This window comes from Triturus cristatus, chromosome 1_1 (assembly GCF_964204655.1).
Source record: "Triturus cristatus chromosome 1_1, aTriCri1.1, whole genome shotgun sequence".
NCBI classification, from domain to species: Eukaryota; Metazoa; Chordata; class Amphibia; order Caudata; family Salamandridae; genus Triturus; species Triturus cristatus.
The window spans coordinates 931,646,788-932,223,503 of record NC_140579.1 but is presented as its reverse complement, the minus strand read 5'-3'; positions in this window follow the sequence as shown (position 1 = coordinate 932,223,503).

Here is a 576,716-nt window from a genome sequence, read left to right as displayed (position 1 = left end):
TGTGTACCCAAATGGCAAAAAAGCTTGCACACTAGCAAGGTATGCATTGGTCATGAAACCCTTACATGGGCTGGTCTTTACTTTCAGTTGCCTTTTGGCTAGGCTAAAGCTATGCAAATACAACACACATATATCCCTACATATGTACATACTATATCAACGACAATAAAGAAAATGTATTATAATCCTAATAAAGTACAAACAGATGGCCATCATTGTAATGCAAAATGTAAAATAAAAAGTAATCTGTTCATTTGAAGTGGGAAATGAGGGAGGCATTCATCTATTCAAATAGTCATGTATTACTCCTTCAGTAATAGATGCACCCATTCAACAATCCGTCTGTTTATGTGTTGCAGCGCGGAACATCAAATTCCCCCTTCGGCACAGATCAACTACCTCAGCATCAAATTCACTCATATACATTCATTGGTGGGGCCCATAACACCAATACTTACTCTCAGTTGATCTGTTTTCTGAGGGAAAAATGTTTCCAAACGCTGACATGAGAGGAATACCTCTACCTTACACTAAACACATTGACCTCAGACCGAAGATATCCCTCTCATAAGGAGATGGATCATTTAGTTGTTTGCAGGTTTAGTTTCACAGTCATTTATGTAGTCTTCAAATCCCATTAAATTCTCTTCTTAAATAATCGACACAACACATTTGTCAATTAATCAATTATTCTTTATCTAAGAAATATTGCAAGGAACGTTAGAAATCATCATCAGCGTTTCGGAGCATCATATTTACCTATTCTGGCTAAAGTCGTCCTCTAAGTCAGTCAGTCAAGAAGAATTTTATTCAGCAAAGTTAGGCCGCAATTCAGTCTCTCAAAGATTCAGGATAACAGCTGTCCAGCAGTGTCACCGTCCTCTCCGTGAGCATAACGTCAGGAAATCGGGTTAGTCAAAGAAGAGCGTGCGAATAGCGCTTTTAAGCTCAATTCCCTACCTATTTTTATAATGAAAATAATGTCAAAAAGTATCAAGATCAGGGTTTAGAAAGTCCTGATTGGTCCACTTGGGGTCGAGGGATACAGTTCTCAGGGTGTCCAATGATGAAGTCATCAAACTTGCTTGTTCCGGCTTTTAAATTGAGCTTTGTCTTTGGTCTTGGATAGGTTCCCGGAGCGTCCTTGAAGGGTACATGTTCTCCCGGGGTCAGGTCCAGGCCACTGCTGCTGGCGGTGACGCCTGCGTACTTCACCCAGAACCTCGTGTTGTCAGGGCAGTCCCATTTAACGTCTCGTTCGGCCATCTTGTTTAGGCCGAAACGGCTAATAAAATGTTATCCACTTGCTAATACCCATATGTGTGTGTATTTATCTAGCAAAAGCAACACTCAGAGCGGTTTAAACTCACTGAATAAAGCACAAATCACAAATACATCACCAAAGCGACATATAACATGCAATATTCTAATTTTCTACTATTAATATGCGTACTCAAGTTAGTTTACAATTAATATAGCCATGCAAGGTGCAATCCCCACGTGTAATTCTTTTGTTAATATAATTGGTGAGTTATCACTTCAAACGGATTAATAATATTACAATTAATTGATTATTCGGATTAATATAAACATGCAGAATGGGGGCAGTATACAAAATGTTGTATTACCCTCTCCAGCAATCCCCCCTTTGGTGATTATATCACCACACTAATTAAAAATGTTGTATCCCTTTTACGGAAATTTAAATTGATTTCTTGTTTCGTTCATATTTCAGTTTCCCCTGTTTCTTCTCTTTTTGCTGTTTTATACATGCTATCCTTTAACTCTTCTAGTTCTATTTCTTCAAATTCTCTTTCTTGTTTCTTATCCCTTCTCCTTAAGTTTTCTCTTTTTATTCTTTTCTGATTTTTATTCTTTCTACAACAAATAAACCTAGTCTAATTATTAATACTAAGGAAATCACGCAAGTTAATGGAAATAATATCTTACCTATAAATGTACTACCTAATTTTACTACAAAGTCTTTAATAGCTGATATTTTCTTACCAATCTTCTCCCAGACACCTTCAACCTCCAGTGGTACAATTTCGTCATGCAATTCTGTAATATTTTTAATATAAATTTTCATATCTCTACTTTCGTCAGGAATGTAAGTACAACAATGTTGAACCTTCAGCATTCCACAGACTCCACCTTTTTTTGCCAATAAAATATCAAGGGCAAATCGATTTTGCATTACCATGGCACGCATGGCAGCCATTTGAGTATTCACGAATAAGAATCCTCCAGCGGTGCTTGTTGACAAGCGATCCACTACTTTTGAAAGTTTTCTAATTATGTTCGCATTCAGAGATATTCCCACTGCGGGTATCAGTGCTCCAAAAATGTCACCCACAATTTCAGTCCAAGATTCTTTCTTACTACGTGCTAAATAACTACCTAAACTATGTACACCATCTTCTCCTCTATCCATGTGAAAAATCTTTGTAAAAACCAGGCCAACATAACATGTGCCATACCAATGGTCTGGCAAACATTAATATGCCCTGTTCCCACAAATAAAATACAGTCCTGGAAAGACTGGATCTCTTCCACCTTTAAATCCCCATCCTCCCATGATTCAGTATGTATCATGGCATTCACTATTCCCTAGAAAATAATTGTCATACGCCCCTCTGATTCCTTCTTATACACAATTTCCCTTTCTGAGGCCAATCTAAAGCCATAGTTGGACTCGTTTCCCCTCTTAAATATTTCTCCGTTTCTACATTCCAAACCGTTTTCTCCACTTTCCCTTCTGAAACCTTCCTTTGCATTTTCAATCTCCTTTCTTCAACCATATCCAAAAATGTCTTCTCCTCTTTCTTTAAACTGCAAGTCAAGTTATTTCTAAATATATATTCTAAGGTTAGTTCATTGGTCTCTAAGAAAAATTCACCTAATACCTTTGCAGGTTTTACCTTGTTTAGTTTGTTAATTGCTGGTACTTGTGAAAATATAGTATCTACATCTGAAAAATAATACTCTAATTTACCTGTTTGTTAAAATAAACTAGCTATTACACTACATGTGATTCCATATGTTACAGGAAGGTGATGATAAGTCACTCCTTCAGATACAGATGCAGGTAATTGCATACATACGTAGCAATCCCTTACGTCCATTGTTTTTACATATTCATAAAACAACTTTGAAAACACATTGTTAGAAAAATCTGTGATTGACCTGTCTTTATGTAAATAATTTTTATCTATTCTAGTTGGAACTACCTTTTGAACTTTCCCTATATTAGTTATGTTATCACTATGTCCTTCTAATGTATCTACAGAAACTTTAAATGAAATTAGTAGAGCAAGAATACTCCAAAGAAGCATTAATAATCCTGTACAACAACAACACATTTTGCACCATCTTCTAAGGAAGGTACATCTACTATTGCTACTTTCTATGTTTGTCATATTTTCTAAAATGAGCCGTGTCTTTTGTCTTAGCCTCTTCTACTTCACAACTAGTTTCTAACCCAAGGCTCTAAGCACCTACGTGGTTCTACTAGTTTTTATCTTTTTCAGTATTTTATTGTTTTTCCATTCGTAATTTCTTATCTCATTCAGTTTGGCATCTCATCATCTTTCACCTTCCCTTCGTTTTCAACATACAGGTTGTCCTGAACATCCGCTTCTTCTCCAATATCGGATTTCTGATTCTTCGTCTTCCTCAACCACTTCCGGTACAACCACCTCTGGATTTCCTTGGCTATCCGCCTCTTCCTTCACTTCAGGCAGGTCCACATATGTCCATTCTGGTTATTTATACTTCTGGTTAGGTTTTCTTGTTCGTTTGTTTTCTTTGACTACTGTCTGTTCTTCTTCTTTCGATTTTTCCTGACTCGTTGCTTCATTCACCTGTTCAGCTCTTGGCGAATTTACACGTGTCAGTTGATATCTCAGTCTCTTTATTTTGTTTGGCCACACCTCGTCTTTTGCCGCTCTTTTCAATTTACTCCCTTTATCATTCTTTTCAGTTCTCCAAGCTCTTTTTCTCAGAACTCGTCCTTCTGATATTTCATCTTCGCTTCCCTCAGACTCTGTTTCAACTTGCTTTTTACCTTCAATTAGTTCTTTTTCCACCTCTTCTTTTGTTTTCCCTACTTCTGTCCCTCCTCGATCTCCGTCACGCAATCTTCCTGCTGACTACTTGTCCCTGCTTCTAACTGGATGTTGGAGTTCCCTACGCCTCCTCGGGGGTCTCCCGCAATAATCTTTCCCTCTCGCTCTGTATCTGGCACCTGTCCATCTAAAGGTGCTATTTCAGGTGGAATTTCTCTCAATCTTTCATCTGGCACTTCCTTCTCGCTGATTTCTTTTATTGTCTCTCCACTTTCTTTTTCTTTGTTCCTCCTTTGTTCTTTCTTGGACGAATGTGCTCTTTGTTCTGTCTCTGAGTCTGAGTCTGAGTCTGAGTCGGATTCAGAAATCTGTAACCTTTTCCTCAGGGAATTACTTCTGGGTACCAATGTTAACCTTGGCTCTATCTCCCCCCTTTCAGAGTTTTCTCCTTCCTTATCTTTTGGCTCTCCGTCATCTGACTCAGTACTGGATTCTGATTCATCAAAATACTCCTTTTCTTTACAGTCAACTGGATTTGGAATTCTCAAAGTATGACTTGCATGGATCCAGTTCTTCAATCCAGCACACTTCACAGCTGTTGTTGTAGTAAAAATGACTTGCCTTGGTTTTCCCCACCTAGGAACCAAACAGTTTCTTCTTCTGTCTACTTTTATCCTTACCCAGTCCCCTGGGCTCAGATCATAAGCTGGCTTCTTTTCAAGAGTGGTGGCATCCGCTCCAACCTGATGAAACACAGAATGAACTGCATCAGCCAGGCTTTTACAGTATTCCAATACCATATCATCAGTTATTGTCATTAGCTTGTTGACTGGTATAAATACATGTCTCATTGCGCGCCCCATGAGGATCTCATGAGGACTCAAACCAGTAGTTCTGTCTGGTATTGATCTAATAGTCATGAGTACCAGAGGCAAGACATCGGGCCATTTCATACCTGTGGCTAAACACATTTTCCCTATTCTGTTTTTGATGGTACCATTTATTTGTTCTACTACACCAGAAGCCTCTGGTCGGTAGGCACAATGCAGTTTTTGTCGTACATTCAATGCTTCACAAATCAGTTTTATAATCTCATTATGAAAATGTCCTCCTCTGTCTGATTCAATTGTTACTGGGAACCCAAACCTAGGTATAAATTCCCTCAACAATAATTTTGCCACTGTCCTTCCATCATTTCTTCTTGTTGGGAACGCCTCTACCCACCTGGAGAATAGGCACACCATCACCAAAACATACCTCAACCTGTTACAAGGAGGCATCTCAATGAAATCTACTTGCATTCTGGTGAAAGGCCCTCCCTCTCGACCTATTGTTCCTAGACTCACCACTGTTTTCCTTCCTGGATTATACTGCTGACAAATTAGACATCTTTGACAAATACTCTCCGCCACAAGCCTGAACTTGGCATTATACCAAGTTTGTTTAAAAGAACTAATCATGGCGTCTCTCCCTATATGTCCCTGTCCATGATACATCCGTGCCATGGCAGACATCATGCTATCAGGCATAACTGGTCTTCCATCTTGATACACCCACACATGATCTTTCTCTCTTGGTGCACATCCTGCTTTTACCCAATGTTTTACTTCTTCCTCTCCTGCTTCTTCCTGCAATTGTCTTACCTCATCCCATGTTCCCACAGTGTTAGTAAACATTGGGAAACAAGAAAAAGATTCCTTTTCCTTTGCCCGATTGCTTGAATTCTGATTTCATGCACATTATTGTGCCATGTCGTTTGCAAACTTATTTCCAGTGGCAATGTAATCACCACTGCGACTATGAGCAGCACATTTTACCACAGCCAATTGCCTAGGCAGCTGTATTGCCTCAAGCAACTTTCCAACCACTTCAGCATTCTTAATAGGGGTTCCACTTGAGGTTAGGAAACCTCTTTGCAGCCAAATTTGGCCGAAATCATGGACCACCCCGTAGCCATACTGGCTATCAGTTATCACAGTCACTCTCACACTTTTCCCGATCTTACATGCTCTGGTCAGGGCAATAAGTTCAGCTACTTGGGCCGACCTTACTCCTTTCAAATAGGATGCTTCCATCACTGCTGCAACTGTACATACCGCATATGCTGCACTCAGCACTCCATCATCTGTTCTCAAACAAGATCCATCAACAAACATGACAATCACTTTCTGGTAAAGGGTCATCTTTTATGGCAGGTCTTGGTTTTGTACAGAAATCAAGTACATCCAAACAATCATGATCTGCTTCATCTCTTACCTCCACATGCTCTACATCAGGCAACAATGTTGAAGGATTCACATTCACGCATCTCACAAGACTCACATTTGTTGCACCCAAAATGACCTTTTCATACTTAGTCAGTTGGCTGTGCGTCATATACTGAGTACGACTCCTTGTTAAAAGAATCGCCACATCATGAGGTACAAACACTTTCGCAGGGTATCCCATCACAATTCCTTCACTCTGTTCCAAACTTTGACATGTAGCAGCTACTGCTTTCAGACACCCAGGAAGGGCTACAGCTACTGGGTCCAACATGGTTGAAAAATATGCAATTGGTTTCCTCAGTTTTCCATGCTTCTGTACTAGAACAGAGAGCGCACATACATTTCTCTCACTGCAATACAACTCGAACTCCTTATCGTAGTCAGGCATACCTAATGCAGGCGCTTCACACAATCCTTCTCTCAACTTCTTGAATGCTGCCAACTACTCTTTGTTCAAATCAATAGGATCTCTCACTTCACTTCTTGTCAGACGTACCAAAGGTTTTGCAATCAATGAAAAATTTCCTATCCACTGACGACAATATCCAACCATTCCCAGAAACATTCTCACTTCTCTTTGGGTCATTGGTGGACTCATTCTCTTTATGATCCTGATTCTGTCTATGGTTATTTTCCTGTGTCCTTTCTCAATGCTGTGTCCTAAATATTGGACTTCTTTCTTACAAAATTGTAATTTTGATGGTGACACTTTTAATACTCCATCTGCCAAATGATTCAGCAAAGCTACCGTGTCTACCTCACAAGCTTCACGAGTTTTCGATGCCACAATTAGGTCATCGATATACTGGACTAGTACTGAATTTTCGGGCATTTCCAAACTCTCCAAAGACTTTTTCAATAGCTGATTAAATATTGAGGGGCTTTCCGTATACCCCTGTGGAATTCGGCACCACGCCAAAATACGCTCGCCAAAACGAAATGCAAAAATTTGCTGGCTGTCATGGTGCAATGGGATGGAAAAGAAAGCATGGCGCAAATCAATCACTGTGTACCATTCTGCGTCATGAGGGATCTGATATAAAATCACAGATGGATTCGGTACAATGGGACAACATGGTACACAATTTTGTTTATCTTTCTCAGATCTTGCACTATTCTGAACTTCCCACTAGGTTTTTTCAGTCCCGTTATTGGTGAATTACATGGGCTACTCATTATTTCTCTCAAAATTTCTTGTTTTATCATTTTCTCAATCACAGGAGTAACTCCTTCGATTATTTCAGGTGTCAATTTATATTGTGGGACATTTGGGTAACACACTCCTTCTTTTACAGTTATCTTTACTGGATCTACATTCCTCATCAATCCTACGTCTTCTCCTGTAAAGTCCCAAACATCTGCTTTTACTGATTGTTTTAATTCTTTTGGTAGTTCGTCAGGGTTGAATACAGCATATGTTCCTGTAACCTCTTTCTCTCTGTTTGCCATTGTCATTTTATACAGCACATCATCATCTGGTGTTTCAAAGGCTATTCTATCTGGAGTACAAAATATAGTGCAATTCATCTTGCACAATAAATCTCTACCTAACAAGTTCACAGGACTGGTATCGCACACTACAAATCTGTGCATTTCAGAAAATTTCCCTATACTAACCTTCACTGGTTCTGTAAGGTAAGTTTTAATCTGTCTGTTGGACACACCAACTACTTGGATCGTTTCATCCGAGAGAGGAAGATTCTTAACATCAGCTGATCTAACAGTTGATCGTGTAGCACCAGTATCAACTAGGAAAGTAATATTTTCATTATTAACCTTTCCATCTACAAATGGGCCTGTCTGGTCTACTTCTAGAGTTGCGCCAAGCACGCACTCTTCTTCCTCCCTTCGGCACCATCAATAACCCTCTTCTGTATCGCTTTCATCGCGTTGCAGCCAATACTGCGAAGCAGCGCTAGCGCGTTGCGGCTTACTTACCTGTTCTTCGTTGTAGAATCCAGTCTCCTTACTATACTTCTGGCAATTTTTGTTCTGTGGAAAAGGTGGTTTTGGCACCTGATTCTGTTGTGTTACACCCTGCTACTGTTGTTGCTGCTGACCACTCACCTCATTCTGCACCTGTGGATTCAAGGATGAATTTTCATCATTAGTACTTGGTGGATTCTTCCACTCGGATTTCCAATGCCCTATCCTACCGCAGTTATGACACGGAAATTTCTTCTTAGCTTCCTCAATATTCCCTTTATTTTTCCCAGGATTAAATCTCTGTTTTGACCCAGCTTGTTCCACTAATTGTGCTTCCTGTCTCTCTGCTACTTTTACCTGTGCCCACATTGCCTTCTCTTTTAGTTTTCGCTATTTTGCTTCAATTTCATCACTGCAATATTTAGCATGTCTTAATACTTCGTCTATTTTCTTATTTTGCCAATCTACCTATCTGTTTTATCATTTCACTAATTTCTGGACGAAGACCATATACAAATCTGTATACGAAATGACTCAAAACCTTGTCACTCAAATTTTCATCTCCACTGAATTGTTTACAGGCTAAAATTAACCTCTCATAATAGGCATGTACGGATTCTTTGCTTTCCTGATGTGTCCTGTCAATTTTCACCCAATCTGTCTCTTTAGAGGGTACTTTGTTCTTCAAAAATGCCATAACCTGTTTGTATTTCTTCATTACCTCAGGGTCTGGAGCTCCTGTCTTTGGATCCCTTGGGTACTCCTGTGTCGGACAATCTATTACTATTTTACATTCTGTCCCTAGATCTGCTGGTACGATTATGTCAAACAAGCTATTCAGATCGATCCACAATACTTTGGATAATTTCACAAATCTGTCCACCTGTCTATACCACTCGACGGGTTTTTCACGCAGTCGAGGGAAGTCATTCGTGAATGACAAAATATCCTGTCTAGTCCATGGGACATGCACATATCCTCCTCCCGGAATCTCTCTCATAGGGTATTCTGTCACAACCTTCTCTTTCTCTCTCACAGGATAAGCTGAAAACGTTTTGTCTGAAACTTCGTCTCACTTACGATACCATCTGCTCTTCCATTTGTCCACATCTCCCCATTTTCTCAACAAAATAATTATTTCCTTATTCTGACCTGTTCGTCCTGTGGTATTCATGTTTTCAATATCTTTTTCGGTGAAATCTACTCGATAGGGTTTCTGTAAGGCTTTTACCTTTTCATTATCAATACCCATCTCATTCGCCACTTCTTCTAATCTTTCATGAAGACTTTTCGCTCTCCATGTTACGCTTTTGCACAGAAATAACAACTCCTCATCTTGGTAGGTTTTTAACTTCTCTGTCGGGATAGTTCCTACTATTAATTCTTCCAGTACCATTCGTAATTTAGCTACATCTATTGACTGAGATTCCTTGTCTTTCTTTTGCAAGCTTCTCAACCATTCACTCAACTCCTCTGTAGATGGTCCTACTGGCTTCCCTACATTTCCTTGTCCAAAATCTTTTTGAGTTTCTGACATTGTCTCTATCATTGTCATACGTTTTTCTGCACCGTTTTGACCTACAAATGGGTTATTTGAAAAATTCGGTTCAATCATACTCATAGTCTGTCTCCATGGATTCTCACTCTGACTCATTCTTGGTTGTTCAACCGGTTTATTACTTTTATAAGGAACTGTGAAACAATGTTCGCTGTCTTTCTGCTTGTCAAAAATAGGCATTACTGGACCTATCGTTACTGGAACAGTTACCGCTTCTAGATTCTTAGTCAATTCCCTTATTTTCTCGGTTAATTCTAAGGTTGTTTTTGCTAATTCTGCAGAATTTTCTCCATCCATTTTTCCTCCAGACTTCTTTTCTACCTCTCTAATGGCATTGTTTCTTCCCAAATCTTGGAACTCTGGTTCCGATTTTATGATTCGTACTGTTTCTTTCATTGGGGCACTTGGAATTAATATTTCTGGTTCTGGTCGGTATGGTGGTGGATTCTTATAGAACATATCATCAAGTACATCATCCTCTGATTCATTCACTCCATATCCTCTCGATTACACATTATGCCTCTTTTCTACACACTTTCGTCCTTCATTCTCTCCTGTAGTTCTTACGGGAAACAAACCCTCAGTCATACTCGCATTTTGCCACCTTCTCATTCGATCATCATGCGTCTTATGTCCGTATGATCTGCCAAACAGATACCTATATCCTCTACCATTTCTCTGTCTTTCTCGATCATGCATTTCGTCTTCCCACTCCGTCAACGTCTCAAATTGAGTCGGTCTAGGTCTCGGTTCTAAATTCATCATTTTCTCTCTCAAATTTCTCAAAACAGCCAAATTAAATGAACCATGCTCTGGAAAAGCCAATACTCTGTCCTTTTCAGTGTATTTAACCCAATTACCTAACCAAATGCAGGTGTGATATCCATATTCGCAACCATGAAGGATGCAGGGGTTTTCGGTGGAGGAAGTAACTGTCCTTCCCTAGTTATGATTGGTTTGTCCTTCTTAAACCACTTCTTAATTTTACCAAACCATGACTTTTTCTCCCTTTCTGGTGGATCGTAATACATTTTCCTTTTTTTCGTGTCTCACTAGTTTCTCCTTACAACTGTACCGCTATTCTGTCCAATTGCAGCGCAACTCACACTAACGCACCAATCCGGAGCGTCTACGTCACTGTCACAATTCTCAAATCCCAGCGCGACTCACACTAACGCACCAATTGGGAGCGCTTACGTCACCCTGTATTTCTCCACTCCTAGCGCGGCGCACACTAACGCACCAATCCGGAGCGTTTTACGGTTCCGACCGACTGTCCAATCCCAGCACAGTCGTTCTGACGTCAGCAGCCGCTGCCGCAGCTCCTGCTCCTGTCTACCCCTCCTTTACAAATCTGTTCAGTAAGTTTTTGTTTCAATTTCTATAATTCTGTTAGTAACAACATAAAAACGCCACCATTGTCCGCTTCGCTAACCAAGGAATAGCAATAGACCTTTCTCACGAGAATTCCGTCTTTCCCGAGAGCAGCGCTTACCTCTGCCCTACTACAGAATCGTTACTTCTGTTGATAAAGTAGCACATCCCTCTACTTCACGCTTCTAACAAGCATTAGCTAACCGTTTCTCCAGAATTAAGACACATAGGTGCCGATTCGGATCCTGGAGAAACCGGGTACGAACCGTTGGTCGGAGGGTTTTCTCCGTCCGACTCGTACCCGGTTGCAAAACTTTACAAACATGCAAGTACGATTCGCACGGAAACACTATTTCCGTACGATTCGTACAAAACACCAACCAAGGTCAATAAACATACAAATGACATCCGGAAAAGCGCCAACGTGACGTCGGGACGCATGCAGCCTGCGTTCCACGAACCAGAAGGTACGATTCGCACCAACGTCATCCCGCACGGAGAATATTTTCCGGCAGCCAAAAACTGCCGGGAAATCAGGACGACGCACACAAGGAGCACCTGTACGCGACGGACAGACATGGACCCGAACCTACGTGTCATCCCGGCCCTCATAGCAGTCGACCTCCTCTACAGGTACCAACGCAGACGCCGCAGAAGGTCAGAACAACACCCAGGGGCAAAGGGGGGGGGCAGGGGCAGGACACAAAACCCCCACCCAAGTCACACAGCACACATGCCCTGGACATACCTGACCTCCAGGCCCTGGTCACTTCGAGGGGGTGGGGGCGTGTCCAGCAACGCCAGCGTCCGCCACAAGGGAAGTGGGCGATGACGCGAACCGGCAACACAACAATACAGGTACGTACCGTACCCACGCCTTAAGAGCGTAGGTACGAGTCGTACCACGCCCACACCCACGTCACCCCAACAATGGTGGTACGGCCCGTACCCATGTGCCAAAGGCCTGGGTACGGGCCGCACAAGCATTCCACAGCGTGGGCACGGGTACGTACGGACCGTACCCTCACCCGTGTATGTATGGAGCGTACCCCCACCCCAACAGTGTATGTACGGACCGTACCCCCACCCGTGTATGTATGGAGCGTACCCCCACCCCAACAGTGTATGTACGGACCGTACCCTCACCCGCGTCTGTATGGAGTGTACCCCCACCCCAACAGTGTATGGACGGACCGTACCCCCACCCGCGTATGTATGGAGCATACCCCCACCCCAACAGTGTATGTACGGACCGTACCCCCACCCGTGTATGTATGGAGCTACCCCCACCCCAACAGTGTATGTACGGACTGTACCCTCACCCGCGTATGTATGGAGCGTACCCCCACCCCAACAGTGTATGTACGGACCGTACCCCCACCCGCGTATGTATGGAGCGTACCCCCACCCCCACAGTGTATGTACGGACCGTACCCCCACCTGTGTATGTATGGAGCGTACCCCCACCCCAACAGTGTATGTACGGACCGTACCCTCACCCGCGTATGTATGGAGCGTACCCCCACCCCAACAGTGTATGTACGGGCCGTACCCCCACCCCAACAGTGTATGTACGGACCGTACCCCCACCCGCGTATGTATGGAGCGTACCCCCACCCCAACAGTGTATGTACGGACCGTACCCCCACCCGTGTATGTATGGAGCATACCCCCACCCCAACAGTGTATGTACGGACCGTACCCTCACCCGCGTATGTATGGAGCGTACCCCCACCCCAACAGTGTATGTACGGGCCGTACCCCCACCCCAACAGTGTATGTACGGACTGTACCACCACCCGCGTATGTATGGAGCGTACCCCCACCCCAACAGTGTATGTACGGACCATACCCCCACCCGTGTATATATGGAGCGTACCCCCACCCCAACAGTGTATGTACGGACCGTACCCCCACCCGTGTATGTATGGAGCGTACCCCCACCCCAACAGTGTATGTACGGACCGTACCCCCACCCGTGTATATATGGAGCGTACCCCCACCCCAACAGTGTATGTACGGACCGTACCCTCACCCGCGTATGTATGGAGCGTACCCCCATCCCAACAGTGTATGTACGGACCGTACCCCCACCCGCGTATGTATGGAGTGTACCCCCACCCCAACAGTGTATGTACGGACCGTACCCCCACCCGTGTATGTATGGAGCGTACCCCCACCCCAACAGTGTATGTACAGACCGTACCCTCACCCGCGTATGTATGGAGCGTACCCCCACCCCAACAGTGTATGTACGGACCGTACCCCCACCCGCGTATGTATGGAGCGTACCCCCACCCCAACAGTGTATGTACGGACTGTACCCCCACCCGTGTATGTATGGAGCGTACCCCCACCCCAACAGTGTATGTACGGACCGTACCCTCACCCGCGTATGTATGGAGCGTACCCCCACCCCAACAGTGTATGTACGGGCCGTACCCCCACCCCAACAGTGTATGTACGGACCATACCCCCACCCCAACAGTGTATGTACGGACCATACCCCCACCCGCGTATGTATGGAGTGTACCCCCACCCCAACAGTGTATGTACGGGCCGTACCCCCACCCCAACAGTGTATGTACGGACCGTACCCCCACCCGCGTATGTATGGAGCGTACCCCCACCCCAACAGTGTATGTACGGACCGTACCCAAACCTGTGTATGTATGGAGCGTACCCCCACCCCAACAGTGTATGTACGGACCGTACCCCCACCCGTGTATGTATGGAGCGTACCCCCACCCCAACAGTGTATGTACGGACCGTACCCTCACCCGCGTATGTATGGAGCATACCCCCATCCCAACAGTGTATGTACGGACCGTACCCCCACCCGCGTATGTATGGAGCGTACCCCCACCCCAACAGTGTATTTACGGACCGTACCCCCCCCGCGTATGTAAGGAGCGTACCCCCACCCCAACAGTGTATGTACGGACCGTACCCCCACCCGCGTATGTATGGAGCGTACCCCCACCCCAACAGTGTATGTACGGACCGTACCCCCACCCGTGTATGTATGGAGCGTACCCCCACCCCAACAGTGTATGTACGGACCGTACCCTCACCCGCATATGTATGGAGCGTACCCCCACCCCAACAGTGCATGTACGGACCGTACCCCCACCCGCGTATGTATGGAGCGTACCCCCACCCCAACAGTGTATGTACGGACCGTACCCCCACCCGTGTATGTATGGAGCGTACCCCCACCCCAACAGTGTATGTACGGACCGTACCCCCACCCGTGTATGTATGGAGCGTACCCCCACCCCAACAGTGTATGTACGGACCGTACCCCCACCCGTGTATGTATGGAGCGTACCCCCATCCCAACAGTGTATGTACGGACCGTACCCTCACCCGCGTATGTATGGAGCGTACCCCCATCCCAACAGTGTATGTACGGACCGTACCCCCACCCGCGTATGTATGGAGCGTACCCCCAACACCAACAGTGTATGTACGGACCGTACCCCCACCCGCGTATTTATGAAGCGTACCCCCACCCCAACAGTGTATGTACGGACCGTACCCCCACCCGCGTATGTATGGAGCGTACCCCTACCCCAACAGTGTATGTACGGACCGTACCCCCACCCGTTTATGTATGGAGCGTACCCCCACCCCAACAGTGTATGTACGGACCGTACCCTCACCCGCGTATGTATGGAGCGTACCCCCACCCCAACAGTGCATGTACGGACCGTACCCCCACCCGCGTATGTATGGAGCGTACCCCCACCCCAACAGTGTATGTACGGACCGTACCCCCACCCGCGTATGTATGGAGCGTACCCCCACCCCAACAGTGTATGTACGGACCGTACCCCCACCCGTGTATGTATGGAGCGTACATGGCCAGACGCAGGAGGGGTGGGTGCAGAGTCCTCCCAGCAGTGCCCAGACGCAGGAGGGGTGGGTGCCTATCACTCCCAGCAGTGCCCAGACACAGGAGGGGTGTGTGCAGAGTCCTCCCAGCAGTGCCCAGACGCAGGAGGGGTGGGTGCCTATCACTCCGAGCAGTGCCCAGACACAGGAGGGGTGTGTGCAGAGTCCTCCCAGCAGTGCCCAGACGCAGGAGGGGTGGGTGCAGAGTCCTCCCAGCAGTGCGCAGACACAGGAGGGGTGGGTGCAGAGTCCTCCCAGCAGTGCCCAGACACAGGAGGGGTGGGTGCAGAGTCCTCCCAGCAGTGCCCAGACACAGGAGGGGTGGGTGCCTATCACTCCCAGCAGTGCCCAGACACAGGAGGGGTTGGTGCAGAGTCCTCCCAGCAGTGCCCAGACACAGGAGGGGTGGGTGCAGAGTCCTCCCAGCAGTGCCCAGACACAGGAGGGGTGTGTGCAGAGTCCTCCGAGCAGTGCCCAGACACAGGAGGGGTGTGTGCAGAGTCCTCCCAGCAGTGCCCAGACACAGGAGGGGTGGGTGCCTATCACTCCCAGCAGTGCCCAGACACAGGAGGGGTGGGTGCAGAGTCCTCCCAGCAGTGCCCAGACACAGGAGGGGTGGGTGCAGAGTCCTCCCAGCAGTGCCCAGACACAGGAGGGGTGGGTGCAGAGTCCTCCCAGCAGTGCCCAGACACAGGAGGGGTGGGTGTAGAGTCCTCCCAGCAGTGCCCAGACACAGGAGGGGTGGGTGCCTATCACTCCCCGCAGTGCCCAGGCACAGGAGGGGTGTGTGCAGAGTCCTCCCAGCAGGGCCCAGACACAGGAGGGGTGGGTGTAGAGTCCTCCCAGCAGTGCCCATGGAACGCAAAGGGTGGAGTACCCACAGATACAATGCCCACAAATGTCAGTCAGGTGCACAAAGACCCTGCAGTACATGTACCACATGTGTGCGAGGCTGGGAGTACACACATGCATAGCGCCTAAAAGAGAACATGTCCACATGAAGTCATGTCAACAGTCTACATACACAAGTACAGTGACCACCAAGGATGCCACGAATGATGCAGGTGGAGACATCGCTCAGCATGCATGTGCAAAGTTGAAGGAGTCCGTCACACACCCAGCTGATGTAGACAGAGCTCAGCACCACATATTGGAAACACCCTGCAGGGAAGATGTCAGGTTACACAGAGGAAGGAACACACCTTGGGACGATGTCACCATGCAGTAACTGCTTACATGAACAAAGTAATTTAACCAACAGCTTGTGATGGCACACAGATACCAGGGTCCACCCTATGACCAGCACAAGACTACATTTCCCACACACCCAACACATTATCACCACCCAAAATCATGGAGCAGGTCCACCAACAGCAATACCAGATAAACAGTAGTGTTCCATGGAAAAAACAAATTGCTTTATTCAGCAGGATGTAAGTAATAATCATCATAAATGTCAATATATACAAGGCCCATAGGGCAGTCCATGACTCAAATCCGGATGGGGGACACAGTGGTACGTGTGTCCCCTAGCTTGCCTGCACAGTCAGACTCCTTTGTCTTCCACAGGGGGGGGCATCATGTTGGGGGGAAGGACCAGGCACCGCAGGGACAGGAGGGGCAAGGGTAGGTGTTGTGGGTGCAGGGACGGACAACTCCAACACAGGGGGTGGGGCAGCGCCAAAGGTGGATTGGAGCACGGCGCTGCACACTACTGCCAGGTCGCCCAGCGTCTCCCCTGCACCCGAAGGAACCACAGGCCCCAAGGGGGGGGGGGGTCACAGGGATGGGTCGCAGCGCTACCCGGGGAGGGTGTGGACAGGGGGGGGGACTCAACCACCCTGACCGGGGACTCCTTTGACCGCTTGCGGGGTGGTGTCACTGTGGGGCTCAGGGACAGAGCGGCCATGAAGGAGTCCTTGCTGGATTTGTGGCCAGGAGAGCTGAGGGGAGTGGATTTGGAGGGAGTGGATTTTGCAGAATGCGGACTCCCACTCTGGCTGCGTGTCTTACGTTTGCCCCCCGACCCAGTGGGTGTGCCTACTTCACCCTGTGTGTGCGTGCCAGGAGGTGTGCGCTTGTCCTTCCCTGCTGGTGTGGTGCCTGTGTCTGGTGGGGTGTGTGCATGCTGACGTCTGGGTGTACGTGGGACAGGCATGGGAGTGGGAAGTGTGGATGGGGCATGGGTAGGAGGTGGGACGAAGTGCTGCAGGAGACCCACTGCTGCAGTCAGTGTTGAGTCAATAGACCGCAGCAAGTTGCGTTGGTCAGCCTGCGATGCTGAAATGCCCTCCAAGTATGCCTCCATGTTGTTGAGCACTCGGCTGTGGCCATGGAGGACATTAAGCATCGCAGCCTGACCAACCTGCAACTGCCGCAGGATGTCCACAGACTCGGCATTGGCGGCAGCAGTGGAGACAGGGGCAGGGGGTGCGGTGCCTGGCAGGAAGGAGACACGTGGTGACCTAGCACGCCGGGAAGGGACACGAGCAAGTCGGAGGCTGGTGATGGCAATGGAGGGGGCGGGGAGAGATGTTGTGCTGCTGTCAGCTGTTGGAGCAGCCTGCGCACCTTCGGAGAGCTCAGCCACGGACCCGTCAGCTTCATATTCTGTGGTGGCAGTGGACAGGTCCTCCGGCTCACTCCCCTCGGCCTCAGTTCCACTCGATGTGCCAGCTAAGATGTCACTGCTGGCACTGGTGCTCGGTCCCTCCGCACGGTCCGTGCCGGTGTCTCCATCCGTGTCCCCCGACGATGCTGTGGGCAAGGTGAACAAACCGGAATTAATCAGACACCTGTATACATATGTCACATGAGTCAAATCTACATAGGTTACAGTGCATAGCCTGAAAAGAAAGATGAGTAACATCTACAATACAAGGTACATATATAGGCCCTGCAACACACAGTTGGTTCACCCACCATGCCACTGAGAAACTATGGAGAGCATGACACATTTGCAAATGACATGATATGTATTTGGACTAAGGAGCCAGGCTCTGGGGACAATCCAGCACTGCATCTGCACCACACAGCGTTGCCGTAACTAGGGATGAGCAGGGACCATCTCCATGAACTTGAGGCACATGCTGCAAAGGTAATACTTCAAGACATGCCCAACATGAATGGGTCACTGCACCTTGAGTGTATGTCCAAACAAACATCACACACTGGCCAGACCAAGCAATGAGATATCAGGTGTTGACATGTAGGCCTTGCCCGCACCAACCACCCCCTACATGAGACAATTTGATGAGACACAGGAAGCACTTGCATCTCTTAGTCTGGGAGAAATACACATGGGCTGCCAGAAACCCATATTGGACCCAAAATACCCCATGTGCGCCTGTACAACGATCTCATTTACAAATGGCCATCATCAGATAATTGTAACAAGACACACAGGCACTGGCCACCGTGAGCATGAACGAGGAAAATTAGGTCAGGCTGTACAGTGGACACTTGTAGAACACGTTACGTAAATATACATGGTGCCAGGGGACAATGGCACAGAGCACATCCTATGCTGTAGACACTGAGAGTGTCCACATATTGTGATGACACACATGATACCTAGCAAAATATGCCCCAGGGGACAGTAGTGGCCACAATATTCCATGGTCCTGAATGGTAATGACTGCAACACAGGCCACCATCCCTGCACTCTGCGTATCGCACACTCATGCACATCATGTCACAGGCCACAACATAGGACATGCTTGCTGTAAGGCATTACACTTCAGAGACATACTCCTATGTCTGGACTCAGCATCAGTGCCAATTGACATGGATCCCACAAGTACTGAACTGGACAGGGCACAGGCAAGGTCCCAAAACCTGTTACACACCAACCCCACACATGATGCTGCAAGCATTGGTCACGTGGATAAACTGCCAGCCCAGATGACCTTGTGAAAGAGTGACTACACATAGACCAGGGAACACATGGCAAGGAGGGGAAGGGAGGAAGGACAGGACCGCTATACTGTGGGTGACAGGACCTGCACCGCACATTTAAACACTGGCAGTGTATCCATGCAACTGCGCACTTACAAATGCTGGTGACACACAACAAACACACATGTACCTACCCCCTTCCTGCTGCTGCTTCTCCCGTAAGCGCCTGTCCATGTCAGGAAAGACCACCGCCAGCACACGCTTGTGGATGTGGGTCAGACGGCGACGCCCATGGTTCTTAGGGCCCACAGGTGAGTCCCCCAGCAGGACCCGTGCTATCCTCCGCGTCCAGCACCGGATGTCCTGCCAGCGTTTTCTCACCTGGGCCAAGCGCCGCTTGCGACCATCCGTCCTCCTCACGGCACTGACGGCGTCCCTCCAGATCTGCTCCTTGGCAGAGGCGCCTACCTGTGGGGTTGAAAAAGTGAGACTACATCAATACACCTGCCACATGTCACAGAGACACACATTAGAACAATTTTGCTGGTTTCAACAAGGCATAGTATGCAGCCAAAGCATTGCACCTTTGTCATAGGGACATTTTTCTCCGTGTAAGGGCAAATGCACCATGTGCCATTGAAAGTACACAGGTGGCATGAGGGGTACGACACAATAAATGATCCAGACTCACACTGTGCACCAGAAGGTACACCAGGATTATGTGCAGCACCTCAAAGCAGTCACATGCCACAGGCCACTGACGCTACCTCAGCAGAGTACACAGAGACACACAGGCACAGGACATTCACCTGCCATTGCCAAATGCAGCTACAAACCTCACTGTGCACATGTGCCACTAGACTGGGGGGGCTCACAGGTGTGGGGCTGGCTCTGCACGTCAGACACACAGCACTGCTCCCTGCTCACATCAGATGGGCAGGGTATATCCATCCCTCATGCAGCTGGGGTGCTACACTCCACATATGCACCCACCCACATGACAGGGGACTTACACACACACCGATGTCCAGGGTACGAACACATCATGTGGACACTCTCAGCACAGGTACACTGAACAAACACACATCTGTGGGTACAGTCACCTGTCACACTGGGGTGACCACAGAATCACATGAGGACTGTAGAAGCAACATTCCCAGGAGGATTAGACAGGCAGAATGTGGCATGCACCATGCAGTGATTGTCACAGTAAACACAATGCAAGTGCGGACGGCAGACATGCACCCTAGCATGCTCTGGCTGGGAGACATTAGGCATTCCCCCCCTGGGACCCACCCTACAGTACAATGCATGTGTGTCACACCTGGACACAATGCCAGAAGTCACAGTCACAAAAAAGCGCCAGTCTGTGCTAGTGGACTCAGCACTCACCTGAAACCCTGGTCGGCCATACAGCATGGGGTACTGTGGGAGGATGACATCCAGCAATGCCAAATTCTCCTCCAGGGTGAAAGGCTGGGCCCTCTCCACAGACCTTGGCATGGTGCCAGGGAATCACGAGCAGCAGCAGTGTTGTGGAATCAAAAGATGTGCAGGCAAGTGCTCTCTCATGGGACCTGGCTGCCTTATATCTGCCTTGCTGGCCTGTTTCATGCACAGGAGTACAGAGTGATTGGTCACTCACATTTGCATCCTATGTTTCCTCCAATCCATTTAAACCTACCCCTGTGAGGGGGTTAGATTTTTTTAGAATTCAGCATGATGTCATTTCAACAACAACTTTGCAACAAAGTAGATTATTTCAAACCGACTTTTGCAGGCCACCTCATTCAACAAATTCAAAGTTTAAACTCGGTCTCCATGGCAACCAGCATGCATCTCTGGCTTCATACTTGTCCCTCATGTGTTCCCTATGTAATTTGGAGATTCACACACAGATACGGTGCGTTCCGGGGCCCTAGGGCACCCCAAATGCATAGCAACGGGCCGTACAGGCGTGTGTACGGTCCGTATCACTATGGGTACGCATACGCGAGCAAACCCATAGTGATACGGACCGTACACACGCGTGTACGCTCACTATCACTATGGGTGTGCTCGCGTATGCGTACCCATAGTGATACGGACCGTACACACGCGTGTACGCTCACTATCACTATGGGTGTGCTCGCGTATGCGTACCCATAGTGATACGGACCGTACACACGCGTGTACGCTCACTATCACTATGGGTGTGCTCGCGTATGCGTACCCATAGTGATACGGACCGTACACACGCGTGTACGCTCACTATCACTAAGGGTGTGCTCGCGTGTGCGTACCCATAGTGATACGGACCATACACACGCGTGTACGCTCACTATCACTATGGGTAGGCCTACGGCAGCACTCCCATAGTGATAGGGAACATACACACGCCCTCAGAGCGAATGTACGGTGCCTTTCACACATAACAGTGGTGACAGGCAGCACACAGAAAGGAATAGAGCTGACATACTTGTCCATGGATGGACATCAAGGCATTTTTCTGTGCAGTACTACATGTGTGGGGCACAGGTGTGAAAGGCTGTGATGTGGCACATTACTCCTGAGTTGTGAAGGCAATAGATGTATGATGAGAAGTGTACAGATGTTATGTGTGATGGTGCACTATGTGCCAGACATGCCCTTCACTCCTTTGACATGTGTGCATGTCGTACAGAACACTTGAGATAAGCGTCACTGGCATGGCACAGTCAACAACACATGCAAGTGTCCCCTGATGCCCGCTACAGGGGTTACCACACCAGCCATGTGACTACCCACGTTGCACGATGTGACTATGTCATGTATGTGTGGTGTGTTACCATTAGCTTGATGTTGGTGTTCCCTCAAATGCATCTGCAGTTGCTGCAACCAACATGGGTCTGTGTGTAGATGGCCATGGCACACTGTTACGCACACCAGGCCACATGTGGTATCGGATGTAAGGTGTGTATGAATGCATGGGACACGGAGTAGCGTAACAAGGACCTGTCTGCATACTCTCAATGTATGTGTGATCAGTCATGACATGTACACCTTCATGGCAAGGTGTGTGGGCTGTCCTAGTGTTATGTCATGTGACCTGTGGCTCTAGTGTTCCGCTACCTGTCTCTGCAATCAACATCCTACATCTGCTGATATGTTGATGTATGTCACTCCTGTATTGCGTCTGGCTGTTCACTTACACTGGGACACAGCTAGTCCCATGCCATGGGATGTGGAGGTTCACAATCCCCGTGTGTAGCTGGGTCTTGGTAGGAGTGTCACCTGGCAGCCATACGTGTCCAGGGCATGTAGCACATACCTGACTCCGTATGTAGCATATGTGTATTGACAGATTAACATGTGCTCAGTACATATAAATTGTTGTTGTGGTGCACTCACTCTTCCTTGTCACTTCCAAATTACTGCAGAGCGCCGCCTCTTCCCCGACCAATTCCGGACTTGGCTGACATGCGGGAGAATGACTGTATACGCTGCTACCGCTTCCCCCAACCGTTGATTGAGGAGTTGACGGCAAGGCTGGCACCACACCTGCAACCGCTGCACAGGTATCCTACGGCACTGACACCCAAGCTGAAGGTAATGGCAGCCCTACATTTTTTTGCCACGGGTACCTTTCAATATACCATAGCTCATGTTGGTGGCATGTCCCAGACCATGTTCAGTCGTGTGCTGCATGATTTTTTAGAGGCCATGTTGCTTCACCTGGATGAGTTTATCCATTTCCCACCTCCTGAACAGTTGACAGGTGTCAAGCGTGGATTCTATGCCCTGGGAGGGATGCCCCATGTCATTGGGTCCATAGATGGGACACATGTGGCTTTGGTATCACCACAGGCACAGGAGGTAGCGTACAGGAATCGCAAGCACTACCACTCCATCAATGCCCTTGTGGTGTGTCTGTCCAACATGGTGATTTCACATGTCTGTGCTCGTTTTCCAGGATCAGCACACGATGCCTACATCATGAGGCGTAGCAGGGTGCCTGAAATGATGACGCAGCTGTGCAACGAACGAGCATGTGTTGTTGGTGGGTACACTCTGTCTCTCCTGTATTTTGCGTAGACTTCCTGCCCGACTGCTTCTCCTGTCCTACTTTTGTCCATGTGGTTTCCATGTAGGGGACGCTGGCTATCCCAACATGCCATGGCTGATCACACCTCTCTGCAACCCCAGCACGCCGGCCCAGCTCCGCTACAACACCGCCCATGGCCGGACAAGGCGAGTGATAGAGAGGACATTTGGCCTCCTGAAGAGCCGATTCAGGTGCCTACACAAGACCGGTGGCGCCCTCCCATATGCCCCGGTGAAGGTCTGCAAAATCTTCATGGTCTGATGCATGCTGCACAACATGGCAGCTGAGAAAGCTGTGCCACTCATCCTGGATCAAGATGATCAGGACCATCCACCCGTGGAGGACGAAGGGCTTGGCAATGGGGCTAGTGATGTGGAGGATGTGGAGCCGCAAGAGGACATCTGGAGTCGGCTCATACGCGACTTTTTTGCTTAGTGGTGAGTACCAGTGTCTGAGTGTGCACGCATTGGTCCTTGTGTGGCATGTGTTGCAATGTGTGTGTCCATTTGCATGTATGCCACGTGAGTCAGAGGTGTGTGTGGATGTGTCACTCGAGTGATGGTGCCAGTGATGGGTGTATTTCCGCAGTCATAATTGTGACCTAGCATGTTGTCATCCTTATATGTGTCGAGTACATGCACATGCAAGTGGATGAGCTTTTTGTGGCTGACTTCTTGTGTGTCTCTCATCCCCAGGTACTTGCGCATGCCGTCTGCTGGTTGCATTGTTGTGGCACTGCTATTCCTCATGGACACGTCATCGTGTGCTGACTCAGCGTTACACGCACGGACAAGTTTGGAAGTCTCCTTAGGGTAAGGGATGCATCAGGGGTGTATTGGGCGTGGCAGTTGTTTACGATGTGTGCACACTGCCCCTGTCGATGTTTGGTTCCTCTGCAGACATGTCGCATCACCATGGGACACATGACATGTAGCTGGATTCACCTGAATAGATGGTCAGACTTGTTGACAGTCATCTGTAATGGGATAGTGGATTGTGATGAAAGCATCAATGTGTGTGACACTGCCCTCGGACACATACGGTTTGCATTGGCTTGACATGGTGTGGGACTTCCACATCAGAGGATCAATGGTGTATGGCAGCCTCTCCGTGAGCAGCAGGGGGTGTTTAGCTGTTACCCGACACTTGTGTGCCAGTTCCATGGATATCAAGCATTTGTGGTGCAGAAGGGGGGTGCCAGTGTTGGACCCACATGTTACTCCACATGACCTGTGTCGCCTCTGCATTCCGGAATACATGACTAATAAAGGTGTCCCTATGCCTCCAAGGTGCCTCTTCTCAGTCAATGCTGGTGTGTTGCCACGGTGCATACGGCATGTCTGGCATGGTTCTCAGTGACAGTGGCTATGTGTCTATGTGTAGAGTAGCAAGATGCAAGCTGTTTGTCTGGGATTAGACTCTGTATTGTGCATGATGTCCATGACTGTGTGGGTATTGTGACATGTGCCATCCCCATGCATCCAACGTTGGCCAGGCCACCATTCTCTGCATCCACCTGACTCAAGCTTGCAGGACATGGTTCTACCACCTGTCTACACATACCTGGGTGCCCCCCAGGACACTCCACATGATCCCTGACCTCTGTGCATGACTGTTGCTGTACTCAATATGTCTGTCGGCACGGTTGTGCGGCCACCCCCTCAGCTGGTTTGGCCCATCATGGGTGTGTATGGTGCTCCATGTCTGTCTTGCCTAATACATTGTGACCCATGTGTGTCCTGTGCCAGACTCAGGCCCCAGGGTATGGATGGTTGAAGTCATATGCGAACTCAGGCATGGTTAGACTTTACAAGACACATGTAATGTAATAATGCAAAATGTAGGCATCATCTCTTGATCGTGTAAGTTTTTATTTGTGTTGGGGTACGTGTTGGGGGGGGGGGTATGACAAGTGGGGCTTTCCGGGTGTGTGGAATCCAAAGTTCACTGGGGGAGTTGGTATCCTTGCCATTGGAAATCATCAGAGTCCATGCCACAGTGTTCGTCAACATTGGTCAGACAGTGACCAGCAAGTCCATGTGGCAGAGAATGTAATTTGCTGATGTGCTGCTGTTGGGCCAGTGGGCCAGGTGCCAGGCCAGGTGTCCTGGGAGATGGTGCTGTTGCGCCGACCCTCACGGTCTTTTCCGTGGACGACCCGCCCTCCTGCGGGAACCCTCAGAAGCAGGCCGTGACGATGCTTGGGATGCTCCGTCGGATGTATCCTCCTCCTCCTGATCCCTCCCTGTGGGTGGTGATGTTCTTCACCTGGTGGCACAGGGAGGGTTGCCCATGTTGTCGGCTATCCGACGGAGTGAACGGTTAATTCCCGTGAGCACCGTCACGAGCTCAGCCTGTCTGTCCTCCATCCGTCCTTGGTGTCGCTGTTGACAGGCATGTTGCTCCACATGTTGCTGGGCCTGCTGGGTCTTGATCTCCTCGAGGGTCCCCTTCATCTCGTTGAGGGTGGACACAACCTGGCTCATGCCCGTGGTGTCCTGCCGGTATGTGTCCAGGATGTTTCTTACATGGGAATATACCGGTTCCGCAGCCAACTGGTCAGGCTCGCGCCTCCGCCTTCCTCCACTCCCACCACCCCTGCCCACTTGCACCTGGCCTGCCCTTGTGGGCACATCGGGTCTCCGGGACCCCTGAGGGGTGGCATTTGCGTTGTCGCCTGCCTCCTCCTGGGTGCCCGGTACACCGTGTCCCTCCTGGTCAGCCTGGCTGCGTTGTGGTGGTGGGGCAGGGATCCTGGGTGTCTCCTGGGATGTGGCAGGAGTGGGGGTGGTGGTTGGCCCAGTTGTACCTGATGCAGGTGCTGCAGGTGGTTGGACACCAGAGGGGCCAGGTTGGTCGGGGTCGTCCACAGAGTGGTGAGAGTCGTCGCTGCCGGTGGGATCGTCATCCCGCAGAGACAGGTCCTGTGAGTCTTCCCCCCCAGTGTTGGGGGGTGATCCACGACGTTGACCTGTGTGTGAGAGAGACAATGTTATTTTTGTTCCATGCAACATCCATGTTTCATTCGTTTCAAAGTTGGCTCATTTCCTCTGGGTATTTGGACATGTCTTGCATTTCACTCACAGTGCACTTGTGCATGGGTATGTCCCTTGGCCACAGCTTTTGAGACTTTACCTATGTGTGACGCAGTCTTACTTGCTGCGTCAATTGTGACTGCAGTCAGCAGTGGAGTGAGCAGGTGTGGCGAGCCATGCATTGGCGCCTTCCGTGTTGCACTGTACGTGGGCAAATGGAGTTGTTCCACACACTTATATAATGCAGGTAGCTGGCGTTGTGCTCGTGCACAGGTTGACACATTGCCCAGTGTTTTGCCATGGCGAAGAGAGGGGGATTCAGGCACTGGCCACCCTTGTCTACATGCACGCAGTCCACCTGCTGACGAGCAGACATTCCCACACCACCCAAGGCTGAATTGGTCTCCCTGTGTCTCCCTTTCTCACTCCCTCTCTGTCCCCCTCTCCCTCCCTCCCTGTGTCAGCCTCCTCCCTCTGTCCGTCTCCCTGTGTCTCCCTACCTCTCTCTGCCCCTCTCCCTCCCTCTGTGTGTCACTCTCTGTCACCTCAGCCCAGCTTCCTAGGCACACACTGTTTGCAGATCTTTGAAAGCCCTTGGCTTGTTCATGTGAGTTTGTTTCTGATCTCCAGGCACCCGTTGGGTGTAGTGTCTGTGTCGGCGCTGCTGCTGTGGCGGTGTGTGCTGCCACTCTTTCACAATGTTGGCTGTTTATTAGCTGCTGTCATGTGCAAAAAGTGCCTTCACCCCCATGTCTTCATGCAAGGCGTCCGCCATTTGCAGGCAAGTCTTTCCTGTGTGGGGACACACTGTTTGTCTGGCTGTGACCTAGGCCATATGGGCTGAGGGCATTGTTGTCTGCTTCTGAGTTGCACTATGTGATTTTTGAGGCCCACACTCCCGCCATCCGGGTTACCGTGTCTTGTGTTGGTGTTTTCTGTGGCCTGTGACTTGGCATTGTCTAGCTGGGTGCATGGGGCATGGTGGCGCTAGTGGCATGTGCGTGTTTATGGAGTGTGGTTGAGTCATGCGATAGCTTTGGGGTGGTTGCGTGCATGATTGTGAGTTTGGTTGTGGATGACGTTCCCCCCATGTGAGGTGAGTTGTTTGTGTACTCACCAGGCTCTCGGAGTCCTTCTACTCCCTCCACTCCCACCACCGGCAGCATGGCCATCACCTTCTCCTCCCAGGGATGGTATTGTGCGCGTCTGCGGGGCGGCCCTCCTCCAGTGGTGTTGGCCTGGTTGTGGTCGTCGGTCATTTTGCGGTGGACCGTCCTCCGCAGATCGTACCACCTGGCTTGGCATTCATGCCTGGTCCTTCTGGTGGACCCAACAGCATTCACAGCATCGACAATCGTCTGCCACATGGCTGATTTTTCGGATATGCTGGTCCGTCTGACCAATGTTCCAAAGAGGTGTGGCTCGACTCTGATGATTTCGCCGACAAGGACCTTTGGATTCTTGTTAGTGGGCATGATGAGGGGTGTGGGTGTGGATGGTTGTGGGGGGTGTGGGTGTGGATGGTTGTGGGTGTGTGGGTGTGGTTGTGCAGGTGTGTGTGTGAATGTGATGATGGGGTGTTTGTGAAGGTGGTTGTGTGAAGGTGTGCAGGTGTAAGGTGTAGGTGTAGTGGAGGTTGTAGTATGGTGCAGTTGTTTCTCTGTGTGGTCTGGCAGCAGTGGGTCTGTTGCAAAGGATCATGGTTTGTGTGTGTTGGGCCTTTTTATTGGTCCATTGGTGGGTGTGGCTGTGTTTGAACTTTGGGTGGGTGTGTTATAAGGAGTGGTTGTGTTTGGGGCCTCTGTTTGGGAGTTTGGCAGTTGCAGGTCAGTGAATAGGTTGTATTTGTGCTTGTTGGACATGTTTTGTGGCTTAGTGCGATTCGAATGGAGTCTTCTTGTGTTGTTTTGCTTTGTCCTGGTTGTGTGCGTATGTTTTTAGCGTCTGTACGGTGCGTACATCGGCCATTTTGTTGTACAGTGCTGTCCTTGTCTCTGGCTTGGTACGACTCGTACATGCGCGATGTTGGGTGAGGGTGCTGGTGTTGGGGCCTGGGGTGCGCTCTGTACTTAGACTGGTGGGGTGTGTGTTCGCTCCGTACATACACGGGTGGGGGTACGGTCCGTACATACACTGTTGGGGTGGGGGTGCGCTCCATACATACGCGGGTGGGGGTACGGTTCGTACATACACTGTTGGGGTGGGGGTACGCTCCATACATACGAGGGTGGGGGTACGGTCCGTACATCCACTGTTAGGGTGGGGGTACGCTCCATACATACGCGGGTGGGGGTACGGTCCGTACATACACTGTTGGGGTGGGGGTACGCTCCATACATACGCGGGTGGGGGTACGGTTCGTACATACACTGGTGTACATACACGGGTGGGGGTATGGTCCGTACATACACTGTTGGGGTGGGGGTACGCTCCATACATACGCGGGTGGGGGTACGGTTCGTACATACACTGGTGTACATACACGGGTGGGGGTACTGTCCCTACATACACTGTTGGGGTGGGGGTACGCTCCATACATACGCGGGTGGGGGTATGGTCCGTACATACACTGTTGGGGTGGGGGTACGCTCCATACATACACGGGTGGGGGTACGGTTCGTACATACACTGGTGTACATACACGGGTGGGGGTACGGTCCGTACATACACTGTTGGGGTGGGGGTACGCTCCATACATACGCGGGTGGGGGTACGGTCCGTACATCCACTGTTGGGGTGGGGGTACGCTCCATACATACGCGGTTGGGGGTACGGTCCGTACATCCACTGTTGGGGTGGTGGTACGCTCCATACATACACGGGTGGGGGTACGGGCCGTACGTACATGGGTGTATATACACGGGTGGGTGTACGGTCCATACGTACGGGGGTGTACATGCACAGGTAGGGGTTCGGCGCGTACATACGAGGGCTGGGGGGGTGGTTCGGCGCGTACATACGGGGGCTGGGGGGGGTGTTCGGCGCGTATGTGGGCACATGTCTCCATGGTTGCTATGGGAGTTCGGTGCGGACGGTGTTTTTTCCATACGGTTGTAACATCGGACGCACGAGATGGATCGTACTTGCGCGGTCGGACTTCACTTTTCACATTTGTACGGTAAATCGTCCGGGGACATGTCGGACACATTTTCCGACCTGAGGACATGTGGGGAATTATTCCCAATGCGATTCGTATGGACTTTTTCCCATACGAATCGTACTTGGCAGTTTGTATGGCACTTGTACGATTCGTACGGTAAAAAGACCGGATACGAGTCGTACGGGGAAATTTTTTCCAGGATCCGAATCGGCACCATAGTTGGAGACCCAATGCTCCTGAGAAATAAAACCAGAGTTTCACAATTAACCCGAATGCTATTTCATTCACGCACTTTCACACAGAAAAAGTAGTACATTCACACAGAATCCTGTCTTTCCCGAGAACAGCGAACAGTCTGTCCTACTACAGAATTATGGCATTACTTTTAACAAAGCAGCGCTTACCTCTCCTTTGTCCTTCTAACAAGCTCAGAGAGTACCTATTACCTTTCCAGTGATAAGCGTTATCGGAATGCCAGTTGGATCCCTGGTACCTAAGACCAAAATCTCACAGGTAACCTTCGCTATCATACACACTTCACTAACACTATAAATGTCTCTAATGGCAACACACGACGATGCTACCGAATCGAACCCAGACAATATGCCATGCAACTTCAATCGTCACACGTTTCTCCTGTGTACCTACAGGATAACAACAATTCCGAGAACAGCGCTTACCTCTGCTCTACTACGGAACCGTTACAAACTTCCGACTTCCTACATCACAGAAGCCGTGCAAACAACATAAACTCAATGCGACTCAACATAGAGTGTTAGTACATAAACCAATTTCAATAACCAATAATTAATAAGCTATTTACAAGCAATAATCACCAAACTATAACAATAAAAAACATCGTCTTGCTACCAGATAAACTGTTGCAACACGGAACATAAAATTCCCCCTTCGGCACAGATCAACTACCTCAGCATCAAATTCACTCATATACATTCATTGGTGGGGCCCATAACACCAATACTTACTCTCAGTTGATCTGTTTTCTAAGGGAAAAATGTTTCCAAATGCTGACATGAGAGGAATACCTCTACCTTACACTAAACACATTGACCTCAGACCTAAGATATCCCTCTCATAAGGAGATGGATCATTTAGTTGTTTGCAGGTTTAGTTTCACAGTCATTTATCTAATCTTCAAATCCCATTAAATTCTCTTCTTAAATAATCAACACAACACATTTGTCAATTAATCAATTATTCTATATCTAAGAAATATTGCAAGGAACATTAGAAAGCATCATCAGCATTTCAGAGCATCATATTTACCTATTCTGGCTAAAGTCGTCCTCTAAGTCAGTCAGTCAAGAAGAATTTCATTCAGCAAAGTTAGGCCACAATTCAGTCTCTCATAGAATCAGGATAACAGCTGTCCAGCAGTGTCACCATCCTGTCCGTCAGCATAACGTCAGGAAATCGGGTTCGTCAAAGAAGAGCGTGCGAATAGTGTTTTTAAGCTCAATTCCCTACCTACTTTTATAATGAAAATAATGTCAAAAAGTATCAAGATCGGGGTTTAGAAAGTCCTGATTGGTCCACTTGGGGTCGAGGGGTACAGTTCTCAGGGTGTCCAATGATGAAGTCATCAAACTTGCTTGTTCCGGCTTTTAAATTGAGCTTTGTCTTTGGTCTTGGATAGGTTCCCGGAGCGTCCTTGAAGGGTACATGTTCTCCCGGGGTCAGGTCCAGGCCACTGCTGCTGGCGGTGACGCCTGCGCACTTCACCCAGAACCTCGTGTTGTCAGGGCAGTCACGTTTAACGTCTCGTTCGGCCATCTTGTTTAGGCCGAAACGGTCAACTTAAGCAAAAGAAACACAAAAACGTAATTAAAACATAGAAATGGCTAATAAAATGTTATCCCCTTGCTAATACCCATATGTGTGTGTATTTATCTAGCAGAAGCAACACTCAGAGCGGTTTATACTCACTGAATAAAGCACAAATCACAAATACATCACCAAAGCGACATATAACATGCAATATTCTAATTTTCTACTATTAATATGCGTTTTCAAGTTAGTTTACAATTAATATAGCCATACAAGGTGCAATCCCCACGTGTAATTCTTTTGTTAATATAATTGGTGAGTTATCACTTCAAAAGGATTAAGAATATTACAATTAATTGATTAATATAAACATGCAGAATGGGAGGGGTATACAACATTTTGTATTACCCGCTCCAGCATATGCATCTAGCCACTCATCCATCTATTCATACAGGAACACTCATCCACTAATCTATCCATGCACTAAATAGCTAATACACCCATGCACCCACTTGTATATTCTCTCCTCTATGCCCTTGATCACTGCCTCATTCATATATTCAAGCCCCAAGTCATTCATCCCTTCCATTCATTAAATGATTGGCTCATTCTCACATTCAGTCAGTTACTAATCAAATAACCACACATAAATATATATATATATATATATTCACTGAAAAAACCATAGGTTTCACACACGTTATAGTTAGGAATTAGCATTTAAAAAACCTTGCAAATTCAATGAAAAAACCAAAGGTTTCACACATGTTATAGTTAGCTGGACATTTCACTCGTAAAAAACCAATGAAATTCCCCCGTTATAGTTAGTTCAGCTAACTATAACTCGCGCGCCCGCAATGCACTGCTGATGACGTCACATATTACATCACTCATGACATGGTCAGTGACATTACTCATGACATCACTGATGACATCTCAAATGACATCACTGATGACATCACTGATGACATCATCCAGTGAATGTGTGTTTTTCTGAAAATTAAATATGTTTTATATATGTATATCTCAAGGTCGATGGAAGAATAAACGGGTATATAAGTGTCTAAATGGATGATTTTTTTTTGAAAAATTGATTGTGTAACTGACTGATTAAGTGTATCATAGTGAATACATGGCTTAGTGAGTAATGTTTAAATATTTAAATATCTGTATCAGTCTCTCTCTTTGTGTATAAGTGGCTGCATGGGTTGGTGAGTAGCTACATGAGTGTCTATATAGGTTATTTGTTGGTTTTTTGAGTATCAGTGTCTGATGTCTGTATGGTTTGGTGGGGGGTATTACGTAGTGCATAGGTGCATGAATGAATGACTCAGTCTTTGTATGTGTTGAAGACAGCATGTGTGCAGGACTCTATGGGTGCATGAGTGTGTGCATGGGTGTGTTAGTGAGTGAATGACTGTCTCAATAGTGTCTCTATGAGTAACTACATATGTTTTAAACTAGTAATTGTGACTATTGGTGTATATAAGCGAGTATATGTGAGAGTGAGAGATTGAAAGAGTTCCTGTATGAATAAGTATGTGTTTCGTTAAGTGATTGTTTAAAAGACTAAGTATGTGTAAGTTTCCGTAGAAGTAAGTGTGGTGGTGTGTGTATAACTGTATATGCAAGTAAATGGATGTTTGATTCTTTATTAGCATGAGTGACTATGTGTGTGAGTAACTCTATGGATGAGTGGCATTGTGTAACAGGGTGTATTGGTGGATGAGTACATATGATGAGTGAGTACATGTATGAGTGACTGTATAGGGCTGTTGGTGAATGAGTGGATGTGTATGTGGATCTTAGAATTACTGTATAGGTTGTTGTAACCGGTATTGGTATGTCCATTGTTTTTAAAATTAAAATTTCTCTTTTTTTAAGTGTTTGTATCAAAGGTTATATTAGGGGAAGAGGTAGTCTGTCACTCTTACACAAGGATGATGTCATCAGTGATGTCATCAGTGATGTCATTTGAGATGTCATCAGTGATGTAATGAGTGATGTCACTGACCATGTCATGAGTGATGTAATATGTGACGTCATCAGCAGTGGATTGCGGGCGCGCGAGTTATAGTTAGCTGAACTAACTATAACGGGGAAATTTCATTGGTTTTTTACGAGTAAAATGACCAGCTAACTATAACATGTGTGAAACCTATGGTTTTTTCAGTGAATTTGCAAGGTTTTTTAAATGCTAATCCCTAACTATAACGTTTTTGAAACCTTTGGTTTTTTCAGTGAATTTGTATGGTTTTTTATATGCTAAGTTATGTATTTTTAATTAAAGATAGTTTTTTTATTAAAATAAAATTACTATATATTCATTTATATATTATCTGTATTTTTTTATAAATTATTTTTTTTTAAAATTCAATTAGGATATATTTTTTTTTTTAATTTTTTAAATTATTTTATGTCCACTTTTTTTTTTTTTATATAAATTCTTGGGGTGCGCGCTCTGAGCGCGCTCCTAGTACTATTTCGTACGTTTTTTATGAATTCCGGCGTACGTTATTTACGTGCGCAAATATACTTCATGGTGCGCGCTGGGAGCGGGCACCCAGTACGTATGCGTACGTACGTACGCATGTGTCCTACGCGCTCGACGCGGTTTACTTCCGCATACGCTAAAATTATGCGCAATAACGGTCGCGTATACGCGTGTTCAACGTATGCGCGCTAGGTACACGCATATGACGTATGCACCTGCGCGTTCACGCGTTCGTGCATACGTCATCACGGGGTGCGCGCTCGGAGCTTGCGCAGTGCGCGCACCTCGGGTTTATACATAATAAAACAATATTTCTTATTGGTTATCATTACTTTCAGTTTCTAATTGTTTCAATACCACACCCAATCCCCTCATGGCAAGTCATGTGATCAAGAATCATCACTTTTGATTGGTTTGAAGTACTTTCTGTTCCAGATTCTTCCCAAACCACACCTACTCCCCTCATTATTAGTTCTGATTCCTTTGGAGAAGGAGCTATTCTGTTGTTGAGAGACAATGGCTGAACAGCAACCTACTTCAGACAGTGACCAGGACACTCTTGAGAGGCAGAGGAAAAGGAAGCAGAAAGACAGCTTTATATGGCAGTTTTTCTCTTTTCCAGATGGTGAGAAAAAGGTAAATGCACCGAAAGTTACATGTGTACTTTGTAAAAAAGTCTTATCTCGTGGGAATCCTAACAAGAAATATTCTTTTAGCATTCACACTATGTTGAGACATGTTTACAAAATGCATCCAGTAACTTATCGTCGAGCTTCTGGAGAAAACCCTCCACCTGCTCAGCCGACGACATCAGCAGCAGCTCAGCCGAGCACATCTTCGGCAGCTCAGGGGAGCACTTCAGCTGCGATGGTGCCTTCACCTGTTTCTATACCTCTTGTTGGTCCACCTTGTTTGGCGAGGTTGTCTACACGGTGCACTGATTGCGGTTCTCTTATTTCTGTGGGGGAGACCAGTCTTGATCTCCTTCAGAGAAAATTTGATGCGCATCCGTGCACTAGGCCATAGATGTTTTTTCTTTTTTTGCGTTTTTCTCTTCCTGTTTCCCTCCATTAACTCAAGGGCTCTTTTAAGAGCCACTTATAAACTTAACCAAACAAATTTTTTTTTTAGAAATTTTTTTTGAAATTTTTTTGAGGTGCGCGCGCACCCAAGGTTTTTTTTATTTTTTTTTTATTTTTTGAGAGACTACAATTAAAAATTGAAAATGTGATTGTAGAGAAGTAGAAAAAAAGGAACCATGATATTGGTGACTTACCATACCCACTCCAAAAAATATTTTTTCATTTATTTTTCTAAAAAATTGCTTTAAAAATGGTTCTAGTTTTCGTAAATTTTATATATCAATCTGAAAAAAAAGAAAAAAGTATTAATATTTTTTAAAACATTTTATAATACAGTACACATATTTACATATTTATCAAAAAAAATGTTTGCCTTTTTTTTGCTGTTTTCAGAATATATTGCATTTCACTATAAATTGTGAAAGCAATTGCATTCATCATTTAACAGCGGGCAAAAAAAAAATAACAATCTCAAAGATTGTATTAAAAAAGCCCAGAATCTCTTCTCATTTAAACTTAACATTATAGAAATGCATAATATTCTTAAAAAATATCATCTAAAAACAATACTTATTTATTTAAAATACCGTCTGATATTTTTGTTTCAGAAGTATAATCACAATATTATATCTCAAATAACACCACAATACATCTGATTCCATTTCCTTTAGGCCAAATAGTAATTTTAAAATTCTTTTTTGATTAAATTCCCAATGGTAATCCAATAAAATTCTAAAGTTAAATTTGTACAGATCTCACCGATTCTCTGTAACATTTTGGTTCCCAAAAGATTTTTTATTAATTTAATAGGTCCACAATAGAATTGGTTACTTTTCCGCATGGCCAAATAGTAATTTTAAAATTCTTTTTTGAAAAAATTTCCAATGGCACTCCAATAACATTCCAAAATTTGAATTGTACAGATGTTACCAATTTTATCTAAATTTTTGGTTTTTGAAAGTTTCATAAAAAATTATAAAAGTCCACATTACAATTGGTTATCTTTCCATTAGACCAAATGATAATTTAAAAAATCTTTTTTTTGAAAATTCCAATGGTAATCCAATAAAATGGTAAAATTGTTTTGTCCAGATTTTGCCAAGTCTCTCTAAAATTTAGGTTTCAGGAAGATTAGATAGGAATTTGCTAAATCAAAAGGCAAACGTTGCTTAAAAACCAATTGGGAATCATTACACAATGTCCAGCCTTTCTCACATTTAAGATAAACTGTGTAATGTCCAGAAGTAACAGTAGGTCTTTCATGGAAAATTATTGCAACAGTTACAAAAGTTTTTCCTGAAATTGATAATTGCTGTCCTGTAAACTTCTTTATTAAAGTATCCAATTTTGAACCATCAGCTCTACATCGTTGCATCATTAAAATTACATACTGTCCGTATTCCTTTAAAATTAATGTTGAAAACATGTCAGATTGACACTCACCGCATTGCATGCTATGATTAGCATCTTTAACTAATTTAGCAAAAGTGACTGTTTTACTCTCTGGTAATGTCAAATAAATAAACCTTTCATTATCAACATTAGAGCCACATATATTATAACAGTTTTCACAAGTATGTTCCCATTTATAAGAGAGACCAAATAAAATATCAATTGCAACTTCTTCTTCTTCCAGTACTTGAAGAAAATACATCAAAAATTCATGTGCATCTTGCTGTTCATTTTGAGAAAACTGTGTTCGTCCTGAACATACATCTAAAAGTTTTCTAATTTCAGTAGCACTTTCTATTTGACTTTTATCATTACTCAGCTTATGAAAAAGGAGACTCAGCTCAGAACAGAATCTTTTTCCCTGATTTACTATTATCTGCTCTTGCAAACTTTCAAGATAAAATGCAACATTCAGCACTACATTAGCGTAGCAGTTGACACCAGAGCTATTTTCAAAATGACATCCTACAACCTGTTCTTCATTTTCCTTTTTCTTTTTGCTTGCAATTACATCACTCCTCTTTTTTTTCCTCCTCTCTACATCTTCATTACAGATATTCTCATTTCTCCTTTTACGAGAAACTACATGTTTCTCCAACACAGGATACTGACCTAAATGAGGAGCATAGGTTCTTCTTAATCTATTATACTCCTTTACACAATTTGCATCAGCACTAACTTTTGAGTCATCAAAGTCTATCATGAATAAACCAGATAATGTTTTCACTCGTGACAAAGCTACATAAGCCATACCTTCTTTGAACACAGTTGAACCAATGTTCACAAATGCACAATCTACAGTCAATCCTTGAGACTTGTGAATAGTTACAGCATATGCTAGAGAAAATGGAAACTGCTTTCTACGTACATATAAGTCTTTCACAAGCATGAAACGAACTGAACAATGACAAATATCTTTAACTTCTTCTATCTGATCAAATTTTATTTTTAAACATTCAATTCCATCTTTTTTCTGATAATTAATAAAACCCACAACTCTTCCCATAGCTCCATTAACTAAACCTTTTTCAACATCCAAATTTCTCCTTAAAAATACTCTACAGTTCATGCAAACATATAGATTTTTTTCTAATCCAGCTGTTTTGGAAATGTTCTTCTCTAGTGAATTCAATTTATTTTTCAGTGTGCCTGTTACTGTGACAGTAATTCTTCCATCCTCAATTTTGTCAACTGCTTCCAATTTCCTGATCTCCTCCTTTTCCAATTTCAAAAGCTCCTCATTGAATATTGAGCATTCACGTAGAGTTGGCATTAAGCAGATGACACTTTTGTTTTCTGCAATGTTCTTGTATATCTTCTCTGCAACTATTTCTTCCTTTGGAAATAAATTATGTAGCAGCCGACTCTGTAATGCTTTTGTGCCAGCTTCAGTGAGTAGTCCAATTCTGATATCTTTCAGAATACTTCCATATTCTTCATCGTTTGCTTGCCTCATATTAGTAGTAAGTTCCTTGTACTCAAAGAAGGACCAAATATTTGTATTACCGATGCTTCCCAATGACTTCTTCGTGTCTTCATGTGTGACAGTATTAAACACTGGTTGTCCTTTAACTGGAGTAAGTTGCAAAAGATCTCCAAAAACTATGACGTGTTTTCCACCAAATAACATGTCATAGTCTGTCTTCAAAATTTGCTGCATTCTTAAATGCACAAAGGCAAGCATTAAGTTTGATACCATGCTCACCTCATCAATAATGAGAACTTTCATCTTCTTCAATACTCTTGAAACTTCCAAGGATGCTTCTCCAGTTAGCTTGTTGTATTGTATTTTGTTCTCATGCTCCACTGGTAACATTAGCAAACAATGTAAAGTGATTCCTTTTATGTTATATGCTGCTAACCCGGTTGGAGCAGTAACCACACAAGACAAAGTAGAATCCGTTTTTTGCTGTAGGTAGCTTCTGATGACTTTTATAAGGAAACTTTTCCCAGTTCCAGCTTGTCCGCTTACATACATCCTGATTGGATGAAATGATGTGCATGAGCACTCTTTTTTTTCATGTTGAAATCCGTGATCAATTTTGCTTCTGATCTCTTCATAAATTTGTTGCTGCTCTTCATTCAGTTGTCTTTCCAAATTTTGTAAGTCTATAAATTCTTCTTGAGCTTGATTCATAGCCGTTTCCACTTCATTCATGGCTATTGATGCTTCATTTTCAACGATTGGTTGTCCTAGAGGATCTTGACTGAGTGTTCCTGAACTTTGGCTGTCTTGAGAACTGTCTCTAGCTACTTCTGCTGCAATTGTAGTTTCCTGTTCAATTTCTTCATTTAACATTTGCAGATAAGTTGTGAATGTACTGCATTGTATGCTGTCTTTGCAAGCATTAAAAGAATCTTCATAGCTTTGAAAGTAGTTCGTCCTCTGAACGCCATGGTTTAAACAGCTGTAAAAGAGCCAAGTAGTAAAATTCCTTTTTGTCAGTAGTGTCGCAACTCAGCTTCCTGTGATTTATCAAACTTCCTTTTGTTTGCTTCACCAAACATCCTTCCTCACCAATCACTTTATATTTTCCATTGTTGATGTCTTCTGCGGCTTTCCTTGAATAAATGTAGTTCTGCAGCACTTCATAGAGACACATGTTCTCCAGATGATGACTTCTTTTTGGATAATATGTGTCCAACATGTTTGATTTCAAAATATCTGTACTTTGTGGGTCATTCTCGGCCAAATATTCAATTTCTCCAACAGATTTCAGTACCCGATTTCTCATTGCTGCAAGGCCTAAACTTGCCCAAATTATTCTTCTTGATTTCGAGTAGAGACTTGCAGAAGATAACCTATCTGAACATTCGTAGGATCCAATTTCTCGATGCGATAACATCTTTAAACTGAAACTGTACAGCTTCTTACTGACAGTCTTCTCGTGAGAAATCTCTTCCCACATTTCCTTCAATTCTGTTTTTTCTGATTTCGTAATGTAAGACGTTACATATCGAGCAACAGCAATGGAATTGTCAGCTACATACTGTATATCCATGTTAGCGTTCCACATGGATAAAATGACTGGGTTGTAGTCATTTATATTTTTTGATTCTTCTTTTCTTTTTAGGTTGTAGGTATTCTTAGGTGATTTTCTTGTGATAGTATGTCTCACAGCTGACATAAAACTGTTTACTCTTCCATTTGAAAGAACAGGTCTAGGAAATCCAAATCGACATTTAGTGTAGTATTTATCTTTGCTCTTGTATTTCCGTCGACAGTACTTTCCACACCGATGACTTTGGAAACGTAAAACTTGCTCCTTTAACTTTTTCTCTTCTGTGCTTTTTGGTATAGCACATGTTGCATATTCTTCAATGTAAGATAACACTGCTTCATCAGCATCTGTTCCAAACTTTGGGGCATCCTTGATCCACAACAGCATATGAATATGAGGAGCACCTCTTGCCTGGTACTCTTTTCTCCAAAAGAAATCTACAACTTCTCCAAGAGGTGGATTTTTTTATTGCAGATGAAGGACATCATAGCCTCAAATCTATGATTGAAATATCTGCAAACATTAACTGGATCCAATGAGCACAGTTCTCCTGCTGTCTTGTATTCGATGTTTTTAATGTTTGAATTTGCCTCTCGTAGAAAATCCAGTAAATCATCCCAAGCGTACTCGGCACAGCTTAGGGTAAGGAACCATGTTGGTGTTCCTAAATTCCGTAACATGCATTTTAATTCACCATGGCGTCGGTACCAATATTCATTTGTCCCACGCTGACAAGCCATCAGATTGATCAGTTGTGTTTCCAAATGATCATCTCGGTGCTGCACTTTCTCCATAAAATCCTTAGCAGACACATTTTGTAAATGTACTCCACTTTTTAAAATGTGATTTACTGCATAAGACAGTGCAGACAAGTCGCTTTCAAATAAAAGATGGAACAAATAAGGAATACTTTGTCGAAATCTGGGATCTTCAGCATATAGTCTTGTAGTCCGATACTCAGAAGCTGGAATCTGTTCCGGACGTTCATCGTATCGTCCTCCTTTTCCTTTAGGAAACAGCTGGGGAAAACATCGAGCTTCCAAGCTCTCCTCCCATACACTCACGGGAGTTCCTTTTGCTTTCTTCATCTGAAACAGATCAATATTGTCTCCCATAACTTCTTTTGAATGGAGAGGATGTATGCTAAAATGTTCATATATTTCTTCTTCCTTTGACTTGTCCACTTTTTCAATTTGTCCAGTTGGTGTTTCTGTGTCTTCTTGTAAATCTTCTTCTTCTTCTTCTTCTATATAAATTGATTCATACCATTTGTTATTCCTTTTCAAATACAAATTTGCTCTTTGTACTTTCCGCACATCTACCAGCTCCTGCCAAATCTTCTTATTCTTTGTAGGTACACCATTAACCAGAATAATTAATGGTTCAGTTTCCAAAGTATCCGCATCAATAGTTTCCATATTTTTTTTCAAATCCAAGGGCAAATACACCACTCTACCTTTTAAACCTCTCAGTAAATCTGAAGGAGGTAATTTACCAGTTTTGGGCTCCATACGTACTATGGTCTGGAACGGATGAACACATTGAATGAGTATAGACTCATATGTATTTAATTCAGAAAGTTCAGCAGGAATAGCATCCAATTCTAAATTATTATGTACAGCTCTGGTCGGCATTCTATTTTCCTCTAACTTGTTGTAACAGTATTTACAAATACGCTGATCTTCACCCAAATCAAAACAATTTTCAAGAAATATATATGTGGCAAAATCCTTCCACTTATAATTATCTTCATTTTCACTCTTTCTGTAGAGATCAACATTCCTAGTTTGTTTTCTATAATGAGTTCTGCGGCAACAAATACAAGTAAAATTTGGTCTTTCATTAGAGATTATTGCAAATTTTGTTATGTGATCATTAAATGTGTTACTTACAGAGGGTTCTACATTCTCTTCCACTTCTTCCTCATTTACTGTGTCCTTCTCTGCACTGTTTTGTTCAGGACCAAAGTAACAAAACTGAATTTCATCAACAACCTTCTCTACATCTGATACCGTTCCTCGGAACAGAGCCCTATTCAATTCATTTAACTTTATTGCTGGACTTTTTGCAAAATACAACCGTCTCACAAACTTTCTCATTTCAGTATGATGAACAGCCAGCATCCTAAAATGATGGAAAACACTATTACACACTTTTCTAGATAGACAAGCCAGAGAATGACCCTGCAAACCAGTATTCTCTCTCACTCTGCATGGATCCAGACTTTGAAGCACCTTAATCTTCTGTTTTATACTTTTTTTACTATATTCTCTTAGAAACTCACGAAATTTGTCAATAGATTCCTGACGCACAGTGCAAATACTACTACAATTCCAAGTGTACACTGAGGCTTTAGGACGTCTCCCCATAGCCTCATCCGCCATCACTTGTACCTCATCTCTTGGAACCATTATCTCCTTCTCCATTATGCAACCATTTGTCACTTCGTAACCACGACCTCTGGTGTCAACTGCATGCAGCAAACTATTACTTTGAAAATAGCTCTCTTCATTAAAAAAAGGTTCACTACTTGAACTATGCATCCACTTTCCTAAAAACACTTTACAAAAGTTTGTTCTGTTCACTACTCTTTTCCTTTTGCTATGTGATTTCAGTACATTAACCATTTTGTCTAATGTACGCATCCTATTCAAAATTAAAATGAATAGTTTCCTTTTTAATTCTAATGCCTTTGCTGCAATGACTTCAATTTCTTTTTTTCTTTTATAAAACTTACTCTTTTGCTTATATTTCTTCACATCCTTTATCAAATTGGACATAACTCTTCTCTGAAACATTTTTCTACGTATCTCTTTAAACGCTGTTTTTCTGTTTATGTAAATCTTTTCAGTTGCAGAAGGTATATTTGCATTAACTAAATTCTCAATTTTTTCCTGTCCTTTTCGTTTCATAACATTCTTTCCAGTACAGACATTTTGTACATTTTTCCTTCTTTTGAATATATTTTTAAGAAATTGTTTTTTCTGCTTACCAGAAGATTTTTTCTTTTTCCCAACATGAGCATCTTCTACTAACTTTGGTCCTCCAGTTGTCTTCAAATATACGTTTTTTTTCTGGGTTTTTTTAACTCTGGATTTTGTAGGCATCTTAAATTTTGTTCACTGCTCTTCAGCAATACCTGAAAAAAACTAAAAAAAAAATCCTTTATTTTATTTAAATATATTACTACATTTCTTTTCACATTAGTCACACAACAAAATTTCTTTCCCAATTTAAAAGCTCACTTACTGCTCTTTTTTTTTGACAAGTAATAATCACTTTTACAGACTGACACATTATGAATCCACTTTTCAGATTTTTTAAAAAGCCCATGTCCAGACTGCTTTTTCAGACCACCACCATATGTATGCTGGGTGACTGCCTACACTCCAGCAAGGGCAACCAGCCTTAGTGATGCTGAATGTATTTGCATTACAGACTGAAACCTCAAACCCCACTCGCTTGTGAATACTGTGCATGATTATACATGGAAAGGAGCTGGGTGTGTGCTAAGAGTCTGCTTCTGCACCAAAAAAACGCTCCCCCTTTTTCCTACTAATGCAACTGTGAAATCACCAGAGCAAAACGCAATAAATCTCTGCCTGTAATTCCTATTTGCACACAGAGTCATGCTTTCACATTAGTCACAAAACGAAATTTCTTTGCCAATTTCAAAGCACACTTACTGCTCTTTTTTGTTGACAAGTAATAATCACTTTTACAGACTGACACATTATGAATCCACTTTTCAGATTTTTTAAAAAGCCCATGTCCAGACTGCTTTTTCAGACCACCACCATGTGTATGCTGGGTGACTGCCTACACTCCAGCTTGGGCAACCAGCCTTAGTGATGCTGAATGTATTTGCATTACAGACTGAAACCTCAAACCCCTCTCGCTTGTGAATACTGTGCATGATTATACATGGAAAGGAGCTGGGTGTGTGCTAAGAGTCTGCTTCTGCACCAAAAAATCGCTCCCCCTTTTTCCTACTAATGCAACTGTGAAATCACCAGAGCAAAACTCAATAAATCTCTGCCTGTAATTCCTATTTGCACACAGAGTCATGTTTTCACATTAGTCACAAAACGAAATTTCTTTGCCAATTTCAAAGCACACTTACTGCTCTTTTTTTTTGACAAGTAATAATCACTTTTACAGACTGACACATTATGAATCCACTTTTCAGATTTTTTAAAAAGCCCATGTCCAGACTGCTTTTTCAGACCACCACCATGTGTATGCTGGGTGACTGCCTACACTCCAGCAAGGGCAACCAGCCTTAGTGATGCTGAATGTATTTACATTACAGACTGAAACCTCAAACCCCACTCGCTTGTGAATACTGTGCATGATTATACATGGAAAGGAGCTGGGTGTGTGCTAAGAGTCTGCTTCTGCACCAAAAAATCGCTCCCCCTTTTTCCTACTAATGCAACTGTGAAAACACCAAAGCAAAACGCAATAAATCTCTGCCTGTAATTCCTATTTGCACACAGAGTCATGTTTTCACATTAGTCACAAAACAAAATTTCTTTGCCAATTTCAAAGCACACTTACTGCTCTTTTTTGTTGACAAGTAATAATCACTTTTACAGACTGACACATTATGAATCCACTTTTCAGATTTTTTAAAAAGCCCATGTCCAGACTGCTTTTTCAGACCACCACCATGTGTATGCTGGGTGACTGCCTACACTCCAGCAAGGGCAACCAGCCTTAGTGATGCTGAATGTATTTACATTACAGACTGAAACCTCAAACCCCACTCGCTTGTGAATACTGTGCATGATTATACATGGAAAGGAGCTGGGTGTGTGCTAAGAGTCTGCTTCTGCACCAAAAAATCGCTCCCCCTTTTCCTACTAATGCAACTGTGAAATCACCAGAGCAAAACGCAATAAATCTCTGCCTGTAATTCCTATTTGCACACAGAGTCATGTTTTCACATTAGTCACAAAACGAAATTTCTTTGCCAATTTGAAAGCACACTTACTGCTCTTTTTTTTTGACAAGTAATAATCACTTTTACAGACTGACACATTATGAATCCACTTTTCAGATTTTTCAAAAAGCCCATGTCCAGACTGCTTTTTCAGACCACCACCATGTGTATGCTGGGTGACTGCCTACACTCCAGCAAGGGCAACCAGCCTTAGTGATGCTGAATGTATTTGCATTACAGACTGAAACCTCAAACCCCTCTCGCTTGTGAATACTGTGCATGATTATACATGGAAAGGAGCTGGGTGTGTGCTAAGAGTCTGCTTCTGCACCAAAAAATCGCTCCCCCTTTTTCCTACTAATGCAACTGTGAAATCACCAGAGCAAAACGCAATAAATCTCTGCCTGTAATTCCTATTTGCACACAGAGTCATGTTTTCACATTAGTCACAAAACGAAATTTCTTTGCCAATTTCAAAGCACACTTACTGCTCTTTTTTTTTGACAAGTAATAATCACTTTTACAGACTGACACATTATGAATCCACTTTTCAGATTTTTTAAAAAGCCCATGTCCAGACTGCTTTTTCAGACCACCACCATGTGTATGCTGGGTGACTGCCTACACTCCAGCAAGGGCAACCAGCCTTAGTGATGCTGAATGTATTTACTTTACAGACTGAAACCTCAAACCCCACTCGCTTGTGAATACTGTGCATGATTATACATGGAAAGGAGCTGGGTGTGTGCTAAGAGTCTGCTTCTGCACCAAAAAATCGCTCCCCCTTTTTCCTACTAATGCAACTGTGAAATCACCAGAGCAAAACGCAATAAATCTCTGCCTGTAATTCCTATTTGCACACAGAGTCATGTTTTCACATTAGTCACAAAACGAAATTTCTTTGCCAATTTGAAAGCACACTTACTGCTCTTTTTTTTTTGACAAGTAATAATCACTTTTACAGACTGACACATTATTAATCCACTTTTCAGATTTTTTAAAAAGCCCATGTCCAGACTGCTTTTTCAGACCACCACCATGTGTATGCTGGGTGACTGCCTACACTCCAGCAAGGGCAACCAGCCTTAGTGATGCTGAATGTATTTGCATTACAGACTGAAACCTCAAACCCCACTCGCTTGTGAATACTGTGCATGATTATACATGGAAAGGAGCTGGGTGTGTGCTAAGAGTCTGCTTCTGCACCAAAAAATCGCTCCCCCTTTTTCCTACTAATGCAACTGTGAAATCACCAGAGCAAAACGCAATAAATCTCTGCCTGTAATTCCTATTTGCACACAGAGTCATGTTTTCACATTAGTCACAAAACGAAATTTCTTTGCCAATTTGAAAGCACACTTACTGCTCTTTTTTTTGACAAGTAATATTCACTTTTACAGACTGACACATTATGAATCCACTTTTCAGATTTTTTAAAAAGCCCATGTCCAGACTGCTTTTTCAGACCACCACCATGTGTATGCTGGGTGACTGCCTACACTCCAGCAAGGGCAACCAGCCTTAGTGATGCTGAATGTATTTGCATTACAGACTGAAACCTCAAACCCCACTCGCTTGTGAATACTGTGCATGATTATACATGGAAAGGAGCTGGGTGTGTGCTAAGAGTCTGCTTCTGCACCAAAAAATCGCTCCCCCTTTTTCCTACTAATGCAACTGTGAAATCACCAGAGCAAAACGCAATAAATCTCTGCCTGTAATTCCTCTTTGCACACAGAGTCATGTTTTCACATTAGTCACAAAACGAAATTTCTTTGCCAATTTGAAAGCACACTTACTGCTCTTTTTTTTTGACAAGTAATATTCACTTTTACAGACTGACACATTATGAATCCACTTTTCAGATTTTTTAAAAAGCCCATGTCCAGACCAATACACCTTAATTTATCGTGAAAACATAGTCCATATTATTTTACATGTTCCTCACATTTAAATTTCTCCCAAAACAGAAAATAATAAACACAACTTCAACAAAAAGAATTACATTTCTATTATTCATTTCTTAATTTACCATATACATCTCCTCTCAAACTCTAACCTCACCTTTAAAATTAGTTAGTTGTGATAGAAATGTGGCACTCAAACAGCAGATTATCAGAGCCAGGACCTCTGTTCTCTACACCTCTCTCCACTCAGCAGAACCAGATAATGGCAAACTTTCCCTCTCTTTTTCCACACATATACATGTTAATTTCAAATCTCACTGCTTCCCCCTTTTTTTCAAATGTAATCACACATTTCTATTGGTTGAAAACCAACCCTTTTCCAAAAGTACCCTTCCCCCTACTTGACTTCTGCCTAGTACCCTTCCCCCAACTTGACTTCTGCCTGCTACCATAGCAACAGCTCATGGAACACTGCTGTGTGGAGTTAGGTCAGAAGTTCGCCACACAATGTTTCAATTCCACAGAGCAAGAGTGCTTGACTTTTCAAACCTTACAGCAAATCCATAGTACTGTTCTTTGGTAACACATTTTTCTGTACCAATACAAAACATGCTTCTATTATTTTACACATACAGCCTAGTTTTTAGTGTAGAATGGTATGAAACAGCCAATCAGTTCTTTTTTTTTATAAAAAAATATGTATGCCTCCATTTCCAAACTGTCTTTCATTTATTTTTACCATTCTACTGAATTACACCTCCTGAGTGCATCCAGATCTCCTTTGAAGATGTTCACAGTGTGGATTGTAGGACAGAGCTATGTCTTCTGGAGTGAAAAATTTGCAGAGAAAAGAGGTATGGTGAGAGACCTTGCTTTGCCAAATGTAGACATCAAATGGATTGGTCAGAGAGGGTTAAAGTGGCACCAATTAATGCCTTTGGTGAAAACCTTTCAACATCTCCCACAGCCTAACCTTATTATTGTGCACTGTGGTGGTAATGATCTAGGCACTTTAACTGGGGTAGGTCTGGAAATGCTTATTAAGGACACCTTTGTGCAATTGATGTCGCTTTTTCCACAAACTGCCTTTGTATATTCTAACATATGCCAAAGGCAAAAGTGGAACTGGTCCAACCAATTTTGTCCGCAGATTGACAAAGCAAGGAAGCACGTCAACAAATCTATTTCTGCTTTCCTCAGAGACTATGGTATGGGTTCCATTTACCACAACAACTTGCGTTACGACATGCAAGACATTTATAGAGGAGATGGTGTGCACTTCAATGATGAAGGGAACAGAGTCTTCCTCTTGAACCTCAGACTCTGCATCGGTACTTACTTGTAGGTACCAAAAAACAAACAATAAACACAAGGGCTCTTTTTAGAGCCACCTTATATCTAAACACTTAAATGCGATTTTTTATTAATTTGTTTTATTAAGTTTTTTTTCGGGTGCGCGCTGGGTGCGCGGACTCGGCGATATTTTTTAACAAAATATTAATCTTTTTTTTTGCCCTACAAGGTCCTACTTTGACCCCCTTACAATGCCTACTGGGTCTATTTCTACCCACTCTGCCCCCTTTTCAAGTTCTCCCCCTTTGTTTATCACCCCCTCTTTATGCGATAGACAAAATGGCGGCCGCCGCTTCCTGATTTCCACCGATTCGAATGTTTACTAAGATCTAACAACCAATCAGAATTGCGCTCGCGCACGGCGAGGTGCGCGCACCCAGCGCGCACGGAGCGCGCTTAGATATATATATATTGATTTAAAGGCTATTTTCTCATAATCTACTGAACAGATTTACACCAAACCTACAAAAGGCACTTCCTTGACCTGGGGACTACCTCTCTGCCAAATTTCTAGTAATTCTGTTCAGCCGTTCGGGCTGTAGCCCTGTCTAAAGGTCCTATGGAAAAATGCATGGGGAAAACGCGTTTTGGGACCCCCCTTTTTTCTCAGCCCCCGCTAGACGAATCCCCCCGAGACTTTCAGGGTAGGAGCGGAGTGTAGCGCCCCACCTATTTTGAAAAATTCACGAGGATTCGTCGACCGGCGCCAAAGTTATTCAAAATAGAATGTTGAGGTTTTCCTATGGAAACGTGGTCCTAACTATAACTACCTACTGGCAACCGCCAGTAGGTAATATATATATATATATATATATATATATATATATATATATATATATATATATATATATTACCTACTGGCGGTCGCCAGTAGGTAGTTATAGTTAGGACCACGTTTCCATAGGAAAACCTCAACATTCTATTTTGAATAACTTTGGCGCCGGTCGACGAATCCTCGCGAATTTCTCAAAATAGGTGGGGCGCTACGCTCCGCTCCTACCCTGAAAGTCTCGGGGGGATTCGTCAAGCGGGGGCTGAGATAAAAGGGGGGTCCCAAAACGCGTTTTTCCCATGCATTTTTCCATAGGACCTTTAGAACGAGCTACAGCCCGAACGGCTGAACAGAATTACTAGAAATTTGGCAGAGAGGTAGTCCCTAGGTCAAGGAAGTGCCTTTTGTAGGTTTGGTGTAAATCTGTTCAGTAGATTCTGAGAAAATAGCCTTTAAATCAATATATATATCTGAGCCCGCTTACGGTACGCTTACCGTACGCTTACGGTAAGCGTACGGTGGCGTGCGCGAGCGCGATTCTGATTGGCTCTTAGATCTTAGTAAACATTCGAATCGGCAGAAACCAGGAAGCGGCGTCCGCCATTTTGTCTACCGCACTGAGTGTTATGTATCAAACATGATGGCCAAAAACATGTTACGGGGATGTTTTGACAACTCCCTCTCACATAGTCATGTTGAGGGAGTCCCCAAACATCCCCCAAGAGCAAAAACGGCATTATTTTTTTTTCGGCAATTTCGCTTGGTACGCTTACCGTACGCTTACCGTAAGCGTACGGTAAAAAAATAAAAATAAAAAAAACACTATCCACACTTTCTCCACCCCTTGTGCAAATGGTGGCCGAAGGCCACCATTTGTGCATGGCTTATCAGAGCACAGAAATTTCCCAAAAAATTTCAACAGATTACCTATCACAAGGAAGCGCATAATATGTCCTCCATGTGCGCACGGTGCGCGAAGCGCATCGTGCGTACATGGCCCATCTAGCGTAACGTGGGCACGGCACTAACTGCGTAAAGTGGGTGCGCGGTGCGCGAAGCGCACCGCGTGCTCACTGTGCGCGCACGGTGCGCGAAGCGCACCGTGCGCGCACGGAACGAACTGCGTTAAGTGGGCGCGCACGCCACGAATGGCGTAAAGTCACTTAGCATTTAAAAAACCGTACAAATTCACTGAAAAAACCATAGGTTTCACACACGTTATAGTTAGGAATTAGCATTTAAAAAACCTTGCAAATTCACTGAAAAAACCATAGGTTTCACACATGTTATAGTTAGCGGAAATTTTACTGATAAAAAACCAATGAAATTGCCCCGTTATAGTTAGTGCTGGCAACTATAACTCACGCGACCGCAATCTTCTGCTGATGACATATGTGTCTTTATGAAAAAAAAATATTTGTAATATATGTATAGCTAAAAATGTATGGAAGAAGACATGGGCAAATAAGTGTCTAAATACAGTATTAGCATCAGCAGAGGATTGCGGTCGCGTGAGTTATAGTTGCCAGCACTAACTATAACGGGGCAATATATATATATATATATATGAGAAGAAAAGGGTGCCCCCGTTTGAGAAGCTCTCGCAGGAAGCACTCGTAGTTCAGGGAAGGCGTCTGCATTCACCGCGCCACCTTACGCGTTTCGGGCAACGCCCTTCATCAGAGGTATGCTGTGCGCAGCTCACCAAACACATGACTCCAGGTATATTCCCTCTTTTATTTCATTTACAGAACACGACTCAGGTGAGTGTATCCAAAAGCATTATGGGACTTGGAGTTCAAAAATTCAAACCCAGGTGGGCTGTTGGTGAGATACGAGTCACAGTTCTTTACAGCACGATGATCGCACTTTTGAATCCTTCTCCCTCCTCCTGCTCCTTGCCGCTATTGTCTCCAATGCCGGCGGAACCAAACTGCATGGCGGTGCTGCTCCCGACCTGGGCTAGACCGTATAATTGTGGCCAGAGATGTAATTTGTGTTGCAGTTGTTCTGTAAAACATGCACTTGCAGGAAAGGGACAGCTTGTTTTCTTCAAATGTGGTGGTTAGCACTCAGCAGAAAACACTAAAACGCAAATGAGAGGCAAAAGCTAAAACATTTTAAATTATTGAAAAGCTAAAAAAAAATTTAAATGAATTATAATTACAAAAAGGTATTTTTTTTACAGTTTCTTGCAGGTATTGCTGAGCAACAGTGAAAAAATAAAAAAATGCCTTTAAGGACAAGAAAGAGGAAAGAAAAGCAACAACAACTATATCTGGACAAAACTGGAAAAAAAAATAGGAGGAAAAGCTGGTGATGGCAAAAAGAAAAAGTCTACTGGTAAGCAGAGTAGAGATTTCTTAAAAAAGATCTTCAAAAAACAAAAAAATGGAAAAAATAAATGTAAAACAAACAGTGTTTTAGGTACAAAGCAACAACAGAGTCAACAGCAAAAAAAAAAGCTAATGTACAATCAGAAGTAAGTAAAAGTGATTTAACACGAAAATTAGATTTTAAAAACATTAGTCGAAAAATGTTTCAGAGAAGAGTGATGTTAAATTTGCTAAAGGATGTGAAAAAATATAAGAAAAAAACAAAATTTATTAAGAAAATTTTTTTTATAGAAAATATTGTAAGTAAGGCTTTGGAAATAAAAAGAAATCTTTTTATTTTAATTTTGAATAGGATGCGTAGATTAGATAAATTAGTCAATGCAATGAAGTCACAAAGCAAAAGGAAAAGAGAAGTGAAAAAAAGTAACTTTTGTAAAGTGTTCTTGGGAGAATGGAAGCACAGATCAAGTACTGAACCATTTTTTAATGAAGAGAGTTATGTTCAAATTAATAGCTTGTTGCATGCAGTTGACACCAATGGTAGAGCATATGAAGGTAGAGATGGTTGTGTGATGGAAAAGGAGAAAATGGTTCCAAGAAATGAGGAAGAAGTGATGGCTGCTGAGGCTATGGGGAGACGTCCAAAAGCCCCAGTGTACACTTGGAATTGTAGTAGTATTTGTACTGTGCGTCAGGAATCTATTGATAAATTACGTGAGTTTCTAAGAGAATTTAGTAAAAAGAGTGTAAAACAGAAGATTAAGGTGCTTCAAAGACTAGATCCATGCAGAGTGAGAGAGAATACTGGTTTGCAAGGACATTCTCTGGCTTGTCTATCTCGGAAAGTGTGTCAAAGTGTTTTTCACCATTTTAGGATGCTGGCTGTTCATCATACTGAAATGAGAAAGTTTGTGAGAACATTGTATTTTGCTAAAAGTCCAGCAGTAAAGTTAAATGAGTAAAATAATGCTCTGTTCCGTGGATCTGTATCAGATGTAGTGAAGGTTACTGATGAGATTCAGTTTTGTTACTTCGGTCCAGAACAAGAAAGTGCAGAAAAGGACACAGTTAATGAGGAAAATGTGGAAGAGAATGTAGAACTCACTGTTACTAAAAATTTTGAAGATGAAATGACAAAATTTACTATCATCTCCAATGAAAGACCAAATATTACTTGTATTTGTTGCCGGAGAAGCCATTACAAAATTCAAACAAGGAATGTTGATCTGTATAAAAAAAGTGAAAATGAAGATAATTATAAGTGGAAGGATTTTGCCCCATATATATTTCTGGAAAATTGTTATGAATTGGGTGAAGATCAGCGTATTTGTAAATACTGTTATAATAAGTTAGAAGAAAATAGAATGCCGACCAGAGCTGTACATAATAATTCAGAATTGGATGCTATTCCTGTCGAACTTTCTGATTTAAATACATATGAGTCTATACTCATTCAATGTGTTCATCCGTTCCAGACCATAGTACGTATGGAGCCCAAAACTGGTAAATTACCTCCTTCAGATTTACTGAGAGGTTTAAAAGGAAGAGTGGTGTATTTGCCATTGGATTTGAAAAAAAATATGGAAACTATTGATGCAGATACTTTGGAAACTGAACCATTAGTTATTCTGGTTAATGGTGTACCTACAAAGAATAGGAAGATTTGGCAGGAGCTGGTAGATGTACGGAAAGTACAAAGAGCAAATTTATATTTGAAAAGGAATAATAAATGGTATGAATCAATTTATATAGATGAAGAAGAAGAAGATTTTCAAGAAGACACAGAAACACCAACTGGGCAAATTGAAAAAGTGGACAAGTCAAAAGAAGAAGAAATTTATGAACATTTTAGCATACATCCTCTTCATTCAAAAGAAGTTATGGGAAACGCTATTGATCTGTTTCAGATGAAGAAAGCAAAAGGAACTCCCGTGAGTGTATGGGAGGAGAGCTTGGAAGCTCGATGTTTTCCCCAGCTGTTTCCTACAGGAAAAGGAGGACGATACGATGATCGCCCAGAACAGATTCCAGCTTCTGAGTATCGGACTACAAGACTATATGCAGAAGATCCGAGATTTCGTCAAAGTATTCCTTATTTGTTCCATCTTTTATTTGAAAGCGACTTGTCTGCACTATCTTATGCAGTAAATCACATTTTAAAAAGTGGAGTACATCTACATAATGTGTCTGCTAAGGATTTTATGGACAAAGTGCAGCACCGAGATGATCATTTGGAAACACAATTGATCAATCTCATGGCTTGTCAGCTTGGGACGAATGAATATTGGTACCGACGCCATGGAGAATTAAAATGCATGTTACGGAATTTAGGAACTCCAACATGGTTCCTTACCCTAAGCTGTGCCGAGTACGCTTGGGATGATTTACTGGATTTTCTTCGAGAGGCAAATTCTTACATTAAAAACATCGAATACAAAACACCAGGAGAATTGTGCTCATTGGATCCGGTTAATGTTTGCAGATATTTTAATCATAGATTTGAGGCTATGATGTCCTTCATCTGCAATAAAAAAAATCCACCTCTTGGAGAAGTTGTGGATTTCTTTTGGAGAAAAGACTACCAAGCAAGAGGTGCTCCTCATATTCATATGCTGTTGTGGATCAAGGATGCCCCAAAATTTGGAACAGATGCAGATGAAGCAGTTTTAAGTTTCATTGAAGAATATGCAACATGTGCTATACCTAAAAGCACACAAGAGAAAAAGTTAAAAGAGCAAGTTCTACGTTTTCAAAATCATAGGTGTGGAAAATACTGTCGAAGAAAGTACAAGAGCAAAGAAAAATTCTACACAAAATGTCGATTTGGATTTCCAAGACCTGTCCTTTCAAAAGGAAGGGTAAACAGTTTTATGTCAGCTGTGCGACATACTATTACAAGAAAATCGCCAAAAAATAGCTATAACCTAAGAAGAAAAGAAGAGTCGAAATACATAAATGACTACAACCCAGTCATTTTATCCATGTGGAATGCTAACATGGATATTCAGTATGTGGCAGACAATTCTATTGCTGTTGCTCGGTATGTCACATCATACATCACTAAATCTGAGAAAACAGAATTGAAGGAAATGTGGGAAGAGATTTCTCATGAGAAGACTGTCAGTAAGAAGCTATACAGTTTCAGTTTAAAGATGTTATCGCATCGAGAAATTGGATCCTACGAATGTTCAGATAGGTTATCATCTGCAAGTCTGTACTCAAAATCCAGAAGAATAATTTGGGCAAGTTTAGGCCTTGCAGGAATGCGAAATCGGGTACTGAAATCTATTCGAGAAATTGAATATTTAGCAGAGTTCGAACCAGAAAGTACAGACATTTTAAGAACAAACATGTTGGACACATATTACCCACAAAGAAGTCATCACCTTGAGAACATGTGTCTCTATGAAGTGCTGCAGAACTTTATGTTTAAACGGAATGTCACAGAAGATATCAACAATGGAAAATATAAAGTCATTGGTGAGGAAGGATGTTTGGTGAAGCAAACAAAAGGAAGTTTGATAAATCACCGGAAGCTGAGTTGCGACACTCCTGATAAAAAGGAATTTTACTACTTGCCACTTTTGCAGCTGTTTAAACCATGGCGTTCAGAGGACGAACTTCTTGGAGAATTTCAGAGCTATGAAGATTCCTTCAATGCTAGGAAAGACAGCATCGAATGTAGTACTTTCACAACTTATGTTCAAATGTTAAATGAAGAAATTGAACAAGAAGCAACAATTGCAGCTGAAGTAACTAGAGACAGTTCTCAAGACAGTCAAAGTTCTGGGACATTCAGTCAAGATCCTCTAGGACAACCGATAATCGAAAATGAAGCAGCAATAGCTATGAACGAAGTGGAAACAGCTATGAATCAAGCTCAAGAAGAATTAGTAGACTTAACATATTTGGAGGAGCAACTGAATGAAGAACAAAAACAAATTTATGAAGAAGTCAGACAAAAAATTGATCACGGATTACTACATGAAAATAAAGAGTGCTCATGTACATCTTTTGAACCAATGAGAATGTATGTAAGTGGACAAGCAGGAACTGGAAAAAGTTTCTTAATTAACGTAATTAGAAGCTACCTACAGAAGAAAATGGAATCCATTTTGTCTTGTGTTGTTACTGCTCCAACTGGGTTAGCAGCGTATAACATCAAAGGAGTTACCTTACATCGTTTGCTAATGTTACCAGTAGAGCATGAGAACAAAATACAGTACCACAAACTAGCAGGAGAAGCATGCTTGGAAGTTTCAAGAGTATTGAAGAAAATGAAAGTACTCATTATTGATGAGGTAAGCATGGTATCAAACTTAATGCTTGCCTTTGTGCATTTAAGAATGCAGCAAATTCTGAAGACAGACTTTGACGTCCTATTTGGAGGAAAACACGTCATCGTTTTTGGAGATCTTTTGCAACTTACTCCAGTTAAAGGACAACCGGTATTCCATACTCTTACACATGAAGACACAAAAAAGTCATTAGGAAGTATAGGCAATGTAAATATTTGGACAGATTTTGAGTATAAGGAACTCATTACCAATATGAGGCAAGCCAATGATGAGGACTAGGCAAGTATTCTGAAAGATATAAGAATTGGACTACTCACAGAACATGGCAGAAAAGCATTACAGAGTCGGTTGCTGAGTAATTTGTTTCCAACAGAACAAATTGTTCCAGAGAAAATATACAAGGAAATTGCGGAAAAAAATACTGTAATCTGCTTAATGCCAACACTACATGAATGCTCTGTATTCAATCAAGAACTTTTGAAATTGGAAAATGAAGAGATCATAAAACTGGAAGCTGTGGATAAAATAGAACATGAACGAATAACTGTTATATTGACAGGCAAATTGGGTACTTAATTGGATTCTCTGGAGAAAAACATTTCAAAAACAGCTGGTTTGGAAAAGAATCTTTATGTGTGTATGAACTGTAGACTAATTTTAAGACGTAATTTGGATGTAGAGAAAGGTTTAGTGAATGGAGCTATGGGAAGAGTTGTGAGTTTTATTAATTACCAGAAAAAAGTTGGAATTGAATGTTTAAAAATAAAATTTGATCAGATACAAGAGGTTAAAGACATTTGTCGTTGTTCAGTTCGTTTCTTGCTTGTGAAAGACTTATATGTGCGTAGGAAGCAGTTTCCGTTTTCTCTAGCATATGCTGTAACTATTCACAAATCTCAAGGATTAACTGTTGACAGTGCTTTTGTAAACATTGGATCTACTGTGTTTAGAGAAGGTATGGCATATGTTGCTTTGTCACGCGTGAAAAAATTATCTGGGTTATTCATGATAGACTTTGATGATTCAAAAGTAAGTGCTGATGCAAACTGTGTAAAGGAGTATAATAGATTAAGAAGGAGCTATGCTCCTCATTTAGGTCAGTATCCTGTGTTTGAAAAACGTGTTTGTCGGAAAAGGAGATTTGAGAATATCTGTAATGAGGATGTACAGAAGAGAAAACAAAAAGAGAGTAATGAGACTGCAAGCAAAAAGAAAAAGGACAGTGTGGAAGAGGTTGTTGGTTGTCATTTTGAAAATAGCTCTGGTGTCAACTGCTACGCAAATGTAGTGCTGAATGTTGTATTTTATCTTGATTTTTTGCAAGAGAAGATAATACTAAATCATGAAAAAGATTCTGTTCTTTGCTGAGTCTCCTCTATGAGAAGCTGAGTAATGATAAAACTAAAATAGAAAGTGCTTCTGATGTTAGAAATCTTTTAGATGTATGTTCAGGAAGTACACAGTTTAGTCAAAATGTCCAGCAAGATGCACAAGAATTCTTAATATATATGCTGATGGTACTTGAAGATGAAGGAGTAGAAGTAGAAAACTTATTTGGTATCTCTTATAAATGGGAACATTGCTGTGAAAACTGTATGAACACATGCAGTAGTAATGTTGATTCTGAAAGGTTCATATATTTACCATTACCACAAAGTAAATCAGTGACTTTTAGTAAATTAGTTAAAGATGCCAATCATAACATGGAATGTTCTGAATGTAAATCTGACATGTTTTCCACGTTATTTTTACAGAAATACGGTCAGTATGTTATTTTAATGATGCAACGTTGTAGAGCTGATGGTTCTAAATTGGATACTTTAATAAAGAAGTTTATAGGACAACAATTATCAATTTCTGGCAAAACTTTTGTTACAGTTGCAATAATTTTTCATGAAGGACCTACTGTAACTTCGGGACATTACACAGTTTATCTTAAATGTGAAAAAGGCTGGACATTGTGTAATGATTCCCAATTGATTTTCAAACAACGTTTGCCTTACGATTTACCCAATTCTTACTTAATTTTTCTGAAACCTAAATTTAAAAAAATAAAAACTGCATCTGAAGAAAGCATTTTTTGAAATTTTAAAGGATTATAATTGAAGATATCAATTAAAAAGGATTTTGAAATTACTATTTGGACTAAAGGAAAAGTAATAAAAGGATTTTGAAATTACTATTTGGCCGAAAGGAAAAGTAATAAAACAATTGTGGACTTCTTTGATAGATATTATTTTGCCATATGTGCTTTTGCAACAAAGTTTAAAGACGGAATATCTAAAAAAATGTTATTCATCTAGAAAGGTATTTGTAATATATATGTAATATTTGTAACAAGGTATATTTTAGTGTGGATAGTTTTGGGGCTTTTTTAAACAATCTTTCTGATTGTTTTTTTTTTGCCCGCTGTTAAATGATGAATAAAATTGTTTTCACTATTTTAAGTGAAAATTTAAAAATTCTGAAAACAGCAAAAAAAGGGCAAAAAATTGCTTTGTAAAATATGTAAAAAGATGTACTGCTTTATAAAATGTATGATTGAATATTAATATTTTTTTTCTTTTTTTTCAGAACTTGAAAGAAAAATTAAAAAATATAATTCTGTTTCCCTGCAAAATATTAAAAATGTTTTTTATCAAAATAAGTTTTTTAAAAAATAAGATAACTAAAAAATATTTGTATTTCTCAATCCTTCCTTTTCATGATTCCTTTCCTTCACCTCTCTTTGTTCACCTCCTTGGGTGCGCGCAGAGTGCGCGCACCCCAAAAAATTTTTTTAAAAAAAATCCCCCAAAAATATTTTTGGGTTTAGTTTTTAGGTGGCTCTGAAAAGAGCCCTTGAGTTAATGTAGGGAAACAGGAAGAGAAAAACGAAAAAAAGAAAAAACATCTATGGCCTAGAGCAATGATGCGCATCAAATTTGTGCTGAAGGAGATCAAGACTGGTCTCCCCCACAGAAATAAGACTACCGCAATCAGTGCACCGTGTAGACAACCTCGCCAAACAAGGTGGTCCAACAAGAGGTGTAGAAAAAGGTGAAGGCACCATCGCAGTAGAAGTGCTAGCCTGAGCTGCCGAAGATGTGCTCGGCTGAGCTGCTGCAGATGTCGTCGGCTGAGCAGGTGGATGGTTTGCTCCAGAAGCTCGACGAAAAGTCACTGGATGCATTTTGTCAACATGCCTCAACATAGTGTGAATGCTAAAAGAATACTTCTTGTTAGGATTCCCACGTGACAAGACTTTTTGACAAAGTACACAAGTAACTTTAGGTGCATTTACCTTTTTTTGTCCCTCTGGAAAAGTGAAAAACTGCCATATAAAGCTGTCTTTCTGCTTCCTGTTCCTCTGTCTCTCAAGAGTGTCCTCATCACTCTCTGAAGATGAATGCTGCTCAGCCATTGTCTCTCAACAACAGATTAGCTCCTTCTCCAAGGGAATCAGAACTAATAATGAGGAAAGTGGGAGTGGTGTTGGAAGAATCTGGAACTGAAAGTACTTCAAACCAATCAAAAGTGATGATTCTTGAACACATGACTTGCTATGAGGGGATTGGGTGTGGTGTTGAAACAATCTGAAACTGAAAGTAATGAGAACCAATTAAAAGTGTTGTTTTATTCATCACATACCCCGAGGTGCACGCACCGTGCAAGCTCCCAGCACGCACGGTGCAATTACGCATGCGCAAACGCATATCGCGCATGCGCTTACGTACTATTTGCGTACGTAACGCGCATACGCGGCACGCGCGTATACGCGAACGTCAGCGCGCGGACTCTACGCGTATACGGAAGTGTACCGCGTGGAGCACGTACGATGCACGCACGCATGCGTACGTACGCATGCGTACTGGGTGCGCGCTCCGAACGCGCACGAAAACGTATGTTTGCGTACGTAAATAACGTATGCCAAAATTCACAAAAAACGTACGCAAACGTACTAGGAGCGCGCTACGTGCGCGCACCCCAAGAATGTATAAAAAAAAAAAAAATGAACATAAGTTAATAGAAGATATTAACTATGTTGTTGTACTTCATCCTAATTGAAAGTTAAAAAAAAAAGCCACACCAAATTAAAGGATACAGATAATATATAAATGTATACATAGGGAAATTTTTGAAAAACAAATATATAAAAAAAATAATAAAAAAATACAAAAATTAGCATTTAAAAAACCTTGCAAATTCACTGAAAATACCATAGGTTTCACACATGTTATAGTTAGGAATTAGCATTTAAAAAACCTTGCAAATTCACTGAAAAAACCATAGGTTTCACACACGTTATAGTTAGGAATTAGCATTTAAAAAACCTTGCAAATTCACTGAAAAAACCATAGGTTTCACACACGTTATAGTTAGGAATTAGCATTTAAAAAACCTTGCAAATTCACTGAAAAAACCATAGGTTTCACACATGTTATAGTTAGCTGGTCATTTTACTCGTAAAAAACCAATGAAATTTCCCCGTTATAGTTAGTTCAGCTAACTATAACTCGCGCGCCCGCAATCCACTGCTGATGACGTCACATATTACATCACTCATGACATGGTCAGTGACATCACTCATGACATCACTGATGACATCTCAAATGACATCACTGATGACATCACTGATGACATCATCCATGTAAAAAATTACCACATCTTCTCACACCCTAATATAACCTTTGATACACCAACTAAAAATGTAAGAGTTCCACTCTCAAAACCATATATACTGCAATACCAATCATAACATACCCACTGATTAAATCTTAGGTCTTCATATACCTCCACAAGGTCAACTGTACAGTCACTCATACTTACAGTCACTCGGTACAAAACTATTATATACATTTAAACACTTATATAGACACTCACACACTAACAAGTATCCATAGAGCTACTATTACAGCTACTCAGTCATGCAAATAATCACACTCCCATTTTCTCACCTATGCAGTAAAACACACTCAAGTTCAATGACTCATAAAAATAGTATCACAATCTTACACTCTTATAGAATCATTGATACAAGCACTCACTCATCCATACAGTCACTTTCACAATCACATACTCTCATATCTACCGACTTATATACTCTTACGCACACATATACTGGCATTCACATATGTAGTTAATCACAAATATACTACTGAGATATATATTCAATCCCTAACACACCCATAGAGTCCATCACAGATGCACTCTTAAAACCATGCACCCATAGAATCGCCCACTCACACATCTGTGCATAGAGTGACACACACCCTACCCACACAAACACTCAGGCACCCATACAGATACTCAGACAACCAATCAATTACCCATATAGAGACTCATATAACTGTTCTCAAAACCATGCAGCTACTTATACACCAACATACACACATACACACATTTACACAGTTTAGTCACTACTCTGCAGTAAGAAACATTTAATGACTTACTTAAAGAATCATGTTATGCACCACAGAAAATCATCCATTTACACACTTGTACACCCACTCATTCTTAAACAGGCCTTTCCGTATATATATTAAATATATTGAAATTTATGAGTAACACATACTCACTGGATGATGTCATCAGTGATGTCATTTGAGATGTCATCAGTGATGTCATGAGTGATGTCACTGACCATGTCATGAGTGATGTAATATGTGAGGTCATCAGCAGTGGATTGCTGGTGCGCGAGTTATAGTTAGCTGAACTAACTATAACGGGGGAATTTCATTGGTTTTTTACGAGTAAAATGACCAGCTAACTATAACATGTGTGAAACCTATGGTTTTTTCAGTGAATTTGCAAGGTTTTTTAAATGCTAATTCCTAACTATAACGTGTGTGAAACCTATGGTTTTTTCAGTGAATATATATATATATATTACCTACTGGCGGTCGCCAGTAGGTAGTTATAGTTAGGACCTATTTTCCATAGGAAATCCACAACATTCTATTCCCAATAAGTCTGGCGCCGGTTGGCGAATCTTCGCAAAATTTTCCAAACTTTTGGCCAGCTCCAGTCTGCTCCTATCCTGAAAGTTTCGTGGTGATTCGTCAAGCGCGGGCTGAGAAAAAAGGGGGTCCCAAAACGCGTTTCCCCCATGCAATTTCTCATAGGACCTTTTGACGCAGCTACAGCCCGAACTGCTGAACGGAATTACACCAAATTTGGCAGAAAGGTAGACCTTGGTTCAGAGTCGTGCCTTTTGATTAAATGGTGTAAATTCGTTCAGTAGTTCCTGAGAAAATCAAAAGTAAAATCACAGATATATCTGGGCGGAGCCTAACCACACATCTCATCGTGAGATCTGATTGGCTGTCAGCACTTCATCCAAGAAGTGTTGGCAGCCATCTTGGGACCAATATACATGATAGCACCTCATCAAAAAGCATTGTAGTTAATAGAAGGTTTTAAGACTTTAGTTACATTATAAATCATTTGTTGATGGTACCATACTCATTTTAGGAATTCTGGTATGTTCTAAGGTGATTTTACCATGTGAAAAAGCCTTCTGCTGGGATATCATGAATCATGTTTGAGAGAAAACTATTTTCACATGCTTTTCCCACAGAGGTTTGGAAGGTGATCTATAAGCTAAACTGAGAGCATATTTTCTGTAAATTCACATTATCTTTCTTAGTCATGTGAGAATGAAGTCTGACATTCTCAGTAAAACATGTACATCCAACAAGGGCAGAGACTGTCAGTTGATTCCTTTGTGTTCTACTGCAGCTTCCCAGAGTGTTCCAAAGAACAACAAGAGCGCTAACACTCCTACTTATGATAAACGTATGGCACACCTGAAGCCATCTTGATTGGAATAAAGTGGTAACACTTAAAACATTTAATTTGCAAAGAAACAAAATGAGGGGGTTCATTTTGCCATAGAAATTATGATTAGTGCTGCAGAAAGAAAAATTAGGGCACATTTTGACTTCTCAAATCCTCTTCTATTTCATTAAAAAGTTCTGACATGCAGACTGAAACATGCACTTTGAATACCAGCAGCAGACTTCCCTGGTGAGCAGTAGCTTTACTACAGTGATCTAATGAGGAACTAGAGTGCTACCATTCAGAATTTATGGCAAATGTGTCACATCTGAATGCCTTCTTGATGGAACCAAAGTAAACAAGCATTGAAAATGCAATAGGTCTCGCCCTCGTTTAAGTTAAACAATTCTGCTTGTAATTAGGTGGCTTTTTAGCTTTGCTTTTATTAGTGTCTTTCAAAATTTCATGTACATAACACGCATATATGTATATGTATGCATGCATTTATATTTGTATTTATATAGATATGCAGATTATATATATAGGTTTATATATGTATGTATATATATATACACATACATATATATAAATGCATATGCATATATGTGCATATGTGTGCCTGTAGAGAGAGGTAGAGAGAGGTAGAGAGGTAGAGGTGTAGAGGTAGAGACGTAGAGGTAGAGAGGTAGAGGTAGAGAGGTAGAGAGTAGTAGAGAGAGAGGTAGAGAGAGGTAGAGAGGTAGAGAGTAGAGGATGAGTAATAGAGAGTAGAGAGAGAGTAGTAGAGAGTAGTAGAGAGAGTAGCAGAGAGTGAGTAGGAGAGAATAGTAGAGTGAGTAGCAGAGAGTGAGTAGTAGAGAGTAGTAGAGAGTGAGAAGTAGAGAGTAGTAGAGAGTAGTAAAGAGTGAGTAGTAGAGTGAGTAGTAGAGAGTAGTAGAGAGTGAGTAGTAGAGAGTAGTAGAGAGTGAGTAGTGGAGACTGAGTAGCAGAGAGAAAGTAGTAGAGAATGAGTAGTAGAGAATGAGTAGTAGAGTGAGTAGTAGAGAGTAGTAGAGAGCGAGTAGTAGAGAGTGAGTAGTAGAGAGTAGTAGAGAGTGAGTAGTAGAGAGTAGTAGAGAGTGAGTAGTAGAGAGTGAGTAGTAGAGAGAGAGTAGTGGAGAGTGAGTAGTTGAGAGTAGTAAAGAGTGAGTAGTAGAGAGTAGTACAGAGTGAGTAGTAGAGAGTGATTAGTAGAGAGTAGTGGAGTAGTAGAGAGTAGTAGAGAGTGAGTAGTAGAGTGAGTAATAGGGAGTAGTATAGAGTGAGTAGTAGAGTGAGTAGTGGAGAGCAAGTAGTAGAGAGTGTGTAGTAGAGAGAGTAGAAGAGAGTAGTAGAGTAGTAGAGAGTGAGTAGTAGAATGTGAGTAGTAGAGAGTAGTAGAGAGTGAGTAGCAGAGAGAGTAGTAGAGTAGTAGAGAGTGAGTAGTAGAGTGAGTAGTAGACAGTAGTAGAGAGCGAGTAGTAGAGAGTGAGTAGTGGAGAGTGAGTAGTAGAGAGTAGTAGAGAGTAGTAGAGAGTGAGTAGTAGAGTAGTAGAGAGTGAGTGGTAGAGAGTAGTAGAGAGTAGTAGAGTAAGTAGTAGAGAGTAGTAGAGAGTGAGTAGTAGAGAAAGTAGTAGAGAGTGAGTAGTTGAGAGCGAGTAGTAGAGTGAGTAGTAGAGAGTAGTAGAGTAGTAGAGAGTGAGTAGTAGAGAGTAGTAGAGTGAGTAGTAGAGAGGGAGTAGTAGAGAGAGAGTAGTAGAGAGTATTAGAGAGTAGTAGAGTAGTAGAGAGTGAGTGGTAGAGAGTAGTAGAGAGCAGTAGAGTGAGTAGTAGAGAGTAGTGGAGAGTGAGTAGTAGAGAGTAGTAGTAGAGAGTAGTAGAGAGTAGTAGAGAGAGAGTAGTAGAGAGTGAGTAGTAGAAAGTAGTAGCAAGTGAGTAGTAGAGAGTGAGTAGTTTAATTTAAAAGGAACACAATGAGGAGGTTCATTTTGCCATAGAAATTATGATTAGTGCGGAAAAAAGAAAATCAGGGCACATTTTGAGTGACTTCTCAAATCCTCTTCTATTTCATTAACAAATTCTGACATGCAGACTGAAACATGCACTTTCAATACCAGCAGCAGACTTCCCTGGTGAGCAGTAGCTTTACTACAGTGATCTAATAAGGAACTAGAGTGCTAACATTCCGAATTTTTGGCAAATGTGTGACACATCTGAATCCCTTCTTGATGGAATGAAAGTAAAAAACCTGAAAGTATTTCCTACTGAGGAGACTGTTGTAAATGAGGAAATTAGGAAACTTCAAAACAAATAAGTCTGCCAAGATGGCCACCAGAGACAAAAGAGCCCAAATGTAGCACAAATATCACTGAGATGTAGCCCAAGTATAGCCCAACGACAGAATGTCCCAGAGTGTTTTAAAGAACAACTAGAGCGCTAACAGTCTTACTTATGACAAAAGTATGGCACAATAAAGTGGTAACACTTAAAACATTTAATTTGCAAAGGAACAAAATGAGGGGGTTTATTTTGCCATATAAATGATGATTAGTGCTGCAGAAAGAAAGATTAGGGCACATTTTGACTTCTCAAATCCTCTTCCATTTCATTAAAAAATTCTGACATGCAGACTGAAACATGCACTTTGAATACCAGCAGCAGACTTCCCTGGTGAGCAGTAGCTTTACTACAGTGATCTAATGAGCAACTAGAAGGCTACCATTCAGAATTTATGGAAAATGTGTGAATGCCTTCTTGATGGAATCAAAGTAAACAAGCATTGAAAATGCAATAGGTCTCGCCCTCGTTTAAGTTAAAACAATTCTGTTTGTAATTAGGTGGCTTTTTAGCTTTGCTTGTATTAGAGTTTTTCAAACTTTCATGTACATACCATGCATATGTATGCATATATGTATATGTATATGTTTGCATGCATTTATATTTATATAGATATGCAGATTATATTTATATGTTTATATATGTATATATATATATATATATACACATACATAAATATAAATGCATATGCATATATATGCATATATATATGTGCATATGTGTGCATGTGCAGAGAGGTAGAGAGGTAGAGGTGTATAGGTAGAGGTGTAGAGGTAGAGAGGTAGAGGTAGAGAGGTAGAGGTAGAGAGGTAGAGAGTAGTAGAGAGAGAGGTAGAGAGAGGTAGAGAGTAGAGAGCGGATAATAGAGAGTAGAGAGTGAGTAGTAGAGAGTAGTAGAGAAAGTATCAGAGAGTGAGTAGTAGAGAGTAGTAGAGTGAGTAGTAGAGAGTGAGTAGTAGAGAGTGAGTATTAGAGAGTGAGTAGTAGAGAGTAGTAGAGAGTGAGTAGTAGAGTGAGTAGTAGAGAGTAGTAGAGAGTAGTAGAGAGTGAGTAGTAGAGAGTAGTAGAGAGTGAGTAGTAGAGAGTGCGTAGTAGAGAGTAGTAGAGAGTGAGTAGCAGAGAGAGAGTATTAGAGAGTAGTAGAGAGTGAGTAGCAGAGTGAGTAGTAGAGAGTAGTAGAGAGAGAGTAGTAGAGAGTGAGTAGTAGAGAGTAGTAGAGAGTGAGTAGTAGAGAGTAGTAGAGAGAGAGTAGTAGAGAGTGAATAGTAGAGAGTAGTAGAGAGTGAGTAGTAGAGAGTAGTAGAGAGTGAGTAGTAGAGAGTGAGTAGTAGAGAGAGAGTAGTAGAAAGTAGTAGAGTAGTAGAGAGTGAGTAGTAGAGAGTGAGTAGTAGAGAGTAGTGGAGTAGTAGAGAGTGAGTAGTAGAGAGTAGTAGAGTGAGTAGTAGAGTGAGTACTAGAGAGTAGTAGAGAGTGAGTAGCAGAGAGCAAGTAGTAGAGAGTGTGTAGTAGAGAGTAAAGAGTAGTAGAGAGTGAGTAGTAGAGAGAGAGTAGTAGAGTGAGAAGTAGAGAGAGTAGTAGAGTAGTAGAGAGTGAATAGTAGAGTGAGTAGTAGAGAGTAGTTGAGAGAGAGAGTAGTAGAGAATGAGTAGTGGAGAGTGAGCAGTAGAGAGTAGTAGAGAGTGAGTAGTAGAGAGTGAGTAGTACAGAGTAGTAGAGTGAGTAGTAGAGAGTGAGTAGTAGAGAGAGAGTAGTATAGAGTGAGTAGTAGAGCAGTAGAGAGTGAGTGGTAGAGAGTAGGAGAGAGTAGTAGAGTGAGTAGTAGAGAATAGTAGAGAGTGAGTAGTAGAGGGTGTAGTAGAGAGTAGCAGAGTAGTAGAGAGTGAGTAGTAGAGAGTGAGTAGCAGAGAGAGTAGTAGAGAGTAGTAGAGAGTGAGTAGTAGAGAGTGAGTAGTAGAGAGTAGTAGAGAGCGAGTAGTAGAGAGTGAATAGTAGAGAGTGAGTAGTAGAGAGAGAGTAGTAGAGAGTGAGTAGTAGAGAGTCGTAGAGTGAGCAGTAGAGAGTGAGTAGTAGAGAGTAGTAGAGAGAGAGTAGTAGAGAGAGAGTAGGAGAGAGTGAGTAGTAGAGAGAGAGTAGTAGAGTAGTAGAGAGTGAGTGGTAGAGAGCAGCAGAGAGTAGTAGAGTGAGTAGTAGAGAGTAGTAGAGAGTGAGTAGTAGAGAGTGAATAGTAGAGAGTAGTAGTAGAGAGTAGTAGAGAGAGAGAGTAGTAGAGAGTGTAGTAGAGAGTGAGTAGTAGAGAGTAGTAGCGAGTGAGTAGTAGAGAGTGAGTAGTAGAGTAGTAGAGAGTGAGTAGTTGAGAGTGAGTAGTAGAGAGTGAGTAGTAGAGAGTAGTAGAGTAGTAGGGAGTGAGTAGTAGAGAGTAGTAGAGAGTGAGTAGTAGAGAGTGAGTAGTAGAGAGAGAGTAGTAGAGAGTAGTAGAGAGTCAGTAGTAGAGTAGTAGAGAGTAGTCAGTCAGTATCAGTCAGTGTCAGTCAGTGTCAGTCAGTCAGTGTCAGTCAGTCAGTCAGTCAGTGTCAGTCAATCAGTGTCAGTCAGTGTCAGTCAATCAGTGTCAGTCAGTCAGTGTCAGTCAATCAGTGTCAGTCAGTGTCAATCAGTGTCAGTCAGTGTCAGTCAGTCAGTCAGTGTCAGTCAGGGTCAGTGTCAGTCAGTCAGTGTCAACTAGAGCAGCTCTGCTGACCTGGTTCTGTGGCTCTAAAGCACCTCTGCTGACCTGGTTCTCTCTCCCTAAAGCATGTCTGCTGACCTGGTTTCTCTGGCTCTACAGCAGGTCTGCTGACCTGGTTCTCTGGCTCTAGAGCAGCTCTGCTGACCTAGTTCTTATGCTACAGAGCAGCTCTGCTGATCTAGTTCTCTGGCTCTATAACAGCTCTGCTGACCTGGTTCTCTGGCTCTAAAGCAGCTCCGCTGACCCAGTTCTATGGCTCTGAAGCAGTTCTGCTGACATGGTTCTCTGGCTCTAGAGCAGCTCTGCTGACCTGGTTCTCTGGCTCTAAAGCAGCTCTGCTGACCTGGTTCTTAGGCTCTAGAGCAGCTCTACTGACCTGGTTCTCTGGCTCTAAAGCAGCTCTGCTGCTTTGGTTCTCTGGCTCTAGAGTAGCTCTGCTGACCTGGTTCTCTGGCTCTAAAGCAGCTCTGCTAACCTGGTTTCTCTGGCTCTATAGCAGCTCTGCTGACCTGGTTCTCTGGCTCTAGAGCAGCTCTGCTGACCTAGTTCTTAGGCTCTAGAGCAGCTCTGCTGACCTGGTTCTCTGGCTCTACAGCAGCTCTACTGACCTGGTTTTCTGCACTCACGATGCATGCACCCGACTTCGCGAAAATATATTTAAAAATAATATAAGTTTATTATAAGTACAAATATATTATTTTGATGAATATCTTACATAATCTCTTGCCTTAATATGTATATTAAAGACACATACATATCATTTTGGAACATATTTTTTTTTGGTGGGAGTCGCAAACCCAGCGCGCCCCAGCACATATATAATGTCACACGGGACCCGCAACCGCGCAAACATCTCGTACCGTAATGCGCATGTGTCGAGAATGCGTGGGAGCAGGAGTCGCAGACTGGTCGCATACCAATCGCGCATATCACGTGATATTAAATGTATATGATGTAACTGAAAAACACGCAGCCGTCGCACACCATACGCAGATCCTTCATGACTTTTCTAAAATGGCGGCTAGAATGCACGCACCCACCGTGATGTGTACACTTTGAGTGCGCGACTTAAAGAAAATAATATAAATATATTAAAACAAAAAATTAAAACAAGAAAATTAATCAATATTTCAGTTTTAATTATTTTCTTTTTTTTCAATTTTCAGAAAAATATATAATGTTATTTAATGAATAAAATATTTATAAATAAACAGTTAAAAAACTGTAGAAAATCAGTACAAAAAAATAGATATATCTACTATCACACTTAAAAGTTAGCATTTAAAAAACCTTTGAAATTCACTGAAAAAAAACATAGGTTTCAGAGACGTTATAGTTAGAAATTAGCATTTAAAAAACCTTAGAAATTCACAGAAAAAAACATAGGTTTCAGGGGTGTTATAGTTAGCTGCCCATTTCACTCATACAAAACCATAGAAATTCCTCCGTTATAGTTAGTTCTGCTAACTATAACTCACGCGCCCGCAATGCACTGCTGATGATGTCACATATTGCATCATTCATGACATGGTCAGTGACATCACTGATGACATCACTGATGACATCTCAAATGACATCACTGATGACATCATCCACTTGACAATCTGATACACCTCATCATACACTAGTATAACCTTTCATCACTCACTGTAAAATACAGAGTATCATATTTGAAACCACTGACACACCAATACCAGTTACTACATACCCACTCACTGATTCTTAAGTCTACACACACAACTACCCATTCAACAACAGAATCATCTATACATGCAGTCATTAATTAATATAACACTATCAAATGCACTTATACACATATATAGACATTGACACATCCGCAGTCATCTTAGTCGGTTATGCAGTCATCCTACTCACTCATGAAAAAAATGTATCGCACTTAAATTTACTCACACAATTATCCAACAACACCTCATTTATTCAAACACATAGTAACTCATCGTTAATATGTTAAAAAAGCACCATTACAATTATACACTCATTCATATAGTTACTCTCACAATCACTGACTCTTACACATACTTATTTATATACACCAACTCTCACATACAATGCCTTTTATTTTTTTACTTTGTTGAAGATGTACAACTAAAACATATATTCGCTCACCAACACACAAATAAATACACTCAGTCACCCAAACAACTGTTTCCACAGGCACTCTTAAACCTATACACCTAGTCAATCAACCATTAACACATCTATGCATAGAGTTACACACACCCCATCCAACCACACACAAACTCTGTGTCCCATACAAATACTCACCCAACTAATCAATAACTAATATACACACTCATGTAATTAGTGACCAACTGATGCAGCATGTTATACAACAACAGAGACAGTGCTGCACACATTCACATAGTTTAGGTACTAATCCATGTATTAAGTGAGACACTTTTAATTACTCACTTAAAAAGACAGTCAGACAGCTACTAAATCCTCCATCCAGACAGTTATATATCCACTCAATCTTCAATACAGATTGGTATATATATAATACATATTTAAATTTCAAACTAAACCACATTCAGTGGATGATGTCATCAGTGATGTCATCAGTGATGTCATTTGAGATGTCATCAGTGATGTCCTCAGTGATGTCACTGACCATGTCATGAATGATGCAATATGTGACATCATCAGCAGTGCATTGCGGGCGCGTGAGTTATAGTTAGCAGAACTAACTATAACGGAGGAATTTCTATGGTTTTGTATGAGTGAAATGGGCAGCTAACTATAACACCCCTGAAACCTATGTTTTTTTCTGTGAATATATATATATATATATATATATATATATATATACTTTCAGTGTAGGAGCGGAGCGGAGCGCCCCACCTATTTTGAAAAATTCGCGAGGATTCGTCAACCGGCGCCAAAGTTATTCCAAATAGAATGTTGCGGATTTCCTATGGAAACAGGGTCCTAACTATAACTACCTACTGGCGACCGCCAGTAGGTAATATATATATATATATATATATATATAAGTGCTTTCACTTAGTTAAAAAAGTCAAACCTCTAAGTGGTCATAGGTGATTTAATGTGCACCCTGTCTTTTTAAGTAGTAAATATAGCTTAAAAAAGTATTTTGGCTGTGCCTCAATTCCCTCTCTTTCTCTATACCTTTTTAGGTCTGGCTTGACAGCGCTGCTGTTGCCAGACAAGATGTGATCAAAAAAGAGCCTTCAGAAGTACTGCGGAGAGGGACTATGCCACCGTCCTGATTTTGGTTTACCGGAGTACTTGTTTAGATTTGTCCAATGCTTTGTGCTTCCACAGAAAGAGTGCTTAACTTCTTCACATCTGTATTCATTTGTTAATCAACCTGCCTGAGACAGGCTACTGTGCCACAGAGGAACTTAGTGTTTAAGGTCATCCACATGCCACTTCTATATGTCTCATGTTTGGTGTCCTCTGGGAACAGCACAGATGCAAGTGGGCAGTCAGGAGGAATCTGTTATTGTATTACAGTCCCAGTCCCTCCCTCGTTCCCTTTTCAGCATCAACTAGACCAGGCTTTATTGTGATAAACTTTTATGCAGGCAAACAGTATTTGCGAACGCATGTGGTTACATATGTTGGTACTTTAAAGCCTGAAATATTGGCATTGTCAAAGTATTTTACTGTGTCAATTACATAAAATGAGATACGTAAGGATACAAAACTAAATTGTGTTGTGCTGTTTTCTATACCTAAGCATAGAGTTTATAGATAACTGAAAGGGGGTTTAGCAAATACTTGTATTCTTAATTTTAACAGAATGAGACTTGGATGGAAAGGGATCTCCTGATCCGAACTAGGATTTTTGGTTCTTTACTTTCAAACCCATGCACGTAGTTATGACTCCACATACGTTGTTTGGAACAAAGATTTGTCTGCTTCTGTAAAAACAGTTTTTGATGTAGTTTCAGCCTATGCAAGTGACTTTGTCTATAATATATGTGTTTCTTGTTTCTTTTATATCAACGTTAAAGTTTTAGTTTTGTTCTGGTTTGGTGTGCAAATCTTGTTTGGTGATCTGAAATTTGGTTTGCCCATCTATAATGGTCTACTGGATTGGTAAATCCTAGGAATGTGACAGTTTATTGCTTGGGTTGATTGTGGCTTGGGTCGGTTTGTGGCTTTCACTAAAGTATCCTTTGCAGGGATTGCAAACTAGCAAAGGGGCATATTCTCAAGGAGCTATCGCGGAGTTAACAGCACTTTATCGCAGCCAAAGTTGCGATAAATTTATCTCCTTATTCACAAGCCAGTGTTAACAGCCCACAGCACCAGTTCAACCGCGATAGCAGCCGCAAAAAACATCGCCACAGAAGACCCCCGCAACTATCGTTAATGAGATGCAGAGTAGGCGTTCCCGTGCCAAAAGCTGCGACAACACCACTCCACAACATTCACAACGACCAGGCAGAACTGTGATAAGAACACAAAACAGGCGATAAGGCGCTTTAGCAGCAAGAAAATAACACCTGCTCTGACCTGGTACAAAGTCGGGCCACAGCCTGCACCACAAATGGAGCACAGCCCACAGCCACATCGGAAGGGCAACAGATGCCATGGAGCCACTGGTCATGCGGTCCGGACACCCAAGAGAGCCACAACACCCACTGCCACCACCCCAGGACCCCAACCTCCACCCGGAACCCCCCCACCAGAACACCACAGAGGCAGCTCGGACAAAGACAGCGGACCCCCAGGAAACGCACTAGCCTCACAGACCCAACACCTGACAATGTCTCTGCTCACTACAGGCCCAAAAGGACAACCATCCTACGCATTTTGACCAACAACGCCCAACAGGCTGACTGAACCAACACAGCGGACAACCAACATCCCACCACACACAAAGCTGCTGGCTGTGCTGCACCTGTTGGCCCCTGGTACTCCCCAATCAACACCCGCCAGAGGCGGAGGAGTCACACAGCCAGCCACATCCAAGTCCCTCACACCTGTCCTGGACATCACCACTGCCTGGTACCCCAGTCCCTATACGTCCAACACAATGCGCAGGATCTGCTGGACACCAAGCAGGGACCATACGCCATAGCTGGATGCACGCACGTATTGGGGCAATCCACAGCACACATGTCATACCTGTGCCCCCTGCCGACACAGCACACAATTGCCTCAACAGAAAGCACATGTCTCACATCAATGTGCAGGCAACAACCAAACACCTTGGAACCTCCACCAATGTTGCCTCGAAATACCCAGCCAGTGTGCATGATTCCTCCATCTTCTAACAGTCCATCAGCAACCAGTGTTCCCAGGATGGCACCAAGGGACATGCACAGCCCCTTGGCAAGTTCCAAATGAACACCCCCCTCACCTCAACTCCACAACCATGAAACTCACAACCCTGGCAATGCACACGTCACAAATTCACAACCAACATGCAAAACAACATGCCCACCCACCAGACACGACAGAACAACTCACAATGGTAACCTGGGCAAGCCCTGCACATGAGCCATCAACGGCATGGCACCTCAGCCACACACTAGCCGAATGTGCGGAGAGGTGGCAACCATGTGTGAATGAGGCAGGAGAACCATGATTGGGAAAGTACACAATGCCAAGTGTGGCTGGGGCCTGCCAGGGTCGCAGCCCTCGGGCTTGGAGCTTGCTCCTGCACGTGGTGGGCCCTCCGTGACACACGCCGGTTTCAGCAGGTGATCAGTGTGACCTGGCTGTCCAGGGACGGGCCTGACGGGTTCGGGGTCCAGCGGGCCGGGGCATGGCAGGCACACAGGATCGCAGGCAACTCCGCTCACGTGGACGGCGTCGGCCTCGTGGCATGGTGAGAGGCACCACCCTGGCAGAGACGTTGGGCTTTCTGGAAAATTGTGCATAGGAGTGCTTCTGTGCTCTTTTTGATTGCCCATACACCTCCCTTCCCACCTACTGCACACCTCACTTATCTTAAAAGTTACACAAGAAGCAGGCATGAGGGTCAGGCTTGCCTTTTATGAAGAAAGCAAGCTGTAAAGACACAGAGAATGAGAACCAAAAACAATACCATGATAGCACAACAATACACCTCCATACTCGAATGGCCCACCATCTTTTTCCCTGCCAAAGCCATTAAATGGGTGTCTCTGGCCCATGCTTAGTTAAAAAGCTATCATTGTTTCCCTGATGCTGCTTCTTTTTACATTCCCTCTTAGCACCGGTTTCTGCAAGTGTGGCCATGGTGAGGTTCTAGTAGTGAATTCACATGATAGATTCAGCATTGTGAACATGTCCCCTACCAACGTGTCATATCAAGGTTCCAACATTCCTCTTTTAGGTCTCGCTTATGCAGCGCGCATGACCTTTTGAAATCAGTCTGCTCCTTTTCAAGCACACTCGTGCTTGTGCTGGCATCCAACTGGCGGGAGCGAGCAACGGCGCGCGTGTCAATTGAAAACATATGGCTCTCACGCCGCCGCTGCTCGCTCCCGCAAGGCGGCTGCCAGCACAAGCACAAGTGCTTCAAGACAGCTGCTGCTTGTTTGAGTTCCAGCAGGCAGACACAGTACATCTCCCACATTTGGGATCAGGTTACTGCGGCCGCGTCATTCAGCACAGCACGGGCCGCAATTTTTTTTCGATCCCCACCTCACTCTCTCTCTCTCTCTCTCGCTCTCTCTCTTTCGCTCGCACTCTCTTGCTCTCTCTCTCTGTTTCGCTCGCACTCTCTCTCTCTCTCTCTTTCATGCTCTGCATGGCAATTAACAGTGTGCTTTGTTTCCTACCTTGAAGCAGGTGCAGGCACTTCTGATAAGATCATAGTTTGTCCTTGGGACGCCTGAACACCACCTGCACACCTTTATCTGAACCCATGGCTCAAATCACAGTCGCAAAGAAGCATTGTTTTCAGGGAAACAGTGTGTCCGCGCAGGACACAGGAATCCTAACGAGTTTTGTGGCAGGCAGTCAGTGAGCTGCCCCCGACACTCCCTCAACCCCACATATTACCAGCAGATTGCGTCACTCTGAAAGTGTGACCTGGCGGCAGCCGCTTTTACAAATTGAAATAAAGTTTGTTTAATAGCAACACTGCACACGTTCATAGGAGAGCTGTGAAGTTTTTTTTATGCAATTCGATTTCTGTGAATAAAATTAAATTGTGATTTTTTGGGGGGGCGGGAGGAAGAGGGTGGTCGTGTTTTTTCCAACTGCTATAAACAATACCAGTAATCCAGCACTGGCTGGCCATTTCATGTGGTGCCTGACATCGCATAGATTGTTCAGTTTCACTTTATATATCCCCTTGCATAAGATGCTAGCTACCAGTAAACATGCCAGTGCTTGGAAAGGAGTAGTTGCCCTTGCTGCACGTGCAGATTCTGGTGGCGTCCCTTGACTGAAGAACTCAGCATCCATGACAACAAGTCTGGTTGGGGGGAGGCTTGACTGGGGCCGATGGCGGACGCTTAAGTGAGGAGCTCCGCACCAGCCGCCCATTAATCCTGTTGCCAGAGCTCACCAGGGCTGCACCGATTTGTCCTGCTGCTACGGCGGCACCTGGAGGGTATTACGGCATCACAGAGTGAGTTGCGGTGTTCCCTGGGGCCGAGAGGTGAGACCAGCGCTTCCCAGAGCTGCCGTTGAGGGGAGGAGCCTACCTTCCTGGATCCCTGCAGCGGTCCGGCCGCTACGCGACTTCCCGGCGTAGCATCGCATGTAGGCCTCTGATTGCGATGCTGTTGACCCCAGAGGCTCCCGCCGAGTGTGTTGAAGGGGGTGCCCTGCTGTAGAGGGTTCGGAAGTCCTGGAGAAAGGGAGGGGCACTGTGTGCGCCCAGGGAGGAGACCGGAGTACCGCAGTCCGTGTTGGCCGGAGGTGAGACGAGCACGGTTGCCTCCCTGATCGGAGAAGGCCATCGCCTTCGCCTGCAGCAGCGGCGCCTCTCAGATTGCGGTGGTTGCCAACAGGAGGGCGTGATCCTGAGGACTGGAGAGCGGCGTGTGCCTGGGATTTGGCTGCGGGTGCAGGATACGACCTGGCCGTCATTTCGAGCTTTGTGCTTCGGACTGTGCCTGTGTCTTCCCCTTCAGGCGCTAGGCCAGCTTCTGGCACCCTGTGGAGCGGGGGGGGGGCGCTTGCGGTTATCTCCTTTGCAGCGCTTGCAACTGGAGGTCTCTTTGCTTCCCCCCCTCTGCCATGACTCACGCAGAGTGGCAAACAGTCGCTTTTCCTTTATGACTTTATCTGTGGCATGGACCACTGCTTGGGGAAGCCCTACAGTGCCTGCTTGGTGATATTACTGGTGGTGCGTGCAGGAGAGCAGTCTTTATCCTGCTGGGGGCCGTGGGGCTGGTGGTTCCTCTGATTACTCACATTGGGGAGCCGGGTGTCGCACCAATTTGGGAACAGAGCTGCGAGCATCTATTTGGGGCCCAGAGCTTCCCCTGCTGTGGGCTACACCGCCATGGGCAAACTCAGAAATAAACCTACCGGATCCACGCAGGATCCCGATGACAGCGTGACTGAGCGCCTGCAGCCGGGATTGGGGGACCCATTACAACGCCAACTGCAGCAAATCCTTGAAGCCATCTCTGACACCAAAGCCACCCTGCACCAGGATATCAGTACAGTGGTGGTGGGCCTGGGGCTAACATGAGGAACACAAGAAGTTGCCAGAAAGGGTCAGGCATAACGAGTCTTCTGTGGCAGAGCTCTTGCCGGCTCAGAAAGCGACGGATCGTCAACTGAGTGCCCTCACGGACAGAGTCAGTGCTCTGGAGCGTAGGGCTGAAGATGCAGAAGGCCGCAATCGGCGGAACAACGTCCGTGTGGTAGGCTTGCCGGAGGGAGAAGAAGGAAGCGATATGGTATCTTATCTGGAACATTGGTTCAAAACAGTGGTGGCCCCGAGGGGCTGACTTCCTTCTGTACTTTGGAACTCACCGACAGAGTGCCGGCTAGACCTTTGGCTCCAGGAAGGCCTCCACGACCGATAGTGCCCCGTCTGCTTCACTTCCTGGACAGGGACATTCTGCTGCAGAGGGCAAGGATGGAGAGCCCCTTTCAAGTAGACAATAGTAAGGTCACTCTGTTTCCGGATTATGCTCTGGAAATTCAGCGGAAGCGAGCTTCCTATATGGAAGTCAAAAAAACCCTGAGAGACGAGGGGCTGCAGTACTCCCCGATGTTCCCAGCCCGGCTGCGCATTGTGCTCTACAATGCCACTCACTACTTTGATTCTCCCTCTGATGCGTGGGACTGACTAGAAGGCTACAAAGGGGGATTGGCAACGGATGTGCCCCAGGAGGGAACGACTGCAGGGACCAGCCGTCCTAGATCTCGGGGAATACGGCGATCACAGAGAAGAGCCCAGGTGCCATCTAGCTCAACCCAAACTATGAAGGAGCGGGCTGCAGCATTGCTGGCGGTGCTATCCTTGTCCCAGAATCGGAGTCTTCCTGCAATGGATGATGACGCGGGGTCCGATAAGGGATCAGCAGACAATGACTCGGATACGTCGAATGGTAGCAGCCTGACATTGGCAGTGATAACATCCCAAAGTCTGGATGATATTGTGTGACCTAGCTATTAGTTCCTGGCAGTAGCTTTTCATTTCCCCTCTATTACTGTAATATCCTGAGTGGGGTCTCTGAGCTTGTTTTGCTTCATCATAGACGGTGCCTCGCGAGCTGGGTACATGTCCCCGGTCAGTCGCGTCCACTACTGCCTCTGAAGTAGTCGGAGGTTTTATTTAGTTTTAGGTTATTAAGGTTTGGATGGGAGCTCGTTTCATAGTTACTGTCCTTGGGAGGGGGCGTTGGGGGTTTGGGGTTGTTTTATTGGGACCCAGGCGTGGCATCACTGGCACTCAGTATGACTCATATCATCATGGAATCATTGGTGGATTTAAAATGCGTATCTTGGAATGTTAGGGGTCTGCACACAATGGGCCGCCGCTATAAGATACATGCTTTTTTAATATTTAGGGGGATTCAGATAGCCTTTCTCCAAGAAACGCATATCACGGGTCAGGAGGGTATTGCCCTTCAGCGTAGATGGAGAGGTCGAGTGTATCATACCGCTTATTCTCCTTTTGCGCGGGGAGTTTTAATCTGGATTAGGGTGGGGGTCCCTTTTCAACTAGTGCAGCAGCTCACGGACCCCGAGGGCAGGTATGTGGTGGTGTTGGGCCGTCTTAATGGCAGGGACATTACGTTGTGTAGTGTTTATGCACCTAACATTGATCAGCCGACCTTTTTCGCCCAACTCTCTGGGAAACTGGCGCCTTATTTGACCGGCACTGTTCTCATGGGAGGGGATTTTAATTCAGTCTCTGATGTCCTGCTGGATAGGTCTCACCCGCCCCTCAACACTGCCCCTACCCTTAAGATAGCTAGAGCTAGGAGGGCCTGGCAGGATCACTGGGGTCTGGTAGACGCATGGAGAGCGCATCACCCGACTGATAGAGACTATTCTTTTTTCCCGGCCCTTCACGAACTTCATGTTCGGATTGATGCTATACTCTGTTCCCCAGACCTGCATACTATGATCACACATAGTGAATATCTCACCAGGACACTGTCGGATCATAACCCATTACTGGTCAGGGTTGAATGGTCTTGGGTGCACCCGGCAATTCCGAACTGGCGTTTATATCCAGAGCTCTTAGAAGATAGTGTGTTTCGGAAGGCTGTGGGCTCTGGGGTGACCCAATATTTCTTAGAGAACGAAGGCTCAGCATCTTCGATTGATGTGGAATGGGATGCTGATCGATGCCTGCGAGAACAAGAGCGAGCTCGAGCTGGTCAACCTCAAAGACACAGGGCCTTACTGGAAGCGAGAGAAGCAGTTGCTGTGGAAGTTGAGAGACTGCGCTGCTTCGACTATAGGAAATATGCAGCACGCGCCCACACCGAGCCGGATAAATCTGGCACCTTACTGGCTTGGTTGGCCAAACCTGAGCGGTGGGGATCGCCTATTTTAGAATTATATAGCCCATCGGGGGAACTTTGTCGCACACAACAGGAAATTAATGAGCAGTTCATGCATATTACACTGAGCTTTACCAGAGTACGGTCCTGATGAATGGGGTGGTCCTCGAAGAGTTTCTGGCGGAGGCAAATCTCCCAGTAATTGCTAACTCAGAAGCAGGGCAACTCGGTCAGGACATCACATTGGGGGAAGTGAGGGGTGCGATTAAGAATATGGCGCGCAAAAAGACCCCCAGACCGGATGGGTTGCAGGTTGAATTTTATCTCACCTACATAGATCTGATTGCCCCAAAATTAGTGACCCTCTATAATGAGGCAAGGAAGGTGGGACATCTCGCTGCCACTACCAGCGAAGCGATAATCCCCCTTCTGAAACCAGGGAAGTCGCCCTCAGATAGAACTGCGTACAGGCCTCTGTCAATGCTCCCTACCGACTATAAGATCTTGAGCCGGATTCTGGCAGCCCGGTTGCTCCCCCATATGACCCATTTGGTCCATACAGACCAGGCGGGATTGATTCCAAAGCGTAACACAGCAGTTAATGTGCAACGGATACTGCGCATATTGGAATCTGGTACATACTCGAGGGCATCAGCTGCCATATTCTCGGTGGATATTGAAAAGGCATTCGATAGTCTGCAATGGCCTTTTTTATTTCAGGTTATGCGCACATTTGGACTAGGGGAGGGCTTTGTGATTTGGACAGCATTGTTATATAGATTCTCTACGGCGCGCGTTAAGACGGGGGGCTTGATCTCAGGTACATGTGTGGTGAGCAGAGGGACATGTCAGGGTTGCCCACTCTCCAAACTATTATTTGCTTTGGCTATTGAACCATTAGCCGCCCATGCCCGGACCGGTCATTGATACAGGGGCCTCGATGTCCATGGCGATATTCAATACATTGCGCTTTATGCTGATGATCTCCTTATGGTCTTAGCGGACACAGCATCTGCCCTCGATAGGGTGAGACGACTTACCTGGGGACCCGTATTTATCGTACTCAGGCAGACCTCTTGGAGGGGAACGTGGGCAGGGCCATCAGGGTGCTTCAGGGTAGTATGGAGTTCTGGGGGACGCTGCCACTATCTGTGTCGGGCCGAGTGGCTCTGCTTAAGATGGTGGCACTGCCTAGGCTTCTATATTATTTTGGGACAATCCCCATCTGGATCCCGGCGACGATCTTTAAGCGCCTGCAAACAATGGTCACGGGATTTCTCTGGCTCACCGGCAGGCGAAGAGTGGCCCTGAAGACCCTCTTGCAGCCGAGAGGCGAGGGTGGACTAGCGGTGCGGGACTTCGAGTCTTATTATTTAGCAGCCCAACTGCAATGGCTTACCCAAGCGGTGGCTCTGGAATTAGAGGAGTGGACGAGAGGGAAGGCAGACGGGTTCCCAGACGTACCTTGTCCTGTATTATTTTGCAGCAATCGGAGTCAGAGGAGAGCGCAGATTGCGCGCCCTTATGCTCCTGAGATCCCCATCACTATGTGTATGGTACTTCCTCATGGGGGTAACTGGGCAGCACTGAATCAATGGAGTGATCTGGGCCTGACAGCGCTGGGCGATTTGTAAGTTGATAGTGCCCTTATACCGTTCGAGACTCTGAGGGACCAACATGATCTACCTCGAGGGGACTACTTGCTCCATTCGGCCCTTATAGAGGCCATTCAGAAGCACTGGGGGAGGGGCTTTCTGAGCCGCAGACTTCCATGGTTTGCCAGTATGTGGTATTGGCGGCGGGTATTATCAAGGCAGTCACGTGTTTATATAGACGAATGACCTGAGAGAGGCTCCTCCCACTGGCGGACCTGCAGCAGAAATGGGAGGAGGATCCGGGCACGGAGATCCCTGAGAAGGTGTGGTCTGAATTGTTGGAACGGCCATGGAAATGCACTAGAAACGCTTGATTCCAGCTGGTTCAATTATTTATTTTGCATAGGGCGTATCTGACTCCAGCAAAAATTAACAAACATTTTAACGTGACCACAGCGCTCTGCCCACGGTGCACCAAGGAGGGGGCAGATCTTCGCCATATGCTCTGGGACTGCCCCAAATTGATTGGTTATTGGGGGGGGGGGGTGCTGGAGCTGCTCTGTGATATCACCGAGAGAATTGTGGAACTAGCGCCAGGCCCCTGCTTCCTCCACTGGTTCCCTCACACCTCCAAAACTAAAATCACTAGCAAGTTTATAGACTTGGGGCTGGTGTTAGCCAAGCGAGAGATTACAGCACACTGGAAATCTAAACGAGGCCCGAGCATTAAGAGATGGAGGGGTGTTTTTCTCCGATGGGCAGAGTGCGAGGGCACTGCTAGGATTCAAGCAGCTAGTCGCACGCATAGTGACAAAGCTTTAGAAACAGCAAGAGTTTGGGAGGCACTCACGCTTTTATCGAGGACATCAGAGGCGGATTCGGACATAGACTCCGTCACTAGTGATCAGTCTGTCCAAAACTGATGACAACTTGATTAACAAGTACATGGGGGTGTGAGGGTCCGTTTGCCGGCCTGTCACCACTGATGGGCTTAGTGCAGCCTTACATCACCATCCAAAATACTGTAGCATTTTGTCCAATAGACTGGGATATAGAGTCTGACTGCTATAGTTTTTACTGTTGTAGCTCTACGTGCCATGCCTGGGGAAGGGAGGGTGGGACGGTGTTGAGGGTGGGAGAGATCTTCTTTTGACTGGATTTGGTTTGATTATGGTCATCCGCCTTCTCTATTAAAGACCATTTTACATGCCAGCGATTATTTCTGACCAACACAGGTAAAGGAATGAAGAGCCGCCATCATCTAAAGTCTGTTTGTTATGATATCTCTGCTTACAGCCCCTTCCTATGTAATGCAATATGGTCGTTTGTTTTGTTTAAATGCCTGAATGTTGACCGCGGGAATCACATTCTGTCTGTACGCGATGATTTCGATGTTAATTGAATAAACATAATAATAAAAAAAAAAAATTAGAACAAGTCTGGTTGAAATCACCTTTGCGTTTCTTAATCCACATTCCTAACATCTCAGGCGGTAGCCGTCATTTTAAAACGATTTTTTGCGATTAGTTCTCCAAACTGTTATTAAATCGGTTATTAAATTCTGAGCAGAGCAAAGTGACATTGAAAAGACCATATTCCGAACAAATACATGGCTTTATTTTATTTGTTTCAATCTAGCCCTGGGTGCTGCTTGTTGTCCACTTTTAGACCACTTACATTTTTTAAAATTACACGCTGGTTGTACTAAGAAAAAGTTTTGGGAGCGGTTTCCGAATTTGCGATGCTCCTTGATTACCAATATGTTGCTTCACAATAACCTCCAGCCGCAGGGGAGGATCACAGAATGTTTTTCCTAATGAATATTAAAAAAGTAGGTCGCTCTTTGCAAGTCACTTAGATTGGCATCAAACACATGCATGGTGACCTGCAACAAATAGTAAGCCACCATGCCAGTGTCCTCATTCAGAAATTGGAGTCTTTTTAGGTCGAGCTTGACAGCGCAGCTGTCTCTTCGAGACCAGCTATAATCGGTCTGTGGGCATCAAGTCCATCCCCTTTCCTAACAATGCTTTTCATTTGTTCATGTCAGTGTTCTTCAAAAATCCCTGCTTGTTAGTGGTCAGTCCTACCTCTTTGTTCCTCCTTTCTCTCTTCTGTTCCTCCCACAGAGCAGGGACTTCTTACTGTCTCATTCCGCTACGTTTCTATATCCGTTCTTTGGGGGACTACTTTTTTTCTTGGTTTCCTGCTCTGTTACTGTTTGTCTGTGTTTAGCTTCAGCGCCCTAGCTACTTACATTCAAATATAGCATTATTCCTCCCACCTCCTGTTAATGCCACAGTTCTGTTACTACTGCCTTTTTTACTGCTGCCTTCCCCACCTTGGCTCGCACTCCGTTGCTTGTATTATTTTAATTAGGTTTTTTGCACTTTTCGTTCTCCACCGGCAGTTGGGCTTTTTCTAGTAGTATATTTACTTGTTTGGGCTTCCTTTTAAGGGGAATTGGGCTTGTGTTTTTTTTGGTATGGCCTGCAAATGGGTTTACATACCATCCCCTCTCTTTCTTGCCTCTTTCATTAGTTCCTCTGTGGGCCTCTTACTTTTCTTTCAGTTCTATTGGCTGCAGTATACTCTTCTTGCATCGACCAATGCTTGTTTGTATTGTGTATGCTTGTTTTGTTACCTGCGGCTCACTGGCATGCAGCAATATGGCGGCCGCACTCCTTACTTATAGCGTGGCAAACAAACCATTTCTTTATTGCAAATAAAAGTTTCTAAAGCAGCAGCACGCCAGCTTGTTCATGCGGCTGCCCACTTTCTCGTGGGATCAAGCTGCCTCCTTCCCCCGCCCCTCAGGAAACAAGCATTGGCATAGGCAATAGGTCTCGCCTTTGGGACCTTTTAAGTGTTTAGCTAGAGCTATTGGCTATGCCAATGTGTTAAAGTTATGTTGTAGAAAAGCGTGGCTGCTGTCTAGCATATTGAAACAGTTTAATAAATAAAAAAAAGGCGGATGCCAGCACAAGCACCAGTGCTTCAAAACAGCTGCGGCTTGTTGGAGTTCCAGCAGGCAGACACAGCACATCTCCCCCACTTGGGATCAGGTTACTGCGGCCGTGTCATTAAACAGAGCGCGGGCCACGCTTTTTGTTTTTCATTCCCCACCTCACTCTCTCTCTCTTTCGCTCGCACTCTCTCTCTCTCTCTTTCACTCGCACTCTCTCTCTTGCTTTCTCTCTCTTTCGCTCGCCCTCTCTCTCTCTTTTGCTCGCTCGCACTCTCTCTCTCTCTCTCTCTCTTTCACTCGCACTCTCTCTCTCTCTTTCAAGGGGGTCCTGTGCTGCATGAACGCTATACTGAAGCTAGTTGCTGCATCTTTCAAGCACGAGTCTACAGGTGCAAGGTTGCAATGAAGGGATACAGTCTCTCCGTCAGCTTTGCACTTTATGACGCTACCATGGGTCTTCCTCTGTCCTCTGTCAACTTGCACTGTGTGCTGTGGTATCTATTAACAGCATCACTAATGGAGGGGGCATTTAAGGGCAATAATCTAATACAAATGCACAACCCCTTCTTATCCAGAGAACCACTTACAGGATGTTCCAGATGTACTTAGGATTTATCAGCTTGAGCTTCTTTTCACAGCATAATTCTACCACTTCCTCATTCTCTTTCTTTTTCATTGTTTAGGTGTGGCTTCTATTGGACTATTCCATGCAATCCAGCCCTAATAGCCACTTCCTTAGTGTGTAAAGCCCCAACCATCGGAGGCACTGTACATACCACAACATTAGATGTGATTTGTTTACAAAATCATTATTTAGGTCCAAAAATGTAGCATAGAGCTGCCCCCCTGAACTTGTATTGGGAACCCTTGGTCTACTAGTTCACAAATGATGAACAGAAGTCTCCACGTCAGGGTTTTATCTCTGGCACTAGAGTTGGTGTTTGTGTATTCCGTGGTGAGTCTTGTATAAGGAGTACGTTGTAGTGTAGTTCCTATATCCCTGATAGGCTCTGCGCATTGGAATAACATACACTATAGATTTGACATAGGACTAAGGTCAGTATGTCTCTATCGAGTATATTAAACTTAATTACTTGTGTGTGCCAGCTAACTCAGAGGTCACTAGAAACTTCTCAAATATACAAGAAGGGATTAGTCTCTGACAACCGCATAAACATGACAACTTTGTTTCCCTTTAGAATCGGAACAGACTCAGAATCGTGGAAATAATAGATAACAGTTTCACTCAGTCAATCGTGCATGCTTCGTTTCTACAGAGTTGCACAGAAATAGAGAGACGGGCGTTTTCAATAAAAAGGGTTTATTGAACAGTCTTATTTCTCGTGCAAGAGATAAGAATTGCTACAATCGTAAGACAGACTGCGAAGTACAATATGTACGAGGTTAGCAGTAAGATAAAATAATACCTCAATAGCATGGTTTGTAGCTATGACATATATTAATCAAAATACATACATAACATAATGCTAAAATGTGATACTCATCTGATGCTTCTAAATTGTTCTACCCCAGTGTACCTAACCTAAGTGCAGTACCAGGTTTGAAGTAGGTGCTGTTTCTAAAGTATAGCTAGCTATATTTTAGTTTAGCCAAGAGTTGCCAAAAGTTTCTCTAAGTTGTAGTCAGCTCCATACCTGAGAATGAGAGAGGTTGGAATCTCTGCTCTGGGCTCGATAGTCTAACCCCCGCAAGGGAAGTCAGAGAGCACTGGAGCTGGATTCTCTGCGAGGAGGATGACAGCGTCAGGTCAGTGCATCAGGCTGGTACTCGATCTACTTCTGAACTTGCCGTGGCAAACCGCGTAGTCTGGGTTGGATCTAATCCTCCGGGATCTGCAATTTGTCAAGGTAAGTGCTGGTATATTTATACCTTGAAGGTGTCTAGAAATGCCAGTATTGACGTAAAAGTCGGGCAGAGGAACGTCATGAATGATCCCCTAAGGAATAGATGTTCATGCATACTTAATGAGTTCTAGGAGAAATCAATATTCAAGCTGGGGGAAATTCCTTAAGGCTTAAGGGTCTGGTTTTCCAAGAAATCGTTGTGACGTGGATGGACGGATGTAGGTGGCCATGCCTGTATTTGATTTGTACGGACAATGTCTAAATAAGGGCCGGATTTCTATGTCCAAATAAGGGCAATGTGAATTGTACCTATATAAGGGCATAAATCGGGATACCTATAAACGGAATCTAAATCTACACACAACAACGTTGTGCAGAACATTGTGAATGAGCCCTTCCTGCTCACTTGTGGCACACAGGTCCATCATTGGTGTGTTTGATCGCTTCCACTCATCCATGTTTTACCACACGTTGCAGCTTCCTGTGAAATTGTGCAACTCCTAACGTGCTCAAACTTCCTCCATGGTTTGTTTAATCCAGATGCAGTCCACAGTGTCAGTGCTTTTAATTGTGATAAATGTAGAAATCTGCACTTGTCGAAGTGCACCAGAGGAACTAACACATTTTATTTTTTATTTATTACAATTTTCCAATATGCTAGAAAGCAGCCACACTTTTCTACAACATAACTTTAACACATTGGCATAGCCAATAGCTCTAGCTAAACACTTAAAAGGTCCCAAAGGCGAGAGCTATTGGCTATGCCAATGCTTGTTTTCTGACCCTTTGGTTCGCTAGACTGAGATTTTGAAAGTAAACACTGTAGTTAATACAAAGACCCCTGAAGTCTTCACTGTCCAACAGGAAACCCCAGGCCGTTGTTATAGAAAATTTACCCTCCAGCACCTAAACTCTTTACAAAAAATGGGGTCATATCTGCAACCTCAGAAGGTGTTCGCACCCATTGGTTTTCTTCCAGAATCACATTTCTTAACATAGCACTGCCTGTACATTGAAACTTATTAAGAGTTACTTACTGTGTCATAATGCATGAGTTTGCAATCCCTACCATCTCCTGAAGTAAGCTTTGACTGCCAGGCGCTATTACTCCTGGAGTATCAAGATGCTTAAACAACATAACTAAGTTGTCTAATTGAGCTGTGATAGTATTGTGGCCCTGGGGCACACAGCAGGACTACAATACATGCGTGATACTGTCGAGAAATTATGGACTGCCCTAAGAAAAGAATAAATATAATTTACTGTGGCCAATATCTCCAATTGGCCTTAAGACTCAGGTAACAACCATGAACTACTACACAATGGGGGGCGTGGCTACGGCTAAGATGGAAGAAGACTTTTCCGAGTAGAGCTCCGACAGAGGCTCCCCCAAACAGGCCCTGAACTCCGCATATGGACACCGAAAGTTCTTATAGCCGAGCGAAACCTTAACAAGAACACGGCCCGGACCTCCGCTGCTGTTATCGTCCGGTCCGAGGCCTGCTCCGCGGACTTTGCCGAGGCAGACCGCCCAGTACCCGATCTCTATGGCCGGCGTGCACTAGGCGAGCCTGGGGATTGGCTCCGCCTACAAGGCCGCAAAAAGATGGCGTAGCGGCATTGACTCGGTTGAAAACGGGCTGTGGCTGCTCACCCTGCCGCCGCCTGACTCAACGCTTGCTGGAAGGGGTCGGGGTGCGTTCGGAACCCCCCGCTGCATCGCCTGCCTGCCCTAGCTTCATGGGCTCCCTGTGTCGGCCGCTGACCGCTGCCTCCGTGGTGCGGTCGCGGTCTGTGACCCCCCCCCCCGCTGGATGAGGACGCTGGAGGCTGTTCGCACCATCACCGAGAAAAATCGTGCTGGTGGCGGACCGGGGCCCCTGCTGGGCCACCTACGCTCCTGCGCTGTACGGCACCTCCTGCATCGGCTTTCCAGCCGACACGATAGGTGAGACGGGGTGGCGGACACGGCAGCTGTTTGGTTCGCTTGTTTGCCCCCGCATTTACATTATGGTGAAAGTGTTCCCATATACGGAGGGGAGCTGTGATTGCCCACACTGCCGCCGAGTGCTGCCTGCCGCAGGATGGTGGAGCGCGACTGAGGCTCTTACTGACCTGCCTGTAAAAAGCTGCTGCGTGGCCTTCAGGGGGTGAGCGGCTGGTTGGCGCTGGAGCGAGAGAAAAGTAGCAGGAGAAGAGGCTGCCCGCCCTGCTGTCATCACGACTGCCCTCATGGCAAGCTCAATCAGAGTGAGCCTCTGCTACTGAGCTGCCTGCTGAGACCTGTGGATTCATACCTGGATCATCGCTGCCCTCCATGCTGCTACTTGAGGTACTGTCATCTATGGCGTGGATGTCATGAACTAAAGGCTGTTTGACAAGGAGTAAACTGCTGATGCCCCTGTGAGAGCGGTGTGGTGATACATAACGAAGGACAGAGCCTGCCCCGCCTGATGCCCGAGAGTGGCGGCGTTTGAGATCCCCTGAACCCCCATCACATGGACATTTGGCTGATATTCTGGAACATGGCACCCTAGACTTTGTGTTGACAGAGGGGCACACATTGCTGACCCGGTGATTATTGAACTACTGGCACAGGGAGGTTTCTGCACTGCCTGAAAGACTCTGTGCGGGAAGTTTGGGTGGCGTTTGGAGGTGAGACTTGCTGGTGCCCACAGACTGTTGCATTGCAGACGCGGGCAGTATCCGCTCCTTCCTGAGGCGACAGTCAATGCCGCGACCTGGAGCAACCCAGATGACTGCAGGAAGTGGATGGTGATTGTGTTGCGGTGGAGGCAGCGGTGTGCAGCGGGATTGCCCTACCGCTAAAGTCCCGGGCTGCGAGACGGTTGCTGCTGCTGCTCACGACCTACGAATATCACCGCGGGCCCTACTGTGACCTTCAAGCCCTGGAGACGTCATCTTGAGATCCTGTCCTACGCGGAGCGGCACAGGAGTGCGACCGCGGCGACTCATGTTGGGGGGCACCCGGGCGCGGGCCGGAATGAGAGGGACACAGGCCCTACAGCTGCCGACCAAGCCCAAATTAGACAAAATGGCAAGCAAGGACACGCTGACCAGACTGCAAATTAATTGGATGCGGTGCTGGCTGCGATGGAGCGTTTGGAAGAAATCATCAATCAGACCCGCACATCCCTGGAATCTAAGATCGACAAGGTAGTCATTGATCTCACTCATCTGCATGCTGACCATCGGAAGCTAACGCACTGCACGACTGCCATGGAGTCCACGATTGCAGACATTAAGACGCAAGTGGCCCAGACAGACAAACATGTACAAGATTTGCTCAATCGAGTGGAGTTTCTGGAGGACAGAGCCGAGGACGCTGAAGGACGGGCACGACGAAACAACGTGCGCATAGTGGGTGTGCCAGAATGCTGGGAAGGATGGGAGCCCACCCTACACATGGAAAAGTGGCTCAGGAACCTACTGTCGGAAGGAACCCTCTCGCCTCACTTTGTTATAGAACGCTCAAGACCTCCCCCCACGGGATCGAATCCTCGGCCCATGCTCCTCCGACTTCTCAATTATCGAGACCGAGACTCTGTCCTACAGGAAACCAGAAAGCTACAGGATATTCAAATAGATAATCATAAAATAATGTTTTTTCCGAACTATACCATCCAGGTGCAGAGGCAAAGGTTCTCATTTATGGCAGTGAAAAAGCATCTTCGGCAACACAACCTGAAATACTCTCTGCTTATCCTGGCGCGCTTGCGGGTAGTAGCAGGTGATAAGACGCATTTCTTTGCCACATCAGAAGAGGCAGGGGACTGGATGGACACCTTCACTGCTGCGGGGCCTCGTGACGCCCCTGTGACGACGGCCCTACCGAAACTGAGGGGCCCCTTCCGCCGCCGCCGCCTGAGAGAGCGCAGATCGACAGGGATCCGGACGCTGCCCTCGCCTGCGATGAGACCACACACAGATTTGATTCTTAGTGGACAACAAGACGCCCCGCAGGCGGTGGCGGAGAATAGCGGTTCTTTGGTGGTCGAGGACGCATCCAACTCCAGCCAGCGCGACCTGTCCAGCGATGACGAGAGAATATATGGCCTGCAAATCTCACAGGACTCAACTGAGCAGCCGGACATCACTCCGCAGACAGCTGACATAATCATATGAACATTGCGAGATTTAATCCTCGTTTGGACTGCGGCCTGAGGTATTGTAATCTATGTATGGGGGTATGCAGTCGCTCACGGTGTAGTCATGTGAAATAGTACTTATGTGACTCCGAGTACCGCATGTAACGGTGAGTGATATCATGATGCGGGGGGGGAGAACGGGACCTGACCTTAGGTTTGGTGGCTGCTGTGCAGTCACCAGCACTCATCGTTAACCTGGTGGGTGATCCTGAGCTGGGGTACACAGTTTGCTTTTTTTATACTGTATTATGCCTGCAGGCGTGGAGCCTCTGAAACGCTGGACACATATATTGTAAGTTATCGGTACGTGATACGTAGCGCATCCACCCGGATTGGTTGTTACTGTTCCCTCTAATGGGAGTTTGGACGATTGCTGGTTACATCATCGCCCTTTTGGAATTTTTCTTATGTTTCCATTATTGTTTTGGTTTTATTATGCGATATCCTTTATTGTATGCTATTTACACACAACGCATAATGCCTTGGGTTACTGTGCTTGGGAAGTGGTACGTTGCTGGGCCCTTTACACTGCATATGTTTGTTGTGCTGCCACGGATGCATGGCCACCTAATACACTATGTCTGCACTTAAAATCGGTACATGGAATGTGTGGGGCATGCACACACAGTCATGCAGGTACCAGATATACTCGTACCTCAAATGACATCACATACAAATGCTCTTTTGCAAGAGACGCACATGGCCAAATCAGAAATCCAACGCTTGCACCGCCGCTGGCGTGGCCAACTGTATGCCACGGGGCATTCAGCCTATGCGCGAGGTGCGCTAATCTGGGTGCGGCGAGGGGTACCACTTAAAATCACACAATCATTGGTGGACACAGAGGGCACATATGTGGTGGTCAGGGGCACATTGGATGGCCAACAGGTGGTAATTGCATCACTATATGCTCCCAACACGGACCAGGCTGTTTTCTTCGATGAAATGTCGCGCGTCCTGGCGCCATGGCATGGTATCCCTATGTTCTTGGGGGGGGGACTACAATTGCGTACTTGACGTTTCATTGGACCGCTCCTTTCCACCCCTTCCGGGTACAAATACGCACATTGCCATGAAGGCGTTAACCAGTTGGGCAAGGCTGTGGCGTCTCAGAGATGTCTGGAGACATCGGAACCCCCACGACAGGGTGTATTCCTATTATTCCGGTGCTCATACATTGCATGTGTGGTTGGACCGATACATGCTTTCGGAGGAGTTGCTCCCAAATATATCTGCAGTATACTATTTAGGCAGGACACATTCAGATCACAACCCGCATGTATTAGAAATTTCTTGGGAGCACCCCGAGCCACCAGTTCCTACCTGGCGATTGCAGCCAGATGTGTTACTGGACGCACCTTTCCGGAGCCTCCTAGCCGCGAATATTACACAATACTTTGAAGAGAACACTGGCACAGCCACAATGCCTCAAGTGGAATGGGACACATTTAAAGTAGTGGTTAGGGGTGAATGCCTTTGTACACAAGCGGGTATGCGAAGACAGTTGGAGACTGAACTCACACACCTTGAAAATGAACTGCTCCAAAGAGAGGGGAAGGCACTGGAAGGCGACAATGGGTCCTTGGTGCAAATTAGAGGGGAACATTCCAGATTGCTAGACCGGCTCCGCAATCTGAACTATGTAGCACACTCGGCACGCTCCCACCATATGGGAGACAAACCGGGCAAGCTGCTGTCGTGGCTCATAAGACAGGAGGCAATCACTTCACCCGTGACATCTATACGATCTGCACACGGCGACATAGTACATACCCAAAGGGACATACACAACGCCTTTGTAGATCACTATTCCACGGTGTACAGGTCTTGCCTACTAGCTACAGACGCGGACATAAGGGAGTTTATTTCCGCCCTGACGCTGCCGCAACTGATAGACCATCAGCAGGAGGAACTGGGAGACCCTTTGCTGCCGGATGAACTGCGTGATAGTATTTTCTCCCTCTCAAATGGGAAATCTCCTGGTCCGGATGGACTACCGGCTGAATTTTATAAAGCCTACTTGGATATATTAATACCGGAACTGTTGCGGGTAAATTCAGTGGCCCTAGATGATTTGGCCCTCACACTCACGCAAAATGAGGCGACGTTGATCTCCCTCTTGAAGCCAGGCAGGGACCCCGAAATCCTTGGTTCTTATCGTCCACTGGCCCTACTGAACACAGACTATAAAATACTTGCCTCCACCCTAGCCAAACGAATAGCCCCGTTTGTACCAGCTTTGGTCCATAATGATCGAAACGGATTTGTTCCAACCAGGAGCACCTCTCTTACTATACGCAGATTATTTAGAGTTCAGAAGTACGCAACGAAGAACTGGCCATGGTGTGGATGTTTAGTGCTGGACTTAGAAAAGGCCTTCGATTCGATGGAGTGGCCCTATCTTGCAGCAGTTCTGCGTAAATATGAACTAGGGGACGGGTACCTCCAACTGGTGCAAATGCTATACCAGCGGCCCACAGTACGGGTCCGCACAGGTAAACTCATATCTGACACAATCAGGGTCAGATGTGGCACTATGCAGGGATGCCCTTTGTCCCTGTTACTTTTCTCCCTTGCCATGGAACCGTTAGCAGCTCTGCTCCGGGAGAGCGGAGCAGGCTGGGGTGTCCCCCTGGATGATGGTCTTCATATGGTGTCCCTATATGCTGACGACTTGTTGCTGTATATACGAGACTTGCATGCTATACCGCCGGCCATATCTGAGATATTCCGTAACTTTGAGGAAGTGTCAGGCCTTAGGGTAAATTGGGCTAAATCGGGCGCCTATTCTTTTCACGAGAATGTGGCCACGACGGACATAGTTATTATGCTTTCTTGGTACCCGACCACGTTCAGATACCTAGGCATATATATTTACAGGTCCCCGGCAGATATACTGGAAGGTAACCTGATACGTGCCATTTCCTCCATAAGGGCGCAGATACAATTCTGGAAGACTCTACCGCTAAATGTCATGGGCCGTATCACTCTGACCAAGATGATTGTACTACCGAGGCTGTTGTATTATTTTGCAAACCTCCCAGTGTATGTTCCGGTGCGACTGATTCGGGAGCTAGAGGGATTAGTTAGAGGTCTGATTTGGAATACGGGACGGCCCAGGATAGCATTGCAGAAATTATATGCACCACCGGAGAGTGGGGGCTTAGCAGTTCCCCATTTAGAATTATATTACTTAGCTGCACAGCTACAATGGGGTGCAAAGTGGCTGAGTGGCAAGAACCTAATGGACACTGCGACCGAATCATCATCATTGACACAGACTCAGATTTATAGCTTATATCACTGACTGGCGAAACTTCCCCGCCCGACAAAGGTACATATGGAATTAGCCCATAGATGCTATCGAAGGAGCCTTCAACTCACAAAAGACGTCATTCCTTATGCCCCAATACTACCACTCATCGGGACACCCAGAGGTAGGGATTTTGTAACGGACATAGTACTGGCGCCCTGGACCGAAGCAGGAGTGGAGACCTATTTGCGGATGGTGCCCTGCTACCTTTTGCAACCTGTCAACGGATACTGGTTTGCCGTTGGGTCAGTTCCTCCTGCATGCAGCCATCACGCGGACGCTGACTCTAGCGTGGGGAGACTTGACTGCTGAGCTGCCGACACATCAGTTCATACAGTATCTGCATGTGAAGGGAGAGGGGTCGCATGTGGTCCACTGGCTGGTGCAGGCCCTGCTTACTCGCGTATTAAAACCACCACAACGACTCCGTGCGCACTGAACTGAGGACAGGGGTAGGCCCTGGGCCGATAAAGAATGGGAATGTGTCTTAGCCAGTGCCACACACATACCACGCAATTCACGATTTAAACTTATGCAAACATTCATATTGCATAGAGTGTATCTTTCGCCAGATAAGATCAATAAATACTTTAACATCACTACCTCTGATTGTCCGAGATGCCATCTCTTAGACGCTGACCTGCTACATATGCTGTGGTCCTGCCCCCTACTTCTGTCCTATTGGCACAAGATAACGGAAACACTCACAAGCAGCACTGGCACCGAGGTACCGAACACATGGGAGGTCTGTATTTTAGGACTTTACAAACGAACAAAAGCAAACAAAGTAAGTTCTAGATTTCGGGACTTAGGCCTAATAACCGCGAAACGATTGATAACCAAGAGATGGAAACATAAAGACCCTCCGGAGGCACCCCACTAGTTGAAATCCCTAGAGACCTGGGCACAGGCGGAGAGCACTATTCTTCATAGGGAGGAAACGGCTGGGCTGCGTCAGTTCCCCATCGCACAGGCCTGGGATGATATGCTGAAAACCCTTACACAAACTAATGCTGCGCCACATACACCTCCCACGCAGCAGGCGGGAGATGATGCCTAGCTTGTAGCCTGGGTAGAATAGACGGGCTGTACACGCAAGACGCCTCAGCCACAGCTGTCGAGTTAAGCAATGGCCCCACATTCCATTATGACATTCCACAGACATAACTCCAGATGCACGATACCTTAGTGCCTGTATGCCTATACACAAAGCAGGAAGAGCAACCCGTATCGGCTATGCACACACGGTGCTCGGCACTACTCCACTCGGAAGGCGCACAACCCGCTAAATACACGTTCCTTGAAATAATTGATATCTCACTTTCTAATGCTTTTATTTTATTTTCGTTAGTTGTGGTTAAAATGTTATTAAAACAAAGATATCTTGTAATCCGTTGTGATCTTCACTGTTTATCGCCCATGCACCATTGTTTATTGTGATCTTAAAGCTGAATTACGTATGGGCCACGCACCCCTATAATAATTGTCATAGCTCCATATGGTTAATTACTGTTATGGGGAAGCGTATGTGATAGATGAGTCCTGCCCCTTGCTTGGAGGTGACAGTACGTGTGGGCTACAGACACCCATGCCAATTTGTATATTCACATTAATTCCCGCGATACAGATGCTACTTGTGCTATGGTTAACAGATGGAAATACCTGGAATAGCGCTCATAATGGTGTAGCAACAATGATTTTGTTAAAAAACAAAAAATGGGATAGGTATCAATGCTTAGTTTTTTTGTATCAGGAAAATGATAAAAATGCAATAAAGATATTTAAAAAATAAAAATAAATTAACTACTACACAATTGAATAGGATATGTGTGATGGCTGCATGGCTCTGAAGGAGATTTGAAGGCAGCCTTACAGATGGCCAAAGGACTCCAGGAGGTTCTTCACCTCCAACACCATGACTGTATTAAATATCAATGATTGGCTCAATATGTCAGGTGTGCAGGATGCAAACCGGTGGCTTAGCTCAAATTCATTTTTCATCTGCCTGCTGCCCATGGCCTCTTTGGAACTAGATGGCCTAACTCAAAATTTGGAGGTATCTTTTGTTGAAACAATGGCAATGGGGGTTTTCACCTCATTTCCCCGTGAGACCACATTAATATTTTAAAATAGTCTTCTCTTTGGCTGTCTACAAGCCAAGTGAGTGCCTCCATGATTATCAGGGCTATTAGTGGCACTCTTTTCTTTCATGCATGTGCCTCTGGACAATGGGGGTTATTCACAGATGCCTCTGCTTCAAATGATATTCCTGACTAAGCCCATACCTGAAATTATACATACTGAACTCCAAAGTCTGGACCACCTACCATGACCATGAAACTGGCCATGATGCCTTTGATGCTTCAATTCAACTGTTCCTATGTTGTTGAAGGTTATACATAGTAGGCAAAGGAGCTCAGTAAGTCTTCCATGCCCAACCCCACAACTTTGATAGGTGTGAGGTAACTCATTGTTTCATGGTCTTAGATGATGAATGATCCCTTCCCAAAGCCTAATTCAGATGACGTTAGCTAGTGTGAATAGCCTGAATAGCATAAGCTCTCACCTCTTTCACGACCTTTCTGAGTGATGTTTTCACATCATCTTTATTAGAAACATGCTCCAAATCTTCCCACGGATAGGCCTGTGAAGTCAGAGAAAGCAAATGTCAATAAAGAAAACATGGCAGCAATGAACTAATGAGGGAACTGTCTCTAGTGAGAGCAGATATATGCTTTAAAATGGGTAGCAATGGTGGAACAGGGATTTAGACATATATAGCAAACAAATGAAAAAGCGGAGGTAGCAGTATTGAAGGAGTGGAAACCAAAGAAACAGTAGGGGAGTGCAAAAGAAGTGAGAGTAATACCAAACAACATTGACACTGATGCCTAGAGGCCGGAAAGGTAATAGGCATTCAAGACTTTCTCATATTTTCTTTTTACATAGGAAGAGTTGAGCCAACTTTTTAAACGTAGTTTTCATGTGTTATGTTATATGGAATTTGTGGAGAGCTTTACAACCCAGTCAGGTATTCTGGTGGGGGGGGAGGAGGGGGGTTAATATGTTTCCACAGCATTCCACAACGCAAGAGAGTTAGAAAATTCAACTCATTTGAATTGAAGTGAATACCCACCTTTCAGAATTATCCTGATCACAAGAACCCTAAGACACTAATGTGAAAAACACAAAGGTCAAGCAGACACATACTTCTGAAATATGGTTTGAAGAAGAGGAGGTCCTCATTCACGGAGGGTTTGATGAATAAAGTATAAGACCGTATACTGGATTTTGTAAGGTTGGAGGCTAATTAATTCTTTACAGCGCTGTTATAGCGAATCATCTGAGTGAGTAAAATCAGAGTAGCTACAGGATGGATACGTTGGAGCCTCAATTCGTATCCAGGAAATCTTTAATAAATTCCTTGAGCCAATCACAGCAAATGTAGGAGTTGCAAATTGAGGGGTGTCCAAAATATTTAAAGAGACATCTCAAGGTTCGTCCCTTTGCACATATGGTAGTTACTTTGGTAATAAAGATCTTTCTATTATCCACGGCTACTCCAAGATTTCGTATAATTTCTGGAAGTATAAGACAAGTTTACAATGAAGCAGGTTGATAGCTCTCAAACAATGAGAGGACTGTGAGACCAAACATAATCACCTTGGCCTTTGAAGGTTTAGACTTTATGTTGTTGGTTGCCATTTAAACATGGTTGCCAGTAAGGCCATTCACCAAGTCTTTGATGAGCCTTTTATTTTAAGCCTGTCAACCCTGTTTGGAGGGCATTACCCACTAGTGTCCTGTGGTCCATCCTCTATGGCTCTGCAAAGTAGGTCAAGAACACCCCTTCCACACTTGACTCTGAGGGTAGTGAGGGTGAGTAGTTGAAGGATTCTTACAGAGGTCCTGGGGGGCAAGAGCTCAAAACGTATACTTAACTAACAGTAACAATAGTTCAGCCCAGTGCTTAATTTCAGTTAAAAAGAAATTAATTTAATCACACAGCAAAACAGAATATTACACACTCCAAAGATAGTTTGGCTACTGGATTGCAACATCACCTACGTGTTCTAGTGAAGTGTTACAGGCAGCATGGCGCCCTCCACTCCCTCTGGCAATGATAAATGCTCTCATTAAGCACAGGTGCCTTTCACTATTGATGACCCTAGTCGATAGTTGGTAAGTCAGCTCAACAGTCTTTATCTCCACAGAGTTCATGCAGGTAAAGGTTAGCTTTCTAGCAGCAAGTTTCACCTCTACGGCAATCGGGCAGCACATTTTAGATCACAAGCGTTCAGTCTGGAGTCACATGCTCAGCAGAGTGGTCGATTGGTGGCCCTGGTTGGTTGTGTCAGCGACCTTGCACACTAAGTGTCAGCATCAGCATCACGGTACCATGGACTCTGGTCTCACTCCTGCCATGGCCATCGGTGATAAGTAGTGTAGCAGATCCGCTTACCAGGCACTTGTCTTGCTTCACTAGGCATTCTTGTCTTTCGGCCTCTGACCTGGAGCAGAAAGGCACCTATCTTTGGCATTGCCAACCATTAGAACGATGCAGGGAGGCCCTTGTCTTCGGCAATTTTGGCCTACAGACTGGGGCAGAGGGTGGTTGTCTTTGGCAGTTGTGACCTCCAGGCCAGAGAGGTGCTGGTCTTTAGCTGGTGCGCTTTCTTTTCTGGTGCCTGTGGTAGGAATGCCAATACAGCACAATGATGTTCTGAGGCCAAGTTTCTTCCACAACTCACTACAGGAATTGCAGTGGGAGATGCCTCATAAATTGGGTCAACACCAACTTTCCTCTCTGAAGGTTGTCAGCTACATCTGGATGTTCCACATACTGGATTTCTCCTAGGCAGTCTCTCCTCCTGCAGAGTCAAGCACTCACTCTCTGAGCAGACAGTCAGGCATGTAGGTAAACCTGTAGCTTCTCTAGCAATTTGCAGATGTTAGGTGATATCCTCTCACCTCTGGGAGAGTGACTGACTCATGCAGATGCCAGCCCTGGTCACACAGCAGTCCTGTTCTGTGGAGCACTACCTTCCTTAGTCAAGAAGAACTTGGAACTGGTATCAAGTGGGGTGGTTTTTATGTTAATTTTCAATACAGAGGATGTGGATCCACTGTCTAACGTCCTAGAAATAGTTTCGGGTGGTTCCCATTCAAATGTAATTATTTGGCTGTCGCTCACAAACAGCCTTTGTGCAAAGTGATGGCTCTCACATTAGGTAGCAACGAAACGGTCTTCAAGCAGAAATATCATCAAATAACTTTATTCGGTTATTTGTACAAAACCATCAAAGTATACAAAAGATAAAACATGTCTATTTACAATTTAAAAGAGTGTAAAAACAAATCCATATCCAATTGCTATTAAAAAGAGGAACATAAAAATGACCAGCCAAGCATGCACCAAAATTCATTGAATAAGAGCTGTGAGGCATGCTTCCTACTATAAACGGTACAGCATGCAAGACCCAAAAGGATAATAGGAAAACAATCCAGCAATCCGCACCACATAAAGTGCATATTTGACATGAAAACTGTTTATATGACAGTGCAATCTGCAATAAAAGCTTCTGTCGGATTGTCCAGAAGGCAAATAAAAAGCGACTGACAGCAAAAACTATCGGCACAGATATATCCGCTTTTAGGATTCTATACGCAATCTGATGTTGCCTAGCACCTAAATTGAGGCAGATTGGTTTTATCCACCTCTTGGTAACTGATGGTATCTAGGACAAAAAAAAAAACGTGTTCTTCAGTTTCCTTAACATTAGTGCAGGCAGGACAAGAATCTAGTAGTAAGCCAACCTCTCCCTTTCTAGGAAATTTTAAGAGCAAATTGCCATATCTGAATCTAACAAATAAGCTTTTTGCGAGGGGGGGTGAAATTTGGTCCAAAAAAGGTTCGAATTGCGGACATGATTTTATTGCTAAGAATTTGGAAGATAGCTGACCACTAGACAACTTATTAGTGTAGTGATCTCCCACCACCTCCCAGAATTTGACTTTTAATCTCAATAGATCCTCTCTTGTAGCCCTATCCGGATGTTCCCACAAATCCATCATGTTAATTTGCTTGCACCAATCTTCAATGTGCTTAAACCATGGTATTTTTGATGCACCATTGATCTTCATAACCTCCCGCAGAGAGTCTCGATAATCAGTAGGTTGGGGGGTTATCCATAGACGCACCCAGTAGGTTAAGGGTTTCAGAGCAGCCAGATCACTGATTCTCTTTAACCCAAGGTAAAAAAAAAGGGTAATTAGAGGAGTTGTGATAGGTGCCGAAATAAGGGACCTAACAAAGATGTTTTCACAAGTCGTTAGCTTTTTAAGAGTGGTGTAGCCCCAAATCTCAGCTCCATACAAGGCTCCACTTTGGCTTTTGCACGATAAATTTCCAGGGCTGGGGAGAGGGTTTGGGTATAGGATTGTTTATGAAATCTTAGTATGGATTTGGATCTCGGGCATGGAGTTAGATAACTCTTATTTAACTGATATTCCCATTTAAGTAACTCATTCAGTCCTATGACTAGGTAGTCAAAACATTTTACCCGTTCGAGGGGTTCATGCGTGATCTTAATCTCCCATATACCACCCCGTACTTTGCCAAACACCATGTATTTAGTCTTAGAGATGTTAAGTTCTAATCTCCTGTCTCTACAAAATTCTAGAAATCCATCCAGAAGTATTTGCAGGCCATGGGTGTTTTAGATATTAGTAGGGAGTCATCGGCAAAGAGCAGAATAGGGACTTTTTCGCCATTCAGGGAGGGTGCATAATTCCTACAAGCCATTAAGCGACTCGCCATATCATTTCTAAACAGGGAAAACAGCGTGCGGGCGAGAACACACCCCTGTCACACCCCTCGCTGTATTGGTATCTTCTCTGTTAATTCGCCATTCTTCCCCCATCTAACCTGGGCATAATTATCCATGTGGATGCGGGCTATCACTGCTACCAAATCCGCAGGAGCAACTAGGTCGAGCATGATCTTCCAGAGCAAGTCACGTGGTACTAGATCAAACGCTGCTCGCAGATCCACGAATGCTACATAAAGCTTCTGTTTCCTGAGTAGCACATATTTCCAGGTTAATAAAGTGAATCTGAAAGCTTGGTCACACGTGCTTACTTTGGATCGAAACCATGCCTGGTAAGTAGACAATATCATGTGGTCATCCATCCAGCATTGTAGTTTATCTAAGACTTGCCTAGAAAAAATCTTTTGTAGGTTGTCTATCAAGCTGATGGGTCTGTAATTGGAGGGGATAGCAGCATCACCCTTTTTATAGATGGTAATTATCTCTGCTCCCCTCCAGGTTTCTGGTCGGTCCTCACCAGCCGCAATACAATTGGACAAGAGATTTATATATGGGGCCCATATCATTGGTTCTGATTTATACAAATCTACCAGAATCGAGTCAGGGCCAGGGGCTTTGCCTGTCTTTAATCTGTTAATCGCTGACAAAGTATCCTCTAGTGTGAAAGCAAGTGCTGGGTTGTTTGCATTCGTCACAGGGGCGATGGTAGCTGGTATGAGTTCAGCCCTGTTGGTGTCTGATTGCCCTGATCCTCCAATCTGAAGTAGAGATTGGAAAAGTGGTCCACCCAAGCCTCCGGTTGAATATGATAGCTAAGAGTTGAAACATTCTCCGTGCTCCCCGTTGAAACAATATGCCAAAAATGGCGACTATCCCTGCTTTGAGCAACTAGGACCAGATCTTGCCAGTTTTTATCAGCAGCGTCTCGCTTGGCTTTGTTTAACGCTGCTTTATAGCTGTTACGGGCCAAAATTACTTCGGTTCTAGAGGATTCTCTAACTGCTAATTGCAGAGCCTTCTTGGCTCTCTTGGACTCGTTGTTGAACCACTTCTTTTCTCCTACACAAGGGGGCCTTCTACCCGAGCTATTTCTAGTAAAAACAGTTTGTAAGACTTTGAAAAATTTGTGATGCATCGTCACTATGTGCGTTAATTCTAGTTGTTGTATGTTTTCCGCAGCACTGCACAAGTTAGTTAAAAGAAGAGCCTATATATTCTAGTATATAGGTCCTGGTCAGCTTGGACTTTGGGCCAAGTAACTCTTCTACGATTATTAGTTACGTGCTGCTCTTCATTTTTAGACATGTGACTAGAGAAATTCCTATCGAGGTCCATACCCCTCATTGTTAATAGCAAAGCATTATGATCGCTGTCATCCCATTGTTCGATACTCATATCTTCTACCAGAGACCAAACCCTTATATCTACAAATATATAATCAAAAATACTAGTGTAGGCACCCCTTTTAAAGGTAGCCTTCCTCCCTAAATCAGATCTTGTTCTCCCATTACAGGCTCTCAAGCTCCTACCTGTGATTAAAGAGGTAATGTGCAAGGAGACATTTGTTAGGCGATGTTTTTTCTTAGCCAGTAACCAGATTCGAGACACCCCATAGCGCATCCTCTTCCTCGAGCAGAGCACTCAATAGGATAGACGGTTCAAATGCAGCATTGAAATACCCCGCAACTATGATTTTAGAGTTAGTTTGGTATACTCCAACCAAATCATCCAGCAGCGGGAGTACAGAAGATTCGCTGCTAGATGATTCTGACCTGGCATAAACATTAGACACGGTCAAGACTAAGCCGGACAGAAAGACAAGCTGGATCCCCACAATATCTTGGGAATTGATTGGTAAATGCTTGTACTTACAAGCTAAGGAATTTTTTACAAGAATTAGCTGCCCACTACTAGCCCTACCTGTTGACTTGGGCGGGTTAGCTTCCACACTATAAGTGGTATATCCTTTTATATGTACCCTGTCTACAGCCCAGGTCTCTTGGAAGACACAGATATCATTTTTCCCTATATAGAAAAACCAATCTGGGTCTTGAAGTTTAGAGTGGATAGCCGCCAGGTTCCATGATATTATTGTTAAGCAGTTATTTAGCTCATTTATGTTTGCGGGTACACACCCATGGATATCTATACAATTAGAGGAATCATTAGCACTGGTTGGGGCAATTGGGCGTGATCTTACGTGATGTTGCGACGAGGACGTAATCTTAGCTATACTATGAGTATTACTGATTAACTCATCAATATTTGTAATCAAGTATAGATTACTTATAACTGGTTCAACAATGTGGCTGCTACCCTAAAGTCCATGGGTAGGTTCGTTATCGATATTCAAGTGGGCTGCAATGGGTGCTTTGGGATCGGTGCTACTATTGTGCCTTTGCCCCATATTAAAGCTGCCAGTAGTACATTTCTCGGGAAATACCTTTGCAATTAACATATGAGAGGGTGTGGGACCGCAAATCTCCTGGGCTTCCAGGCTGTCCTTCAATATTGTTCCTGACACATTATCCCTTACAGTACTTATATCCATAACTGATCCTCCATCCAACATGGGTAGTCAATCACTGTCATCAATGGGGTTAAAAAGGTCAAAGTGGTTATTCACAGGGATGGCATATCTATGCTGTCGTTCGCCCCCCGCCAAGACGTCCCCTTGTATGTATGGTATAGGACCAGGTGGTTTATAGAAGTACCCGGGAGGTAGGATGCTGATCCTTGTTTTCTCTACGAACCAGTTACCCGCCCTCTCAAGTATTGCTTGGACCAGATCTGGTGACCCGAATGATAACACCACACAGTCGCCTTCGAGAGATTTTTTTGAGCTCCCTAGCCAACTGACCCGTCTCGCCATTTTAAACTCTGTGAAAAGGGCAGTTGATAGACCTGTCCTTACAATTATCTGATGTAGTGATTTGTTTCTGAGATTGGTCCAATGCTCCATGACTCCAAGTGGCAATGTGGGGACATTAGCCAACACTATGGTGTAAGGTGTTGCTTCTGGGGGTAAGTGTAGTGTACTAGCATCTGTCACACTCACTAGCTTTTCTGTTGGCCATGACTACTTTGCGACCGTGTTTCTACCCTACGTGCACTGTTAGGCCTGTTTGGGGGTTGGGCTTTTTGGATATTCAGCAACCGATCTTGAGTATTAGTAGGAATATGTGCCGTATCCTTTGACCTCCCTACGGGCACCCTAGTACAGTTCTTTGAGTGAGAATCCAATGGGGCAGTAAGGGGTGCTAACACTTGACCAGGGACAGGAATACTAGGCGGGTCATTTAGGCAGCCACTAAGCCCTGTGGGCTGGGCAATTGCGGCGTTACAATGACACGTGGCTACCTGGTGCTGCTGGGCAAGCTGGGTACTCGTGTGGCGAAGCTGCCCCTGTCGGCTCTCCTGGGATATGTGTGTAATACTTACGAGCTTTTCTAATTTTTATATACTTGCCTCCAGCCCGGATAGCTTTTGCATCAGGGGATTCAATAACACTAATACAACCTCGCTCATTTTAGACCAGAACTCCCCACTATCATCAATCTGCAGTGGAGGTAGAGATAAAGGAGAGATCTCTTCGCCAGTGGTAACAGTGTCACTCGCTAAACCGCTCCCTTCCTCCTCCACCTCCCTCATTGTGCCTCTACACCCTCTTTTTGATAAAGGATATGATTGCTTGCTAGAACTCTGCCCTTTCCTTTTTTTGGTCTGGCACACGGGACTAGCCCCCTGAGTGATTTTGCTTTTTTGACCTCGGGTGAGTACTTTGGGCCTGATGGCCGTGTCAGATGTCTGTGGGGCGACGCCCTTAGATATGAGGGCCTGATTGGGCAACACATTAGTCGGGGGAGAGCTGGGGTCAGAATTAGTATGGACTACAGGGTCTGCTGGGTCAAGCAATGTTGGCTGTCTTGCGGGGGGAAGTGGTTCTAGTGATAACCTACGCTCGGTGAGAGCGATTTCGTGGATAAGTGCTGACTCTGCCCTCAGCAGAAAGGCGTCCAATGTCCCTACCACACCTTGGCCTGCTAGTGATTTCCTTTTTGCAGTTAATTTTTGCGCCATTTTCCTCAACAACTTATATTACACAGTACAATACGGCAATGCAGATAGGTAGCCTCGTACCTCAGTTCCTGGCTCCTAAATTACAGACTCTAAACCCAATAGGTCCGGATATAGGTCCATACAAGTCCAATACACAAGATGGAAATAACCTGGCCCAGCCTGGCCTCTTCCAGCTGCTTCCGACATAGTGGTTGTGCGCACAGCAGGCTGGGAGTTGTGGTCTCCCTGGATCGCGCGCGTCAAGAAGATGGCAGGTGTCAGCAACCCCCCTGGGCAGAAATGGGCAGAATGACAGCAGGAGTAGCAGTAGGTAAGTGACCACAGTTTGTCCGGAATTCCCCGCTACAACATATAGGCGGTCAGCCCCATGGGAGTTGCAGGGGCAGCTGGCCAGTCGTTCTCCCCGGTCGATGACGGAGCACCTCCAGTTCAGGCCGGGCCCTTGGCGCTGAATTTGCCGCCACTCACAGGGACGCCTCCAATGCAGGCCGGACCTCTGGTACTAAGCTTGTCGCAGGTAGCAACAAAACTGTCTTCAAGCAGAAAGATCTTAAACAAGGACATGATGAAGTTTGAGATCTCTGCAACTAGCTGTCATCAGCATTCTTGAAGCAGTAGTCAGGGACAGACCCTGCTTAGAAGTGTTCTCACCTCTAGCAACAGGAAAAACACCTTACATCTGCTAAATGGCAGTGCTCAGGAAGAACTAATCAGCAGCTCTTTGCTAACAAGGACCTCACTGAATTTCTAAGAGGAGCACTGCCCCTATCCTCCTTCATTACAGTGTCTGGGTCTCCACCCTATTGTCGCAAGAATGCAGTCACTACATTTCCATTGTCTAGGAAAGCTGTATCCATCTCGTGCAATGCTAAACCAGAGGCCATGCAAAATAGATCCCACTGGTCCCTAGTACTTAGGACTCTCATCATATAGTCTTACTTGCAGATATACACATACACCACACATATGCACACAGAATGGCAATGCACGGATCTGGAAGGATCACACTATTGTGGAACTTTACATGAGTGAGGCCAGTAGACCGCACTGTCGTCACACATAAAAAAAAAGGTATACCCAAAATCCTATAATTCAGATAACATGGTACACTGCCACCACCACTTAATGTGACCATCCCAGGACATGGACAGTAGTCCCATGTCAACTGCTGCATCCCTCCAGGTGACAGAATATGTTCTGGCATTCATACTGCAAAGGACAGTCTTCGATCTACGTGCATATGTTAGATTAGCTTGGCTGTAGAGTCAACAAAAAGCAGGATATCAGTTCCATAAGCAGTCTAACACTCAGGATAGGGGAACACGCCCATATCTATGGAGGGGACATTCCTATCTCAACAAAGCCCATATCTTTGAATTAGGTTCATGCGTGGTGGTTGGGTGTAGATGCTAAAGATACAGCATAGACCATTTTGAAACCTGTGGGAACCCCAAGTAAGAGGTCAGGAAGAATAAGCTGAAAGTACCACTGACAAAGCATGATCCATCAAGAACACCAAGCTCACACCTCATCCCTTATATTTCTATAGTACCGAGTGATGGGACTTGTCAAAAATAGATCTCATTAGGTCTTTACATTTGATTACATGTGGGGCTAAACGCGGACAGTGCCTAAGATTTTGATCAAGGTCATCAGATCCTTTCTTGAATATGCTGCTCATTTTAGAGAAGTAATGGAAAGGAAAATGCTACTTACCCAGTATGCATCTGTTCTTGGCATATAGAGCTGCAGAGTCATATGCTTAAGCATAGATCGCCATCTAGTTTTGGGTCCGGATGTTTGCATTTTGTTTTTGTTAGAAGAAGTCTTTCAGTCACAAGGTAGGTGACTCCTCCTTTCGGTGATAGTGCGCATGGTCATCGACTCCATCCTTAGATTGTTTTGCCGTAAATGGTGATGGAGTTAGTAAGAGTAGTAAAGAGAGCTGTCCATGTATAAAGTATCTAATTAAGATATTACAGCAACAGGTAAAGGTACCCGGGGAGGCGGGTGGGTGCATATGACTCTACAGCTCTATATGCCAAGAACAGATGCATACTAAGTAGCATTTTCCGTTCGAGGCATATGAGCTGTAGATCATATGCTTAAGCATAGACTACATATCAGTTATCTCCCAAAGCGGTGGCTAACCTGTAGCTGTTGCAGTCATCTGAAATATGTATGTAAAACTGCCTGGCCCACACTAGCTTGCTATCTTGCTAACACATCTACATAATAGTGTTTTGTGAATGTGTGTGGTGTAGACCATGTTGCAGCTTTGCATATGTCATCTATGGGTATATTCCCCAAGAATGCCATAGAAGCCCCCAGTTTGCGTGTAGAATGTGCTCTAGGGGGAACTGTTAATGTGTGTTTAGCTTTAATGTAGCATATTTGAATGCACTTAACTATCCACCTTGCAATACTTGATTCTGATATTGGATTGCCTTTGTGTGGTGAAGCAAAAGCAACAAAAATTTGCTAGGTTTTTCTGAAACCTTTTGTCCTTTCTATGTAGTGTAGTAATGCTCTTTTGACATCTAAGGTGTGAAGAGCACGTTCTGCCACTGAATCTGGTTGAGGGAAGAACACAGGCAACTCAACAGATTGGTTGATATGAAAGGCAGAAATGACTTTAGGTAAAAATGTGGATTTTGTTCTTAAAACCACTTTGTTTTGGTGCATTTGTAAGAATGGTTCTTTTATGGTTAGTGCCTGAAGCTCACCTCCTCTTCTTAGAGATGTGATGGCTAAGAGGAAGGCTACCTTCCAAGTGAGAAATTGTAGTTCACATTTGTATAAGGCTCAAAAGGTGGACCCATAAGTCTTGTAAGGACTATGTTGAGATTGCATGCTACAGCAGGTACTCTAAAAAGAGACAAATGCTGTCCGTCTTGTAGATATGCAGCTATTGCAGCAAGAAGTAAGCGTATAGATGTGTACGCTAAATTGGAACGCTGTAGATGTAGTAGGTAGCAAATGATGTTTTGAACTGAAGCATCTAGCGGATTGATTTTATTGTTGTTACAGTAAATGACAAACCGCTTCCACTTTGCTGCATAGCATGCTCTTGTGGTAGGCCGCCTAGCCTCTTCGATAATATTCATGCAGTCTGGCGGAAGATTAAGATAACCAAACTCTAGGATTTCAGGTGCCAGATCGCAAGATTGAGATGACTGGGATCTGGATGCCTTATCTCTCCACGGTTCTGAGTGAGACGATTGGGAGTAAGGTGCAGTTTTTGGTTAGGAACTACTGATAGTTCCAACAGGGTTGTGAATCATGGTTGACGGGGCCATGTGGAAGCAACTAGGATTAGTGTCAGGGACTGCTGGCTGAGCTTCCGAACCCCTAACAGAATGAGTGGGAGAGGCGGAAAAGCGTAAGCAAATATTCCTGACCAATTCATCCATAGCGCATTGCCTATGGACAATAAGTGTGGATACCTGGATGCGAAGTTTGGGTATTTTGCGTTTAGGTGAGTGGCGAACAGATCTATCTCTGGGAAGTCCCACATTTGAAAGAATGGGAGCATCTCCTTGCAGAACACATGGGAGGTGTTCTGCAAGGAGATATATCTTTTGAGGTATGGCCCATCTCCAGATGCTCTGGGCTAGCTGTGAGAGCTGGAGAGAGTGTGTTCCTCCATGTTTTTGTATGTAGTACATTGCTGTCATGTTGTCTGTGCGAATCAGGACAGCTTTGTTTACTAGATGAATTTGAAAGGCTAGAAAAATTGCCATCAGTTCTAGATGGTTTATGTGGAGTTGATTCTGTTACAGGGTCCACATGCCCTGAATGGTATGTGTCTGGAAATGAGCCCCCCAACCAGTGATCGATGCGTCTGCTCTTAGCACTATCTTTGGAACCGGGCCAACAAATGGCCACCCCTTGGAAAGGTTTTGTATGTTCCACCACTGCAGAGAGCGGTAAGTGCGGCCATCTACCAACACTAGATCTGATAACTGACCTTAAGCCTGGTTCCACTGATGTGCTAAGCATTTCTGTAGGGGACGACATTTGGAGTCTTGCGTAAGGAACAAATAAAATGTAAGATGCAATCATTCCTAGCAATTGCATGAACACTCGAGCTGGTAATGAGTGTTGAGGCTGAAACTGCAATATTAGAGTCTGCATGTTGCAGATCCTGACTGGATTGGGATACGCTGGAGCTTTCTGATTGTTTATTGTGGCTCCTGGATACACTTGTGTGTTGGATGGTTGGAGATGAGACTTAGTGAAGTTTACAGTGAACCTGAGGTCGTGAAGCAGTTGGACTGTTTTTCGAGTGTGACGTAGGCAGCTCTGTTGCAATCTGGCTTTTATTAGCCAGTCTTCTAGGTAATGGAAGATGCGAATGTGCGGTCTTTTTAGATGTGCAGCGACTACTGCCAGACATTTTGTGAAAACCCTGGGTGCTGTAGTCACTCCGAATGGGAGGACTTTGAATTGATAATGTTGGCTGTTTACCACAAACCTGAGATATTCACGGTGAGCGGGGTGAATGGGAATATAGGAACAGGCGTCCTTTAGATCCAGAGTGGACAGAAAGTCGCCTTGCTGAAGGAGCGGGAGAACCCGTTGAAGTGTGACCATGTGAAAGTGGTCTGATTGGATGTAGAGATGTAGTTGTCTGAGGTCCAATATAGGTCTTAAAGAGCCATCCTTCTTTGGAATTAAAAGTAGAGGGAGTATACCCCGGTCCCTTGGTAGTGTAATGGGACTGGTTCTATGGCTTGTTTTTCTAGGAGAGAGAGAACCTCTTGCTTTAAGAATGAAAGGTGTTCCGGTGACATTGCATGTGGTCTTGGAAGGATATTTGGGGGATTGGCTGTAAGTTCCAGGCAGTAACCATATTGGATAATTTGCAGTACCCATTAGTCTGAAGTGATGGAGTTCCAGACAGGGAGAAATTGGGAGACACATCCCCCGACAGGATTGGAATGATCGGAGGTATGGGATGGAAGTCAGTGTTTGTTGTCAGTGGGGGAGAAGCATGTGAAGTTGCCTCTGGTTCTTCCTTTATCATTGTTTCCTCTAAAACCTCCTCTGAAATAACCTCTTGGTGAGGGGGATTGATTATTTCCTTTGTAAGAGGAGGTAGACTTGGTGGATATGTTTTTAGAGCCACCCCTATAAAAAGAGCGCCTAAAGGAACCCCTATGGGTGGGTGACTGCAAATCCCCCATGGACTTTGTGACCTCTGTATCTTTTTTTTCATTTTTGCCAGCGAGGTGTCCACTGCTGGTCCAAAGACACGTTCCTTATCAAAGGTTTGGTTGAGGATGGAGGTTTGCACCTCAGGTTTGAAACCTGAAATTCTCAACCAAGCATGCCTTCGTAATAGTACACTAGTGTTATTTGTACGGGCTGCTGTGTCTGCCGCATCTAGGGGACACCTGATAGATGTATTTGTAATGAGCTTACCCTCTTGAATAAGGTTGTTAGCCTTACTCCTATGTTCGTCTGGTAAGAACTGCATGAGTTTCTCTAACTCATTGTTGTGAGCCCTGTCATAATGAGCCAGTAAAGCTTAAGCATTGGCAATACGCCAATGGCTAGCTGCTTGTGAAGCTACTCTTTTGCCTGAGGCGTCAATGAGCTTGGACTCCTTATCTGGAGGAGGAACTTCACCTGAAGTTGGGGGCATGGCTACGGCATGTTGCGGAATGGCTGCCTGGTGAAGGAGCTCCGCAGGCCAGGCACAACAATCCTTTCAATTTCATTGTTTGGCGTGGCTGCGCCAGCTAAAGAGTCGCCCTGCTGTAATTTGACCACTTCATGCCCACTCGGCGGCACTGCACACGCCTGATCGCAGTGTGTATCAACGGTACCAGGCTGTGACGGAGTGACGGAGTGCTGCGAGAAAATGGCCGCCGGACTTTGAATCGTGAGCAAAGTGAAGTTTGTGGGCTCTAATCGGAACTGCTGGGGCCCAGCTGGCTCAGTTTGGTGTTTGCGGGACCACTGGCTGATGCGTGCTGCGTGGCTGGATGGCGTGGGAGTGAGCCGCTACACGAATCGCCGCTGTGAAGAGGAGCTGCTGCGGAGGACCGTGACATGCCGGGGAGAGGGCCCGATCCGGCAGCCTAAGGCGGTATGGTGAGTGCGGCACAGGCCTCAGTCGAGGTTGGGCCCGGGCGGGCCTGCGGGTGAGGCAGGGGCAGCCTGGAGAGGTTGTACTCTTGGGGCCTGGGCTTTGCGGTGCGGGTCTGTTGGGCTGGGCGGAGTGCTGGGGCTTTGACAGCTGCCTCACCGGTGGGGGGCACAACTTGATTTCCTCTGCGGCGGGCGGGAGGTGCGGTCGGTTGAATCTGGGCAGCTTCTGTCCACTGCGGTGTATTTTAACCGTGGGGGCCGAGGCGGCTCGCAAGCCTGTCTGTACCTCCGCCCGGGGACGGGGGATCATGGTGGACCCCACACTGCTGTAGGGTTGAGGGGTGTGTGGCCTGTGAGAGGTGGATGCTCGCCCTTACTTTGCGTACTGGCAATTGCCCCAACAGCCACAGGATGTTACTGGGGCAGGTGACTTTGGCAGGACATCAGGGCATACCTTCTCGTGTAGCCTAAAAGTGGGGACCCAGCAAGATTCACTGTTGTGGGTTGCCTTTGTGAGACTGTGCCAGCGGTAGTCCAGTGCTATAGTGGGATCAGAGGTCTTGCCGCCACAGCCCAGGGTGTATTCGGAACTGCTGCGGATACGTCTGACCTGCCTGCTGGGGGGTCTGCAGTGGGACAGTGCGCGCAGAGGCTGTGGTGCAGCGACTGAAGTGCACAAGAACGCTTCCTACTTAGAGGACTCCACGATTCAAACCATTATTTGAGGCCTGGGGCCGGCTGGCTGGACACAGTGGTGTGTGTGCGACGCACGTGGCTGGCGACCCGAGAGGGGACTGCTGTAGTGCACTGTAGAATGGGCAAACCGGACCCTAAGCAACCGAAAATCCCATTTGAGAGTAAGCGCAACACGAGAGCCACAGATACGATGTTGGACTCGGCATCGTCACAGGGCCCGTCGGAGACGGCCGAAAATCCGGACGATGATATGAGATCTATACTTCTAGAGTTGCGCTCCGGTATGAAAACTATTGATAGTAAACTCGAAGCTCTCACATCTAGACTGGACGCAGTAAAACACAAGATGTGCTTGCACGAAACCCGGCTTGACGTGCTCGAGAACAGATTGTCCGATACGCAAGACTCACAGGCTGAATCGCGGACACAAATACTACAAATGGAGAAAGTGTTGGAGATAATCAGAGCCAAAAATGAGGACTTGGAAGCACGTTCTCGGAGGAACAACCTCCGCATTCTTGGCCTGCCGGAGTCGACAGCCATTACAAAGATGGAGCCCTTTATTGATGGCTTACTGAGCGAACTGTTTGGCTCTGTACTATCTCCGGTCATGATAGTGGAACAGGCGCATAGATCTCTCGGGCCCCGGCCCAAACCGGGGGCACCGCCACGCCCGATCATTGCACACCTCCTAAACTATGCAGACAGAGATGCTAAACTGCGAGAAGCCAGGACAAGGAGTCCCATAAACCACAACGGGAACAATCTCTCCTTTTTTCCGGACTACACACCGACGGTGCAGGCCGCTCGCACAGAATTTGTGCCAGCGAAAAAACTGTTACAAGCTGCTGCCATCCCGTATGCTATGCTGTATCCTGCTAAACTCAAGATAACACATGAGGGACAATCGCACTTCTTTACGGACTCTAAGTCAGCTCTGAAGTTCACGAAACACATCTGCCCCAATAAACCCAGGTGAGGGGGCCCCAGAAGCTCCATGGGTTTTACAGAGACTGTGACTACAGATTGATCAGAGATGGGGCTTTAGTAGTACAGAATGGCCGGTTATGCGGGCTGCAAAATAGGTCAAAATTGTGATTAGCGATGTGGGACATCCGTACACAGCGAAACATTGTTATGTACACGTGGTGGGTTAGAGGCATGTGGTATTCTAATGTGTCTAAAGTTGGCGGAGCGCAGTGGCGCAGCTAGCTGCAGTTGCCTGACCACCCCATCACATGGTGGGTGTTTGTCGCCGTTCGTTTCCCCCAGCGGGTGTTCGCCTATTAGTTAGACCTTCTTCGGGAGGATCGGGAAAAGATGGGGTGGGAGGAGGGTTTAAATTCTCGACCTAATTGGGAGGTTGGAGTGGGGGGGGGGGATTGTTGGGTGTTCTGGGCTCGGGTTGGTTTGGTATTGTTTTGTTTATGGAGATTACGTGTTCACACCTGAGGATTGCAATGTCATGACGACTGAGACATGGCTGACTGCTTCACAGTATGCTGAGGGTTGGTCTGGGTCTCTAGATTGGGTCCAAGATGGTAGAAAATGTCATGGGTGAGAAATACAGACTTCTGACATTGAACATAAGAGGGCTGAACTTCCCTAAAAAAGTGCGCCAAGTGTTTGCCTACTTGAATTGTCATGGCACGCATATTGCTATGTTGCAGGAACCACACCTGACCAAGTCCACGGAGCGCAAAGTTGCTCTCAAGTGGGCTGGGTTCTGGCTAGCCTCGTCATACTCCTCATAAGCTAGGGTGGTACTTATTGTGGTCAGACGTGGGGTTGCGTTTACACCACTGTGTACTTATACAGACGATGAAGGTCGCTGTGCGATGGTGCAAGGCAAACTGGGGAACTCGATCATAACTTTGGTAAACATGTATGGCCCAATAGCAGATGAGCCGGAATGCTTTATGAGAATGTATACTACATTACATGCATGGCCTGAATCTGCCATAATCTGGGGAGGAGATCTCAATACTTATTTAGATCCTGGTTTGGATAAATCTAATCCGCAATCCAACCGTACTCCGCGGGTGGCCCGAAGTGTTCATAGTGCTATACTGGAATTCGGATTGGTAGATGTGTGGAGAGCACGTAATAGCTCTGCTAAAGAGGGAACACATGCCACTCCGGCGCACAACAGTTGGTCCCGGCTGGACTATTGGCTGCTTGAAACGGATGCAGCTGACTGTGTTACGGCAGTTACCATATGCCCGCGCACCCTGTCTGACCATAACCCGGTAATGTTGAATATTACCATTCCAACGGCGATCCATCGCCCTTTCACCTGTCGGTTGCGTCCAGAGGCTTTACTGGACTTTCTGTACAACAGCACTGTCCGCACAGCCATAGAAAACTATTTTGAGATTAACAAGGGAACAGTAGACAGCGCCTCTACGCTATGGGAACCTTTCAAAGTGACGATCCAGGGTGTGTGCATCAGTACCACCGCTTGGATATTGAAGGATCATAGAACTCAACTCGCTAGTATAGAGACCACGCTGAAGACCCTTGAACGACAATACATTGAGGCTCCCATCGCGGACACCTTGTCCGGCATACATGCACTAATTCTGGACTACGACACGCTAGCAGAGACCGAGATTTGTTACATATCATGCAGACACGTGGCACGTCGAAATGGAGAGGGGGGTAGACCGGGTCGCAACCTTGCTAACAAAATACAACTGCACACCGAATATCAGCACATAGATATGATATAGGACCCCCAGGGAGTAGAACACTGCAATCCACTGGACATAGTGGAACAGTTTCGGGAGTATTTTGCTGACCTCAATAAGTCCAAAGGGGGAGCTACAGTCTCTGACATGGAGGAGTACCTGGACGGTATAGCCTGCGCTTGGCTGTCGGATGCCCACAGGGAATATCTGGGTCAGCCAATCAGTGAGGAGGTTGTAAAAGCAGCGATTAACACCCTACCAAATGCGAAAGCACCAGGGCCCGATTAGCCTAACCATTAAATTTTATAAAGCTTATTCCGATCATCTCATTCTTTATCTCTTAGAGATGTATGCAGAAGCGCATGAGTCCGGTGTGCTGCCCCCGTCACTGCGTCAGGCACTAATTATAACACTGTTAAAAAAGGATAAATCCCCTGATCTGTGTGACTCCTACAGGCCACTTTCCTTGATTAATATAGATGTGAAAATCATCGCGAAAATACTTGCTACCAGACTACAGCCCCTGATGACTAACCCGGTCCTACCGGATCAGTCGGGATTTATACCCGACCGCTCTACTTCGCACAACCTGAGAACTGTCTTTGCGATGTTGCATGTGTTGGAGCCGACCCTGCCTGCTGCTGCGGTAATGTTGGATGCGGCCAAGGCCTTCGATTCCATCGATTGGAAATATATGTTTTACATCTTACGGCGCATAGGGTTCCCGCCCATTTTTATACAGTGGATTGCGATTTTGTACAATGATTTATCGGCGAGGGTGCGTGTGGGAGGGCTGACGTCGGAACCACTTCCTATACTACGGGGCACCCGGCAGGGGTGTTTCCTGTTCCCACGGTTGTTTGCGCTAGCTACAGAACCTCTGGCGTGCGCGATACGGCAAAGGAATAGGGAAACTGCGCTTAATTTTAATCTCCGCCCAGTCGGCATGTCCTTATATGCAGACGACATGGTGCTTTTTGTCAGGGAACCCTCTCGGTATTTAGCACAACTACTCGGGGAATACATCAGGTTTGGTTTGATGGCAGGCCTAGCTGTAAACTGGGATAAATCTATAGTCATCCCCCTGAGGGAGGTTACGCCCAAGCCAGTCATGGACTACCCACTGGCTTGAATCGAGGAACCGGTCAGATACCTTGGGATTTGGGTCCACCGTGACCCAGTAGTGGTCATTCGGGCAAACTATGGGCGGGCTTGCGGTATTCTGGAACAGCAGATTGATTAATGGATTGCCCTCCCTCTGTCGCTGGCGGATCGAACCGCGCTCACGAAAATGGTGGTGTTACCGCGCTTTTTATATTTATTTTCTGACATTCCGATACCTTTGACGAAGGGGTTTTTCACTACTTTACGAGCGGTATTGCTTCGGATGGTGTGGGGAGGCGGGCAGGCCCGTGTGGGCTGGAACACTAACACTAGACTATGACAAAGGGGGCTTTGCAGCGCCAGACTTCTATGTTTATTATCTGAGCGCGCAAGCGCAGCATGCATACTGTTGGTTCAGACCTCATGCTTTCACTCCGCATATGGCGGTGGAAGATGGGGACGCTTGTCCCACCCCACTCCACAGCTTGCTCACTCACACAAAGCGAGGAGTCCCAAAGACGGAAATCAATACTATAGATGCCTCGGTGGCGGCTTGGCATGCGATTGGACAGCTCGCTAATAAAGTACCTATTTACGCCCTGGCGCTGCCACTGGAACACCACGCAGCGTTATCAGTGACACATGAGGTGGGTGCAATGTGTTTATTTAAGGAGACAGGTATGCAGACAATGCAAGACCTGTATCCGGACGGCACGTTTCACACATCAGAGACGTTGGAGTACATAACCAATACCACACCACTGCTACAATTTGCTTTCCACAGACTTCGCTACACCATTAGATCACACTACGACACCTATCCTACCGAGCCGCCAGCGCTCAAATCTTTGCAACTAATACTGACCACCCCCACTAGAAAAAAATGGATTACCAAGCTGTATAAAGCAATTCGCTCTGAGATGCCTGATAGCTCCGATAAGAGCAGAGAGAGGTGAAATGAGCAGCTGGCCTCCCCCGTATCCTTGCTCGATTGGGAACACATTTGTAGCCTTACCTGTAAGCTTTCTCCCAACGGTAATTTGCGTATTATACATTTTAAATACATACATCTGGTATATTACACTCCAGCGAGACTGTACCGATACGGGCTGCGAGATTCTAGCAGGTGTAAGAGATGCGGACAATTGGAAGCAGATTTTATGCACCTTGCTTGGGGTTGCGAGAAGGTGGCCAGGTACTGGAGAGAGGTGGTGCGGGATATAACAGCTATGTCGGGGTTGGTAATACAATGCACGCCATTGACATGCTTACTGTGTTGTGTTCCTCAAGTGAAAGGGGTCATGGGTAAATTCATACGGTTAGCGCTGCTGATGGCAAAGCGCAGAGTTGCCATGACGTGGGGGGGGAGGCGATCGCCGAAAAATACGCAGTGGATTGCAGATCTGGTCTACTGCAAGGATAATTTGTAATTCTATGCTGAGGAATTACCGACCACATCAAAACCCAAGGACATATGGGAACCACTGAGACAATTTCTACACCAGAAAGCATTAGCAGACTTACAGACTGTAGAGGGTCAGTAGCGATATAGCCAAATAACCTGAACAGTGAATGTATGTCAGACATCAGGAATACACTATGTATATTCAAACTCTAAGGTGCAAATACGAACATGTCCGACTGGTGTTGTGAAAGTATTTCTCCATTTTTATTTAATTTTGCGGGTTTTGATTTATATTGAATTGGAATTTATGGAATCTACCTTGCAAGGTAGTACTGTTGCTTATATTTCAAACTTTAATGAAAAAAAAAAATACTTGCAAACAAAAACAAGAAAAAAAAAACTTCACCTGAAGTTTGGGAATTGGCTCTCTTGCGAGCATTAGATACTACAAGAGAGTCTAAAGGTAACTGGCCTTTGATGTATGTAGGGTCGGTGGATGTGGGGTTATATTTTTTTCTCCACTTTAGGAGTAATAATTCTTGCCCTGACAGGGTCTTTTAAAATGTCCTCAGTGTGTTTTAACATGCCTTTGAGCATAGGCAATGTATGAGTGACTCTGTGAGAGGAGCTAAGGGTCTCAAAGAGGAAATCCGGCTCTAAAGTCTCTGAATGTAACTCGACCCCGTGATATTGAGCAGCCTTATTAAGGAGCTCAACGTACCCAATGTTATCATCTGGTGGGGAGGGTCTGGGGGGGTGCAAATCTGGATTATTATCTTGATCTGGATCAGTGTGATAGTCCTGCCAAGCATCAGTGTCCTGTGGGGGATCTTGATTGGCATCCCCATCCCCATCATCTTGTGGGTTAGGTGAAGTTGGTGGTGGTGGTGAATTTTCAGGTGAAATAGGTAAATTAGGAATAATAGGAGAAGTAGGTGTAATGTAAGGAGGAGAAGGGTTAGTACCCACACTTTTTGTCTTTAGAGGAATGTGGTAGTCCTCTGGTAGGTCTAATTTTCTCTTTTTGGGTACAGTGGCCTGAATATGCCCTGTATCAGGGTGAATCACCAGCTTTTTCTGTTTCGGATCCAAAATGGAGTGATCGGACCGAGTCTCTTTCGACAGAGTCTCTTTATCGTTGGTTGCCTGTTTCGGCTCTGAGCCTTTCGGCGGCGGTGGTGTCGGCTTGGACTTGTGCTTCATTCCCGAAGGTGTTGGGGTGGCACGGGGCTGGAGTCGGTTCGAGCCCGAACCAGAAGGCTTTTCTTTATGTTTCGGAGCCAAGCCTGAAGGCGGGGCATTGGAAACCTTTTGTCAGTGCCGACCTTTGACCCGAAGGCAGAGGAGGGACCGGAGCCTTTGTCTTAGGTTGTTGGGGGGGCAAGGGGTTATCCTTACTCATGGTACACTGACCCGGAATAACTTGCTCCTCTTCTCCGATGTCTGAGTCATCCTCGGACACGGAGAAATGTTCCTCTTCTTCAGCTCCTTGGGCATGATGTTCAGAGTCAGACTCTTTGCCCAAGATGTCCGGTGTGGAGCCGCTTTGCTGTTGCATCTCGTGACGTCAAGCCCAACGATCACGAAGAGTCTTTTCCGATCAGAACGATCGGCACGCGTCTCAGTCTTTCTCGTCGTGTTCCGGGGACAGACAGGTTGCACACTTCGTGCAAGTCGGTGCGTGGAAATTTAGCATGACACCCGGGACATAAGTTGAATGGAGTCCGTTCCTTCGACTGCTAGAGCGGTCGGTGCAGGTAGGCCCGACGGCCTTTCGAGAGTTTTCCGATTGAAGATTTTACAGTTGAGACGATATGCAACGAATGGGGAATCTCGGTCGAAAACAATACCATCGAGGGTATGGATTGCGCGCCGAAGGTGTCCGAGAAACGTTGCCGAACTGGAGTGCCGCAATACACATCCAAACCAGATGGCGGAAAAAAACAATCTAAGGATGGAGTTGATGCCCATGCGCTCTATCACCAAAAGGAGGAGTCACCTACCTCGTGACTGGAAAGACTTCTTCTAACAAAATCAAAGTGCAAACATCCGGACCCAATACTAGATGGTGATCTAGGCTTAAGCATGTGATCTACAGCTCATCTGCCTCGAACAAACAGTTACTTGTTTAGCTCACGCTATGGTTATTAGAATGACAGAACTTGCTCTTTCAAAGTTCTGTCTTCTAGTGATGCAAATGGAAAGTGTCTGGAAAGGAATGCAAAAGAAATAGAGTAAGCAGAAGAATTAAGTGGCAGTATGAAGTGATCAGAAGACAGGGTAATGCACAAAGAGATTGTGTAAGAGGAAGTTATTGTAAAATAGAAGAAATCACAGCAGCAGGAAGAAGCATGAAATAGGGACTGATTAAGAGTTCAACGGAAGGGTTAGTCCTTCACAAGCATGACGAATATTCAGACCGCCGTATTACAAGTGGAAGGGGTAGAGAGAAGCTGTAATAAGAAGGAATTATGGGAAATACTCTGCTTGAGGTGACAGTAAAAATAAATGAAAGCTTTAGAAAATCAGAGTTAAAAAGATATAGTTGATGTAAAACAAAGACGGGCTTTCCCACTCAAGCCCTGTGCAACAGACCTTTAGAATTCACTTAGTGTAATTTAGATTAACTATACTGTAAATTGGGGTTATATTTTATTTGCCCTTATAGTACAAGTGACTACTTGTCAAGGACAAGATCTTGAGACACCTCTTACGTTATTTTAACTTACATTATGTTATGCAGATTTTCAGGGCTCACGATCACCCAGAGGGTATTCTGGCACTGAGCAGGTGTGTGTCTAGCTAGCCATACCTAGGGCCTATAGGGACTACTCAAAAAGCCAGATCTTCACCTTCTTGTGGAATTCAAGAAATGAGGAGGAGGGTCATATGTGTAGCAGCAGTTTGTTCCATGCTTTAGGAACGATGTAGGAGAAGTCTCAACTCCAAGATCTGGTTTCCCATATTCGTGGGATTTGTGAAAGTATGAGTCCGGACATGCGATGAAAGCCGATGCAATTATTGAGGTATGCTGGGCCAGAGTTATTTAGTGCCTCAAAAGTGTGGGCAGTGATGTTGAGTTTGCGGTCAATTAGGATTCCTAGTTTCTTAGAGTGAGTGGCGGGGGTGGGTGGCGGTCCTAGCTCCGTTGGCCTCCAGGAAGAATCCCATTGTGATGTGCTCTTCCCAAAGATCACAATTTCGGTGTTCAGTTTCAGAAAGTCCTGCCAACCAATATATGATCCAACAGTGGGGCCTAGGCTAACTGCCTCCAGCTGAACAACAGTAAATCTGAGGTGTTGTTGGTGGGAAAGGACCATGGGCTTTGGAGTGAGCTTTGGTGGCCAGAAAATTTGGGGAGCGCCCCCCCCCCCCCCCCAAGCAAGTTGTCAAAAACTTGGGGGTCTGGTTAGACTCATCGCTCAGCTATCAAGTCCAAACGAAAAAGGTAGTAGGGACGTGTTTTGGGCTCTTGCGGGGGCTTAGACCCCTATTGGGGTTTTTTGACCCCCCGACGCGCCAGACTATTATCCAGGCAGCTATAATGTCCAGATTGGATTATGCCTCTTCCCTGTATTTAGGGGCAAATAAGGCCGAGATTGCTCGGCTACAACGGGTCCAGAACGCAGCAGCCAGATTACTGATTGGCTTGAGCAAGTCCTGTCCGGTGTTACCCACAATTCACCGGCTTCACTGGTTACCGGTGGCCAGGAGAATAGAATTTAAGACCCTTTCTTTTACTTTTAGGGCCCTGAAATTCAATACTCCTGGTATTCTGGCCAACCTGGTTACACCCTATGTTCCTACACGCCAGCTCCGGTCACTTGGACTGCACTTGGTGAGGGCCCCTAGGTTCCAGAGTGTGCGGGCAGGAGGCCGTTCCTTCCGCAGCAGGGCAGCCCTCCTTTGGAACTCACTGCCCACTCACATTCGAAACCATACTAACTATTTGACGTTCAGGATGGCCATAAAAACCCACTTATTTCCCAGCGTGTCGCTCCTGTCTCCTTCCGCGTTAGTTGCCTTGCTGACAGCGCCGGGATGCCCCTTTGCTGGGGCAGCTGTTGCGCTATACAAATGGGAGTAACATAACATAACATAACAGATCCATACTCTTAGTCCTTGCTATTGGAGTACATTAATAATTATTATTTCAATCAATAAAGGAAGAAGGTAATGTTGTCTGATTATTATAGTTAGGGGTCCTCACACAGCACTGGAACATAGGTCTAGACCCAGACAAATGGGTTAGCTTGATCCTATCGATAAATAAGTGTGAGAAAGTCACATTTAGTTTGGTTACATTTAAATATGGACTTTATGATTCATTTGTGTTTGATGTAGAAAATTAGTTTAACCAGAATATTAAAATTACCCTTTGCTACTATACAATAGGCTGTTTCATCAACATAGCAATGAAAGTAGAGGGGAAGCTTAAGGTTAGAGTTAATTATGGGTTAGTGGGTGTTACTGAGGAGTCCCAGATTCAAGGATACTTTCAGTGATGAATAGCCACAGACTCAACATCGTCGCCTATGCCGACGACACCCAGCAGATCTCCCCCTCACAGACTAGCCTACAGCTGCCAAGAGCAACTTCCACAACGGGATGAAGGCAGTCGCCATCTGGATGAACGACAGCTGCCTCAAGCTTAACTCAGACAAGACAGAAGTCCTCCTCTGTGCTTCTCCCCCTCTGCCTGGGACAGCTCTTGGTGGCTGCCAGTGCTCGTAATCCTCCCCACATCCACGGACCACGCACGAAACCTCTGCATCATCTTGGACAGCTCGCTCTCAATGAACAGCCAAATCAATGCCGTTGCGCCCTCCTGCTTCCATCCGCTCCGCCTCCTTCATAAGATGTTCAAGTGAATCCCCACCAAGTCCAGGAAAATGGTCACCCATGCGCTCGTTAGCAGCAAACTCGACTAGCGCAACGCACTCCACACTGGCACCACCCAGAAACTCTCCCCAAAAAAACTGCAGGCCTTCCAGAACACCTCCTCCAAACTCATCCTGAACATCCCACGCCGCAACCACATCACCCGCCACCTGAGAGACCTTCATTGACTACCTGTCAACAAAAGGATCACCTTCAAGCTTCTCACGCACGCCTACAAAGCCCTCCACAATGCCGGACCTGCATACCTCAAACACTTAATCTCCTTCCACACTCCCACCAGACATCTCCACTCCGCCCAACTGGGCTTGGCCACCATCCCACGGATCTGCAAGACCATGGCTGGAGGAAGATCCTTCTCCTACCTGGCAGCGAAGACCTGGAACTCACTGCTTCTGCACATCAGGAAATCAACATTGCTGCCGCAATTCAGCAAGGACCTGGTTCTGCAACTGAACTGCAGGCCCTCCCCACCACACCCCCCCTTCAGCACCTTGAGACCATCACAGGTGAGTAGTCGCGCTTTATAAGATTACTGATTGATTGAATAACCTGTGGTTCTCGTTCAGTACAGGGGTACCAAGACTGCACTTCAGCACAATTTAGGTACAGCAAAAGACACATTTCACTGCACAAGTTAAAATAAGGACCATATAAAATATAAGTGAACCATTATGAATAACCATGCAAACATGTGCAAACAGATATATCACCCACATTTTTGCTTACTTGTCTTCATAAATTTAAGAAATTAACAAGGTTCTGAGAGTGTAAGCCAAATGTAAGAAAAATATGTGCACGAAAAAAGTGGAACACTTGGAAAGCAAGGCCCAATCCTGATTTACATATGCAGGATTGAGGTATATTTTGACAATCAGTTTGGCTACATTTGAGTGTAAATGTTTTTCTATGTATAAAGGTTTCTCTGCAGCCGTAATTGATACCTCGTCGAGTCCCTATGGGAGTGAATTCAGTGCTTAATTTGAGCCAATGGTTTCCGGTGCTCAGCACCAGCACTTAATTCTTAGCCCCAGCGCTTGTGACAGTCTGCCATATGGTGGCGATGTCTACAAAATTTGGGTATGAGCACAACAACATCTGTTTATTAATTTAATATACATTAACAATCACTAATACATGCCACCCAGATCAGGAGTTGTGTTAGCACTATAATTTGGCAGTGCTGGCACGAGCAATGGATGGTGCAAGCTGCTGTGTCCTCCTGACGAGGGCCCTGGCACTTATTGTTTTACAAATGGATCACTGAGTGAAGTTGAACACTGAAGGCATAGAGACATTTACAATGTACATTTGCTATGATTTTCCACACCTCTTTGTACTTTTAAATTTACAGTGTAAAGGACGGGATGTTAACAATTTGGAAAGAGGGAAAAGGTACACCATAAATTATCAAAGGAATTGAGAGGGAAAGAGAAGAAATTACACTGAAAATGTTTCTCAGGTCAAAGAAAATAGGGTAACTAAAATGTGTAATAAATCCAACATATCCTTTATTCATAATCATAAGTCTAGGCAGGAAGAGGCTAAGGATCTTTTTTGGCATTCAGACACATGGGGCCCAATTCATAAAGGTAAATAAACACATGTATATTTACTAGTACACCTAAGTGTAAGTTATTTTGTTAATCTCAATTATGCTACACTTTTTTGCTGTCCACAATTCACAGGGCTGTTTTACACCCAGATGTAAACTTACATTTCTCCACCCCTCAAATCAGGGGGTGGAGGCCCCTACAACAGGATTTAAGCGTGTAAAGTTAACTAGTAGTAACTTTGCACACATAGGTGAAGGTCTCCGCCACTCTGGCGGAGATTTCCCTATGGGAATATATGGTTAATTATTAAAGTTTATTAGTCTTTAAAAAAGTATTTAAACTATTTTAATGTAAAATATAAATGTTAATCAATTTTAAAAATAGATTCAAATTAATTTCAAATAGTTATATTTAATCTAGAGACTAATAAAAGAACAAGCTACTTACCTTCGGTAATGTCCCTATGGTGGAGACTATCCAGACACAGATTGTGTACCTTATAATATTCTCAAGACGTTAGACTGGATCCGAGAATGTTTTGAGCAATCCCCTTGCATGCCGGTATGTGGCATCGTTCGGCTCTGCATGGCGTAGTTGGTATCCTCCAAGCCGGCAGTGACAGGCGCGCTGCCTAAATAGGCACCATCCCAGCATGCTAACCTCGGTTCTTGACTGTTTTTCTGCACCAGAAGCACGGTGTCAAGCTGAGGAGGAATTACTAGATTGCCAAAGGTTAGGTCCTGAAGGTTCTCTTATATGAAAAGATAGTTCACAGAATGGGTAAGATAAGTAAAGAATCTGCAGCTAGATAAGAGTCTTTACCAGATAAGGCATTACTGTAGGTAAGTAGCTTGTTCACCTGATAGAGACTTCTAGCCGCAGATCCCTGACCTTAGAATAGATACCAAAGCACTCTTTCTCCAGAAGTGGGTCTGAAAACTGATTTAAACTAAGAAGTCCTGGAGGACCAAACAGGCAAAATACCAGTCTCATCAGACCTTACTGCCAAGGCAGTAGTGTATGGAGAACATGTTGAGTGATGCTCATGTAGCTGCTTGACAGATGTCCAGCCAAAGCAGTGACCACAGCTTTAGCTGGGGTGGAATGAGCTCTTAAGCCTTCAGGGGGCTGTTTCGCGGCTATTGTGTAGCAGATTTTAATGCAGAGGATCATCCATTGAGAGATGGTTCTCTTCTAAATTGCCTTTCCTTTCTTTGCCCCTGCAAATCTAACAAAGTGTTTATCATCTATGCGGAACTCCTTGGTATGAATAATGTAGAACAATAATGCTCATTTTAGACCTAGGCGGTGGAGTCTCTCCTCTTCTTTAGAAGGATGGGGCGGGGAGGGGAAAGGTAGCAGGGGGATTTTCTGCCCGATGTAAACAGATGTGACTACCTTTGGCAAAAAGAATGCTCGAGTTCTAAGAACCAGCTTGTCTGGGCAGAATGTAGTGTAGGGAGGGTTAACTGAAAGCACATGCAATTCCCTAACCCTTCTGGCAGATGTTATTGCCCCAAGGAAAACAGTTTTGAGAGGTAGGAGCCATAGAGGGCAGCTGTGCATCAGCTCACAATGGGAACACATGAGGAAAGTGAGAACTAAATTCATGTCCCATTGGGACATAATGAAGGGCTTGGGATGAAAAATATGTTGCAAACCTTTAAGGAATCTAGTCAGGTGACAAACAGGGAAGGTTGGTCCAGCAGCAGTAGAAAGGCAGTTATGGCAAATGGCTATCCCTTAACTGTGCCCAAAGCAAAGCCTTGTTGAGGAGGGGGATAGAACAAATAAGAGAACTTCAGACAAGGGTGCAGAAAAAGGATTAACCGATTTAGATGTACACCAAGCCACAGATTTGTCACATTGGCAGGTGTAAATAGATTTAGTGGAGGAAAGCCCAGAATGACCTCAAACACTTCAGGAAGAAAATCAAACAGCCTCAACAGTTGTCACTCAATCTCCACGTATGAAGGTGGAGAGTGAACAGGTTTAGGTGTAGTACCTTGCTGCAACAGAAGATCCTCCCGAATGGGAACCCTGACTGGAGGACACATGCTCATGCACAGGAGTTGACGGTATCATACTTTCCGTGTCCAGTCCGGAGCCACTAGATGACCTGTCCCAGTTGTTCTTCTTGAGAACTCTAGACAGGAGTGGTATTGGCAGGAATGCGTATAGTAGGCCTGAGCTCCACTCAAGACAAAATGCATCTCCGAGCCAGATCCGACTTGAGTGTGCAGAACTGCTGACATTGCGTGTTCTCAGTGGTGGCGCAGAGATCTAACCCAGGCTCTCCCCCATCTAGGAAGAGACCTTGCATCGCCTCTGGATGGAGATGCCATTCGTGATCCGCTAGGCATTGACAGCTGAGTTTGTCCACTCTGGCGTTCAGAGAGTCAGCCAAATTTTTAACCACCAGGAATATGTTCTGATGTTCCAGCCAGGTCCAAGGACACGGAGCCTCTTGACATAGGGTTCACGAACCCACCCCACCCTGCTTGTTACAATACCACACGGTGGTGTTGTCCGTGAATCCCTGAACAAGCCTTCCCTTGATGGAAGGAAGAAAGGCTTTCAGTGTCAGTCGGATCATTCTCCGTTCCAACAGGCTGATGGGGAGCTGAAACGCCTCTGGAGACCAAAGTACTCTGAGCTCCACCTTTCTCAGAAGGCCGCCCCAACCAGGTAGTGATGCATTTGTTACCACTGTGAGCTCTGGATGGGGACGAGAGAGAGGGAGAGAGAGAGATATCTACCATTGACCTAATCGCGATCCGTGAACCACCACTGTAGGTCCTTTGCAGTTTCCTCCGATATCTGGACCAAGTCATAGAGATTTCCTTTATGCTGTGCCCACTAGATGTTCAAGTCCCAATGCAGAGCTCTCATATGCCAATGGGAATGTTTTACCAACAGGATGCAGGAGGCGATGAGACCCTGAAGCCACAAAGTCAGTCTCACCGAACTCCAGGATAGAAGCTGAAACATCGGTATCATAGCCAGAATATCCTGGACTCGCTGTTCCAAGGACAAGCCCGAAACCGCACTGTATCCAAAATAGCTCTGATTAAACGGAGCATCTGAGACGGCGTCAGGTGTGACTTCGGCACATTGATTGTGAACCCCAACAAGCGTAAGAGGTCCGCCATAGTCTGGAGGTGGGAGATGATTGCATGGGGCCAGTTCACCTTCAACAGCCAATCGTCGAGGTAGGGGAAGACTGGAACCGCTGATCTCTGTAGATGTGTTTTGTCCACCACCATCACCGTCACCTTGGTAAACACCCGAGGGGCACTAGCAAAGCCAAAAGGGAGCGCAGCAAACTGATAATGCTCGTGGCCCACTGTGAACCGCAGGTAATGCCTGTGGCCAGGCAGGACGAGGATGTGGAAATATGCGTCCTGAAAATCCAACATTACCATCCAGTCTCCAGGGTCAAGGGCAGACATGATCTGAGCCAGGTGAAGCATCTTAACTTTTTTAAGAAGTAATGGACAGGGCGTAGGTTTAAGATAAGACAGAGACCTCTATCCTTCTTTGGCACCAGAAAGTAGCAGGAATATCAACAATTACCTAATTCTCATGCTGGCACCCTCTCAATGGCCCCTTTGGTCAGAAGGGCCAGTGCTTATTGCCGCAAAAGAGTGCAAGGTGGTCCTCTGTCAGCCGATCGTGGGAAAAGGAAGTGGTGCTGGGGTCTGTTGGAAGGGAAGGGCACAGCCAAGGTCGACAATGTGGAGAACTCATTTGTCTGTAGTATCTCCTGCCATTGGTGCAGATGCTGTCGAATTCTGCTGCCAACAAGATGCCCATGCTGGATCAAGGGCTTATTAAAGAGGCTTTGATTGTAAAGCTGCTGGGGGTGGGGGGAGGGAGCTGGGCTAACTATGGCTTTGGGCAGTGGCCCTATTGTCCTTGAATCTCTTCATGGCCGAATCTGCCTCGTTGCTGAAGAAGCGAGTCCCATCAAAGGGCATATCCATAAGGGATGCCTAGACATCCTCCAGAAAAGCTACTACTCCACAAACAGGCGTGACTTCGGAGCACCACCAAAGAAGCAATGGCTCTGCCCAGTAAGCAGGCCGTATCCATGCAATTTACAGATCCAGTCAAATGCCTGAGGAATATTCTAAGCCAAGGTAAGGAACCTGCAGCTAGAAGTCTCTATCAGATTGAAATGTTACAGCACAGTAACTCAGCAAATTTAAGTGTATTAAATAATTAATTTAAATATAATTTATATATACTTTTCAAACAATGATTAAAACATTCCCAGTCTTACTAACCTTTTTACGTAATATATAGTACCTTTTGTTACAATTATGTGTTTAATTCACTTAAATAACTTTTAGGTTGTCTTAAATTACGTTTGTTAGCATTTAAAATATTTCTTTCAAAAATATGTATAATTTGTTTAACTTAAAATAAATGTTATATATATATATATATATTCACTGAAAAAACCATAGGTTTCACACACGTTATAGTTAGGAATTAGCATTTAAAAAACCTTGCAAATTCACTTAAAAAACCATAGGTTTCACACATGTTATAGTTAGGTGGATATTTCACTCGTAAAAAACCAATGAAATTCCCCCGTTATAGTTAGTTGAGATAACTATAACTCGCGCGACCGCCACTCTATCACAAGGATGATGTCATCAGTGATGTCATGAGTGATGCCACTGACTATGTCATGAGTGATGTAATATGTGACATCATGAGCAGAGGATTGCGGGCGCGCGAGTTATAGTTATCTCAACTAACTATAACGGGGGAATTTCATTGGTTTTTTACGAGTGAAAAATCCACCTAACTATAACATGTGTGAAACCTATGGTTTTTTAAGTGAATATATATATGAACAGTTTCACCTTAACTTAGAAAGATGACATCGGCACTCCAATGGTTCAATCACTGCGGCTTATTCAGCTTCGAGCGATTTCAACATCCACGCATTCCGGCTGCCAGGCGCAGCCTTATATATGTATATATATATATATTCACTGAAAAAACCATAGGTTTCACACACGTTATAGTTAGGAATTAGCATTTAAAAAACCTTGCAAATTCACTGAAAAAACCATAGGTTTCACACATGTTATAGTTAGCTGGACATTTCACTCGTACAAAACCAATGAAATTCCCCCGTTATAGTTAGTTCAGCTAACTATAACTCGCGCGCCCGCAATCCACTGCTGATGATGTCACATATTAATATTGGGGGATTTTTTTTTTGGTTTTTTTTTGAGGTGCGCGCACGCTGCTCGCACCCGAGGAGGTTTTTAAAATTTTTTTTTTTTTTTTAATTTTAATGAACAAAGAGAGGTGAAGAAAAGGAAGGATTAAGCAATTCAAATATTTTTAACTTATATTTTTTTTAAAATAACATATTTTGATAAAAAACATTTTTACTAATTTGCAAGGAAACACAATTTCATTTTTTTATTTTTCAAATGAAATCACACATTTCTATTGGTTGAAAACTTCAACCCCTTTCCAAATGTACCCTTCCCCCAACTTGACTTCTGCCTGCTACCATAGCAACAGCTCATGGAACACTGCTGTGAGGAGGGAGGTCAGAAGTTCATCACACAATGTTTCAAATCCAAAGGGCAAGAGTGCTTCACCTGTCGAACCTAACAGCAAATCCAAACTAATCTTCTGTGGGAACACAATTTTCTGAACCAATACAAAACATGTTTCTAAAAATGTACACATACAGCCTACTTTTTACTGTAAAATGGTTTGAATCAGCCAATCAGTTCTTTTTATTAAAAAAAAGTATGTATGCCTCCATTTTTCAACTGTCTTTCTTTTCATATTGCCATTCTACTGAAAGACACCTCCTGAGTGCATCCTGTTCTCCTTGAAAGATGTTCACAGTGTGGATTGTAGGTCACAGCTATGTCTTCTGGAGTGAAAAGTTTGCAGAAAAAAGAGGTATGGTGAGAGACCTTGCTTTGCCAAATGTAGACATTAAATGGATTGGTCAGAGAGGGTTAAAGTGGCACCAATTAATGCCTTTGGTGAAAACCTTTCTACATCTCCCACAGCCTAACCTTATTATTGTGCACTGTGGTGGTAATGACCTAGGCACTCTAACTGGGGTAGGTCTGGAAATGCTTATTAAGGACACCTTTGTGCAATTGATGTCTCTTTTTCCACAAACTGCCTTTGTATATTCTAATATATGCCAAAGGCAAAAGTGGAACTGGTCCAACCAATATTGTCCGCAGATTGACAAAGCAAGGAAGCACGTCAACAAATCTATTTCTGCTTTCCTCAGAGACTATGGTATGGGTTCTATATACCACAACAACTTGCGTTACAACATGCAAGACATTTATAGAGGAGATGGTGTACACTTCACTGATGAAGGCAACAGAGTCTTCCTCTTGAACTTAAGACTCTGCATCGGTACTTACTTGTAGGTACCAAAAAACAAACAATGAACACAAGGGCTCTTTTTAGAGCCACCTTATATCTAAACACTTAAATGCGATTTTTTATTCTTTTTTTTTTAAAGTTTTTTTTCGGGTGCGCGCTGGGTGTGCGCACTTTTGCCCTACAAGGTCCTACTGTGACCCCCTTACAATGCCTAGTGGGTCAATATCTCCCCACTCTGCCCCCTTTACACGTTCTCCCCCTTTGTTTCTCACCCCCTCTAAATGCGAGAGACAAAATGGCGGCCGCCGCTTCCTGATTTCCACTGATTCGAATGTTTACTTACTTCTAACAACCAATCAGAAGTGCGCTCGCGCACTGCCGAGTGCGCGCACCCAGCGCGTACGCTGCGCGCTTACAGATATATATATTGATTTCAATGCTTTTCCTCTGGAAATACTGAACAGATTTACACCAAACCTGCAAAAGGCACTTCATGAACCTTTCAGCTACCTCTCTGCCAAATTTCACATAATTCTGTTAATCCGTTCAGGCTGTAGCTGCGACTAAAGTCCCTATGGAAAAATCCATGGGGAAAACGTGTTTTGGGACCCCCCTGTTTTCTCGGCCCCTGCTTGACGAATCACCCCGAACCTTTCAGGGTAGGAGCTGAGCGGAGCGCCCAATTAGTTTTGAAAATTTCGCGAGGATTCGCCAATCGGCCCCAAAGTTATTCAAAATAGAATTTTGAGATTTCCTATGGAAACTCGGTCCTAACTATAAATATCTACTGGCGACCGCCAGTAGATAATATATACATATATATATATATATATATATATATATATATATATATATATATATATATATATATATATATATATATTCACTGAAAAAACCATAGGTTTCACACATGTTATAGTTAGCTGGACATTTTACTGATAAAAAACCAATGAAATTCCCCCGTTATAGTTACTGTAGGCAACTATAACTCACGCGACCGCAATCCTCTGCTGATGCTAATACTGTATTTAGACACTTATTTGCCCATGTCTTCTTCCATTAAATTTTAGCTATACATATATTACAAATATTTTTTTTTCATAAAGACACATATGTCATCAGCAGAGGATTACGGTCGCGTGAGTTATAGTTGCCTACAGTAACTATAACGGGGGAATTTCATTGGTTTTTTATCAGTAAAATGTCCAGCTAACTATAACATGTGTGAAACCTATGGTTTTTTCAGTGAATTTGCAAGGTTTTTTAAATGCTAATTCCTAACTATAACGTGTGTGAAACCTATGGTTTTTTCAGTGAATTTGTACGGTTTTTTAAATGCTAAGTTACTTTACGCCATTTGTGGCGTGCGCGCCCACTTAACGCAGTTCGTTCCGTGCGCGCACGGTGCGCTTCGCGCACCGTTCACGCACAGTGAGCACGCGGTGCGCTTCGCGCACCGCGTGCCCACGTTACGCTAGATGGGCCATGAACGCACGATGCGCTTCGCGCACCGTGCGCACATGGAGGACATATGATGAGCATCGTTGTGACAGGTAAAATATATGTTTTGTTTAGCTCTAATAAACAATGCACAAAAGGTGCCCTTCGGGCACCTTTTGCACACGGGGTGGGGAGAATGTGGATATTTTTTTTTTTATTTATTATTTCTTACCGTACGCGTACGGTAAGCGTAATCGGCGAAATTTTCGAAAAAATTAAAATTGCCTTTTTTCACTTGGGGGATCGTTGGGGACTCCCTCGACATGGCTAGGTGCTTGGGAGCTGTGTAAACAGCCCCTTTACATGTTTTTGCACTTGGTTTTTCAACCCCCTGTCAGAGTGCGAGAGAGAAAATGGCGGCCGCCGCTTCCTGGTTTCGACCGATTCTAATGTTTACTAAGATCTAAGGGCCAATCAGAATCGCGCTCGCGCACGCCACCGTACGCGTGCGGTAAGCGCACCGTAAGCGCACCGTAAGCTGCCTCAGATATATATATTGATTTAAAGGCTATTTTCTCAGAATCTACTGAACAGATTTACACCAAACCTACAAAAGGCACTTCCTTGACCTGAGGACTACCTCTCTGCCAAATTTCAAGTAATTCTGTTCAGCCGTTCGGGCTGTAGCTGTGTCTAAAGGTCCTATGGAAAAATGCATGGGAAAAACGCGTTTTGGGACCCCCCTTTTATCTCAGCCCCCGCTTGACGAATCCCCCCGAGACTTTCAGGGTAGGAGCGGAGCGTAGCGCCCCACATATTTTGAAAAATTCGCGAGGATTCGTCAACCGGCGCCAAAGTTATTCAAAATAGAATGTTGCGGATTTCCTATGGAAACGTGGTCCTAACTATAACTACCTACTGGCGACCGCCAGTAGGTAATATATATATATATATATTATCTACTGGCGGTCGCCAGTAGATAGTTATAGTTAGGACCCTGTTTCCATAGGAAATCCGCAACATTCTATTTGGAATAACTTTGGCGCCGGTCGATGAATCCTCGCGAAATTTTCAAAATAGGTGGGGCGCTACGCTCCGCTCCTACCCTGAAAGTCTCGGGGGGATTCGTCAAGCGGGGGCTGAGAAAAAAGGGGGGTCCCAAAATGCGTTTTTCCCATGCATTTTTCCATAGGACCTTTAGACACAGCTACAGCCCGAACGGCTGAACAGAGTTACTTGAAATTTGGCAGAGAGGTAGTCCTCAGGTCAAGGAAGTGCCTTTTGTAGGTCTGGTGTAAATCTGTTCAGTAGTTCCTGAGAAAATAGCATTTAAATCAATATATATATGTGGGCGGAGCCTAACCACACATCTCATCCTGAGATCTGATTGGCTGTCAGCACTTCATCCAAGAAGTGTTGGCAGCCATCTTGGGACCAATATACATGATAGCACCTCATTAAAAAGCATTGCAGTTAATAGAAGGTTTTAAGACTTTAGTTACATTATAAATCATTTGTTGATGGTACCATACTCATTTTAGGAATTGTGGTATGTTCTAAGGTGATTTCACCATGTGAAAAAGCCTTCTGCTGGGATATCATGATTGAGAGAAAAATATTTTCTCATGCTTTTACCACAGAGGTTTGGAAGGTGATCTATAAGCTAAACTGAGAGCTTATTTTCTGTAAATTCACATTATCTTTCTCAGTCATGTGAGAATGAAGTCTGACATTCTCAGTAAAACATGTACATCCAACAAGGGCAGAGACTGTCAGTTGATTCCTTTGTGTTCTACTGCAGCTTTCCAGAGTGTTCCAAAGAACTACTAGAGCGCTAACCGTCCTACTTATGATAAATGTATGGCACACCTGAAGCCATCTTGCTTGGATTAAAGTGGTAACTCTTAAAACATTTAATTTAAAAAGGAACAAAATGAGGGGGTTCATTTTTCCATAAAAAGTATGATTAGTGCTGCAGAAAGAAAAATTAGGGCACATTTTGAGTGACTTCTCAAATCCTCTTCTATTTCATTAAAAAATTCTGACATGCAGACTGAAACATGCACTTTCAATACCAGCAGCAGTTTTCCCTGGTGAGCAGTAGCTTTACTACAGTGATCTAATGAGCAAAAAGAGTGCTAACATTCTGATTTTATGGCAAATGTGTGACACATTTGAATGCCTTCTTGATGGAATCAAAGTAAAAAACTGAAAGTATTTCCTACTGAGGAGACTGCAGTAAATGAGGAAATTAGGAAACTTCATAACAAATAAGTCTCCCAAGATGGCCACCAGAGACAAAAGAGCCCAAATGTAGCCCAAATATCACCCAGATGTAGCCCAAGTATAGCCCAATGACAGAATGTCCAAGAATGTTCTTAAAAACAACTAGAGCACTTACTGTCTTCATTATGACAAAAGTATGGCACACCTGAAGCCATCTTGATTGGAATAAACTGGTAACACTTAAAACATTTAATTTAAAAAGGAACACAATGAGGGGGTTCATTTTGCCATAGAAATTATGATTAATGCTGAAGAAAGAAAATGAGGGCACATTTTGAGTGACTTCTCAAATCCTCTTCTATTTCATTAAAAAATTCTGACATGCAGACTGAAACATGCACTTTTAATACCAGGAGCAGACTTCCATGGTGAACAGTAGTTTTACTACAGTGATCTAATGAGCAACTAGAGTGCTAACATTCAGAATTTATGGCAAATGTGTGACATATCTGAATACCTTCATGATGGAATCAAAGTAAAAAACTGAAAGCATTTCCGACTGAGGAGACTGCAGTACATGAGGAAATTAGGAAACTTCATAACAAATAAATCTCCCAAGATGGCCACCGGAGACAAAAGAGCCCAAATGTAGCCCAAAATCACCCAGATATAGCCCAAATATAGCCCAATGACAGAAGTGTGCAAAACACTTATTATTTTGTGTTTTTGCAGTGTTATATAGTGCAGACTTGTCAGGTACTGGAGTGCTTTACATGAGCATTGGTTACATCATACAAGAACAAATTCATTTTGGTTGTAGACATGGGGAGACTAAGTGATTTGACCAGAATCACAGAATGTCGAGCTGAAGCAGAAACTTCAACCTGGTTCCCCAGTTGCAAAGTCTGCAGTTCTGGAAGTAACACCACATCCTCTCCCCTAAGTGCAACATTTAATCAAGTTGTCAACTAGATAAAAAAACATAAAGATAACAAATAATTTAAAAGTGCTTTGTCGCTATTTGAAATCTCAGAAAATATGTCCTTATTTTAGTCTTTTAGAGCACTAACCATAATTTTGAAGCCAATAAGACCCTCTCATATATGTAATTTCTAAAGGAATGCTCTAGGTATTACAGTTTTGATTACATTAAGATGATGTCAGGCGTTCCACACTTTTGTAATAAATATAGAATGTTAGCAATCTAGTTGTTCATTAGGATACTGTTGAGAGGCAGAGGCCAGGGGCACGGACTCTGAAAATTGAAGGCAGGTAGGAGGGTGCAAAGGCAACAATTTAACCACACTGAGCAGACAGGAAGGGCCGTGGAAGCACAACAGACTATGGAGGGCAGTGGAAAGGGGGGCAGGGGCAACAAACCAACAATACAGGACTTGCAAGAGAGGCTGTTGGAGGGAAGATCTATTACGGGTCAAGGAAGCTAGGGGCGGTCCCCAGAGCCCCGGGAGCCACCACAGAACTGAGCAGGAGAGTGAGTCAGGGACAAAAGGGGCACCTTAATTTGAGCCGGGGTGCCTAGGAACGCTTGCTCCAAAAATGAAGAAAACAGACATATGAGACATGGAATTGGAGGCAGAATACAATGGCAGTTTAATGAGAAGATGCAACTTCAAAGAAACCGCAGAATAGAGACATAAAGTACAAAATACAGAATCCAGATAATCATACAGCTGTCATGATATTCTCTGTATCTCAATTAATGGACTGACAGAGAGAGAGAGAAAACACATCTATAAATGCATCATGAGAAACAAGTTACACCAAGGAAAATGTTACCTAGGGACACTCACATTTACTCTTAGAGCAAGCATTCCTGCAATTACAATACAACATCTTTTAAATGCAAAAGTAAAGAGAACAATGGTTAAAAAATAACATGACATTTCATATAGGTAAAATAGAATAAGATACTTCAAGCAAAGCAGAGCAAGACATTTTAAGCAAAGGAAGACAAGAGCTCCCAGTTCTTGGGGAAAACCTGCACAGCCTGTTAACCTACATACAGACGGCGAGGTTGTCCGTCGATATCTGTGGGTGCTCCCTTTTTATATCATTTTGTGGGCTCCTTTGCACGCTACATCTACCTACGTATGCTACCCAAAAGCTTCGTCTGCAGATTTTACCAGACATTTCGTCATTTACCCACTTAATGCTGACAATGGACTGGGTGAAAAGGTCAGTCTCTCAGGCCAATCGCTTATCGTAAGTTCCATAGAGCAAGCAGAAAATAATGGGTATTCTACAGGAATTCAATATATTCATGTATAAAATCTCCTCAGTTCTCCTAACTTGACGCTCTGCGGTTGCCACTTCCTTAAAAGCGGGAAACCTGCCCAGGAAGCAAGTACCAGTCCAGGATGCAGCCTACTGTATGTCGACAGCTTCAGGGGGATGTTGAACTTTGATACCGAGCACGGAGCACTCGGGTAGGGTGGGGGCTACTAGTTTGGAGCAGAAGGCCTCGCAGACCTGCCTTCAGACTGCTATACACTAAAATTGCAGAGCTATGGTCAATTTAACAAAGAGGCCTACATATTGAACAGAAGGGCCTACACAGGGGTTTTATGCTGGCTGTGTGGTAAGGATGTCTCAGGATAATTATATAGCAACACAGGACCCGCTGGTCAATTTAATACGGCCTACAAATGCGGCTGGCAGGGCAAGGACAAGGGTCTCATACTTCAGGTGTGGACAGAACGGGCCAGGGGCCCCCTGTGATACAAAATCTACCCTCCTTCAAGGCTGTGGCAATGTAATAGACCATTGTGGGCAGAAGGAAGAGGCAATGGTAGTACAACCATACATGCCAACAGACCCGATACAACCAGGAAACGTCCAATGTTTTTAAGCTCAAATGGGCTTTATTTGATCTGTCTCCTGTCTACAATATCCTCTTTTTCAATGTAACTCAAAGGGGAAAATCAATACCCCAGTTTTTTTTCAAAATCTCCCTCTTACCAAGTTCAAAATGTTCGCAAGTATGGTACATTGGATCATGAAAGGAAATTGGATAGGGACATGGACTTGGATAACAGAGGACAGGAGAGACATGGAGAGGTGCACCAAACTGACCCTGCAGGGCAGGCATCAGGATTTGCAGCAGCACAATACACCACACAGGGCATGCAGGACGGGAGTGCAGCACAACAATCCATAGAAAGCAAGAGGGAGGGGACAGGACCATGCACATGGACAACAGAGAACAGAGGGGCAAGAGGCAATGGTAGCTAGCTGACCATAATGGACAGACAGGAGAGAAGGCTGCAGCATAACAGACCATAAAGGGCAGGAGGGACGGATCAGGGGCATTACAATGGAACAGACAAGCCAGGAGGGAGGGAGTAGGGGTCTGCACATGTAAACAGAGGGCTGGGGGCAAGGGGGCAGGGCAGGAGCAGCAAGATAGCCATGGAGGTCAGGCAGGATGGGCACTAGAAGCAAGACACAACATGAAGAGCAACAGTGAGACTGTGATGGCATACACACAGACCATGGAGGGAAGGTGGGAGGGGGTCAGGGGCAGCTAACTGACCACACAGGGAAGGTGGGAGGGGCCATGGCAGCACAGAAGACCATGCATGGCAAGTGGGAGGGTTAGTGGCAGCACAATGGCTATGATGGGCAAGAAGGAGGGTGCAGGGGCATGCACAAAGGACGATGGAGGATAGAAGGGAGGGTCAGGACCTGTGCACAGACAAGAAAGTTCAGGGGAAGGGGCCTCACAGCAGACCACACGGGGCAGGCAGGAGGAGCAGTTGCAGCACAACAGACCAGGGAGGGCAGAAGGGTGTGGCAGTACAATGGACCATGTAGGACAGGAGGAAGAGGATAGAGGCATGGCATGTGGACAGGCAGGGTGGAGGTGGCAGGGACAGGTTACAGTCATCTGACAATGCTAGGCAGGTGGGAGGGGAGTGGCAGCTCAACAGAACACTCAGAGTAGATAGGAGTGGCAGGTCCATGGGACATGGTGGGAAAAAAGGATGGAGCAGGGGCATGCACAAAGACATCGGAGGGCAGGGGGAAGGAGAATAGGGGCAGCAAGCTAAGCACAGAGTTTAAGCAGGAGGTCAATGATGGGGCATAGAATTGGGCAATGGAGGGCAGGAGGAGTGGACTGGTACATCATACTAAATTGAGGGCAGTGGCAGCACATCAGACCATGCATGGCAGGAGGGAGGAGGCTAGTCCATGGATTCACACAACAGAGGATAGGGAGGAGGGGGATGGGGCAGCAAGCTAACTGTTCAGAGAAGGCGGGTATTAGAAACTTTATTGTTTTTAAAACATTTTGTCTGTGCAAACTACTTAAAATATGAACAAGTATGCAGCATAATCTCACTTTTATTCAGGAAGAAGAAGACGTTAGTGACTGTGACTCCGGGCTCACTTGGCAAAAACCCCCCCTGACCCTCCACCCCCTATCGCAAAATGTAATGCCCGTGAAAAGGGTAGGTGAACACAGTGTTATATAGAACATAGTCCTGAGAGCACGATTGAAAATGAAAACTAGATATAGTGTATGGTATAAACTATGCACCAAAAAGTGTGATATAAGATGAACCAGGCGTGAAATATAATATGCAATACATTGTGCGCAATGACAGATTCATTGGAGAGCGCGAGATAGCACAGGCACTAGCGCGTGCTATGCGATATGCGCCTTGGAGTGTAATATGCACAGGGCAGTGTTGTGTAACCTAACTAGTCTCTAAAGTTGTAATATAAAATATGTGCTGGGGAGTGTAACGTTGCATATGCACTGTGACAAAGATATGGATCCCAAATTGTAATATGTATGGCATAGCACTGTGCGTTATAACATAGGCATCGAGGAAGGCACATTAGATGGGGCAATATAACCCGTGCGAAGACAAGTGTGGCATGACATTTTCACGGGGTGGTGTTACAGTGCACATGGGCTAGAGAGTGTCATAGCATATGCACTAGCTAGTGGAATACAATACAGAGGTGTGTGGCACTCGGCAGGCAATGGTGGGTGTAACACAGCATTGGGCTCTGTCAGGAGCGCGCTGTGACTCGCAAGTGATGTTCGTCCCCTTTCCAGAGAGTAAAATAAAAAGTATTACACATCCGGCAGTGGATGTGTGTTTTATTAACTGTGAGGGGGGTTTCTTGCATAGTTTTGGTCGAATTTTTGTCGAATCCCCTTTGAATGGCTTGGTGTGCATGTGTATTAAATGTGCCCGTCAATAGCTACCCATGTTTGTATAAATAAACGACAAGGGTGTCTACCGGGATTAGGCACGGTAGAGCATCAGACATGTCAGAGCTTCACTAGTGGTGTAAATACATTCCACGTGGATTAATTGCATGCATAGTCGCCTTTTAATGAATATCACGCAAATCGTCATGGTGATAGGTACGTACGGTTTGTCCAGCATGTCCTAGGTGTGTCTATAAATATATATTTTTTAAAAATAATAAAAAACAGTGGCCGGCCCTGGGGATTGGGGTCAAAAAAATATAATTAGGAGACAGGCCCTGGGGGATGGGGTCATCAGGGCCAATAAATTAGAATAAGAAGGGGAACCACACAGCCCCCCTTCTTAAAAAAATAAAATAAATAAAAGACTGGCATCGTCCCGGAGGCCATGCCCCCTCCATGCAGCACTCTGCAAACGCGCCCCCAACAGGAATCTCCAGTATGCGCCAGGGAGCTGCGCTGCAGACAGGTGTTCTGAGGCCAAGCCCCTTTTTACACCTCTCTGCAACGCAGCTCTGTGGCGCTTACTGGAGGTACCTAGTGGTCTAGTGTGACCCTAGGGACCCTTAGGATTCAAGGGGACTTAATCTCTCAACTTAGAACAGCCACAGGGCGCGTTTACACAGTGGTGAAGGGAGGGGACGGGGCCTGAGGTGACGTGTGCAAACACGCACCATGGCACGTTTTAAATTGGGGATATAATTTCCCTTCAATACTGAGGGCCCCTGGGGGCTAACTAGCCCACCAAGTGCTTCCAGTAAGCGCCACTGAGCTGCATTGCAAAGAGGTGGTCCAGGCCGTGCCACTTTGTACACCTCTCTGCAACGCAGCTCTGTGGCACTTACTGGAGGTACCTAGTGGGCTAGTTGGACCCTAGGGACCCTCAGGACTCAAATGAACTTAATCTCCCAACTAAAAACGGACACAGGGCGTGTTTACACAATGGTGAAAGGAGGGGACGGGGCCGGAGTTAACGTGTGCAAAAACGCCCTGTGGCCTGTTTTAAGAGGTAGTTTTAATCCCCATGCCCTATTATATACTAGGGGCTTATAGAGGAGGTAAGGCTAATCACAGGGGGACCCCAACGCATAATGTTCCCTAGTGTATGTAGGTGTTTTCACTGTATTCTAAGTGTCTTTTAACATAGCACTGGCTCTAGGACTGGTTAGTCAGACTCAGTTACCACCAGTATCCGTCTGAAAAAGTTGAGGGTACAGGATGATTTTGCAACAAGGCTTCTTTCTGCTCTTCTTTTTGTTCTTTCTGCACGTTATCCTTCTTCCTGCACTTATCTTCGTATTTGAGGACTTCTGTTGCTTCTTTCTGCACTTCTTTTGTTTCTTTCTGTGCATTTTTTCTTCTTTCTTCACATGTCCTATCTCTGTAGGCATAGTTAGAAATTAGCATTTAAAAAACCTTTGAAATTAACAGAAAAAACCATAGGTTTCAGGCACGTTATAGTTAGGAATTAGCATTTAAAAAACCTCAGAAATTCACTGAAAAAACCATAGGTTTCAGGGGTGTTATAGTTAGCTGGACTTTTCACTTGTACAAAACCATTGAAATTCCCCCGTTATAGTTAGTTCAGCTAACTATAACTCGCGCGCCCGCAATGCACTGCTGATGACGTCACATATTACATCACTCATGACATGGTCAGTGACATCACTCATGACATCACTGATGACATCTCAAATGACATCACTGATGACATCACTGATGACATCATCCTTGTGATAGAGTGGCAGACCTCCTCTCACCCTAATATAACCTTTGATACACACATTCAAAAATAGAGACTAAAATTTTCAAAACAATGGACATACCAATACCAGTTACAACAACCTCTTCAGTAATTCTAATATCCACATACACATCCACTCATTCACCAACAGTCCAATACAGTCACTCATACATGTACTCACTCATCATATGTACTCATACACCTATACATCCTGTTACACAATGCCACTCATCCATAGAGTTACTCACACACATAGTCACTCATGCTAATAAAGAATCAAACATACATTTACTTGCATATACAGTTATACACACACCACCACACTTACTTCTACGGAAACTTACACATACTTAGTCTTTTAAACAATCACTTATAGAAACACATACTTATTCATACAGGAACTCTTTCAATCTCTCACTCTCACATATACTCACATATATACACCAATAGTCACATATACTAGTTTAAAACATATGTAGTTACTCATAAAGACACTATTGAGACAGTCATTCACTCACTAACACACCCATACACACACTCATCCACCCATACAGTCCTGCACACATACTGTGTTCAACACATACAAACAGTGAGTCACTCATTCATGCACCTATGCACTACGTAATACCCCCCACCGAACCATGCAGACACTCAGACTGATACTCAAAAAACCAACTAATAACCTATATAGACACCCATGTAGCTACTCACCAACCCATGCAGCCACTTATACACAAAGTGAGAGACTGATACAGATATTTACATATTTAAACATTACTCACTAAGCCATGTATTCACTATGATACACTTAATCAGTCAGTTACACAATCAATTTTTCAAAAACAAATCATCTATTTAGACACTTATATACCCATTTATTCTTCCATCGACCTTGAGATATACATATATAAAACATATTTAATTTTCAGAATAACACACATTCACTGGATGATGTCATCAGTGATGTCATCAGTGATGTCATTTGAGATGTCATCAGTGATGTCATGAGTGATGTCACTGACCATGTCATGAGTGATGTAATATGTGACGTCATCAGCAGTGCATTGCGGGCGCGCGAGTTATAGTTAGCTGAACTAACTATAACGGGGGAATTTCAATGGTTTTGTACAAGTGAAAAGTCCAGCTAACTATAACACCCCTGAAACCTATGGTTTTTTCAGTGAATTTCTGAGGTTTTTTAAATGCTAATTCCTAACTATAACGTGCCTGAAACCTATGGTTTTTTCTGTTAATATATATATATATATTACCTACTGGCGGTCGCCAGTAGGTAGTTATAGTTAGGACCCTGTTTCCATAGGAAATCCGCAACATTCTATTTGGAATAACTTTGGCGCCGGTCGACGAATGCTCGCGAAATTTTCAAAATAGGTGGGGCGCTACGCTCCGCTCCTACCCTGAAAGTCTCGGGGGGATTCGTCAAGCAGGGGCCGAGAAAAAAGGGGGGTCCCAAAACGCGTTTTCCCCATGCATTTTTCCATAGGACCTTTAGACACAGCTACAGCCCGAACGGCTGAACAGAATTACTTGAAATTTGGCAGAGAGGTAGCCATAAGGTCAAGGAAGTGCCTTTTGCAGGTCTGGTGTAAATCTGTTCAGTATTTCCTGAGAAAATAGCATTTAAAAGCATATATATATGTGGGCGGAGCCTAACCACACATCTCATCCTGAGATCTGATTGGCTGTCAGCACTTCATCCAAGAAGTGTTGGCAGCCATCTTGGGACCAATATACATGATAGCACCTCATTAAAAAGCATTGCAGTTAATAGAAGGTTTTAAGACTTTAGTTACATTATAAATCATTTGTTGATGGTACCATACTCATTTTAGGAATTGTGGTATGTTCTAAGGTGATTTCACCATGTGAAAAAGCCTTCTGCTGGGATATCATGATTGAGAGAAAAATATTTTCTCATGCTTTTACCACAGAGGTTTGGAAGGTGATCTATAGGCTAAACTGAGAGCTTATTTTCTGTAAATTCACATTATCTTTCTTAGTCATGTGAGAATGAAGTCTGACATTCTCAGTAAAACATGTACATCCAACAAGAGCAGAGACTGTCAGTTGATTCCTTTGTGTTCTACTGCAGCTTCCCAGAGTGTTCCAAAGAACTACTAGAGCGCTAACAGTCCTACTTATGATAAACGTATGGCACACCTGAAGCCATCTTGCTTGGATTAAAGTGGTAACTCTTAAAACATTTAATTTAAAAAGGAACAAAATGAGGGGGTTCATTTTTCCATAAAAATTATGATTAGTGCTGCAGAAAGAAAAATTAGGGCACATTTTGAGTGACTTCTCAAATCCTCTTCTATTTCATTAAAAAATTCTGACATGCAGACTGAAACATGCACTTTCAATACCAGCAGCAGTTTTCCCTGGTGAGCAGTAGCTTTACTACAGTGATCTAATGAGCAAAAAGAGTGCTAACATTCTGAATTTATGGCAAATGTGTGACACATCTGAATGCCTTCTTGATGGAATCAAAGTAAAAAACTGAAAGTATTTCCTACTGAGGAGACTGCAGTAAATGAGGAAATTAGGAAACTTCATAACAAATAAGTCTCCCAAGATGGCCACCAGAGACAAAAGAGCCCAAATGTAGCCCAAATATCACCCAGATGTAGCCCAAGTATAGCCCAATGACAGAATGTCCCAGAATGTTCTTAAAAACAACTAGAGCGCTTACTGTCTTCATTATGACAAAAGTATGGCACACCTGAAGCCATCTTGATTGGAATAAACTGGTAACACTTAAAACATTTAATTTAAAAAGGAACACAATGAGGAGGTTCATTTTGCCATAGAAATTATGATTAATGCTGAAGAAAGAAAATGAGGGCACATTTTGAGTGACTTCTCAAATCCTCTTCTATTTCATTAAAAAATTCTGACATGCAGACTGAAACATGCACTTTTAATACCAGGAGCAGACTTCCATGGTGCAGTAGTTTTACTACAGTGATCTAATGAGCAACTAGAGTGCTAACATTCAGAATTTATGGCAAATGTGTGACATATCTGAATACCTTCATGATGGAATCAAAGTAAAAAACTGAAAGCATTTCCTACTGAGGAGACTGCAGTACATGAGGAAATTAGGAAACTTCATAACAAATAAATCTCCCAAGATGGCCACCGGAGACAAAAGAGCCCAAATGTAGCCCAAAATCACCCAGATGTAGCCCAAATATAGCCCAATGACAGAAGTGTGCAAAACACTTATTATTTTGTGTTTTTGCAGTGTTATATAGTGCAGACTTGTCAGGTATTGGAGTGCTTTACATGAGCATTGGTTACATCACACAAGAACAAATTCATTTTGGTTGTAGACATGGGGAGACTAAGTGATTTGACCAGAATCACAGAATGTCGAGCTGAAGCAGAAACTTCAACCTGGTTCCCCAGTTGCAAAGTCTGCAGTTCTGGAAGTAACACCACATCCTCTCCCCTAAGTGCAACATTTAATCAAGTGGTCAACTGGATAAAAAAACATAAAGATAACAAATAATTTAAAAGTGCTTTGTCGCTATTTGAAAACTCAGAAAATATGTCCTTATTTTAGTCTTTTAGAGCACTAACCATAATTTTGATGCCAATAAGACCCTCTCATATATGTAATTTCTAAAGTAAATGCTCTAGGTATTACAGTTTTGATTACATCAAGATGATGTCAGGCGTTCCACACTTTTGTAATAAATATAGAATGTTAGCAATCTAGTTGTTCATTAGGATACTGTTGAGAGGCAGAGGCCAGGGGCACGGACTCTGAAAATTGAAGGCAGGTAGGAGGGTGCAAAGGCAACAATTTAACCACACTGAGCAGGCAGGAAGGGCCGTGGAAGCACAACAGACTATGGAGGGCAGTGGAAAGGGGGGCAGGGGCAACAAACCAACAATACAGGACTTGCAAGAGAGGCTGTTGGAGGGAAGATCTATTACGGGTCAAGGAAGCTAGGGGCGGTCCCCAGATCCCCGGGAGCCACCACAGAACTGAGCAGGAGAGTGAGTCAGGGACAAAAGGGGCACCTTAATTTGAGCCGGGGTGCTTAGGAACGCTTGCTCCAAAAATGAAGAAAACAGACATATGAGACATGGAATTGGAGGCAGAATACAATGGCAGTTTAATGAGAAGATGCAACTTCAAAGAAACCGCAGAATAGAGACATAAAGTACAAAATACAGAATCCAGATAATCATACAGCTGTCATAATATTCTCTGTATCTCAATTAATGTACTGACAGAGAGAGAGAGAAAACACATGTATAAATGCATCATGAGAAACAAGTTACACCAAGGAAAATGTTACCTAGGAACACTCACGTTTACTCTTAGAGCAAGCATTCCTGCAATTACAATACAAAATCTTTTAAATGCAAAAGTAAAGAGAACAATGGTTAAACATAACATGACATTTCATATAGGTAAAATAGAATAAGATACTTCAAGCAAAGCAGAGCAAGACATTTTAAGCAAAGGAAGACAAGAGCTCCCAGCTCTTGGGGAAAACCTGCACTGCCTGTTAACCTACATACAGACGGCGAGGTAGTCCGTCGATATCTGTGGGTGCTCCCTTTTTATATCATTTTGTGGGCTCCTTTGCACGCTACATCTACCTACGTATGCTACCCAAAAGCTTCGTCTGCAGATTTTACCAGACATTTCGTCATTTACCCACTTAATGCTGACAATGGACTGGGTGAAAAGGTCAGCCTCTCAGGCCAATCGCTTATCGTAAGTTCCATAGAGCAAGCAGAAAATAATGGGTATTGTACGGGAATTCAATATATTCATGTATAAAATCTCCTCAGTTCTCCTAACTTGACGCTCTGCGGTTGCCACTTCCTTAAAAGCGGGAAACCTGCCCAGGAAGCAAGTACCAGTCCAGGATGCAGCCTACTGTATGTCGACAGCTTCAGGGGGATGTTGAACTTTGATACCGAGCACGGAGCACTCGGGTAGGGTGGGGGCTACTAGTTTGGATCAGAAGGCCTCGCAGACCTGCCTTCAGACTGCTATACACTAAAATTGCAGAGCTATGGTCAATTTAACAAAGAGGCCTACATATTGAACAGAAGGGCCTACACAGGGGTTTTATGCTGGCTGAGTGGTAAGGATGTCTCAGGATAATTATATAGCAACACAGGACCCGCTGGTCAATTTAATACGGCCTACAAATGCAGCTGGCAGGGCAAGGACAAGGGTCTCATACTTCAGGTGTGGACAGAACGGGTCAGGGGCCCCCTGTGATACAAAATCTACCCTCCTTCAAGGCTGTGGCAATGTAATAGACCATTGTGGGCAGAAGGAAGAGGCAATGGTAGTACAACCATACATGCCAACAGACCCGATTCAGCCAGGAAACGTCCAATGTTTTTAAGCTCAAATGGGCTTTATTTGATCTGTCTCCTGTCTACAATATCCTCTTTTTCAATGTAACTCAAAGGGGAAAATCAATACCCCAGTTTTTTTTCAAAATCTCCCTCTTACCAAGTTCAAAATGTTCGCAAGTATGGTACATTGGATCATGGAAGGAAATGGGATAGGGACATGGACTTGGATAACAGAGGACAGGAGGGACATGGAGAGGTGCACCAAACTGACCCTGCAGGGCAGGCATCAGGGTTTGCAGCAGCACAATACACCACACAGGACATGCAGGACGGGAGTGCAGCACAACAATCCATAGAAAGCAAGAGGGCCATGCACATGGACAACAGAGAACAGAGGGGCAAGAGGCAATGGTAGCTAGCTGACCATAATGGACAGACAGGAGAGAAAGCTGCAGCATAACAGACCATAAAGGGCAGGAGGGACGGATCAGGGGCATTACAATGGAACAGACAAGCCAGGAGGGAGGGAGTAGGGCTGGGGGCAAGGGGGCAGGGCAGGAGCAGCAAGATAGCCATGGAGGTCAGGCAGGATGGGCACTAGAAGCAAGACACACCATGAAGAGCAACAGTGAGACTGTGATGGCATACACACAGACCATGGAGGGAAGGTGGGAGGGGGTCAGGGGCAGCTAACTGACCACACAGGGAAGGTGGGAGGGGCCATGGCAGCACAGAAGACCATGCATGGCAAGTGGGAGGGTTAGTGGCAGCACAATGGCTATGATGGGCAAGAAGGAGGGTGGAGGGGCATGCACAAAGTAAGATGGAGGATAGAAGGGAGGGTCAGGACCTGTGCACAGACAAGAAAGTTCAGGGGAAGGGACCTCACAACAGACCACACGGGGCAGGCAGGAGGAGCAGTTGCAGCACAACAGACCAGGGAGGGCAGAAGGGTGTGGCAGTACAATGGACCATGTAGGACAGGAGGAAGAGGATAGGGGCATGGCATGTGGACAGGCAGGGTGGAGGTGGCAGGGACAGGTTACAGTCATCTGACAATGCTAGGCAGGTGGGAGGGGAGTGGCAGCTCAACAGAACACTCAGAGTAGATAGGAGTGGCAGGTCCATGGGACATGGTGGGCAAAAAGGATGGAGCAGGGGCATGCACAAAGACATCGGAGGGCAGGGGGAAGGAGTATAGGGGCAGCAAGCTAAGCACAGAGTTTAAGCAGGAGGTCAATGATGGGGCATAGAATTGGGCAATGGAGGGCAGGAGGAGTGGACTGGTACATCATACTAAATTGAGGGCAGTGGCAGCACATCAGTGGATTAGGCACGGTAGGGCATCAGACATGTCAGAGCTTCACTAGTGGTGTAAATACATTCCACGTGGATTCATTGCATGCATAGTCGCCTTTTAATGAATATCACGCAAATCGTCATGGTGATAGGTACGTACGGTTTGTCCAGCATGTCCTAGGTGTGTCTATAAATATATATTTTTTAAAAATAATAAAAAACAGTGGCCGGCCCTGGGGATTGGGGTCAAAAAAATATAATTAGGAGACTGGCCCTGGGGGATGGGGTCATCAGGGCCAATAAATTAGAATAAGAAGGGGAACCAAACAGCCCCCCTTCTTAAAAAACTAAAATAAATAAAAGACTGGCATCGTGCCGGAGGCCATGCCCCCTCCGTGCAGCACTCTGCAAACGCGCCCCCAACAGGCATCTCCAGTATGCGCCAGGGAGCTGCGCTGCAGCCAGGTGTTCTGAGGCCAAGCCCCTTTTTACACCTCTCTGCAACGCAGCTCTGTGGCGCTTACTGGAGGTACCTAGTGGTCTAGTTTGACCCTAGGGACCCTTAGGATTCAGGGGGACTTAATCTCTCAACTTAGAACAGCCACAGGGCGCGTTTACACAGTGGTGAAGGGAGGGGACGGGGCCTGAGGTGACGTGTGCAAACACGCACTATGGCACGTTTTAAATTGGGGATATAATTTCCCTTCAATACTGAGGGCCCCTGGGGTCTAACTAGCCCACCAAGTGCTTCCAGTAAGTGCCACTGAGCTGCATTGCAGAGAGGTGGTCCAGGCCGTGCCACTTTTTACACCTCTCTGCAACGCAGCTCTGTGGCACTTACTGGAGGTACCTAGTGGGCTAGTTGGACCTTAGGGACCCTCAGGATTCAAATGAACTTAATCTCCCAACTAAAAATGGACACAGGGCGTGTTTACACAGTGGTGAAGGGAGGGGACGGGGCCTGAGTTAACGTGTGCAAAAACGCCCTGTGGCCTGTTTTAAGAGGTAGTTTTAATCCCCATGCCCTATTATACACTAGGGGCTTACAGAGGAGGTCATGCTAATCACAGGGGGACCCCAACGCATAATGTTCCCTAGTGTATGTAGGTGTTTTCACTGTATTCTAAGTGTCTTTTAACATAGCACTGGCTCTAGGACTGGTTAGTCAGACTCAGTTACCACCAGTATCCGTCTGAAAAAGTTGAGGGTACAGGATGATTTTGCAACAAGGCTTCTTTCTGCTCTTCTTTTTGTTCTTTCTGCCCGTTATCCTTCTTCCTGCACTTATCTTCGTATTTGAGGACTTCTGTTGCTTCTTTCTGCACTTCTTTTGTTTCTTTCTGTGCATTTTTTCTTCTTTCTTCACATGTCCTATCTCTGTAGGCATAGTTAGAAATTAGCATTTAAAAAACCTTTGAAATTCACAGAAAAAACCATAGGTTTCAGGCACGTTATAGTTAGGAATTAGCATTTAAAAAACCTCAGAAATTCACTGAAAAAACCATAGGTTTCAGGGGTGTTATAGTTAGCTGGACTTTTCACTTGTACAAAACCATTGAAATTCCCCCGTTATAGTTAGTTCAGCTAACTATAACTCGCGCGCCCGCAATGCACTGCTGATGACGTCACATATTACATCACTCATGACATGGTCAGTGACATCACTCATGACATCACTGATGACATCTCAAATGACATCACTGATGACATCACTGATGACATCATCCTTGTGATAGAGTGGCAGACCTCCTCTCACCCTAATATAACCTTTGATACACACATTCAAAAATAGAGACTAAAATTTTCAAAACAATGGACATACCAATACCAGTTACAACAACCTCTTCAGTAATTCTAAGATCCACATACACATCCACTCATTCACCAACAGTCCTATACAGTCACTCATACATGTACTCACTCATCATATGTACTCATACACCTATACATCCTGTTACACAATGCCACTCATCCATAGAGTTACTCACACACATAGTCACTCATGCTAATAAAGAATCAAACATACATTTACTTGCATATACAGTTATACACACACCACCATACTTACTTCTACGGAAACTTACACATACTTAGTCTTTTAAACAATCACTTATAGAAACACATACTTATTCATACAGGAACTCTTTCAATCTCTCACTCTCACATATACTCACATATATACACCAATAGTCACATATACTAGTTTAAAACATATGTAGTTACTCATAAAGACACTATTGAGACAGTCATTCACTCACTAACACACCCATACACACACTCATCCACCCATACAGTCCTGCACACATGCTGTGTTCAACACATACAAACAGTGAGTCACTCATTCATGCACCTATGCACTATGTAATACCCCCCACCGAACCATGCAGACACTCAGACTGATACTCAAAAAACCAACTAATAACCTATATAGACACCCATGTAGCTACTCACCAACCCATGCAGCCACTTATACACAAAGTGAGAGACTGATACAGATATTTACATATTTAAACATTACTCACTAAGCCATGTATTCACTATGATACACTTAATCAGTCAGTTACACAATCAATTTTTCAAAAACAAATAATCCATTTAGACACTTATATACCCATTTATTCTTCCATCGACCTTGAGATATACATATATAAAACATATTTAATTTTCAGAAAAACACACATTCACTGGATGATGTCATCAGTGATGTCATCAGTGATGTCATTTGAGATGTCATCAGTGATGTCATGAGTGATGTCACTGACCATGTCATGAGTGATGTAATATGTGACGTCATCAGCAGTGCATTGCGGGCGCGCGAGTTATAGTTAGCTGAACTAACTATAACGGGGGAATTTCAATGGTTTTGTACAAGTGAAAAGTCCAGCTAACTATAACACCCCTGAAACCTATGGTTTTTTCAGTGAATTTCTGATGTTTTTTAAATGCTAATTCCTAACTATAACGTGCCTGAAACCTATGGTTTTTTCTGTGAATATATATATGTATATATTCACCAAATGCCCTTAAGCTTTTGAAAGGAGCACTCGACCACGGCCTAGTACAGTGTTTGGAAAGGCATTGTAGGATTCGTAGTTCTTGATGGTGAGTTAGTGATTTACTATAGTAGTTTCAATGTCTTACAATTATTGCTTTTCTTAGCCTAAGTAGGCACAGCGATGAAGAGCCAGCAATTGTGCTTGAAGACATGGTGCTGTGCGGAGTCAATCCATTTCGCCCCTCAGCCTTCGTATTCACGAATGGTGCAGCTTTCCACGGCCAGGCTGCCGTGTCAGTAAATTTATTCACCAAATGCCCTTAAGCTTTTGAAAGGAGCACTCGACCACGTTTCCGACCTCGCGGTCCATTGTCACCTCGTTGCAGCTCGCTCCTCATTGCTGTAGCATTTCTTTGAAGTTGCCGACGCGTTTCAAGGCATCACACGCCTCTTCTTCTTGGGCAGAGTTAAAACATTGATGGCTCACCTCAGTTTCATTTTATGCACGCCATTAGTGGGCGGGGCCTAGTACAGTGTTCGGAAAGGCATTGTAGGATTCGTAGTTCTTGATGGTGAGTTAGTGATTTACTATAGTAGTTTCAATGTCTTACAATTATTGCTTTTCTTAGCCTAAGTAGGCACAGCGATGAAGAGCCAGCAATTGTGCTTGAAGACGTGGTGCTGTGCGGAGTCGATCCATTTCGCCCCTCAGCCTTCGTATTCACGAATGGTGCAGCTTTCCACGGCCAGGCTGCCGTGTCAGTAAATTAATTCATCAAATGCCCTTAAGCTTTTGAAAGGAGCACTCGACCACGTCTCCGACCTCGCGGTCCATTGTCACCTCGTTGCAGCTCGCTCCTCATTGCTGTAGCATTTCTTTGAAGTTGCCGACGCATTTCGAGGCATCACACGCCTCTTCTTCTTGGGCAGAGTTAAAACATTGATGGCTCACCTCAGTTTCATTTTATGCACGCCATATATATATATATATATTTTTTTTTTAAAGTTAAAATAATTATAATTACTTTATAATTGGTTCCAAAGGGGTGGTGTTTTCCCCCTACCTTTATTGTTTTTTATGGGAGTGGGTTGCATTCCCTGTGAGTGGTTATATGTTGAGCTTGACTTCCTCCACGGCTGGGCTGGAGTACATTTACAGCTGATTTGACACTCTCAGGGCAATAGTAACTTTAGAAGTGTAGTTAGTACGTGGCAAACATCTTACTCTTTTGTGTGTTTGTTCCGTATTAGCATATTCATTCTTACACCCCTTCTTAAATTTCACTAAACCCCACACATGTAGTAGTAAATATGCCCCATTTTCCTGCCACTCCTCCTTGTCCCTCCCACATATACTACTGTAGCTTACACCTACATATGTGGAGATCTCCCCACAGAAAAGACAGGAGAGGTGTAGGCAGTACTGTAGTACTGCTTTACATACTTGAAAATGAAGTTTGTTAATTGGACACTCCAACACCAATTTAATGGATAACATTCTAGCCGATGCAGCCCTACAATAGGCACAAACTACAAGCAGTTTTAAATCACAGGAAAGTGTCCAGTAAACTGGTGTTACCTTCAATATTTCTCTCTTCAGAGCATTAAAAAAAATTCTATAATTTACAGGGAGGCGCAATACCAAACACCCCCTCTATTGATATATGGACGTGCTTCTGGGAACCTTTTGCTACCATATGAGATTTGCAGTAACAGTGAAAACAGAGCTACCATCATTCATTCCCACAAAAGCCCAGACACTTCTAATTTTGCAGAGTGCTGCTAGCAAAATTGATAGTGGACATGTCATTTCAATAAACTTTAACAGCATGTTCTATATCTAGATGTTATTTCTTAGTTGGGGAACTAAAACAATGTTTTACAGTACTAGAACAGAAAGTAAGAATATAGACACTGGGAGACTTCTTTTGCTGAGAAAAGAAAAACATATTCTTAAATTATTCAACATTCTTATATACAAAGCCATGCTTACTTCATAGGTATTCCCACATTTAGTAGTGTTCAGATAGTGATTCACGGGGATTGCAAATTACTACACAATACTTCTCGAACTGTAGATCAAGAAATTTAATGATGTTGCTAGATGCGCACATTCTTTACTCAATGTTATCTTAATACAGTAGTAAAATACATATATTATATACAGGTTTTCAATTTTAGATTCAATAATTTATTTTCAGTTGTTAGCCATGCTATACATATCCTTGTCTTATGTTCCACAGCAGGTAATATCCAGACCCTATATTTTAATCCCACACACCCTCTTTTAACCTTCATTCGCTTCGCCCTCATTCCCTCAGGGCAATGCCAACTCCACACCTTCACCAATTAAGTCAAATTTGGCCTACCGTAGTCTCGTAGTTCATACCACACAGCCTTACATTTACAGAATTATTTCATACTTATTTTTAATTATGTAAAGTATTAGAGTTAGGATAGAATCAAATCTACTAGGGTACTTGGAACTGACTGTGCTGCAATTCTGTCATCATTTCAAGTGCAACACTGACATGACTAAATCTGCCCTAGTCCAGACACTTCTCCGAGGAGATCCTTATACTGAATGTGCCCCATATTACTAATGTTTCAGTTACAAGTATGACGTGATTGAATCTGAGCCAGCCATTCCAGCATAATGGAGGCCAATCTGTCATGTAACTGGTCCTTGTCCACTGCCTTACTGGCCTTTTATAGATCATCCTGTTAGGTTAGTACTATCATTAGATTAATTCTGCTTTAAGGCAGTCTTTCATAGACGATCCTGGAATGTGACTATGATGTGCTAGCAATCTGGCACAGGCCATCTGTGACACATTACAGCTATTCAAAATCTTTTTAGTCAACAGCACTTTCCAACATATGACTTGTAGTTTTGCTTTTTTTCCATTACATGTGTGGGCACCAACGTCTCAGCATGTGGAGTGGTGGTGGCTAATAAGGCAGAATTGGCTGCAAGTATCACATCTGACAAGAGTCCATATATGGGACTTCTCTATAGGTCTGCTAACCTTTCAGACGCAGTTTAGGGACAGGTAGTTGCACATGCAATAAAACAGAAACGTTATTATTTGCAAGACAAATCAGAGAGGTATTTCCTAAGATTATGCAGAGTAATAGTTAAATTATACATAAATTATAACTCTGAACATGGCATTTCAATATTTAACTCCGTTGACTGATTATATTTCTTATCGGAAAATTCACAATTAACACACACAGAAGTGATCAGAACCAGGTCGCTGACAACTGGCGCACAAATGCTCTAGGTCTGCTGAGAAACAACGTTGGTTGCACGTGCTTTAATTGAAAAGCAATTGAATGGAATATCTTTACTGAGAAACCATTTCGTCTTAACTGCTTAATGTAAATTTGAAGGATGAATGGAATTCATTTCATAGAAACAAATTCATAGATCTTTTTCCCACCAACAGTGTTTATGTTTTAAGATGTAAACGCAATGGTTGCAGCTTTTTCAGAAAGATTTTTGTCAGAGGTATTAATATCAGTACTTTACTTCAGGGGACATTATTTTGGATTTTTATCTTTAACATTGTCAAACAATGACTTTGAATGCTTTTAATTTTCTGACCCCCTCACAACTCCTAAACATCACCCACACCTACCTCTTGATTACCCCTCATGGGGGGCGTAGCCTGGTGCAAGATGGATTAGGACATGCATCTTTTCGGCTCCCCGCTTGCCATTTACACCTAATTTCAGCTCTGGGCCAAGTGAAAACGGCACTGTTGGGTGCTGCAGTCCTGGGGCATCTTCTGGAGTAGACGACCGGCGCCTGACTGCCGCCACTGCACCCCAGGACAACACAGCTTAACCCAGGTGGAAACACTGCCGCGTTCCGCCCGCCATTTTGGAGCCTGGCCGCCGGGCTGTTGAAGATAGGAGCTGATCCCAGTGGGCCCAGCTGTGGAGCATGAAAAGCCTGGCAATAATCTAGGGGCTGCCGACGGGCCTTCACCAGGAGAGCTCACCTCTGCGACACCCTCACAACTTGGTATCGGTCCCACTGGCGGCGAGGTTTGCATCTTGCCTTGGGCCCTGATTAACATCCTCTGTCGGGCCGAGGAGGAGTGCGAGGCAGTGCGGTGGTGGGAATGTAAGGCACCTATCAGGACTGCAGCAAGAATTTGGACGCTGCTGGAGGGTCCTGAGGTGGCCCTAAACTCTCTGGCTGGCCCTTGCAACAACCTGATCGCCATCTTGACAGCCGGCAGCCTTTGGTCGGAGTGTCTCGCGGACACATCAAGACTGGCCCCTGACTACACTCCAACGACTGGCCACAGGTGAGAGGCAACCCCTGGGGTCGCCACCTGCTGATCTTTGGCACTCTCTGCATGACTGTGACCTGCAGGCCTAACTAGACCTCACGGGAGGCCTTGGGCCTAGCTGGATCCGATTTTTTGGCCTGGTTGGCTCCACGGCCTGGGGCGGGGGTATGCGATTGTGGCATTGGGACCCTTCCCTCAACCAGGGAGACTGTGCGGTGAACCCCTGGCCCTCTGGGGCATTACTGTTTCGCCGCTGCCCCCTCCCCCCTTTGGCCCAACTGCCTTCCACTCTGAGGTTTACCAGCCAGTGTCTGTGCTATATGCTCTCCATGGCCCGCAGCTCTATTTAATGCCCTCTGCTTTGTGCCCATAGCCCTGCAGCTCTTCTAGTCCTTCGCAGAAGTGGCGATCCCTGGGGTGGTGACCCGGGCACTTTCCCAGGGCTTTGGACCGCAGACCTCCTACTCCCTATCTTTCCAAACCTGTGACTCAACACACAAGGCGGTTGAACCGGGCCCATTGGGGGAAGCCCTCTGCTGCACCTTGCGGCCTGTTGAACACCCGCCGCCGCAAGCTAAGACATTCTAGAGGGGCCCTGGTCTCCTCTTTGTCACAGGTCCTGTGGCGGGGTCTGGGTGTGAATCCTTGCTACCACGCCCTCTGTTCTAATCCATAGCCCTCTTCCAGCACTCAAGTTGTCATGCTCATGACACGAGGCAGATCTGCAAAAGATATCCCCAGCTGCCAAACCAGAGACAATCCAGTCACCTTGCTGTGCCAGAAAGCAACCACTGCCAATATGGACTCCTCCTGTGGCACCCCCACAGGCCAGCTCTTATGACACCCCTCCAGTGCCCATCACGCAGGCTAACATTGGCAAGCTCTTGCAGGGAATCAGATCTGAAATAGGAACCCTACCTTCGGATGCCAAGACCTGCATTCACAAACTCAAACATTAGGTCACTAAAATTGGTGGGTGCGTGGATGATGTGGAACGCACCGTAGATGCCCACACCGAGGAACAGGATACACTATAGGCAGAGTCTCGGCCCTGGAGAAGCAGCAAATCGAATTGAAATTGAAACAGGAAGACCCAGAGAATGGAAGCAGGAGGAACAACATTCCCATTAGGGGCATTACACTGGGAGCAGAGGGCACAGATATAAAGACCTTCACTGCTGACCACATACACGCAATCAAGGGTGATGATGATGCCCTCCCCCCACTGCTGGACAGAGCTCATCGGGGGACCCCAGTTCCATATTGCCACCCAGAATTGCCCCTGACATCTTGACAAGGGTACATTTCTTCCCCAAAAAAGAGGCTATCCTCCAGGCCTCAAGGAAGAAGGAGGACACAGTCTTTCTAGGTCACACGGTCCAACTTTGCCAGGACATTGCACTGATCACCCTTCAGAGGCGCAGAGACTTCAAGCACATCACGGATAAACAAAGAGATCTTAACATCCGTAATTGATGGGGCCACCCCTTTGTGATCATCTTCACCTGGGAGGGCAGGCACAGAGCTATTCAATCCTTAAGAAAGGTCAAACAACTCCTGGGCTGGACACTTGATTCTGACAGTAATGACCTGCACCCACCTTTCTCCGCAGTCAGCCACCCCTAAAACCACGTTGGGCCACAGTGCAGCCCTTACGCTCCCACAAAGACAATAGAGACAAGGCATCCTATGAGGCCAAACAGGATATCATCCAGCACATCCGCAACTTGGAGAGAGGACCTCGCCCAGCCCCTTAACCTCTGGCTCTGTCTAGACCAAGCTCCCTTCTAGATCTTGCCTGACGGCCAGGAACTGCTCAACTACAGGTCCGCAGTTGTGTGGTGGCCTACCATTCAGGACCGGGCTTATGCCTCTCTACCCCTGCTATTGCAGCGGGACCGGGAGCCTTTGAGGCTCCATTCTTCTTCACAACCATCCTCAATTCAATCCATTGGAGAGTGACTTCTCTTGAATGGCCTCTCTCCTGGAACACTGGCCGTTCCAGGATTTGAATGGTGCAGTTTGGCCTCCCTGGCCGCATTTTGTATTCTTAACTAACTTCCTTTTACCTCTTCTTCGGTAGTTGAGAGCACTGGGAAGACACGCTTTGCAATACCTACTCCCCTATGCCACCCCTCCGTGTCACCGCTACAGGATGGTCAGCAAGAATCTGCTTCCCCTTCCTCCTCCCTTGAACCACAATAGTCACCTACCCCTATCCCCCCACATGACAGGACACAACAATCCTTTGCTCCATGGCCACTGATATAGTTTGTATTTCTCTAAGTGACACCTCTCACATCCTTCCATGTACTTTGTAGACATGCACCACTTCTTTCTCCCATGGCTGGTAACCCACATATTAAACTCCTATCTCTTAACACATGGGGACTGAATGCACACAAAAAAAATCATGAGGTATGGCGCTACCTTCTTGTGCAGGGCCCCGATGTTATATTCCTGCAGGAAACCCGCCTACCGCACCGCGATGCTCCCCGCATGTCCTACCAAAAAAATCCTATTAACTACTACTAGGCACACGCCAAGACTAAAACTGCTGGAGTCGCTATCCTTTTCAAGGCCTCCTTTTGCTCCGAGATACTGAAAATGGTGCAGGACGATAATGAGCGCTTTCGAAAACTCACTGTCCAATGGGGTTCCGACCCTTACTTTCATAAATATTTACGCCCCTAACCAAGTCCAAGATACATACGTATGAGCCATCCTCTGTGATCACTACACAGGTTCGCGGGACATGGTTGGTGGGGCAATTTTAATCAGTGTGGGATCCTGACCTGGACCATAGCACCGCTTCCTTCCAGGGGGTAGGAGCGATGTCTACTGCCCTCAAATGTGACCTCCCTGACCTGGCATTAGTGGATGCTTGGAGATACAGTCACCTTGGGGTTCCAGATTATTCCTTCTATTCCCACATCCAGTCTTCATACTCATATATTGATTGCCTCTTTCTCACCCCAACGTTGCTACGGAGCCTGGACTCTGCTTGCCTTTTCGACATTTCCATTTCCGACTATGCCCACTTAGAGATCACTCTAGCCAAGGCGGGATCCACCATGTCCATTGCTCCCGTTGACGACTCCCACCCTATTTGCTTAGGGATACTGTTGATATAGCTGAAATTCAAAAAGAAATCATGGCATACTTCAAAACCAATACCCTCCCTGAGATCTCCGGACACATTTTGTGGGATGGCTTCAAAGCCACAACGAGGGGGATCATCTCCTCTATTGCCATCACTCAAGCAAAGGAAGCCGAAACCCGACTGATTGAGAATGGTCTCACTGCGGACATTAAAGCCATCTAGACGCACCAAATGGCGACTAACCACGCTCAGAGGCTAGTTACGAACGTTTCGGACAAACATGGCCTAGAAGTCTTTACTGGCCCTAAAGCAGAAGCATTACGAAGGGAAAGACAAGGTGGGCTCCTTATTTACCCGCAGACTGGGCCCACAAACCGCACAAACACACATCTTTAAAATTAAGCTGTGCAATGGAACATGGGTTACTAAAGACACGGCAAAACAACAGGTGTTGCACAAATTTTACTGAACTCTTTATGCAGGGAGCAAGAGAGCAGAGAAGCATACCTCTACGACTGCCCCTGGGAACTCCTAGACCCTCTTCATTCGGAACTCCTGGGTGCCCCCATCAGTTTAGCTGTAATACATAGAGCCCTAAGGGAGCTACCATTGGGCAAATCTCTGCGCCCTGATGGCCTCCCTCTGACGTTCTACCGTAAATTTCTCCCCCAACTCCAGGAACACTTGCTGGTCCTATTCAGCTTATTTACTGCAGACACAAGCCCAAGACCCACAATGGCGACGACGGTGATTGTACTTATATCAAAACCTGGTAAGGGCCCTACTTTGTGCATATCTTACCGCCTGATTGCTCTCTTGAACACAAAAGCCAAGATCTACAGCAAGATCCTCGCAAATAGACTGAAGCCCTATCTCCCTGGCTTAATGACCCGGGGCAAGTGGGATTTTTCCGGGCAGAAACAGGGAGCCAATAACATTCGCCACCTTGCACATCTAGTAAAAAAAACAACAACACAACAGCCCGCGTGCCTTCTCTCGCTGGATGCAGAGAAGGCCTTTGGCCGTGTTGGTGGGACCTTTCTGCAGGCGGCCCTTGGTAAGATTGGATGGGGACTTGGTTTGATATCCAAAATCATGGCCGCTTACACTGCACCTACGGCCACTATCCATGTTAATGGGCAATGCTCACAACCGATCCACCTGAGAATTGCTCGCTATTGCCCTTACTCTTCGCCCTAGCTGTAGAACCCCTTGTGATCCGGATTCGACAGGCAAATGACGTTACGGGCATCCCCTTTGGCGGGCGCAAACATAAGTGGCCCTATTTGCAGATTAACTTTTGCTGGCTCCCAGCTGGCCTGGGTCTTCCCTCCATGGTCTAATGATGCACTAACTGCCTTTGAAAAAGTCTATAGCTTCAAAATGAATATGGCCAAATCACAAGCTCTCAACTTGACAATTCCCAAAACTGACCTCCCCAACGTGCAGTCCCTTACCCCTTTCCAATGGGCCTGCAAATTTATAAAGTATCTAGGATTAAACCTTACCTCCAACTTAGCTTCCTCCACGTGAGCCAACTAGCCAGAATATCAGGGCTCGGTCCAAGATGACCTATGTAGATGGAAGCTGCAGTAGGTATCCTGGCTGGTTAATCTCAATGCGGTCAAAATGTCCATCTTGCCCAAAATCCTTTACCTGTTTCAGACGCTGCCCACCCCCATCCCACAAGACACTATCCTCAACCTCCAATGGGACATACACAACTTTATCTGGGGAGGGAAATGCCAAGTCTATCTTACTCTGTATTGATGCTCCCCAGGGACCAGGGAGGTCTAGCATGCCCCAACCCACTGGATCATTATTAAGGGGCCCACCTATGATACGTCTTTGAATGGGTTGTCGAGAGAGCAAGAAGCACTGGTTCCACATGGACTATGTGGTGAATTGTAGACCCCCTCTGGGAGTTGACATGGCTTCCCAAACAGGCTCGACCCCCGGAGCACCTACATAGCAGTCCACACCGAAACAGTCCTTCAAATTTGGAACAAAATTGCTCTTAAGAAAGGCCTCACCACCTTCCCCTTTCCCAACACGCCACCAGCTCGCAACCAAGAGTTTGCCCCAGCGCTAGAGACCCACTCCTTCGTGGACTGGCAGGAGGGGGACTGTTGCACCCTCAGTGATCTATTCGAGGACGACCAGATTAAGACCTTTGAGCATATCCCAACGAGAGACGGCATATAAACCGATGTTGCTGTGGTATTATATCCCGGTGCACTTGTGCACTATATACCCATCTGCCTCTCCACTATGCTGGAGATGCAACTTGGCAATGGGTGATTTTTTTTCACATCTGGTGGTCTTGCCTTCTCATAGAAAAGTATTTGAAAGAGGTCCTGAGTCACATGAAATGGGTTGTGGCCCACTTGCTCCCTGACTCATACAACATGACGGTACTAGGTATTCTGACTCTAAAAGCCATGGCACACACAGACTGGTGACTCATAGCATATATGCTAGGAACAGTTCGGCAACTAATTACCCTCCACTAGAAGAAAGCCTCTACCCTGTTGATTCCCCAGTGGTTCCAACGCCTTTGGCACATCATGGACACAGAACTTCTATCCCATAATGTGTCCCACTCTGACAAGAAATTCACATACATATGGCAGCCACTGATAACCTACTTCTCCCGATTGGGACACTCTTGTTTTTTACCACCCAGGATCAAAGCACTCAACCTATTCGACTAATCCCCCTTCATTGGTGTGACGCCCACTTGAACGCAAAGAGGTCAGCTTTACCCACCTAGCCTGCACCTTCCCATCCCTACCCACGATTTCCCCACTACCTTGGCCTGAGAAGCTTCTGCAAACCAACTTCACTGAGTAGGCATCGCCACACATATACCTTACTACAACCCTTCCTATGCTCTGACTTGTTACGTTCCTATCTTACTTTTATTCTTAGGATTGAATAATTCTTCCCCTATTATTGGATGGTGAACTTGATTGTTGTGCTTTCATTCAGGCCCGACACCAATGTAATGTTGAATGGGCTTGCCGTGCGACCTTGAGTCAATGCTCATTTGGGTTAATGCCCTGATGACTTTCTATTCCCGCATAATCTTGAACCATTGATATTGATCGAATGCCTGCACCTGTGATGGCTTTGTTCCTCATGTGTTTTTCTGTTTTCATAAAGTCAATAAACAGATTTCTAACAAAAACCTGACCCCTAAACTCCACCCATCCCTGAACCCTAAAATTCCTTTCTAACCCTATACTTCATCCATCCTTGAACACTACGCCCTGAAATCCACCCATTCCTGAACCTTAACCACTTTCTATGCCTAAACCCCACCCATCCTGAACTTTTACAGCACTCCACTCATCTCTGAACCCTTAAAACACTCTAATCTCCTGCCTTCCTGAACCCTAAAACTGTCAATCTACTCCACCCGCGTTTGACCCGTAACTCCTCTTACCACCCCTAAACTCTACCCATCACTGACCCTTAAACACCCTCACGAAACCTAAACGCCGACCATTCGTGAACCCTGAAACCCTTCAGCACCCCGACACTCCAAGCATCCCTGAACCCTAAAAAACACTTATTAGCCGTAAACTTAAATTATCCTTGAACCCTAGCCAGAAACCATTGTCAACTACCATCTTCAGACTGCAGTATTTACAAACATGGCTATCTTCATTTATATCAGGACTTATTTTATTCACCTTGGCAAACTATTTAACTGTTGCAGAGGTTTTGATAACCAGCTGCATGCCTTTATTATGTCTTAAAAAAGTAGTCAGAATTTCTGCGGGCGGAGCCAAGATGGCGGAGTGAGCAGTCGTCCTGCTCCGGAGCTCCCGCCGAGGATCGGATTGAGCACCGGCCAGCGGGCCGCCAGTAGCACCAACGGTACTTGTTTTGCGTCTGCCAGAGCCCTTGGACCCGGAAGGCTTGAAGTGGTGGCGAGAACGGCAGCCGAGAGCTGTTTCCGGCGCTGGTGAAAGGAGACGGCGTGCGGAGGCGCTGGGACCCGCAGGAGAGGTCGGAGCCGGCAGTAGCGGCGGAGGTCTGCGGGCCGAGGCTGAGACCTCTATCGCGTCCGGAGCTGGAGGCGACCGACGGGGACTCCCAAAGGCGGCGGCGGTGACGAAGGTGAGAGGTGACAGGCGCGCACAGCGCGGTTCCGCGACCGCGTCCAGGTTCGGCCTGCCATCTTGAAAGGCGGAGATCGGCGCTGGAGCCGAGGCGGCGTAACCTGGGGGCCCGTTGCACACCGCATGACCGTGTCCTGGGCCTGACACACTGACGAGAGCCTGCGGGGCTGGAGGCCGCGCACCACCCCTGCGCTGGGGCACTGGACACGATGGAGAGAAGCACAGAAGGGCGCGACGATGAGTGGCGCCGGGGAGTGACCCATTAACTGTGAGAGCTGAGCTGGGACGGGGGCGGCGGAGACCGGGGGCTTGTTGCGTGTTCCCCCACCACCCCTCCGGCAGCGGTGCCATTGTCTAGGGCCTCATCGCGGCCGGTGCGGGGACTCTGGACATCTGGGGCCCGAGGTCCAGCGGTCCCCTGGGATTGGAGCGCCGCACCTGGCCCTCGCCGCGCAACGGAGAGCGTGGCCTGGTGTACCTGGGGCATGACGGGCGGGCAGCACACCTGTTATTAATAAAGTGCAGACACCGAATTGCTGGATGAGACGAGGTTCAGAGGCTGCCAGAGGACAACAGTGCTACCCTCGCGGGTGTGGAGGTTAACTCGCGATATACAGCACGCCGACGGAGTCCAGGGGCAGTAGCGCTACAGGTGTGCTGAGTGCGCTGGAGAAGCTTGTTGCGGAGTCAGTGACTCTGGGTTTTGCGCCACCTTCTGGGATTCCTCTGGGTTCTGTCCCCTGACGGAGGACTGGTGAAGGGGGATAGGATCCTTGCACAACGCTTTTCAGGCTCCTTGGGAAGCGCTATGTCCACCTCCAGGAAGCGGCAGGACAGGACTCTTAAAGACCTGTTCTCCAGGACCCCGGTCGGACAGATGGCCTCTGCTGCGGATACCGGGAGCTCTGGTCAGGGGACGTCGGGGGCTGGGGGATCGGAGCCCATCACCAAGGCCTTTCTGGAGTCGATGTTTGTCGCGTTGCGGGACGACATCCACAATCTCAAGCAAGAGTTCACATCCGAGCTCAAAGAGGTACGCCGCGACATGGATGACATCGGAGAGTGGGTTGCAGACCTGGAGGGCAAGAGCGACGGAAAGGACGTGCAGATAGCGACCTTACAGCAGATCATTCGACTTCACGATTAACAGGTGGATCTTCAGGTCCACCTTGAGGACCTGGAAAATCGCTCCCGTCACCACAACATCCGGATCAGGGGGGTGAAGGTGGATGATACCTCGAGGGATCTTTTCACTTATGCAAGGAAGCTCTTCAATCACATCCTGGGCCGACCTCTGGACACGGATCTGTGTATAGATCAGGTGCATAGGGTGGGTCCGCCTAGAGCGCCGTCAGCTCCCCCGTCGGACATTCTAGTGTGCGTGCAGGACTACCGCACTAAGGAATTGATACTGCAAAAGGCGCGTCATATGCACCCCACTGCAGTTTTGTGAGCACAGACCGGTGTTGTACCAGGACTTATCCGCCCTCACGCTGCAAAAAAGACGCCTATTCAAGCCCATTACGACGCACCTTCAGCAACACAACATTCCTTACAGCTAGGGCCATCCCTTCCGTTTGGTATTCCGTAAGGATGACAAGCTGTACCAGTTGCGCTCTCTGTCCGAGGCCAGCAAAGTATTCGGTGTGGACCTCCCGGAAGAGGAGGGCGCTGAGGGGGACTCCACAACAGGACCGGAGAACACTGGGCCTCGGTGGCGCCAGCAGGGTTGTAAACGCCGTCTTAGGAAACCACCAGCTGCGGAGATTTCGAAGGGCCGACAATCGGCGTTGGAGGCTGTGTCCACGGACCTTTCTGGTTCTAATCTTGGCTGACTTGATTGATACGCAGTACCCAAGGGATTTCCTTCCTTTTATCCAGATCATTGGTGGGAGGGGGGCTTTCTTTCACTGTTGGTGGATACACCCCAATGACTTTTCACCAATCACAGACGAGTAATGGACTATATGTTCTCAGTTATTAAGGTAGTCTGTTCCTTTTGTTAGGGTTTTTTGGGGTGGGATGGGGAGGGAATTCAGTGTTCCACGTTCACCTTTCCTTTGGGGTTAATGCGACCCCCTGCACCCACGCGTCCCTGACCCGTTAACACACCGGACATTCCGGGGCCACATTACACGACGCCTCACTGTTGCAGTGTCTCCTATCCGATAAATATCATGCCACCCACCACATTTAAGATATTGACCCTGAATGTACAGGGTCTTAACAATCCAGTTAAACGTAGGGCTGTCCTGTCATGTTTAGAGAATTCCCAAGCAGATCTCTGCCTGTTGCAGGAAACCCACCTCCTATTGCGCGACTGTCACCGTCTTAAATCCCGAAAATTCCCCACCCAGTTCTTCTCCTCTGGGCCTACTAAAACAGCGGGGGTGGCGATTCTAGTGGCTCAGAGGTTTCGGGGGGAAGTCCTGCATAAGGTGGCTGAGATTAGGGGGCACCTATTGACATATCGCTTTGCCCTCGGAGGAGTGCCGTTCACGATTAATTCCTTGTACGCTCCGAATGAGGGGTCCGAGCGGTTCTTACATTCCGCTCTCACAGAGGCCACGGCTAAACCTGATCGCAAGGTCATCCTGGGGGGGACCTCAACCTGGTTTTCGATAATGTTCAGGATAGATCCAGCCAGCGCACTCATCAGGCCGGGGCACTTTCTGGTGAGGGGCTTGCGCGATTGCAGGACTTGGGGCTATGTGACCTCTGGCGCATTATGCATCCTCGGGACAGAAAATACTCCTTTTACTCCAATGCACATAAGACCTATGCCAGACTAGACCATTTCTTAGTATCCGCTTCGGTACGGGTGCTCACGACAGTGGTCGACATAGGAGTGGCCTCTCTATCAGATCATGCTCCGGTAGTGACGACCCTCACCCTCCCGCCCACGTCGCGCCCGTCCAGGGTGTGGCGTCTTAGGCACGCTCTCCTGCATCGAGAAGATATGGTGAAACGCATCCAGCGCTCCATTCACGATTATCTCAAACATAACGCTAATCCAGACACAACACTTCCCACGCAATGGGCAGTGCTGAAGGCGGTTATTAGAGGGGAGTTCATCTCGATTTCGGTGGCGGATAATAGGGAACGGGGGTGCAAAAGGGAAGAGCTTACCCAGCAGGTCCGGGAGCTTGAGTGGATGCACCAGCGGACGGGAGCTCCGAGAATATGGTGGCAACTTAAAGCCGTTCACCAACAACTAACGGCGCTCGACCAAGATAGGGCAGAATTTGCGGCACTGAGGCTGCGGCATGCCTATTATGCGGGTTGGGACAGATGTGGGCGCCTCTTGGCTCATAAACTTAGAGAAGTTCGTCAGAGACACGGAGTTAAAATTATCTCTAGGGAAGATGGCACAGGCGCCACGGAGGATGGTGATATCGCAGAGGCATTCCGAGATTTTTACGCGGCTCTTTATGCGGAGGCCCCCTTGGAGCGTTCTGTTGGAACGGCTCTCTTAGATTCAGTCACACTGCCTGCTTTGTCCGCGGCACAGGCCGCACATTTAGATAGAAGCATTCAATTGGAGGAGGTAGTGTCCGCCATTTCTCATCTCAAACTAGGGAAGGCCCCTGGTCCAGACGGCTTTCCCGCTATTTTCTATAAGAAGTTTTACTCCTTGCTCGCTCCGATTCTTACTCGGTTGTTTAACTCCTTTGCTGCTCAGGGAGCAATCCCGAGCGACTTTCTGGAGGCTTCGATAGCGGTAATTCCCAAACCCGGGAAAGACTGTTCGCACTGCGGATCTTACCGCCCAATATCCCTCCTTAACATAGACTTTAAACTATACACAGGGATACTGGCCGCCCGCCTTAGCCCCCATATGCCATGCCTCATTGACCCGGATCAAGCGGGTTTCATCCCTGAACGGCAAACGGCGGATAACACAAAACGGATTTTGCATCTTATTGAGAAGGCTACTCGGGTCCCGGGGGAATTTATGATGCTGGCCATTGATGCCGAAAAGGCGTTTGACCGCGTACACTGGCCCTTTCTGGAACAGGTACTGGAGAGGGCAGGAATGGGAGACTGGTTCGGCACACACGTCCGTAATTGTTACCGGTTCCCCATAGCTGCGGTCCGGGTGAACGGCTACACATCCTCTCGCTTTCACATTGAGAGGGGCACGAGGCAGTGGTGTCCGCTGTCGCCCCTCCTCTTTGCCCTTTACATGGAACCTCTGGCTCAGAGCATGCGGCAAAACCCGGAGATCACAGGGATACAATTTGGGGGCTTTGCCCACACAATCAGTCTATACGCGGACGACGTGTTGTCTGACCCGATGTCTGCTCTTTCGGCTTGCTGGGCAGAATTGGATACTTTTGCTCGGGCTGCCGGGTTCAAGGTGAATGCAGGGAAATCCCTAGCTCTGGATTTATCGTCATCACGTTCCACCCGAGAATATTTGCAAACCCGCTTCCCATTCGTTTGATGACAGACACGATACCATATCTAGGGATTCGATTAGCCCCATCTCTTCCTAAGGTGGTTCACACGAACTATACACTGCTGCGCGATAGAGTCCGACGTGAGCTCGACCGGTGGCGGCACTACCCCCTCTCCTGGTTAGGTAGGGTTGCAGCGGTCAAGACGACCATTCTCCCACAGATCCTCTACCTCTTTCGCACTATACCTCTCCGTCCGCCTGTCGGATGGATTCGAAGGATGCAGTCTGACTTGGCCCGGTTTATTTGGAACGGGCGGAAGCCACGAATGCGTCGAACGCTGGTGTCATTAGCGCCGGAAGCTGGGGGACTTGGGGTTCCGGATCTTGGACTCTACTTTCAGGCAGCGCAACTGAGATATCTAGTGGAATGGAGCAGATGGGAATCAGAGAAACACTGGTTTTTTCAAGACCAGGCGGTGGCGGCGCGACCTTTGCAAGTAATTCCTTTCTTACGCAAACTCCAACGGCCTCCTAATCTGTATGCCTCTTAAATTACGCGGGTCCCTTTGGACGCGTGGGATGCCACTAACCTCACTTACGAGCTCACATCTTTCCCGTCTCCGCTCACCCCGTTGATTGGCAATCCTTACTTCACTCCCGGAATGGAGGAGGCCACCTTCGCGGGCTGGAGAACGGCTGGTTGTCAGTTCCTGTATCATGTTTATTGGGAGGGGGGGGGTACACTCGTTCACCCAGATGCGGAGAGACTTCGGGCTGCCGGAGACAGAGAGGTTGCGGTATCTGCAGGTGAGGCAATGGGCGCTCCAGCCACAGGTCCGCTCCGAGGCGGAGAGACGCTTCTCCCCCTATGAACGATGGCATATCACACGCACATCAGACAAAAATCTAATTTCCGATCTCTATAAACAACTGCAAATTAAACACAAGCACTCATATAACCCTGGCAGGGAACGGTGGGAGTGGGAACTGGGAAGAACACTGCGTCACAAAGAATGGGAAGGCATCTATTATAGGGCTCGGCATTCTGCATACCACATGGGGCTTACGGAGACTTTTACGAAGATTGTGACATACTGGTACTACACCCCGGAGCGCTTACACGCGATGGATCGCTCTCTGGAGGCGACGTGCTGGAGGGGTTGTGGCCAGGTGGGAAGTCTAGTTCATGTGCTGTGGGAATGCACACATCTCCAATCCTACTGGACTCAGGTGTTGGATGAAGTGGACAAACACTTCGAGACGGAGATACCGCGCTTCCCAGCCTATGTAATCTTGGGGCTTCCCAATCCTCTGACCTATCCATTGTGATCTCGTAGGGGCAGACAGATGGCCATTGCGCTAGGGTCAGCTATACAAAACATACTCACTCACTGGCGTACACCTCAACTACTGACCTTCACAGGATGGTTGCATCGTTTGTGGTATGTCCTGGCTATGGAAAAATTAGCACTAACTATGGCAGGGTAGGGGGAAAAATATGGGGAGTTGTGGCAGCCCTTTTTGTCGCTCTTGGCCTCTGAATTTAGGGAAGTCATGTGCCCCCGATATCTCAGGCTGTTGCGTATCACAGAGGTCCGGGGGGAGGGTGGGTGGTAGGGGTTTGGCGGGGCTTTGGGGAGGGCGCGGAGCACGGGGGGGAGGGATGGGGGCAGGGGAAGAGGGTTTTTTTGGGGCTTGTGTTTTTCCTTTTCACTCAGGAGTTCCTCTTGGCCAAGGTTATTATTCAGCTATGCGCACACTGTTCATATGAAGCTTAACAATGACCCGATCTGTGGTTATATCTTTGCAATATATGCTAACAGCTATGTGTACGTAATCTTGTTCGATATCTGCAAATTAATAAAAACATTTAAACCATAAAAAAGTAGTCATATCCCGCCAGACATCCAATGCCTTCAATTGCTTAAAAGCTGTAACTGGATTAAACATGAAACCATTTGCCTGCTTTAACATGAGTGTGTTTAAGGGATCTCTCACCTTACATCATGCTCAGAAAGTTTATTCTTCTAAAAACAAACAGTTTAGGGAGTATATAATGGCTGTTCACAGCTCTCTCAACAAGAGATCGAGACTTCAATAGCAGAGCAGTGCAGCTCCAAGTTCAGTCAGCCACGGCCATCTGGACTGCTTGTCTCATAATGTTTCTTCTCGTACAGACAACACGCAGCCTTCTCTTGCAGACAAGCCAGCAAACTGGGCAGCCATAAACTAAGTAAAGGTATGAACAGTGTTGAGTCTATTAATATTATGATGTTAACTATGGCACTATTTTTTATGCTTAGCGATTTGGACTGTAGGGATTTTTCAAAAGCAAAGAACATAAAATGCTAAAGATTTTCATATTTACATTTTCTGTTAACGCTATTGCTACATTTTTACAGATTTTTGCAATTATTGTGTTTCATTTGTTCTGCACTAAAACAACAATAAGTAAATACGCCTGACAGTGTTACAAGCTCAATATACTATATCTCCTGATAGGTTGCGGGAGATGCGTGGTCCATAACTTGACTGTTCCTTCAGCTTAGAACTGGTAAATTGTATTTAACGAATGCTTGTAAACAAGTAACACCACAATGACTGTTATAAAAATGCACATTTAAGACGGCACATAGCATAATATACTGGGTCACATCAGTGCCCGCATTTGTACATTGTCTGAGTGGTATCTTAGTGCAAATGTCCAACTCAAAAGACATCATTATACAATGCCTAACTGACAACAATGGAATGTGACTGGGTAAAATGTAGCTCAACTCACAACTAGCTTCCATTCTGGTACTCAATTAGATGGTGTCCGTTTGAAGCAGCATTCACTTTCAGGTTACAATCACAGAGTACAAAGCCATCAAATGCCATCAGCCTAGCTACCTTGCTTGAAATCATGCCTCACTGGCAGACTTATTACAACCACAGTACCAATGTCCTGGGCCTAAATATTCCATGCTCAAAGAAGCCCATAGGACGATCATGGCTAACAAGACAGTTCTGAGCCAATAAGGTTGTTAAATCAAATAAGTGTTTGAGAAACATCATACTTGATACAGGATACATATGCTACATCAGTGCCCACTGGAATGTCATTCATTTGAACTAACAGCTCTTTGTATCCCTCTGTGACCATGCATTGTGTTGTTGATTATGTGCTGTTATATATATTGGCAATGTGTTGCATATTCAAGATTTAGCTAATGGCTATGTACCTATTGATAAAGCAAAAATGTCAATAAACAGATTTAAACAAAAACAAATGAGGTTGTTAAATCGAAGGGGGCACTAGAGTGCGCGCAGCAAGATGGCTGCACTTGCGTGAGGCCCCTTGCAGCCCAGGACCAATATCCTTAACGATCCTGCCCAATCTCCACCTACAAGAACCTAAATTGTAGGGAACAGCATGCGGAGTGCAACTTGATGTCCCCATGCGAAAAACGAAGCAGATACGAGCTGCGGACGAGCTGCTAGACTGAAGGGCTGACCAGACCCAGACTCGCTCTTCAAAATGGCGGGTGCCCGGTGAACGAAGCGGAGCTGCAGCTGCCAGAGAAGACGGCTGCGGTCCCGGTGGGTAATCGCCCCCCACCAGGAGTTACCACGCGGGAGGGCAACCGCGCTTAGCCTCCAGAGACTGGCAAATCCACTGACCTGAGCTGGGGCTGCGGTGTGCGCCGGAGGGGAGCGCCAAGAGATCTACGGCCCGCCGCCATCGCAGGAAGCCGTGAGTAACAGCTGGCAAGCGGCGCAATCAGAGCAGGACAGACCGCCCTGTGGGGGCTCCGGTCGCCGGTGCGAGGCATGAACTGGGAAATACGACGGCAGGGGTGGCCAAAAACAGAGACAGGGCCTACCATCCTGAACGCTGTATAGAGTGAAAAAGCTGCTACGCTGTGCTGGTCCGGCGCCGGGTGCGGCACGGAATCATGGCGTCCCGCGCCCGCGGGGAAGAGAGGCGCGCTAGAGGACTGCCCGCAAGCCGTGCCTGGGCCCACTGCTCAAGCCTTAAGCAAAGACACCTCCCGCTTGCCACAGATATAATATCGATCCCCGAGGGACGCGAATTGCCGTCGCTGGGCCCGGAATGCGCCTCGCACAGAGCCAAGAGAAGCTGCACACAAAGACCCCTCCAATGCACAGAGACTGACAGCAGGGCAGTCACGGCCCAAAGCACCATTGGCCCTTTCTAACCTGTATGCGTGATCCTCAGCATCAGCCTAGGACAGACTCTCGCTGGGACCCCAGTACACCTGCACGCTAGAGAACTGTCCGTAAGCTGTGCCTGGGCCTACAACTCAGGCCTTAGGCAGAGACACCTTCCGCTTGCTACAGTCCCTTGTGGGCTGAGAATTGCCGCCACTGGGCCCGGACCGCCCCTCGCGCAGAGCCAAGAGACGCTGCACACAAAGGCACATCCGCTGCACAGCGCCTGACAGCAGGGTATAAGCGGCCCAAAACACCATTGGCCCTTTCCATCCTACCGGCATCAGCCTAGGACAGACTCTCGCTGGGACCCCAGTACGCCTGCAAGCTAGAGAACAGTCCGTTAGCTGTGCCTGTGCCAACAACTCAGGCCTTAAGCAGAGACACCTTCCGCTTGCCACAACTATAATATTGAGCCCCGAAGGCTGGGAGTTGCCACCACTGAGCCCGGACCGTGCCTCGCACAGAGCCAATTCAAGCTGCGCACAAAGGCCCATTCTCTGCACAGAGACTGACAGCAGGGCCGTCACGGTCCAAAACTCCAGTGGCCCTTCTTAACCTGCACGCGTGATCCCCAGTATCAGCCCAGTACAGACTCTCGCCTGGATACCCCGATACGCCTGCACGCTGATGTGAGAGAACAGTGCCTTTTCGGGAGGGCAGACGAGAGCCCCTGCGGGTAAACTGATCTTATGGCGCCGGAGACCAGAGCGCCCCACTACAGCGGAGAAAATAAAGCACGCAAAGGCAAGGGGCCCTACTTCAGGAGAAACCGCAAAGGAGGAAGGACAGTGCGAGTGCAGGGAAACTATGGTAAAAACGGACGGCAAACAAGCAAAGCTACCATTTGAAACACGAAAATCCACCAGGGCCTTCACCGACCCCCGAGAACACGATGGCGGACTGCACTAGCTCGGCGGCCCAGACCTCCACGGATGACCTCAAGAAGCTACACCGAACCATGAAACACAGCCTCACTTCAATAGAAGCAAAAATGGATGCTATGAATACCCGCATAGATAAAGTCACGCATAAGCTTGACCAGCACAAGGATGCATAACGGAAGCAGATCAGCGTGTCTCTACACTGGAAGACACATTTGCGGATAGAAAAGAACAGCTACTCCACATGGAACGACTCCTGAAAGTTATTGCGGTCAAAAATGAAGACCTAGAATCGAGGTTGCGCCGCAATAATATTCGCATACTAGGAGTGCCACCAACACAGGCCTCGTGGAGGACTATGTGGAGAGAGACTACTGACGACAGTATTCGAAAGAAGTGCCTTCTCCACAATGTTCATTATAGAAAGAGCACACCGCTCGCTGGCTGCTCTGCCCACGCCTAGAGCTCCTGCCAGATCGATCATCGCGCTCATACTCAATTATCGAGACTGTGAGACTGCTTTGAGGCTAGCCAGAGAACCCAAAACACTGTCCTACGAAGGCTCCGAACTGGCTATATACCCAGACTTTACAATGGCGGTAAAAGTTCCTACCCAATAAAAAAGAAATTACAGCAGGCCGAGTTCCTACCCAATAAAAAAGAAATTACAGCAGGCCAACATCCCTTACGCCATGCTATTCCCTGCAAAACTACGGATCACACACCAGGGCAAACAACACTTCTTTACCAACCCTCAGCACGTGGCAGATTTTTTAAAAAGCAACCTCCGGAGATCCCCTAGGAATGATCCAGATTTGAGCCCTTCTTGTTCTAATGCTGCCATATCTGACGTAGAGTAAACATTAAGGATACATCGACGCCGCGTACGCCCTGCTGCTCCACCTTGCAGCGCGGGGCAGCACAGATCCACGGATTACAGAGCCACATCGATCTACAACAGACGATTGTAACTGGCGCCCTAGAGACTGGCAGATATGAAGCACAGTCATATCTAAGTTAATGGGCTGCACAGCTCTGTTCCCTACACGACATCTGAATGTGACACTGAAAGGAAAGGGTAAACAAACCTGTACCTGGGCCCCCTCGTGCTTTGCCAGGGGAGACTGTGGTGCCCTCATGCGATTCCCCAACAAGACAACCCTAACAAGCTTGTTGCTAATTGGTTATTGTTTCCTTCTCTTCTGCTTTTTATGTTCTTACCGAATCTTCTTACAATGGAAGCTAGAGTTCTATTATTGAGTTCTTTTGGGAAAGGGTGGGAGGGTGGGTACGTAGGCCATGGCAGGATTGGGCTGCTGATGTGGGAGGGAGGTAGGACTGAATCACTGCATGGGGGGGAGGGAAAGCTGGCGACAGATACAACCACACTAAACACAGACCTTACCTCAAGATACTGCACTGCCTATACACCATATAAACTACACCGTACATTACACGCTCATAGTATGATCAATAACGCACCCGACCCCACCTAGCTATAATCTGGTCACGTGGAACGTGAGAGGCCTGGGAAACCCCAGGAAACGTCATTGTGTTCTGCTATACCTAGAGCGACACAACATCCACGTCGCAATGCTTCAAGAGACTCATATGGCCCATACGAGTCTCTTATGAGCTACATCCCCGGCTACATTTGCATCCCATTGGGCATCGTATAGATGCTGTTCGACATACTCTTATGCTCGAGGGACGGTGATACTTATCAAGAAAAATGTCCCATACATACCGATAGGAGAAATGGCTGACCCTCAGGGACGATACTGTATTACATGGGGGCGACTGTCATCTCAATCCATAACGCTTGCCTGTTGCTATGGCCCTAACACCGACGACCCTACGTTCTTCAGTGTTCTCTGGGGGAAAATACTTGACATTGACTCCACTCACGTGGCATGGAGGAGACTTTAACCTAACCCTGGACCCAACGAAAGATCGACAACGCGCACAACCTCACCACTACACAGGGGCCCAACGACAATTGTTAGAGATCCTTGCCACACATGACCTGATCGACGCATTTCGCAGTTAACACCCAGCCACCAGAGAGGACACATGTCACTCCTCTACGCACTCCACGTGGTCGAGAATAGATGGATGGCTGCTCTCCAGAGGGCTTAAAACATGGCTTATGTCTGCTCGACACCTGCCGAGAACATACTCGGACCACTCGCCGGTAATGCTAACCCTGGCTCCACCCTGCTCACTGGCTCCTTACCAAAACTGGAGATTGCCGGTGAATCCTCTCCTAGACATTTCAAACTGAACTAGGTCAAGAGATCACTGATTTCTTCCCGCGTAATATTGATACTGTCCCTCAGTTCTCCATGGTCTGGGAGGCATATGAATTTGCATTGCAAAAGGGGGAGGCATATTGAGAGATATCCACAATACGCTCCGACGTCTAGAAAGTTTTATTTTATTTTTTATTTTTAGAGTTTTCTATAGCGCGGACCAGCCCCAGGGAAGGGTAACAGAGCGCTTTACACTGAGGGCACAATACGAATAAAACAATTTGCAAAAAGAATAGCATACATAAGATCAACTTATTTACAAAGTTCGTAATGTCGCAGGTGTGAGAGTATTTCTAAGCAATGGGTCGAGAGGAGCGAAGGTGTCTTTCGAGGGATAGAAGGAGCAAGTTTAGGGTGTACATCTGGACTGGTCCATGTGATAGTTTACGGGAGGAATTTGCACATAAGGAATGATTTTGCTTCTTTTTTTGCACAGAAGAGTAGAGGAGATTTTTCTGGTGTAGGGAGGAAGCGAGTTCCATATTCTTGGTACTGCGCCGGAGAATGCTCTGTCAGAAGTTTTTTTCTTTCTAAAGCATGAGGGTTTCAGGAGTAAATTATCAGCACTCCTTGAATGTCTGATTCCTCCAGATAGGGTCAGTTTTTGGCATAGGTACTGGGGAGTATTGTGGTGAAGCGCTTTGTGAGTGATGCATGCCATTTTTAGGTGGATTCGAGCTTCAAAAGGAAGCCAGTTGAGCGCTTTTTAGGTGTGGCGATGTGTGGTCAAATTTCCTGGATCCTGTTAGGAGTCTTGCTGCGGCGTTGAGACAGGCTTTTAATGGGGCGGTTGAGATTTTGGGAAGTCCCGCAAAGGGTGATGCATCCGTACTCCAGCCTTGAGATGACTAAGGATTGAGCTGCAGTTTTGAGGTCCTGGTTATCAATGAAAGGTTTAATTTTCCTGAGATAGCTGAGGTGAAAGCGTGCGTTTTTAGCTAACAGGTTGATGTGTGTTTGCATGTTAAGGTTCTTATCTAGAGTAGTTCCAAGTGATTTGGTGGAGTCCACCAGAGTTGGCGTGCAGTTAAGTGCAGTGATCAACCTGGACCGTTCCTTTGTGTGAGAAGTTGGCCTGGTATATGATGCTCACTAGTTAAAGTGATCACCTTGTACCATGCCAAGCAACCCTTATGGTGTGGTTGTAAGTCAACCTTTTCGGACTAGCTGCCCTAGTGGTAGCGTAGGCTAAGCAGTCTTTGAGGCTAAACTCGTGAAGCGTGTTAAGCAGGCTGTTTTACCAATAGTAACCCCCTTTTATACCAATGAAAGGACACCACACAGATATATATTCAAAATATATATGTATTTATTTCTCAAAGTAACCCCTAGTCTCTTTATGAGCACAGGAGCACAAATCGTCAAACAAGATTATCACAGAATACGCAGAAGTTGCACTTTATATGGATAGGCCCTGGTGGCCACTCGAACCATATACTAAAATAGTGGTATAAGTACCACGAACAGAAAAGGGAAAAGGCCTAGGGCCTCTAGAATCGCTGGGCCTACAAGGAGCTAACGTCAGTTAGTGACCAGGAGGTCCACGGGTGGCGTGTGCAGAGCAAATAGTCACACGCGTGCTCCCATAGGTTTCAATGGGTGCGTAAAAAGTACAAAGTTACTGCAAAAGGAATCTTCCGGATGACCTAGGAACTTAAGATTTGGAACACAGGCACTAGAGATGTAATACTACACTTGGGCACAGGTGTGCCAGCTTTACCTCACCCACAGGAAGCGGGTGCATAGGCCTCGAAGTGCGTCGGGTTTCTTCTATCTGTTCCGTGGGGCCTGTAGACAAAAGGGCTGCAGGCGGTCGGTCGGGAAGAGATGCAGTGGATCCAAGAGTGGATCGGAGATGTTGAAGACCTGAAAGCAGAGGGGACAGTGTTCACAGTCACTAGCCAGTGACCAGCGTGGCACCAGGTGGGTACCAGGCGATGTCGGGTGCAAACAGGAAGGAAGGTGTAGCTTGACTCTGCAGCCACGTGGTCCCTGAAGGTCGACGACGTCCAGGAGTCGAGTCACGAGCTGTCCCACGCAGGCTCTCGCTGTCGGCGGTGTCGGCGACTTGATCGAAGCAAACAAGCCTTGGCAAAAGCAATTGTTGTAGGCAAGGAGTTTAAGCTGATGGTTCTGACCAGCAAGGTCAGAGGAACTGCTCCTTTGGAGGGGAGCAAGGGCCAGTCTGGAGCAACCAGACCAGCGGTGTTTGTCGTAGATTTCGTCGCCAAGATGGCCACTAGCCAGCGGGCCAGCAACCGGTTAGGCGCGTCGAGTGGCAAAATGCAGAAGGGCCCCACGCAGAGCGTGGAGATGCTGGAGGGCTCACCTTTGGTGCAGATGCTGCTCGAGGGTTGGGCTTCTCAGGACCCAAAGCACAACTTGGAGGGAGCCTCGGTTGTTGCACTGGTCAGCTTGTCGTAGTCGTTTCAAGATGGCTGGCTCCACGTGTCTCGGTGCCTCCACGGGTCTCCTCTTTGCAGGGACTGTGGATCGGGCGGTGAGAGGTCTGGAGGTCCAGGTCTTGTCAGTCTCTGGGCTCGGGCTCCGGCGGGAGGCGGCGGCAAAGCAGACGTTGATTCGCTGGATGGTGCTTGCGTTAGCAAGGTGGTCACTCCCTGACCACAGGGGAGATTGGCTTCAGTCCTCTGTGCAGCAGAGCGTCGAAGTTCCCGTCTTCTTCTTAGTTTTAAGTTGATTCCAGGATGTCTGAAGTCTTAGGACACAGCTCCTACCTTTATTCGGATTCTAGGGGCCGGACTACCTGCTAGGTCCCTCCCTATGGGTGGGACCAGGAAGGGGGGTGGTTACACCCCCAATCCTTTGTCCAGCTCGCCCCAGGCCCGGGACTGGTGTGCCCCAGGACCGGTTTGAACTGGCATATGCACCGAGGCTCCTTGTGAGCCACAGGCATGTCTGGTTTCTTTCAAGCCCTACCTGACCAATACACAAAATCCTGTCTGGGGTGGTGCACGCACCTCCCCTGGCAGGAAACCCTTTGTCCACACCTCCCAAGCTGGAAGGACTCCCAGCAGCAGGAGGGCAGACTTGTGTCTGTGGTGGCAGCATCCATTTTGTGGAGCTGAGGCTATGTCTGATTTTACCCGGGTTTCAGGCACTGTACATGTCGTGTCCCTCTAGAAGGGTGGAATGCTAACCCCGTCGCCAGAATTGGCGAGGGGTTAGTGTTCCAATTCGTATGACAACTTACTCGACATGTTTTGATAAAGCCAAACCAAAGATAGCATTTAACCGCGAGGTTCATAATGCACTTAAGAGTATATGGTATGACGATATCTGGAAACAGTAGAAGGAAGTTGTTCCGACCACTGCAGACAGGCTCAGCTCATGCCAGAGCACCATCTCACATGGAACCAAGCACTCTGCCTTCAGGATTGTTAAGGCCTGCCATAGGAGTGACTTATAGGTTACCAGGTGTCCCATTTAAGGTTAGGTATAGGTATACTACACCTAAGTAAGAGGTGATTACACCAACTTACCCCAGCTGAGTGATCAGCCAGTTGTGTCAAATTGTTAGGCCAAGCCTGGGGTCAAGTCAAGTCAAGTCAGAGAATTTATAAAGCGCACTACATACCCAGAGGGTCTCAAGGCGCTAAGGAGGGGGGGGGGGGAGGATTACTTGTCAATAATCCACGTTTTAAGTTGCTTTCTGAAAGCCAGGTGGTTCTGGGTAAGGCGAAGGTGAGTGGGGAGTGAGTTCCATGTTTTAGCAGCCAGGTAAGAGAAGGATCTGCCTCCCATGGTGGTCTTGTTGATGCGAGGCACGGTGGCGAGGGCTTGGCTGGAGGAACGTAGTTGGCGGGAGGGGGTGTAGAAGGACAGTCTTGAGTTGAGGCATTCTGGTCCGATGTCGTAGAGTGATTTGTGTGCGTGGGTTAGCAGTCGGAAAGTGATTCTCTTATTGACGGGTAGCCAGTGGAGGTCTTTCAGGTGACCAGAGATGTGTTCGTTGCGAGGGATGTCTAATATGATTCTGGCTGAGGCGTTTTGTATTCGTTGGAGTTTCTTTTGGAGTTTAGCGGTAGTGCCTGCGTAGAGGGTGTTTCCGTAGTCCAGTCGGCTCGTGACTAGAGCATGGGTGACTGTTTTCCTGGTTTCGGTGGGGATCCATCGAAATGTTTTTTTGAGCATGCGAAGAATGTTGAAGCAAGATGAAGATACGGCGCTGACTTGTCTGTTCATTGAAAGTGAAGAATCCAGGATAACGCCTAGGTTCCGTGCGTGGTCTGTCGGGATGGGTGCTTTTCCAAGGGCTACCGGCCACCAAGAGTCGTCCCATGCAGAGGGGGATGTACCTAGGATGAGGACTTCTGTTTTATCCGAGTTCAGTTTCAGACGGCTATGTTTCATCCATTCAGCAACTTCTTTCATTCCTTCGTGTAGGTTAGTTTTGGCGGTGCTGGGATCCTTGGTGAGAGAAAGGATCAGTTGAGTGTCATCCGCGTAAGAGATGATGTTGAGGTTGTGTTGGCGGGCGATGGTCGCGAGGGGGCTCATGTATACGTTGAAGAGGGTGGGGCTGAGAGAGGATCCTTGTGGTACGCCACAGATGACTTCGGTGGCCTCGGACTTGAATGGTGGAAGACGGACTCTCTGGGTTCTTCCGGTGAGGAACGAGGTGATCCATCCAAGTGCTTTTCCATGTATTCCGATGTTGGTGAGGCGTTGTAAAAGGGTGCTGTGGCAGACTGTGTCGAAGGCAGCAGAGAGGTCGAGGAGGATGAGGGCGACTGTATCTCCATTGTCCAGTAGGGTTCGAATGTCGTCTGTTGCTGCGATAAGGGCGGTCTCAGTGCTGTGTTTTGCTCGGAAGCCAGATTGTGAGGAGTCGAGGGATTTGTTGGCTTCGAGGAAAGCGGAGAGCTGGTTGTTGACAGCTTTCTCGATTACTTTGGCCGGGAATGGAAGGAGCGAGATGGGGCGGTAATTTTTGAGTTCGGTGGGGTCCGCTGTGGGTTTTTTCAGAAGGGCGGTGAGTTCAGCGTGTTTCCAGGTTTCCGGAAAGGTGGCGGAGTTGAAGGAGCAGTTGATGACGTCTCGGAGGTGCGGTGCTATGACGGAGTCTGCTTTGTTGAAGATGTGGTGAGGGCATGGGTCTGTGGGGGATCCTGAGTGGATGGAGTTCATTAGGCGGATGGTGTCCTCAGTGGAGATTGGGTTCCAGTCGTTAAGGGTGTTCGCGGGGGGAGAGTGTTCAGCATGTGGTTGGGTGGGTTGGGCCCCGGGTTGGTTGTCGAAGCTGTTGTGGATGTCTGCAATCTTGTTGTGGAAGAATGAGGCTAGGGAGTCGCAGAGGGCTTGAGAGGGGGTGATGTCGTTGGAGTTGGCCGAGGGATTGGAAAACTCCTTGACGATGTTGAAAAGTTCCTTGCTGTTGTGGGCGTTGTTGTCGAGTCGGTCCTTGAATGCTGTTTTCTTGGCCTTTCGGATTAGTTGGTGGTGAGTGCGGGTGGCGTTTTTGAAGGCGTCCTTGGTGTTGGTGGTTGGGTCTTTTTTCCACATGGTGGCATAATACATGCTGCAGCCCTTGGCAGGCCTTGGGTACACCAATGCCCTGGGTACCTAGTGTACACTGGTACAGGGGCTGACAGGGTGATCCACTTCCAATTGGTTATGCACCTAGGGTGCATAGTTTTAATTTAGTAGAGAGAACAGCAGGCTGGGGGTCTGATTGGCAGGCCCACAGCCTCAATATGTCAAAAACCAGTGAAGCAAAAAGCAAAAATTTGGGGTGACCATAGGATAGCAGACCCTACTCTCCTACACAACCCCCCCCCCAAACGCTGGGACATTAAACTAGCCTTGACCAGTCTCGTCTTCATGTCCTAAGTGGAAGTACCTGGAGAGACCATCTGCATTCCCATGGTCAGTACCTGGCCGGTGCTCCACTGTAAAGTCCATCCCCTGTAGGGAAATGGACCACCTAAGCAGTTTGGGGTTTTCACCCTTCATCTGATTTAGCCACAAGAGGGGCTTGTGGTCGGTCTGAATCTTGAAGTGAGTGCCAAACAAGTATGGCCTCAGCTTCTTCAGGGCCCACACCACAGCAAAGGCCTCCCTCTCAATAGCTGACCAATTCTTCTCTCTGGGGGTCAACCTTCTGCTAATAAAAGCAATGGGTTGGTCTTGACCATCTACATTAAGTTGTGACAGCACAGCTCCCACACCCAACTCAGAAGCATCTGTTTGGACAATAAACTCTTTGGAGTAGTCAGGACTTTTCAGGATAGGTGCAGAGCACATGGCCTCCTTCAGGTCATCAAATGCCTTTTGACAGCTTACTGTCCACTGAACCTTTTTGGGCATCTTCTTGGATGTCAGATCATTAAGAGGAGTCACAATGGACCCATAGTTCTTAACAAACTTCCTGTAGTACCCAGTCAAGCCCAAGAAAGCTCGAACTTGAGTCTGGGTGGTTGGAGGGGACCAGTCCTTGATGGATTGTATCTTACTCTCCAGTGGTTGAACTTGGCCTCCACCTACAAGGTGGCCCAAATATACAACCTTACTCTGCCCTATCTGGCACTTAGTAGCCTTGATAGTGAGGCCTGCCCTTTGCAGAGCCTCAAGAGCCTTCTTCAGGTGGATCAGGTGATCCTCCCAGGTGGAGCTAAAGACAGCAATGTCATCAAGATATGCTGCGCAAAAGTCATCCAACCCAGTAAGGACTTGGTTCACCAGCCTTTGGAAGGTGGCAGGTGCATTCTTCAGACCAAAGGGCATCACCACAAACTGGTAGTGCCCACCTGGGGTTGAGAATGCTGTTTTGGCCTTAGACTCCTCAGCTAATCTGATTTGCCAATAGCCAGCTGTTAAGTCAAATGTGCTCAAAAACTTTGCAGAAGCTAGTTTGTCTATGAGCTCATCTGCCCTTGGAATAGGGTGTGCATCTGTCCTGGTGACAGCATTGAGTCCTCTGTAATCCACACAGAACCTCATCTCTCTCTTGCCATCTTTGGTGTGAGGTTTGGGGACCAGGACCACTGGGCTAGCCCAGGGGCTCTCTGAGGGTTCAATGACACCTAATTCCAGCATTTTATGTACCTCAGCCTTTATACAGTCCCTGACGTGGTCAGGTTGTCTGTAAAGTTTGTTCTTTACAGGCAGACTGTCACCAGTGTCCACCACATGGGTACACCAGTCAGTTTGACTAGGTATCAAGGAAAACATATGTGAAAATGATTGTAGAACCTGTCTACATTCAGTCTGCTGATGGGCAGTGAGGTTGCCTCCAAGGGTCACTCCTTCAACTGAGCCATCTTCAGGGTTCTGAGACAACAGGTCTGGGAGAGGGTCACTCTCTTCCTCCTGTCCCTCATCTGTAGCCATGAGCAAGCCCATGTCTGCCCTGTCAACATATGCTTTAAGTCTGTTAACATGGAGTACCCTGTGGGGACTCCTGGGAGTTCCTAGGTCGACCAAGTAGGTGACCTCTCCCTTCTTTTCCAGGATTGTATGGGGTCCAGACCATTTGTCTTGGAGTGCTGCTGGGGCCACTGGCTCCAACACCCATACCTTCTGTCCTGGCTGAAACTCAACCAAGACAGCCTTTTGGTCATGCCAAGCTTTCTGTAAGGCCTGGCTTGCCTCAAGGTTTTTGGATGCCTTCTCCATATACTCAGCCATCCTGGAGCGGAGACCAAGTACATAGTCCACTATGTCTAGCTTAGGCTTTTTGAGAGGTAACTCCCAGCCTTCCTTCACCAAACACAGTGGGCCTCTCACAGGGTGCCCAAACAACAATTCAAAGGGGCTGTAGCCAACTCCTTTTTGTGGGACCTCTCTGTAAGCAAACAGAAGGCAGGGTAGAAGGATGTCCCATCTTCGCCTGAGCTTTTCAGGTAATCCTTTGATCATACCCTTTAGGGTCTTGTTGAATCTCTCAACAAGCCCATTGCATTGTGGGTGATAAGGGGTGGTGAACTTGTAGTTGACACCACATTCCTTCCACATAGCTGTTAAGTATCCTGACATAAAGTTGGTACCTCTGTCAGATACTACCTCCTTAGGAAACCCCACTCTGGAGAATACTCCCAGCAGGGCCCTGGCCACAACAGGAGCTGTAGTGGTCCTAAGGGGAATTGCCTCTGGATACCTGGTGGCATGATCCACTACCACCAGTATAAATCTGTGCCCAGATGCAGTGGGAGGATCCATGGGACCCACTATGTCTATTCCCACTCTTTCAAAGGGAACCCCCACCACAGGTAGTGGTATCAGGGGGGCCTTTGTTGTGCCACCTGATTTGCCACTGGCTTGGCAGGTAACACAGGAGCGACAAAACTCCTTTGTATCTTCATTCATATGAGGCCAGTGAAAGTGAGGGACAAGTCTGTCCCAGGTCTTGTTCTGGCCTAGGTGTCCTGCTAAAGGAATGTCATGGGCCAAGGTAAGAAGGAAGCCCCTAAATTGCAGAGGTATAACCAACCTCCTGGTTGCACCAGGCTTGGGGTCTCTAGCCTCTGAATAAAGGAGCCCTTCATCCCAATACACTTTATGGGTACCTTGAGCATTCCCAGCAGCCTCAGCAGCAGCCAGCTGTCTGAGGGGTTCAAGAGAGGGACAGGATAACTGAGCCTGCCTCAAGTCAGCCCTTGAAGGTCCCCCTGTCCCCAGAAACTCAACCTGGTCAGGTTCAAGCTCTTCAGGGACAGTTCCTTCAGGGTCCTCTAGATCAGCTTCCTGGGAAGGCTGATCATCACTCTGAGGCAGGGGGGAAGGCACAGCCTTGACCCTCCTGTTCTTCTTCTTGGTAGGTGCTTGGTCCATTGTTCCAGGATCCAAGACCTGTGGTTCAGTGAGGCACTTTTTGGCCTGTGACCTGGTCACAGCAAGGACATGTGATGATATACCTAACATCTCTGCATGAGTCCTGTACTCCACTTCTGACCATAGAGAACTCTCTAGGTCATTGCCCAACAAACATTCTACTGGGAGGTCTGCACTAACCACAACCCTTTTGAGGCCAGTTACCCCTCCCCATGAGAAGTTAACAACTGCCACACTATGTGAAGTAGTGGCATTGCTGGCATTGGTCACCAGGTAGTTCTCACCTGGTATGTACTGTCCAGGGTCCACAAAGCCTGGTGTCACCATAGTGACACTGGCACAGGTGTCCCTGTAGGCTTGAGCCACTTTGTCATTAATTAAAGGAGTCTGTCTGTACTTGCCCAGGTTACTGGGGCTCACAGTCAGGGACAAATCAATGTCCCCATCACAGATCAAGACTGCCTGTGTCAGGGTTCTGTCTAAGTCAGAATCTCCTTCAGTTCCCATAGTGATTCCCACTACACCCTTTGTCTGGGGACCAACACTGCTAACAGTAGTACTGGGAGCAGGTGCCTTAGGGGCAACAGTGTTGGGGGCTCCACCCTTTTTGCAATCACTAGTCCAGTGAGTTGTATTCTTGCAATGATTGCACCAGGGTTTCTTTTGACCTTCTTTCTTCTTTTTGGACTGTTGGGACCCACCCTCCTTAGTAGTAGTTTGGGGCCCTGTTGAAGACTTCTGGTCTTTAGGTTTCTGATCTCCACCCTTTTGGTCTGTTTTCTTCTGATCACCCCCTTGGCCCTGGTTCTGGTTCTTTTGCTTAACCCTGGTTCTGACCCATTTGTCTGCCTTCTTTCCCAATTCTTGGGGAGAGGTCAGATCAGAGTCAACCAAGTGTTGATGCAGTTGCTGGTTTTGACAGTTATTTAAAATCTGTTCTCTCATCATCAAATTATACAATCCTGTAAAATCAGATACCTTACTTCCCAGCAACCAACCCTCCAGAGCCTTAGTGGCACATTCAATGTATTCAGACCAGTCCTGAGTCTGTGTCTTTTGGGTGTCTCTGAACATTAACCTGTACTGTTCAGTGGTTAAGCCTAACCCATCAACTAGAACACTCTTCAGGACTCTGTAATTTCTGACATCCTCTTCTCTAACAGTGAGGAGTCTGTCTCTGCCTCTTCCTTCAAAGGAGAGCCAGAGGATTGCTGCCCACTGGTCTTCAGGAACCTGCTGTACTTTGCAGGCCCTCTCAAGAGCAGTTATCCACTTGTGGATGTCATCCCCACTTTTGTAGGGGGGCACAACCTTAGACAGGTTTCTATTATCGAAAACCCTATCTTTGTCCTTAGGGACAATGCTGCCACCAGTGGGTATAGACCCACTCTCTTTATGCTGTCTAGCCTTGCTAAGTTTCTCTTCCATCAGGGCTACTTCTAGCTCCTGCTTCCTGATCCTCAGCTGAGCTTCTTGCATCTTGGCCTCATGTTCCCTCCTCTGAGGGGTGGTCATCCTTCTCCTGGAGTGACCTTGAGAGCCTCTAGAGCCATGGGAAGCATTGGAGTCACCTGAGCGATTCCTTTGCCTTCCAAGCCCTGTGTTAAGTCCACTGGGGAGGTCCAGTGGGGTGAACCCACTGTCAGTCCCCAATAGCCTTAGTTTAGCTGGGCCAAGTATAACACTTGGCACTGGGCTAGTTCTCCCTTCATCCTCACTACTGTCAGTATCCTTTTCACTCTCATCCTCTGTGGTAGGCATCCCATCTAAGGGGTGACTATTGGGAAGGGGTACTTCAGTGGCATCTTCAGAAGGGGGGCCTCCTGTTCCTGTCCCTAAGGGGGCTAACTGGGAAGCTTTCCTGAGCTCTTTTTGATTTTCATCTTCTTGCAAGAGCTCTCTGAGCAAAGCAGAGGTAGGGTTCTTGGGCTGTTTAAGGCCTCTAAGAGTTGCCAGCTGCCTGAGCTCATTTTGATTAAGGGTAGCATAGATGGATGGTGCCCTCGGGGGGTCACTCTCAACAGAGATGGGTACAGTGGACCCCTCTGCCCCAGCCATTGCTCTTAAGTGTGGGTGGATGTGTTGCAATCTACCTACACTTGGGTTTACCTACTAAACCTATCTAGTAGTTGTAGTCAGGGTGTGCTACTCCCTTTGCTCTACAACAACTAAGTTCAGTAGAACTTATGTATATCTAATCTTGTTTTATATGTACCTACAGGTACCTATGTGATCTTTCAATTGGTAACCAAGAGATTACAATGGTAAAACACAGCAAGCTCAAATCCAACCGCTGCTCACCAATGTGAGAAGTTGGCCTGGTATATGATGCTCACTAGTTAAAGTGATCACCTTGTACCATGCCAAGCAACCCTTATGGTGTGGTTGTAAGTCAACCTTTTCGGACTAGCTGCCCTAGTGGTAGCGTAGGCTAAGCAGTCTTTGAGGCTAAACTCGTGAAGCGTGTTAAGCAGGCTGTTTTACCAATAGTAACCCCCTTTTATACCAATGAAAGGACACCACACAGATATATATTCAAAATATATATGTATTTATTTCTCAAAGTAACCCCTAGTCTCTTTATGAGCACAGGAGCACAAATCGTCAAACAAGATTATCACAGAATACGCAGAAGTTGCACTTTATATGGATAGGCCCTGGTGGCCACTCGAACCATATACTAAAATAGTGGTATAAGTACCACGAACAGAAAAGGGAAAAGGCCTAGGGCCTCTAGAATCGCTGGGCCTACAAGGAGCTAACGTCAGTTAGTGACCAGGAGGTCCACGGGTGGCGTGTGCAGAGCAAATAGTCACACGCGTGCTCCCATAGGTTTCAATGGGTGCGTAAAAAGTACAAAGTTACTGCAAAAGGAATCTTCCGGATGACCTAGGAACTTAAGATTTGGAACACAGGCACTAGAGATGTAATACTACACTTGGGCACAGGTGTGCCAGCTTTACCTCACCCACAGGAAGCGGGTGCATAGGCCTCGAAGTGCGTCGGGTTTCTTCTATCTGTTCCGTGGGGCCTGTAGACAAAAGGGCTGCAGGCGGTCGGTCGGGAAGAGATGCAGTGGATCCAAGAGTGGATCGGAGATGTTGAAGACCTGAAAGCAGAGGGGACAGTGTTCACAGTCACTAGCCAGTGACCAGCGTGGCACCAGGTGGGTACCAGGCGATGTCGGGTGCAAACAGGAAGGAAGGTGTAGCTTGACTCTGCAGCCACGTGGTCCCTGAAGGTCGACGACGTCCAGGAGTCGAGTCACGAGCTGTCCCACGCAGGCTCTCGCTGTCGGCGGTGTCGGCGACTTGATCGAAGCAAACAAGCCTTGGCAAAAGCAATTGTTGTAGGCAAGGAGTTTAAGCTGATGGTTCTGACCAGCAAGGTCAGAGGAACTGCTCCTTTGGAGGGGAGCAAGGGCCAGTCTGGAGCAACCAGACCAGCGGTGTTTGTTGTAGATTTCGTCGCCAAGATGGCCACTAGCCAGCGGGCCAGCAACCGGTTAGGCGCGTCGAGTGGCAAAATGCAGAAGGGCCCCACGCAGATCGTGGAGATGCTGGAGGGCTCACCTTTGGTGCAGATGCTGCTCGAGGGTTGGGCTTCTCAGGACCCAAAGCACAACTTGGAGGGAGCCTCGGTTGTTGCACTGGTCAGCTTGTCGTAGTCGTTTCAAGATGGCTGGCTCCACGTGTCTCGGTGCCTCCACGGGTCTCCTCTTTGCAGGGACTGTGGATCGGGCGGTGAGAGGTCTGGAGGTCCAGGTCTTGTCAGTCTCTGGGCTTGGGCTCCGGCGGGAGGCGGCGGCAAAGCAGACGTTGATTCGCTGGATGGTGCTTGCGTTAGCAAGGTGGTCACTCCCTGACCACAGGGGAGATTGGCTTCAGTCCTCTGTGCAGCAGAGCGTCGAAGTTCCCGTCTTCTTCTTAGTTTTAAGTTGATTCCAGGATGTCTGAAGTCTTAGGACACAGCTCCTACCTTTATTCGGATTCTAGGGGCCGGACTACCTGCTAGGTCCCTCCCTATGGGTGGGACCAGGAAGGGGGGTGGTTACACCCCCAATCCTTTGTCCAGCTCGCCCCAGGCCCGGGACTGGTGTGCCCCAGGACCGGTTTGAACTGGCATATGCACCGAGGCTCCTTGTGAGCCACAGGCATGTCTGGTTTCTTTCAAGCCCTACCTGACCAATACACAAAATCCTGTCTGGGGTGGTGCACGCACCTCCCCTGGCAGGAAACCCTTTGTCCACACCTCCCAAGCTGGAAGGACTCCCAGCAGCAGGAGGGCAGACTTGTGTCTGTGGTGGCAGCATCCATTTTGTGGAGCTGAGGCTATGTCTGATTTTACCCGGGTTTCAGGCACTGTACATGTCGTGTCCCTCTAGAAGGGTGGAATGCTAACCCCGTCGCCAGAATTGGCGAGGGGTTAGTGTTCCAATTCGTATGACACCTTACTCGACATGTTTTGATAAAGCCAAACCAAAGATAGCATTTAACCGCGAGGTTCATAATGCACTTAAGAGTATATGGTATGACGATATCTGGAAACAGTAGAAGGAAGTTGTTCCGACCACTGCAGACAGGCTCAGCTCATGCCAGAGCACCATCTCACATGGAACCAAGCACTCTGCCTTCAGGATTGTTAAGGCCTGCCATAGGAGTGACTTATAGGTTACCAGGTGTCCCATTTAAGGTTAGGTATAGGTATACTACACCTAAGTAAGAGGTGATTACACCAACTTACCCCAGCTGAGTGATCAGCCAGTTATGTCAAATTGTTAGGCCAAGCCTGGGGTGGCATAATACATGCTGCAGCCCTTGGCAGGCCTTGGGTACACCAATGCCCTGGGTACCTAGTGTACACTGGTACAGGGGCTGACAGGGTGATCCACTTCCAATTGGTTATGCACCTAGGGTGCATAGTTTTAATTTAGTAGAGAGAACAGCAGGCTGGGGGTCTGATTGGCAGGCCCACAGCCTCAATATGTCAAAAACCAGTGAAGCAAAAAGCAAAAATTTGGGGTGACCATAGGATAGCAGACCCTACTCTCCTACACTTTGTCTCCTGGGAATTAGTAGGGGGGGAGATTAGAAGAAATTCAAACAACAAAGAAGTGAACTCAAACAACTCGAAAATCAAATGCGATCAGACCCAAGCTCTCACTTGAAGGGGGCAATTTAGAGACAAACTGACAGAATATCAAGATACTGCAGAGAGATAATGTAAGTTCCGCGGTAAATACTACTGTGCCCAACAATACGGGGAAGGGGAACGCCCCGGAAAGGCCTTACGTGAGCTCACTTGACAACCCAGATTCTCTAATACTATACTTGAAATTACCGATCACGAGGGTGGGGTACACAGAGACACCCCAGACATACTAGACACCTTCTATGCGTTCTACACCAAACTATACACAACACACAGGACTCAACCAATACAGTTTGTGCCCTATTTTGAAGACATAGCGCTAGGCTGGCTGGGGGATGGCCAGAGGGAATTCCTCCTAGCAGATTTTGAGGACGAGGAGATACGCTCGGCAATTATACAACTGCTATCCGGCCGCGCTCTCTGGCCAGATGGCTTACTGGCCGAATTTTGTAAAACATACAGTGATACCCTTATCCCCATTCTAAAACAGGTCTATGAGGAGGCGCGAGGACAGGTACACTCCCGCCAACAATGCGAGAGGCACTCATTATATCACTCCTCAAGCCAGGCAAACCAGGAGATAGATGCGACTCTTACCGGCCACTCTCGCTAATTAATTGCGATGCCAAAATCTTGGCCAAATTGATTGCCAATGGAATCAGTCCTCCGATGACAGCCCTGGTGTTACCAGACCAATCGGGCTTTTTACCCGGAAGAGCAACATCGCATAATCTCTGCACCCTGTTCTGCCTAATGCAGGACATCGAGCCAGACCAGGCAGCGGTGGCAGTCTTTTTGGACGCCACCAAAGCATTCGACTCCCTTGAATGGGACTATCTGGCCAATGTACTGGTGAGAATGAGATTCTCCCCCCCCCCCCCTCCTTCGTTGCCTGGATCCAGCTATTATGCACAAAGCCACAAGCCAAACTTAATGGAGCATGCTCTCCCAGGTTCCATATCACGAGGGGGACGAGGCAAGGATGTATGTCGATGACCTCACATTGTACTTGCGCGACCCAGAGGAAAGCTTGAATCCCATATTGCAGGCATTCCTGCAGTTCGGGCGCTACTCCGGAATTAACATTAATTGGAGCAAATCACAAATTTTCCCCCTCACAGACATTGTGAAGAAATACACCCCGGACTTCCCATTGGATTGGTGTGAAGAAGAAGTCAAATATCTTGGAATAGTGATAACCAGAGACAGGGAACACCTCATGAGGGCTAACTATGGTAGAGCGCTAGACACACTCAAAGACTCCATTACACGATGGATAGCAATGCCACTTTCTTTAGCAGGCTGGATAGCATTGATCAAGACGGTCGTTCTCCAAAAACTACTCTACCTCTTCACCTGCATTCCATATGCACTCAGCAACTCCCTTTTTAAAACCCTCAAATCACAACTCATTCGATTGAGGTGGGGGGGGGGGCAAACAACCCAGGCTAAAGTGGGAGGTACTAACTCTACCCTTTGATAAAGGAGGATTTGAGGTCCCCGACATGGAGCTCTATTTCTGGAGCGCTCAGGCGCACTCTGCCGCCTACTGGATGCACCCACCACCATACATGCCACACCTGACGATAGAACACTGGCCCATGGTTCCAACCCCTTACTCAGCCTATATAAGCACGCCCACTAACCCTAAATGCACAGACCCAACTACAGTGGAATGCACAAATAGAGCATGGAGGGCCATTGCCAACCGCATGAAAGTGGACACACTACACTCCCCACTTCTGCCACAAGCAGGCAGATTAGACATCCCAGTCACGCGGGAAGTGCGGTGTCAACAAATGCTACGTAAATACAAAATCCAGACTCGGGGAGCACTGCATGAGGACGGGACCTTCCGCACATGTGAAAATTTTTTTAATGACTGCCAACCCTCAACTATGGAGTTATTCATGTACGTGAGGCTCCGCCTTGATGTAAAATCCGCTACTCCTGACTTTCCCGCCAACACCCTACATTCGCTCCACTACATTGCCTTATTGCACCGGTCCTCCCCCACACATATAGTATCCATGCTGTACCGAACCACCCAAACTAATAGCCGACACAGCGTCCCTGATGCGCGGACCAGATGGGAAAAAGATTTGGGCGCTCCTATTACTGATTATCAATGGACCTATTGTTGCCAGCAGACAGGGAGAACCTCGGCCAGTAGCAGATTGCGCATAATCCATTTCAAATTCCTTCACCGACTTTATTACACCCCGGCACAACTGTATCGCTTCAGACTCCATGCCAAGTGCAAGAAGTCAGCACCCTCCAATTGCGATAGATGCGGGAGGGAGGGTGCTGACTTCTTGCACTTGGCATGGAAATGCCCCCTAGTCTTAGCATACTGGACGGAGGTTGCAGAAAATATTATTCAGATGACAGGGGAACACATAACCAATACCCCGCTCACTACTCTGTTGGGATACACAAGGGATTTGAAGGCGTCCTTCAGGAAATTTATATTGATAAGCTTACTTTTGGCTAAATACAGGGTGGCCTGTACATGGGGGAGAGGTAGAGCGCCCAAGTTCAAGATCTGGATGGGGGATCTAATATATTGCCAGGAACAACTGTATGTGTATGCGGAGTTGATGCCACCCATGTCTCGCCCTCGAGACATCTGGGAACCGCTACGAATATATGTACAGGAGCGCCCGGCCGCAACAGGCGATGAAGGAGGCACTTCAGGGGGCCGGAAAATGTTGGTGTCGAGGGAATGATGGAGTGGGCCTAGTCAGCAGGCACCTAAGAACACTGTACGGATTATGCGATATTCCCTCTGTAGGGCGCCAGAGCGCACCACTAGCAGCCAAACTTGTACAAACTAAGTACGTGCTTTGTAGGCTGATGTGTATGGCCTGTATTTTTCTAAATTTGATATAATAAGGTCGCAAAGTGTAGCTGTAAAATTCTGCTGGTAATTGCACTGTCCCTTTCTATTTTTCTTATTGCAAACTTGAAAAATAAAGTAAAAAAATAAATAAAAAAAGGTTGTTAAATCGAAACTATTGGTGGTGAAACATCCTTTTGGGCTGTTGCTCACAACTGTGGCTTAAATATCTGAAACAGTTTAGATGTTTTTGTCAAAATGTGGCACTGATTTTATCAGTTTTGACTATATCCAAAGTTGCAACTTTATTTAAAACTTAAGCCCTACTTCAAAATGTGCCTGTCAAAATGCTTATATGGCTGTATTTTGCTTAAAAATACACTATGTAACAAAAAGGAAGGAGTCAAGTCTCCTTTAACATTTGGGGTCCACCTTGCAGAGATGCAAATCATCTGTTGTGTACTCTACCACCTAGTGTTGGGGTCGGACTATTAAAAGTTGTTTTCCTCGCAGTCTAAATTGTGGTTTCATGTGAGTGACTTGTGACTCAAACACATCACTAGGAATCCGCAATGCACAGGCACACAGACTCCTCCTTACTTGTCAGTGGCTGTATTCCCATCAGAGTTTGAGACTATGTATGTAAGCCATCAGTAAGTACTGATTGCCTCTTGAAGAACAGTTTGCCAAATGCTACATTCGTGACCCTGAGAAGTGGAGAAGAACGCTTGTAAATCTGCAATAGTACAAGCTGCAAAGTCTTAAAGGTAAGTAATGTTTGCAGCGTGCGGTATTGTAGATCAAATCAGGGGCGGCTCTAGGCTCATGGTGGCCCTGTGCAGGGAGCGCAGGTAGGGGGCCCCGGAAGAGGGGGTCCGGGCGGGGCGGAGCTCAGGAAGGTGTTTTAATAAAACGTCCAGAAAAGGCGTTAGATGACCAGTAACATGGTAACAGAAAAACGACGTTTACTTTTTGAGTGCTCATCACTTGGATACTTTGTTTTAGAATCTGGGTCTCTGGAGGGACCCCTTTCAACAAGAAAAACACATTGCGTGTCCGTAAGAGAGTTCGGCCACAAAGCAGAATCCCTCCAATCACATAAATCATATTCAGAACACGGGTCTGTAACATGGTCTTGCTTCCTTTTCAATACCAGCATCATCCGTCTGTAAACTCTGAACCTCCTTCAGAATGCCAGATGTTGATGGACCGATGAATGATGTTTCAGTTTCTCTGTCTGAGGGTCTTTTGTAATAATCCTCACCCTGAGTTGGTAATTGCTGCATGTTTATATCAATTTCAGAGTCACCTTGTTCATTTTCATTGGTCTGCTCATGAGTATCATTCTGCTCATGGATATCATCATTTTTTTGTTCTTCTTTATGGTCGTCAGCGCCTGTTTTACCTGGTGCATCAGCAGTACACTGGCCAGAGGATTCTCCATCTTTAGGTTTCCCTTGGGTGATAAAGTTCAGGATTGCTAAGCCTGCTGAGCCACCTTTCTCTTTCGTTTCGAATAACCAGATTTGTGTACTCGAATTCTCTTCAATTTGCTTGCAATACAGCGGGCGAGGCTAGCAGTGGGTAGGGAAAAAAAGAAGGCAATCAGCAGTGGCGGCTGCGGAAAGATTTTGATGTGTCATTTTTATTTTCTTGCAAAAACAAGTTGATGGACAGAATGCAGAACAATGTCATACCTTCACCCCAGTACAGACATCTGGGCCTAAATCCATCGTTTGTTTGCTCACCACACCACCCCAGTTCAGACATGGCCATATGCAAATCAGCCTTGACCCTGTGCCTCATGGGAACAGTCCAGCCCGAACTGCCAAGCCATGTCTTCCCTGGACTACACAATGAAGGACCAGCATACCCTAATGAACGAGTGAATTTCCACCACCTACCAGGAAAATATGTTCCAGAACCATCTCCCTAGCAGCCACCCAATGCAGCCGCTGATAAAACAGTGGAGGCCGCTACTTCTCCCACCTGGCAGTGAAGACCTGAAAACCCTCCCCCTGCACCTCAGAGCCTCACCATCGCTCCAGCAGTTCAGGAAGGATCACAAGACCTTGCTGTTCAACCAACAAGCAGCATGATCCAGCAGCATGAATCCCAAACCGCCTCGAGACCCTTATGTGTGAAGCAGCTGAACTTTACAAACCCTGACTGTTGGGCATATATTGTGAAAAGCAGTACTTTCAAACTTGTAAAGCGGCTTTGTGCAGAAAGTAGCAGTACAACAATAAATATTGTCTTTAATACATCCTGACCCATTTGTGCTTCTTAGCTTGAATATTTACGAAGTAATGCTTTGACAGATTGGGGTGAGAAGTCCAGGTAGAAGGTTTGTAAATATCTGCTAATAAAATGCACCCTGCAAATGCTACAGCTGATCCATTTATTTATGCCCAGAAGGAACACGGAGAATGTGACGGTGTGTGCTTTGCTCAGTTGTGACATCGTTGAATACATTGTACACTCTACCTAGCATTACCAGCAATAAAGCAAGAACAAGAATAAGTGTCAGGTTTTTCTGTGCTTTATAGAGGTAATGCATAAGAACCGTTTTCACATCTGGTCACTGAAATAAACCTCTACCAAGGACTACAGAAAATATTGGCAATTGACAGATGTGAAATCATAGACGACCTGTGGTAGGAAACTAGGTGTGAATAGCGTCATCCCGCCCTCCACAGACAAAGCCTGCAGTTCACTAACTCTATCACAGTGAGATAATCACAACCAAAAATAAAACATACAAGGTGTTGTATAGTATATGCAATTTAAGGCTAAATTGGCAATTAAAGGCTAAATTAGCAATTAAAGGCTAAAATGGCAATTAAAGGCTAAAATGGCAAGACAAGGGTGCAACTCGTAAACCTCTAGGTGGTATTATCCCATTGTGAGCCTTTCACAAACGCTTTAATGGCCAGAATCTTGAAAAGAGAGATATGCTGGGTTTTTTTGTGGGTGTTTTAGCAAATACGCGGCAAGAGCAGCTAAATGTACCCTTTTGGGAATGCATGTCAAACCTGACTGTAGTAAGTGTTGAATAATAAGCTGTATTTGATACCTGAAGACGGCTGACCTGAGCTCACCATATCATAACATAAGCTGGCACTCAGGCGTCAAGCTTCTTTTAGCACTGCAAAACATTCTACAGGTAGCTGTAAATATCGAGACTCTTAAGACCCAAAGTGTCAGATTGTGAAATTCATGGATCCTAGATGTGAATGTAGCAGTTTGCCCTATTCTGTGTGCTGAAGTATTGGTACAGAAGTTGTAAGTCTGGGATGGGGAGAAGTGTTCTGTCTCTCCTTGTTATGAGAAAGTATGCTGAATATATACCCTTCGACACTTTCCAATAGACATACTTCCTCCATTACCGCAATATAGAAAGAAGCTCCTTTACAAGAATTGGTAGGAGGGCCTTCATGGTCTTTTGGTTGCGTATAGGATGAGCGAGTGGCAAGGTCTGGAATCGGATGCAATACCCATTTGAACTGTGTCGTACTTTAGAATTTGGGACCGCGTAGGAGATAGGGCCCTACCCCTATCTATTTCGGTAATAGTGAACCGCGAATGGTTAATGCGGTATGTACGAGTGCTTTCTGTAACGTTTCAGCTATGAATGCACTGTGTGTACGCTATTTTACATCACTGCATGGGTTCCATTTTGTATCGGTGGCCATCTTATGGTTGCCCTCACATAGGCTATGTAGTATGAAGCTAAAACGGGCCTTTTAGAGCACATGTGCCTTTCCTTGACTTCTCTGTGACCTGGGCAGCTTGGCTCCGCTGCCCCAGGTCAAACTGGTCTCACGAGTTCCCCATCCTCTGGCCACCTGTGATTAGCATCAGGGCTTGACACACCATAAAGTCTTTTCATCCTACACAAGCCTCCAGCTAATCTCTTTCACACCTGGCTGTTCCTGCTTTATGGCTTGTTTGCCAAAACAGGAGATGCTCATGTTTATTGGGGCCTATCGATATCTGATGTGGGATCTGAGCTTTACTGTGTAAATAATTGCGGGCTGGCTTCACTGGAATGTGGGATGGTCATCATGACTCTGCTTTTTCGTTTGTAATGTACACTTTGAATGACCATGCCATAAACTTAAGAATGTATGCCTGAGGCAGGAAAATTTGTATTTAAGAAGAAGCCCGTTTCTGTGATTTTCAGCAGTCTCCTGAGAACATACACGCTGTTGTACTTCTAGGACGCCTGTAATTGGTCTGCAGCCAATAAACTGATCTTTGACTTCACCCAGAAGACTCTGTGTTTCTGTAGGTCTGAAACAGGAAGAACCCCGAAGTCATAGGGTGTGTTCCCCTGCACCGCTGGGCTTAAAACACCCAGTACTTCAGTTTGGCGCCCAACTCGGCGCGATTTCAGCGGTACCGGTCCAAGCCAGAGGTTCGTGAGGAGCTTCGTGTGGAAATTCTGGAGGAAGGCCGCCACTTCATTGACCCCTGCATGTCGACGTGGTCCGAAGGTCTTTTCTGCGAGGTTCTCCGCGTCCCGACGGCTACGAAGGACTGCTGCCCTGATTAATCGCCCTGTTTTGGACCCTTGACGATTTTGGTAGAGCGAAACAATCGAGAGAGTCTTCTGGTGACGCCATCGATCATCAATATTCAGTTAAGTATAAGTGGAGTGTCTCCCAGTTTGAATTTGGTATCCTTCGGGATCATTTTGATTTGGTGCTTGCAAGTCCCAAAGCCAGAGGACTCGTGTATTCACGAGACTATCGTATTCGATAATCCTTTGACGTTTTGAAACTAGACTAGTGAGCGAAGATGCCTGGTTCTAGTGTATTTTGTAGATTGTTTTGTTTGGGTTGTGGAAGGGATTTCCAGTTAGAGGATTCGTGTCCGGTTCCTCCAATTGGAACTCCTACTTATGAGCTTTATGTAAAACATGGCGTGGGCCCCATTGCATATAATGAAATATGGATCCGATATACCAGAAAGGACGGTGTTTTAAAATGGCCCCAAAATGGTAGTTTCGATACAGATATCTTAGATAATTTGGAAGTTAAATTGTTTAAAAAGAAAGCCCGGCCGGCGATGTTTGATTCTTTCCGCCTATGGCGAAAGGAAGCCAAACAGAAGGAAATAAAGCTAGTGAAAAGAGATAAGAGAGAGAGAGGTATGTCAGTGATGCAAGCAGCTGTGCAATTTAAAGATAACGAGGAGGAACAAATGAATGAGCAATTGCACAGACAGCGCAAACTAGGGATTGATAAATGTTACCCTGTTTTGTCACCCCTTGTGCAAGACGAGACAAAAAAGGATGAGAAAGATTCCCTAATGTCCCATTTGTTAAGTTCGCCACCCCCATATGCGCAAAATGCCACCGCACCTCCACAGCTTGTAAATGCGCAGCCTCTAGTAAATATGCCGCAAGCCTTCCCGCAGCCGCCAGCTCCTCTTCAGCTGGCTCCTATCCCTGCAGTGCAGCCCTCTCAAGGGCCGCCAGTTTTGCTACCTGTTACCCCCGCGCTTTCTGCGACTTTGCCTAGCGCACCAACGGTTTCCCCTGGCGCTCCTTCTTACACTACCCCGGTACCTGTATCTGAGTCTGTTTTTCTTCCCTCTGTCTATCCCCCTGTTTTCGCCTCAACTTCTCCTTCAGCACGACAACGACTAGCTAATGTAGTTACTAGTCTAATGTCGCCTCTCTTTGGGTCATCTAGTGCGACTCCTGGTTTACAGCGTAAGCAATTGCGTAGTCAGCTACCTGGTCCCGAAGAGAAAGAGGTGTTAGATCATCTGGCGCGTAGGTGGATTGGTTTCCCTTCATGCTATGATGTGGAATCGGTTGTTAATGTTTTTCACCAATGGGATGCCCCAAAACAGAGGTATGTTTTTGATAAAATGTGTGAAATCCTCTGTGAGGAATTGGAGGATAAGGGTGCAAACCCAAACCCACAGGAATTGTGTCGAGTGCGATTTGATTTCGGAACAGGTGTAATTGTGGGCCCCAATGTAGATAAAGCAGTTGCGACTTTACTGTCCCTCAGAAATGGCGATTGTCAGCAATCATTGTTTGACCAGGATTTCCCTGTAGGGAAGGAGGTAAAAGCGCGCCAATATCCGATGCGTGAGGTTCCCCCAGTTTGGAGACCTGCTGATCCAAATGCTAATCCACCTGTATAGCACATTTTCAGCGTGTTTGGGTACATGTCCCATGGAAGAGATCTGAGGTGTTAGCACTTAAGCAGACGTTGCCTGATCCCCGTAAGAACCCTGCAGGATATTATAAGGAGTTGTCACAAACTGCAGAATCATGTGTAATGAATCTAGCCGACATAGATATGCTGTTTAGGAATGTGGTTCCACAGCCTTTATGGGGATCCATTCGTAATGTAGATCACGCTGCAGAACTAGGGGACACATGGGCTAATATTGTTGCTGCAGACGCTAGACAAGTTGGTGGTGCGAAACCTGAGCCTTTGGTAGCAGAGCTTCCTGGTCGAATTATTACCTACATGAAAACTATAATGCCTGCGATGCGCGTAAATTGGGACAAACTGTCTGCATGTAAGCAGAAGAGAGATGAGACAGTGTCCGATTTCTTTACCAGGTTTGAAGAAACGTTTATCGACCACAGTGGTCAAGACATGAGCACTGAAGGTGGCCAACGGTTATTCGTTGATAAATTTGTGCAGAATCTACTCCCCGAGTTGTGTAAGAAACTTAAAGACTCAGAAAGTTCTTGGACTGTTTCCTCTTCAGCGCAAATACTGGCTACTGCACAGTATTATGAGAATAGAGATAAAGATGAGAAGGATAGAACAGATAAGAAAACGAAAGAACTAAAGACAAAGGTCCTTTTGCAGCAGGCCTATCCGCCACGTGGAGGACAGAATAATTATAGGCAACCACAAGGTGTCTATCACCAGCCTCAACAGTTTCAGAATAATCAGAAAATGAATGGGTATTATCAACCACGAATCCCTGTGGGTCCCAACCAATGTTCATATTGCAAAGAGGAAGGTCATTTTAAATATAGTTGCCCTAAATTGATGCAGCGTAACAGTAATGCGTATGGCGCGAGAGGTAGAGGTGGTCAGCAAGCTCCTAGAGGCAGAGGGCGTGGAAATGTTCTCCGGAGCGCGCGTCCTCTTCCGCCTCAAAATACCATAAATAGCTTTGATCAGCAAGCCAACGCGACTGGTAATACAGCTCAGTACTACAATAGTGATTATTATGCGGAAGATGACAATGTAGAAGATGATGATTACTAGGACAGCCGTAGACAGAGAGAGGGAGTTGTTTCAGTGCCAGTGGATCAGAGCGGACCTTATGTTAAAGTAACTACAGCAAATGTAACGGAGCCCTTTCTGCTGGATACTGGTGCTGCAAAGAGTTCAATCATGCATTCAAAACTCCCTGGCGCGCCTTTGTCTGGCGAAATGAATGTCTCAGTAGGTTTTTCTGGCGCCCCAGTTCGGAACCCGATTTCTAGCCCTATGCCACTTTCTGTTGGACCTTGTGAGCTGAAAGCACCCCTCATTCTAACAACAGGTTGTGCTGAAAATTTGCTAGGATTAGATTTGCTAAAAAGATTGCATGCCACGCTGTATTGTTCTCCTTCAGGAGTACAACTTACATTAGGCAAGAAAGTGATTTCCCCGATGTATTTGTCTAAAAATACAATGCCACCTGAATTGTCATCCCGTCCGGATGCCCTTTGGGCTACTGGTCCCAATGATGTGGGTCTCTTGGAAATACCGCCATATGTGATCACTTTAAAAGCCAATGTCAGATTGCCACGTTTTCCCCAGTATAAGATCTCCAATGAAGGTCAGAAAGCGTTGTTAGAAATTGTCAGCGATTTGATTAAAAAGGGTGTGATTGAAGAGACAAGAGGCAACGTTTGCAATAGTCCTGTTTTACCTGTCTTAAAACGAACGGACCCTTCACAGCCACCGGTTTACAGATTTGTGATTGATCTTAGAGAGGTTAATAAGATTGTTGTACCACAGTTTCCAGTTGTCCCTGATATAACTGCCTTGTTAACCATGATTCCAGCCTCCGCTGCATGGTTCTCAGTGATCGATCTAAAGAATGCTTTCTTTAGCATCCCAATTGCGGAGGAGAGCAGAGACATTTTTGGCTTTAGTTTAGGAGGTCGCAGTTTCCGCTTTAAACGCGCTCCCCAGGGCTACTGTGAGAGTCCATCAATATACAGTCAGGCTTTGAAAGCGCAGCTTGATGCACTGGTTTTACCCAGTGGCGCTATCCTTATTCAGTACGTTGATGATTTACTGATCGCTGCAGATACTGAAAAGATTGGCAAGGAAGCTACCTTGTCATTGTTGCGTCATTTGTCTGCCTTCCATCACAAAGCGTCGCTCTCAAAGTTGCAATATTGTCGACAAGAAGTGACCTACTTAGGTCATCTCTTATCGAAGGAGGGAAGGAAACTGACCCCAGAACGAATTCAAGCCATTGCACAGTTGAGTGTGCCAAGAACACAGAGAGAAGTGCGTGCTTTCTTGGGCATTACTTCATACTGTAGGCATTGGATTCCTAATTTTTCCTTGTTGGCAAAACCTTTGTTAGCATTAACATGCAAAGACACACCGAATCCTATTCCATGGTCTGAAGAGTGTCAGAAGAGTTTTTTGGAATTGCGTAATGCATTGTGTTCAGCTCCTGTGTTGGGTACCCCTGACTACAGCAAGCCTTTTACATTGTATGTTCACGAGAAAGATGGTTGTGCATTATCAGTGTTAACACAGCCTTTTGGCGACAGACCGCGTCCATGCGTGTACTTTTCATCAACCTTGGACCCTGTAGCGAGGACATTGCCAAGTTGTTTGAGAGCCACAGCCGCTGCAGCTATGTCTATTCGACAGTCTGCTGGACTAGTAATGGATAATACATTGATTGTTATGGTTCCACATGCCGTGGACACATTGTTAAACAGGACCAAGACACAGCACTTAACTAGTGCGCGATTATCTGGCTATGAGCTGACACTGTTAGCAAATCACATACACATAAAGAGATGCAACACGTTGAATCCAGCTACACTATTACCAATTCCAGCAGACCTAGATGAGATTGAGCAACATGATTGTCTGTTCAGAACAGAAGAAGAGACGAAAGGAAGAGTAGATCTCAAAGATACTCCCCTAACTGAGTGTGATGGTACTTTATGGGTGGATGGTTCGTGTTTCAAGCTTCCGAATGGTGATACGACTGCTGCATATGCTATCACGACTTTGCACACGATTGTTGAAACTGCACGTGTGCCACAAAATTCGGCTCAAGCAGCAGAATTGATTGCCCTTACGAGAGCATGCGTGTTGTCTGAAGGTATGAGAGTGAATATATACACAGACAGCCAGTACGCCTTTGGCGTGGCTCATAGTTTTGGGCGATTGTGGAAGGAACGTGGGTTCCTGACTTCGCATGGAGCTAAGATTCAGAATGGCAAGTTGGTGAATGATCTCCTTGAGTCGCTGACCCTACCGTTGCAAGTTGCAATTATGAAATGCAGTGCGCACAAGAAAATCACTGATGATGTTGGTCGTGGTAATGCGTTTGCTGATGAAGTCGCGAAAGAAACAGCAAGAGATGTGAAGACTCGAATGGATGTTGTAGGCCCTGCCAGATGGGTTGGTGATGTTGGAATGTGTGAAAACACAATAGAGAGTGTAAAGTCCCTTCAAGCTGAAGCCACAGAGAAAGAGTTGAGCAAGTGGAGAGAAGGTATGGGTAAGTTGGATGAGAATGGTTGTTGGATTGATTTGTCAGAACATAGGCGATGGTTGTTACCTGATGCATATGTGCTTCCAGTGGTTACTATGGCACATGGAATGGCACACATCAGTACGAAAGGAATCTGTAAGTTGTTGGCTCCAGTATGGCAGAATGCTGGAATTCCTAAGTGTGCAGAGAACGTGGTCAAGAATTGTATGGTATGCTTGAAGTACAACCCTGGTAGGGGAACCCCAACTCCAGCTGGTCATTTTGCGCCTCCATCATATCCATTTGAAGTTTTGCAGCTGGATTTTATCCACATGGAAAGATGCAACAACCTGAAATATGTATTGGTGGTTGTTTGCGCTATCTCAAAATGGATAGAGGCCTACCCTCTAAAAGATAACACTGCTCTATCTACAGCCAAAGCCCTTGTGAAGGAATTTTTCCCTAGGTTTGGAATGCCAAGAATGGTGTGGAGTGATAATGGAAGTGAGTTTGTGGGTCAAGTGATGAAGAATGTGTGTGAGGGACTAGGTATAAGGCAGAAGTTTCACGCTGCAAACCACCCCCAATCAGCTGGATTAGTAGAGCGCTACAATGGCGCTCTCAAACTCAAGCTGGCCAAAATCCAAGCGAGCTCAGGTCTTAAATGGCCTGACGCTCTGCCTCTAGCACTCCTGTCCACCAGAATGACCGTACACTCACGAGTGGGACTTAGTCCCTACGAGGTCGTTTTTGGCCGCCCGGCCAATGTATGGGGTGTGCCAAGACCGATGAAATTCAGTGAGATCGAGCATCCAGTGTTACTTGATTACTTGCACGAATTGACAGCTAAACTGCGTGTTTTACACCAACAGGTGCATGATACTCTCCCCCCGGCTTCTGAGGCTCCAGGACACCCTATTGCGCCGGGCACGTGGATCTTGGTGAAAAATTTTCAGCGCAAGAGCAACGATGAGCCTCGTTGGATCGGCCCTCATCTCGTGCTCCTATCTACGAGATCAGCGGTTCGAGTAAAGGGGAAGAAAAACTGGATCCACGGCGCCCACGTGAAAAGGATTCCTTTGCCTCTGCCGTATGACCAGTGGGTCCAGGAGGGTATCGCAGACTCTGAAGCAGACACTGTACCTCGTTTTGTGCCGTTCAGTGATGCACGCATAAAAGGCACAGCCTCAGCGCAGGAAAGTGACGATATTTTGCAAGAAGCTGTGCCACCGTCAGCTCGATTGGACACTACAGAGCCTGAACTCTTGTTTCAAGATCAAACAGTGCCTGGCCGTTTTCGTTACAGTCTGAGGCCAAGGCCCACGGACAAATAAATATTCTTTTTCTTTTACCTTTTTATTTTTTGATAACCAGAGCTCTCCCATCTGAAGGACTTTCTTGATTTTTGTTTTTCGAACCACCATCCGGGTTCAGCCGCAGGGTCGCGGTGCCAAGACTTTGGGGTACAGGCCGAAGACGTTAGGTCGACGGTTCTGGTTGGTCTAGGGCGTTCCCTGGGCTGACAGGCGTACTCCTTAGCAGAAGATACTCACCCGCCGCGAGCGGCACCATTAGAGGATGGAGTTTTGTAAGATGGAGAGACTCACTGAGGAAATGAACTTTAAAACAAGAATGTGTAAAATCATGACACGCAAACGTTTTGTATTATTATGCCTGTTTGTATTGTGTAGTATGATAGTGTTTACTGTAGGATTTGTATTCTTCTCCTCTCAAGAGCCCATTGCACCCACTGTACAGCCTATGCCTCCTCCTACTATCTCCTCACACTCTTTTCACCCTCTAACTGAACATGAACAAGCCAGACGGTCAGAATTTGTGAACAACTCGTTTATACAGCTACTGCACCAGCACCAACTAGTTATGAATACAACCAATTGTTGGGTGTGTGGTTTAATGCCACATACCATTAATAAGGGTATTCCCTATCTAGTGCTGCCGTATAGTTACAATGGATCGTCATGGGCATTCCAGACCATGTTTCTCTATGCACTAGATGCGTACTCCCCGCGACAACCGCGTTCCATCAGACCTAGCACCAATAATAAAGCTTTAGTGAAAGGAGTTGCCGATATGAGTAGAGATATCGATGCATACTCATCCATTCCCAAAGAAGAGTTGAGAGCTTATGTAGGGTGGAACGCGACGGGGTATAGTATTAGTCTGGGTGAAAGACAGCGGAAAATCTCATCCCCAATCTGGGTCGTACCCCACATAGGTTGGTTCTGTTTGCAAGGTAATGGTCAGAATCCTAGGGCTCAACTGGGAAGAAGTGACTGTACTGAAACGTACACTTTCCCATCGCAGTTTTCCCCTGCGTTTTTGGCTGCCAAGGGTACATATTTTATCTGCAATGACCGAGCATATACATGGTTGCCCCCTGATTTCTCGGGCACATGTTATATTGCAAACCTGCTACCGCCAACATTTACTGCCGCCTCTGACTATCACAAGACCAGAGTTGTGAGAGGCGTGATTAGTAAGGAGGATACTACCGGTCAGGAAGCGGGAGACTTCTTTTTGGGTTTCCTGCCGTTTTGGGGACCTATGGTTAATAGTAGGAACCTGAGACAACTGACTCGTGTGGTTGAATCCACTGTTAATGTTACGGCTGGTGCCCTTGGTAATTTGACAGCTGAGCTCCAAGCGGATCGCCTCATGACTTTGCAGAACCGCATGGTTCTAGACGTCATACTTGCAGACCGTGGTGGGGTATGTAAGGTTATCCAATCCAGTTGTTGCATTTTCATACCAGATAACGCTCCAACAGTTTATCAAGCCATCTCCAAATTGCATAAAATATCTGAGTCCATACACGTGGATAAAGAAGATTGGTCACTGGTGGGATGGTTCTGGGAACTGATATCTGCCTGGGGTTGGAAAGTTCTGATGGTCATTGGAATGATCTTAGCCATCCTTTTCCTGTTCTGTCTGTGCATACAGTGTGCTCCTGCGATATGTGGCCTCTGTGCTACATTATGTGTAAGGAAACCTGTATCGAGGGACGAGCTAAGTAATAGGATGATGCTACAGCAACATCTCCATGACTTCGTGAATATTGACCTAGACTCGGATTGAAATGAGCATAGTTATTGCTTATGTAAGGGCAAAAGGAGGGTCTGTCGTACTTTAGAATTTGGGACCGCGTAGGAGATAGGGCCCTACCCCTGTCTATTTCGGTAATAGTGAACCGCGAATGGTTAATGAGGTATGTACGAGTGCTTTCTGTAACGTTTCAGCTATGAATGCACTGTGTATACGCTATTTTACATCACTGCGTGGGTTCCATTTTGTATCGGTGGCCATCTTATGGTTGCCCTCACATAGGCTATGTAGTATGAAGCTAAAACGGGCCTTTTAGAGCACATGTGCCTTTCCTTGACTTCTCTGTGACCTGGGCAGCTTGGCTCCGCTGCCCCAGGTCAAACTGGTCTCACGAGTTCCCCGTCCTCTGGCCACCTGTGATTAGCATCAGGGCTTGACACACCATAAAGTCTTTTCATCCTACACAAGCCTCCAGCTAATCTCTTTCACACCTGGCTGTTCCTGCTTTATGGCTTGTTTCCCAAAACAGGAGATGCTCATGTTTATTGGGGCCTATCGATATCTGATGTGGGATCTGAGCTTTACTGTGAAATTAATTGCGGGCTGGCTTCACTGGAATGTGGGATGGTCATCATGACTCTGCTTTTTCGTTTGTAATGTACACTTTGAATGACCATGCCATAAACTTAAGAATGTATGCCTGAGGCAGGAAAATTTGTATTTAAGAAGAAGCCCGTTTCTGTGATTTTCAGCAGTCTCCTGAGAACATACACGCTGTTGTACTTCTAGGACGTCTGTAATTGGTCTGCAGCCAATAAACTGATCTTTGACTTCACCCAGAAGACTCTGTGTTTCTGTAGGTCTGAAACAGGAAGAACCCCGAAGTCATAGGGTGTGTTCCCCTGCACCGCTGGGCTTAAAATACCCAGTACTTCAACTGCTGAAACCATGCATTGATGTGAGTGTACCACCAGCAGGTGTCTTATGATTGCGAGCCATTGAATGTTGTTTTCAGAAGCTCCTCTGTTTTGGGAATCCTCAGTTCAGTGCCTTGAATTACCACAAAAATTGCCTCAACTGGATTGCTGACTGGGGCGTTAAAGCTGCATTTTTTTCTAATTGCATTTCGAATGTGGGTGCCTGTGTCTTTCTTAATTTTTTCCAGCATCTTATAAACTTGGGAGCAAAAAGTTGTCTCCATTGAATAGGACACAAAACTAAAATGACATGCATGTCATTGTAAAAGTAAAGCAGTTTTGATTCGCAAGCAAAATGCATGATCACAGTCTGGTGCGCACCTTTTACTCACAATGGATATAATTTTATTTTCTTGCATTATTTCTTGAACCATCTTTTTTTAAGGTTCTGGAACGTACTGTGCCTTTATTTCCTGTCTTTGGCAACAAACCAAATAAGAAGTGCTTGCTAAGCTCTACGTCATTACGGCTCCTTGGTCTATTATTTTCCCTGCTACTTCAAGGCATCTACTGCTTCTGTCTGAAGAAGGACCTTTCTCAGTGGTGAACGTTTGCATGCTGTGGAGACAAACAATCATTGTATTTAGATTAGTATCAATATGAAAGGGAAAAATACCCCACAACGGGAAAGTACAGACAAGAGGTTCCAGTGCCATGGTGAATAATAAATGAGAGGGAGGACATCCCTGGCCAGAAGCGCTGAGACAGAGTACTGTTTATAGACACTCTTCATAGGGGGTGGCAGATAACAATCACATCAGTCCAATAACGTGGCAGCTTATTTCTATATGTTCTAATACCCGCATCCAGAAAACGCACTCACGTCTGGGTGAATTTGTTACATCATCGCAAATAGGGTGTGCAAACGGAGGTATGTAAAGCTACGAGGGATAAAATTAGACTGCTCTGGAAGAATCCATCCATCCATATATGGGGCGCGTTTAGTCATAACAATTTTTGCAAGTATTTTGTCATCCATATTGAAAAGGAAAATGGGCCGATATGACTGGCATTTTGGTCCCGTCTTTGCCAGGCTCAAGAAGGGCTTCACTGTTTATATTCAAGATATTGTGCTAGGATATCTTTATAGGTTTTGTCAAATTCAGCAGCGAGGTCATCAGTGCCTAGAGATTTACTGCACAGAAAATGGTCTATTGCGCCTATTATTTCTTTAACGTCTGCTGGGGAAAGCAATGGTTCCTTTAGTTCCACCCTAATCCAGGCAAGTGCAACTTCATCCAAATAGGTTCAACCTCATCAAACCCAATGGTGTTCCTTGATGTGTAACGGTCAGTATAAGAAGTTACACATGCCCTCAAAATCTCCTCCCTTGATGTGACCCTCTCCTTAGTGTGAAGAACCATCACAGCAGGGGCACTTCTCTCCATGCTCTTAAGAATTTGTGCTAGGGCTTTACTAGGCCCTTGTTTCTCTGTAGTGTTGCTCCGTAGCAACGCATATTTTCCAAGATATAGTTCACTTCTCTATTTGCCCATTCTGTATACGCCTACAGTTTATTCTGTTGAGTGCATCAAATTGGGAACACTCCCTGTGTTTCCTATCCTGCATAGCCAGCTCTGTCTCTCCCCTCTGGAGCTTCTATTATATATCTTTTAAGACTCCAAGTGTTTAGCAATGGCTATCCCTCTTATGTAAACCTTAAAGGACTCCGACACCACAATAATTCCTACAATTAAGGCTTTTATTTCTGCACAGAACACTCTACTGTGTAATGCCATGAGCAGAAATCTCCAACCCACCTAATTTGGCAGTCACAAGGATGTCAAGGAACCAGTAATCTAATCTTGAATAGCTATAATGTACAGATAAATAAAAGGAGAACATTTTCTCCTGCGCCCTCTTAATTCTCCAAATGTCTGACAGGCCGTGGTCATTTAATATCGAAGATACAGTTTTGACCTGTCTAGCATATATAGCAGTTGACGGGGTCAATCTGTTTAGTGAGGAGTAAATAGCCTACTTTTTTTTTAAAGAATCTTTATTCGATTTTTGCATAGAAGGATCATTGAGGTACAATCTGTATTACACGCAGTACTTATACATATTTCCAGGAATGTTATGCAAGTATCTTAAACTTTCTTACAGCTGGTATCATGTATTTGTCAATGCACATCAAATAAACCATACGAGCGGTTGACATTACATTAGATATATGCATTAAGATAGATCACCCCCACATATCAAGCTTGAGTGCTCATAATTCTGCAGCAGTGCCAAAAGCTTCTGAAGGAACTGGGGAATCCACCCTCAGGGTCGGTTTGAGTGTCTACCTGGCTGAAGTTAACAGACCTCCTAATGAGGATAGCTGCACATTTATCATATGAGGTGTATGACGGATGTTGGACCTGTCAGCCTTAGGGTGGTCTTCACCCAGACTTTTTGTCTGCTTACCCCCTTTTTTTGCTAATTCCTTTTCTTGGCCTGAGGACTCTGAGCACTTTACCACTGCTGACCAGTGCTAAAGTGCATGTGCTTCTCCCCTAAACATGGTTCTATTCTATAGGCACCTTTATAGCGAATGGCTACCCATAGGCATCCCAGTGCTGTTAGTGCGGCACAGAAACAGAAGAGGGGTTTACAGAGATCTGTTAGAGAAGAGCCAGGTTTTTAAAGATTTTCAGAAGTAGAGGAAAGGAAAACTATTCTATAGTTTGGCTGCATAGGCGAAAAAGCTCGCCCTCCGTATGTCACTATTTTATGGCAGGGACCTTAGCAAAATAAGCATTGAAATAGCGCAGTGATCTCCAAAGAATGTAGGACGACACCAAAAGTCAGATGATTAAGGGTCCTTTGTCGTACAATGCCCTGTGAGTAATGCAGAATGATTTGAATTTTATCCTTTCAGTGACAGTGAGCCAATGAAGGAGACTTGGTGTTTGTCCAGCAGATTGATGCCTAGGAATGTTGTACAATTGTCAGGTAAAGGAGTTTTGTACCAAATGCAATTTGTTTACGGTGGCTTTGGGCGCATCCAGCTAAAGTGAATTGCCGTAATCCAAGCGAGAGAGGATGAGCGCCTGGACTACCAGCTTTTTTTGAAATAGGAGGAATAAGAGGTAGGATTTTGTGCAACATCCTCAGCATGCCATAGCAGATAGTGGCAAGTTTTATGGCTTGGAAGTCGAAATTAAGGGATTGGTCAAGTAACATTCCTGATTTAGGAGCCGAAAAGAGAACAAGACACTTGCTAGCCAAGAACTACAGAAGAGTAAGGATTATTACCCAAAAGCAGGAGCTCGGTTTTGTCTGCATTTAATCGAAGACACAAGCTCTTCATTCACTTGGAGATTAACTCAAGACAGGGACCTAATGAGGAGGAAGTGGGACCATGATTCTGGAAGAGGGAGAAGACCAGTTGCATGTCATCTGCATACGATATTAATGAAATCCCAAAGGGGAAGACAATATCAGCCAACTGTCTCATATGTAAATTAAAAAGAGAAGGGGTCCAAGAGGAGCCTTGTGGTACTTCATATATGAGGGGAAAACTGTCTGAAAAACAGTCCCCCTCAAAAATCTGAAAGGTCTTGTCTACCGTGAAGGACTTGAACCAAGTTAGGCTGAACCGGCTATTCCAACACTCTGTGGTCTTTCCGCAAGATTGTTATAATTTACGGTGTCAAATGCAGAGCTGAGGTCCAGGAGTACGATTACTGCTTGTAGGAGAGTAGGGTCTGCTATCCTATGGTCACCCCAAATTTTTGCTTTTTGCTTCACTGGTTTTTGACATATTGAGGCTGTGGGCCTGCTAATCAGACCCCCAGCCTGCTGTTCTCTCTAACTAAATTGACACTATGCCCCTAGGTGCATAACCAATTGGAAGTGGATCACCCTGTGAGCCCCTGTACCAGTGTACACTAGGTACCCAGGGCATTGGTGTATCTGAGGCCTGCCAGGGGCTGAAGCATGTATTAATGCACCCCAGGCTTGGCCTAACAAATTTGACACAACTGGCTGATCAATCAGCTGGGGTAAGCTGGTGTAACCACCTCTTACTTAGGTGTAGTATACCTATACCTAACCTTACATGGGACACATGGTAACCTATAAGTCACTCATATGGCAGGCCTTGACAATCCTGAAGGCAGAGTGCTTGGTTCCATGTGAGATGGTGCTCTGGCATGAGCTGAGCCTGTCTGCAGTGGTCGGAACAACTTCCTTCTACCGTTTCCAGATATCGTCATACCATATACTCTTAAGTGCATTATGAACCTCGCGGTTAAATGCTATCTTTGGTTTGGCTTTATCAAAACATGTCGAGTAAGGTGTCATACGAATTGGAATACTAACCCCTCGCCAATTCTGGCGACGGGGTTAGCATTCCACCCTTCTAGAGGGACACGACATGTACAGTACCTGAAACCCGGGTAAAATCAGACATAGCCTCAGCTCCACAAAATGGATGCTGCCACCACAGACACAAGTCTGCCCTCCTGCTGCTGGGAGTCCTTCCAGCTTGGGAGACGTGGACAAAGGGTTTCCTGCCAGGGGAGGTGCGAGCACCACCCCAGACAGGATTTTGTGTATTGGTTAGGTAGGGCTTGAAAGAAACCAGACATGCCTGAGGCTCACAAGGAGCCTCGGTGCATATGCCAGTTCAATCCGGTCCTGGGGCACACCAGCCCCGGACCTGGGGCGAGCTGGACAAAGGATTGGGGGTGTAACCACCCCCCTTCCTGGTCCCACCCTTAGGGAGGGACCTAGCAGGTAGTCCGGCCCCTAGAATCCGCTTAAAGGTAGGAGCTGTGTCCTAAGACTTCAGACATCCTGGAATCAACTTAACTACAAGAAGAAGACGGGAGCTTCGACGCTCTGCTGCACAGAGGACTGAAGGAAATCTCCCCTATGGTCAGGGAGTGACCATCTTGCTAACGCAAGCACCAACCAGCTATTCGACGTCTGCTTTGCCGCCTCCTCCTGCCGGAGCCCGAGCCCAGAGCCTGACAAGACCTGGACCTCCAGACCTCTCACCGCCCGATCCACAGTCCCTGCAAAGAAGGGACCCGTGGAGGCACCGAGACACGTGGAGCCAGCCATCTTGGAAGACCAACGACAAGCTGCAAGCGCAACGACAGAGGCTCCCTCCAAGTTGTGCTTTGGGTCCTGAGAAGCCCAACCACCGAGCAGCATCTGCACCAAAGGTGAGCCCTCCAGCATCTCCACGATCTGCGTGGGGCCCCTCTGCACTTTGCATCTCGACGCGCCTGCCCGGTCCCTGGCCCGTTGGCTAGTGGCCATTTTGGCGACCTATTTTGAAATCAACGACGCTGGTCTGGTTGCTCCAGACTGGCCCTAGCGGCTCTCTGAAAGAGCAGCCCCTCTGATCTTGCTGGTCAGAACAATCAGCTTTCCTCTCTTTCCACGACTCCTGCTTTTGCCAAGGCTTGTTTGCTTCTTTCGAGTCGCCGACACCGCAGACAGCGAGAGCCTGCGTGGGACAGCTCATGAACCGACTCCTGGATGTCGTCGACCTTCAGGGACCATGTGGCTGCGGAGACAAGCTACACCTCATCACCTGTTTGCACCCGACATCGCCTGGTACCTACCTGGTGCCACGCCGGTCACTGGCTAGTGACTGTGAACACTGTCCCCTCTGCTTTCAGGTCTTCTACAACTCCGATCCACTCTTGGATCCACTGCATCTCTTCTGGACCGACCGCCTGCAGCATCTTTGTCATCAGGCTCCATTGAATAGATAGAAGAAACCCGACGCACTTCGAGACCTATGCACCCGCTTCCTGTGGGTGAGGTAAAGCTGGCACTCCGGTGCCCAAGTGTAGAGAAACATCTCTAGTGTCTGTGTTTTGAATCTTAAGATCGTAGTCCATCCAGAAGACCCTTTCTGCAGTAACTTTTAAACTTTTACGCACCCATTGAAAACCTATGGGAGCCCGCGTGTAACTTTCCTCACTGCACACGCGACCCGTGGACCTCCTGGTCACTAACTGAAGTTAGCTCCTTGTAGGACCAGCGATTCTAGAGGCCCTAGGCCTTTTCCCTTTCCTGTTCGTGGTACTTATACCACTATTTTAGTATATGGTTTGAGTGGCCACCAGGGCCCATCCATATAAAGTGCAACTTCTGTATATTATAACATTGTCTTGTTTAACGATTTGTGCTCCTGTGCTCATAAAGAGTCTAGGGGATACTTTGAGAAATAAATACATATATATTTTGAATATATATCTGTGTGGTGTCCTTTCATTGGTATAAAGGGGGGTTGCAATTGGTAAAACAGCCTGCTTAACACGCTTTAACGAGTTTAGCCTCAAAGACTGCTTAGCCTACGCTACCACTAGGGCAGCTAGTCCGGTACATATAAAACAAGATAGATATACTTAAGTTCTACTGAACTTAGTTGTTGTAGAGCAAAGGGAGTAGCACACCCTGACCTACAACTACTAGATAGGTTTAGTAGGAAAACCCAAGTGTAGGTAGATTGCAACACATCCACCCACACTTAAGAGCAATGGAGGGTGCAGAGGGGTCCAAGGTACCCATCTATGTCGAGAGTGAACCCCAGAGGGCACCAACTCTCTTTGCTACCCTAAATCAAAATGAGCTCAGGCAGTTGGCAAATATCAGGGGCCTTAAACAACCCAAGAACCCTACTTCTGCTGAACTCAGAGAGCTTTTACAGGCTGATGAAGATCAGAAAGCTCTCAAGAAAGCCTCCCAGTTAGGCCCCTTGGGGGACTGGAACAGGAGGCCCCCCTTCTGAAGATGCTACTGAGGTACCCCTTTCCAATAGTGACCCCTTAGATGAGAATCATACTACAGAGGATGAAAGTGATAGGGATACAGATGTTAGTGGGGATGAAGGGAGAACTAGCCCAGTTCCATGTGTTATACGTGGCCCAGCTAACCTAAGGCTACTGGGGACTGACAATGGGATCATCCCATTGGATCTCCCTAGTGGACTTAACCAGGGGCTTGGGCGGCAGAGGAATCACTCAGGTGAGTCTAATGCTTCTCATGCCTCTAGAGGCTCTCAAGGTCGCTCCAGAAGGGGGATGACCAGCCCTCAAAGGAGGGAGCATGAGGCCAGAATGAAGGAAGCTCAGCTGAGGACCAGGAGACAGGAGCTAGAAGTAGCCCTGATGGAAGAAAAACTGAACAAGGCTAGGCAACCTAGAGAGAGTGGGTATATACCCACTGGTGGCAGCATTGTCCCTAAGGACAAAGATAGGGTCTTTGACAATAGGAACCTGTCCAAGGTTGTGCCCCCCTACAAAAGTGGGGATGATATCCACAAGTGGATGACTGCTCTTGAGAGAGCCTGCAAAGTGCAGCAGGTTCCTGAAGACCAGTGGGCAGCAATCTTATGGCTCTCCTTTGAAGGAAGAGGCAGAGATAGACTCCTCACTGTTAGGGAGGAGGATGTCAGAAACTACAGAGCCCTGAAGAGTGTCCTAGTTGATGGGTTAGGCTTAACCACTGAACAGTACAGGTTAATGTTCAGAGACACCCAGAAGACACAGACTCAGGACTGGTCTGAATACATTGAATGTGCCACTAAGGCTTTGGAGGGTTGGTTGCTGGGAAGTAAGGTATCTGATTATACAGGATTGTACAATTTGATGATGAGAGAACAGATTTTAAATAACTGTCAGAACCAGCAACTGCATCAACACTTGGTTGACTCAGATCTGACCTCTCCCCAAGAATTTGGAAAGAAGGCAGACAAATGGGTCAGAACCAGGGTTAAGCAAAAGAACCAGAACCAGGGCCAAGGGGGTGATCAGAAGAAAACCGACCAAAAGGGTGGAGATCAGAAATCTAAAGACCAGAAGTCTTCAACAGGGCCCCAAACTAGTACTAACGAGGGTGGGTCCCAGCCTAAAGGGAAGAAGAAAGAAGGTCCAAAGAAACCCTGGTGCAAATCTTGCAAGAATACAACTCACTGGACTAGTGATTGTAAGAAGGGTGGAGCCCCCAACACTGTTGCCCCTAAGGCACCTGCTCCCAGTACTACTGTTAGCAGTGTTGGTCCCCAGACAAAGGGTGTAGTGGGAATCACTATGGGAACTGAAGGAGATTCTGACTTAGACAGAACCCTGACACAGGCAGTCTTGATCTGTGATGGGGACATGGATTTGTCCCTGACTGTGAGACCCAGTAACCTGGGCAAGTACAGACAGACTCCTTTAATAAATGAAAAAGTGGCTCAAGCCTACAGGGACACATGTGCCAGTGTCACTATGGTGACACCAGGCTTTGTGGACCCTGGACAGTACATACCAGGTGAGAACTACCTGGTGACCAATGCCAGCAATGCCACTACTTCACATAGTGTGGCAGTTGTTAACTTCTCATGGGGAGGGGTAACTGGCCTCAAAAGGGTTGTGGTTAGTGCAGACCTCCCAGTAGAATGTTTGTTGGGCAATGACCTAGAGAGTTCTCTATGGTCAGAAGTGGAGTACAGGACACATGCAGAGATGTTAGGTATATCACCACATGTCCTTGCTGTGACCAGGTCACAGGCCAAAAAGTGCCTTACTGAACCACAGGTCTTGGATCCTGGAACAATGGACCAAGCACCTACCAAGAAGAAAAACAGGAGGGTTAAGCCTGTGCCTTCCCCCCTGCCTCCAAGTGATGATCAGCCTTCCCAGGAAGATGATCTAGAGGACCCTGAAGGAACTGTCCCTGAAGAGCTTGAACCTGATCAGGTTGAGTTTCTGGGGACAGGGGGACCTTCCAGGGCTGACTTGGGGCAGGCTCAGTTATCCTGTCCATCTCTTGAACCCCTCAGACAGCTGGCTGCTGCTGAGGCTGCTGGGAATGCTCAAGGTACCCATAAAGTGTATTGGGATGATGGGCTCCTTTATTCAGAGGCTAGAGACCCAAAACCTGGTGCAACCAGGAGGTTGGTTATACCTCTGCAATTTAGGGGCTTCCTTCTTACCTTGGGCCATGATATTCCTCTAGCAGGACACTTAGGCCAGAACAAGACTTGGGACAGGCTTGTCCCTCACATTCACTGGCCTCACATGAATGAAGATACCAAGGAGTTTTGTCGCTCCTGTGTGACCTGCCAAGCCAGTGTCAAATCAGGTGCCACAACAAAGGCCCCCCTAATACCACTACCTGTGGTGGGGGTCCCCTTTGAAAGAGTGGGAATAGATATAGTGGGTCCCATGGATCCTCCCACTGCATCTGGACACAGATTTATACTGGTGGTAGTGGATCATGCCACCAGGTATCCAGAGGCAATTCCCCTTAGGACAACTACAGCTCCTGTTGTGGCCAGGGCCCTGCTGGGAGTATTCTCCAGAGTGGGGTTTCCTAAGGAGGTGGTTTCTGACAGAGGTACCAACTTCATGTCAGGATACTTGACAGCTATGTGGAAGGAATGTGGTGTCAACTACAAGTTCACCACTCCTTATCACCCACAATACAATGGGCTTGTTGAGAGATTCAACAAGACCCTAATGGGTATGATCAAAGGATTACCTGAAAAGCTCAGGCGAAGATGGGACATCCTTCTACCCTGCCTTCTGTTTGCTTACAGAGAGGTCCCACAAAAAGGAGTTGGCTACAGCCCCTTTGAATTGCTGTTTGGGCACCCTGTAAGAGGCCCACTGTGTTTAGTGAAGGAAGGATGGGAGTTACCTCTCAAAAAGCCTAAACAAGACATAGTGGACTATGTGCTTGGTCTCCGCTCCAAGATGGCTGAGTATATGGAGAAGGCATCCAAAAACCTTGAGGCAAGCCAGGCCTTACAGAAAGCTTGGCATGACCAAAAGGCTGTCTTGGTTGAGTTTCAGCCAGGACAGAAGGTATGGGTGTTGGAGCCAGTGGCCCCAACAGCACTCCAAGACAAATGGTCTGGACCCCATACAATCCTGGAAAAGAAGGGAGAGGTCACCTACTTGGTGGACCTAGGAACTCCCAGGAGTCCCCACAGGGTACTCCATGTTAACAGGTTAAAGGCATATGTTGACAGGGCAGACATGGGCTTGCTCATGGCTACAGATGAGGGACAGGAGGAAGAGAGTGACCCTCTCCCAGACCTGTTGTCTCAGAACCCTGAAGATGGCTCAGTTGAAGGAGTGACCCTTGGAGGCAACCTCACTGACCATCAGCAGATTGAATGTAGACAGGTTCTACAATCATTTCAACATATGTTTTCATTGATACCTAGTCAAACTGACTGGTGTACCCATGTGGTGGACACTGGTGACAGTCTGCCTGTAAATAACAAACTTTACAGACAACCTGACCACGTCAGGGACTGTATAAAGGCTGAGGTACACAAAATGCTGGAATTGGGTGTCATTGAACCCTCAGAGAGCCCCTGGGCTAGCCCAGTGGTTCTGGTCCCCAAACCTCACACCAAAGATGGCAAGAGAGAGATGAGGTTCTGTGTGGATTACAGAGGACTCAATGCTGTCACTAGGACAGATGCACATCCTATTCCAAGGGCAGATGAGCTCATAGATAAACTGGCTTCTGCTAAGTTTTTGAGCACATTTGATTTGACAGCTGGCTATTGGCAAATCAGGTTAGCTGAGGAGTCAAAGGCCAAAACAGCATTCTCAACCCCAGGAGGACATTATCAATTTTTGGTGATGCCCTTTGGTCTGAAGAATGCACCTGCCACCTTCCAAAGGTTGGTGAATCAAGTCCTTACTGGGTTGGATGACTTATGTGCAGCATATCTTGATGACATTGCTGTCTTCAGCTCCACCTGGGAGGATCACCTGATCCACCTGAAGAAGGTACTTGAGGCTCTGCAAAAGGCAGGCCTCACTATCAAGGCTACTAAGTGCCAGATAGGGCAGAGTAAGGTTGTGTATTTGGGCCACCTTGTAGGTGGAGGCCAGGTTCAACCACTGGAGAGTAAGATACAATCCATCAAGGACTGGTCTCCTCCAACCACCCAGACTCAAGTTCGAGCTTTCTTGGGCTTGACTGGGTACTACAGGAAGTTTGTTAAGAACTATGGGTCCATTGTGACTCCTCTTAATGATCTGACATCCAAGAAGATGCCCAAAAAGGTTCAGTGGACAGTAAGCTGTCAAAAGGCATTTGATGACCTGAAGAAGGCCATGTGCTCTGCACCTATCCTGAAAAGTCCTGACTACTCCAAAGAGTTTATTGTCCAAACAGATGCTTCTGAGTTGGGTGTGGGAGCTGTGCTGTCACAACTTAATGTAGATGGTCAAGACCAACCCATTGCTTTTATTAGCAGAAGGTTGACCCCCAGAGAGAAGAATTGGTCAGCTATTGAGAGGGAGGCCTTTGCTGTGGTGTGGGCCCTGAAGAAGCTGAGGCCATACTTGTTTGGCACTCACTTCAAGATTCAGACCGACCATAAGCCCCTCTTGTGGCTAAATCAGATGAAGGGTGAAAACCCCAAACTGCTTAGGTGGTCCATTTCCCTACAGGGGATGGACTTTACAGTGGAGCACCGGCCAGGTACAGACCATGGGAATGCAGGTGGTCTCTCCAGGTACTTCCACTTAGGACATGAAGACGAGACTGGTCAAGGCTAGTTTAATGCCCCTGCGTTTGGGGGGGGGTTGTGTAGGAGAGTAGGGTCTGCTATCCTATGGTCACCCCAAATTTTTGCTTTTTGCTTCACTGGTTTTTGACATATTGAGGCTGTGGGCCTGCTAATCAGACCCCCAGCCTGCTGTTCTCTCTAACTAAATTGACACTATGCCCCTAGGTGCATAACCAATTGGAAGTGGATCACCCTGTGAGCCCCTGTACCAGTGTACACTAGGTACCCAGGGCATTGGTGTATCTGAGGCCTGCCAGGGGCTAAAGCATGTATTATGCCACCCCAGGCTTGGCCTAACAAATTTGACACAACTGGCTGATCAATCAGCTGGGGTAAGCTGGTGTAACCACCTCTTACTTAGGTGTAGTACACCTATACCTAACCTTACATGGGACACATGGTAACCTATAAGTCACTCCTATGGCAGGCCTTGACAATCCTGAAGGCAGAGTGCTTGGTTCCATGTGAGATGGTGCTCTGGCATGAGCTGAGCCTGTCTGCAGTGGTCGGAACAACTTCCTTCTACCGTTTCCAGATATCGTCATACCATATACTCTTAAGTGCATTATGAACCTCGCGGTTAAATGCTATCTTTGGTTTGGCTTTATCAAAACATGTCGAGTAAGGTGTCATACGAATTGGAATACTAACCCCTCGCCAATTCTGGCGACGGGGTTAGCATTCCACCCTTCTAGAGGGACACGACATGTACAGTACCTGAAACCCGGGTAAAATCAGACATAGCCTCAGCTCCACAAAATGGATGCTGCCACCACAGACACAAGTCTGCCCTCCTGCTGCTGGGAGTCCTTCCAGATTGGGAGACGTGGACAAAGGGTTTCCTGCCAGGGGAGGTGCGAGCACCACCCCAGACAGGATTTTGTGTATTGGTCAGGTAGGGCTTGAAAGAAAACAGACATGCCTGAGGCTCACAAGGAGCCTCGGTGCATATGCCAGTTCAATCCGGTCCTGGGGCACACCAGCCCCGAACCTGGGGCGAGCTGGACAAAGGATTGGGGGTGTAACCACCCCCCTTCCTGGTCCCACCCTTAGGGAGGGACCTAGCAGGTAGTCCGGCCCCTAGAATCCGCTTAAAGGTAGGAGCTGTGTCCTAAGACTTCAGACATCCTGGAATCAACTTAACTACAAGAAGAAGACGGGAACTTCGACGCTCTGCTGCACAGAGGACTGAAGGAAATCTCCCCTATGGTCAGGGAGTGACCATCTTGCTAACGCAAGCACCAACCAGCTATTCGACGTCTGCTTTGCCACCACCTCCTGCCGGAGCCCGAGCCCAGAGCCTGACAAGACCTGGACCTCCAGACCTCTCACCGCCCGATCCACAGTCCCTGCAAAGAAGGGACCTGTGGAGGCACCGAGACACGTGGAGCCAGCCATCTTGGAAGACCAACGACAAGCTGCAAGCGCAATGACAGAGGCTCCCTCCAAGTTGTGCTTTGGGTCCTGAGAAGCCCAACCACCGAGCAGCATCTGCACCAAAGGTGAGCCCTCCAGCATCTCCACGATCTGCGTGGGGCCCCTCTGCACTTTGCATCTCGACGCGCCTGCCCGGTCCCTGGCCCGTTGGCTAGTGGCCATTTTGGTGACCTATTTTTAAATCAACGATGCTGGTCTGGTTGCTCCAGACTGGCCCTAGCTGCTCTCCAAAAGAGCAGCCCCTCTGATCTTGCTGGTCAGAACAATCAGCTTTCCTCTCTTTCCACAACTCCTGCCTTTGCCAAGGCTTGTTTGCTTCTTTCGAGTCGCCGACAGCGAGAGCCTGCGTGGGACAGCTCATGAACCGACTCCTGGACGTCGTCAATCTTCAGGGACCACGTGGCTGCGTAGACAAGCTACACCTCATCACCTGTTTGCACCCGACATCGCCTGGTACCTACCTGGTGCCACGCCGGTCACTGGCTAGTGACTGTGAACACTGTCCCCTCTGCTTTCAGGTCTTCTACAACTCCGATCCACTCTTGGATCCACTGCATCTCTTCTGGACCGACCGCCTGCAGCATCTTTGTCATCAGGCTCCATTGAATAGATAGAAGAAACCCGACGCACTTCGAGACCTATGCACCCGCTTCCTGTGGGTGAGGTAAAGCTGGCACTCCGGTGCCCAAGTGTAGAGAAACATCTCTAGTGTCTGTGTTTTGAATCTTAAGATCGTAGTCCATCCAGAAGACCCTTTCTGCAGTAACTTTTAAACTTTTACGCACCCATTGAAAACCTATGGGAGCCCGCGTGTAACTTTCCTCACTGCACACGCGACCCGTGGACCTCCTGGTCACTACCTGAAGTTAGCTCCTTGTAGGCCCAGCGATTCTAGAGGCCCTAGGCCTTTTCCCTTTCCTGTTCGTGGTACTTATACCACTATTTTAGTATATGGTTTGAGTGGCCGCCAGGGCCCATCCATATAAAGTGCAACTTCTGTATATTATAACATTGTCTTGTTTAACGATTTGTGCTCCTGTGCTCATAAAGAGTCTAGAGGATACTTTGAGAAATAAATACATATATATTTTGAATATATATCTGTGTGGTGTCCTTTCATTGGTATAAAGGGGGGTTGCAATTGGTAAAACAGCCTGCTTAACACGCTTTAGCGAGTTTAGCCTCAAAGACTGCTTAGCCTACGCTATCACTAGGACAGCTAGTCCGAAAAGGTTGACTTACAACCACACCATAAGGGGTTGCTTGGCATGGTACAAGGTGGTCACTTTAACTAGTGAACATCATATACCAGGCCAACTTCTCACACTGCTGTACCCACCCCGGTCTAGAAGCGTTTTCACTTCTTCTACCGCAGCTAGGAGAGCGGTCTCTGTGCCATGGTAAGGTCAGAAGCCAGTCTTTGTGGGATGCAGTAGGTCATGTTTTTCTAAAAATACTTAGAATGCCGAGTTGGTATGCCTTTTAAGTATTTTGTTTAGTCCAGGCAGAAGAGATATTGAGCGGTAGTTTGCAGGATCAAGCGGATCCAAGTTGGGCTTTTTTCTGAAGTGCTTTGACCATGGCGCGTTTCCACGCGGCCAGGATAGTGCCCGTTGATAAGGAAAGATTCACCATTTCAATCAGGATGGGAAGAGTCACACACTGCTCCTTTAGCTAAAATATGCAAGGGGGTGTGGTCCTTAGGAGAGCCCGATTTAATTTTGCTCCAATTATCTAAAAGGATATCTGAGGTCAGAGAGGGAAAAGTGGTCAGTTTAGAGAGATTGGTGGTCAACCTGCTTTGCTGTGAACAAAATGTCGGAGTGAGGGTTAGCTTGGAAAGAGTTGTAAATAGTCTGGATTTTCTTTTGGCAGAAATATGCAAGATCATTGCACCGTGACAATAACTCTGCTGGTCTGGGACCTGAGGAGGAGGGCGCCAAGAGAGTTTTTACTATGTGAAACAATTTGCATGGGGAGTTAGTGGTACCATTGATTTTCTCCGCAAAATATGCGGCTTGGGCCATTCTAATTTCAGCATGGTAAGTTCTAATAGTGTCCAGATATTTCTGTTTGCAGTGCTCTCCATTGTCTCTTCTCCAAATCCTTTCTGCCTTTTTGTAGACTTGCTTAAGTTTCCAAAGTTGAGGAGAGTACCAGGGGACTGATTGTTCTTTAGCTCTTCAAGTATAAATTATTTTTGGGATCATTAAATCGAGTCAAGACTCTAGCCACAGGGAGATTTGATCATTAGGTACGGAGGGGACAGAGTCTAAAGATGGTCTAGAGTTCCTGAGATCCTGTATCATGCTTCCGTAGGCAATTTAGATCAGACTAGATCTTTCCAACTGGCTAGTGATGTATCTGGGGGTGGCTGACCAAAATACAAAATAAACTAAATCAGAGAATGAGCAGACCAGGTGGCATGGAGTGACAAACTTATTGTCATGAGTAGGTCCCCGATACCCTTTGTGACAGACGGATAGCCATCAGATCCTGTATGAGGCCTACAATTTAAGCGTTTACTGACTCTTCCAGATGAAGATTAAAATCTCCTAGTAAGGAGAAATTAGCTCTCGTACCATCCTGATTTGCTACCCCTTTTTTGGTATATGAGGAATATTAAAAAAAAAAAAACTCTTACGGAAGGGAGTGGAGGAAATTGCCACTTGGTCCAGGAGGTCTATACAGCTCGATCTCAGACAACGTAGTTGTGGGGGAGAAGGTGATCGCAAAGATGACGCTTTCGCAGTCTAATATATGTGCTGGTTCCAGACGACAACTAAATTCTTCCTTCAGAATAATAGATTCCCCCCCCCCTTTCTTATTATCCCTGTCTTGCTGTAAAACATAGTATGCTTGGGTCATGGCCTGAACAAGATCAGGACCTGAATCACCATGGAGCCACGTTTCCACCAGGAAAGCTACGGCCGGTGTTTTATCCTCAATAGCAAGATAGGAAAGTCAGATGGAGTGGGAGAAGTTTCTCCTTCCTAGCTGGCAAACTTTGGAACCCTATTCCGATGGAACTGCGATCCCAATCTAATTTATTATCTTTTAGTAAGCCTCTAAAAACATGGCTGTTTTCTAACTAACAAAATAATAGTCTGCTGTCCACGTTCAGAATCGCTAGCACGAAGACGCCTTGGCATTTGCACAATCTAAAAACGGTTACTTAAGAATTCAAGCTTGTGGACGGTGAGTGATCTACAATTAAATTGAGAAGATACACCAACTGGCTTTGTCGTGGGTATGTTTCCCAGAAGCCCACACATTAGAGAAACAGAAAGAGTAGATTTTACGGGCATTTCTCTCCTGCTAGGGTCGATGGAATGAAGACAGTCTTGACTTACATTCCCTCATAAGGCTAGTAAAAGTGGGGCAAATAAACTAGCTTACTTACTTATCGAGGACCAGGACTCCTGGCTCCTGGTCCAGTTCGGGCGCAGAGGTGCGCAGAAGGGCATGCCTTTGAGGTGCCTTCAGCCTCAGCATCCATGCCCCGCCTGTCATTATATAGAGGCCGCCTGAGAAGCTGGTACGCTGACCGAAAAAGCGACACACAGTGTGAAAAAAGTGCAGCAGCGCTGCGCTGCATATGAACTATAAAAACAATGACATTAACAGTGTTGAGTAGTTTTAAAAGTAAAAACACAGACGTAAAAACAACTCACTCCCCCTACAGTTAGCAGCCAACAAATATTCCCTTTATGCTCGGCACTAATGGCACGTCCGCATCCCACCTCTCATTATACAGAAGCCGCCAAGAAGCTGCAGCGCGGACCAAAAAAATAACTCACAGGGTGAAAAAAGTGCAGCCATGCAGTGATGCAGATGAACAATAAAAACAATGTAATGCAGTTTTAAAAGTGTTAAGCATTAAAAACACAGACTTAGAAACAACTCTCTTCCCCTACACTTAGCAGCCAACAAAGATTCCCTTTGTGCTCGGCATGAACTATGGTTACATTTGGATATGCACAATTGGGCTGTTTAATTTAACTGTAAGTCCCTATTATAGTGCACTACCTGTGCCCAGGGCCTGTGGATTAAATGCTACTACTAGACCTGCAGCACTGATTGTGCCACCCACAAAAGTAGCCCTTTAAACATGTCTCAGGCCTGCTAGTGTAGAGCCTGTGTAAGAAGTTTTACTGTCATTTTGACTTGGCATTTAAACCCTGCAGGGTGTCTTGTAAGTAAAGCGTAGGACAGGTACTTTACGTTATGCATGTCCTGGTAGTGAAAAACACCTAAATTCATTTTTTGCTACAGTGAGGCCTACTCCTCTCATAGCTTAACATTGGGAATCCCTTATTACACTTTTCAGCTGCAATTCCTGATTGAGAAGGAGTAGCTAAATCATGTTTTACATCTTTGGAATGGTAATGATAAATCCTTTTCATTAGTAAAGTTGGAATTAACATTACTATTTTAAGAAATGCTACTTTTGAAAAGATGGCAGTTCTCTGCTCTTAAAGCTCTGGGTATCTGCAGTCTGTCACACGTCGGGGGTAGTTGACAGCTGGCCTTTGTGCATTGCCTCTAGACAGGCACATAGAAAGGAAGCTTAGGTGTGTCTGAGTGCCCATCTGCATCCTGATGGCTCATCAGGGCAAGATGGGAGGGAGAAGCTGACACACCCAAATAGGCAGTGTCCTGTCACGACACAAAGGGTTGATTTACCCCTACACATAGTCTGGAGCCAGGGTTTGGAACAAAGGACTTCTGCACACTTCAAATAAAGGCACACCTGGGTATAAGTACTGAGTCCCTGACCCCATCAAATGAGACACTTCTGGACCTGTAAAGAACATTTATCAGAAGGACTGCTGTGCTGCTACAAGGACTGTCACTCTGCTGGATTACTGCCCTGGAAGGATTGCTTTTCTGCTGTGCTGTCCTAATGCCTGCTGCTCTCTGACCTTGCTGGTGGAGAGCCAGACTCTGCCTTGAATCCCGAGTGATTTGCAAGGGCTTGTTGGCTTGGCTCCTGTTTCCTGAGACTCAAGGATATCAAAGTCACATCATCTGCTTCAGTGCCTGGTCCATTGGAAGTGGACCAAGGTGCTTGTTCTAGTGGCACTGACGCATACTCTGCTTGCGTGATGCAGAACCGATGTGGGAGTAGACCTGGTGCATCGCACTCAGAACCAGTGCATCGTCTCCAGACACTGATGCATCAGAACCATGCACTGCCATTTGCAGAAGTGTGGGAAGATCGACGCATTCCCTCAACTGCACAGAGAAACCCAGAACATTGCACTCAGCACCAACGCATCGAGACTTCGGTGCTTTATCTTCAGAACCAGTGCATCGCCACCACTGCATGAAGAAAAGTGACGCATCACCTCAACTGCGGGATCAACATTGACGCATCGCTCGGCTCCACCCCACCCCACATCTTGCTGTTGCAACCAGGATCAAGGTACTTTGGCCAGTGGGCCTGCATTGCTCCTGTATCCAGCCTGCACTCCACTGCAGTCAGCCTCAACGTTTGACTTTGCCCCGGTCCAGCACAACCAGATAACCTCGATAGGCGCTTATTGCTTCTAAGAGCTAAGAACACTTTTATTCTTTAAAAACAAACATATCTTAACTTCTACTTATTGGATTTTTGTCGTTATTGTATTGATTTATTTATAAAATTAATGTCTATTTGTTTAACCTAGTGTGGAGTCTCTTTGTGGTGTTTTCACTGTTACTGTGTGTTTTGTAGCACCAATACCTTACACATTGCCTCTTATGTTTAGCCAGACTCCTCTGTGTCAAGCTACCAGAGGGAGAGCACAGGTTAGCTTTTGGTGTGTATCTTAATTACCCCAACTAGGATTGTGGTTCCTGCTTGGACAGGGTGCATTCTTCTGCCAACAAGAAACCCAATTTTTAACAACAGAAAATACCTAAATGGGCCCAAACACTGAGCAAAATCATGTGGGCACCTCAGATCTAGATGTGTCTCCTGTAAGATAACTATATCAATCTGCAGCCTATCCAGGCAGCCCATAAACAAGCCTCACCTTCTTGGAATTATTGAACACTCTAATGTTCCAGGTTATACATGTATGCCTGTACAGTAAAGGGATGTGCTTACAGTACAATAGTAATTGCTACATTTTCCTCAGGTTGGTTACTAGTCACATTCAACTGCCACACAACTAACTAAACCAGTACTTGACCCCACCCGTCCAATCACACTGTGTCCCCCGATGGAGTAGACACCCATAGCTTCCCAAATCATTAAAGTAACTCGTAAATGTGTGGGTTACACTAAGAAGCATATGCCATACCGGACACACGCATGTATCCAAACCAGCATCAAGAAATCAGTGAAATATAATAGAATATATTTTATGATCCTGCACTGACTGCTTGAAGAGCTAGCCATCCTCTCCAAGCATTTCCAGAGTATACTAATTTCTCTAAGTTGTAGCTAACATGTAAAGTCTTGAATAAGCAGAGTTACATTTTAGTCTCCTACTAAACATAACTCATTGAAGCTTAAAGACTGCCAAATTCAAAAGAGGATCAGGCACCTTTTTTTTTTTTTTAAGTACAAATTTCTAACAAAACTAAGCGTCTCATCTAAAATGTAAAGAAAAATGTGCAATCCTCCTGCTGTCATGCAAAATTTGTCAGGGTATAATATGGAGTGACTGATGTTTGCAACACGGAGAGCCTTCTTAGCCTCCAGCGAAGAGTGAAATTCAGGAAAAGATGATTCTGGTTCCTAGATATTGAATGTCCTTCTTCTTTCTGGCCATTCTCAGGACGAGATCTCTATACTTGAAATTAGAAAGGCAGACAATGATTGGGTGCACAGGGCCCTCCAGCCAAACCTCATAGCCTTGTGCACTCTCTTCAATATGAAGCACTGTGAAAATGTGTCTTTACGAAAGATGTCTGAAAGCACAAGTTACTACTTCTGTAACGATATATCTGTAAGAGACATTAGTTGATGATAGATTCCTTACCTTAGAATATCCCCAGGCGTCAGACTGGATCCGGAAAGTTTTGCTAGCAGTACCCCTGCACGTCAGTAGGTGGCGTTGTGCGGCTCCGCGTCCGTCGCTGGAGTCGTATGCACCGAGATGACATCACGGAGACTACTTAGGCGCCACCCATGCGCACTGACGTCAGTTCTGTACACGACTTTCCACGCCAGGAACGCAGAGCCATGCAAGAAACTGACCACTGGTGCTAAGAAACTAGGGACCTGAAAGGGATGACCTTAACCCTAGAAATCAGTTCTCAGAAACGGGGAGGATGGGTGGGGCGGTAAGGAATCTATCACTAACTAATGTCTCTTACAGATATATTGTTACACAAGTAGTAACTTGTGCATCTGAAAGAGACACGTTAGTGATAGTTTCCTTACCTTAGAATAGATACCCCAGAAATACCAACCCCGTTGGTGGGTCTGCGAATAGATTACACCAGAAAGTCACGGAGAACAGAACGGCCAAATAAGCAGTCTCTCCGGACCTGACTGTCAAGGCAGTAATGCTTGGTAAACGTGTGCAACGAAGCCCACGTAGCTGCCTGACAAATGTCCTGCAAGGGGACGCCACATCCCAAGGCAGTAGTAGCTGCCGTCGTCCTGGTAGAATGGGCACGCAGCCCCACAGGAGGCTCCTTCTTAGCCAACGAGTAACAGGCCTTGATGCAGAGAATGACCCACCGAGAGATGGTCTGCTTGTGAACAGCCCAACCTCTTTTGGCGCTCACATAGCCGACAAAGAGCTGGTCATCCACCCGGAACTGTCGTGTGCGCTGCAGGTAGAACGAGAGCGCACCTTTTGGATCCAGACGGTGGAGCCTCTCTTCCTCTTTCAAAGGATGTGGAGGCGGAAAGAAGGTGGGCAAAGTGATGGTCTGCCCGATGTGGAAGGGCGTGACAACCTTTGGCAAAAAAGAAGGACGGGTCCTTAAAACCACATTGTCCAGATGAACAGAAAGGAAAGGAGGTTTAGAAGAAAGAGCCTGGAGCTCACTCCCTCTTCTGACAGAGGTGATAGCTACCAGGAAAGCCGTCTTGAGAGTGAGAAGACGCAAAGGACATGTATGAAGGGGATCGAAAGGAGCAAACATCAGATATGTCAAGACAATGTTTAAGTCCCATTGAGGCATTATGAACGGCACGGGAGGAAACGTGTGCGTAATGCATTTTAGGAAACGGTTAACAACCGGGGACTTAAAAAGAGAAGGCTGATGTGGAAGCCGTAAAAAGGCGGAGATGGACGAAAGATAGCCTTTGATAGTGTCCAGAGCAGAGCCCTGCTGGGCCAAAGAAAGAAGGAACAGAAGGACTTTGGAAAGTGGAGCAGAAAGGGGATTCACAGCCTTAGCTGTGCACCATGCCACAAACTTGTTCCATCTGCAGGCGTATACCGTTTTAGTGGAGGGACGCCTGGCTGCCAGAATGACATCACAGACTTCGGGAGGAAGATCAAAAGCTGTCAACTGTTGCCGCTCAATCTCCACGCATGGAGGTGGAGGCTGGACATGTTCGGGTGGAGGACCGTCCCCTGCTGCTGCGACAGAAGATCCTCCTGAAGAGGCAGTTGGACCGGGGGTTCGATCGCCATGCTGAGTAGCTCGGGATACCGGTATCTTCATGCCAAATCCGGAGCCACAAGGATGACATGGGCCCGGTCACGCTCTGGGCAGAAGAGGTATAGGCGGAGAGGCGTACAATAGACCGCAACTCCACCCTCGACGAAAAGCGTTGCCTAGCGAGTGCCGCCTTGGAAATTTCAATGCGGAGAACTGATGACATTGAGCGTTCTCTTCAGTGGCGAATAGATCTAATTAAGGCTCTCCCCACTGCTGAAAGAGACCTTGCACCACGTCCGAGTGCAGACGCCATTCATGATCCAAGCACTGGCGGCTGAGTTCGTCTGCCCTGGAGTTCAGAGAACCTGCCAGGTGTTGAACCATCAAGGTGATGACTTGATGTTCCAGCCATGTCCAGAGGCGCAGAGCCTCCTGACATAGGGTATAGGACCCCACCCCGCCCTCTTTGTTGCACTACCACATGGCAGTGGTGTTGTCCATGAACACCTGCACCACACTTCCCCGGACAGAGGGAAGGAATGCCTTCAGTCCAAGACGGATCGCCCAAAGCTCTAAAAGGTTGATATGGAGTCGGGACTCCGCCGGAGACCAGAGGCCTCTGATCTCCGCCTCTCCCATGTGGCCACCCCATCCCAGGAGGGACGCATCCGTCACCACTGAGTGCTCCGGTTAGGGAAGGGAGAGGGATCTGCCATTGACCCAATCGCGATTCGTGAGCTACCACTGCCATTGTTGTGCAGTGCCCTCCGAGATCTGGACATGATCGGACAGGTTGCCCTGATGCTGTGCCCACTGGAACTTCAGGTCCCACTTGAGAGCCCGCATATGCCATATGGCATGTGGCACCAGCAGGATGCAGGTGGGCATCAGGCCCAGGAGCTGGAGGGTCATCCTGACTGAAACCCGGGATAGAGGCTGAAAGATTGGAATCGTAGCCTGAATATCCCGGACTCGCTGTTCGGGAGGATAAACCCGAAACAGCGTTGAATCCAGAACCGCTCCGATGAAGGGGAGCAGCTGAGGGGAACTCAGGTGCGACTTCGGCATGTTGATGGAGAACCCCAGCAAATGCAGGAGGTCGGCCGTAGTCTGAAGGTGGGAGACGACTCCCTGGGGCGAGCCCGCCTTCAACAACCAGTCGTCGAGGAAGGGGAAGACTGACGCCCCTGACCTGCGCAGATGAGCTGCGACCACCGCCATCACTTTCGTGAACACCCGGGGGGCGCTGGTAAGGCCGAAGGGGAGCACGGCAAATTGAAAATGCTTGTGGCCTACCATGAACCGCAGGTAACGCCGGTGGGCCTGCAGGACAGGGATGTGAAAATATGCATCCTGTAAGTCAAACGCTACCATCCAATCTCCAGGGTCGAGGGTAGCCAAGACCTGAGCTAGAGTCAGCATTTGGAACTTCTCCTTCCGGTTGAAGCGGTTGACGTTCCGGAGATCCAAGATGGGATGCAGACCCCCTTTGTCCTTCTTGGGGACCAGAAAGTAGTGGAAATAACAACCACTCTCTACTTCCGGCCCAGGAACACACTCGATGGCCCCCTTGGCCAAGAGGGCCGTAACTTCCTGCTGGAGAGTTGCCAAGTGGTCCCCCGACATGCGGTGGTACCGAGGTGTCATGGCTGGAGGGGTGGACTGAAAGGGAAGGGAGTAACCCTTGCGGATGATCTGCAACACCCACTTGTCCGATGTAATAATGTGCCAGTGAGGGAGGTGATGGCGGATCCTGCCTCCCACTGGCGTGGGGTGCTCCACAAAGCTCGGATTAGGAAGGTTTGGAGGTAGAAGCAGGGGTGGCGGAGGTGGACTGACCCCCATGCTGATTCTCAGACCCTCCCCTGCGGAAGCCGCCTCCGCAGCCGCAGCCGCGTCTGCGCTGAGGCTGGTTCTGCACAGGCTTACTGAAGGAACGTGCCTGGGCGCCTCTGCCGTGGCCACGAAAGGAATGAAAACTAGGAGTGGCTAGGCTTTTTGCGGAAAAACCTAAGGACTTGGCCGTGGCCCGCAAGTCCTTAAAACGCTCCAGTGCACTGTCAGCTTTATCGCCAAACAGGCGAGTGCCATCAAAGGGCATGTCCATGAGTAGCTTTGGACATCTGGCGAGAACCCGGTCTCAACCAGGCGTGGCGGCGAAGCGCCACAGTCGTAGAAATCGCCCTACCCAGTGAGTCCGCGGTGTCCAAACCACACCGAATGGTGAACTTAGCCGCATCTTTGCCCTCGGCAACAGCTTGGGACAGCACAGCTTGGGTCTCTTCAGGACACTGAGGCAACAGTTGTGCAACCGTATCCCACACCGCGTGGGAATAGTGACCCAATAGGCATGCGGTGTTCACCGACCACAGCCCCAAGCTGGCCGAAGAGAACAACCGCTTACCGAACTGCTCCAGCTTCTTAGAGTCCTTATCCGGCGGAGCCATGGGAAAGGCACTCTGTGATGTCAAGGCTTGGATAACCAGGCTCTCAGGCGTAGGATGAGTGGTCAGAAAAGCGGGGTCACCAGGTGCCGGGCGGTGACGCCTGGTGACATTCTTATCCACAAGGGCCCCTGTGGCTGGCCGCGATCAAGTGCCCAGCAAGACATCAGTGAGGGCGTCGTTAAATGGTAGCAGGGGCTCCGACGAAGTGGACGCCGTCTGGAGCACTTCAGTGAGGAGATTAGTTTTGAGGGCCACCATAGGGAGATCAAGGTTGAGGACCTCAGCTGCCCGACGGAGTACCATGGTATAGGAGGGGCCCTCCTCCATGGTAGGTGGGGGAGAGGCAAACCCCGGGTCAGAGGAGATGTCGAGGTCGCCAGCATCCTCCAAGTCATCCGCCCAGTCCTGCTCGGAGTCTCACTGATGGGCAAAAGGGTCCTCGGACCCCTCCCAGTCGTCCTCCAGCTCCGTCGCATGTGGTACAGACCACGGAGGCAGAGCAGGAGCCGGAGAAGGAACATACGGCGTCGGGAACGGTGCCGAGACCGGCACTGGCCGGGGCCGAGCCGGTGCCGTGTCCCAATGCGGGTCCCAGGTAGGAACAAAATGGTCCTGGAACCTGGGCAAGGGCGGAACAAATGGCACCCACTGCGGCGCCGGAGGCGGAGCTGAGAGTGGTGCTGGGGCCGGAGCCGGAGCCGGCAGCGCTGGACCTTGTGGTGCCGTGGCCGGAGCCAATGGCGCAGGATCCTGAGGCACTGAAGCTGGATCGCCGGCGGTCCAACAGGATCCAGACAAAGTACCGGGGGGCACGAAGGCGCGCAGGCGGGAGCCCGAGACCTAAAGAGGCTGTCCATGGTAGCAAGAAATTCTTGCACCTGTGCGGGAGTCGCCGATGGACCCGGATAAGGTGGGTTTGCCGCGCGACTCCCGGGCTTCGAAGGAGCCGCAGAGGCAGAGCCCCTGTCCCCCTCGTCCGCATCCGGGGACCGACGGGGGGATGTCAGAGAGCGAACATGCTTCTTCGACTTCTTTATGTGTCGTTTCTTACCCGAATCCGAGGGTGAAGACTTGGAGCCAGAGGAGCGACGCCTGCGGCCCCGCGAGCATTCCCTGGAACGTCCCCAGGACCGGGAACGGTGCTGGGACGAGTGCCGGACCTCCAGCAGCTTCTGGCGCCGCTCCCTCAAGGCCTTCGGGCCATGGCCCGACAGTCCCGACAGTCCCGGGAGTCGTGGTCGGTCTCCAGGTAGTAGAGGCAGACATCGTGGGGGTCCACCACCGACATATTGCGACGGCAGGTCCCACAAGACTTAAATCCAGGCATCCCTACGTGCACCAAGGAAACCAAAATTGTACAGGAGACAAAAAGTCTCTTAAGAGGGTAGTCAAAAAGTGACTAAGGTGCGTGCTCTAACCGGATCTGCGCTTTCTGGCCCGGAAAAAGAAAGAACTGACGTCAGCGCGCATGGGTGGCGCCTAAATAGTCTCCGTGATGTCATCTCCGTGCATACGACGCCAGCGACTGATGCGGAGCCGCACGACGCGACCTACTGATGCGCAGAGGTACTGCTAGCAAAACTTTCTGGATCCAGTCTGACGCCTGGGGATATTCTAAGGTAAGGAATCTATCACTAACGTGTCTCTTTCAGATCAGTAGACTCAGCAATACCAAGGATATATATATTATAGCGCAATGAGAGTGATTCCAGGTCTTCGCATTTAGTACTAGATGTGACTACAATTTATCAAGTCAGGTAAGCAAATCACTTGTAGGTTTAGTGCCATCCTCGCATTGATCAATCGTCAATTCTTGTAGCCTGCCTATGAAGGCGCTCCTTCATCTAATCTAAAAACTAGGTCACTGTGTCCATTTTCTGATCAACCGCCTTAATATTTTGTTTCAGTTCAAGTAAGACATACATTATGTCTTCCATAGCTGTGGCCATGCGCATGAGTAGAGATGCCTCCACTCACATTCCCAGGTTCTACTGCCCTTGAGGATTTTCTGCCCCCAAAAGTAAGCTTCGCCTGCTTGGCATCAGATTTACCCATGCGGTAGCCCAAGGTAGTCACAAAGGTACAGAGATCGGGAGACATCCCTTACCACGCGGTCTTTACACCGCGATACGTTTACAACAAGGCAATTACAATGCAAGTTGTTACAACAACTTGCGCTGGATGGCACTATACACTATGGAATAGTATGATTTACTATTCCAACACCTTCCCTACTGTTACGTAGGCTGGAGTTGGAATAGTAAGTCATACTATTCCTAATCCAGCGCCCTCCAGTGCAAGTCGTTGTAACGACTTGCGTTGTAATGACTGCGTTGTAAATGTATCGCGGTGTGAAGACCGCGATTTAACATCATACATTCACAGAGATCAGCTTAAACTGTAGGTAATGTAGTGTCAAAAAACGTCTAGCAATATTCTCACTTAGTGCACAAGGGTGCAAAGAAAAAGCTTTTCATCTTTTAGCACAGAGTAAGGCAGGCCGTAACCAGGGCATTTGGTAAGCATACTCACAGTCTAATGTGCATGTGTGAATTATACTCGAGGCATTCCCCTGCCCGCAAGCGCTCCTCCACCGTAGGCATGCCCAAGTCATGGTTCCCCTCATCGCCTCTGTGGAGCAAAGAGGAGGGTGTGGCCCGTAGTCCCACGCAGTTAACGTTGAGACCTGATTCAGTAACTTCTAGGCCACAGATGCCCAAGAAGTGAAAATGGAGGCAAACACTCCAAGCGCGCCCGGCTCCCGGGCCACTGGCAAATCCCCTCAAATGCATCAGCCGAGAGGACTGAGCTGCAGTGACAGGGGCAATCACAAACCTGAGCTGTCAGGGAAGGCAGCATGCCAATCAGGCCTCAGAGACTGACCAGGAACCTGCGAAGGCCTGCCTCTCCTGACCTCTCATCCTCAGAGCAGTAAAACACGGATATCTGCTCCTAAATACCTGCAAGGGTAGTCTCGACTGTCAAGCAGGTATATTCGCTGCAGAATGCTTCTTCAATGCAAGGATTTTGTGGTGGATAGTAGCAGGAGCATGAGGCTTAGGTGGCCATCTTGAATGGCGATCTTACCACTGACCTTTTTTTGCGTTCAAACTCAATACTCCTTTTACATTCAAACAACATTTTGAGCACAATCCTCCCTTCAAAGCCAACCTGTGTCTTGACTTTGCTCCTCTTCTTCCTGAATTTGACCCTCTTTTCAAGGGAAATGATGCTTAGCTGCTTTCTTCTCATAAGATGAAGCATGGGTTTGGGTCCCCATGTGATGCGAGTATCAAGTTTTGCCTAAGTTGAACTTGTTCCTTGAAGTTACTAGTATTCCACTGGTCTCCAGATTTGGAATCTGCGTCATATGGAGGTGGGATCTGCTCCTCCTGATCCAAATCAACCATGCAAGACTGTCAGTCAACGCCCCCCATTCTGCCCTTTTCGGTGCCTTCTTCCAATTCTCCATTAATTCCCCTGGAGGAGACTCTAGTAAGACCTTCGGTTCCAACTGGGTGCCTTCTATCCCTCCTTTATTTTACTGCCATTTCTGCAAAACAAAAATGTGTGACAACTGAGACAGACACTTGTGACGTGATCTGCTGCAAAGCAAAGATTGCAGCCTCCATGAAGATCGGACAAAGGGAAGCGGGTGATGAAAGAGGGAAAAAGTCAAATGTATTTTCCATCATCCAATCCCCCTGTACCCCAAACTTCAGGTGGGTGAAGCATTGAACATTGCACAGAAAGCCAGTGATTAATCTTCTACTTTGACAACTAAAGCTTGTCATATTTTTTCGACCTTCGGTGTTGAAAGCATCTGTTGCTGCATAGTTCCAGCAAATAGGTCTGACCCCGGAAATACTAATCCAAGGAGGAAGCTCTGTGCTTTGTGGTTTTCAATACACTTGATTTTGAGTCACATGTATGAAGCTGAAAATTTGAGTTTGAAGAAAACAATTTGTAATGTTTTGAGCCCATCATTATATTGTAGACCAGTACACAACGTGATCCACAACACATGCTACAATCATAAAGCGTATTAATAACATTGTCCCTGCAAAACCACAAACCTTAGATAAAGAAAAGAGGAAAAACTGGTAACACCTTTGATTTTAAGGTGCAAACAAGACATTTAATTTGAGCTTAATCCCTGGATTGTAAAGGCCTCCACAATTTAGGCATTTTAATATTAAGAGAAGGAGGCATGCCTCAGCCGCCAGAACGAAGACCTCAGATAATAAAATGGTCTTCAAAAAGGGATTTTCGATGAAATAGCAAATATGTCTTCAGTGAAAGGGAGTCTCATTGGTAGACCAAACAGAAAATGCTGGAGAGAGATTTCCATTGGAATGTTTTTATATTTATGTGAAACATAATCACATTTCCAGTTAACCATTTTTTCTTTCTTCCGAATGGTGCAGCTGAGGGTGTATACATATCTTATTACAAAGCAGCCAAAGCAACCAGTGTCATAACGCACACAGCTGAAATTAGATCCAAAAATACCAAGTGATAAGCAACACACAAGCAAAAAGTTATGCCATTTTTAATTTTCCTATTTTTAAATAAAAAATGTCTCAGCTAATTTGACAATTCTATCTCGTTTGCATCTCCAAATGTGATGCAGTGTAAAAGGAAATTCCACAGTAAAGAATTACCTTCTTTAAGGCCCCACGGGAGATGGTTGATAGTGTGCAGGAGATAATGCGAGGGGTCAGTCCCTGGAACAGTCCGTCCCCGGAACAGTCCATGCTTTCTATCCACTTCCACAGTATATCTAGCTGAGTAGGAAAAAACAGATTTACTCACAAACAAGGTGAGATAAATGAAACTGCACAATGCAGAGGTAAACAATACAGTGGTAGACTTACTACTAATATGGACATGCACACTATACCCCGTACAGTATGCTCTAAAGCATTACATGAAAAAATTCCCATTACTGAATCACATGCTTTATTCATTGTACACATAGGATTCCGTATATCCAAGTGAGGCAAAACAGAGCAATCATTTATCCAAAGGGGTTACAACCCGTCACTTGGTGCTATACTGCTGCTGGATTGATCCCCTGTTTTGAGGTTATGTTTTATGCATATTCAATTACAGAACTGATCAAGCTAGACGTAGAGTGGACAAGATGGCCGCAGGGAAGGAGCTGCAGGTGTAAATCCCGACCGGATCAACCCCCGCCAGCCCCCTCTGACGACAGGTGCGATTAATTTACTCACCGGGCTGACCTCGGACAAAACGCAGATCTAAGATGCAGATCCAGCGGCGAGTAGAACCCTGGCTGCAGTGTGGTCAGTGCACCCTAAGGAGGCCATTCCTGGAGGTCCTTGGAGCCCCACCGCAAACGAGGCAAACGAAGGAGACCTCCGCTTCAGACCGGAGAAGCGCGGCAAATCCGGAAGGTCAGGACTCCCGAATTGATGCACCGAGTCGCACAGCCATAGCTGCGTCGCCTGACTGGGTAATGGCCGCCAGTCACGGAGCCACAGAAGGATCCAGCCAGCTCTAAGACCAAGGGAGGACCCGAAGCACCTGGATCCTCCCAAATGGGGTGAAGTGGGTCAGTGGCGACCCTTGAGGGAGACTGGGACGTCCCGAGACGGGAGCGGAGCCCCGGGGCACAACGCGGCAGGAGCCCCAGATGTCTGACCCAGTAATGGCCGCTAGAATCGTGACCAAAAGCGGCCTGTTATAAGGCCTTAAGATGACCTCGGACCTCCGCGATCTTTAAGAAAAGTATAAGGAGGGTTTTTTGAGACCCGCGACGCTACACAAGCTATCCTGAGGCGGGAGCAGATCCCCAGGACTCAACACTCGAGTAGCCCCTGATGCCTGACTGGGCAATGACCGCCAATCTCAGATGAAAACGACCCGCTATAAGGCCTTAAGAAGACCTCGGACTGCTGCGATTTTTAAGAAAAGTACAAGGCGGGACATTTGAGACCAGCGACGCTACAGAAGCTGTCCTGAGGCGGGAGCGGAACCCCAGGACACAACACGCGAGTAGCCCCTGATGCCTGACTGGGCAATGGCCGCCAATCTCAGAATCACCGAAGGAGCCAGACAGAATTAGGGCCACAGAAAGACCCCCGGCACGGGGAGCCTCCCATACAGAGTGAATCGGGTCACTTCAGACCCTTGAAGGGTATGGGCCGTCCTGAGACGGGAGCGGAGCCCCGGGACACAACACGTCAGGAGCCCCAGATACCTGACCTAGGAATGGCTGTCAATACCAGAACCAACACAGAAAGTGACCAGCGATAAGGCCACAAAAAGACCTCCGATAGCCTCGATATTTCTGACAACTGCAACAAGGACTCAAAGGTCAGTGTAGGCAGCCCCTTGGTGCCTGGCCCCTAATGGTCTACTAGAGTCCAAACAAGGACCGGTCACAAGAAAGTCTCGATCCAATCCAATGCCCCATGCGACCTTGGACCCATAGGGTAATGTAGGCAACCTCCTGACGCGCGCCCTCACAATGCATACCTGGGACCTAATTCTCCGATCCACTTCCACACCTAGACAGAGGTGTCCCTGTCACCTATAGAGAATACCTCTAATTATACAGGCCCCCTTACTAGGGAGATCAGACCAACACCAATCTCCCAAACCCGGGCCCAGAGAAGCCCATCTCCGCACGCCCCCTCCCCACTGCTCCCTCCCGAGAAGCAATACCCCATACTCCCCTACCCCCCCACCTGACCTGACAGCACTCTCTCCTCCGCACAACATTCCATCCTATCACACACTGGAGAGAATCCGCCTCCCTCACAACACAGTCAAAATGCCACCGGTCACGGAATTGCCTGCCGCCCCTCGAACACCAAACTACCTGATACCCCATGGACCGAACTCCTTCGCAATCACTTTCCCCCCAACCTCTCTAGTAAAGCAAAGAAACACTTCAAACATAAATGATCAGACAACACCCTGAGACAATATTCGTAGACACTTACCACTGCTCCTCTAGAGGGCAGATAAAAATGGACTTCATCTGCCACACTGAAAGAACCGACAACTGGACCATCATTCTTAACACACATCTCATCATCTCCAAAACTACCATTACATCCCACAGCCGCAAATTGATTACCTCTCTCCCGAACCACCAGACGATGAGCGGTAATACCTCCATAACCATATACGCGAATGGCACAGTCCTGATACAGGCTAAGAGCGATAACCTTGAGGTCTTAGACTCCCTCTTCATCTCATTAAAAAAGGCCCCCGTGCTCACCACACAAACCGGACCAAACCCATCCCTCCCCCAGTGAGCCTTACGTGACAGGGGGGCAACGGACCCCTCTCTCATCCTCTTCGAGACCCCCCATTCCGACATCCCGAGGCACCTACTGCAACTCTGCATCTCCGAATAATGATCACACCCATTCTGGCAGACGACCCTCCCTTCCCTTCCTGCCATCCAGGATCGAGTATTACCCTCAAGCTCAGCCTCCTCACAGCCCCTCCCCGTCCTCATGCCACACGAGAGCGGACTCCCGTCATGAACCAGTACTCTTCCTGCCCATGAACCCTCCCAAAATCAAACCAGGCAGCTCCTCCCCTAATAACCATCAGGACTGGGACACCCCCCCTCCTTCAACAGCCATCACGACAGGGACCCACCCCCCTACCCTGAGGGCAATGCTGCCCCAGACACCCTCCCTCCCTCCTTGGATAACACGACGCAACGCCTCAACCTCCTGGAAACTCAGCTTGAAATCCTGATCCGAGGCCTGAACGAAACTCTATCCAACCTGGCCACGACCCAAAAGCCCACTCAACCCCCCCACTGCACCACCAATTCTCACACAACCCAGTCGTGGCAAGGTACCGCCCTCCTGCGAGCCCCATGTCCCCCCCAGATCCCGACCCTGGTCCAACAGAAAGGGGAATGATAATCGCTCCGAAAGACCCAGAAGAGCAACAACCTCACTTTCCTCTCAGGAAGCAGCACATCTAGCCTCATCCTACGACCCCCCTGCGAATTCCTCCCCCAAATCCACGATCCAAGTAATTACGGGAGTTAGAAGAGAACACCCCCCTCCGAGAGACCCTAGACCCCAGCCCACCTAGCCTTCCTACCTAGAGCCCAATCCACTGAGAACAGGAGCAAAGAAGCCCCCCCCCCATCAACTGCAAGCTCCTAAATTGCAGATCTGCCTCTAAACATGCAACCAAACTAGCATAAGCCATCCTTTCCCATGATGTAGACATAGCATTCATCACGGAGACCTGGCTCAACAATCTCTCCTACCCCAGCATGGACATGCTAGCGCCTCCCGGATTCACAATGATCAACAAAGACAGGCAAGTGCAAAGGGGTGGGGGCATAGCAATCATCCACAAGAACAACATCTCCATCATGGAAATTACCTCCTGTCTGTACAGCTCCTTTGTGTGTCTCTCAGTCAACATCAAAACACGCGAAACCAGGCACACACTTTTCCATCTTCTGTACCAGCCCCCAGGCAACTCCTCCGAATTCGGGGATCACCTCTCCGACTTGATTGCCCATTGAGCACTCGGAAACTCTAACATCATAATTCTGGGCGACCTCAATCTAAGATGGAACGAAACAAAAAAAAAACACTCATTCAAACCCTAAACAACCTACTACTAGAATACAATCTGACCCAACATTGCTCAGAAGAAACTCACCATAGAGGAGCAATCCTCGACGCAATTATTGCCGAAAGCAACACAAACCTCCATCGACCACATCCTTCCCGTAGACTGGTCCGATCACCACATAGTTCTTTTCCACATCAACCATGCGGTCCTAACTCAACACCCCAAGCAAGACCCCCCCCAAATGGGTCAGGAACACAGCTCAGATCCCTCGAGCTGACCTAGAAGAAAGAATTAGATTGCGCCTCCCCAACACCACTGAGCTCCTCTCAACTACCGAACTCACCTCTCTTTACAATTCCAATATGACACTCACCCTGGACCACCTTGCCCCCCTGAAACTAAAAAAATCCAGGAACATTCCCTCCAGATCATGGTTCACCACTGACATCAATGAAGAAAGAAGACATCTAAGAGCGGCAGAAAGAATCTGGAGGAACAATCCCTCCGCCCTCCATTGTGATCAACTCCAAGCAGCCCGCAGGAATTACAAAAAGCACATTAAGAACAAAAAGACAGCTTTCTTCTGCTCTGCGCTAGACACCGCAAAAAAACGACCCAAAGAGCTTCTCAATATCATCAGGAATCAAACCTCTAAGCCTATGACATCCTCAACACAGGCATCCAAAGAACGATGCGACAACTTCGCCATCTTTTTCAATGACAAAATCGCCAAGATAGATCTCTCACTTGGCTCAAATCTCATCCCCTCCACCAAGATCAAGGTGTCCGAAACTCACGATAGAGCCTCCTTGAACCCCCCAAAACATTGGTCCTCCTTCATTCCCATCCAGGAAGCAGAGATAGTCAAACTAATCTCCAATGCTAAACCCTCATCCCACGCCCTGGTTCAGCTACCCCCGCACCTGGCCAAGGACCTAAAGCTCGTCCTAGCCCCACTATGGTGCAAGATCATTAACAGCTCACTGAGCTCTGTAATCGTACCTGACTGCCTCAAAGTAGGTCAAGTCACGCCACTGCTGAAAAAGCCAGGGCTAGACACTGAGGATCTGAATAACTTCAGATCTGTATCGAACCTACCTCTTTTGTCCAAAATCCTGGAAAGATGTGTACTCCCTCAGCTGACCCAACACTTGGATAACATCAATCTCCTAGATCCCCATCAATCGGGCTTCAGAAAAGGCTGCAGTACCGAATCCGCAATCCTCAATGTCATAGACGATCTACTCAAGTCACTTGACTCGGACCAATGCTGCCTTCTCATCCTCCTAGACTTATCAGCCACATTCGATACAGTTGACCACAAACTGCTCATCAAGGTTCAACAAGAAAGGGCTGGTCTCCAAGAGACGGTCATCCACTGGTTCTCTTCCTTTCTCCACAACCGCTCACAAAGAATACAAATTTAAAACTTTGAGTCCGACCTCCATCCCGTAATCAGGGGTGTTCCACAAGGGTCAGTGCTCTCCCCTCAGCTTTTCAACATTTACATTGAAGCCCTTACCACTCTACTCAGGAAATCCAACATCCCTTTTCACTTATATGCAGATGACACTCAGCTTTATCTGGAAACCACCTCCACTGACGACATCCAGAGACTTAACGCCACGCTCAAGGAGTTACAACACTGGCTCACAAGTAATCACCTGAAACTCAATCAAGAGAAAACGGAAATACTCCTCATCTCCAACAAAGACAATAAAAAACAAATTGAAGAATGGCTCAAAGCCATTGATGCCCTCAATGGTAACCTCACCCTGGCGGATTCGGTAAAATCTCTAGGTATCACCCTAGACCCGAAACTGGACATGAAAAAACACATTACAAGATCCGCTAAAAGTGCCTTTCTCAACCTGAAATTACTATACAAAATAAAACCCTTCCTCCCGCCCAAGAACCTCCAACAAGCCACCCAAACACTGGTGCTCTCCAGAATTGACTATAGGATTGCAGCCTCGACTGGGACAGCAAAATCACACCTCACCCCCCCTGAAGACAACCTTCAATGCAGCAGCCAGAATGGTCACCGGAACTAAGAAATTCGAACACATCTCTCCCGCTCTCAGAGAACTTAAATGTCTCCCAATTGAGTTGCGAGCCAGCTTCAGAACAGCCTACCTCACGCACAAAGCCCTGCACACAGGCAAACCGGAATACTTGGCAGCCAAACGCAAAAGGGCCGGCCAGTCCAGGAACCTCAGGAGCGCCAATACTCTGATACTCATCCCGCTGAAAACTCATAAGCAAAAAACCGCAGCCAAATCATTTGCTGGAAACACCCCAAAAATCTGGAACTCCATCCCCCCCCACATCAGAACGACCCCCAAAATTCAAGAACCTACTCAAAGTCTCTTCCTCGACCACTCTCAAGCGAACCGATAAGAGCCAAGGAAGTACCTTAGCCGGCGCTCCATCTTACCTTAATTTTGGGACCGATGACACTGACTCGGATCAAGAAAACTTTTTGGACACCCGTCCTGTCTGAACAAGGAATCCGCCCGGATGCTCATCTTGTTTGACCTGCACCCTCCGCCCCTTTGCCCGTTCGCTTCTTTGTTCGTTCTGTACCCGGCTCGAACCCTCATGTTCTACCAAACTACCTGTACCGTCTATTTGCACATAATTGTATATGCTGTGAAGCGCTCCGATACCCTCGGGTCCAGCTAGTGCTATATAAAACTCCTAAAATAAATAAAATAAAAATAGATGTTCCAGAAGGGGGCGTGGCCTGACACCAATGGAGTGAGCAGCTCATTTTGGAGCTCCTCGTGGCTGGCCTGATTTGGCACCATCCTGACCCCCCACATGCCTGTGTGGGCTCCAATTTGAGACCGAACACCGCTGAGGCGAGAATTCACTGCCACAAGGCAACTATACCTCCATACATCCCCAAATTTCTCCTGAAAAGCTACCCCGGGTGACGGCCCAAGATCGAACATGGAGGAACCGGCTGTGCCTGAAAGGAGATGCAAGATTATTACGGAGACCAGTGACAAGTCTGTGGTTTGTCCCTGAGCTGAGCCGATTCAACCAAGAAGTGCGGCGCTGAGGCTGTGGCGGCTGCCAAGTGGGATTGTCCGGACCTGTTTTGGCCCCAAGAAAGACAAGAGCTACGGCAGAGGTTATCGGCAACCCAGAGGCAGCTCCGGGCTGTGACGATCTGGGCTGAGCTGGCTGTCGACCTGTGGCCACCCTGCCCCAGGGAGGCGGATGACGACCTGCTGTTTTGGACATGGCTGGGGCCGGGGGCACTAGCTGAAAACTGGCACGCATAGCCAGAGGAGGGCGAGGATCGCCTGCCTGCGCCAGCCCTATACAAGAGGCCTGACCACAACAATGCTGAACCTACATAAAAGGTACGAACGAGGAGGGCCAGTTGCAGGGCCATGTTTGAAGGGCCCCCGATCTATTGGAGCGCAGAGAGAAAAGTCCTCCGTCCTGAAAAGAAGCCCAAGACGGGACTACTGGTGGGTTAAAGAGGAGGCCTTGCTGAGTGGGGGGGCTTATTATATACCACCGCCCCACCATGCTGATACTGAACCCAAACCCCCTGTTGAAGACAGAATAGGGGTCGGGAGCTACACCGCTGCGGAGCTGCGAGCGGAGACACCCCCCCGCGCAAAGTAGAAGATAGGGCCTTCCAGGCCTACACAGGTGGACAGAGCACCTGCTCGACTACTACCCTGAGAGGGGGAGAACTTGGGCTGCCTACGACCCATAGAGTCAGGAGCTAAGAGTGAGGAAGCAGCAGGGCTGAGGAGACACAATTGACTACCATGAGCCCTAAGACAGAGTGCTGGTAGGAAATCACCATGCGGCGTCAGAGGAGAGTAAGAATCGAAAACCAGAGCCGGCCATATGCAGAGGCAGGGGCGGCTCTAGGCTCATGGTGGCCCTGTGCAGGGAGCGAAGGTAGGGGCGCCCGGAAGAGGGGGTCCGGGCGGGGTGGAGCTCAGGAAGGTGTTTTAATAAAACGTCCAGAAAAGGCGTTAGATGACTAGTAACATGGTAACAGAAAAACAACGTTTACTTTTTGAGTGCTCATCACTTGGATACTTTATTTTAGAATCTGGGTCTCTGGAGGGACCCCTTTCAACAAGAAAAACACGTTGCGCGTCCGTAAGAGAGTTCGGCCACAAAGTAGGATCCCTCCAATCACATAAATCATATTCAGAACACGGGTCTGTAACATGGTCTTGCTCTTTGGCTTCCTTTTCAATACCAGCATCATCCGTCTGTAAACTCTGAACCTCCTTCAGAATGCCAGATATTGATGGACCGATGAATGATGTTTCAGTTTCTCTGTCTGAGGGTCTTTTGTAATAATCCTCATCCTGAGTTGGTAATTGCTGCATGTTTGCATCAATTTCAGAGTCACCTTGTTCATTTTCATTGGTCTGCTCATGAGTATCATTCTGCTCATGGATATTATCATTTTTTTGTTCTTCTTTATGGTCGTCAGCGCCTGTTTTACCTAGTGCATCAGCAGTACTCTGGCCAGAGGATTCTCCATCTTTAGGTTTCCCTTGGGTGATAAAGTTCAGGATTGCTCCTTCCTGTGACACTACGAAAGCCTGCTGAGCCACCTTTCTCTTTCGTTTCGAATAACCAGATTTGTGTACTCGAATTCTCTTCATTTTGCTTGCAATGCAGCGGGCGAAGCTAGCAGTGGGTAGGGGAAAAAAGAAGACAATCAGCAGTGGCGGCTGCTGAAAGATTTTGATGTGTCATTTTTATTTTCTTGCAAAAACAACAGTTGATGGACAGAATGCAGAACAATGTCATACATTCACCCCAGTACAGAGATCTGGGCCTAAATCCATCGTTTTTTTGCTCACCACACCACCCCAGTTCAGACATGGCCATATGCAAATCAGCCTTGACCCTGTGCCTCATGGGAACAGTCCAGCCCGAACTGCCAAGCCATGTCTTCCCTGGACTACACAATGAAGGACCAGCATACCTTAATGAACGAGTGAATTTCCACCAACCTACCAGGAAAATATGTTCCAGAACCATCTCCCTAGCAGCCACCCAATGCAGCCGCTGATAAAACAGTGGAGGCCGCTACTTCTCCCACCTGGCAGTGAAGACCTGAAAACCCTCCCCCTGCACCTCAGAGCCTCACCATCACTCCAGCAGTTCAGGAAGGACCACAAGACCTCGCTGTTCAACCAACAAGCAGCATGATCCAGCAGCATGAATCCCACACCGCCTCGAGACCCTTATGTGTGAAGCAGCTGAGCTTTACAAACCCTGACTGATTGATAGTAATTACCCTTCCCACTACATGTATGACACATTATGAGGACTAGCCACATATGGAAGGTTTATTTGAAGAGTGTTATAAAACTATAGGGTAGATCATGTGACTTGGCATACAAGGTCTGTTTTCTCAGTCCACTGAGAACAGTAGAGCCTGGAGAATAGTTCATGATCTATTTGGGAAGTGACCTTAGCAGGAAGAGAGTAAGCTACCTTGAAATCATGGCACACAGAGACCTGTCTCAGTACGTCACTAACTGATCCTGAAGACAGCCTACAGGTAACCAAAGACTCGTCCACTTTACCACATTGTCAAAAGACAAAATACAATATATTTAATTAAGGTTTCTTGTATAGTGCCATATTCCAGCAACCAGTTCTGCTCGTTTTCAGAGCACCTATTAAACAAGGATTAATTACAGTGAGTCCTAAGGCTATGAAAAGGCACTAGAGGTTCACTGAAGCAAAATTAATGTGCAAGGAACATCCAGTCAGGAGACAACTTTCAAGCAGACGTACGAATCACTGGCACAGCGTACCAACGACCCCATGGGCCGTGGCATAAGCAAGGAAAATGGCCCCTTTGGCTGCTGCTCAGGAAGTAAAATATAGCAATTATCAGGGTTCAATGGGCCCCTGAGGGTTTTGGGTCTCAGTACCACTGTACTTGCTGAACCAATGGTAACTATGCCCCTAGTATGGACAGAGAAGGCTGCTTCACCAATTGCAAACTGAGGACTAGTTAAACTAGTTTTCTCTGCTAGTCACATGACAAGCACTGGAATGTAATTAAAGAAATGATCAAGAAGCCAGTCTCCTACCAAGGTCTCTGCAAAAGGTCATTAGATTGAGTTAACATGGGTAGGCACTGCCATCCTATTCCAGGCGTCCATCCATAGGTGCTTGCATTTCATGTCTGCCTCAACACCATATAAACAGACATAACCAAATGCCAAGTACATTCGAACACTCGATGTTTTAAAAGATTTGTGCAGGCAGATCCACTCATTAGATCACAAGTATCAGCTTCATACTCTGTTTTCATGATTGTAATTGTAATCATTTTAATGAATCCTTAACATTACGTCTAACACCTCGTACCTTGCTCTCCTCTTCCCCCAAATACGACCGTGCCTCCCAAGTTACACCTCCAAAAGTCACCATGCCTCCCTTCAGCCACAAGTAAACACCGCCCCTGCACTCCTGACTCACTCTTCCCTCAACATACAGCGCCGATCTGTACCACTCCCTACCCCTGGCACACGGTGACCACCTCTCTGACCCGCGCCCTTTCAGAGATGAATCGTGAGAGAGAGGCTCTCTCTCACGATTCATCATGCCCTCCCTTCCCATGACCACCAGAATACCTCCAGCTCGCCACCTCACATGGCTTACCTCCACCCAGACCCAAAGCACACACCATCTACAATAACATCCTCACCCAACCTTCCCCACGCCCCCGGCTCCTCACCCCCACGGGCTGGGATACATTCCTACGCCTGATCTGCCCTCCTCCCCAGGGCTCCCCACACCCTCGTCCAATGGCTCACCTTCCCTCGGGTTCACTCTGCAGTGGCACACGCTGACCTCCTCACTCCCCCTCCCCATGCCCTGACCCTCGGGCTGCTCACCTCGCAGCTGGCACCAAAGGTTGCACACTGGCATGCTATCCTCTGCAAGGCGGCCTTTCTTGCCCAGGGTCTCTAGGCGCGCCGGTGCATGGACTCGGCCGGTCTCGGTGCTGCTCGCTGCACGCCGGGCACGGGTGCTGCCACCCCTCCTGCCGCCAGTGATGCGTGGTGCTTCTGTAACCCCTTCGCTGCAGGACTCGCGGGCACTGCGCATGTGCGCGCATGCGAACCTCCGGAGGTGCCAGATCTGGACTATTAAAACAAGCTCGATTCTCCTGGAAAAAAAGTACTAAACAAGCACAAGACCTACCAGAAGAGCCCGAAACAAGGCCCACCCCACACAAAGACGAGACTGGGTTAGAAAGGAAAAGAGTATAAGAACAACCATTCAGCGTGCATCACATTGGATTTAGCACGCCTCAGTCGTTCATGCGCCAAATCCCTGCCAGGGGCCGCCACGAATATGTATTGTATCCGATTCCTCGTGGTGGCCCCTGGGGTTTGGTGGCCCTGTGCAGGTGCACAGCTTGCACATGCCTAAGGCCGCCCCTGGCAGAGGGGACAGACCGCTTCAGACTTGAGTTGCGGGATGAGTTAGACCTATATCAGAGTGGGAGTGCAGAAGACCAGCAGCGGAGCCACGATGGAAGGGGCCCCCGGTCCAGTGGGACGCAGGGAACGACGACCCCCACCTAGAAAAGGGACCCAAGATGGGGCGGCCTGAAAATTGGGAGGAGACCTAGCTGAACGGGCATCTGATTCCACGCCACCCTCAACACGCCACTACTGAACCCGACACTTCCGGCAGAAGAAGGAATAAAGTCCAAGAACTACACTGCTGTGGGGCTGTGCGTGAAAGACCCCACCCCCCGCCCCGGTGAAAACAGGGATAGAGCTTTCTGGCCCGGAGCGCGGGCCGCAGCTGGGCCGAGTTATCCTGCATCAGGGAACAAAGCACCTACTCGACGGCTGCCTTGAGGGGGGGGAAGAGTTCGGAGCTCTGAGCCGCCTCTGACCCATGAGGTCAACTAAGATTCTGAGGTATTTTTAATTACTGTGGCTGCAGCATGCCCTCTATGCTTTGAAAGTTGCTGCTACCTGTCAAAGCTCCATAGCTGTGCTGCACCTGCAGGAGCAGACCTGAGGAAGAGTCTGCAGGCCGAACTGGCTGTAGAAGAGGACGGCATTGCACATATAAAGAGGAAAATCTTGACCCCGAAAATGCACCTAGAACGCAGAACCACCTATAAACGGGCAGCCAACATCAAACGCATAGTCCCCAGGGCACTAGAAAGGACAAGTGTGTGAGCATTATTTACGGGAAGAGAAAATGAAGCATAGCGTGGGTGACACATACGCGTACTCACCTGAAGCAAAATCCCCAGAAACAATGGGCAAGTCTTCCAAACGGAAAGACCTAGATTAGACTGAGACAGCTGAACCTGCGACATCAGAGATATCTGTGCCAACAGCAACGGGAACAGATAGTACACCCACACTCCAAGACATACTCCACGCTATCACGGCTCCAGAGAGGCCCTGGAACTCAAAATCAATACCATTGGCACTGATCTCAGTTTGCTGTAAGATGACCATAGAAAGCTGGTGGAGAACGGGACCAGCAACGAACGCACATTAGTGGACCTCTCCTCAACTATGGCTGCGATCGCTCCCGCCGCAATAACATACGGGTTATAAGTCTACCAGAGAAAATTGAAGGAGCAAATGCAGCACAATACCTAGAACAATGGTTGTGCCCCAGTGTGGCCCCAGAGGGCCTTTCTGCTTTCTTTGCCCTCGAGAGAGCGCATCTTGTCCACACCAGACCTCCAACGGCAGGAGCTCCCCTGCAACCAATGATTGCGCGGCTCCTACACTACAGAGACCAGGACTCCATACTAGCACTAGCAGGTAAAAAAGGAGAGCTGAAGGCCAACAATGCGACTGTGCGCATATTTCTGAACTTTTCTAGGGAAGTCCAACGGCAGAGGGCATCTTACCAAGAGGTCAAAAAGAAACTTCGACAGATGGACCTCCAATACTCGAGAAGTAACCCCGGATGGGGTGCGGTTCTTTCAGACCATGCAAGAGACATGGGATTGGCTAGAAACTCAAGGCAAGCCAAAACCTAGATAGGAGGATAGAAGCGCCCTCGCAGGAATCCCAGAGGCATGCGGCTCCGACAAAAGCTAACTGTACCTTCCCAAGCTGAGGCTCGACTCGGACGTCAGATAGCGATGGAGGTTGTGGCCCAAAAAATCAGAGGTCAAATGGAGCAGGAGACACCAGAGCAGGAGTCTCTCCACCTAGACTCTGAATCAAACCCGGAATCTAATGCCTCTGGGACATCAAGCTTGGAGATGCCCAAGGTCACGCCACGCACTGCAGACAATATCATATAAGACATGCAACCCCCCACCAGTCTGCTAGACCGATCTGCAGGTCTAGAAGCTACTAACCTGCTACCCGCAGATCCCGAGAAGCTCCTTGAACAATAACTCTAAGAAGTGACTCACACTAATGAATAGACATGCTGGATCAGAGACTGGCCACCTGGAGAAGACGCAAGGCACCCCTTTATGCTACAGAGCGCTGTGGAAGCTCTTTCACGAACGTTAATGAACATTAACATGGTTTGAGTGGGTAGCAGGTTGCTGCTGGTCCTGGGAAAGGGGTGTTGTGGTTGTTGGCTGTTGCCATGAAGGTTGAGATTTAGCGAGTCACACAAATGATACACACAATCTGGGTGGGGATACATTAAGAGGGGTGAGCGAGATTACAAGCGTAAAACACAGGGAATATCTTCCCCACACCAAGAACGTACATGGCTAATGACCTAGGATATAAATGTCTGACATGGAATGTCAGAGGTATGCATACCATGGCGAAAAGGTATAAAGTGTTCTCTTACCTGCAGAGAAGAGGAGCACATATTGCGCTCCTGCAGGAGATGCACCTCACTGCCAAAGAAGGCCAGGCTCTAAAAAAGGCGATGGAGAGGTCAGGCGTATTTTACCACTTACTCAGCCTATGCCAGAGGACAACTTATATGGATAAGAGCAGAAGTTCTGTTTCAACTCATAGAGGTCATAATTGATACTGAGGGTAGATATGTGTTAGAGGTAGCTCTGGTGAGCGTATATGCCCCTAAAACGGATCAAGGTACCTTTCTTTGGCATATGTCCAGATACCTAGCTCCATGTTTAACAACAACGACACTAATCGGGGGTGATTTCAACTGCGTCTCTGACAGCCTCTTAGATCGTTCACACCCTCCTTTGCGAGACTCCCAGCAAGGCCAAAATTTTCTCAGACTGACAACAACAATGGGGCCTAATAGAATCATGGAGACGACAGCACCCACTAAATCGATACTACTTTTATTTCTCAAGCCTCCATGAACTGTACGTTCACTTGGATTTGTTCCTCTCCACCCCTGAAGCACATAGCCTGATTGATGGGATTGAATATCTATCCCGTACTATTTCGGATCAAAATCCAGTACTGTACGACTGCGATGGGTACACCCCAAACCTTCCATACCTGCATGGAAACTTAAACCTGAATCACTAGAGGACCAGGTCTTCCGCGAGACGATCAGGACCAAAATCATTCATTACTTTGCTAACAATGCTGGCTCGGCGTCGAGCTCCCAAATCGAATGGGATGCCTTTCATACTGTGATGCAAGGGTATCGTATCGCCAAGTCCAAAGGAATTAGGCGGACCCTCTTGAAGGATGTAGAAAATGCAGAGGAACGCCTGAGAGACGTAGAAACTAGAGGACCAGGAAACCCTGAGCTCCAGCAAGAACTCCTAGCAGCGAAAGAGGAGGTGGCAACACAGGTAGAGAAGCAGCGAGGTTTTGATTATCGGAACTATACTGAGAAGAATCATGCTGAACAAGACAAATCGGGCTCATTACTAGCACGGCTGGCCAACCCTGATAAGCGAGGCTCACCCATCCTAGAACTAGAAGACGGGGAGGGCTCCGGATTGTATGCACCAGAAAAGATCAACGATATACTCTCAAGTTACTATTCAGCTCTATATGCGAGCTTTGCTGTCCGAGACTTGCAGGAGGCACAAATATACTGGAGCGACCTCCAGATCCCACAGATCAAGGAGGAAGAGGCAGACGCCTTGGAAGGGGACATAACTGCCCATGAGACAGTAGCCACTATAAAACATATGGCGCGCAATAAAACACAAGCTCCGGATAGGTTTCCTGCAGAGTTTTACTCTACATATTCTGTGGAGTTAGTTCCTCACCTGGTGATGCTCTACGAGGCGTCTAATAAAACAGGCTTCCTACCAGACACCATAAGAGAGTCTATTATGTCCCGGTTTTAAAACCAAATAAAGCAGCCCATGACAAATCAGAATACCGCCCGCTGTCAATGCTAAACATGGACTATAAAATCCTAAGCTGAATACTCGCTACCCGCCTTCTCCCTTTTATGACCACTCTAGTGCACAAAGACCAAGCTGAGTTGATACCATCTCGCAATAGGGCAGGTAATATAAGACACCTATTATCTGTCTTGGAGGCTAACAGCGGGGGGGGGGTCGAGAAACAGCAGCAGTCTTAGCGATGGACATAGAAAAAGTTTTTGACAGCCTCGAATGGTCCTACTTGTATGAAGTAATGGTGCAAATGGGGCTGGGGAGGGATTTATTAAATGGACTAGACTCCTATATACTAGACCCACAGCCCGGGTGTGAACCGGGAGAACCATATGGCAAAGTTGGCCAGTAGAGCGTGGCCCAAGACAAGGATGCCCGCTTTCCCCTTTGCTTGTCGCCCTGGCTATAGAACCCCTTGCGATTGCAGCTAGAACAGGGCACTTTTACAGAGTGCTGAACGTCGGAAATAGCTGCCATCAAATAGCACTCTATGTTGAAGATCTATTACTTTTCCTGGAAGGGAGAGAAGGAGACTTGATGGGAGCCCGTGACCTGCTAGAGAGGTTCGGCTCCATGTTAGGGCTCAAGGTGAGCTATGACGAAGGATTGCTCTTGCGACAATGCTGCGTCAGAAAGCGGCAGGTGGGCTGGCGGCCCTGGACTTTGAGTCCTACTACATAGCAGCCCAGCTGCAATGGCTGGTCAAGATATAGCCCTAGGGCGAAAACGCACAGAGGTCCCATAACGGACTAAGCCCTCGCTGTGCAACCTACAATGAGTGTTTCTCAAGGTGACTAGATTGTACGGAAATGGTACCCAGGAGCTCACAGTACAGGCTAAATGCTGGCATCGAGGGTTGCAGAAAATGGGGGTGAGGATCCCGTATTCACTGGACATCCCGATGGATATGCTAAAGGCCCTCCCGCAAGGGTGAAACTGGCGAGACTTAGAGGTCTGGATGAAAGCTGGGGCGACAAAAATGATCAACCTTTACAAAGACAATGAACTGCTGCCGTTTGAAGAGTTTCGAACAGAGTTCAATCTGTCTCGGGGACATTTTCTATTGCCCAGCACCATCACAGCAGCAATCCAAACGCATTGGTGGACGGGATCTACAGAGCCCTCACCCCAACAGAGCTGTTACTATATTGCCCTGCCGGCAGGAACCATCAAAGCAATATCCTGTCTGTACAGAGCGCTCCATACGGATAGACTGCGCCCGCTGGAGGCACTCCGCCTCCAGTGGGAAGAGGACTTGGACACACCGATCCTGACAAAGGACTGGGACAATATACTGGCTGGAATACCCAGGGTATCCAGAAATGCACGATTCAAGCTGATAAATAACTACGTTCTTCACAGAGCCTACTTAAGGCCTGAGCGTATTCACAGATATTTTCAAGTAGAAGAGTCGGCCTGCCCACGCTGCGGCGAAGTAAGAGCACATATCATACACATGTTCTGGACTTGCACCCAGCTGCGAGGATACTGGGAGGGGGTAGTGCAAACTGTGAGTGAGGTTATCGATAGAGAGCTCCCCTGCTCCCCAAATCGCTGGCTCTTAGGATGGTTGCCCCATTTGTCCAAAACCAAAGTCACCAGACAATTCCAAGACCTGTCATTCATGCTAGCGAAGCGCGAGATAACCAGGAACTGGAAAGCCACAAGAGGCCCTAACCTGACCACCTGGAAAAAAGAACTTATGAAATGGGCGGGGTGTGAGGGGCGAATACTGATGAGGGAGTCTAAAAGAGGATTACAAAACATGGAGATGGCCAAAGCCTGGGAGACCCTCATGCATGACCTAGAGCACCCAGATTTAGAGACAGAAGAGGGAGAAGGAGTAGACCCATAGCAAACATCTCCTGACACATGTATGACATCAGAATCAACCCTACTCATATGGTTCCCATGTAAGATAGATCCCACTGACTAATACGCTACCTCTAAATTGCGGTACCCCACGAATACACTCAGATTGCTTGTCACATGTACAATACCCGCAACCCAGATACAAATCATTATATTGACGTCTCGCGAGAGGGGGGAGTGGATAGTCAAGGTTATAGATCCAATGCTGGCTGAGATTATGGTTCATTCGGATATGTATTTACCAGTTGATATAATGAATAAGTCCATTACAAATAATATGATTTGAACTGCTATGCTGTTATTGGAAAAGGATCAATAAAATTTGTTTTAAACAAACTGAAGATGTTCCATTCGAATAAAGTGCTTGACCAAACAGACATTCTCACAGTGGAGGTGGTTGGAGGTTTCATCCAATAATGGAACTCAAGATGGCTTATTACAGGCCCGCACCAATGCTCCTTGTGAGAAAGTGCCATTGTGTGGTAACCCCTGTTTTTTTAGGCTGGATGCTGCTCTTTTTTACCCTGTGCAGTGGGACACTGCTAAACATGCCCCAGTGCATATGCTATGACCCCTAAAATGTGTTGAAAAAGGCTGTCTACTAATTGGCATAGTTAGCTTTCATATAAGGCCATAGGTCACCAATGAGGCAGGGCAGCAGTTCGAAAGTCATCACAGAGTAGGATGGGGTTAATGAGACTGCTGACCACTGTTCCCAATAACCTGCGCGCGCGCGCACCGAAGTCACCCCAAGTGCGCAGTGTGCTGTATTTAGCGCACACAACCCGCGAGACCGTTCGCGCCGTCGCTTTTGAAACGCAAGTGGCGCAAAAAACAGTCATTCCCGTGGCTCTGGGTTTTGGGAGGGCACAGCTGCGGGGCTGATTGTGAGCCTTTAAGTTAGTATTCATGTTAATTGCAGCCCGTGTGTGCTTCAATTAACATGAATACTAACTCAAAGGCCCACAATCAGCCCCGCAGCTGTGCACTGTTAAGAAAAGAAAACAAGCATTGGCATAGCCAATAGGTCTCGCATTTGGGACCTTATAAGTGTTTAGCCATGCAACAGTTGCATAGCTAAATACTTATAAGGTCCCAAAAGCGAGACCTATTGGCTATGCAAAGCGGCCGCGAAAGTGATCGCGGTAAAGCGCGGCGCGCGTGCCCGCTCACATGCACTGTAGCTCTAGACTGGCCTGGTAGCACTTTTTGGAGCCCTCTCAATAAGTCTCGCCAGACCAGCACATGCACTGGGTCAGGCGAGACCTAAACAGTGTTTCTAACACGACGAGTGCTATAGCACACGCTGTGTTTGAGAATCTGCTTTTCTTTACTGTGCACAGCTGCGGGGCTGATTGTGACCCTTTGAGATAGTATTCATGTTAATTGACGCGCACACGGGCTGCAATTAACAAGCATACTAACTCAAAGGCCCACAATCAGCCCTACAGCTGTGCACTGTTCAGAAAAACAGAGTCTCAAAAACGCCGTGTTTGAGACTCTGCTTTTCTTTGAGGCTCGCTGTTTTTTGGGAGAGGAGTTGCACTGGGCTAAGGGAGTACGTAAGTAGTATAATTTTAACACCCAGTTCCAAAGGAAGCAGAGTGACAGGACACTCGTCATCAGAAGCACCTACCTATGGGGTAGGAACCGCTTTATTAACGCAACTGAGTGGAAAAGTCAAAAGAACAGAGCCCATGAGAAGAGGGCAGGGTTTCCAACATTCATCGCTTAGAACGAAGCACAGTTACCTGTGCTGAATGGGCAGGTTAATCAGTAACTGGCCACAGGTGAGGCTTGGGGCGTGGCCTCATTCAGTCTGGAGGCATCTTAAGTGGAAACCTTACGTCTTTATCATCACTGCTCAAGCCAGAGTTGTAAAAATGAACAGGTAACCTGCCCCTGTGATATCGGCGCCCGGTGTGTGCCTGTGGACACCCGCGCCTCCAGAACAACAGGGAGTCCATATAATACGTACTATCTGGGCACACATGTCTGGTTTGCCATTAAAACAACAGGTCCTGGTTTATTATCCTGGGACGGAGGTATTATTTTCAAAGACAGATCGGAGTGTACAGGTTTGGGTTAGCAGCACATGACCATCTCTTGGCTCAGAAATCTTACAGAGTGACTCGTTTGTTTGTAATACAGTGTCACTGAAAAAAATAAACTGCATGGATTTGAGCATGAGGAGCACCTTTTACAAAATTCTTAATCTGATAAAAGGATCCTGCGTCTTCCATTTTTATATCTTTATATCTTCAATTTTTATAGCTTTGATAAATCGGTGATGAAATCTCAGCCATTTTTAAACCTGAAATTCTAAACCGATTATTTTGTAAAGGTTATTCCTTTTCCTTCTGTTAAAAATCAGAGCAACTACCACCCGTTCTCTTTCCGAAGTCGAAGTAAGTGCAACTCTTATGGTAATGTTTTTGCAAATCTTTATGATGTGGTTCTGCCATAGGGCACAGTCGCTAAGGCAGCAGATATTGGAATGTACCATTTTCAAGTTTTTGGATTTGCAGGCTTAAAGTTTTTTGCTTTTCCAATATTTCTTTTTGCCCTATAATTTCTCTGCGTTCCAGATTTTTCATTATTCCAAAAATTCCCTTAATCCAGTTCTCCTCCAATTCATAAATGTTCTCCACCCTACTAAATGTTCATATTCTTAATTTTCACGTTTCAGTTTTCATGTCTCAATTATCATGTCCTCATGTATTCTTTCATTATTGGTTCCATTCTATCCACATTATCCTTTTTCCCTTTCTATGTTCACTCCCTCTCTCTCTTCTGTTATTCCTCTCCTTCTCCCGTATTCTCCTCTCTCCCCACCCTTCATGAACAGTCCCCATTGTTTGTCATTATTCCTCTAGTACTCTTCCTTCTCTCAATATATCTTCTAGCCCAACTTTCTGACTCATCTCAAACTTCTTTCTGCTACTCTTTCCAATGCACTACCCTATTTATCACCCTAATCATCTATCAATATATCCTCTACTTCCACTCTCTCATTTATCCCAAACCCATGCCACTACTATGATCCCTAAAATAACCGTTTATAGACTCTCCCCTACTCTAACCCTCCTTGCATCATCTGACACCTTTTACTATACCAATCCCCCAAAACAAACCTTTCTAAACTCTCTCTGACTCTTCCCCTACAGAACCCCTTTTTACTCATCCAAAATCCTCCTCCACATGCTATGACCTCCCAAAAAAAAAAAACTAAATCCTTCACTCTTCTATCCCTCCACTATCCTTTTCAATCAAAATAACAGACCAACATGTTCACTTCTCAAATTTAATATTCCACTATACTAATTAACCACTAATCCTTTATGGGTTCCAGAGTAGCGTGCTACTCGCCAATAAAGCGCTTCAACACCCCATCAGGGTTACAAGCGCTATATAAATGCAAACCTTTTTCCCTTTTCAACCCCTCTCCAACCCTTCTCAATCCAAATAACTGAATAACAAAGCCACCACTCAAATTACTTTCATATTTCATTATACTAATTCAACACTAAACTTTATCGGTTCCAGAGTAGCGTGCTACTCGCCAAAAAAGCGCTTCATAACCCCATCAGGGGTAGCAAGCACTATATAAATACAAACCTCTTTCCCTCTTCTATCCCACCACCTACCCTTCTCTATCCAAATAACTGAATAACATATCCACCACTCTAATTACTTCATATTTCACTATACTAATTTTGAACACTAATACTTTATGGGTTCCGGAGTAGCGTGCTACTCGTCAGAAAAGAGCTTCAACACCCTTCAGGGGTAGCAGGCGCTATATGAATGCAAACCTTTCTTCCCCTTCTATCCCTCCGCTATCCTCACTCCGAATAACTGACTAATATGATGGAAATGCAGATTTTTAAGCAAAAGTTTGGAGGGATATTTGACGCTGCACACGCGCGCGCGGTCTGGTTCCTGGCGCACATAGCCATGGTTGCAGCGCACAGAGACCCTACACTGCCGCACACAGAGGAAAAAAATTAAAGGGAACATTGCTGCTGACCCCACCCCACTCTGTGATGAAGTGTCACTGATTGACACTCAACCCTGGGAGCTTCAGGGCTTAAAAAGGAAGCGCCCAGGTGCAAGGCAATCAGTGATGCTACCCATTGTCAGTAAGGGGAGGGCCTCAGGGGTTTTAACTGAGCCGAGGAGGTCACACTCACAGGAGCTGTGACGTCCTCAGCCAAGCAAAGTTCAGCTCAGGTAGCCGGGAGCCTGCGCATTTAGGGCATGTCGAGCTCCTGGCTGCCTGACCTGAAAATGAACAATGTCTGTCAGGCCGACCTGTGCTCAGCCGGACAGACACTGTTTGTGAGGGGCAAAAGGTGGGGGCCCTCAGCCCCAATGGACCGGCTGCGGCTGCGTTACAGTGGCTAGCACCCAAAAACTATCTTCTCTGTATCAAGGCTGACTAGCCCATAGAGAAACAGTGGGAAGTGATATGAAATAATAATTCTATCTCCAGTTAGGGACTAGCTAGAAAACTGATTAAACCACTATTTTTGATAATAATAATTAAAAGCCCACCTCAATGGTGAATTCAGATATTTAATAAATATTAAGGAAACATAACTTTTAGAAAGTTACCTTTTTCCTGTATGAAGCTTCTGGAGGCTAATTTGCACTCTCTCTACAACTGTAGCCCAGACAATGAATAGTCCTTGATGAGGTGTGAAAATTGTTCCCAGGAAGAAGACAAAGGCTGGATGTGGTGGAGGTGTTTTTGTTACCCTGGCAGGAAGACCAGTTGGTGTGAGCCCAGGAATCTTATTTACATCAAAAGAGCCTTCCCCGTTGTAGGAAGCTGACTCTTTATTTTTTGCTGACCTCCTGAGAGCAAAGGTTCTCACTCTTGCGGTCAGAAATTCACCTGTGGTGGGTGGCTAATTAGGACCAGACAGTCAGCACACTAGTAGTTGGTAGGTTTTCAGGGGGTACCTCTCAGGCTCCCTCTGTGTGCATGTATTAATAAATCCATCACAGTTTAAGTGAAGCCGTCATGTAGCTGGGGTAACTCACTTTTACCAGTGTCCAGCACATGTCCTTAAAATGGCTTCCCTGGTCACTTGTACTGGCAGTAATGGGAGTTGCCAGTACAGGGGCATATCTGCTTGTGCAGTTATGCCCACACATGATGTATAGTGAACCCTGCCTTAGGGCTGTAAGGCCTGCTGTAGGGGTGACTTACCAATATGACATGCAGGGTATGCAAGCAAGGCACACTGGGCTGTGTGCCATGTTGTGTGTTCACTTTTCTCTGCAACAAGTCACACAGCCTGAAATTGCACTCTGCGTGAGTCTGGTGAGGGGTCTGTTAGGGAGGCACAATGCATGATGCAGTACTTTTTACCCTAGCAGGGGTACTGGGAGTACCATTTACTAGGGACTTACAGGTATTGTCAATTGGGGAAACAATTGTACAGTTTAGGGAAAGAGATCTGGCACTAGGGGCCTGGTTAGCAGGAACCCAGTGCACTTCCAATCAAAACTGCATTGAATACCAGACAAAACGTGGGGCTGAGCATGTCAAAAAGGGCCCTTTCCTACACCTGTCACAAGCAAAGTTAGGTGACATCTGTAAAGGTCATTCAAATAATGTCCTCCAGTAGTGTAACAACTAGCAAAATAAGACAGGTCTGTTCTATGCAGCATTAATGGATATGATATGACTTGGCAAAAAAGCAGACCACTTCTGTTGGGATGGAAACATTTCTCACAAAAAAAATATATATATATTCACTTTTTTAGTTTTGGAATTATAAGTTGATACAGACTGATCACACACAAATGTTTGCAGAAAGAAATCAGTGAATGTGATTGTACATGCCTAAAGTCAGAATCAGAAAGGCTAAAAACAGAATATTAGAAAGGGTACACTACCCCAAGTATGGAGAAATTCTAACAAAATGAGTGGCTATGAAAGACAAGACAAAATATTTTGAAAGACAACAACCAGAAGTTTTTATAACTATGAATTAAGATGAAATTGCTAGACTCCCTCTCATGACCGCTCCTGTCCATTCCTATTTGTTATCTTTCCTTAAAGACTGTAGAGCCTTGTCAAGTTTTATTTCCTTTCATATAGCGCAAACTCGACCCGTAGGTATCAGAGCACTTTACAGGGGTCCCAGTTGCGTTACAGATAGACACATTCATTTTTGTTAGACACTGTGAGATTAGGTGATTTGCCCAGAATCACAGGATGTTGAGAGTCCCCGCTGAGACTCGAACCCAGTTCCCCAGCTTCAAGGTCGACCACTCTAGCCGTTATGCCACACCCTCTCCCAATATTAGAAGAAAAAAAAACACGAGTAAAGGAAAAACAGTCCCACCAACGTACTAAATTTGTGACTTTGAGCAAAAAGCCCAGTAAGTAATCACTTTATTTATTCACAACTCAGATAGCAAATTCTAACTTTGTGAGAGTTGTGGAACTCCTACTCTTGGAGAAAGTTGATGACTGGCTTTGTCCTACAAGCATACGAACAGCGCTTTTCTATCTATTGTCATGGTTACAAGCCATCTCCAGGTAACAAGGGGATATTCATATAAGAAGTGGCTCAGGGTTCACACCCCCTACACAGGCTAAAGTCCACTCCCCTCACTCTAGCCCTTCTTACTAGTCAATTCAATTCAATGCTTTCTTTATTCGTCCTTCCGAAGACAGGTCATAAAAGATACACCATATTAAACACATCATATAAAATCACACACATCTCAACAAATACAAAACTCATTTTCCATTTAATAAGAGTACAACAGCAAGCAAATACTGTAATTTTTCTCGGAACTAAAGTGACAATGCAAAACAATTGGATTCATAAGCAGCAGCAGATATTATCTAATAGTGCCAAAAACAACAGCAGCCATCAATAGCAGCAAATAAATAACCAATAATACATGAATAATAAAATCAATCCTATAGAGGGGTTAGCAGCAGGGGTGGACATTTTAGCAGCAATACAGACACAATCCATACAGAGGAACGGTAAAGTGCATTGGAATTATAACAGCACGCTTCTTCTCTTTGCTAAAATACACTTCAAAAAGCTCCCAACAGCAAAGCAAACATCATGGTCATTGAGTTGCTGCAGAAAATACAAAGCCGCTTTGCACTTGGAAAATTTGTGTCTGCGCAAAAGAGGTATTAAAAATTTCCTGGTAAATGGAAGATAAAACTGACAATAAAATACAAAATGTAAAATGGTTTGACTCGAATGTTCATCACAAGGGAAGATAGTAATAGATTCCGAAAAAAAACTGACCCAAGGGAAAGCATACCAACCACCGAAATGACCCCATCCTGAATCTAGTCAACAAATTCCTTTGGTGCACATTATTTACATATAGTAAATGCGGGGCAATATAGGGAGGTACTTGTATAAGGCAATAATCCCTGACAGTGGGTTTGGCTACTTCGGACAGTTCCCTAGACGATTCTTTATCGTTTCGAAAGCTCACAAACACCCTCTGTTGATCCCCTTTGCCAATTAGATCTGGGTGCTCAAACAAAGTAATCAAGTTCCGTAAGACCGGTTTTAATGTATTGGAGCCAGGGGATACAAAGACCACGAGTACAGCTTAAACAGTCTCTAATAATTGCCCGATTAAAATCAGCCTCTTCATTTGTCCAGATAGAACACCAGGTAGCTAGAGGTGCAGCATTTATGGTACCTTGGACATTGTCGAGACCAAATGGAGGGGAAAATGTGGCGAGGAAGGGGACACTCCTAAAACTCTAAGGCAAAATCTATTCTGCTCCAGCTGCATAGCAAGAACGTCCCTGCAATTCCAGATCCCCATACCATATGTTAAAATCGGAATACATTTGCGCTTGTAAATCTCTAAAATTGGGGCTGTGTTTTTTTATCCATGGACATAGCAAGTGAATAAGTAGTTCCAACTGCGCCTGTGAATCTTATTATTCTATTATTTATGCAGGTATGCCATGTACAGCCTTCATCAAAATCCAGGCCTAAGTACGGGAAGGAACTAACCCTTTCCAGCTTTTTACCCTCAATATTCAGACTACAGGATTTAGTATTTTTGGGGCCACAAATCACGACAAAAGTTTTCTTATAGTTTGGCTCCAACCCCAAGTCCTTCATAAAGTTGGCATAGCTGGAGATGAGTTTTTTTAGGCCGATCGCAGTCCTCGCCATAAGGACTACTTCATCCGCATTAAGAAGTGCTGGGACAGCCTTTTTCTCATCTTGTGGCATGTCAGCCCCAACCGTAACTAGAGTTTTCTCCAAATCGTTAGTATAAAGGAGAAATAAGATTGGGGCGAGAACACATCCTTGGCACACCCCGCGCTTAATGCTAAACTGTTCTGAGCATTCGCCATAATTACCATACCTCACTGAGGCAGAAAGATTGTGATGGAGAAGCCTCAGGAAGGAGACCAGACCCGCATCGACACGCATGTTTACTAAAATGTCCCACAGCTTAGAGCGTGAGACATAGTCGAAAAGCGCTGGTCAGATCCATAAATGCTAGATGAGTAGAGGTGCCCTTCACATATTTATATTTAGCCAGGATGAGGTGCAGATTAAGGCACTGGTCGATCGTACCTAGGTCCTTCCTAAACTCGTACTGGGTTGGAGCTAGGATATGGTTAGCATTTATCCAGTCCAAGAGACGGTCTAGCACAACTCTCTGAATTACTTTGGCCGAGGAGTCCAAAAGAGATATTGGTCGATAACATCTGGGATCATGCACGTCACCTTTTTTGAAAACAGGCACTATCACAGATGTACGCCAGGATTTTGGAACACCCTCGCTGCAAACTGAATTAAATACAGCGGTAAGTACCAGGGACCGGAATGCTGGGTCTTCCTTAAACAAATCCAGAGGAATTCTCAGAATCACAGTATGTTGAGAGTCCCCGCTGACACTCGAACCCAATTTCCCAGCTTCAAGGTCGACCACTCTAACCGTTAGGCCACATCCTCTCCCAATATTAAAAAAAAAAAAAAAAATGAGTAAAGGAAAAACAGTCCCACCAGCGTACTAAATTTGTGACTTTGAGCAAAAAGCCCAGTAAGTAATCACTTCATTTATTCACAACTCAGATAGAAAATTCTAATTATGTGAGAGTTGTGGAACTCCCACTCTTGGAGAGAGTTGATGACTGGCTTTGTCCTACAAAGCATACGAACAGCGCTTTTCTATCTATTGTCATGGTTACAAGTCATCCACAGGTAACAAGGGGATATTCATATAAGCAGTGGCTCAGGGTTCTCACCCCTTACACATGCTAAAGCCCACTCCCCTTACTCTAGCCCTTCTTACTAGTCAGTTCTTCCCAGTTCCATGCAACGTGGCCCCATGCACCTAGCCCACATCATACTGTTATTAAAATAAAGTCACTCACCATAGGTGAAAAACCCTGGCAGGTATGAGACTTTCCTCCCCAGAAGGTTCCTCCCAAAATATGCAGGAATAGGTTCATGAACCACCTTTGAAATAAACATAGAGATTTAGATTTTGTGTACCCATTATGATGTTCAAGTCTCAAAACAACAATTAGGAGACAGACGAGGACTACTTCTTTATGGGGATGCACCTTAGAAATATATTAAATCAAAATATACCTGGTGTCATATTTTTAGCAGTTCCCAGAGACATTTTTGCAAACTCCATGGATGCTCCCAATGTATGTGCAGACTCCATTATCACTGTCCTAAATAGCAAAACAGACACGTTGATGAATCACTTTTCATATCAAAGGGAGACCTCTGGGAGTCTGCTTGTCTTTTACGAATGCTCCACGAGATGGACAGTTCTCCAGTAGCTTTCACTTACCATGCCACAGTAAGGCAATAACTCCTGGTTCCTTGAAATTAGGTCCTCCACCCAGGGTCTCAGGAATCTATGCCACTATGTTGGCTGTTGTGTTCTGAGACAGGCAGAAAATACAGCCAGAAGATGCCTCCCACAGTTGTGAATGATGATGATCCATGTGGTCCAGGGAAGGTGCACACAACAGTGGTAGGTGCCTCAAATAACCTCCTGCTGAGCACAAGCCCAAGACATAATCCCCACTTCAGATAGAAGAGGTGCGTCATGTGGCTGGAAAACTAAGAAGCTTACTTAACTCCCGGAAGACGGCCGGTTTCCAATCTCACAACTTAGTCAACAATAGGCATATTTCAACTTTATGACCAAAATTGAACATAGACTGGCTCTTCCACTAATATATCTCCAGCATGATAGGAATTCTTCCATGACAAATTGGGAGACAAGATCTGCTGGAAATCATCCACTAATATGTGGTGGAAACTCAAAATAAATAGAGGAAAACCCTAATTTCACAAACAACACTCACTGTGATGTAAACTCTCTAAAGCGTGCTACTCATTTTATATCAACAAAATCACATACCAGGGGTGAGGAATTTAATAAAATATCTACTTGTTTGCTTTAAAGATCTACTTGTCCTGTAACAAAATCCACTTGTCCCTTTTGTGCCATGTAATGCGGTGACAAATGATGGCAGCAATCTCATTATATAAGATCTCTGAAATAGCCTCTCTGATTATGCCAGGGCTCCTTTCATAGTAGGGGTTGAATACTAGCATTTCCCTTATGTTGCCATGTTTCTGCAGATCTACATACTGGGGCTGAGTGTAATTGTAAGTAATAGTTCCAGGTTGGAATGCCCTTTTGAGTCTGTGTAAACCTACTAACTTGCACGTTTTAAGGGTTTTGACCAACTCTTCTCTAATCTTTTCAAATACTGAGAAAGGATGGAAATGTACTCCTGACAATGGCAGACATAAAACTTCTTCCAGGGTTAAGAACAAAGTCGTTGGAGGGAAAGTGAACTAGCAAACACACAGATTTTCACATGAGCAAATCTACACCTGCATATTTGCTCATGCTAACATGCAGTTCAAAAATTTTCTAGGATTAATATGTCTTTGCCTACTTCTGTAAAGTGTTGTGAATTCACGAAAGCCATATATCTGCACTCAATGCGAGGACATTGGATCACTTTTGAGACTTTATTTAATAATTGAGCCCCTAATTTGGTCTGGCGTTAACAATGACATTTTGGGGCCGATTCCGATCCTGGATAAACCGGGTACGAACCGTCGGACGGAGCGTTTTCTCCGTCCGACTCGTACCCGGTCGAAATACCTTACAAACATGCAAGTACGATTTGTACGTAGACACCATTTGCGTACGAATCGTAAAAAACACAGACGAACAAAAAAAAAACACAATTCCGATCCGGGACACCGCGGACGTGACGTCCGGACGGAGTCAGGCAGCGTTTCACGAACCAGCAAGTACGATTCGTACCGACGTCACTCCGCACGGACAATATTTTACGGGAGCCAAAAACTGTTGGGAAATCAGGACGACGCGCACAAGGAGCAACTGTACGCGACGGACAGCCATGGACCCAAACCTACGTGTCATCCCGGCCCTCATTGCAGTCCACCTGGTGTACAGGAACCGACGCAGATGCCGCAGAAGGTCAGATCAACACCCAGGGTCAAAGGGGGGAGCAGGAGCAGGAAACATAACCCCCACCCAAGTCCAAAATCAAACATGCCCTGTACATACCTGACCCCCAGGGCCTGGTCACTTCGGGGGTGGGGGCGTCTCCACCAAGGCCTGCGTCCGCCACAACGGAAGTCAACATGGACGCGAACCGGCAACACAACAATTGTTGTACGCACCGTACCCACGCCGTAAGAGCGTGGGTACGGGTCGTACCACGCCCACCCCAACGTCACCCCAAGAATGGCGGTACGGCCCCTACCCACGTCCCAAAGGCATGGGTACGAGCCGTACCGCCATTCTTGGGGTGACGTAGGGGTGGGCGTGGTACGACCCGTACCCACGCTCTTCAGGCGTGGGTATGGTGCGTACCCTTACGGCACCCCAACAATGGTGGTACGGCCCGTGCCCACGCCCCCAGAGCGTGGGTACGGCCCGTACCACGCGTACCCCTACGTCACTGTCACAATGGTGGCACGGCTCGTACCCACGTCCCACAGGCATGGGTACGGCCCGTACCACCATTGCAGTGGTGATGTAGGGGTACGCTTGGTACGAGTCGTACCCACGTCCTAAAGGCATGGGTACGGTGCGTACCCCTACGGCACCCCAACAATGGTGGTACGGCCCGTACCCACGTCCCCAGAGCGTGGGTACGGCCCGTACCACGCATACCCCTACATCACCGCCACAATGGTGGTACGGCCCATACCCACGTCCCACAGGCCCGTACCACCATTGCAGTGGCGATGTAGGGGTACGCTTGGTACGGGCCGTACCCACGTCCTAAAGGCATGGGTACGGTACGTACCCCTACGGCACCCCAACAATGGGGGTACGACCCGTACCCATGCCTCAAGGACGTGGGTACGGCTCGTACCAAGCGTACCCCTACATCACCACTGCAATGGGGGTATGGGCCGTACCCAGGCCGTAGGACGTGGGTACGGGTCGTACCACGCCAGTGGACAGACACATAGGGGTGTGTGGCCATCAGCCCCAGCAGTGCCCAGACATAGGGGGGGTGGGTGCAGAGTCCCCACAGCAGTGCCCACACATAGGAGGGGTGGGTGCAGAGTCCCCCCAGCAGTGCCCAGACATAGGAGGGGTGGGTGTCTATCACTCCCAGCAGTGCCCAGACATACGAGGGGTGGGTGCAGAGTCCTCCCAGCAGTGCCCAGACATATGAGGGGTGTGTGCCTATCACTCCCAGCAGTGCCCAGACATAGGAGGGGTGGGTGCCTATCACTTCCAGCAGTGCCCAGACATAGGAGGGGTGGGTGCATAGTCCCCCCAGCAGTGCCCAGACATAGGAGGGGTGGGTGCAGAGTCCTCCCAGCAGTGCCCAGACATATGAGGGGTGGGTGCAGATCACTCCCAGCAGTGCCCAGACACAGGAGGGGTGGGTGCCTATCACTCCCAGCAGTGTCCAGACACAGGAGGGGTGTATGCCTATCACTCCCAGCAGTGCCCAGACACAGGAGGGGTGTGTGCCTATCACTCCCAGCAGTGCCCAGACATAGGAGGGGTGGGTGCCTATCACTCCCAGCAGTGCCCAGACATAGGAGGGGTGTGTGCCTATCACTCCCAGCAGTGCCCAGACATAGGAGGGGTGGGTGCAGAGTCCTCCCAGCAGTCCCCAGACACAGGAGGGGTGTGCGCCTATCACTCCCAGCAGTGCCCAGACATAGGAGGGGTGGGTGCAGAGTCCCCCCAGCAGTGCCCAGACATAGGAGGGGTGTGTGCCCATCACTCCCAGCAGTGCCCAGATATAGGAGGGGTGGGTGCCTATCACTCCCAGCAGTGCCCAGACATAGGAGGGGTGGGTGCTGAGTCCCCCCAGCAGTGCCCAGACATAGGAGGGGTGGGTGCAGAGTCCCCCCAGCAGTGCCCAGACATAGGAGGGGTGTGTGCTGAGTCCCCCCAGCAGTGCCCAGACATAGGAGGGGTGGGTGCAGAGTCCCCCCAGCAGTGCCCAGACATAGGAGGGGTGGGTGCTGAGTCCCCCCAGCAGTGCCCAGACATGGGAGGGGTGTGCAGAGTCCCCCCAGCAGTGCCCAGACATAGGAGGGGTGGGTGCAGAGTCCCCCCAGCATTGTCCAGACATAGGAGGGGTGGGTGCAGAGTCACCCCAGCAGTGCCCAGACATAGGAGGGGTGGGTGCCTATCACTCCCAGCAGTGCCCAGACATAGGAGGGGTGGGTGCTGAGTCCCCCCAGCAGTGCCCAGACATAGAAGGGGTGGGTGCTGAGTCCCCCCAGCAGTGCCCAGACATAGGAGGGGTGGGTGCTGAGTCCTCCCAGCAGTGCCCAGACACAGGAGGGGTGTGTGCCTATCACTCCCAGCAGTGCCCAAACATAGGAGGGGTGGGTGCAGAGTCCTCCCAGCAGTGCCCAGACACAGGAGGGGTGTGTGCCTATCACTCCCAGCAGTGCCCAGACATAGGAGGGGTGGGTGCAGAGTCCTCCCAGCAGTGCCCAGACATATGAGGGGTGGGTGCAGAGTCCCCCCAGCAGTGCCCAGACATAGGAGGGGTGGGTGCAGAGTCCCCCCAGCAGTGCCCAGACATAGGAGGGGTGGGTGCCTATCACTCCCAGAAGTGCCCAGACATAGGAGGGGTGGGTGCAGAGTCCCCCCAGCAGTGCCCAGACATAGGAGGAGTGGGTGCAGAGTCCCCCCAGCAGTGCCCAGACATAGGAGGGGTGTGCAGAGTCCCCCCAGCAGTGCCCAGACATAGGAGGGGTGGGTGCAGAGTCCCCCCAGCAGTGCCCAGACATAGGAGGGGTGGGTGCAGAGTCACCCCAGCAGTGCCCAGACATAGGAGGGGTGGGTGCCTATCACTCCCAGCAGTGCCCAGCCATAGGAGGGGTGGGTGCTGAGTCCCCCCAGCAGTGCCCAGACATAGGAGGGGTGGGTGCTGAGTCCCCCCCAGCAGTGCCCAGACATAGGAGGGGTGGGTGCTGAGTCCTCCCAGCAGTGCCCAGACACAGGAGGGGTGTGTGCCTATCACTCCCAGCAGTGCCCAGACATAAGAGGGGTGGGTGCAGAGTCCTCCCAGCAGTGCACAGACACAGGAGGGGTGTGTGCCTATCACTCCCAGCAGTGCCCAGACATAGGAGGGGTGGGTGCAGAGTCCTCCCAGCAGTGCCCAGACATATGAGGGGTGGGTGCAGAGTCCCCCCAGCAGTGCCCAGACATAGGAGGGGTGGGTGCAGAGTCCTCCCAGCAGTGCCCAGACATATGAGGGGTGTGTGCCTATCACTCCCAGCAGTGCCCAGACATAGGAGGGGTGTGTGCCTATCACTCCCAGCAGTGCCCAGACATAGGAGGGGTGGGTGCAGAGTCCTCCCAGCAGTACCCAGACATATGAGGGGTGGGTGTAGAGACCCCCCAGCAGTGCCCAGACATAGGAGGGGTGGGTGCAGAGTCCTCCCAGCAGTGCCCAGACACAGGAGGGGTGGGTGCAGAGTCACTCCAGCAGTGCCCAGACACAGGAGGGGTGTGTGCCTATCACTCCCAGCAGTGCCCAGACATAGGAGGGGTGGGTGCATAGTCCCCCCAGCAGTGCCCAGACATATGACACATTCATACCCACCTCTGGTGCTGGCAGCACAATACACACAATGAGAGCATGCAACAAGACTGTATACTCATGTGCCACCCTACTAAACTAAGAGACCCAAAGGGAACACACATTCCAGGACTGATAGGAATGTACAGGTGCTGGGGCAGCCAACAAGTTGTTGCCTCCCATGGAAGGAAAAGGGTGGAGTACCCACAGATACAATGCCCATAATTGTCAGTCAGGTGACCAAAGACCCTGCAGAACACGTAACACATGTGTGCGAGGCTGGGAGTACACACATGCATAGGGCGTAAAAGGGAACATGTCCACATGAAGTCATGTCAATATACTCCATACACTAGTACAGTGACCACCAAGGATGCCACAAATGATGCAGGTGGAGACATTGCTGAGCAGGCATGGCCAAAGTTGAAGGGATCCGTCACACATCCAGGATATGTAGACACAGCTCAGCACAACAATTGGGAAACAGCCTGCAGGGAAGATGTCAGGGTCCACAGAGGAAGGAACACACCTTGGGACAATATCACCATACAGTAAGAGCACACGTGATCAAAGATTATTTGCAGAGCCCTTGTGATGGCACACAGATACCAGGGTCCACCCCATGAGCAGCACACTACAACATTTCCCAGACACCTAACACATTATCACCACCCCAAATCATGGAGCAGCACCACCAACAGCAAGTCCAGGAAAGCATAAGTGTGCAAAAGAAAAACAAAATGCTTTATTCAGCATTCAAACTAAATTGTTTTAAATGTCCACTATTTACAAGGCCCATGGGCCAGGCCATCAGCAGAGTCCTGGGGAGGTACACATCGGGATGTGTGTCCCCTAGCTTGCCTGCACAGTTCACATGTCCATTTCATCCACAGAAGGGGGGCATCATGTGGGGGGAAGGACCAGGCACCGCAGGGACAGGAGGGGCAAGGGTAGGTGTTGTGGGTGCAGGGACGGACGACTCCACCACAGGGGGTGGGGCAGCGCCAAGGTGGATTCCAGCACGGCGCTACACACTACTGCCAGGTCGCCCAGCGTCTCCCCTGCACCCGAATGGACCACAGGCCCCAAGGAGGGGGGGGGGTCCGAGGGATGGGTTGCAGTGCTCCCGGGGGGGTGTGGACAGGGGGGGCGACTCTACTCCCGTGGCCGGGCACTGCCTCCACCGCTTGCGGGGTGGTGCCACACTGGGGCTGAGGGACACAGTGGCCACCAAGGACTCATTCGGTGACAGTTGGCCAGGAGAGCTAAGGGGAGTGGTTTTGGAGGAAGTGGGTCTTGAGGAATGTGGACTCCCACTCTGGCTGCGTGGCTGCCGTTTGCCCCCAGACCCAGTGGGTGTGCCTACTTCCCCCTGTGTGTGCATGACTGGAGGAGTGCGCTTTGCCTTCCCTGGTGGTGTGCTACCTGTGTCTGGTGGGGTGCGTGCATGGGGACGTCTGGGTGTGCGTGGGACAGGCATGGGAGTAGGAAGTGTGGATGGTGCAGGGGTAGGGGGGGGACAGAGCGCTGCTGGAGATCCACTGCTGCAGTCAGTGAGGAGTCTATGGACTTCAGCAACATCCGTTGATCAGACATCGCTGCTGAAATGCCCTCCATATACGACAACATCTGTGTCAGCAGTCTGGTGTGCTCATGGAGGACAGTAAGCATCGATGCCTGACCAACCTGCAACTGCCGCTGAATGTCCACAGACTCGGCATTGACGGCAGCAGGGGAGACAGGGGCAGGGGGTGCGGTGCCTGGCCCGAAGGAAACCTGTTGGCGCCTAGCACGGTGGGAAGGGACCCGAGCAGGTGGGAGGCGGGTGATGGGAATGGAGGGGGCGGCGACAGATGGAGTGCTGCTCTCAGCTCTGGGAGCAGCGTCCACCCTCTCAGGGAGCTCAGCCTCGGACCCGTCAGCGTCATAGTCGGTGGTGGGACTGGACAGGTCCTCCGCCGCACTCCCCTCCGCCTCCGTGAACTCGCTGAGACAGACTCGCCAGCACTGGTGGCACCGCTGCTGGATCCCTCCTCAATTTCCGTGCCAGTGTCTCCCACGGTTTCCCCCGACACTGGTGTGGGCAAGGTGAAGAGACAGGAAATAAGCAGATACCTGTATACATATGACACATGATTCAAAACTACATAGGTCACAGTGCATAGCATGAAAAGCAACATGAGATGAGTAACATCTACAATACTATGCACATATGTAGGTCCTGCACCACACAGTTGGTTGACCCACCATGCCACTGAGAAACAATGGAGAGCATGACACAACAGCAAAGAACTTGATATCAAATTAGACAGAGGAGCAAGTCTCTGGGGACAGTCGAGTACAGCATCTGGACCACACACCGTAGCCAAAAAAGGGTTGAGCAGGAACCATGTCTTTCTACTCTTGGCACATGCTGCTTAGCAAATACATTAAACCCTGCCCAACATGACTGGGTCACTGCATGTTGAGTGTATATCCAGACAATCATCACACACAGGCGGACACAGACGGTTTGGACATGTAGGCCTTTCCCGCACAAACCCCCCCCTACCTGAGACAATGTGAGTGACACAGAGGAAGTACTTACACCTCTTACTCAGGGATTACTAAAATGCCCTTCAATAAATCCTGAATGTACACGAACTAACCCTTGTGCGCCTGTCACACATAAAATTGACAAACAACCATCATCAGATAGTTGTACCAAAACACACTGGCACCGGCCACTGTGAGTATGCACAAGCCAAATTGGGTCACCCTGTACAGTGGACACATGTAGCACACTTTACGTATATACACATTAGGCCAAGGTACAATGCCACAGAGCCCAACCTATGCTGAAGACACAGTGAATGTCCACATTGTTGGATGACACACATGATACCTAGGAAAAGGTGCCCCAGGGGACTGTAGTGGCCACACTCCTCCATGGTCCGGGATGGATATGACTGCAACATAAGCAAACGTCCCTGCACTATGCATGTCTCCCACTCATGCACATCATGTCTGAGGCCACAACATTGGTCATGCATGCTGTAAGGCAGTACACTTTTCAGACACACTCCTATGTCGGGACTCAGCATCAGTGCCAACTAATAAAGACCCCACATTGACTGAACTGGCCAGGGCACAGACAAGGTCCCAACACATGTTACACACCACCCCCACACAGGATGCAGCAAGCATTGGGCACTTGGATTAACTGGCAGCCTAGATGACCTTGTGCAAGAGTGACTACACACAGACCAGGGAACACGTGTCAAGGAGGGGAAGGGAGGAAGAACAGCACCGGTTTACTTTGGGGAACAGGATATGTACTGCACATATGAACCCTGGCAGTGTATCCACGCAACTGCGCACTTCCAAAAGCTGGTGACACACAACAAACACACATGTACCTACCCCCTTCCTGCTGCTGCTTCTCCGCTAGGCACCAATCCAAGTCAGGGAAGACCACCGCCAGCACACGCTTCATCTGGTTGGTCAGGCGCCGGCGCCCACGGTTCTTGTGGCTCTCAGGTGAGTCCCCCAGCAGGACCCGGGCGATCCTCCTGGTCCAGCACCAGATATCCTGCCAGCGTTTCCTCACCTGGGGCAGGCGCCGCCTCCGACCCTCCACCGACCTCACGGCACTGACGGCTTTCCTCCAGATCTCCCCCTTGGCATGGACGCCTACCTGTGAGGATGACAAAGTGAGACAACATCAATACACCTGCTACATGTCACAGAGACACATTTGAACAATTTGGCTGGTTTGAACAGGGCATAGTATGCAGTAAAATCATTGCACCTTCATCATAGGGACATTATCCTCTGGGGAAGGCCAAATGCACGACGTGGCATTGAAAGTACACAGGTGGAATGAGGGGTGCAACACAATCACTGATCCCGGCTCACACTGTGCATCACAAGCTACACCACGATTATGTACAGCACCTCAAAGCAGTCACATGCCCCAGGCCACTAGCGCAACCTCAGCAGGGTACACAGACACACACAGGCACAGGACAATCACCTGCCATTGGCAACTGCGGGTACAAATATCACTCTGCACATGTGGCACTAGACCGGGGGGTGTCACAGGTGTGGGGCAGGCTCAGCACGTCAGACACACAGCACTGCTCCCTGCTCACATCAGATGGGTAGGGTATATGCATCCCTCATGCAGCTGGGGTGCAATACTCCACATAGACACTCACCCACATGACAAGGGACTTACACACGCACCAATGTCCAGGGGACGAACACATCATTTGGACACTCTCACCACAGGTACACTCAACTCACACACATCTGTGGGTACAGTCACCTGTCACACTGGGGGGGCCACAGAATCACATCAGGACTGTAGAAACAACATTCCCAAGAGGATTAGCCAGGCTGAATGTGGCATGCACCATGCAGTGATTGTCACAGTAAGCACCATGCAAGTGAGGAGTGAAGACATGCACTACAGCATGCTCTGCATGGGAGACATGAGGCATTCCCCCCCCTGGGACCCACTCTGAAGAACATTGCATGTCTGTCACACCTGGACACAATGCCAGAAGTGACAGTCACAAAACAGGGGCACAGTCTGAGCTAATGGAGTCAGCACTCACCTGCTCCCCTGGTCTCCCATACAGGCAAGGGTACTGTGGGAGGATCACGTCCAGCAGGGCCTGGTTCTCCTCCTGGGTGAATGGCTGGGCCCTCTCCACAGACCTGGACATGGTGCCAGAGGAATCACGAGCAGCAGCAGTGGTGTGGAATGAAAAATTGTGCAGGCAAGTGCTCTCTAATGGGGCCTGGCTGCCTTATATTTGCCTTGCTGGCCTTTTTCATTTACAGGAGTACAGAGTGATGGGTCAATCTCATTTGCATTCTACGTTTCCTCCAGTCCCTTTAAACCTACCCCAGTGGGTGCCTTTGCATGTTATAAAAAATGAGCATGATGTCAAGTCAACAACCACTTTGCAACTTTGTATATTGTCTCCAACCGACTTCTGCTGGCCACCTGATGAAAAAATATGAACTTGAAACTGGGTCTCCATGACAAGCAGCATGCATTTAGGCCCTTATAATTGTCCCTCATGTGTCCCCTATGTAATTTCACTATACACACACAGGTACGGAGCGTTCCACGCCCCTAGGGCACCACTACTCCAGTGATACGGTCCGTAGACGCGTGTGTAGGGTCCGTATCAATATGGTAGTGCAGCCGTAGGCGTACGCCATAGGGATACGGTCCGTACACGCGTGTGTAGGGTCCGTACCACTATGGTTGTGTCGCCGTAGGCGTACGGCATAGGGATACGGTCCGTACACGCGTGTGTAGGGTCCGTATCACTATGGTAGTGTTGCCGTACGCGTACGCCATGGTGATACGGACCTTACACACGCGTGTACGGACCGTACACGGATAATGACACCTGACATGTGACTACCGGCTTTGCACGATGTGAGTATGTCATGTGTGTGTCATGTGTTCCCATAAGCTTGCTGTTGGTGTACCGTCCAATGCATCTGCAGTTGCTGCATCCAACATGTGCATGTGTGTGGGTGGGCATGGCACACTATAATGCACACCAGGACACATGTGGAATCAGACGTATCGTGTGTATGTATGCATCGAACATGGACTTGCGAGACAAGGACATATCTGCGTAGTATCAATGTATGTGTGATCAGTTTTGACATGTACCCCTTCATGGCAAGGTGTGTGGTCTGTCCTTTTTTCAGGGACATATGACCTGTGCCTCTAGTGTTCCGCAACCTGTCTGTATGATAAACATCCTTCTCCTGCACACATGTGGATGTCTGTCACTCCTGTAATGCGTCTGCCTGTTCACTTACACTGGCCCACAGCTAGTCTCATGCCATGTCATGTTGAGCTTGTGAATCCACGTTTGTAGATGGCTCTTGGTAGGAGTGTCACCTGCCTGGCATAAGTGTCCAGGATATATTGCACAGACCTGACTCTGCATGTAGCATATGTGTATTGGCTGTTCAACATGTGCTCAGTACATTGACAGTGTTGTTGTACTGTACTCACTCTTCGTTGTCCCTTCCAAATTACTTCAGGGCTCCGCCTCTCCCCCGACCAATCCCAGACTTGGCTGCCCTGAGGGAACGTGACTGTATACGCCGCTACCGCTTCACCCAACGGTTGATTCTGAACTTGACAGCAAGGCTGGCACCACACCTCCAACCGCTACACAGGTATCCTACTGCACTGACACCCAAGATGAAGGTGATGGCAGCCCTACATTTCTTTGCCACAGGTACGTTCCAACATACCATTGCTCATGTTGGTGGCATGTCCCAGACCATGTTCAGCCGTGTCCTGCATGATTTTTTAGAGGCCATGTTGGTTCACCTGGATGAGTTTATACATTTCCCAACTCCTGAGCAGTTGACAGGTGTCAAGGGTGACTTCTATGCCCTGGGAGGGATGCCCCATGTCATTGGGTCTATTGATGGGACACATGTGGCTTTGGTACCACCACAGGCACAGGAGGTAGCCTATAGGAACAGGAAACATTACCACTCCATTAATGCCCTTGTGGTGTGTCTTGCTAACATGGTGATTTCCCATGTCTGTGCTCGTTTTCCAGGATCAGCACACGATGCCTACATCATGAGGCGTAGCAGGGTGCCTGAAATGATGCTGCAGCTGCGCAACGAACGAGCATGTCTTGTTGGTGGGTATACTCTGTTACTCCTGTATGTAGCGTCAACTTTCTGTCTTACTGCTTCTCCTGACCCACTTCTGTCCAAGATGTTTCCATGTAGGGGACTCTGGCTATCCCAACATGCCATGGCTGATCACAACTCTCCGCAACCCCAGAACGGCTGCCGATCATCGGTACAACAACACCCATGGGCAGACCAGGCGAGTGTTAGAGAGGACCTTTGGCCTCCTGAAGAGCCGCTTCCGGTGCCTCGACAAGACCGGCGGCGCACTCCCATATGCACCGGTGAAGGTCTGCAAAATCTTCCTCGTGTGCTGCATGCTGCACAACATGGCAGTGAAGAAAGCTGTGCCACTCATCCTGGATCCGGATGAGCAGGAACATCCACCCGCGTAGGACGAGGGGCTTGGTGACGAGGCAAGTGATGTAGAGGAGGAGGAGGAAGAGGACATCCGGAGTCGGCTCATACGCAACTTCTTTGCTTAGTGGTGAGTTGCAGTGTCTGAGTGTGCACGCATTGAGCCTTGTGTGGCATGTGTTGCAATGTGTGGGTCCATCTGCATGTCTGGCAAGTGAGTCAGAGGTGTGTTTGGATGTGTCACTCGAGTGATGGTGTAATAACAGTATGTCTTACCTGAGACACTATTTTCCGAAGCATGTTGACAACCTTATACGTGTCGAGTACATGCCCATGCATGCGGATGTGCTTCTTTTGGCTCACTTCTTGTGTGTCTCTCATCCCCAGGTATTTGCGCATGTTGTCTACTGGTGGCATTGTTGTGCTCCTGCTATTCCTCATGAATACAGCAACGTGTGCTGAATCAGCGTAACATGCACGGACATGTCGAAAAATCACCTTAGGGTAAGGGATGCACCACGGCTTTTTGGGTGTGCTATGTGTTTGGAATGTGTGTGCACTGCTCCTGTTCATGTTTGGTTACTTAGGATACATGTAGAATCACCATGGGTCACCTGAATTGATATCGGATTCTGAACTGCTTATTCCTCCAGTCAAAAATCTTCCAAACAAACATGTCTTTGTATCCACATTCTCTACCAGCTCACAACGTATTAGACAGATCATCAGAAACAGATGGGACATTCTCAAACATGAATCAGACTTTAATGGATTATTTTCCTCTGATCCCATCTTTGCATACACTCGCAGCAGAAACATCAAAGATTTATTGTCAGCCACACCCACGATTGAAGTCATTGAGCACAAAGGCATGCAGAAATGTCAGAACTGCGTTAATTGCCACAATGTCATCACCGGCAATGTCATTCACCACCCACGGTCAGGCAAAACCATTCAACTCAGATACACTGGTACATGTGACACTACCAATGTTATCTATACCATCAAATGCCCTTGCGGACTCATGTATGTGGGGAAAACTTCCCGAAAAGTGAAAGTGAGGATTTCAGAACACAAAAGTTCCATTCGGACCAGAAGTCTTAAATCCCCTCTCACATCACACTGGTTAGAACACCGCCACACCATCGCACAGCTAAGATTCACCATACTTGAGATGATGCCCCGCAATACACAGTTTAATACAGAAAGGCTTTTATCTCAGAGAGAAGTCTGGTGGACCAAGTTTTTGCATACTCTGTTACCATTTGGGCTTAATGACATACTTGAAATGCAATGTTTTTTATAATAACATGTCAGTAATTGTCATCTGATTTCCAGATTGTTTGTCCGCTCCAGCTAATGCCTATTTTTCTCCCACCAAGCATATTATCTCACAGACATGTCTCTTTCCTTTTCTACTAGCAACTTGCCTTTTTTCTGTATAGATTGTACGTTTTTTCAGCTTGAGCAAAATTATTTCTCTATATTCTGGGATTTTCAATTTTATTATTACCCGGAGCTTTTCTTCTTTATTCACCAGCACACTTCAGCTGTTTTCTGCTATTTGGGAACTATCACCCTGCAGATTCTGCATGCCTGAGTTATTTCTTTCATGTACACTAGCTTCCTAGATCAACTTGTCCGTTTTTAATTTCACTGGATCCTTTGCCCGTCACATTTTTCAGACCCTCACTTTCTTTAAATCATCTTTACATTTTTTCTTCTTTCCACACATTTATGATTATTTAGCGCCACTTCTCAATTTCTATTATCAGTGGTCTTCATTACCCGAGTCTGTGCTCGGTTCGATTCTGCAGCACCAGCTTGTGCATTCATTCCTAGAGGCCTCAGCAGTCCCATTTCTATGATTTCTATTCACACTAATCATGTGACCACGTTCGCGCATTTAACTTCCTGGCAGAGTGCGCCTCGGACGCACACCTTCTCGGATGTTTACAGGAGCCGCGACCGTTTGTCTTTTCCTCGTCTGTCAAGCACGCCTGGTAAGCAGTCTATACAGCGCCCTGCCCATTGTTCTTAAACTATTTTCATTGGTTTTTTAATGGTTCCCCCTTTTTGGTTGCAGAGCTCGCGGAGCTTTCAATTATACGATGGTTTCCTCCGTATACAACTGAACTCATTCCCATCTCCCCGAATACTTGTGCCACAGTATTCCTCCACTCCAGCGGTTTGTTCACACTGAAATCATTTCCAGTAAGCCTCCACTTTACCGTTACCCTTGGCTTCACTGTCAGTTTCACTTCATTTCTGACTCACAGCTTCCCTTTGTTTCCCTGCATTAGGTACACAGCCCTAGCTCAGCCCCTTCAACTACTCCTGTGCATTCCGTTTCTGTTAGTCGTTTCATTCATCTGGCAAGAACCTTCCAGGTCTTTATTAGCTTATTAGCGTCACCACTCACTTGTCATGTCGTTTCTCTTCTACTCATGCACTTGGAGGTTCACTTTAATGATTAGGTGCTTGACCATTACAACCACTTTTGTCCCTTTTCACTTCCTCGGTGTGGTTCTTAAAGCACAAACAGCATGACATTGGGTTTATTTCTTTCATTGCTCCAGCTTGAAACAGACCAGCAGTGTTTCCGCTTTGGCCACAGTCTTGTTGCACCCTGTATTGTACTGTTATCCATTCATGTTATATTCAGTTACGTCTCGAATTTAAAGGTTTGAAATTCATTCTTTTTTTCCAACAGCTTCCCCTGAAGAAGGGATGTAAAACATCCCGAAATGCATTGGGCTTCTTTGCAAGAACTGATGACTAAGTTCTCTGTCTCAGTGCAGATATTTTGATTGTATTCATGTGGATTTCTTTTTGAGCTACTTCTCAATCAATGTCTTGTACATCTTTATGTCTCTTATGCGATTGAATGACAAATACAGCTTTATAACAAACTTCCGTGATTCAACGGATTGTCAAACTGTCATATTATTCAGATCGTTCATTGCTTTGTTCGAGTTTTGTTTCTACATTAGCTAACATGTTGTAATTGTGTTGTATATACATCCAGCAGTGCACTCAGTATACTGGTGTATGCACACCAGCAGTTTTCACCTGAATTGATAGTCACACTTGGTGACAGTCATCTGTAATGTGATTGTGGATTGTGATGAAGGCATCAATGTGTGTAACACTGCCCTCAGAAACATACGGGATGCACCGGGTTGAAATAGTGTGGGGCATCCCCATTAGTGGTTCAATGGTGAATTGCAGCCTCTCCGTGAGCAGCACGGGGTGTTTGCCTCAAACCTGTCACTTGTGTGCCAGTTCTATGGGTTTCCTGCATCTGTGGTGCAAAGGGGGGTGTCAGTGTAGGTTCCACATGTTCATCCACATGACCTGTGCATCTGTTAATATAGATGCATTTGCCTTCCGGCAAACATGACTAATAAAGGTGTCCCTCAGCCTCCAAGGTGCCTCATCTCTGTCAATGCAGGTCTCTTGCCACTGTGCATGCGGCATGTCTGGCATAGTTGTCACAGATTGTGCATATGAGTCTTTGTGTAGAGTAGCAAGATGCAAGCTGTTTATCAGGGATTATGATATGTATTGTGCACGATGTACATGGCTGTGTAGGTATTTTGCCATCTCACTCCCCACAACGGCCACTTTGCTGCATGTGCATCCATTGTCTGTGTGTGTGCCATGTTGAACCAGACACCTCTCCCTTCTCATACACCTTTTTCAGTAGTCCTTTCTGACATGCTTGTGTTAGTGTGCAACTTGTGGCATGGTTTCCAGGACGTGGCGCCTGCTGCTGCAGGCCCTGCAGCAAGGGCACACAGAGTTTCTATATTTGCCCTCACACACACGCCTCTAAGACGCACCCCCCTTCCTCCCTCCACCCATTCATTTTGGTGTAATCTGCTTGTGTGTGACACAGTTGCGGTGGCAAAGGCTGGACCGTCTGCACATGCTACGTGCACATTGCACGTGCCTCATGTCCTTGCATGTGCCACATCACGCAACACCATGATGTTGAGGCCACCCACCAAGCAATGTCCATCCAATACATCTGTTGCAAGCACTCAGGCATGTACTCATCGCCCACACAACACCTTTGCATAATGAGTGTGCAACTCCAACTGCCTGCACAGCGCTGGCACGCCTTCCAGGCCCTGTCACACCAACCAGGTCATATCCCTCCTACTCCCCACCGGCTCTGTACCCCAACATGGCCATGTGAGTGGTACTCCAGGCCTCTGCATGTAGTATGGTGTCGTTGTGGGACACATGGCACAGGTATCATGTCTCAGCGTGTCAGTCTACAATGTGTCCAGGATACCCCTGTACACCATGACATGCGCACTGCATCTCATCCTCATCTGGTGTCCCATTGACAGGCAGGTGCTCCTCACCCTCCCCAAAGACGCAGTCCTTGCCAGTTCTCATTTTGAATAATGCATGGTATCCATTGGCAAATGGCTGCACGTTGGCCACCTGATGCTGGACTTGTACACGACTGAGGTGTTCATCTGCGGATTGTCCCCTTACAGCTGGGTCAACTGATTGTGTCCCACCCGCAAGGGCCCTCCACAGGCACACAGTGTCCACGCACACGAGCTGGTGTGCATCATGGAATGCTTGCTCACATGTGCTATGCTGATCACCAGCATCTGTACCTCAGGCCTCAGAACACTCTGCATTATGCACACGGTCCACTGTGCGATCCCCCTCAAGGCAAGACAGACCATCCCCCAGGTCAACTTCGACATCCATGTCCAATCCTACCCTGCACTCTTGGGAGAAGTACCTTACAACTCCCATGACACTTGTCCACATCCAGGGTGCATCTGCACAGCTCTGCTTCAACATCCGGCAACCCAGCCACATCACCGTCCAACAGGGATAGCGGCAATGGATCACTGTCATCTGCAGGATGACCTTCACAATCCACGGCCACACTCAGGATGCAGCCCACGACCACGCCCCCAACACAACCATGTGGCCCTGTCATCCAAGACCTCATTGTGCCATCACCATGCATCCAACGTTGGCCTGGCCACCATTCTCCACATCCACCTGACTCCTGCTTGCAGGACATAGTTCTCCCACCTGGGTACACATACATGGGACTCCCACCCCAGGACACTCCACATGATCCCTGACCTCTGCGCATGACTGTTGCTCTTCGAAATAGGTCTGTCCGCACAGTTGTGCAGGCACCCCCTCAGCTGGTTGGGCCCATCACGTGTGAGTATGGTGCTCCATGTCTGTATTGGATGATACATTGTGACCCATGTGTGTCCTGTGCCAGACTCAGACCCCAGGGTATGCATGGTTGGTGTTACTTCAAAACTCAGGCATGGTTTGACTTGCCAACACACACATGTAATGGAATAATGCTAAATGACGGCATCATCACATGATTTCTAATATTTTTATTGGTGGTGGGGTACGTGTTTGGGGGGGATGCAATTAGGTGCTGTACCGGGGGTATAGAATCCAAAGTTCACAGGGGGAGATGGTATCCTTGCCATTGGAAGTCATCAGAGTCCATGCCAGAGTCTTTGTCAACATTGGTCAGACAGTGACCAGCAAGTCCATGTGGCAGAGAATGTCATTTGATGAGGTGCTGCTGTTGCGCCAGAGGGCCAGGTGCCAGGCCAGGAGACCTGGGAGATGGTGATGGTCCGCTGACTCTCACGGTCTTTTGCGTGGACGACCCACCTTCCTCTGGGGACCCTCAGATGCAGGCCTTGACGATGCTGGGGACGCTCCGTCAGATGAATCCTCCTCCTCCTCCCTCCCTGTGTCTGGTGCTGGTCTACGCCTGGTTGCACAGGGAGGGTTTGCCAGGCTTTGGGCGATCTGACGGAGTGATTGGCTCAGGTCCCTGTGCACCACCAGGAGCTCTGCCAGTCTTGCCTCCATCCGTCCTTGGTGTTGTTGATGACTGGCATGATGCTCGACCTGCAGGTCAGAGAGTCTTGACACGACCTGGTCGATGCCTCTGGTGTCACGCCGGTATGTGTCCAGGATGTTGCGGACGTGTGACATATCCAGTTCCTCAGCTGGCTGGTCAGGCTCGCGCCTCCGCCGTCCTCCACTCCCACCACCCCTGCCCACTTGAGCCTGGCCTGCCCTTGTGAGCACGTCGGGTCTCCGGGACCCCTGAGGGATGGCATTTGCGGGGTCGCCTGTCTCCTCCTGGGTGCCCGGGGTCCCTCGTCCCTCATAGTCAGACTGGCTGCGTTGTGTGCGAGGAGGGCTCCTGTGTGTATCCTGGGATGTGGCAGGAATGGGGGTGGTGGTTGGCACAGTTGTACCTGACGCAGGTGCTGCAGGTGCTCGGGCACCAGAGGGGCCAGGTTGGTCGGGGTCATCCACAGTGTGGTGAGAGTCGTCGCTGCCGGTAGGATCATCGTCATGCCGAGCCGGGTCCTGTGTGTCTTCCCCCCCAGTGTTGGGGGTAGATCGACGACGTTGCCCTGTGTGTGAGAGAGAGACAATGTTAATGGTGTTACATGCGTCATCCATGTTTCATACATATTCAAGTTGGCACAGTTGCTCTGGGTAGTTGGATATGTCTAGCATTCCTCTCACAGTGCACTTGTGGATGGGTATGTTGCAGGGGTCAGATTGATATGTACTCCTGGTTATTTGGCCTGTCTAATGAGTGTTGGGATGCTTATTTGGCTATGGATTGGTCTTGTTGTGTCACATATCCATTGTGGGAGTGGCAATTTGCGTTGGGTGCCCCGGGGGCGTGTGCTTGTGTAAGGGGGGGGGTGTGACCGGGCATGCTGTTGGGTGTGGTGTGATTTGTCATTGGGTCTACCAGGTGATGTGTCTATCCCCTCATGGTGCCTGCTGGCATGACAGTGAATGTGAGTTCCTGTGGTAGGTAGTTGGCATGTGGAGTTGTTGTTTGAGTGTACAGTGGTCACAGGTTTGCCTTGTGCTGTCTACAGCAGGGCCAAGTGTCATCTACCTTGTCTGTACTTGGCAGGTCCCTGTGCATTGTGCATGGTGCATGGGTATGTCCCTTGGCCGCGGCTGTCAACACTTTTCCTATGTGTGACACACTCTTTGTTGTTGGATCAGTTTTGAACGCAGGGAGCAGTGTAGCAAGCGTGCGTAGCGAGCGCTGCAGAACCGACTTACGTGTTGCACTGTGCGCGGCCAAATGTTGCTTTGTCATGTCTATTGGAGAATGCAGGTAGGAAACTTATGCATTTGTGACTGGGTTCTAACAAACACAGTGAGTGGGTTTACTGGGTGTGAGGTTAGGTTTGTGCCTGCAGCGAGGATCGACTCGTGCACAGTTTGACACATGGGCCAGTGCTTTCCAAACGGATGAGGGGTGTTTCACGCACTGCCAGACCTTGTCAACATGCACACAGTCCACCTGCTGATGAGCGGACATGCCCACACCACCCAAGGGTGATTTTGTCTCCCTCTGTCTCTCTCTCTCCCTCCCTCTGTCACCCTCCTCCCTCCCTCTGTCTGTCTCCCTCTGTCTCCCTCTGTCTCCCTCCCTCTCTCTCCCTCTACCTCCCTCTCTCTCCCTCCATCTGTCTGTCACCCTCTGTCGCCCTCTGTCGCCCTCTGTCTCCCTCCCTCTCTCTCCCTCTCCCTTCCTCTGTCTGTCTCCCTCTGTCTCCCTCTGTCTCCCTCCCTCTCTCTCCCTCTCCCTCCCTCTCTCTCCCTCTCCCTCCGTCTGTCTGTCACCCTCTGTCGCCCTCTGTCTCCCTCCCTCTCTCTCCCTCTCCCTCCGTCTGTCTGTCACCCTCTGTCGCCCTATGTCGCCCTCTGTCTCCCTCCCTCTCTCTCCCTCTCCCTCCCTCTGTCTGTCTCCCTCTGTCTCCCTCTGTCTCCCTCCCTCTCTCTCCCTCTCCCTCCCTCTCTCTCCCTCTCCCTCCGTCTGTCTGTCAACCTCTGTCGCCCTCTGTCGCCCTGTCTCACTCCCTCTCTCTCCCCCTCCCTCCCTCTGTCTGTCTCCCTCTGTCTCCCTCTGTCTCCCTCCCTCTCTCTCCCTCTCCCTCCCTCTCTCTCCCTCTCCCTCCACCTGTCTGTCACCCTCTGTCGCCCTCTGTCACCCTCTGTCGCCCTCTGTCTCCCTCCCTCTCTCTCCCTCTCCCTCCCTCTGTCTGTCACCCTCTGTCGCCCTCTGTCGCCCTCTGTCTCCCTCCCTCTGTCACCCTCCTCCCTCCCTCTGTCTGTCTCCCTCTGTCTCACTCCCTCTCTCTCCCTCTCCCTCCCTCTCTCTCCCTCTCCCTCTGTCTGTCTGTCACCCTCTGTCGCCCTCTGTCGCCCTCTGTCTCCCTCCCTCTCTCTCCCTCTCCCTCCCTCTGTCTGTCACCCTCTGTCGCCCTCTGTCACCCTCTGTCGCCCTCTGTCTCCCTCCCTCTCTCTCCCTCTCCCTCCCTCTGTCTGTCACCCTCTGTCGCCCTCTGTCGCCCTCTGTCTCCCTCCCTCTGTCACCCTCCTCCCTCCCTCTGTCTGTCTCCCTCTGTCTCACTCCCTCTCTCTCCCTCTCCCTCCCTCTCTCTCCCTCTCCCTCTGTCTGTCTGTCACCCTCTGTCGCCCTCTGTCGCCCTCTGTCTCCCTCCCTCTCTCTCCCTCTCCCTCCCTCTGTCTGTCACCCTCTGTCGCCCTCTGTCACCCTCCTCCCTCCCTCTGTCTGTCTCCCTCTGTCTCCCTCTGTCTCCCTCCCTCTCTCTCCCTTTCCCTCCCTCTCTCTCCCTCTACCTCCGTCTGTCTGTCACCCTCTGTCTCCCTCTGTCGCCCTCTGTCTCCCTCCCTCTCTCTCCCTCTCCCTCCGTCTGTCTGTCACGCTCTGTCGCCCTATGTTGCCCTCTGTCTCCCTCCCTCTCTCTCCCTCTCCCTCCCTCTGTCTGTCTCCCTCTGTCTCCCTCTGTCTCCCTCCCTCTCTCTCCCTCTCCCTCCCTCTCCCTCTCCCTCCGTCTGTCTGTCACCCTCTGTCGCCCTCTGTCGCCCTCTGTCGCCCTCCGTCGCCCTCTCTCTCCGTCTGTCTGTCACCCTCTGTCACCTCAGCCCAGCTTCCTGGGCACACACACTTTGCAGGTCTTTCAAAGGCCATTGGCTTGTTCATGTGGCTTTGTATAGAATCTCCCGGACCCCATTGGGCAGAGTGTCTCTGAGTCTGTGCTGCAGCGGCGGTGTGTGCTGACACTCTTTCACAGTGTTGCCTCTTCATTAGCTGCTGTTATGTGCGAATTGGGCCTTCATACCCATGTCATCCTGCGACGCGGCCGCCATTTGCAGGCGACACAGTACAGTGTCGGGACACACTGTTTGTATAGCTCTGCCCTAGGCCATATGGGCTGAGGGCATTGGTATCTGCTTATGAGTTGCACAATGTGATTTTGGAGGCCCCCCTCCCGGCATCACGGACATCTTGTCTTGTGTTGGTGTTTTGTGTGGCCTGTGACTTGGCATGGCCTTGCTTGTGCATGGGGCATGGAGCCGATTGTGGCATGTGCGTGTTGTTGGAATGTGGTTGCGTCCGGTGATGGCTTTGGGGTAGTTGCGTGCATTATCGGGAGTTGGGTTGTGGATGCGGTTCCCCCCATGTGGGGTGATTTGTTTGTGTACTCACCAGGCTCGGCGAGTCCTTCTAGTCCGTGTACTCCCACCGGTGGCAGCGTGCGCATCACCTTCTCCTCCCAGGGATGGTAGTGTACCGGTCTGCGGGGTGGGCCACCTCCAGTGATGTTCCCCTGGTTGTATTCGTCGGTCATTTTGCGGCGGACCGTCCTCCGCAGATCGTACCACCTGGCTTGGCATTCATGCCTGGTCCTTCGGATGGGCGCAACAGCATTTACCCTCTCGATGATCCTCTGCCACATGGCTGATTTTTCTGATATGCTGGTCTGTCTGACCAATGTTCCAAAGAGCTGTGGCTCGACTCTGATGATTTCGTTGACAAGGATCTCCAGCTCCGCTGTTGTGAACTTTGGATTCCTGTCTGTGGGCATGGTGTGGGGTGTGGGTGTGGATGGTTGTGGGTGTGTGTGTGTGGTTGTGAAGGTGTGTGTGTGAATGTGATGAGGGGGTGTTTGTGAAGGTGGTTGTGTGAAGGTGTGCAAGTGTAAGGTGTAGTAAAGGTTGAAGTCTGGTGCTGTGGGTTGTCTGTGGGGTCTGGCAGCAGTGGGTCTGTTGCAAAGGCTAATGGGTTGTGTGTGTGGGCCCTTTTTATTGGTCCATTTGTGGGTGTGGCTGTGTTTGAACTTTGGGTGGGTGTGTTATAAGGAGTGGTTGTGTTTTGGGCCTCTGTTTACCTGTTTGGCTGTTGCAGGTCAGTGTATTGGATGTATTTGGGCTTGTTGGACGTGTTTTGTGGTGTTGTGCGATTCGAATTGACTCTCCTTGTGGTGTTTTGCAGTGTCCTGGTTCAGTACGTGTGTTTTTCGCATCTGTGCGGTGCGTACATCGGCCATGTTGTTGTACAATGCTCACATTTGCTATGGCTTGGTACGACTCGTACATGCGCACGGCTGGGTGAGGGTGCTGGTGTAGGGGCCTCATGTAGGGTGCGTACAGGCACGGGCAGGGTGTGGGGGCCTGGGGGTACAGGCCGTACATACGTGAACCCAGGGTATGACGTGTACATGGGGGGGCTGGGGGTACGGCGCGTACGGTGTGTGCCCCCACCCCCGTATGGACGGTGCGTACCCCCAGCCTCCGTATGTACGCACCGTCCCCCAGCACATACCCCCACCCCCCGTATGTACGCGCAGTACCCCCAGCCCCCGTATGTACGCACCGTACACCTGCCCCCCCGTATGTACGCGCCGGACCTCCAGCCCCCCCTATGGATGGAGCGTACCCCCACCTCCCCCCCCTAGGTACGGAGCGTACCACCACCCCCGTAGGTACGCTGTGGACCCCCCAGCGCGTAACGCACCGTACATAGGGGGGGTGGGGTACGCCTCGTACCTACGGGGTGGGGGTACACTCCGTACTTACGGGGTGGTGGTATGCTCCGTACCTACGGGGGTGGTGGTACGATCCGTACCTACGGGGTGGGGTGGGGGTACGGTGTGGACATGGGGGGGGTGCTGGGGTACGGCGCGTATGTGGGTGGGTGTGCTGGGGGGTGTTCGGCACGTATGCGGCCAACTATTTGGACTTCTCCATAGTTGCTATGGGAGTTCGCACCGTACGGTGTTTTTTACATACGGTTGTGCATTCGGACGGACGGGATGGATCGTACTTGCGCGCTCGGACTTCAGTTTCCCCATTCGTAGGTAAAACTGTCCGGGGACGTGTCGGACACTTTTTCCGCCCCGAGGACGTGTCGGGGTATTATTCCAATGCGACTCGTATGGATTTTTTCACATACGAATCGTACTTGGCAGTTTGTACGGGACTTGTACGATTCGTACGGTAAAAAAACCGGATACGAGTCGTACGGGGGAAATTTTTAACGGATCGGAACCGACCCCTTTGTGTTAATTAAACATCTCATTCTCTCTCTCTCTCTCTCTCTATCCCTCTCTCCTTCCTCTTCTCTCCCTCCATTCCCTCCTCCTCCCCCCCCCCCCCAGCTTCACAGTCCGACACACAGTCGTTCTGTTCATTGCCAGGAACTACTGTGGCAATGTGTGCTTTTTGAGACCAAAAACAATTTTTGCTTTTGCCAATGTTTGTTATAATGGTGATCAGATTTTACAAAAACCATGCCAAAACAAGTCGCGCATTGACAAAACCAAAAGACTAGCCAATAATTTCAGACCTACTGCCTTTAATAATGCATGTTTATTTGTATGTTTTCCATAATCGTATTAAAAGTGGTGACACTGATTTTCCATTATGAATATTTTGGGGAAACACTAGCATACATCAACATCAACACATTTTAGTAAATGATGCTGCAAAGAAATGGTACCTATTATTTTACAGTAGTTCAGCGAAATGTTTTTGAATTTTTTTGTGAACATTTTATTTTGAAAGCAAAGAATCGTCAATCTTGCTTTCAAGCTTCTGCAAATATTTTCATCTGATCAGAGAACATTCTGGGAGCATTATACATAAGGCTATGGCCTTATATTGCTAAACATTTAAAACTGATGTATACATTTATATAATGGAACCACTGTCAGTAGTGCATTCTGAGCTTACAACATTTGCTTAGAGCACTCACCCTAATAATAAAGGCTTTGCATTCATGAAGCATAAATACAAGTTTAAACAGCATTACCACATAAACACAAATATGACCTTAACTGCACGCAATGCCTTTCTCTGAGCCATAATGTGGTACTATAAACTGTCAGCCAAAGGGTTTGTGCTGCTGGGGGTTGGGCCTACTTGTGCCAAGGACAAAATACACATGAAAACTTGTTGCCCTTGACCCTTAACAATATGTCCCGGGTGCCGGGCTATAGGAATTCCACATCCCTGACATACTTAGACCATTAAAATAAACAGTGTAGTGCTTTCTACGGAGTAAGACAAGGACATTGCATAATGAGCTAAATGTTTTTGAAGTTATCTCAAAAAGAAACATTCACAGGAACGGACCCTGGAAATCCAAGAGGTCAATAGCTGAATGCTTATTTTGATGAAAGGTTATTAATTAAAGTAATATTACAAAATGATTGCAGGTAAAAACAAGAGTCTGTATCGATCTAACACAAATCTATCTTTAACAAAATGTCTACTTTCACATAAATCAACTATCAAGCCATTGCCCCCAAATATGATTGAACTTGATTTCGAATATAATCCATAATGATGTGGGAAAGGAGCTCAGCTGTATTTATGAATTAAAGGATGAAATCGTGTAGGGAGAAAACTGTATAAGACAGATTTTGGCAATCTATATTTTGCACTGTGTTTTTGCAAGGCTATTATTTTCACAATTAATAGATAATAGTACAGCTCATATATCTCTTCACAAACTTTGGGCCTGATTTAGATCTTGGCGGACGGGTTACTCCATCGCAACAGTGACGGATATCCCATCTGCCGAAGTATAAATTCCATAATATATATTTAGTCGGATGGGATATCTGTCAGTGATGTGACAAAATAACTCGTCCGCCAAGATCTAAAGCAGGCCCTTTGTTATCATGGTCTCATGGTAGTGGATGAGGCAGGTGTATCAATATTTGAAAGCCCAACAATACTTTCAGGCACAAAGGTGGTTTCAATGAGGTCTTTCAGAGGTGTGGGTGGTGGCTGGGTTGATGGCCCCCTCCTGTTCCAAGTGTCTCAGCAAGTCTTGTAGCCATCTTCCCTTTAGTGATCCTAGGTCATACTACCGATTCCTTATCTTCTCGATGGCATGCTGTGTGACTCGCACCCAATTTATTTTTTCTTGGATGGACTTCAATATTTTTTTCTTTTGGGTATCTGAAACCTGAAATCAGAGCTCGCCAAAAAGCTCATCATTGTGTAAAAACACATTCTTCGGTGAGCACCTTCAGCTCCCTCTCACTGAATTTTAGTTTTCTATTACGTGCTCTAGTGTCCTTTTCAGGCTCCTCTCGGGACATGATGGCACAAATGTGGTCCAAAAAGCCTTAAAATGCCTCAAGACACAATGCCTGTGTTCCTCTCTGCTACAAAGTACTCTAGGATGCATGTATGACATCACTTCCTCATTGTGATGTCATCAAGCATTTCCCGAATGCAACTTTCGCAATTTGCAATTCCTAAATACTGATTCACAATTTACTAAATCAGGAATAGGAATCTGCAAATTTGTGAACGTGAATCACACTGATTCGCTAACTTGAGGAAGGGTCACTAGGATATATTAAGAATAGTGATTTCCAAATAGCGAATTGGTAAAATTTGCAATTTGCAATTTGGAATTTGTTATTCAAAACCTTCACACATCTGGCCCTATATGTGTTGTGTACCATAACATTATTGCTCACTGAAGCAATTCAAAAGCTGGAGACTAGATTCCCAAAGAAATAAGACCTACATCAGAGTATGAGATCATCCTTCACCATTTATAGGATTAATAGGGTTTTAGCAAAATCAAAAAAAAAAGTGGACATGACGTTCACCCACGCAGCCCTCTTTTCACCTTGTCAACCTTGGCATACCCTTCTCTATCCCAACTCCTATAATGTGAGGCCTCTTAGAGCCCGGAAGTTGTTTTACCTTACTATCGACAGAAGGATTCTCCAAGTATGAAAACCCAATCGTTCATCACTAGAAAAGCCTTTGCATCATCCTTGAAAAGTTAGATTGGCTGGTATCATAGATTTAGAGGTATGGAACTTGTTTCAAGTTCGCCTCTTACGGATAGTCAAGCTCCTATATGATTTATGCAAACATACATTGATAAAGAGAACTATTTTCACCTTTTCACTTAGCAGGCCTTTTATTGGTATGGGGGTGGAGCAGAAGGCATATAGGTAAATATCTTCTGTTAGTTTTGATTTCTACTTACCAATCTCCAAATGATGAGATGAACAAGTTACTGGGGTAATGTTATTCTCTTTCTGATGGATCCTCTAACAGCAGCTTCTTCACCTTTAGAATATCCCCAGATTCCAGATTGGATCTGAAAGCCTTAATGAACACTGCTTCAGAGTGCCGGTAAGTGGTGTTGTATGGCTTGTGTAGTGTGGCTCTATGCTGACTTTCTTCCATCCAGAAATTGATAAAGAAGCTGCACATAAGCACCACCTCTGCGCTCCGACATCGGTTTCTTTCTTGACTCTCTGCACTTTCGGATGAGGAGCCCAACAATAATCAGAAGTACCAGTGTGTAGATCTCTAGTTTATGACCTTTTTTAGAGGAACAAGAGACCAGTCCACATATTGCGGAGGTGGGAGGGCAGTGAAGAATCTGAAGTTAGAAAAGAGCATCTGCAAGAAATAGCATTACCAGATGTAAGTAACTTCTTATTCTGATGAATACTTCTAACCACAGATTCCTCTTCTTTAGAATAGATACCAGAACGGTACCTCTCACAGAGCAGGATCTGTAGAATGGATCTGACCAAAATAGCGTGCAAGCCGAATGGCCAAAATTCCCTTTCCATCAGATCTGGCTGTCAAGGCAGAACTAGTTTGTGCACTCATGCCCACGTCGCAGACTAACAGACATCCAAGACAGGTTCTTCATATGACAAATCAGTGGTAGCAGCCTTAGACCTGGTGGAATGAGACCTCAGTCCTTCCAGAGGCTGCTTCTTGGACAGTGCTTCGGAGATTTTAATGGAGAGGACTATCCACATAGACAAAGTCCTTTTCTGCACTGACACTCCAGTGGATGGACCCAGCGTGCATCTGACTTCCGATCGGCTCGATGACGGAGAGCCCGGGGTGAGGTATGGAAGAACTTATGGCGATTCTGCAGGTATCTTGTGAAGGTAGTATTGGTTCCTTATTCAGTTCCTGGGTAAAAGTGGTGTGGATGTCAGTGGGAAGTCCCTCAGGAGCTCGTCTCTGATGCTCCTTCCATGACGACCATTTTAATCCACTGGCTAAATGAAATGGATATTGTAGATGGGCTATGGAGAGTTATGGGGCTCTGTTGGAGAGTGGTAGTGAAGGAATCCCTGGAGAAGGAGGCAATTGGGGAGGTGCCAAAAATATTTTTGCACTGGGCACCATAGCATTAATGCCAGCTCTGAGAGAGTGCATTACCGATGTCTATCACTGTGCTGTTTGAGAATAACATCATACTAATGTTTCGTACTGTATAGACAGAGGAAAGGGGGTGGATCACAAATAAGTTGTGTTGAAAAGTGTTTATGTAGCCAAGTTTCAATGGCCTTGCAATTACTTCGGAGACACCAATGAATATCATAATTTGTCCATGGTACTGCATGCAGCTAAGCTGTAGTGGTAAAAATAGGTGTAAAATCATGTAGGATGTGAGGAGGTTGTGCAAGTTGGAGGGAGCATTTCCACTTTTAAGGAAATGTGTTAGAGTAATATGTTCATGGCAGAAAGCTGAAGAAGAGTAGGGTTCTGGTGTTGGCTCCTGTTGAGGGGGGTTCCAATGAGGTTTCAGAGTGCATCACAATCACTGCAGATCACGTCTGTTATTGTGTAACCAGATAGAAAAGGAAAGGAATCCAGGCTGGCTCACAAGGAATAGTGACTTGTGTATATATAGTGCTATGAGGTTCGAGCCTACGGCTGAAAGCACTTACGAGTTTCTTGTTGCTCAAATTGGTGTAACTTCTGATATTTGCACTTTTACAGCATCATAATTGTTTGATTTTTGCTCGCGAGAAAGTGTCCCTTGTAGTCATTAAATGTCACTCATATTTACACTGAAATTATGAAAATGTCACACATAAGCATTATCAAACCTTGGCAGTTATGCTACAAGGGTGAGAGGTTATTGGGAGTAAGAAATAGCACCTCTTACATGTCCAATAATGGGGGAGAACACATGGACTCTAATGCTTACATCATACCTGCCAACTAAGACAGAAATTTCACGGTGTGAGGAGGGGGCAGGGCCTTGGAGGGACTAGGCCTCGTGCTCCTAAGCACCAAAGAGGCACGTTTGCCCCGCCCCCAATCAGCCTCCTCCAAAACCAGAGAAAAAGCTTTCTGAGGCTGCTGCCGATGTCCTGGAGCGCTGCCACACCATTTAATGGACATGGGTAGTTCAGAGCCTCAGAAAACAAGCTGGAAATTTCCAGCTTTCCAGCTCGATTTCCCTGCCACTGTGTGGTATCGGCAACTCACCAGGTGACGGTGTGATTGGAGCCGATATCGTGTGTTACACGGTGGCACTGTGCGAGTTGGCAGGTATGTTACATCACAAAAAGATCCATGCTCCGGGAATTACCACTTAAATTCAGGCGTATATGACCTGCCAAAATATATAAGACCAGGGCTTTAAGTGGGCTGTGTCTCACCAGTGCTGAGAACAGCAGTTTTTATTTTTATTTACTTGAGTTTTATATAGCGCTGGCTAGACCCAGAGGTATCAGAGTGCTTTACATGAGGAAAGTTACATAGGTTACAAGTTACACATAGTTACAGAGAACACATCAGTTACAAGTTACATCAGTTGGTTCGTGTCGAAGGGTAAGGGGTGAAGTTAAAGGGTAACGGGGAGGGAGATAAGGTGGAGAGACGAAGGAAAGTCTGCCCAACGTCCGGCTGGGTAGGTGACAGCCGAGGGGGAAGACCACAGCCCATCTCCTCAATAGCTATCCGGTAGCTCCACCGGGCATCCGCCAAGTAGCTAGGTCTCCACGGGAAAACATTTAAAGATCATAGTAAAACGAGATGGCTGGAGCATAGAGGGGTAGGGTGAAGGGGAAGGGGGGGAATATGACAGCGAGACGAAGGAAAATCTGCCCACAGTCCGGCTGGGTAGGTGACGGCCACGGGGGAACTCCACAACCCATCTCCTCTTTAGCTATCAGGTAGCTCCACCGGGCACTGGCCAAAAAGCTAGATCTCCCCTGTCCGAGGAAAATTCCACAAGGTTTAAGTCCTGGCGTGACCTCTACCTTGGTGCTGTGCAGGCTCACATCTCATGGTTGTCCCATAGTCCTCATCTCTGCTGTGTATACTCATCACTGCCTGCAGTTTACTCCTGGCGACCGCTTAGTTCTCCAGTCCCCACTGAGTGTAGGGAGGTGATCTTCACTTTTCCTGTTTATTCCCACTGCACGCGGGGCTATGCGGGAACTGGACACCATGTTAGGGTCAGGCATAGAGGTAGCTAAATTCTGCTTAACGAAGCCTGTTGGCACTTGTGCTATATGGGGCTTAAGTCCTCCTTGCCGCTTCGCTTGCCTGTATTTCCCCTCAGTCAACGGGGAACATTCACCGGCTGTTCGCGCTCAGCCGTCTCTTCCTCGTCTTAAGGGCTCTCCATTTTGGCTTCAGGCATAGGTCTCTGCGGGCTGTTCCCAGCAGGCCATTCCTCTCAATATGGAAGGAGCGGCAAAATAGCGGAGGGGCTGCAAGAGGGTGATCAACTACTCACCATGCACTTCGCTGAGTAGTCCTTGCCAGGCGCAAAGAAACTAAGCACTGTCCAGAATTGAGGGCCCCCGGGACCGCCTTGCTGCGGGCGCCATTTTGGGGTCAGGGTTCGGTCCCCTCTGCTCACAAAAGCACTCGCAAAGAGTACAGCTGACCAGCGTCCAAGCTGGGATCGCCCCACTTATTCCCACGGAGCTCCTGCTCTCCAATGGGGATGGCGAGTGAAGTGGCAGCGCGCTCCTTCTCACCGGCGTGGACAGAGCTCTCTCCCCTGCTCACCGTTGACCGCTCCCTTTCGGAGCCCCGTCCGTCCAGCTGCTACACACCGCAGTGCGTGGCCCTCAGTTCCAGAAGTCGGCCAAGGACCAGGAATGTTGATTACTGGGTGAAACGGAACTTAACGGCCTCCAGGTGCAGTTCCTTCGGCCCCGGGTGAGACCTCCCTGCTCACCAGGCGCCATCTTAGCGTATTCGTAGCGTATTCGTAGCGTATTCGTATGTGGAGACATCACGGCTCATATCTCCGCTATGCCAGATCAGAGAAGGGAGACAAAGATCTTCCGGTGATCTGCCCGCATTAGGACCGCAAAATAGTTGTTCTGGGTGTGAAAACTGTGCGGCGGGATGCCGTTCGGGAAGCTGAAAGGAGGTTCAACACGGAGCATCAGCTCCGAGCGGCCATGATGGGCTGGCTCCTCCCCGCAGTTTTTTAAAGGAGGCCTCGAAACGGGTCTCTATCGGGCTCCGTTTTGTGCCCTGCACAGGCGATCCGTTTTTTCCCAGACTGCAGTGACAGCAGGCACATCGATGCGTTTGTGCTCACACTGCTTACTTCTCACTAGTGGAGAAGTTACAGCATGACATCATGCCAGGTGAGCATTGTAGGGAAAGGGAAATCCTTGAAAGAGAGTCATTTTCTCTCTGGATTTCTCTTCTGTTTTAGAAACTCAGAAGCAGCAACTTTGTCGTGGTGTCACCAGGGCTTTAAGCGAAAGCTTTTTCAATATTATATACAAGCCATAGTTGCTGCTTATTTATCTTATGCATCATAGATCTGGAGGCAATGACAATGACTTGGGGTTGCGTCCACATCCTGTGATTCTGGGCAAAATCATTTAATCTCACCGTGACTACCAAAAACAAGCATTGGCATAGCCAATAGGTCTCGCTTTTGGGACCTTATAAGTATTTAGTTATGCAGCACAATATCCTTGGTATAACAACATCAACTGTTGCATGGCTAAACACTTATAAGGTCCCAAAGGCAAGACCTATTGGCTATTCCAATGTTTGTTATATTTATGTTTATGTTATTGTTTCATATGGTTGAGAATATTATTACTTAGGTAGGGTGCACTGCATATATGGCTCAGAGATTTGGGGTTATAGGAAAAACCTCATTCATCCAAATCACCGAGAACAACTCTTTACGGCGGCTAATGCACTTGGGCTGGGGAACACCGATGGACGCTTTGAGAGCCGATCTAGGTATTGGAAATAGAAAGGGAAAGAAAAAAAAAAAAGATAGAGAAATATATTGCCTTAGAACTGGTCAAGTACTGTAACAGGTCGAATGAGGAGCTTGTCTCATATAGATCCACATTACGGGACATAATGTACCCAGTTCAGATATTACATAGAGAAACACACTTCTGCTGCTAATTCGGTGCAATACTATGTTGTTTGTCTGATGGGTTAATATTAAGGCAAAGCACTGTGTACATGCACTTTATGCTCACAAAACGAACAGCACTTACAAATCTTCCTTACCACCTCGCCAAGCATCATTTGAGTCAGAGTATTATTAACGGTCTGGATTAGTGTTCAGCTGAAGACAGCTAATATGATATTCTGCTATAATATTTCTCGCCAACACAATAATCTAGGATTAAACCAGATTGGTCGCACACTGCTACACCTACCAGGCGTGTTCCCCCAATGAAAATGGTCCCTGAAAGTCAGCGTCGGCGGATACACCTATGCTCGAGTGTGAATGCAAGTATGCGTGGCGTGTGCCATCCCTGGACACGTGTTTCGAGGTAGTTGCCTCTCGTCAGCAGGGAGTAGGAAAATGTGTGGGGTTTCTGTGTAAGCTGCTAAAATCGTTAACAGGTCTAGTACCTCTCGTAGCGCGCAGGTGCGTAACCATGAGTCCGTCGACTCCACCGGCTCAAGGGAGCCTGAATATAAAGTTAAACCAGATTGGTCGCACACTGCTACACCTACCAGGCGTGTTCCCCCAATGAAAATGGTCCCTGAAGGTCAGCGTCGGCGGATACACCTATGCTCGAGTGTGAATGCAAGTATGCGTGGCGTGTGCCATCCCTGGACACGTGATTCGAGGTAGTTGCCTCTCGTCAGCAGGGAGTAGGAAAATGTGTGGGGTTGCTGTGTAAGCTGCTAAAATCGTTAACAGGTCTAGTACCTCTCGTAGCACGCAGGTGCATAACCATGAGTCCGTCGACTCCACCGGCTCAAGGGAGCCTGAATATAAAGTTAAACCAGATTGGTCGCACACTGCTACACCTACCAGGCGTGTTCCCCCAATGAAAATGGTCCCTGAAGGTCAGCGTCGGCGGATACACCTATGCTCGAGTGTGAATGCAAGTATGCGTGGCGTGTGCCATCCCTGGACACGTGTTTCGAGGTAGTTGCCTCTCGTCAGCAGGGAGTAGGAAAATGTGTGGGGTTGCTGTGTAAGCTGCTAAAATCGTTAACAGGTCTAGTACCTCTCGTAGCTCGCAGGTGCGTAACCATGAGTCCGTCGACTCGATTTTAGCAGCTTACACAGCAACCCCACACATTTTCCTACTCCCTGCTGACGAGAGGCAACTACCTCGAAACACGTGTCCAGGGATGGCACACGCCACGCATACTTGCATTCACACTCGAGCATAGGTGTATCCGCCGACGCTGACCTTCAGGGACCATTTTCATTGGGGGAACACGCCTGGTAGGTGTAGCAGTGTGCGACCAATCTGGTTTAACTTTATATTCAGGCTCCCTTGAGCCGGTGGAGTCGACGGACTCATGGTTACGCACCTGCGCGCTACGAGAGGTACTAGACCTGTTAACGATTTTAGCAGCTTACACAGAAACCCCACACATTTTCCTACTCCCTGCTGACGAGAGGCAACTACCTCGAAACACGTGTCCAGGGATGGCACACGCCACGCATACTTGCATTCACACTCGAGCATAGGTGTATCCGCCGATGCTGACCTTCAGGGACCATTTTCATTGGGGGAACACGCCTGGTAGGTGTAGCAGTGTGCGACCAATCTGGTTTAACTTTATATTCAGGCTCCCTTGAGCCGGTGGAGTCGACGGACTCATGGTTACGCACCTGCGCGCTACGAGAGGTACTAGACCTGATAACGATTTTAGCAGTTTACACAGCAACCCCACACATTTTCCTACTCCCTGCTGACGAGAGGCAACTACCTCGAAACACGTGTCCAGGGATGGCACACGCCACGCATACTTGCACGCCTGGTAGGTGTAGCAGTGTGCGACCAATCTGGTTTAACAATAATCTAGGATTGTTAAACCACTGAACTAAAAATAACTTTGGTATTTGTGATCTTAGAGCCAATTGTGACTTTTTAAATGTAAATGGTGTGTTTTGAACGGAGTTGATCAATTGCTGGGGCCTACTATTACTGAGAATAATAAAAATGAATTTCAAAATGCCCATCCAAACAGATCTCTCCACTTTCCTCTCCCTAAACCCATGCCAGCTCAGGACCAGAACCATGCACAAAATATCAGATTTGACAACCCAGTGCAGTAACCAGCTTAGCAAATTATATCGAATGAAATACCGTAAAGGGGCCTGCAGAGCTTCTCAAAGCTACCAGCATACTGAAAACCATTAAACTGTGCATCAGTTTCTCACACTGCATTCCTTTACATGATAAATGCACCTTAGTGCTCATGATGCACGATGGGAGACATTTCCTGCTAAAGATCAAAACAAAAACAACATCCTTGCAACCATACCCACCACACGGTGTAGTGTGCTACCACTGTAAGCAAGAGCTACAGATCTCGAAACACTTTATAAATAAAACTATACGTGCCAAATGGGAGAAATGCTATGTTAGCACCATTGCCATCATTCCCTCGCCACCCCACAAAAAAGAAAGTGTGGTTCTGAATTCTCCCCTGCCAAATACCAAGCAGTCAGTTAACGTGCTGAGGGGTTGGATTAACTTATGCTAAACAAGGGATCAAACCAAGATGTTTAATGCATGGGCAAAGTGGGCACTGGCCCAGGACTCCAGGCCTTCGAGGGGCCCCCTTATAGAGCTAGAGTCTTGCCCTGATAATCTTGAATAAATGTTAAACAGATTGTTTTAAATATCGTTTTCCTTTAATGTATTGTGATGTAAATGATGTGTGAGGGTCAATTATTGACATCATGTAGAAAATGTTTCATCCATAAAAAAGTTTCATTTAGATCAAAACAGGACCTCACATATGAGAAATGAGAGGGTGTCACTGAAATTAATTGCAATAATATTAGTGAACTTCTGTGTTACAATATTGAAAACACCCGTCCATGAATATGAAATGCAAACACATTTAGAATTTGGAGGATTGTGTCTGTGGACTAGACCTGGCCAAAGAGGGTATGAAAAGAGTTAAAACTGGACCATAAAATCAAAGCTGTTCCGAACAGAGGGCCCCCACAATACGTTTGGCTCATGGACCCCAAAATCCCTAAGACTTCCCCTAGGATCAAATTCCAAAACATATGTCCAAGGACACCGTCACTTGAGGAAGCAGAATGACGGGGACTAGGGAAAATACGGACATAGGGTGGGTGCTACAGTGCGCGAAATTAGTTTTAACTAAAGGAAAAATACAATTTGCAATAAGGGCAACACAAAATGCACCAACATAAACTGGTTTAAAACTACACCATATGACTATTTGCCAGAACACGGATATTTAAGCGGGACACAAGAGCACTTTTCAAAAATGAAAGTCGGAGCTTCAACAACAAGCATTGGCATAGCCAATAGGTCTCGCCTTTGGGACCTTATAAGTGTTTAACCATGCAACAGTTAATGTTGTTGTACCAAGGATATTGTGCTGCATAACTAAATACTTATAAGGTCCCAAAGGCGAGACCTATTGGCTATGCCAATGCTTGTTTAATATTTATGCTATAGTTAGATAAATGTAAAATGTAAAAGAAAAGGTATATTTATGGAAAGAAAGTATGAAAAAGAAACAAAATACACAATCCGTTAACAGTGCCATGTTTTAAATAAAATATCAGCCTTTGCCATATATGGTCTATTTTGTTTAGACATGACTAAAAAAAAAAGTTTCGACATTTTTGAAATAGCAGTTCAGTTGATGCTCACTATCTTTGGCTAACAAGTGGGTAGAGATGGCGAGGAATTTGAACTTGCTTAGGCAGGGCACGAGTCGGAGGGTATACGCAGGTGGACAGCTTCCACCCACTATTTTTACAAGGTGGACGCCGTCCACCCTGCCAAGAAGTTGGGCCCCACTGAAAAATATGCTGAATTTGTCCCGGCGTAATTTGCCAACACTGGGATGCATTCAGCAGCACCTGCACGTTGTTTGCTTTGATCGGCAACAACGTGCAGGCGGGAAGGGGGCTTTCTTATTGCAGACTCCTGCTGGGCTTATAACAAAGGTCGAATCTGAGGGGTCATCAGGCCTCCTTCTGTAGGAGTTTCCTGGCTGGCAGCAGTCAGGAGCCTCACACCTAGATGCAAATGCGGCAGAAGGGACACAAAGGCTCACACCTTGGTAGCACTTCACACATTTTAAGGGAGGCAGCATTTCACTTTGTTCAGGCTCTGTTTAGAAGATATGCACGCACAGTAAGAATGTCAGATGTGTTGGTCTTTCCCAGTATTTACACAAATTAAATGGCATTCATATAGAGCCCACTTTCTCTAAGGAGGCAGTGTATTAATGTAAATATCACTTATTTCCTGTAAAGCACTATGGGTAGATGAAGTTTATGTTGACAAAAGGCAACATTATTTTATGTGTTGGCCTAAGGGTTAGCGCGCTCGACCTCGGACCTGGGGGAACTGGGTTCGAGTCTCGATAACGACGCTAAACTTCCTGTGGTTCTGGGCAAATCACTTAACCTCCCCCTGCCTAACAACAAAAAAATGAATGTGTGTCCTCATGTAACGTAAATGGGGCTATGTAAAGCGCTCTGATACCTGATTGGATTCGGGTCAAGTTCGCGCTATATAAAACTCTGCTTAAAAACTCTGCTTATGTGTAGCTTACAAAAGTGTGAGTCTTCTCCCATACTCAGGAGGGTTTGCATGTTTACTCGAAATGTGCTCCAATGTACTCATGATAGACCAGGTAAACATGTATGTGAGGGCTTAAGATCTCGTCATTTCTTATGATGCCACTTCCTGTGATGTCACGCGCCGAGATATCACTTGCACACTGATTAACTAGGTTAGTCCCCCCCACTTATTTTTTAGGACCTGTGCTCTGTGCTTAGGTGAGAAGAGGATGTACACACGTATGACTAAAGTGGCAATTCTGAGCTGTGAGCACTTACACTTAAATCTGAGAAAACCATCTGAACTACGAAGGACTCCTAGAAACCCAACTCTCTTGTGCTCAGCAGAGGCGACGCCGTGTCATCTGATCTGCGATTATCGCAGACACGCATGAAAAAAAAATTCAGGACAATAAAATCTTCCCTTCATCTCTTACCGGTTAGGATAGTTATGAAGATATGTCGCCCATCCGTGGCGTGGATTGGATTAGAGCAGTGGGTCACAGTTCTGGAGACTACGACCAGAATCCCACTTCACCAGAACTAGAGGGCTGGCGATTGTCTGTAAAGCAGCTCCAGACAACGAAAACACATGTGCAGACGCATTTAAAGTACCTGCTGCAATGAGATACTGAAGACACAGCAGCCTGTCCTATGGTGCGGCCTAGGAGCAAGTCATGGGCTAAGCCAAGCTAAGGGCCGGACTGTAGGTGACTGGCGGGAACGGGTGTGGGGGGGAGAAAATCGCCTTAGAAGCCACAAACACCCGCACTTTAGCGAGTGGAGTCTGAGAGCTGTGCGGCAGGCCAACCCTTCCACTTGAGGACCCGGCCACTTCTGGAAGCTGGGTTGAGTTAGGGTGGGGCTGCAGACGACGACCGGACGCTGTGAACTTCACCAGTGTTGCCAGATTTTTTCATAACTTTAAAGCCAAAAAGCAAACAAATACAAACCCAAACTAGCCCAACGTTACCACCACATTAACTTGTGTAGCCTGCCCACAATATTCAACAATGCAGCCACTGTGTTCTCTGCATTTTAAAATTTTTAGTATGGCGATACTGGCAGGGATGATGTCACCCTCTGAATGTTAACAATCTAGCAACAATTAAGGAGCGGATGGAAGGTTAGCAGCCACAGCCCCTCTGTAGTCAGAGCTACAGTAGCAGCAACCAACAGGGGAGGAGTTGTATAGGCCCGTGCAGCTCTGCTCCTTAAATCTAAAGTCAAAGTAGTGCGTGTAAAATCTTGAACTATTACGAACAGATGCTTCCTAAGCAGAAATCTAGAGGTTTTGACATAAAATTTAAAACAAGCGTTGGCCGCTTTCGCAGCGATCACCCGGGAATGGTGTGTGCGTGTGTGTAGCAGGAAGTGGGATAAGGGAGGGGGGTAGCATGGTGTGCACTTTTGCGGCCGCTCTGATGTTCTCGGTTGCCGCACGGCTCACTGAGAACATCAAAGCAGCCGCGAAAGTGATCACGATGGATGACAAATGGTGCGCGCGCCCGGCGCACATGCACTATAGCTGGAGGCCTCAAAGAAGCAATAGTTTGCACTTCCAAATGCCGCTTACTAAAACTCTTGCCAGAGCAGCGCTAAAGCGCTGGCTCAGGCGAGACCTAAAAAGAAGTCGGTAACTACTGAACCAATTACATCTCAATGGGCTATTTACACTACAGATCTTTAAATAATAATCAAACAGGCTGCATGCCTGGGTTATGGTGGGTGCAGAGCCGCTCACCCGCGTGGTTCAAAGGGCAGCACAACTCGGTAGGTGAGAGACGAACTACACTCACCACACTCGTAGCGCCTCAACGGGCGAGGTCACTGGCCTGAAGTAAGTGAAAGACCATGAATCGCACCCAGTGAACTGTGAGGGAGGGGACAGAGGTGATAGGCTATAGATGCAGATAGTAGCCGGGTGGCTTTCGGCGGCGGGTCGTGCTACTGGAGCTGCTTAAGAAATGGGAGCGCTCTAGGACGGACACACTACAACTCACCAGCCCCTATCCGGTTCAGTTTGGGTAACATGGGCTTTTCAAGTGCCTAAAGCCCAGATCGAGCTCACTACGCAGGTCAGACAGTCACCAAATACAACCTCAGATTTTATGCAACACGACAAGCCACTGATGAAGAACAGAGACGTGCAGCAGCTGAATATTGTACCACATGCTTATTAATTCATTGGCGTCTCACAGCCAATGAACAGCTGCTAAAACGTACCAAACCAATCACAGACTACTGTATACTCTTCTCAACTCCGCAGCCAATAAGCAACTGAGAAACAAATCCCAAACCCAATCCCTTTACAAAAGTTCTCCAAACCAATCCAAGATCACCACATTATTTCTCAGCAAAGATATATATCACTTTCAACCCAGCTTTATTTGGAGTGCCAGGTTCTGCAACTGTGTTTTCAATTATATTTATAGCCTAAAAATACAATAAATTAAAGAATCCTGACGAAAAATAGATTCCTGTCTTAAATAGCATATTGGACAGTGCAAGTTCTGGGGGCGGCAGACTGGGATGTGCAGACGCACCGGCTACCTCAGGAGGCAAGCTGATTTGGAGAGTGGCTGCAAGCGAAGGTTGGTATGGACCGTGGTTAGCACCCAAAGGAAGGAGTAGAGACACAAACTGATCTGAATGGAGAATAAATTAGTATGAAGTGAGGAAGTGACTCGATTTGCCATACAAACCAGTATTTAGATCAGAGATGATTGATATATTTAAAAACATCCGTGTTAATTACAATACCCGCAACACATTAGCACAGTTGACTCATTATGGGCTCAAGATATAATAATTTAGTGATTTAGTATGAAGTCACGGCCAGTCAAACCTTTGTGTGACCACACCAATCCGCCATGTAAATAAACGTTGAATAAGAACGGTGGTTGGGGTTATAGATAGGCAAGTGAAGGTAAGGAAGTTGTAAACACTTCGGTGCCAATTCCGATCCGTTAAAATTTTCCCCCGTACGAATCGTATCCGGTTTTTTTACCGTACGAATCGTACAAGTCCCGTACAAACTGGCAAGTACGATTCGTATGTGAAAAATTCCATACGAATCGCATTGGGAAAATTCCCCGACACGTCCTCGGGTCGGAAAAAGTGTCCGACACGTCCCCGGACAGTTTTACCTACGAATCGGGAAACTGAAGTCCGAGCGCGCAAGTACGATCCGTCCCGTCCGTCCGAATGCACAACCGTATGGAAAAAACACCGTACGGTGCGAACTCCCATATGTATGGTGCGTTACGCGCTGGGGGGTCCACAGCGTACCTACGGGGGTGGTGGTACGCTCTGTACCTAGGGGGGGGTGGGGGTACGCTCCGTCCATAGGGGGGGCTTGGGGTATGGCGCATACATACGGGGGGCGGGTGTACGGCGCGTACATACGGGGGGCTGGGGGTACTGCGCGTACACACGGGGGTGGGGGTATGTGCAGGGGGACGGTGCTTACATACGGAGGCTGGGGGTACGCACTGTCCATACGGAGGTGGGGGTACGCACCGTCCATACGGGGGTGGGGGCACACACCGTACCCCCAGCATCCCGTATGTACGCGCCGTACCCCCAGCCCCCCCCATGTACGCGCCGTACCCTCGGTTCACGTATGTACTGCATGTACCCCCAGGCCCCCACACCCTGCCCATACCTGTACGCACCCTACCCGAGGCCCCTACACCAGCACCCTCACCCAGCCGTGCGCATGTACGAGTCGTACCAAGCCATAGCAAATGTGAGCACTGTACAACAACATGGCCGATGTACGCACCGCACAGACGCGAAAAACACACATACTGAACCAGGACACTGCAAAACACCACAAGGAGAGTCAATTCGAATCGCACAACACCACTAAACACGTCCAACAAGCCCAAATACATCCAATACACTGACCTGCAACAGCCAAACAGGTAAACAGAGGCCCAAAACACAACCACCCCTTATAACACACCCACCCAAAGTTCAAACACAGCCACACCCACAAATGGACCACTAAAAAGGGCCCACACACACAAACCATGAGCCTTTGCAACAGACCCACTGCTGCCAGACCCCACAGACAACCCACAGCACCAGACTTGAACCTTTACTACACCTTACACTTGCACACCTTCACACAAGCACCTTCACAAACACCCCCTCATCACATTCACACACACACCTTCACAACCACACGCACACACCCACAACCATCCACACCCACACCCCACACCATGCCCACAGACAGGAATTCAAAGTTCACTACAGCGGAGCTGGAGATCCTTGTCAACGAAATCATCAGAGTCGAGCCACAGCTCTTTGGAACATTGGTCAGACAGACCAGCATAGCCGAAAAATCAGCCATGTGGCAGAGGATCATCGAGAGGGTGAATGCTGTTGCGCCCATCAGAAGGACCAGGCATGAATGCCAAGCCAGGTGGTACGATCTGCGGAGGACGGTCCGCCGCAAAATGACCGATGAATACAACCAGGGGAACATCACTGGAGGTGGGCCGCCCCGCAGACCGGTACACTACCATCCCTGGGAGGAGAAGGTGATGCACACGCTGCCGCTGGTGGGACTACACGGAGTAGAAGGAGTCGCCGAGCCTGGTGAGTACACAAACAACTCACCCCACATGGGGGAACCGCATCCACAACCCAACTCCCGATAATGCACGCAACTACCCCAAAGCCATCACCGGACGCAACCACATTCCAACAACACGCACATGCCACAATCGGCTCCATGCCCCATGCACCAAGCAAGGCCATGCCAAGTCACAGGCCACACAAAACACCAACACAAGACAGGATGTCCGTGATGCTGGGAGGGGGGGCCTCCAAGATCCCATTGTGCAACTCAGAAGCAGACACCAATGCCCTCAGCCCATATGGCCTAGGGCAGAGCTATACAAACAGTGTGTCCCGACACTGTACTGTGTCGCCTGCAAATGGCGGACGCGTCGCAGGATGACATGGGTATGAAGGCCCAATTCGCACATAACAACAGCTAATGAAGAGGCAACACTGTGAAAGAGTGTCAGCACACACCGCCCCTGCAGCGCAGACTCAGAGACACTCTGCCCAATGGGGTCCGGGAGATTCTAAACAAAGCCACATGAACAAGCCAATGGCCTTTGAAATACCTGCAAAGTGTGTGTGCCCAGGAAGCTGGGCTGAGGTGACAGAAGGTGACAGACAAACGGAGGGAGAGGGAGAGGGAGGGAGACAGAGGGCGACAGAGGGCGACAGAGGGAGACAGACTGACGGAGGGAGAGGGAGAGGGAGGGAGGGAGGCAGAGGGCGACAGAGGGAGACAGACAGACGGAGGGAGAGGGAGAGAGAGGGAGGGAGACAGAGGGCGACAGAGGGAGACAGAGGGTGACAGACAGACGGAGGGAGAGGGAGAGAGAGGGAGGGAGACAGAGGGCGACAGAGGGAGACAGACAGACGTAGGGAGAGGGAGAGAGAGGGAGGGAGACAGAGGGCGACAGAGGGAGACAGACAGAGGGAGGGAGAGGGAGAGAGAGAGAGGGAGAGAGAGAGACAGAGGGAGACAAAATCACCCTTGGGTGGTGTGGGCATGTCCGCTCATCAGCAGGTGGACTGTGTGCATGTTGACAAGGTCTGTCAGTGCGTGAAACACCCCTCATTCGTTTGGAAAGCACTGGGCCATGTGTCAAACTGTGCACGAGTCGATCCTCACTGCAGGCACAAACCTAACCTCACACCCAGTATACCCACTCACTGTGTTTGTTAGAACCCAGTCACAAATGCATAAGTTTCCTACCTGCATTCTCCAATAGACATGACAAAGCTACATTTGGCCGCGTACAGTGCAACACGTAAGTCGGTTCTGCAGCACTCGCTACGCACACTTGCTACACTGCTCATTGCGTTCAAAACTGATGCAACAACAAAGAGTGTGTCACACATAGGAAAAGTGTTGACAGCCGTGGCCAAGGGACATACCCATGCACCATGAACAATGCACAGGGACTTGCCAAGTACAGACAAGGTAGATGACACTTGGCCCTGCTGTAGACAGCACAAGGCAAACCTGTGACCACTGTACACTCAAACACCAACTCCACATGCCACCTACCTACCACAGGAACTCACATTCACTGTCATGCCAGCAGGCACCATGAGGGGATAGACACATCACCTGGTAGACCCAATGACAAATCACACCACACCCAACAGCATGCCCGGTCACCCCCCCCCTTACACAAGCACACACCCCCGGGGCAGCCAATGCAAATTGGCACTGCCACAATGGATATGTGACACAACAAGACCAATCCATAGCCAAATAAGCATCCCAACACTCATTAGACAGGCCAAATAACCAGGAGTACATATCAATCTGACCCCCGCAACATACCCATCCACAAGTGCACTGTGAGAGGAATGCTAGACATATCCAACTACCCAGAGGAACTGTACCAACTTGAATATGTATGAAACATGGATGACGCATGTAACACCATTAACATTGTCTCTCTCACACACAGGGCAACGTCGTCAATCTCTGGGGGGGAAGACACACAGGACCAGGCTCGACGTGACGATGATCCCACCGGCAGCGACGACTCTCACCACACCTTGGATGACCCCGACCAACCTGGCCCCTCTGGTGCCCAAGCACCTGCAGCACCTGCGTCAGGTACAACTGTGCCAACCACCACCCCCATTCCTGCCACATCCCAGGATACACACAGGAGCCCTGCTCGCACACAACGCAGCCAGTCTGACCAGGAGGGACGAGGTACCCCGGGCACCCAGGAGGAGGCAGGCAACCCCGCAAATGCCATCCCTCAGGGGTCCCGGAGACCCAACGTGCCCACAACGGCAGGCCAGGCTCAAGTGGGCAGGGGTGGTGGGAGTGGAGGACGGCGGAGGCGCGAACCTGACCAGACAGCTGAGGAACCGGTTATATCACACATCCGCAACATCCTGGACACATACCGGCGTGACACCAGGGCATTAGCCAGGTTGTGTCCACCCTCACAGACATCAAGGGGACCCTCGAGGAGATGAAGACCCTGCAGGCCGAGCAACATGCCAGTCAACAGCAACACCAAGGAAGGATGGAGGCAAGACTGGCTGAGCTCGTGGCGGTGCAAACGGACATGACCCGTGTACTCCGTCGGATTGCCGAAATCATGGGCAACCCTCTCTGTGCCACCAGGCGTAGATCACCACCAGCCACAGGGAGGGATCAGGAGGAGAAAGATTCATCCGACGGAGCATCCCAGACATCGTCACGGCCTGCTTCTGAGGGTCCCCGGAGGAAGGTGGGTCATCCACGCAAAAGACCGTGGGAGTCAGAGGACCATCACCATCTCCCAGGTCACCTGTCCTGGCACCTGGTCCTCTGGCGCAACAGCAGCACCTCATCAAATGACATTCTCTGCCACATAGACTTGCTGGTCACTGTCTGACCAATGTTGACAAAGACTGTGGCATGGACTCTGATGACTTCCAATGGCAAGGATCCCAACTCCCCCTGTGAACTATGGATTACAGACACCCGGCGAGCACCACTTTGCATCCCCCCAAACACGTACCCCACCACCAATAAAAGTATCATAAATAACGAGATGATTCCGTCATTTAGCATTATTCCATTACATGTGTGTGTTGGCAAGTCCAACCATGCATGAGTTTTGAAGTAACTCCAACCATGCACACCCTGGGGTCTGAGTCTGGCACAGGACACACATGGGTCACAATGTATCATCCAATACAGATATGGAGCACCACACTCACCCGTGATGGGCCCAACCAGCTGAGGGGGTGCCTGCACAACTGTGCGGACAGACCTATTTCGAAGAGCAACAGTCATGCACAGAGGTCAGGGATCATGTGGAGTGTCCTGGGGTGGAAGTCCCAGGTATGTGTAGCCAGGTGGGAGAACTATGTCCTGCATGCTGGAGTCAGGTGGATGTGGAGAATGGTGACCAGGCCAAGGTTGGATGCATGGAGATGGCACAATGGGGTCTTGGATGACAGTGCCACAAGGTTGTGTTGGGGGCGTGGTCGTGGGCTGCCTCCTGAGTGTGGCTGTGGATTGTGAAGGTCATCCTGCAGATGACAGTGATCCATTGCCGCTATCCCTGTTGGACGGTGATGTGGCTGGGTTTCCGGATGTTGAAGCAGAGCTGTGCAGATGCACCCTGGATGTGTACAAGTGTCATGGGAGTTGTAAGGTACTCCTCCCTAGAGTGCAGGGTAGGATTGGACACGGATGTGGAAGTTGACCTGGGGGATGGTCTGTCTTGCCTTGAGGTGGATCAAACTGTGGACCTTGTGCATAATGCAGAGTGTGCTGAGGCCTGAGGTATAGATGCTGGTGATCAGCATAGCACATGTGAGCAAGCATTCCATGATGCACACCAGCTCGTGTGCGTGGACACTGTGTGCCTGTGCAGGGCCCTTGCGGGTGGGACACAAGCAGTTGACCCAGCTGTAAGGGGACAATCCGCAGATGAACACCTCAGTCGTGTACAAGTCCAGCATCAGGTGGCCAACGTGCAGCCATCTGCCAATGGATACCATGCATTATTCAAAATGAGAACTGGCAAGGACTGCGTCTTTGGGGAGGGTGAGGAGCACCTGCCTGTCAATGGGACAGCAAATGATGATGAGATGCAGTGCGCATGTCATGGTGTACAGGGGTATCCTGGACACATTGTAGACTGACACGCTGAGACATGATACCTGTGCCATGTGTCCCACAACGACACCATACTACATGCAGAGGTCTGGAGTACCACTCACATGGCCATGTTGGGGTACAGAGCCGGTGGGGAGTAGGAGGGACAGACCTGGTTGGTGTGACAGGGCCGGGAAGGCATGCCCGCGCTGTGTAGGCAGTTGGAGTTGCACACTCATTATGCAAAGGTGTTGTGTGGGCGATGAGTGCATGCCTGAGTGCATGCAACAGATGTATTGGATGGACATTGCTTGGTGGGTGGCCTCAACATCATGGTGTAGAGTGCTGTGGCACATGCAAGGACATGAGGCACGTGCAATGTGCACGAAGCATGTGCAGACGGTCCAGCCTTTGCCACCGCAACTGTGTCACACACAAGCAGATTGCACCAAAATGAATGGGTGGAGGGAGGAAGGGGGTGCGTCTTAGAGGCGTGTGTGTGAGGGCAAATCTAGAATCTGTGTGCCCTTGCTGCAGGGCCTGCAGCAGCAGGCGCCATATCCTGAAAACCATGCCACAAGTTGCACACTAACACATGCATGTCAGAAAGGACTACTGCAAAAGGTGTATGAGAAGGGAGGAGTGTCTGGTTCAACATGGCACACACACAGACAATGGATGCACATGCAGCAAAGGGGCCGTTGTGGGGACTGAGATGGCAAAATACCTACACAGCCATGTACATCATGCACAATACATATCATAATCCCTGACAAACAGCTTGCATCTTGCTACTCTACACATAGACTCATATGCACAGTCTGTGACAACTATGCCAGTCATGCCACATGTAGAGTGGCAAGAGACCTGCATTGACAGAGATGAGGCACCTTGGAGGCTGAGGGACACCTTTATTAGTCATGTTTGCCGGAAGGCAAATGCATCTATATTAATAGATGCACAGGTCATGTGGATGAACATGTGGAACCTACACTGGCACCCCCCTTTGCACCACAGATGCAGGAAACCCATAGAACTGGCACACAAGTGACGGGTTTGAGGCAAACACCCCTTGCTGCTCACGGAGAGGCTGCAATTCACCATTGAGCCACTAATAGGGATGTCCCACACTATGTCAACCCGGTGCATCCCGTATGTTTCCGAGGGCAGTGTTACACACATTGATGCCTTCATCACAATCCACAATCACATTACAGATGACTGTCACCAAGTGTGACTATCAATTCAGGTGAATCCAGCTCCATGTCATGTGACCCATGGTGATTCTACATGTATGCTAAGTGGCCAAACATGAACAGGAGCAGTGCACACACATTCCAAACAAATAGCACACCCAAAAAGCCGTGGTGCATCCCTTACCCTAAGGTGATTTTTCGACATGTCCGTGCATGTTATGCTGATTCTGCACACGTTGCTGTATTCATAAGGAATAGTGGGAGCACAACAATGCCACCAGCAGACAGCATGCGCAAATACCTGGGGATGAGAGACACACAAGAAGTGAGCCAAAAGAAGCACATCCGCATGCATGGGCATGTACTCGACACGTATAAGGTTGTCAACATGCTAGGTGAAAATAGTGTCTCAGGTAAGACATACTGTTATTACACCATCACTTGAGTGACACATCCAAACACACCTCTGACTCACTTGCCAGACATGCAGATGGACCCACACATTGCAACACATGCCACACAAGGCTCAATGCGTGCACACTCAGACACTGCAACTCACCACTCAGCAAAGAAGTTGCGTATGAGCCGACTCCGGATGTCCTCTTCCTCCTCCTCCTCAACATCACATGCCTCGTCACCAAGCCCCTCGTCCTCCACGGGTGGATGTTCCTGCTCATCCGGATCCAGGATGAGTGGTACAGCTTTCTCCACTGCCATGTTGTGCAGCATGCAGCACACGAGGAAGATTTTGCAGACCTTCACCGGTGCATATGGGAGTGCGCCGCCGGTCTTGTGGAGGCACCGGAATCGGCTCTTCAGGAGGCCAAAGGTCCTCTCTATCACTCGCCTCGTCTGCCCATGGGCATTGTTGTACCGGTGATCGGCAGCCATTCTGGGGTTGTGGAGAGGTGTGATCAGCCATGGCATGTTGGGATAGCCAGAGTCCCCTACATGGAAACATCATGGACAGAAGTGGGTCAGGAGAAGCAGTAAGACAGAAAGATGACGCTAAATACAGGAGTAACAGAGTATACCCACCAACAAGACATGCTCGTTCATTGCGCAGCTGCAGCATCATTTCAGGCATCCTGCTACGCCTCATGATGTAGGCATCATGTGCTGATCCTGGAAAACGAGCACAGACATGGGAAATCACCATGTTAGCAAGACACACCACAAGGGCATTAATGGAGTGGTAATGTTTCCTGTTCCTATAGTCTACCTCCTGTGCCTGTGGTGGTACCAAAGCCACATGTGTCCCATCAATAGACCCAATGACATGGGGCATCCCTCCCAGGGCATAGAAGTCACCCTTGACACCTGTCAACTGCTCAGGAGTTGGGAAATGAATAAACTCATCCAGGTGAACCAACATGGCCTCTAAAAAATCATGCAGGACACGGCTGAACATGGTCTGGGACATGCCACCAACATGAGTAATAGTATGTTGGAACGTACCCGTGGCAAAGAAATGTAGGGCTGCCATCACCTTCATCTTGGGTGTCAGTGCAGTAGGATACCTGTGTAGCGGTTGGAGGTGTGGTGCCAGCCTTGCTGTCAAGTTCAGAATCAACCGTTGGGTGAAGCGGTAGCGGCGTATACAGTCACGTTCCCTCAGGGCAGCCAGGTCTGGGATTGGTCAGGGGAGAGGCGGTGCCCTGCAGTAATTTGGAAGGGACAACGAAGAGTGAGTACAGTACAACAACACTGTCAATGTACTGAGCACATGTTGAACAGCCAATACACATATGCTACATGCAGAGTCAGGTCTGTGCAATATATCCTGGACACGTATGCCAGGCAGGTGACACTCCTACCAAGAGCCAGCTACAAACGTGGATTCACAAGCTCAATATGACATGGCATGAAACTAGCTGTGGGCCAGTGTAAGTGAACAGGCAGACGCATTACAGGAGTGACAGACATCCACATGTGTGCAGAAGAAGGATGTTTATCATACAGACAGGTTGCGTAACACTAGAGGCACAGGTCACATGTCCCTGAAAAAAGGACAGACCACACACCTTGCCATGAAGGGGTACATGTCAAAACTGATCACACATACATTGATACTACGCAGATATGTCCTTGTCTCGCAAGTCCATGTTCGATGCATACATACACACGTTACGTCTGATTCCACATGTGTCCTGGTGTGCATAATAGTGTGCCATGCCCATCCACACACATGCACATGTTGGATGCAGCATTTGCAGATGCATTTGACGGAACACCAACAGCAAGCTTATGGGAACACATGACACACATATGACATACTCACATCGTGCAACACCGGTAGTCACATGTCAGGTGTCATTATCCGTGTACCTGGCATCAGGGGACAGTTGCGGGTGTTGGCGACTGTGCCATGCCAGTGACGCAGTGCTCAACAAGTCTGTACTACATGCACACATGTCAAAGGTGTGAAGGGGATGTGTGGCACATAGTGCAGCTTGACACATGACATGTGTACACAGCTCATCACACATCTACTGGGTTCAAACATGAGGAGATTTATGTCACATCACAGCCTGACACACCTAGGCCCGATACATGTATTACTGCACTGACAATGACTTGATGTCCAGCCTCGGCCAAGTATGACAGCTCAATTCCTTTCTGTGTGCCGCCTGTCACCAGTGTAAGGTGTGAAACGAACCGTACACACGCTCTGAGGGCGTGTGTAGGGTCCTTATCACTATGGTAGTGTTGCCGTAGGCGTACGCCATAGGGATACGGTCCGTACACGCGTGTGAAGGGTCCGTACCACCATGGTTGTGTCGCCGTAGGCGTACGCCATAGGGATACGGTCCGTACACACGTGTGTAGGGTCCGTACCACTATGGTAATGTTGCCGTAGGCGTACGCCATAGTGATACGGTCCATACACACGTGTGTAGGGTCCGTACCACTATGGTAGTGTTGCCGTAGGCGTACGCCATGGTGATACGGTCCGTACACGCGTGTTGAGGCTCCGTACCACGATGGTTGTGTCGCTGTAGGCGTACGCCATAGGGATACGGTCTGTACACGCGTGTGTAGGGTCCGTACCACTATGGTTGTGTCGCCGTAGGCGTACGCCATAGGGATACGGTCCGTACACGCGTGTGTAGGGTCCGTACCACTATGGTTGTGTCGCCGTAGGCATACGCCATAGGGATACGGTCCGTACATGCGTGTGTAGGGTCCGTACCACTATGGTAGAGTTGCCGTAGGCGTACACCATGGTGATACGGTCCGTACACGCGTGTGTAGGGTCCGTACCACTATGGTAGTGTTGCCGTAGGCGTACGCCATGGTGATACGGTCCGTACACGTGTGTGTAGGGTCCATACCACTATGGTAGTGTTGCCGTAGGCGTACGCCATAGTGATACGGTTCGTACACGCGTGTGTAAGGTCCGTATCACCATGGCGTACGCGTACGGCAACACTACCATAGTGATACGGACCCTACACAGGTGTGTACGGACCGTATCACTATAGCGTACGCCTACGGCGACACAACCATGGTGGTTAGGACCCTACACATGCGTGTACGGACCGTATCCCTATGGCGTACGCCTACGGCGACACAACCATGGTGGTACGGACCCTACACACGCGTGTACGGACCATCTCACCATGGCGTATGCCTACGGCAACACTACCATAGTGATACGGACCCTACACACACGTGTACGGACCGTATCACCAGGGCGTATGCCTACGGCGACACAACCATGGTGGTATGGATCCTACACACGCGTGTACGGACCGTATCACCATGGTGTATGCCGACGGCAACACTACCATGGTGGTACAGACCCTACACATGCATGTACGGACCGTATCACCATGGCGTACGCCTACGGCAACACTACCATGGTGATACGGACCCTACAGACGCCTGTACGGACCGTATCACTGGAGTAGTGGTGCCCTAGGGGCGTTGAACGCTCCATACCTGTGTGTGTATAGTGAAATTACATAGGGGACATGTGAGAAGTTGGCCTGGTATATGATGCTCACTAGTTAAAGTGATCACCTTGTACCATGCCAAGCAACCCTTATGGTGTGGTTGTAAGTCAACCTTTTCGGACTAGCTGCCCTAGTGGTAGCGTAGGCTAAGCAGTCTTTGAGGCTAAACTCGTGAAGCGTGTTAATCCAGCTGTTTTACCAAATGCAACCCCCTTTTATACCAATGAAAGGACACCACACAGATATATATTCAAAATATATATGTATTTATTTCTCAAAGTAACCCCTAGTCTCTTTATGAGCACAGGAGCACAAATCGTCAAACAAGATTACAGTAGAATACACAGAAGTTGCACTTTATATGGATAGGCCCTGGTGGCCGCTCAAACCATATACTAAAATAGTGGTATAAGTACCACGAACAAAAAAGGGAAAAGGCCTAGGGCCTCTAGAATCGCTGGGCCTACAAGGAGCTAACTTCAGTTAGTGACCAGGAGGTCCACGGGTGGCGTGTGCAGAGCAAATAGTCACACGCGTGCTCCCATAGGTTTCAATGGGTGCGTAAAAAGTACAAAGTTACTGCAAAGAGGATCTTCCGGATGGACTAGGACCTCAAGATTTGGAACACAGGCACTAGAGATGTAAAACTACACTTGGGCATAGGTGTGCGAGCTTTACCTCACCCACAGGAAGCGGGTGCATAGGCCTCGAAGTGCGTCGGGTTTCTTCTATCTGTTCCGTGGAGCTTGAAGACAAAGATGTTGCAGGCAGTCGGTCCGGGAGAGATGCAGTGGATCCAAGAGTGGATCGGAGATGTTGAAGACCTGTAAGCAGAGGGGACAGTGTTCACAGTCACTAGCCAGTGACCGGCGTGGCACCAGGTGGGTACCAGGCAATGTCGGGTGCAAACAGGAAGAAAGGTGTAGCTTGTCTCTGCAGCCACGTGGTCCCTGGAGGTCGACGACGTCCAGGAGTCGGTTCACGAGCTGTCCCACGCAGGCTCTCGCTGTCGGCGGTGTCAGCGACTTGATCGAAGCAAACAAGCCTTGGCAAAAGCAATTGTTGTAGGAGATGAAATAAGCTGTTGGTTCTGACCAGCAAGGTCAGAGGGACTGCTCCTTTGGAGGGGAGCAAGGGCCAGTCTGGAGCAACCAGACCAGTGGTGTATTTCGTAAAGTTCATCGCCAAGATGGCTACTAGCCAGCGGGCCAGCAACCGGGTAGGCGCGCCAAGTGGCAAAATGCAGAAGGGCCCCACGCAGATCGTGGAGATGCTGGAGGGCTCACCTTTGGTGCAGATGCTGCTCGAGAGTTGGGCTTCTCAGATCCCAAAACACAACTTGGAGGGAGCCTCGGTTGTTGCACTTGTCAGCTTGTCGTGGTCGTTTCAAGATGGCTGGCTCCACGTGTCTCGGTGCCTCCACGGGTCTCCTCTTTTAAGGGACTGTGGATCGGGCGGTGAGAGGTCTGGAGGTCCAGGTCTTGTCAGTCTCTGGGCTCGGGCTCCGGCGGGAGGCGGCGGCAAAGCAGACGTTGATTCGCTGGATGGTGCTTGCGTTAGCAAGGTGGTCACTCCCTGACCACAGGGGAGATTGGCTTCAGTCCTCTGTGCAGCAGAGCGTCGAAGTTCCCGTCTTCTTCTTAGTTTTAAGTTGATTCCAGGATGTCTGAAGTCTTAGGACACAGCTCCTACCTTTAAGCGGATTCTAGGGGCCGGACTACCTGCTAGGTCCCTCCCTATGGGTGGAACCAGGAAGGGGGGTGGTTACACCCCCAATCCTTTGTCCAGCTCGCCCCAGGCCCGGGACTGGTGTGCCCCAGGACCGGTTTGAACTGGCATATGCACCGAGGCTCCTTGTGAGCCACAGGCATGTCTGGTTTCTTTCAAGCCCTACCTGACCAATACACAAAATCCTGTCTGGGGTGGTGCATGCACCTCCCCTGGCAGGAAACCCTTTTTCCACACCTCCCAAGCTGGAAGGACTCCCAGCAGCAGGAGGGCAGACTTGTGTCTGTGGTGGCAGCATCCATTTTGTGGAGCTGAGGCTATGTCTGATTTTACCCGGGTTTCAGGTACTGTACATGTCGTGTCCCTCTAGAAGGGTGGAATGCTAACCCCGTCGCCAGAATTGGCGAGGGGTTAGTATTCCAATTCGTATGACACCTTACTTGACATGTTTTGATAAAGCCAAACCAAAGATAGCATTTAACCGCGAGGTTCATAATGCACTTAAGAGTATATGGTATGACGATATCTGGAAACAGTAGAAGGAAGTTGTTCCGAGCACTGCAGACAGGCTCAGCTCATGCCAGAGCACCATCTCACATGGAACCAAGCACTCTGCCTTCAGGATTGTTAAGGCCTGCCATAGGAGTGACTTATAGGTTACCAGGTGTCCCATTTAAGGTTAGGCATAGGTATACTACACCTAAGTAAGAGGTGATTACACCAACTTACCCCAGCTGAGTGATCAGCCAGTTGTGTCAAATTGTTAGGCCAAGCCTGGGGTAGCATAATACATGCTTCAGCCCCTGGCAGGCCTTGGGTACACCAATGCCCTGGGTACCTAGTGTACACTGGTACAGGGGCTGACAGGGTGATCCACTTCCAATTGGTTATGCACCTAGGGTGCATAGTTTTAATTTAGTAGAGAGAACAGCAGGCTGGGGGTCTGATTGGCAGGCCCACAACCTCAATATGTCAAAAACCAGTGAAGCAAAAAGCAAAAATTTGGGGTGACCATAGGATAGCAGACCCTACTCTCCTACACAACCCCCCCCCCAAACGCTGGGACATTAAACTAGCCTTGACCAGTCTCGTCTTCATGTCCTAAGTGGAAGTACCTGGAGAGACCATCTGCATTCCCATGGTCAGTACCTGGCCGGTGCTCCACTGTAAAGTCCATCCCCTGTAGGGAAATGGACCACCTAAGCAGTTTGGGGTTTTCTCCCTTCATCTGATTTAGCCACAAGAGGGGCTTATGGTCGGTCTGAATCTTGAAGTGAGTGCCAAACAAGTATGGGCTCAGCTTCTTCAGGGCCCACACCACAGCAAAGGACTCCCTCTCAATAGCTGACCAATTCTTCTCTCTGGGGGTCAACCTTCTGCTAATAAAAGCAATGGGTTGGTCTTGACCATCTACATTAAGTTGTGACAGCACAGCTCCCACACCCAACTCAGAAGCATCTGTTTTGACAATAAACTCTTTGGAGTAGTCAGGACTTTTCAGGATAGGTGCAGAGCACATGGCCTCCTTCAGGTCATCAAATGCCTTTTGACAGCTTACTGTCCACTGAACCTTTTTGGGCATCTTCTTGGATGTCAGATCATTAAGAGGAGTCACAATGGACCCATAGTTCTTAACAAACTTCCTGTAGTACCCAGTCAAGCCCAAGAAAGCTCGAACTTGAGTCTGGGTGGTTGGAGGGGACCAGTCCTTGATGGATTGTATCTTACTCTCCAGTGGTTGAACTTGGCCTCCACCTACAAGGAGGCCCAAATATACAACCTTACTCTGCCCTATCTGGCACTTAGTAGCCTTGATAGTGAGGCCTGCCCTTTGCAGAGCCTCAAGAGCCTTCTTCAGGTGGATCAGGTGATCCTCCCAGGTGGAGCTAAAGACAGCAATGTCATCAAGATATGCTGCGCAAAAGTCATCCAACCCAGTAAGGACTTGGTTCACCAGCCTTTGGAAGGTGGCAGGTGCATTCTTCAGACCAAAGGGCATCACCACAAACTGGTAGTGCCCACCTGGGGTTGAGAATGCTGTTTTGGCCTTAGACTCCTCAGCTAATCTGATTTGCCAATAGCCAGCTGTTAAGTCAAATGTGCTCAAAAACTTTGCAGAAGCTAATTTGTCTATGAGCTCATCTGCCCTTGGAATAGGGTGTGCATCTGTCCTGGTGACAGCATTGAGTCCTCTGTAATCCACACAGAACCTCATCTCTCTCTTGCCATCTTTGGTGTGAGGTTTGGGGACCAGAACCACTGGGCTAGCCCAGGGGCTCTCTGAGGGTTCAATGACACCTAATTCCAGCATTTTATGTACCTCAGCCTTTATACAGTCCCTGACATGGTCAGGTTGCCTGTAAAGCTTGTTCTTTACAGGCAGACTGTCACCAGTGTCCACCACATGGGTACACCAGTCAGTTTGACTAGGTATCAAGGAAAACATATGTAAAAATGATTGTAGAACCTGTCTACATTCAGTCTGCTGATGGGCAGTGAGGTTGCCTCCAAGGGTCACTCCTTCAACTGAGCCATCTTCAGGGTTCTGAGACAACAGGTCTGGGAGAGGGTCACTCTCTTCCTCCTGTCCCTCATCTGTAGCCATGAGCAAGCCCATGTCTGCCCTGTCAACATATGCTTTAAGCCTGTTAACATGGAGTACCCTGTGGGGACTCCTGGGAGTTCCTAGGTCGACCAAGTAGGTGACCTCTCCCTTCTTTTCCAGGATTGTATGGGGTCCAGACCATTTGTCTTGGAGTGCTGCTGGGGCCACTGGCTCCAACACCCATACCTTCTGTCCTGGCTGAAACTCAACCAAGACAGCCTTTTGGTCATGCCAAGCTTTCTGTAAGGCCTGGCTTGCCTCAAGGTTTTTGGATGCCTTCTCCATATACTCAGCCATCCTGGAGCGGAGACCAAGTACATAGTCCACTATGACTAGCTTAGGCTTTTTGAGAGGTAACTCCCATCCTTCCTTCACCAAACACAGTGGGCCTCTTACAGGGTGCCCAAACAACAATTCAAAGGGGCTGTAGCCAACTCCTTTTTGTGGGACCTCTCTGTAAGCAAACAGAAGGCAGGGTAGAAGGATGTCCCATCTTCGCCTGAGCTTTTCAGGTAATCCTTTGATCATACCCTTTAGGGTCTTGTTAAATCTCTCAACAAGCCCATTGCATTGTGGGTGATAAGGGGTGGTGAACTTGTAGTTGACACCACATTCCTTCCACATAGCTGTCAAGTATCCTGACATAAAGTTGGTACCTCTGTCAGATACTACCTCCTTAGGAAACCCCACTCTGGAGAATACTCCCAGCAGGGCCCTGGCCACAACAGGAGCTGTAGTGGTCCTAAGGGGAATTGCCTCTGGATACCTGGTGGCATGATCCACTACCACCAGTATAAATCTGTGCCCAGATGCAGTGGGAGGATCCATGGGACCCACTATGTCTATTCCCACTCTTTCAAAGGGGACCCCCACCACAGGTAGTGGTATTAGGGGGGCCTTTGTTGTGCCACCTGATTTGCCACTGGCTTGGCAGGTCACACAGGAGCGACACAACTCCTTTGTATCTTCATTCATATGAGGCCAGTGAAAGTGAGGGACAAGCCTGTCCCAAGTCTTGTTCTGGCCTAAGTGTCCTGCTAAAGGAATATCATGGGCCAAGGTAAGAAGGAAGCCCCTAAATTGCAGAGGTATAACCAACCTCCTGGTAGCACCAGGCTTGGGGTCTCTAGCCTCTGAATAAAGGAGCCCTTCATCCCAATACACTTTATGGGTACCTTGAGCATTCCCAGCAGCCTCAGCAGCAGCCAGCTGTCTGAGGGGTTCAAGAGAGGGACAGGATAACTGAGCCTGCCTCAAGTCAGCCCTTGAAGGTCCCCCTGTCCCCAGAAACTCAACCTGATCAGGTTCAAGCTCTTCAGGGACAGTTCCTTCAGGGTCCTCTAGATAAGCTTCCTGGGAAGGCTGATCATCACTCTGAGGCAGGGGGGAAGGCACAGCCTTGACCCTCCTGTTCTTCTTCTTGGTAGGTGCTTGGTCCATTGTTCCAGGATCCAAGACCTGAGGTTCAGTGAGGCACTTTTTGGCCTGTGACCTGGTCACAGCAAGGACATGTGATGATATACCTAACATCTCTGCATGAGTCCTGTACTCCACTTCTGACCATAGAGAACTCTCTAGGTCATTGCCCAACAAACATTCTACTGGGAGGTCTGCACTAACCACAACCCTTTTGAGGCCAGTTACCCCTCCCCATGAGAAGTTAACAACTGCCACACTATGTGAAGTAGTGGCATTGCTGGCATTGGTCACCAGGTAGTTCTCACCTGGTATGTACTGTCCAGGGTCCACAAAGCCTGGTGTCACCATAGTGACACTGGCACATGTGTCCCTGTAGGCTTGAGCCACTTTTTCATTTATTAAAGGAGTCTGCCTGTACTTGCCCAGGTTACTGGGGCTCACAGTCAGGGACAAATCAATGTCCCCATCACAGATCAAGACTGCCTGTGTCAGGGTTCTGTCTAAGTCAGAATCTCCTTCAGTTCCCATAGTGATTCCCACTACACCCTTTGTCTGGGGACCAACACTGCTAACAGTAGTACTGGGAGCAGGTGCCTTAGGGGCAACAGTGTTGGGGGCTCCACCCTTTTTGCAATCACCAGTCCAGTGAGTTGTATTTTTGCAATGATTGCACCAGGGTTTCTTTGGACCTTCTTTCTTCTTTTTGGACTGTTGTTGGGACCCACCCTCCTTAGCAGTAGTTTGGGGCCCTGTTGAAGACTTCTGGTCTTTAGATTTCTGATCTCCACCCTTTTGGTCTGTTTTCTTCTGATCACCCCCTTGGCCCTGGTTCTGGTTCTTTTGCTTAACCCTGGTTCTGACCCATTTGTCTGCCTTCTTTCCCAATTCTTGGGGAGAGGTCAGATCAGAGTCAACCAAGTGTTGATGCAGTTGCTGGTTTTGACAGTTATTTAAAATCTGTTCTCTCATCATCAAATTATACAATCCTGTAAAATCAGATACCTTACTTCCCAGCAACCAACCCTCCAAAGCCTTAGTGGCACATTCAACATTTTCAGACCAGTCCTGAGTCTGTGTCTTTTGGGTGTCTCTGAACATTAACCTGTACTGTTCAGTGGTTAAGCCTAACCCATCTACCAGAACACTCTTCAGGACTCTGTAATTTCTGACATCCTCTTCTCTAACAGTGAGGAGTCTGTCTCTGCCTCTTCCTTCAAAGGAGAGCCAGAGGATTGCTGCCCACTGGTCTTCAGGAACCTGCTGTACCTTGCAGGCTCTCTCAAGAGCAGTTATCCATTTGTGGATGTCATCCCCACTTTTGTAGGGGGGCACAACCTTAGACAGGTTCCTATTATCAAAGACCCTATCTTTGTCCTTAGGTACAATGCTGCCACCAGTGGGTATAGACCCACTCTCTCTAGGTTGCCTAGCCTTGTTCAGTTTTTCTTCCATCAGGGCTACTTCTAGCTCCTGCTTCCTGATCCTCAGCTGGGCTTCCTGCATTCTGGCCTCATGTTCCCTCCTCTGAGGGGTGGTCATCCTTTTCCTGGAGTGACCTTGAGAGCCTCTAGAGCCATGGGAAGCATTGGAGTCACCTGAGCGATTCCTTTGCCTCCCAAGCCCTGTGTTAAGTCCACTGGGGAGATCCAATGGGGTAAACCCACTGTCAATCCCCAATAGCCTTAGTTTAGCTGGGCCAAGTATAACACTTGGCACTGGGCTAGTTCTCCCTTCATCCTCACTACTTTCTGTATCCTCACCACTTTCCTCCCCTGTAGTATGATTCTCATCTAAGGGATGGCTATTGGAACTGGGTATCTCTGTAGCATCTTCAGAAGGGGGGCCTCCTGTTCCTGACCCTAAGGGGGCTAACTGGGAAGCTTTCTTGAGTTCTCTCTGATTCTCATCATTTTGCAAGAGTTCTCTGAGCTCAGCAGAGGTAGGGTTCTTGGGCTGTTTAAGGCCTCTAAGAGTTGCCAAATGCCTGAGCTCATTCTGGTTAAGGGTAGCAAAGCTGGATGGTGCCCTCTGGGGGTCACTCTCAACAGAGATGGGTACAGTGGACCCCTCTGCCCCGGCCATTGCTCTTAAGTGTGGGTGGATGTGTTGCAATATACCTACACTTGGGTTTACCTACTAAACCTATCTAGTAGTTGTAGTCAGGGTGTGCTACTCCCTTTGCTCTACAACAACTAATTTCAGTAGAACTTATGTATATCTAATCTTGTTTTATATGTACCTACAGGTACCTATGTGATCTTTCAATTGGTAACCAAGAGATTACAATGGTAAAACACAGCAAGCTCAAATCCAACCGCTGCTCACCAATGTGAGAAGTTGGCCTGGTATATGATGCTCACTAGTTAAAGTGATCACCTTGTACCATGCCAAGCAACCCTTTTGGTGTGGTTGTAAGTCAACCTTTTCGGACTAGCTGCACTAGTGGTAGCGTAGGCTAAGCAGTCTTTGAGGCTAAACTCGTGAAGCGTGTTAAGCCAGCTGTTTTACCAAATGCAACCCCGTTTTATACCAATGAAAGGACACCACACAGATATATATTCAAAATATATATGTATTTATTTCTCAAAGTAACCCCTAGTCTCTTTATGAGCACAGGAGCACAAATCGTCAAACAAGATTACAGTAGAATACACAGAAGTTGCACTTTATATGGATAGGCCCTGGTGGCCGCTCAAACCATATACTAAAATAGTGGTATAAGTACCACGAACAGAAAAGGGAAAAGGCCTAGGTCCTCTAGAATCGCTGGGCCTACAAGGAGCTAACTTCAGTTAGTGACCAGGAGGTCCACGGGTGGCGTGTGCAGAGCAAATAGTCACACGCGTGCTCCCATAGGTTTCAATGGGTGCGTAAAAAGTACAAAGTTACTGCAAAGAGGATCTTCCGGATGGACTAGGAACTCAAGATTTGGAACACAGGCACTAGAGATGTAATACTACACTTGGGCACAGGTGTTCCAGCTTTACCTCACCCACAGGAAGCGGGTGCATAGGCCTCGAAGTGCGTCGGGTTTCTTCTATCTGTTCCGTGGAGCTTGAAGACAAAGATGCTGCAGGCGGTCGGTCCGGGAGAGATGCAGTGGATCCAAGAGTAGATCGGAGATGTTGAAGACCTGTAAGCAGAGGGGACAGTGTTCACAGTCACTAGCCTGTGACCGGCGTGGCACCAGGTGGGTACCAGGCAATGTCGGGTGCAAACAGGAAGAAAGGTGTAGCTTGTCTCTGCAGCCACGTGGTCCCTGGAGGTCGACGACGTCCAGGAGTCGGTTCACGAGCTGTCCCACGCAGGCTCTCGCTGTCGGCGGTGTCAGCGACTTGATCGAAGCAAACAAGCCTTGGTAAAAGCAATTGTTGTAGGAGATGAAATAAGCTGATGGTTCTGACCAGCAAGGTCAGAGGGACTGCTCCTTTGGAGGGGAGCAAGGGCCAGTATGGAGCAACCAGACCAGTGGTGTATTTTGTAAAGTTCGTCGCCAAGATGGCTACTAGCCAGCGGGCCAGCAACCGGGTAGGCGCGTCGAGTGGCAAAATGCAGAAGGGCCCCACGCAGATCGTGGAGATGCTGGAGGGCTCACCTTTCGTGCAGATGCTGCTCGAGAGTTGGGCTTCTCAGATCCCAAAACACAACTTGGAGGGAGCCTCGGTTGTTGCACTTGTCAGCTTGTCGTGGTCGTTTCAAGATGGCTGGCTCCACGTGTCTCGGTGCCTCCACGGGTCTCCTCTTTTCAGGGACTGTGGATCGGGCGGTGAGAGGTCTGGAGGTCCAGGTCTTGTCAGTCTCTGGGCTCGGGCTCCGGCGGGAGGCGGCGGCAAAGCAGACGTTGATTCGCTGGATGGTGCTTGCGTTAGCAAGGTGGTCACTCCCTGACCACAGGGGAGATTGGCTTCAGTCCTCTGTGCAGCAGAGCGTCGAAGTTCCCGTCTTCTTCTTAGTTTTAAGTTGATTCCAGGATGTCTGAAGTCTTAGGACACAGCGCCTACCTTTAAGCGGATTCTAGGGGCCGGACTACCTGCTAGGTCCCTCCCTATGGGTGGGACCAGGAAGGGGGGTGGTTACACCCCCAATCCTTTGTCCAGCTCGCCCCAGGCCCGGGACTGGTGTGCCCCAGGACCGGTTTGAACTGGCATATGCACCGAGGCTCCTTGTGAGCCACAGGCATGTCTGGTTTCTTTCAAGCCCTACCTGACCAATACACAAAATCCTGTCTGGGGTGGTGCATGCACCTCCCCTGGCAGGAAACCCTTTGTCCACACCTCCCAAGCTGGAAGGACTCCCAGCAGCAGGAGGGCAGACTTGTGTCTGTGGTGGCAGCATCCATTTTGTGGAGCTGAGGCTATGTCTGATTTTACCCGGGTTTCAGGTACTGTACATGTCGTGTCCCTCTAGAAGGGTGGAATGCTAACCCCGTCGCCAGAATTGGCGAGGGGTTAGTATTCCAATTCGTATGACACCTTACTCGACATGTTTTGATAAAGCCAAACCAAAGATAGCATTTAACCGCGAGGTTCATAATGCACTTAAGAGTATATGGTATGACGATATCTGGAAACAGTAGAAGGAAGTTGTTCCGACCACTGCAGACAGGCTCAGCTCATGCCAGAGCACCATCTCACATGGAACCAAGCACTCTGCCTTCAGGATTGTTAAGGCCTGCCATAGGAGTGACTTATAGGTTACCAGGTGTCCCATTTAAGGTTAGGTATAGGTATACTACACCTAAGTAAGAGGTGATTACACCAACTTACCCCAGCTGAGTGATCAGCCAGTTGTGTCAAATTGTTAGGCCAAGCCTGGGGTGGCATAATACATGCTTCAGCCCCTGGCAGGCCTTGGGTACACCAATGCCCTGGGTACCTAGTGTACACTGGTACAGGGGCTGACAGGGTGATCCACTTCCAATTGGTTATGCACCTAGGGTGCATAGTTTTAATTTAGTAGAGAGAACAGCAGGCTGGGGGTCTGATTGGCAGGCCCACAGCCTCAATATGTCAAAAACCAGTGAAGCAAAAAGCAAAAATTTGGGGTGACCATAGGATAGCAGACCCTACTCTCCTACAGGACACATGAGGGACAATTATAAGGGCCTAAATGCATGCTGGTTGCCATGGAGACCCAGTTTCAAGTTCAAATTTTTTCATCAGGTGGCCAGCAGAAGTCGGTTGGAGACAATATACAAAGTTGCAAAGTGGTTGTTGACTTGACATCATGCTCATTTTTTATAACATGCAAAGGCACCCACTGGGGTCGGTTTAAAGGGATTGGAGGAAACGTAGGATGCAAATGAGATTGACCAATCACTCTGTACTCCTGTAAATGAAACAGGCCAGCAAGGCAAGTATTAGGCAGCCAGGCCCCATTAGAGAGCACTTGCCTGCACAACCTTTCATTCCACACCACTGCTGCTGCTCGTGAGTTCTCTGGCACCATGTCCAGGTCTGTGGAGAGGGCCCAGCCATTCACCAGGAGGAGAACCAGGCTCTGCTGGACGTGATCCTCCCACAGTACCCTTGCGTGTATGGGAGACCAGGGGAGCAGGTGAGTGCTGACTCCATTAGCTCAGACTGTGCCCCTTTTTTGTGACTGTCACTTCTGGCATTGTGTCCAGGTGTGACAGACATGCAATGTTCTTTAGAGTGGGTTCCAGGGGGGGATGCCTCATGTCTCCCATGCAGAGCATGCTGTTGTGCATGTCTGCACTCCTCATTTGCATGGTGCTTACTGTGACAATCACTGCATGGTGCATGCCACATTCAGCCTGGCTAATCCTCTTGGGAATGTTGTTTCTACAGTCCTGATCTGAATCTGTGTTCCCCCCAGTGTGACAGGTGACTGTACCCACAGATGTGTGTGATTTGAGTGTACCTGTGGTGATAGTGTCCAAATGATGTGTTCGTCACCTGGACATTGGTGTGTGTGTAAGTCCCCTGTCATGTGGGTGAGTGTCTATGTGGAGTGTTGCACCCCAGCTGCATGAGGGATGCATATACCCTACCCATCTGATGTGAGCAGGGAGCAGTGCTGTGTGTCTGACGTGCTGAGCCTGCCCCACACCTGTGACACCCCCAGTCTAGTGGCATATGTGCAGAGTGATGTTTGTACCCGCAGTTGCCAATGGCAGGTGATTGTCCTGTGCCTGTGTGTGTCTGTGTACCCTGCTGAGGTTGCGTCAGTGTCCTGGGGCATGTGACTGCTTTGAGGTGCTGTACATAATCGTGGTGTAGCTTGTGATGCACAGTATAAGCCGGGATCAGTGATTGTGTTGCACCCCTCATTCCACCTGTGTACTTCCAATGCCACGTCGTGCATTTGGCCTTCCCCAGAGGATGATGTCCCTATGACAAAGGTGCAATGAGTTTGCTGCATACTATGCCCTGTTCCAACCAGCCAAATTGTTCAAATGTGTGTCTCTGTGACATGGAGCAGGTGTATTGATGTTGGCTCACTTTGTCATCCTCACAGGTAGGCGTCTATGCCAAGGCGGAGATCTGGAAGCAAGCCGTCAGTGCCGTGAGGTCGGTGGAGGGTCGGAGGCAGCGCCTGGCCCAGGTGAGGAAACGCTGGCAGGATATCCGGTGCTGGACCAGGAGGATCGCCCGGGTCCTGCTGGGGGACTCACCAGAGAGCCATAAGAACCGTGGGCGCCAGCGTCTGCCCCACCAGATGAAGTGTGTCCTGGCGGTGGTCTTCCCTGACTTGGATAGGGTCTTAGCGGAGAAGCAGCAGCAGGAAGGGGGTAGGTACATGTGTGTTTGTTGTGTGTCACCAGCTATTGGAAGTGCGCAGTTGCATGGATACACTGCCAGGGTTCATATGTGCAGTACATATCCTGTTCCACCAAGTCAACCGGTGCTGTTCTTCCTCCCTTCCCCTCCTTGACATGTGTTCCCTGGTCTGTGTGTAGTCACTCTTGCACAAGGTTATCTAGACTGCCAGTTAATCCAAGTGCCCAATGCTTGCAGCATCATGTGTGGGGGTGGTGTGTAACATGTGTTGGGTCCTTGCCTGTGCCCTGGCCAGTTCAGTCAATGTGGGGTCCATGTTAGTTGGCACTGATGCTGAGTCCCGACATGGGAGTGTGTCTGAAAGGTGTACTGCCTTACAGCATGCATGACCAATATTGTGCCCTCAGACATGATGTGCATGAGTGGGAGATATGCATAGTGCAGGGACGTTTGCTTCTGTTGCAGTCATATCCATCCCGGACCATGGAGGAGTGTGGCCACTACAGTCCCCTGGGGCACCTTTTCCTAGGTATCATGTGTGTCATCCAACAATGTGGACATTCTCTGTGTCTTCAGCATAGGTCGGGCTCTGTGGCATTGTACCCTGGCCTCATTTATATTTGCGTTAAGTGTGCTACATGTGTCCACTGTACAGGGTGACCCAATTTGGCTTGTGCATACTCACAGTGGCCAGTGCCTGTGTGTCTTGGTACAACTATCTGATGATGGTTGTTTGTCAATAATATGTGTGGACAGGCGCACGAGGGTTAGTTCGTGTACATTCTGGATTCATTGAAGGTCATTTTAGTAATCCCCGAGTAAGAGGTGTAAGTAGTTCCTCTGTGTCACTCACATTGTCTCAGGTAGGGGGGGTTTGTGCGGGCAAGGCCTACATGTCCAAACCGTATGTGTCCTTGCCACGTCTGGCCTGTGTGTGAATATCGTCTGAACATACACTCAACATGCAATGACCCAGTCATGTTGGGCAGGGTTTAATGTATTTGCTAAGCAGCATGTGCCAAGAGTAGAAAGACATGGTTCCTGCTCATCCCTTTTTTGGCTACGGTGTGTGGTCCAGATGCAGTACTCGACTGTCCCCAGAGGCTAGCTCCTCTGTCTAATTTGATTTCAAGTTCTTTGCTGTTGTGTCATGCTCTCCATTGTTTCTCAGTGGCATGGTGGGTCAACCAACTGTGTGGTGCAGGGCCTACATATGTGCGTAGTATTGTAGATGTTACTCATGTTGCCTTTCATGCTATGCACTGTGACCTATGTAGTTTTGAATCATGTGTCATATGTATACAGATGTCTGATTCTTTCCTGTCTCTTCACCTTGCCCACAGCATCGTCGTGGGAAACCGAGGGAGACACTGGCACGGACCTTGAGGAGGGATCCAGCAGCGGTGCCACCAGCGCTGGCGAGTCTGGCTCAGCGAGTGGCACGGAGGCGGAGGGGAGTGCGGCGGAGGACCTGTCCATTCCCACCACCGACTATGACACTGACGGGTCCGAGACTGAGCTCCCAGAGGGGGCGGACGCTGCTCCCAGAGCTGAAAGCAGCACTCCATCTGTCGCCGCCCCCTCCATTCCCATCACCCGCCTCCCAGTTGCTCGGGTCCCTTCCCTCCGTGCTCGGCGCCAACAGGTCTCCTTTGGGTCAGGCACCGCACCCCCTGCCCCTGTCTCCCCTGCTGCCGTCAATGCCGAGTCTGTGGACATTCAGTGGCAGTTGCAGGTTGGTCAGGCATCGATGCTTACTGTCCTCCATGGCCACACCACACTGCTGACACAGATGGTGTCGTACTTGGAGGGCATGTCAGAAGCGATGTCTGATCAACGGATGTTCCTGAGGTCCATAGACTCGTCACTGACTGCAGCAGTGGGTCTCCTGCAGCGCTACGTTCAACCCCCTACCCCTGACCCATCCACACTTCCCACTCCCATGCCTGTCCCACGCACACCCAGACGTCCCCATGCACGCACCCCACCAGACACAGGCAGCACACCACCAGGGAAGGCCAAGCACACTCCTCCAGTCATGCACACACAGGGGGAAGTAGGCACACCCACTGGGTCTGGGGGCAAACGGCAGGCACGCAGCCACAGTGGGAGTCCGCAGTCCTCAAGACCCACTTCCTCAAAAACCACTCCCTTTAGCTCTCCTGGCCAACTGTCAGAGAAGGAGTCCCTCGTGGCCAGTGTGTCCCTCAGCCCCAGTGTGGCACCACCCCGCAAGGGGTGGAGGCAGTGCCTGGCCAGGGTAGTTGAGTCCCCCCCCCTGTCCACACCCTCCCCCAGGAGCGCTGCAACCCATCCCTCCAACCGCCCCCCCTCCTTGGAGCCTGTGGTTCATTCAGGTGCAGGGGAGACGCTGGGAGACCTTGCCACCGTATGCAGCACCATCCTTACCACCACCTTTGGCGCTGCCCCACCCCCTGTGGTGGAGTCGTCCGTCCCTGCACCCACGACACCTACCCTTGCCCCTCCTGTCCCTGCGGTGCCTGGTCCTTCCCCCCCACATGATGCCCCCCCTTCTGTGGATGATGTGGTACAGTGAACTGTTCAGGCAAGCTAGGGGAGACACGTCCCTAAGTGTCCCCCACCAGGACTTTGCATATGGCCTGGCCTATGGGCACTCTAGTTTGTGGACAATCATTTTGACATTTTTGATTTCTGCTGAATAAAGCATTTTGATTTTCTTTTGCACACTAATGCTTTCCTGGACTTGCTGTTGGTGGTGCTGCACCATGATTTGGGGTGGTGATAATGTGTTAGGTGTCTGGGAAATGTTGTAGTGTGCTGCTCATGGGGTGGACCCTGGTATCTGTGTGCCATCACAAAGGGCTCTGCAAATAATCTGTGGTCATGTGTGCTCTTACTGTATGGTGATATTGTCCCCAGGTGTGTTCCTTCCTCTGTGGACCCTGACATCTTCCCTGCAGGCTGTTTCCCAATTGTTGTGCTGAGCTGTGTCTACATATCCTGGGTGTGTGACGGATCCCTTCAACTGTGGCCATGCATGCTCAGCAATGTCTCCACCTGCATCATTTGTGGCATCCTTGGTGGTCACTGTACTAGTGTATGGAGTATATTGACATGACTTCATGTGGACCAGTTCCCTTTTACACCCTATGCATGTGTGTACTCCCAGCCTCGCACACATGTGTTACGTGTTCTGCAGGGTCTTTGGTCACCTGACTGACAATTGTGGGCATTGTCTCTAAGGGTACTCCACCCTTTTCCTTCCATGGGAGGCACCAACTTGTTGGCTGCCCCAGCACCTGTACATTCCTATCAGTCCTGGAATGTGCGTGACAGTCTGTGTTCCCTTTGGGTCTCTTAGTTTAGTAGGGTGGCACATGAGTATACAGTCTTGTTGCATGCTCTCATTGTGTGTATTGTGCTGGCAGCGCCAGGGGTGGGTATGCATGTGTCATTTGTCATCACACCCACATGTGGTGTGTCATGCAGTGGGGGATGGACATCCACCCTCATGGGAGTGGGACACTGCTGTCAGTGATGTGTTGGCATGCCACTCTCAATATTGTCGCACTTTGTGTATGCCTTCATGCACCCATGGTGTTTTGCTAATTGTAGGATGGTGTACACACCACCATGTCTCTGTCCACTGCTGGGGGGACTCTGCACCCACCCCTCCTATGTCTGGGCACTGCTGGGAGTGATTGGCACCCACCCCTCATATGTCTGGGCACTGCTGGGAGGACTCTGCACCCACCCCTCCTATGTCTGGGCACTGCTGGGAGTGATAGGCACCCAACTTCCTATGTCTGGGCACTGCTGGGAGTGATAGGCACCCACCCCTCCTATGTCTGGCCACTGCTGGGGGGACTCTGCACCCACCCCTCCTATGTCTGGGCACTGCTGGTAGTGATAGGCACCCACCCATCCTGTGTCTGGGCACTGCTGGGAGTGATAGGCACCCACCCCTCCTGTGTCTGGGCACTGCTGGGAGTGATAGGCACCCACCCCTCCTATGTCTGGGCACTGCTGGGAGTGATTGGCACACACCCCTCCTATGTCTGGGCACTGCTGGGGGGACCCTGCACCCACCCCTCCTATGTCTGGGCACTGCTGGGAGTGATAGGCACCCACCCCTCTTATGTCTGGGCACTGCTGGGGGGACTCTGCACCCACCCCTCCTATGCCTGGGCACTGCTGGAGGGACTCTGCACCCACCCCTCCTATGTCTGGGCACTGCTGGGAGTGATTGCCACCCACCCCTCCTATGTCTGGGCACTGCTGGGAGGACTCTGCACCCACCCCTCCTATGTCTGGGCACTGCTGGGAGTGATAGGCACCCACTCCTCCTGTGTCTGGGCACTGCTGGGAGTGATAGGCACCCACCCCTCCTATGTCTGGGCACTGCTGGGAGTGATAGGCACCCACCCCTCCTATGTCTGGGCACTGCTGGGAGTGATTGGCACCGACCCCTCCTATGTCTGGGCACTGCTGGGGGGACTCTGCACCCACCCCTCCTATGTCTGGGCACTGCTGGGAGTGATTGCCACCCACCCCTCCTATGTCTGGGCACTGCTGGGAGGACTCTGCACCCACCCCTCCTATGTCTGGGCACTGCTGGGAGTGATAGGCACCCACCCCTCCTGTGTCTGGGCACTGCTGGGAGTGATAGGCACCCACCCCTCCTATGTCTGGGCACTGCTGGGAGTGATAGGCACCCAACCCTCATATGTCTGGGCACTGCTGGGGGGACTCTGCACCCACCCCTCCTATGTCTGGGCACTGCTGGGAGTGATTGGCACCCACCCCTCCTATGTCTGGGCACTGCTGGGAGTGCACTGCTGGGAGGACTCTGCACCCACCCCTCCTATGTCTGGGCACTGCTAGGAGTGATAGGCACCCAACCTCCTGTGTCTGGGCACTGCTGGGAGTGATAGGCACCCACCCCTCCTATGTCTGGGCACTGCTGGGAGTGATAGGCACCCACCCCTCATATGCCTGTGCACTGCTGGGGGACTCTGCACCCACCCCTCCTATGTCTGGGCACTGCTAGGAGTGATTGGCACCCACCCCTCCTATGTCTGGGCACTGCTGGGAGTGATTGGCACCCACCCCTCATATGTCTGGGCACTGCTGGGAGGACTCTGCACCCACCCCTCCTATGTCTGGGCACTGCTGGGAGTGATAGGCACCCACCCCTCCTATGTCTGGGCACTGCTGGGAGTGATTGGCACCCACCCCTCATATGTCTGGGCACTGCTGGGAGGACTCTGCACCCACCCCTCCTATGTCTGGGCACTGCTGGGAGTGATAGGCACCCACCCCTCCTGTGTCTGGGCACTGCTGGGAGTGATAGGCACCCACCCCTCCTATGTCTGGGCACTGCTGGGAATGATTGGCACCCACCCCTCCTATGTCTGGGCACTGCTGGGGGGACTCTGCACCCACCCCTCCAATGTCTGGGCACTGCTGGGGGGACTCTGCACCCACCCCTCCTATGTCTGGGCACTGCTGGGAGTGATTGGCACCCACCCCTCCTATGTCTGGGCACTGCTGGGAGGACTCTGCACCCACCCCTCATATGTCTGGGCACTGCTGGGAGTGATAGGCACCCACCCCTCCTGTGTCTGGGCACTGCTGGGAGTGATAGGCACCCACCCCTCCTATGTCTGGGCACTGCTGGGAGTGATAGGCACCCACCCCTCATATGTCTGGGCACTGCTGGGGGGACTCTGCACCCACCCCTCCTATGTCTGGGCACTGCTGGGAGGACTCTGCACCCACCCCTCCTATGTCTGGGCACTGCTGGGAGTGATAGGCACCCACCCCTCCTATGTCTGGGCACTGCTGGGAGTGATAGGCACCCACCCCTCATATGTCGGGGCACTGCTGGGGGGACTCTGCACCCACCCCTCCTATTTCTGGGCACTGCTGGGGCTGATGGCCACACACCCCTATGTGTCTGGCCACTGGCGTGGTACGACCCGTACCCACGTCCTACGGCCTGGGTATGGGCCCTACCCCTACGTCACCCCAACAATGGCGGGACGGCCCGTACCCATCCCATTGTTTGGGTGCCGTAGGGGTATGTACCGTACCCATGCCTTTAGGGCGTGGGTACGGCTCGTACCAAGCGTACCCCTACATCACCACTGCAATGGTGGTACGGGCCGTACCCATGCCTGTGGGACGTGGGTACGGGCCGTACCACCATTGCAGTGGTGATGTCGGGGTACGCGTGGTACGGCCCGTAGTCACACTCTGGGGGCGTGGGTACGGCCCGTACCTCCATTGTTGGGGTGACGTAAGGGCACGCACCGTACCCACGCCTTGGGAGCATGGGTACGGGTCATACCACGCCCACCCCTACGTCACCCCACAATGGCGGTACGGGCCGTACCCACGTCCCACAGGCAAGGGTACGAGCCATACCACCATTGCAGTGGTGATGTAGGGGTACGCGTGGTACGGGCCGTACCCACGCTCTGGGGGCGTGGGTACGGCCCGTACCTACATTGTTGGGGTGACGTGGGGCACGGACCGTACCCACGCCTTAGGAGCGTAGGTACGGGTCGTACCACGCCCACCCCTACGTCACCCCACAATGGCGGTACGGGCCGTACCCACGTCCTATAGGCATGGGTAGGGGCCGTCCCGCCATTGTTGGGGTGACGTTGGGGTGGGCGTGGTACGACCCGTACCCACGCTCTTGAGGCGTGGGTACGGTGCGTACCGCAATTGTTGTGTTGCCGGTTCGCATCCGTGTTGACTTCTGTTGTGAGGCCTTGGTGGAGACGCCCACACCCCCGAAGTGACCAGGCCCAGGGGGTCAGGTATGTGCAGGGCATGTATGATTTTGGACTTGGGTGTGGGTGATGTTTCCTGCCCCTGCCCCCCCCCTTTGCCCCTGAGTGTTGTTCTGACCTGCGGCATCTGCGTCGGTTCATGTACACCAGGTGGACTGCTATGAGGGCCGGGATGACACGTAGGTTGGGGTCCATGGCTGTCCGTCGTGTACAGGTGCTCCTTCTGCGCGTCGTCTTGTTTTCCTGGCAGTTTTTGGCTGCCGTAAAATATTGTCCGTGCGGAGTGACGTGGGCACGAATCGTACTTGCTGGTTCGTGAAACGCTGCCTGACTCCGTCCGGACGTCACGTCCGCGGCGTCCCAGATCAGAATTGTGAGTATATTTTGGTCGGCCGGTGATTTTTACGATTCGTACGGCAATGGTGTTTGCGTACGAATCGTACTTGCATGTTTGTATGGTATTTTTCCCAGGTACGAGTCGGACGGAGAAAAACGCTCCGTCCGACGGTTCATACCCGGGTTTTACAGGATCGGAATCAACACCATAGTGTCTTTGAAACTGAGACTCCTCGCCTGGCCCATTAACACCAATTCCATCCAACATCTTACCAACTGCACACTAAAGGGCGCTATGGAAACATGCAAACCGGAGAGCTCGTCAGGCTTGTCAGCAGTATCAAGCGCTATAAAAATTCTACGACACATGCCATGAGGTATCCATTGTCAAATAGTAGAGTAGTGAGAGAGAGAGACAAAAAAAGCTACAGGTAAAGAGTGGCCCGGACTATGTGGTCTGGACAGGTCACACAGGCTGACGTGGCAAAGTAAGTAGAGTTCATGTCCTGGTATATATCGAGGAAGTGAAACAAAATAACATAACGAGTGGATAGAAACAGAATTTAATGAATGCATTTTTGGTAACCTAGTTCTCCAAGTTCTACATTAAAAAAAATCAGCATAAATAGGCACACACTGACATGTATTGCTCTTTCCGGAGTTTAGCATTAATCTAAAATTATTTGTATAAATTTCACGCACGAGGACGTAAAAAACAAGCGCGTGCGCGCCTCGCGCTGCAAGGAGGCAGCAGGGGGAGGGGAGAGAGGGGGGGCCTATGCCTTATTCCCTTGCAGGAGCGAGCAGGAACCATATGTTTGTAATTAACATATGGTTTGAAAGCTCGCTCCCGCAAGGGAATCGCCAGACGTGCACGCGTTGCCATTGGAAGCAATGCAACGAGTGCACGTTTTTGCCCGCAAAGCTGTGCTGATGGCCAAAGGTCTCTTTTCCTAAGCAGCGCATGCGCGCTGCGTAGGCAAGACCTAAAAATAATAATAAATGAACGTTTCTTTGTGTAATGTGCCCGGGGCTCATGTAAAGCGCTCCAATACTGAGTTTGCGCTATATAAAATCTGCAACAAAAAAAAACAAGCATTTGCAATGCATTAGGTCTCGCATTTGCTCGAGTTTGAGCTGTTGACATTACAAATAATAATGCTTTTTTTTTTTAAAACATAAATAAAAGGCATTGTTATTTACAATGCCATTAGCTGAAACTCTTGTAACTGTGCTCAAACTATTATTCTGTTAGTCAGGGCTTTAAGTGGGCCGGGTCCTGCCGGTGCTCAGCACTGGCAGTTCTAAACAGCAGGTGCTGAGACAGCTCCCTATCAGGCTTTCCATTTTTACCCTCACCCTCAGGGTGAAAGAAAAAAACTTAACTCTGCAGCAGTACCACCCTTCACTGCCTTTGATGTAACTTCAACAAGACTTATTATACTTCTTTCAGAACGTCATCATTTCAGAACTGAAGCATTTAAAAATTACAAAGAAGCCCTGGTTGATGCTTATTTATCTTATGCAATTAACAACCATTGACAAAACCAACAGTCCTGACTTGTAGGTGTAATGTTACTTGTTGTATTATATATCTGGATGCAATGACACAAGCAGCAAAATACCAGTCGGTGGCACACTATGCTAAGCACAGATGTTTTGCCTACTGTGTTTTAGGCCCTGCCCTTAATGACATCAGCTACGCCCCTTTGAGAGACCCCCAAGTTTTTTCATCCCACTTAAATCCCCGGTAATAGCAACGCAGCTCCTTAATTTTTAATAAAACCATGTATTGCACACATACATCTCCATTACCCCATCAGATTTATATGAAAGGGCCATCACACGACACCAAGAGTGTTTTCAGCATATCACAACTGCAACGTGTTTGCCAAACCCCCATGTGGAGCAAACTAAGCAAAACGTCGACTTCCTAATTTTTGACCAGCTCTGTTGCATGCCTGTGAACAGAGATAATTTCATAATCCTAAAATCATGACTTATTTAGCCGTATTTGTAGGCCGAACCTAGAACAAGGTATCCGAAGCAGATCACCCATGGTGTCAGCGGGTGTGCCAACTGGTGCACAGTTCTGCTTTGAACTCCACATCATAAATACGGTAATACGGTAATTAAGACGCCAAAAGATTCTAGATGTTATGTCATGTTATTAATACTTCTAGAGCGCACGATTACCCTAAGGTGTCCTGGCGCTAAACACTGATTACCTGGGATAACAAGGATCTAAAACTGGGAAAAGAACCATGTCTTAAGATTTTTCCGAAAAGAGATAAGATCAGAAGCATTTCTCAAAGTGAGAGGGAGTTCATTCCAGGCCTTAGAGGCACAATACACAAAGCTCCTACCTCCCCAGTTTGTTTTCTTGAAAGAGGGAGTGTTCACTAGCTTGGCACCTGTGGACCTTAGAGTTCTGTTAGGGATGTACCAGGAAAACTTATTTTTAAGAAACTCAGGACCTGTTCCATTCAAGGCTCTAAAAACAATACACAGCGCCTTAAAGTGAGATCTCAAATGAGTTGGAAGCCAATGCAATTTCTTTAGTTCTCCTTTGACTGAAACAAACCTAGATGTCCCGGTCAGCAATTTAGCTGCTGCATTCTTAACCACCTGCAACCTGTTCAGATGTTGTTTTTGAACATTGAGATATAAACTGTTACAGTAATCAAGACGTGACATAATTAGTGCCGTCACCACCGTCCTCAAACTCCTTTCAGACAGGAAGAACCTAATTTTCCTAATCATTCTGAGAACCATGGAGCATGCAGAAGCCACCTTGCTCACATGGTCCCCCATGGTGAGTTTATCATCTATCACCATGCCCAGGTTTTTGGCTTTCCTGGATGGTATAGGACAGAGACCAAGATTCTCAGGCCACCATTCTGGTGTCCATATCCGAAGATTGTTCCCGAATCTCAACACCTCAGTCTTAGCTGAGTTGAGTTTAAAACAGTTAGCAGACATCCATGTTGAAATGGATCCCATACAGTTATGGAAGCATGCACCTGTTTCTGTTTCAGCTCCCTCCCTCACCGACAACACAATTTGTGTTTCGTCAGTGTAGGAGGTGAGCTGGAACCCAAAAGATCTAATAATGCCAGCCAGGGGTGCCACGTAAATGTTAAAAAGTGTGGAACTTAGTGCTGAGCCCTGCGGCACTCCGCATGGCAAAGAAAAGGTTTCAGAGATGCTACCATCTAGGTCAACTGTTTGTGACCTGTCTGTCAAAAATGAATTTAACAGTTTCCAGGCCTGGCCCCTTATCCCAATCTCAGATAACCGGTTGAGTAATACCTTATGGTGAACCTTATGATGTGTGTTGTCCCTAAGGAATTAGAAGCGTTACCTAACACAACTCTATAACAGGGCGCCTTTTCCAAAAGTCAAAGACGCACAGATATAAATAAGGACGAAAGCACCTGTACCTGATGATTACACTCCACAGAAGAATCAAACAACTTTAGTGCAACTGCTCAATGAGTAAATGGCATGGGTGTGCAGGTGGCGACACCTACCTTGGCGAGCATAGCGTTGTGGGTGGCTGCGGCCAGGTCCCTCAGGCTGGCCACGGTGCTGGCGGCCCTGGGGTGCAGGGCCGGCGAACTCCCACCCCCCGGGCTCTGGCTCAGGCTCTCCGAGGGGCTCCCGCCGCCCCCCGCCCTGGGCCGTTGTCAGATGCCGTCCAGGAGCCGCACCAGCAGGATGTTGGCCGGCAGGTCGTCCACCCCACATGCCACAAGGACCCGGCACTCCGGGCAGCGCAGCTCCCAGCGGGAGGTGACGATGTTCTGCAGGCAGCGGCGGCAGAAGGTGTGCTGGCAGGGCAGCACCTGGGCCGAGGTGTCCAGCCGCTCCAGGCACACAAAGCACTCAAGCAGCGACAACTCGTCCATCTCTCTGCCTCCTCCGCCGCCTCTCCTCGCTCCACCACCCCCTCTGCGCTCCCATCTCCTCTCCTCCTCCTCTCGGGTGGCTCTCTGCGGTCCCTTGGAAGTGCAAAGCCAAGATGCCCCGAGGAGCATTTACACCAGCAGCCCAGACCAGGCAGGGAGACCAGGGATCACTGCCAGTGCCATGCCAGGCACCGCCAGTGCGGCGGGAGGCAACTCGGAGCAGAGAATCACCCAGAAAAAAACCACATGACGTATGACGCCATGACGTATTTGCTCGCCTTTTTCTGCCGGGGACGGCCTCGCTTGCTAAAAGGTTTCTTGTCTTTATGGGGCCATGTGTTTGGCCCCATAAAGATAAGAAACCTTTTGCAACAAATGCAAAGCAGGCGAGGCCGTCCAAATGGGACGGCTGAAAAAGCCGAGCGAATACGTCACAAGGAGCTCTTTTCCAATGGCTGGCCACAGTTTAGCATATACGGTGACGCTGGCCAATGGAAAATAGGGGTGGGGCTTAAAGCCCTTTACTAAAAAATCCCCGTATCATTAAATCTCGCCAGCGAGACTGCGCTTGCGCGCAGCCTATGCCAGGCGAGACCTAAAAAAGACAAACAGCAAAATACAAGTCGGGCGGCACACTATTAGTCTAGTCAAATTAGTTAAAAAAAATGGGCTAACCTTAAACTAATTGCAATACAATTCCTGTGAGTGGAGTGTTATTGAAATTTTTCCGCAGAAAACGATGGTGAAAAGTCTACCACTCTATCATGACGCGTTAATCCAATATGGCAGATTTTTCAAAATGGCTGCCCATTATTAAAGATATAGGGTATAACTGTTTATGTGCCCATGTGTGGTATCATTTAATATGTTTTTAGGGACGGGAAAGTCAAAATTAACATCAAAAATTGTTTCTGATGACCATAATATCAAATTGGGATTAACCTCTTCGATGCCGATGACGGAACGGTTCCGTCATGCACGCCGGTTGGGCTGTGCTTATGACGGAACAGTTCCGTCATGGCCCCGCCCGCGCTCAGATCTTTCAGCACTGCGCGGGAATCCGCGCAGCACTGAAGACGTTAATACAATAAACAACGATAATTATATGTTAATATGCCAAACATAGTTTTGACATTTTTTTTATTTACATTTTTTTAACATCATTTGAAAAGGATAAACAAATTTCAACTAGATGATATAGCACTTCTTAATATGACACAGACAAATGAAAATTGTTTAAGAGATAAATTCAAACAGCACTCCTCAGTATAAGAATAGTATGATTTCAATCATCATCCATGTCCACTTCCATGGAATTGCAACAGCTTATTCCTCGACAATCCATGCACGCATCTGTGCACACTATTCCCAGTCTTTTGCATATACATTGCAGAGTCGCACATTGACTCTTGCTACAGCTGCATTTCACAAATTTTAATAAATGATCTGGTGCTGGTGCTTGACTCATTCTAATGGGAGCCAATCTTCCATCTTTCACTTCAAATCCCCACTGTAATGGATCCATATGAATACCCATCCACTGCTGCACCTGATGATATACTCTGAGTGAATGAAATTTGCAGGCATCCTCTGTAGGAGGCAAGACTTCCAGTTTCACATGTATTGTTTATTTCGTTGCCTTTGAAGTGAAAGTTCGAAGTCTCATATCATGTAGTGTGCTGTCTCCTGTTATTACTCCATACAACTCTATAATAGCATTAAGACCAGCATTTTCAATTTCTTCTGTCGATTTTTGTGAAGTTTGGAATACGGCAGCACTTTCTTTGAAGCTGCCTGATTTTATGAGAAGATCGGTGTCCTCGCCAACAATGGCTGTAGGATGAGTTTTGGTCGACTCAATAGCCTCCCAAACAACCATGAAGTCTGCATCACTATGAGCTTGCTTTGTTTTACACCCAGCTTCTTGTAACTTTTGTGATAATTGATCAATGAAGGCTTGTTTATTTTCATTATTACTCAGAAATAATTGTTTCTGGATGGCGATGGAGGTAGAAGTTATGAAATTTACTTTAGGTCCTACAATACCTCTGTTTCTTTTTAGATGGGCTTCTGATTTTGTAGAAAACGTATCTCCATATCCGTCGAATACTATTATTGCCTGGCCATACTTTGTTAGCACATATCTCTCATAGGCACAAAGCAGCTCATGGAATGTCTGATTCGGACTCCAAGGAAGGCGATGTAGTAACCACCCACCATCAATGCTGAACTGCATATTTTCGGGCATGTTAGCAATGGCTGGTACTTGCTCTTTAATATAATTGGCAAGCTGCGACTTTCCAGATTCCCTCATAAGTCCATGCTTATTGAATAAACTAGCTGGGTATGAGCAAAGTTCATAACGAAACACCTCCTGCAAATCCACGCCACTAGTCTGAGCACAAAGCAACAAGCGCTGACACAATAGTTCAGGATCCATAACAAAGGTTTCTTCTTTCAATTTAACAGATTGAACTGATTTCATTACCTTCACCTAGTTGCTTTTTCTGAAAGAGAACTCAGAGACTCTTTTGTCCGTCATCTCATTAAGAATTCTATTTCCAATTTGTTCTGCAAGTTCAGGATTACCATCACTGCCATAAGTAACACACGTGACAATGTTACGCAGGTTGCTGTCTCGCTCAAAAACATTGAGCTGTTCTACATATACCAGTACTTTCTGTGTATCTCCTTTATCGCGCTCAATTCTTGAACTGGTCATAGTAACATGTTGTTCACTTGCTGCATGCTTCACTGAAGCAAAGTCCTGCATTCATTCATTCAAATGGGCGCAAATAGGGCGTGACATAACCCAGACAAGCTGCTGCTGTTCTGTCATACCTTTTCCATGGGTCATTCCGCCGAATCCTTTTATATTCTTCATTAGAACTTGTTCAATTACCAAATCAGTGGAAAGGCCACCCCAAAACCTATCACTTCTTCGGACAACATACAGACCATTTGTAAATGCCATGTATACATCAGGAGCTTCAAATTCAAGCTCAACCATTCTCTCACAATACAGTCGTGCAGAACTGGCATTTAATTATGGCCACATGCTGCAAAAAAAGGTAGCATCTCCTTTACCATTGCAAGATGTAGATGCCAATTTCCTGTTCTATCAGCTTTTAAGAATTGTTTCAGGATGTTGACCATTTCCAAATATTGCAACCAAAGTCGAGGAGACCTGTAAAATGTAAGTTCATCTTTGGCCTTCAGCAGCTTGGTTGCAATTTCGACAACAGCATTATGTGTAACATCCTCAACAGAAAGCTCCCCATTAAGAAGACTATTAAACAATGATCTAGCTGCCTGTAAATCGTCGTTATCATCTAGGAGTTGCGTTGCTAAAATCGTGTTGAAAACTGATGAAACAATAAGATGCGGTACAAAAGGGGGTGGTGATGGACGGAGCATCAGAACCAATCAAACACTCACACCCAGTCAAGAGATCTGGGTTTGATCCATCACCGTTCTTTAGCCCACTCTGCCACCCCAGTTCAGACATGGCCATATGCAAATCAGTCTGACCCTGTGCCTCATGGGAACAGTCCAGCCCGAACTGCCAAGCCATGCCTTCCCTGGACCGGAAACAAGCTTCCTACGACAGGTTTCTGGCATTTCAGCCGTCTTCAGCCAGGCTTGCTTGAATCCAGTGGTAAAGTGTGCAAGGGACTCACGTCTGAGCATACCCTGCCAACTTATGGCGAACAAAGCGGTTCGAAAGGGGGTGGTGATGGACGGAGCATCAGAAGCAATCAAACACTCACACCCAGTCAACAGATCTGGGTTTGATCCATCACCGTTCTTTAGCCCACTCTGCCACCCCAGTTCAGACATGGCCATATGCAAATCAGTCTGACCCTGTGCCTCATGAGAACAGTCCAGCCCGAACTGCCAAGCCATGCCTTCCCTGGACCGGAAACAAGCTTCCTAGGACCGGTTTCTGGCATTTCATCCGTCTTCAGCCAGGCTTGCTTGAATCCAGTGGCAAAGTGAGCAAGGGACTCACGTCTGAGCATACCCTGCCAACTTATGGCAAACAAAGTGGTACAAAAGGGGGTGGTGATGGACGGAGCATCAGAACCAATCAAACTCTCACACCCAGTCAACAGATCTGGGTTTGATCCATCACCGTTCTTTAGCCCACTCTGCCACCCCAGTTCAGACATGGCCATATGCAAATCAGTCTGACCCTGTGCCTCATGGGAACAGTCCAGCCCAAACTACCAAGCCATGCCTTCCCTGGACCGGAATCAAGCTTCCTAGGACCGGTTTCTGGCATTTCAGCCGTCTTCAGCCAGGCTTGATTGAATCCAGTGGCAAAGTGAGCAAGGGACTCACATCTGAGCATACCCTGCCAACTTATGGCGAACAAAGCGGTACAAAAGGGGGGTGGTGATGGACGGAGCATCAGAAGCAATCAAACACTCACACCCAGTCAACAGATCTGGGTTTGATCCATCACCGTTCTTTACCCCACTCTGCCACCCCAGTTCAGACATGGCCATATGCAAATCAGTCTGACCCTGTGCCTCATGGGAACAGTCCAGCCCGAACTGCCAAGCCATGCCTTCCCTGGACCGGAAACAAGCTTCCTAGGACCGGTTTCTGGCATTTCAGCCATCTTCAGCCAGGCTTGCTTGAATCCAGTGGCAAAGTGAGCAAGGGACTCACGTCTGAGCATACCCTGCCAACTTATGGCGAACAAAGCGGTACAAAAGGGGGTGGTGATGGACGGAGCATCAGAACCAATCAAACACTCACACCCAGTCAACAGATCTGGGTTTGATCCATCACCGTTCTTTAGCCCACTCTACCACCCCAGTTCAGACAATAAGATGACCAAGAATCACTCTTGCAATAGCTTTACCAGAAAGCATGTGCTTTACAGCATTTCCTGCATATATGATCTCAAGTATATCAATCAAGCCTGCTCCACTCATCAAAAAACCGATGCATCCAAGAAAACTCATGATTGTGTGCAGGCCTCCTAGTCTCAGAATGACCTTCTTCAAAGGACTATCCTGTGATTCATTGGCTATGATGCTAAGTGCTTTGTGGAAAAGAGGCTGGTTGAATGTTATAATAGGGGTCTGGCTGTATCTCTTGGCATTGTCAAAAACAAAAAACAGTGTTGAGAGAATACACGTCTCATTTGTTGGATCCATGTTAATCATTGGCAGAAAGATGATACACCGGGATGGTTACCTTTATGTAGTAGTTGGCATACTCCTTGCCATCCTGGAACACTGTTGCTGAGTAGATGTGAGATGTTCAATAAAATATCCAGGTTTGTAGATGGGTCACTGTACGCGATTTCCTTAATGGTATTATACTTTAAGAAACGCATCCCACTGGCCTGTGAATTATATGTTTTTATTGGGATTTGCCCCAACCTCCTCAGTTCTTCAAATGAAACTTGACGTTTCTTAATGACCGTTGAAAATTTTCCAGTTGGAGTCACAGTGGCGATAATGCCCATTCCATGAAAAGTACCATAGCCATCTATTGTAATAATATTGTTATCAATATTATCAGCTGCATATTGAACGAATTTCGGAGGACTTTCAGAAGGTTCCACAAGTACAGGTATAGTATTTCCTCTTTCTGCTGCAGCTGAACGTTCAAAACGAAGAACTTCTGAATAGGAGCTGCAGAATCCCATATGATTTACTGCTTCAACTACAGAAGCTACTTTTCTCTCTCTGTTGGTTTTATCAGTAACAAAAACTGATAAGAGCCTTAACGAATCACGAATATAGCTCACATTATAGTCAACACTACTCATGTTTTCAATGGGTGGATATGTTTCTGGTTCTTCAGGGATGTCTTTAATATAATTTCTTATTATTTCAGCAGCTGCCATAAGGAGATTGTTTCGATCCTCTTCAACATCTTCATGGCTATGACTGTGGTACTCTTGCAATACATGAGCAGCTGTACTTTTAAAAGTAACAACATCAGCAGTCCCTGCAACTGTTCTTATGAAGATTTCATCTTCAAAATGCTCTTTGAGTTTTTGTTTCATATACTTCGAACTGTATGGTTCGCTATCTTCTGGCAATTCTCGCATTTTATTAACAAGTTCTTTAACAGTAGTTTGTTCTTCATCATTTGCCTCCATGTATTTAACTACTTGAAGAAAAGTTTCCTGGTGAACGGAGTCCTCTGGTCGACCTGAAGATATTGGAGGGTTATCAGTGAACTGCCCGGGAATGAATTTTCCAGTATAAAAATTGTTTGTGGTAGCATGCATCTACAGCATGTAAATCAGACACATTTTGGATACGTCTCTTAACTTTGTCTGGCCATTCATCATTGTGTTCGTTGCATTTTTGTAAAACTGATGATTTGAATTCAACTGTACGTGCATTAAACCACGCATTTTTTTTTTCCTCTCCCTGAAGTATAATCTTAACTCAGTCCCACAGAAAAAACTATTTTTTCTAAAATCAAACGGGGTTTCACACGACGGTAGAACACGAGAAGTCTTGGGATCTGATTCTTTCTCCTAGAACGGAGTTTTCAAGTTAACAAAACGCGCTCAACATTTCTTGTGAACTTTCTGCCCAACACAAACGTGAAACTTAGATATTTTTCTCTCCTTGCATGTTTTTTGAATTCCATTCACTCCTCTTTCAGTGAGTACAGATACATCGTCATCTTCTTGAAACACCACATCACAAATTAAACACTTTTCTACGTCCATTTTCACTGTATCTCACAGCAACTCGCAAGAACCTGTAACACAATAAATGAAACATTTTTGATTAACAAAAAAACTAACAATAACAACAAAGTCACAAAACAAAACACAAACAATAGCAAACTTTTTATTTCAAAAGTTAATTGTAATATTTACGTTCCTTCACACTTTGTCATATAAGTCAACGAAAAAATGATACAAACTTTGTCTATCTGACATATTCCGCGATTATTTGATATTATGGTCATAAGAAACAATTTTTTATGTTATTTTTGACTTTCCCGTCCCTAAAAACATATTAAATGATACCACACATGGGCATATAAACAGTTATACCCTATATCTCAAATAATGGGCAGCCATTTTGAAAAATCCGCCATATTGGATTAACGCGTCATGATAGAGTGGTAGACTTTTCACCATTGTTTTCTACGGAAAAATTTCAATAACAATCCACTCACAGAAATTGTATTGCAATTAGTTCTAGGTTCCGCAACAAATTGACTAGTCTATATGCTAAGCACAGGTTTTTAGTTTACGTGTTTTAAACCACGCACTTAATTACATTGGCCACGCCCCTTTGAGACCCCTCCATTTTTTCAACCCACTTAAAGTCCTGTATAAATAAGACTATGCAAACTTTATTGCGCCTTTTAAGTACCAAGCGATAACCTTTGCATAATTTATCATTTCAACCCTAGGTTACCCTGAAAACACGGAGATTCTCTTAACGAGAGCCTCAGGCTTCCAGAATCTACCCTTTTGCAGAGGCCGCAGCCCGTTTACACATTCCTCCTCCTTCCTATTTGTTGAGTCTCCTCCGTAGTTTCTCTGCAAATTCCACATTCCCGCCCCCTTTCTTCAACTCCTCCCTTTATATGCACAGCACTTTACTCTCAGCTACTGACCACTCCCCTTTTCTGTAACCCCACCCACACCTGTATGAGGACCTTGACGTAGAGGATGAGTTAGCGCTGTCGTGCCTGCTCCCAGTAAAAGGTAGAGGGAGTCGGTAGCCTCAAATGTGCATCGATCAGATTCTTCTTTCCCACTCGCCCGCACTGCTCCGGACGCAGCCATCGATACCACAACCACAAGTAAATACTGTTCGCCGCCCCAGTAATGCTTCCGGGAAGCTACACGTTTGCCACGCGATGATGGTAGTACGCCCTTTCTGCGTGGTGCTATAGACGGTAAATAGACATAATATCGAATTAGATATATCGAATAAGAATAATATCGAAGTCAAACTATCGATATTTTACTAATATCGAAGTATAGAATATCATTGTAATAAATATCGAATACATTTGTATGTTTAAAATATTGAAGTATAAAATATCGATGTAGTAATATCGTATGTAGATAATATCGATTTATTAGTGTTGTGAGAAATATCGAAAAAAAATATATAGAATGTGTAAAATATCGTTTTTCTATATATCGACTTAATAAATAGTTTTATTTTATGTATAATTAATTAAATATTTTAAATATTTTAATAATGTATTTAAATTATTTAATGTAAAATATGTTTTAGGAGCGGGATGTTGGGTTATTAGGGGATAAGGGTGGGGAGTGTTTTAAAAATATTAATATAAAATTACATATAAATTACGAAATTTATAAATTTAAATAATTCAACATTTCGAAATTTCAAAATAATTTCGAAAATATATAAATTAAAATTGTAAGTAAATGTGAAAGTTATATTTTAAAATTTATTGAAACATAGAGAATTTAGAGTTATAAATGTTAATTACACTTTAAAGTAATTATTTTGTTTGAGGATCAGGATTTGGGTTAATAGGGGATGAGGGTGGGGAGTGTTTTAAAAATAATATTATAAACTCAGACATAAAATTAGAAATTTATAAATATAAATATTATAAAAAAGCGAAATTTTAATTTAAATTCGAAATTATATATTATAAATTTGTATTTTCAAATTTACTAAAAAAAAAATTAAATGGATAGTAATCTAGATAATATATATAGATAAATTTAATTGTAATTTTTGATAAACAATTTAGTTATGGGAGTGGGATAATGGGTAAATAAGGGATAAAGGTGGCTCTATATTTGATAAAAATATGCAATATTTATAATTATAGATTGCAAATAACAAAATAATAGAGTAGTAAATAGTATGTTTTACATTGGAATATAGTGATGTACTCTAAATGATATTTTATTAATTTCAATAGTATTGTATTTCTATATAAATGAATAATGTTGGGGTTGTGAATTGTAATTTATATATGTTTACTGAACAGTATATTACCACAAAAAAAAGTAATTATGTGGGAATAGTCACATGTATATGGTTAATGTTCTGCAAATTCCCTAACTATCAAATAACTGCAGTGGGAATTGTAAACTGTATATATTTGCTGTGCAGCACCTTCTTGGATTTAATGTTAAGTGAAGTGAGAATAGTAAGTTAGATATAGGGTTAGTGTCCAGAACATTCCTTAAGTTTAACCGAAGTGGAGTGGGAATAGTAAATTATATAGGGTTAGTGTCCAGCACCTTCCCTGACTTTATTTTTACAGGAGTGGGAATAGTAAATTATATAGGGTTAGTGTTTAGCACCTTTTCTGAGTTTTATCTAAATGGAGTTGGAATAGTAACTTATATAGGGTTAGTGTCCAGCACCTTCCATGACTTTATGTTAACTGGAGTGGGAATAGTAAATTATATAGGGTTAGTGTCCAGCACCTTTCCTGACTTTAATATAAAAGGAGTTGCAATAGTATCTTATATAGGGTTAGTGTCCAGCACCTTCCCTGACTTTATGTTATCTGGAGTGGGAATAGTAAATTATATAGGGTTACTGTCCAGCAACTTCCATCATCTTATGTTAACTGGAGTTGGATTAGTAAATTCTATAGGATTCGTGTCCAGCACCTTCCCTGACTTTAAGTTAACTGCAGTGGGAATAGTAAATTATGTAGTGTTAGTGTCCAGCATCTTCCCTGACTTTATGTTAAGTGGAGTGGGAATAGTAAATTATATAGAGTTAGTGTGCAGCACCTTCCTTGACTTTATGTTAACTGGAGTGGGAATAGTAAATTCTATAGGGTTAGTGTCCAGCACCTTCTCTGACTTTATGTTAACTGGAGTGGGAATAGTAAATTATATAGGATTAGTGTCCAGCACCTTACCTGACTTTATATTAAGTGGAGTTGGATTAGTAAATTATGTATGGTTAGTGTGTAGCAGTTTCCATGATTTTAACCTAACTGGAGTGGGAATATTAAATTATATAGGGTTAGTGTCCATTAACTTACCTGACTTTATGTTAAGTGGAGTGGGAATAGTAAATTAAGGGGGCGATTCCGATCCTGGAAAAATATTCCCCGTACGAATCGTATCTGGATTTTTTACCGTACGAATCGAACAAGTCCCGTACAAACTGGCAAGTACGATTCGTATGTGAAAAAGTCCATGCGAATCGCATTGGGTAAATTCCCCGACACGTCCTCGGGTCGGAAAAGGTGTCCGACACGTCCCCGGACATTTTTACGTACGAATCTGAAAACTGAAGTCCGAGCGCGCAAGTATGATTCGTACCGTCCGTCCGATTGTACAACCGTATGGTAAAAAGACCGTCCGGTGCGAACTCCTATAGCAACCATGGCGACGTCCAAACAGGTGCCCGGTACATGCCGAACACCCCCCCAGCCCCCCGTATGTACGCGCCGTCCCCCCCCAGCCCTGCAGATGTACGCGCCGTCCCCCCCAGCCCCGCAGATGACCGCGCAGTCCCCCCCAGCCCCGCGGATGGACACGCCGTACCCCCAGCCCCCCCGCGGATGGACGCGCTGTACCCCCAGCCCCCCCGCGGATGGACGCGCCGTACCCCCAGCCCCCCGTGGATGGACGCGCTGTACCCCCACCCCCCCGTGGATGGACACGCCGTACCCCCACCCCGGTGTGTACGGTGCGGACCCCCACCTGTGTATGTACGGCGGGTACCCCCACCCATGATTGTACGGTGCAGACCCCCACCCGTGTATGTACGGCGCGGACCCACACCCGTGTATGTACGGTGCGGACCCCCACCCGTGTATGTACGGCGCGGACCCCCACCCGTGTATGTACGGTGCGGACCCCCACCCGTGTATGTGCGTCGTGGCCCCCCACCCGTGTATGTACGGTGCGGACCCCCACCCGTGTATGTATGGCGTGGACCCCCACCCGTGTATGTACGGCGCGGACCCCCACCCGTTTATGTACGGTCCGCACCGTACATACACGGGTGGGGGTCCGCGCCGTACATACACAGGTGGGGGTCCGCGCCGTACATACACAGGTGGGGGTCCGCACCGTACACACCGGGGTGGGGGTATGGCACGTCCATCCGCGGAGGGCTGGGGGTACGGCACGTCCATCCGCGGGGGGGCTGGGGGTACGGCACGTTCATCCGCGGTGGGGCTGGGGGTACGGTGCGTCCATCCGCTGGGGGGGCTGGGGGTACGGCGCATACATACAGGGGGCTGGGGGGGGGCGGCGCATACATACTGGGGGCTGGGGGGGGACAGCACGTACCGGGCCCCCTATTCCGCTCGCATCGCGGCATACTTCGCTTTTCCGGCACTTTTTGGGTGCCGTAAAAATATTGCCGTCCGGACTGCTGTCGGTACGAATCGTACTTGCTGGGTCGTGAAAACATGCCAAACTCCGTCCGGACGTCACGTCCGCGGTGTCCCGGATCACATTCGTATGTATTTTGCTGTCGGTCAGTGTTTCCGTACGAATCGTACTTGCAAGTTTGTATGGTGTTTTTACCGGGTACGAGTCGGACGGAGAAAACGCTCCGACCGACGGTTCGTACCCGGTTTTTCCAGGATCGGAATCGGCACCTAAGTGTTCTTAAAAAAATGTCATTAATTATGAAGAATTTTTAATAATGTGTAGAGTTATAAAAGCAAAGTCATGAATTATAATAATAATACATATGTATTAATATTCATTATGAATATAATTTTATTAAGTACAAATAATTACAAAGTAATTTTTGAAGATTAAGATATTTTTTTTTAATATTTACAGTTCATTACTATGCTTTTTTTCACTGTATTATTTATTTGTAAGGGATTTAAGCAGATATTTTTTTTTATTGGGACTATTTTGTAACCGCGTAATGTTCTTTTGGGTCATTTTGGAGTGGAGAAGCTCGCGGTTGGAAGCTGCGTCGCGTTCAGTAAGGTAAGGGGAATTTTAAGTATTATATGTTACAAAATACTTATGTTTAAGTGTAGTTACGATGTATATAGTGTATTTCTTGTTAGCTCGTCGTGTTTTGGGTGTGTTGTAGGTGTTAGTTGTGTTTTAGTCAGGTGTCGTGGTTTAGTGTTTGAGACCTAGGTGCCGATCACGATCCGTTAAAAAAAATCCCCGTACGACTCGTATTCGTACAAACTGCCAATCACGATTCGCATGGTAAAAAGGCCATACGAATCGCATTGGGAATTATTCCCCACACGTCCTCGGGTCGGAAAATGTGTCCGACACGTCCCCGGACGATTTACCGTACAAATGTGAAAAGTGAAATCCGACCGCGGAATCACGATCCATCCCGTGCGTCCGATGTTACAACCGTATGGAAAAAACACCGTCCGCACGGAACTCCCATAGCAACCATGGAGACATGTGCCCGCATACGCACCCAACACCCCCCCAGCCCTCCTATGAACGAGTCGAATCCCCACCCGTGTATGTACGACCTGTACCCCCACCCCAACCGCGTATGTACGACCCGTACCCTCACCCGCATACGTATGGAGCGTACCCCCACCCCAACAGTGTAAGTACGACCCGTACCCTCACCCGCGTACGTATGGAGCGTACCCCCACCCCAACCGTGTATGTACGGACCCTACCCCCACCCCAACCTTGTATGTACGACCCGTACCCTCACCCGCGTATGTATGGAGCAGACCCCCACCCCAACCGTGTATGTACGGACCGTACCCCCACCCCAACCGTGTATGTACGACCCGTACCCTCACCCGCGTACGTATGGAGCGTACCCCCCACCCCGACAGTGTATGTACGACCCGTACCCTCACCCGCTATGCATGGAGCGTACCCCCACCCCAACCGTGTATGTACGGACCCTAGCCCCACCCCAACTGTGTATGTACGACCCGTACCCTCACCCGCGTACGTATGGAGCGTACCCCCACCCCAACCGTGTATGTACGGACCCTACCCCCACCCCAACCTTGTATGTACGACCCGTACCCTCACCCGCGTATGTATGGAGCAGACCCCCACCCCAACCGTGTATGTACGGACCATACCCCCACCCCAACCGTGTATGTACGACCCGTACCCTCACCCGCGTATGTATGGAGCATACCCCCCACCCCGACAGTGTATGTACGACCCGTACCCTCACCCGCGTATGCATGGAGCGTACCCCCACCCCAACCGTGTATGTACGGACCCTAGCCCCACCCCAACTGTGTATGTACGACCCGTACCCTCACCCGCGTACGTATGGAGCGTACCCCCACCCCAACCGTGTATGTACGGACCCTACCCCCACCCCAACCGTGTATGTACGACCCGTACCCTCACCCGCATACGTATGGAGCGTACCCCCCACCCCAACAGTGTAAGTACGACCCATACCCTCACCCGCGTCCGTATGGAGCGTACCCCCCACCCCAACAGTGTATGTACGACCCGTACCCTCACCCGCGTATGCATGGAGCGTACCCCCACCCCAACCGTGTATGTACGGACCGTACCCCCACCCCAACCGTGTATGTACGACCCGTACCCTCACCCACGTACATATGGTGCGCACCCCCCACCCCAACAGTGTAAGTACTACCCGTACCCTCACCTGCGTACGTATAGAGCATACCCCCCACCCCAACAGTGTATGTACGACCCGTACCCTCACCCGCGTACGCATGGAGCGTACCCCCACCCCAACCGTGTATGTATGACCCGTACCCTCACCCGCGTACGTATGGAGCGTACCCCCCACCCCAACAGTGTAAGTACGACCCGTACCCTCACCCGCGTACGTATGGAGCGTACCCCCCACCCCGACAGTGTATGTACGACCCGTACCCTCACCCGCGTATGCATGGAGCGTACCCCCACCCCAACAGTGTATGTACGGACCCTACCCCCACCCCAACTGTGTATGTACGACCCGTACCCTCACCCGCGTATGTATGGAGCGTACCCCCACCCCAACCGTGTATGTACGGACCCTACCCCCACCCCAACGTTGTATGTACGACCAGTACCCTCACCCGCGTATGTATGGAGCGGACCCCCCCCAACCGTGTATGTACGGACCGTACCCCCACCCCAACCGTGTATGTACGACCCGTACCCTCACCCGCGTACGTATGGAGCGTACCCCCCACCCCAACAGTGTAAGTACGACCCGTACCCTCACCCGCGTATGTCTGGAGCATACCCCCCACCCCAACCGTGTTTGTACGGACCCTACCCCCACCCCAACCATGTATGTACGACCCGTACCCTCACCCGCGTACGTATGGAGCGTACCCCCCACCCCAACAGTGTAAGTACGACCCGTACCCTCACCCGCGTACGTATGGAGCGTACCCCCCACCCCAACCGTGTATGTACGGACCCTACCCCCACCCCAACCGTGTATGTACGACCCGTACCCTCACCCGCGTACGTATGGAGCATACCCCCCACCCCAACAGTGTAAGTACGACCCGTACCCTCACCCGCGTACGTATGGAGCGTACCCCCACCCCAACCGTGTATGTACGGACCCTACCCCCACCCCAACCTTGTATGTACGACCCGTACCCTCACCCGCGTATGTATGGAGCAGACCCCCACCCCAACCGTGTATGTACGGACCGTACCCCCACCCCAACCGTGTATGTACGACCCGTACCCTCACCCGCGTACGTATGGAGCGTACCCCCCACCCCGACAGTGTATGTACGACCCGTACCCTCACCCGCGTATGCATGGAGCGTACCCCCACCCCAACCGTGTATGTACGGACCCTAGCCGCACCCCAACTGTGTATGTACGACCCGTACCCTCACCCGCGTACGTATGGAGCGTACCCCCACCCCAACTGTGTATGTACGGACCCTACCCCCACCCCAACCTTGTATGTACGACCCGTACCCTCACCCGCGTATGTATGGAGCGGACCCCCACCCCAACCGTGTATGTACGGACCGTACCCCCACCCCAACCGTGTATGTACGACCCGTACCCTCACCTGCGTACGTATGGAGCGTACCCCCCACCCCAACAGTGTAAGTACGACCCGTACCCTCACCCGCGTACGTATGGAGCGTACCCCCCTCCCCAACCGTGTATGTACGGACCCGACCCCCACCCCAACCATGTATGTACGACCCGTACCCTCACCCGCGTACGTATGGAGCGTACCCCCCACCCCAACAGTGTAAGTACGACCCGTACCCTCACCCGCGTACGTATGGAGCGTACCCCCCACCCCAACCGTGTATGTACGGACCCTACCCCCACCCCAACCGTGTATGTACGACCCGTACCCTCACCCGCCTATGTATGGAGCGTACCCCCACCCCAACAGTGTAAGTACGACCCGTACCCTCACCCGCGTACATATGGAGCATACCCCCCACCCCAACCGTGTATGTACGGACCCTACCCCCACCCCAACCTTGTATGTACGACCCGTACCCTCATCCGCATATGTATGGAGCGTACACCCACCCCAACCGTGTATGTACGGACCGTGCCCCCACCCCAACCGTGTATGTACGACCCGTACCCTCACCCGCGTACGTATGGAGCGTACCCCCACCCCAACAGTGTAAGTACCACCCGTACCCTCACCCGCGTACGTATGGAGCGTAACCCCCACCCCAACTGTGTAAGTACGGACCCTACCCCCACCCCAACATTGTATGTACGACCCGTACCCTCACCCGCATACGTATGGATCGTACCCCCCACCCCAACAGTGTAAGTACGACCCGTACCCTCACCCGCGTACGTATGGAGCGTACCCCCCACCCCAACCGTGTATGTACGGACCCTACCCCCACCCCAACCATGTATGTATGACCCGTACCCTCACCCGCGTACGTATGGAGCGTACCCCCCACCCCAACAGTGTAAGTACGACCCGTACCCTCACCTGCGTACGTATGGAGCGTACCCCCCACCCCAACCGTGTATGTACGGACCCTACCCCCACCCCAACCCTGTATGTACGACCCGTACCCTCACCCGCGTACGTATGGAGCATACCCCCCACCCCAACAGTGTAAGTACGACCCGTACCCTCACCCGCGTACGTATGGAGCGTACCCCCACCCCAACCGTGTATGTACGGACCCTACCCCCACCCATACCTTGTATGTACGACCCGTACCCTCACCCGCGTATGTATGGAGCAGACCCCCACCCCAACCGTGTATGTACGGACCGTACCCCCACCCCAACCGTGTATGTACGACCCGTACCCTCACCCGCGTACGTATGGAGCGTACCCCCCCCCCGACAGTGTATGTACGACCCGTACCCTCACCCGCGTATGCATTGAGCGTACCCCCACCCCAACCGTGTATGTACGGACCCTAGCCCCACCCCAACTGTGTATGTACGACCCGTACCCTCACCCGCGTACGTATGGAGCGTACCCCCACCCCAACCGTGTATGTACGGACCCTACCCCCACCCCAACCTTGTATGTACGACCCATACCCTCACCCGCGTATGTATGGAGCGGACCCCCACCCCAACCGTGTATGTACGGACCGTACCCCCACCCCAACCGTGTATGTATGACCCGTACCCTCACCTGCGTACGTATGGAGCGTACCCCCCACCCCAACAGTGTAAGTACGACCCGTACCCTCACCCGCGTACGTATGAAGCGTACCCCCCACCCCAACCGTGTATGTACGGACCCTACCCCCACCCCAACCATGTATGTACGACCCATACCTTCACCCACGTACGTATGGAGCGTACCCCCCACCCCAACAGTGTAAGTACGACCCGTACCCTCACCCGCGTACGTATGGAGCGTACCCCCCACCCCAACCGTGTATGTACGGACCCTACCCCCACCCCAACCGTGTATGTACGACCCGTACCCTCACCCGCGTACGTATGGAGCGTACCCCCACCCCAACAGTGTAAGTACGACCCGTACCCTCACCCGCGTACGTATGGAGCGTACCCCCCACCCCAACCGTGTATGTACGGACCCTACCCCCACCCCAACCTTGTATGTACGACCCGTACCCTCACCCGCGTATGTATGGAGCGTACCCCCACCCCAACCGTGTATGTACGGACCGTGCCCCCACCCCAACCGTGTATGTACGACCCGTACCCTCACCCGCGTACGTATGGAGCGTACCCCCACCCCAACAGTGTAAGTACCACCCGTACCCTCACCCGCGTACGTATGGAGCGTACCCCCCACCCCAACCGTGTATGTACGGACCCTACCCCCACCCCAACCTTGTATGTACGACCTGTACCCTCACCCGCGTATGTATGGAGCGTACCCCCACCCCAACCGTGTATGTACGGACCGTACCCCCACCCCAACCTTGTATGTACGACGCGTACCCCCACCCGCGTATGCATGGAGCGTACCCCCACCCCAACATTCTAAGTACGGAGCGCACCCCAGGCCCCAACATCACCACCTTCACACAACATCGTTCATGTACGAGTCGTACCAAGCCAGACACAAGGACAGCACAGTACAACAAAATGGCCCATGTACACACCGTACACACGCTAAAAACGCACGTACACAACCAGGACAAAGCAAAACAACACAAGAATACACCATTCGAATGGCACAAAGCCACAAAACATGTCCAACAAGCACAAAAACAACACATTCACTGACCTGCAACTGCCAAAATCCAAAACAGAGGCCCAAAACACAACCACTCCTTATAACACACCCACCCGAACTTCAAACACAGCCACACCCACCAATGGACCAATAAAAAGGGCCCACACACACAAACCATGAGCCTTTGCAACAGACTCACTGCTGCCAGACCCCACAGACAACCTACAGCACCATACTAGAACCTTTACTACACCTTACACTTGCACACCTTCACACACACACCTTCACAAACACCCCCTCATCACATTCACACACACACCTGCACAACCACACCCACACACCCACAACGATCCACACACACCCCCCCCACCATCCACACCCACACCCCTCACCATGCCCACTAACAAGAATCCAAAGTTCACTAGCCGAGAGTTGGAGGTCCTTGTCGATGAAATCCTCAGAGTTGAGCCACACCTCTTTGGAACATTGGTCAGACAGACCAGCATTTCAGAAAAAACAGCCATGTGGCAGACGATCGTCGATGCTGTGAATGCTGTTGCGGACACCAGAAGGACCAGGGATGAATGCCAAGCCAGGTGGTACGATCTGCGGAGGAGGGTCCGAGCCAAAATGACCGACGAACACAACCAGGCCAACGTCACTGGAGGAGGGCCGCCCCGCAGACGCGTAGAATACCATCCCTGGGAGGAGAGGGTGATGGCCATACTGCCGGTGGTGGCAGTGGACGGATTAGAAGGACTCCGAGACCCGGGTGAGTACACAAACAACTCACCTCACATGGGGGGAACGTCATCCACAACCAAACTCACAAACAGGCACGCAACCACCCCAAGCTATCGCATGACTCAACCACACTCCATGAACACGCACATGCCACTGGCGCCACCATGCCCCATGCACCCAGCTGGACAATGCCAAGTCACAGGTCACAGAAAACACCAACACAAGACACGGTAAGCCGGATGGCGGGAGTGTGGGCCCCAAAAATCACATGGTGCAAATCAGAAGCAGACAACAATGCCCCCTGCCCATATGGCCTAGGTCACAGCCAGACAAACAGTGTGTCCCCACACAGGAAAGACTTGCCAGCAAATGGCGGACGCCTTGCATCAACACATGGGGGTGACGGCACGTTCTTGCACATGACAGCAGCTAATGAACAGCCAACACTGTGAAAGAGTGGCAGCACACACCACCACAGCAGCAGTGCAGACACAGACACTACACCCAATGGGTGTCTGGAGATCAGAAACAAACTCACATCAACAATCCAAGGGCCATTCAAAGATCTGCTAACAGTGTGTGCCCAGGAAGCTGGGCTGAGGTGACAGAGGGTGACACACAGACACAGAGGGAGGGAGAGGGGGACAGAGAGGGAGGGAGACACAGGGAGACGGACAGAGGGAGGAGGCTGACACACAGAGGGAGGGAGAGGGGGACAGAGAGGGAGGGAGACACAGGGAGACGGACAGAGGGAGGAGGCTGACACACAGAGGGAGGGAGAGGGGGAGAGCAAATCAGCCTTGTGGTGTGTGGGAATGTCTGCTCATCAGCAGGTGGACTGCGTGCATGTAACAAGGGTGGCCAGTGCCAGAACCCCCCCTCTTCTCCATGGCAAAACACAGGGACATGTCACAACCTGTGCACAAGCACAACGCCAGCTACCTGCATCATATAAGTGTGTGGAACAACTCCATGTGCCCACATACAGTGCTACACGGAAGGCGCCAATGCATGGCTCGCCACACCTGCCCACTCCACTGCTGACTGCAGTCACAATTGACGCAGCAAGTAAGACTGTGCCACACATAGGTAAAGTCGCAAAAGCTGTGGCCAAGGGACATCCCCATGCACAAGTGCACTGTGAGTGGAATGCAAGACATATCCAAATTCCCAGAGGAAATGTGCCAACTTAGAAACCAATGAAACATGGATGTTGCATGGAACAAAATTATCATTGTTTCTCTCACACACAGGTCAACGTCGTGGATCACCCCCCAACACTGGGGGGGGGAAGACTCACAGGACCCGGCTCGGCACGATGACGGACCCACCGGCAGCGACGACTCTCACCACTCTGTGGACGAACCCGACCCCGACCAACCTGGCCCCTCTGGTGTCCAACCACCTGCAGCACCTGCGTCAGGTACAACTGGGCCAACCACCACCCCCACTCCTGCCACATCCCAGGAGACACCCAGGATCCCTGCCCCACCACCACAATGCAGCCAGGCTGGCCAGGAGGGACACGGTGTACCGGGCACCCAGGAGGAGGCAGGCGACAACGCCAATGCCACCCCTCAGGGGTCCAGGAGACCCAATGTGCCCACAAGGGCAGGCCAGGTGCAAGTGGGCAGGGGTGGTGGGAGTGGAGGACGGCGGAGGCGCGAGCCTGACCTGTTGGCTGGGGAACCGGTATATTCCCATGTCCGAAACATCCTGGACACATACCGGCAGGACACCACGGGCATGGCCCAGGTTGTGTCCACCCTCAACGAGATGAAGGGGACCCTCAATGAGATCAAGACCCAGCAGGCCCAGCACCATGCGGAGCAACATGCTTGTCTACTGCGACACCAATGGCCGATGGAGGACAGACAGGCTGAGCTCGTGACGGTGTTCACGGGAATTCACAGTACACTCCGTCGGATAGCCGACAACATGGGCAACCCTTCCTGTGCCATCAGGCGTAGAACATCACCACCCACAGGGAGGGATCAGGAGGAGGAGGAGGAGACATCCGACGGAGCATCCCAAACATCGTCATGGCCTGCTTCTGAGGGTCCCCGCAGGAGGGCGGGTCGTCCACGGAAAAGACCGTGAGGGTCGGCGCAACAGCACCATCTCCCAGGACACCTGGCCTGGCACCTGGCCCACTGGAGCAACAGCAGCACAGCAGCAAAAGACATTCTCTGCCACATGGACTTGCTGGTCACTGTCTGACCAATGTTGACAAAGACTGTGGCATGGACGATTACAAATGGCAAGGACACCAACTCCCCTAGTGAACTTTGGATTCCACACACCCGGAAAGCCCCTCATGTCATACCCCCCCCTTGCTACTCTACACATAGACACATAGCCACTATCACGGAAAACCATGCCAGACATGCCGGCTGCACCGTGGCAACACACCAGCATTGACTGAGAAGAGGCACCTTGGAGGCATAGGGACACCTTTATTAGTCATGTATTCGGGATTGCAGAGGCAACTCGGAGTACACATGAACGGGTCATGTGGAGTAACATGTGGGTCCAACACTGGAACCCCCCTTCTGCAGCACAAATGCGTGATAGCCATGGAACTGGCACACAATTGTCGGCTAACAGCTAATCACCCCCTGCTGCTCACGGAGAGACTGCCATACACCATTGATCCGCTGATGTGGAAGTCCCACACCATGTCAAGCCAATGCAAACCGTATGTGTCCGGGGGCAGTGTAACACACATTGATGCCATCATCACAATCCACAATCCCATCACTGATGACTGTCAACAAGTCTGACCATCTATTCAGGTGTACACAGCTGCATGTCATGTGTCCCATGGTGATGCGACATGTCTGCAGAGGAACCAAACATCGACAGGGGCAGTGTGCATACATCGTAAACAACTGCCACACCCAATACACCCCTGATGCATCCCTTACCCTAAGGAGACTTCCAAACGTGTTCGTGCGTGTAACGCTGAGTCAGCACACAATGACGTGTCCATGAGGAATAGCAGTGCCACAACAATGCAACCAGCAGACGGCATGCGCAAGTACCTGGGGATGAGAGACACACAAGAAGTCAGCCACAAAAAGCACAGCCACTTGCATGTGCATGTACTCGACACATGTAAGGATGACAACATGCTAGGTCACAATTATGACTGGGGAAATACACTCATCACTGGCACCATCACTCCAGTGACACATCCACACACATCTCTGACTCACGTGCCATACATGCAGATGGACACACACATCGCAACACATGCCACACGGGGACCAATGCGTGCACACACAGACACTGGTACTCACCACTAAGCAAAGAAGTCGCGTATGAGCCGACTCCGGATGTCCTCTTGCGGAACCACATCCTCCACATCACTAGCCCAATTGCCAAGACCTTCGTCCTCCACGGGTGGATGGTCCTGATCATCTTGATCCAGGATGAGTGGCACAGCTTTCTCAACTGCCATGTTGTGCAGCATGCAGCAGACCATGAAGATTTTGCAGACCTTCGCCGGGGCATATGGGAGGGCGCCGCCGGTCTTGTGGAGGCATCTGAATCGGCTCTTCAGGAGGCCAAATGTCCTCTCTATCACTCGCCTTGTCCGGCCATGGGCGGTGTTGTAGCGGAGCTGGGCCGGCGTGATGGGGTTGCGGAGAGGTGTGATCAGCCATGGCATGTTGGGATAGCCAGCGTCCCCTACATGGAAACCACATGGACATAAGTAGGACAGGAGAAGCGGTCGTGCTGGAAGTCTACGCAAAATACAGGAGAGACAGAGTGTACCCACCAACAACACATGCTCGTTCGTTGCGCAGCTGCGTCATCATTTCAGGCACCGTGCTACGCCTCATGATGTAGGCATCGTGTGCTGATCCTGGAAAACGAGCACAGACATGTGAAATCACCATGTTGGACAGACACACCACAAGGGCATTGATGGAGTGGTAGTGCTTGCGATTCCTGTACGCTACCTCCTGTGCCTGTGGTGGTAACAAAGCCACATGTGTCCCATCTATGGACCCAATGACATGGGGCATCCCTCCCAGGGCATAGAATCCACGCTTGACACCAGTCAACATTTCAGGGGTTGGGAAATGGATGAACTCATCCAGGTGAAGCAACATGGCCTCTAAGAAATCATGCAGCACACGGCAGAACATGCTCTGGGACATGCCACCAACATGAGCTATGGTATTTTGAAAGGTACCCGTGGCAAGAAAATGTAGGGCTGACATAACCTTCAGCTTGGGTGTCAGTGCCGTAGGATACCTGTGCAGCGGTTGCAGGTGTGGTGCCAGCCTCGCCGTCAACTCCAGAATCAACGGTTGGGGGAAGCGGTAGCACCGGATACAGTCATTCTCCCGCATGTCAGCCAAGTCCGGAATTGCTCGGGGAAGAGGCGGCGCTCTGCAGTAATTTGGAAGTGACAAGGAAGAGTGAGTGCACTACAACAACAATTTTTTGGTGCTGAGCACATGTTAATCTGTCAATACACATGTGCGACATGCGGAGTCAGGTATGTGCCACATGCCCTGGACACGTATGGCTGCCAGGTGACACTCCTACCAAGACCCAGCTACACACGGAGATTGCGAACCTCCACATGCCATGGCATGGGATTAGCTGTGTCCCAGTGTAAGTGAACAGCCAGACGCAACACAGGAGTGACATACATCCACACATCAGCAGAAGTAGGATGTCGATTGCAGAGACTGGTAGCGGAACACTAGAGCCACAGGTCACATGACATTACACTAGGACAGCCCACACACCTTGCCATGAAGGTGTACATGTAATGACTCACCACACATTCATAGAGAGGATGCAGACATGTCCTTCTTACGCTACTCCGTGTCCCATGCATACATACGCACCTCACATCCGATACCACATGTGGCCTTGGTGTGCGGAACAGTGTGCCATGTCCATCTACACACAGACACATGTTGGTTGCTGCAACAGCTGATGCTTTTGAGGGAGCTCCAACATCAAGCTAATGGGAACCCCCCACACATACATGACATAGTCACATCGTGCACCGTGGGTAGTGACATGTCTGGTGTGGTAACCCCTGTAGCGGGCATCAGGGGACACTTGCGTGTGTTGTTGACCGTGCCATGCCAGTGACGCTCATCCCAAGTGTGCAGTACGACATGCACACATGTCAAAGGAGTTAAGGGCATGCCTGGCACACATTGCACTGTCACACATAACATCTGTACACATCTCATCATACATCTGGTGCCTTCTCGACTCAGGAGTAATGTGCCACATCACAGCCTTTCACACCTGTGCCCCACACATGTAGTACTGGCCAGACAATGCCTTGATGTCCATCCATGGACAAGTATGTCAGCCCTATTCCTTCCTGTGTGCTGCCTGTCACCACTGTGATGTGTGAAAGGAACCGTACTTTCGCTAAGAGGGCCTGTGTACGTTCCCTATCACTATGGGAGTGCTGCCGTATGTGTACCCATAGTGATAGTGAGCGTACGCACGCGTGTACGGTCCGTATCACTATGGGAACGCATACGCGAGAACACCCATAGTGAAAGTGAGCGTACAGGCGTGTGTACGGTCCGTATCACTATGGGTGTTCTCGCGTATGCGTACTCATAGTGATAGTGAGCGTACAGGCGTGTGTACGGTCCGTATCACCATGGGTGTTCTCCCGTATGCGTACTCATAGTGATAGTGAGCGTACAGGCGTGTGTACGGTCTGTACCACTATGAGTACGCATACGTGAGAACACCCATAGTGATAGTGAGCGTACAGGCGTGTGTACGGTCCGTACCACTATGAGTACGCATACGCGAGAACACCCATAGTGATACGGACCGTACACACGCCTGTACGCTCACTATCACTATAAGTACGCATACGCGAGAACACCCATAGTGATACGGACCGTACACATGCCTGAACGCTCACTATCACTATGAGTACGCATACGCGAGAACACCCATAGTGATACGGACCGTACACACGCCTGTACGCTCACTATCACTATGGGTGTTGTCGCGTATGCTTACTCATAGGGGTACGGACCGTACACACGCCTGTACGGGCCGTTGATATGCATTTGGGGTGCCCTAGGGCCCCGGGACGCACCGTACCTGTGTGTGAAGCTCCAAATTACATAGGGGACACATGAGGGACAAGTATAAAGGCCTACATGCATGCTGGTTGTCATGGAGACCAAGTTTAAAGTTTGAATTTTTTTAAGCAGGTGCACAGCAGTAGTCAGTTTGAAGGAATCTACTTTGTTGCAATGTGGTTCTGGAGTTGACATCATGTTCAAAAAAAAAAAACACAATAAAAACCCACTGACTGTGCTAGGTTTGAAGGGATTGGAGGAAACATAGGATGCAAATGTGAGTGACCAATCACTCTGTACTCCTGTGCATGAAACAGGCCAGCAAGGCAGATATAAGGCAGCCAGGTCCCATGAGGGAGCACTTGCCTGCACATCTTTGTGTCAAGGTCTGTGGAGAGGTCACAGCCTTTCACCCTGGAGGAGAACCTGGCTTTGCTGGATGTGATCCTCCCACAGTACCCCCTGCTGTATGGGCGACCAGGGTATCAGGTGAGTGCAGAGTCCACTAGCACAGACTGTGTCCCTTTTTTGTGAGTGTGACTTCTGCCATTGTGTCCAGGTGTGACACACATGCTATGTACTGTAGGGGGGGTCCCAGGGGGGGAATGCCTGATGTCTCCCAGCCAGAGCATGCTGTGGTGCATGTCTGCCGTCCTCACTTGCATTGTGTTTACTGTGACAACCACTGCATGGTGCATGCCACATGCTACCTGTCTTGTCCTCCTGGGAATGTAGCCTCTACGGTCCTCATGTGATTATGTGGTCAGCCCAGTGTGACAGGTGACTGTACCCACAGATGTGTGTTAGTTCCGTGTACCTGTGCTGAGAGTGTCCACATGATGTGTTCGTACCCTGGACATCGGTGTGTGTGTAAGTCCCCTGTCATGTGGGTGGGTGCATATGTGGAGTGTAGCACCCGGGCTGCATGAGGGATGGATATACCCTGCCATTCTGATGTGAGCAGGGAGTAGTGCTGTGTGTCTGATGTGCAGAGCCAGCCCCACACCTGTGAGCCCCCCCCGTCTAGTGGCACATGTGCAGAGTGAGGTTTGTCGCTGCATTTGGCAATGCCAGGTGAATGTCCTGTGCCTGTGTGTGTCTGTGTACTCTGCTGCGGTAGCGTCAGTGGCCTGTGGCATGTGACTGCTTAGAGGTGCTGCACATTATCCTGGTGTAGCTTGTGATGCACAGTGTGAGCCTGGATCATTGAGTGTGTCGTTGCCCTCATTCCACCTGTGTACTTTCAATGGCACGTACTGCTTTTGCCCTTCCCCAGAGGATCATGTCCCTATGACAAAGGTGCAATGCGTTGGATGCATACTATGCCTTGTTGTAAACAGCAAATTTGTTCTAATATGTCTCTCTGTGACATGTGCCTGGTGTATTGATGTAGTGTCACTTGTTCATCCTCACAGGTAGGCGCCTCTGCCAAGAAGCAGATATGGCTGACCACCGTCAATGCCGTGAGGTGTGCGGATGGTCGCAAGCAGCGCCTGGCCCAGGTGAGGAAACGCTGGCAGGATATCCGGTGCTGGACGCGGAGGATCGCACGGGTCCTGCTGGGGGACTGACCTGAGACCCATAAGAACCGTGGGCGCCGCCGTCTGACCCACATCCACAAGCGTGTGCTGGCGGTGGTATTTCCAGACTTGGAGAGGCGCTTACAGGAGAAGCAGCAGCAGGAAGGGGGTAGGTACATGTGTGTTTGTTGTGTGTCACCAGCATTTGTAAGTGCACAGTTGCATGGATACACAGCCAGGGTTTAAAGGTGCTGTGCAGATCCTGTTACCCACAGTATAGAGGTGCTCTCCTGCCTCCTTTCCCCTCCTTGCAATGTGTTCCCTGGTCTGTGTGTAGTCACTCCTTCACAAGGTAATGTAGGCTGGCGCTTTCTCCACGTGAACTATGCCTGTAGCATCATGTGTGGGGGTGGTGTGTAACAGGTTTTGGGACCTTGCCTGTGCCCTGTCCAGTTCAGTACATGTGGGTTCCATGTCAGTTGGCACTGATGCTGAGTCCAGACATGGGAGTTAGTCTCTCAAGTGTCATGCCTTACAGCGCGCATGTCCTATGTTGTGGCCTGTGACATGATGTGCATGAGTGTGCGATACGCATAGTGCAGGGATGGTGGCGTGTGTTGCAGTCATTCCCATTCAGGGCCATGGAGTTGTGTGGCCACTACTGTCCCCTGGGGCATATTTTCATGGGTGTCATGTGTGTCATCACAAAACGTGGACACTCTCAGTGTCTACAGCATAGGATGTGCTCTGTGCCATTGTCCCCTGGCACCATGTATATTGACGTGAAATGTAGTACAAGTGTCCACTGTACAGCCTGACCTGATTTTCCTTGTTCATACTCACAGTGGCCAGTGCCTGTGTGTCTTGTTACAATCATATGATGATGGCCATTTGTACATGATTATTTGGACAGGCGCACCTTGGGTATTTGGCGTCCAATCTTAATGCAGCCCCTGTGTATTTCACCCAGACTAAGAGATGTAAGTGCCACCTGTGTCTCAACAAATTGTCTCATGTAGGGGGTGGTTGGTGCGGGCCAAGCCTACATGTCAAAAACAGAATTCTCCTTGCTAGGTCTGGCCAGTGTGTGATGTTTGTCTGGACATACACTCAAGGTGCAGTGAGCCAGTCATGGTGGGCATGTTTTCAGTATTACCTATGCAGCATGTGCCTCAAGTTCATGGATATGGCCCCTGCTCATCCCTCTTTTCGGCACCGCTGTGTGGTGCAGATGCAGTGCTGGATTGTCCCCAGGGCCTGGCTCCTATGTCAAACTCCATTTCATGTCATTTGCTATTGTGTCATGCTCTCCATGGATTTTCAGTGGCATGGTGGGTCAACCAACTGTGTGTTGCATGCCCTACATCTGTACCTTGTTTTGTAGATGTTACTGATCTTTCTTTGCAGGCTATGCACTGTAACCTATGTAGATTGGACTCATGTGACATATGTATACAGGTGTGTGATTAATTGCTGTCTCTTCACCTTGCCCACAGCATCGTCGGGGGACACGGAGGGAGACATGAGCACAGACGGAGCGGAGGGACCGAGCACCAGTGCCAGCGTTGACATCGTGGCTGGCACATTGAGTGGTACTGAGGCGGAGGAGAGTGAGGCCGAGGACCTGTCCACTGGCACAACAGAATATGAAGCTGATGGGTCCGAGGATGATCTCTCCGAGTGGGCGGAGGCTGCACCAGCAGCTGACAGCGGCACAACATCTCACCCCGCCCCTCCATTGCCATCAGCCGCCTCCCACTTGCTCGTGTCCCTTCCCAGCGTGCCCGGTCACCACATGTCTCCTTCCTGCCAGGCACCGCACCCCCTGCCCCTGTCTCCACTGCTGCCGCCAATGCCGAGTCTGTGGACATCCAGCGGCAGTTGCAGGTTGGTCAGGCTGCGATCCTTAATGTCCTACATGGCCACAGCCAAGTGCTGAACAACATGGAGGCATACTTGGAGGGCATTTTTTCATCGCAGGCTGACCAACGCAACTTGCTGAGGTCCATTGACTCGACACTGACTGCAGCAGTGGGTCTCCTGCAGCGCTACGTCCAACCCCCTACCCCTGACCCATCCACACTTCCCACTCCCATGCCTGTCCCACGTACACCCAGACGTCAGCATGCACCCACCACAACAGACACAGGCACCACACCAGCAGGGAAGGTCATACGCACACCTCCTGGCACGCACACACAGGGTGAAGTAGGCACACCCACTGGGTCGGGGGGCAAACGTAAGTCACGCAGCCAGAGTGGGAGTCCGCATTCCACCAAATCCACTCCCTCCAAATCCCCTCCCCTCAGCTCTCCTGGCCACATATCCGGCAAGGACTCCTTCATGGCCGCTCTGTCCCACAAGCGGTCAAGGGAGTCCCCGGTCAGGGTGGTTGAGCCCCCACCCTGTCCACACCCTCCCCCAGTGGCGCTGCGACCCATCCCTCCGCCCCCCCCCTCCTTGGGGCCTGTGGTTCCTTCGGGTGCAGGGGAGTCTCTGGAGGACCTTGCTAAGGTGTGCAGCGACATCCTGGCCTCCGCCTTTGGCCCTGCCCCACCCCCTGTGGTGGAGTCCTCCATCCCTGCACCCACGACGCCTACCCTTCGCCCTCATGTCCCTGCGGTGCCTGGTCCTTCCACCCCACATGATGCCCTCCCCGCTGTGGAAGACGAAGGAGTCTGACTGTGCAGGCAAGCTAGGGGACACGCGTCCCACTGTGACCCCCATCCAGCTGTGACTCATGGACTGCCCTATGGGCTTTGTAAATATTGAACTTTATCCACACACACTTTATTTGGAAATGCTGAATAAAGCCTTTTTTTCCCCTTAGAACACTACTGCTTTTGTGGTGTAGCTGTTGGTGGGGCTGCTACATGATTTTGGGTGGTGATCATGTGTTGGGTGTGTGGGAAATGTAGTAGTGTGCTGGTCATAGGGGGTACCGTGGTATCTGTGTGCCATCACAAGGTGTTAGCTAGGTTTCTCTGTTCATGTAAGCAGTTACTGCATGGTGAAATTGTCCCAATGTGTATTCCTTCCTCTGTGTACCCTGACATCTTCTCTGCAGGGTGTCCCAATATTTTGCGCTGAGCTGTGTCTACATTAGCTGGGTGTGTGACGGACCCCTTCAACTTTGGCCATGCATGCAGAGCGATGTCTCCACCTGCATCATTCGTGGCATCCTTGGTGATCACTGTACATGTGTATGTAGTCTGATGACATGACTTCATGTGGACGTGTTCCCTTTTAGGCTGTATGCATGTGTGTACTCCCAGCCTCGCACACATGTGTTACATGTACTGCAGGGTCTTTGTGCACCTGACTGACAATTGTGGCAATTGGATCTGTGGGTACTCCACCCTTTTTTTTTTCCATGGGCACTGCTGGGGGACTCTGTACCCACCCCTCCTGTCTCTGGGCACTGCTGGGAGTGATAGGCACCCACCCCTCCTGTGTCTGGGCACTGCTGGGAGGACTCTGCACCCACCCCTCCTGTCTCTGGGCACTGCTGGGAGTGATAGGCACCCACCCCTCCTGTCTCTGGGCACTGCTGGGAGGACTCTGCACCCCCCCCTCCTGTCTCTGGGCACTGCTGGGAGGAGTCTGCACCCACCCCTCCTGTGTCTGGGCACTGCTGGGAGTGATAGGCACCCATCCCTCCTGTCTCTGGGCACTGCTGGGAGGACTCTGCACCCACCCCTCCTGTGTCTGGGCACTGCTGGGAGGACTCTGCACACACCCCTCCTGTGTCTGGGCACTGCTGGGAGGACTCTGCACCCACCCCTCCTGTGTCTGGGCACTGCTGGGAGGACTCTGCACCCACCCCTCCTGTGTCTGGGCACTGCTGGGAGGAGTCTGCACCCACCCCTCCTGTCTCTGGGCACTGCTGGGAGTGATAGGCACCCACCCCTCCTGTCTCTGGGCACTGCTGGGAGGAGTCTGCACCCACCCCTCCTGTGTCTGGGCACTGCTGGGAGTGATAGGCATCCACCCCTCCTGTCTCTGGGCACTGCTGGGAGGAGTCTGCACCCACCCCTCCTGTCTCTGGGCACTGCTGGGAGGACTCTGCACACACCCCTCCTGTCTCTGGGCACTGCTGGGAGGACTCTGCACCCACCCCTCCTATTTCAGGATATGTACGCTTAGAACATACACGGGTGTTTACGAGGTGGGGGTAGGGTCCATACATACACTGTTGGGGTGGGGGTATGCTCCATACGTCCGCGGGTGAGGGTACGGGTCGTACTTACACTGTTGGGGTGGGGGTACGCTCCATACGTCCGCGGGTGAGGGTACGGGTTGTACTTACACTGTTGGGGTGGGGGTACGCTCCATACGTACGCGGGTGAGGGTACGGGTCGTACTTACACTGTTGGGGTGGGGGTACGCTCCATACGTCCGCGGGTGAGGGTACGGGTCGTACTTACACTGTTGGGGTGGGGGTACGCTTCATACGTCCGCGGGTGAGGGTACGGGTCGTACTTACACTGTTGGGGTGGGGGTACGCTCCATACGTACGCGGGTGAGGGTATGGGTCGTACTTACACTGTTGGGGTGGGGGTACGCTCCATACGTCCGCGGGTGAGGGTACGGGTCGTACTTACACTGTTGGGGTGGGGGTACGCTCCATACGTACGCGGGTGAGGGTACGCTCCATACGTACGTGGGTGAGGGTACGGGTCGTACTTACACTGTTGGGGTGGGGGTACGCTCCATACGTACGCGGGTGAGGGTACGGGTCGTACTTACACTGTTGGGGTGGGGGTACGGTCCATACATACACAGTTGGGGTGGGGGTACGCTCCATACGTACGCGGGTGAGGGTACGGGTCGTACTTACACTGTTGGGGTGGGGGTACGCTCCATATGTACGCGGGTGAGGGTACGGGTCGTACATACACTGTTGGGGTGGGGGTACGGGTCGTACTTACACTGTTGCGGTTGGGGGTACGCTCCATGCATACGGGGGTGGGGGTACGTTCCGTACATATGCGTCCCCACGCTATGTGATGCTTGTGCGGGCCGTACCCAGGCCTTTGCCACGTGGGTACAGCCGTCCCGCCATTGTTGGGATGACGTAGGTGTGGGCGGGGTACGACTCGTACCCACGCTCTTAAGGCGTGGGTACGGGACGTACCTGTATTGTTGTGTTGCCGGTTCGCGTCGTCAAGCACTTCCGTTGTGGCGGACGCTGGCGTAGCTGGACACGCCCCCACCCCCTCGTAGTGACCAGGGCCTGGGGGTCAGGTATGTCCGGGGCATGTGTGCTGTGTGACTTTGGTGGGGGTTTTGTGGCCTGCCCATGGTCCTGCCCCCCCCTTTCCCCCCTCCCTTTGTTGTTCTGACCTTCTGCGGCATCTGCGTCGTAACCTGTGGAGGAGGTCGACTGCTATGAGGGCCGGGATGACACGTAGGTTCGGGTCCATGTCTGTCCGTCGCGTACAGGTACTCCTTGTTCGCGTCGTCCTGATTTCCCGGCAGTTTTTGGCTGCCGGAAAATATTCACCGTGGGGGATGACGTCCGTGCGAATCGTGATTCCTGGTTCGTGAATGGCAGGCTGCGTGCGTCCCGACGTCACGTCGACGCTTTCCCGGATCACATTTGTATGTTTATTTTCGTCGGTCGGGGTTTTGTACGATTCGTACGGAAATGGTGTTTCCGTGCGAATCGTAATTCCATGTTTGTATATTTTTACGACCGGGTACGCGTCGGACGGAGAATATGCTCCGTCCGACGGTTCGTACCCGGTTTTTACCGGATCGTGATCGGCACCCTAGTGTTTATCGTTAAGAATGTGAGTAAATATGTGTTGTTTTAAACTCATCTTATTGTATTTTAAGAATGTATTTGGGTGTATTTGTGTGGGTGGGTATGTTTTCCATTTTTTTTCAGGTTAATTTTCATCGATGTTCCGTTGGAGAGAAAGACGTGTTTTTTTTTTTTAAAGGTGTGGTTTAATTGATTTAACTAATATTGTTATCACACTTATTTTCAGGATTTCCTGGAGCGTTTTTCTACTATTTTGAAACATTTTCGGGTTTTTCAGGGTTTGGATGTTATGCGGGAGAGACTCGTTTCGTATGTTATTAAAGTGTGTTTTACTTGATTAAAGTAATAAAGTTATCACATTTTTTTTTTCGGGATTTCCTGGAGCGTTTTTTAAACATTTTTATATCTTTTTCGGGTTTTTGAGGGTTTTGAGTTATTGGATTTGTCGAGGATGGATTTGTATTGGACCTCTTGAATTTTAGCATTTTTTTTGGGACATTTTTTATTATTACCATGGATTGACAGACAAATGCAAGGATTATTACTTGTTGGCATTCATCTTCTATGGCTCAATCAATCGTAAGTTTCTTTTTTGTTAATTGTTTGGGTGGGAAATATTATAAATCATTGTTATATATATAATATTTTGACAAATAATATTTAATTGTATATATATATTTAATACATGTATAAATATTGTATATGACAATTACATATTATTTGTGGAAATATAGTACTAATATATTTGTGTAAGTGTTTGTTGTGTCAACTAATTTAGTTTATTAGCTGTGGATAGGTATTTTATAAGATGGTTTTGGCTATTACCGATAGGTAGTCTAGGCCTCTTGTTGATGGGTATAGGCTGACCTGACTTTGTAGTAGCTCAGACATTTGTTTAGTTTGCTTAGTTAATTTAGGGCCAATTAGAGTTACAGATTGTTGCATCCGTAATTCTTGGTAGCTTTGTTCTTTTTGTATACTTTCCAGGAGTTTTTGTAGGGTAGGTTTTCCTCTGGTTGTAGTTGCTAGGAAGGCATTATGACATCCTTCAACACTATTATTGGTTTTGGCTTCTTTATTTAAGGTACTTAGGTAGACATTCCACCAAGGAATGTGGAACTTTGGTTGTCTTCTATGGCATGATCGGTGTAATCTTCCCACCCAGGTGTCCTCAAAGTAATCTAGGAGTTTGCTTAGTTTGTGTTCGTTTCTTTTGTAATAGGGGCTTTCTATGAGAATATTATAGTGCTCTGCTACATCTGTTACAGGTACATATGCTAGTGCTATTAGTTTTTTAACCTGGTAGGCGAATGTACTATCTGTAGCATATTGTACACTTAGGTGCCGATTACGATCCGGTAAAAACCGGGTACGAACTGTTGGTCGGAGCGTTTTCTCCGTCCGACTCGTACCCGGTTGTAAAACTTTACAAACATGGAATTACGATTTGCACGGAAACACCATTTCCGTATGAATCGTACAAAACACCGACCGACGAAAATAAACGTACAAATGCGATCCGGGAAAGTGCCGACGTGACGTCGAGTCGCACGCAGCCTGCCATTCACGAACCAGGAATCACGATTCGCACCGACGTCATCCCGCACGGTGAATATTTTCCGGCTGCCAAAAACTGCCGGGAAATCAGGACGACGCGAACAAGGAGAACCTGTACGCGACGGACAGACAGGACGACGCGAACAAGGAGTACCTGTACGCGACGGACAAACATGGACCCAAACCTACGTGTCATCCCGGCCCTCATAGCAGTCGACCTCCTCTACAGGTTCGGACGCAGACGCCGCAGAAGGTTAGAACAACAAAGGGAGGGGGGAAAGGGGGGGTGGCAGGACCAGGGGCAGGCCACAAAACCCCCACCAAAGTCACACAGCACACATGCCCTGGACATACCTGACCCTCAGGCCCTGGTCACTACGAGGGGGTGGGGGCGTGTCCAGCTACGCCAGCGACCGCCACAACGGAAGTTCTTAACGACGCGAACCGGCAACACAACAATACAGGTATGTCCGTACCCACGCCTTAAGAGCGTGGGTACGAGTCGTACCACGCCCACACCTATGTCACCCCAACAATGGCGGGACGGCTCGTACTCACGTGGCAAAGGCCTGGGTACGGCCCGCACAGGCATTCCACAGCATGGGTACGGATATGTACGGACCGTACCCCCACCCGCGTATGCATGGAGCGTACCCCCATGCCAACAGTGTACGTACGGACCGCAACCCCACCCACGTATGCATGGAGCGTACCCCCACCCCAACAGTGTAAGTACGACCCGTACCCCCACCCGCGTACGTATGGAGCGTACCCCCCACCCCAACAGAGTAAGTACGACCCGTACCCTCACCCGCGTACGTATGGAGCGTACCCCCCACCCCAACAGTGTAAGTACGACCCGTACCCTCACCCGCGTACGTATGGAGCGTACCCCCCACCCCAACAGTGTAAGTATGACCCGTACCCTCACCCGCGTACGTATGGAGCGTACCCCCCACCCCAACAGTGTAAGTACGACCCGTACCCCCCCGCGTACGTATGGAGCGTACCCCCACCCCAACAGTGTAAGTACGACCCGTACCCTCACCCACGTACGCAAGGAGCGTACCCCCCATGCCAACAGTGTACGTACGGACCGTAACCCCACCCGCGTATGCATGGAGCGTACCCCCCACCCCACCAGTGTAAGTACGACCCGTACCCTCACCCGCGTATGCATGGAGCGTACCCCCCATGCCAACAGTATACGTACAGACCGTAACCCCACCCGCGTATGCATGGAGCGTACCCCCACCCCAACAGTGTAAGTACGACCCGTACCCCCACCCGCGTACGTATGGAGCGTACCCCCCACCCCAACAGTGTACGTACGGACCGTAACCCCACCCGCGTATGCATGGAGCGTACCCCCAACCCAACAGTGTAAGTACGACCCGTACCCTCACCCGCGGACGTATGGAGCGTACCCCCATGCCAATAGTGTACGTCTGGACCGTAACCCCACCCCGTATGCATGGAGCATACCCCCACCCCAACCGTGTATGTACGACACGTACCCTCACCTCGAATGCATGGAGCGAACCCACACACGTGTATGTTCTAAGCGTACATATTGTGAAATAGGAGGGGTGTGTGCAGAGTCCTCCCAGCAGTGCCCAGAGACAGGAGGGGTGGGTGCAGAGTCCTCCCAGCAATGCCCAGAGAAAGGAGGGGTGTGTGCAGAGTGCTCCCAGCAGTGCCCAGAGACAGGAGGGGTGTGTGCCTAACACTCCCAGCAGTGCCCAGAGACAGGAGGGGTGTGTGCAGAGTCCTCCCAGCAGTGCCCAGAGACAGGAGGGGTGGGTGCAGAGTCCTCCCAGCAGTGCCCAGACACAGGAGGGGTGGGTGTAGAGTCCTCCCAGCAGTGCCCAGACACAGGAGGGGTGTGTGCAGAGTCCTCCCAGCAGTGCCCAGAGACAGGAGGGGTGGGTGCAGAGTCCTCCCAGCAGTGCCCAGAGACAGGAGGGGTGTGTGCAGAGTCCTCCCAGCAGTGCCCAGACACAGGAGGGGTGTGTGCAGAGTGCTTCCAGCAGTGCCCAGAGACAGGAGGGGTGGGTGCAGAGTCCTCCCAGCAGTGCCCAGAGACAGGAGGGGTGTGTGCAGAGTCCTCCCAGCAGTGCCCAGACACAGGAGGGGTGGGTGCAGAGTCCTCCCAGCAGTGCCCAGAGACAGGAGGGGTGTGTGCAGAGTCCTCCCAGCCGTGCCCAGAGACAGGAGGGGTGTGTGCAGAGTGCTCCCAGCAGTGCCCAGAGACAGGAGGGGTGTGTGCAGAGTCCTCCCAGCAGTGCCCAGACACAGGAGGGGTGTGTGCAGAGTCCTCCCAGCAGTGCCCAGACACAGGAGGGGTGGGTGCCTAACACTCCCAGCAGTGCCCAGACACAGGAGGGGTGGGTGCAGAGTCCTCCCAGCAGTGCCCAGAGACAGGAGGAGTGTGTGCAGAGTCCTCCCAGCAGTGCCCAGACACAGGAGGGGTGGGTGCAGAGTCATCCCAGCAGTGCCCAGAGACAGGAGGGGTGGGTGCAGAGTCCTCCCAGCAGTGCCCAGACACAGGAGGGGTGTGTGCAGAGTCCTCCCAGCAGTGCCCAGAGACAGGAGGGGTGGGTGCAGAGTCCTCCCAGCAGTGCCCAGAGACAGGAGGGGTGTGTGCAGAGTCCTCCCAGCAGCGCCCAGACACAGGAGGGGTGTGTGCAGAGTGCTCCCAGCAGTGCCCAGAGACAGGAGGGGTGGGTGCAGAGTCCTCCCAGCAGTGCCCAGAGACAGGAGGGGTGTGTGCAGAGTCCTCCCAGCAGTGCCCAGAGACAGGAGGGGTGTGTGCAGAGTCCTCCCAGCAGTGCCCAGACACAGGAGGGGTTGTGTGCAGAGTCCTCCCAGCAGTGCCCAGACACAGGAGGGGTGGGTGCCTAACACTCCCAGCAGTGCCCAGACACAGGAGGGGTGGGTGCAGAGTCCTCCCCGCAGTGCCCAGAGACAGGAGGGGTGTGTGCAGAGTCCTCCCAGCAGTGCCCAGACACAGGAGGAGTGGGTGCAGAGTCATCCCAGCAGTGCCCAGAGACAGGAGGGGTGGGTGCAGAGTCCTCCCAGCAGTGCCCAGACACAGGAGGGGTGTGTGCAGAGTGCTCCCAGCAGTGCCCAGAGACAGGAGGGGTGGGTGCAGAGTCCTCCCAGCAGTGCCCAGAGACAGGAGGGGTGTGTGCAGAGTCCTCCCAGCAGTGCCCAGACACAGGAGGGCTGGGTGCAGAGTCCTCCCAGCAGTGCCCAGAGACAGGATGGGTGTGTGCAGAGTCCTCCCAGCAGTGCCCAGAGACAGGAGGGGTGTGTGCAGAGTGCTCCCAGCAGTGCCCAGAGACAGGAGGGGTGTGTGCAGAGTCCTCCCAGCAGTGCCCAGAGACAGGAGGGGTGGGTGCAGAGTCCTCCCAGCAGTGCCCAGAGACAGGAGGGGTGTGTGCAGAGTCCTCCCAGCAGTGCCCAGACACAGGAGGGCTGGGTGCAGAGTCCTCCCAGCAGTGCCCAGAGACAGGAGGGGTGTGTGCAGAGTCCTCCCAGCAGTGCCCAGAGACAGGAGGGGTGTGTGCAGAGTCCTCCCAGCAGTGCCCAGACACAGGAGGGGTTGTGTGCAGAGTCCTCCCAGCAGTGCCCAGACACAGGAGGGGTGGGTGCCTAACACTCCCAGCAGTGCCCAGACACAGGAGGGGTGGGTGCAGAGTCCTCCCCGCAGTGCCCAGACACAGGAGGGGTGTGTGCAGAGTCCTCCCAGCAGTGCCCAGAGACAGGAGGGGTGGGTGCAGAGTCCTCCCAGCAGTGCCCAGAGACAGGAGGGGTGTGTGCAGAGTCCTCCCAGCAGTGCCCAGACACAGGAGGGGTGTGTGCAGAGTGCTCCCAGCAGTGCCCAGAGACAGGAGGGGTGGGTGCAGAGTCCTCCCAGCAGTGCCCAGAGACAGGAGGGGTGTGTGCAGAGTCCTCCCAGCAGTGCCCAGACACAGGAGGGGTGGGTGCAGAGTCCTCCCAGCAGTGCCCAGAGACAGGAGGGGTGTGTGCAGAGTCCTCCCAGCCGTGCCCAGAGACAGGAGGGGTGTGTGCAGAGTGCTCCCAGCAGTGCCCAGAGACAGGAGGGGTGTGTGCAGAGTCCTCCCAGCAGTGCCCAGACACAGGAGGGGTGTGTGCAGAGTCCTCCCAGCAGTGCCCAGACACAGGAGGGGTGGGTGCCTAACACTCCCAGCAGTGCCCAGACACAGGAGGGGTGGGTGCAGAGTCCTCCCAGCAGTGCCCAGAGACAGGAGGGGTGTGTGCAGAGTCCTCCCAGCAGTGCCCAGACACAGGAGGGGTGGGTGCAGAGTCATCCCAGCAGTGCCCAGAGACAGGAGGGGTGGGTGCAGAGTCCTCCCAGCAGTGCCCAGACACAGGAGGGGTGTGTGCAGAGTCCTCCCAGCAGTGCCCAGAGACAGGAGGGGTGGGTGCAGAGTCCTCCCAGCAGTGCCCAGAGACAGGAGGGGTGTGTGCAGAGTCCTCCCAGCAGTGCCCAGACACAGGAGGGGTGTGTGCAGAGTGCTCCCAGCAGTGCCCAGAGACAGGAGGGGTGGGTGCAGAGTCCTCCCAGCAGTGCCCAGAGACAGGAGGGGTGTGTGCAGAGTCCTCCCAGCAGTGCCCAGAGACAGGAGGGGTGTGTGCAGAGTCCTCCCAGCAGTGCCCAGACACAGGAGGGGTTGTGTGCAGAGTCCTCCCAGCAGTGCCCAGACACAGGAGGGGTGGGTGCCTAACACTCCCAGCAGTGCCCAGACACAGGAGGGGTGGGTGCAGAGTCCTCCCCGCAGTGCCCAGAGACAGGAGGGGTGTGTGCAGAGTCCTCCCAGCAGTGCCCAGACACAGGAGGAGTGGGTGCAGAGTCATCCCAGCAGTGCCCAGAGACAGGAGGGGTGGGTGCAGAGTCCTCCCAGCAGTGCCCAGACACAGGAGGGGTGTGTGCAGAGTGCTCCCAGCAGTGCCCAGAGACAGGAGGGGTGGGTGCAGAGTCCTCCCAGCAGTGCCCAGAGACAGGAGGGGTGTGTGCAGAGTCCTCCCAGCAGTGCCCAGACACAGGAGGGCTGGGTGCAGAGTCCTCCCAGCAGTGCCCAGAGACAGGATGGGTGTGTGCAGAGTCCTCCCAGCAGTGCCCAGAGACAGGAGGGGTGTGTGCAGAGTGCTCCCAGCAGTGCCCAGAGACAGGAGGGGTGTGTGCAGAGTCCTCCCAGCAGTGCCCAGAGACAGGAGGGGTGGGTGCAGAGTCCTCCCAGCAGTGCCCAGAGACAGGAGGGGTGTGTGCAGAGTCCTCCCAGCAGTGCCCAGACACAGGAGGGCTGGGTGCAGAGTCCTCCCAGCAGTGCCCAGAGACAGGATGGGTGTGTGCAGAGTCCTTCCAGCAGTGCCCAGAGACAGGAGGGGTGTGTGCAGAGTGCTCCCAGCAGTGCCCAGAGACAGGAGGGGTGTGTGCAGAGTCCTCCCAGCAGTGCCCAGACACAGGAGGGGTGTGTGCAGAGTCCTCCCAGCAGTGCCCAGACACAGGAGGGGTGGGTGCCTAACACTCCCAGCAGTGCCCAGACACAGGAGGGGTGGGTGCAGAGTCCTCCCAGCAGTGCCCAGAGACAGGAGGGGTGTGTGCAGAGTCATCCCAGCAGTGCCCAGAGACAGGAGGGGTGGGTGCAGAGTCCTCCCAGCAGTGCCCAGACACAGGAGGGGTGGGTGCAGAGTCATCCCAGCAGTGCCCAGAGACAGGAGGGGTGGGTGCAGAGTCCTCCCAGCAGTGCCCAGACACAGGAGGGGTGTGTGCAGAGTCCTCCCAGCAGTGCCCAGAGACAGGAAGGGTGGGTGCAGAGTCCTCCCAGCAGTGCCCAGAGACAGGAGGGGTGTGTGCAGAGTCCTCCCAGCAGTGCCCACACACAGGAGGGGTGTGTGCAGAGTGCTCCCAGCAGTGCCCAGAGACAGGAGGGGTGGATGCAGAGTCCTCCCAGCAGTGCCCAGAGACAGGAGGGGTGTGTGCAGAGTCCTCCCAGCAGTGCCCAGAGACAGGAGGGGTGTATGCAGAGTCCTCCCAGCAGTGCCCAGACACAGGAGGGGTGTGTGCAGAGTCCTCCCAGCAGTGCCCAGACACAGGAGGGGTGGGTGCCTAACACTCCCAGCAGTGCCCAGACACAGGAGGGGTGGGTGCAGAGTCCTCCCAGCAGTGCCCAGAGACAGGAGGGGTGTGTGCAGAGTCCTCCCAGCAGTGCCCAGACACAGGAGGGGTGGGTGCAGAGTCATCCCAGCAGTGCCCAGAGACAGGAGGGGTGGGTGCAGAGTCCTCCCAGCAGTGCCCAGACACAGGAGGGGTGTGTGCAGAGTCCTCCCAGCAGTGCCCAGAGACAGGAGGGGTGGGTGCAGAGTCCTCCCAGCAGTGCCCAGAGACAGGAGGGGTGTGTGCAGAGTCCTCCCAGCAGTGCCCAGACACAGGAGGGGTGTGTGCAGAGTGCTCCCAGCAGTGCCCAGAGACAGGAGGGGTGGGTGCAGAGTCTTCCCAGCAGTGCCCAGAGACAGGAGGGGTGTGTGCAGAGTCCTCCCAGCAGTGCCCAGACACAGGAGGGGTGTGTGCCTATCACTCCCAGCAGTGCCCAGACACAGGAGAGGTGGGTGCCTAACACTTCCAGCAGTGCCCATGGAACGCAAAGGGTGGAGTAGCCACAGATACCATGCCCACAAATGTCAGTCAGGTGCACAAAGACCCTGCAGTACATGTACCACATGTGTGCGAGGCTGGGAGTATACGCATGCATAGCGCCGAAAAGAAAACATGTCCACATGAAGTCATGTCAATCGTCCACATACACAAGTACAATGACTACCAAGGATGCCACGAATGATGCAGGTGGAGACATCGCTCAGCATGCATGTGCAAAGTTGAAGGAGTCCGTCACACACCCAGCTAATGTACACACAGCTCAGCGCTAAATATTGGGAACACCCTGCAGGGAAGATGTCAGGGTACACAGAGGAAGGAATACACCTTAGGACAATTTCAACATGCAGCAACTGCTTACATGAACAGAGAAACCTAGCTAACACCGTGTGATGGCACACAGATCCCAGGGTCCCCCCTATGACCAGCACACTACTACATTTCCCACACACCCAACACATGAACACCACCCAAAACCATGTAGCAGCCCTACCAACAGCAATACCAGCAAAGCAGTAGTGTTCCAAGGGAAAAAAATAAATTGCTTTATTCAGCATGATCCAATAAATCTTGTTTGTAGGAAGTTCAATATTTACAAAGCCCATAGGGCAGTCCAGAAGTCACAGCTGGATGGGGGACACAGTGGGAAGCGTGTCCCCTAGCTTGCCTGCACAGTTAGATTCCGTCGTCTTCCACAGGGGTGAGGGCATCATGTGGGGGGGAAGAACCAGGCATCGCAGGGACAGGAGGGCGAAGGGTAGGCGTCGTGGGTGCAGGGATGGAGGACTCCACCACAGGGGGTGGGGCAGGGCCAAAGGCGGAGGCCAGGATCTCGCTGCACACCTTAGCAAGGTCCTCCAGGGAATCCCCTGCACCCGAAGGAACCACAGGCCCCAAGGAGGGGGGGGGGGTCAGAAGGATGGGTCGCAGCGCCACTGGGGGAGGGCGTAGACAGGGGGGGGACTCAACCACCCTGACCGGGGACTCCCTTGACCGCTTGCGGGGTGGTGTCACTGTGGGGCTCAGGGACAGAGCGGCCATGAAGGTGTCTTTGTGTGATATGTGGCCAGGAGAGCTGAGGGGAGGGGATTTGGAGGGAGTGGATTTGGTGGAATGCGGACTCCCACTCTGGCTGCGTGTCTTACATTTGCCCCCCGACCCAGTGGGTGTGCCTACTTCACCCTGTGTGTGCGTGCCAGGAGGTGTGCGGGTGACCTTCCCTGCTGGTGTGGTGCCTGTGTCCGTCGTGGTGGGTGCATGCTGACGTCTGGGTGTACGTGGGACAGGCATGGGAGTGGGAAGTGTGGATGGGGCAGGGGTAGGGGGCTGGATGAAGCGCTGCAGGAGACCCACTGCTGCATTCAGTGTCGAGTCTATCGACCTCAGCAAGCTGCGTTGGTCAGCCTGCGATGAGTGAATGCCCTCCAAGTATGCCTCCATGTTGTTGAGGACCTGGCTGTGGCCATGGAGGACATTAAGGATCGCAGCCTGACCAATCTGCAACTGCCGCTGGATGTCCACAGACTCGGCATTGGCGGCAGCAGTGGAGACAGAGGCAGGGGGTACGGTGCCTGGCAGGAAGGAGACATGTGGTGACCGGGCACGTTGGGAAGGGACAAGAGCAAGTGGGAGGCGGCTGATGGCAATGGAGGGGGCGGGGTGCGATGTTGTGCTACTGTCAGCTAGTTGTGCAGCCTCCGCCCACTCGGAGAGATCATCCTCGGACCCGTCCGCTTCATATTCGGTGGTGACAGTGGACAGGTCCTCGGCCTCACTCTCCTCCGCCTCTGTACCACTCAATGTGCCAGCCACGATGTCAACGCTGGCACAGGTGCTCGGTCCCTCCGCACCGTCTGTGCTCATGTCTCCCTCCGTGTCCCCCGACGATGTTGTGGGCAAGGTGAAGAGACAGCAATTAATCACACACCTGTATACATATGTCACATGAGTCCAATCTACATAGGTTACAGTGCATAGCCTGCAAAGAAAGATCAGTAACATCTACAAAACAAGGTACAGATGTAGGGCATGCAACACACAGTTGGTTCACCCACCATGCCAATGAAAACCCATGGAGAGCATGACACAATAGCAACTGACATGAAATGGAGTTTGACATAGGAGCCAGGCCCTGGGGACAATCCAGCACTGCATCTGCACTACACAGCGTTGCCGACAATAGGGATGAGGAGGGACCATATCCATGAACTTGAGGCACATGCTGCATAGGTAATACTGAAAACATGCCCACCATGACTGGCTCACTGCACCTTCAGTGTATGTCCAGACAAACATCACACACTGGCCAGACCTAGCAAGGAGAATTCTGGTTTTGACATGTAGGCTTGGCCCGCACCAACCACCCCCTACATGAGACAATTTGTTGAGACACAGGTGGCACTTACATCTCTTAGTCTGGGTGAAATACACAGGGGCTGCAGAAATGCAAGATTGGACGCCAAATACCCAAGGTGCGCCTGTCCAAATAATCATGTACAAATGTGCATCATCAGAGGATTGTAACTAGACACACAGGCACTGGCCACTGTGACTATGAACAAGGAAAATCAGGTCAGGCTGTACAGTGGGCACTTGTACTACATTTCACGTCAATATACATGGTGGCAGGGGACAATGGCACAGAGCACAACCTATGCTGTAGACACTGAGAGTGTCCACGTTTTGTGATGACACACATGACACCTAGGAAAATATGCCCCAGGGGACAGTAGTGGCACCACAACTCCATGGTCCTGAATGGGAATGACTGCAACACACCCCAACATCCCTGCACTATGCGTATCGCACACTCATGCACATCATGTCACAGGCCACAACAGAGGACATGCGCGCTGTAAGGCATGACACTTGTGAGACTAACTCCCATGTCTGGACTCTGCATCAGTGCCAACTGACATGGAACCCACATGTACTGAACTGGACAGGGCACAGCCAAGGTCCCCAAACCTGTTACACACCACCCCCACACATGATGCTACAGGCATAGTTCACGTGGAGAAAGCGCCAGCCTACATTACCTTGTGAAGGAGTGACTACACACAGACCAGGGAACACATTGCAAGGAGGGGAAGGGAGGCAGGAGAGCACAGCTATACTGTGGCTAACAGGATCTGCACAGCACCTTTAAACCCTGGCAGTGTATCCATGCAACTGTGCACTTACAAATGCTGGTGAAACACAACAAACACACATGTACCTACCCCCTTCCTGCTGCTGCTTCACCTGTAAGCGCCTCTCCAAGTCTGGAAATACCACCGGCAGCACACGCTTGTGGATGTGGGTCAGTCGGCGGCGCCCGCGGTTCTTATGGCTCTCAGGTGAGTCCCCCAGCAGGACCCGTGCGATCCTCCGCGTCCAGCACCGGATATCCTGCCAGCGTTTCCTCAACCGGGACAGGCGCCGCTTCCGACCATCCGCACTCCTCACGGCGCTGACGGCGGTCAGCCATATCTGCTCCTTGGCAGAGGCGCCTACCTGTGAGGATGAACAAGTGACACTACATCAATACACCTGGCACATGTCACAGAGACACATATTAGAACACATTTGCTATTTACAACAAGGCATAGTATGCATCCAACGCATTGCACCTTTGGCATAGGGACATGATCCTCTGGGGAAGGGCAAAAGCAGTATGTGCCATTGAAAGTACACAGGTGGAATGAGGGCAACTACACAATCAATGATCCTTGCTCACACTGTGCATCACAAGCTACACCAGGATAATGTGCAGCACCTCTAAGCAGGCACATGCCACAGGCCACTGACGCCCCCGCAGCAGAGTACACAGACACACACAGGCACAGGACATTCACCTGCCATTGCCAAATGCAGCGACATACCTCACTCTGCACATGTGCCACTAGACGGGGGGGGCACAGGTGTGGGGCTGGCTCTGCACGTCAGACACACAGCACTGCTCCCTGCTCACATCACATGGCCAGGATATATCCATCCCTCATGCAGCTGGGGTACACTCCACATATGCACCCACCCACATGACAGGGGACTTACACACACACCGATGTCCAGGGTACGAACACATCATGTGGACACTCTCAGCACAGGTACACAGAACTAACGCACATCTGTGGGTACAGTCACCTGTCACACGGGGCTGACCACAGAATCACATGAGGACTGTAGGGGCTACATTCCCAGGAGGACAAGACAGGCAGAATGTGGCATGCACCATGCAGTGATTGTCACAGTAAACACCATGCTAGTGAGGAAGGCAGACATGCACCACAGCATGTGTGTCACACCTGGACACAATGGCAGAAGTCACAGTCTTAAAAAAGGGACACAGTCTGTGCTAGTGGACTCTGCACTCACCTGTTAACCTGGTCGCCCATACAGCAGGGGGTACTGTGGGAGGATCACATCCAGCAAAGCCAGGTTCTCCTCCAGGGTGAAGGCTGTGACCTCTCCACAGCCCTTGACATGGTTCCAGGGAATCAGTAGCAGCAGCTGGGTCGTGGAATACAGAGATGTGCAGGCAAGTGCTCCCTCATGGGACCTGGCTGCCTTATATCTGCCTTGCTGGCCTGTTTCATGCACAGGAGTACAGAGTGATTGGTCACTCACATTTGCATCCTATGTTTCCTCCAATCCCTTCAAACCTAGCAGTCAGTGGGTTCTTATTGTGTTTTTTTCTTGAGCATGATGTCAACTCCACAAACATATTACAACAAAGTAGATTCATTCCAACTGACTTCTGCTGTGCACCTTCCGGAAAAAATTCAAACTTTAAACTTGGTCTCCATGACAACCAGCATGCATGTAGGCCTTTATACTTGTCCCTCGTGTGTCCCCTATGTAATTTGGAGCTTCACACACAGGTACGGTGCGCTCCGGGGCCCTAGGGCACCCCAAATGCATAGCAACGGCCCGTACAGGCGTGTGTACGCTCCGTCTCACTATGGGTGTTCTCGCGTATGCGTACTCATGGTGGTACGGACCGTACCCACGCCTGTACGCTCACTATCACTATGAGTACGCATACGCGAGAACACCCATAGTGGTACAGAGCGTACACACGCGTGTACGGGCCGTCTCACTATGGGTGTTCTCGCGTATGCGTACTCATGGTGGTACGGACCGTACCCACGCCTGTACGCTCACTATCACTATGAGTACGCATACGCGAGAACACCCATAGTGGTACGGAGCGTACACACGCGTGTACGGGCCGTCTCACTATGTGTGTTCTCGCGTATGCGTACTCATGGTGGTACGGACCGTATCCACGCCTGTACGCTCACTATCACTATGAGTACGCATACGCGAGAACACCCATAGTGGTACGGAGCGTACACACGCGTGTACGGGCCGTCTCACTATGGGTGTTCTCGCGTATGCGTACTCATGGTGGTACGGACTGTACCCACGCCTGTACGCTCACTATCACTATGAGTACGCATACGCGAGAACACCCAAAGTGGTACGGAGCGTACACACGCGTGTACGGGCCGTCTCACTATGGGTGTTCTCGCGTATGCGTACTCATGGTGGTACGGACTGTACCCACGCCTGTACGCTCACTATCACTATGAGTACGCATACGCGAGAACAGCCATAGTGGTATGGAGCGTACACACGCGTGTACGGGCCGTCTCACTATGGGTGTTCTCGCGTATGCGTACTCATGGTGGTACGGACCGTACCCACGCCTGTACGCTCACTATCACTATGAGTACGCATACGCGAGAACACCCATAGTGGTACGGAGCGTACACACGCGTGTACGGCCCGTCTCACTATGGGTGTTCTCGCGTATGCGTACCCATGGTGGTACGGAGCGTACACGCGTGCGTACGCTCACTATCCCTAGGGGTACACATACGGCAGCACTCCCATAGTGATACGGGAACGTACACAGGCCCTTTTTGCGAAAGTACGGTGCTTTTCACACATCACAGTGGTGACAGGCAGCACACAGGAAGGAATAGGGCTGACATACTTGTCCATGGATGGACATCAAGGCATTGTCTGGGCAGTACTACATGTGTGGGGCACAGGTGTGAAAGGCTGTGATGTGGCACATTACTCCTGAGTCGAGAAGGCACTAGATGTATGATGAGATGTGTACACATGTAATGTGTGACGGTGCAATGTGTGCCAGGCATGCCCTTGACTCCTTTGACATGTGTGCATGTCGTACTGCACACTTGGGATGAGCGTCACTGGCATGGCACGGACAACAACACACGCAAGTGTCCCCTGAGGCCCGGTACAGGGGTTACCACACCTGACATGTCACTACCCACGGTGCACAATGTGACTATGTCATGTATGTGTGGGGGGTTCCCATTAGGTTGATGTTGGAGCTCCCTCAAAAGCAGCAGCTGTTGCAGCAACCCCCATGTGTCTGTGTGTAGATTGACATGGCACACTGTTCCGCACACCATGGCACATGTGGTATTGGATGTGAGGTGCGTATGTATGCATGGGACACGGAGTAGCGTAACAAGGACATGTCTGCATCCTCTCTATGAATGTGTGGTGAGTCATCACATGCACACCTTCATGGCAAGGTGTGTGGGCTGTCCTAGTGTAATGTCATGTGACCTGTGGCTCTAGTGTTCCGCTACCAGTCTCTGCAATCGACATCCTACTTCTGCTGATGTGTGGATGTATGTCACTCCTGTCTTGCGTCTGGCTGTTCACTTACACTGGGACACAGCTAATCCCATACCATGGCATGTGGAGGTTCACAATCTCCGTGTGTAGCTTGGTCTTGGTAGGGGTGTCACCTGGCAGCCATACGTGTCCAGGGCATGTGGCACATACCTGACTCCGCATGTAGCATATGTGTATTGACAGATTAACATGTGCTCAGTACAAATAAATTGTTGTTGTGGTGCACTCACTCTTCCTTGTCACTTCCAAATTACTGCAGAGCGCCGCCTCTTCACCGACCAATTCCGGACTTGGCTGCCATGCGGGAGAATGACTGTATCCGGTGCTACCGCTTCCCCCAACGGTTGATTCTGGAGTTGACGGCGAGACTGGCACCACACCTGCAACCGCTGCACAGGTATCCTACGGCACTGACACCCAAGCTGAAGGTAATGGCAGCCCTACATTTTCTTGCCACGGGTACCTTTCAAAATACCATAGCTCATGTTGGTGGCATGTCCCAGAGCATGTTCTGCCGTGTGCTGCATGATTTCTTAGAGGCCATGTTGATTCACCTGGATGACTTCATCCATTTCCCAACCCCTGCAATGTTGACTGGGGTCAAGCGTGGATTCTATGCCCTGGGAGGGATGCCCCATGTCATTGGGTCCATAGATGGGACACATGTGGCTTTGGTACCACCACAGGCACAGGAGGTAGCGTACAGGAATCGCAAGCACTACCACTCCATCAATGCCCTTGTGGTGTGTCTTTCCAACATGGTGATTTCACATGTCTGTGCTCGTTTTCCAGGATCAGCACACGATGCCTACATCATGAGGCGTAGCAGGATGCCTGAAATGATGACGCAGCTGCGCAATGAACGAGCATGTGTTGTTGGTGGGTACAGTCTGTCTGTCCTGTATCTTGCGTAGACTTCCAGCCCGACCGCTTCTCCTGTCCTACTTATGTCCATGTGGTTTCCATGTAGGGGACGCTGGCTATCCCAACATACCATGGCTGATCACACCTCTCCGCAACCCCATCACGCCGGCCCAGCTCCGCTACAACACCGCCCATGGCCGGACAAGGCGAGTGATAGAGAGGACGTTTGGCCTCCTGAAGAGCCGATTCCGATGCCTCCACAAGACCGGCGGCGCCCTCCCATATGCCCCGGCGAAGGTCTGCAAAATCTTCATGGTCTGCTGCATGCTGCACAACATGGCAGTTGAGAAAGCTGTGCCACTCATCCTGGATCAAGATGATCAGGACCATCCACCCGTGGAGGACGAAGGGCTTGGCAATGGGGCTAGTGATGTGGAGGACGTGGTTCCGCAAGAGGACATCCGGACTCGGCTCATACGCGACTTCTTTGCTTAGTGGTGAGTACCAGTGTCTGTGTGTGCACGCATTGGTCCCCGTGTGGCATGTGTTGCGATGTGTGTGTCCATCTGCATGTATGGCACGTGAGTCAGAGGTGTGTGTGGATGTGTCACTGGAGTGATGGTGGCAGTGATATGTATTTCCACAGTCATAATTGTGACCTGGCATGTTGTCATCCTTACATGTGTCGAGTACATGCACATGCAAGTGGCTGTGCTTTTTGTGACTGACTTCTTGTGTCTCTCATATCCCCAGGTACTTGCGCATGCCGTCTGCTGGTTGCATTGTTGTGGCACTGCTATTCCTCATGGACACGTCATCGCGTGCTGACTCAGCGTTACACGCACGGACAAGTTTGAAAGTCTCCTTAGGGTAAGGGATGCATCAGGGGTGTATTGGGTGTGGCAGTTTTTCACGATGTATGCACACTGCCCCTGTCGATGTTTGGTTCCTCTGCAGACATGTCGCATCACCATGGTGCACATTACATGCAGCTGGGTACACCTGAATAGATGGTCAGACTTGTTGACAGTCATCAGTGATGGGATTGTGGAATGTGATGATGGCATCAATGTGTGTTACACTGCCCTCGGACACATACGGTTTGCCTTGGCTTGACATGCTGTGGGACTTCCACATCAGCGGATCAATGGTGTATGGCAGTCTCTCCGTGAGCAGCAGGGGGTGTTTAGCTGTTAGCCGACACTTGTGTGCCAGTTCCATGGCTATCACGCATTTGGGCTGCAGAAGGGGGGTTCCAGTGTTGGACCCACATGTTCCTCCACATTACCCGTTCATGTGTACTCCGAGTTGCCTCTGCAATCCCGAATACATGACAAATAAAGGTGTCCCTATGCCTCCAAGGTGCCTCTTCTCAGTCAATGCTGGTGTTTTGCCACGGTGCATCCGGCATGTCTGGCATGGTTTTCCGTGATAGTGGCTATGTGTCTATGTGTCGAGTAGCAAGATGCAAGCTGTTTGTGTGGGATTAGACTGTGTATTGTGCATGTAGTCAATGACTGTGTGGGTATTGTGACATGTGCCATCCCCATGCATCCCACGTTAGCCAGGCCACCATTCACTGCATCCACCTGATTCAAGCTTGCAGGACATGGTTCTGCCACCTGTCCACACATACCTGGGTGCCCCCCAGGACACTCCACATGATCCCTGACCTCTGCGCATGGCTGTAGCTGTACTCAACATGTCTGACGGCACGGTTGTGCGGCCACCCCCTCAGCTGGTTGGGCCCATCACGGGTGTGTATGGTGCTCCATGTCTGTCTTGCCTACTACAATGTGACCCATGTGTGTCCTGTGCCAGACTCAGGCCCCAGGGTGTGGATGGTTGAAGTCAAATGAGAACTCAGGCATAGTTAGACTTTACAAGACACATGTAAGGTAATAATGCAATCAGTAGGCATCTTCTCTTTATGGTGTGACTTTTTATTTTGGTTGGGGTAGGGGGGGGGGTTGACATGAGGGGCTTTCCGGGTGTGTGGAATCCAAAGTTCACTAGGGGAGTTGGTGTCCTTGCCATTTGAAATCCTCAGAGTCCATGCCACAGTCTTTGTCAACATTGGTCGGACAGTGACCAGCAAGTCCATGTGGCAGAGAATGTCTTTTGATGCTGTGCTGCTGTTGCTCCAGTGGGCCAGGTGCCAGGCCAGGTGTCCTGGGAGATGGTGCTGTTGCGCCGACCCTCACGGTCTTTTCCGTGGACGACCCGCCCTCCTGCGGGGACCCTCAGAAGCAGGCCGTGACGATGTTTGGGATGCTCCGTCGGATGTCTCCTCCTCCTCCTCATCCCTCCCTGTGGGTGGTGATGTTCTTCGGCTGCTGGCACAGGGAGGGTTGCCCATGTTGTCGGCCATCCGACGGAGTGTACTGTGAATTCCCGTGAACACCGTCACGAGCTCAGCCTGTCTGTCCTCCATCCGCCGTTGGTGTCGCAGTAGACAGGCATGTTGCTCCGCATGTTGCTGGGCCTGCTGGGTCTTGATCTCATCGAGGGTCCCCTTCATCTCATTGAGGGTGGACACAACCTGGCCCATGCCAGTGGTGTCCTGCCGGTATGTGTCCAGGATGTTACGGACATGGGAATATACCGGTTCCCCAGCCAACAGGTCAGGCTCCCGCCTCCGCCGTCCTCCACTCCCACCACCCCTGCCCACTTGCACCTGGCATGCCCTTGTGGGCACATCGGGTCTCCGGGACCCCTGAGGGGTGGCATTGGCGTTGTCGCCTGCCTCCTCCTGGGTGCCCGGGACACCGTGTCCCTCCTGGCCAGCCTGGCTGCATTTTGGTGTTGGGGCAGGGCTCCTGGGTGTCTCCTGGGATGTGGCAGGAGTGGGGGTGGTGGTTGGCCCAGTTGTACCTGACGCTGGTGCTGCAGGTGGTTGGACACCAGAGGGGCCAGGTTGGTCGGGGTCGGGTTCGTCCACAGAGTGGTGAGAGTCGTCGCTGCCGGTGGCTCCGTCATCCCGCCGAGCCGGGTCCTGTGAGTCTTCCCCCCCAGTGTTGGGGGGTGATCCACGACGTTGACCTGTGTGTGAGAGAGACAATGTTAATTTTGTTCCATGCAACATCCATGTTTCATTGGTTTCTAAGTTGGCACATTTCCTCTGGGAATTTGGATATGTCTTGCATTCCACTCACAGTGCACTTGTGCATGGGTATGTCCCTTGGCCACAGCTTTAGCGACTTTACCTATGTGTGGCACAGTCTTACTTGCTGCGTCAATTGTGACTGCAGTCAGCAGTGGAGTGGGCAGGTGTGGAGAGCCATGCATTGGCGCCTTCCGTGTTGCACTGTACGTGGGCACATGGAGTGGTTCCACACACTTAGATAATGCAGGTAGCTGTCGTTGTGCTCGTGCACAGGTTGTGACATGGCCCTGTGTTTAGCCATGGAGAAGAGGGGGGGTTCTGGCACTGGCCATCCTTGTCTACATGCACGCAGTCCACCTGCTGACGAGCAGACATTCCCACACCCCACAAGGCTGATTTGCTCTCCCTGTGTGTCCCTTTCTTGCTCCCTCTCTGTCCCCCTCTCCCTCCCTCTGTGTGTCAGCCTCCTCCCTCTGTCCGTCTCCCTGTGTCTCCCTCCCTCTCTGTCCCCCTCTCCCTCCCTCCGTGTGTCAGCCTCCTCCCTCTGTCCGTCTCCCTCTGTCTCCATTTCTCCCTCCCTCTGTCAACCTCCTCCCTCTGTCCGTCTCCCTCTGTCTCCCTTTCTCCCTCCCTCTGTCAGCCTCCTCCCTCTGTCCGTCTCCCTCTGTCAACCTCCTCCCTCAGTCCGTCTCCCTCTGTCTCCCTTTCTCCCTCCCTCTGTCACCCTCCTCCCTCCCTCTGTCTGTCTCCCTGTGTCCACCTCTGTCTCCCTCCCTCTCTGTCCCCCTCTCCCTCCCTCTGTGTGTCACCCTCTGTCACCTCAGCCCTGCTTCCTGGGCACAGACTGTTAGCAGATCTTTGAATGGCCCTTGGTTTGTTGATGTGAGTTTGTTTCTGATCTCCAGGCACCCATTGGGTGTAGTGTCTGTGTCTGCGCTGCTGCTGTGGTGGTGTGTGCTGCCACTCTTTCACAGTGTTGACTGTTCATTAGCTGCTGTAATGTGCAAAAAGTGCCTTCACCCCCATGTCTTAATGCAAGGCGTCCGCCATTTGCTGGCAAGTCTTTCCTGTGTGGGGACACACTGTTTGTCTGGCTGTGACCTAGGCCATATGGGCAGAGGGCATTGTTGTCTGCTTCTGAGTTGCACTATGTGATTTTTGGGGCCCACACTCCCGCCATCCGGGTTACCGTGTCTTGTGTTGGTGTTTTCTGTGGCCTGTGACTTGACATTGTCCAGCTGGGTGCATGGGGCATGGTGGCGCTAGTGGCATGTGCGTGTTCATGGAGTGTGGTTGAGTCATGCGATAGCTTGGGGTGGTTGCGTGCCTGTTTGTGAGTTTGGTTGTGGATGATGTTCCCCCCATGTGAGGTGAGTTGTTTGTGTACTCACCCGGGTCTCGGAGTCCTTCTAATCCGTCCACTGCCACCACCGGCAGTATGGCCATCACCCTCTCCTCCCAGGGATGGTAGTGTACGGGTCTGCGGGCCGGCCCTCCTCCAGTGACGTTGGCCTGGTTGTGTTCGTCCGTCATTTTGGCTCTGACCCTCCTCCACAGATCGTACCACCTGGCTTGGCATTCATGCCTGGTCCTTCTGGTGTCCGCAACAGCATTCACAGCATCGACGATGGTCTGCCACATGGATGTTTTTTCAGAAATGCTGGCCTGTCTGACCAATGTTCCAAAGAGGTGTGGCTCAACTCTGAGGATTTCATCGACAAGGACCTCCAACGCTCGGCTAGTGAACTTTGGATTCTTGTTAGTGGGCATGGTGAGGGGTGTGGGTGTGGATGGGGTGGGGGGGGGGTGTGTGGATGGTTGTGGGTGTGTGGGTGTGGTTGTGCAGGTGTGTGTGTGAATGTGATGTGGGGGTGTTTGTGAAGGTGTGTGTGTGAAGGTGTGCAAGTGTAAGGTGTGGTCAAGCTTCTAGTATGGGGCTGTAGGTTGTCTGTGGGGTCTGGCAGCAGTGAGTCTGTTGCAAAGGCTCATGGTTTGTGTGTGTGGGCCCTTTTTATTGGTCCATTGGTGGGTGTGGCTGTGTTTGAACTTTGGGTGGGTGTGTTATAAGGAGTGGTTGTGTTTTGGGCCTCTGTTTTGGATTTTGGCAGTTGCAGGTCAGTGATTGTGTTGTTTTTGAGCTTGTTGGACATGTTTAGTGGCTTTGTGCCATTCGAATGGTGTATTCTTGTGTTGTTTTGCTTTGTCCTGGTTGTGTACGTGCGTTTTTAACGTGTGTACGGTGTGTACTTCGGCCATTTGGTTGTACAGTGCTGTCCTTGTGTCTGGCTTGGTACGACTCGTACATGCGCGATGTTGTGTGAAGGTGCTGGTGTTGGGGCCTGGGGTACGCTCCATACGTCCGCGGGTGAGGGTATGGTTTGTACATACACGGGGGTACGACACGTACACGGGTGGGGGTATGACTCGAACGTACACGGGTGTACATACACGGGTGGGGGTGTGACACGTACACAGGTGTACATACACGGGGGGTACGACACGTACATGGGTGTACATACACGGGTGGTGGTACGACACGTACACGGGTGTACATACACGGGTGGGGGTACGACACGTACATGGGTGTACATACACGGGTGGGGGTACGACACGTACATGGGTGTACATACACGGGGGGTTCGACACGTACAGGGGTGTACATACACGGGGGTACGACACATACACGGGTGTACATACACGGGTGGGGGTACGACACGTACACGGGTGTACATACACGGGTGGGGGTACGACACGTACACGGGTGTACATACACGGGGGGTTCGACACGTACAGGGGTGTACATACATGGGGGTGACGACTCGAACGTACACGGGTGTACATACACGGGTGGGGGTACGACACGTACACGGGTGTACATACACAGGGGGGTTCGACACGTACAGGGGTGTACATACACGGGGGGTGATGACTCGAACGTACACGGGTGTACATACATGGGTGGGGGTACGACACGTACACGGGTGTACATACACGGGTGGGGGTACGACACGTACACGGGTGTACATACACGGGGGGTTCAACACGTACACGGGTGTACATACATGGGGGGTTCGACACGTACACGGGTGTACATACACGGGTGGTGGTACGACACGTACACGGGTGTACATACACGGGTGGGGGTACGACACGTACACGGGTGTACATACACGGGGGTTCGACATGTACACGGGTGTACATACACGGGGGTTCGACACGTACACGGGTGTACATACACGGGTGGTGGTACGACACGTACTCGGGTGTACATACACGGGTGGGGGTACGACACATACACGGGTGTACATACACGGGGGGTTCGACACGTACACGAGTGTACATACACGGGGGGTTCGACTCGAACATACGGGGCTGGGTGGGGGGTTCGACTCGAACGTACGGGGTCTGGGGGGGGTCGGCGCGTACATACGGGGGCTGGGGGGGGTGTTGGGTGCGTATGCGGGCACATGTCTCCATGGTTGCTATGGGAGTTCGGTGCGGACGGTGTTTTTTCCATACGGTTGTAACATCGGACGCACAGGATGGATCGTAATTCCGCGGTCGGACTTCACTTTTCACCTTTGTACGGTAAATCGTCCGTGGACGTGTCGGACACATTTTCCGACCCGAGGACGTGTGGGGAATAATTCCCAATGCGATTCGTATGGACTTTTTACCATGCGAATCGTAATTGGCAGTTTGTACGGCACTTGTACGATTCGTACGGTAAAAAGACCGGATACGAGTCGTACGGGGAATTTTTTTACCGGATCGTGATCGGCACCTTAGGGTTGATTTTTGCAGATGTCTCCACTGACTCTGGTGAAAATGATAATAGCAACCTTGTATTGCTGTGTGTGAATAATTTTTTAGTATAGCATTTATCATGGCTAATTCGAAATCAATAATTGTTTTTAGTGGACTATAATTGTTGGTTTCTTGTTTTAGTTTAGTTAGGATATCTATGTATGTAGTTTGCTGTTTATTTGGTAATAGGGCATAGATGAATGGAATGTTAGAATGTTGGTACAATCCATGCACTGTATAGAGCTGGTAGAATGGTTTTGGACAGACTTTGAAAGTTCCATCCATCATCCAGGTGTGACATTGTTGTAATTTCACTAAATTGTTATTAGTAGCAAACATAATTACTCTTTTCTCGTGGCATTTGTTATCAAAAAAAATAAATGGTTCTTTAGTGTGAGTAATGCTTAATTCTGGGGGAATTACTACTTCTTCGAAGGTTTTAGGGGTAGGTAGAGTAGTTGTTGTTACTTTTTTCTGTCTGGAAATAGTTCTTTTTAAACAAAGTATTGAGGGTAATTGTCCTGATGCATGTTGAGGTATTTTTAATAATTCCTCTTTGAGTATTTGGGTGGTGGGTTTATCAGTATTAGTACTTGCTTCTTTAATACTTTCCAGAGCATTTCTAACCTCAATCTCTGTTATATTGGGGGGGTGATTATGTTCTTTTACTGAAAGAACAGTAGTTCTTGAGTAGTAGCTCTACCATAGCATTTGTTTGAGTAGTATTTGCTGCACTTCCAAAACATTTTGAGAGCAATTTGGTTTTCTTGTGTATACACATATCACATATAACATAACAACATTTTATTTTTTTGAGACATTATAAATTCTGCACCTTCAGTCATGTTGTTCTGTGTTATGCTAGGGGAGATTAAAAAAACAATGTTGTAAATATATAAAATGATACATATTTGTTAAATATATTTACATTTGAGTGAATATACTTACAATGTTTAGTTTGATGTGCCCAAAAATGTTCAGAAGATGGTTTCAAGCTTTATGTTCAATGGCGGTACGGCCCGTACCCACGTCCCACAGGCATGGGTAAGGGCCGTACCGCCATTCTTGGGGTGACGTAGGGGTGGGCGTGGTACGACCCGTACCCACTCCCTTAAGGCGTGGGTACGGTACGTACCCCTACGGCACCCCAACAATAGGGGTACGACCTGTACCCATGCCTCCAGGACATGGGTACAGCATACCCCCACATCACCACTGCAATGGTGCTACGAGCCGTACCCATGCCTGTGGGACGTGGGTACGGCGTGTACCACGCCAGTGGACAGACACATAGGGGTGTGTGGCCATCAGCCCCAGCAGTGCCCAGACATGGGAGGGGTGGGTGCAGAGTCCCCCCAGCAGTGCCCAGACATAGGAGGGGTGGGTGCCTATCACTCCCAGCAGTGCCCAGACATAGGAGGGGTGGGTGCAGAGTCCTCTCAGCAGTGCCCAGACATAGGAGGGGTGGGTGCCTATCACTCCCAGCAGTGCCCAGACATAGGAGGGGTGCATGCAGAGTCCTCCCAGCAGTGCCCAGACATAGGAGGGGTGGGTGCAGAGTCCTCCCAGCAGTGCCCGGACACAGGAGGGGTGTGTGCCTATCACTCCCAGCAGTGCCCAGACATAGGAGGGGTGGGTGCAGAGTCCTACCAGCAGTGCCCAGACACAGGAGGGGTGGGTGCAGAGTCCTCCCAGCAGTGCCCAGACATAGGAGGGGTGGGTGCAGAGTCCTCCCAGCAGTGCCCAGACACAGGATTGGTGGGTGCAGAGTCCTCCCAGCAGTGCCCAGATATAGGAGGGGTGGGTGCAGAGTCCCCCCAGCAGTGCCCAAACATAGCAGGGGTGGGTGCAGAGTCCTCCCAGCAGTGCCCAGACATAGCAGGGGTGGGTGCAGAGTCCTCCCAGCAGTGCCCAGACATAGGAGGGGTGGATGCAGAGTCCTCCCGGCAGTGCCCAGACACAGGAGGGGTGGGTGCCTATCACTCCCAGCAGTGCCCAGACATAGGAGGGGTGGGTGCAGAGTCCCCCCAGCAGTGCCCAGACATAGGAGGGGTGGGTGCCTGTCACTCCCAGCAGTGCCCAGACATAGAAGGGGTGGGTGCAGAGTCCCCCCAGCAGTGCCCAGACATAGAAGGGGTGGGTGCAGAGTCCCCCCAGCAGTGCCCAGACATAGCAGGGGTGGGTGAAGAGTCCTCCCAGCAGTGCCCAGACATAGGAGGGGTGGGTGCAGAGTCCTCCCAGCAGTGCCCAGACACAGGAGGGGTGGGTGCCTATCACTCCCAGCAGTGCCCAGACACAGGAGGGGTGGGTGCAGAGTCCTCCCAGCAGTGCCCAGACATAGGAGGGGTGGGTGCAAAGTCCCCCCAGCAGTGCCCAGACATAGCAGGGGTGGGTGCAGAGTCCTCCCAGCAGTGCCCAGACACAGGAGGGGTGGGTTCCTATCACTCCCAGTAGTGCCCAGACATAGGAGGGGTGGGTGCCTATCACTCCCAGCAGTGCCCAGACATAGGAGGGGTGGGTGCAGAGTCCTCCCAGCAGTGCCCAGCCATATGAGGGGTGGGTGCCTATCACTCCCAGCACTGCCCAGACATAGGAGGGGTGGGTGCAGAGTCCCCCCAGCAGTGCCCAGACATAGCAGGGGTGGGTGCAGAGCCCTCCCAGCAGTGCCCAGACATAGCAGGGGTGGGTGCAGAGTCCTCCCAGCAGTGCCCAGACACAGGAGGGGTGGCTGCAGAGTCCTCCCAGCAGTGCCCAGACACAGGAGGGGTGGGTGCCTATCACTCCCAGCAGTGCCCAGACATAGGAGGGGTGGGTGCCTATCACTCCCAGCAGTGCCCAGACACAGGAGGGGTGGGTGCAGAGTCCTCCCAGCAGTGCCCAGACATAGGAGGGGTGGGTGCAGAGTCCCCCAGCAGTGCCCAGACATAGCAGGGGTGGGTGCAGAGTCCTCCCAACAGTGCCCAGACATAGAAGGGGTGGGTGCAGAGTCCTCCCAGCAGTGCCCAGACATAGGAGGGGTGGGTGCAGAGTCCTCCCAGCAGTGCCCAGACACAGGAGGGGTGGGTGCCTATCACTCCCAGCAGTGCCCAGACATAGGAGGGGTGGGTGCAGAGTCCTCCCAGCAGTGCCCAGACACAGGAGGGGTGGGTGCCTATCACTCCCAGCAGTGCCCAGACATAGGAGGGGTGGGTGCAGAGTCCTCCCAGCAGTGCCCAGACACAGGAGGGGTGGGTGCCTATCCCTCCCAGCAGTGGCCAGACATAGGAGGGGTGGGTGCCTATCACTCCCAGCAGTGCCCAGACACAGGAGGGGTGGATGCAGAGTCCTCCCAGCAGTGCCCAAACATAGGAGGGGTGGGTGCCTATCCCTCCCAGCAGTGCCCAGACATATGACACATGCATACCCACCCCTGGTGCTGGCAGCACAATACACACAATGAGAGCATGCAACAAGACTGTATACTCATGTGCCACCCTACTAAACTAAGAGACCCAAAGGGAACACACAGTGTCACGCACATTCCAGGACTGATAGGAATGTACAGGTGCTGGGGCAGCCAACAAGTTGTTGCCTCCCATGGAAGGAAAAGGGTGGAGTACCCACAGATACAATGCCCAAAATTGTCAGTCAGGTGACCAAAGACCCTGCAGACCACGTAACACATGTGTGCGAGGCTGGGAGTACACACATGCATAGGGCGTAAAAGGGAACATGTCCACATCAAGTCATGTCAATATACTCTATACACTAGTACAGTGACCACCAAGGATGCCACAAATGATGCAGCTGGAGACATTGCTGAGCAGGCATGGCCAAAGTTGAAGGGATCCGTCACACATCCAGGATATGTAGACACAGCTCAGCACAACAATTGGGAAACAGCCTGCAGGGAAGATGTCAGGGTCCACAGAGGAAGGAACACACCTTGGGACAATATCACCATACAGTAAGAGCACACGTGATCAAAGATTATTTGCAGAGCCCATGTGATGGCACACAGATACCAGGGTCCACCCCTTGAGCAGCACACTACAACATTTCCCAGACACCTAACACATTATCACCACCCCAAATCATGGAGCAGCACCACCAACAGCAAGTCCAGGAAAGCATAAGTGTGCAAATGAAAAACAAAATGCTTTATTCAGCATTCAAAATAAATATTTTCAAATTTCCACTATTTACAAGGCCCATGGGCCAGGCCATCAGCAAAGTCCTGGGGGGTACACATTGGGACGTGTGTCCCCTAGCTTGCCTGCACAGTTCACATGTCCATTTCATCCACAGAAGGGGGGCATCATGTGGGGGGGAAGGACCAGGCACCGCAGGGACAGGAGGGGCAAGGGTAGGTGTCGTGGGTGCAGGGACGGACGACTCCACCACAGGGGGCAGGGCAGTGCCAAAGGTGGATTCCAGCACGGCGCTACACACTACTGCCAGGTCGCCCAGCGTCTCCCCTGCACCCGATTGAACCACAGGCCCCAAGTAGGGGGGGTCAGAGGGATGGGTTGCAGTGCTACTGTGGGAGGGTGTAGACAGGGGGGGACTCAACTCCCCTGCCCGGGGCCTCTCTCGACCGCTTGCGGGGTGGTGTCACACTGGGGCTGAGGGACAGACTGGCCAGGAAGGACTCCTTGTCCGACTGTTGGGCAGGGGAGCTAAGGGGAGTGGTTTTGGAAGAAGTGTGTCTTGAGGAATGTGGACTCCCACTCTGGCTGCGTGGCTGCCGTTTGCCCACAGACCCAGTGGGTGTGCCTACTTCACCCTGTGTGTGCATGACTGGAGGAGTGCGCTTTGCCTTCCCTGGTGGTGTGCTGCCTGTGTCTGGTGGGGTGCGTGCATGGGGACGTCTGGGTGTGCGTGGGACAGGCATGGGAGTAGGAAGTGTGGATGGTACAGGGGTAGGGGGGGACGGAGCGCTGCTGGAGATCCACCGCTGCAGTCAGTGAGGAGTCTATGGACTTCAGCAACATCCGTTGATCAGACATCGCTGCTGACATGCCCTCCATGTACGACAACATCTGTGTCAGCAGTCTGGTGTGCTCATGGAGGACAGTAAGCATCGATGCCTGACCAACCTGCAACTGCCGCTGAATGTCCACAGACTCAGCATTGACGGCAGCACGGGAGACAGGGGCAGGGGGTGCGGTGCCTGGCACGAAGGAGACCTGTTGGTGCCTAGCACGAACGGAAGGGACCCGAGCAGGTGGGAGGTGGGTGATGGGAATGGAGGGGGCGGCCACAGATGGAGTGCTGCTCTCAGCTCTGGGAGCAGCGTCTGCCCTCTCAGGGAGCTCAGCCTCGGACCCGTCAGCGTCATAGTTGGTGGTGGGACTGGACAGGTCCTCCGCCACACTCCCCTCCGCCTCCGTGCCACTCGCTGAGCCAGACTCGCCAGCACTGGTGGCACCGCTGCTGGATCCCTCCTCAATTTCTGTGCCAGTGTCTCCCTCGGTTTCCCCCGACGATGCTGTGGGCAAGGTGAAGAGACAGGAAATAATCAGACACCTGTATACATATGACACATGATTCAAAACTACATAGGTCACAGTGCATAGCATGAAAAGCAACATGAGTAACATCTACAATACTACGCACATATGTAAGCCCTGCACCACACAGTTGGTTGACCCACCATGCCACTGAGAAACAATGGAGAGCATGACACAACAGCAAAGAACTAGATATCAAATTAGACAGAGGAGCAAGTGTCTGGGGACAGTCGAGTACAGCATCTGGACCACACACCGTAGCCAAAAAAGGGATGAGCAGGAACCATGTCTTTTAACTTTTGGCACATGCTGCTTAGCAAATACATTAAACCCTGCCCAACATGACTGGGTCACTGCATGTTGAGTGTATGTCCAGACAATCATCACACACAGGCCAGACCTTGCAAGGACACATACGGTTTGGACATGTAGGCCTTACACGCACAACCCCCCCCTACCTGAGACAATGTGAGTGACACAGAGGGAGTACTTACACCTCTTACTCAGGGATTTCTAAAATGCCCTTCAATAAATCCTGATTGTACACGTACTAACCCTTGTGCGCCTGTCCACACATAAAATTGACAAACCACCATCATCAGATAGTTGTACCAAAACACACTTTGAGCTGTGGGGTCCCGCAGGGTTCCTCCTTGAGCCCTGCGCTGTTCAACATATATATGGAACCGCTTGCTGGGATCGTCGAACCGCATGGTATTAAGATCATATCATATGCGGACGATACCCAGCTAGTGGTCTCATTGACGCAGGAGGGCATCAGGCAAAAGCCTTCAGGTCTGATGAAATGTCTGGAGGAGGTTAAAGGCTGGATGACAGCTTCCGCCTTAAAACTCAACGGAGATAAGACTGAGGTCATGCTCCTGGGCCCAGCTTCCCCAGTACCTTTTTCCTCCCTATGGCCTTCATGTCTGGGCACGCCCCCCATCCCTAAAGAGAGCGTAAAGAGTCTGGGAATTTGGCTGGACAAAAATCTAACCTTCACTCACCAGGCCACCAAGCTATCTGCCACGTGCTTTGGCCTGCTCAGAACACTTAGAAAAGTCCTGCCTTTGTTACCAACGCAGGCCAAACAGGTGGCAGTACAAGGCCTGATACAGTCCAGGCTGGACTTCAATAACGCCCTCTACGTGGGTGCCCCAGAACTGACTCTACGGAAGTTACAAGTTGTCCAGAACTGCGCAGCACGCACCCTGCTGAACATTCCACGTACGCAGTCAGCCAGACCTGGACTGAAAAGTCTACACTGGCTACCGGTGAAGCAGCGAGTGGCTTTTAAGGCACTATGCATTTCACATCATGCCTTCTGGAAAACAGGCCCAGCAATAAATGATAATCTAGTCACCCGCTACCACCCGAGGAGGAATCTACGCTCCGCCGAAGCTTTCCTGGCCGTGGTCCCAAAAGTTAAGAGAGCGAGATCTGGAGGCAGAATGTTTGCTCTGAATGCCTCAAAACTCTGGAATTCACTCCCGCTTCAACTTAGATGCAATCCCAACCTGCAATCGTTCCGCAAACAATTAAAGACTCTTCTGTTTGCTAGGTCCGTCCTGACCTAATCCTGTCTTAACTTCCGCCGTACCTCCCCACTCTGGCTGCACCCTTAGCGCTTGGACGCCCGTCGGGCAGCAATCGCGCTCTACAAATCGACATACAATACAATACAATACACTGGCACCGGCCACTGTGAGTATGCACAAGCCAAATTGGGTCACCCTGTACAGTGGACACATCTAGCACACTTTACGTATATACACATTAGGCCAGGGTACAATGCCACCGAGCCCAACCTATGCTGAAGACACAGTGAATGTCCACATTATTGGATGACACACATGATACCTAGGAAAAGGTGCCCCAGGGGACTTTAGTGGCCACACTCCTCCATGGTCCGGGATGGATATGACTGCAACAGAAGCAAACGTCCCTGCACTATGCATATCTCCCACTCATGCACATCATGTCTGAGGCCACAACATCGGTCATGCATGCTGCAAGGCAGTACACTTTTCAGACACACTCCTATGTCGGGACTCAGCATCAGTGCCAACTAACATGGACCCCACATTGACTGAACTGGCCAGGGCACAGGCAAGGTCCCAACACATGTTACACATCACCCCCACACACGATGCTGCAAGCATTGGGTACTTGGATTAACTGGCAGCCTAGATGACCTTGTGCAAGAGTGACTACACACAGACCAGGGAACACGTGTCAAGGAGGGGAAGGGAGGAAGAACAGCACCGGTTTACTTTGAGGAACAGGATATGTACTGCACATATGAACCCTGCCAGTGTATCCATGCAACTGCGCACTTCCAAAAGCTGGTGACACACAACAAACACACATGTACCTACCCCCTTCCTGCTGCTGCTTCTCCGCTAGGCGCCTATCCAAGTCAGGGAAGACCACCGCCAGCACACGCTTCATCTGGTGGGTCAGGCGCCGGCGCCCACGGTTCTTGTGGCTCTCAGGTGAGTCCCCCAGCAGGACCCGGGCGATCCTCCTGGTCCAGCACCGGATATCCTGCCAGCGTTTCCTCACCTGGGGCAGGCGCCGCCTCCGACCCTCCACCGATCTCACGGCACTGACGGCTCTCCTCCAGATCTCCCCCTTGGCATCGACGCCTACCTGTGAGGATGACAAAGTGAGACAACATCAATACACCTGCTACATGTCACAGAGACACACATGTGAACAATTCGGCTGGTTTGAACAGGGCATAGTATGCAGCAAAATCATTGCACCTTCATCATAGGAACATTATCCTCTGGGGAAGGCCAAATGCACGACGTGGCATTGAAAGTGCACAGGTGGAATGAGGGGTGCAACACAATCACTGATCCCGGCTCACACTGTGCATCACAAGCTACACCACGATTATGTACAGCACCTCAAAGCAGTCACATGCCCCAGGCCACTGGCGCAACCTCAGCAGGGTACACAGACACACACAGGCACAGGACAATCACCTGCCATTGGCAAATGCGGGTACAAATATCACTCTGCACATGTGGCACTAGACCGGGGGGTGTCACAGGTGTGGGGCAGGCTCAGCACGTCAGACACACAGCACTGCTCCCTGCTCACATCAGATGGGTAGGGTATATGCATCCCTCATGCAGCTGGGGTGCAACACTCCACATAGACACTCACCCACATGACAGGGGACTTACACACACACCAATGTCCAGGGGACGGACACATCATTTGGACACTCTCACCACAGGTACACTCAACTCACACACATCTGTGGGTACAGTCACCTGTCTCCCTGGGCGGAACACAGAATCACATCAGGACTGTAGAAACAACATTCCCAAGAGGATTAGCCAGGCTGAATGTGGCATGGACCATGCAGTGCTTGTCACAGTGAGCACTATGGAAGTGAGGAGTGCAGACATGCACTACAGCATGCTCTGCATGGGAGACATGAGGCATAGCCCCCCCTGGGACCCACTCTAAAGAACATTGCATGTCTGTCACACCTGGACACAATGCCAGAAGTGACAGTCACAAAACAGGGGCACAGTCTGAGCTAATGGAGTCAGCACTCACCTGCTCCCCTGGTCTCCCATACAGGCAAGGGTACTGTGGGAGGATCACGTCCAGCAGGGCCTGGTTCTCCTCCTGTGTGAATGGCTGGGCCCTCTCCAAAGACCTGGACATGGTGCCAGAGGAATCACGAGCAGCAGCAGTGGTGTGGAATGAAAGGTTGTGCAGGCACGTGCTCTCTAATGGGGCCTGGCTGCCTTATATTTGCCTTGCTGGCCTGTTTCATTTACAGGAGTACAGAGTGATTGGTCAATCTCCTTTGCATCCTACGTTTCCTCCAATCCCTTTAAACCTACCCCAGTGGGTGCCTTTGCATGTTTAAAAAATGAGCATGATGTCAAGTCAACAACCACTTTGCAACTCTGTATATTGTCTCCAACCTACTTCTGCTGGCCACCTGTTGAAAAAATGTGAACTTGAAACTGGGTCTCCATGACAACCAGCATGCATTTAGGCCCTTATAATTGTCCCTCATGTGTCCGCTATGTAATTTCACTATACACACACAGGTACGGAGCGTTCCACGCCCTTGGGCACCACTACTCCAGTGATGCGGTCCGTACACGCGTGTGTAGGGACCGTACCACTATGGTTGTGTCGCCGTAGGCGTACGCCATGGTGATACGGTCCGTACATGCGTGTGTAGGGTCCGTACCACTATGGTTGCGTCGCCGTAGGCGTACACCATGGTGATACGGTCCGCACACGCGTGTGTAGGGTCCGTACCACTATGGTTGTGTCGCCGTAGGCGTACGCCATGGTGATACGGTCCGTACACGCGTGTGTAGGGTCCGTACCACTATGGTTGTGTCGCCGTAGGCGTAAGCCATGGTGATACGGTCCGTACACACGTGTGTAAGGTCCGTACCACCATGGCGTACGCCTACGGCCTACGGCGACACAACCATAGTGGTACGGACCCTACACACACGTGTACGGACCGTATCACCATGGCGTACGCCTACGGCGACACAACCATAGTGGTACGGAGCCTACACACGCCCTCAGAGCGTGTGTACGGTGCGTATCACACCTTACACTGGTGACAGGCGGCACACAGAAAGGAATTGAGCTGTCATACTTGGGCGAGGCTGGACATCAAGTCATTGTCAGGGAAGTCCTACATGTTTCGGGCCGAGGTGTGTCAGGCTGTGATGTGGCACAAATCTCCTCATGTTTGAACCCAGTGTGTGCCACACATCCCCTTCACACCTTTGACATGTGTGCATGTAGTACAGACTTGTTGACCACTGCGTCACTGGCATGGCACAGTCGCCAACACCCACAACTGTCCCCTGATGCCAGGTCCACGGATAATGACACCTGACATGTGACTACCAGCTTTGCACGATGTGAGTATGTCATGTGTGTGTCATGTGTTCCCATAAGCTTGCTGTTGGTGTACCATCTAATGCATCTGCAGTTGCTGCATCCAACATGTGCATGTGTGTGGATGGGCATGGCACACTATTATGCACACCAGGACACATGTGGAATCAGACGTAACATGTGTATGTATGCATCGAACATGGACTTGCGAGACAAGCACATATCTGCGTAGTTTCAATGTCTGTGTGATCAGTTTTGACATGTAGCCCTTCATGGCAAGGTGTGTGGTCTGTCCTGTTTTCAGGGACATGTGGCCTGTGCCTCTAGTGTTCCGCAACCTGTCTGTATGATAAACATCCTTCTCCTGCACACATGTGGATGTCTGTCACTCCTGTAATGCGTCTGCCTGTTCACTTACACTGGCCCACAGCTAGTCTCATGCCATGTCATGTTGAGCCTGTGAATCCACGTTTGTAGATGGCTCTTGGTAGGAGTGTTACCTGCCTGGCATACATGTCCAGAATATATTGCACAGACCTGACTCTGCATGTAGCATATGTGTATTGGCTGTTCAACATGTGCTCAGTACATTGACAGTGTTGTTGTACTGTACTCACTCTTCGTTGTCCCTTCCAAATTACTGCAGGGCTCCGCCTCTCCCCCGACCAATCCCAGACTTGGCTGCCCTGAGGGAACGTGACTGTATACGCCGCTACCGCTTCACCCAACGGTTGATTCTGAACTTGACAGCAAGGCTGGCACCACACCTCCAACCGCTACACAGGTATCCTACTGCACTGACACCCAAGATGAAGGTGATGGCAGCCCTACATTTCTTTGCCACGGGTACGTTCCAACATACCATTGCTCATGTGGGTGGCATGTCCCAGACCATGTTCAGCCGTGTCCTGCATGATTTTTTAGAGGCCATGTTGCTTCACCTGGATGAGTTTATACATTTCCCAACTCCTGAGCAGTTGATAGGTGTCAAGGGTGACTTCTATGCCCTGGGAGGGATGCCCCATGTCATTGGGTCTATTGATGGGACACATGTGGCTTTGGTACCACCACAGGCACAGGAGGTAGCCTATAGGAACAGGAAACATTACCACTCCATTAATGCCCTTGTGGTGTGTCTTGCCAACATGGGGATTTCCCATGTCTGTGCTCGTTTTCCAGGATCAGTACACGATGCCTACATCATGAGGCGTAGCAGGGTGCCTGAAATGATGCTGCAGCTGCGCAACGAACGAGCATGTCTTGTTGGTGGGTATACTCTGTTACTCCTGTATTTAGCGTCATCTTACTGTCTTACTGCTTCTCCTGACCCACTTCTGTCCATGATGTTTCCATGTAGGGGACTCTGGCTATCCCAACATGCCATGGCTGATCACACCTCTCCGCAACCCCAGAACCGCTGCCGATCACCGGTACAACAACGCCCATGGGCAGACCAGGCGAGTGATAGAGAGGACCTTTGGCCTCCTGAAGAGCCGATTCCGGTGCCTCGACAAGACCGGTGGCGCACTCCCATATGCACCGGTGAAGGTCTGCAAAATCTTCCTTGTGTGCTGCATGCTGCACAACATGGCAGTGAAGAAAGCTGTGCCACTCATCCTGGATCCGGATGAGCAGGAACATCCACCCGTGGAGGACGAGGGGCTTGGTGATGAGTCAAGTGATGTTGAGGAGGAGGAGGAAGAGGACATCCGGAGTCGGCTCATACTCAACTTCTTTGCTTAGTGGTGAGTTGCAGTGTCTGAGTGTGCACGCATTGAGCCTTGTGTGGCATGTGTTGCAATGTGTGGGTCCATCTGCATGTCTGGCAAGTGAGTCAGAGGTGTGTTTGGATGTGTCACTCGAGTGATGGTGTAATAACAGTATGTCTTACCTGAGACACTATTTTCACCTAGCATGTTGACTACCTTATACGTGTCGAGTACATGCCCATGCATGCGGATATGCTTCATTTGGCTCACTTCTTGTGTGTCTCTCATCCCCAGGTATTTGCGCATGCTGTCTGCTGGTGGCATTGTTGTGCTCCTGCTATTCCTCATGAATACAGCAACGTGTGCTGAATCAGCGTAACATGCACGGACATGTCAAAAAATCACCTTAGGGTAAGGGATGCACCACGGCTTTTTGGGTGTGCTATGTGTTTGCAATGTGTGTGCACTGCTCCTGTTCATGTTTGGTTACTTAGCATACATGTGGTCACATGACATGGAGCTGGATTCACCTGAATTGATAGTCACACTTGGTGACAGTCATCTGTAATGTGATTTTGGATTGTGATGAAGGCATCAATGTGTGCAACACTGCCCTCGGAAACATACGGGTTGACATAGTGTGGGACATCCACATTAGTGGTTCAATGGTGAATTGCAGCCTCTCCGTGAGCAGCACGGGGTGTTTGCCTCAAACCTGTCACTTGTGTGCCAGTTCTATGGGTTTCCTGCATCTGTGGTGCAAAGGGGGGTGCCAGTGTAGGTTCCACATGTTCATCCACATGACCTGTGCATCTGTTAATATTGATGCATTTGCCTTCCGGCAAACATGACTAATAAAGGTGTCCCTCAGCCTCCAAGGTGCCTCATCTCTGTCAATGCAGGTCTCTTGCCACTGTGCATGCGGCATGTCTGGCATAGTTGTCACAGATGGTGCATATGAGTCTATGTGTAGAGTAGCAAGATGCAAGCTGTTTGTCACGGATTATGATATGTATTGTGCACGATGTACATGGCTGTGTAGGTATTTTGCCATCTCAGTCCCCACAACGGCCACTTTGCTGCATGTGCATCCATTGTCTGTGTGTGTGCCATGTTGAACCAGACACTCCTCCCTTCTCATACACCTTATGCAGTAGTCCTTTCTGACATGCTTGTGTTAGTGTGCAACTTGTGGCATGGTTTCCAGGACATGGCGCCCGCTGCTGCAGGCCCTGCAGCAAGGGCACACAGAGTTTCTCGATTTGCCCTCACACACACGCCTCTAAGACGCACCCCCCTTCCTCCCTCCACCCATTCATTTTGGTGTAATCTGCTTGTGTGTGACACAGTTGCGGTGGCAAAGGCTGGACCGTCTGCACATGCTACGTGCACATTTCACGTGCCTCATGTCCTTGCATGTGCCACATCACACTACACCATGATGTTGAGGCCACCCACCAAGCAATGTCCATCCAATACATCTGTTGCATGCACTCAGGCATGCACTCATCGCCCACACAACACCTTTGCATAATGAGTGTGCAACTCCAACTGCCTACACAGCGCTGGCACGCCTTCCGGGCCCTGTCACACCAACCAGGTCATGTCCCTCCTACTCCCCACCGGCTCTGTACCCCCAACATGGCCATGTGAGTGGTACTCCAGGCCTCTGCATGTAGTATGGTGTCGTTGTGGGACACATGGCACAGGTATCATGTCTCAGCGTGTCAGTTTACAATGTGTCCAGGATCCCCCTCTACACCATGACATGCGCACTGCATCTCATCATCATCTGGTGTCCCATTGACAGGCAGGTGCTCCTCACCCTCCCCACAGACGCAGTCCTTGCCAGTTCCCATATTAAATAATGCATGGTATCCATTGGCAGATGGCTGCACGTTGGCCACCTGATGCTGGACTTGTACACGACTGGGGTGTTCACCTGCGGATTGTCCCCTTACAGCTGGGTCAACTGCTTGTGTCCCAACCGCAAGGGCCCTGCACAGGCACACAGTGTCCACGCACACGAGCTGGTGTGCATCATGGAATGCCTGATCATATGTGCTATGCTGATCACCAGCATCTATACCTCAGGCCTCAGAACACCCTGCATTATGCACACGGTCCACTGTTCGATCCACCTCAAGGCAAGACAGACTATTCCCCAGGTCAACTTCGACATCCATGTCCAATCCTACCCTGCACTCTTGGGAGAAGTACCTTACAACTCCCATGACACTTGTCCACATCCAGGGTGCATCTGCACAGCTCTGCTTCAACATCCGGCAACCCAGCCACATCACCGTCCAACAGGGATAGCGGCAATGGATCACTGTCATCTGCAGGATGACCTTCACAATCCACGGCCACACTCAGGATGCAGCCCACGACCACGCCCCCAACACAACCATGTGGCACTGTCATCCAAGACCCCATTGTGCCATCTCCATGCATCCAACCTTGGCCTGGCCACCATTCTCCACATCCACCTGACTCCTGCTTGCAGGACATAGTTCTCCCACCTGGCTACACATACCTGGGACTCCCATCCCAGGACACTCCACATGATCCCTGACCTCTGCGCATGACTGTTGCTCTTCGAAATAGGTCTGTCCGCACAGTTGTGCAGGCACCCCCTCAGCTGGTTGGGCCCATCACAGGTGAGTATGGTGCTCCATGTCTGTATTGGATGATACATTGTGACCCATGTGTGTCCTGTGCCAGACTCAGACCCCGGGGTATGCATGGTTGGAGTTACTTCAAAACTCAGGCATGGTTTGACTTGCCAACACACACATGTAATGGAATAATGCTAATTGACGGCATCATCTCGTGATTTCAAATATTTTTATTGGTGGTGGGGTACGTGTTTGGGGGGATATAATTAGGTGCTGTACCGGGGGACTAGAATCCAAAGTTCACAGGGGGAGATGGTATCCTTGCCATTGGAAGTCATCAGAGTCCATGTCACAGTCTTTGTCAACATTGGTCCGACACTGACCAGCAAGTCCATGTGGCGGAGAATGTCATTGGATGAGGTGCTGCTGTTGCGCCAGAGGGACAGGTGCAAGGCCAGGTGACCTGGGATATGGTGATGGTCCGCTGACTCTCACGGTCTTTTGCGTGGACGACCCTCCTTCCTGGGGGGACCCTCAGAAGCAGGCCGTGACGATGTCTGGGATGCTCCGTCGGACCAATCCTCCTCCTCCTGATCCCTCCCTGTGGCTGGTGGTGATCTACGCCTTGTGGCACAGGGAGGGTTGCCCATGTTTTCGGCAATCCGACGGAGTACACGGGTCATGTCCGTTTGCACCGCCACGAGCTCAGCCAGTCTTGCCTCCATCCGTCCTTGGTGTTGCTGTTGACTGGCATATTGCTCGGCCTGCACGTTCTTTATCTGGTTGAGGGCCTCCACGGCCTGGCTGATGCCCCTGGTGTCACGCCGGTATGTGTCCAGGATGTTGCGGACGTGTGACATTACCGGTTCCTCAGCTGGCTGGTCAGGCTCGCACCTCCGCCGTCCTCCACTCCCACCACCCCTGCCCACTTGAGCCTGGCCTGACCTTGTGGGCACGTCGGGTCTCCGGGACCCCTGAGGGATGGCATTTGCGGGGTCGCCTGCCTCCTCCTGGGTGCCCGGGGTCAATCGTCCCTCCTGGTCAGACTGGCTGCGTTGTGTGCGAGCAGGGCTCCTGTGTGTATCCTGGGATGTGGCAGGAATGGGGGTGGTGGTTGGCACAGTTGTACCTGACGCAGGTGCTGCAGGTGCTTGGGCACCAGAGGTGCCAGGTTGGTCGGGGTCATCCACGCTGTGGTGAGAGTCGTCGCTGGCGGTGGGATCATCCTCACGCCGAGGCTGGTCCTGTGTGTCTTCCCCCCCGGTGTTGGGGGGAGATCGACGACGTTGCCCTGTGTGTGAGAGAAAGACAATATTAATGGTGTTACATGCGTCATCCATGTTTCATACATATTCAAGTTGGCACAGTTGCTCTGGGTAGTTGGATATGTCTAGCATTCCTCTCACAGTGCACTTGTGGATGGGTATGTTGCAGGGGTCAGATTGATATGTACTCCTGGTTATTTGGCCTGTCTAATGAGTGTTGGGATGCTTATTTGGCTATGGATTGGTCTTGTTGTGTCACATGTCCATTGTGGGAGTGGCAATTTGCGTTGGCTGCCCCGGGGGTGTGTGCTTGTATAAGGGGGGGGGGGGTGACCGGGCATGCTGTTGGGTGTGGTGTGACTTGTCATTGGGTCCACCAGGTGATGTGTCTATCCCCTCATGGTGCCTGCTGGCATGACAGTGAATGTGAGTTCCTGTGGTAGGTAGGTGGCATGTGGAGTTGGTGTTTGAGTGTACAGTGGTCACAGGTTTGCCTTGTGCTGTCTACAGCAGGGCCAAGTGTCATCTACCTTGTCTGTACTTGGCAAGTCCCTGTGCATTGTGCATGGTGCATGGGTATGTCCCTTGGCCACGACTGTCAACACTCTTCCTATGTGTGACACACTCTTTGTTGTTGCATCAGTTTTGAACGCAGGGAGCAGTGTAGCAAGCGTGCGTAGCAAGCGCTGCAGGACCGACTTACGTGTTGCACTGTACGCCGCCAAATGTTGCTTTGTCATGTCTATTGGAGAATGCAGGTAGGAAACTTATGCATTTGTGACTGGGTTCTAACAAACATAGTGAGTGGGTATACTGGGTGTGAGGTTAGGTTTGTGCCTGCAGCGAGGATCGACTCGTGCACAGTTTGACACATGGGCCAGTGCTTTTCAAATGAACAAGGGGTGTTTCACGCACTGCCAGACCTTGTCAACATGCACACAGTCCACCTGCTGATGGGCGGACATGCCCACACCACCCAAGGGTGATTTTGTCTCCCTCTGTCTCTCTCTCTCCCTCCCTCTGTCACCCTCCTCCCTTCCTCTGTCTGTCTCCCTCTGTCGCCCTCTGTCTCCCTCCCTCTCTCTCCCTCCTTATCCGTCTGTCTGTCACCCTCTGTCGCCCTCTGTCGCCCTCTGTCTCCCTCCCTCTCTCTCTCCCTCTCCCTCCGTCTGTCTGTCACCCTCTGTTGCACTCTGTCTCCCTCTGTCGCCCTCTGTCTCCCTCCCTCTCTCTCCCACCACCTCCCTCTGTCTGTCTCCCTCTGTCGCCCTCTGTCTCCCTCCCTCTCTCTCCCTCTCCCTCCGTCTGTCTGTCACCCTCTATCGCACTCTGTCGCCCTCTGTCTCCCTCCCTCTCTCTCCCTCTCCCTCCATCTGTCTGTCACCCTCTGTCGCACTCTGTCGCCCTCTGTCGCCCTCTGTCTCCCTCCCTCTCTCTACCTCTCCCTCCGTCTGTCTGTCACCCTCTGTTGCACTCTGTCTCCCTCTGTCGCCCTCTGTCTCCCTCCCTCTCTCTCCCTCTCCCTCCGTCTGTCTGTCACCCTCTGTCGCACTATGTCGCCCTCTGTCTCCCTCCCTCTCTCTCCCTCTTCCTCCCTCTGTCTGTCGCCCTCTGTCGCCCTCTGTCGCCCTCTGTCTCCCTCCCTCTCTCTCCCTCCCCCTCCCTCTGTCTGTCTCCCTCTGTCGCCCTCTGTCTCCCTCCCTCTCTCCCCTCCCCCTCTCTCTGTCTGTCTCCCTCTGTCTCCCTCCCTCTCTCTCCCTCTCCCATCGTCTGTCTGCCACCCTCTGTCGCACTCTGTCGCCCTCTGTCTCCCTCCCTCTCTCTCCCTCCGTCTGTCTGTCACCCTTTGTCACCCTCTGTCGCCCTCTGTCTCCCTCCCTCTCTCTCCCTCCCCCTTCCTCTGTCTGTCTCCCTCTGTCGCCCTCTGTCTCCCTCCCTCTCTCTCCCTCTTCCTCCCTCTGTCTGTCGCCCTCTGTCGCCCTCTGTCGCCCTCTGTCTCCCTCCCTCTCTCTCCCTCCCCCTCCCTCTGTCTGTCTCCCTCTGTCGCCCTCTGTCTCCCTCCCTCTCTCCCCTCCCCCTCTCTCTGTCTGTCTCCCTCTGTCTCCCTCCCTCTCTCTCCCTCTCCCATCGTCTGTCTGCCACCCTCTGTCGCACTCTGTCGCCCTCTGTCTCCCTCCCTCTCTCTCCCTCCGTCTGTCTGTCACCCTCTGTCACCCTCTGTCGCCCTCTGTCTCCCTCCCTCTCTCTCCCTCCCCCTTCCTCTGTCTGTCTCCCTCTGTCGCCCTCTGTCTCCCTCCCTCTCTCTCCGTCCCCCTCCCTCTGTCCGTCTCCCTCTGTCGCCCTCTGTCTCCCTCCCTCTCTCTCCCTCTCCCTCCGTCTGTCTGTCACCCTCTGTCTCCCTCTGTCACCCTCTGTCTCCCTCTGTCTCCCTCCCTCTCTCTCCCTCTTCCTCCCTCTGTCTGTCGCCCTCTGTCGCCCTCTGTCGCCCTCTGTCTCCCTCCCTCTCTCTCCCTCCCCCTCCCTCTGTCTGTCTCCCTCTGTCGGCCTCTGTCTCCCTCTCTCTCTCTCCCTCCCCCTCCCTCTGTCTGTCTCCCTCTGTCGCCCTCTGTCTCCCTCCCTCTCTCTCCCTCTCCCTCCGTCTGTCTGTCACCCTCTGTTGCACTCTGTCGCCCTCTGTCGCTCTCTGTCTCCCTCCCTCTCTCTCCCTCCCCCTCCCTCTGTCTGTCTCCCTCTGTCGCCCTCTGTCTCCCTCCCTCTCTCTCCCTCTCGCTCCGTCTGTCTGTCACCCTCTGTCACCTCAGCCCAGCTTCCTGGGCACACATACTTTGCTGGTCATTCAAAGGCCATTGTCTTGTTCATGTGGCTTTGTATAGAATTTCCCGGACCCCATTGGCAGAGTGTCTCTGAGTCTGCGCTGCAGCGGCGGTGTGTGCTGACACTCTTTCACAGTGTTGCCTCTTCATTAGCTGCTGTTATGTGCGAATTGGGCCTTCATACCCATGTCATCCTGCGACGCGGCCGCCATTTGCAGGCGACACAGTACAGTGTCGGGACACACTGTTTGTATAGCTCTGCCCTAGGCCATATGGGCTGAGGGCATTGGTGTCTGCTTCTGAGTTGCACAATGTGATTTTGGAGGCCCCCCCTCCTGGCATCACGGACATCCTGTCTTGTGTTGGTGTTTTGTGTGGCTTGTGACTTGGCATGGCCTTGCTTGGTGCATGGGGCATGGTGCCGATAGTGGCATGTGCGTGTTGTTGGAATGTGGTTGTGTCCGGTGATGGCTTTGGGGTAGTTGCGTGCATTATTGTGAGTTGGGTTATTGATGCGGTTCCCCCCATGTGGGGGGAGTTGTTTGTGTACTCACCAGGTTCGGCGACTCCTCCTACTCTGTGTACTCCCACCGGTGGCAGCGTGCGCATCACCTTCTCCTCCCAGGGATGGTAGTGTACCGGTCTGCGGGGCGGGCCACCTCCAGTGATGTTCGCCTGGTTGTATTCGTCTGTCATTTTGCGGCCGACCGTCCTCCGCAGATCGTACCACCTGGCTTGGCATTCATGCCTGGTCCTTCTGATGGGCGCAACAGCATTCACCCTCTCGATGATCCTCTGCCACATGGCTGATTTTTCAGATACACTGGTCTGTCTGATCAATGTTCCAAAGAGCTGTGGCTCGACTCTGATGATTTCGTTGACAAGGATCTCCAGCTCCGCTGTTGTGAACTTTGGATTCCTGTCTGTGGGCATGGTGTGGGTGTGGATGGTTGTGGGTGTGTGTGTGGGGTTGTGAAGGTGTGTGTGTGAATGTGATGAGGGGGTGTTTGTGAAGGTGGTTTTGTGAAGGTGTGCAAGTGTAAGGTGTAGTAAAGGTTCAAGTCTGGTGCTGTGGGTTGTCTGTGGGGTCTGGCAGCAGTGGGTCTGTTGCAAAGGCTCATGGTTTGTGTGTGTGGGCCCTTTTTATTGGTCCATTTGTGGGTGTGGCTGTGTTTGAACTTTGGGTGGGTGTGTTATAAGGGGTGGTTGTGTTTTGGGCCTCTGTTTACCTGTTTGGCTGTTGCAGGTCAGTGTATTGGGTGTATTTGGGCTTGTTGGACGTGTTTTGTGGTGTTGTGCGATTCAAATTGACTCTCCTTGTGGTGTTTGGCAGTGTCCTGGTTCAGTACGTGTGTTTTTCGCGTCTGTGCGGTGCGTACATCGGCCATGTTGTTGTACAGTGCTCACATTTGCTATGGCTTGGTACGACTCATACATGCGCACGGCTGGGTGAGGGTGCTGGTGTAGGGGCCTCGGGTAGGGTGCGTACAGGCACGGGCAGGGTGTGGGGGCCTGGGGGTACATACCGTACATACGTGAACCCAGGGTACGACGCGTACATGGGGGGCTGGGTGTACGGGGTGTACATACGGGGTGCTGGGGGTACGGTGTGTGCCCCACCCCCGTATGGACGGTGCGTACCCCCAGCCCCCGTATGTACGTGCCGTACACCCGCCCCCCGTATGTACGCGCCGTAACCCCAGCCCCCCTATGGACGGAGCGTACCCCCCTCCCCCCTAGGTACGGAGCGTACCACCACCCCCGTAGGTATGCTGTGGACCCCCCAGCGCGTAACACACCATACATAGGGGGGGTGGGGGTACGCCTCGTACCTACGGGGTGGTGGGACACTCCGTACATACGGGTTGGTGGTACGCTCCGTACCTACGGGGGTGGTGGTACGCTCCGTACCTACAGGGGTGGTGGTTCGCTCCGTACCTACGGGGTGGGGTGGGGGTACGGCGCGGACATGGGGGGGTGCTGGTGTACGGCGCGTACCTGGTGGGTGTGCTGGGGGGTGTTCGGTGCGTATGCGGGCAACTATTTGGACGTCTCCATAGTTGCTATGGGAGTTCGCACTGTACGGTGTTTTTTCCATACGGTTGTGCATTCGGACGGATGGGACGGATCGTACTTGCGCGCTTGGACTTCAGTTTCCCGATTTGTAGGTAAAAATGTCCGGGGACGTGTCGGACACTATTTCCGACCCGAGGACGTGTCGGGGTATTTTCCCAATGCGATTCGTATGGATTTTTTAACATGTGAATCGTACTTGCCAGTTTGTACGGCACTTGTACGATTCGTACGGTAAAAAAAACGGATACGATTCGTACGGTGGAAATTTTTAACGGATCGGAATCGACCCCATAATACTTAAAATTCCCCTTACCTTACTGAACGCGACGCAGCTTCCAACCGCGAGCTTCTCCACTCCAAAATGACCCAAAAGAACATTACGCGGTTACAAAATAGTCCCAGTAAAAAAAAAATATCTGCTTAAATCCCTTAAAAATAAATAATACAGTGAAAAAAAGCATAGTAATGAACTTTAAATATTACAAAAAAAATATCTTATTCTTCAAAAATGACTTGTACTTAATAAAATTATATTCATAATGAATATAAATACATATGTATTATTATTATAATTCATTACTTTGCTTTTATAACTCTACACATTATAAAAAATTCTTCATAATTAATGAAAAAAAATTAATAACACTTACCTGTTAAAAAATATTTTTTTTGACATTATGTAACATTTTTATAATTAATAATATTAATATTTCATATAATAATATTATTAATTAAATTTAGAATTACATGCCATAAGTATATACTTTTTTCAATTTGTAAATATTGTCAACAACACCATTATAATCTCAAAATATTATTCTGAAATAAAATAGCCAATGATTTATTGTATGTATACATGCTATAAAACATTTTCTAGAGAAATACTCTAAATATCATGTTTTTCTGATAATTGTTAAAAATGTTTATTTTGTAAATGATCAATACTTATATTATAAAATGTGATTATATCAAGAAATGTTGTTTTCCTTAAAACATTACATAAATTATGAAAAAATATTATTTTCATTAAGTCTACTAATGTATACTCCATTCTGTAAATAAAAATAACAAAACAATTTGTCTACTTTCTTCCACAAAAATAAAGCTTGTTCAAAAAAATAAAAGTCTCGTTATTTTGTAAAAGATTTATTAGTATATCATGTTTTACTAATACATATTTTTAAATAATTGTTTTTTTTAAATATTCTAATAAATAACTATTTTCAATTATTCAGTAATAAAATATACTTTATTGACACAATACAAATACATACTAACTCCACATAATATACATATCTTATAGTTATAAAATTAGAATTAAATATGTTATAATATTTCTACAATTAATAATATAAATTGTTTAAATCCCAAAAAATTTCCATACACATAATATAAATCTTAAAGTCAGGGAAGGTGGTGTACACTAACCCTATATAATTTACTAATCCCACTCCAGTTAGGTTAAAGTCAGTTAAAATGCTGGACACTAACCATATATAATTGACTATTCCCACTCCACTTAACATAATCTCAAGAAAGTTGCTGGACACTAACCCTACATAACTTAATATTGCCACTCCAGTTATGTTAAAGTCAGGGAAGATGATGTACACTAATCCTATATAATGGACTATTCCCACTCCAATTACATAAAAGTCAGGAAAGGTGCTGGACACTAACCCTATATAATTTACTATTCCCACTCCACTTAACATAAACTCAAGGAAGGTGCTGCACACTAACCCTATATAATTTACTATTCCCACTCCACTTAACATAAAGTCAGGGAAGATGCTGGACACTAACACTACATAATTTACTATTCCCACTGCAGTTAATTTAAAGTCAGGGAAGGTGCTGGACACTAACCCTATAGAATTTACTAATCCAACTCCAGTTAACATAAGATGATGGAATTGCTGGACAGTAACCCTATATAATTTACTATTCCCACTGCAGTTAACTTAAAGTCAGGGAAGGTGCTGGACACTAACCCTATAGAATTTACTAATCCAACTCCAGTTAACATAAGATGATGGAAGTTGCTGGACAGTAACCCTATATAATTTACTATTCCCACTCCAGTTAACATAAAGTCATGGAAGGTGCTGGACACTAACCCTATATAAGTTACTATTCCAACTCCATTTAGACAAAACTCAGAAAAGGTGCTAAACACTAACCCTATATAATTTACTATTCCCACTCCTGTAAAAATAAAGTCAGGGAAGGTGCTGGACACTAACCCTATATAATTTACTATTCCCACTCCACTTCGGTTAAACTTAAGGAATGTTCTGGACACTAACCCTATATCTAGCTTACTATTCTCACTTCACTTAACATTAAATCCAAGAAGGTGCTGCATAGCAAATATATACAGTTTACAATTTCCACTGCAGTTATTTGATAGTTAGGGAATTTGCAGAACATTAACCATACACATGTGACTATTCCCACATAATTACTTTATTTTGTGGTAATATACTGTTCAGTAAACATATATAAATTATAATTCACAATCCCAACATTATTCATTTATATAGAAATACATAACTATTGAAATTAATAAAATATCATTTAGAGTACATCACTATATTCCAATGTAAAACATACTATTTACTACTCTATTATTTTGTTATTTGTAATCTATAATTATAAATATTACAGATTTTTATAAAATATAGAGCCACCTTTATCCCTTATTTACCCATTATCCCACTCCTATAACTAAATTGTTTATCAAAAATTACAATTAAATTTATCTATATATATTATCAAGATTACTATCCATTTAATTTTTTTTTAGTAAATTTGAAAATACAAATTTATAATATATAATTTCGAATTTAAATTAAAATTTCGCTTTTTTATAATATTTATATTTATAAATTTCTAATTTTATGTCTGAGTTTATAATATTATCTTTAAAACACTCCCCACCCTCATCCCCTATTAACCCAAATCCTGATCCTCAAACAAAATAATTACTTTAAAGTGTAATTAACATTTATAACTCTAAATTCTCTATCTTTCAATACATTTTAAAATATAACTTTCACATTTACGTACAATTTTAATTTATATATTTTCGAAATTATTTTGAAATTTCGAAATGTTGAATTATTTAAATTTATAAATTTCGTAATTTAACATTAATATTTTTAAAACACTCCCCACCCTTATCCCCTAATAACCCAACATCCCGCTCCTAAAACATATTTTACATTAAATAATTTAAATAAATTATTTATAATATTTAATTAATTATACATAAAATAAACTATTTATTAAGTCGATATATAGAAAAACGATATTTTCCACATCCTATAAATTTTTTTTCGATATTTCTCACAACACTAATAAATCGATATTATCTACATACAATATTACTACATCGATATTTTATACTTCAATATTTTAAACATACAAATGTAATCAATATTTATTACAACGATTTTCTATACTTCGATATTAGTAAAATATCGATATTTTGACTTCGATATTATTCTTATTCGATATATCTAATTTGATATTATGTCTATTTACCATAATACTGCACTAAATGGCAGACACTCAAAACACAAGAACACACTGGGAAGGCACTTCTATAGGCATGGAGAACAGAATTTCCTATAATGGAAGGACTTCCTTCAGAAAATAGAGGGCGTGAATTAAATTTGGATGTGTCTTTGAAGGAGGAGAGCTTTGAGGTCAGTTTTGAAGGCCTGGGAATAGATGGTGGTCCGGAGCTGAGGCGGAAGTGAGTTCCAGATTCTCACCGCGTTGCCTGAAAAGGATTGGGCCATCGATCTTTCCTTCTTGAAAGTGGGAGGTTCAAGCAGTAAATGTTCTGTATTACGTGATGGTCTGGAACCTCCAGAGAGTTTCAGTTTATTCACCAGGTAGCGAGGGGAGGAGGAGTGCAAGGCTTTGTGGGTGATACAGGCAGTCTTGTAGATAGATCTTGCCTCGATGGGAAGCCAACGGAGGGTGGATAAAATGGGTGTGATGTGGTCGCTTCTTTTGGCCTATATATGAAACGAGCTGCTGAATGGAGAACAGACTTCAGGGGGGACAGGTGGGATTTGAGGAGGCCAGTAAGAAGAGAATTGCAGTAGTCCAATCTGGAGAGAACCAGCGATTGGACAAGGGTTTTAAGGTCGTGCTCCGGGAAGAAGCGACGAATCCCCCAAAGAAGGCGCGGTTGGTATCGAGCAGACTTTGCAATGGAATCGATGTGGGAGAGTAGATTGAGTTTTTTGTCGAGTATGACACCAAGGGATTTTGCACTGTCGACAATGATGGGTTTATTGTTAAGTAGATTCATCTGATCCATCCATGATTGAACTGGGGGATGAGAAAGTGAGGAGGAGAGGAGGAGGAATTCAGTTTTGGAGGGATTCAGAATCAGTTGATGAGTTAACATCCAGTTTTGAATGGAGTCGAGAGTAGAGCTTAGGAAGGAAAGCTCGTGAGTGGAGGCCACCTTAAGGTAGATTTGAGTGTCGTCCGCATAGAGATGATAGTGGATCCCGAATTTACTAAGGAGATTTCCCAAAGGTTCTAAATAGAGATTGAACAATGTGGGTGCAAGTATAGAGCCTTGAGGAACACCTTGACCGACCGCCAAAGGAGATGAAAGACTGTTCGCTATTTTGATCATTTGAGATCTATCAGAGAGGAAGGAGGCAAACCATTTAAGCACAGTGCCCTCCATGCCCATTCTCTGTTGAAGAGTGTTAAGGAGAGTGTTATGATTGACAGTGTCAAAGGCTGCAGAAAGGTCAAGGAGGATTATAAGACAAGACTCTCCCAAATCGAGTATCCGCAGCGCGTCATCAATCACTTGCAGCAGGGCTGTTTCAGTGCTGCAGTTTTGAATGAAGCCGGACTAATTGTCAAGAAGATCATTGTCCTTGATATGACGAGAGAGTTGTTTCGCTACACATTTTTCTGTGATTTTCGCAAGAAAAGGTAGGTTAGTGATGGGGCGGTAGTTGTTGAGGTCGTTCGCATCAGCGGTGGGTTTTTTAAGCAGAGGGGTGACCTGCCCAGTTTTGAAGGAAACAGGAAGGGAGCCTTGACAGAGGGAGAGGTTGACCAGAGTGGTCCAATAGGAAAGAGAATGGGTATAGAAGTCAATGGCAATGGCACTAGGGATGGAGTCAAGAGAATGGTTAGAGGGCTTTGTATCGAGGATGCATTTAAGGAGGGCATCATCAGAGATGGGGTCAAAGTTCTGCCAAATGGTTAAGGATTTGCGCTCCTCTGTAGGGGTAGGATGAATGACCTGATCTACAAGTGATTTCACTTTTTCGTCAAAGAATATAGCGAATTCCGCTGCTTTCTTAGTAGAATCCTCCAACTTGGAGGTTGGGGGGAGAGCAGTTTGGGTTTTTGATGAGGTCGAATAGTTTTTTGGGTCTATTTTTGGCTGATTCGAGGAGGGATTTGAAGTGCGACGCTTTTCCAAGGAAGATGTGCTTGTGGTAGTTGGATCTTGCTGAACGAAGCGTGGCCAAATTATCGGTGGAGGGCGCTTGTCTCCATTGTTTCTCAAGGACTCTTAGGTACTTCCTTTCTTCATAGAGGGATTTGTTGAACCAAGGTGCTGAGGGAGTGGGCCTTTTCTTTTTGCTTTGGAGAGGAGCGACATTATTGATTTCAACTGCAAGGACTGTGAGGCATTGGGAGGTGAGTTTGTTAACATCTAGGTCTGGGTCTATCCTTGGAAGTGATAGCAAAGCAGAATCACAGAGGGTACCGAGGTCAATATTTTTTGTGTCACGGAACCAGGAAGTAGCCCTCTTAGGTTGGCCGAGAGTTATAGAGTGTGATAGGTGAAGAGAGAATGGGATGAGGAGGTGGTCAGACCAGTCTACATGAATGGGGGTAGCGATAGTCAGCAAGCCTGCTTTAGAAATAACAAGGTCCAGGATTGAGCCCTTAGAGTGTGTTGTTTCTGTGCAGTGTTGGATAAGATCGTTTGCAGAGAGGAAGGTGGTCAGCAAATTCGCAGAGGTGTCTTGAGGCGAGCCCCAGTGGACATTGAAGTCACCCACGAAGATCTGATTGTCACTTTGCGAGTATTGGTCGCTGATGCAGTCCGTGAGTTCCTCCATAAACGAAGGGCAGCTACCAGGCGGCGGGTAAATAGCATGGAATCTGAGAGGTGAGCAGTGATGCAATTGAAGCTCAAGAGATAGGCATTCAAAAGTGCGGAAGGAGCTGTTAGGAAAAGCCTTAAGTTGAAGGGAGTTTCTAAAGATGACTGCAACACCTCCCCCAACTTTGTCAATTCTGTCATTTCTAAATATAGAATAGCCTGTGGGTACTAGGAGATCAAACATAGAGTGAGAGGTATTGTTGAACCAGGGCTCTGTGAGGAAGAGCATGTCAATATTGTGCAGGATGATGGTATCGGAGATTTCAAGTTTGTGTTTTATTGCAGATCTGCAGTTGTGGAGCATACAGCGGGGGCACTTGGGCTATGAGGGGTGATGGGGATATTGTACTTATACGAGGGTGCTCGGGAGGGTTTAGGTGGATGAGTGGTTCTGACAGAGGAGATGGTCGGAATAGTGTAGATAGTTGGGTTACTTGGAAGTGAAAGTGGAAGAAGGGTGGCATTCGAGGGCTTGTGTGAGTTTGCAGACGACAGGTTTTGCTTGGCTATTATGGGGTGTGGGGGCGAGGTGCATCTTGTGGGAGGGTGAGTGTTTTCCAAAGGAATTGAGGTGTATGGAAAAGTCGAAATCTTGGAGCTTAAAACTGAAATGGTAGCTTCAAGTTGGGAGATGGAGGTGATTAGAGAGCCTAGCTTATTTTCCAGAGAGAGTAAGGCAGAGCACGGCATGTTGGGTGGCTTGATGGAAACAGGAGGGGGTGCACTTGGCGGTAGAAGGCAGGGTGAGGTGGGGGAACGGGAGGGGAGTAGGGGTACAGGGTTCAGAGGTGGGGAAAGGTGGTGGATGAGAGCAGGCGTTGGTGCACCAGAGGTGGAAGGAGAGTTGTCTTTGTTGGCGTTGCAAGAAGGATAGGAATTAAGGACGTAATTAGGGGGAGATAGGAGAGGAGCGAGGCGGTGGGGCGGAAGGAGAGGGGAGGAATGTGTGGAGCCATAGGGATGAAGGAGGTTTGGGAGGAAGAGAGGGGAGGGGGTTGGAGAGGTCCTGTCAGCTAGGTGAGGTGGCTGTGAGGGAGCGGGTATCTGGCAGAGTGAGGGGGGTTGGGAGATAGGGAAGTTGAAGAAAGGAAGTGGTTCTGCTAGGCCCGAGGGAGGGAGAGGCGTACCAGGGGGGAAAGGGGGTAGCACAGCATTGCTGGAGGAGTGGGGGGAAGGAGAGAGATGGAATGGATTTGTGGGGAAATCGGGGTACATAGTGAGGGGAGGAGGTGGTGGAAAAGTGGAGAGGAGGAGGGAATAAGGGGAACGTAAGGAAAGTTAACTAGGGGAGAAGGCTGGAGGAGAGGTGAACTAAAGAGGGGGGTGGCAGGTAGGGATAGGGGGGAGGAAATGAAAATGGAGTTCCGGGACAGTGCAGATTGGACGAGGAGCGTGTTAGCTAAAGGTAAGGCTGAAGTGATGAGGGGGGGCATACTGTGAGGGGGGAAGAATGGGAGGGGAGGGCACAGGGGAGGGAAGAGGGTCGACCTGTGCCTCCCAAGGGTGCAGCCTATTGGAGAGTGGGGGAGGGTCAGGGGAAGAGATAGGGAGTAATTGGTGGAGCTAGATGAAGAGTCAAGGGATAACCCGGTCACAGGGGAGGGGAGTAGGGAAGGGAAGAGGTGGTCAAAGAGAGAGAGACAGGTGTCTTTGGCTTGTATCATGACAGTACCGTTGTTATAGAGTGAAATAGTGAGGGAGCCATTGAAACACGCAGAGGGGGAAATTTTTAGCTGTTTCCCATGAGGGATAGAGGAGGAGGAGGTGACGTTAAGGGAATTGTACAAGCTGGTGGACCAAGAGGAGATGTCGTGAGTGAAAAAAATGAGATCGTTTTTGAGCCTCCCATAACGACCATTGTAAAACTGATCAACAAAAAGGGAATCAGGGAAACATTCAATGGTGTTATGCTTGAAACGTTTTGTTGAAGCTTTAGTCAGGTTAGAAGGGTAAATGATTTTGTAGCAATTAATTCCAGACTTAACTCGAGTGGTGGCCATGTTGGGAAACTGAGGAGGAGGAGGGTGGTGGGGATATGAGAAGGGTGTTACTAGGAAAGCGGTGGTGAGGAGAAGTATAAGGACAAGAAGGGGGCACATAATCCAGACGCCGGGTGAAGAGATCTGGACTAATGTGCAGTCAGGGATGTGAGGCGATTAGGAATAGGTTGTTACTTCAGAACAGGACTGATTCAACAAGATAGGACTGAAGATGGAGTGGTGTAAGAGGAACATCACTGTACTTAGCATCATCCTGTGACATAAACCACATTATGCACAGCATCACATTAGGCGCCAAACGCATTGTACGCCCATAATCTCAACAGTCTAATATTAGACACTAACCTCCTAAGTATCTCCAACATTAGGGGCATAAAGCACAGGGTGGAACATAATCTCACTAGCATAAATCAAAGTATGCAAGACAACCTCATAATCATAAAAAACACATTTAGAGGTAGCCAGAACAGGGTCCGAAAATCAAACTACATGAAATACATTTCCTAGCACCACATATACACATTAGTGCCTGGCGCTCTATAAACCTCCCAGTCCCCCTGGCCAACTGGCCATCTCAAAGGGGCTCAAATGCCCTGTGTCCAGAATGTCGGGGCTGCTGCCAATGCAGCGAAAGTCCAGGGTGCGTACTTGTGCAAATCTAAACGTTGCAGCTGGCACTAAGTGCTGCGCAGCTGTGAAGAAATGGGGCAAGGAGTGCATCTCACTCCTAACTCAGACAGAACTGCCCCAAATACCCTAAGAGTCTAGAGGAGGACAACTTTTGTCAGTTCACCCGTTGGGAGAGGATTGATCTGCCCTTATTGTCCCTTCAGGGCCCCAGGCTTGTGGTTGCTCCTTCTCTACTGCACATTAATTACCTTGCACGCCGTCTCTGGCATTCACGGAGGTATTGATGCTTGTATATGTCCCCGAGGCCACCATTTTGAAGTCAGGCAGGCTGCTTGGGGTCTTTCTTACTCATTCAGGTGCTGCTGGGGAGCCCCAGTCCTGTTGTCCCCCATGCCCCAGGTACCAGTGCTCGCTGTGGCATCTCAATGAGTGTCAAAACGTAGCATGCTGGGCCCCCGCACTTGTCGCCTCTTCCCCCTCTTCGCGCAGCTCCTGTGTCTGTGTCCCCCTTCCTGTGTCTGCAGCAGATGCCTTGTTTTGCCCCTCAACATGCGCTACCGTTAAAATTCACAGACACTTAGGTGCCGATTCCGATCCGTTAAAAATATTCCCCATACGATCTGGATTTTTTTCCGTACGAATCGTACATGTCCCGTACAAACTGGCAAGTACGATTCGTATGTGAAAAAATCCATACGAATCGCATTGGGAAAATTCCCCGACACGTCCTCGGGTCGGAAAAAGTGTCTGACACGTCCACGGACAGTTTTACATACGAATCGGGAAACTGAAGTCCGAGCGCGCAAGTACGATCCGTCCCGTCCGTCCGAATGCACAACCGTATGGAAAAAACACCGTACGGTGCGAACTCCCATAGCAACTATGGAGACGTCCAAATATGTGCCCGCATACGCGCCGAACGACCCCCCAGCACACACCCCCACGTACGCGCCGTACCCCAGCACCCCCCCATGTCCACGCCGTACCCCCACCCCACCCTGTAGGTACGGAGCGTACCCCCACCCCCCATAGGTACGGAGCATACCACCACCCCCGTAGGTACGGAGCGTACCCCCCCTAGGTACGGAGCATACCACCACCCCTGTAGGTACGGAGCGTACCCCCACCCCCCCGTATGTACGGTGCGGGGGTCCACAGCGTACCTACGGGGGTGGTGATACGCTCCGGACCTAGAGGGGGGTACGCTCAGTACCTACGGGGTGGGGGTACGCTCCGTACCTACGGGGTCGGGGTCGGGGTACGCTCCGTACCTACGGGGGGGTGGGGGTATGCTCCGTACCTACGGGGTGGGGTGGGGGTACGGCGCGGACATGGGGTTGCTGGGGTACGGCACGTACATACAGGGGCTGTGGGTACGCACCGACCATACGGGGGTGGGGGCACACACCGTACCCCCAGCACCCCGTATGTACACGCCGTACCCCCAACCTCCCCATGTACGCGCCGTACCCTCGGTTCACGTATGTACGGCATGTACCCCCAGGCCCCTACACCCTGCCCGTGCCTGTACGCACCCTACCTGAGGCCCCTACACCAGCACCCTCACCCAGCCTTGCACATGTACGAGTCGTACCAAGCCATAGCAAATGTGAGCACTGTACAACAACATGGCCGATGTACGCACCTCACAGACGTGAAAAACACACGTACTGAACCAGGACACTGCAAAACACCACAAGGAGAGTCAATTTGAATCGCACAACACCACAAAACACGTCCAACAAGCCCAAATACATCCAATACACTGACCTGCAACAGCCAAACAGGTAAACAGAGGCCCAAAACACAACCACTCCTTATAACACACCCACCCAAAGTTCAAACACAGCCACACCCACAAATGGACCAATAAAAAGGGCCCACACACACAAACCATGAGCCTTTGCAACAGACCCACCGCTGCCAGACCCCACAGACAACCCACAGCACCATACTTGAACCTTTACTACACCTTACACTTGCACACCTTCACACAACCACCTTCACAAACACCCCCTCATCACATTCACACACACACCTTCACAACCACACACACACACCCACAACCATCCACACCCACACCCCACACCATGCCCACAGACAGGAATCCAAAGTTCACAACAGCGGAGCTGGAGATCCTTGTCAACGAAATCATCAGAGTCGAGCCACAGCTCTTTGGAACATTGGTCAGACAGACCAGCATATCCGAAAAATCAGCCATGTGGCAGAGGATCGTCGACAGGGTGAATGCTGTTGCGTCCATCAGAAGGAGCAGGCATGAATGCCAAGCCAGGTGGTACGATCTGCGGAGGACGGTCGGCCGCAAAATGACAGATGAATACAACCAGGGGAACATCACTGGAGGTGGCCCGCCCCGCAGACCGGTACACTACCATCCCTGGGAGGAGAAGGTGATGCGCACGCTGCCACCGGTGGGAGTACACGGAGTAGGAGGAGTCGCCGAACCTGGTGAGTACACAAACAACTCACCCCACATGGGGGGAACCGCATCAATAACCCAACTCACAATAATGCACGCAACTACCCCAAAGCCATCACCGGACACAACCACACTCCAAAAACACGCACATGCCACTAGCAGCTCCATGCCCCATGCACCAAGCAAGGCCATGCCAAGTCACAGGCCACACAAAACACCAACACAAGACAGGATGTCCGTGATGCCGGGAGGGAGGGCCTCCTAAATCACATTGTGCAACTCAGAAGCAGACACCAATGCCCTCAGCTCATATGGCCTAGGGCACAGCTATACAAACAGTGTGTCCCGACACTGTACTGTGTCGCCTGCAAATGGCGGCCACGTTGCAGGATGACATGGGTATGAAGGCCCAATTTGCACATAACAGCAGCTAATGAAGAGGCATCACTGTGAAAGAGTGTCAGCACACACCGCCGCTGCAGCGCAGACTCACAGACACTCTGCCCAATGTGGTCCGGGAGATTCTAAACAAAGCCACATGAACAAGCCAATGGCCTTTGAAAGACCTGAAAAGTGTGTGTGCCCAGGAAGCTGGGCTGAGGTGACAGAGGGTGACACACAGACGGAGGGAGAGAGAGGGAGGGAGACAGAGGGCGACAGAGGGAGACAGACAGAGGGAGGAGAGGGAGAGGGAGAGAGAGGGAGGGAGACAGAGGGCGACAGAGGGTGACAGAGGGTGACAGACAGATGGAGGGAGAGGGAGAGAGAGGGAGGGAGACAGACGGTGACAGAGTGCGACAGAGGGAGACAGACAGACGGAGGGAGAGGGAGAGATAGGGAGGGAGACAGAGGGCGACAGAGTGTGACAGAGGGAGACAGACAGAGGGAGGGAGAGGGAGAGAGAGGGAGGGAGACAGAGGGTGACAGAGGGAGACAGACAGAGGGAGGGAGAGGGAGAGAGAGGGAGGGAGACAGAGGGCGACAGACGGAGACAGACAGACGGAGGGAGAGGGAGAGAGAGGGAGGGAGACAGAGTGCGACAGAGGGAGACAGACAGAGGGAGGGAGAGGGAGAGAGAGGGAGGGAGACAGAGGGTGACAGAGGGTGACAGAGGGTGACAGACAGACGGAGGGAGAGGGAGAGAGAGGGAGGGAGACAGAGGGCGACAGAGGGAGACAGACAGAGGGAGGGAGAGAGAGGGAGGGAGACAGAGGGCGACAGAGGGCGACAGAGGGTGATAGACAGACGGAGGGAGAGGGAGTGAGAGGGAGGGAGACAGAGGGCGACAGAGGGAGACAGACAGAGGGAGGGAGAGGGAGAGAGAGGGAGGGAGACAGAGGGCGACAGAGGGAGACAGACAGAGGGAGGGAGAGGGAGAGAGAGGGAGGGAGACAGAGGGCGACAGAGGGAGACAGACAGTGGGAGGGAGAGGGAGGGAGAAAGAGGGCGACAGAGGGCGACAGAGGGTGACAGACAGATGGAGGGAGAGGGAGAGGGAGAGAGAGGGAGAGAGAGGGAGGGAGGCTGTCCTCTTCTTGCGACCAGGTCGCCCCGCCTGGGAAAACTAAGGCCGTTCGTCCCTATGACGCTCATAAGTGGTTTAATACCGAGCTCAAAGCGTTGAAATTAGATCTGAGACGCTCTGAGCGTCATTGGAGACGAAATTACTGCCCCGTTCTTCGGGCCCAATATAAACATCTTCTCCTGGAATACAAGCGGGCCGTCCTCCTGGCCAAAACAAATTACTTTTCTGAGAAAGTGGCTCTCTCTGCCAATAAATCCAAGGAGATTTTCTCCTTGGTCAAAGATCTGGCTTTCTCGAATCGTACCAACTCCACTCTTATCCCTTCTCAAGACCTCTGCTCTTCGCTTAATGAATTCTTCATCGAGAAGATCATTAAGATTAAAGCTAACATCCCTCTGCTCCCTCCCCCTACCCCTACTTCCTCTTTTTCGGTTCTTTCTTCTTCTTTTGATTCTTTTCCCCCTATTTCTTTGGACACATTTCTCACTTTGCTCGTTAAGATCAAGTCAGGCTCTCCAGCCGACTGCGCTCCGGCCCGGATTTTAAGGGCTCTATTTACTAATTGTCCCTCTCCCCCTCTTTCTTTCCTCAATGCTTCTCTTGCCTTGGCCTCAGTCCCCTCTTTCTTCAAATCCGCTATTGTTCTGCCCACTTTAAAAAAACCTGGCCTTGACCCTTCACTTCTCTCTAATTTCAGGCCTATTTCCCTTCTTCCCTATCTTGGCAAGGTCTTAGAGAGCTATGTCACCTCTTGCCTCTCTGCTTACATTGAGGAGAACCATGTCCTGGCCTCTCATCAGGCAGGTTTCCGTCGAGGCCACTCCACTGAGTCAGTGGTTTTGGCTGTCCTCGATGAGCTGAAACTTAAGGCTGACTCCTCTCTTCCTCAAGCCCTGGTTCTCCTTGATCTATCCGCTGCGTTTGACACGGTCGACCATTCCATCCTTCTTGACCGTGTCAGCGCGGCGGGCATTCGGGGCCTTGCTTTCTCTTGGCTTGCCTCCTTTCTCTCTGGCCGCTCTCAGGCTGTTCACTTGTCTGGCTTCTCTGCTCCCCCCCGCTTGGTTTCCTGTGGTGTTCCCCAAGGCTCCTCTCTTTCTCCTCTGCTATTTAATCTATACATTTACCCTCTTATCTCTTCTCTTCTTGCTCAGGGGGTCTCCGTGTACAACTACGCCGACGACCTCCAGCTTGTCTTTGATCTTTCCTCTTCACCTCTGTCTTTTTCTAAATTTCGCTCTACTTTGGTCTTTATCTCGGATTGGATGAGCTCCAACCATCTCAAGCTTAACCCGGACAAGACCGAGTTGGTCTTGACGGGCGGCTCTTCCAGTCCTTGGTCCTCTGCTTTTTGGCCCTCCTCTTTTGGCCCTCTTCCCACTCCCGTCTCTTCAGTCAGAACTCTGGGTATTCAGGTCAGTCATGATCTCTCCATGCATGCACAAATCAGCTCTGTTGTTTCCTCTTGCTTTCTATCCCTTTGGCTTATTCGAAAGATCTCCCGCTTCTTTTCCTCAGATGCACTCAAAATCATCATCACGGCTCTGATTACCTCCCGTCTTGACTACGGGAATAGCTTGTACGTGGGCATTCCAGCCTACGATTCACGCCGCTTGCAAGCTATTCAGAATCAGGCCGCCCGTCTCATTTTTCACCTTCCCAAAACCTATCATATCACTCCCGTTCTCAGGTCTCTTCACTGGCTCCCTGTTCTTCAGCGATCTCTTTTCAAAATGGGTTGTCTGGTTTTCTTGGCTCTTGCCCGATCTGCCCCTGCATTCATATGTTCCCTTATTTCTTTTCACACCCCGGCTCGTACTCTTCGCTCTTCTTCTTTGGCCCTTCTTAATGTCCCCCGTTTCCGCAAAACCAGAACTGGAGGCACACGCTTTTCTGTTTTGGCCCCCCATTTCTGGAATAGTCTTCCCCTTTCAATGCGATCCATTCCCATTTACTCCCATTTTCGTAAATCTTTGAAAGCTTTTCTGTTCTCTCAGGCGTACTCCGGCTAACTCCTTCGGGCTGTTTCTGTGACTGTTGCTCTTGCTATCAGCGCCAGGAAGCCGCTTGGCCGCAGTGCGCTTAATCAAATACTTTTTTTCATTTCATTTCATTTCATTTCAGACAGAGGGTGACAGAGGGAGACAGACAGAGGGAGGGAGAGGGAGAGAGAGGGAGACAAAATCACCCTTGGGTGGTGTGGGCATGTCCGCTCATCAGCAGGTGGACTGTGTGCATGTTGACAAGGTCTGGCAGTGCGTGAAACACCCCTCATTCGTTTGGAAAGCACTGGGCCATGTGTCAAACTGTGCACGAGTCGATCCTTGCTGCAGGCACAAACCTAACCTCACACCCAGTATACCCACTCACTGTGTTTGTTAGAACCCAGTCACAAATGCATAAGTTACCTACCTGCATTCTCCAATAGACATGACAAAGCAACATTTGGCTGCGTACAGTGCAACACGTAAGTCGGTCCTGCAGCGCTTGCTACGCACGCTTGCTACACTGCTCCCTGCGTTCAAAACTGATGCAACAACAAAGAGTGTGTCACACATAGGAAAAGTGTTGACAGCTGTGGCCAAGGGACATACCCATGCACCATGCACAATGCACAGGGACTTGCCAAGTACAGACAAGGTAGATGACACTTGGCCCTGCTGTAGACAGCACAAGGCAAACATGTGACCACTGTACACTCAAACACCAACTCCACATGCCACCTACCTACCAGAGGAACTCAAATTCACTGTCATGCCAGCAGGCACCATGAGGGGATAGACACATCACCTGGTAGACCCAATGACAAATCACACCACACCCAACAGCATGCCCGGTCACACACACCCCACCCCCCTTACACAAGCACACACCCCCGGGGCAGCCAATGCAAATTGGCACTCCCAAAATGGATATGTGACACAACAAGACCAATCCATAGCCAAATAAGCATCCCAACACTCATCAGACAGGCCAAATAACCAGGAGTACATATCAATCTGTCCCCCACAACATACCCATCCACAAGTGCACTGTGAGAGGAATACTAGACATATCCAACTACCCAGAGGAACTGTGCCAACTTGAATATGTATGAAACATGGATGACGCATGTAACACCATTAACATTGTCTCTCTCTCACACACAGGGCAACGTCATCAATCTCCCCCCAACACTGGGGGGGGAAGAATCACAGGACCAGGCTCTGCATGAAGATGATCCCACCGGCAGCGACGACTCTCACCACACCGTGGATGACCCCTGACCAACCTGGCCCCTCTGGTGCCCAAGCACCTGCAGCACCTGCGTCAGGTACAACTGTGCCAACCACCACTCCTATTCCTGCCACATCCCAGGATACACACAGGAGCCCTGCTCGCACACAATGCAGCCAGTCTGACCAGGAGGGACAAGGTACCCCGGGCACCCAGGAGGAGGCAGGCGACCCCGCAAATGCCATCCCTCAGGGGTCCCGGAGATCTGATGTGCCCACAACGGCAGGCCAGGCTCAAGTGGGCAGGGGTGGTGGGAGTGGAGGACGGCGGAGGCGCGAACCTGACCAGACAGCTGAGGAACCGGTTATGTCACACGTCCGCAACATCCTGGACACATACTGGCGTAACACCAGGGGCATCAGCCAGGTCGTGGAGGCCCTCAATCAGATTAAGAACGTGCAGGCCGAGCAATATGCCAGTCAACAGCAACACCAAGGACGGATGGAGGCAAGACTGGCTGAGCTCGTGGCGGTGCAAACGGACATGACCCGTGTACTCTGTCGGATTGCCGAAAACATGGGCAACCCTCCCTGTGCCACCAGGCGTAGATCACCACCAGCCACAGGGAGGGATCAGGAGGAGGAGGATTCGTCCGACGGAGCATCCCAGACATCGTTGCGGCCTGCTTCTGAGGGTCCCCGGAGGAAGGTGGGTCGTCCACGCAAAAGACCGTGAGACTCAGCGGACCATCACTATCTCCCAGGTCACCTGGCCTGGCACCTGGCCCTCTGGCGCAACAGCAGCACCTCATCCAATGACATTCTCTGCCACATGGACTTGCTGGTCACTGTCTGACCAATGTTGACAAAGACTGTGGCATGGACTCTGATGACTTTCAATGGCAAGGATCCCAACTCCCCCTGTGAACTTTGGATTACAGACACCCGGGGAGCACCACTTTACATCCCCCCAAACACGTACCCCACCACTAATAAAAATCTTAGAAATCACGAGATGATGCCGTCATTTAGCATTATTCCATTACATGTGTGTGTTGGAAAGTCAAACCATGCCTGAGTTTTTAAGTAACTCCAACCATGCATACCCTGGGGTCTGAGTCTGGCACAGGACACACATGGGTCACAATGTATCATCCAATACAGACATGGAGCACCATACTCACCCGTGATGGGCCCAACCAGCTGAGGGGGTGCCTGCACAACTGTGCGGACAGACCTATTTCGAAGAGCAACAGTCATGCGCAGAGGTCAGGGATCATGTGGAGTGTCCTGGGGTGGGAGTCCCAGGTATGTGTAGCCAGGTGGGAGAACTATGTCCTGCAAGCAGGAGTCAGGTGGATGTGGAGAATGGTGACCAGGCCAAGGGTGGATGCATGGAGATGGCACAATGGGGTCTTGGTTGACAGTGCCACAAGGTTGTGTTGGGGGCGTGGTCGTGGGCTGCATCCCGAGTGTGGGCGTGGATTGTGAAGGTCATCCTGCAGCTGACAGTGATCCATTGCAGCTATCTCTGTTGGACGGTGATGTGGCTGGGTCGCCAGATGTTGAAGCAGAGGTGTGCAGATGCACCCTGGATGTGGACAAGTCTCATGGGAGTTGTAACGTACTTCTCCCTAGAGTGTAGGGTAGGATTAGACACGGATGTTGAAGTTGACCTGGCGGATGGTCTGTCTTGCCTTGAGGTGGATTGAACTGTGGATCTTGTGCATAATGCAGAGTTTGCTGAAGCCTGAGGTACAGATGCTGGTGATCAGCATAGCACATGTGATCAAGCATTCCATGATGCACACCAGCTCGTGTGCGTGGACACTGTGTGCCTGTGCAGGGCCCTTGCGGGTGGGACACAAGCAGTTGACCCAGCTGTAAGGGGACAATCCACAGATGAACAGCTCAGTCGTGTAGAAGTCCAGCATCAGGTGGCCAACGTGCAGCCATCTGCCAATGGATACCATGCATTATTCAATATGAGAACTGGCAAGGACTGCGTCTTTGGGGAGGGTGAGGCGCACCTGCCTGTCAATGGGACACCAGATGATGATGAGATGCAGTGCGCATGTCATGGTGTAGAGGGGGATCCTGGACACATTGTAGACTGACACGCTGAGACATGATACCTGTGCCATGTGTCCCACAACGACCCCATACTACATGCAGAGGCCTGGAGTACCACTCACATGGCCATGTTGGGGTACAGAGCCGGTGGGGAGTAGGAGGGACATGACCTGGTTGGTGTGACAGGGCCTGGAAGGCGTGCCAGTGCTGTGTAGGCAGTTGGAGTTGCACACTCATTATGCAAAGGTGTTGTGTGGGCGATGAGTGCATGCCTGAGTGCATGCAACAGATGTATTGGATGGACATTGCTTGGTGGGTGGCCTCAACATCATGGTGTAGCGTGATGTGGCACATGCAAGGACATGAGTCACGTGCAATGTGCACGTAGCATGTGCAGACGGTCCAGCCTTTCCCACCGCAACTGTGTCACACACAAGCAGATTACACCAAAAGGAATGGGTGGAGGGAGGAAGGGGGGTGCGTCTTAGAGGCGTGTGTGTGAGGGCAAATATAGAAACTCTGTGTGCCCTTGCTGCAGGGCCTGCAGCAGCAGGCGCCATGTCCTAAAAACCATGCCACAAGTTGCACACTAACACAAGCATGTCAGAAAGGACTACTGCAAAAGGTGTATGAGAAGGGAGGAGTGTCTGGTTCAACATGGCACACACACAGACAATGGATGCACATGCTGCAAAGTGGCCGTTGTGGGGACTGAGATGCCAAAATACCTACACAGCCATGTACATCATGCACAATACATATCATAATCCCTGACAAACAGCTTGCATCTTGCTACTCTACACATAGACTCATATGCACAATCTGTGACAACTATGCCAGACATGCCGCATGCACAGTGGCAAGAGACCTTCATTGACAGAGATGAGGCACCTTGGAGGCTGAGGGACACCTTTATTAGTCATGTGTGCCGTAAGGCAAATGCATCTATATTAACAGATGCACAGGTCATGTGGATGAACATGTGGAACCTACACTGGCACCCCCCTTTGCACCACAGATGCAGGAAACCCATAGAACTGGCACACAAGTGACGGGTTTGAGGCAAACACCCTGTGCTGCTCACGGAGAGGCTGCAATTCACCATTGAGCCACTAATGGGGATGTCTCACACTATGTCAACCCAGTGCATCCCGTATGTTTCCAAGGGCAGTGTTACACACTTTGATGCCTTCATCACAATCCACAATCACATTACAGATGACTGTCACCAAGTGTGACTATCAATTCAGGTGAATCCAGCTCCATGTCATGTGACCCATGGTGATTCTACATGTATGCTAAGTAACCAAACATGAACAGGAGCAGTGCACACACATTCCAAACAAATAGCACACCCAAAAAGCCGTGGTGCATCCCTTACCCTAAGGTGATTTTTCGACATGTCCGTGCATGTTACGCTGATTCAGCACACGTTGCTGTATTCATGAGGAATAGCAGGAGCACAACAATGCCACCAGCAGACAGCATGCGCAAATACCTGGGTATGAGAGACACACAAGTAGTGAGCCAAAAGAAGCACATCCGCATGCATGGGCATGTACTCGACACGTATAAGGTTGTCAACATGCTAGGTGAAAATAGTGTCTCAGGTAAGACATACTGTTATTACACCATCACTCGAGTGACACATCCAAACACACCTCTGACTCACTTGCCATACATGCAGATGGACCCACACATTGCAACACATGCCACACAAGGCTCAATGCGTGCACACTCAGACACTGCAACTCACCACTAAGCAAAGAAGTTGCGTATGAGCCGACTCCGGATGTCCTCTTCCTCCTCCTCCTCATCACTTGCCTTGTCACCAAGCCCCTCGTCCTCCACGGGTGGATGTTCCTGCTCATCCGGATCCAGGATGAGTGGCACAGCTTTCTCCACTGAAGAAAAGAACCACAGTTACACCCAGGGTCTGGCCCGGGGAGGGAACTAGAGGCGTTAGGGCACTAGAGAACGGTCAGCCTCCAACCAAAGCTATGAACCACAGAAAGGACCGTCCCTAGTTGTGTCTAAGAGATGCCCAATTTAGTGGGGGCAAATCACAAAAATTGACGGACTGGCATCACACACCACCAGGTGTCATGCTTCATCATCTGCCAGTCCTCGCCCTCTAAAAACCGCGTTTGATAGAGGGTGGGCATACACCTGAAGACAGGGATGCACTTCTAAACTAAGTGGGGGCCCAAACAAAACAAGCATTGGCATAGCCAATAGGTCTCGCCTTTGGGACCTTATAAGTGTTTAGTCATGCAACAGTTGATGTTGTTGCACCAAGGATATTGTGTTGCATAACTAAATACTTCTAAGGTCCCAAAAGCGGACCTATTGGCTATGCCAATATTTTGTAGAGAGCAGCGGTCACCATAATAGAGTTTCTTGGCACTGATGTCAGCTTTTTAACATTTTACGAAATGACATCAGGTTATCTAGACTAAGAGAGGACAGAAAATGGCAGAATATTCCAGTGCCTGGCTGCAGCCACAGTAAAGACCGTACAGTCAGTCATGAGGTGGGTCTTTGGTAAATTAAATGTAAACCTGATTTATGGCATTAAAATTGTGGATTGCATTATAACCCACCTAGGAGGCACCTTGACTAACCACTGGGTAGTCTAAGCTGAAATTACAACCTGTTGACTGAATATCACGATGAGGACTAGAGAGGTATGACTGACGTAAGGATGTGTGGGGTGCCATAGCTAGAAAGCAAGTTTACAAACCGTCACAAAGCTCACCCCTGTGTTGTCTAATTTTAACTGTTCATGTCCTGCAGAATGCCTCAAGGAAGGTCTTGTCGTCTGCACTGCCTCCAGCTCCTAATTCCCTGCATGTGTACCGGTAGGTCCCAACCCCCAGCTCGTCGCCATGGAAATGAACACAGTAACCACCAGATGACATGGAGTTGTACTAATGACATGTAATTGATAAATTAGCAGTCTGTAAATGTAAGCAGAACCTCTAAGGTAGAATCATAGGTAGCTGTTTATATCCGCCTCTGGGGTTCTAATGTCTCAGGAAGTCGCTGAGCGTCGTGAATCAATCAGGATGAAGATTAATAACGTCTTATTAACTTTAAAAACAGCACAGAAGAAATGAAATAATCGTGAGGTCCTTGGGACAGAGACAGCGAGAATAAGGGACATTGGCAGCTTAGCTACAAGGATTTCGGGTAGAAGCACAGAAAAGTACAGTTGCGCTTACAGGACAGAAAGAATTGGAAAACGTGAAAAGTTCCACTGCACTCCTGAATTAGGCTCCCTGACCTCCTAAATCGCCCCATGTACGTCCATGATTAATACATCTTAAACAGCTGAAACACAAAGGAGAGGGTATATCGCCTTACAGCATATGAAGTATCGCCTACTTATTTATCCACAATTGGTTACCTTATCAAGTAGCTAACTTAAAAATCTCACAACACTAGAAAGCTATGGGGGCGAATACGTTTATCACCATGCTACTGCTGTTACACAAAACGGGGTTATAGTTTTGTAATATTTCTGTGGCTAGCAGGTACAATGGAAGGAAGGTGGGCGTGCAACTTGCTCTGATAGGCTCAGCTGAATGAATATTCCCCTCAATGTATTCAGATTACTAGCATTTTAACATGGACTGTAATGTGGATAAAATGCATTTTGAGGTGTATTTATTCGGTCTCCAGGATAGCCGCCAACACACCTCACTTAAAAACAAGTATTGACAAGGTCAATCGATCTGGTATTGGTTGTAAGCCTCTTTACTTTGTCAATGCTTGTTTTGTCACGCAGTCCAATTGAAAGACTGATCTTTCACTTGGAGTGCAAGACAACACAAGCATTGACATTCACTTACAGTGAAGGTAGCCAATAGCATTTTCCTTTAACCCCTAGTGCTCCACGTTATAAAATAAAAATACATAGCCAACAGATTTTAATTCCCAACGTTACGTAGGAGCATAGAATGTCCTCCGTGCTTTTGGTGTAGATTTAAGAGGTTTAAGAAATGTAACATTATTGTTGAGTAGGGCAAATGTGCGTTTTATTACGGGCGTGCGAATACGTGTTTATTTTACGATTTGCTATGATGTATGACTAAGGCTGGGGATCTTCCCAAACTAGTATACACGTACATCCCAAGCTCGGAAAATAGTTTTTGAAAGTTTTGTAAGATTGAGCCTCATAATGGGTTTGGTTGCAGCACAGCCCTGCTGTAGTAAATACACAAGCAGGTAAAGCAGCTCAGACAGGAATGCTAAAAAGACCACCCCTCCATCACACTATTCTAACTCTGCATGACCAAGCAAGGAAGATGCGTCACCCCGGGGCTTTTTATCCCCTCACGAACAATGCATTTCACATATCACAGCTACCTTCACCATAGGTGACTGTATTTTGGTCTTTCACTTTGCCTAAAAAAAAAAAAAAAAAGGACTGACAACGCAGAGAGGCTGACAGCAAAGCCAGATGGGCTGGCTTTGCCAATGCTTGTTTTTAAGGTGAGGTGCGCGAGCTGATGTCTTGGAGTTTTAAGTCCACATGACGGCCACAGCCAATGTTAAACTACCAGTACTTAGCATCGCATTTTTAAGGGATAATATGCCATGGGGCCAAGTTCTACTGCACGCAGCGCAATTCAAGGAAGAGACAGTTCAACAGCTTCTCCCCACTAAGGTATAGTTCCAAATATTTGGTAGGCTCAATCCATTTAGATTAAACCAACAATTCAAATAGCGAAATAAGGCGAAACATGAATGAGTCAAATACAGTACCTTAATATTTCCTCTTTTATTATATAAATATCAGTGTATCCTTTACTGTAAGAATATAAAATGTTTTAAGAGGATCTTTTTTGTACAAATTCACAAACAAGTACAATTCGCCTGTAGGGGTTTGATGTGGGGAAACTTTCAATGGTTTGGGCCGTTTGGTGCGCACGCAGCAGCGCTCCAAGTGAAAGTAATCAGAAAGCTGGCAGCTGTGCACATTCACGCTCGCGTGAACTCAAGCATTAGGCCAGCAAAAGACGGTGGGAAGCACTTTTAAAATCCCACTTACAAAAGATCGAGCAACAGCGCATGCGCTGCTGTAGGCTCGACCTAAAAAACAGGGAGTCCAGAGCGGGTTTCCCTTTAAGTATTGCTTTGCGCTAAAGACAGCGAGTTTAAGGAGACATCGGCTAAACAAGCAAAACGAACACAAGGGTGGTGGGTAGAGGGTTGAGTAAGCTACGAAAAGTATAGAAGACACTGTGGAGTTGTTGAAAACAAAAAAAACATGGTAAAAGACGTGACAAAGAGCCAATGCAAAGACATCAATGTACGGTCCAAAAGCACGTTTTGCCCTCTATATTTTGCTGATGAACACAGCTTATTTCTTTTGAGTTTTTAGATTTGCTGAATGTTTTAATTTCAAGCGCGTGAGCTCATTGTATTGTTAACATACACAAACATTTCTTCCTTTGCCTACGGAATCGCACAGCTGACAGACTTTTTATATCCTAAAAATGCACATTATCTGCTCTGTCAATTTTTGGATTCCTGCGCAACAACAATCGATGTAAAAAGTGGTAGTTTTCAAAAGTGGAAACAATGCCGATGATCACGATGACAATAAATAATGCCAGTGACTGGGCATACACAAAAGAACAAAAACAAATATAGCTTCAGTGTCTATGGCTTTCTTCCTTTTATTCAATAATATTACTGCTCTATAGATCTCCGAGGTGGTCTCATGGTTCAAGTGACACGATGGCCTTGGGGTAGGCAGAGGGCACAAACTAATAGTCAGCATCAGAAAGTCCAAGCCTTGAAGGCTTTAAGGAATGGCTGCAGTGTTTCAATGTCTCAGTTTGACAGGGACAACTCCGCTTCAATTTTGAAATTGTATTTGTGCACAGAAGACCAAAGGCGTGCTTCCACGAGTAGTAAAGAGGTGTCAGTTACCATGTATTACTGACTATGTTAGAATAAGCGCTGTGGATGGGAAATGGTTGGAAAGTAACATTTCTGCTCTATGAAAGTTAAAGACCTAGCAAGTAATGCACTCGTCTAGCAATCAGTGGAGGGAAGTCAGAGGAAGGGAAACGGCATAAACATGTGGTGGCACTCTGGACTCTCTTCCGTCCTTTTTAGGGCTCTCACCTATGAGAAAGCTTTTAGCAGTCCTAGGCGAAAGAATAACAAACAAGTACAATTCGCCTGTAGGGATTTGATGTGGGGAAACTTTCAATGGTTTGGGCCGTTAAGGTTTACGAACACAAGTGGTGCGCACGCAGCAGCGCTCCAAGTGAAAGTAATCAGAAAGCTGGCAGCTGTGCACGTTCACGCTCGCGTGAACTCAAGCATTAGGCCAGCAAAAGACGGTGGGAAGCACTTTTAAAATCCCACTTACAAAAGATCGAGCAACAGCGCATGCGCTGCTGTAGGCTCGACCTAAAAAGGAGTGAGTAAATTTAAAAACCATCATAGTATACCTGAACAATTTTTATTCTATGGGGTTACTATGTGGGATTAAAATATATAAGTGCGGTGAGTGGGGACCTTATCATCCCGTCGCCGCTGTGAATCAGTGATTGTTAATAGGGGGTCAACATGTTTCTGCCTGTATTGTCCACTTGGGTACGTGGCATTCGTCAGGACCTTAAATATTGGGCTCCAATCTTACCACTGGGGGCGTAGGCCTATAGCCAGCTGCCACCTGTTTAGAGAAACCTGTAAGAGAGAGGGGGTGAGACAAACATATAATACTCAAAATGGTTGTCATTTGGTAGACCTTGATGTGTCACAGTCACGCTCCATACTTACTGCTCTCTCCTAAAGTGAAAAAGGTGAAAAATGTATATGAGTGTCAGGCATCTGTGTTCACTCTGACATTCATGTGAAACAAATATAGAAGTCTTACCCTATTGGAAAAACCTATTTGCCCCATGGGAGGGGTAGGGGGGAAATCCTTGTGGCCACATTCTGGTGGGAGACGATAAAGGATGAAGACAAAAGGGTTAAAAACCAGACTGGTTGGGAAGGTATATCAAAGATACTGAATTAGTTAGCAGAAAAAACCGTCAGGGCGTGCTTGGTCTACTATAGTTTCAACCTGTTGGAAGAAGAAATCAGAACAACGACTTACAGTTCAAGGCGTACTCCCCGCTAGAAAACCTAGTGCTGCATGCGTCCAGCCTCCTCCCCGGTGACATTAAGTGTAGTGCGCAGCAAGCTTTTATACTGTTGGGTGGGATCGTGGCATGCGATATGGGTTTCAGGTGAGCGTGGCGCACAGTGATGATGCTGCATTTCCTGTGTCCTGAGCGAAGCATGCAGAAAGGACTTCACGTTGCCTGTTTGTTGCCTGACCCTCGTGGGGGTGTGTCAGCACATGGCGCTGCTCTATGACACGCCGCTTCCTGTGTCCCGTCATTACCTCAGATGATTGCCTGGGGTGGGGCGGGACCAGCTGTGGTCCAATGAAAGCGCCTGCCATAGTTTCTGGAGATACAAGGGAGTGATTTAACGTGTGTAGACACGTTATATAGAAATATGGGGAACATGTGCCCTGCTAATGAGTATTATTTCATGACGGGAGCAGTTTCCAGTATTTACACAGAAGAAAGGAAGAGAAAAACAAACCCAGATTGTTTAAAGTCAGGGTGACGGTGTGGTTAAACCTACAATTAGTACACAAGTTGATTTTACAGCTACCGCATGATTGCTGATCAAGATGATTCTAGTTTTAGGGAGTAAGGGAAACCACGTATAGCTCTATTCACATGTATTACTGTGTATTAAGTGTATGTTTTAGTGAGCGCTAAGGGAAGTTACTTCATTTGTAGCCATGGGATATCATCGTTCAATCCGTTTTTCCATGTCCCAAGCGAAACACCCAGCTCTGTTCTCTAACATGTAAGACATGTGAGAGGCAGCCATTGCGCTTCTGTACTACTTCCAGTACCGTCCATCTTAGATCTTTATCAGAGTGTTCTTTCTCAAGGAAGTGTTTTGTTAATTTGGTGTTATCTTTCTTCCTTCTGATAGTGCTCCGGTGCTCACTAATTCTGATCTTTACACGCCTAGTAGTCATGCCAACATACATGAGTTGGCAAGGGCATTTGAGTAGGTACACTACATTTTCTGTGTGCAGTTAGAGAAGTTCTTCTGAGTCCATGGCCTCTCAGTACCTATGTCCACTTCTTTTGTGGTGGCCGTGAATTGACATGATACGCAATCGCCACAGGGGTAATGTCCAGTTGGTCGTTGGTGGCCCCATAGTGTCAGTTGGTTGTCATCTGTAGCGGCTGGTGGTTTTGTTTGGACTAGTTCATCCTTGATGTTCCTACTGCGTTTGTACGCAAATAGGGGTTGGCTCCAGACTTTGTCGCCGGTGTTTAATATGCGCCATTTCTTTTGAATAATGTTCTGAATTTTGTTGGACGCTGGGGTAAAGGTGGTGACACACACCATCCGGTTGGCCGGCTCCTTTGGCGTATTTTCTAAAAGAGCTGCCCGGTTGTTGTTTCGAGCTCTTTTTTTGGCATTCTTGACCAATTTTTTTGGGTCATTTCTTGCTCTGAGTTTCATTTCCAGGGTGTCTGCTTGTTCATGAAAGTCTAAAATTTCTGAACAATTTCTGCGGATGCGCAGAAATTGCCCTACCGGGAGGTTTTGTCTTAGGGCTTTGGGATGGAAGCTTTCAAAAAGCAGAAGGCTGTTTTTGTCGGTTGCTTTGTTGTGAACTCTTGTGCGTAGGCCTTCTGAAGATAGGTTGATTTCAAGGTCCAGGAATATTGCTCTTTCTTTGTCGATGGTATGTGTGAATCTCAAATGTGGATCAATGCTGTTTACCCATTCCACGAATGATTGTGCTTCTTCATTGGTACCCCTCCAGACGATCAGAACGTCGTCGATGTACCTCTTCCACATTTTGATTTGATCAAGGTGGGGCTTGGTTTCCTTAAAGATATGGTCCTCCTCAAATTGGTGTACGTAGAGGCATGCCAGACTGGGAGCGAATGTGCTCCCCATTGAAGTACCTTTGATCTGGTGGTATATCACGTCCTTGAATTCAAAAAAGTTCTCACATAGTGCCAGTTCTGCGCATTCCATTATGAAGTGTTGTGGTGTGACATAGTTCCAATCCTAGTTTAGAATTATTTGCTCTACCACTTGTAAATTGCGCTCCTGTGGTATACTGGTGTATAGCGCTTCAATATCCATGGTGACCAGGGTGTCTTCCATATGATTGATAGGCATGTCACGTAGGAGACAGAGAACATCCTTGGTGTCCCGTAGGTAGGTTCTTGAATTTTGGACAATAGGTCTCAGGAACCAGTCACAGAACTGGGATAGGGGTTCTAGTATGGAACCGATCCCTGAGACTATGGGTCTTCCTGGTGGTGGGACCCTGTTTTTATGTATCTTCGGCAGGGTATAGAACCTGGGCATCCTAGGGTTCTCATTAATGAGGAAGTCTGCTTCATGTTGTGTAATCCAGTTGTTGGCGGTGGCTTCTACCACGATGGACTTTATTTTGGTCATTAGGCGTCCAGTAGGGTCCGTCTGATAAACCTCATAGCTGGTTGCATCGGCTAATAGTCTCAGGCACTCTTGATCGTATGCGTTTGTGTCCAGGATCACTGTGGCCCCACCTTTATCCGCTGGTTTAATCGTGATGTCTCTGTTGGTTTTGAGATTTGACATCGCAGATTTTTCTTCCCGGGTTAGGTTTTGGAAGCCTTTTAGATTGTGAAAATCGATCTTTTCAATTTCTGCCAATACTGCCTGTTCAAAAGCCAGGATTGTATAGGTGGACAAAAGGTAGATTTATTTCTTAGATCAGTATGTCCATCGTCCTTCGGTTTGTTTATTTCAGTGTCTACAAAGAAGGCCCTGAGTCTGATTTTCCGAAAAAAATGTGCCAGTTCGGTATGTAGGGTAAATGGATCATTTTGGGGAGTGGGTACAAAGCCTAAACCTTTCTGTAGTACTGATTGTTCAGGTCCTGATAGTTGGTAATTACTCAGGTTCACTATGTTCGTGTCTGTTTGCTCGTTGACGCTGCGGTGCCTTTGCCCCTGCTCCTTGTTACTGCGCCTAGTTGGTCTTCGGCGGTTTCCTCATAGTGTACTCTTGGTCCTCTCCATTGTTTCTGTTTTCCTCTGCCTCGTCCCCTGCCCCTGGATAAAAAAGGTTGTGGGCCGGGATAATAGCCAAAGTTCGGCGGATAGAACGGTGGTTGCCTCCAAAATCCATACGGATTCATTGGAGGGGCGTACATCTGTTGGTTATGGTGCGGTCTTTGTTGTTGACCTTGGTTGGTAGTACCACCATTGTCTTCTTCGCCGCTTTCTGATGTACTGCGCTCATCTCCTGAACTGGAAGTCCAGTTCAGGGGAGTTGGACGGGGGCGTTGTTGCTGCTGTCGTCTCCTTGTAGGTTGGGGTTCTGGAGCCTTGTCGTAGTACTCATCAGTCGTATAGGGTTAGACTGTATCCCTATTGAATTTCAAGACATCCTTTTGAAGTTTGGTAATCTTTGACTGGGTGAGCAATTTCCGGTATTCTTGATGGTCGTTATTGATATCGTCTAGTTTTTTCTTAAAGATTTTGATATCAATAGTCGTTTTAAGTCGACTCTCGCTCTGCTGGATCTCAACAAGAAGGGCATCCGCCAGTTGTCTTGCCGTGTTAATAATGAGCGCCAGCCAGTCCTTGGTACATTTCCAGGCTATACCGGACCAGTTGATCCTGAATTCTTTATTGTTCAGAAAGAGTCTGGGTTCGTTGGTGACTATCAGGCCCCTGGGAGCGGTGTTCTTCCTCAGGTATTCTGTCATAAAAGCTCCATGAAGAGCTGTTCTTATCTGTTCTTTCTTCTTGGTTGTTAGAGCTTCCCATTCGTCAGAGTTTTTTACGGTGCATGCTACTACTGTTTCTGCCAGTAGTGAGGGGGTTCTCAGTATTTCTGTAAAGGTGTCTTCGTCAAACATGACTTCCGTCTCCATTATTAAGGAGGTGGATTGTGGCTACACCACGGACTTCCAATGTAATTATAGTATATGGGACGTTTGGCTTTTATCCAATACAGTCCTCGAAAGACTCCCAGTTGTGGAGTAGGCCCTAGTTAATGTTCCTACAGCCAAGAGGCTGTACAAAGCAAAGAACCACAGTTACACCCAGGGTCTGGCCCGGGGAGGGAACTAGAGGCGTTAGGGCACTAGAGAACGGTCAGCCCTGACGGTTTTTTCTGCTAAGTAATTCAGTATCTTTGATATACCTTCCCAACCAGTCTGGTTTTTAACCCTTTTGTCTTCATCCTTTATCGTCTCCCACCAGAATGTGGCCACAAGGATTTCCCCCCTACCCCTCCCATTGAGCAAATAGGTTTTTCCAATAGGGTAAGACTTCTATATTTGTTTCACATGAATGTCAGAGTGAACACAGATGCCTGACACTCATATACATTTGTCACCTTTTTCACTTTAGGAGAGAACAGTAAGTATGGAGCGTGACTGTGACACATCAAGGTCTACCAAATGACAACCATTTTGAGTATTATATGTTTGTCTCACCACCTCTCTCTTACAGGTTTTTCTAAACAGGTGGCAGCTGGCTATAGGCCTACGCCCCCAGTGGTAAGATTGGAGCCCAATATTTAAGGCCCTGACGAATGCCATGTACCCAAGTGGACAATACAGGCAGAAACATGTTGACCCCCTATTAACAATCCCTGATTCACAGCGGCGACGGGATGATAAGGTCCCCACTCACCGCACTTATATATTTTAATCCCACATAGTAACCCCATAGAATAAAAATTGTTCAGGTATACTATGATGGTTTTTAAATTCACTCACTCCTTTTTTTGTTTGGGCCCCCACTTAGTTTAGAAGTGCATCCCTGTCTTCAGGTGTATGCCCACCCTCTATCAAACGCGGTTTTTAGAGGGCGAGGACTGGCAGATGATGAAGCATGACACCTGGTGGTGTGTGATGCCAGTCCGTCAATTTTTGTGATTTGCCCCCACTAAATTGGGCATCTCTTAGACACAACTAGGGACGGTCCTTTCTGTGGTTCACAGCTTTCTCCACTGCCATGTTGTGCAGCATGCAGCACACGAGGAAGAGTTTACAGACCTTCACCGGTGCATATGGGAATGCGCCGCCGGTCTTGTGGAGGCACCGGAATCGGCTCTTCAGGAGGCCAAAGGTCCTCTCTATCACTCGCCTGGTGTGCCCATGGGCGTTGTTGTACCGGTGATCGGCAGCCGTTCTGGGGTTGCGGAGAGGCGTGATCAGCCATGGCATGTTGGGATAGCCAGAGTCCCCTACATGGAAACATCATGGACAGAAGTGGGTCAGGAGAAGCAGTAAGACAGAAAGATGACGCTAAATACAGGAGTAACAGAGTATACCCACCAACAAGACATGCTCGTTCGTTGCGCAGCTACAGCATCATTTCAGGTACCCTGCTACGCCTCATGATGTAGGCATCGTGTGCTGATCCTGGAAAACGAGCACAGACATGGGAAATCACCATGTTAGCAAGACACACCACAAGAGCATTAATGGAGTGGTAATGTTTCCTGTTTCTATAGGCTACCTCCTGTGCCTGCGGTGGTACCAAAGCCACATGTGTCCCATCAATAGACCCAATGACATGGGGCATCCCTCCCAGGGCATAGAAGTCACCCTTGACACCTGTCAACTGCTCAGGAGTTGGGAAATGAATGAACTCATCCAGGTGAAGCAACATGGCCTCTAAAAAAATCATGCAGGACACGGCTGAACAGGGTCTGGGACATGCCACCAACATGAGCTATGGTCTCTTGAAACGTACCCGTGGCAAAGAAATGTAGGGCTGCCATCACCTTCATCTTGGGTGTCAGTGCAGTAGGATACCTGTGTAGCGGTTGGAGGTGTGGTGCCAGCCTTGCTGTCAAGTTCAGAATCAACCGTTGGGTGAAGCGGTAGCGGCGTATACAGTCACGTTCCCTCAGGGCAGCCAAGTCTGGCATTGGTCGGGGGAGAGGCGGAGCCCTGCAGTAATTTGGAAGGGACAACGAAGAGTGAGTACAGTACAACAACACTGTCAATGTACTGAGCACATGTTGAACAGCCAATACACATATGCTACATGCAGAGTCAGGTCTGTGCAATATATCCTGGACACGTATGCCAGGCAGGTGACACTCCTACCAAGAGCCAGCTACAAACGTGGATTCACAAGCTCAACATGACATGGCATGAAACTAGCTGTGGGCCAGTGTAAGTGAACAGGCAGACGCATTACAGGAGTGACAGACATCCACATGTGTACAGAATAAGGATGTTTATCATACAGACAGGTTGCGGAACACTAGAGGCACAGGTCACATGTCCCTGAAAAAAGGACAGACCACACACCTTGCCATGAAGGGGTACATGTCAAAACTGATCACACATACATTGATACTACGCAGATATGTCCTTGTCTCGCAAGTCCATGTTCGATGCATACATACACACATTACGTCTGATTTCACATGTGTCCTGGTGTGCATAATAGTGTGCCATGCCCATCCACACATGCACATGTTGGATGCAGCAACTCCAGATACATTTGACGGAACACCAACAGCAAGCTTATGGGAACACATGACACACACATGACATACTCACATAGTGCAACGCCGGTAGTCACATGTCAGGTGTCATTATCCGTGTACCTGGCATCAGGGGACAGTTGCGGGTGTTGGCGACTGTGCCATGCCAGTGACGCAGTGCTCAACAAGTCTGTACTACATGCACACATGTCAAAGGTGTGAAGGGGATGTGTGGCATATAGTGCACCTTGACATATGACATGTGTACACAGCTCATCGCACATCTATTGGGTTCAAACATGAGGAGATTTGTGCCACATCACAGCCTGACACACCTAGGCCCGAGACATGTAGGACTGCACTGACAATGACCTGATGTCCAGCCTCGGCCAAGTATGACAGCTCAATTCGTTTCTGTGTTCCGCCTGTCACCAGTGTAAGGTGTGAAACGGACCGTATACACGCTCTGAGGGCGTGTGTAGGGTCCTTATCACTATGGTTGTGTCGCCGTAGGCGTACGCCCTAGGGATATGGTCCGTACAGGCGTCTGTAGGGTCCGTACCACTATGGTTGTGTCGCCGTAGGCGTACGCCATAGGGATATGGTCCGTACGGGCGTCTGTAGGGTCCGTACCACTATGGTTGTGTCGCCGTAGGCGTACGCCCTAGGGATACGGTCCGTACAGGCGTCTGTAGGGTCCGTGCCACTATGGTTGTGTCGCCGTAGGCGTACGCCATAGGGATACGGTCCGTACACGCGTGTGTAGCGTCCGTACCACTATGGTTGTGTCGCCGTAGGCGTACGCCATAGGGATACGGTCCGTACACGCGTGTGTAGGGGCCGTATCACTATGGTTGTGTCGCCGTACGCGTACGCCATAGGGATACGATCCGTACACGCGTGTATAGGGGCCGTATCACTATGGTTGTGTCGCCGTACGCGTACGCCATAGGGATACAGTCCGTACACGCATGTGTAGGGGCCGTATCACTTTGGCGTACGCGTACGGCAACACAACCATAGTGATACGGCCCCTACACACGCGTGTACGGACCGTATCCCTATGGCGTACACGTACGGCGACACAGCCATAGTGATACAGCCCCTACACACGCGTGTACGGACCGTATCCCTATGGCGTACGCGTACGGCGACACAACCATAGTGATACGGCCCCTACACACGCATGTACGCACCGTATCCCTATGGCGTACGCGTACGGCGACACAACCATAGTGATACGGCCCCTACACTCGCGTGTACGGACCGTATCCCTATGGCGTACGCGTACGGCGACACAACCATAGTGATACGGCCCCTATACACGCGTGTACAGATCGTATCCCTATGGCGTACGCGTACGGCGACACAACCATAGTGATACGGCCCCTACACACGCGTGTACGGACCGTATCCCTATGGCGTACGCGTACGGCGACACAACCATAGTGATACGGCCCCTACACACGCGTGTACGGACCGTATCCCTATGGCGTACGCGTACGGCGACACAACCATGGTGATACGGACCCTACAGACACCTGTACGGACCGTATCACTGGAGTAGTGGTGCCCTAGGGGCGTGGAATGCTCCGTACCTGTGTGTGTGTATAGTGAAATTACATAGGGGACACATGAGGGACAATTATAAGGGCCTAAATGCATGCTGGTTGTCATGGAGACCCAGTTTCAAGTTCAAATTTTTTCATCAGGTGGCCAGCAGAAGTCGGTTGGAGACAATATACAAAGTTGCAAAGTGGTTGTTGACTTGACATCATGCTCATTTTTTAAAACATGCAAAGGCACCCACTGGGGTAGGTTTAAAGGGATTGGAGGAAATGTAGGATGCAAATGAGATTGACCAATCACTCTGTACTCCTGTAAATGAAACTGGCCAGCAAGGCAAATATAATTCAGCCAGGCCCCATGAGAGAGCACTTGCCTGCACAACCTTTCATTCCACACCACTGCTGCTGCTCGTGATTCCTCTGGCACCATGTCCAGGTCTGTGGAGAGGGCACAGCCATTCACCCAGGAGGAGAACCAGGCCCTGCTGGATGTGATCCTCCCACAGTACCCTTGCCTATATGGGAGACCAGGGGAGCAGGTGAGTGCTGACTCCATTAGCTTAGACTGTGCCCCTTTTTTGTGACTGTCACTTCTGGCATTGTGTCCAGGTGTGACAGACATGCAATGTTATTTGGAGTGGGTCCCAGGGGGGGAATGCCTCATGTCTCCCATGCAGAGCATGCTGTAGTGCATGTCTGCACTCCTCACTTGCATAGTGCTTACTGTGACAATCACTGCATGGTGAATGCCACATTCAGCCTGGCTAATCCTCTTGGGAATGTTGTTTCTACAGTCCTGATGTGATTCTGTGGTCCCCCCAGTGTGACAGGTGACTGTACCCACAGATGTGTGTGAGTTGAGTGTACCTGTGGTGAAAGTGTCCAAATGATGTGTTCGTCCCCTGGACATTGGCGTGTGTGTAAGTCCCCGGTCATGTGGGTGAGTGTCTATGTGGAGTGTTGCACCCCAGCTGCATGATGGATGCATATTCCCTACCCATCTGATGTGTGCAGGGAGCAGTGCTGTATGTCTGACGTGCTGAGCCTGCCCCACACCTGTGACACCCCCCAGTCTAGTGGCACATGTGCAGAGTGATGTTTGTACCCGCAGTTGCCAATGGCAGGTGATTGTCCTGTGCCTGTGTGTGTCTGTGTACCCTGCTGAGGTTGCGTCAGTGGCCTGGGGCATGTGACTGCTTTGAGGTGCTGTACATAATCGTGGTGTAGTTTGTGATGCACAGTGTGAGCCGGGATCAGTGATTGTGTTGCACCCCTCATTCCACCTGTGTACTTTCAATGCCACGTAGTGCATTTGGCCGTCCCCAGAGGATGATGTCCCTATGACAAAGGTGCAATGAGTTTGCTGCATACTACACCCTGTTCAAACCAGCCAAATTGTTCAAATGTGTGTCTCTGTGACATGGAGCAGGTGTATTGATGTTGTTTCACTTTGGCATCCTCACAGGTAGGCGTCTATGCCAAGGGGGAGATCTGGAAGCAAGCCGTCAGTGCCGTGAGGTCGGTGGAGGGTCAGAGGCGGCGCCTGGCCCAGGTGAGGAAACGCTGGCAGGATATCCGGTGCTGGACCAGGAGGATCGCCCGGGTCCTGCTGGGGGACTCACCAGAGAGCCATAAGAACCGTGGGCGCCAGCGTCTGACCCACCAGATGAAGCGTGTCCTGGCGGTGGTCTTCCCTGACTTGGATAGGCGCTTAGCGGAGAAGCAGCAGCAGGAAGGGGGTAGGTACATGTGTGTTTGTTGTGAGTCACCAGCTTTTGGAAGTGCGCAGTTGCATGGATACACTGCCAGGGTTCATATGTGCAGTACATATCCTGTTCCCCCAAGTCAACCGGTGCTGTTCTTCCTCCCTTCCCCTCCATGACATGTGGTCCCTGGTCTGTGTGTAGTCACTCTTGCACAAGGTTATCTAGGCTGCCAGTTAATCCAAGTGCCCAATGCTTGCAGCATCATGTGTGGGGGTGGTGTGTAACATGTGTTGGGTCCTTGCCTGTGCCCTGGCCAGTTCAGTCAATGTGGGGTCCATGTTAGTTGGCACTGATGCTGAGTCCCGACATAGGAGTGTGTCTGAAAAGTGTACTGCCTTACAGCATGCATGACTAATGTTGTGCCCTCACACATGATGTGCATGAGTGTGAGATATGCATAGTACAGGGACGTTTGCTTCTGTTGCAGTCATATCCATCCAGGACCATGGAGGAGTGTGGCCACTACAGTCCCCTGGGGCACCTTTTCCTAGGTATCATCTGTGTCATCCAACAATGTGGACATTCTCTGTGTCTTCAGCATAGGTTGGGCTCTGTGGCATTGTACCCTGGCCTCATTTGTATTTACGTTAAGTGTGCTACATGTGTCCACTGTACAGGGTGACCCAATTTGGCTTGTGCATACTCACAGTGGCCGGTGCCTGTGTGTTTTGGTACAACTATCTGATGATGGTTGTTTGTCAATTATATGTGTGGACAGGCGCACAAGGGTTAGTTCGTGTACATTCAGGATTCATTGAAGGGCATTTTAGTAATCCCCGAACAAGAGGTGTAAGTACTTCCTCTGTGTCACTCACATTGTCTCAGGTAGGTGGGGGTTTGTGCGGGCAAGGCCTACATGTCCAAACCGTATGTGTCCTTGCCAGGTCTGGACTGTGTGAGATGATTGTCTGAACACTCAACATGCAGTGACCCAGTCATGTTGGGCAGGGTTTAATGTATTTGCTAAGCAGCATGTGCCAAAAGTTAAAAGACATGGTTCCTGCTCATCCCTTTTTTGGCTACGGTGTTTGGTCCAGATGCAGTACTCGACTGTCCCCAGAGGCTAGCTCCTCTGTCTAATTTGATATAAAGTTCTTTGCTGTTGTGTCATGCTCTCCATTGTTTCTCAGTGGCATGGTGGGTCAACCAACTGTGTGGTGCAGGGCCTACATATGTGCGTAGTATTGTAGATGTTACTCATGTTACCTTTCATGCTTTGCACTGTGACCTATGTAGTTTTGAATCATGTGTCATATGTATACAGGTGTCTGATTATGTCCTGTCTCTTCACCTTGCCCACAGTATAGTCGGGGGATACCGAGGGAAACACTGGCATGGACCTTGAGGAGGGATCCAGCAGCGGTGCCACCAGTGCTGGCGAGTTTGGCTCAGCGAGTGGCACGGAGGCCGAGGGGGGTGAAGCGGAGGACCTGTCCAGTCCCACCACCGACTATGACGCTAACGGGTCCGAGGCTGAGCTCCCAGAGGGGGCGGATGCTGCTCCCAGAGCTGAAAGCAGCACTCCATCTGTCGCCGCCCCCTCCATTCCCATCACCGGCCTCCCACTTGCTCGGGTCCCTTCCCTCCGTGCTAGGCGCCAACAGGTCTCCTTCAGGCCAGGCACCGCACCCCCTGCCCCTGTCTCCCCTGCTGCCGTCAATGCTGAGTCTGTGGACATTCTGCGGCAGTTACAGGTTGGTCAGACATCGGTGCTTAATGTCCTCCATGGCCACACCAGACTGCTGACACAGATGGTGTCGTACATGGAGGGCATGTCAGCAGCGATGTCTGATCAACGGATGTTGCTGAAGTCCATAGACTCATCACTGACTGCAGCAGTGGATCTCCAGCAGCGCTCTGTCCCCCCCTACCCCTGCACCATCCACACTTCCCACTCCCATGCCTGTCCCACGCACACCCAGACGTCCCCATGCACGCACCCCACCAGACACAGGCAGCACACCACCAGGGAAGGCCAAGCGCACACCTCCTGTCACGCACACACAGGGGAAAGTAGGTACAGCCACTGGGTCGGGGGGCAAACGGCAGGCATGCAGCCACAGTGGGAGTCCGCAGTCCTCAAGACCCACTTCCTCCAAAACCACTCCCCTTAGCTCCCCTGCCCAACAGTCGGACAAGGAGTCCTTCATGGCCAGTCTGTCCCTCAGCCCCAGTGTGACAACACCCCGCAAGCGGTCGAGAGAGTCCCCGGGCAGGGGAGTTGAGTCCCCCCCATGTCCACACCCTCCCCCAGAAGCGCTACAACCCATCCCTCCGACCCCCCCCTCCTTGGGGCCTGTGGTTCATTCGGGTCCAGGGGAGACGCTGGGAGACCTTGCCACCGTATGCAGCGCCATCCTCACCACCACCTTTGGCGCTGCCCCACCCCCTGTGGTGGAGTCGTCCATCCCTGCACCCACAACACCTACCCTTGCCCCTCCTGTCCCTGCGGTGCCTGGTCCTTCCCCCCCCCCCCATGATACCCCCCTTCTGTGGATGAAATGGAACACTGAACTGTGCAGGCAAGCTAGGGGAGACACGTCCCTAAGTGTCCCCCGCCAGGACTTTTCACATGGCCTGGCCTATGGGCCATCTATATTCTGGACATTCATTTAGCAAATATTATTTTCTGCTGAATAAAGCATTTTGTTTTTCGTTTGCACGCTATTGCTTTTCTGGTATTGCTGTTGGTGCTGCTGCTCCCTGAGTTGGGGTGGTGATAATGTGTTGGGTGTCTGGGAAATGTTGTAGTGTGCTGCTCATGGGGTGGAACCCGGTATCTGTGTGCCATCACAAGGGCTCTGCAAATAATCCTTGGTCATGTGTGCTCTTCCTGTATGGTGATTTTGTCCCAAGGTGTGTTCCTTCCTCTGTGGACCCTGACATCTTCCCTGCAGGCTGTTTCCCAATTGTTGTGCTGAGCGGTGTCTACATATCCTGGGTGTTTGACGGATCCCTTCAACTTTGGCCATGCATGCTCAGCAATGTCTCCACCTGCATCATTTGTGGCATCCTTGGTGGTCACTGTACTAGTGTATGGAGTATATTGACATGACTTCATGTGGACATGTTCCCTTTTACGCCCTATGCATGTGTGTACTCCCAGCCTCGCACACATGTGTTACGTGTTCTGCAGGGTCTTTGGTCACCTGACTGACAATTGTGGGCATTGTATCTGTGGGTACTCCACCCTTTTCCTTCCATGGGAGGCAACAACTTGTTGGCTGCCCCAGCACCTGTACATTCCTATCAGTCCTGGAATGTGCGTGACAGTGTGTGTTCCCTTTGGGTCTCTTAGTTTAGTACGGTGGCACATGAGTATACAGTCTTGTTGCATTGTGTGTATTGTGCTGCCAGCACCAGGGGTGGGTATGCATGTGTCATTTGTCATCACACCCACATGTGGTTTGTCATGCAGTGGGGGATGGACATCCACCCTCATGGGAGTGGGACACTGCTGTCAGTGATGTGTTGGCATGCCACTCTCAACATTGTCTCACTTTGTGTATGCCTTCATGCACCCATGGTGTTTTGCTAATTGTAGGATGGTGTACACACCACCATGTCTCTGTCCACTGCTGGGGGGACTCTGCACCCACCCCTCCTATGTCTGGGCACTGCTGGGAGGACTCTGCACCCCCCTCCTATGTCTGGGCACTGCTGGGAGTGATAGGCACTCACCCCTCCTATGTCTGGGCCTTGCTGGGGGGACTCTGCACCCACCCCTCCCATGTCTGGGCACTGCTGGGAGTGATAGGCACCCACCCCTCCTATGTCTGGCCACTGCTGGGGGGACTCTGCACCCACCCCTCCTATGTCTGGGCACTGCTGGGAGTGATAGGCACCCACCCCTCCTATGTCTGGGCACTGCTGGGAGTGATAGGCACCCACCCCTCCTATGTCTGGGCACTGCTGGGGGGACTCTGCACACACCCCTCCTATGTCTGGGCACTGCTGGGGGGACTCTACACACACCTCCCTCTTATGTCTGGGCACTGCTGGGAGGACTCTGCACCAACCCCTCCTATGTCTGGGCACTGCCGGGAGTGATAGGCACCCACCCCTCCTATGTCTGGGCACTGCTGGGAGTGATAGGCACCCACCCCTCCTATGTCTGGGCACTGCTGGGAGGACTCTGCACCCACCCCTCCAATGTCTGAGCACTGCTGGGAGGACTCTGCACCCACCCCTCCTATGTCTGGGCACTGCTGGGAGTGATAGGCACCCACCCCTCCTATGTCTGGGCAATGCTAGGGGGACTCTGCACCCACCCCTCCTATGTCTGGGCACTGCTGGGAGTGATAGGCACCCACCCCTCCTATGTCTGGGCACTGCTGGGAGGACTCTGCACCCACCCCTCCTATGTATGGGCACTGCTGGGAGGACTCTGCACCCACCCCTCCTATGTCTGGGCACTGCTGGGAGTCCTCTGCACCCACCCCTCCTATGTCTGGGCACTGCTGGAAATGATAGGCACCCACCCCTCCTATGTCTGGGCACTGCTGGGGGGACTCTGCACCCACCCCTCCTATGTCTGAGCACTGCTGGGAGGACTCTGCACCCACCCTTCCTATGTCTGGGCACTGCTGGGAGTGATAGGCACCCACCCCTCCTATGTCTGGGCACTGCTGGGGGGACTCTGCACCCACCCCTCCTATGTCTGGGCACTGCTGGGGGGACTCTGCGCCCACTCCTCCTATGTCTGGGCACTGCTGGGAGTGATAGGCTCCCATCCCTCCTATGTCTGGGCACTGCTGGGAGGACTCTGCACCCACCCCTCCTATGTCTGGGCACTGCTGGGAGTCCTCTGCACTCACCCCTCCTATGTCTAGGCACTGCTGGGAGTGATAGGCACCCACCCCTCCTATGTCTGGGCACTGCTGGGGGGACTCTGCACCCACCCCTCCTATGACTGGGCACTGCTGGGAGGACTCAGCACCCACCCCTCCTATGTCTGGGCACTGCTGGGGAGACTCTGCACCCACCCCTCCTATGTCTGAGCACTGCTGGTAGGGCTCTGCACCCACCCCTCCTATGTCTGGGCACTGCTGGGAGTGATAGGCACCCACCCCTCCTATGTCTGGGCACTGCTGGGGGGACTCTGCACCCACCACTCCTCTGTCTGGGCACTGCTGGGAGGACTCTGCACCCACCCCTCCTATGTCTGGGCACTGCTGGGGGGACTCTGCACCCACCCCTCCTATGTCTGGGCATTGCTGGGAGTGATAGGCACCCACCCCTCCTATGTCTGGGCACTGCTGGGGCTGATGGCCACACACCCCTATGTGTCTGTCCACTAGCGTGGTACGAGCCGTACCCACATCCTACGGCCTGGGTATGGGCCCTACCCCTACGGCACCCCAACAATGGCAGGACGGCCCGTACCCATGCCTTTAGGAGTGGGTACGGCTCGTACCAAGCGTCCCCCTTCATCACCACTGTAATGGTGGTACGGGCCGTACCCATGCCTGTGGGACGTGGGTACGGGCCGTACCACCATTGTGGTGGTGACGTAGAGGTATGGCCCATACCCAGGCCTTTAGGACGTGGGTACGAGTCGTACCCCCATTGTTGGGGTGCCATAGGGGTACGTACCGTACCCATGCCTTTAGGACGTGGGTACGGCCCGTACCACGCGTACCCCTACATCACCACTGCAATGGTGGTAGGCGCCGTACCCACGCTCGGGGGGTCTGGGTACGGGCCATGCCACCATTGTGGCGGTGACGTAGGGGTACGCGTGGTACGGGCCGTACCCACGCTCTTCAGGCGTGGGTACGGTTCGTACCCTTACGTCACGCCAACAATGGCGGTACAGCCCGTACCCATGCCTTTGGGACGTGGGTACGGGCCGTACCGCCATTGTTGGGGTGCCATAGGGGTACGGCCCATACCCACGCCTTAGGAGCGTGGGTACGGGTCGTACCACGCCCACCCCTATGTCACCCCAACAATGGCGGTACGGCCCCTACCCACAAGTCTCATGGGAGTTGTAACGTACTTCTCCCTAGAGTGCAGGGTAGGATTAGACACGGATGTTGAAGTTGACCTGGGGGATGGTCTGTCTTGCCTTGTGGTGGATTGAACTGTGGATCTTGTGCATAATGCAGAGTGTGCTGAAGCCTGATGTACAGATGCTGGTGATCAGCATAGCACATGTGAGCAAGCATTCCATGATGCACACCGGCTCGTGTGCGTGGACACTGTGTGCCTGTGCAGGGCCCTTGCGGGTGGGACACAAGCAGTTGACCCAGCTGTAGGGGGACAATCCGCAGATGAACAGCTCAGTCGTGTAGAAGTCCAGCATCAGGTGGCCAACGTGCAGCCATCTGCCAATGGATACCATGCATTATTCAATATGAGAACTGGCAAGGACTGCGTCTTTGGGGAGGGTGAGGAGCACCTGCCTGTCAATGGGACACCAGATGATGATGAGATGCAGTGCGCATGTCATGGTGTAGAGGGGGATCCTGGACACATTGTAGACTGACACAACCATAGTGATACGGCCCCTACACACGCGTGTACGGACCGTATCCCTATGGCGTACGCCTACGGCGACACAACCATAGTGGTACGGACCCTACACACGCGTGTACAGACCGTATCCCTATGGCGTACGCCTACAGCGACACAACCATCGTGGTACGGAGCCTCAACACGCGTGTACGGACCGTATCACCATGGCGTACGCCTACGGCAACACTACCATAGTGGTACGGACCCTACACACGTGTGTATGGACCGTATCACTATGGCGTACGCCTACGGCAACATTACCATAGTGGTACGGACCCTACACACGTGTGTACGGACCGTATCCCTATGGCGTACGCCTACGGCGACACAACCATGGTGGTACGGACCCTTCACACGCGTGTACGGACCGTATCCCTATGGCGTACGCCTACGGCAACACTACCATAGTGATAAGGACCCTACACACGCCCTCAGAGCGTGTGTACGGTTCGTTTCACACCTTACACTGGTGACAGGCGGCACACAGAAAGGAATTGAGCTGTCATACTTGGCCGAGGCTGGACATCAAGTCATTGTCAGTGCAGTAATACATGTATCGGGCCTAGGTGTGTCAGGCTGTGATGTGACATAAATCTCCTCATGTTTGAACCCAGCGACACAACCATGGTGATACGGACCCTACAGACGCCTGTACGGACCGTATCACTGGAGTAGTGGTGCCCTAGGGGCGTGGAACGCTCCGTACCTGTGTGTGTATAGTGAAATTACATAGGGGCACATGAGGGACAATTATAAGGGCCTAAATGCATGCTGGTTGTCATGGACACCCAGTTTCAAGTTCACATTTTTTCATCAGGTGGCCAGCAGAAGTCTGTTGGAGACAATATGCAAAGTTGCAAAGTGGTTGTTGACTTGACATTATGCTCATTTTTTAAAACATGCAAAGGCACCCACTGGGGTAGGTTTAAAGGGATTGGAGGAAACGTAAGATGCAAATGAGATTGACCAATCACTCTGTACTCCTGTAAATGAAACTGGCCAGCAAGGCAAATATAAGGCAGCCAGGCCCCATGAGAGAGCACTTGCCTGCACAACCTTTCATTCCACACCACTGCTGCTGCTCGTGATTCCTCTGGCACCCTGTCCAGGTCTGTGGAGAGGGCACAGCCATTCACCCAGGAGGAGAACCAGGCCCTGCTGGATGTGATCCTCCCACAGTACCCTTGTCTGTATGGGAGACAAGGGGAGCAGGTGAGTGCTGACTCCATTAGCTTAGACTGTGCCCCTTTTTGTGACTGTCACTTGTGGCATTGTGTCCAGGTGTGACAGACATGCAATGTTCTTTGGAGTGGATCCCGGGGGGGGGGGGAATTGTAGACTGACATGCTGAGACATGATACCTGTGCCATGTGTCCCACAACGACACCATACTACATGCAGAGGCCTGGAGTACCACTCACATGGCCATGTTGGGGTACAGAGCCAGTGGGGAGTAGGAGGGACATGACCTGGTTGGTGTGACAGGGCCTGGAAGGCGTGCCAGCGCTGTGTAGGCAGTTGGAGTTGCACATTCATTATGCAAAGGTGTTGGGGGGGCGATGAGTGCATGCCTGAGTGCATGCAACAGATGTATTGGATGGACATTGCTTGGTGGGTGGCCTCAACATCGTGGTGTAGCATGATGTGGCACATGCAAGGACATGAGGCACGTGCAATGTGCACGTAGCATGTGCAGACGGTCCAGCCTTTCCCACCGCAACTGTGTCACACACAAGCAGATTACACCAAAATGAATGGGTGGAGGGAGGACGGGGGGTGCGTCTTAGAGGCGTGTGTGTGAGGGCAAATATAGAAACTCTGTGTGCCCTTGCTGCAGGGCCTGCAGCAGCAGGCGCCATGTCCTGAAAACCATGCCACAAGTTGCACACTAACACAAGCATGTCAGAAAGGACTACTGCAAAAGGTGTATGAGAAGGGAGGAGTGTCTGGTTCAACATGGCACACACACAGACAATGGATGCACATGCAGCAAAGTGGCCGTTGTGGGGACTGAGATGCCAAAATACCTACACAGCCATGTACATCATGCACAATACATATCATAATCCCTGACAAACAGCTTGCATCTTGCTACTCTACACATAGACTCATATGCACAATCTGTGACAACTATGCCAGACATGCCGCATGCACTGTGGCAAGAGACCTGCATTGACAGAGATGAGGCACCTTGGAGGCTGAGGGACACCTTTATTAGTCATGTGTGCCGGAAGGCAAATGCATCTATATTAACAGATGCACAGATCATGTGGATGAACATGTGGAACCTACACTGGCACCCCCCTTTGCACCACAGATGCAGGAAACCCATAGAACTGGCACACAAGTGATGGGTTTGAGGCAAACACCCCGTGCTGCTCACGGAGAGGCTGCAATTCACCATTGAGCCACTAATGGGGATGTCCCACAATATGTCAACCCGGTGCATCCCGTATGTTTCCAAGGGCAGTGTTACACACTTTGATGCCTTCATCACAATCCACAATCACATTACAGATGACTGTCACCAAGTGTGACTATCAATTCAGGTGAATCCAGCTCCATGTCATGTGACCCATGGTGACTCTACATGTATGCTAAGTAACCAAACATGAACAGGAGCAGTGCACACACATTCCAAACAAATAGCACACCCAAAAAGCCGTGGTGCATCCCTTACCCTAAGGTGATTTTTCGACATGTCCGTGCATGTTACGCTGATTCAGCACACGTTGCAGTATTCATGAGGAATAGCAGGAGCACAACAATGCCACCAGCAGACAGCATGCGCAAATACCTGGGGATGAGAGACACACAAGTAGTGAGCCAAAAGAAGCACATCTGCATGCATGGGCATGTACTCGACACGTATAAGGTTGTCAACATGCTAGGTGAAAATAGTGTCTCAGGTAAGACATACTGTTATTACACCATCACTCGAGTGACACATCCAAACACACCTCTGACTCACTTGCCATACATGCAGATGGACCCACACATTGCAACACATGCCACACAAGGCTCAATGCGTGCACACTCAGACACTGCAACTCACCACTAAGCAAAGAAGTTGCGTATGAGCCGACTCCGGATGTCCTCTTCCTCCTCCTCCTCAACATCACTTGCCTCGTCACCAAGCCCCTCGTCCTCCACGGGTGGATGTTCCTGCTCATCCGCATCCAGGATGAGTGGCACAGCTTTCTCCACTGCCATGTTGTGCAGCATGCAGCACACGAGGAAGATTTTACAGACCTTCACCGGTGCATATGGGAGTGCGCCGCCGGTCTTGTGGAGGCACCGGAAACGGCTCTTCAGGAGGCCAAAGGTCCTCTCTATCACTCGCCTGGTCTGCCCTTGGGCGTTGTTGTACCGGTGATCGGCAGCCGTTCTGGGGTTGCGGAGAGGCGTGATCAGCCATGGCATGTTGGGATAGCCAGAGTCCCCTACATGGAAACATCATGGACAGAAGTGGGTCAGGAGAAGCAGTAAGACAGAAAGATGACGCTAAATACAGGAGTAACAGAGTATACCCACCAACAAGACATGCTCGTTCGTTGCGCAGCTGCAGCATCATTTCAGGCACCCTGCTACGCCTCATGATGTAGGCATCGTGTGCTGATCCTGGAAAACGAGCACAGACATGGGAAATCACCATGTTGGCAAGACACACCACAAGGGCATTAATGGAGTGGTAATGTTTCCTGTTTCTATAGGCTTCCTCCTGTGCCTGTGGTGGTACCAAACCACATGTGTCCCATCAATAGACCCAATGACATTGGGCATCCCTCCCAGGGCATAGAAGTCACCCTTGACACCTGTCAACTGCTCAGGAGTTGGGAAATGAATGAACTCATCCAGGTGAAGCAACATGGCCTCTAAAAAACTCATGCAGGACACGGCTGAACATGGTCTGGGACATGCCACCAACATGAGCTATGGTCTCTTGAAACGTACCCGTGGCAAAAAAATGTAGGGCTGCCATCACCTTCATCTTGGGTGTCAGTGCAGTAGGATACCTGTGTAGCGGTTGGAGGTGTGGTGCCAGCCTTGCTGTCAAGTTCAGAATCAACCGTTGGGTGAAGCGGTAGCGGCGTATACAGTCACGTTCCCTCAGGGCAGCCAAGTCTAGGATTGGTCGGGGGAGAGGCAGAGCCCTGCAGTAATTTGGAAGGGACAACGAAGAGTGAGTACAGTACAACAACACTGTCAATGTACTGAGCACATGTTGAACGGCCAATACACATATGCTACATGCAGAGTCAGGTCTCTGCAATATATCCTGGACACGTATGCCAGGCAGGTGACACTCCTACCAAGAGCCAGCTACAAACGTGGATTCACAAGCTCAACATGACATGGCATGAAACTAGCTGTGGGCCAGTGTAAGTGAACAGGCAGACGCATTACAGGAGTGACAGACATCCACATGTGTGCAGAATAAGGATGTTTATCATACAGACAGGTTGCGGAACACTAGAGGCACAGGTCACATGTCCCTGAAAAAAGGACAGACCATACACCTTGCCATGAAGGGGTACATGTCAAAACTGATCACACATACATTGATACTACGCAGATATGTCCTTGTCTCGCAAGTCCATGTTCGATGCATACATACACACGTTACGTCTGATTCCACATGTGTCCTGGTGTGCATAATAGTGTGCCATGCCCATCCACGCACATGTTGGATGCAGCAACTGCAGATGCATTTGACGGAACACCAACAGCAAGCTTATGGGAACACATGACACACACATGACATACTCACATCGTGCAACGCCGGTAGTCACATGTCAGGTGTCATTATCCGTGTACCTGGCATCAGGGGACAGTTGCGGGTGTTGGCGACTGTGCCGTGCCAGTGGCGCAGTGCTCAACAAGTCTGTACTACATGCACACATGTCAAAGGTGTGAAGGGGGTGCGTGGCACATAGTGCACCTTGACACATGACATGTGTACACAGCTCATCGCACATCTATTGGGTTCAAACATGAGGAGATTTGTGCCACATCACAGCCTGACACACCTAGGCCCGAGACATGTAGGACTGCACTGACAATGACTTGATGTCCAGCCTCGGCTAAGTATGACAGCTCAATTTCTTTCTGTGTGCCGCCTGTCACCAGTGTAAGGTGTGAAACGCACCGTATACACACTCTGAGGGCGTGTGTAGGGTCCTTATCACTATGGTTGTGTCGCCATAGGCGTACGCCCTAGGGATACAGTCCGTACAGGCGTCTGTAGGGTCCGTACCACTATGGTTGTGTCGCCGTACGCGTACGCCATAGGGATACGGTCCGTACAGGCGCCTGTAGGGTCCGTACCACTATGGTTGTGTCGCCGTAGGCGTACGCCCTAGGGATACGGTCAGTACAGGCGTCTGTAGGGTCCGTACCACTATGGTTGTGTCGCCGTAGGCGTACGCCATAGGGATACGGTCTGTACACGCGTGTGTAGGGTCCGTACCACTATGGTAGTGTCGCCGTAGGCATACGCCATAGGGATACGGTCCGTACACGCGTGTGTAGGGTCCATACCACTATGGTAGTGTTGCCGTAGGCGTACGCCATAGGGATACGGTCTGTACAGGCGTCTGTAGGGTCCGTACCACTATGGTTGTGTCGCCGTAGGCGTACGCCATAGGGATACGGTCTGTACACGCGTGTGTAGGGTCCGTACCACTATGGTTGTGTCACCGTAGGCGTATGCCATAGGGATACGGTCCGTACAGGCGTCTGTAGGGTCTGTACCACTATGGTTGTGTCGCCGTAGGCGTACGCCATAGGGATACGGTCTGTACAGGCGTCAATAGGGTCCGAACCACTATATTTGTGTCGCCGTAGGCGTACGCCATAGTGAGACGGTCCGTACACGCGTGTGTAGGGGCCGTATCACTTTGGCGTACGCGTACGGCGACACAACCATAGTGATACGGCCCCTACACACGCGGGTACGGACCGTATCCCTACGGCGTACGCGTACGGCGACACAGCCATAGTGATATGGCCCCTACACACACGTGTATGGACCGTATCCCTATGGCATACGCGTACGGCGACACAACCATAGTGATACGGCCCCTACACACGCGTGTACGGACCGTATCCCTATGGCGTACACGTACGGCGACACAACCATAGTGATACGGCCCCTACACACGCGTGTACGGACCATATCCCTATGGCGTACGCGTACGGCGACACAACCATAGCGATACGGCCCCTACACACGCGTGTACGGACCGTATCCCTATGGCGTACGCGTACGGCGACACAACCATAGTGATACGGCCCCTACACACGCGTGTACGGAGCGTATCCCTATGGCATACGTTTACGGCGACACAACCATAGTGATACGGCCACTACACACGCCTGTACGGACCGTATCCCTATGGCGTACGCGTACGGCGACACAACCATGGTGATACGGACCATACAGACGCCTGTACGGACCGTATCACTGGAGTAGTAGTGCCCTAGGAGCGTGGAACGCTCCGTACCTGTGTGTGTATAGTGAAATTACATAGGGGCACATGAGGGACAATTATAAGGGCCTAAATGCATGCTAGTTGTCATGGAGACCCAGTTTCAAGTTCAAATTTTTTCATCAGGTGGCCAGCAGAAGTCGGTTGGAGACAATATGCAAAGTTGCAAAGTGGTTGTTGACTTGACATCATGCTCATTTTTTAAAACATGCAAAGGCACCCACTGGGGTAGGTTTAAAGGGATTGGAGGAAACGTAGGATGCAAATGAGCTTGACCAATCACTCTGTACTCCTGTAAATGAAACTGGCCAGCAAGGCAAATATAAGGCAGCCAGGCCCCATGAGAGAGCACTTGCCTGCACAACCTTACATTCCACACCACTGCTGCTGCTCGTGATTCCTCTGGCACCATGTCCAGGTCTGTGGAGAGGGCACAGCCATTCACCCAGGTGGAGAACCAGGCCCTGCTGAATGTGATCCTCCCACAGTACCCTTGCCTGTATGGGAGACCAGGGGAGCAGGTGAGTGCTGACTCCATTAGCTTAGACTGTGCCCCTTTTTTGTGACTGTCACTTCTGGCATTGTGTCCAGGTGTGACAGACATGCAATGTCCTTTGGAGTGGGTCCCAGGGGGGAAAATGCCTCAAGTCTCCCATGCAGAGCATGCTGTAGTGCATGTCTGCACTCCTCACTTGCATAGTGCTTACTGTGACAATCACTGCATGGTGCATGCCACATTCAGCCTGGCTAATCCTCTTGGGAATGTTGTTTCTACAGTCCTGATGTGATTCTGTGGTCCCCCCAGTGTGACAGGTGACTGTACCCACAGATGTGTGTGAGTTGAGTGTACCTGTGGTGAGAGTGTCCAAATGATGTGTTCGTCCCCTGGACATTGGTGTGTGTGTAAGTCCCCTGTCATGTGGGTGAGTGTCTATGTGGAGAGTTGCACCCCAGCTGCATGATGTATGCATATACCCTACCCATCTGATGTGTGCAGGGAGCAGTGCTGTATGTCTGACGTGCTGAGCATGCCCCACACCTGTGACACCCCCCAGTCTAGTGGCACACCCGCAATTGCCAATGGCAGGTGATTGTCCTGTGCCTGTGTGTGTCTGTGTACCCTGCTGAGCTTGCGTCACTGGCCTGGGATATGTGACTGCTTTGAGGTGCTGTACATAATCGTGGTGTAGCTTGTGATGCACAGTGTGAGCCGGGATCAGTGATTGTGTTGCACCCCTCATTCCACCTGTGTACTTTCAATGCCACGTAGTGCATTTGGCCGTCCCCAGAGGATGATGTCCCTATGACAAAGGTGCAATGAGTTTGCTGCATACTATGCCCTGTTCAAACCAGCCAAATTGTTCAAATGTGTGTCTCTGTGACATGGAGAAGGTGTATTGATGTTGTCTCACTTTGGCATCCTCACAGGTAGGCGTCTATGCCAAGGGGGAGATCTGGAAGCAAGCCGTCAGTGCCGTGAGGTCGGTGGAGGGTCGGAGGCGGCGCCTGGCCCAGGTGAGGAAACGCTGGCAGGATATCCGGTGCTGGACCAGGAGGATCGCCCGGGTCCTGCTGGGGGACTCACCAGAGAGCCAAAAGAACCATGGGCGCCGGCGTCTGTCCCACCAGATGAAGCGTGTCCTGGCGGTGGTCTTCCCTGACTTGGATAGGCGCTTAGCGGAGAAGCAGCAGCAGGTAGGGGGTAGGTACATGTGTGTTTGTTGTGTGTCACCAGCTTTTGGAAGTGCGCAGTTGCATGGATACACTGCCAGGGTTCATATGTGCAGTACATATCCTGTTCCCCCAAGTCAACCGGTGCTGTTCTTCCTCCCTTCCCCTACTTGACATGTGGTCCCTGGTCTGTGTGTAGTCACTCTTGCACAAGGTTATCTAGGCTGCCAGTTAATCCAAGTGCCCAATGCTTGCAGCATCATGTGTGGGGGTGGTGTGTAACATGTGTTGGGTCCTTGCCTGTGCCCTGGCCAGTTCAGTCAATGTGGGGTCCATGTTAGTTGGCACTGATGCTGAGTCCCGACATAGGAGTGTGTCTGAAAAGTGTACTGCCTTACAGCATGCATGACCAATGTTGTGCCCTCACACATGATGTGCATGAATGTGAGATATGCATAGTACAGGGACGTTTGCTTCTGTTACAGTCATATCCATCCCGGACCATGGAGGAGTGTGGCCACTACAGTCCCCTGGGGCACCTTTTCCTAGGTATCATGTGTGTCATCCAACAATGTGGACATTCTCTGTGTCTTCAGCATAGGTTGGGCTCTGTGGCATTGTACCCTGGCCTCATTTGTATTTACGTTAAGTGTGCTACATGTGTCCACTGTACAGGGTGACCCAATTTGGCTTGTGCATACTCACAGTGGCCGGTGCCTGTGTGTTTTGGTACAACTATCTGATGATGGTTGTTTGTCAATTATATGTGTGGACAGGCGCACGAGGGTTAGTTTGTGTACATTCACGATTCATTGAAGGGCATTTTAGTAATCCCCGAATAAGAGTTGTAAGTACTTCCTCTGTGTCACTCACATTGTCTCAGGTAGGTGGGGGTTTGTGAGGGCAAGGCCTACATGTCCAAACCGTATGTGTCCTTGCCAGGTCTGGACTGTGTGAGATGATTGTCTGAACACTCAACATGCAGTGACCCAGTCATGTTGGGCAGGGTTTAATGTATTTGCTAAGCAGCATGTGCCAAAAGTTAAAAGACATGGTTCCTGCTCATCTCTTTTTTGGCTACGGTGTGTGGTCCAGATGCAGTACTCGACTGTCCCCAGAGGCTAGCTCCTCTGTCTAATTTGATATAAAGTTCTTTGCTGTTGTGTCATGATCTCCATTGTTTCTCAGTGGCATGGTGGGTCAACCAACTGTGTGGTGCAGGGCCTACATATGTGCGTAGTATTGTAGATGTTACTCATGTTACCTTTCATGCTTTGCACTGTGACCTATGTAGTTTTGAATCATGTGTCATATGTATACAGGTGTCTGATAATGTCCTGTCTCTTCACCTTGCCCACAGTATCGTCGGGGGAAACCGAGGGAGACACTGGCACGGACCTTGAGGAGGGGTTCAGCAGCGGTGCCACCAGTGCCGGCGAGTCTGGCTCAGCGAGTGGCACGGAGGCCGAGGGGGGTGAAGCGGAGGACCTGTCCAGTCCCACCACCGACTATGACGCTGACGGGTCCGAGGCTGAGCTCCCAGAGGGGGCGGATGCTGCTCCCAGAGCTGAAAGCAGCACTCCATCTGTCGCCGCCCCTCCATTCCCATCACCGGCCTCCCACTTGCTCGGGTCCCTTCCCTCCGTGCTAGGCGCCAACAGGTCTCCTTCGGGCCAGGCACCGCACCCCCTGCCCCTGTCTCCCCTGCTGCCGTCAATGCCGAGTCTGTGGACATTCTGTGGCAGTTGAAGGTTGGTCAGACATCGGTGCTTAATGTCCTCCATGGCCACACCAGACTGCTGACACAGATGGTGTCGTACATGGTGGGCATGTCAGCAGCGATGTCTGATCAACGGATGTTGCTGAAGTCCATAGACTCGTCACTGACTGCAGCAGTGGATCTCCAGCAGCGCTCTGTCCCCCCCTACCCCTGCACCATCCACACTTCCCACTCCCATGCCTGTCCCACGCACACCCAGACGTCCCCATGCACGCGCCCCACCAGACACAGGCAGCACACCACCAGGGAAGGCCAAGCGCACACCTCCTGTCACGCACACACAGGGGGAAGTAGGCACAGCCACTGGGTCGGGGGGCAAACGGCAGGCATGCAGCCACAGTGGGAGTCCGCAGTCCTCAAGACCCACTTCCTCCAAAACCACTTCCCTTAGCTCCCCTGCCCAACAGTCGGACAAGGAGTCCTTCATGGCCAGTCTGTCCCTCAGCCCCAGTGTGACACCACCCCGCAAGCGGTCGAGAGAGTCCCCGGGCAGAGGAGTTGAGTCCCCCCCCGTCCACACCCTCCCCCAGTAGCGCTGCAACCCTCCGACCCCCCCCCCCCCTTGGGGCCTGTGGTTCATTCGGGTGCAGGGGAGACGCTGGGAGACCTTGCCACCGTATGCAGCGCCATCCTCACTACCAACTTTGGCGCTGCCCCACCCCCTGTGGTGGAGTCGTCCGTCCCTGCACCCACAACACCTACCCTTGCCCCTCCTGTCCCTGCGGTGCCTGGTCCTTCCCCCCCCATGATGGCCCCCTTCTGTGGATGAAATGGAACACTGAACTGTGCAGGCAAGCTAGGGGAGACACGTCCCTAAGTGTCCCTCACCAGGACTTTTCACATGGCCTGGCCTATGGGCCATCTATATTCTGGACATTCATTTAGCAAATATTATTTTCTGCTGAATAAAGCATTTTGTTTTTCGTTTGCACGCTATTGCTTTTCTGGTATTGCTGTTGGTGCAGCTGCTCCCTGAGTTGGGGTGGTGATAATGTGTTGGGTGTCTGGGAAATGTTGTAGTGTGCTGCTCATGGGGTGGACCCTGGTATCTGTGTGCCATCACAAGGGCTCTGCAAATAATCCTTGGTCATGTGTGCTCTTCCTGTATGGTGATTTTGTCCCAAGGTGTGTTCCTTCCTCTGTGGACCATGACATCTTCCCTGCAGGCTGTTTCCCAATTGTTGTGCTGAGCGGTGTCTACATATCCTGGGTGTGTGACGGATCCCTTCAACTTTGGCCATGTATGCTCAGCAATGTCTCCACCTGCATCATTTGTGGCATCCTTGGTGGTCACTGTACTAGTGTATGGAGTATATTGACATGACTTCATGTGGACATGTTCCCTTTTACGCCCTATGCATGTGTGTACTCCCAGCCTCGCACACGTGTTACGTGTTCTGCAGGGTCTTTGGTCACCTGACTGACAATTGTGGGCATTGTATCTGTGGGTACTCCACCCTTTTCCTTCCATGGGAGGCAACAACTTGTTGGCTGCCCCAGCACCTGTACATTCCTATCAGTCCTGGAATGTGCGTGACAGTGTGTGTTCCCTTTGGGTCTCTTAGTTTAGTAGGGTGGCACATGAGTATACAGTCTTGTTGCATGCTCTCATTGTGTGTATTGCGCTGCCAGCACCAGGGGTTGGCATGCATGTGTCATTTGTCATCACACCCACATGTGGTGTGTCATGCAGTGGGGGATGGACATCCACCCTCATGGGAGTGGGACACTGCTGTCAGTGATGTGTTGGCATGCCACTCTCAACATTGTCTCACTTTGTGTATGCCTTCATGCACCCATGGTGTTTTGCTAATTGTAGGATGGTGTACACACCACCATGTCTCTGTCCACTGCTGGGGGGACTCTGCACCCACCCCTCCTATGTCTGGGCACTGCTGAGAGGACTCTGCACCCACCCCTCCTATGTCTGGGCACTGCTGGGAGTGATAGGCACCCACCCCTCCTATGTCTGGGCCTTGCTGGGGGGACTCTGCAGCCACCCCTCCTATGTCTGGGCACTGCTGTGAGTGATAGGCACCCACCCCTCCTATGTCTGGCCACTGCTGGGGGGACTCTGCACCCACCCCTCCTATGTCTGGGCACTGCTGGGAGTGATAGGCACCCACCCCTCCTATGTCTGGGCACTGCTGGGATTGATAGGCACCCACCCCTCCTATGTCTGGCCACTGCTGGGGGGACTCTGCACCCACCCCTCCTATGTCTGAGCACTGCTGGGAGGACTCTGCACCCACCCCTCCTATGTCTGGGCACTGCTGGGAGTGATAGGCACCCACCCCTCCTATGTCTGGGCACTGCTGGGGGGACTCTGCACCCACCCCTCCTATGTCTGGGCACTGCTGGGGGGACTCTGCACCCACCCCTACTATGTCTGGGCACTGCTGGGAGTGATAGGCACCCACCCCTCCTATGTCTGGGCACTGCTGGGGGGACTCTGCACCCACCCCTCCTATGTCTGGGCACTGCTGGGAGGACTCTGCACCCACCCCTCCTATGTCTGGGCACTGCTGGGGGGACTCTGCACCCACCTCTCCTATGTCTGAGCACTGCTGGTAGGACTCTGCACCCACCCCTCCTATGTCTGGGCACTGCTGGGAGTGATAGGCACCCACCCCTCCTATGTCTGGGCACTGCTGGGGGGACTCTGCACCCACCCCTCTTATGTCTGGGCACTGCTGGGGGGACTCTGCACCCACCCCTCCTATGTCTGGGCACTGCTGGGAGTGATAGGCACCCACCCCTCCTATGTCTGGGCACTGCTGGGAGGACTCTGCACCCACCCCTCCTATGTCTGGGCACTGCTGGGGGGACTCTGCACCCACCCCTCATATGTCGGGGCACTGCTGGGAGTGATAGGCACCCACCCCTCCTATGTCTGGGCACTGCTGGGAGTCCTCTGCACCCATCCCTCCTATGTCTAGGCACTGCTGGGATTGATAGGCATCCACCCCTCCTATGTCTGGGCACTGCTGGGAGGACTCTGCACCCACCCCTCCTATGTCTGGGCACTGCTGGGAGGACTCTGCACCCACCCCTCCTATGTCTGGGCACTGCTGGGGGGACTCTGCACCCACCCCTCCTATGTCTGGGCACTGCTGGGGGGACTCTGCACCCACCCCTCCTATGTCTGAGCACTGCTGGGAGGACTCTGCACCCACCCCTCCTATGTCTGGGCACTGCTAGGAGTGATAGGCACCCACCCCTCCTATGTCTGGGCACTGCTGGGGGGACTCTGCACCCACCCCTCCTATGTCTGGGCACTGCTGGGGGGACTCTGCACCCACCCCTCCTATGTCTGGGCACTGCTGGGAGTGATAGGCACCCACCCATCCTATGTCTGGGCACTGCTGGGAGGACTCTGCATCCACCCCTCCTATGTCTGGGCACTGCTGGGGGGACTCTGCACCCACCCCTCCTATGTCTGAGCACTGCTGGGAGTGATAGGCACCCACCCCTCCTATGTCTGGGCACTGCTGGGGGGACTCTGCACCCACCCCTCCTATATCTGGGCACTGCTGGGAGGACTCTGCACCCACCCCTCCTATGTCTGGGCACTGCTGGGGGGACTCTGCACCCACCCCTCCTATGACTGAGCACTGCTGGTAGGACTCTGCACCCACCCCTCCTATGTCTGGGCACTGCTGGGAGTGATAGGCACCCACCCTTCCTATGTCTGGGCACTGCTGGGGGGACTCTGCACCCACCCCTCCTATGTCTGGGCACTGCTGGGGGGACTCTGCACCCACCCTTCCTATGTCTGGGCACTGCTGGGAGTGATAGGCACCCACCCCTCTTATGTCTGGGCACTGCTGGGAGGACTCTGCACCCACCCCTCATATGTCTGGGCACTGCTGGGAGGACTCTGCACCCACCCCTCCTATGTCTGGGCACTGCTGGGGGGACTCTGCACCCACCCCTCCTATGTCTGGGCACTGCTGGGGGGACTCTGCACCCACCCCTCCTATGTCTGAGCACTGCTGTGAGGACTCTGAACCCACCCCTCCTATGTCTGGGCCCTGCTGGGGGGACTCTGCACCCACCCCTCCTATGTCTGGGCACTGCTGGGGGGACTCTGCACCCACCCCTCCTATATCTGAGCACTGCTGGGAGGACTCTGCACCCACCCCTCCTATGTCTGGGCACTGCTGGGAGTGATAGGCACCCACCCCTCCTATGTCTGGGCACTGCTGGGAGGACTCTGCACCCACCCCTCCTATGTCTGGGCACTGCTGGAAGGACTCTGCACCCACCCCTCCTATGTCTGGGCACTGCTGGGGGGACTCTGCACCCACCTCTCCTATGTCTGGGCACTGCTGGGGGGACTCTGCACCCACCCCTCCTATATCTGAGCACTGCTGGGAGGACTCTGCACCCACCCCTCCTATGTCTGGGCACTGCTGGGAGGACTCTGCACCCACCCCTCCTATGTCTGGGCACTGCTGGGGGGACTCTGCACCCACCCCTCCTATGTCTGGGCACTGCTGGGAGTGATAGGCACCCACCCCTCCTATGTCTGGGCACTGCTGGGAGGACTCTGCACCCACCCCTCCTCTGTCTGGGCACTGCTGGGAGGACTCTGCACCCACCCCTCCTATGTCTGGGCACTGCTGGGGGGACACTGCACCCACCCCTCCTATGTCTGGGCATTGCTGGGAGTGATAGGCACCCACCCCTCCTATGTCTGGGCACTGCTGGGAGGACTCTGCACCCACCCCTCCTATGTCTAGGCACTGCTGGGAGTGATAGGCACCCATCCCTCCTATGTCTGGGCACTGCTGGGGGGACTCTGCACCCACCCCTCCTATGTCTGGGCACTGCTGGGGCTGATGGCCACACACCCCTATGTGTCTGTCCACTGGCGTGGTACGAGTTGTACCCACGTCCTACGGCCTGGGTATGGGCCCTACCCCTACGGCACCCCAACAATGGCGGGACTGCCCGTACCCATGCCTTTAGGACGTGGGTACGGCTCGTACCAAGCGTACCCCTACATCACCACTGCAATGGTGGTACGGGCCGTACCCATGCCTGTGGGACGTGGGTACGGGCCGTACCACCATTTTGGCAGTGACGTAGAGGTACGGCCCATACCCAGGCCTTTAGGACGTGGGTACGAGTCGTACCCCCATTGTTGGGGTGCCGTAGGGGTACGTACGGTACCCATGCCTTTAGGACGTGGGTACGGCCCGTACCACGCGTACCCCTACATCACCACTGCAATGGTGGTACGGGCCGTACCCACGCTCGGGGGGCTAGGGTACGGGCCGTGCCACCATTGTGGCGGTGACGTAGGGGTACGCATGGTACGGGCCGTACCCATGCTCTTCAGGCGTGGGTACGGTTCGTACCCTTACGTCACCCCAACAATGGCGGTACGGACCGTACCCATGCCTTTGGGATGTGGGTACGGGCCGTACCGCCATTGTTGGGGTGCCGTAGGGGTACGGCCCGTACCCACGCCTTAGGAGCGTGGGTACGGGTCGTACCACGCCCACCCCTACGTCACCCCAACAGTGGCGGTACGGCCGTACCCATGTGGGTACGGGCCGTACCGCCATTGTTGGGGTGACGTAGGGGTGGGCGTGGTACGACCCGTATCCACGCTCGTAAGGCGTGGGTACGGTGCGTACCACAATTGTTGTGATGCCGGTTCACGTCCATGTTGACTTCCGTTGTGGCGGACGCAGGCCTTGGTGGAGACGCCCCCACCCCCGAAGTGACCAGGCCCTGGGGGTCAGGTATGTACAGGGCATGTGTGATTTTGGACTTGGGTGGGGCTTATTTTTCCTGCCCCTGCCCCCCCTTTGCCCCTGGGTGTTGTTCTGACCTTCTGCGGCGTCTGCGTCGGTTCCTGTACACCAGGTGGACTGCTATGAGCGCCGGGATGACACGTAGGTATTGTATTCACTTCAGAATTGCAGCGCTCGGCACCACCGGCAAAATAAGACACTCTTCATCGTCATGAGACCGCCATTTTAAGGACAGGCACTTTACATAATAAAGTCACCAGGTATTTGGAAACTGTCCCTCCATGAAGCGCTTCACATGGAACTCTCGCGCTGCACCAACAATGATTGCCCATGCGCTCAGCCTTCCCAGCACTTCACATCCGCAGTCGAAATTCCGATCCCCGCATAACATTCACCACCGCCATGTTAGGGTCAGGCCTCGTGCAGAAAAAACACTGCAAAGTTTTATAGCTCGGCTGTACTGGTATAAATACCTTGACGGAAGGTGTGTCCGGTCAAATCCTTAAGAATCGGTTGTTGGAAAGAACAATCCGGGTCTCAATTTGGTTCGTAAAGTCAAAGCTCGCGATCTGCCATTTTGTTACTTTGCCGATCCACACTTGGCTAAATATCGACTATAATTGTGCTTGAACCAGCACACTATGGACAACATTGGAGGCACCCACAGGAGCAGCGCACCATCAGCGATCGAATCCTGGTGCTCCGGTGTGCCGAATCTTTCTGTGGGGGATCAACGATGCTCCAGCGGCTCCAAAGCGGTGGCAGCCCCTCTCCGCTCGGCGCGCGCTCGCACTTTTTTTCTCTCTCTTAGCATTGGCAAAGTCAGCTGCGTGTTTACTTTCACATTGCGCTTTCACTTAAAAGTGAAAGCGCGATGTGAAAGTAAACACGTCGCTGCCCCACGCTTGTTTATGTTGTTCTCGATTTAATAGTCCTCTGTTCTATTGTCTTTAGTGGTTTCTGAATACGGACCTCTCACAGTTCACCATGGTCCGTCTCAGGCAGGAGTGGGTTAGAACATAAAAATCATTATATTTTGTATACCACAGTTCCAAAGTTCTTAGGGCATGAAATTATATTGGAGTAAAATCCATCGGGTAAACTTTAACCCAGAGTCAGTTGTGGAAAGTAACGTACTGTTGCTCTCGAGCGCCCGATGTGTGTTCTACATTTTCTTGACTTGTGCTATGAATTTTCCCGGAGTGTGCTTAAAATTCACTCAACATATGCTCTATATTTATGCAGCGTGTGTTCTGAATTTAGTCCGCGTGTGCTACTTATTACTCAACGTCTTCCCAAAGTTCTCTCCTTCTGTTCGCCTATGCTCTGAATTTCCTCAAGCTGTGCATTTCTGTGCAACCTCTGAATTTCTTGAGCTTCTCCTGTGCAGCCATTATAGTTCTATTTTTAAGTTTTTCCTCGCCCCATTGGCGAACTCAAGTGACCATTTTCAGCCCTTCGACTCGCAGGTCGGCGGAAGCAGAGCTATTGGTGCCTTCCCCCGGCATTGGCAAACCCGGTTAAATGGGGGCCTCCTACTGAGTGCCTTGCCTATACCTGCTTTTCCCACAATGCACCTTGTTGAGGCACTTCAAATGGGCTCAAGGAGGCTCTTTTAAGAGGAGGAGCGGGTGCTCTCCAGAAGAGATGGCACTTCACTTTAATACTCTACATTTCTAGAAGTGCCCAGGACTAAATAATTAATGAGACTTCTTGAATTAAAGGAAATGCATTCAATTTCTTTTAAAGAGTTTTATATGGCGCAAACTCGACCCGAAGATGTCAGAGCGCTTTACATGAGCACCAGTTTTATTACAGATGGACAGATTCATTTTTGCTAGGCACGGGGAGATTCATTGATTTGCCCAGAATCAGAGGATGCTGAGCCGAGGCTCGAACCCGGTTCCCCAGCTTTAAGGTCGACTGCTCGAGCCATAAGGCTATATTCGCTGCCCCTGTAGATCATATCTGTGTGTGGTGTCGCGACACCTGGCTATAGTGAGCAAGTCATGACAGAAGTAAAAAACGTAGCTTTTTTAATATAATTTTGCTATCATTGTCGTATCCAAAAAGCAACTATTATCCAAGTCAGTGGTAATCATGTTATTCGGGCTAGAGTCTCTCTCTCTCTCTCTCTCTCTCTCTCTCTCTCTCCCTCTCTCTCTCTCCCTCCCTCCCTCCCTCCCTCCCTCCCTCCCTCTCCCTCCCCTACCCCCTCCCTCCGCTCTCCCTCTCCCTGCCCCTCTCTCCCCCTCCCTCCCCCTCCCTCTCCCTGTCTCTCTCTCTCTCCTTCTCTCTCTCTCCCCGTCTCTCTCTCTCTCTCCCTGTCTCTCTCCCTGTCTCCCTCCCTGTCTCTCTCCCTGTCTCTCTCTCTCTCCCTGTCTCTCTCCCTCCCTCTCCCTCTGTCTCCCTCCCTCTCTCTCTCTCTCTGTCTCCATCCCTCCCTCTGTCTCTCTCTCTCCATCTCCCTCCCTCTCCCTCTCTCTCTCTCTCCGTCTCCCTCCCTCTCCCTCTCTCTCTCTCCGTCTCCCTCCCTCTCCCTCCGTCTCCCTCCCTCCCTCTGTCTCCCTCCCTCCGTCTCTGTCTCTCTCTCTGTCTCCCTCCCTCTATCTCTCCCTGTCTCTCTCCCTCCCTCTGTCTCCCTCCCTCCATCTCCGCCTCCCTATCTCTGTCTCTCTCTGTCTCCCTTCCTCTCCCTCCCTCTGCCTCCCTCTCCCTCCTTCCCTGTCTCCCCCAGACTGCGCCTCTCTGTCTCCCTCTCTCACCCTCTCAACCTCTGTCTCCCTCCCTCTCCCTCTGTCTTCCTCTCCCTTCCTCCATCACCCTCTGTCATCTCACCCACTGTATGTGTGTCAGCCCTCGGCCCGGGCTGAGACAGCTTCCCAGCGCGCACACACAGCTGCACCCTGAGTACTTCACAGGTCTTTAAAAGATTATTTACATGTTAATAAAGCTTTGTTGTATTTCACCTCTTAGGCCCCTGCATCTCCACTTTGACAATCACTGGAATCCCCCGGCCCCCACAGAGCAGAGTCTCAGAGTCTGGGCTGCTGCACCCAGCAGTGTTTGCAAATTCTTTTTTTTTTTTTTTACAAGACAGCCAGGTAGGATGTCTGCAAGGTCCGCGGGCCGCCAAGGAAGGCTTGCCGGGCCGTACTATGAGTAACTGTGGCTAGACGGATCCACACTGGTTGAACAGACCCACTGGAAATGGGGCCTGTGACATAAATCTACGCAGCAGATACATGAACCCACTGGGACACCTACCAGCTTCAAGCAGGCAGGCTTCGACATGCAGTTCGGTTATCTGATTCGTCTTTGGGTGCGCGAATGATGATAAAAGCTATTTATTTACATGTAGCACAGAAGTGCCGTCTGCAGAACTGATGGCTTAAATTACGTCTCGTGTCTCTAACGGCTCCATTACATTTGATGAGCAGTTCCAGTCAAAATCCAGTATTCGTGGGAATAATCTTCCTTTTTCGTAAAACCAAAACTGGCAATTAGAGATGGCTCCTGACAGTAACAGCCAGCTCCTGGTAACAGAGCGCATGATCCCAGAGGCACCCTGCTTCCCGCCGACTGGGAGACCAACTGCAGCTCACGTGAGGCGCTCTGCGAGCAAGGAGTGGTACACACCTGCACTGACAATGGCTGCTCGGAGCTGCGGACAGTCCGCGCTAGCCATCCTTGCTGTAATCTTGACGTGTGATCAGAAATAGCCTCTCAAGCCCTTGTACCCAGGCTGAAGAGGTAAAAAGGTTTGCATTTATATAGCGCTTGCTACCCCTGTTGAGGTGTTAATGTGCTTTTTCGGCGAGTAGCACGCTACTCCGAAACCCATAAAGGATTAGTGGCGAATTAGTATAGTGAAATAGGACATTTATTTGAGTAGTGGACATTTTAGTCTGTTATTTGGATTGAAAAAGTGTAGTGGAGGGATAGAAGGGAAGGATTTTGAATTTTTTGTTGTTTTGTTGTTGCTATACCCTTCATTACGAGTGGTTATTCCCCCAGTAATAAGGACTAACATTCAGATCTTGCTGCTTACTGCACCTAAATGCCATCTTCTGCTTTTCTCCTGATAGATATCAGTAGATTTGGCCTGAAAGCATTTATCAAGGGAACATGATTCTCATTCCAAAACTCATAAGTCCAATAAGTGTGGTTCCAGGAGTTACCGCACATAGCAGAATTTAATGAAAACTCGTAAGGAAGGTAAAGACAAACTTACCTTGGAAAATTTTTCAGACAGCATAAAATTGAAATTTCTCAACTTTAGCAGCATAAAACAGGATTTCAAAAATTCTAACTTCATGTAGAGGTGATATGGGGTATGCAGTCCTTTCGTGTTGTAATTGTTCACGCAGCTCTCTGATGGATGTCGCATGTAGTTTTTCTGAGTCCCCAGATAAATCAAGCAGTGTGTGTGTTCTCCTTTGTACTGCCGGTCACTGGTGTATTCAACTGTGTAGCTTTGGACCGTGTCATGTATGTGCATGTAACTTGCATGATCGAGGTAACTATTAGCAGCGATTACTACGCGTCTCTCGGACCTCTTTCAAGTGCTTGCCGTCCTTTTTCCCCAGCACCCCTCCCCCCAGGGGCGGCAATCTGAGGGATAGCCCCGGGCGCCACAAGCTCTTGCTACGCCTCTGTACCCAGCATTGCCCACTGACAGCAGTGTGGCTTTGAGTCCCGCCTCGCTGTCTCAAGGCCGCTTTTTGTTTTGCTATCTCTACCTCATGGACCTGGGACAAGACCCGCCCTTGCTGTCTCAACTGTCTAGTGAGAGGCCGGGCCTCACCGAATGAAGGAGAGGTGCTGGGCCTAGCCAGCCGTGTGGGCTGTTTGCTGTGGCCAGTTTTACTGCCTCAAATAGAGTAGTCCTACTTTGGCTTTATGGCCAGATATTAGTTTCCCAGATGTCTTTGTTACCAGGTCCAGTCTCCTGCAGGTAAACTCGGCGCTGAACCCATCGTCTCCAGGTTTGATAAACAGTGGCAGGTTCCATGTACCAATGCTTGTGTGGGGTGGAGCGTGTTGGGGAGGACGCGAAGGAGGTGCCCCTTTTGATACTGACCTCTGCCTTAGGGTCCGAACACCTGCTACAATACCCTGGATTGCAGGCGCTATTTTCTGCTATCGCAGCAGGGTTCGCCTCTTCAAATGTTGGTGTCCTTCTTGGCTTCAACAATTCAAATCCTGTTGCCCTGCCCAACTAGTACCATCCCAGTGCCACTGTCTCAGGCCCTCATCTTAGGCCATGCATCACCATCTCGAGGAAGAAGGCGACCTGGCGCCAAGCCCAGCCAACCCAAGCAGATGTTTCAGATGCTGTATATCCGCTGGTTAACCTCGAAAGATGGCATGGGGGCTTCCTGAGTGACGGCTGTCTGTCCTGGAGTGTTCCATATGAGCACGTTCCGCTAATCATGGATGTTCACAAACTGCAGTGGGCTTGCGTGTTCTCGAAAATAAGAACACATTCTAAATAAGAACACATTCTTTGAAGCACAGCCTAGTACACACTGTACTCGTCAGTCCCCAGATGTGTTTTCTCTTTACAGAAAGAGCTGTTTCTAAATTGGAACATTCAGTGCGCACTGTCTTGGATTTGTCTCATCTCAGGTCCTACCTGGTGAGACGTACTGGGCTGCCGGGATGTGCTGGAGAAAGTGGGCACGCAGAAGACTGGCCTGGCTGCTCCAGCAAACCTCAGCTGTTGAAGGCAATAGTGAATGACTTACATCACCTAAACTGTGATAGTCATTCAGTGCACTTAAACCATGCAATCACCTCTGGCTTCAGGTACACACTTGTGTGCGCGAGCCAGTGCATGGTACCTCGGAGACAGCAGGGTCGAGAGAGACCGAGGAGGGAGGTAATGCCACAGGGCACGGATGAAATGTGATCTGTTTCCGGAGGTGGACTCCTCGATGGTCAGATCAGAAGCCATTTCAGCAGGTCGCTGATTTTTATTCGCTACTAGGGAGCACTTTTGTTTTGGTACCCAGGCCTATATTCTGTCTTAGTACGACCCTGAGCCTGCCATGTACTTGCTGTTCCTCACACTCTAAATGATACGTAGAGTTGTTGTGTGTGTGTGTTTCATACTCGTAAAAAGGTGCAGAAATGCCTGGGCCTGATTTTTTTGTGTGTGCAGTTTATATAGCGCAAACAGGCATGTGGTGTCAGATTTAGTCTGCTTCCCAGGGGTGGCATAATACATGCTTCAGCCCCTGGTAGGCCTGTAAAGTACCTATGCCCTTGGTACCTAAGGTACCATATACTAGGGGCTCATAAGGCACCACAGTATCCAATCACTAGTGCATCTAATATGCACTCCAAGTCGTTTAGAGAGAACAGAGAGACTGGGGCCCTGATTAGCAGGGACCCAGCCAGACTATAGCCAGAAACCAGTATATACATCAGAAAAAAAGTGGGGGCAACATAAGTGCAGATCCTTCTCTCCTACATTGCCTAAGTGCTTCATGCTTCCTCATTTAAACACAGAATGGTTTTGTCACCCACGGTGCTCCCAGTTGTTCGCCTCTCTAGGGGTGATTAAAGCTGCTGCGGCTTGCGTTGCTGAATGGCTTGCCCGTGAAGTTGCCTCTCTGCTAAGCTGCTATTCTAAGCATAAAAGGTAAACAGAAGGCAATTTTAAGAACTGCGTTGAGCTACAGGCCTCGAGCCACAGGCCCGAGGCAGAGGCTGCCGAAGAAAGACAGAAATGTGGCAGGGTGGTGCCTCTGCTTGTGCGCGCGCTCCATGCACACTGCGGTGGTGAGTTTCAGATCCTTGTTAAACAAAAACAAAAAACTTCAAAAGTCCGGGAAGTGTTTATAATGTTGCCTCTTCCCTAGTTGTGTTGGTAGTTTGGGGGCTCTGGTTACTAATACAGGAGTTGGTGAGGGAGGTGGGGTGGTAGCAGTAATGGAACAAAAAGAAAAGTGGGGGTGAAAGGTTAATGAAAAGATTTTTTAAAGGGCGGAAGCCAGAATGGAAAGAATGCCGCCGACCGCGGCCCCAGCAGGGGGCCACTACAGCGGTCGGTGCCCTAGTGCCGCCGGGGCACCGGTCACCCCTCCCCACCCCCTCCCAAGGGGAGGGGGCGGAGACGCCGACCCGTGTCCCCCTCTCCTCGTGCTGGCTGGATATGACGCACAAGCGCGTCACTTCCTGGCCCCTGTGGGGAAGGGGAGGCTATTTAGCCTTCCCCCACCCTCCTGGCGACCTCTTTGTCGCCCACCACGCCGCATCGCCGCATCTAGGTCGTCGCTTCGTCGTCGTGCTTCTTTATTAACGGTGAGTCTTGCTGCACCCACTCTGCCCCGGCCCTGTCCCTGGGCAGTACCAGGTCGACGGGTCCCTGTGGCACGATTGCCACGGGCGGAGGGGGCGCAAGATACATGCTTGTGCGGCGGCCAGAGAGGGTGGCAAAGTTGAGCAGGGGGGAGCTCGAAACGCACTCGGCAGCCACCGTTAAACACGGTGCTCATGCACAGTGCTCCGAGTACCGGTGGGTCGAGCTCGCGTTGTGACGCTGGGCGATTCATTTAATCTCCCGTGCCTGACCATATAAGTAAATACGGTGATCATGCACAGCGCCCCAATACCTTCGGGCGAGCTCGCGCTGTGATTCCGGGTAAAGCACTTAACCTCCCATGCCCGGAATTGATGTAAAAACGGTGCGTTGGGCGAATCACTTAATCTCCCCGTGCCTGAACATATACGTAAATACGGTGCTCAGGCACAGCGCCCCAAGACCTTTGGGCGAGTTTGCGCTGGGATCCGGGGCAAAGCATTTAATCTCCCTGTGGCCGGATTTGATGTAAATACAGTGCCCACGCACAGCGGTCCGGTTACCTTCGGGTCGTGATCGTGCAGTGACTCTGGGCGAATCACTTAATCTCCCCGTGCCCGGACAGGTACGTGAATATGGTGCTCATGCACAGCGCTACAATGCCGGTGGGCGAGTTCGTGCGGTGACGCCGGGCAAATCATTTAATCTTCCCGTGCCCGAATGCAGATGTAAATACGGGGCTCATGTACTGCACTACAAGGCCTTTGGGTCGAGCTCGCGCTGGGAACCGGGTCAAATCACTTAGTCTCCCGCGTGGGTATGTAGTTACGGTGCTCGGTACAGCGCCCCAAGTCCTTCGGGCGAGTTCGCGCAGGGGCTCTGGGCAAATCCTTTAATCGCCCCTTGCCCGAATGCGTATGTAAGTACGGGGATCAGGTATAGCGCTCCATGGCCTTCGGGTCGAGTTCACGCTGTGACCCAGGCCAAATCAGTTAGTCTCCCAGTGTCCGCGAGTGTATGTAGATGCGGCGCTCAGCCACAGCGCTCCAATGCCTTCGTATCGAGTTCACGCTGTGGCCCGGGGCAAACCACTCAGTCTCCCCGGGCCTGAGTGGGTATATAGCTGCGGTGCCCAGGTACAGCGCTCCAAATCCTTTGGCTCAAATTTGCGCGGTGACCCTGGACAAATCACTTAGTCGCCCCCGTGCCCTAATATGGACGTAGAAACGGTGCTCATGCACAGCGCTCCAGTACCTTCGGGTCGAGTTCGCGCGGTGACTCTGTGCTAGCCTGAGTCCGCGTGACATAAAAGATAAGCCCTTTAGTTTAGTTTAGTTTTATCCATTTATAGATCGCTTGGTTACACCAGACGGTGTGTCCCAGCGCTAAGACATCTGAGAGGTAGCTGTTCTAGGGGGCGAGGTGTAGGGCTTAAGACTAAGGGAATTCTGTCCTTCTGTACAGCCAGGTTTTTAGGTGTTTGCGGAAATCTCTTTCAGATGTCTCTGCTCTTAAGTACATTGGCAGAGTGTTCCAAGTTTTCGCCGCCCTATATCTGAAAGAGCGAGCTCCTAGTCTGGCCTTGTATATCCTTGGTACTATAACCAAGGCCTTACCTAAAGACCGCAGGTTCCGGCCCGGAGTATATTCTGTTAGGAGAGACTGAAGGTATTTTGGGCTGGTCTTCCTGAGGATGCGGTGGCCGTAACATAAAGTCTTAAAAATGATCCTCTCTTCCACTGGCAACCAGTGTAGTTTTTTTAGGGCGTTCCTTGAGTTCGCTCTTCTTGGAAGACCGAGTACAAGTCGAGCGGCAGCATTCTGTACCCGCTGTAATTTGGCTAATCCCTCTTTGGTAGTGCCTAGATAGAGGATATTGCCATAGTCCAGTTGGGAGGTTATAGTTGCATGGACAATAGTTTTTCTGGCACTAGAAGGCATAAGATCTAGGATCTTGCGTAGAATTTTTATAGTTCCATAGCATTTGCCTGCTACCCTGTAGATCTGGTTGATGAAGTTCAGTTCAGAGTCAAAATAGATTCCTAAATTTTTAACTTCTGTTTTTGGGTTGGGAAGTTGTCCTAAGGAATCTGGCCACCAGGCAGAGGACCAAATGGTTGGTGACCTGCCCACAACCATTACCTCTGTTTTATTACCATTTAACTTGAGGCAGTGGTTGGACATCCAAGTCGCTACTTCTGATAGGCAATTGGAAAAGCGGGAGGATGCTAGATCATCTTTTTGTGATAATAGAACAATTAGTTGTGTATCATCCGCGTATGAAACAATCGATACATTATGTTGTTCTACATGTTCCGCTAAGGGACTTACGTATAGGTTAAAAAGGGTAGGGCTCAATATAGAGCCTTGGGGAACTCCCTGAGTAAGAGGCATACTTTTGGATAGGTAAGGTGTTTGAGCCACTCTGAAACTGCGTCCCGAGAGAAAAGACACCAGCCAGTTTAAGGCTTCATTCCTCACGCCACAAGATTGTAGCCTATGTAGGAGCAGCTGATGTGATACGGTGTCAAAAGCCGCACTGAGGTCAAGAAGGATTAGTGCGGCCGTATCACCTTCATCGGCATGTATCCTCAGTGCTTCAGTGGCGTACAGTAGTGCTGATTCAGTTGAATGGGCACTTCTGAAACCTGACTGTGAGGAATGCAGCAGATCGTGCTTATTTATGTGATCAGTTAGTTGTCTGTTAGCTATTTTCTCCGCGATCTTTGCTACAAAAGGCAGTAGCGAGATCGGGCGAAGGTTTTCTAGTACGACATTTTTAATTTGAGTATTCTTTTTCAATGGTTTAACAATAGCCTGTTTCCATTTTACAGGGACCATGCCTTCCTGGAAGGAGCGAGAGATAATATCCAGGACGTGCGGCATAATAGGGTTTGCTCCTTCCATGATTATATGTGGTCTTGCACTGTCTACGGGGGAGCCGGATTTAATTCCTCTGGCTATATCAGTGAGTACCTCTAGACTATTAATGGTAAATTTGTCCAGTGTCCCTTCTATGAGAGGAGTTTTTCCAGAGTTACTAGCGTTGGTGCCTAATCTGGCTTCTATCGGGAAGGATTCGTAGATGTTCTTTACTTTAACGGCAAAGAACTCAGCTATCATGTCGCAGCTTTCCCTGGAGGAAGGTTGTTCATTCGTCTCTTTATGTGATTTGAGTGACTTCAGTCCACTGGGCAGATGGCAGATCACGCTCTTCCCAGCTCGGAGGCCGGCAGCGGTGGCAGTCAGGCCACACCCCCCGTGGCCGGGTCTCGTGTGTCACATGCAATCGATTGATTAAAGTAGGCCGCGTTAGGCGCGAGTTTCCCCATTCATCCGGCCCCCAGCGAGGAACAGTGCAGACCGGGGGCACGAGCTAGAAAGCGCGACCGTGGTGCGGGAAACCAGGGCTTAAGCCTCGAGGTTGCGTCCTGGGATATGGGGGGGGGGGGGGATTGCTTAATATCCCGCGCTTGAATATGTAATGTTCACTTTGCCACTGGATTCAAGCAAGCCTGGCTGAAGACGGCTGAAATGCCAGAAACCGGTCCTAGGAAGCTTGTTTCCGGTCCAGGGAAGACATGGCTTGGCAGTTCGGGCTGGACTGTTCCAATGAGGCACAGGGTCAGACTGATTTGCATATGGCCATGTCTGAACTGGGGTGGCAGAGTGGCCTAAAGAACGGTGATGGATTAAACCCAGATCAGTTGACTGGGGGTGAGTGCTTGCAATGTTCAACACTTCGTCCATCATTTCCTTTGGTTTTTGCTATGTAAATACGGTCCCCAGGTACAGCCGGCGATGTTATGAAGGAAACCCAGGCTAGAGCCTCGAGGGCGCGTCCTGTGATTCTGGGCTAATCGCTTATTCCTCCCTGGGCCTGAATAGGGAGGTTAAACGGGGTACAGGACTCAGGGCATGGACTGCCCACACCTGGTTTCCCGTTTGTAGTTTATTAATGATGCCAAGGCGGATGCCTAGGGGCACGTGCAAGCCGCGGCTAGACAATTACGGGGGAGGGAAGGGATCCCCCCCCCCCTCCTGTGCGTGTTGTCCTTGGTCTCACAATGGTTTGTTGTTACAGCAGCGTTGCTCGTCGGATTAGAGTTGGACGAGGACAACAGAGGGACCAGTGAACGACAACCGGACGGCACGTCCATTGCATTTCTCCCTGTATTCAGCGTGTAAGTACGGGCCAGTGGGGGGGGTCGGAGTAGATCTCCAGGTCTAGGGAGCAGGGCGACGAGAGCACCAGGGTAGGAGTATGGCACTAAATGATGTCTTTTCTCTCTTTCCAGATTGGAAGTGCTCACCCCGAATAAGATGGATAGTCAGGGATCCCCATCGCTGTTTACAATGGGGTCCCAAGTCGAGGAGACCCAGGCAGGCACCTCCGAGGACGCTCGTATTGCTGCTTTTCTAGACTTGGCCAGGACCAAGGGATTGGCTTGGGCCACCGAACTGTTGCGAACCAGCGACCCCGCTGACTCTGGCATTGCCAGTGAAGTCCCGCCCGCCGAACGGGAGCACAGCGAGGAAGCTGGCCCCTCTAGGTCCAAGAGGATACGTCGCCCCACAGTCAAGGATTTTCCGGCGGAGCAACCGCCGGCGAGGGGCAGAGCCGCTGCTTCCCCCTGGGCCGCACACCCCCTCCAGGCCCCCCTGGCATTGTGCGCCGGACCGTTTACTACACCTCCCAGCTGCCCTAACCAGGTTGCATTTGCAACATCAGAAGACCTCGGTAAGCTCTCGGACACTTTGAGGAGCTGGGAGAGCTGAGAATAGGGCTTGCAAGAGCCTCGTTAAGCGTGCCACTACCTTCGGTTCGAGCTCGTGCTATATAAATATGCGTCCGGGGCCACTACAAGTCGCGCGGTTGGGGAGAAAACAGGGCAACTTGTGTGCACCTGCGGTTTCGAGGCCTCCTGTCTTTGAAAGACAAAGCGCCGGCACGCCAGGTGCTTTTAGCTGGGGCAGTTACGGTGCCTAGTCCAGAAAAAGGACACCGCACGGGTGGCGGCCCAGGCATAATCCACGGTCGCCAATTGAGTTGTTTGCTAGAGCAAAGGTAGGACATGGTTGAGCGCAGAAAGAGAGTCTCCTCTTATTTGACGTTTCTGGCGGTCCCAGCATTCGGGTAGGTAGTCTCCACCACTATGCCCACAGTGTGGTCACTTGCACATCACTGCGGGGGCACTGGAGGGCGAGGTCGACCACGCTTTACATGTCATGTCCCCCTCCCCCATGCCCACGTGGGGCAGGTTGAAATTAGGACAGGCGCCCTGTTGTATGTGTTTAGTAGGGTGAAGTCCCAAAGGTTACTAAAGCATATGCGCCACTTTCACCTTTCCAAATGTTATGTTATGTTATGTTACTTGGCATTTATAAAAGCGCGTGGCTACTCCCAGGAGTGTCCCGGCGCTGACAAGGAAACCCGTAAAAACAGAACCCTCAGAAAGTCAGACACCCCAGACACCAATCATCAGAACAACAGCGTTTTTAACTTGTGACAAAACTGCAAGAGATCATTTTCCCCATGCAACTCAGTGGGTAAATTATTCCAGAGTGCTGACACACATACCTGGAAAGACCGACCTCCCATCCGAGTGCGATAGAACCTAGGGGTCGATAGCAAACGAGAGGATGAGGACCTTAGATTACGGGCGGGGACATTGTGCACGCATCTGGCACTTAGATAGGAGGGGCCGATGTCATGGAAGGCCTTGAAGGCAAGTACTAATGCTTTAAAAGCTACCCTTTTACGTACAGGGAGCCAATGGAGTGATCTAAGCAGAGGGGACGTGTGCGTACGGTGATCAGCTAGAAAAATAGCTCGAGCAGCAGCATTCTGGGTCACCTGCAGCCGATTAAACAAATATTCCGGAAGACCTAGATAAAGAACATTTACTTTATCTAGCCGAGAAAGTATCAAGGCTTGTACGACTATCTTCCTGTGGGACATAGAAAGCAGAGGTAAAAAATTACGCAACATCCTAAGTAGTCCGAAACAAGTGCCAACCACAGATTGAACCTGGGCGACCATGGAAAGATTACTGTCCAGTTTAACTCCCAAGTTCTTTACCGTCGTGGCCAGGACGGTTGGAGGTGACATATCCGATGGCCACCAATCACGCCAATCATCATCTGGTAAGCAACCGAAGAAAATAATTTCTGATTTTTCAGAATTACATCGAAGGTGGTTAATATTGAACCAGTTAAACACCACCGAGAGGCACAATCTAATCATCTTCCCGTCCAATACTTCCCCTTTGGCACATGTGAACAGTAGTTGCGTATCGTCCGCGTAAGAGACGATTTTAACGCCAAAAGATTCAACCAACTGTGTCAGGGGAGCAACATACACATTAAACAATGTGGGGCTCAGGATAGAACCCTGGGGAACTCCCACATTCATAGATTGGATGGGGGCCTCAAAAGGAGGGGACCAAACAGCTTGCTGGCGATTGGTAAGGTAGGACCGAAACCATTGTAAAGCATTGCCTCCGATACCGCACCTCCAAAGACGATCGAGAAGAAAGCCATGGGGAACGGTATCGAAGGCTGCAGATAAATCCAGCAATACCAAATCTTGGGAGGGGCCACCCCTCCCATCCGTGGACCACCAGTCCACTTGCTTACTCACGCCCCCCCCGAAAGAGGTGGGCGGAGCGTATTATGGCAGCCCCCGGTTGCTCAGACCCACAACCGCCCGTAGGACTAACGGGGCGCCGTAGTTCTTCCAGGGGACAACGCTAAGACATCCCTGGGTATCCTGGCTTAGCACCACGATGTGCTGCTGCATGAAGTACCCCTTGGTATCTGCAGACTCTGGATCGCCCTGTAACTCCTCCTGCAACACAAAATAACATGTTAGAAAAACCTAACCCCTCCTCACACCTTGTACCTCCGGCTGCCGGGTAAGCGGAGGGGCGGGCAAGGCGAGACGGCGAGGGACAAGAGGGCAAAGGATGGGCGGGGATAGCCTAAATACTCCTGTCCCCTCCCCCCTCCCCGGAAATGGGACGGCCGGACGTCTTCCCTGGCCGTGGCCCAGGGACTAGACCGGCGACTCCAGTGCCTTCCTGTGGCACTAAGGCTGCCGCCCTTTTAGGGGGGCTGCTGCGCAACCCCCCCGGGCAGCCTTGCATAGTGCCAATATCGGCAACTGTAGTCACATAACACACATAATACATCAATAAACCACACAACACTTTTGTAAGTGGAGAAATATTGCTGCAGGTTTATTAGCATAACCAATATGCAAACATGGTGGGTTATCTTACGGGCAATCCCAGGGCAGGCCTAGCCCTATGCCGCCTGCCCGTCTGATAAGCCTAAATTACACCGTGGCAGTCGCCAATTGGTGCATACCAAATCTTGGGAGGGGCCACCCCTTCCATCCGTGGACCACCAGTCCACTTGCTTACTCACGCCCCCACCGAAAGAGGTGGGCGGAGCGTATTATGGCAGCCCCCGGTTGCTCAGACCCACAACCGCCCGTAGGACTAACGGGGCGACGTAGTTCTTCCAGGGGACAACGCTAAGACATCCCTGGGTATCCTGGCTTAGCACCACGCTGTGCAGCTGCATGAAGTACCCCTTGGTATCTGCAGACTCTGGATCGCCCTGTAACTCCTCCACAGCCTTGGGAGTGGCCACCGTCACTACCAGGGCCCCCCACCAAGGTAGACCTTTTTACTTACAACATGCTGATTACCGGGCTTCTCCCAGGTCCAGACAAAACAAGTCTTAGCCCAACAGGACCGGCGGCCAGCATGCACCATCAGGACAGGTGCCCCCATCCTTTCTAAACTTCCCGTGCATTTTTGACTGAAATGACCTGAAACCTATAACTAGGCGTTGGTCCAATGTTACCTTTGCATGGCTGCAGAACAATACCTTTGACAAGACACTCCTGACAGGCAGTGCCAATGCGGGAGGAGGTAAGAGTTGACAAGCCCGCCTTACTTCCTCTTTTACTCAGTTGTCTGAGTCTAGCACAAGTTGGAGTATGTCCATCGCATTCCGTCAGTCACCACCCAATGTGAAGCCTTGCCCTCCCAAACTTCTGCTAGTATACCAGGGAGAGACAGGACAGAGTGACCTCAGAGGAGAACCAACGTGTAAAATACCTCTCTATTTTGAATACTGGGAATGCCAATTGTTCTCCTGCTACTTTGTAGCCCAAATGTGTTACCCAGGGGTTTCCCCCAATCATATGGACCATATCGCCCTCGTTGGATGACCACTTCCACAACCTGCATAGCTGCCAGCCAAGGCTAAAGGGCGGGAGAAATTACACGGTATCGTTACTCAAATCAATGGTACTTGTTTAAAACGAACTCAGGGACGGGGTACTAAGTGAACCTACCAGGATCTGCACCTGAACCAGAGGTTGGACCCAAGCCCCTCTAAGTTCTGCCGCTCGACCTGCCTGTTAACATGAATCCCAGGGCAAACCACAGGCATCTAACCCATGCTTGCCATTTTTTTTTTGTTTAAAATATTTTTATTGCAGGAATCCGTAAATCGTTACATAACCGGCCAACATTATATATCACGCCCGATCAATGAGACGCAACCCTCCGTTCCCCCACCGTAAGTTACTTACACAGCCATTCAGCCCACAACCCTAGGGTCGGGCGGCGAAATTCAATGGGGGCTCAGGAGGATGTCGAAGCTGGCCCGGAGAACCCGCTGTCCGTCATCTGCTTTTCCAAACAAACCCATAAACCCAAAATAACACCCCACTCTTAAAACACCCCAAACCCAGGTAAACCCTCCCCCTCCCCCCGCCATCAGCGCGCGGCACCAACCGCCACAGGATCTCCAAAAGGACCCACGGGGAAAGCAATAGATCTGAAAAGTGCAATCGTCTATCGGGACTCAGGGCGAGCCTCTTCCTCAAGCTCAGAGTCGCTGGGGGCGCCATAATCCCTAAGGGCCTGCACCAACATCTCCCATTCCAGCGCTGCCTCCTGTGCCTTCTCATTACGCTGCCTCCAAGCTAGCTGGTATCTGAGCGTACTCTCCCCCGCCGCCCACTTCAAAAATTCGCTGCGCCACCGGCTTCCCGTCGGACCAGCTCGTGCCTTCCAGTTCCTGGTCACCTCCCGTTTAGCAAGGAGTAGCCCCAGATCAATGAACTTGCTAGAAATTTTATTTTTGGGGGTATGAGGGAACCAGTGCAGGAGACCCACCGCCGCGTCAAGCGATAAAGATCTCCCCGTCGTCTCCTCCAGGGTCTTCCCCACTTCCTCCCAATAGGATGACAATCCCGGGCAGGCCCACAGCATATGGAGGAGGTCCGCCTCCTGGGCCGGGCACCTGGGGCATTCCGCCGAAGTCGTACCAAAATATCGCCTGATTTTCACCGGGGTCAAATAGGCTCTATGGAGCACGTAGTAGTGGACCAATTGAAAGCGGGCGTGGCGTGTGCCCTTCCAGGCCCTCCGCACTAGCTGGGCCCAGGTCGTCTCCGGGATCTCCCTACCAATGTCCTCCTCCCAGCGGTTTCTCAAAGTGGTGAGGGGAGCCATCCCCTCATTGATCAGTCTGCCGTAAAGGCAAGTGACCGCCTTCACCGTGCCCGCAGACATCATCACGTATTGGCATACTGGGGATAAAGGAGGTTCCTCCTGCCCGCGTCTCCAGTGCGCCTGGATCGCTCGAACAAGGGCCGAGTGCAGCAAAAAGTCACCGCGGGGAATCCCGAAGCGCTCGATGAGCTCCTGGAAGGGCAAGAGCGACCCGTCCTCGTATAGATCCCCGATTAGCTGCAAACCGGCGTCCTACCAGGTCGCCAGCCGCGACCAATCACCCCCATGGGGCAGAGCCGTTAGCATCCCCAGCGGTATTTCGGGCGCGTACGGTGTTCGCAGGTGGCCCCGGGCGTGAGCTCGGTTCCAGCACAGGCGGATAGTCCGCTCCTCCATTGACAAGTCCTGCAAGGCCAACCGTTGTCTCATCGCTATGAAGGAGAGAACATGCCTGGCCATGCCCGTTCCCCTCTTTTCTTCGGGGCCCCGGAACTCCCGGGCGATCTCCTGGGTGAAGGCCTGGAGCTGCGCCGCTAAATAATACTTTTCGAAGTCCGGCACCGCAAGCCCACCCTCCTCCTTCGGCCTCAGTAGGGTCTTGAGGGCCACCCGCCGGCGGCCCGAACCCCAAAGGAATCCGACAATCATGGATCGTAAAAGTCGGAACGTGGTCGGTGGGACCCAGATCGGTAGTGTCCGGAAATAATATAGCAACCGGGGGAGCGCCACCATTTTAAGCAAAGCAATCCTCCCAGCCACCGAGAGCGGTAGCGTGGCCCAAAAGCCCATACTGCCTCGAAGTGCTCGAATGCCCCGGGCAATGTTCCCATCCAGGAGGCCAGAAGGTTCATGATAGACATACACCCCTAGATACTTAAAGCAGTCGGGTTCCCATCTAATCTCCCTACTCAGAGTAGGGGTAGGGGTGCCCCTGCGGACCGGGAAAAGACAGGTCTTAGTCCAATTCACTCGGAGGCCCGAGACCTCCCCAAACTCCGTGAGCGCCGTCGCAGCCCCATGTAGGGCATCTAGCGGGTCTTCTAGGAAGAGCAACAGGTCGTCTGCATACAGTGAGATGTAATGCGGGCCCGAAGGAGTCCACAGGCCCGTGTAATGGGCTCCCGACCGGAGATGCAGCGCAAGAGGTTCCACCGCCAGCGCAAAGAGCAGTGGGGATAACGAGCATCCCTGCCTCGTGCCTCGTTCCACCGGATATTGTGAGGAAATCAGCGGTCCCGCCCGAACCCTGGCTGACGCCGAGGCATACAGAACCCTGGTCCACCTGATGAAGCCCTCCCCGAGGCCGAACCTCCGCAACACAGTACAAAGGTAGTCCCATTCCAGGCTATCAAAAGCCTTCTCTAAATCCACTGAGAGGACAACCGGGCACGGGGCGTCCACAAGCGGTTCCCCTAGCAAGCGGAACAACCGGCGAATATTCATGGTCGTGTTACGCCTGGGGATAAAGCCAGCCTGGTCCTCATGTACCAAGGAGCTCATGTGGCCGAGCAGCCTCGAGGCCAGGATGCTGCTCAGTATTTTATAATCCACCGTCAGCATCGATAAGGGACGGTACGACCCCGGATCGGAGGAATCCCTTCCAGGCTTGAGGAGCGGGACCACCAATGCCTCACACATCGAGCCTGGGAGACGCCCAAGCCTCTTCGCCTCCCTGTATACTACCAACAATCTAGGGGCTAGGAGATCGGCATAGGCCGCATAGAACTCCACAGGAAGACCGTCCAGGCCCGGGGTCTTATTTCTCGCCATCTTTTTGATGGCGCTACGGATCTCTCCCAATTCTATGTCGGACCCCAAGGCTTTCGCCACGTCCCGCTCCATTGTTCGGATCTCTAAAGGCCGCAAATAGTTAGCGAGCAGGTCAGGGTCTCGGACCGAGCGACTGCGGTATAAGCGCTCGTAATATTGCCGGTAGCAGCTCAGAATCGCAGGCTGGGTGTACACCTGGGTTCCGTCTGCCCTGCGCATGGACGTCGTCAGTGAGGACTGCCGCGTAGGGTTGGCCAGCCATGCCAACAGCGCGCTCGACCTATCCCCCTCTGCGATGGACCGAACCGTATAGGCCTTATAGTCAAAACAGCGGAGCCGTTCGACCTCCGCCGCCACCGCCTCCTTTGCCTCCGCCGTGCGCGCCTGCAATTCGGGGCGCCCGGGGCGGCGTAACTCCAACTCGCGGAGTTTTCGATCCGCTGCCTCTAGGTCGGCGAGGATACTTCGCCTCACGCCGACCTGTTTAGAAATGCAGTACCCCCTCACCACCACCTTAAAAGCGTCCCACTCTAGCGCTCTCGAGCTCGCGGTGCCACGGTTGGACGCAAAGTACTCTGAAATCGTATCACCTAGGTCCGCCTTGAAGACACTGTCCTCAAGGATCTCGGGCCGTAATTTCCAGGTGGGCACCGCCGGCACCCCGGGAAACCAGCCAAGGTCCAACAGGAGGGGGTTATGGTCAGAAATGGTCCTGGTCAAATATTCAGACCGGACCGCTGCTGAAACCAGTTCGGGCGAGCCAAGAAATCCGTCCAGTCGAACGTACAATTCATGGAGGCTCGAGAAGTAGGAGTAATCCCTGGTTGTGGGGTGTTGCGCCCTCCAAATATCCGTTAGACCCCAGTGAGTCTGCCAGTCCCGACGATCCCTAGCCAAGCGACGAACCGGCGAATCGGGGAGGGGTGGATGCGAGCGGTCAATATCTACATCCACTACTGAGTTGAAATCTCCACCGAGCAGGAGGGGTCCGGAGAGGCAATGGGCCAACGAGCCCGATAACCTGGAAAGGAAGGCAGTCTGATCTACATTAGGAGCATACACACAGCAAACGTTTAGGTCTCTCCCTCCCAAAGTCCCCGAAATAGCCACATAACGCCCCTCTGGATCTATCACTGTGTTCGTGACCTGGAAGGGAACCCCAGCCCTAACCCAGATCAGCGCCCCTCTGGCATACGCAGAGTACGAAGTGCAAAAGACCTGCCCCCTCCACCTACGCTGTAAGGCCGCCCCTTCCGCCTTGTTCAGATGAGTCTCCTGCAGCAGCGCCATTTGTATTCCCCTACGCACTAAGTAAGCGTGGACCTTGTGGCGCCTGGACATAGTGTGAAGCCCCCGTACGTTCCAAGTAACACATTTCAGATTAGCTACCTCAGCCATTGTCCCATATTGTTCTCGCAAAGTCTCCCCATCCGGGTCCCAACAATAACAGGACATCGATCCTCACAGCACTGATGGCGGCCATTTTCCCCAACCATAACTTAACAACCCAAATATGAATCAACTCCCCATCCACCCTCCCCAGAACAGGACCCAAATAGCACCATCTAGTTCCCATCCAAACCATATTCTCCAACTATACCCTACTAATCCTGCAGTCGCCACCGCAGGAAGGCCTTAAGGGCCAGGTGCAGGCCGGGCGGAGGCAGTGGGCCCTCGACGCTCAGGCCACCAGGACTAACCGAAGCCCAAAACAGTGTCACAAATAAACCCCCTCGGGGCAAATCCAGGGCACCCCACCCTCCCTACCCCGGTAGTCAGCATCTCTGATCGACACCCGCCACCCCCTCGCCGGGCCCCCACCCAAAGTGAAGAAGCTCACCCCGTTACCCCTGTCCATCCAGAAGGTCCTCCGCCGATTGCGGTGTGATCACCGGCGTATGGTCACTGTCAGGCACGGATTCCTCGGAGTCCGTTGGACCCTCCTCGTCCTCAGGGACCGCTTCCTCCGCAATGGCAGCGTCCCGTGAACCAGACAGCACTGATAACACCTCTAGTACTCCCTTCCGCTCCGTCGATGTCTCTACAGTTGAGGGACCCCCCGAGCGGCCACGGCGACCCCGAATCCTCCTGGATCTCCGTCTCTGCTCCGGCTCCGCCACCTGTCGAGGCGAAGAGCCGGATCCACCTTTCCCCGCTCTATATAGTTCAAGCCAGTGACAAACGTCCTCTGGGGTATCGAAGAACTGAGTTTTGTCATCGACAATTATGCGGAGCCTCGCAGGATAGAAGAGCGAGTATTGGATACCCTCGCTCCGGAGCTCGCGCTTGACCGCCAGGAAGGAAAACCGTCTGCGTTGAGTTTCATAGGTGTAATCCGGGAAGATGTTCACCTGGCTGTTCGCCACTTTAAATGGCCCATTATGTCTGGCGACATTGAGGATGAAGTCTCTGTCCCTGAAGTGCAATAATCGCGCCACCACCGGTCGTGGGGCACGTCCCTGCTGCGGTGGCCTCGCCGGGACCCGATGGGCCCGCTCCAGGGTGTAGAAGGAGGATAGACCCTCCGGGGCCACCGTGTCTCGGAGCCAGGCCTCCAGATATGCCACCATGTCGCCATCCTCAATCTTTTCTGGCAGGCCCACCACGCGGATGTTGTTCCTCCTGTTACGGCCTTCCGCGTCCTCCGCCCTCTGCTCCAGGACCGTAATCCGGGATAAGGCATCCTTCATATCCGCGGCCAAGGTCCGCTGTGCCGGCTCCAAGGTTTTCACCGAGCCCTCCACTTCCTTGACCCGGTCCGAAAGTTTGCTGTGGTCCGCTCTAAGGAGACCCAGGCTCGTCGCTACCTGGGCAATGTCCTGCTGGAGGGCCGAGCGCGTGGTCGCTATTGCCTCTAGGACTCGGTCAAATTGCTGCTGCAGTGGTGCACCGCCGGCATCCTCGGGGCCCCCGCGTTCCTCCTTGTCCTGGGTCTCCGAGTCCGAGACAGCTGGGGCAGTCCCCTTGGCTCCTCTAGGTTTCCCCATGTCGCCGGCCGCTCTCCGTGCAGGTCTCGGTGCGGGCGCCTCCGAGTTCAGGCCCCGGCTATGACTCCCTCGGGTGCTAGGCCTCAGGTCGAATGCCGGAAATCCCCGTCTCCAGGGCCCGTTGGATCGTCTCAACCTTGGCTCACGCCACCAACACGGCGTCCGGGGGCACCGAGGAGGAGGCGGAGACAGCCGTCGCCAGGTCGGGCAGGCCCGCACGGCCGACAGAGTCCCGGAGTGGATGTCACCAGCTCCACCGGACGATTCGCGGCCCCAAAAGGTTGCGCCTCCCATGGAAGTGGGTCGGCCAGGAGAAAGTGGCCAAGTGCGGTGTAGGGAGTGGGGCCACCGACGGGGCCTCCTGCCGTCCCCACGTGGGATCCGCTAGGGTGTGGGCCTCCGTTCATCCGAGTGCAATCCCCGTTAAAAGAGACCGCTCTGACCGATGTCCAGCTCCGACCCCCACCGGGAGCCGGCAGAGCAGGGGATGCACCGCCGCCAACGACGTTCCTCCAGTCTAATGGATCTGGCCAGGGGGACAAAGAAGTCCGGGCGCCATGTTGGGTCGCACTGCGTGGTACCCCGGACTGCGATTTTCGCCGGGTCACCGCTCGTGCCGATCACGCCAGGGGCCCCGGCAGGTTTCCGTCGGGCCGGTCCGCAAAATGCGGGGGCTGGGGTGCCCCGCAGCCGCCGAATTACAGGATAATCACGGGCTCAGTCCCGGAGCCGAGCTCTCAGGCGACCATCACCATCGGCGCCCAAGCCACGCCCCCTAACCCATGCTTGCCATGCTGAGCTAAAACACCTCTGGGAGGCAAAACACAGGCTAACCACCAAAATGCATTCTGAATGTTCGCTGACAACTGCTAAGGGAAACGCGCATAACTGAAGCAACTGGTGCCATGCCATCAAATATCAATTCCCCCTTCTAAGACTGCAAAATGTGCTCTTGTGGTTGACCGGATTAGTGCTCCCTCCCATCCATATGATTATGGCGCCGCTGCAGATGCTAATGATGGGATAACGAGCACCGCTAAACAGACAGGGAGTGATCCTGAGAAAGAAAAGGTTGGACCGCAACCATCACCATACCCCGCCTGTAATCAGTAAGGTTTACTTTACCATCTGCAGTAGTGCAGCCACAATTTGCCGCCATCCAACATGTGCAGTATCCTGTTCTGGGCAGCCCCCTACATTCTTCCACTGAGCATCTCTGCCTGATGTAAGTGACCTAGGTACAATGTCTCCCTGCCTGGCAGTCTGCCAGTGAAAAATACATCCCCTACACCATGAGTACCCTACCTGCCTTTGCGATTACGCTAAATTCTTGCCTGGCCTTCCTACCTTCCCAGAAGATCCTGCAAACTTTGCTGTATTCGGTCGATTGACCTGACCAAACATCAAACCCACCAGTTTGGGCCACATAACCTGCCCCCCAGACTCTGCTGCAACAACCAATAAGCAGGATATGACAGAAGGGAAGGGGCTCCCGGTAGTACTTTAAAGTTTCCTACTGCCCAACCAGATGTGCCTCTCGGAAGGCTACCACAATCGCTTTGGATTTAAGCTTCACTCAGCACAACCCTTTCATCCTGGACCTACCTCCAACATGATGTGTAATTGAGCGCGCTGAACCTTAGGGGTCAGCATCCCATCTGACCAACAGTGGTGGGACCACTCCTGTCTATTCTAGTACTCGTCATCCCTGTTAACCTGGCATTGCCTGATGTTTGCCTAGGTACATGGTCCCCTTGCATGGCGGCCTGCCAGCGAGACAAATATCTAATACAAGACGAGTACCACTCCCTGCCTTCTCTAGAATCCTGCCTGGCATTCCTGAATGCCCAGATATACCAAGCGATGACGGCTCTCCTCATTCAATTGACCCAACCACAGGAGCTTGTTGACACCCCCCCGCATAAAACCAAGGTGACCAACAGGGAGATTACAGTCAGGCTAACCCCAATCTGCCGAAGAAGGACCCACCACACGGCTGTGCCCCAATAACAACCATCCCGCAGCAAACCGACACTATGGATGACAACAGGAGTCTCACACTCTACACCCGCGGAAAACACCACAAGTAACTGCTCGTCTACGATCGAATAAATAACAACGGACATCCTTTCCGCATCTGACGCGAACGCCGGTTCAGAAGCGAACTGGGACCCCAAGCCCTCTAGCATCGGTGCAGACCTTGGCCCTTATGGTGTGTGTGATCTTTGCCCACTTTAGTGTGAGCCTGGCCCCGCGATGCATACTTTCTTCAAGACGATAAGCACACGTAAACCACCCTAGCTGCACCTTGCCGCTGGGTCATCCTACCCTATGGAACCCTTCTAAACGACCCGGGAACATTGACTCACCCTCAACACCCAAGCTTAAATCTTTGCTTAGCCTAGGTGCTGAAGGCGATGAGTACACCTTCCCCCTGTTCCCGGACACAGCGGTGAAGAGACCCCGGAGACCCCGGAGAACCCGGCTAGTATGAAAGACACCAACAGAGCCGAGGAAGCCCTGCACAAGCTGCAAGTATTGATTAAGAGTTAAAACTGGTCTGCCGGGCTCTCCAGCTAGCTCAGGCAATGACTATGGCATGCAGCCCGGCCACCAGCACACCGTACATTTGCTAGGTGTCCCGCTCGATGAAAGGCCTGAACGATCACCATTGATAGCGTTAATCTAACGCGCATTGAGAATTACATCTCAGTTATACAAATGTAAATGTGTGTGAACACAAAGGTGTAGAAACGTTAAACATGAGCGCCAGTTGCATGCCATACTGAGCACATGTCGCTGCATCACTATATTTACTACAAATAGCACCACCTACAACAAGGCCAACTATTGACTAACCAGCTGAGACCAGCAAAATCGAATAAAGCACAGGGTCACAGTGCGCGTGCCCGACTTGGAAAGCAGCAGCCATAATGGAGCCGGACTGGCGATGGGCACCTAGCGCTGGCGATGACGCCGACCACCTTCTAGCCGGCTGCCGCTAAGAGCCCCCTCCTTGCCTGGGGGACCCTGAATCACCGCCTACCTTACACCACAAAGATCCAGGCGGGCTGTGCGTTACTGCACACCGGAAAGAACGTACACTGCGGCTTCGTTGCCGGGTTGAAACGGTTACCAGCCCCTCCCCCTGCAGTCCATAATTAAAGCAGGATAACCGTAGCAAGCTGGAAATGAGCAAAAACAAGGAGTCTGGGTGACGCGAAAGCAACGTATTCGTGCATGTTCGATTCTGTCGCGCGGACACGGGCACCAAGCTCATAACGACAGATAAAACCAATTAAACGAAGAGCCCACCTCTTTGCTGACACTAAATTATGTCAAAATTCCCCTAAGACGGGTGCTGACACAAGCAGATTAAACCTCCCTCCTCACCTGTGAGGACCGCACAGCCAATCCACTCCCGCTGTACTGACCAGAGTACGCGGATGACAATCTCAGCAAGGCACCCTGACCATTTATGTACGCACACCCCATCACATTAATCTGAGATCGGCCGTAAATGATAGAACAACAACAACACCAATATTCCAGTCGAATTCCCCGCCGACTGTGACGAGAAACGCACGCGGCTTGCCAATGGACAAAGCACGCCTCAAGTAATTCCAAAACCGCGAAGAATAACCGGGTGCAGGGCAGGAACGTTATGCCCCTGCTGCTCATGCTCAATATTTGTGAAGGGAACACAACATTAAGTACCATGTTCCAACCGGGTGGGTAACTGTGCCAAAACACCCAAGGCTTCCCCCCGGACAGAGCACCTAACTATTCCCGGAACCGTGCGGCACGCCACTGCATACACGGGCCATCTAGCTGGTCCTGATAGGAGTCAGTGGGCGCCCCAACAATGCACCGCCAGCCGAGCGCATACCCGCTCCCATGGCCCAGCAAGCTGCACTGCGCAATGTCCTTGGAAACTACATGCACTGCAGGCTGACATTGCCCCCCAAACTTTACTATGCACAGCGCGGAAAGCGACAGCTGTGTCTTGTGCTGCTCCCCTGCGTAACAAAGCCCCCTCGTAGTCAAAGCCCCCTTAATCACAGTACAATCAAGCCTCAACCGTCGGTCCCTTGGCGCACAGAGCTACAACACGGCGTCTCTGAATTGCGACCTTCCGTGCGACTGGAGACACGCCATGTGGGCAAATTCCCCAAAGAATGTACCCCCCAGGCGTCAGGTTTTCCACTGTATTTTGCTGCCGTACACCGTTATCTCCGACACACGCGCTACGGCGACCGGTGTTATCAGCACAAGGAGAAAACTCACTTGGATATAAAACTGTGACCATATTTGTACTCCGATGATTGCAGTAGGCTTACATGTGTCCGCTTTTTGTGAGTGCAAACTGAACCTGGACCTGGCAGATGCCAGGGGCTCCATAGACCTCCTCCCATCTGCCAGCTCACGGTCATGGGGGATAAAAGACCGTGTCGCATAGAATGACAGAATCTAGAACTCCGTCGTAAAACCCAATAGACCATAGTCGGCAAACTGACAGGGAGCCCCGCTGTCCCTGAGCACCGCGTTTACACTGCAAATTCAGACGCGGGGATATTTAAGTGATTTGCCCAGAGTACCAGGAGGTGGACGCGATCGCGAGGCTCGATCCCTGGTATCCTGCACCTAAGACTGCAGCTAGCTTGGGAGCACTGCACAACCCTGGTGCTCCACCCCCCCCCACTGTAGTGCCTAGCCCCTCCACCCCGGGAGCCTGGCGACTAAGAGGTGCAGAGGAGGCGCAGCCCCGCAGCCCACAGCATGCGGACCTGTCGGCGCCGGGCATCCCTACTGAAAAGATTACTTTTACCAGGCTCCACAGAGCAGGGGCGAACAACGTGGCGGTGTAAGTAGCGCGAACTCGACCCAGAGGATTGAAGCGCTGGCCTGAGACCGTATTAGCATTATATATTCAGTCACGGGGATGTAAGTGATTTGCCCAGAATCACCAGGAGTGGACACGACCCCGAGGCTCCATCCCTGGTTAACCAGCGCAAGGTCGCTGTACCTGCAAGCCGCTGGGCCTGGGGTAGGGGGATGACCCTGGGGCAACCGAAGCTACCAAGTATTAAGCAGCTGTTGCAACACTGCCCCTAGCCAGCAGGCTCGTGGTAACTTAAATTTTTTTTTTTAGGTACCATTTAACTGGCAACTGTGACCCTCCTCCCTTATACACAGCACCAAGGAGAAAGTCTGCCCAGGCCCCCACAATGCCGAGACGCTGTCCCCACAGTCCGCCGCGTCTTGGCCCGAGTGGATGGGGGCCAATACCTGCGCACCGCACACCATAAGCAGGACTCAGAGGGGTAGGGAAGTCACGAGACCCAAGTGTCAGTAAGGCTTGGGAAAAGAATGTAGCGCTAACTTGGCCCGAATTCCAACAGGTATCAGAGAGCAATACATAGCACCAGTTACGTTGCATGAGGACACTCAGTAGTTTTTAAGTGATTTGCCCAGGATCCCCGGAGGATTAGCGTCGTTACCGAGGCTCGAACCCAGCTCCCCCAGGTCCGAGGTCGAGCGCCCTGACCGATAGGCCAACTCCTCTCCCCAAGATGGTGCGCATACCCGCCTGGACTGATGAAGCCACAGTGACACAACGAGGCGAAGCCTGCTGTGAAAAAAATAAAAAAGAATGCAACTTAACGCACTGCATGAACATTAACCACCATGGGACGCTTCGAATTGTAACCGCATGACACAATCACATGAAAAACAGCGTACAAAGAGCGTAAAGACACCCCGTCCGGGGAAGGCGCGCTGCACAAAGTGAAAAGCAAGGCATAATGTCCGGTGATTGCTAAGTCCCCAGGATTTGAACACAGAGCCCGTGTAATAAGAGACAGAGACCGTACATGCAAAACGCAGCAACATAGGATACAATGTCACTGGGAGTGTGACTTGCCCAGAATCAGAGGATGATGATGGCGTTGCCGAGACTCGAACTCGGTCCACCAGGGGGAGGACAATCGCCCTAGCCGTTAGGCTGAATCCACTCCCAAGACTGGCAGGATGCGAACCCTTGTCCCGCGAGAAACCTTCACCACAATGGGAAACATAGGCAGGTGATAGGCTGTATGGAAGCAAAACCTGCAAAGGCTTGCCATCCAAGCATGCGGTACCAACACCGAGCCAGATCGCCGATAATACGGACGCAAGCTTCTGTGTGTGCAGGGAACGAGGTGTAGCCCGACACTCGACGGATCCGGTTCCGATGAGGGAACAGAACGCTGGGAGATGCCGCCATTGCCCCACGAACACCATACGAGAGAGAGGACAGAGGCAGCAAAAGAGAAGGGCATGTGGGAGGGCAAGCCAGCTCACCACAATCCACAGGACACGAGCCGAGGAGTCGGTGCCCAGCCCCCGCTCCAAGCAGTACAGCCACCCACGGGGGAACCAACAAGACGCCCAGCATAGGCAGGCAGCTACATTCTGGCTGCAACAAATAAAGGGCAATGAGTGGGTCACACATGAGTGAAGGCACCGTACGAAATCGACACGCAGCTGAGACTCGAACCGGGAGGTCCAACACCCGATCGGCAGTTCCGACACCGAAAGTAAAAAGGGAAAAAAACCACTCAATGAGCATGGCCCAGCGCAAGTACCACTGAAGAAATACTGCGCACACCAAAGGCGCCCAAACCGCATCAGCCTCTACATGCAGGAAAACAAAAACGCGCCTGATCGCTCAAGCGTAGGAGCGTTAAAAGCACCGCATGTAGGCGGAGAACACCACCAACTCAGCACCGCCGCACCCCAGGGAGCAGCGGTGCAGAAGCATTTAAAGATGCCGGGCAAAGTGGACAGGCAGCCGTCCCGTTGCTCAGTGCGGGAACGACGTCAAACAAAACCGCTGCCCCAATTCAAGCATATAGTAATACAAATTAGGAGGGGAGCGGCGGCTGTAAGCAAACGGGGACGCTGGAGCAGACCCCGGAAAAACAGCATATCATGCATACCGAGACCGAATAAACGATTACCGTCCTCATTCGGGCGAGACGGCGAGGGACAAGCCCGCTCCCCCCCCCCGCCAATGGTGTTCCGACCACAGGACCCCGTAACCTGATGCTGCCCAGGGACAAGGCCGGGGCGGGGGAAGGAGGCAGGCAAACTCTCCGCGACAAGCGGACGTTCTGGGCGCGCGGACGATCGTGCGAGGCGACCGATCAAGGCGAGACGGCAAGGGACAAGAGGGTGAAGGATGGGCGGGGACAGCCTAAATACCCCTGTCCCCTCCCCCCGCCCCGGAAATGGGTCGGCCGGATGTCTTTCCTGGCCATGGCCCAGGGACGAGACCGGCGACTCCAGTGCCTTCCTGTGGCACTAAGGCGGCTGCCCTTTTAGGGGGGCTGCTGCGCAACCCCCCCGGGCAGCCTTGCAGATGCAATCCTGGTGGGCGGGGCCAAAAGGAGACAGGGTGGTTGGTAACCAGAAGGGACTAAAAACCCTCCTGGACAATCAGAACACCCGGTTTTGCATAATTGTTGATGCAAAACGACGCGCACCAATGCAAAACACGGGCGGAGCTGGGACACGGCTTCTTGGAATCTTCACGATTCCAAGAAGCCCTTGTAGGACGAGCAGCGCATGCGCTGCTTACGTCACGAGACCTAAGCAAAGCCGAGTGATAACAAAAAAAGTGCATAGCGGCTATTTAGGAGCCACTGTGTCCCGCCGCTAGTAAAAGATGCAATCCTGGTGGGCGGGGCCAAAAGGAGACCGGGAGGCAACCAGGAGGGACTAAAAACCCTCCTGGACAATCAGAACACCCAGTTTGCATAATTGGTGATGCAAAACGACGTGCACCAATGCAAAACACGGGCGGAGCTGGGACACGGCTTCTTGGAATCTTCTCAATTCCAAGAAGCCCTCGTAGGACGAGCAGCGCATGCGCTGCTTACGTCACGAGACCTTAAAATGAAAGAGGGAAATAATAGAATTTATTGATGTAATAGCAATGTTGTGTTTAGAGGAGTTATGACAATTTTTGGGACCCGTGCTACTGCACCTGCTGCACCATTCAAATTATGACCCTGTTGTCTGCAAGGTAACAGCACTTCTGGTTGCCTGTTTAGGAATAAACTGAAGCAATATTTGGTGTTTAGTGTGAATATTGCAATATTTGGTGTTCAGAGTGGTTCTTAGAGCTTTGGGCCCTGGTGTCACTGCACCTGCTGCACCATTGAAATCATGACGACACTCGTGCCTGCAAAGGAAACTGTACTTGTAGTAGTTAAATATAGCAATATCTGGTGTTTAGCGTGGTCCCTAGACCTTTTGGCCCTGGTACCACTGCAAACTCAAGGAGATGATGGATGGAGCACTGAAACATTTTAGACACTCACCCCCAGTCACAGATCTGGGTTGAATCCATCATCGTTCTTCAGCTCACTTCGCCGCCCCAGTTCAATCAATCAATCAATCAATGTATTTGTAAAGCGCGCTACTTACCCTTGAGGGTCTCAAGGCGCTGAGGGGAGGGGGGGGGGCGCTACTGCTCGAAAGCCAGGTCTTGAGGAGTCTTCTGAAGGCGAGTAGGTCCTGGGTCTGCCGTAGGTGGGCAGGGAGGGTGTTCCAGGTCTTGGCGGCGAGGTAGGAGAAGGATCTGCCGCCGGAGGTCGTTCGTTGGATGCGGGGGACAGCGGCGAGGGCGAGGCTGGCGGAGCGGAGCTGGCGGGTGGGGGTGTAGAAGCTGAGTCTGCTGTTAAGGTAGGGTGGTCCGGCGTTGTGGAGTGCTTTGTGTGCGTAGGTGAGGAGCTTGAAGGTGATCCTCTTATTGACGGGGAGCCAGTGTAGGTCTCTCAGGTGGGGGGTGATGTGGCTGCGGCGGGGGATGTTGAGGATCAGTCTGGCGGAGGTGTTTTGGATGCGTTGTAGTCGTCGTAGGTGTTTGGCTGGGATTCCTGCGTAGAGTGCGTTGCCGTAGTTCAGTCTGCTGCTTACGAGGGCCTGTGTCACCGTTCTTCTTGTTTCGATCGGGATCCACTTGTAGATCCTGCGTAGCATGCAGAGGGTGTTGTAGCAGGAGGAGGGGACGGCATTGACCTGTTTGGACATGGAGAGGGAGGAGTCGAGGATGAATCCTAGGTTCCGCGCATGGTCCGTTGGTGTCGGTGCTGTTCCCAGTGTGGTCGGCCACCAGGAGTCGTCCCAGGCTGAGGGGGTGGGTCCGAGGATGAGGATCTCCGTCTTGTCCGAATTCAGCTTCAGATGGCTGCTCCTCATCCAGTCTGCGACGGCCTTCATTCCCTCGTGGAGGTTGGTTTTGGAGGTGTGTGGGTCCTTTGTGAGGGAAAGGATGAACTGGGTGTCGTCGGCGTAGGAGATGATGTTGAGGTCATGATGACGGGCCACTTGTGCGACGGGGTCCATGTAGACGTTAAACAGCATCGGGCTGAGGGATGAGCCCTAGGGGACGCCGCAGATGATGTCGGTGGTTTCGGATCGGAAGGGTGGGAGGCGGACGCTCTGGGTTCTATCGGAGAGGAAGGACGTGGTCCAGTCAAGGGCCTTCTCTTGGATTCCGGCTTCTTGGAGGCGTGTCTTTAGGTTGCGATGGCAGACCGTGTCGAAGGCGGCTGGTAGGTCCAAGAGGATGAGGGCTGTTGTTTCGCCATTGTCTAGTTGGCGCCTGATGTCGTCTGTGGCGGCGATGAGGGCTGTCTCAGTGCTGTGGTTCCGTCTGAATCCGGACTGGGACGGGTCCAAGATGTTGTTTCCAGGTTTCCGGGAATGTCGCTGTTTCGAAGGAGATGTTGATGATCTTCCGTAGTTGGGGTGCGATGACTGCGTCTGCTTTGTTGAATACGTGGTGTGGGCACGGGTCTGACTGGGATCCTGAGTGGATGGAGTTCATGACCTTGCGTGTCTCGTCGTCGTTGACGTTGGACCAGGAGGTCAGGCGGTTGGTGCTGGTGGTGTTCGCAGGGGAGGTGTAGTCTGGTGTAGTCGGGGCGGTCGTGGTGTTGAATCTGTCGTGGATGTCAGCGATCTTGCGGTGGAAGAAGGTGGCTAGTGAGTCGCATAGTTCCTGTGAGGGCGGGATGTCATTGGCGTTGGCGCTGGGGTTGGAGAGGTCCTTTACGATGCTGAAGAGTTCTTTGCTGTCGTGTGCGTTGTTATCCAGGCAGTCTTGAAGGAGGACCTCTTGGCTAATCTGATGAGGTGGTGATGTCTGCGGGTGGCGTCCTTGTGGGCTGCGTGGTTGTCTGGTGTGCGTTCGTGGAGCCATTTCTTTTCCAGTTTCCGGCATGCACGTTTGGAGGTCTGGAGCTCGTTGGTGAACCAGGTGTCTCTCTTGCTGGCATGGTTGTTGGAGGGTTTCTTGAGCGGGGCGAGGGTGTTGATGCAGTCGTCTATCCACTGTTTGAGGTTGCGGGCTGCGGCGTCTGGGTTGGTGGGGTCGGTGGGTGGGTTCTGGGCGAGGGTGGTGATCATCCGGTCTTCGGTGACTTTGCTCCAGCAGGAACGAGGCAGCTGTTGGGTGCGGTGGTGCGTGGTTGGTTTCTTGAAGTTGAAATGGATGCAGCGGTGGTCAGTCCAGTGGAGTTCGGTGGTGTGGTCGAAGGCGACGTGGGTGCTTGTGGAGAAGACGGGGTCCAGCGTGTGGCCGGCGGCATGCGTGGGTGTGGTGACGAGTTGTCTGAGGCCGAGGTTGGCGAGGTTATCTATCAGGGTGACGGAGTTGGCGTTGTTGTTCTCGAGGTGGAAGTTCAGGTCCCCGAGGAGGATGTAGTCCATAGAGGTGAGGGTGAGGGTGCTGGCGAGGTCGGCGATGGAGTCGCTGAACTGAGCCCGGGGTCTGGGGGATCTGTAGACGAGTGTTCCTCTGAGGGTGGTGTTGGGGTCGGTGTGGATCCGGAAGTGCAGGTGTTCGGCGGTGTTGAGGGCGTCGTCTTGCTGGGTGGCGACCTTGAGGGTGGACTTGTGGACGATGGCTATTCCTCCTCCGATTCCGTTGGTGCGATCCCTGCGGGTGATCTTGTAGCAGTCCAGGATGGCTATGGCGATGTCGGGCACTGAGGAGTCGTTCCACCAGGTCTCGGTCAGGAAGGCTACATCTGGGGCGGAGGTGTCGAGCAGATCCCAGAGCTCGATGGCGTGTTTGCGTGCGGAGCAGGTGCTGAGGAGTATGCAGCGTAGGTGGTTGGGTCCTGTCCTTGGAGGTTTGGTGGCTCTGTTGCAGGTGAAGCTGCAAGTGCGGCAGGAGAAAGGTCCGTTGGTCCGTTTCGGGGTGGCCTGGAAGCAGGTGTGGTTTCGGCCAGCGTTGAGTGCATGGAGAGTGCTGGCATCGTAGCGGAGTCTGGTGTCCTGGCGTTCATGGAGTCCAGGGGTTCTCGCGTTGGGCGTGGTACAGAGGCGTGCCTTCGGTGCGGGAGGAGCAGCTGGGAGGCGTGAACAGCGAGTGGGCAGGGGGCGGGGCCGCGGGGTTGCAGCGGCAGGGAACAGTGGTACAGAAGGCAAGTGGGCACAACAGCAAGAGGGGAAAGAACGAGTGTAATACAGCAGGAAAACGGGGCACAGAAGTGAAAGGGGCACAACAAGGGGGGAGAGACGAGTGGCACAAAACAGAAGCGGGGCCTAAGAGGAGCAGTGGCACAGAGGCAAAAGGCAAAAGTACGGTGCTTACTGGCGGAAGCGGCAGCAGGAGCACACAGTCGGCGCTGCGCGGAGGGGGAGCAACCTACCAGAAGGTCAGGGGTCACTCGTTCAGACACAGCTAAATGCAAATTAGTCTTGACCCTGTGCCTCATGGGAACAGTCCAGTCCAAACTGCCAAGCCGTGTCTTCCCTGTGCCGGAAACAAGCATCCTGGGACCGGGTTCGGGGTAACACCCCTCATCAGCCAGGCTAGCTTGAGTCCAGTGGCAAAGTGAGCAAGGGTCCCACGTCTGGGCATACCCTGCCAACTTAGGGCGAACAAAGAAAACACAAGGAGATGATGGACGGAGCACTGAAAAGTTTCAGAAACTCACCCCCAGTCACAGATCTGGATTGAATCCATCTGCCACTGAACCTGCTTCACCATTCAAGTCAAGCCCCTTTGAACTGCAAGATAACTTCAATTGTGACTGCCTGTTTAGCAGTAATATATAGCAATATTAGGTGTTTAATGGGGTGCCTGGAGCTTTTGGTCCTGGTGCTACTGCACCTGCTGCACCATTCAAATCATAACCCTAGTGCCTGAAGGATAAGTGCAATTGTGACTGCCTGTTTAGTTGTAAAATATAGCAATAATCTGTGTTTAATTAGGCGCCTGGAGCTTTTGGCCCCGGTGCCACTGCACCTGCTGCACTATTGAAATCATGACCCTATCGATTGCTAGATAACTGCAATTGTGACTGCCTGCTTAGTTGTAAAATATACCAATTTTAGATGTTTAAAGGAGTTCTGATAACTTTTGGGTCCAGTGCCACTTAACCAGCTGCACCATTCAAATAATTATTCAGTTGTCTGCAAGATAAATGCACTTGCAACTGCCTGGTTTAGTAGTGAAAGCAATACTCTGTGTTTAGTGGAGTTATGACAATTTTTGGCCCCAGTTCCACTGCACCTGCTGCACCATTTAAATCAACCCCTTTCAACTGCAAGGTAACTGCAATTGTGACTGCCTGTTTAGTAGTAAAATATAGTAATATTATATCTTTAGAGGAGTTCTGACAACTTTTGGGCCCGGTGCTACTGCACCTGCTGCACCATTCAAACCATGACCATGTTGTCTGCAAGGTAACTGCACTTGTGGCTGCCTGTTTAGTAGTGAAATATAGCATAGCTCTTGTATATTAACTCTATTTTTAACGTGCAATGTTTATTACAACATTTAAAATTTGATCATAATGACCAAATAGATTACGTTAAAAAAATCAATCTGAGAATGCCTACAAAGTGCAAAGAAAAGTCATGAGGCATGAATAGGAAATGCCACAAACGTTCTAAGGCTCAAGCATCTGCTTTACACAACTAGGTAACAAAAAGCAAGCATTCCAGCATACTGTTAGAATCTGTCTGCCTTTTCCGTGGGAAGAGATCTTATCTTGACAGTGAATTGGGCTTAAACAGTGTGAACAGCTTTTGTAGAAGTATCATAAATGTGTGCCGCCAGGGGAAGTTAATAAAAAAAAAATATCAAATACAAGAGATGTGTAGGCGAAACTGAAAAAGGAAGATCATCCTGGAGTCCTTCTGAAGTCATCTGATGACTTCAGCTGGGCTATCCCTGTAATTATCTGAGGAAGTTATCCCAAACCATCCTGAAGTATTTGTATAGGGAGAAATATTTAAATGAGATGACTCTAGAGTCAGCACAGAAACAACTCTAGGATTGCTTCCTGATTATTTCATTGGAAAACATGTGAAGATCTTCTACCAATACAGGATGATCCCATGATGATTTCAGGGTTAGGCTGTGTTACTCCAGGATGGGTTGCTGAATACTTCTGTGGAAAACACGTGGTGATAATTTACTACTGTGGGATGATCCCATGATGATTTCAGGATTAGGTTGTATTATTCCAGGATGATCCGGAGTATTTCAGGATGGGGCTGTATTATCACAAAACAATCTTGTGATGACTTCAGAATGAGGCTGTATTACTCAAGGACGATCCCAAGATATCTTTAGAATAGACTGTACTAATCAATGCTGACTTCATGATGGGGATGTATTGCCCCAAGATGGGTTCTGGCTATATTACTGCATGGCAATTTCAATATGGTGGTGTATTATTCTTGGATGATCTCAAATAGAAATGGGTAAACATAGTTAGCCATACACAGCAATTTAGGAAATCCGCCATTTTATTAGTTCGTTGGCTGAGCAGATTACTACTACAAAACCAAGCATTGGCAAAGCCAACAGGTCTTGCCTTTTCAACCAAATGGCTTGCCAATGTGGTGAGAAGTTGGCCTGGTATATGCTGTCCACTAATTAAAGTGGGCACCTTGTACCGTCCAAACAACCCTTATTGATGATTAGGTTAAAGACAACCTTTCTTGAAAGCTTTCCTACTGGTAGCTATGGAGAGAAGCCTTCAGGCTAAGTCTTGAAGGAATGTAAAGCAGCTTCGTTTACTAGATTATAACCTCCTGAATGACCAAATGAAAGGAGAACCACACAAGGTATATATAAGACATATGTATTAATTTCTAAACACTTTCTACTAACCTCTTTATGAGATTAGAGAGCAAGATACACAATATTACAGTACTAGAACAACAGTAAATAGCACAATATACAATGGGCCCCAGGGGGAAACCAAACCATATATTAAGAAAGTGGTATAAGAACCACGACTTGACTAGACACAGTGCCTAGAGCACGTAGAATCTCTGGGACCCCAAGGAACCACCCAAGGTAGTGACACAAGGGGCCCACGGGGGACGCGTGCAGTGTGAGAACACAGCTGCGAGCTCCGTCCAACCCTATGGGAAAGTTGCGGTTGGAATTTTAAAAATTAAGGACACTTAGGAGAGGACTTGGAGCAAACCTTTGGAGACTTAGAAGGTTCTAAGGCCAGCACCCATGTGAGCACCAGAGTACTCGTGTTATCTAACCCTTGGAAGCCGGGTGCATAGGTGTCAAATGGTGTTGGGAATCTTCGTCGTTTTCAATGGAGAGTTGGTGCAAAGTGCTGCTGCCGTGAAGAGGAAAAGTGTCCGGTGTGATCCAAGCCTGGATCGGAGATGTGAAGAACCTGAAAGCAAAGGGGACAGAGTCTGTGTCACTTCAGGGTGTCCAGGGGCACGTTAGACCAATGCCCACCAATGTCGGGTGTTTCAGGTGCGAAGAGGTAAAGCTTAACTACACTGCCACGGGGAGCAGGAGACATCGACGATGACCACAGTCCACAGGCGAGCTGTCCCGCGAAGGATGTCGAGTGCTGGGGGGGTCGGTGTCCAGATTGAAGACCAACAAGCCTTGGCAACGGCAATCCACGCGGTGAGAGTAAAACGGCTTCGATGTGGACCAGCAAGGTCCTGTGGACTCCCCAAGCAATGGAGAGTCTGGGCACATCTGGAGCAACCAAGTGAGCCCGTTGAAAGTTAAAGTACCCTCCTTAGGGACCCAAAAGTCGATGGACAAGGGATTGCGAAGAGACCTCGAGAGGAATCACTAAATACCAACACACGGGACACTTGAGGAGTGTAGGCCAGTAATCTTCAGTGGAATCACTGCCCGGGGTCTGGACTGCAAGTAGCCCAAAGCTCAGCCTCAGGGATCACCAAAAAGCATATGCTGCTGCAAATGTGCACGGTGTCCAGGGGTTCGGGTTGCACGGTCCCCACGAGGGCTTTGGATCTCAGGTTTGCTGAGAGCACGGATCGGCCTCGGAGAAGCTTGGGAACCCACCTCCTGTGTTGCAATTTCTTCAGAGTCCTTCAGGAGCTGCGTAGTTGCAAACCGGACAGATGTGTCTTTGGTGCCTGCCTTGCAGGGGAGTGACTCCTTTACTCCAAGGGAGATTCTTCTGACATCAAACGTCTTGTGGATAGTTGAAGTACTGGGATTCTGTAGCAGAGATTTGTCCAGGTAAATCTAAAGTCCTGTAGCCAGGGGTTCCTACTTTTTATACCCAAGGAAGGGGTGGGACAAACTCTGGGGACCCACTTATGGGAGGGTCAGTACAGAGGGGTGGCTACACCCATGTCCTTTGTCCAGTTTCGCACCAGAGCAGGGGCTTGTAGCCCCTGCAACCGGTTTGAGCTGGACTATGTACAAGGTATACTATGAAAACAATTCATATAGGTGAAATTATATAATCTAGAGGCACATTCAACAAGGCAAAAAATCAGAGAATGGCGGCCACCGAAGATTCGTTAAATTGCAAACATCAATTAATTTTTACGCTGAGTATTATTCATAGAATGAAATACTTATACAGAGGCATAATATGCAGCATATAATATTGAAGTGGTTATTTTCAAGGGGAGAAAGAGAGGTGTGAAAGTAAGTGCTCATGTGTAGAATAGAAAATTAAGATGAAGATCATCAAAGGGCATGTAAAAACAATTCAAATATGCTATGGCAACTGGGATCCGGCATGAATTCCTGACAGAGCCGGTACCCCTACAATAATTGGGCCTACCCCTGTACTCAATTTCAATTTTCGTTAAAAATGTTACAATTCGTGTCACAGTGCGACTTCATCCGTGGCCGGGATATGAGGGGAGTAGATGTTGGGTGTAGGCCCACTGGGGGGATGTCGACGTTTCGACCCTAATGCAAAAGGGTAAGTAGACTCCTCTGCTGCGGGTCTTCCTCAGGATAGGAAAAGGGGGACCAGAATGGAGGTCGGGAATAATTCACCCCACAGTGCCGCTGAGTTGGAGTGGCGTGAGACCATATGCTGCAGTGAGGACATTCAATTGTATTGCTGGATCATGTCAAAACCAGAGACGTGCCGCATCCGTCGGCGTCTCTGAAGCTCCAACTCAGCGGCACTGTGGGGGGAATTATCCCCGACCCTGATGAATCCACAGGAGTTTGATGAATTTTGAATCATTCGCAGCACAACCCTGAAGTAATCTCAGGAGTGCTTCTCACCACGACCTTCGTTCTGGTCCCCCTTTCCCTGTCCTGAGGAAGACCCACAGCAGAGGAGTTTACTTACCCTTTTGCATTAGGTTCGAAACGTTGACATTCCCCCAGTGGACCTACACCCAACATCTACTCCCCTCATATCCCGGCCACAGATGAAGTCGCACTGTGACACGAATTGTAAAATATTTAACAAAAATTTAAATTGAGTACAGGGGTAGGCCCGATTATTGTAGGGGTACTGGCTCCGTCTGGAATTCATGCCGGATCCCAGTTGCCATAACATATGATCTTCATCTTCATTTTCTATTCTACACATGAGCACTTACTTTCACACCTCTCTTTCTCCCCTTAAAAATAACCGTGTCAATATTACATGCTGCACATTATGCCACTGTATATGTATTTCATTCTATGAATAATACTCAGCGTAAAAACAAATTGATGTTTGCAATTTAACGAATCTTCGGTGGCCGCCAATCTATCATTTTATGCCGTGTTAAATGTGCCTCTAGATTATATAATTTCGCCTAAGTGAATTGTTTTCATAGTATACTCTCTTACAGATACAAGTTGAGTTTAGTTAGGATTGTCTAGGACCAATTGTTTTCTTTAACGATCGATACCCAGGTCCTTTGACACTTTACTGGGTTACCCAATTTATTATAATGGACTATGCACAGGGACACCAAATGTGCCCCCAGTGCAGACATTAAAGCACTCTTGGAGTGCACCCACCCAGCCCCAATACACTAAAGCCATTCTGGGAGGTGGTCACACCTCCCTGTGACAGGAAACCTATTGTCCAGCCGTCCCCTGCCGGAGTTTCTTCCAGCAGCAGGAGGGCAGACCTTCGGCTGGCAGCATCCATTTTGTGATGCCAGGGACTGTGAAGCTGGTACCGGGTGTACCGGTGCTATCATGGTTCTCCCTCTAGTAGGGTGGAATCCTACCTCCCACACCAGTTACTGGTGTGGAGGTATGATTCCAAGGTGTTTGACACCAAACACGACATGTTTCCATGCAGCCATTCCAAAGTTAGCATTTACCGCGAAGTTATAATGCACTTAAGAGTATATGGTTTGGCTGCATCACAAACAACCCCGGAATAAAGGTTCCAAAGGCTGCAGAGGGGCTCTGCTCATGCATGGACATCCTCTCACATAAAACCCAGCACCCTGCATTCAGGATTGATAAGGCCTGCCATAGGGGTGACTGATAGGTTTATATGTGCAGTGATATGGATAGATATAGTGAACCTATATCTACGTAAGGGGGGCATACACCACCTTACACAGGCTGCTGTAGCATACCTGTTGTGTCATTTTGAATGGTCTCCCAGGGGTGGCATAATACATGCTGCAGCCCCTGAGAGGCCTATGGGGTACCTATACCCTAGGTACATAGTATACCATATAATAGGGACATATAAGGGTACCCCAGAATCCAATCTGTGGTGTACCTAAAGTACATGCAATCAATTTAGAGAGGAAACAGCTAGGCTGAGGTCCTGGATAGCAGGATCCCAGCCAGTCTGAAGTCGAAAAACAGTTAAGCATCAGCAAAAAGTGGGGGTAACTATAAGAAGCAGATCCTACTCTCCTACACAATCCCCCCCAACGTAAGGACATTAAACTAACCTTGACCAGTTGAGTCTTCATGTTTTAAGTGGAAATATCTGGAGAGTCCATCTGCATTGGCATGGTTACTCCCAGGTCTATGTTCCACTGTATAGTCCATCCCCTGTAGGGAAATGGACCACCTCAAAAGTTTGGAGTTTTCACCCTTCATCTTCTTTAGCCACAAGAGGGGCGTATGGTCTGTCTGAACAATAAAGTGAGTGCCAAACAAGTATGGCCTCAGCTTCTTCAGAGCCTAAACCACAGCAAAGGCCTCCCTCTCAATAGCTGACCAACATTTCTCTCTGGGGGTCAGTCTTCTGCTAATAAAAGCTACTGGCTGATCCTGACCCTCATCATTCAATTGTGATAACGCAGCCCCTAACCCCAACTCAAATGCATCTGTTTGAACAATGAATTCTTTGGAGTAGTTAGGACTTTGCAGAATGGGAGCCGTGCACATGGCCTGCTTCAGGTCATCATATGCCTTTTGACAGCTGACTGTCCACTGAACTTTCTTTGGCATTTTCTGAGAAGGTAAGTCATTCAAAGGGGTCACTATGGATCCATAACCTTTGACAAATCTTCTATAGTACCCAGTCAGACCCAAGAAAGCTCTGACCTGAGTCTGGGTGGTTGGAGCAACCAAGTCCATGATGGTCTGGATTTTACTCTGCAATGGTTGAACCTGGCCTCCACCCACAAGGTGGCCCAGGTACACAACCTGACTCTGCCCTATCTGGCACTTAGTGGTCTTTATAGTTAGGCCTGCTTTTTGTAGGGCCTCCAAAACATTTCTTAGGTGGACCAGGTGATCCTCCCAGGTGGAGCTAAAGACTGCAATATCATCTAGATATGCTGCACTATAGGCTTCCAGGCTGTCTTTGGCTTTGCATCATCAGCTAGTCTGATCTGCCAGTAGCCAGCTGTTAGGTCAAATGTGCTCAGAAACTTGGCTGAGGCCAAAGTGTCTATAAACTCATCTGTCCTAGGGATTGGAAGGGCATCAGTCCTAGTGACTGCATTGAGACCTCTGGAGTCTACACAAAAACGCATCTCTCTCTTGCCATCTTTGGTGTGAGGTTTAGGCACTAAGACTACTGGACTAGCCCAAGGGCTATCTGAGGGTTCAATAACGTCAAATTCCAACATCTTCTGGACTTCAGTCCTGATACAGTCCCTAACATGATCAGGTTGCCTGTAAATCTTATTTTTAACAGGCAGACTCTCCCCAGTGTCCACTTCATGAATGCAGCAGGTAGTCTGACTTGGAGTCAGTGAAAACATATGTCTAAACTGATTGAGAACTTTTCTGCAATCAGTTTGTTTGCGGACAGTGAGGCTGCCTGCCAAGGCTACACCATCTACTGAACCGTCATCAGGGTTCTGTGAGAGCAGGTCAGGGAGTGGATCACTCTCTTCTTCCTGTCCCTCATCAGTAGCCATGAGCAAGCCCATGTCAGCCCTGTCAACATATGGTTTGAACCTATTGACATGGAGCACCTTGTGGGGGCTCCTGGGAGTTCCAAGGTCCACCAGGTAGGTAACCTCTCCCTTATGCTCAATTATGGTATGGGAGCCACTCCACTTATCTTGGAGGGCTGCTGGGGCCACAGGCTCCAACACCCATACTTTCTGCCCTGGCTGCTAAACAGTCTGCACAGCCTTTTGGTCATGCCAGACCTTTTGTAATTCCTGGCTAGCCTCAAGGTTTTTATTTGCCTTCTTCATGAATTCAGCCATCCTGGAGTGGAGACCAAGTACATAGTCCATAATATCCTGTTTAGGGGGTTTGAGAGGTAACTCCCATCCCTCCTTCACTAGACACAATGGACCCCTAACTGGATGTCCAAACAGAAGCTCAAATGGGCTGTAACCAACCCTCTTGTGTGGAACTTCTCTGTAGGCAAAGAGAAGGCAGGGCAAAAGTATGTCCGATCTGCGCCTACGCTTTTCTGGGAGACCTTTAATCATGCCCTTGAGGATTTGGTTGAACCTTTCAACTAACCCATTGCATTGTGGGCGATAAGGGGTGATGAATTTGTGGTTCACTCCACACTCCTTCCACATAGCAGTCAAGTAACTAGACATGAAGTTTGCATTTCTGTCTGATACTACTTCCTTAGGGAAACCCACTCTGGAAAAGATTCCTAGTAGGGCTCTTGCCACCACAGGTGCTGTGGTGGTCCTAAGGGGAATAGCTTCTGGATACCTAGTGGCATGGTCCACCACCACCAGTATAAATCTGTGCCCAGATGCTGTTTGAGGATCCATGGGACCAACTATATCAATCCCAACCCTCTCAAATGGAACCCCCACCACAGGTAGTGGTATCAGGGGGGCATTTGTGGTACCACCTGCCTTACCACTGGCTTGACAGGTGACACAGGAGCAACAAAACCCCTTGATGTCTTCAGACATGTGAGGCCAATGAAAGGGTTGGACAATTCTGTCCCAAGTCTTGTTTTGGCCTAGGTGACCTGCTAAGGGAATATCATGGGCTAGTGTTAACAGGAAGCTCCTAAACTTCAGGGGTATAACCAACCTTCTGGTAGCTCCAGGCTTGGGGTCTCTACACTCTGAGTAAATGAGTCCATCATCCCAATAGATCCTATGGGTTCCACTAACATTCCCAGCAGCCTCATCATCAGCTTGCTTTCTGAGGGGTTCAAGAGAAGGGTAGCTCAGCTGCTCCTGGCTCAGATCTGCCCTGGAAGGGCCCCCTGTCCCCAAGAACTCAACCTGATCAGGTTTAAGCTCATCTGGGACAGTTCCTTCTTCACTGCCTTATCCCCACTGCTACTTTTCTCGGAAGGCGCCTGGTCCATTTTTCCAGGATCCAGGGCCTGTTCAGTGTTAGACATTTTTGCTTGTGACCTGGTCATAGCAAACACATCTGCAGGGATTCCCAACATTTCTGCATGAGTCCTGAGATCCATTTCAGCCCAAGCTGAAGTTTCTAAATCATTGCCAAGCAAGCATTCAACAGGGAGGTCTGCACTTACCACAACCTTCTTAGGACCAGTTACCCCACCCCAGGTGAAATTAACAATTGCCAAGGAATGGTCTGTCCTGACATTGCTAGCATTGGTCACTTGGTACATCTCATCAAGTATGATTTGCTCAGGAGCCACAAGATCTTTTGTCACCATTGTGACACTTGCTCCTGTGTCCCTGAATGCCAAGGCCTCTTTTCCATTTATCAAAGGCTGCTGTCTGTATTTGCCCAGATTACTGGGACTGACAAATAAGGAGGCCATATTCATGCCTCCATCACAGATCAGTACAGCCTGAGTAGGATCTCTGACTAGGCCATAGTCCATCTCAGATCCCAGGATTAACCCTACTACACCCGTATTCTGAGAACCACCACTTGGAGCTGAACTAGGGAGAACAGTTGCCTTAGGGGCAATGGTGGCTGGAGTGGAGTCCTTGGACTTGGTACAATCACTTGTCCAATGGGTTTTCTCTTTACAGATTTTACACCATGGTTTCCTTTGGCCTTTTCCTTTCTTGGATTGGGACTCCCCACCAGATGCAGGTTTTTGGGGCCCTTGAGAAGACTTCTGGTCTTTACCCTTTTCCCCACCCTTATCAGAGTTCTTAGAATCCTGCTTCTTGGAGTCACCACCTTGGTTCTGAACCTTCTACCTCACCCTGGTTCTGACCCATTTGTCTGCCTTCTGGTCCAATTCTTGGGGAGAGGTCAGATCAGAGTCCACCAGGTACTGATGCAACAACTGATTTTGACAATTATTAAGGATCTGCTCCCTCATAATTAAATTGTACAATCCTTTAAAATCACACACTTTACTGCCAAGTAACCAGACTTCCAGAGCCTTAGCTGCACAATCTACAAAGTCAACCCAGTCTTGAGTCTGTGCCTTTTGGGTGTCTCTGAACTTAATCCTGTATTGTTCAGTGGTTAAGCCAAACCCATCAATCAGAGCACTCTTCAAGACTTTGTAATTATCAGCATCCTCGTCTCTAACAGTGAGGAGCTTGTCTCTACCTTTGTCTGCAAAGGAGAGCCACAAGATTGCTACCACTGCTCCTGAGGGACCCTCTGTACCTTACAGACCCTCTCCAGTGCAGTTATTCATTTGTTGATGTCATCCCCACTCTGGTAGGGAGGGACAATCTTGTTCAGGTTCCTATGGTCATGAGTATGTTCTCTAAATCTAGGGACACTGTTGCTGCCACCATGGGGCTCTAGCCCCAATCTTTGAGAAGCTTTCTGAAGCTCCAGGGATTCCCTATCTAGAGCCACGTGCTCTCTTTTGAGTCTGAGCTTAGCTCTCTCAAAGTCAAGCAGTTGGCACTTCCTCTCATAAGAGGACTCCCTTGATCTTCTTAGTAAACTTTTAACCCTTCCAGGTGGGGTAAAGAGAGGAACCCTAGGGTCTTCTTCCCCACCTTCAGGAAGAATTGGATTGTCCAGGTTAGAATCATCTTGATCCTCCTGGTCAGCATCAGAGTCTAGGTCCTGGATGTTTTCACTTCCTTGCCTTTCCTCTTCTGCTGCCCCCCAGCCTGCCTGCCTCATCAGATCCTGGGGTCTTTCTGAGGTCATCTAAAAGTAGGGCCTCTATGAGGAGTTGGGTTCTAGGGTTTTTCCCTGTCTTCAATTTTCTTGATGCACACATATTTCTCAATTCCTGAAATGAGAGGTGGTCATACTTATTCAGCAAGGAGACACTGGCTTCTGCTCTTGAAGACATACTAGTGCTGTGAGGTGTTGCAGCTACCTAACCTAGTGGGAACTACTAAACACCCTTTAGTTGGAGAAAGGGTGTGCTAGACCCTTGGCTTACCCAACTCTAAGTTCAGTAGAATTCTAGACTTGATTTATATGTACCTATTGTGGTTTTCAGTTAGTCATTCAATGAGATTTTCTGGTAAAGCAATAGCAAGCTTGAATGCCAAACGCTGCACACCAATGTGAGAAGTTGGCCTGGTATATGCTGTCCACTAATTAAAGTGGGCACCTTGTACCAGTCCAAACAACCCTTATTGATGATTAGGTCAAAGACAACCTTTATTGAAAGCTATCCAAGTGGTAGCTATGGAGAGCAGCCTTCAGGCTAAGTCTTGAAGGAATGTAAAGCAGCTTGGTTTACCAGAATATAACCTCCTGAATGACCAAATGAAAGGAGAACCACACAAGGTATATATAAAATAAATGTATTTATTTCTAAATACTCTCTACTAACCTCTTTATGAGATTAGAGAACAAGATACACAATATTACAGTACTAGAACGACAGTATACAATGGGCCCCAGGGGGAGACCAAACCATATATTAAGAAAGTGGTATAAGAACCACAACTTGAGTAGACACAGTGCCTAGAGCACGTAGAATCTCTGGGACCCCATGAACCACCCAAGGTAGTGACACAAGGGACCCACGGGGGACGCGTGCAGTGTGAGAACACAGCTGCGAGCTTCGTACAATTCTATGGGAAAGCCACAGTTGGAATTGTAAAGATTAAGGACACTTAGGAGAGGACTTGGAGCAAACCCTTGGAGACTTAGAAGGTTCTAAGGCCAACACCCATGTGAGCACCGGAGTACTCGTGTTACCTAACCCAGGGAAGCCGGGTGCATAGGTGTCAAATGGTGTCGGGAATCTTCGTCATTTTCAATGGTGAGTTGCTGCAAAGTGCTGCTGCCGTGAAGAGGAAAAGTGTCCGTTGTGATCCAAGCCTGGATCGGAGATGTGAAGAACCTGAAAGCAGAGGGGACAGAGTCTGGGTCACTTCAGGGTGACCAGGGGCACGGTAGATCAATGCCCACCAATGTCAGGTGTTTCAGGTGCGAAGAGGTGAAGCTTGACTCCACTGCCACAGGGACCAGGAGACATCGACGACCACCACAGTCCGCAGGCGAGCTGTCCCATGAAGGATGTCGAGTGCTGGGGGGTCGGTGTCCGGATTGAAGACCAACAAGCCTTGGCAACGGCAACCCACGCGGTGAGAGTAAAACGGCTTCGGTGTGGACCAGCAAGGTCCTGTGGACTCCCCATGCAATGGAGAGTCAGGGCACATCTGGAGCAACCAGGTAAGCCCATTGAAAGTTAAAGTACCCTTCTCAGGGACCCACAAGTCGACAGGCAAGGGATCGCGAAGGGACCTCGAGAGGAATCACTAAATACCAGCCCATGGGACACTCGAGTGTAGGCCAGTAATCTTCGGTGGAATCACTGCTCGGGGTCTGGACTACAAGTAGCCCGAAGCACAGCCTCAGGGATCACCAAAAAGCATATGCTGCTGCAAATGTGCACGGTTCCAGGGGTTCGGGTTGCACGGTCCCCACGAGGACTTTGGATCTCAGGTTTGCTGAGAGCACGGATCGGCTTCAGGGATGCTTGGAAACCCACCTCCTGTGTTGCAAAGTCTTCGGAGTCCTTCAGGAGCTGCGTAGTTGCAAACCGGACAGATCCGTCTTTGGTGCCTGCCTTGCAGGGGAGTAACTCCTTTACTCCAAGGGAGATTCTTCGGTCATCAAACGTCGTGTAGATGGTTGAAGTTCTGGGATTCTGTAGCAGAGTTTCGTCCAGGTAAATCTAAAGTCCTGTAGCCAGGGGTTCCTACTTTATACCCAAGGAAGGACTAACTCTGGGGACCCACCTATGGGAGGGTCAGGACAGAGGGGTGGCTACACCCATGTCCTTTGTCCAGTTTCGCACCAGAGCAGGGGCTAGTAGCCCCTGCAACCGGTTTGAGGTGGACTATGCACTGGGGACACCAAAGGTGCCCCAGTGCAGACATCAAAGCACTCTTGGAGTGCACCCACCCAGCCCCAATACACTAAAGCCTGTCTGGGAGGTGGTCACACCTCCCTGTGACAGGAAACCTATTGTCCGGCCGTCTCCTGCCAGAGTTTCGTCCAGCAGCAGGAGGGCACGAGCTGACAGCATCCATTTTGTGATGCCAGGGTCTGTGAAGCTGGTACCAGGTGTACCGGTGCTGTCATGTTTCTCCCTCTAGTAGGGTGGAATCATACCTCCCACACCAGTTACTGGTGTGGGGGTATGATTCCAAGGTGTTTGACACCAAACACGACATGTTTCCATGCAGCCATTCCAAAGTTAGCATTTACCACGAGGTTATAATGCACTTAAGAGTATATGGTTTGGCTGCATCACAAACAACCCCCGGAATAAAGGTTCCGAAGGCTGCAGAGGGGCTCTGCTTATTCATGGGCACCCTCTCACTTAAAACCCAGCACCCTGCCTTCAGGATTGATAAGGCCTGCCATGTGGTGACTGATAGATTGATATGTGCAGTGATATGGATAGATATAGTGAACCTATATCTAAGTAAGGCGTACATACACCACCTTGCACAGGCTGCTGTATCAGACCTGTTGTGTCATTTTGAATGGTCTTCCAGGTGTGGCATAATACATGCTACAGCCCCTGAGAGATGTCTGGGGTACCTATGCCCTAGGTACATAGTATACCATATACTAGGGACTTATAAGGGTACCCCAGAATCCAATCTGTGGTGTACCTAAAGTACATGCAATCAATTTAGAGAGGAAGGAGCTAGGCTGGGATCCTGGATAGCAGGATCCCAGCCAGACTAAAGTCGAAAAACAGTGAAGCATCAGCAAAAAGTGGAGGTCACTATAAGAAGCAGATCCTACTCTCCTACAAATGTTTTTTTTGCTGATAGTCTGCAATATCTGCAAATAAAAAATATTGTCTAAAAGAGTGCGATGATGAGCACACCAATGCCATGTGTGCCAGAAGAACTGGCTTGGCAGTTCGACCTGGACTGTTCCCATTAGGCACAGGGTCAAGAAGGATTTGCATATGACTGGGTCTGAACTGGGGTGGCAAAGTGAGCTAAAGAACGATGATGGATTCAACCCAGATCTGGAGGTGAGTGTCTGAAAAGTTTTGGTACTCCGTCCATCATCTTCTTGTCTTAGCTTTGTTCGCCCTAAGTTGGCAGGGTATGCCCAGACGTGGGTCCCTTGCTCACTTTGCCACTGGGTTCAAGCTAGCCTGGCTGATGAGGGGTGTTACCCTGAAAACCTGTCCCAGGATGCTTGTTTCTTGTCCAGGGAATACCTGGCTTGGCACTTCGGTCTGGACTGTTCCAATGAGGCACACGGGACTGATTTGCATGTGGCTGGGTCTGAACTGGGTGGCGAGGTGAGCTAAAGAACGATGATGGATTCAACCCAAATCTCTGACGGGGGGAGTGTCTGAAAAGTTTCAGTGCTCCGTCCATCATCTCCTTGTGTTTGCTTTGCTTGCCCTAAGTTGGCAGGGTATGCCAAGACGTGGGTCCCTTGCTCACTTTGCCACTGGATTCAAGCTAGACTGGCTGATGAGGGGCATTACCCCAAAATTAGTCCCAGGATGCTTGTTTCCAGTCCAGGGAAGACCTGGGTTGGCAGTTTGGTCTGGACTGTTCCATGAGGCACAGGGTCAATACTGATTTGCGTATGGCTAGGTCAGAAATGGAGTGGCGAAGTGAGCTAAAGAACGATGATGGATTCAACCCAGATCTGTGACTGGGGGTGAGTGTCTGAAAAGCTTTAGTGCTCCATCCATCATCTCCTTGTGTTTGCTATGTGTACACATCATGGCACTATGGTGGCAAACAAGGATAATGTACGTGTGATTGCATCTTCATGAATGCACACTAATATGGCATGAAAGGGCCGCCGTTTTAATTATTGTTTTATTTACAGTTCCAAGATGGGTACTCCACTTGGAGGGTAAGTAAAAACAAAATAAATAATGTAAAGATTTTAAAAGGCGCACAAAAAACTATTGAAAACAGAGAGGACCAGCCAGGAAATGAGAGCTGCTAGGCCAGCCAAAAAATAAAATAAAAATATTTGTAAAGGACTGTGATGAGAGGGGAGCAACAGAGGAGCAGGTGGTAGGAGAAGTAAATATTTGGGGTTCAACTGGTAGTGGGAACGGTAGCAAAAGAGGAGCTTGAGGCACTGGAAAAAATAAACAGCAAAAATAACAAGCATTGCCAAAGCCAATAGGTCTAGCCTGTGCGAGAGCTATTGGCTTTGGCAATGTATTTTAGCCATTATGTACACCAGTGTGGCTGCTGTTCAGCATGGCTAAAAGTTAGAGGTGTGCGGTAGATTGGGGTCGAGTGGAATGGGGTAGATTGGATTAGATTGGAGCAGAGTGGGGTAGATTTAAGTGGAGGGCAGTGGATTGGGGTGGAGTGGGGTAGACTGGAATGGGGTTGATTAAGTTAGATTGGAGTGGAGTGGGGTATATTGGAATAGAGTGGGGTAGATTGGAGTGGAGTGGGGTACATTTGAGTCTAGTAGATTGGATTGGGGTAGAGTAGAGTAGGATAGATTGGGTTAGAGTAGGGTCGATTGGTTTGAGTGGGTTAGACTGGGTTTGAGTGAAGTGGGGTGGATTGGGGTGGGGTAGATTGGTTGAGATTGAAGTGGGGTAGATTAGGGTAGATTGAATTGGAATCGGGTGAAGTGGATTGGAGTGCAGTAGATGGGTAGATTGAAGCAGAGTGGGGTAGATTGGGGTAGAGTGGGGTAGATTGGCTTAGATTGAGTGGACGGGGTAGAGTGGATTGGGGTGGATTAGAGTGTAGTGAAGTAGACTGGGTTAGAGTGGGGTAAATTGAAGTGGGGTAGACTGGTGTAATATCCATTAGTGTAGAGTGTTGCTAAGTATAGTGGCGTAGAGTGCAGTAGTGTAGAGTGCAGAGTAGATTAGCTTAGCGTACAGTGGATTGGCGTAGAGTTGAGTGTTACGGAGTAGAGTGCATTGGCGTACAGTGTATTCTCATAGAGTGCAGAGTGGTGTAGAGTGGAGTGGTGTGGTGTGGAGTTGTGCAGAGTAGGTCGGCCTAGACTGGAGTAGTGCAGAGTGGGCTAGAGTGTAGTGGAGTAGAGTGCTGTGGTGCAAAATGTGATAGCATGGTATGGAATAAAGTGGAATAGAGTGCAGTGGAGCGGTTTGGCGTAGAGTGGAGTAAGAATGGTATGGTAGTATACTGACATTACAGACACCACATTTTCGACTGCGCACAAGCGATAATGTGTGAAAATGGCATCACCTGGTGTATTGATCATATTAAAGTATTTGTTTCCAATACACTTCAGAATTAACAAAAAATGTCCTTAATTTGTGCTTTCATTTCCATGTTGTGTGCTAGTGCAAAAAACCTTTACCACCCCCAGTATCCAGCAAGTTTGTCTCATAATTGCTCTCAATTTGAAGTCAGAGAAAAATAAATACACACTATGCTCCCTTGGAGGACAGAGCTCTGTCTTTGAACACACAGCAAATGTGACAAGATATGAACAAAATGTGAAGTCCTGTTTACAGAAAGCGAGCTCTCATGGAAAATACAGTAAACAGAAGGGACCAAGACAGTTGTACAGCCTAAAACAAAAAGCCAGCAAATAAAAAGCCAGAAAGTGTGAAAAACCAAAAAGCCAATGGTATGCAATGGGTCGAATGTATTCCCAAGGAAGCTTTCAGAATGCCCACAAGAAGTCTTTTCACAACCAGGCACCTACGCTTCCTGGTAGGCTTTGGCCGGAAAAAGAAAACACATAAATAATAGTTTTGGGAGAGGTCTACAAAAAACAGCAAATTCCTTGTCTGAAGACAAGAAAACTCTCACTATTTTACATGTGCACAGAAAACAGTAGAGGAAACTGGAAATGGCGTACCTGGATTGGAATTTACTTCAGCTTGCCGCTGAAAATGTACCCACCCCTACCTGTAAGGACTGCAGTATATGTTCCTGTTATTCCAAGATAATTCTATGTTTACTCCTTTACAACTTTTCTGTGATTGCCACTTTTACTTCTACAACTTAATTACACTGGTGTGTTAAGCTTTGCACTAAGCAGAGAGCTGCTAATAACATTATCATACCCCTTTTAATTCTGCTGCACCCATAATTTTTATTTTGATCATTGTCATTCCAATCAAGTAATTTTGTTGACTGTAGATGTAAAGCAGTGACTGTGAGTAAAGAGGTTACTACCATCAGTGCAGGATCGGTCTTATGTGAGACACTGTGCATGTATGAGACTGCTCAAGAAGAATGTTGTGGTTGTGTGTCTGTAAGTAATCATTTAAGTCGCCAAATGGGTGCTGCAGTTCAGTCATAATGTGAATGAAGGCTGCTATAACAGACTGGAAAATGGCAGTGGTGTGTGACTGGTCTTGTTGTGAACTGTATACGTAGCTGATTTAGCGCAGTTTGGGCAAATGATGCAAGTGGCCATGAATATTGTGAGTGGGATATGTGATGTGAAAAAAAGTTTGAGCGGCTGGGTCACGTTGAGAGGCAGAATAGAGTTTTGCATATTTGTGGGTGAGACGTGACTGAATGGCTCATGGTACTGATTGCATGGGTGAGTGACTTAAAATGGCCGTGATGGATGATGGTGTGAGCACGTTGGACAGTGAGCGGCTGCAGCTCATTGCTTGTGTAAGTAAAAGGTTGGATTCTGGCTATGGTTCTAGGAGGTTTCGTGAATGGTCAAGGGATACAAATGCCAGAGTAAGGAGGTGAGTGGTGAAGTTAGTGGTTGAGGTGAGAGGCAGTTGTCAGGAAAAGTTATCGTGTTTGTGCGATAGTGTGAGTGGTTAATGCTGAACGTAAGTACTGTTGCAACTGCCTGAAGGCAAGTGAATGCAGTAAGTGGTGCTGCCAGTGTGTAGCATAGTTGTGTTCTGAAAGGATGACTGGTATTGCATGTGGCTGAATGTGTGTTGTGATGTGTCTGGGAACAGGTGATGGAGGCAAGTGATATTGCATCTTGTGTGTTTATTGTCTCAACTGGTGTAATGGAATGAGGGAAGTCAATGGTTTAAATAATTAGTTCTGTGAGTGAGTTATCAGTTTTTGCTGATGTTGCTGTGTAGTACTGCAAGTGGCTGAATGGTACTTTGTGAGGCTGCTATGGTGAATAAGTGAGATGCATGATTAGTGTTGTGATGCAGTTATATGAGTGGTATTAAAAGTGAGCAGAAGGTATTAGGTATTATGTGGACAGATGAGCTTTGTTGCACAAGGCTAAGTGTGAAGCTTGGGGGGGGGGGTGAATCCCTGGAACAGGTGGTTGTGTGAATGGGTTATAATGAAATGGTGTTGAGGAGGATGTAGCCTAACAGCTAGGGCGGTCGATCTCTAATCTGGGGAACCAGGTTCGAGTCTCGGCAATGACGCTCAACATCCTGTGATTCTGGGCAAATCACTGCCTACAAAAAATGAATGTTTCATAGTGTAACGCGACTGGTGCTCATGTAAAGCGCCCTGATACCTATTACCTTCGGGTCAAGTTCGCGCTATATAAAACTATGAAAAAAATAAAAGTGAATCACTTAAGAAAGTAGCTTTGCAAGCAGCAGGTGTGAGTGTGGGGATAATTGATTCTGCCTAGTGCTGCATGTAGTGGAAATGTGGTCTGTGAGCAAAAAGATGGCATGGCAATTGGGTTCTGAATTGTACTGAGTGGTGAATAGTAAATGTTGTGGGAGTTGTGATGAGTAGATACTAAGTCTATGTAGGCGGTATCACCAATTAAGTGTTGAGCATGACCAGTGTCATGAGTGAACAAATGTTGATCTAGTGGTGTGTGCACACAAAGTAGTTCCCTTAAAAGCTAAAGACTAATATGGCACTGTGTGCTTTTTTAAACAATAAATGTTTTGCTTTCTGACAATTATTGTTTAAGATTCATATGGGCCTGGCAAGCTCTCTAACCACGTTTTGCAAAAAAAACAAGATAAAACAAAACGAGTAACAAAGTCAAAAGACCGGCGATTAGCACCAGGCCATTTGGTTTTACCATTACTCGTTTCGGCAGGTGAGTCCCGAACAAACAGTTCTGGTGTTGGCAGTACAAACAAAATTTAGAAGTTACCCCACAGCGCGTAACTATCAATATACTAATGGACTAGGCCTGGATTACAATGTGAAAACATGTTCTAAGGTGGAGGAATAGGTAAAAAGAGTGTTGAAGAAGGAAGGCAGCAGACAGGTGAGAAACATGTAAGATATGTGCAAGAAAGAAAAATATAAACGAGAGGGTGATGAAGGAAGAGAGGTCTGAAGGCAAAGATAGATACAGTAGACCAAGAATATGAAGAGAGCTGGGTAAAGCAGGCATTTAGGGTGTAAGATTATTGTGGAACATGATGACAATGAAAAGTGTAAATAGGAGAAAGGTGAGGCCATCCATTTTAATTTTCCAATCTATTACAGGGGCCCAAACAAGTTTCCCTAGCCTTCCACTCTTTCTTTTCATAGAGGCTCTTTTCCAAGTTGTACATAGCTAAGAGTCGTGATAACCATTGTTGAAATGTGGGGGGGTTAGGGTCCACCTATGCAGATGACAAACAGATTCTAGCCATAGCCATGGCAAGAAATAAAAATTCCCGGTGGGGGAGCAATGTTCCGTTTCTAGCCACACCTAAAACCATCAACTTAGCAGATAATTTTATTTGGATCCTCAGAGTTTGCCCTCTATAGCTCTCCCAAGAGGTTCCAAGGCAGGGCAAGAGGCAAATATGTGGACTATGTCTGCCTCGTCGCTTTGGCAACGGGGACAGAGAATACCCTCAGTCCCGCTCCATTGAGCTATTTTAGCTGGGGTGTAATAAAGCGAAAAAACTGTTTTAAAATGTTGTGCTTGGAGGCTCTTAAAATGGTGTAGCCAAGCTTAAGCGATGCCCTAAACTCGCCCCCTTCAATGTTCAGCTTCCGCTGCCATTTCTCAGAGTATTTTTCTAAATCATCGCTCTGTAGTTGACTCAGCTCTCCATAAATCTGGGCGATAGTACATCCATCAGGGTTTTGTACCCCTTCCATAACTGAATCTCTAGAGAAAGCTCTCGTTCTCCCCTTCTTCCTTACGATAGCGGACCGAATCTGGAGGAATTAAAAAAAAAACTGCGATCAAGGTTAAAAAGGATTTGGGCTTTCTCAAATGAGATTATACCGTCTGAGTCAAAGAGGTCTCCAATTGTTTTCACCCCTAAAGCATCCCACTGCCGCATAATTCCATCATGAAAGATCTGGGGTAGAGACGGATTCCAGAATAGAGTAGTCTAATAATTCATTATTCCTAACCCCAGCTTTTTCCTGACGCCAGTCCAGACCGCTACTGCAGTATCGAGGGTCTTGATTTACATTTTTTTGTAATAGCTGGCTTCACTGAACCTCAAAAGCCAGTTAGGGGCTTCTCTTTCTAGGAGTAATTCATATACATCCAGAGTAGCGTCATCCCTCCACTGGTCAGTGACATTTACGCCCAATAACCCTCGGATATCTTGAATCACCGTGGCCCAATAATATGTTTTTACATCAGGTACTGCCCAACCCCCTCTCTCCCTGGATTTAGACATATATCTAAGTGCTCTTCGCGTCTTCCCTTGAGCCCAAATGAATCGGTTAATCATTCTCTCCATTTCCTTAAACCAATGATTTTCAAATTTCAGGGGTATCGTCCTCAATAGATATAACATTTTCAGCAGAAATATCATTTTAATGATGTTACATCTTCCCACAATCGAAAGATGCAAATTATTCAGCCTATCAAAGTCTCTCTTGGATTTTTGAATCACGGGGACAAGGTTCTTTTCAACAACCTTACTTAATTCTTATGTAATAATAACCCCGAGATAGGTGGCGTATTCAATCAATCAATCAATCAGTGGTTTATAGAGCGCGCTACTCAGCCGTGAGGGTCGCAAGGCGCTGGGAGGGGGGGAAGAAGCTCCAGGGCAGTCGAAGAGCCAGGTCTTGAGGTTGTTTCTGAACGTGTGGAGAGTAGGGGAGTGTCTGATGTAGACCGGGAGCTCGTTCCAGGATTTGGCCGCTATGTAGGAGAAAGCTCTCCCGCCGGTTCTGTTTCTGCAGATGCGGGGGACCTCTGCCAGGGCGAGGTCAGCGGAGCGGAGGTTCCTCTTGGGTGCGTGGAAACAAACTCGGTCGTTGAGGTATTTGGGTCCGATGTCATCTTCAGTCACTCTTGGATCCGATATAGAGATCCTATCATTGACTACAATTTGGGTTTTTCCACGATTAAGTCGATAACCAGAGACCACCCCAGAGCATTCCACCTCATGCTCTATTTTTTTTAAAGCAGAGATGAATTTGTGACAGTTATTGCCAGGTCATCGGCATATCCCAAAATCTTAGTTTAGTTTCGAATAGGGAGGATACCCTTAATTGCCTCAATTCTCCTAATCAAAGGGTCGATATAAAAAGCGAATAGGAGGGCAGAACTGGGACACCCCTGCCTCGTCCCTCGCGTAATATCAGTTGAGTCGCTGTGCCCCCCCATCAATTGGAGTCGAATCTTAGGATTCCTGTATAGTATTTGAATGGCTTTGATACACCCCTTTCCTACCCAGAGTTCTCAAGTACAGCCCAAAGATAGCCCCACGAGACCCTATTGAACGCTTTCTCTGCGTCCAAGAGGTTAATCGCCATAGGATCTCGCATGACAGAGGTACCGTCAAACAGAGTACAGACTCTGCGGATATGTTCGGCCGTGCCTCTGCCAGGGATAATCCCGTGCTGGCGGGGCGAGATCACCTTCCCAATCATGGTGCTAAAGCGATTTGCTGGGATTTTTGCATCACTGTTCATTAGGTTGATTGGTCTATGAGAACCATGTTCATCAGGCGGCTTTCCTTTCTTTAAGAAAATGATCATGCTAGCTCCTGCCCATGATTCTGGAGGTGTTTCCCCACTCTGTGCCTGGTGCATTACAAAACTTAAGTCTTCTCCCAAAGTTGAAAAAAAAAACCTTATAAAATTCTAGTGGGATTTGGTCTGGCCTACAGACCTGAAGGCAGTCCCTTTACGGCTCTCTGAATTTCTTCATCTGAGAATCTATCCTCCAAAGCCCTTGAGTCTTCTGCTGAAAATGTCTCAGCAGTGAGCAAAGCTAAATATTCTTTTACATTCTTGGGTTCACTGAGCGTATTCTCCCTATATAGATTTTCATAATAACTATTTTTAATCTCTAAGATGTCTCCCCCGGTGGCTTTTTGTCTAGTCCTTACAGCTTACATGTGCCCAACTTGCTCACTAAATTCATAGCAAGATTGTCTCCAAGCCAAAAAGTTCCCTGCTGCTCTTGCTGCCATGATTTCCCTTGCTACAGCCTTAGCTAGCACTAATTTCTGGAGTTTCTTGTCTGTATTTGAGCCAGTGACAATAGCCCTAACCAGTTCTTCTTCCATGTCCATGATTGTTCTATGTATGGTCATAATCTCTTGCTTTGCTTTTTTATTCCGGTTCAGAGAGTAGCTCAAGGTTTCCCCCTGATACCAGCCTTGAGAGCATCCCATACTACCCCATATCCAGCACTTCCCCTATTGATCTCTAGAAATTCCTCAAGCCATTTGTTCATATGTTGAACATAGTTCAAGTCCTGCAGCAAGGCGCGTTCAAAGGTCCAACTGCGTTCCGATACCCCCCCATCACAACTTTGAACTTCTAGGACCAAAGGATTATGGTCGGAAATCACTTGAGGGAATTTCTTGATGATACAAATGGGGAGGAGAGAGGATGAAACCAAGAAGTAATCTAGCCGCGCTACAGCTCTGTGCAGTGCCGAATAGTATGGGCTGCCTGCCTCCTGTGGTTTCAGTTGCGCCCAAGCATCTATAAGCCCATTATCCTCCATCGTCTGAATTAGGGCCATGTGGTCTTTTTTTTTCCAGCCTGTATATTTACTTGGATTCCCCTTCCACAATCCTTCTGTGCCATTTATATTAAGATCTCCACATACAATGATCGGTAATGGCCACTTAGCCAATTCTGAGTTTGGAAAATTGAATATATTGGGGGTCATCCCCCGTTGACCCATAGATTGAACATAACGTAAAATTAGATCCCTGTTCTTGACATTCAACAATTACCCATCGACCATACCATCAGTTAGATGGGATTTAAACACAATACCCCTCTTCTAAGCTAGTATTGCTACCCCCCGCAACCTAGTCTCTTGTGTGGTGTGTGCTATCAATTGAAATCCCAACTGTTCTAGGAGAATCTTTTGCGACCCCTCAATATGCGTCTCCTGTATGCAAACTATATCGGCGTGTAGTGTCTTAAGGTGTTCCTTCACTATCCTACGTTTGGCAGCATCGTTCAACCCGCAAATATTAATTGTTGCTATACGCATGATGTATATGTAATACCACCTGTCCCCATTTCCTACTCTTCCTTTTTCTGTCACTTGCTTCCCCATACTACCTTCCTCAGAAGATGGTGTTTTTTTCATTTCCCCCCTCCCCAATCCCCCTCCAGATAAGCCTCAGCTTATCCCCACTCTGCCCTCCCTGTCCTCGTGACCCCCCTGTCCTCCTCCTCCCACCTACTGAAGTACTGGGTATTTTAGACCCAGCGGTGCAGGGGCACACACCCTTTGACTTCTGGGTTCACCCTGTTCCAGACCTACAGAAACACAGAGTCTTCTGGGTGAAGTCAAAGATTCGTTTATTGGCTGCAGACCAATTACAGGTATCCTAGAAGTACAACAGTGTGTATGTTCTCAGGAGACTGCTGAAAATCATAGGAATGGACTTCATCTTAAATACCCTTTTTCTTGCCTCAAGCATACATTCCTAGGTTTATGATATGGCCATTACAAGTATACATTACAAACGAAAAAGCAGAGTCATGATGACCATCCCACATTCCAGTTCGGCCAGCCCACAATGATTTACACAGTAAGGTTCAGATCCCACATCGGATGTCAATAGACCCCCCAATAAACATGAGCATCTCCTGTTTTGGGAAACAAGTCATAAAGCAGGAACAAGCAGGTGTGAAAGAGATTAGCCGGAGGATTGTGTAGAATGAAAGGGTTTTATGATGGGTCAAGCCCTGATGCTAATCACAGGTGGACGGAGGAAGGGGAGCTCGTGAGACCGGTTTGACCTGGGGCAGCAGAGCCAGCTGCCCAGGTCACAGAGAAGTCAGAGGAGAAGCCCATGTACTGTGAGGCCCGTATTTACTCCATTATAGCCTATGTGAGGGCAATGACAAGATGGCCACTGCTTCCAAAATGGAACCCGCGTAGTGAAGCAGAATAACGTGTACACAGTGCATTCATAGCTAGAACGATATATAAAGCACTTGTACATACCGCATTTACCATTTGCGGTTTGCTAATACCAAGATAGACAGGGGTAGGGCCCTGTTCCCTACGCGGTCCCAGAGATTAAAGTACGACAGACCCTCCTTTTGCCCTTACATAGGCAATCACTATACTCATCTTAATCCGAGTCCAGGTCAATGTTCACAAAGTCATGGAGATGTTGCTGTAGCATCATCCTATTACTTAGTTCGTCCCTCGATACAGGTTTCCTTACACATAAGGTAGCACAGAGGCCACATATCGCAGGAGCACACTGTATGCACAGACAGAACAGGAAAAGAATGGCTAAGATCATTCCAATGACCATCAGAACTTTCCAACCCCAGGCGGATATCAATTCCCAGAACCACCCCACCAGTGACCAATCTCCTTTATCCACGTGTATGGATTCAGATATTTTATGGAGTTTGGAGATGGCTTGATACACTGTTGGAGCATTATCTGGTATGAAAATGCAGCAACTGGATTGGATGACCTTGCATACCCCACCGCGGTCTGCAAGAATAACGTCTAGAACCATGCGGTTCTGCAAAGTCATAAGGCGATCCGCTTGGAGCTCAGCCGTCAGATTACCAAGGGCACCAGCCGTTACATTGACAGTGGATTCAACCACACGAGTCAGCTGTCTTAGGTTCCTACTATTGACCATAGGTCCCCAAAACGGCAGGAAACCCAAGAAGAAGTCTCCCGCTTCCTGACCCGCAGTGTCTTCCTTACTAATCACGCCTCTCACAACTCTGGTCTTGTGATAGTCAGAGGCAGCAGTAAATGTCGGCGGTAGCAAGTTCGCAATATAACATGTGCCCGAGAAATCAGGGGGCAGCCATCTATATGCTCGGTCATTACAGATGAAATATGTGCCCTTGGCAGCCAAAAACGCAGGGGAAAACTGTGACGGGAAAGTGTACGTTTCAGTACAGTCACTTCTTCCCAGTTGAGCTCTAGGATTCTGACCATTACCCTGTAAGCAGAACCGACCCATGTGGGGTACGACCCAGATTGGAGATGAGATTTTTCGCTGTCTTTCACCCAGACTAATACTATACCCCGTCGCGTTCCATCCTACATAAGGTCTCAACTCTTCTTTGGGAATGGATGAGTATGCATCGATATCCCTACTCATATCGGCAACTCCTTTCATCAAAGCCTTATTATTGGTGATAGGTCTGATGGAACGCGGTTGGCGAGGGGAGTACGTATCTAGAGCATAGAGAAACATGGTCTGGAATGCCCATGACGATCCATTGTAACTATACGGCAGCACCAGGTAGGGAATACCCTTGTTAATGGTATGTGGCATTAACCCGCACACCCAGCAATTAGTCGTATTCATTACCAATTGGTGCTGGTGCAAGAGCTGGATAAACGAGTTATTTACAAACTCTGATCGTCTGGTCTGTTCGTGCTCAGGCAAAGGGTGAAAAGAGTGAGAGGAGGCAGTAGAAAGAGGTATAGGCTGTTCAGTGGGTGCAATGGGTGCAATGGGCTTTTGAGCGGAGAAAAACACAAATCCTACGATAAACATTGTGATACTACACAGTGTAAAAAGGCACAAAAATACAAAACATTTACTTTTTACAATTCTACACATCCTTGCGTTAAAGTTCATTTCCTCAATCGGTCTCTCCATCTTAAAAAACTCCATCCTCTACTCGGGCCGCTCGCGGCGGATGAGTGTCTTCTGCTAAAGGGCACGCCTGTCAGTCCAGGGAAACGCCCTAGACCAACCAGAACCGTTGACCTAACGTCTTCAGCCTGTACCCCAAAGTCTTGGCACCGCGACCCTGCGGCAGAACCCGGATGGTGGTTCGAAAAACAAAAATCAAGAAAGTCCTTCAGATGGGAGAGCAAAAATGTCAAAAAGGAAATAGTAAGGAAATCTTTATTTGTCCATGGGCCTTGGTCTCAAATTATAGCGGAGACGGCCAGGTGCTGTTTGGTCTTGAAACAAAAGTTCAGGCTCAGTGGTGTCCAGTCGATTTGATGGTGGCACAGCTTCTTGCAGAATATTGTCACTCTCTTGGTCTGAAACTGTGTCTTTTAGGCGTGCGTCACTGAATGGTACAAAACGAGGCACAGTGTCTGTCTCAGAGTCGACGATACCCTCCTTGACCCACTGGTCATATGGCAGAGGCAAAGGGACTACTTTGCAGTGGGTACCATGGATCCAGTGCTTCTTCCCTTTTACTCGCACCGCTGATCTTGTCGACAGGAGCACAAGGTGAGGGCCGATCCAGCGAGGCTCGTCGTTGCTCTTACGCTGGAAATTTCGGACCAGGACCCACGAGCCAGGGTTGATAGGGTGTCCAGGAGGTTCAGAAGCTTGGGGAAGAGTATCATGTATCTGTTGGTGCAAAACACGCAGTTTAACAGTCAAATCATACAGGTAATCGAGTAGTACTGGATGCTCAATCTCACTAAACTTCGTAGGCCTCGGTACACCCCATACGTTGGCCGGGCGGCCAAAGACGACCTCGTAAGGGCTAAGTCCCACTCGTGAGTGTATGGTCATTCTGGTGGACAGGAGTGCTAAAGGCAGAGCGTCAGGCCATTTAAGACCGGTGCTCGCCTGAATTTTGGCCAGCTTGAGCTTTAAGGCTCCATTGTAGCGTTCTACTAATCCAGCTGATTTGGGGTGATTTGCAGCATGGAACTTCTGCTTTATCCCTAGCCCTTCACATACATTCTTCATCACTTTACCCACAAACTCACTTCCATTATCACACCACACCATTCTTGGCATTCCAAACCTAGGGAAAAATTCCTTTACAAGGGCTTTGGCTGTGGATAGGGCAGTGTTATCTTTCAGAGGATAAGCCTCTATCCATTTTGAGAAAGCACAAACAACCACCAGTACATATTTCAGGTTGTTGCATCTTTCCATGTGAATAAAGTCCAGCTGCAAAACTTCGAATGGACATGATGGGGGTGCAAAGTGACCAGCTGGAGTTGGGGTTCCCCTACCAGGGTTGTACTTCAAGCATACCATGCAATTCTTGACCACATTCTCTGCACACTTGGGAATCCCAGCATTCTGCCATACTGGAGCCAACAACTTGCATATACCTTTCGTACTGATATGTGCCATTCCATGTGCCATAGTAACCACTGGAAGCACATATGCATCAGGCAACAACCATCGCTTATGTTCTGTCAGATCAATCCAACAACCATTCTCATCCAACTTACCCATACTTTCTCTCCACTTGCTTAACTCTTCCTCTGTGGCTTCGGCTTGAAGCGACTTCACACTCTCTATTGTGTTCTCACACATTCCCACATCATTAACCCATCTTGCGGGGCCTGCAACATACATTCTAGTCTTCACATTCTGTGCTGTTTCTTTCGCGGTCTCATCAGCAAACGCATTCCCACGTCCAACATCATCTGTGACTTTCCTGTGCGCACTGCATTTCATGATCGCAACTTGCAACGGTAGGGTCAGTGACTCAAGGAGATCATTCACCAACTTGCCATTCTGAATTTTAGCTCCATGCGACGTCAGGAACCCGCGCTCCTTCCACAGTCGCCCAAAATTATGAGCCACGCCAAAGGCGTACTGGCTGTCTGTGTATATATTTACTCTCATTCCTTCAGATAACACGCACGCTCTCGTGAGGGCGATTAATTCCGCTGCTTGGGCCGAATTATGTGGCACTCGTGCAGTTTCCACGACCGTGTGTAAAGTCGTGATAGCATATGCAGCAGTCGTGTCACCATTAGGGAGTTTGAAACATGAACCATCCACCCATAAAGTGCCATCACACTCAGTCAGGGGAGTATCTTTTAGATCTACTCTCCCTTTCGTCTCTTCTTCTGTTCTGAACAGACAGTCATGTTGCTCAATCTCATCTGAGTCTGCTGGAATTGGCAACAATGTAGCTGGATTCAGCGTATTGCATCTCTTTATGTGTATGTGATTTGCTAACAGTGTAAGCTCATAACCTGATAATCGCGCACTAGTCAAGTGTTGTGTCTTGGTCCTATTTAATAATGTGTCTACTGCGTGTGGAACCATAACAATCAATGTATTGTCCATTACCAAACCAGCAGATTGTCGGATAGACATTGCTGCAGCAGCTGTCGCTCTCAGACAGCTTGGCAATGCCCTCGCTACAGGGTCCAAGGTTGATGAAAAATATGCGCATGGGCGCGGTCTGTCGCCAAAAGGCTGTGTTAAAACTGACAACGCACATCCATCTTTCTCGTGAACATACAATGTAAAAGGTTTGCTGTAGTCAGGAGTGCCCAACACAGGTGCTGAACATAATGCATTACGCAATTCCACAAAACTTTTCTGGCACTCTTCAGACCATGGGATAGGATTCGGTGTGTCTTTGCATGTTAAGGCTACTAAAGGTTTTGCCAACAAAGAAAAACTAGGGATCCAATGCCTACAGTATGAAGTGATGCCCAAGAAAGCACGCACTTCTCTCTGTGTTCTTGGCACACTCAACTGTGCAATGGCTTGAATTCTTTCTGGGGTCAGTTTCCTTCCCTCCTTCGATAAGAGATGACCTAAGTAGATCACTTCTTGTCGACAATATTGCAGCTTAGAGAGAGACACCTTGTGATGGAAAGCGGATAAATGTCGCAACAGTGACAATGTGGCTTCTTTACAGATCTTTTCAGTATCCGCGGCAATTAGTAAATCGTCCACGTACTGAATCAGGATAGCGCCACTAGGTAAAACAAGTGCATCAAGCTGCGCTTTCAAAGCTTGACTGTATATTGATGGACTTTCACAGTAGCCCTGGGGAGCGCGTTTGAAGCGGAAGCTTCGGCCTCCCAGACTAAAGCCAAAAATGTCTCTGCTCTCTTCTGCAATTGGGATGCTAAAGAAAGCATTCTTTAAATCGATCACTGAAAACCATGCAGCAGAGGCTGGAATCATCGTTAACAAGGCAGTTATATCAGGGACAACCGGAAACTGTGGCACAACAATCTTATTAACCTCTTGTTCTGCTTGGGTTTTCGGATCAGATAGAACCCGCTCAGCAGAGCCTCTCTAACCCAAACCAGAACGTTACCCCCTCCCTAGGGCCTATTCACACCTAAATAACCACATATATGTACCACCTAAGGACAGGGAATTCCTACTATATATACCAAGACCTACAAGTCACAGCCTCGCGGTCCCAAACGGACCCAGGACTTCCTGCCCAGACGGCAGCCACAGACTTCCTGCCCAGACGGCAGTCACAGCCTCGCGGTCCCAAATGGACCCAGGACTTCCTGCCCAGACGGCAGCCACAGCCTCGCGGTCCCAAATGGACCCAGGACTTCCTGCCCAGACGGCAGCCACAGCCTCGCGGTCCCAAACGGACCCAGGACTTCCTGCCCAGACGGCAGCCACAGCCTCGCGGTCCCAAATGGACCCAGGACTTCCTGCCCAGACGGCAGCCACAGCCTCGCGGTCCCAAACGGACCCAGGAGTTCCTGCCCAGACGGCAGCCTTAGACAAGTCACAGCCTCGCGGTCCCAAACGGACCCAGGACTTCCTGCCCAGACGGCAGCCACAGACTTCCTGCCCAGACGGCAGTCACAGCCTCGCGGTCCCAAACGGACCCAGGACTTCCTGCCCAGACGGCAGCCTTAACACGAGTTCATCCTATAATTACCACGACATAATCAGTGTTACTATATATCAGACCACACAAAGACAGCTAGTTGAGCACAACTTGTTCCCCAGTTCGAAGGGCTCCTTTCTCCCTTATTCAGTTACCACCTACCTGATCAGGATTAACATCTGTCCATGTCAAGTCACAGCTGACTAGAAGAATAGGTTACCCTCTTACACAAGAACACGTAGCACATATTGCTTGACTACTTTATTTAGTTATTACATACACACTCACGGAACATAATACATATCACATATCCTGCAAAGAAAAGTGAAAGATTGAGTTGTACACTCTAATAGTAAGGGGTTGACATCACCTTGGTCGTATGTAGCCTGCACTCAATGGTCATCTAGGTTCCCTTCTCGTCTGCGCCTCGGCTTCGCCTGGAAGTCACACCTCCGCAATCACGGGTTTACTCCCGTCTCCCTCTCCGAGTCACTGGGACCTCTTCCTCATCGGCTACTCTCTTCTCTTTGGAATATCTATTTCTCGTTTTTTCTCCACCTCCAAGTTTGTCATCTGTCTTCCCTGGAATAAGTAGCAGCTTTACTACTAACGGCCAGGTGCCGCCCATGGACTAGAAGCAAGTGCCAGTATCTGCCTCAAACTTTCACTAATATAGATGTGCATTTCCTCATGGAAAATTCCAGCCCGTAACCTGCCGCCCACCAAATTCTTGTACCTCCCCGTGCCAAGGACACGTTCCCAGCCGGCCAGCCTGATGTAGTGTCTTCGGCATGAAGAAAAATACAATCCTTCGATAAGGGCCGGCCTGAACCGGTTCTCTCCAAGCGAATAACACCTCCTAACTAAAACACTGCCTATGACCTAGAAACATCCCAAGCTGCCAGAGCAGGAGGAAAGATGGAGTCTCTCCCGTTTAAGGCCTACCAGGCCTGAATTCAGCACGGCTCCATGAAATACCCTCACTACAGAACAGATTACCCCTAATGCTAACGAATCTATCCCCTAGGATGTATATGCAAACCCTGATCTATGGGGAAGAACACAGGATCATGTCGAAGTGCCTAATAAATAGGCTCTATACACTACTCTAACCCTTAGACTTGAATGGGAAGAGACTGAAGTCACCTAAATCACCCTTCAACACAATAGGACCGGAAAAATCGAGCAGTACACCTCTCTAAGATCAATCACAAATCTGTAAACAGGTGGCTGTGAAGGGTCCGTTCGTTTTAAGACAGGTAAAATCGGACTATTGCAAACGTTGCCTCTTGTCTCTTCAATCACACCCTTATTAATTAAGTCGCTGACAATGTCTAACAATGCTTTCTGGCCTTCATTAGAGATCTTGTACTGGGGAATACGTGGCAGTCTGACATTAGCCTTTAAAGTCACCACATATGGCGGTATCTCCAAGAGGCCCACATCATTGGGACCAGTAGCCCAAAGGGCATCCGGAAGGGATGATAATTCAGGTGGCATTGTATTTTTAGACAAATACATTGGGGAAATCACTTTCTTGCCTAATGTAAGTTGTACTCCTGAAGGAGAACAATACAATGTAGCGTGCAATCTTTTCAACAAATCTAATCCCAGTAAATTCTCACCACAACCTGTTGTTAGGATCAGGGGTGCTTTCAGCTCGCAAGGTCCAACAGAAAGTGACATGGGACTAGAAATCGGGTTCCTAACCGGGGCGCCAGAAAAACCTACTGAAACATTTATATCGCCAGACAAAGGTGCGCCAGGGAGTTTTGAATGCATGATTGAACTCTTTGCAGCACCAGTGTCTAGCAGAAAAGGCTCCGTTACATTTGCTGTAGTTACCTCAACATACGGTCCACTCTGATCCACTGGCACTGAAACAACTCCCTCTCTCTGTCTATGGCTGTCCTAGTAATCATTACTTTCTGCATCACCATCCTCTGCATAATAATCATTATTATAATACTGGGCCGTATTACTAGTCGCGTTAGCTTGCTGATCAAAGCTATTGATGGTATTTTGAGGCGGCAGAGGACGCGCGTTCTGGGGAGCATTTCCACGCCCTCTGCCTCTAGGAGCTTGCTGACCACCCCTACCTCTTGCGCCATACGCATTACCGTTCCGCTGCATTAATTTAGGGCAACTATATTTATAATGACCTTCCTCTTTGCAGTATGAACATTGGTTGGGACCTACAGGGACACGTGGTTGATAATACCCGTTCATTTGCTGATTGTTCTGAAACTGTTGGGGTTGGTGATAGACACCTTGGGGTTGTCTATAATTATTCTGACCTCCACGTGGCGGATAGGCCTGCTGTAAAAGGACCTTTGTCTTTAATTCCTTCGTTTTCTTTTCTGTTCTATCTTTCTCGTCTTTATCTCTGTTTTCATAATACTGTGCAGTAGCCAGTATTTGCGCTGAAGAAGAAACAGCCCAAGAACTTTCTGAATCTTTTAACTTTTTACACAGGTCAGGAAGTAGATTCTGCACAAACTTATCCACAAACAACCGTTGGCCACCCTCAGTACTCATATCTTGCCCACTGTGATCAATAAACGTTTCTTCAAACCTAGTAAAGAAGTCTGACACTGTCTCATCTTTCTTCTGCTTACATGCAGATAGCTTGTCCCAATTTACGCGCATCGCAGGCATTATTGTCTTCATATACGTGATGATTCTACCAGGCAGTTCAGCTACTAAAGGTTCTGGTTTCGCGCCACCAGTTTGTCTAGCATCAGCAGCAATAATGTTAGCCCATGTATCCCCTAGTTCTGCATCGTGATCTACATTACGAATTGACCCCCATAGAGGCTGTGGAACAACATTACCAAACAACATGTCTATGTCGGCCAGATTCATAACGCATGACCCTGCCGTCTGTGACAACTCTTTATAATAACCTGCTGGGTTTTTACGGGGATCAGGTAAGGACTGCTTAAGTGCTAACACCTCAGAGCGCTTCCATGGAACATGCACCCAAACACGCTGGAAATGCGCTGGCACAGCGGCGATACCGGCGTTAGCATCAGCTGCAACTGCTTCCTTCCATACCGGGGGAACTTCTCTCATGGGGTATTGTCGCGCTTTTACCTTTTTCCCCACAAGGACATCTTGTTCAAACAATGACTGTTGACAATCATCATTCCTGAAGGACAATACAACCGCAACTGCTTTATCTACTTCGCGGTCTACAATTATACCAGTTCCAAAATCAAACCTCACTCTACACAATTCCTGCGGGCTCGGATTTTTACCACTATCCTCCAATTCTTCACAGAGAATTTCGCACATTTTCTCAAACACATATCTCTGTTTTGGGGCATCCCATTGATGGAAAACGTTGACAACTGATTCCACATCATACAGTGAAGGGAAAACAATCCATCTACGCGCCATGTTATCTATTACCTTTTTCTCATCGGGGTTAGGCAATTGACTGCGCAGTTGCTTACGCTGTAAACCAGGAGTCGCACCAGATGACTCAAAGAGAGGAGACATTAATGTAGTAACCACATTAGCTAAGCGCTGTCGCGCTGAAGGAGAAGCTGAGGCGAAAACAGGGGGATAAACAGAGGGGAGAAAAGAGGATGTAGAAACAGGTACTGGAGTGGTGCAAGGAAGAGTGTCAGAAGAGGCAGCTGCTGTATTAGGCAAAGTCGCAGGAAGTGCGGGGGCAGTTGGAAGCACAACTGGCGGCCCTTGAGAGGGCTGCGCTACATGGATAAGAGCCGGCTGCAAAGCAGCTGGCGGTTGCGGCAAGGCTTGCAGTATATTCACTGGAGGTGGCATATTCACAAGCTGGGGAGGTGCCGTGGCATTTTGAGCATACGGGGGTGGCGAACTCAACAAATGTGACATCAGGGGATCTTTCTCCTTTTCTTCTAACTCATTCTGCTTAGAATGTGGTAAAGCTGGGTAACATTTGTCAATCCCTAACTTGCGCTGCCTGTGCAATTGCTCACTCATCTGCTCCTCCTCATTGTCTTTAAATTGTACAGCTGCTTGCATTACTGTCATACCTCTCTCTCTTTTATTCTTTTTCGCTAGCTTAATTTCCTTCTGTTTGGCTTCCTTTCGCCATAAGCGGAAAGAGTCAAACATCGCCGGCCGGGCTTTCTTCTTAAACAATTTAATTTCCAAATTATCTAAAATATCGGTATCAAAACTACCATTTTGGGGCCATTTTAAAACACCGTCTTTCCTAGTGTAGTGGATCCATACTTCGTTATATGCAATGGGGCCTACGCCATGTTTTACATAGAGCTCATAAGATGGAGTTCCAACCGGAGGAACCGGACATGATTCCTCTAGCTGGAAATCTTTTCCACAACCCAAACAGAATAATCTACCAAATATTCTAGAACCAGGCATCTTTGCTCACTAGTCTAGATCCAAACGTCCAAGGATTATCGATTACGATAGTCTCGTGAATACACGAATCCTCTGGCTTTGGCGTTTGCAAACTCCAAATTACCAAATTACCAAATCAAACGATCCCGAAGGATACCAAACAAATGGGAGACGCTCCACTTATACTTAACTGAATATTGCTGATCGATGGCGTCACCAGAAGACTCTCTCGATTGTTTCGCTCTCTCAAACTCGTCAAGGGTCCAAAACAGGTCGATTAATCAGGGCAGCAGTCCTTCGTAGCCGTCGGGACGCGGAGAACCTCGCAGAAAAGACTTTCGGACCACGTCGACATGCAGGGGTCGATGAAGTGGCGGCCTTCCTCCGGAATTTCCACACGAAGCTCCTCACGAACCTCTGGCTTGGACTGGTACCGCTGAAATCGTCCCGAGTTGGGCGCCAAACTGAAGTACTGGGTATTTTAGACCCAGCGGTGCAGGGGCACACACCCTATGACTTCTGGGTTCACCCTGTTCCAGACCTACAGAAACACAGAGTCTTCTGGGTGAAGTCAAAGATTTGTTTATTGGCTGCAGACCAATTACAGGTATCCTAGAAGTACAACAGCGTGTATGTTCTCAGGAGACTGCTGAAAATCATAGGAATGGACTTCATCTTAAATACCCTTTTTCTTGCCTCAAGCATGCATTCCTAGGTTTATGATATGGCCATTACAAGTATACATTACAAACGAAAAAGCAGAGTCATGATGACCATCCCACATTCCAGTTCGGCCAGCCCACAATGATTTACACAGTAAGGTTCAGATCCCACATCGGATGTCAATAGACCCCCCAATAAACATGAGCATCTCCTGTTTTGGGAAACAAGTCATAAAGCAGGAACAAGCAGGTGTGAAAGAGATTAGCCGGAGGATTGTGTAGAATGAAAGGGTTTTATGATGGGTCAAGCCCTGATGCTAATCACAGGTGGACGGAGGAAGGGGAGCTCGTGAGACCGGTTTGACCTGGGGCAGCAGAGCCAGCTGCCCAGGTCACAGAGAAGTCAGAGGAGAAGCCCATGTACTGTGAGGCCCGTATTTACTCCATTATAGCCTATGTGAGGGCAATGACAAGATGGCCACTGCTTCCAAAATGGAACCCGCGTAGTGAAGCAGAATAACGTGTACACAGTGCATTCATAGCTAGAACGATATATAAAGCACTTGTACATACCGCATTTACCATTTGCGGTTTGCTAATACCAAGATAGACAGGGGTAGGGCCCTGTTCCCTACGCGGTCCCAGAGATTAAAGTACGACACTACAATGTGAGAAAAGTAGACCTAAGGTCTCTGTGATGGAGCCTGAGTGTCGGCCGCCCTTGTTGCCAGCCTCCTAGATGTTTTACTGGGTTTTTTCCCCACCCTTTTTAATTTCATTACCCTCCAGTGATCCTCTCATCAGTGATACGTGCATACTAGTTTTTCTTCCACAGAATACACCACCAGAGTACTGGGCTATTCTAATAATAATAAGGTGAAATAAATAAAATGTCAATTGTTTCCCCCACCTTACTTGACTCTAACTACCCTAACGAGCATCATTATGTTTTTAGTTTCTCAGTATAATCTTTGACTTGAATCTCTGAGGTAAAGACTCTTGTAATGTTCTTGTGGATAATCTTTACTCGGGCCGGATTCATCAAGTATACGCTTGTGCTCCCAAGGCTTGACAGGGCTGGATCAGTTCTCTTAATCTCCATCGTCGTTCCACGGTAACATGGCAAAAATCCGGTTTCGCGAAGAAGGACTGGTTCTCATAAGTCCATCTAGCATTCGGGCGGGCCTTAGCATATACTTCCTCTCGGAGCAGAAAATTCCCAAAGTAAATTAGTATTGCCCTTGGCATTGCAGTTCCTTCTCTGCCAGGTTGTAAAGGTTTTCTCAGGGTCATAGGAAAGCGGTGAACCCGCTGTATCTCTACCTCCCAATTCCAGTGCTGGAGTTCTGGAAAGGCTCCCTTCATCACTCTCAGTATATAGGCCCGCAGATCATCCCCTTCTATTCCTTCTCCAACCATGTATCCGAAGGTTATTGCACCTTTGCCTATTTTCAAAATCTTCCATTTTCCATTGAAGATCCGTGAACTGTGTCGCATAAGTTTCCGCCTGCGCCTGAGTTCTGACCAGGCCAACTTCAAGGGTACTTGTGCGCTCTTCAACGTGCGTCAGTCTTGAGTTTATATCAGTGCAAGCCTTAGCCATTTTCCACACCGCGCCCTGGAGTTTCTTTGTTGCCAATCTGTTTTTCTTTCTATCCATTCGGGTCTCTTCCTGCAGTTGCTTTATAGATTCATAAATCATTTTCAAAGAAGGTGCAGCGTCTTCCTCCTACCCTGAGAGATCTGTATAAACACTCCTAGTAACCAAGTAGTCCCATTTTAGGTTAGGGTCTACATTAGATCTGATGTTGTCTTCTACGTCTCTTTCCAATGTATAAGATTCTCTTTGTTTCTTCAGGGAACTCTTTTTCCTAACAACCGTACCCTTCTTTAGGGTACTGAGACTAGAGCTGGAGAACTGCACATTACTGCTATCTTCAACCTCAGAGGAGCTAGCTTCGGAACCATCAGTCACCGAATAAAATGTGTCCCCCAAATCCAGAGTATCCTCCAACCCCTTACAACCTGTTGCCTCTTCGACTAACATGCTAGTGTCCAATTGGTCTGCAATGCCCGCTGGCCCTTCCTGTGCCATGGAGGAGTGGGTTACCTTGACAGGATTATCTCCCCAAATTGAGGCTGACAGAGACAAGATGGCGCCTGTCTGACGGCCGTGCTGGTCGCCCCTTGCTGCCGGGAATGTCTTAAGGGACATAAGGACTTTTTACCACCCCTAAGAAAAACATTTTCAACCCCCTCCATGATAAGATGATAATTTATTTATTGTTCAGTTAGTTAAAACCGTAACAATATTACATACACTATTTAGAAAAAGAGAAAATTGCATAAAAGTTACATTATTCTAAAAATCGTCATAAAATATAAAGTATTCTTCATGTTTTATCATTGCTCTGCTTTAGCTTTCAGTTCTTGTTTATGAATACGTTAAAACGTAATCAATTTGCAGTCCATTTGGGGGAGTCGGTAGAATCCAGTCCTCTTTTAATAGCTGTTCTACACGATTTTATGCCTCTATCCAAGAACGCTCTCCGTAATAATGTAATTCATGCTGGTTGCGGTATCTTACAGTGGCATACAAGATGAACCAAATCTTCCTTTTTTATAACCACAATGCCAGCAATTTTCGTTTTCCGTATGCATCCAATGTGGGGCGTCCGCAAGAGTAGGGAACTGTCCAAACCGCAATGTTACTAATTTCCTTTTTGCATAGCTAGAGAAAGTGGAATCCAAATAGGCCGCTTGTTTCAGTGTTTTATAAGTATTAATCACTGTCCAAGAATGAGTTCTTTTAGAAAAAATGCCTTTATCAACCAGCAACGAGTGGAACTTTGCAGCCTTATTTAATGTTAATTTAAATGTTTGGTAGGACATATGTTTATTCCAGAGATCAGTAGTGCAGGTAACCTTTAGCGCATGTTCCAAAAATGTATAGGCTGGCGAGTGTTTATCCTGTTCCATTTCCTTCCATTATGATTCATTAAGGTTATTTTCCAATACATCTTGTTTTATCTGATACCATACTTTTATGTATGTGTAGAGTCTGCCCAGTGCTTCGTTCAGTAGCCCGAACTCTAAGCGCATCTGTGCTGGTGAGGCAGTCTTCGGGAGCTGAAGAACCTTTTTATAAATACTTGTTATTAATTTGTTTAGTGTTTCTGAATCCTTCCCATGCATTGCAGCACTGGCATATGATAGTGTTGGCAGTGCTTTAGCAGAAATAGTCGTCTGTAATGGTCTTAATGAAGGTCCATCCAGTTTCTTTGCAAGTGCTTTAAAGGCAAATGTTAGGGCCCCTGCTCTCTGCGTCATATATTTATTCTGGTCTCGAAATGATAATTTATCGTCAACATAAAATCCCAAATATTTGTAGCATGATACATTCTCTAGCAGATTACCTTTCAGTCTAATGTTGTGATTCGAGGCCGTTCGATTTGTAAAAAGCATAGATTTGGTTTTTGAAAGATTTAGTTCCAGTTTATTTACAGACAGAAATTCAGAGAGTTCATTTAGTAGTCTTGTCAAGCCTACCTTAGTCAAGCTTAAAAGAACAATATCATCTGCGTAAGCAAGATGCGACAATTGTAGTTTGCCCAACTTCGGTGAATGTGAATTAATTCAGTCAAGCTTTCTCGAAAGGTCTGAGATGAATAAATTAAATAGGTGCGGAGCCAGTACACACCCCTGTTTCAGTCCCGTGTTGGTATACACTTTTCTGGATATTCTAGCACCATTTCTAAGCTTCATGCGTGCCCAGGTATCTGTATAAAACAGGAGTAGACCCCTTAATATTCTCTCCGGTATATTCCAGGATTTTAAATTAGACCACACGAGTTTCCGGTCTACGCTGTCAAAGGCAGCTTTTAAGTCTATGTAACAAAGGTGAAGATCCTGTTTTCTGCTTTTGCATCTTTCAGCAGTCATTGAAATGGACAGGATATTTGTGATAGTTCCAATGCCCTTTCTAAATCCTGTTTGATTTTTTGGTATTAAGTTACATACTCTTGACCAGTCAGCTAGATCTTTAAGGATTAATGAGGCAAAATATTTTGCTTCAACGGCCTGTAGGGCGATTAGCCTATACGTTTTTGGACTGGATCTGTTGTCGCCTTTTTAGGTAGGGGTAATGATTGATCCCTGCCAACTTGCTGGGACCTGATTATTAATTTCTACGTCAGTATAAAGTTTCTCTAAGACCGAGCTCCAATACTCCGAATCATGTTTAAAAGTAGCTTGCGGCATGCTGTTAGGGCCAGGAGCTCTGTCACTTTTGCCTTTCTTTATTATGTTTGTTATTTCTTCTGTTGTGTAAATCAATTGTTTTGTCTGTGACATCAATTCATTCTCGATAGTCCACATTACAGTCGGCAATTGGCAAGTGTCCACGTCTTGGAGTTGTTTTTCTTTAAATTTATCCCTGAGGAAATTAACCCATTCCTGCTCTTGTATGTACGATGTTAAGGCGTTTCGAGGTCTCGACAGGTTGTTTATTGTCTGCCAAAATGTATTTAAATTTGAGTGTCTTACATTGTAGATTAGTTTAGACCAGAAACTCTCGGCTTTCACTTTTTAAAATTCCCATATTCTCTTTTTGAATTGTTTTCTCAGTTGTTGAAATGTTTTCTCAGCATAACCCTTGGATTTGTCTAATTGCAGATTCCTTTGTGCTTTTCTTAGTTCTCTCTTTAGCATTTGCAGATCATTTGGTCGATTTTTTGTCTGTTCGTATGTTTTAACCCTAATTTCTGGGTCTTTCATTATTTCTGCTAATTTATTTAAAAATTTCGACCAAGCTTGTATTTTGTTCGTGGGTTCTGTTGTATGTTCTGCCAGGAGACCCTTTATTGTTAAAAACAAATTTGTTTTGTTTGTGTTTGTCCATTTCAGACGTTTTATATTAATTGAGGTAATTTAGCCCTATGGGGCATAAGTAAGATGATATCTTGGTGTGTTTAAGTTAAAGATGATGTGCTGCATTGAGTGATCACTCAAGGTGGTGTACCCTAGGTAGAAGCAAGCTAATGTTGGCAACAAAGGAAGAGTTATAAGTGTAAAATCTAACATTGAATGCGCCCTTGGACCGTAATACGTTGCGTCCATTCTTCCGTTAAGGACCCGCATACCTTGAAATTTAAGATCTGTTACTAGTTGCTGACCAATGCGGTCCACACGATACATCTCAGCGTGATGTTGCTGTGGAACACACCCAAATGAGTTATCTGCTGTTAGAATTTCATCTTCATCTGGCGTAAATATTAAATTGGAATTAAAATCTCCTGTCACTATTAGATTCCAGGTCAGCTCACTACAACGTAGTCTTGATATTGTTTTAATTAGAAGGGCATTTTTCCCCTTTTTTATTTGAGCCTTCGGTTGTGTGTAGTAATTCATTAGTAGCATTGTTTTACCTGTACTTGAGTGTTGTTCTGTGAATTGTACAATTTGTATACTGGGTTCCGGAGATTTCAACTGTTCCATTGTTATTTTTATAGCTGTCGATACATAAACTATCAATCCTCCTACTGCCCGACCATAATGCTTGCATTTTTCTGCAGCTACTGTATGGTGTGTATAACCCACTAACGGAATCTCTTCCTGTGACCAAGTTTCCTGCAGGGCTATTATATCGCAATCTGCCCCCTCCTTAAGTGGAAGGCCTTCGTCAAGTAATTGCCTGGCTCCAGCTATGTTCCAAGATAGCATGTGTATTGCCTTTGTTTCAGAGGTGGTAACCATAGCTCTCTTATGCCAGACACTACATTTGTTGTTCAATTTACTGGGTAGCCAGTTCCATTGATCTTGATTTTGTTCAGTATCCCCATGTGTTCCTTTTACTGACCCATCTGGAGTCTGAGCTATATCACCCCTGCCCTTTGCATTATGTAGAATTGAATATACCTGTGCAGATAGTGCCTTATGATTTGTTATCCTTTTCGAGTCCTGCTTTTCAATTTCTTTCAGTGAGAAAGGATAGCGAGGTCTTACCGATGCTTTTAATTGAATTCCCCAGGCGGAAAATTAACCTGAACTTCTTATTATTAACTGTGCTAACTCCGGTGTCTGCCATGTAGTTAATGTTCGTTCTTTTATTGTGTTGTTTTCTCCTGGAAGAAATTGGACCGATACAAGATCTAACGATTGTATGTATTTTAGTTCCTGAATTTCAGCCATGAGTTTCATGATATTGCCTCTATTTAAGATATCACAATTTCCTTGCGTTTCATATTCTGGGGTCCATATTAGCTGGTGAGCTACCTGGGCACTAGTTGTCATTCCCTTTCTTATATCTTTGTCCTCCATTCTCTTAATCTGAGATTTGACTTGGTTGGGAATGCAGATGCTTAGTTGGCCGTAAGAGGGACATTGCTGCTTGGTTTGTATAGGGTTTTGAGGTAGTGATGGAGTACATTGAGCAGCCTCAACCCCCTCCATGACTCACCGGCTGGAGGTGAACGACTCCGACACCCTTCGGTTTCTCGAAAGACTTCTGACGCTGGTGTTGGCAGCCGTCCGGGAGACGCGGAGAGCGCTCCGATCGATAGCTGCTAAGGAGTTGCTGAGCGGTGGGGCTGGAGAGACAGGAGTGCCCGCAAGGGTCGAGTGGCTCACGGCACGAAGGAGCACCAAGGGAGCGGAGGAAGTGAGGATGCCTCCTAAACCCAGCCGGGTGACACGCGTGAAGGCTCCCGAAGCGCAGGCGAGTGTAGAGCCAAACGCTAGTACCATGGCATTTCGTACCAAGGGGGCCAAACCGGTGGGCTCCGCGAACTCTAACAACAGGATCTCAGCAAAGGGAAAACAGATCCAGGATGACCCAAATAAAGGTGAGAGCCAGGAGGCTTTAAAATAATCTGAATCAAATGACAGTAATATGGGGGTTAAGGGAAAGAAAGTTGGCCCAAATGATCCCATGGTACACCACAGCATCACAGATTTTTTTACCACGACCCCCCAAGGCGATGATAATGACACATTACCCGCATTATCTAACTGCAAGGAAAAATTTAATAAACAAGGTGATACAGACAATGCCAGGGAGCAGCTGAGTTCTTCACACACGGGGGAGGCCTCCTGTAGCAAACTTCCAGCTGGCAATGAGTCAATCCAAACGGAAGAGCTCCATGGCGAGACTGCCATTACCATTGAAAGCCCTGAGGATGCCGACAATCACAGACCTCCTTTGTCCTCTGAATCTGGGCAGACAGCCTCAATTTGGGGAGATTATCCTGTCAAGGTAACCCAAAGCTCTGTTTTTGGTATAAAAGCAGGGCCTTCGTGGTCATAGCATTGAAAATACAAGATTTGAAAAAAATATTGTCTACGGTTGCTCGTGGAAGGCAATTTCTATGGACTGGAATCTAGAGAATGCTAAAGTAATTCTGGTATTTTGCTAACCTCTGCTCGTCGTTTACTATCAAGAAAGGTAAATAGAGGCAGTTGCCAGAAAAATATTAAAAGAAAGTCCCTCAGCAGAAAGCAATTCTGGTATTTTACTGGCATCTGCTGGTCATTTTCAACAAGACAGTTAAATAGAGGCAGTTGAACAGAAAAAAAAGTCCCTAAGCGGAAGCAGACAAGTCCTAGGGCTGATCTCCAGAGCCCACAAAGTACATACACATATAAGTATATACAAGAGGTCTCAAATGCTCGACCTTAAAAGGACCCTGGACAATAGAGAATCACTGTGGTTTTGGGGTGGTGAAATAGTTATCAAGGGAGTTCCAGATAGATGTATTGCATTTAATCCATGGGGAGGTTTGTAATGAGATCTTCTCTGCCCCTCTCAGAAAGGAGATCCAGTTTAGCAAAGGACGGAAGGAGGTAGCAGCTGTGTTCTTCCAGTTAGTTAGAATAGATTTGCAGGCAGCCGTAAGAAGGATATCAATTAGTAGACTGTCATTGCGGGATCTGATGTTCGGATCTAAAAATCCCTTGAGTAGTGATAAAAAAGATCGCTCCAGATGGACCCAGCAGATAGAGTGAATAAAGTTAAACACTGAATCCTAAAATGGGCTGACCGCTCTACAGTAAAATAGAAGGTGAAGGAGATCTCCCACAGGGTCATTACAGTTCCAGCAACTTGAAGTCTCTCTTAGGGAGAGTTTGTGGAGGCGTGCCAGGGTCCAGAAGGTCCTGTGTAATGACCAGAATTGTGTCTGTGCAAGGGAGGGGGATATTGTATATAAGACCACTGACCTCCAAATCTGATGCCAAGATTGTGACGTAATCGTTTTGTTAGGATCCCAGCTAATTTGGAGTCTAGGGGATGTGGTGGAGGACTTCAGTTGTATAAGATGGTAGAGCTTGGAGGCCTGGTGGATGGATTTATTAAAGGATAGGATGATCCTGATGAGGGAAGGGTCGTTGTTAGAAAGCCAAAACTGTGATTTTCTATTGTCCACCCCCTATACTCTTATACACCTTTCCCCTATCGCATGGGTACAAATATGAGAGATATTTAAAACTGATACCAACACCTTTCAAAACCCTGGGCTAAACCCTTGGACTGAATGGAGCATATGATCTGGAATGCACCTGCACTTATACACGCAAAGATCTCCTTGGACTTTACACACTGATACATGTGTTTTATCTCTACCTACTAGTGTCCCTCCTTTCCCCTTTTCATCTTACTCAATTTACTTTACTTCTATCACTTATTTTAACTCCATAAAACACATCTTTGGGCTTATCGAATCTTCTTATGTTGTTTTCCTCTTATTTATCATCTATTACTTAGATTTTGCTCTGTTATCTAGACCCTCAGGTCTCGATCAACCCTCCAGGACTCTACGCATTTGAACTGTATATCTTAAACTGGACCATTGTACTCTCTGATTGTCCTTTTCTTTCTGATCATTTGTTTATGAAAAATTGCTCGATAAAATTCACCTGAAATAAAAACATGCATTTGCAATGCAATAGGTCTCGCCTTTGCGAGACTTTGAGCTACTGGCATTGTAAATCACAAACCTTTTATCTATGTGTTGGTTTTGAAAACATATAAATAAAAGGCATCGTCATTTACAATGCCAATAGCTTAAAAGTTCGCAAATGCAAGACCTATTGCATTGCAAATGCTTGTTTATGGTGTAAATGGATGCTCTAGGAAGCCAGGGCTCGTCCCCACATGGATTAAGGCACACCCAGCCCTGAGTATCAAGGTCTCTCCTTCTCACGGAGTGGCATCGCTAGTAAACCCTTCTGGGCCAAGAGACTTTTCTAAGAATCTAGACTTCTCTTCTTGTGCAGTGCAGGCGGTGTCTAGGGATAGCCTTTTTTTGGGAATACAGTAATTTCTAAGAATCAATGCGTCCTCCTACCAGTAACTGAGTCCGCCCCCATCCTACCAGCATTAAGGCACACCCACCTCTGTGCGATGACGGAGTGTGGACGACCTCTCCGGGCAAAGGCCCTGCGGAACAAGGCATTATAAAATATATATATTTAAAGCCTGGCAGCCATTACAGACACACTTCAGATTGCTGTTAACCAGCACTGGTATACGGAAACGATTAAACGTACACTGCGACTGTCCAGCCGATATAGCGCTTTATGTAAGGTAGTGCCTTATTCTCGGATCTCTAAATTGCCAGATTTGTTTGTGACACAAAGATAAAGTGATTGCTCAGGGTCAAACGGTGCTAGTGAATGATCAGGGTCACACGGTGCTCCAAAATTAGGTTTACTCTCTCTAAGCCTTGATTTAAAAAACATCTCCAGATCTCCGACAGACGCAACCTCGAACCCCAACTTGAATGCACCTCAGTATTCTTTCTGTTCACTACACAGCCCCCGTCCCCTCAGTGATAATATTAACAAGCAACACGCTATTACAATGTCCGCTAGTGCATTTACTGCGTTTGTGGGATACACTTGTCTAGGTAAACAACTCCAGGAAGCCGAGCCTGTTTACTACTCACATTTTATGGCTGCATCGCGTGATCCCAAATCCGGTGCGGTGGTGGCGGCCCATAGATTCCAGATGCGCCTAGAGTCGATTCGAGACATAATGTCAGCTACGTGAGAAGGCAATCGAGTAACAGTTCAAAGGTCTATAATCCAAGCAGTCGGACAATGTCTTGACCGGCTCCCAGTGGCTTGGCGAGGCCTTGGAGTGCCCAAAAAAGTGCGCACAGAGTAATTAAAACACACACGTTTAACGCCGCGATCTCCGACAGACACAGTCTCCAACCCCAACTTGAATGCACCTCAGTATTCTTTCTCTTCACTACACAGCTCCTGTCACCTTGATGATAACATTAACAAGCAAACCGCTATTGCAATGCCCACTGGTGCATTTACTGCGTTTGTCGGATACACTTGTCTAGGTAAACAACTCCAGGAAGCTGTGCCTGTTTACTACTCACATTTTATGGCTGCATCGCGTGATCCCAAATCCGGTGCGGTGGGGGCGGCTAGAGTCGATTCGATACATAATGTGAGCTACGTGAGAAGGCAATCGAGTTACAGTTCAAAGCCCCATAATCCAAGCGGTTGGAAAATGTCTTCACCGGAGAAGGCAATAGAGTAACAGTTCGAAGCCCCATAATCCAAGCGGTCGGACAATGTCTTCACCGGCTCCCAGTGGTTTGGCGAGGCCTTGGAGTGCCCAAAAAAGTGTGCACAGAGTAATTAAAACACACAGGTGTAACACCGCGAGTCAAAGATCCTAGTCCCAATGGGCGGAGCCTAAAGAGGACAGGGTGGCAACCAGGAGGGACTAAAAACCCTCCGGTCCAATCAACGAACTCTGTTCGGCATAATGAATGACGAAAAATGACGCATGCCAATCAAAATTACGTGCAGAGCAGAGACACGATTTCTGGAACTGTATTGATTCCAAGAAGCTCTCACATGGCAAGGGTAGCGCATGCGCGCTGCTAACGCCAGGCGAGGCCTAAAAAAGGACCCTGTTCTAGTAAAAATATGGTCATATTCCTGTCCGACCCGATGGACAGGAAAAACAGCACAAAGAGTGAGGACAACAATATAGGTGTGAGCACCTGATGGGGAGGGTATGTGATGGCAGAGATCACTAGATGGAATAGTGCATGGTTGGATAGCACCTGATTGGGACGTAAAGGGTAGAGACCACAGGTTTTTATTTTTTGGGGTATTTTGCTGCAATTTTATATAGTGCAAATTCGACACAAAGGTATTAGAGCGCTTTACATTACACAAGAGCACGTTTATTTTTTTTTATTTTTAGGCAGGGGAAGATTATGTGATTTGCCCAGAACCATAGGATGTTGAACCAATGCCAAACCTCTTACCTGGCTCATTAGTTCCAAAGTTGCAAGCTCTGACTGTTACGTCCCATCCTCTTGAGAGCAGTTCACATGAGAGACCCATGGGATAGTATTGGCATGGGAGAGATCACATAATGTGAAGGCTGAACGGCTCCAAAATTAGAGCAACTTATGTTATGCCAGAAGTACAAATGAGGTAGAGCACAGAGTAGGAGCAATGTCGTATTGGATTGCTTTGGCTGCACAGGATACAGGACGGACGTGCAGTTTATGCGAAGAAGCAGATTGGGGGAGAGCATGGGGTGGGGAAACACAGAGCGCTGGATGGAGCAATGAATGAATGTGTCCTTGTGTAACGAAACTGGTGCTATGTAAGGCGCTCTGATACCCAATATCTTCGGGTTTAGTTTGCGCTATATAAAACTCAACAAAAAAAAAATGTAAGGTTTGGTAGAGCCCAGAGCCCAGGATAGGAGAGAGCACGATGGAGCAAAATAATAGAGCACAGAATTTGATATAGCAGAGAATGGATGAACACAGTATAGAAACAAGTTGACGATAGGCAGTGTTTGGTTAGGTTCTGTTGAAATTAGGATATGATCGGTAATTAAAGGTTGTTCAAGATTTTTATGCATTCATATTTTTGTGCATCATTATTTTCTTTGTTCAAAAGTCTTTTTATTCAGCATTATGAGTATACACACATATGAGGTGCAGTGGGATATACAGAACCAAGAAACGAATCTGTCAGCTAGTGGAGGTTCAGTTGCATAAGGCTCCAGGTCTGCTACAGTCCCCCTGTGCTCTTAAATGCTGAGAACCATTTTATACCTAATGTTTAGATCCTGAGGGGGACCACTTAAGTAACAAGAAAAACCATCAAAGACCCCAAAACAGGATCCCTCGTCCCATCCCTCCCCCCCAACCCAGGTGGTGATGAAGAAAACCGCAAAGGAGGAAAAAGGCGGCGCGTAGATGAAGTGAGTATGTGCTCTTACTGGTGCGGGGTCAAAGCTGTGCGTGAGGTAGCGAGCGATGTAGGCAGTTTGTGACGGGGGGATGAGAGCTGGAAGAGGTCCATGGATCTCAAGGAGGAGAGCAAACCGCCGAGGGTAAGCTGTTAGAAGGTAGAATACCAATGGGCCCCACTTAGGGTCATCCCGGAAGTTGTCCGCCAGGCGCTCCATAGAGAAGATTCTCCATAGCCGTGCATACCAAAGCGAGATCTCCGGTGCAGCCTTCTTTTTCCAGGCAAATGCTATCGTAAGTTTCGCCGCCCCTAAGCATGCCCACAAAATAGATTTATCGGCTTTCGTTTGGTGCTCCAGAGCGGGATGCCTAAGGCCAAGCAATATCACCTCCACGGAAGTCGGAATGGGGTATCCCAGGATATCTTTAATATGAGAGAGGATTTCCTCCCAAAAGGGCCGAATGCCCGGGCAATCCCACCAGATATGGTGGAAGTCTCCCTGTAACCCATAGCCCCGCCAGCAGAGATCTGAGGTGTCAAGAAAGATTCTTTTGAGTTTGGTGGGGTAAAAGTACCAGTCCAGTAGTGTCTTGTAGTGCGCTTTCCGTAACGCTATTGAGTGGTTATGTTTGGGAATGTCGCCCCACAAATGTTTCCATTCGTCATCGGTGACCACCCGACCCAGCACCTGCTCCCAGAAGGACGTATAGCGCGCTTGGGGTGTATGTAAAGTGGTAAGTAGTAGGTAATACAAGGAGGAAATCGCCCCCTTCATGCTTCCTGCCTTGAGAACCAATCGTTCCATAGCCGTAAGTTCCCTGGTAGCCGCATCCCTAACGTGAGGGAGGGTAGCCCAGTGCTTAAGTTGTAGGTAGTGATAATGTTCCTTGTGTGAAATCAGGAATTCCCGTTTGCAGATGTCAAATGTTCGCACTTCGAAATTGTGGAATAGATCTGACAGTTTCAGACAGCCGCACTCCCGCCAACTATCAAAGGGTCCCTCTTTCATTGCTGGGGGAAAGGCCGGATTAAAATGGATGTGGGTGTAAGGAGAGGGGAAAGTGGTCCAACCCTCCCATTTCGTGACCTGATCCCATACAGTGAGTGTAGTGCAAGTGGGTGTGCTAAGATATGCATTCGCTGGTCTATCGGATTTCGGTTTCCATAGGACATCCCAGATGGTGCGACCCACAATGGCCCGATCCATGTGCAGCCAATGTTTTTCCGATTCCCTCACCGTCCATTCTAGTATTACCCTCAGTTGAGCTGCTTGATAATAAAGTTGAAAATCGGGGAGAGCAACACCTCCATTCTTCCTGGGGCAACGCAGGACCTGAAAGGGAAGGCGTGCTCTCCCTCCCTGCCAGATAATGTGCAACATTATTAATGACGCAAATGTATTTTCACACTCAATTACACATATATACACAGATTTAGTACTATTGCTTTTGAAACAAATTTTCTATGATGTGTATAAATGCAGTTGTTATTTATGTGTTAACTAGGCTTCAGTTTAGCTTAAAACACCATATTTTCCGAGATGGAAGTCAACCCTGTCACTCATGTCTTCACCCCCATCCCCCTGCCCCACCATCCACACCCCTCCTCACACAACCTGCAGCACACAGTCAGCCTGAGATGTACTGTTTAACTCCACTGTTATTGTTATGCTGCTTTTGATGAACTTTCTCTTGCTCAGTCACAAACTGCAACATTAGCCTCAAGGTGCTTCTGCTGATTCACTGTGTCCTATTCATTCATATAACACTCTGTTGTTCACGTAACTAGTTTTGTTCTAGCATATTCATGCAATATTTATTCATCTACTGGGTTAGTGGTTAGATGTTAAGGCAATATGACGTTTAGTGTGCTCTGATTTTCGGAGAAATGAAACATCTGTTCACCACAGTGATTCTGCAGTTTCTGTAACTTCATATGCAAAAATAGTGTATAAAACCCATCGATTTTGAGGGTGAGCAAGAAGACTTTCCTGGTCAAATAGGGATGCTGTCCGTTACCCTCCAGATTTTGCTGCCCACTTGGGATTAAGAATAATATCTCATTTTGCATTTCTCTGGATTACCTTTTTCATTGAGAGCCCTCATTGCATTTATTCTTTTTAAGTTCAAAAGATCTTTATTGGAGGAATAGAGGTGTCAAAAACATGAGGAAAGAAGGCTAAAATATCACAGCAGTATATTAGATAAAATAAACATATCTGTAAAAATACACATAAAATTGAGAAATAACAAATGATTGAGGCTATATGACAAAAGCAATACTGGAAACAATATGCAATAAAAAATGAGTTACAAAAAATACAAAGGAACAAAAAGGTCTATCAGGGAGGCTTGAAAACCTCTTGTTGAGAGGGAGGCAAATGAGAAGAGCGCTTAGCACAAAAATCGAGGTACAAAGTCACAGGTAGCCAAAGATCATGTCGTTTTTTAGCCAGATTAAGGGGATAAATAAAAACAGTATCTAACCTGTGGTTATGGCATACGTTGTACCACCATGCTCTGAAAGAGATACTAGCAAAATGTTTCCAATTTACAGTAATTTGTTGGAATGCGACAGCTAACAACAGGTCAACAATCTGAGCATTAAAATCAACATCGGCCCAGCAGGAAGAGAGGCTTCCTAGAAAAACATTAACAAGGGAGAAGGGAAATGCAGTGTGAAATATGGCATTAATCTGATCCCAAACTTGTGTCCAAAAGTTGTACACGGCAGTACATGAGAAAAGCATATGAAAAAGAGTAGCCTTGGGCGCCGAGCAGGACCAACAATGGTCAGGGATTAGAGGAAACTTCTTATTGAGCATATGGGGTGAAAAAAGAAGTCTGTTATAGATAAAAAAAGGGTTTGCGTGAGGGAGGCAGCCCTGGAAGATTTGCGGAGTTTGGTCCACACCTTATCCCATAGAGAAGTGGGCCAAAAGACATCAAAGTCAGATTCCCATTGTTCCTCTACCTTGGATTTTGGCCTGGGGGTGAGAGTCTTGTGAAATGAGTGGTAAATAAAGGAGGCAGTATTGTGAGTACGGAGCAGGGAATGAAGGCGCAGAGTAGAGTTGGAGGAAACTGGTTGGGCGGGAGAGTTAGAGAGTTGAGTATAGGTGGACATGACTGCCCTCTTGAGCAGGAGATATTTACGGGCAAAGAAGGAGGGGAGATGGAAATTACGGCAAAGAACGGAGAAAGGTAGAAAATCAGGGCCAGAGAAAAGGTGGGAAACCCAGATCAATCCTTTTTGTCTCCAAGATTTCCAGTAAAAGGGCTTATGATTAATGAGGATGCTATTATTGTGCCAAATGGTGGTATTGAGAAATTCAGCTACAGAAGAAGGAGGGCTTGGGGAAGTGGAAAGAAGAAGCTTGGCATTGAACTTGTGGATGGGAGTGAGAGTGAGCTGGGGTTTACGAGAAAATGAGAGATATTCAGCGAAAGTAAAGGGTGATAAAGAGAGACGCTCAATAACAAGCCATAGAGGTGGAGATTCAGCAGGATCTCGTAACCAAAGGGAAGCTTGCCGTAGAAGGAAAGCTTTGTGATAAGAGGGAAAATCTGGAAAATTTACCCCACCTTCTGGTTTGGGGAATTGTAGTCTGAGCAAGGACATACGGGCTCTTTTACCAGGCCAGAGGAAAGAAGAAAGGATAGTGTTGATTTTCCTAAAAAATTTAGCTGGAATAGGAACTGGTATATTAGAAATAGTGTAAAGAACTATTGGAGAGAGCATCATTTTAATCGTGTCAAGGCGACCCCACCAGGAAAGGTAAAGCGGGTGCCACCTGGAAGTGAGGTCAGACAATCTCTGAGTACACTTGCTAAGGCATAGCGAGACAGTATCTGAAAGGGAAGGGGTAACGTGCAGACCAAGATATTTGATATGTGAGGAACTCCAAGTGAAATTGGACGTAGCAAAATCAGGTTTGAAGGTAAATTTTGTGAGGGGTAAGATTTCACACTTGTCGTTATTGAGCTTATACCCGGAAATTTGGGAGTACTCGTGAACTTCAGTAAGGAATGCAGGAATGGAGATGACAGGGTTGGAAATAAAAAGAAGGATGTCATCTGCATAGGCAGCAAGTTTAATGCTTGTCTGAGAAAAATGGAAACCGTGTATATTAGGATTTTGGCGGAGCTTTGAGAGGAAGGGTTCTAAGGCCAAATTGAAGAGGAAAGGGGAAAGTGGACAACCCTGACGGACTCCTCTACCCAAATTTTAAAAAGGAGAGATTAGGCCATTAGCACAGACCGCCGCTCTAGGATTAGAGTAAAGGAAAGAATCAAAAGAAATAAAATTAGGACCAAACCCAAACCATCTGAGGGCGGAAAAAAGAAAAGTCCATTCTACCCTGTCAAACGCTTTTTCTGCGTCCAAGGCAATTGCTGCTAAAGAGTCTTGGAATCGTGAAGATTTAGACAGGACATTAAACAAAAGTCTAGTGTTATCCGTGATGAAACGACCCTTAACAAATCCAGACTGCTCGGGGCCTACTAATTCAGGAAGAAAGGGGTCTAATCTTATGGCGAGGGATTTAGCATAGATTTTGTAATCAATGTTAACTAAAGAGATTGGTCTATAATTCTTGCAAAATTGGGTATCTTTTCCTTCTTTGGGTATTATGCATATGTGGGCGTCAGAAAAAGTGCCAGAGGAGGTGCCGCTAAGGGTAAAAGAATCAATGAGAGAATGTAATCTGGGTAGAAGTAATTTAGAGAATTGCAAATAAAATTCAACTGTGAATCCATCCGGACCCGGGGCTTTGTCTTTCTTAAGTGTCTGAAGTGCAGTGTGTAGTTCGAGATTAGAGATGGGTGTTTCAAGAATAGATAAATCAACAGGGAAATTGGGGGGAGCCTAAATGCTGGAGAAGAAAGTAGCGAGGGATTGGGGAGTAGGATGAGTTTCAGAAGAGTAAAGCGTAGCATAGAAGCGTGACAATTCTTCTAGAATATCAGCATCTGTGCACCTTAAAACAAGATTAGCATCAAAAACAGACTCAATATTCAGTTTATGTTGCTTAACTTTTAAATAATTGGCTAAAATCTTCCCCGCTTTGTTCTTACCCCCATAAAATTTCGAACTAGATTTCAACAGATATAACGAAGCATCATCAGTGGATTGTTTATTAAATTGCATCTTTGCTTCAATGAGAGCAGTCAAACTTTCCTGCGAGTGGGAGGTATAAAAAGAGTGCTCCAATTGTTTGATTGTAAGGAGAAGATCATTAGTACGGTTGCGGGCAGATTTACGTTTTTTGGCCACAAAATCAATGATGAAACCTCTGGCTGCAGCTTTGTAAGTGTCCCAAATAACATGCTTGGGGAGATTGGGCGTGTCATTAATGGCAAAAAACTCTGTGGTGAATTCAACAAAGGAGGTTGTGAACTTGGGGTCAAGAAGGAGAGCATTATTAAAGCGCCATCGCTTTGGCCCAGTAGATTTGGGCAAGACGTCAATATTAACCAAAACGGGGGCATGATCAGAAAACAAAATGGGGCCAATATCGGCATGAGTGAGGGACTGAGAGATGTGATGGGAAAGAAAAATGTAATCAATGCGGGACTGCGATTGGTGGGATGGGGAATAAAAGGTAAACTCCCTAGTTGTAGGATTGCATAAACGCCAGGCATCAACAAGTTTGTGTTGGGATACTGCTTGAACAAACAATTTGTGCGATTTATTGGGGATATAAGATGCTTTGGAATGCCTGTCTAAAAAAGGGTCATGAGGTAAATTACAATCTCCTGCCATAATAAAATTATCATCAATGTACTCAGAAATACGGGACGCCATTGTGCGCCAAAAGGCCGGGTCACCACCAGTAGGTGCATAAATGTTGGAAAGGGAGATGGGAGTGCCTTTCGAGGAAAGTTTGACATACAACCATCTGCCCTCGGGATCTGATTCAGAAGATAAGAGAGAGTAAGAGAGAGATTTACGAACTAGAACAGCCACACCATTTCTTTTGCCATCCCCAGGAGCAGAGAAAACATCACCAACCCAACCCCTCCTGAGTTTAGCAGCTTCAACATCAGACAAATGTGTTTCTTGCAAAAAGGCGATGTCTACATTCAGCTTGGCAAGATGAGAGAAAATGTTTTGCCTCTTAATGGGAGAGTGAAGACCTTTAACATTCCAGGATACAATACGTATTGACATTAAAGATTATTAAAGGAATAATGCAAAGAGAGAATAAAGCATTGACAAAAAGCCTCGCGAAAAATATAGAACATAGGAGAGAGAGAGAGCAAAAAGGAATAGAGAACAAATAGGATGGATAGGAGCAAGAAGAGTGAGAGAAAATTAAGAGAAGCCAAAAAGATAGGGGAGAACCAAGATGTTATTAAAATCAGTGAAATGATAGAATAAAGTCCAAAGATAATAATAATAAGAGTGTAATAAAAGAGAAAAAGGAGCATGTACAATAAGACTAATAAAGAAGTATGTTGAGAGAGAAAACAACCAAAGAGAAAAGAGAATGGGTGTAAGTCAAAGGAGAGATGAAGTAATAAGGAAATAAAATGTAGAGTGAGAAAGAAGCATGATTGAGGGAGCCAATAAAAGGTAAGAAAAAACAAGGAAAGAGAGAAAGAAGAGGAAAAAGGTTGTGGAAAAGGTATTGACACCATTAAAACTGAGAACATGAAGGGAAAAATCAAGGTCAATAGAAATAGAACAAAAATAAACATATAATAAAGGATATGAGGGATACTTACGAGGGGTGGGTTAGGGGAGGTACGGTCAGGAACAGGAATATGTAGAGACGCACGTGGATATGAGGGGAGGGAGGTAAGGCCAACTGGAGAAGGCAGGACACTCGGGGTCAGTGAGGCGTCCAACCAGAGGGAACAGGGCGGAACGTGGAACATTGAACTACAAGGGGAGAAAAATAACAGGGTTAGACAACGGCAAATGGCAGAAACAAAAGACACACATTGGATAGGGCAAACCTAGAGATTATGACATAAATAGCAAACATTTCAGTGAAAAATATAAACTCAGCAAGAGAACAATTGAGTAAGAGAAATCAATGTTCAACTGAAGCTGGAGCAGCATAATACAGCATCAATAAGAGTCACGGTGGGAGAGAAGAAGAAGGCCCAGAAAGCTCCATGGCATGCTGACTGCAAGAGTTCAGGAAACTCCGAAGTCGCGTAGGATCCTCATATGTCGTAGTTTTATTATTGTAGGTTACTTTGAATAAACAAGGGTGGAAGAGACCATATCGAGCGCCAAGTGAGCGAAGGTCAGGTCTCATATCCAAGAAAGCCTTGCGTCGATTTGCGGTAGCTCTGGCATAATCTTGCGCAAAAAACAAGGTGGAACCCGACCATGTAAGACGAGGAGAGGCTCTGGCCGCTGAGAGAACTTTCAGCAGATCTGTGTATTCCAGGAAATACATTATTACACCTCTGGGTTTCACTGGCGCAGATAAAGAGGAGGAAACACGACCCATCCTGTGGGCACGCTGGATGTTGAGCGATATGTCTTCGGGCAGGTGTAAAAGCTTGGGAAGGAATGACTTAAAAAAATTGACAGGATCACTCCTCTCGCATCCTTTCACCAGGCCATAAAGGCGAAGGTTGTTGCGCCTATTTCGATTTTCCAAGTCCTCCACCTGCTTCTGGAGAGAGGAAACCTGCGCATGCAAATGGGTGGTTTTGGCGGCAGATTCTTGAAGAGAAGAGACATCACGCTCCACTGACGACACTCTTTCATCCATTGAAGTCCAATTGTCAGTAAGGACCTGCAGCTTAGCGTTGGTTTCTTCCATAAAAGGGCGCAAGGCTCGTATCTCTTCAAGGACTAACTCCATCGAGATGGTCGTAGAGGATTTGGGAGGTGAAGGTGGATCTTTTTTCAACCTCTTAGACATCGTTTTTGCTGAGGGCTGTGAAGAGGCTTCTACGTGCGACGTCATCTCATCGACAGACAGAGCCTGGGAGGCTTCAAAACGGGCCAGTTCTGTGAAAAGCTTGGAATTCTTAATATAATTGCGTCTATGGGCCTTAGTGGAACAATCAGCCATCGACACGCCTATGAAGCGCAAATATACCAGGAACAACTCAAAAACTGAAAACGAAACAGGCACTTTACGCAGTCCAAGGAACTTGAAAAATAACAGAGAGGCAGTTAAAAAGGGTTGGCAAAAAAAAAATATGCTAGGCCAGAGAGAGCAAAAATGCCAAGAGCCATGAAAAGCAGAAAGAAGTCTCAAAATGGCTGCCGGGTTTGAAGAGAACCAGAAACGTCCATTGATTCAGGAAAGAGCCATGAAAATAAAAAGAAAGTCACCTGAAAGTGCTTGGTTGAAACTGCTGTATCGCCTGCACTGCCGTGAATAACACCAACATAGTTAAAATTCCAGGAATTCAATGCGCACTGGACGCATTGCTGAAGAGATCCCGGTCATTGAAGAAACAAAATGGCGGTCGCGGCCGTTTCAGAGCTGCGACCGGGACAAAAAGGACAGCAACGCTTAAAGAAATGCCGTCACGGCGGCAAAAGTAAGCTCAGGGCATGCTCGCCGTCCTTATACACCAGAGGCTCCCCTTCGGTGTGCGCGAGTGATGCACGAAACCGCCAGCTAATCCCCGGTCTGACGGAGCGCTACTCCGGCGCCGCCATTCCCCTCGGGCGCTTAGCCACGCCCCCATTGCATTTATTCTTTACTGCTTTACTTTTGAATTTTGTAATAAAACCCTTTAACTTTTTAGTGATCTAGAAGAGTTGAGTGGAATGGTGTAGAGTGTTGTGGATTTTCGTGGAGGGAGTAGAGTGGCGTGGATGGAGTAGAGTGGAGTACAGTGGAAGGGCGTAGAGTGGAGTGGAGTAGAGTTGAGAGGCTCAGTGAGGAGTAGAGTGTCGTAGAATGCAGTGGCATAGAGTGTCATGGAGTGGTGTAGAGCAGAGTAGAGTGACGTAGATTGTGTTGCATAGTGTGGAGTAGAGTGTTGCAGAGTAGAGTGGCGTAGAGCGTAGTAGATTGGATTGGAGTGGCATAGAGTGGAGTAGAGTGGTGAAGAGATGAGTCGCGTAGAGTGGAGTGGCATAGAGTGTGGTCGATTGGTGTAAAGTGGAGTAGAGTGGGGTAGTGTGTTATAGAATAGGGTGGAGTAAGGTATGATGGAGTGGCATAGAAGGAGATGCATAAAGCATCGTAGAGTGGAGTTGTGTTGTAGAGTGGAGTAGAGTGTTGTGGAGTGGAATAGATTGGAGTAGAGTGTCATGGAGTGGAGTAGAGTTTAATGGAGTAGAACTTCATAGAGTGGAGTATCGTAGATTGGAGTGCCGTAGAGTGGAGTGTTGAAGAGTGGCCTAGAGTAAAGTAGCGTAAAGAATAGATTGGCGTAGAGTGCAGTGACATAGAGTGCATTGGTTCTAAGTAAAGCATTGTAGAGTGCATTGGCATAGAGTGAAGTGACCGAGAGTTGAGTGGCGTAGAGTGCAACGGCGTATAATAGAGTAGTAGAGAGTAGATTGCAGTGGAGTGAAGTAGATTGTTTCAGAGTTTAGTGCAGTGGCCTAGAGTGAAGTGGTGCAGGGTAGAGTGGAGCGGTGCAGAGCAGAATGACATAAAGTGCATTTGGCATAGAGTGCAGTGGAGTAGAGTGGTGCAGAGTAGAGTGCAGTGGTGTAGAGTAGAGAGGTGCGGAGAGCAGTGTCCTAGAGTTCAGTGGTGCAGAGTCGAATAGAGTGGTGTACAGTGCAGTGACATAGAGCACAATGGTGTAGAGTGCAGTGGTGTAGAGTAGAGTGCAATGGCATAAAGTGCAGTGGCATGGAGTGGAGTTTAGTGCAGTGGCCTAGAGTGAAGTGGTGCAGGGTAGAGTGGAGCGGTGCAGAGCAGAATGACATAAAGTGCATTTGGCATAGAGTGCAGTGGAGTAGAGTGGTGCAGAGTAGAGTGCAGTGGTGTAGAGTAGAGAGGTGCGGAGAGCAGTGTCCTAGAGTACAGTGGTGCAGAGTAGAATAGAGTAATGTACAGTGCAGTGACATAGAGCACAATGGTGTAGAGTGCAGTGGTGTAGAGTGTTGCGGAGTAGATAATAGTGGTGTAGACTGCAGTGGTCCAGGGTAGTTGGTGTAGAGTGCATTGGCTTTAAGTGAAGAGGTGTTAAGTTAATTGGCGTAGAGTGCAGTCGTGCAGAGTAGAGTGCAATGGCATAAAGTGCAGTGGCATGGAGTGGAGTAGAGTGCAGTGTTATGTTATGTTAAAAATACTTTTAGAGCGCACGTTCACCAACAGTTTCTTGGCGCTTGAGCAGAGACGAGTTAAAACAATCACAGTGAGGAACAGTCAATTAATTGTAGGCCAGGGTAAAGAGCCATGTTTTGAGAGATTTCCTACATTTTGAGTAAGGAGAGGTAAGGCGCAGTTCGGGTGGGAGGGAGTTCCAGAACTGTGGGGCTAAGGTCGAAAATCTTAGACCATGTTTTTTCCTTTTAAAAGGGCAGGGGGTCAAGAGGTTCATGTAGGAGGAGCGAAGCTCTCGAGAGGGGACATAGTGCTGAATTTTGGTGGCAATAAAAACTGGTCCATGGGATGAAAGGGCTTGATATAGCCAAGTTTAAAGAGACAGTGTTGAGTGACAGGGAGCCAGTGGAGGCTTTTAAGCGCGGTTTAACGTGGTGGGATTTAGGCTGGCCATAGACAAGCCTGGCTGCTTGGTTCTGTATTAGTTGTAGGCGGCGGGATTGGTAGGCCGGAATGCCGGAGTACAAGGAGTTAGCGTAATCGATGCGAGATATGACAAGGGCAAGGATCACTTGGATGAGCGCCTCCGTGGAGAGAAATCTGCTAAATTTACGAATTCTTCTTAAATGGGAGAAACAAGCGGAGACCACAGAATTTCTCTGAGCCTTCATGGTAAGATCACTGCTGATTATGATCCCAAGCCTCTTAACCGAGCTAACTGGAGAGGGGGGACATCCTAGTGATTTGGGCCAGAAGTTGGAGTTCCAAGGGTTGGCAGGGGCCCCAGTGAGGACTAGCTCGGTTTTATCAGGATTGAGCTTGAGCTGATTTAAGTTCATCCAGTTACTGATAAAGTTCATACTGGATTGAAAGTTTTCCATTGAGGAGGGAGAAGAGTCGATGGTGAAGACTAGCTGGAGGTCGTCGGCATAGTTAAAGGTGACGACTTCTCTCCTGTGGAGGGCAAGGATCAGGGGAAAGATGTACAGGATGAAAAGGAGAGGGGAAAAAGAGGAGCCCTGCGGGACTCCACAGGACAGTCTTCTCTTCTCCGAGGTGAAGTTAGCAAGGCGAACTGCTTGATAGCGATCTCTGAGGAAAGAGGAGATCCACTTCAGAGGGAGCCCCCGGATCCCGGCACTATCGACCCGGTCGACCAGTAGATCGTGGTCGACGGTGTCGAAAGCCGCCGACAGATCCAGGAGCACGAGGGCCTGCGAGAGGTTGTGGTCTGCCCCCTTCCTAAGTTCATCGAGGACTGCCAGGACAATAGACTCTGTTGAGTGTTCGGGTCTGAAGCCCGCTTGATGTGAGTCAAGGTAGTGGGTGTGCTCAACAAAGGTGCTCAAGCACTTGGTGACATGGGCCTCCAGGATTTTACCAAGGAAAGGTAATAGAGATATAGGACGGAAGTTGCTTAGTGTTAGGGGGTCAGAGCCTGTGTTTTTTTAGGATAGGCACAACTTCTGCGCTCTTGAAGAGGTTGGGGACAATACCCTCCGTGAGAGATTTGTTAAGGAGCAATAGGGGGGGTTCGGGAAAGTGAAGGAAGGCTTCCCAAATGATGTGAAGGGGACAGCTGTCCGTAGGGGAGCCGGAACGAACCTGAGTAAGAAGGGAGAAAAAGATCTCCTGAGTGATAGGTGATATTTGGTCTCGGCGATGGGGATTCTGATAGGAGCAGTCAGGATCTGGAAGTAGGGTGACCTTGGGAATGCTAGCTTTGATGATATTGATTTTATCAGTAAAGTAAGAGTTAAGGGAGTCGCATAGGAACTGAGAGGGGATGGGTTTAGCGGTGACACGGTCAGGTTTGACGAGTTCGTCCACAATGGAGAAAATGTCTTTAGCTTTGTTCGTGGAAGCGAGGATTTTTGAAGAGAAGTATTCAGATTTGGCTATGAGGTTGGCATTTTTATAGTCTTTCAGAGCCATAGTGAAAGTTGCCTTTTTCAGAGGGCAGTAATCTAGTCTCCACTTGCGTTCAAGTTGGCGTAGGGCTAGTTTTTTTCCCTTCAGGTCAATGGTAAACCAACGTTGAGCGTCGTGGGACCTCATGTTTCTGGTCTTTTTCAAGGGGGCTAGTCTGTCCCTAGCCAAGGTTAGCCAGGCATTGATGTTTTCCGCTTGGATGTGAGGGGAGACCGTGCGGCCAGTGAGCATGAGGTTATGGAGCATAGGGGAGGCTAGAGTGGCACAATGTGCCATGGAGCCGATCCGGCACCAGTTTCTGACCATGGCGGTGTCAGAGGAAGGGGCTATGGTAGGGGGGGTAAAAGGAATAGAGAAGGAAATAGAGTGGTGGTCGGACCAAGTGCAAGGGAGAATTTGGAGGTCGGCTACCCCAAGATTGGATGTCCAAACCTGATCAAGGGTGTGTCCTTTAATATGTGTAGCCACCTTGATGTGCTGGGAGTAGTTCATACCTGTTAATAGTTCGGTGAATTCAGCCGAGCATGTGCTTTCCCGCACATCATGGGGCCAATAGTTAAAGTCGCCGATGATCAACACTCTGGCGTGATTTATGACCAACTCCGCTATCAAGTTACCGAATGACTGCGAGAATGTGGGCATATGGAAAGGGGACCTATAGAAGAGTGCACAGATAAAAGGGTAGAAGTTGGAGTCGAACTTAAGAAGAAGACTATCAACAAAGGGTATGGTCAATGTAGTTAGGGAGGTGAATTTGTGTGACTGCGATATTATGGCAGCAACTCCGCCCCCTGCTTTCTTCTCCAGCCTGTTGGACTGGAGAATGTAGTAGTTGTCAGGGATAGCTGCCAAGATGTCAGGGCTGGAGTCGTCTGTGAGCCAGGTTTCTGACAGAAGAAGTAGGTCAGGTTTGATGGTATCTAAGAGATAGAAGATCTCTAATTGATGTTTGACCATCGAGCGAGTGTTAAGGTAGTAGATGGACAGTTTGTCTAGTCCTGAGCAGGTAAGGGGGTTCGAAGTTTTAAATTTCATGTTAAAGCCCTTAGGAGGAGTTGTTGGCTTTTGTACGGGTGGGTTGATGGGTAATTTAGTGGCAGGGTCCTTATATGACAGAATCCCCAGTTTGTCTAGGGTGTTAGTGGTGCCAGAGTCAATGGCCCATAAACCCTGGAGGGAATATAGCTCTGATGCCGAATAGCAGGTGGTGCGGGCATAGTGTGTGGCCCCTGGCCCCGGTCGGCCGCGGACAGGTGCACATGGGCTTACTTTAGGCGCGCCTTCGGTACGCCGGCGGCGCACCCGCTGCGCGCGTCCGCTGCGCGACGGGGGAGACATGTGGCAGTGAAAATCAAAGTAAGCACAGTATTTACAATAATAAAAACGGTAAAGTGCAAATGAGCAGTTTAAAAAGGAAGTACAAGCGGTGTGCAGATAATTAATGCTGGGCCTCTCACCAAGACTTAATTAATTATTTAGCCGCTGTGATTCTCAGCTTGCGTCCGCTGCGCGACGGGGGAGACATGTGGCAGATATAGGCTGAGAGCGCGGCGCTGATCGCGGTGCTCCGCCCCCAACAGCCACAGGAAACAGACTATCTCCCTGCCTGCAGTGTCGTAAAGTAGATAGGTTCAGAGTAGAGTGATGTGGCATAGAGTGGAGTGTTACGGGGTAGAGAGTAGTGGCACAGAGTGCAGTGGTGTAGAGTAACTTGTTTCAGAGTAGAGTGAAGTGGCATAGAGTGGAGTGATGCAGAGTAGATTACAGGGACACAGTGTGGAGTGGTGCAGAGTAGAGCGGAGTATTCAAGGTGTGGTAGTGTACTGCCATTACAGACAACACATCTTCAATTGAAAGGACCATTACATTTGCTTGGACGTACAGTTTCCATTATAAAAATACACAGCGTACAAACGATAATGTGTGGAAATGTCACCACCTAGTGAATTGATTTGCTTTGATTGCAATAAAATATTTGTTTCCACATACTTCAGAATTACCCAAAAATGTGCTTCATTTGTGCTTTTCTATTTCTAATATATTCTGAAATATCTGCACAATTAATTTACAGACATTCAAATGTTGTTGTGTGCTTGAAAACAAAATAGCATGTACAGCCATCCTCGAGCAGATCTGCAGTAGCCAACTTGATTGTCCCATAAATCTACTCACTTTGAAGTTAGAGAAAGAAAAGTCAACCAAGAGAGGGAATGGCGGCTGGCTAAGTTTGACACTGACACACACTCACACTCTCATAGATGAAGAAAAACCACCAATTTTTTTTTCTTCAAAGCGGACAATGACCAAATACAAACAAGCATTGGCATAGCCAATATTTCTCCCCTTTAGGACCTTATAAGTGTTTAGCCATGCAACAGTTGATGTTGTTGCACTAAGGATATTGTGCTGCATAACTAAATACTTATAAGGTCCCAAAAGCGAGACCTATTGGCTATGCCAATGCTTGTATAACTGGTCAGGACGCCTCTCTTCGGCGGGGCGCTGAAAGAACTAAATGTGCGCCTTGTGAGAAAGGCAGCAGACAGTTTTATTAAAAAACAGGCATTAATGCTCGCTCTGCGGAATAAAACAAGCGATGTTCAGGCAGTAACGATGGCTTCGGGTGAATGCATCTTCTGCAATAACACCAATAATTTACAAGGCATAAAAACGTCACATGGAAATGGTTAAACATAAGAATGGTTGCAGACTAACTGAAGAGGAGAGTGCAAAAAAGTTACAAGGCGGCTCAAAGGCACTAGATTGTTACTAAGTCTGTCAGTCCGCACGAGTATTATCAGTCTACCCAGCAAGGATGCTATGTGCCAGGACAGCATAACTTAGTTAAATGACACAGGTGGACCTGTAGCCATTTTTTAAAAGTAAGTACTTGCACCTGAATCACGGCGCGAGCAGCGGATGTCTAGAGGAAGGACACTAACCAAACATAACAATTAATCTGTGTTTGCTCCGTGCGCCCCAGAAAGAAAAGGAAGCGACGCATGGCAAGAGCTGCCAAAATTACAAAGTAGCAAATAAGAGCGACAATGGTGTCAAAGAATGGCAAGAAATGAGTGGGTTCCAAGCTCATTACTGAACCCGAGTCTTGCAAGCAAGAGTGCCTGCTCACGCAGGCTCGACCTAAAAATTGCACCTAAAGTGTGTGCTTGCTTTTAGTGACACTAAACTGTTGTGCACTGTGCCACCTTACTATTCTGAAGCACTTTTCACAAGTCACCATTACTTATTTTGACCTCACTAAGCAGTTTACGTGAAGGTGAAACCATTACAAACCCAGTCTCCCAAGAACAGTTAACAAGCAGAGCTAAATTTTGAGGCGTTGGTCGAATAAAACCCACACAAAACATAACGGGCCTAATATAAAATAATCTGTAACCAATGTGCAACTACATAAATAACAAACCAGAATTTACAAAGCCAATATCTCTGCTTTGCGTAGTAAGTTGCTGTTTAGCTAACAATGCCTTTCTTAAAGCCCACAGACCATTTAATTCTAGCGCCATCATTCTGACTCGTAACCAGCGGCCCAGGCTGCCCACTGACTTGGAAGCTTTTCTTAAGAGGCATCAGGAAAGTTTCTGTTGCAGGGGAAGAGAAGATGGAGAGAAAAGACAAACAAAAATGAAAGAAAAGACGAAGAACAGGAAAGAAAATAAAAGTGAGCAGGCGCACGTCTGCGAAAGTGATTGCAGGGACGCGCTCTGTGGTGGGGGGGGGGGCAGAGCGAGGTGCTTGGGAGAGCGCTGTAAGGCTTTATGAGCCATGACGGCCAGACGGAGGAAAGACAGATGGCGGCTGCGCGCGTGCACGCGCTCGTGAACGCAAGCTTGAGACCAGGAAAAGCCTCTGGTAGCACTTTAAAAATCCACTAACTAAATGTCTCTCAGGACAGCGCATGCGCTGGGTCAGGCGAGACCTAAAAAGGGTCATCTTGAGCGCTAGAACACCAGTTAATAATCAATTCCCTTGCAATCAGTCTTATGTTCTTTATTGGTAAGCCAAACGGTCTGTGTATGTTTGTAATTGCCACCAAACACTAGCAAACAGGCATTTTGTCTCTGGACATTTGTATTCCATTAAACTTCTCAGGGATTGAACAGTAATTAATATAAAATTCAGTCTTATTGTATAATGATAAATGCGATTCCTCCAACAAAGGCCCTGTGGCTGAAACAATAGTATGTTCTGAAGTACAATTTGTTAAAAGAATGTAAGAACTGGAAATGCCCATAAAGGTATATGGGTAAATGAGCATTCCAAATAAGTAACCAAATTAACCAATTGGAAAGTAAAGTGTACTGTCGTATTTATTGTGATAAAATAATTATATGATGTTGCACACCATAAACACTTGGCACCCACAAAATGAGTCATGAAAGAATAAAGTGAATACATAAGGAAAATGTTTATTTCCTTATTGTAGTGCTCAAGATTATCTTTTTTTGTAAAAGAAAAGTAAACACCAAGCTTCATGGAAGACAGAGCCTGATATTTGATCTCTGTCTTTGAATGCACAACAAATGTGGCAAGATTCAAAGACCTGTTTACAACAATCGAGCACTGATGCAAGAATACAGGGTGTGGGCAACTGAAGGTACGAACTCAAGCTCGACCGCCTAAAACAAATAGAGCCAGCAATTAGAAAGCAAGCAAATGTGAGTTACAAACCAATAGCAAGCAGCAGGCAGAATGCCTTCCTAGGGAAGCTTTACGAATGTTCCCAAGATGTCGTTAGAAAACTAGATGGCTGTGTCTGGTAGGCTTGGACTACAAAATGTTTATTCATTGCTTGGACGATAAATTGCTATTGCAATGAAATCTTTCAAGTGACCAGCACATATGTTTGAAGTGCACAGATCTCTTCATTTAGATTTTTATGAACAATAAACACAGGCACTTAAAGAGACATTCCTTTCACAAATCTGATTTAAGTATTGTCCACTTATCCCTCTCCAGGTGAACTGGAGGTTTCTGCAATATGGTTTCTCTCAGGTCCCAAGTGCATCGCATTTTGCCAATCTACTATTCCCTAAACATAACTAGAGCGTGCAGAAGATGTTAAGACTGTACACGCAGAATGACTCGAGGGCTACATTCTTTGATCCCATTTCCCAATACAAGGTTGTATTTTGTTGCTAACACTTGTCTCTGGTCATCCACCGAGGCCCCTATGTGCAGATGGAATGAACATTTTCAAACCCATGTCTCTTCCGCTCAGAAGTGGTGCTCAGCAAGCATGGTCAGCACATTAACCTCTTCCTTACTCCTCTCTCTTTTAGGGTGTGTATAAGTGTGAGTGCAGGATATGGCATATCTGTTAGAGATTCTTTTCAATGAGCAGTGGTAAGCCTATGAATGGTAATGGCTAGGTATATTTTAAGAAAAAAGCAATAAATTGCAGGCAAGCAGAAAAGATTCAATATTATTTAGCCGTGAACAGCAACAGGAGAGATTAGGGGACACAGATTAACGAAGGGACCAGAAATAAGTCAGGGAAGAGGACCTAAGTATGAAGGAGATTAGAGCACCACATGAATGATAGAATAAACTGGGCGTGGTCCTGGCAAAGAATGCAGAGAGCACAATGGAAGAGAGGAAAGAATCCACTGTAGGGAGGCCAGTCCCTGGCAGCATTATTGTGCAGTGATTTCATTCTGAATCTCAAGGCTGGCACTGCCTGGTGGCAGCCTCTGTGAATTCATGTATTTGTTCTATTATATGTTCCATTGTCTTGTATCCGTGTTAGCCAAACCCCAGAGCAATTTTCCTTTCATAATTGCTGTAAGAGCATTGTACACTTATCTTCTTACTGCTCCATACACACAAGCATGGCTTCGTGTATATTCATAGGTGCCAAGTTTTCACATTGCATGTGTGCGCTATTACCATGGTTTAAGTGTGTTTATGTGTGACTTTCCATGCCTTTTGTGTAACACTTAGAGTGAAACTTAATTGTGATTAAAACCAAGCACAAAAATCCGTGCCTTAGGTTTCATATCAGAAAGTATCCCCATTGGCGCAAGATAAATCTCTAGAAGCAACTGCCACTTTTCGGTTCAGATGTACCGAGGCAGCGCTGCTCACTGGCAGCAGACTGTCATCGAATTTAAAGTTACCTTCGTCTGCAGAGAGCAGGCAACCTCCCACCATCCAGGGGCGTAGGAGACACTAGAATTCTGGGTAGACAGGGACAACCTTGTGGACCTTCCAGTGACCCTTTACAAATAACCCGCTGTGTGAGTGTGGTATCTGCTTCCAGCTTGCTGCTCAGCCAGTGGATGTGTGTAGAATGTTAGCATGAGTGAATGATGTCATAGAGTGTTGTATGCGTGGGTGAATGTCAGTTGAGTGTAGGGCTGAGCAGCAAGGAGGCTGCTCCGGTTGGGGTTCGTTCATTGTACCTTACTTCTTAGTTCTTTACTTCATTACTTCATTGCCTCGTCTCTTCCTGTACCTTGCCTAATAAACTACTTGAAGATACTACTTGGATCCGGTCATTCTTCCATTACAACAGTGAGAACGTACGCCCATTAAACAAATACAATCGCATTGTTTTGAAGTGAAATATTGAGAAAGGCAGGCATGTAGTCACAGTTTGCAAGTATGCTTTATTGTTATTTACATTCATATAGTAATGAGACCAAATGTTAAAAAACATGTATTTGAATCTTGCATCGTCATGCACCAAGCAAACAAAGGTCGCTGACTTCAGGTGGGGGCGTCATGTTTGCAAGTGCATTATGGTTTGAAAAGTACCTGCTGCTGCATTCCTGGTCTCCAGCAATTTTCAAGCAACAATTAAAATGTGAAGATAACTCGGTGATTAATTCTTTTTATTGAGCGAGATCAGAGGTTGTCTAGTGGAAGTTTTGACTCATGGTAAGGTAGCCACAGTGGGTTAATTTGCCTGCTGCAAAGAACGTGTACCACGTAGATTACAAAGTGCATGTAATGTAAATAGGTCAGTGGGTTACTGTTTTTTCTGAGAGATTCTTTTGTTACTTGCAGTTTCTAAGTTAAAATCCTAACATAGAGCAGTGAGCTATTAACCGTCATGAAAGAGCTGCATGAAAACTGGAAGGTATAGATTAGAGCGTTATGATTTTTCAGTCTTTCATTATCCTAATGTTGGAAAATGGGTTCATTTGGATAGAAATCAATTCTGATTATTAAAAAGAACCCCCAACCATAGTGTTATGTTTTAAATTCTGAGTTTGTGCTTGTCCAGTGTTGCAAAGTCATCCTGTGACCTGGGCTCCCCCCAACCTTTTGCTGACTGGTACTGGTGGTAAATGACTGTAACTGACCCTGGGCTCTGCCTAACCAGGTCCAGGGACAGCGCTATCCTGAAAAAAACACTTACAACTACACTGAAAACACCTACATACGTTAGGGTACACTATGGGCTAGGGTACCCCTATGATTGGCATGACCTCTCCTATAAGGCCCTAGTACATAATAGGGCATGGCAGTTTAGAGGCCAGAAGCCCTTAATGCACTTGCATGTGTGCACTGCTGAAGCCTGAGGTCAGTTTAAAAGCAGCACTGTGTTGTAGGACTGCTTTTAAAATGCAAATTGTGCCCAGACTCGACTTTTGTGTTTGGGGCACTTACAAATTGATAAACTACAATGTTGGGGCATGATAGGTATCCCCAGGGTTTCCCCTAGGTGTCGCAGGGGTAGGGGATCAGGTATCTATAAGGAGGACTGTTGGAAGGTGGAATCTGACTATATGGTTGCCCCCGCTTTTTTCCTGGTGTTTTGATGTTTTTTGACTAGTCTGGCTGGGATCCTGCTATCCAGGACCCCAGCCTATCTGCTTACTCCCTTAAATGACTTGGTGTGCATACTAGATGCACTAGTGATTGGATACTGTGGTGCCTTATGAGTCCCTAGTATATGGTACCTTAGGTACCAAGGGCATAGGTACTTCACAGGCCTACCAGGGGCTGAAGCATGTATTATGCCACCCCTGGGAAGTAGACTAAATCTGACACCACAGGCCTGCTACTGCAGCCTGAGTGAGGTAATGTTGGCACTCCTCACTGAGGTATAGGTTCCTATATCACACCATAAACCTATCAGTCACCCCTAAGGCAGGCCCTATCAATCCTGAGGGCAGGGTGCTTGGTTTACAATGTGAGGGAGTGCCTCTGCCTGAGCAGGGCCCCTCTGCAGCTGGCAGTCTATTCTCTGTGGCTGTTTGTGGATGCGGTTAAACCATATACTCTTAAGTGCATTATAACCTACCGGTAAATACTAACTTTGCAATGACTGCATCAAAACATGTAGTGTTTGGTGTCAAACAACTTGGAATCATACCCCCACACCAGTAACTGGTGTGGGATAATGATCCCACCCTTCTAGAGGGAACGACATGTACCTACTGTGGGAACACGGTAGAAATCTGAAAGAGCCCTGGCATCACAAAATGGATGCCACCAGCATAGACACTGGGCTGCCCTCCTGCTGCTGACTGAAACTCGCATTGGAGGAGGCCCAACAATAGGCATCCTGTCACAGGGAGGTGTCACCACCTTCCAGACAGGATTTAGTGTATTGGGGCTGGGTGGGTGCACTCTTAGAGTGCTTTGAAGTCCTGCACTGGGGGAGCAGTAGGCTCCTCTGTGCATATGCCAGCTCAAACCGGTTCAGGGGCTACCTGCCCCTGCTCTGGTGCGAAACTGGACAAAGGGAAGTGGGTGTAACCACCCACTCCTCTGACCCTCCCAGAGGAGTGGTCATAGAGCTAGTCCCTCCCTTCCATTTGGTATAAATTAGGGAACCCTTGCCATTGCAAGTTAGATATCCCTGAACGACGCTTTACAAGAAGAATCCTGGCCCTTCGACATTCCACTATCTTTGGAAGACAGAAGAATCTCCCTTGGAGTCAAGGAGTGACTACCCTGCTTGGCAGGCACCAAAAACTTGAATCAACGGTCGCAAACTTTCCCGCTCCCGCCGGAGTCCGAAGTCCCTGTAGCCCCAGAAGTGGATTTCCTGACTTCTTGACGGCCTTTGTGAGTCCCCTGTGAAGCTGAGGTGAGTGGACCCCATGAGTGACGAGGAACTGCAATACTCGGGCACCGTGCACTATTGTCGAGTGCAACCCCTTCATGACATTCTACGAACTTGTGCTTTGGACCATGTGTGGCCCAAGCCTCCAGCAGGATTTCCCTTGAAAATCAGAGGCCTACCTCATCCCGAGTGACTGTGGGCTCCTGTGAAGCGAATACTCACAAGGCATCTTTGCGATCCCTTGCCGGCTGGCTTGTGAGTCCCCTGAAGACTTCTTCATCAAACTAAAGGGCTCCCCTGGTTGTTCCAGGCCGGCCCTGACTTACCGTCACTGGGTGAGTCCCTCAGACCTTGCTGGTCTGCACCGCTGACTTTCTTTGATTTCCACAAGATTTGATGTTGCCAAGGCTTGTTGGCTCCAATCTGGTTGCCGACACCTCAGTAAGCTGCAGACTTTGTGGGACACTCCGAGTCCATCTCCTGGTTGTCGTCAACGCCTCCTGGACCTCGTGGGTGAAGAGTCAAAATACCCTTGATCACCTGAAATCACCCGACTTCCGTGGGCATCCCTCTTCCTGGCCCTGGGTCACTGGCAATTGACTGTGAACACTGTCCCTTCTGCTTTCAGGTCATCTTCATCTTGACTCCAGCCTTGGATTCTACCGGACACTTCTTCAGTCTTTACAAGCAGCAAAACTTCTTCGGCTTCCATAGAAAACGACAACGCGAACCGACACCAAAAGACACCTATGCACCCGGCTTCCCTGGGTGAGGTAACTCGTGCACTCCAGTGCTCCAGTGGGTGTTGGCTCTCGATCTACTTACCTTGTAAGTGACTTGCTTGTAGACTTCCTAGAAGTACCCTTAAACTTTAAAAATCTAACCGCGACTTGCTCCATTGAAATCAATAGGGAACCCGCGGCTGTGTTCTCACACTGCACGCGTCTTCCGTGGGTCCTTTACTTACCTGCCTTGGGTGGATGAGTGAAGCCCCAGCGATTCCACAGGCCCTAGGCCTTGTCTCTTTTAGTATATGGTCTGGTACGCCCCTAGGGCCCCAGCCATATCAGAGCTTAGTTTATTGTGAAACGTTGATTTGTGCATATGTTCCTGACTTATAATCTCATGAAGAGATTAGTAGAGTGTGTCTAGAAATAAATGCATATATATTTGATATATATACCTGTGTCTTGTCCTTTCATTTAGTAATTCAAGAGATTATAAGGTAAAACAAGCTGCTTTACATTCCTCGGAGACTGAGCCTGAAGGCTGCTCTCCACAGCTACCACTAGGATAGCTTTCTTTAAAAGGTTCTCTTAAACCTATCTACCATAAGAGTCGAATTAGACTGGTGCAAGGTGGCCACTATAACTAGTGACCAGCATATGCCAGGCCAACTTCTCACAAGGACCCTTATGAAATTAGTTTTATTTGCCCTGGGTTTAATGAAATTGCACATATCACTCCCCACATTGTTGTAAAAAGCTTCCCAAAATCCACTTTTATGCTAGGAGCACTGTGAAGTGAGGATCTTCAATATGTTGATATAATCGGAACATTTAAAGTCTTTCCTAGATGTTCCAGGGGTGGGGGGTCCTGTAGATATAAGCAGGGTCCCTATAAAACATGTTATATAGGCCCTGGTAGTGGAGAAATTGCCCAGTTAATTTTTCCATTTCAGATCCCCAGCCCATAGGTTAACATTGCAAGAGGTTATTAATTAATAACTGGAGAAAGGAAAGCCATAAAACTAGGATTAAAGGACTCAGTAGAATGGTAATGGTAAATGCAACAATATGGTATTGTTGAATTTATTCTAAAATGTGCAGACAAGAAGTTATATGATTTCCTTGTCAGTAAGCCAAATTTGAGCCCTCTAGTGCTCTGCCTTGATTGGTCAAAGATAAATTGATTAGCCTGGCTGTTTGAAGAGGTGATAAATGACCCCTGGGGTTAGGAAGCCTTTATGGGAGGAGAGGTTGCTGGGCATAGGAATGCCAGAACCAGGGGAGGGGTAGTAAATAATGCTCTTCAAGGGACGGAGGAGATAAGCTGGAGAAACCAGTTTCATTTACACCTCTCCCCTGCCCCACAGCCGGATGGGGGGATTAAGGAGGAATTCCCAGATGTAAGGGGAGTGAGTCTATGCAGATGAAGCCATCCTGTAGACTGGTTTAGTTAGTTCTGCTCCCTCTGCTGGAAATTGTGCTCTCTGGGAGAAAATAATGCCACACTTTAGAGGATGTGGTCATACCCTAGAGTGTTGCCCTACAACTTATTGGACAGGAGAGACCTCCTGCCTGACCCAGAGAACTTGGAATACGTATCTGAGAGGGACAGAGCCTCTCAGATGATGCAGCTTGAAACTTGAGAGAAGAAGGGTCTCTGAGGAGTTTGATCTGCACCAACCAGGCCCTGCACTCTGAAGATTGTGCCTGTTGTACAATCTGGAACTACAGCCCTGTGGACTATCGTGCTTCAAAAGTACTAAAAAGTGGACTTCCTGTTAGCTACGGCATAACAGAGCTCACATGTAGCATCACCACCAAGAATCTCCAGCCTGGAGAACTACCAGTGAATTTGTAAGTGTTTTGTCCAAGTGGATTGTGGGAACTGAAGACCCAAACTTTCAAGGACGATCTTGGAGATTCCAGACCCTTGGAGTAAGTTTTGGACACTTTGGGACCCTTGGGGAACTTTAGGAAGAAGTTCCAGAGGTTTGGAGAAGTTTGCAGCAACTTTGGAAAAAAGCTCCATAAGTGGACTGACTCTAATTGGCCAGCCAAGACAGTGACACTCAACTGCGAGCTGGCCTGCCGTCCAGTTTCCTCTCCCTGAAAAGCTCCAGAGGTCCGACTTCCAGAGTATGACCGGTGAAAACCCAAGCCGGCGTACCCTCACTGAATACGACATTGTGAAGTGCACAGAGGGACCCAGCTAGAAAAAGCTCTGTAAAAGTTTCTAATTCCGAATGTACAAAAGGTGACCGGGACCAACCGCAAGAGCCAAGCCGCCCACCTTCAAATGCGAGCCAGCCTGGATCCCTGGCTCGTCCCGCTGGAAAGCTCCGGAGGTTGGACTTCCATAGGTTTGACCGAGAGTTCGTCACAAGGAAAGCGGACAAACCCACACCGAATCCAGACTAGCTGAGAGCTTCAAGGGACTCTGGGAAAAAAAGCTCCAGAAGAGTTTCTAAGTCAGAAGGTAAAAACTTTGACCGAGACCTACCTAAAGGGGTAACCGCGCAGGACTCCATCGCGGTCGGCCTGAAACTTTGACTTAGAGCCGGTCTAGCGTGACCAGATGTCCCAATAGGCGCTATAGGTTTCTATTAACTATATAGTGCTAAATCTTTAAAAAGTCATATCTTTGAAGTTAAGCCGGCCTACATGCAGCCAAGCTACCAAGTGTTGACCATGGGAATAATTTTCTAAGACCGGTACTGAGCCATATATTGAGGTATTGGCCTTATTGCCGGGGACAGATATACATTAGCCCCTACTAATAACCCACTTTCCAACATCCAGACATAGCACTCAAACTATACTGTCTACAAGTTTGGATGACATGTGACTTCACCAACTTGTAGTCCTTGGTCTTATGTAACAATTCCTATAAACTGATTTACACATCTATGATTGATTGTCTCTGTGTAGTGTGTGTGATGTAAAGTGCTGACACCCTACACTGGTATGAGTGGCACTATATAACTAATTAAATGCATCTGAGAGAGTGGTTATGGAGACTTGAGCGGCACTATTAAAGGGTGGTAGCGAGGGAATCCGTGGTGGAGCTGGGTTGTGAATACCAAGGCTGTCTATTTGATTTCAGCTCCTGGCTCCTTCATCCACCAACATACTCTCCCTCCGCATTATCTCACTCTTGAAGCTTCTTTCTCATCTTTGCTTTCTCCCTTTTCAGTCTCTAAAAAAGAATGCAGTTGGGCCTCACCTGCAGCCACCAGCTTAAATTAAGCATCATTAGCTTGTAGCTCACAAAGGAAATGCCAGAGTGGCTAGTCTGACCCTTTCTGCATTTTATCTCCTTCCTAAAGAACAGATACACCATTTTCTCTCCTTTCTGCAAGACACAAGGACCCCAGCCTTCTCCCTTTCCTATGGCGTAGCACAGAAGCATTACATATAACAAAAATAAGGCCCACAGGGTCAATATCATTTTGGAGTCCCTACCCCCTTTCTACCCAAAACTATCTCCCAAGTAAATTGTTCTTACTAAGCCCAACTGATTCTGATGTTTATCCAAGCCCATTTTAATATATCTTCTCCTATCCTTGTTACTTCTGCTGGGGTACTTACATTACTATTTCCATCAGATTGAATGCTGCTTCAGAGCATCACCAGCTACCAGTCTCTTGTCTGTAATTGTCGGAGGGTTCCATTACTGAAGAATGCTTGCCAACTGCACTGTGTACAGCATCTGCTATTTCTCATTCATGCCTCTCCACACATACCCTCCCATGGTATGCAAGAATATAGAGCCTCCACAGGCATGACTTGTTGCTTGAACCCCGTGCCATCCTATTCACATTCAGCCGTGGCCCGTGCAGGTAAGAGCGATGGGGCCGGGTTGAGGGGAGGGATTTGACAGACGACCACGAGGGAAAATTAAATAAATAATTAATGTTCCATCATCATCGTCGTCTGTCGAAATCCATCCCCACCCAGCCCCACAGCCCCACGTCCTACCTGCACGGGCGCAGCTGTTCGCATTAACTGTATTTGTAAAGTGCACACGTAGTTGAAAGGCAACGGAGTGCTTTACATTGCCAAAGGCATAGATCCAACTAGAAAGTGAATCTGGGTGGGAGATCCTGGGTTCTGCAATGGGGAGTGGACTCTTTACTGTGTTGTGAAGTGGTGTTCTTTAAAGATATGCAACTTCAGCTACTTCCTAACTTGAAGCATACTTGGGGTGGTCCTAATGGATGCAGGGATGTAATTACAGATCCTGAGTGTGTGGACGGGGTAGGCCTGTTTCCTCGTTGCTTCATTGGTTCTTGTACGTCTTTTTCCCCCTGAATGAGGGTGTCTGAGTATGTCCCTGACTGGCCTGTTGATAATTTTGCATTGTTTGATAGGTGTGATCTGCATGACTGGTCAGTGATGTGTACAGAATTTACAAATGTCTGCTGAGTTTGTACCCCGATATCCAATCCAGAAGTATTCATACTGGCCCCACATCATTCTGGATTTTTGGCCCACTGTACTTTGCATGCCTGGATCAAACGGATCAAAAATTACTAAAACAATTTGACTTATGTTGCTGCGAAGTGTAGGGCCCTTTGCAAAGGTTGACTGGACACCTTTCTTACTGCTGCATTTGTATGTTACACAGGTGCTAATGAGGCAAACACTTTGCAGAGGCTGTTAGTATGGGTAAAAATGTCAAAATAATAAAGTATCATAAAATGTACTGCATCACCCTGCAGCCTTTTTTATGCTGCATAATTTTGTCAACACTGCAACATAATTTTGTTCTCCATTGCTGCATAACTCCAGTGGCGTGAAGGCCGGCAGCACATGTTAATAGTGCTTGTGCCTGAAGCAGAGACCATGAAGTTTGTGAACTTAGTTTGGTGTGCATGCAAATCCTACATTGCCAATCCCTGGTAAGTTTGCACTACAACTGCTGAAAAAGGCCAAAGGAGGTACCAATGGGTGAGGTGGACTGGCCTCAAGGGTCTTGTGACCTCAGTGACAGTCACTGTCGCTCTAGGGTGTGCTGCTTGGTAGGCCTGCCCACAAGACTGGAGGTGAACTTCAGTATGGATGGTGGTGGACAGGCCTTCAAGGTTAACCCACACTTCCCACCGTCGGGTCCACCTGCTGGTGTTAAGACACCAGGGCTTCTGATGTCTATCGGGGCCTTCTAAGGTGTATCATGGCTGTATTTTCCTTGGCCGTTGTTTGCACTTTCTGTGTGGCGCTGTGATTTGACTAGCTGGCAATGATCTAATTGTCTGCATTGTCTACACTGACTAATTAAAAGGACACTTCGGCTCCGATCAACTCCTCATACATTTAAAGGTGACGCATCAAATTGGAAGGTAATGCTTACATGCAACATGCAAACAGAACTATACTTGATTGATTTTGTATTCATTTAAATGAACGTGCACACAGACCATGCTGAGGGGCAGTCGAGACAGAATAACAAACAACTGTTTCTGGGCTGAGAGTAAGGTGAATCACCATGAGTATTGGGTCCTCGCATAATAAACATGCATTGATAAATGCAACCGGCCTCTATTTCTCCAAAAACACAAGCACAGGTGTGAAGATCTGAGTCTACTATATAATATAGCTGTGGGGCCTTACTGTGAAGTGCACTCACAGTAACCATCTTGCGTTCATTCAGTTTAATGTACTTAACCTTAGCTTAACCCTGGGTGCTGTGGCTGCAAGCAGTAAGGCTTGGCAAAGGAACCATTTAACAGCACCGAACAACAGAATAAGAAAATCACACACCAATAAAAAGACACAACAAAAATTTAAAGTGCATTTTTCATGAATTTATAGAGCCCGTGATCATTAAAATCCATTTGATGGTTCCGGAGATACCAATTTTAGAACTTTTTAATACTTTTAAATGCTATCACAAACAAGGACTGCCAAACGTAAACTATGAACATTTTTGAAAAGTTTGGAAAAGTTACTGCAAGTACTTTGGCTCGGCTTGGACGTACAAATCTAGCAGGGATAAGGTCTAGGAGGCCAGAAAGGATACTTTGGACCTGGTCACCAGAGCATTTTTCCAGCAAGTTCCCAACTGTACAGGACAACCACCATAGAAGTCGATGGAGTGGTCCTGATGGTGAGAGATGCAGGCAAAGATGCTCAAAAGGATACTCCAGCTGAGGTGCGGTTGACAGGGGTGTCTCCGTGGTGGTTTCTCGGTCCACGGGTGATGTGGGGCGACTTTGGCCATGAAGATTGGCATGCCTCTAAATCCTCCACGTTGAAGTAGTCGTATAGCTGATAATGCACTACTGATCATGTTGCACCGCGGTTGGATGCAAACTCTTTGGTGGGGGATGCTATCCCTTGTGACCGATGAATCCGAACATGGATAGCACTTCCAAGTCCACCGGACTCGGTGTAGGTTTGGCTATTTCAGATTTGTCCTTTGTTGTGCCTGGCGACTGGTAGCGGCAAAGCTTCTGATGTGGCTTCCACTTTGTCCGTTTCTTGCTGTCCTGGAACTGGTTCCAGGAGATCACCAAACTGATCCTTGGAGTCACTGGTCTTGGTGAAGATGGGAAATCAACTATTCCCAGGGTCATGAGCCACAGGCACAGTTCCAGTCTCATCGGCCCAAACCTGCAGCAGGTGCAGCCTTTTTCTGCACGGTTCAAAGGCAGAAGGGCAGTCCTTCTTCGGTCCTCTCTTCTTCTCCAATGTGAACTGAGGGGCAGGGTGCCAGGGGTGCTCTACTTTTCCCAGGAATGTGCCTCAAGGGGACCATGCGGTCACTACCCAATGGGCTACTGGGTCCTCTTCTCTCTAGTGGCGAAGTTCCTGTGTTATGTGGCATCTGGCTATCCCAGAGTGCCCCGTTCTTGTCCCTTTCAAGATGGCACGACTCTTCCTCAGTCATCAGGAGCAGGGTAGCCCAGCTTAGAGGTGTGGCTACCAGTGGGCTGTATGCGCAGGGGAAAACTGGTTTGGACACAGGCTTCCCTCCCTTAGCTTTGTCTCCTAATTGCAGGATCAAAAGGCATCCTACTCAGGGATGTTGTCACAAGCGACCCTTCAAAGGCGGCTTCACCTTTGAAGCCTGCCTTTTGGGCTAGCACTCGGAGTGGATATCCTGGGAGAGGAGGAGACACCTCGTTTTGTGGCAAATGCCTTTGTTACCAGGCCTGGAAAGTGTTCACATGTCTCTCCAGGCGGTCAGAAACTCTTCTATGTGTCAGTGCCTTTGTGAAAAGTTAAGCAACTTTCTAAAAGTTGCTTAACTTTAATAGTGAATTTAAATCTGGCCTGGACATAAGGTCGGGTTTAATGCCAAAATTAATTTGATACCTTACTTGACTTTATTAAGTGGTCCCATTCAGAAGTTAGCCGGACTGGGGCGCCAGCCGGTAACCCTGTGTTAGCCAATGGGGTTCCTAAACTTTCGACAGCAAAACAACTATTTGGAAGTGTTGCTGCTAAGACATATAGAAAATCATATGTCTTACTTAATGATATATAGCTCCCTTCCATAGCACTCCATAGGCCTTTCGTAGGGGAGTCTTATATGTATTCCTTAAGAAAAGTGGTGACTTTGCCATTAGGTGTAATGTCAAAGTTGAACTGGCAGTGTCTCACACTGTCCTGTCAGTCTGGGGTGGCAGGCTAGGTTTAATTTTGGCTCTGTCACATGCAGGGTAGCACAACCAGTGCTGCAGCCCTGGATGAACACACTGTCTTACATGCCTTGGGTACCTGGAGTACCATATACTAGGGACTTTTAAGTAAGTCAGTACTTACCAATTGAGTGTATCCAATTCAACATAATTTGGTATAGGGTTAGAACACTGGTACTGAGGTCTGGTTAGCAGGCCTCAGTGCACTCTCAGAGTCGAAACACCAGCAGCATCAATCCAAATATGTGGGGGTGAACATGCAAAAAGAGCCATTTCCTTACAACAGGATATTTGGCCAACATCAGGTGAAGACTGTGATTGTCCTGTTAAGAGCTGCTACAGCACTCTTTGTCATTCCAGCAGCGTTAACTGACAATTGAGGTGGAAGGAACAGAGTATTGCAGGAGGAGTGTCAAGCAGGAACTGGAGCATGCTTACCCCTACATACATACCTTCAGACACACAGCCATACTTCCGTATAATCTGACCTTTTCTTGCCATGAGTGTGCAAACGTCTTTTTCTTCAGCTACTGGCAGTGCAAGATATTTAGTCGGCCTTCGTTGAGAAAGGGCTTAATAGTCCTACAAGGCTCCTGGTCCAAGGTTTCTTTTTTCTCCTCCTTGCACAGGAAAAGGTTGATGTTTGCCTAAAGAATGGAGGCCCATAAGTCACTGACGTGGCTGCTATGTGCCTTCCTGCATCGTCTCATTCCAACTGACCAAGTATGCTTTTCTAAGCAGGATAGTCATGTCACGACTCCCCTAACAGATGTAGTACATTATAGAGATGTTGCTCATCAAAAGAGTTATAGATTCTTGTTAGGTGATACACATAAACTCCAAGTGGCATTCCGTATTATAGGGTTACTACCTTCCCCATGACCTGGCCATAGCAAGATTAACAGTTAGTGGAAGCTGACCTAAAGTAATGGAGTAAAGAATGTGAGAAGTTGGCCTAATGTATGATGTCACTAGTTCTAGTGTACACCTTATATCAGTCCAAATACCCTTATGGTGATTGGTTGTAAAGTCAACCTTATAGACCAGCTATCCTAGTGGTAGCATGGACAAGAGCAGTCTTAGGCTAAACTCTGAATGGCATGTGAAGCCAGCTGTGATACCATATATAATCCCTTGAATACCAAATGAAAGGACACCACAACAGATATATATATAAAATAAAGTGTATTTATTCTAGTCAAACCCTCAGCACTCTTTATGAGTTTAGAGGTAAGTACAACACAGTCTTATTTAAGCATACATTAAGTCGCACAGGTAAGTAATACAGTTAGGCCCTAGGGGCCACGCAAACCATATACTAAGTAAGTGGTATAAGGACCACTGTCACGGAAATAGAATAGGCCTAGGCCTAGGGAATCGCTGGGGCTACACTACACTAGCGTTAGTTAGGAAGTGGGAGGCCCACGGGATTCGTGTGCAGAGTGGAAACACTCACGCATAATGCGTAAGAGTCACTAGCAATAGTACAGTTTAGAAAACGATAGATTTAGGACACTTCCGGAGTAGCTAGGAAGTTGAGACTGGAAAACTAGACACTAGGATAGTCACTATCCTGATGAGCACCGGAGTACCCAAGTTACCTAGCCCACAGGCTGCGGGTGCATAGGGGTGAAGATGCGTCGGTTTTCGTCGTCGACTCCTATGGATGCCTGAAGAAAGATGCTGACAGGCAGTCAGTGAAGAGTGTCCGGTGGATCCCAAGGCTGGGATCAAGAAGAGAGGAGACCTGCAAGCAGAAGGGACAGAGTCAAGGTCACTAGCCAGTGACCACGTGGAACCAGGAAGGAACCAGGCGATGTCGTGAAGATTGCAGGTGAAGGTGAAGCTTGTCGCTGCAGCCAGGAGGACCAGGAAGCGTCGAGGACGACCAGGACCAGGAGGCGAGCTGTCCCACGAAGGCTCTTGCTGTCGGCGGCGTCGAAGTTGGACTAGGACTCACCAAGCCTTGGCAAGCGGAACCCACGAAGAACGGAGGACTTGCTTCTGGTGCAGACCAGGAAGGTCTGGGGTGCTTCTTCTTTGCAGAGAAGCGGGAGCCAGTCTGGAGGAGCCAAACCAGCGCAGAAGATTTCAGGGTGCGTCGTCACAAAGGCCACTAGCCAGCAGGCAAGCAACCGGACAGACGCGGCAAGCAGGAAAATGCAGAAGGGCCCCACGCAGGACTCGTTGAGTGTGGGGGGCTGATCTTCGGTGCAGATGGTGCTTGGGGTTGGGGCTTCTCAATCCCCGGTGCACAACTTCGAGGGTGCCTCAGAAGCTGCGCTTGAAGTTACTAGCCACTTTTCCCAGGTAGCCGGTCCCACGTCGCTCGTCGCCTCCACGGATCTCAGCTTTGCTGTGGATGTGGATCAGGGTCAGAGAAGTCTGGAAGTCAAGGCTCTGGTCGGGCTCTGCAGTCGGTTCCTCGTAGAATGTGGGCAAAGCAAAGGGTAGTCTTTTGATGGTGCCTGTTTGCACAGGGTAGCCACTCCTTGGCCACAAGGGAGATTCTTCAGTCTTCTTCTTTCGTCGAATGTCGAAGGTCCAGAGTTTCTGTTCAAGTTGCAGGTTCAGGATAATCTAAAGTCTTGAGGCCCAGCTCCCACTCTTATACTAATCTGGGGGGCTGGGATACCTGCTAGGTCACGCCTTATGGGTGGGACCTGGGAGGGGGTGGTTACACCCACTTCCCTTTGTCCAGTTTCGCGCCAGAGCTGGGGCTGGAGTGCCCCAGCGCCGGTTTGAACTGGACTATGCAAGGAACACCTTGTGTGCCCCAGGCATGTCTCATTCCTTTTAGCCCACCCTGCCCCAATACACTAAAGGCTGTCTGGGGAGGTGCTAGCACCTCCCCAAGCAGGAAACCTATTGTCCAGGCCTCCCTGGCTGGGATCACTCCCAGCTGCAGGAGGTCAGACTTGTGTCGTGGCAGCAGCATCCATTTTGTGATGCTGAGGCTTTGGTCAGAGGCTAACAGTGAAGTATGATTTTAACATGTCTTTCCCTCTAGAAGGGGGGAATAATATCCCCATGTCCAGAAATGGCATGGGGGTATTATTCCACAGTGTTAGACACCTTACATGACATGTTTCGATAAAGCCAAACCATAGTTACCATAACCGTCTAAGATTATAAGGCACTTTAAGAGTATATGGTAGGCTATATCATAGAACAGCTATAAGGACTTGGTTCCGAAAGCTGCAGACAGGCTCAGCTCATGCTAGAGCACCATCTCACATGTTACCAAGCACTCTGCCTCCAGGATTGTTAAGGCCTGCCATA